At 47.7% G+C, this 576716-nt stretch overlaps 19 protein-coding genes, 2 long non-coding RNA genes and 6 other non-coding genes across 44 annotated transcripts in view; 12 read left to right on the forward strand and 15 right to left on the reverse strand.

The window, feature by feature from the left end:
- Positions 1-1978: 1978 nt before the first annotated feature.
- On the forward strand, positions 1979-12361 carry SAMD12 (sterile alpha motif domain containing 12). The gene is made up of 5 exons (XM_032969960.2): positions 1979-2091; positions 5901-6157; positions 6975-7125; positions 8270-8410; positions 9080-12361. Exons 1-5 carry the CDS (start codon positions 2061-2063, stop codon positions 9097-9099), a joined length of 600 nt encoding a protein of 199 aa, XP_032825851.1. The 5' UTR covers positions 1979-2060; the 3' UTR covers positions 9100-12361.
- A 98-nt stretch (positions 12362-12459) lies between these two features.
- LOC116951675 (exostosin-1a-like) lies at positions 12460-58912 on the forward strand. The gene is made up of 11 exons (XM_032970486.2): positions 12460-15688; positions 45279-45372; positions 46810-46917; positions 47971-48090; positions 48344-48476; positions 49070-49188; positions 49694-49789; positions 50740-50829; positions 51422-51582; positions 52110-52278; positions 52663-58912. Exons 1-11 carry the CDS (start codon positions 14637-14639, stop codon positions 52846-52848), a joined length of 2328 nt encoding a protein of 775 aa, XP_032826377.2. The 5' UTR covers positions 12460-14636; the 3' UTR covers positions 52849-58912.
- Positions 58913-63906: 4994 nt separating this feature from the next.
- Positions 63907-85262, forward strand: LOC116951594 (uncharacterized). 7 transcript variants are annotated; one of them, XM_032970344.2, is made up of 16 exons: positions 63907-64076; positions 67017-67171; positions 70920-70999; positions 71236-71342; positions 72679-72854; positions 73537-73608; positions 74106-74249; positions 74950-75074; positions 75538-75624; positions 76300-76398; positions 77151-77318; positions 77874-78104; positions 78297-78398; positions 78579-78641; positions 78846-78944; positions 80100-85262. In XM_032970344.2, the coding sequence occupies exons 1-16, from the start codon at positions 63922-63924 to the stop codon at positions 80820-80822; spliced, it is 2586 nt and encodes an 861-aa protein (XP_032826235.2). In that variant the 5' UTR covers positions 63907-63921; the 3' UTR covers positions 80823-85262. The 7 variants fall into 7 exon arrangements, with proteins under 7 accessions (XP_032826235.2, XP_032826237.2, XP_032826239.2 ...); XM_032970348.2 differs by lacking the exon at positions 63907-64076 and adding an exon at positions 64171-64973; XM_032970347.2 differs by lacking the exon at positions 63907-64076 and adding an exon at positions 64171-64956.
- Positions 85263-88174: 2912 nt separating this feature from the next.
- On the forward strand, positions 88175-92261 carry MED30 (mediator complex subunit 30). 2 transcript variants are annotated; one of them, XM_032970336.2, is made up of 4 exons: positions 88175-88624; positions 89589-89738; positions 90949-91050; positions 91373-92261. In XM_032970336.2, the coding sequence occupies exons 1-4, from the start codon at positions 88337-88339 to the stop codon at positions 91466-91468; spliced, it is 636 nt and encodes a 211-aa protein (XP_032826227.1). In that variant the 5' UTR covers positions 88175-88336; the 3' UTR covers positions 91469-92261. The 2 variants fall into 2 exon arrangements, with proteins under 2 accessions (XP_032826227.1, XP_032826226.1); XM_032970335.2 differs by having other exon boundaries at positions 88181-88624; positions 90946-91050.
- Positions 92262-95841: 3580 nt separating this feature from the next.
- On the forward strand, positions 95842-119767 carry LOC116951586 (uncharacterized). The gene is made up of 6 exons (XM_032970334.2): positions 95842-96152; positions 110226-110364; positions 111000-111157; positions 112290-112562; positions 113059-113323; positions 113793-119767. The coding sequence occupies exons 1-6, from the start codon at positions 96075-96077 to the stop codon at positions 113948-113950; spliced, it is 1071 nt and encodes a 356-aa protein (XP_032826225.2). The 5' UTR covers positions 95842-96074; the 3' UTR covers positions 113951-119767.
- Positions 118835-126769, reverse strand: CTHRC1 (collagen triple helix repeat containing 1). Its single transcript, XM_032970270.2, has 4 exons — positions 126032-126769; positions 124405-124677; positions 123462-123684; positions 118835-121193 (listed from the first exon to the last, which is right to left on the reverse strand). Exons 1-4 carry the CDS (start codon positions 126140-126142, stop codon positions 121045-121047), a joined length of 756 nt encoding a protein of 251 aa, XP_032826161.1. The 5' UTR covers positions 126143-126769; the 3' UTR covers positions 118835-121044.
- A 6066-nt stretch (positions 126770-132835) lies between these two features.
- On the reverse strand, positions 132836-148151 carry LOC116951414 (neuronal acetylcholine receptor subunit alpha-2-like). 3 transcript variants are annotated; one of them, XM_032969975.2, is made up of 7 exons: positions 147732-148148; positions 146420-146660; positions 141702-141856; positions 140285-140329; positions 139204-139313; positions 136217-137567; positions 132836-133965 (listed from the first exon to the last, which is right to left on the reverse strand). In XM_032969975.2, exons 2-7 carry the CDS (start codon positions 146511-146513, stop codon positions 133840-133842), a joined length of 1881 nt encoding a protein of 626 aa, XP_032825866.1. In that variant the 5' UTR covers positions 146514-146660; positions 147732-148148; the 3' UTR covers positions 132836-133839. The 3 variants fall into 3 exon arrangements, with proteins under 3 accessions (XP_032825866.1, XP_075929893.1, XP_032825867.1); XM_076073778.1 differs by lacking the exon at positions 147732-148148 and having other exon boundaries at positions 136217-137266; positions 137378-137567; positions 146420-146806; XM_032969976.2 differs by lacking the exon at positions 146420-146660 and having other exon boundaries at positions 147732-148151.
- Positions 147199-201487, forward strand: LOC142930800 (uncharacterized). Its single transcript, XR_012946755.1, has 5 exons — positions 147199-147297; positions 147436-147500; positions 198214-198313; positions 198503-200211; positions 201350-201487. It is a non-coding gene; the product is annotated as an uncharacterized LOC142930800 (long non-coding RNA).
- DNAAF11 (dynein axonemal assembly factor 11) lies at positions 185250-205621 on the reverse strand. The gene is made up of 12 exons (XM_032970516.2): positions 205457-205621; positions 203772-203939; positions 203152-203229; positions 201784-201956; positions 201341-201477; positions 199993-200148; positions 199068-199145; positions 198157-198222; positions 197507-197576; positions 197249-197344; positions 194327-194421; positions 185250-193865 (listed from the first exon to the last, which is right to left on the reverse strand). The coding sequence occupies exons 1-12, from the start codon at positions 205464-205466 to the stop codon at positions 193658-193660; spliced, it is 1335 nt and encodes a 444-aa protein (XP_032826407.2). The 5' UTR covers positions 205467-205621; the 3' UTR covers positions 185250-193657.
- Positions 205622-207802: 2181 nt separating this feature from the next.
- Positions 207803-214365, forward strand: LOC116951696 (large ribosomal subunit protein uL30-like). Its single transcript, XM_032970517.2, has 6 exons — positions 207803-207960; positions 210033-210138; positions 211142-211311; positions 211853-211990; positions 212448-212557; positions 213133-214365. The coding sequence occupies exons 1-6, from the start codon at positions 207947-207949 to the stop codon at positions 213339-213341; spliced, it is 747 nt and encodes a 248-aa protein (XP_032826408.1). The 5' UTR covers positions 207803-207946; the 3' UTR covers positions 213342-214365.
- Positions 214366-218457: 4092 nt separating this feature from the next.
- LOC116951474 (uncharacterized) lies at positions 218458-276650 on the reverse strand. Its single transcript, XM_032970103.2, has 39 exons — positions 276560-276650; positions 267555-267625; positions 264676-264755; positions 264149-264226; positions 262378-262510; positions 261502-261658; positions 260768-261031; positions 259836-259919; positions 249760-249813; positions 249121-249156; positions 246756-246827; positions 244263-244316; positions 242939-242992; positions 242333-242356; positions 242111-242164; positions 240903-240956; positions 240407-240451; positions 239272-239328; positions 238395-238448; positions 236971-237024; positions 236655-236708; positions 235278-235331; positions 234341-234394; positions 233290-233343; positions 232806-232859; positions 231479-231532; positions 231162-231206; positions 230225-230278; positions 227696-227749; positions 226930-226983; positions 226391-226462; positions 224998-225033; positions 224454-224498; positions 222642-222674; positions 221645-221791; positions 221201-221255; positions 220688-220867; positions 220268-220345; positions 218458-220130 (listed from the first exon to the last, which is right to left on the reverse strand). The coding sequence occupies exons 2-39, from the start codon at positions 267575-267577 to the stop codon at positions 219877-219879; spliced, it is 2862 nt and encodes a 953-aa protein (XP_032825994.2). The 5' UTR covers positions 267578-267625; positions 276560-276650; the 3' UTR covers positions 218458-219876.
- Positions 273318-284774, forward strand: SLC66A3 (solute carrier family 66 member 3). The gene is made up of 7 exons (XM_032970104.2): positions 273318-274773; positions 276585-276667; positions 278003-278075; positions 280040-280097; positions 282089-282209; positions 283208-283249; positions 283810-284774. The coding sequence occupies exons 1-7, from the start codon at positions 274634-274636 to the stop codon at positions 283896-283898; spliced, it is 606 nt and encodes a 201-aa protein (XP_032825995.2). The 5' UTR covers positions 273318-274633; the 3' UTR covers positions 283899-284774.
- Positions 284775-286565: 1791 nt separating this feature from the next.
- On the reverse strand, positions 286566-310245 carry LOC116951379 (telomeric repeat-binding factor 2-like). Of its 4 annotated transcripts, none has more exons than XM_076073780.1 (12): positions 309794-310243; positions 307465-307560; positions 302436-302560; positions 301985-302071; positions 300715-300864; positions 300207-300250; positions 297163-297310; positions 296483-296794; positions 295807-295943; positions 290283-290353; positions 289994-290043; positions 286566-289072 (listed from the first exon to the last, which is right to left on the reverse strand). In XM_076073780.1, the coding sequence occupies exons 1-12, from the start codon at positions 310158-310160 to the stop codon at positions 288902-288904; spliced, it is 1758 nt and encodes a 585-aa protein (XP_075929895.1). In that variant the 5' UTR covers positions 310161-310243; the 3' UTR covers positions 286566-288901. The 4 variants fall into 4 exon arrangements, with proteins under 4 accessions (XP_075929895.1, XP_075929894.1, XP_075929896.1 ...); XM_076073779.1 differs by having other exon boundaries at positions 286566-289075; XM_076073781.1 differs by having other exon boundaries at positions 286566-289075; positions 297238-297310; positions 309794-310242.
- A 3260-nt stretch (positions 310246-313505) lies between these two features.
- On the reverse strand, positions 313506-313624 carry LOC116951769 (5S ribosomal RNA). Its single transcript, XR_004404338.2, has one exon. It is a non-coding gene; the product is annotated as a 5S ribosomal RNA (ribosomal RNA).
- A 669-nt stretch (positions 313625-314293) lies between these two features.
- LOC116951731 (5S ribosomal RNA) lies at positions 314294-314412 on the forward strand. Its single transcript, XR_004404301.1, has one exon. It is a non-coding gene; the product is annotated as a 5S ribosomal RNA (ribosomal RNA).
- Positions 314413-315518: 1106 nt separating this feature from the next.
- Positions 315519-315637, reverse strand: LOC116951732 (5S ribosomal RNA). The gene has a single exon (XR_004404302.1). It is a non-coding gene; the product is annotated as a 5S ribosomal RNA (ribosomal RNA).
- Positions 315638-316310: 673 nt separating this feature from the next.
- Positions 316311-316429, forward strand: LOC116951716 (5S ribosomal RNA). Its single transcript, XR_004404289.2, has one exon. It is a non-coding gene; the product is annotated as a 5S ribosomal RNA (ribosomal RNA).
- Positions 316430-318784: 2355 nt separating this feature from the next.
- On the reverse strand, positions 318785-318903 carry LOC116951737 (5S ribosomal RNA). Its single transcript, XR_004404306.2, has one exon. It is a non-coding gene; the product is annotated as a 5S ribosomal RNA (ribosomal RNA).
- A 659-nt stretch (positions 318904-319562) lies between these two features.
- LOC116951738 (5S ribosomal RNA) lies at positions 319563-319681 on the forward strand. Its single transcript, XR_004404307.1, has one exon. It is a non-coding gene; the product is annotated as a 5S ribosomal RNA (ribosomal RNA).
- Positions 319682-321680: 1999 nt separating this feature from the next.
- Positions 321681-336008, reverse strand: LOC116951348 (visinin-like protein 1). 2 transcript variants are annotated; one of them, XM_032969877.2, is made up of 4 exons: positions 335850-336008; positions 331051-331220; positions 327377-327592; positions 321681-326610 (listed from the first exon to the last, which is right to left on the reverse strand). In XM_032969877.2, the coding sequence occupies exons 2-4, from the start codon at positions 331210-331212 to the stop codon at positions 326413-326415; spliced, it is 576 nt and encodes a 191-aa protein (XP_032825768.1). In that variant the 5' UTR covers positions 331213-331220; positions 335850-336008; the 3' UTR covers positions 321681-326412. The 2 variants fall into 2 exon arrangements, with proteins under 2 accessions (XP_032825768.1, XP_032825769.1); XM_032969878.2 differs by having other exon boundaries at positions 331051-331238; positions 335850-335991.
- A 40776-nt stretch (positions 336009-376784) lies between these two features.
- LOC116951408 (uncharacterized) lies at positions 376785-403330 on the reverse strand. The gene is made up of 14 exons (XM_032969963.2): positions 398533-403330; positions 397622-398162; positions 394320-394445; positions 392007-392152; positions 391143-391307; positions 388513-388823; positions 387680-387920; positions 386787-387049; positions 385727-386305; positions 385133-385348; positions 384093-384837; positions 383694-383822; positions 383355-383467; positions 376785-380976 (listed from the first exon to the last, which is right to left on the reverse strand). Exons 2-14 carry the CDS (start codon positions 397792-397794, stop codon positions 380557-380559), a joined length of 3627 nt encoding a protein of 1208 aa, XP_032825854.2. The 5' UTR covers positions 397795-398162; positions 398533-403330; the 3' UTR covers positions 376785-380556.
- Positions 403331-403624: 294 nt separating this feature from the next.
- SMCHD1 (structural maintenance of chromosomes flexible hinge domain containing 1) lies at positions 403625-510140 on the reverse strand. Its single transcript, XM_032970353.2, has 48 exons — positions 509678-510140; positions 504430-504508; positions 492221-492391; positions 490424-490503; positions 488401-488534; positions 486429-486543; positions 485434-485553; positions 484875-485041; positions 482469-482568; positions 481879-482095; positions 480435-480558; positions 479781-479964; positions 478925-479119; positions 478264-478377; positions 476836-476942; positions 476183-476265; positions 472860-472973; positions 471779-471859; positions 471044-471160; positions 470212-470356; positions 466205-466304; positions 465880-465952; positions 465162-465301; positions 464555-464689; positions 463927-464154; positions 463141-463289; positions 462187-462275; positions 461097-461209; positions 459903-460070; positions 458364-458489; positions 456548-456627; positions 455583-455740; positions 451412-451530; positions 445729-445790; positions 444046-444130; positions 442812-442943; positions 441979-442140; positions 423696-423828; positions 423042-423161; positions 422298-422383; positions 421758-421880; positions 420812-421002; positions 411093-411202; positions 408716-408786; positions 407953-408124; positions 407250-407408; positions 406620-406782; positions 403625-405945 (listed from the first exon to the last, which is right to left on the reverse strand). Exons 1-48 carry the CDS (start codon positions 509897-509899, stop codon positions 405885-405887), a joined length of 6177 nt encoding a protein of 2058 aa, XP_032826244.1. The 5' UTR covers positions 509900-510140; the 3' UTR covers positions 403625-405884.
- Positions 510141-512701: 2561 nt separating this feature from the next.
- LOC142930801 (uncharacterized) lies at positions 512702-518688 on the forward strand. Its single transcript, XR_012946757.1, has 2 exons — positions 512702-513824; positions 514626-518688. It is a non-coding gene; the product is annotated as an uncharacterized LOC142930801 (long non-coding RNA).
- A 2793-nt stretch (positions 518689-521481) lies between these two features.
- LOC116951380 (putative ATP-dependent RNA helicase DDX43) lies at positions 521482-542961 on the reverse strand. 4 transcript variants are annotated; one of them, XM_076073787.1, is made up of 18 exons: positions 542679-542960; positions 541635-541674; positions 539631-539762; positions 538901-538956; positions 537213-538209; positions 537009-537090; positions 535604-535760; positions 534357-534475; positions 533316-533504; positions 532539-532680; positions 532052-532152; positions 531503-531590; positions 530202-530329; positions 528667-528776; positions 527736-527874; positions 526057-526144; positions 523304-523386; positions 521482-522291 (listed from the first exon to the last, which is right to left on the reverse strand). In XM_076073787.1, the coding sequence occupies exons 1-18, from the start codon at positions 542709-542711 to the stop codon at positions 522225-522227; spliced, it is 2751 nt and encodes a 916-aa protein (XP_075929902.1). In that variant the 5' UTR covers positions 542712-542960; the 3' UTR covers positions 521482-522224. The 4 variants fall into 4 exon arrangements, 3 of the variants coding, with proteins under 3 accessions (XP_075929902.1, XP_075929900.1, XP_075929901.1); XR_012946756.1 differs by lacking the exon at positions 526057-526144 and having other exon boundaries at positions 542679-542961; XM_076073785.1 differs by having other exon boundaries at positions 521482-523386; positions 542679-542961.
- Positions 542962-549619: 6658 nt separating this feature from the next.
- LOC116951625 (stathmin-1-A-like) lies at positions 549620-559771 on the reverse strand. Its single transcript, XM_032970406.2, has 4 exons — positions 559420-559771; positions 554204-554386; positions 553068-553259; positions 549620-552026 (listed from the first exon to the last, which is right to left on the reverse strand). Exons 1-4 carry the CDS (start codon positions 559426-559428, stop codon positions 551964-551966), a joined length of 447 nt encoding a protein of 148 aa, XP_032826297.1. The 5' UTR covers positions 559429-559771; the 3' UTR covers positions 549620-551963.
- Positions 559772-563127: 3356 nt separating this feature from the next.
- On the reverse strand, positions 563128-576636 carry RAB22A (RAB22A, member RAS oncogene family). Its single transcript, XM_032970405.2, has 7 exons — positions 576497-576636; positions 573840-573919; positions 572848-572929; positions 570724-570795; positions 570056-570162; positions 569326-569435; positions 563128-568804 (listed from the first exon to the last, which is right to left on the reverse strand). Exons 1-7 carry the CDS (start codon positions 576530-576532, stop codon positions 568713-568715), a joined length of 579 nt encoding a protein of 192 aa, XP_032826296.1. The 5' UTR covers positions 576533-576636; the 3' UTR covers positions 563128-568712.
- RAD21 (RAD21 cohesin complex component) overlaps positions 576613-576716 on the reverse strand; it is a 25771-nt gene continuing 25667 nt past the window's right edge. For both annotated transcript variants that reach the window (XM_032970359.2, XM_032970358.2), the window contains exon 14: positions 576613-576716. This exon is cut by the window's right edge and continues 6027 nt beyond it. The gene's annotated coding sequence lies outside the window, so the exon portion shown is untranslated.

Here is a 576716-nt window from a genome sequence, read left to right on the forward strand (position 1 = left end):
CTGTACTACCAACACTTCATCACTGTCCACATTAAATATAATTGGTGATCATTGCATTAATTTCGCGTGTCTTATTTTCTGCCTCTCAATATATAATTTTTCATATACAGTATATCTCAGCAAATGTTTTCCATTTTCGGAAATATTGTCTCTATGTTTTCATTTGAGAGAGATTGGATTGTTGAATCAATTACCATTTTTATATAGTCAACCAAAATATCGGCAAATCTGTTTTACCAGAATGAATCTGGTAATGTTGCGTTGGGTGTGTTGGCAGTGATGTACAATTACAATTAACAACAACAACAACCAAAACTCAACACGTGTGTCAATAACACTGTGGCCTTCACAGGTAAAATATATAATAGGCAACGATTTGGCCAATGGCCGAGCCTATATATATAATTTCCAAAACGTTGCCTTTTATATATTTTTCCCTTTTAAGGCCACAATGTTGTTGACGAATGTGTTTCACGTGAATAATTTTCTACAATATGATTAATGAATGGTCTAAACAGTATATATATAGGACAGAGTTTACATCTTCATGCGCGACACATGTAACTTCCTCCTTTTCGTCTGAAAAAAAGGGCAAATTTCTGGAATTAAAAAAGCACAGCACGTGGGCTTAGACAGGGCACGTCATGGCTCGAAGGCATGATAGCCGGTGGCCAAGACTCGGGACGGAGTAGCAGCCAAAGGTGAGAAAAGACACCCAACAAGATGACGTTTCACGTGGAAATAGAAGCGATCATCTCGCCGGTAGGAGCAGATAGATGTCTTGTTGCAATTGCGGAACGGTGAGAGATGTTAACGACGTGGGGGTTGGGACTTCATCCTGCAGTGGATAGATCTTAGCTCACGCTGCCGCTGATTATGGCATTCACTTATATCGCTACATCTGCATAAAGCAGAGAACCTCTATCCCGTGACGTCACCGCGTTCAGCATCGCTATTCCGATTCCAAAGGAATCGGAGCCGAGTCGCAGCGCAAAGCGATTGCAAAATGTCATCAAAATTAGTACTGAATTGTAAACCTAATGAAGCAATATATTTTTTTTAATGAAGCACAGTGAAAGAGCAGTGTATAACACAAAGTTACGATACAATTCGATAGTTGTAAAAATAATAGTGCGTGTTAACACGATGCAACTTGACAAACGTGAATTAAATATGAAGTACATATCATCCGAAACAATGTATTTTTGTGAACTATAATTTAACAAATTTAATTGATGAAAATTTTAAACAGTAATTGTAATTATCTCTCGCTAAATGTAACCCCTTAATTGTAAAAACAAAAAAAATGCGTGGAACATTCTTTGTATCAAACTATTTTATTCCTTTTACACAATCAGTAAAAAAACTAAATATATAGTAAAACATTGCTCACGCATGATCATTATGATGATTACAGAATTATTAATATTAATTTAAAAAAACAATATTTGGTCAGAGAGGACCTACATCGTACAGATGGTGGAAAATTTTAATCTGTTCGTGTGCCGCTGCTCAGCGGATTCTTCCATCGCATGGGTCGATATGTACGAGAGGTGGCCCTGAATTCGGGTGGCCTTCATCCAGCGGTGGATTAACCATGGCTGCTTGCTGCTACTGCTGTTGACGACTGTGTGGCAAAAAAAAACGTATTTTGTCCCTGCGTAGGGAAGTGTTATTTCCTAATTGCTTATGCATAAAAAGTAGAGAAAATGGCTATTACTCCCCACAAACTTGGCTTTTGTGACCAGGACAGTGAGATTTTTTTAAATGTACCTATTTTCAATGAGAAAACGTGGTGTGCATTTGTGTCATTCCTTCACGTAAAGTCCTGGACACAAAGGCAAAGTTTGTGGGGAATAATAGCCATTTTCTCTACTTTTTAGGCATAAGCAATTAGGAAATAACACTTACTACCCAGGTACAAAAAATGTGTGACACAGTGCATGATTCGAGTGAAAATCAGGAATGCATCATCTCGATTCCGGAGTCGTGCGCGGTGATTTGATGCGTGAGGAAATCGGAATCGCCTCCCGTTTCTCTGCAGCGCTCATCGAGGGTGGATGGTTGGAGGAGGAGGAATGGCCGTGCAGAGTGAGTGGCCTCGCCTGCCATCTCATCACCTCCACGCCTTACCCCAGGGTGGTGGAAGGGGGGGTGGGGTGGGGGGCTTGCACGGGGGTGCCGAGGGTGATGGTCGGGATGATGGTGTGGGTGGGGGGGGGCTGTGATAATGTTAATAATAGAATTGATGATGGTGATGATGATGTTAATGCTGGATGTAATGATTGGGGGTGATGGTTGGTGTTGCATCTGATGTCCATGCCAATGGTACCTTTGGTGGTAATGACGGTCCCCTGTGGTGGTGATGGTGATAATGATGCCTGTGATGTTAATGAGGGGAACAATGGTGATGATCATACCGGTCATGGTAATGCTAATGGTGTTTGTGATGATGGTGTTTGTGGTTATGATGATTACGCCCGTGATGGTAATGCTAATTATTTTTCGAATAGCGATGCATTTGATGTTCATACTGTTGGTCACGGGACTAATGCCTATGATGTATCAGCATGTATTGAAGATGGTGATGTCAATTACGTTAATGATGATGGTACTTATGTTGATGATTGTGAAGATGTTAAATATGATAATTCTGCTTGTGGTGATGGTGATGATGCTGCCTATGATGTTAATGACCCTGTTGATGATGATGATGATGAAGGTGATAATGCTGGTGATGATGTCTCCTGTTACTCATTTTGCCACTGATGCTACTGTTGATGATGCCTGTCATATAACGCTGTAATGGGTGTGTGCTGCTAATAATGATGCCGCTGCTGTGATGATCATTTTTTTAAAAAAGCCTACACTACCGCCTCTATTGCTACCGATCATTCATGTGCTGGTGCTGCTGTTGCTGGCAACAATACTGCCTCTGGATAGTGGCGATAATTGTGGCGATATTATTGCTGCTGATGATTATTGCCTCTGATGATGCTGATAGCGCTTGAGCTCTTGCTGATGATATTGCTGCCGATGATGATTTGACCCTCCTCACTTCGTTGCTACTACTAAAGACGCCGAGGCTGTTTAATCACTGACGATGGTTGTGAATCTGCTGCTGCTAATGCCCCTATTAAGGTTCCACTCTGACGATATTGTATCATTCATCCGCCAAGTGTTCGAAGAGTCTTACGTCATTTTTAATTATCATTAGAATGAGCAATGCTTTGCATAACACGGCAATTCTGAGGGTAACCGCACTGTGTCACTGCGTTCAAACAAATGTACCGTACCATATGCCAATTCAGTGACACAGTGTCCGGTGATGTTGCTTGCTCCCTCTGTATCTGCTTCACGTGCGTTTAATCCCGAGCTGTGGCCAACATCAGGAGTGAGTTCATTTATGAACTCGTCTTAATCCCCCTCCCACCCCTCTTCACCAACGCACAATGATTAGTGTAGTGAAGTATGGTCAAGCAATCGCAATGACTGACAGTGTGCGGAGGCCTTCATTCAGCAGTGGATTGACAAAGTGATGTATATTACTGTTTACAACCTCATTGGTACATGCGTGACTTATGTAAGGCCATCACGCAATCCTTCAACTGATCACGTGTTCGCAGTGTAAATCGAACGAGCATGCAGCATAGCGATTATTTCCACAGCATGATGTAGTATGTACATTGTGTGCTTATACATGTGTGTGTTTATATACATATATAAAAGGAAAACCTGGCTTCACGACGTAAGACGACATCGTAAGAGATTGGTGCCAGAAAGATGTGGCACTACTTGAGCATGCAGGCACAAGAAAGAGGGAAGTGGAGACGAATGACGAAATCTACAGCGGAGACCTACGGGCTATCTGCCCCAAGTGGATCGTGATGATAATGATGATACACATATAGTACGGATTCTAGAGTTGCTGCCAATAACCAAATCACCTGGAATGTGCTTTATCTCGTCAGATATCACAAAACTAAGGGGGTGGGGGGGGGCGAGAAGAGGGTGTGGTTGAGCCGGCATTGGTGAAGTATGGTCAAATGACCCCCTTCGTACGACAGTGACTTGACAACAGGCCACGTCTGTACTTGTACATTGCGCGATGCATTCATATGTAATTATATACCGGGTCTGTGACATATGTACGTATTTTTTCTTATTTACCAATACGTAGTTCTTATACAGAACTGCATTTATCTGCTTTGGGAAAAGAAAAAAAAACACTTGTTGAGTCAATTTGGTTCCCACCTGCGTATTTAAATACATGGCTGCCGAGATGATTACAATGGTTAAGAAGGCACGGGCGACGATGTACTGTGTAAGATGGTCAATGATTGTGCCCTGGACAATAATAGACTAGTACTGAAATGGCAGTCATAAACATTTATTTACATCTTTCAATATTTATTTCACGTAGGATGAGGGCCCATTGAAAATTACGCAATCAAAGTGAGCATTCCCACCTTGACACAATTTGTTCGTTCGGGGCCTAAGATTGTTTTTTTTTTCCCCCTGCAGCTTAAAATTGTTTCGACAGCTCAGTTTATCGACGGATGTTGCACGTGAATGTCGCTGCTGCATCTCCGTAAGAAGCCATGACTTGCAATGAGCAATCTACCAAAGATGGGGAACGTTAAGATTGAAGCAGTGGGCCAAGCCACCCAGCGTGTGCGGGTGGTGTATCTGACCCTGGGATCCACGGACCAGAAGAGGGAACCAAGCATGAAGCTATAAAAGAGGGGGGGGGGGGGGGCGGCACTGGACAGGGGGCCACATTTCATTTTTTGCACCAGAGCCCATGCCAACCACACTACTACGTCACTGGTCCCAGAGGTGTTGTTTCCAAGGGAGACTTTCCGTGTGCTGCATGTAGCAATTATGTTCTCGATGATGATAATTATTATTGATCATTGTAGCCCATCGTCAAGTGCATCGGCCTGCCAGTCCAGCCAGTGTCCAGCGGACGACGGATACGGGGTCGGTACTCGCCCATTGGGGGCTCTAAGCAGACAATATTAGGGGTCCCCCCCCCTCACCCCCCTCCTTTAAATCTATAAACTTCTCGTGGGATTGCAGAAGAGAAACAGACAAGAGGTAGAAATGAATAGAGAGTTGAAAAAAATGTGGACAAAAGTTGTAATGAGATGATGCAACAAAAATGCAGCGCAATTAGAGGGATGTGGACAAAAGACTGAAACGTGTTGATGTGATATAAGAGCCATCATTGGTGATATAAGAGATCTGCAGTATGATGGTGATGAGCAGGGGCGCAGCTAGGATTTTGACTTTGGGGGGGCTGACTTCAATATTTTGAGATATCCAGTGTTTATGTTTTCCAATGGGCGCCACAAATGTATAAAACAAACTTTATTGGATTTGAACGCGGAGTTTATTAATAGGTCGGAGCCGCTGATGTGGCTAATAAGTTCGATAAGTTCGAAAGGCTGCCGCTCAAGCAGCCAGCAATTTGCAGCAGCCAGATATCCGGTTATCCCCATTACCGACTTTCCCAAAATTTCAGGGGGGGCTAAGCCCCCCCCAGCCCCCCCTGTGGCTCCGCCCCTGGTGATGAGAAAGACATATCAGCCATCGTATGATACCCGGTGCATCCTTGTGTGTTTTTTCTTCATTAATTGAGGGCCTCTTTAGATTTCTTGGAGCCCTAAGCTTTTGCCTCGTTTGCTGAAATGCCTTAGGGCACCGTTGAAAACGAATTTCTCTAAAACTGCTTTTATGTTTAATTTGTTGTCCTTCCCCCGCACCTACGATCAGCACGGTTGACTACGTACGGTGTGAATGAGGTTCATCGTATATACGGACATAAACAAGCACTCGTGGAAAACTTGCGAGAGTGCTTTGCGACTATCGTTTTGACCGTGCCTCTCATCTCTCAGCCGCCTGCTACAGTCCCGCGCGGATGCTGCTGCTGGGCAGCTCGCTGGCCTTTGAGGAGGTCCGCTTGGAGCTCCTGGCCGAGCTGGGCTCATTGCCCTCCGACTCTGGGCCTAAACGACCCGGCGAGCTGGGCCCGTTAGCCTCGGATGGCGGCGTGAAGCGACCAAGCCAGCCGTCTGGCCGGCGGAGGGAGGTGGGCACTCTGCCGCTCGTGAAATCGACGCTGAAATCGCCGGTGGAGAACTACGTGAGGACGGTACGGAACGGCGGTGGCGGTGGTGCTGATTCTAAACTAAAATTAAACAAAACTTTTTGTTTTACCAGGTAAAGCCCACTGAGCTATGTAGATCTTTTTCAGAAGAGACCTGGCCACAAATGATAGCTCAACGAAGTGGCTTATTGTATGGAAATGTATATCTTGATTCTAAATGTGGAGGGAAAAACTGGAGGACCCAGATAAAAATCCACGTGACCACAGGGAGAACATGCAAACTCCAAATATACAGGCATCAGGGTCGGGATCGAACAAGCCACCTCATGTATACCAAGCGAGATAGTTAACATCTCGTCACCGAGGGGATCTGAAAGCAGAATTTTTTTGTGGGCCACCCTTTAAAATGTATAAATGACAAAGACAAAGTTCTCCCATATAGCTTAAACAGACTTTCGGGCAAGTGTTGTTAGCGAGTAGCACCTATGAAGGCTGGCACGGTACACGAGGGGGTGGGTTCCAGCACCACGCCCGGCTGCCTTTGTCTCCAAAGCGACGATGTTTACACACAACAATCGGGTACACATTTAAAGGCTGCGTCGACCCAGGCGAGGTCCAATACTGGTTCAGATATTCGTCACTGATGTTGCTCGTGAGCAAAAAATTGAACGCGAGTCGCTGGGTTCGCAGCCCAGCGCGGTGTGCTAACCACTGCGCCGCCACTCGCCGCATAATACGCAGAAACGCATGCACGGCCGTTTAGCACGGTTGACTACATACGGCGCGAAATAAGTTCAACATACATACATTGCCTCTTACCGTTACTCCATCCCCTGTCGGGTCCAATCTTACCCACCGACAGCCTCCTGCGCTGTCCCCATGGGGCGTGTACGCTGGGCTGGAGAAGCCGGCGTACACATGGACCCTGCAGGAGGTCTGCCGGTGGCTCAAGCGCAACTGCCCCCACCATTACCCCAGCCTCCTGGAGCTGTTCTCTCAACACGACATCACCGGTAACCTCGCGTCAACAAGAGCATCGGTTTCAAACAAGACGCAAATATGTGTACATAGCACGTAGTCTCTTTCTTTGTGCATAATACAAACAAACAATCTATCAGCATTTCCTGAAGAAGTGCATTGTGGTCCTGTTGTCTGAGATCAACATTGAGCAAATTTGGCCAACTGACAGCAGAAACACAACTTTTAATTGACAAAAAGAGTCTTAATGTCACTAATGGGGGCACGGATTCTCTGCACAACCAAACAAAAGACCAACAGCAATGATCGAACACAGCAATCATTGACCACCATAAACCACAATGACTCACAAACTCTGATGAATCATCCAATACAGCCACCAAATACAACCTATAACTCCTGTCAGCCATGACCACCAACCATGACTTCACTAACCACAACCACCAATGACCAACTTCCTTCGCGTAGCTGGGAGATATGATCACCAATGTTCGTAGATCCATGTCAAGGTTGGTTTCTGAGCCAGTGGATGGCTTCAGGAGTCGCATCGTGGTCAACATCTGAAAAGCTACCAGCGAATGATCGATGGAGGCAGGGGTGGTACGATGTAGTCCATGATTTGGAATTGGTGAAGGCAGTCACACCATGGCCTATTCTTGGTTTTATATCGATGCAGAAGATAGCCGCATCTGCCATGCAATTTTTTGTTGTGATTCAATTACGCAATCAAATCCAAACCACTGTTTGCCCAAACGAAATCCCAGGAACCATCAACCGAAAGGCGTACACCATTTATCCTCGTTGAGTTTGCGTACAATATTTTGTATTTTTTTTCATTTAACAGGGCCCCATCGTTGAGATGAATTGCTCTTGCCAATGACATCCGATAAACTGCTGGTTAATACTGGTCTGGCCAATAGGCAATGGACTAAAAATATACTTTTATGTGGAGAAATGAATCTGAAGTCGTGTTATTTATTTACCTAGAATGCTCCACAACACTGAATGTTTTTTGTTACACTATGGGGTTGTTTTGTATTTGTATGCGTTGTGCGCGTTGGTACACAGAGACACAGAATGCAGTTCTGCTTACATACGCTGTTTCCCACAAGGCCGCTTGATAAAACATTTTTTATCTAACCTTCCCACAATGCCTTTTGTTTATTTATTCCCCGCAAGGCCGAGCGTTGTTGCGGCTCAACGAAGGGAAGCTGGCGCGCATGGGCGTGCATCGGGAGAGCCAGCGCCAGGAGCTGCTGCAGCAGCTGCTTCAGCTGCGTCTGCGTGAGGAAGCGCAGCAGCTATCGCTGCTCAGCCGAGGTGAGCGAGGGAGGAAATGTTTCAGCCGAGACACGAGTAGAACTGGCTTTGTCCGATCTTTTAAGTAATCGATTGCCGACAATCTGTTCGATTACTCGACTTGGTCGGACAACACACAAAAAAGAACGTTGGTAGGAAAAAATAAAATTCTCACCTCTGTTTTACACACGTGACGGTGGTCGGGAGATGATGGGCGGGGCTTTATGACGTCGTTGGGATTATCAGCGGTGTCACACCAGCCATGCCTATGATACCATACAAAGAATGTTTGTCGCATTGCCATCAAACCCACATTTTTTTATTTAATGTTTATCTCAGAGCTGGAATAAGTCAAATTCAATTAAAAATCCTATTTAACGTGTTTTTCTGTTTTCTTCAGTCATGAGTAACGAGGCTAAGACTGCCGGTTCAGGACACTCGACATTGCAGTTTAATCACAGGTGGCTACCTGGTTGAATGCTCTGACCAGTTAAATCACAGGTGGCTACCTGGTTGAATGCTCTGACCTTTGAGCCAGCCGGCCAATTTTAAAACCATTTTTTCAATAGATATCATACATTTTTAATGATATCACCAGGAACCTCGAGAAATGTCAACAAATGATTGTTCAACTAAGGAACATTTCAGTAAGGATTAATTATTTGCCTGTCTGCCTGTGCTGCGTTGCAGGATGGGGAGAGAGTTTGTAACTGGAATATGGAATTTTTGGCTGTGCCAGTGCTGAATCATTGGAAGAGGGAGAATTGGAAGAAAGCCTGGCACAGATCATCGAGAAAGTAGGGAATGGAGATTCCGCTCACATTGACGTAATCTTGTGTCGTCACATGTGCCATTTTTCACCGTTACGTAATGACCATCACTTGTGTTTTATTAGGGCTGCAACTCACGGCTGATTGTGTCACACACTCTGAACCTCCGTTGTGATTGACAATGAGTCACAAATTCATTGCTTGCGGTTATGTTTATATCTTTGAAGCCCTGAATGAACAAGGTGTGCTTTCGTACCATTTGGAGGATTATTCCAAGTCAGTGGAATTGGCTGCCACTTCCAAAAGGCAAAAATTGGCACCCAAATGGGGCAGTTTCTTTATTGGATGGCTCGCCATGGCTGAAGATTTTGAATTGGTTTTTATCGTAAATTTTATTAGCAAATTCTGAAATCCAAATGGAGTAATCTTATATAATGATTAAAACTGAGGGCTCATCAGCAGTTGTTGCAGCTCTATTTTTTATCTATCTTCTGAATTAGCAGTGTGTGTGTGAATGTATTTACGTGTGTATGTATATATATTCATGTGTACAGTATTTATCTGTGCATATTTTATGTGTGCTGTATATCTTCACATATCATATCCTGGCCTGGGCCTCTCTTAGGTATTTTCGGCGAAAAAATAGTACCTGGTGTGGTGGTGCTGGTGGTACTGGTGGTATGGTCATGAACATCAGCACTGGGGAGACAAAGGTGGCCAGGAGCACGTGGTGCTGGCAACACCACCAGCTGTTCTGCCGTGCTGGCCTTAATAGGCACTTACTCGCAGCGCTTGCCCCAACAGGGTAACCAGGCTCACATAGGTCTGTATTTGTGTTTGTAACTAATTGGTGTTTGCACTTTAATTGTAAATGGTGGCGTTATTTATTTATGTTGGAGGAACAATGGTGCACTTTCGTAAGGACTAAATCTTGAAGCAACCTATTGTAGCATCACCTTTAATTTTGTTCTCATCACGGGTATTTCCCAGATTATAAGGTGATCCGAAAATTACGACGCGCCACAAACTTTGTGCCCGGTGTGAATAAAGTTACACAAATCTGGTCTCGCACACACGCACACGCGCACGCGCACCGGAATACAAAACGCACCCCCGACTTTTAATTTATAAAATACAGAGAGAAAAAGGCGCATGCAGGGGAGAACGGTGCAACTTGGTGAATATGGTATATTTATTCCCCTTTCATCCAATATATTTCCCTTTTTCCCCCACATAATTTATTTTATTATCTGATGCAGGAATTTATGTTGAGTATATTTTTTACTATATATAACTTTAAGTGTACACCGAGTAACTGTGTTCACCTGTGTAAGTCGTGACCCCCACCGTGCTCTTCCGGTAGCTCCGTTGACTGAGGAGGTTTAGTAGAGTAGTCCAGTAGTGCATGTCTGTGTTAAACTCACAGTGCTTGTGACAACGTTTCTGTGACTGCAGTAGCCAGCAGAGCAGGGCTTGCACGTACATAGAGCCAGCATTGATGAGAAATCGATGTCTCGCAGAGGTAAGAAAGGCAGTCTTAGGCACTGCTGTCCCTAACTCAGACCCCTAATACCTAAACCTAGCCCTTACCTCTGGCCCTTAACCCTCACCTTTCCTACAAATATGGATTAAGTTTAGCAGTCTAAACCCTTTACCATAAACCATACCCTAACCCATAACCTAAACCGTAATAATAACCTATAATCTTAAAACTTGATGCCGAACTCCAAACCATAACCCCCCCCCCCCCCAATCCTCTAATCCTAACCCAACACAAAAACTAAAGGACTATCACTCCTTTATATTTAATCAACTGAAAACTAAGGAAGTGAACATTGGAAAGGACCTGAAATAGATAAGCACAACCGATAGAAGTTATGGCATTGCATTACATTCTGGTCTGTAATGTGAAGACAGTAGCGCTAGAGACTTGTTTTTTGCCATATTTGTGGGCACAACCTTGGTATCAGAGAAAACTGTACGAAAATGGCTTGTTAACATTTACTGACAATAATAATAACCATGAGGCATGTCATCATGCATCGATTCATAGACTGACATCCATTCTGACGCTCATATCAAATCGTACGTGAAATAAACTCTTATTTATAAAGTATGCAAATTATGTGCAGATGTTAATGGTGCAGACAACACTGTACAAATAATACAAAAATGTAATAAACTGTATAAATGAGACGTTAAAGACGAGACAAAAAATAATCAAGTATTCAATTGATTTGTGACTCCAAATTGTGAAGATTCCTAAAATGGCCAGGAGGTTGAATTATTACATGCCTAATAATAACACAATTGAGTTTAAAGTCAATTACGTTACATAGTTATTGGTTAAGCCCCACGTCAGGAAATTGAGCCCATCACCTATTAGTTCAAGGGTGTGGAACCTATGCCCCATGGGCTTCCGAATACAGCCCACAAATTCACCCCATTCGGCCTGTGGCCACACGAAGCCCACCACTTCAAAATGGCCCACAAATTATATTTATCTGTCACTGATAGCATCCTAGCTGCACTAATTGGGTCCTAGAGGGTGAATAACTTCGACTTGGCAACAACACAGTGTTTTGCTATCTTAACGCACTCAGTCACATCTGTCAGGGCAAGGACCTCTCGCCATGACAGACGTGACAGGCGTGCGTTCATGTAGTATGTGGTATTTGAAAGTCCTAGAAAGGTATTTGAAAGTCATCGTTGGCCTTCAGGAAGGAAAAGGTTACCCACCCCTCTCTTGCTGAGCACTGGGTTTAAGCCCAAGGGCTGGGTGCCTTCAAGGGTCGATGTCCACGGCAGGACACTGACCCAGCACCTCTTCGGTCTATTCGTGTCTTTACACTCGGGATGAAAGTTAAAAAGTCAAGGCATATGTAATATGCTTCATGTTCTCATCAAAGTCACCAATTTGGATGTGATTGGTTAAAAAAAAGACGAAAAATAAGTTCAAATAATGAGTCGGTGAATTAATGAATAAGTGAATGTTGGAACCCAATGTGGAAACAAAACTTCTGCAGAGAGAACAATACTTTCGTGCCAAAACCACGTGCAGTTCTTAGAATTTACTTTGCGTGACTTTTCTCTGGAAAAAGTCAAAAAAATGTCGTTCATCGAGTCTGGACATCCTCACATTGTGCTGGTGACGATTTGCCGTGGATCCGTATTTTATTTAATAAAGTATCGAGATGAGAAAGTTGTAGGTGTTGGTTTTTTTCCCTCCTTTTAAAACTTTCTTTTTATATTTTACGTGTAAATCTGTGTATTCAGCGGTAGTTATAAGCACCACGCTACACACCTGAGTGTTCGATTCCTGGCCACAGCTAACATCAGTGGTGAGTAACAGCTGAACCGGTCCTGGGCTCCTCCGACCACCTTCATCGACCTGCATTGACCAGCGTGGTGAAGTATGGTCAAATAACCCCTACAACCAACAGCGTGGAGAATCCTGCATCCCGCAGTGGATTGACAAAAAAAAACACTCTCCTTTGTGCTTGAGTGCCTCGTGTCGTCAACATTTCCTCATTTAAAGTCATTTGGTGAGGTTATCAAACCTGTTAACCCATACGGTTTACTCTTGCACAGCGACTTTGAGTTTTCAGGTCCGTACGGCGTACAGCCGTTTCAAAACGGGCAACAAAATACATAATTTTAGTAACATAATTTGTGTCTATTTGTTTGTGTTTCTCCCTTGTGATGGGACTTAGTAGGATGAACGTTGAGATTGATAAGGGCACGAGGTGACCAATAAGATCTGCATCGGTGTGTAATAAGATAGGGCACTGATAAGCGGTTGACAGTTCATAGTTTCATTTATTTGTTATAGCCCTGTGAGCCATTCGGCTCTTGAATCGGGTGCAACTGCAACAAACAAAAAAACATGAACAAGAAAACATCTTAAAGTGATTATGTGACTGTGCAAACAGAAAATACAGGAAAAAATCAAAATATTCCTGAAATAGCACCGTACATCAACGCTGTGTGCAAAAATCCCAGTGGGATGCAAGTCAAATAACAACAACAACCACAAGACAACTAAGATTAAGGCCATCAGTCTAACTCCGTACTACAATAAACAAAAACATGGCCAAAACAAAAAAAAACTTTTCGAAATCGCCAAAATAAAAGCCATGAATGCAATGTAACAGTGACCATAGGGACTGTGACCGAATTTTTAACAATAAACTACATAAATAAATTATAACACCAAAATCTAGAGCCATATTTTAGGCCACTGAATAGCAGTGGCAGCTAGGGTTGTACAACTCCTCTAGAGCAGTTTTGAGTGAAGATCTCATAGGTAGTGATGCAAGTTGCAGTTTATTGGCAATAGCATTCCAGACCCTGGGGGCATCAATAGCAAAGGCCCTTCCTCCAGTTTTTGTACGGCAATAGGGAATGTGAAGCTGGAAAATGAGCGAAGACCTGAGGTCAAATTTGTTCTTTGAAACAGAGAGGAGATCCAGTAGGTAGTCTGCAGAATTTTTTTAAGTACATCGTGAATAAATAAGATCTGGTTCACAAGCCGTCGAACATTAAGAGATGTTAAGTTTGACCCAATGTAGAGATCACAGTGGTGACAGGTGTAGGTTACACAAAAGATAACGTGTGATTATATTATCTGGCCAAGACCTGGAAGCAAGCAGCTAAAGCTCCCAATGGAGATGATGGAGAGGTGAAGTTACAGCTGCCATTGCCCACCATGACTTGCTCTAGGCGAGGTGCACGATAAAGTGGCAAAAGCTTGCTGGTTAAAAGCACGGACAGACCCAGGTGTTCATTTCGTGGGGCATATGTCGACAAATAACCCTGTAAAAATGACAATCTCAGGGTGAATGAATGGCCAAGGACCATAGAGTAGACGTAACTATTTAAAGACACAAGCCAAGGGGCGCAGACAAAGGCAATTAAACACAACCCAGCACTTTAAATAAGGATACACGTATGCGCAAGCATTGCTTTTGCTAACCGCCTCTAGGGCAAAGAGTAGCTCGTCAACCATACAATCAAATTGGCGTCCAAGGTTCGCTCGTGTCGCTATCTGCCTCGAGGGCGTCTTGCTTCCGCATTTGTAAGTGCATCAAATTCCTTTTGGCCTCGCTCCCGCAGTCGGAGGCTTCATAGCGGCCCCGTTCTTAGCGACGGGCGGCCGCTCTTGGGAAGGAGTGGTGCGTCACTTCTATACAACAACACAAAATTCCACCACTTTGTCTACTTCGTTTTAAAGAGTTTGGCTGAAGCTCGCTGGACGCGGCGAGGTGTGATGCCCGCCGGCCCGCGCGGACGCTCACAAGAAGCCTAATGCGCCACCGCGGGGCAGGCGAGACGCACACGGAGCCCGACCGAGGCGGGGGCGATGCTGCCGGGCGGTGCGTCCAGGCAAGCAAGGGGGCTCCGTACGTGAGTAGGCCGCCGCCGCGACGCACCCGCCCGCCCAACGCCACCAGCGTAGCCTCGCCGCCGCCGCACACATGCACGCCAAGAAGCGCTACCTGCTGCTCGCCATCGCCGCGGCCGCCTGCTGCCTGGCGCTGCTGTCGGTCGCCACGCTTCTGGGCGCCGTGGCCACGGGCGCGAGGTCGCGTTGGGCCCCCCGCTCTCGCCTAGCGCAGCAGCGGGGCCACGCGTGGCCCCGCTGGGAGGGGGCGCCGCTGCCGCCGGCCTTGCTCGGCGGCAACAGCGACGGAGCGGCGGGACCGTCGTCGCCGGGTTCGTCCTGGGAGGAGGATGACGACGAAGGAGGGCAGCTGCAGCAGGGACACGGGCTGCACGGGCAGCAGCAGCAGCAGCAGCCGAGGGAGAGGCACCGAGTGTCGCGTCGCGGCAGCAGCGCGTACCGGGGCCGGCGCTGCCGCATGGAGACGTGCTTTGACGCGACGCCGTGCCAGAAGCACGGCTTTTCCGTATACGTGTACCCGCGCGCAAAGGGCGACAAGGTGTCGGAGACCTACCAGAAGATCCTCACGTCCATCGAGGAGTCGCGCTACTACACGACGGACCCGAAGAAGGCGTGCCTCTTCGTGCTGGGCATCGACACGCTGGACCGCGACCGCCTCTCGCACCAGTACGTGCACAACGTGCGCGCCCGAGTCGCCGCACTGGCGCACTGGAACGGCGGTCGGAACCACCTGGTGTTCAACCTGTACTCGGGGACGTGGCCGGACTATGCCGAAGAGGACCTGGGCTTTGACACGGGCCAGGCCATGCTGGCCAAGGCGAGCGTGAGCGTGGACAGCCTGAGACCCGGCTTCGACGTGTCGCTGCCGCTCTTCTCGCGGGAGCACCCGCGCACGGGCGGCGAGCCGGGCGCGCTGCGCGCCAACAACGTGCCCCCGCTGCGCCACCACTTGCTCGTCTTCAAGGGCAAGCGCTACCTCACGGGCATCGGCTCGGACACGCGCAACGCGCTGCACCACGCGCACAACGGCCGCGACGTGCTGCTGCTCACCACGTGCCGCCACGGCAAGGACTGGGCGAGGCACAAGGACGCGCGCTGCGACGCCGACAACGCGGAGTACGAACGGTGCGTCTTTGGTGGTGGTGGTGGTGTGGGGGGGGGTGCCTGGGAGTCGGGCACCGATGAGGTTGAGAGAGAGAGAGAGGTCGGGTCTTGATTGGGGTGGGGGGTTGGGGACTGAACTCATGTTACTCACGTCTAGGTCCTGGAGCGTTAAGTGGGGTGGTTTGGAATATGTGGTTGTCAAGGTGTGGGTTATTAAGTCGGGGTCTTGGTGGGTCGGTGCGCGTGAGGTTTGAGATGTAACTGATGAGGTCAAACTGGCGTCTGGCTGTTCAACTAATAGCTGCGTCCGTGTGCGGTAAAGTTTGGAATGGAACGAGCTAGGATTGGAGTGGATTACAGAGGGCAGAGTTTGAGAGTTTCTGGGTCGTGTGTGGGAGTATTGGCTGTTGCAAGAATAATGCGTTTGGGTTGGAGGTCTGGGTATTGAAGCTGGTGTCCTGATGTCTGGGTCTGGGTCGGCGTGTGGGAGTATGGGCCAAATGCCATTATTGTGGCTTGGCTGTGAAAGTTGGTGTCCTGCTGTGTTGGCTGGTGTGTGGGGGTTTGGGTTGAAACTTGTGTTTGAATTGAGGCCGAGGTCTGGGTGTTAAACTTGGGTGCTGTGGTGGAAATCGTTGTGTGGGAGTATGGAATTTCGTGTCAGCAAAGGTTGATGGTGATTGGTGAAAATGGCATTTACATGTTCAACTTATCTGGGTCAATGTATGGGGAAGTATTGGGATTGCGTTTTAGTCACAGTTGGTTGAGGTTGGAGGTCTGGGTGTTTAAGGTGATGTGTTGGAATGTTTTACATTTCTTGAGCTCGAGTTTGGGTGGACTACTGGGAGTTGGGGTCTGGGAACTTTGGCTTTCGTTCCAAGGTGTGGTCAGAGTGTGGGAGTATGGGTTGTAAGTTGAGTTGGGCTTTTTAGGTCATGTCTGTGTTTACATGTGGAGTGTTGATGTCTGGGTTAGTGTGTGGTAGCTTAAGCAGGGCTGCTGAGGTTGAGGTCTGGATATTCCAATGGGGCTTTGGGAGTTTGAGTCCTGGTGGGATGTGGGCTGATAAGGCTGATGTCTTTTGCGGCTTTAGGGGTCTGAGTCGGTGTCTGAGACTCAGGGCTTGAGTCTGGACCCTGGTTTTGGGTAGTCAGGTTTTGGGTAGATAGTAAGCTAGAAATCTGGATCTGTGTGGTTCTGAGTTAGGTTTTTGTGTGTGTGTGTGTTTGGCTCATTATCAGGTTCATCGCATCGGATTTGAAAGTGAGGTTTTGAGGTCTGGGTGTTCATCTGAGAAGAGTGTAGTGCTGAAGTTTTGGCCAGGGTTTAGGTTGGGTTGAAGTCAGGGTTTGGATGTGGATCAGGAACTCTTTGTTTGAGCTGCGTGAGGAAGTGTGCATGCAATGTGTGTAGCGTGACTGTTTGCAGCTACGTGTCTGATGGCGTGACGGTTACCTTTTACATTAGTTTAAGGAAGTGTGTGCATGTGTGGGCAAGTTGTTATACAAGGTGGTAGGTGCATCGTGCTACTAACCCGGCCAAATTAGTAAAATTCTTGGCATTGACTGACAATTTAAAAGTGATAGCATAATCAGTCCTGGGCCTCCCCTATGTCAAATCGCCAAACCCCTCTTGCGCCTTGCCAGCCTTCATGTCTACAAAGGCACTTTCTCTAAGTCTATGTAGGCTATACGGGGAAATGTTGTATTTTGTGTTGTTTACAGTACGTTCTTATGTGTTTAGTTATGAATGAGGGTTAGTTGGCGTGCTTCATGAGTGCTGATTGGTATCGTAGCAAGGTTTTAAGTGGGTGTAGCTGATTATGGTTCATTGAGTCTGCGGATGGGTGAGTATGAAAGTTTGTGTGGGCGAGTGGCGGTGTGCGTGTAGCGATGAGTGAGTTGGTGGGTGCGTTAAGAGACAGGCTTTCGGGGAGGGTTAGGGAGTGTGGTGGATGGGGTGTGTCGGCGCGGTTGACCGAGCGGTTGTACGTGCGTAAGGTTGTGTTTGTTAATCAAAGGTTAAGAACCGTGCAGTTTCCGCCTCCCCCCCCCTCCCCCGTAGTTATTTAAATTTAGGCACACCTTTGTTTTATGACATGCGTATTGAAACTTTCAGTTTTACCGGACGAAACTGCATCATACTGCTATGTCCCGCAGGACCAAACCCCTAAAACATGAGTCAAAACCACATCTTGCGCGTGGGCGGATTGCGAAAGAGTGTGACTATCCGCGAGCCCACTCTTCTACAATCCCAGCCAGAATATGTTCGATTTTTTTTTTCCAATCGTGGTTGCTGAGCACAGGTCCAAAGGCCCAAAATGTCAAGCAGCCCAACAACAAACACAGCACGACTGAAGGTGTGATAGATGAGAGTGAGCAAGGTTATTATAATATAGATGAAAAGAGACGATGCGAGGGAATTCCAAAGTGGAGCAGCACGAAGGAAGAAGCAGAAAGAGAAGTGGTTGTGACCTGCGGTGTGGTGGTTGTTGAACACGGTGTGAATGACACGAAACAATCACTCCCCAGTAGCCCCGGAGTCCTCAGCATGGGTGGGGGAATCATTGAGTGAAATTCATGCGAACAATAATCCTGGTAGTAGCAATAGAAGAGTGGGAAGGAAGCAACTGACTCCAAGCGAGCTAGTGAATGGATTTGTTAGCCACACACACCACCACTGCCAATTAGTACAGGACCTGGTTTGGGATGCTCTAGGTTAACTCTGTATAAAATAGGTACTTGGAGAATTGCTTGGGTGATAGAGGTGTCCTGATGTGCTGGATTCTGACCATACCATTCCCTTAAAGTGCCGTGCGTGCCTAAATATGCGCTCACTAACAAGTGCTTGCCCAAGCATTTTCTTTTCCAGGCAAATAGGTGGGATCTGTTATGTGTGCGTGTGTTGTGTGTGGGTGTGAAGGCACAAGAGAATGTTTGTTCTGTAAAGCACCTTAGAGTGGAGCTTTCAAAATACGAGAAGTAGTCAAAAGGTTTTTTTCTTTTGGGTTGGGAGAAAGTGATCCCACATTAAATATACTGCTGTATGGTTACACACTAACCCATACATTCGTATACATTAACTTATTTGAATGACTTGCACATTCATTCACTTTCAGTATACAATCCCCACTCTTGTTACATTATTTTCATAAAACCGGCACGTGCTTTCTCACAACATGCGACGTGCTCGTCAACATTTTTATAATTGGGGATCTCGGCAGTGCCGGCTCATTGCTCTAACGCCGTCATTATGATCCTTCCTGAGAACCAAAAACACTTGAGACTGGGGTCATGAAGTAAAAGATTCTGCAGTAATCGCTTGGTGTTCCGACAGTCATGAGCAGGCTAAGATGCGGATGACAACCGAAACACAGGGCTTGTACCAAGGATATCGGCATTAATGGCGTTGCGCTCCGACACAGCCATTGTAAACTCACTGAGACGCAGAAGACAACACATACCCAAGGCTCAGATCATTGATTACAGCAGTTCCGGCTCAGTGTCTCTGACAATACGCAACATCTGCCCCAAGGCATCTGTGGATTTGCATAAGCGAAGGTGTTTCTTTAATTGGGGCATATGGCAACTCTTCCTGCCCACATGCGAGCTCGCCCACTCAGCTGTCATCGCCACAGCCCTACCACACTTCCTTCCCCACGCTTGCGTACTTTCGTGATTAAAGTTGCGTGTGGATGTTTATAAATTGTTTGGGGAGCGGCAGAACAGCGGTAGGAGAACGACGGCGTTCCAAGCAAGAGGGTCCGAGTTTAATTCCGTGGCCACGACTGACATTGGTGACAATTGATATCTGAACTTGCGCTGGATCTCCCCCCCACCTCCCAAAGTTTGCTTTGACCTTAAATTGATTACAGTACCTAGTGTGGTGTGTAATACATCAGCATGGTGACATAGGCCTCACCACCCCCTATCGTGAGCTGGTGCTGGCTTTAAAAGGTGCTCATTAACGGGGCTTGCAGCCCAACGGTCTGTTAAGAGGTACACGGGCAATCTCGGTCTTTGATCTGTGTTGGTGTACAGAATGTGTGTGTGTGTACACGAATGAGAACCGTAAAGCATAAATGTTTTGTCGTGTTAAGTCACATATGCGTCATACAACTTGGTTGTTTGACAAATATTTACCTGTGTTTATATATTTATTGGTGTTGGCGGTGGTACACATACGTGCGTGTGCCGTAATTAATTCTGATCGTTGGCATATTTAACCAGGTGATTGCCCGTTCAACTTCGCTGGTCCTGCTCCCATGTCTCAGCATTACTTTACTAAACGAAACTTTGTATTTTACGAGGTAAGGCCCACTGAGCTATATAGATATTTTTTAGAAGAGAAGCCAAATACTCTACATACGCATGCTTCTAAAAGTGGAGGAGGAAGACCGGAGGACCCGGAGAAAAATCCACGCAACCACGGGGAGAGAGACGTGCAAACTCCAAATACACAGACGTGAAGGTCAGGATCCAGCCCACGACCTCCTGGATACCAGACTAGGTAGTTAACATCTCTCATGAGGGCCTAGTCACACCACGCGCATCTTGTGTTATTTAACCATACTTCACGACACAGATCAGCGTGGGTTCATGAAGGGAAGTTTGTTCAAATTAAGCAAATGTTGCTATTTGTCATGTTTCCTTAAAACAAATAAAACCAGCAGGAATAATTCAGCGAAATTAAATCAGAGTTTACCCTAAGAAGTTGAGTAAGTGGAAGCAGCGGGGTCCAGTCGTTTGTGGACTGCAATGAATCTGGTGACCCGAGTTCGATTCTCACCCGTGGCTTACATCAATGCCACCGACCAAGTGGTGAAGTATGGTCAAACAAACACCTTGACCGACACGGCCTTCATGCAGCAGTGAATTAACATTATCATTACTAATTCGTGGATTAGTTAATATTAGTATACAAATACCATTAACGCATACTCTTTGGTTCTTTCGGCAAAGTCACGTAGCTATAAAATAAATTAAATCACGACGTTTCAATTGCAACACAAGCAATCGTCAATCGAAACGTCGCGATAAAATTTATTTTATTTTATACCTACGTGACTTTACCGAAAGAACCAAAGAGTGTGCATCCCTGCAGTCACAAAAACTTCAAACCATTTCTGCATGTTTATAAACACAATCGCCTCAAACACACATATATATAAGTAACATGTGGTTCAACACCACTGCCAGCCCTATCAGGGTCCGGCTAGCAAGTAAAGCCCGCTCCACCATTCCCGCTTTTGTCATTTAAAATCCTTTAACATGCCCTGGCGTGTTTGCGAGCGCCCCTTTCTTTTATTGTCTGTCCCTTTTGTGTCCTCGGCGCCCTTCTTTTAAGAAGCGAGGGCCACCCCCACCACCGCATCCCCGGCGGCCCAGCAGTACTGCCTCCTGCGAGAAACGTTTGTCTCCCCTTTGTTGCCCCCCAAATTAGCTTATAAACGGCGGGGGGGGGGGGCGGGCGCCCTTTGATTGGGGGGCGTTTTTTGTCATGCAGTGACGATGGCGAAAGGGGTTGTTGTTGTTGGTGGTGGTGGTGGAGGGATGGTGGGGAGCGGTGGTGTAGCGGTTGGCGCACTACGAACCCGACCACCCGAGTTCGATTCCCGCTCACAGCCAACACCAGTGGCGATTATCTCAACCCGTCCTGGGCCTCCCCTAGGTCGACTCAGCCTGACAAGAATACCTGGTGCGATGTGGTTGGGAGCGGTAGTGTAGCAGTTAGCGCACTGCGCTACGAACCCGGGGACCCGAGTTTGATTCCCGCTCACGGCCAACACCAGTGGCGATTATCTAAACCGGTCATGGGTGTAAACATCGCCACTGGGGACACAAAGGCGGCCGGGCGTTGTGCTGGCCACCCCATCCCCTCGTGTGCTGTGCCGGCCTTCATGAGTGCTTGCTAACAGCACTTGCCCCCAACAGTCTATTACAGGCTACACGGGGGATCTTTGTCTTTGGAGGGGTCGTGGTGATGGGGGATGCTTTGAAGGGCCGGCCACCTGTTTTTTTTCCTCCCCCTCCCCTCTCCCCCTCCCGTCGTCTGTGATCGCATTCTCTTTTAAATTTGGGGGCTCCGTGGCCGTCGTTTTTAAAGCTTCGCGTGCACGTGAGGCTTCGGTCGGGGGTGGTGATGATGATGGTGGTGGGAGGTTTCTTTCTCTTGTTTTTGTAAAAGTAAAAAAATAGTTTCTCCAAAAAAATATTTTCCTGTGACTAAGCTGGTTTCAGTAGCACGGGATTCCCCCCCCCCCCCTCTTGCTCACCCCCCCCCCCCCCCATAATTAACCTCTGGCGTGGCCACGTGTAACGCTTGCTCGCCTAGCATGTGTATGCGTATTCGCATGTGTACCCATGCATGTGCGCATAGGGCTTTACATCAGCTGAGAGTGTTATCTGAATTCTTCCTGGGCACCCCTCTCTCCACCCACATCAGCAGCCTTCACCGCCCGGCGTGGTGAAGTATGGTCAAAGCAAATCCCAGTGTGTTTGCACATGAAGTATGCGTGTTATATGGACACGCGTTCGCACAGTAAGCCATGGCTTGCATAAGCAATGAGCCCGGTTGGCTACGTACCGTGCGAAAGACGTTCAACATACATATTTGAATGCGTCCTAGGCAACCCATCAAACCCCTTTCACCAGCCTTCACTGGACCAGCGTGGTGAAGTATGGTCAATACAACCCCCATTAATTGACAAGGCGTGGGGAAGCCTTCGTCCAGCGTTAAGTTAATGTAGGGCTGGAAATAACTATTTATATTGCACAAATACCGCAAATGCATAAGCACAGGCACATTATTCTACACATCATGCCCATACACACCACATAACCGTGCGCGCGCATGTTGGCACGGATACTTATATTGAACACATGTACACGCACACGCACGAGAAACACAGCAGTCCAACGCCGTGCGTGCTCGCGCTCTACGCAAGCACGCTCACGCGTTTGGGGTTAGCGCAAATGCGTGAGCACACACGCTTACACACAAGCACACACAATGGCACTAAAAGCAAACATCCCCTGCGCCTCCTGATCTAATTATAGGAGAGGCAAGACTCCTTCCCTGCCGCCTTTCGCGGGCTCGTTAACCCTGGGCCCCAGGGTGGGACGGAGGGTAGGGGGGGGAGGGTGCAGGGATCATAGGAGGGACAGGACAGATTTGTGGGTTTGTCACCAGTACGTCCGGCGGTTTGTGTTGTGACGCCCTGTTTATGAGTTGAACGTTTATAATTTAATTATTGTTTTAAAACGTATAACAGGGTTCTTCAGATAGGGGTTCTTCAGCCGATGACCTGCGGGGGCACATCTGGCCCGCGAAGGCTCTTGGAGCGGCCCGCTGAGCTGCGGCCTTCCGAGTGATTTGGCTCGCGGGGAGACCAATTAGTTGCGATGAATGAGAGACAAGCAAGAGATGGAGACGACAGATGTAGGTAAATAAGAGATGCAGATTGTTGTGTCGAATTTCGATCGTAATTCAGGGAAGTGACAAACACGAGAGGCATGACGGGCCCCCAGAGACTTCCGAGGTACAGAAGTGCAGACGTGACATCACAGCACCGTGTGACGTCGCACAACGTCTCGCATTGATGGGTACCCGTAGACAGAGCAGGGGTCATGACTTGCGACATTCTGAATCCTCCACCGGCCACGTCATGGGACAGCGCGGCGGTGATGACGCAGGCCCCTTGCTGCGCATCCTTCAAGTCGCTGTCCTTACACCTCCTAGCAGGCCCATCTTCAGCTGTGCAGATTCATGAGCGATTTGCTCCGTGTCTGCTCAATATTTCTGTTGGAATATTTGTCGTCCTTCCCCCGCATCTCCAATTTAGCACGGTTGGCTACGTATGGTGTGAAAGAGGTTCATCGTACACACGTACATATGGGTCTAATGATGCCTCGGTTTAATATAAATTCTTAACCTCATGATGCATAAATCGGACGATGTGTGCGAGAATCATAAGTTGTGCATCATGGGTTGACTTCACCCCTGCGGTCCATTGCAGGTGCTTCCATTCACCGCATTATGAAAAATAATTGTCATTTTACAATCGGATTGTGACCCTGAGTTGCGATCGTTAGTTGTCTACAGAAGAGTGGGAGGTGATTTTTTTTCACCCCGAGTGATTTATAATCCCTCTTTGTTGCGCTAGTCCGAATCAAATGGTAATTAGCCACTGGGCTGATGTTTTTCAAGGCCACTGCACTTGAGAAAGTGGTTTAATCTTGGGTGGGATTCGAACTGGGTGTCTCTAGCCATTCTGACTCAAGTGCACGGACACAAGGCGTCAGCATCGGCCTCCCTGAGCCGCCAGGGCGGACGCCCCAAAAGCTGGAGGCTTTGGTCGACCACACGATGGGAAATACAAATATTTGTGGACTGGGGAGGGTGGCACGGGTGGGGCTGTGTGATGTGTGTGCCCACTCCGGACACAGGCATTCCTATGTTTATGCATGTCTTTGTGTGTTTCTTCGTGTGTTTGTGTGTTAGCAATAAAGTTGGCACAGGGATTGGTGCACTGCTCCACGATCCTTGTACCCAAAGAGTGGAGCACTACTGATCATGATATACAATGCCAGCATTTGATATCTGGTCTCCTGTAGCTGAAATATTGCTAAAATCAGTACAGTACCCAGTTGGTTTGATGTTGTGTGTTTGTGTGTACATTAGGTGGAATGATTAACCCTGCCACGGACACTTGAATTTATTGTTGTGATTCGGGGGTTGAATGGCATCACCACATCTAGTGGCTTGCAGGGGTCATTTGCGTGTGCATCGTCCGTCAGCCTTGATCAATCCAGCGCTGGATGAAGGCCTCACCAAAGCCGTCGCCGTCTCTCACGGTCCAGCAATTGCAGCAATTCGTCTCGTTCCTGCACGTGAGCCGAGCTCATTGCTCCACTTTCTCCTTCTCCTCCACCACGGTGGATGTGCTCTTGGGGCGCATTCCGTACCTTATCTGCCACTCCGTCGTTAGTCACGGCCACCGGCCATCAACCCTTCGAGAGATGTGGCCTGCCCTGACTAAGCCCCCTACTTAATTTTCTTAACAGTCCAAATGATATATCTAACCTGTGTAGATAGCAACGGTTGCACACGTCGCTACACATGAGAGACAAAGCAGTGGCCAGGTGTGATGCCGATTGTGAAAAAGAGATTTACAGCTCTTCGGATTTATCCAGTATAAATAAATATCCTCTTTCTGAATAGGTTGCTGGTAACATCACTTGCCCTGGCAGTCACCAAGGGCAGATTTTCTTTAAATCGCTGACATTGCGAACAAGAGGGCACGCGCGTGCAGGAGGGAGTGCGCAAGTGATAGAGCGCGAGCATATCGGAGTGAACGAGTGAATATCGAGCGTGCGCGACGGTGTGCGAGCTGGCGGCATTTCTTAGGTGCCAGCAGTATCCGAACCTGGATCTGGGCCTCCCGATACTTTTGACTCGCACGCTCGCACTCTCGCACGCACACGCGAGCTCGAGTGCGCGCACGCACGCGCACACACGCGCACACACATACGGGCGTATGAAATTGTGATTCCATTCCAGCACGACTGAGGTTTACAGCTGAATTCAAAGAGGCTGGACGGGCCGGGGGGTGGCGTTCGCGCCTCTGTGTGACCAATTTTTATATTTTATTTCACATCTCGCAGAGCGAACAGACCGGGCTGAGCCTGATCCCAGTGTCTGTGTCGCCGTGGCGTGTGGAATGTGTGTGTGTGCTGAGAGTGGTGGGGCATTCTGGGCACAAGAGTAGGCGGTGTATGTCTGAGGAACCTGTGAGTTGATGGTGTGTTTGTGTGTGTGTGTATTGGAGACCCCGTGTGGATAGTGTGGGTTTAGGATGGTGTGCGGGGGTTAGGGGGTGCTTTGTGTGGATGGTGTGGGTTTAGGATGGTGTGGGTTCAGAGGCTATCTGCTGATGGTGTGGGTTCAGAGGCTGTCTGCTGATGGTGTGGGTTCAGAGGCTGTGTGGATGGTTGGGTTTAGGAGGGGGACGTGTGTGTTTGTGTGTTTGTGAGACCATGTGTGGATGGGGTGGGTTTATGGGGCCATGTGTGGATGGGAATTCTACTGAAACTTAAGGATTCCCTCTTGTTTTTTTTAGGGTTCGCAGGATTAAGTGGTCCCCCCGAATTTGAGAAACCCAAGGAGTTTGCCTCAGTAAACAGTATTTACATAGAATTATTAAATTTTTCACCATGAAAACTTTTTTTTTTATTTAAGATTCATTTAGAATGCAGCCATTTTCTATCGGAAGCTGAGTGCCTTTCTGTCGTCTCATTATCTCCGTGTAACGCATGGCTTTTCTCTCTGCTCTCCCTCGCAATTGTAAAAAAAAAATGTGAAAAGAGGAACTGGACGTTTCAAATTAATTACCGTTCCTTGGGCCGGCTTCAATGTAAAGTCTGCGTTCATGCCAAATCCAGCGCTGGCATCGTGCGAGTCGCCACGGCGCCAAGGCGGTAGGGCACGCGGGTTCAGCGGCACACGGCACCTTGACGCCGGGCCCCCCCCCTCGCACGCCCACGCCTGCCTCGCCTGCCCAGCCTACCCAGCCTACCCACGCCCACTCGCATCCTTTCGCCAAGGTTACCACCTTTCCAACCTCTGGGGCTGTTCAAACACGACCGGGCACACCGCCGTGCATGGGCACGCGTGGCGTGTGTATACACGTGCACGCTTGGCGTGTGTATACGCGTGCACGCGTGGCGCGTGTATACGCGTGCACGCGTGGCGTGTGTATACACGTGCACGCGTGGCGCGTGCGCTGTGAATCCGGCGACCTGAGTTCGATTCGCGCTCACGGGCCAACACCGGTCACGAATATCGGAACCGGCGCTGGGCCCTCTCCGAGGTTGACTCAACCTCAAATAGGCACCTGGTGTGGTGTGTAAACATCACCGCTGGGTAGACAAAGTCGGCCAGGTGTGGTGTTGGCCACCCATCCCCACGTGTGCCGTGTTGGTCTTCATTGGTGCTTGCTAATAGAACTTGCCCGAACAGACTGCCGAAGGCTTCATGGGGGCTTTTTGTCTTTATGCGCACAGGTAGAGGCGGCTCGTGCTGCGTTCCCACAGCCGTAGACAAGTGGACCTGGACCCTAGCGCGGCTCACTTTTTGTCCCAATGTGCAGCGCAGCTCCGTGGGCTCGACCCCCTCGCGCTCCGGACTTCACGCCCTCGCCAAACACCCCGCCGCCCACCTGCCTGTGTGCGTGACTGAAGTTTGACGCACGCCTGGGTTAGGTTTTTATTAAGCTAACCTGGGTGAAAAAAGCGTGTCGCTCCTTTTTGCAAAGGGAGATGCACGGCTCGCGACAATCGAGACGCACGGCTCTGTTGGTGCTTGCTCGGCCCAGGAGGTCGTGGGTTCGATCCAGACCCTTAACGCTTGTTTTGTTTGAAGTTTGCTTGTCTCCCTGTGGTGGCGTGGATTTTACGTCAGGTCCTCTGTTTTTTCCCTCCACGTCTAGAATCGACACGCATTTCGAGTATTATTAGGCTGCCATGAATGTCCAGATGATGAGCCGCTCGGTTGAGCTATCAGTTGTGGCCAGGTCGCTTCTGAAGAAGAGCTATGGGGCTCGGTGAACCCTACCTGGTAAAATAAAAAAAATAGTTTAGTTTAGAAAAGCTGTCGAAAGGAACGCTGGTCCGTGAATCAGGTTGGCTCTCTACCCAGCAGTCGTGGGAACGTGGCACTTGTGGTTCAGTATCACTCTCCTGCGATCTCAGAGACCCGCGTTTGATCCCTGACTGCCGTGCAGTCCAACAGTGGCCATTTGGTATGTTAACCCGGCCTTGGTTTCTCCCCCTATGTTGGCTCAGTCTAAATTGAGTACCTGGTGGAGTGCTAGTTTGTTCGGTGTGGTCATGATCTTTCAGCAATGGGGAGACTGGTGAATGGGGGTGTGTGTGTGTGTGTGTTTGTGCTCATGATCAAATGAACCCCTACACGTGTGTGCGCGGTTCATACATCATTAATAGGTGTTGCTCAAAAAAAACTTGACATATACACCAGTATATCCAGATTAATGTGGCCAACTCTCTGACTCTTAAGTATGTGTGTGAGCATATTGGTCTCCATGTACGTGTCGTAGTAATCATGTCTGTGCAGTAGTAGTTAGCGTTGTGCGAATGTGTGCGCGAATATAATGTGTGCTTCTGCTTCCTTTGTTATACACAAGTACAGCCCTTTTTGTCAATCCACAACCGGATGCCTTGTCACGCCGTACGGGTGGTGGAGTTTGTGTGTCCTCTACTTCACCACGCTGGTCAGTGCAGGCTGATGAAAGTGGGATGGGTCGATGCAGAAGCACAGGACAGATAGACGATGGATTGTGCTTCACAGCCCACTACTGACCGCCGCGTAGCCCTACAGCCCTGTGACAACCTGTTTTTGCATGGTGCTTGCCTCAATGAAGGCACTCCAGGCTAAAGCCCTGCTTATCTTCTGAGATCTGACGAGATCGGGTGCATTAATAATAACTTGATTTATATTGCATCATTTATGCAAATTGCATCTCAAACACGGTGCACTTGCAAACCACATTAAAGTCTAAAATGGTATGGGAACGTATGCATGTTGAACTTATTTTGCACCGTACGTAGCCAACCGTGTTAATCGGAACACCACAAGGTGCGCAATTACGGGTATGGAGGTGAGCATGTTAACTACCTCGCCTGGTATACATTAGGTTGTGGGCTCGATCTCGACCCTGACGCCTGTATATTTGGAGTTTGCATATTCTTCCTGTGGTCACGCGGATTTCTTTCCGGGTTCTCTGGTTTTTCCCCTCCACATTTAGAAACATTCGTTTAGATCAGGGGTCACCAAACTACGGGCCGCGGGCCGCATCCGGCCCGCGACGTCAGTCCATCAGGCCCGCCGTCAGAGCCTACGCTCTGACGTTACCATGGTTTCCATGGCAACACACACAAATACACATCTTTCCCGCCCCCAAGTATGGAACAGAATGATTATGCGGCCCGCGCTCGTCATTCATTCAGTTATCCGGCCCGCTGTGAAAAAAGTTTGGTGACCCTTGGTTTAGATTATTTGACTGCTTTACATTTCCACATGATAAGCCACTTCGTTGAGCTGTTATTTCTGGCCAGGTCACTTCTAAAAACAGCTACATAGCTCAGCGAGCCTGACCTGGTAAGCTCTTGACATCTGCGAAAGTCCAGAGAATGGCAATGACAATAATAGTAGTGTTATTTTATATTCCGTGCGATATGATCGTAGTGCTGTTGTGGAGGGGTTGCACAGCCTCGCGCGCGAGGGCTTTGTTGTTTGACCGTTGTGTCATGCTCGTGAAGAATATTCCGCTCGGCACTTTCGCCGAAATCTGCGCGCGCCCCCTTTTGTTTGGGAGAGTAACCCCTAGAAGAGTGTGTCGCAGAACTACTTCTCAAGATCCTTGCATGGGATTCTCATATACACTTAGATATGGAGCGCTTCTTTTTTTAATATGCTCAGCAGAGCGTGATTGTCACGAGGCAATGAAGCTGAAATATTTAGGAAGCAGAGCCTGGTGTACGCCAACTTGAGCGACAAACCAAGTTAATAATGATTGGATATTGTTTCTGTGCAGTCATTGGTGCACCGGTTGAGCCAGCTAGTTGCTCACACTTAATCGCAATTGGCAAAAATCTGAATTTTCATTCCAGGATCTGATACGATGACAGCTCGGCAGTCTGTCATTTTAATTAGTCCCCTGGGCCACCTGACCACCTCTTTGTAGCTGCAGTGTTAGAGCACCATTACCATCATCGTCATCATCATTACCACCACCTTCAGCATCATCATCGTTCCCATCCTCTTCGGCATCTTCAACCACCTTCGGTATCATCCATCATCATCGTTCGGAATGTAACAATTCATCAACTACAATTGACTCTCACAGACCGGAGGCGCACCGGACGAAGAGGAGAGAGTAGTCGCGGAGGGATGAATTGGGACAGGACCCATGGCAACCACGTCACACCACAAAGACAAAGATCCCCCATATAGCCTTAACAGACTGTAGGGGCAAGTGCTGTTAGCTAGCACCTATGAAGGCCGGAACGGTACACGAGGAGGTGGATGACCAGCACCACGCCCGACCACCTTTGTCTCCCTAGTGGCGATGTTTACACACCGCACCAGGTACTCCACTCTAAATACACGCAGTCGAATCATAACAATTAATTATTTACGATATATGCTAATTACGTGCTAACGTCCTCTTAGGCTAATGAGTCGAACAAAGCTACTACATACGTGACTAAAAGAAACGCGAGAAACAAACACGGAAAAAAATTCGATGGGAGGGGAAAATAATTAATAGACATTTTTTTTTTCAACAGAATCGTCACCCAGAACCGTCACAAATTGATCCTCGTCTTTCTTGGATCGGCTATGGCCCCGTTTAACTTGACAACCACACACGCAGTTAGGAATCCGTACGCGTGCGCACACGCGCACGTCCGTCCGCGCGTGTGTACCCCGCGTGTTTGCGCTTCGAACATTTGCTCCGGGTTAAAAGGTTGATTGATTTTGGACAACGTTTAAAAATGCGCCCGTTTCAAATCTCTTTAAACATTAACTGCCCCACGTGGAAGCCGCTGGCAAACACGCACAAAGGTTGTGCCTGTTTATCTCTCCCAGCGTGCGGTCTGCGTGCGGTCTGCGAGCTCCTGTTGAGGCCAGCGCCGGCACATGGCGGCGGGGCTTTGGGGAGATGGGGTTGGGGGTGGTTGGTGGGACTGGGATGAAGCACACTTACTCGGCGGCCAGCCATTCCTCTCGCTGGGTTCGTTCACTCATCCATGTTAGCAGTTTCATTCAAACCAGCGCACACACATGGCAGCGTTAGCAGCGGTGAATACTTCCTGCTGTGGTGAAAATAGGGTTGCAACGGTGACGTAGGGTGGGTTAGCGCGCCGCGCAGTGAGTTTAGTGGCTCCGAGTTGGATTGTTGGCCACTGCTAACGTGAGTGAGTGCTATCCGAACCGGTTCCTAGACACCCCCCACCCACCCACCTTCAACTCAAACAGAGCAGTGTGGTGTAGTATGGTCAAACCACCTCCAATGGCGAATGTGGTGTGGGGGAGGTCTTCATCCAGCAGTGAGATAGATCATTACCAATGATGGGGTGATGAATGCGAAATATAGCTGTACAGCAGTGTGGAAAATCCCATGATGACGCTGAATACATTTTGTCCTAGTTTTTTTTCACTGGGATCATCATTACTCCCCTAGTTCATTTTGGATTAAACAAAAACGCTTAAATACGTCAAGTTTTGCCATATAATAAAAAAAGAATAATTTAAAGCTTTTCTGGTTGGATGTTTAAAATTTTGGAAATGTCATGCATCCGTCATTGGTAATTTTCTTAACGATTAAAAGAGGATTTGGGAATTTCCAGGGTAAAATTTTAAAATCCCAAATCCCCTTTAATTATTATTGCTTTCCCATGTAACTTGCATGTGCCCTTAACTCCCTCGGTGCACACTAGCCCTCCACCCTCGGTGGGGGAGAGAGCTCTGCAATAATTCCCCGAGGATCTGATGCCCGAGAGATCTTGAGCGTTCCTCTCGCATGTGTAATGACAAGCCTTGGGATATGGGAACTGCCCTGCCAACGTGCCTCTACTGCAAACCCAAGATAAGCAAGCGGCAGGACACCAAGCGTCGTCCCCCCCCCCCCCCCGTCAGCCGTCCCTGCACCAGCCAGCCGTTGAAAAGTACACGCTGACCTACCCTGCCTCCATGCGCGACCCCCACACTTGAGATAACGTCGCCAGATCGACCGCCCCTGTCAGATGTACGTGGGCCCCCCCCCTCCCCCTACCTTTGGGCAAATACTGCGTTGCACGTAACGATCCACCGGTGCCTCTGTTTGTTCACTCGTCATGGATTGGGAGGTCCACAATTTGATTCGAGAATCAATTGGCTCTCCGGCTCGTTTTGAGGCTGTGCCGTGTGCTGCTTGGCACTGTGTCCGACGTTTCGCTCCGCGTGCTGGAATGCTTCTGCAGAAACTGGATTGGAGCAGCTCACTCTCCCCCTCGTTTATAGAGCGATGCCTGCTGCTGCTGGCGTTGCTGGTTGGTGATGCTGGTGTGTGTAATCTGCAGTGGCTTGCAGTGTCCCGACAAACAATTCATTCGTAGGTAAATATGGATCGGAAAATGTAATTCTTATCCCAGAAGTTTGAGGATTATATTGTGGACATTCAGTGAATTTCTATGGTTCTTTGGTGCAATTTGATTATTTTTATTTTTCCTTTTTTTATACTGTGTCGTATGTCTCGTATGTTTTCTTGAGTTTGTTCTGTCACGTGCTTTCCATTAGCCTTGTGCTTCATAACGTGTTCATATTAGTGTTTTACAATACGATTTGAAGAATGGTTTACGTGGGTAACATTCAATTGATTTTGCATCACTACTTTACCTACGCCCGAATTGGCTGGAATGTGTCCGATATTTTAAGATCTCAGCAGCAAAGCAAGCTTTTGCCTGGGTGTGCTTTGATGGATGACCACATGCCTAAAAAAACAGGTGTTGAAGGCTGCTGCCGGGGTTACATTGTCAGCAGAGAGCAGTGCAGCAAAATCCTTTCCTGTGCTCTACTGTGCTCCCAAGGTTTACACTTCCCACCTTCACCAACCTGCGCCGTTGAGTTTGGTGAAGTATGGTCATATGTATGTGTGTTGAACTTGTTTTGCACCGTACTTGGCCAACCCGTGCTATTTTGGAGGTGTGAGGGAAGGACAGCAAACTAAAGACAAAAAGCAGCTCTAAATAAATTAGTTTTCAATCTGGATGACTGAAAACTAATTAGCTCCAGTTGCTTCCTGACATCGGAAGGACGAGCGTTCCGGACGGCCACAGAAACGCATCCGAAAGTGCGCGTTCAGTGACCGTCTTTGTCCGATGGCCAGCCAGCCAGAAGCCACTGTTGCGGGGGTGAGCGGAGTTCGCGTGATGGCCTATGCTCCTTGACGAGATCAGCAAGGTATTGTGGTTTCATTTGTGGCAAACAGTTGGGTAATGAGCTCGACCTTACAATATAGTGAACGCCCCGCGATCCGCGCGGCACGGGGAGGCCCCCATCCGCAGGACGGGTCCCATCAATGTACCTGCAGCCCACGTTCTCTCCCGACTTTGCTGTCATTGTACCGCCACCCCCCCGCCCTCGCACCCCCCCCCCAACCCCCCCCCCCCCCCCCCAGTTTGAGATAAATACCAACGACCCTGTCAGTGTACCTGCACCATGGGCTGACACGGACACGCCTGCCTGCCTGGCCCCCACCGCCCTGTCAAAGCACCTGCACGCGCCGTTCAGACGAATGCTTTAACTACGAGCGTGGAATGACTTGCACTGTCGGTGTAACCTGCACCCCCGCGTCTCCCGAGCCAGAACTCGCTCCACTCGGACCGGCCCGTGTTTTAGTTTGCAGTGGATTCGGTGAATGCTCCAGACTATAAACTCAACCCAATTTCGTCAATATGACGTGCCTTAAAATAAGAAAACATACGATCTGTGACTTTTTGGACAATGGTCCTTCCTCATAGCAGATTATGCATCCTTGTGAACTTCTACCAATGCAGTGTCTTCAAATAACTGGTAAAATTTTACTCCAAACTAAAATGGTTGGCACGCAAGACGTGAAATCCAGATATCACTGGTTTATTTCTGCCTTCCGGCGCAGCAGTTAGAACAATGTTTCAAGCTATTCACTACACCCACAGTTTGTCGAGCAAATAATTCACGTTGGTGGGGTAAAGTGTGGGTACACCCACCGCCTCGAACACGCCTGGTCATCGTGGAAGAGTCGACTGAATACCCGCTAGAGCTCCCTCCTAGCGGATACCTTTCTTGTCGGCAGTGACAGGGAGGAAGCAAACACAGGGCTGCACCTTTGCCTTTTATGAACCACAGCTCTCCCAACGTTGCACCCTTACGCTGTTCGGAACAGGTGTTCCGGGAGCTTTTTCAATTCGGTTCCCTAACAACAAAAAACTGAATCGGAGCAAAACGTCAGACATCGTGCCGAGCGACACACGGTACGTTACAACGCATAATTGTCATCCGAGTATTCCACAGCGCAACCGCGACAACCTATCCAGTAGTACTACAAGGCTACAGCGGAGTGCGCGATGCCCATCGCAGCTAAAGGTTGCTATTTTGTTATTAGATTTACAGGTGTGGTGTTTATCCACTGCTTAATGAAGGCCCCTCCACACACTTGTGCTGGTAATGTGGGTTGTACCGCGGTGGTCGGTGTGGGCGGGTAAAGGGGGAGGCACAGGACATTCTTGCCATTGGACTTCCCCTGTCGATTTCTCATTACGTTGTTCCCATTTCACGGAGCCCGGCCAACGCTGGGTTTCGAATTCGCAACTTTCCGACCAACGGTGAGTCAAGCGCTGATTGGAACCCACGTGGCACCGACGGGGTTAAACGCTATCGTGGAGAGGTCCCAGACTAAGCGGATGTTAACACATAGGCAAACATGACACGTGTGATTCACAGAGTGTAGCGCGTGATATGTAACGGGGTCGTCGTGCACGACAACGCATGAGACGGATGCGTAATCGTGCACTTTGTGCGTAATATCGAAACGTGGGGTGGAGGGGGGGTGTCATGGTTCAGCTGAAAAAATGCATCATCGGCCTCGTGCTCGGTGGAATTTCCATCGTCCACCTTCTTGGAGGAGCAGTGGTGCAGCGGGTTAGCACACTGTGCTGTAAACTTATTGACCTTAGTTTGACTGCCAGCCATGGCTAACATCAATGGTGAGGGATATCTGAACTGGTCATACACAGTGGACCCCCCCTCCCCCCCACATTCTCTTTACCTCCCCTCCACCAATTTACCAACCTGCACTGACCAGAGTGGTGAAGTATAGTCAAACAACCCCAACGACTAGCAGAAAGTAGGCAGGCCTTCCTCTAGCCGTGGATTGCCAAGCAGCCGTAACTCCCAAACTGAATTCTTTTTCAGCTACTTGTCGGCAGACTGCTTGTATTTACCATGTACTGGTTGATAACTCTAGACGATTGAAATGATTTCGAATGAAAGTTGAGCGATTCCAAAGACAATCAAGAGGGTACAATGACTGCATCAGGTAGCTTTGGTATAATGTGAGGACACGTGGATTGGGCTGTAAATCTTGCAATCCCACCACAGAAGGCGTGGAATGCCACGTTGATTCATTGTTATAGTATCGGTACCTAAGCTTGAGATGCGTGGACCGACTCAAAGAGCCTGAGAATTCGCAGTGTTAATCATTTCATATTAATATGCAACTGGTTCGTAGCCACTCACGGCAATGTTAGAAAAAAAAAGTGCTGCTTCCATGGAATTGCGATCCGGCAATTAGATGCGTGTGTACATTGATGTGTGTGTGTGGTTTGTGGCGAACGGTGGTGCAGTGGTTTGCGAGCTGCGCTACGAACCTGGCAGCGTGAGTTCGATTCCTGCTCGCGGCCAATGTTGGTGACGAATATCTGAACGGGTCCTGGGCCTCCCCTAGGTCGTCTCGGCCGTTAATGCTTACCTCGCGCGGTGTGAACATCGTCAATGGGGAGACAAAGGCGAGAGGGCATGGTGCTGGCTGGCCACCCACTCGTGTACCGTTCCGACCTTCATAGGTGCTCGCTAACAGCACTTGCCCCAACAGTCTGTTAAGGCGAAATGGGGGATATTTGTCTTTGTCGTTCTTCATAGGTGCTCGCTAACAGCACTGGCCCCAACAGTCTGTTCTGGATATAGGGGATGTCTTTGTGGTTCATACACAACACTTGGCCTATACGGGGGATCTTTATCTTTGCCTTTTTTGTCGTTCATACATTTGTGTGCATGGCCTTCCAGACGTGTGTGCACTTGCGTGCGTTTTGCTTGCATATGCCCGCACGCGCGTGTACAGTTCATAAATGTGTGCATGGGGGTCCATCTGTCGGTGTGCGTGCGTGGGCGACTTGTGCGCTTGCATGGGCAAGCGTGCGCGCGTGGTCCTCATGCTCTTGTGCAAGTGGCACGCGGTTTGGCCTCACATCTTTGGCTCTGGGCCCAACCGCACCCGGACCCGACGACACTGCAGGGCATCGGGGGGGGGGAGAGGGGGGGGGTCACGTGGTCTCTCCGCTCGATCGTTCTGACTACCTCGGCAATTGCCACCGCAGGGAGAATGGGCCCGGTCTCCCATTAACCCCCCCCCCCCCCCAGCAAGTTAATTAGTGAAGCTGGCTCCTTCCAACTTGTCGAAATTGCTATCTTGAGCAAATTGTTGCTCTCCTGAGCCTGTGACAAACCAGCCGGAATGCACCTGATCGTTATCATATTTCAGAAGCTAAGCAGGAGTTGTTGCAACATTGGAAATGTTTTTCGAATGTCCGAGTTTTCATACGTATGGGATTTGCATATCTATGCTTTGGGTTCGTAGAAACTGAAATGCCTGGGGAAATCCCAAGCAAATGAGATTGGGGGGGGGGGGGGTAATCTTTGAAGAGGGATTTCATTGGACGTGTTATGAGCCTTCTTGCGTCCCCTGCCTCACTGCTGGTGGGCGTCTTTTGCATTCCCATGGCTCCTTCTCTACGTGCACTGCTAACCCCCACATCTTAAATCACCGCACGCATTGTAGTCGACGCCCACGCTTTACTTATTGTACCGCGTAATGTGCAAGTAGAGCTCTCATCCTGATCAATTGCTGGATGAGGGCCTAACCCAAACCTGTGCAGGTCGTAGGGGTTATTTAACCATACTTCACCCATCGCAGCAACAAGTATTCAATTTCAGGCCCTTGCAAAGTGCATGCGGTCCACTCTCGGAAGCCTCTGAGAGAGAGTTGTTTTTTTTATAGATAGATAGATATAAGACGTGCTGACATTTGGCCCAAGTGAACCAGTTATGCAAGCTTGATATACAGGCCACGTGTGTTTTTTTTTGGATGGAGAAATTAGCATCTTGACATTTGGGTAAGCTTGTCCCGAATAGGAGGCATCCAGCACAGGTAATGGAAAACATGTGAAAGAGTGCTGAGCCAAGAGGGGAGAAGGCCCTCCGCTGAGTCGCCCGTTGGGGAGAAGTCGCCTAATGACACCGACCTGAAGCTATTCACGGTGGCGAGTTGTTAGCCACCTCACCCTGGGTATACAGGAGGTCGTGGGTTCGATTCCGACCCTGACGCCTGCTGTAAGTTTGGAGTTTGTGTGATCTCCCCGTGGTCGCGCGTTTTTTTTATATCCGCGTTCTCTGGTTTTTCCCTCCACATTGAGAATCAACGTGCATTCAAGAGTATTTGGCTGCTATAAATGTCGACGTGATGAACCACTTCAACATGTAGGCTTTCGCGACCAATAGCATCCATAATCGTTTTTTTTGTATTAGATCGGTTTTTTGTATAAGCCACTTCGTCGCGCTATCATTTGTGGCCAGGTTGCTTCTGAAAAAGAGCTCTATATAGCTCAGTGGATCTCACCTGATAAAGTAACAATAGTTTAGTTTTATCCCCACGCGATTCTCCACCACTGCCGGCTGTGGGAGAGAGAGGTCGAGTCGCACCCATGCCACTCGGACCTTTTGAGTGGGGTTATTTTTTTTATTAAGTCAGCCGGCCTTTGCCAAAAACCATTCCTTCTACAACGGGCACTTGCCACAACCCACCATACCTGAGCCTTGGCTTCGCCAGCCCTGAGCAAAAAGCTATTGTGTCCGTGCCTGACCGCAAAGGGATGTGAGGTGAGTAAGTCGCACCACCGGCGTGGTGTGCCATGTTGCATAACTCGATCGCGCATTTTGTGGTAAGTTGCGTACCCTTCGATCGCACGTGTGCGGATGTGAGTATTTGCGGTGCCCGTGTGGGTGTGCGTGTCTTGCATCCATGTGGGTGTGTGAATCCTGTGTTCTTTTTCACGTGTGCACGTGTATGTGTGTGTTCTAGTGAGCATATACGTATATGCATGTGCTAGTGGGGAGTGTTGGCGCAGTGGTTTGTGCGATGCACTACAAACCCGGCGACCCCAATTCAATTCCTGCCCACGACCAATAAAAGTGGCAATTATATGAACCGGTTCTGGGCCTCCCCTAGGTCGACTCGGCCTTAAATGTGTACCTGGTGTGGTTGTGTGTATATATCATCGAACATTCCACGTGGCCACACGTAGTGGCTTTTCGTTGTTTCTGGAGGAGGGGCAGTTGTGGAGAGTTTCCCATACCTGGGCAGTGTGCTTATGACCAGCTCCAGTTTAACAGCAGAGGTCTCACTCCGAATCAGTCTAGCGGCAATATCTTTTCATCGGTTGCGTAACGCTGTGTGGAAGCTACCTGGTCTGTCGCTCTGCACTAAGCTTCAGGTCTTCTCGGCCACGGTCATTCCCTCCCTTCTCTACGCTTGTGAAACGTGGACCCCCCTAATGGAACATCTTGCCGGTTAGAAACATTTAGGCTAGCCTGCCTACGATCCATCCTGGGTTTAACCAGGCTGGATTGTGTGAGGAGCTCACACATCCTTGAAAGATCTGGGCAAGGTCCCATCGGTGAGCTCCTCCGGCAGGCAAGGCTGCGTTGGCTGGGTCATGTAGCCCGCATGCCCAGCCACCTCATGCCGAAACAGCTTTTGTTCGGCCGGATTGAGAGGGCTAAACGGGTGCGGCACGGGCTAGAGAAGAGATGGAGTGATGTGGTACAGGAGGACGTGGAGCTGAGTGGACTTGCCGATGACTGGTACCAGCGGTGTCAAGATCGGCCTCTGTGGAAGAGGCTCGTGAAGGACGCTACTGGGCAGTTGGAGGTAGTCGCCCTCCAACAACAACGGAGGGCGGAGGAGCGACGCTCGCAACAACGAGCGGAGCGCCGGGTGGCTAAAGCACAGCAGGTTGGCACAGTAGGGGGCACAGGTGGTGTATCAGCCAGTCATCTCAGGCATCTTAGTCAGTCGACCCGTGGCACCTGGGTCTGCCCCGTGACCTGCCCGCGGGCGTTCGACAATTCACGTGGCCTCAAGGTGCACATGGCCTGGCACAAGCGTCGTGGCGACGTCACCGCCACTTAGTGGCGAATGGCGGTTGTTGTTGCATATATCAGCGCTGGGGAGACAGGCGGCTGGACATGGCACTGGCCACCCACCCCCTCGTGTGCCGTGCGAACCTTCATAGTTGCTCGCCAAAAACACTCGCCCCAACAGTCTGTTAAAGGCTAAATGGGGGACCCGTTGTCTTAAGTGCATAGCAGGTGGGTTTACCAACATGCGTGTCAGCCGTGATCTGTCCACGTTAGGATGAAGGCTTCCCCAAGTTATCGCCATCCCTCGTGGTTACACGATGCAACAAATCCAATTTCATTCTCGAGCGGGTAGAGTGTGACGCTCCACCTCTGCGGTCAACATCATTTTGGACACATTCCGGACACATTCCATCCTTTTGGCTGCCACTCCGTTGTTATTTTCAAGCACTGGCGACGTGTCCTGCCCAAGCCCACTTTAAACTTTTTTTCTAAAGAGAATTTATTAGAGCCAGGCACGGAGCACGGGCAATACAAGGGCGGGGTGGGGGGGAGAGGAGGGGGGCACAGAAATTCGACGAGCAGAAGCCCAAAACGCTGCGCGTTTCGGGGTTGGGGAGAAAGGGAGAGAGATGGGTTCACACTTACCGTACTTGCGTAGGGACTGCGAGCAGGAGCACGGACTTTTTTTTATATATATAAGGGGATGGAAAAGGAAAGGTAAAAGGAGCAAAAGGGGAGGTGAAAGGGTGGGGGGAGAGGGGGGGGGGGTTTGGGCGTGCTGGGGGGCACTTAACTTTTTCTCTCAAAGGCGACACGATGCGTCCAACTCGCATTTGCTGCATGCTTTCCTCCTTGCACCTCGGTGCAATTCCGCGCCCGTGTCTCTCCGCGAGCTTTTCATCTTGTAACGTGTCCTTGCCCGACTCCCCCTTCCGACCGATATGCGTTTTATTACTTTCTTTTTGTGCATTGTTCACCCGTAGCGTTGTTGTAAATGGGGCTATTTTTTATCATTTATTAATTTTCTTTAGTTTATTCGTGAGTTTTTTTTCGTTTGTGAGACCCTGGATAACTCTCTAATCCAGCGGAGTGAACACTTGCTCGTGCCAAAAGCCGTGGCATGTACGCACAATCTCATTCACCAGACTGGCTGCGCCTGGGCGCTGTGTGGCCAAGAAGTTTCAGTCTCGGGGCTAAACTGCCACGAGGAAATAAACCTGTCTTCAAGATCATTACGCAGAGGACAGTATACAGCGTACTGTATATATGCACGCACAGTGTACGAATGAATACCTCGTGCTTTATTCATGCTGTGAAGAAAAACCCCCAAAAATCTAGTTGGGGGGGGGTGGAATGAAAGGTAAAGTTGCAGCTCTGCAATTGCTTGCTCACGCCACTGCTGGCAAGAGGGCCTCTTCTGGAGGGAAGCTCTCTTCGAGAGAGGAGAGCCCCTCTAAATAGCTCCTTTTTATTGGGGGGGGGGGTCTTTTCACAGACACGTTCACGCTGGACAGATGTCTCTGACGTGGTGGGGGGGGGGGGGTGGCGGGGGTTGGGGAGTAACCACACTTGGCTCATCCTTTTTGAGGTGGTGGGGTATTTTCACAGATACTTTCACGCCGGGCAGACGTCTTCGAACGAAGTGGTGGTGGTGGGGGTAAACCACACTTGGCTCAATCGCAAGCGAATCTGCCGATTGAACAAACCGTGGTGATTCCCCCCCCCCCCCCCCATCGTGGATAATGCTGGGTGTGGGCAGAGGCTGTGGGGGAATTGGTTAGCAACACACTGGACTTGTAATACAGAGGTCGCCGGGAATAAGCGAGTAAACTGATTCTTTTTTTTTAAGTGAACCCTTAAACGTTTACATGTGGTGCTTATTTGAGAACTATTTTGGCGAGGGTTTTACAAAAATGCGGCTGCGTGAGACAGGGCAGTAGGTGTTATCTAACATTGTAACGTGTCGTTTTATATCTCCAAAGTGTACGTGAGAGAGAGTTTGTGTGTGCGTACGTGAGAGGGTGAGTGAGAGATAGTGTTGTGTGCGTGCATGTGTCAAGAGTCCTCACAGCTACAGAGCTAGAGCGGCGGGGCAGTGGTTGGCGAACTGTGCTACAAAAACAGCGACCTGGGTTCGATTCCCAGCCGCAGCTGACATCAGTGGCAAGTGATGCCAGGACAACCCCTCGGCCCTGCTCCCTTAGGTCAATTTGATTTTGAAATGATATCGCACCTCCGATTAGCACGGTTGTCTATGCACTGTGTGAAAAGTTTAACATACATTCGCTGATGCGATGTGTAAACATCAGCATTGGGAAGACAAAGGCAGCCAGGCTTGGCAATGTGTGTGTGTGTGTTTGTGTGAATGTCAGCCTTGATAGGTGCTCGATGATGGCACTTGCCCCAAAAGATTTATGTAAGATGTACGGGCAGGTATTTACACGTTTACCCTGCTCTGCCACCATGTACTCCAGCTTAACCTCACCTGAAGTAGCCTGCTTTTTACCCCAAGCTACCTTACCTTTACCTTACCCTGCAGTACCTGGGCGGAGGTGAATCATTACACCCCCGAGGGATGTAATGATTCACCTCCACCCATACGCATTTGGAAGAAGGGTGTGTAGTGCCAACGGGTAGCATCCCCCCCCCCTGCCACTTGCCCTCCCCTCCCAATCAATTTACACCGAGCAGCGTAGTGAAGCGGTCAAAACAACCTCTGTGGCCGACTCGGCTTGGGAAATCCTTCATGCAGCAGTGGATGGACAAAGGGCTGTAAGTCACTGTTAGCTGTTAGTATCCTGCCTTGCCCCACCAGGTAATACGGGATTATCCGGTACCATGACATGTAAAGGGTGCAGATTGAAGGACGTCATTCGCCATACTTTCACATTCATCAAACAATATAACAAATCCAGATCAGGCCCTCAGTGTCGAGATGTTAACTACGTCGCCTGGGTATACAGGAGGTCGTGGGTTCGATCCCGACACTGACACCTGTATGTTTGGAGTTTGCATGTTCTCCCCGTGGTCACGTGGATTTTTCTCGATGTCCTCCGTTTTTTCCCTCCACATTTAGAAACATGCGTTTAGAATATTTGGCTGCTGTGAATTTGCACACGATAAGCCACTTCGTTGGGCTTTCACTTGTGGCCAAGGTCGCTTCTGAAAAAGAGCTGTATAGCTCGGTGGGCCTTACCTGCTAAAATATATTTTTTAATAGTTTGAGGTAGCCTCACGCGCTGTCGGTACAAGTGTTGTTCGCGACCGCCTATAAAAGCTGGCATAGTACCACACCCAGCACCTTTTGTCTCCCCTCTAATGACATTCACACCGCACTAGATATTAATTTTAAGGCTGAGTGATGTTTTGTATAAACGCTACTTAGCCGGCAGCAGGAATCGCACTGGGGCAGCTGGGTACGTGAGTGACACAGTTCGCTAACCCACCCTACTACCGCTCCCGACCTTAGTGTTGACCCACACTGACTCAGTCGCTCGCACAGTGAGTGGCAAAGAGCGTGTGCTGACACGCATTAGCAAAACAATCCGATATTACGTGGATAAATTTGCAGTCCAGCCTGGTGACGTGGCAGAACCGACAAACCGAATAATCCCTTTTATTGTAATTTTTTTCTCGCCCTACCATACGAGGACACTCCCTTCCCTTGGGAACGCTTCTTATTTTGCGGTTGGTGGTGGCTGAGTCAGCCTGCGTGCATGTGCGTGCGTGTGCGCGTGGGAGGGAGGCGAGGAGCTTTGGATGGATATTTGGGCTTTGCGAGCGCACGTTCCATTCGCCTTGGGCATAGAGCCCACGAGGTGGGGACGCGGCACGGGCATTGATGTGGCTGGCGGAGCTGAGCGATCTCCCTCCACAGATCCTTTCATGTCACCGTGCCGGAAAAAATAATTGACTTACTTGATGATACAGCGCAATCGGGTTTGGCTTCACATAGCTTTGCTTCTGTGATGGCTGCCCTGGCTGACGTGGCTGCCTCGACTGTCCCTCGAGCTTGTCGAAGGGCCTTGGCCTCTCCGAGAATGCCCTGGGGGACTCATTGGTGCTGCCCTGGCTTCCCCGGCTCTCCCTGCAGCTTATTTTTGCTGGATGCGCTGAACTCAGGTTGCTTCATCGCAGACGATGCCGTGGTGTCTTCTGTTTCCTACATTTCCCCAGCCGTGACCCATTCCCCCCACCCCCTCTCTGTATTCTAATTTTATAAAGTGTCAAGAGACCCGATTGCATTTATTGTCAAACAGTCCCCAATTGCTTACATGGCGTGGGCAGGCCTTCATACTGCGGTGCATTGACAAAGATTAATCGATGTATAATTAATATTTCAACCTTCATTTGAAATGCACGTCATTGCAATAGAATTCACGATAGCCATCAACATTCTTGTCTAAAATCTTGACTGAGCCCGCAACTCAACATGCTGTGCACAATGGAATCGTGATAAAATAAAATTGTGACCCTTCGTTATCGGGACAGTTAATTGAATCACAGTTGGGAGATAATCTTTATTTGCTTGCTGTTACTGTACTGAACAAAGTGCTCCGTTTGCTGCATAGTGGACCTTAATGACCCGGTGATGTCAATGGTGGCGGTAGCCAATCGTATATTGGGGTGGGTGACACGCCTGGTATATAGGAGGTCGTAGGTTCAATCCCGACCCTGACGCCTGCTGTATTTGGAGTTTGCGTGTTCTCCCCGTGGTCGTGATGTATTTTCCCCCGGGTCCTCCGGTTTTTCCTTCCACATTTACAAACGTGCATTTGGAGTATTTGGCTGCTATGAAATGTCCACGTGATAAGCCACTTCGTTGAGCTATCATTTGTGGCCAGGTCGCTTCTGGAAAAGAGCTCTGTTGCTCAGCGAGTCTTACCTGGTAAAAGAAAAGTTAAATTTGTACCTGCGAATTTGTAAATAAATAAATAATGGCTCACATGACAAACGTTAGCAAGAATGCTAATTTAAGATACTTGCGCCATTGTTTCAACGACGACCTTTGTATCGCAAGTCCGGTGTATTCACCATTACACCGTGGCAGCATCACTTTTGTCGCTCGGGGTTACCGTAACACGTGTTTTTTTTTAATGGCTGCGTTGAATTCCTCGAGTCTTATTGCCATGGGGAAAAAAAAAACCCCGTCTGGTTAACAGGGAAATTGCACACGGTTCACCAGTAAAGCAAAGAAAATCTTTCGAAGCAAGATGCAAACACGAGAGTGAAAAAAGAAGGGGAGAAAAAATGCCCTTCTCACCTGGGTTCAAACGAGGACAGAGCAGCAGGGAAATAAAAAATAAATGTAAAGAGAGACAGTGTCACACAGGCACACACAGACCAAAAAAAAATCCCCTTAAGTTTAAAGTATAAAAAAAACGTCGTGGAATTTAAACAATCCGGTGGCGTGGAACTGTGCCGCGGCGTTTGATGTGGCGTGGCCATGCGTGCTCCCAAGAGCTCGAGCACCCGAGATGCTCGGAGAGATCCCCGGACTCGGCTCACACGGTCGCTCGTCCGCCGCCGCTGAGTCTGATCAAACTCCACCAGGGACGGGGGCCCCCCCACCTCCCATTCAAGTCAACTTGTGCGTGCGTGCGTGCGGGTGCACGTTCGTGTGTGTGCAGACAGCGGTGGTGTAGTGGTCAGCGCGCTGCGCTACAAACCCGGTGACCCGAGTTCGATTCCCGCTCACGGCCAACACACAGTGACGATTATCTGAACCGGTCATGGGCCTACCCTAGGTCGACTTGGCCTCAAATTGGCACGAGGTGTGGTGTGGAAACCACCACTGGGAGACAAAGGCAGCCGGGCGTGGTGTTGGCCACCCACCCCCTCGTGTGCCATGCCCGCCTTCATAGGTGCTCGCTAACAGCACTTGCCCCCACAGTCTGTTCAGACTATACGAGGAATACTTGTCTTTGTACAGACACTATCAGGCAGGCTGGTAGCACAGTGGGGAGCCCAGGTGTTGCATCTGCCAGTCAACTCACTCCGTTAACCCATACAAAACACCTCCTACTGGCGAGTCTGACGCTTGACGTGATCTCAAAGCGGGACCTGGGCTGACATATGGAAGTGAATGGCTGTTGTTTGCACCGCCGCGCTACAAACCCGGTGGCCCGAGTTCGATTCCCGGCCACAGCGAACATTGGTGTCGATTATCTTCGGCCTTCCTTTAGTCGACTCAACCCATAAATGAGTGCTATATGTGGTGTGGTGTGTAAACAGCAGCATTGGGCATAGTGGTGCCCCCCCCCTCCCCACCCAATGTGTTGTGCTGGCTTGCATCGGTGCTTGCTTAACAGCACTTGCCGCTATTGTCTATTTAGGCTTTACGAACAACAACGCCTTTGAACGTGCAGTAATGCCACTGCATCTTCTGAACGTGATAAATTATGCTCACCTGCTTCTGCTTAACTACATTTTTTAAAATTGTTATTCAAGACAGCATTTATAGCAACTCATTTGCCACTGCAATGCTTCTGTGTCCTATCAAGGAGGTGTCATCGAGTTCCCGTGGATCTCTTGGGTCCGTGTGAATCTCATGTCCATCCCCCCACCCCTTGCCCCCGTGTGCTCGTGTGCATTACAGATACGACTACAAGGAGATGCTCTACAACTCCACCTTCTGTCTCGTCCCGCGGGGCAGAAGACTCGGATCCTTCAGGTTCCTTGAGGCTCTGCAGGTAGGAGGAGCGACGGCGTCTGGCACTCACACTTTAACGTACGCCCATGCTCGCCGTCGCTCGCGCCCACCACGACTTTGCTGTGTGACCCAGTCACCCAAAATTAACCCGATCACGTCGGATCTCAGAAGTTTAAGCAGGTTTTGAGCCTGGTTAGTACATGGGCGGTGACCTGGCCTAGCACCGCTTGTTGTAGAGATTCTCGGTTGGAATCCAACGGTTGTCCTGATTTAATATTGCGGGTGGATTCATCGTAAAAATATGTTCCATTTGTTTCATAGTGGACGTTAAAGATCCCGTGATGTCATTTGCTAGAGTTATGACCATTGTGTGCCAGCATTATGGTCCAGATTTGATCAAATTTCAAAAGTTACCTGCAAAATTACTCAATTGGAAATTGCATAGCAATCATCGCCCCCCTTTGAAAACTCGGCAAGATCCTCCTGAAAGAGAGTCATTAGACTTGGTGAAGCTTTCCTGGGTCGACAAGGAGAAATAAAACAAAGAAACGTGGACGGGTTCCCTCTGGCGGGCCAGATGTTTCGGGCGTTTGGCTCCGAGGTGTAGCCTGCAGATAGCAGTGTTGAGAGTCACTCTCTCGTACGCATGGTGGGTTTTCTCCGTGTACTGGTTTCCTCCCCCATTCCAAATTCTCATTTTCTCATTGGTGGAATTGGCCAAACATCTCCCAAGCATTCCAATACAGGACCCTCCTGAAAGAGCGTCTTGAGACTCTTGAGGATTTGCACGGTATATAATTTTCATAATTATTACTTTCACGCCCATGTTTGTGGCCATAAGCTTTGCCATGTTGCTGGTGTGCTGTAAAAGTTAGGTGTGTGTGTGCGCGCGCGCGTGTGCCTCTTTTATCTTTGTGCCACACCCTTGGTTGCCATGCGTCTTCTTAACGCCTGCCCAACTTGTTATGTCTGTTCTGGGGGTGATCCGTGTCTGCCTTGTGTTTGGTCTGCCTTCGTGTCTCACGTCAGACCCGAGTCTGATTCGTGTGTCTGACTCATGCCTGGTCTATGTCCGTGACCCGTGTCAGATCTGTGTCAGACCCGTGTGTGTCCCGTGTGTGACCCGTGTTTGACCTGTTTCCACGTTGCTTGCGTCTGCGTGCGGTAGGGTCGCGGTTAGTGAACTGCGTTACGAACCCGGCAACCCGAGTTCAATTCCCGCTCACGGCGAACACCAGTGACAATTATCTAAACCTGTCCTGGGCCTCCCCTAGGTCGACCCGGCCTGAATTGAATACCTGGTTCGGTGTGTAAACTTCGCCACTGGGGAGACAAAGGCGGCCGGTCATGGTGCTCGGCCACCCACACCCCTTCGTGTGCCGTGTCGGCCTTCATTGGTGCTCGCTTACAGCACTTGCCCCAACAGTCTGTTCAGTGTTAAGGCTATATGGGGGATCTTTGTCTTGTGCGCGCACAGGCGGCGTGTGTGCCTGTGCTGCTCAGTAACGGCTGGGCCTTGCCTTTCTCGGAGGTCATCGACTGGAACAAAGCGGCCGTCATCGGAGACGAGAGGCTGCTCCTCCAGGTGAGCCCAGCGCTGTAACCCAAATCATTTATAATTTTTTTTATCTTATTAAATCCTTTAGTTGTCTTTTTCCCCAGTTGTATCCCGGTTGTGCTGTAACTTGGCTTTCGACTTTTAATATTGCATTTCAGATTTACATACGAAATAAAAAAGACCTCGCTCACCATTACACTCGCTCACCCCAACACTCACCCACCCCAACACTCGCTCACCCCAACACACGCTCATCCCAGCACTCGCACGCCCTAATACTTCCCCGCCCCAATGCTCGCTCACCATAGCACTCACTCGATTTAACACTCGCAAAGCCTGCTGAATGCTTACCCGATCCTCGCTGTAACACTCACCATCAAAATCTCTTCTGGAGGGGGGTGGGGCAGGCGTGTAATGTTTACACTGCCGTACGAAGTGCATTGTGTGCATTGTGCCCAAAGCTGTCGTGAACAGAATGTCGCGTTGATCTCCTACAAAATTCTTTGGCACGTGCTGTGATGGGTACTGCTAGATGTGACCATGTCCATCCAGTGCTCGCCGAGCTGAATTGGTTTTTGGTTGCTGAACCAATACATTGTCATTACACAAATGAACCACAATACCTTGCTGATCTCGTCACGGAGCATATAAACCTTCATGCAAACTCAGGGCATCCTCGCACTGGCTTTTGGCTAAGCCATCGAAGAAAAATGGTCACTGCATCGTGCACTTTCAGATGCGCTTCTGTGGCCATCTGGAAAACTCTTCCTTTCGATTATTAGGAATCCACTGGAGCTATGCACTTTTAAATCATATTGATTGTGTTGACTTTGTTGTCATTCCCCCGCACCTCTGGTTAGCACTGTTGGCTGCGTGCTGTGCGAAAGAAGTTCAATATACATACATGAGGTTCAGTTTGAACTGCATGTAATTTATTTATTAAGTAGAGCATATTGCCGCCGAGGCCAGTCGCTTGCTCACTCGCTTGGCGTCAGCGCTTTGAGGCCAGCAAGGAAATGTTGACCCCCTATCGCCGACCCCGAACGCTGACCCCGAACTCCACATGTCCGCGTATTCCAGATCCCGTCGACAGTGCGGTGGCTCGATCACGACCGCGTGCTTGCCATGAGGCAGCAGACGCAGCTCCTGTGGAACGCGTACTTCTCTTCCATCGACAAGATCGTGCACACCACGCTCGAGGTGAGCCCTGCTCGCTCGCTCGATCACGAGCTCCACCTCTTACTTGCTCATTAACTTACCCGTTCTCTCACTCATTTACCTGCTCGCTAACTTTCTCGCTCGCTCGTTCACGGCCGGACGCGTTTTTTTTCGGCCACACTATAATTTAGTGTGCCGCTCTAGTTTGAGCAGTCCCTCGTCCAACAGCGCTTTGCCACGTCAGTCTGCACATACGGAGGGTTAAACTCTGTCGTCGTGTGCGCGTGCTTGCCAGATCGTGCGGGAGCGTGTGGCCGGAGTGGCAGTGCGCCCGGCGGTTGTGTGGAACCACCCACCCGGCGGTCTCCACGTGCTGCCCGGCTTCTCGTCCGCCCTGGCGCACTACCCCTTCTACCACGCCTACCTGGGTGAGTGCCGGCGAGGGCGGCTCGCATCCCGGGGGAAACAAGATCCTAGCTGAACCATTCGCGAGGTGCAGAGGCTGGAGTTTCATGAGTAATGATGTGTGTGTGTGTATCTACGTAGTGGGGGGAGCGCTAGTGTAGTGGTTAGCACACGGCACATCGAACCCGGCAACCCAAGTTCGATTTCCGCTTAGAACCAATAACAGTTGTGAATATCTAAACTGGTCCTGGGCTTCCCCCCTAGGTTGACTCATCCTTAATTGAGCACTTGGTGTGATGTGTAAACATCAGCACTGGGGGGGACATAGGCAGTCTGGCATGGTGTTGGCCAACCACCCCCTTGTGACAGGCCAGCCTGTATAGGTGCACCTTCCCCAACAGCCTGTTAAAGGCAATATGTGGGAGCTTTGTGCATTTGTGTGTGTGTTTCAAGTGTTTTGCGTTTCATCTGTTTGTCGTGTGTGTTTTGTGCATATGTTACTTGCCCGTGCGTGCCTTCATGCTCAGTTGCACGTGTGTGCGTGTGTGTGTACGTTGTGTATGTTATGTGTCGTGTGTTCCCGTCACTCACTTTCATATCCCCCCCCCCCCCCCAGGCCAGAGCCCCGAGCCCAAGTTCACCGCCGTGATCCACGCCACTTCGCCGCTCCTCGTGCAGTCGCAGCCGATCATCAAGCTCATCCAGGCGGTCGGCAAGTCCAAGTTCTGTGCCCAGGTGAGTCTCGGGCATGTCGTGTGGCAAATCCGGTAGTTCCACTCCTGGCCACATGCGGGGGTGGGGGTGGGGGGGGCGGAGTTCTCAGCCAACGCAGTTAGAGATGCCAAACGTTTCCCATGATCCCCCAGGGATTGGGATTAATTATATTAATTATCAGTTCTCAAACACCAGTCTTCGTTTCTACCCACAGTCCATGTTTTAAATGTTGAAAGGAAAGAAGCGTAGGTCAGGGTCGGGCTCGATCCCACGACCTCCTTCATACCAGGTAAGGTAGTTATCATCTCACCACTGTGACGCTTGACCATGCTACACCATGCTGGTCAGTGGGTGTGGGTTGGTTAAGGTGATGGAGCAACCAGGGCCAGTTCGGATATCACTCGCTCCTGATGATAGCCATCGGCCAGGTTTTCCGGGTTCATCGTGCAGTGTGTGAACCAGCTCTCTGCTAGGGTCACACACAGTATAGGGTGATCACTGGCTGACGTGTTTTCGCTGTGTGCAGGTGCTCGTCCTGTGGAACTGCGATCGTCCACCACCCGCAAGAAGCCTCTGGCCAGTGCTACCCGTGCCTCTCATCATCTCAGAGCCAGCCACGAAGGTACGGAGTGTCCGCGCATTGGCGTGTGCTGCATCGGCACATGCAAACACACGTGCGGGACATGTTTTTCCCAAACGGTGGCAACTTTGCCGCGTGTTGTAGAGGTTCGCAGTTCAAGCCCAGCCGTACGCCCTGGATAATACTTTTAAACTTCATTTTTTATTAAGTGCCTTGGTTAGCTTTCCTATTCTTTGCATACCTATCTGTTTTTGTATTGTCTGTTGTTGTAAATTTTTGACCCACCCCTTACTGGACATCTGTGAAGAAGAGCTTCATAGCTCATCGAATTCTTCCAGTCTAAATAAATATTCTGATTCTGAATACCGGTGGGTGTATTGGCCAAATATACGCACTGTCTGCTTTGCGGAGGACGTTAAATATCGCGTGATGTTATTCGAAAAACGAGAGAAGGCCACATGTGGCCGGCATCTCCTTCGAAATTTGCAAAATTGCCCATAAATTCGGTAAATACCACACGGTAACATTGCCGACTTGCAGACCATACCCAGGGGCACCACGGTGGTGGGATGTTAACCACCTCGCCTGGTATACAGGAGGTTGTGGGTTTAATCCCAACTATGATGATGCCTGATATATTTGTAGTTTGCATGTTTTCCCAGTGGTCATGTGGATTTTTCTCCGGATCCTCCGGTTTACTCCCTCCACATTTAAAAACGGCGTCCGTCTCGATAAGCCACTTTGTTGAGCTATCATTTGCGGCCTGGTCACTTCTGAAAAAGAGCTATATAGCTCAGTACCTGGAAAAATAAAAAAATGTTGAGTTTAGTTTTAGTTTATCTGTGAAAAACAGCCCCTTCGTGATAGCCTTGTGCTGTAGGAACGATGCGAATACCAAAATTAAAATAATTAGATTTGACTTTTCGTTACGAGCGTGCGAGCGTGCGTACCTGCGCTCACTTGTACGTGGCGTCCCTTGTCGCCACTCGCAGACGATCAGCAGCCGCTTCGTGCCGCACGAGGCCGTGACGACAGACGCCGTCCTGAGCCTCGACGAGGACACCGTGCTGTCCACGGATGAGGTGAGCGCGAGTGTGCGCAGGACGCACCGACGAGGTGTGTAACCGGTTGCTCAGACGTACGCGATCGAGATGGACTCTGCCACGGTCTCGTGGTGAACGCACTGGACCCCTGCCCCCCCCACCACTTCTGTCCATCGTTCCTCCAGCGGGATACCCCCCCCCCCCCCCGTCAGCAGTGGAATAAGCGCGCCATTTTAGTGCTGCACCTTTGCCTTCAGCTTTTATAAAACACTGCCCAGATTTCACCCATACTCGTCATAGCTCGGCAGCTAAGCGAAGTTGGATGGGTGACCGCCATGTATAAGACAGGCATCATAGGCTCGCTTTGGGGCCACGTGGTGGTCCAAACCTCCATTTATCACGGTTGGCTACATACGGTGCGAAAGAAGTTCAACATATGTCCAGTACATACGTGGTGGGCAGTGCGAGACAGTGCAGCAAAATCAATTGTTGCACTGTTCCAAAAACTTCTCGCCTCTGTCCATCCACCCAAATGGTTCTAATACACCAAACGGTGATGAACCTTCGAGTTGGCTAACAGCGTTCGATCCTAACATTTCTGTGTGTGTGTGTGCACGCGTGCTTTGCGCAGGTGGACTTTGCGTTTGTAGTGTGGCAGAGTTTCCCGGAGCGGATCGTGGGATACCCGGCCCGGAGCCACCTGTGGGACAGCAGCAAGAGCCGCTGGGGCTACACGTCCAAGTGGACAAACCACTACTCCATGGTGCTAACGGGAGCCGCGTTCTACCACCGGTGAGAGCTGTCGTACACTAACATGGACACGTGCAGTGAATGCTGTACCTTTCATTAGTTTATTTAAATTATTTGGCTGCGATAAATTTCCACTTGATAAGCCACTTTATTGCGCTACTATTTGCGGCTAGGTCGCTCTGAATAAGAAGCTAAAAGCTCAGAGGGCTTCACCTGGTCAAATAAAATAGTTTAGTTTTAGACGGTCACTGCAATGCACGCTGTCAGATGTACTTCTGCGACCATCTGGAATGCTCTTCTCTTCTGATATTAAGAAGCCACTGGAGCTATGCAGTTTTAAATCTAGATTGACAACTCATTTCTTTAATTGAGGCTGTTGTCCTCCCCCCGCAGCTCTGATTAGCACGATTGGCTATGTACGGTGCGAAAGAAGTGCTACATACATAATGACACATTTTCGCGATCTAACCAAAAAACCTATATTATGGATACATACAAACACTAACCCTTACCCTAACAGTGGCCCTAGCCCCAACACCGTGTCTCCCACCCCTTCTCCCGCACCGCAGATACTATAACTACCTGTACACGCATGCGCTGCCGGCATCGCTGCGGGAGATGGTGGACTCGCTGTCCAACTGCGAGGACATCCTCATGAACTTCCTCGTGTCGGACGTCATAAAGATGCCACCCATCAAGGTCACACAGAAGAAGCAATACAAGGAGGCCATGATGCAGGTGCGGTGCTGCTGCTGCGCCACATGCTTGTGACGGTGGTCCTGGGTGTTGAGCTTGTTGATGCAGCTGCTGTTGGTGGTGCTGATCGTGGGAGTGATGGTGGTGCAATTGCTGGTGGTGATTCTCGTGGTGGTGGTGGTGGTGGTGGTGCTGGTGTAGACATACCTACGATTGTATTGGTGGTATTGCTGGTAGTGTAGACATATCTATGATTGTATTGGTGGTTTTACTGGTGGTGTAGACGTATCTTTGATTGCATTGGTGGTATTACTGGTGGCATGTACATACCTGTTGTTGTCGGCAGTATTGTTGGCATGTACGTGCTCACGACGGCATTTGGCTGGGCAGATCACGATGACTTTCGTTCGCTTTCCCCACCCGCAGGGCTCAAAACTGTCACGCTGGGCCGACCCAGACCACTTCGCTCAGCGACAGAGCTGCATGAACGCGTTCGCCACGTGGTTCGGCACCATGCCGCTGCAGCACACGCAGAGCCGCATGGACCCACTGCTCTTCAAGGATCAGGTCTCTATCCTGCGCAAGAAATACCGCGACGTCGAGCGCCTCTGAGCTCCCCACACCACCACCACCACCTCCAGGCTCTCTCGCTGGCTCAGTCTCGCTTGCAGGCTGGCACCGAGGATAGCTCGCGGGTGCACAGAGTCTCGTTCACTGGCTGGCTCAGTGGAAGGCTCGCTGGCTGGCTCCGCTGGCTGGCTCGGTGGCTGGCTCGGTGGCATGTCGTCTCTCACATGCTGGCTGGCTCAGTGGCTCGTTGCTTTGGCTCGGTGGTTATTCCGCGCGCCCGTTGGGCCCTTTTGGTGCGGAGTCTCCGTATCGGAGAAGCCGTTCCTGAATCCGAGGAGGAGAACGGGAGGCTGGAAGCCGCAGACTATAGACAAAAAGGACTATGGCTGACCTCCCAACATAACTAAGCAAGCCCATCGACCAATCATGTGATCGCACACACACACCCGTCGACCAATCACGTGTTTGCTTCGATGGACCGAAGGGAGAGAATCGAAGGGTTTTTTTTTTACAAAAAAAATGCCAAACTATAAACAAGCCTGAGTGGAAGTGAGCGTGCTGACTTACTTGACGCTGAACTCTTGAGGTACACAAATCAGTACAAAAATAATAGTTTTTATTATGACAATTTGTTTTCTTATTTACGTTTTTTTACAAAAAACTGACAAGATGAAAATACTAAAAAATTAAAATGGTACCTTGAAGAGGGAAAAAACATGGTCGTATAATTTTTTATTAACGTGAAAAAAATCACTTTAACACTAGAATTTCACTTTCTTTTGACAAAGTCAAGAAATAATGAAACACACCTGTGCTGTTTGAAGTCAAGTGACGGAAGTTGGGGTCACTTTCAGAGAGCCGCGCTGCTAGCATCATTATTTAATTGCAGTTTATTTGCCCGTTCATCTCATGCATTCCTTACAATACAATTTACAGGTATCTTGCAAAAACTATAATTCCTGTCAGTTGAAACAAATGTGTGCAGGCCGAGGTAATAATCAAAGCATATATGCTATACATTTGTTTTTACCAACTTGTGTTGCATTGCATCATGGGAAACATGAAATAATGTTTGTGGTGCACACCGGAAATGCAGTGTGGCCTCTAAATATAATCATGTTGATGTCGGTATGTGTTGTTTAATAATAATTGTATAAACTGAGCCATTGGCTTGGCCAGGCCAGTTTTATAAAACTTCTTTTTTGTTATTACGATGCTGGTAAAACAATGTCGATTTTAGACTGTTTAGCAGATGACTGGCTTGTAATCATGTCCTGCATGGCTTCTTCATACTCTTGATATGATGCCAGTCTTTTTAAGTTATCGGTACTGCTCATTTACATATTTAATTTCGTTTTTACTCTTGTAGTTGTTACAATTGTAAAGCAATTTGTGATTTACATTCGTTTCGATACAATAGTTCCGGCCGTTTAGTTATAATTTTATTTTTGTTCCATTACTACATTTGTATTCGTTATTTTGAAAATAAGTTATTGATAATTTTGTTTTTAATTTTAATACCATTACGGTTATTTTAGGCACCATGAATCTGAAAAATGACATTATTTAATATGAATATTGAAGATGTCATTGCCATTATTATTATTATGGCGCTCCATGGCCTCAGGCCGAAGTAATCATTTGCCTTGAGTGGAGGTCTTTCATTCAGGACTTACCGTCTGCAAACTTAAAGGGTTAAATCACAACGGTGTTGTTGATAATCACCGGAATTGCTCATTTGCCGTCCACACTTTCCCTGAAGCGAGCAGCCATGGCTGCTTGTTGGCGTCGATATGGGAAGGCTTCCGTCCACCAGTGGATTTAGAATAGATGGCACCGTTCATGGAGATACACTTGAGTGCAGTGGAGGTTAATATCTTGCCTTTACGGCCACTCGGCTGGTAGGTTGGATATGTGACCACATGACTGCTCAAAATTACAACCTCATTGGACGCCTGTGTGGCCCACTAATTATTTGAGCATTTTGATATCTGGCTGTCTCTCTGGTTGAGTAGACTTGTCTGGTGGTTCACATTGTCTGGTTGGTTGACCAAATAGTTGGCTAGCTGGCTTATCTGGTGGCTAATAACTGATTGACCCTCGTTGACTAGTGGGATAAATTAGTTATATGGTTGGCTGTCTAAAAGGCGGTCTGTCAGATCAGCTAACGTATGAGTGGCTTTATTGGCTATTTCAATGATCGAATATCTGATTGGAGATCCATCTTCGTAACTGTCTTCTTGAATCGCGTGACAGTTGGCTCACTGGTTGACTAGGTGGTTGACTGATCAAACGACTTTACTGGATGAATTTTGGATGAAGTAAATCTGAAAATGATACCATAAATGAGACACTAGCGAGACAGCGTTTGTACGCCATAAAACCGTTTTTATTTCGTTCTGGATTATTATTATTTTTTTACGGTCCATCATTGCAGAGAGCAGCTTGCTTTATAGGTTCCAGAGTGAATTGAAACTCAGAAAATGGACTGGTCTTACCCAGCTTGTCGGTTCTATGCAAGCATGAAGGTTGCGCCCTCTCGTGAAGACAGTGCTTCAAGCTTTCCAGTCTCAACGCTGCATGATGTGAAATGCGCACAAAAACAAACGAACGGGGGAAACATTTCTCATTGAACAAAAATCAACAGTGGTGACGTTGTGTGCATTGCTGAAAGAATTGGAGGAGTGATACGTTGGCGACTGTAAAAAATCATGTTTGCTGGAAAATAAACAAATTGAAGAAAAATTTGAAAGGAAAATATGTATACACACACACATTGTACATTGTAAATACCGCATTATGTATACTCTATAGTGTATGCTGTATTTGTGTATATAGTGTGTATATATGACACGTAGTGTGTGTACACATATACAAAAGCATAAAGCGCTGCTTCACAAAGTGAAATGCAGTACCATACCACACATACTGTATGGCAATTAGACATTTTACAATGTATTTTAAACATGCACAGTATGTACGTTCCGTTGATGCAGACGTTCCGTAAGGCGTCTGTAAATAGATGATTGCATTTGAAGGTAACCCATTGCACAGATCGTGCATATAGACAAAATGCAAATATGGCACGAGTACAATTACCGCGCCTACATTGACGGGCACACTTGCACACATAAACACCGCCGCGGATAACGGAATTCAGGGACAGGTGGTGAAAACGCCTTAAAATGAAGCTGGTCAGGCAAAGTTCTTTCCAGAGAGGACCTTAAAACGATGGAACACTTTGAAAATACGGACAAAAGCCAACGGTTATGGAAGTGAAATGAAAGAGCACAGGAGATGCTTCCATCTTGGATCCAGTTGGCTTTGCCATCAACGTCATCGTCATCCTCGTAATCTTCATTATTGTCTTGTCATTAAATATGTTTGTCCTCCACTTGCATTTAAGCGCACCCCCGCAATGTTTCGACCTGTTCTCAAGAGGTTTTCACGAGATCCTGCCACTTTTTCGTGGCATTTTTAGTTTTGTGATCATGAGCTGTTATCGAGAGAGCATCCTTCTGACCAAAAAAATACGGTCCTCTTCAATTCAAATATTCGCGTATGTCGGTTGGTCTGGAATAAGAAGTAGTTGATTCTGATTGACATACTTGGGAATAACAGCTTGTGGAGTAAAAGTCATCGGACACTGCCAGCCTCACACCACCAACAACACGGCTCCAACGATCCATCCACTTTATAACTATTGACTTGTTGGGGTGCCTTAGTTATCTCAGTGTCGGGAAATTTAACTCGGCCAGAGCAGTCGGTACAATATTAAGCGCACACACATTGTTAATTACCACGAATGTGTCACGGCTTAATTAACATTTAGTTGCAGTTCTAATGCATAATATAGATATTGTCTCAAATTGAACTCGCTCTAAATAGAGAAACCCGCAGACGCTGGCCTCACTCAGTCTCAGCAGTCCATGAGACGCAGTGCTAGTCTCGTATAACTAGGTATCATTTCCAAGTTACCAGGAGACTTAGTCTCAGTCGAGATGAGAACACTAACTGGTATGGTCTTGGGCCCAGACTACCAGGGGCCCTTGCACAAGGCACTGCCCCATTATCGGACTTTCGCGTGGTTTATATAAAGAACCCAACCTAACTTTAAAGCCACTGCACCCGAGGAAGTTGGCCACAGTGGCACCAGGGCTTTGTGCTCTTGCACGATTGATCAGATTTCCTTTGGTGGACAGGTGAATTGACCATCGCACATTTAAGTGATACCTAGGGTTGTCGGTGGCCCTGTGCTGTGATGCGTACCATTGTGGATTTCCCCGTCCACGTTATGGTTTATCAACGGGACCCACTAGGTCCCCGAGGAGGGATTTATTCCATGACATGATCATCACGTGTTACGCTGGGTTCGCTGCAGGCTTCACAGGTGGGTGTGGGGCTTCACCTGTGGGTGTGGGGCTTCACCTAGGTCACAGTAGCCTTAAATAAGCACCTTGTATGTGTGTGTGTCTTTGTGTGTATCCGTTGAATGGGGGCAGTCCAAATGTGTTGAACGCTAAACTGTCATCTGTGCCCCTTTCATAGCCAATCAACGATTTCAAATTATTTGGTGTTCCTGCGTTGGCAGTGTTGCACAAGCACAAATAACAAAAGCGCTTGACACATTCGTCAATAACAGAGTGGCCTTAAAAGAAAAAACATAATAGGTGGCATTTCAGGCAATGGCCCTTCATAGCACATCGTTTTTTAAAGGCCACTGTTAGTGACGAATTGTTTTGAGTGTTATTTGAGTGAAAGTGTATGGGTGCAGACTCTATTGGTGTAGACTTTATCAATGCTTTGTGGATGTGGGCTTCTCATTACCCAAATAGAGTGTATTAAGCACAAGTCACGTTTGTAAAACATGCATAACAATTGAAGTCAAACCATAAGTACAAAAAGGACCAACCAGAAAATTAAGCAAGCTGGAAAGGAAAATTAATGCATATGCATGTCCTTCGCCTTGCAGTGTTTAAGGAGCACACTGTTGGCTGGCCGGGAAAAGTCGTTTGCATATTTGCAAATGCATGTAATCTTTTCTCTGGTTTGAGTATCCCAAGGTTTGAGCAACGGGCTGATCAATTTTGGTAAATCGCTCATAGCAACACAACTTTATACCACAATGTGGTTCGTTTGGGATTATGTGTACAAGAATTATAGTGCTCCCCCTTTTTTTTTACAGACGTATGGAGCTAAGGGGCCGTCCATAAATGACGTCACACACCTCGGGGGGGGGGGGGGTTGAGAAATGTGACTTCACATAAAAAATGCGCACCTTTAAATAAATATAGACAACATGTTCTACTTAATAAAATTGACTTTCTAACAAATGTTTTCTTCAACAACATCAGAGTGCAGCAGCACATTAAATACGCACTACAATGGCAATAGTTTAAAGCGATTTGAAGCATGTTTTCTTTTCAAAATGGAAATATGGTTTTGGGGGGGGGGCAGAGCTTTGACGTCATATTTGAGGGGGGGGGTCTGACTTTTTGTGACGACGAGGGGGGGGTCAAAAATCGTCCAAAATCGCGTGACGTCATTTATGGATAGCCCTTAATGCATAAATGATTTCAACCCGAGTTGGAAAGCGTTAAACATAAAATATCAGTCTCACTCCCACTCCTGCCACACCGCCCCCAAAACAAATGAATGAAAAATACATGACCGTATTTTGTTTATCAGTTACGAAAATCTATCTAATATAAATCAATTCTAGTCACATGACACGCTCGAGATACTCACCTAACTCAAAGCGATGCAGAGGATCAAACAAACGAGAAAAATATATATTTTCTCACTTCATCTTGAATAAAAACAACCGCACTTATCGTGGTTTGCACACATTGTGTGGGAATTAACTGCGTACGTCCTAAGTTGCTTTTATCGTTCGTATTTTGTTTCTTGCTCTGTTCTGTACATTTGTCAAAAACCCATCCCCTAAAACACTCTGACGTTTAAGTCTGCCACGACTCCAGAATATTTATATTTTTTATTTCCCCCTTCCCCCGCCTCCCAGCTGTGGATTTTGTTGTCTTAACGCCCCACTTATTGTGTATAATAATGTTGAACCTTTAATAAAGTTTCAATGTTTAAAAGTTCACTATTTCTAGACTATTCGCCATTATTAAAAACCGTTATTTTTGCAAACTACCAATACACACAAAAAAACAGGTTTATACAGCACTTTACATGAATATCTTAATTTGTTTTAAAGTAAAAAAATATATTTTTTACATACGAATTCCTCACCGAGTCTTTTTGACTTTTTTTCAGGAGAGGACCGCTTGAGTTTGGATCCTATCACTTGAATGTATTTACGGTATTTGTGGGAGGCAATGCCTGGAGAAAATCCACGCATAGGGGAGTGTAACACTCAATATTCTCAATCTTTTCTATTACATTTAAAACATTTAACCCAATTTTATCCCACTTGTACAATGTACGTCATCTCACGGAACAAAGTATATCCGTTCGGATCTCTCGCAGAGAAGTGAAACCCTTGGTGTCGGAGAATGGCCCATGGAAGGTAGGAGGGCAGCACTTTTCTTCCTCGCTATGCCACTGAAAGTTAATGTTTGTCGTATGGCAAACCAATATTTTGCATTTTCAGAGTCGGACTTTAAACAAATGTTACGCATTCTTTGGTGACCGGTCTGACACCGTGAATGCACTACACTTGAAAATCTGGTTTTATCAGAGGTGACTGCCTGGATTTAAACCCAGGATCTAAGCGGAAGCTCGCTCAGCGCTCTGACCTCTGATCCACACTTACTTCTCAATTACCATTTTCAAACAATCGGCTCTCTGTGAATCCCACAGGGACACCAACCTCAAATACCTACGTGAGACACCAGCGATAGTGGTGGAGTCCTGGCCAACTTCAGTTGCAGACAGAATATGCAAGACTTGTATCCTCATGACAACTAACACATTAACAAAAATAAAACTAAAGCATTGTAATAGCTTAATAGGCTTACATCAGGGCTGGTGCAATTTGTAGATATATACTTCTTTTAGAACAATATTTACAGCCCTTTTGTCAGTCCACATCTGGATTGAGACCTCCACACCGTATCGGTCATGCGGGTCTTTGACCATACTTCACCAAGCTAGCGAGAAAGGCAATGGGCATGGCTTAATTATAACCTCTGCACCAGTGCCAGACTTTCCTGAATGCACTTGTGTGATACCCTTTGATTTTCCTGTTAAATGGAGCTAATGGATGCACGGTTATTTTTAATGTTTTTGTTTTATGCTCTTGATTGGTAAACTTGATATTCTTCGAACACACAAGTGTAATCATCAACCGTACTAGTACATCTTACAGGCCGATCTCTACATTTGTAGTGAGTTCAACTGAGTCGCAGACGTCCTCTTTGGAGGCAACACATTTATTAACACCAACACACGGGGTAACTGCCCCTTAACAGAATAACAACCTATGGTGGTGACCACCAGGCTAACTACACTAATTACAACGTAACTTTCTACTACGGACCGGACCACAGCTTGGATCCAGGTCCACATGTTGGAGACTCTGTAGGACGTAGAACATAGACGAAGGTTTCTTCAGGATGAACAACAGCGCCGGCCCCTCTCGGGGACCTGGCTTATATCCTCTGTGGCGTGGCTGGCTCCGCCCTTAGCCACGCCCACCTTCCAGAATCCTCCAGCAGGATCTCGACCCTGACACTTGACCACCCCTAGCCCCCACTTGGGGCCCCTGTGTAGACTTAACCAGTCACGTGTACTCTGGGGTCAACCAGAGTGCCACAGCCTATAGTAACCCCATCTCCATGGCCGGCACTCCCACACCCTATCCTGTAAGGGCCGGCACTGCACGCCGAGCGTAGTGCCATCCAGCGCTTATCGATCAGCGCTCACCGAGCCCCTCTAGTGCCGGTACTGCACCCACATCCAAGTGGTGTCCGCGATGTCGTTACACCGCACGCCGTGACCCTCTAGTGCCGGCACCACACAGTGACATTACGCGATGTCACTACACATCTACATGAATGGACCATTCCAGATAAGCCAGTTGTGCAACTGTTGTGCAACTGTTGGCCATGCAAATCAGACTGGATCATATAGTAAAACCAGAGACAAGCAGAGATAGAGACTCATAGAAATACTTAGAGACTCATAGAGATAGACATAGATACCCATAGAGATACATAGAGATGCATTACAGACAAGCCACCGTGCGATTGTGGCCACGCAACACAAACTATGGACCGTATCATAAACCATTGTAGTCTGCGCCCCTTCAACGGACGAACAGCAAAACGACACGAACTCACTCCTGAATCCCTCTAGTTGTGGCTAGCAGACTTCCACATTGGCATTAGCTTCTGACCATATTGCTGCCATATGCAACACATCGAATTGGGAAACTTTTATTTCAATTCTAAACTGGTCATAACGTGTAGCATTGCCTCAGGGCCCCACGGTGTAAATGGTTTAATGCCTGTACAAATCCAATTTTCTTCGGTCCCACTCTACTCTAAAGGAGGGGGGTGGGTCACTGCCCCCCGAAACGTCACTTTAGCAATATTATTTGCGGATGAAAACCTATGAGCAAAGTTTGGCGAGTTTGTTCTCGTGCACTACACTGCTAAGGCGATGCCTCGACCCTTTTTATCTTACATAAAGCACTGCGCGTGTAGATTATTTTATTCGTACCCTCAAGAAAACGATATCATGTGCATAGCCGCCATCTTACTAAGGGCACACGTCATAATTTGAAGGGGTTGACGTCATCGGATATGAATCCCCCCACCACTTCCCCCTTCCAGCTGAGAATCAGAATCGATTTATTTAAGTATGAACAACAATTATAATCGCCTGTATCCTTTCTGGCAGTAAAACAGAAGGTGTTAAGATGTTCAAACACCAAATGGAAATCTTTTGCAAGGAATCATATCTACATCACACACGGTCCTTGTGGTGAACATGCAAACAAAACGTGCTCTGATGAAATATGGTGATTGTCTTTGAAAGTGATTGGCCTACACCAGAGACAGCGGCCTTCTTTAGAGCCCAGTCGCATCACCAGTGTCAGACCAGAGAACAACGCCAAAAGGCGAACAGTTTATTTATTTAAACTGGGGGAATCCGATGAGCTATAAAGCTCTTTTTCACAGATATTCAGTGGGGGCGAGGTCAGACCGTCACAACAACAAACAATAGGAGTTACTCTTTGTTTTTTTCGGTAAAGTCACGTATAAATAAGAAATAATAAAATAACATAATAGCGTACGACGTTTCGGTTGCAACACAAGCAGCCATCATCAGGTACAGAAGAGCTAAATTTACGAGAGAGAGGAAACACATAACCCCAGATGTATATACAGACACCCAAGTAGGGGGGAACTAACACAGATACAACAGGGGACACAGAGAGAGAAGCATACCAAACAAACAGGGTTTAGCAAAATTAGTTATTTTATTATTTCTTATTTATACGTGACTTTACCGAAAAAAACAAAGAGTAATTCCTGCAATCACGAAAGCTTCGAATCAAGTCCAAACAATAGGAGTACAAAACAGCATGAGAAAGGTGAACAAATTACAAACTATATACACAAATAAAACTAAACTATGTTTGTTTATTTTTACCAGGTAAAGCCCACTGAGCGATTAGATTATTTTTCAGAAGCGACTTGGCTCTTACAAATGATTGCTCAACGTAGTGGCTTATTAACGTGGAAATGTATAGCAAGCTAAATAATCTAAATACTGTAATATATTCGGCCCAGGAATGCATCACGAAGTCGCTATGCCAATGAAGGCTCTTGTTGACCTCACCACAAAAGGGTGACCCAAAATTCAGTGTGGCAGCAACAATTGATAATTTTAATACTAATTCGTTTATTTAGCAATGCCTTTTGGTCATTGAAAGGATTGTCTGTTTATTGGTAGCTACTAACAGTGTAACTTTATATGCCAATGAAAACATTGTTCATGAAGAAATATTGTTTTAATGCTCATAAAGCCCCCTAAGATGTAATATGCAGCTTTGAATGAATTCACTCGAAACACAACACGTCAAATACACAGCCTTAAAATATATATGTAGAATCTGCGACGTCTTGGACAATGGCCCCCTTTTTTTAATCAGAGCAGAAGGGCCATTGTCCGAAACGTCGTCGATGGCAGTTGTGCCGTTTTTTGTTGTGTTTGTGGCACTACTGCCATCGCAGCAGCAGCATCAACATCACCACCAAATTATGTCTCTAATTCACGTATAATCTTTCTGGTCTATGTGCTATGAAGGAGGCCCATTGCCCGAAACGTCGCCTGTTTAATGTTTCCTTTTCAGGGCACACTGCGAATGACGAACGTGTTGATGATTACTCTTTGGTTCTTTCGCTAAAGTCACGTAGTTAGAAATAAAATAAAACAAAGCACGACGTTTCGATCGCAACACAGACCGCTTGTGTTGCGATCGAAACGTCGTGATTTGTTTTATTTTATTTATACCTACCACGTGACTTTAGCGAAATAACCAAAGAGTATGGATTCCTGCAGTCACGAAAGCTTCAAATGAAGAGTGTTGATGATTGTTTCCTGTTGCCAACAGCTATATTACCGCGGCATAAACCTGTCAACCCCCCACACTGTTTACACGTATTATTATTGTTATTGTACAGGGAAATTGAGAATTAAAATAAAATGTCTATTTGCGTTGTGTTTCTCCCCTTGTGATGGGACTTTGTCGGAAGAACGTTGAAGATTTATCAGGGGCACGGGGTGATGTTCGTCCGGGGGGGTGACCGAGAAACGACTCCACGGCGACTCGCAGCGACATCGAAAACCCCATTTAGATGACCACAAAGTTTGAGGGACGCAATTGCAGATCCACAAAATGCGAATTTGGACATCGATCTGGCTTCGACCACCTTGAACGTTAGCCATTGTAGTTGTTGCTCTGCGCATATTACGCGCACACGCAATCAGGCGTACGAAGAAAATAAAGAGAAGATTGACTGATTGATTAAAGACTGACTCGTTGATTGTTAAACTCATTGATTGTTAAACTGATTGATTAAAACCCTTAAAAGGGGGGATAAGTCCCCCCCACTCCCCCCGGGGGTTACCCTACCCAAGATGGCCGCCGGAAAGGGGTCAGCTTTTAAAAAGGCGTGGCTTCGGAGGGGCGTGGCCTCGCGGGGGGTGGGGAAGGGGCGGCGGCGGCTCCCATTAACGTCGGTAAAACGAAGGCGAGAGGTGTCGAACTCTGAGGGGAAAAACGAATTTCAATCGTGATATACTTTCTCTTGTCAATTTCGACGGACTTTAACTTCGTTTGCGCGGTTACACGACAGACAGGCACGCGTGACGATGCTTTTTTTTCTGTTTCCTCTGCTCGCAGGTTTTCGCATATTTTGCGCGGTGCGGCGCTTTTGCTGCTGCTGCTGTTGCCACCAGCGCTATAATTATGACCGTGGCCTGTCAACCGCACACTGCTTACCCCGTATTCTTACACAGGGAAAATTGAGTAAACGTTTTTTTCTTTTTTTATATATATAATCTATTTGTTTGTGCTTCTCCCTTTGTGATGGGACTTTGTATGATGAACGTTGCTATGTACGAGGTCTGAATTGGTCTGTAATAAGATAGGGCACTGATACGGACGGGGTTGACGGCTGTGATGACTTGGGTACAGCTTACGCGGCTGGGTTCGTCCCGGGGTTGACCGAGAAGCGACTCGCAGCGCCATCGAAACCCCACCCCCACACCCACACCACCCATTTAGCAGACCACGAAAGTGCGAGGGACGCAATTCCCGATGCACAAAATGCGAATTGCGAGGCGCTCCCCGCGCCTATCGTCCCGGCTTAGACCGCCTGAGCGTAGCCGTTTGCAGTCGTTGCCTCTGCGCGTATTGGGACACAATGAGACGCGCGGAACAAATGAGAAGATTGACCGATCGACGACTTAATTGATCGATTTTTAAACCGATTGATTTTTAAACCGATTTATTTTAAAAAAAACAACCCTCAGGGGCTACCCTACCCAATATGGCCGCCAGAGAGGCGTCGGGTTGAAACAATGCGGGAACTGCGCGAGAAGTGTGGGGGGATGGGGAGGAGGATGAGGAGGCGGCGCGCTTCCATTTACGGAGGGAAAACGAATGCGGAGGTGGTGAACTCTTGAGGGTAGGGGAGAGGGGGGAAAAAAATCAACATTTTTCAATCGTAATATTTTTGTTGTTATTGTGGCTTCCGACGTGCTTCGGTTTGCGCGGTTACACGACAGGCACGCGTGACGACGATTTTTTTTTTCATTTTTTGTTTCATCTGGCTGCGCGGTTTTCGCATCTTTAGCTCTGCTGCGTCGGCGTCGTCGTCGGCGTCGTTCTTGCCGCGCTTTTGTTTGTTGTCGCCTCGGCCGCCATCTTATCGAGAGCGACCGATACAGTGGGCGATGGAGGCCGTCAACTTTATTTGGCTGTGCTGCTCAATTGTTGGGTCGAAGCGTGAGCGCACGGCGTGCGCCGATTTTTGTTCGCTCAACGCCTCGGGTGGGGGGGGAGGCGATAGCTTAACTCTCGCCACTGTCGCGATTCGTTTAGTTCCCCGATGTTCCGCGTTTGTTCAGTTGGCGTGTCCTCTCGCGCCGCTACTAAAACGATTGGTCATCTGTCTGCTAGGGAACGTGGGGAAGGGGGGGTGTGCTTGCTGCAGCTTTAAACCGGTTCATTGTTTTACATATTACAAATGCTGACAGATTATAATCGTAAAGTCACGACGCCTAACGTATTTCGGGCGAATTTTGCAATTAAATGGTCGAGCTAGTGTCCGCAATTTAAAACTTTTATTGCAGTACAGTTTAAGGCCTGCTGCTGCTGTGCTAACAGCCCATTGCAATTATTATTTGCATGGCGTAAGAAAGCAGTTACCGATTACGTTCGTTGTTTCAAAATGTATATTTTTACATTCAAATGCAGCGTGCTTCACGTGTTTGGTTAATGAAATGTATGGGATATTGCAAAAAAATAACATTACATTTACATTAGTTTCATTCAAGTGTATACATTTTAAAATTAAATATTAGTGAAGGAGCTTTTTGGAAAAATATAACGACATTACAGAATTGAAACATTACATTAGCTATCGTACAGTATATTTGCTTGTAACAGTGCCACGACATTACTGGCCACTAGGGTGGTAACGATGCATCGATTATATCGGGTGTTTAGTTCACCATGTATGAAGAAAATAGACAAGCAATGTCACAATATTTGCATTATATTAAAATATATTTTTTTTCATATACAACCCATCGGGCCCCACGGCCTTATGCGATTGCTTAAATTCATCATTTGTTCAGTCTAAAGCAAATCTGGACCGGTTTTAACATTCGGTGTCTCATCAGTACAGGCTTGATTGAATTGATGCGGGTGAACATGCCAAATGTTTATAGGCTAGGACTTTATGGGTCCTGGTGTCGATATAACAAGCATGAGTGTCAAAAATATGTATGAGATTCAGAAATATTAAGTCAAATGAAAACTTTCGTGACTGCAGGAATTCTTGGTTCTTTCGGTAAAGTCACGTAGATAGAAAATTTTAAAAAATGAAAATAAAAGCAAAAAACCCACGACGTTTCGATGGCAACACAAGCGGTCTTCATCAGGCAGAGAGAATAGTTTTTTCTTTTTGAAAGAGATGAGCAAACACGTGGTTTCTTGGTAATAGTAATATCGTTTTGATTTCAAGCTTTCGTGACTGCAGGGATTCATATTCTGGGTTCTTTCAATAAAATATTGTTTCCCTTCTACGTGACTTTACCGAAAGAACCAAGAATATGATAGTAATATCGTTTTTGCATGGGGAAACGTTGGGAATTATAAGTACTAGTTCAAGAATCTCGAATGCATTTGAAAATGTGGCTTCTCGGCAGTGACACTGCCACGACCATCTGATAGTGTTACAGGACGTGTGCAAAAGTGCTCCATGGTTCATCGGATTCCTCAATTCTAAATAAAGTGTATGATTCTAATCAACTAATTAGTAAAATTATATCAATAAAGTAGTCGCATTAATTCTGAAAGCAAATTTGTTGGTGAGTATGTAAACATGTCTACAAATGCATCCGTGTGAATATGTACTCGTGCCAACACGGTTGTGTTTTCTCACAAGCTTGCATATTGATGCCTGGCTTCTGTGTGTGTGCGCGTGTGTGTTAACTTCGAACAGGAACCGTATCATGTCCCTTGTCCAGGTGGCGACTCGCTCTCTGAGCGAGTCACCCGTACCTTCACAGGACCAGTCTCCATCGTCTGCACGCAAAAGCGGGCGCATGCATTCCAAGCCTCGCGATGTAGATGGCTCTGCGAGGAAAGAAGCAACAGGTGCCACATTTAATTTATCCACCTTATAAGTGTGGTGGGGGAGGGCAGAGGGTAGTGCAGGAAAAAATCCAATGCTACAGTACTTCTACGCACCCCTGCAATACACAGTAATCCGGAATTCGCCCAATTTCAGAAGATTAGCAGGATAAGCCTGGATAATGTTTAGGTGGGGGACCACCATGCATATAACACGTCGTTATAGGCTTCTGCATAAGGCTACCATGAAGGCAGTGCAGAAAAATTGCAGAACACCATTATATTATGTCTGTGCTCCCCTCCACCAACTTGCCCTGACCGGAATGAAGTTCATTCAAGGTTGTCCATTGTATCCGATGATGACCTTCCTCCTCTGCCTCTATTTGTGGGATTTTGTGTGGCTGTAAAGTCCAATCCTCGACCCACAGCGTCTGCTACAGACAGAGCAGGTGAAGTCACTGATTGGAGGTGTAGGTATGATTCTGGCTTCATGACTTTTAAGATGCTTCCTTATCCGTAGCTCACTGCGGTCCTCTGAGCTTCAACACTCCTTGCTGGAAGAGATGGAGCGTTCTTTGTCAGAGTCCTTCAGCTGGGTAGGGTTCAGGCAGCCTTCAGTTGGTCCTTGTTAGTGCCCTTTTTGGCCCCCTGTAGAGCGGTGGTCTAGGTCCAGCTTGCAATACAGGACCTTACGTGGAAGACGTTCCTTTTGCATCCTGATGACGTGACCGAGTCAGCGGAGTTGGTGCCGGATGATGGTACCCTCCATACTGATGGAGTTGGTTTTGCAGAGTATCTCAGTATGGGGCACTCGGTCACGCCAGGTTATCCCCAGGACGCATTGAAGACACCTAATAAGGAATCCTGATGTGGCGACTGTACAAGGTCCACGTCTCGCAGTTGTAAAGGAGTGTTGTGATGACCACTGCCTGGTAGGCAGATGTTTTAGTATGTAGGCTGAGGTACTTGTTCTGGAATACCTTTTTTCTGAGCCCGCCAAAAGAGGATCACGCATGCTTTCCGCAGTTTTGTACTTCCCTTTCAATGCAGTCGCCAGACAGAAAGCTGCCCAGGTACTTAAATTATTTCACTTCTGTGAGTGGTTTCTCAAAGACGGTGAAGGTGGGTGTATATGGTGGATTAGTAGATTCCCACTGTCATACTACTTCAGTCTTCATGATGTTCACCAAGATACCCAATCTGTCATAAGCACTTGCAGCAGCTGCAAGGGTAGCTTGCAGGGCCTGTGGTGTGTGGGCCACGAGCGCGCAGCCATCAGCATACTGCAGCTCGATGACAGGCTCGGATGTAATTTATGTGACTGGTCGGAGCCTCCTGACGTTAAAAAGGTCGCTATCCAGCCTGGAGTCCACTAACACCACTATCCTTCTCAATCTCCTTCTGCAGTAGCATGGTGACAAATAGGAGAAGATGTTGAGTACCAGAGCAAGGGCGCATCCCTAGCGTATGCCGGTGTGCACCCTGAAGGGCTCGGACTCCTGGCCTCCTATGGTCACCCGTGCCATCATCCCCTTATGAAATTGACGCAGGATATGGACACATTTTCTTGGGGAGCCAAACTTCAGGAAAACGTCCCACAGAAACTCCATGTTAACTGTGTCGAAGGCCTTCGATAGATCGATGAAAGCCATGAAGAGGTCCCGCTGCTGCTCCTGACACTTCTCCTGGAGCTGTCATGCTGTGAAAATCATGTCGACAGTCCTGTTTTGCCTGAAACCACACTGTGACTCAGGCAACAGCTCCTCTGTGACTTTCTACCAGTCTGTGGAGCATTACTTTGGCAATGACCTTGGCAGTAACAGCCAGTAGTGAAATGCCATGGCTGTTGGCTTGCCCAATGCCATGCCTACCAATAACTCCACACCTGGTTGTCCTTTCCCACTCTAGCATTGAATCCACCCAGCAAAAATATCTTATCATTGCTGGGGATGCAATGGAGGGCCTCATCTAGTGCTTGGTAGAAGCAATCCTTAACCTCGCTCTCTGATGGTTAAGTCGGTGCATAGGCACTGAGAAGTGTGGTGTAGCGCTTCTTTGCCACGAGATGCCTTTCGTAATGAGTCACTTAAGCCAATCGGTGTCTCTGAGATTGGGTAGCAGGCTGTTTTTTTATTGCAAATCCCACACCATGTATATGTTGTCCTCCTTGGGGGTATCCCTTCCAGAAGAAGGTATAACCCTGGCCTTCCTCCTTCAGGGAGCCTTCATCCAGGAGTCTGGTTTCGCGAAGTGCAGCAATGTCAATGTTGTATAACTTAAGTTCCGCTGAAACTACGGCAGTTCTTCGATGGGGTCTCTCAGTGTCCCGGTCAGTGTCCAAAAGAGTTATTACATTCCACGTTGCCAGTTTGAGGGAGATCATTTTCTTATGGTTTCTTTGACCGCAGACTGGAACAACCCGATAGGTGCGGTTACCTATCCAGGTAAGTTTGAGTTGACAATGTTTACGCCACCTTTTCTGGGTTCTTCCCCATTTAGGGTGAGCGGTGCAGATCCTAAATAGGACTGCTCAGTCACACGAGAGCTGGCACTAAATTCCAGCTGCTAGCGACCAAATAGCCTGTGCAGGGGTCTGACTAGGAGCTCCCAGTGTTCGTACCTGCTCCCGTCGCCACACCACCCAACACCGCCAGACTTTGTCCTTTTTTTTTCCAGATACCTGCGCAAAGACTATATTTAGAGTGCCATTGGGGGTGCGCAAGTCCCAACAGTACTTCTTCACTGCGAGAGGGTGGAATCCAGTGGCAAAGGGAGAACCCAGGATGACTGGTGCACTTTCACAGTTTCAGGAGGCTGCCGGAGCTTCAGTCTATTGGAGAACTGCCTTTCGCGTACCACCAGCACATTGCTTCATTCTCAGGGTGTGCTCCCCTAGCCTTTGTCTTCCCAGAGTTACCCACAAGGCAGCGGGAACACGAATATCGACCCAAAGACATACAGAGAGAGTGAAGAGTGGATCGTTATTTGTATGGAACCTCCCCTCCAGACCTGTTCGCCAAAGGAGACTCTACCAGGAGTACAAAACTTGAGGCGGCATAGCTCTGAGGGTCATTTGAACACACAAACCCCACCACCACGATATGGTTATGATCCTGGGGTGGGGAAGTACAGGTATTGTCAAATAACCGCCAAGACCAACGCAGCACAGAGAGGCTCTCATCCAGCAGTGAATTGACAAAAGGGCTGTTTATGTACAAGTGTGTATCCTTTATATTGCAGTCATCTTGATTTCTGGATGTTTAGACTTCATTTAACGATTTTAGACGATCACCACAGCTACCACCGATATCTCAAATGCATCTTCCTTGCACAGCCAGAAAACTATATTGAGGGGTCAAATCGAGGTAATATCAAATTCATAATTTTTGTTTGTCCTGTCGTTTTTGAAAAGGCTACATGCCCTGTTACACTTGAAAATGTGCCTTAACATTAAGATTTGATCCCATTATTTTAGTGATGCTGGTACATTATGCTGACATCTAGCGCAGCCATTTAAATCAAATCGTTGGCTAGATTATTGCACAGCTAAGGTGCACATTTTCTTTACTATTTGCTATGTTTCAGTTGGTAGTGAAAATAAGGGATGTGTCAAATTAACACTACAATTGAAGATGACAAATGGTACCAGCACAATGCTAATACATTACCTTACATTCTGTTTAATTTATGCATGAAATCAATTGCTACTCACCAGATGTTACATAAAGTAAGCAACCGTGATGAGGCTATATAATGTCTTTTATCTCTACAGAAAATATGGAGACCCCAGCTATTTTACCCAAGAAGAAAGGGCGACCAAGGAAGGATCAGTCTCTGCCACAGCAGCCTGAGGTGAGGCCCAATGTGTTTGAGCCTCCAGCCCCAAAGGACACATTTTCTTCAGGAAGAAGGAGCAGCAGCTGTTTTGGCCAGCAGCTTCCAGTGTGTTGCAATGGGCTGTCATTTGGTTTAACAAAGTAAATTTAATCAGTGTGTTGATGAAAAGGTAATAGAATTCCACTGGTCACTACCACCTATCGACAAACGGTGTTGCATGCTCGGGCGTGCATGTATGTGTGGGAATACAGGTATCCAGGATGGTGGGTGCAGTGGCGCACGTGTGCACCCAGTGCAGCGTCACCTTCGCCGACAAGGATCAACTGAAGGAGCACTTGGAGAGCCACGCAGACGGGAGGTTGGTCATGTCCTCCACAGACGTCTATACCTCTCATAGTACTAGAGGCCTACATTCTGTCTGGGTTACACCGGTGTTAACCTTATATATCTTGAGGTTTTTTTTACTTTTTATATGATATCCTGATATTTGAATGTCCTGTAACTATAGTTTTGTTTACATTAACATCTTAACAAAAGCAGAATACTGGGTCTTGACTGAAAGCTTTCGTGACTGCAGGAATACATATTCTATGGGTCTTTTGGTAAAGCCACATAGATATAAAACATATATCACTACGTTTCGATCGCAACACAAGCTATCGTCTTCTCTCACCTGAAGACGATTGCGGGGTCAAATCACCTGAAGACGATTGCTTGTGTTGCGATCTAAACGGCGTGATTTTTTTTTCTATCTACGTGGCTTTACCGAAAGACCCATAGAATACAAAATGCTGGCGTTTTCCACCCCCATATTCCCTACTCTCAGAATGAGGTCTTTCAAATATTGGTTCTCAAAACAATTATATCAATATTTTAGTGCTGTGATGAAGTGTATATCGGGCTTCACCCCCTCATAAACTGCTTAGTACATTCATGGACATGTTGATAATGCTTAACAATCACCAAGTTTAATTTTGGTCATTGCAATTGGCTTTTAATGCTAGATAGACCTGTTACCTGCAAACATCCATAGCACTTTAAGAAAGGTCGAAGGCCAAACATACATACATTATACAAAGCACTATCTCACTGTATATTTTCTGTTATCAGGGAAACTGATTGGTCCACACCAGACAGCTTTCTTTTGAGCCTCATCTCAAACGGTGTTAGACCAGAGGACGCCAAATAGCGTACAGCACAAAGACAATGCACTATCAGAGTAATGAAAAGGATGCCTTTTGGCGTCCTCTTGTCTAACACTGTTTGAGACAAGGCTCAAAAGAAAGCTGTCTTTGGTGTGGACCAATCAGTTTCAAGGACAATGCATATATTATCAGTGTGTTTTTTTGTTTGCATTCTGACCACAAGCATTGTGGTTAATGCAGACATGATTCCTTGTAAAAGGTTTCAGTTTGGTGTTTTAACATCTTAACACCTGTTTTGTTGCCAGAAAAAAGGGAAAAGCCTATTATCATATTTTGGTCCTGGCAAAGGAGATCCCATGATATCCCTTCTAAGTTGACGTGTTTCAATCTGTGCTAGTAAGTAACTACTAACGGAATCTCCTGCATTTTATTAGCATGTCTTTACCTATAACTTAATAATATATTGTAAAAACAAGAAGGTATTGTTATTCTTTGTGTACCTTGAGAAGATTATGGCCGATGCAATTGCTCTTCTCTACCCTTCTGTAGTGAGCAGGCCCCCACCCTGGCCTTGCTGAAGAAAGACGCCAACAGGAATGGTGGGAGTCCGACGAAGGGCCGCAGGGGCCGGTCTAAGGGTCGCACAGGCACCATCCGCAAGCCAACCTACTGGCTCTCCCACGAGGAAACCACGGCACCCGACACATTGGGCGCTGTCGCCGACGGTTAGGCTGCACTGTCAATTGGGCCAGCATTAGAAATTACGTAATTAATAAAGCCGCTTAGCAATGTTGCCCCCTACTATGAAAATACAGCAGACCACAATCATCTATAACACATTGCACCTTAATGATAGCCTTGTGCTTTAAGAATAGTGTGAATACCAAATTTGCTAATTATTTGACTTGATCTGAGATTTCATTAATAAAGGGTAATTCGGAACACTGAGCCCACACTGCTGAGATCCCAGATTGATCTTGCTTAAATTATAATGTATATCTGTACACATCCAACCCTTTTGATTAAGGGTTTCCTCATGTCGTGCAGGTTATTCATCGTGCTGGTCAATACAGCTTGGTTCAGAGTGGGGATCATCAATGTGGGAACATAAAAGTACGGTGCTATAGTGGGTTTTTTGCAGTCTTGAGCTGCCCACCACGTATCCGCACAACCTATAACAACCCGAAACTGGATGTGCGGTGGTCGTCTATTAAAGCACTACTCAGGCTCAATAATGCTTAGCTTCCAAGATCTGGATGCATTCCGGGTGATTTCACTCCTAATAATAGCTCCGAATATGAAATCGCATCTTTTTGTGGTGTGGTTCAGTATACAATTAGTCTTACACTTTGAGCCTAGATGTGAATATCCTAGTTATTTAATTTTGGTTTTTATTTGTCAATGTAGGTGATTCCAAAAATCTAGACACAACAAAAGCCTCTGAAAGTGATGCAGAGGACAGCAATCTCCCTCTGCCCGGTGAGACTATAATACATTATCACCGTCGTCTTATCACCATACTGTATCAACGTTGCTTCCACGTATTGTCGTTTTGTACCGATACCATGTCACTTTGTATACACGTTATTATGTTGTTTGACTCGGTAAAAATTTATGGCTCCTAAAAGTAAGTGGGCTTGGGCAGGACAAGTCGCTAGACATACACCGATAGCCAAAACTTAACAATGGAGTGACAGCTGAAACGGAACATGCCTTAGAGTAAGACCACCGAAGAAATGGGAGCAATGAAATCAGCCTCTGCTACATTTTTGCATCACGAGACCATGAGGAATGGCCAATGGCTTGGGGGGGACAGCCTTCATGGCAATGTTGATGAGTCGCATCCCAAAATATTGTTACATGCAATGCAGTCTCATTGGTTATGCTGTCTCACGGACTATTGTCTCTCATTCCCCATGTCATTATCTGCCGTTATTCATCGCCTTGTCTCGCATCCTTTCTCAATGCCCTCGCAGAAGGCAGGAAGCGGCAGTCGGCGCATAGCTCAAGCGACGGTGAAGACAACGACGACTCGTGCCGTACCCGTGGCAAGAGGAGCAAGGTGAAGGAGGCCACCCAGCAGCGCAGGAACCTCAAGACCCCCGAAACATACCCACCCGGTGAGGATACACACATCTTCCCCGAACAACATTGGCTCTCCCCGTCTTTACTGCATGGATGGGGGGAACCTTTTCCTTGCTGGGGGCCGATAGAATATTTACTTACCTTTGGCCAGCCGCACATTAGTTGACGCTACTTTTGATCACGCTGGGACTGTATGCATTGCCTATGTGCGAAAAGACAACAAGGAGACTGACCATGGGAAATTAGCGACATTGTTTCCGGGGATAATATATTCCCTTGTTTTACCTGATTAATGCAGCTAATATGCTGAGAGTAAAAGATAATTATAGTTTTTTGTCGTAGGCCGCGTGTTGTCATGGGGCGTGCAAAATGAAGTTGCAGGCCATAGGTTCCCCACTTCCTACTTTGTGTGACTTGTCCCCAAAGGTAATGCGCTCACAATTACACGCATGAAATTGTCTGTGTAAGAGTTTACGATGGCTTAAAATTGTACAGAAAAGACAATACAAATAAGACAATAAGAATTGATTCTTGAATTGCACCGTGACCTAGAAGTGTCACATGTCGTCCACCTGACGGATTCTAGAGTGTATAGTGCTATTGACCCAGCCCCATCACCTCTTGTGGTGAGGAGTGCCTGCCTCAATAGGCGCTTGCAAATATATCTTTACCCAACAGTCTGATTTGATAAAGTGCGAATCTCATGCCTATGCATGGGTGTGTGTGCACATGCAGGGAGCCAAGAGGAGCTGTGGAGTGTAGAGATTGCTGAGACTGGTCAGGTGTCGTGCCCCAACTGCCGCGCTGCCATACGCAAGACAGTGGAGGGAATCAGGAAACATCTGCAGGACTGCACAGAGGTGATGGAAACCAGCATGAGTGGCACTACATGCAGTCGTATGTTGGTCCTAATTATATTGTCTCCAACATTAAGTCACAACCATTCCGCTTAAACCTAGTATAATTAAACCTTCCAAATGGCATGTATTGATTCTCAATGCTGTCTCTAACCATGGCCTCATTAGACTTAACCAAATTTCCCTTGCATTTTATGGCCATTTAGCTTTTGCAAGAAATCTTAACTGTAGTGTTTTCCCAAGCTATATTTCTCACGCTCAGTTACCTAGATAGCCTTTGTGTACAATAACCCTTTCCCTGACCTTGGCCCTTTATCATTCACATTAACTATGGTACTCGTGATAGTCCTAATATAAGTCGCATATTAAGTGGCAAACCCTTCGAAAAACCTCTTTACTCTGGACGAAATTACGTGGTCGTGCATGTTAGTGCACGAGTAACAAGGAAATGCTGTGCTACCATCAGGATGGGCTCAAGTGCGAGCACTGCTCCAAAGAATTCAAGTCCATGGCAGGAATCAAGTACCACCTGTTGGCTGAACACAACCAGTGGGTGCGTGCGAGGGTTCCTTTTTCCCTGCACTTCTACCACTACCCTCACCTCCCCCCCTATTTCCCGCGTGTTCAGTGAAGTGTTGGGATCATTTGCATTGGCATTTGCCACACCACTATTTCACTTGCATAGTCTTTTTATGACAGGTTATTGCATTTCTTCTTGTTGCTGTCACCACTTCTGTCTGCTTTTATGAATTACTTTGTATTTTGTTTTATTTTTTAATCACTTAGCTCAGACTTGACCAAGGACCTATTGGCCTTGTCCCGTGACATACCTAGCATTCTTAGATGTCCATCGCCTAGGTTCTGAACCCAGGTTCTCATGGGCGCTAGCAGTGTGCTCTAAGCTAGTGCTGAAATGATAAAAGACTAATCAACAGCTTAAAAAAGTGGACGCTTGGCATCGAGCCTCCAAAATTTTGGAATCTCACCATAATTCATACCCAGTATAACGCAGTTATGACGATGATGATGCCATCTCACCTAACTGTGATCTTTGAATCGGCTCCATTAGCAAATGCTGTGCAAATTGTACGTTTATTTTTGTATTCAACTAATTGAAGCAAAAACGAGTAGAGGTGTTATTTCAGGAGTTATTAGTTGCAGCTTTACTTTGTCAACTATATGGACCAGGCTTACTCTGAATGAGCTCTCTCTCAACATGTTGTCCCAGCTGAGGGTAAAGACTGGGGAGGTGCCGGACGAGCAGACTGACAGGGAACGACTGAGACAGGTGATCAAGCGCATAGGCAAGATCAAGTGTCCACGGCAGGTGAGAATTTTTGCAGTATGCAGTTCATGTAAAATGGTTTGCAGGACATACTAAACTTTTTATTTTACCAGGTAAGGCCCAATGAGCTATATAGCTCTTTTTCAGAAGCAACATGGCCACATGATAGCTTCACAAAGTGGCTTTTCGTCAGGCCAACTTTATAGTTGCCAAACACTAAACACATGTTTCTAAATGTGCAGTAAAAAACCAGAGGACCCAGAGAAAAATCCACGCGTCCACGGGGAGAAACATGCAAGCTCCAGATATACAGGCATCATCAGGGTCGGAATCGAACCCACAACCTCCTGTATACCAGGCGAGGTAGTTAATATCTCGCCACCGTGGTACCACCTGTTAAAGCAGGAGTAGGAAATCTATGGCCCACAGGCTGTATTCATTTTGGCTGCCCTGTGACCACATGTGGACTACTTCAAAACAGCCAAATAACTTTATTTATTACTGCAAGCATCTTAGCTGCACTAGTTGGGTACTAGAGAGGAATATTTTCGATCTGGAATTACTGTGTTTATTGTTTTAGCCCATTCTGTCACCTGTAAATGTTATCTATCATAATTGTTCTACCTATTATTGGATAACACTAAGTTGTGCATTATTGTGTGGTTGCCCGCCAAAGGTATTTCAAAATCCTTATCAGCCCTTGATAAACAAAAGGTTCTGTACCCCTGTGTTAAAGTGTGCATACTCAGAGAGTGCCCTGCTCTTCTTCACATTCGCGTGTGTGCGCTGCGCAGGGCTGTACGGCATCATTTTTGAGCCTCATGGGGTATCAGTACCATGAGAAGCGCTGCGGTAAGGACACGGTGGAGCTGGAAGCTATGAATTACAAGTGCGTGCACTGCAGCCGAGAGTACCACTCCAAAGCGGGACACGACTACCACATCAAAGCCAAGCACAGCCCGGTCAGCACCACCTACACTTACAGCCTGCGGGGTAGAGACACTGGAAATAACTTGAATGAGTTGGCCAAAGTAAACGACATCAGCCAGGTCTCCTTTGCAAAAAAACTAATGATGTTCCCACAACCACTAAAAAGCATGGTGACCTGGTTTGCAAACCGGAAAATTGGGCTCGGTTTAGCTTCCCACACACGGCAGGCTTTTCATGCCAAGCAATCTCTAGCGAGGCTTGTGGCCCACTTGTATAGGGCTGAGTAGCTCACTTTCTAAAGGGAGCTACACACTTTCTTGTGGACCACCCTCAGAAACGGATGTGACATCACTGAGTTAAGCATGCATAAAACTTTTTTTAACGATATATAATTGCTTCTCTATGGTCATGAATGAGAGGGCAGGGTTCGAACCTATAGAGTCTCACAGCTGTGAAAGACAATGTATTATGCTACAAAGTACCAAAATTTGCCTGGCACACCTCAGAAATGCAGCAATAAGAATATAACAATATTGATGGGCTCCAACCTGGATGTTCAGTAAATGTTACTTCACTGCTTCTCATAGGCTGCCAACAAAGGAGGTATGGGGGGCGAAAACGACATGCGGGGCAGTGATGATGGCAATGAGGACAATGGCGAGCGCGGTGGTGATGGGATGCGGGCGGAGGGCAATCGTGTGCCCCGCAAGTCGGCAACGCGGGCGGTGCGCCAGATGCATGAGCTGGTGGCGAGCGAGCTGGCACGCGAGTGGCCCCTGCGCAAGATCAAGGACGACCTGGTCCCGCACAGCAAGCAGGCACGCACACCCACTTGCTCACTGCATCTCCTGTTGCCTTGTTCACTTTCGGATTCCCCGTTCACTACCTTTCACTCGCTAACGCAGCCCTTCGCTCGTGCATCTCTGTCCATTCTCTTTATTTCACTCGGCTTTCAGGCTGGTTGTAATCGGTTGTGTATGTGCCTGTGTGTGCATGTGGTTCTTGTGCAGCTAAGGTACACGAGGCCAGGCCTGCCAAACTTCATACCGAAAGTTCTGGAAAAGTGGCGTCGGGATGTGAAGAAGAAGGGCGAGGTCATATGTCCCAACCAGGTGAATGAAGCATCTCGGAAATTACCTTGCAATGACACAAGTGTCTCTCAATAAGCGATAACTTGTGTCAGGGAAACTGAGTAAATTATGGATCCATATCTAAACCTAGAGCTGGCTCATTACTTTGACACAGGCATAAGTATAAGCTGCTTGACAATGCATTTGTTTTGTCTTGGTCAGGGTTGCTCATCAACATACACAAGTGTGTCTGGGCTGAGAGGACATTTGAGCAGCTGTGAAAAGGTTAGTTGGTATCAATATTGAACTGTGCCTCTTCTTTTTTGCACCAATTTGAATTATAATTGTCACACTTTCATATGGAATTCATACACTTAGCACCTCTTACTGTGAATGTGTGCACAGCAGGCAAATGCACACATACACAACAGAAGAGAGATGGTGCAAACAGTGATAGTGCACCTTAAGCTCTTCCTCTGTCTTCTTCAGGGAGAGCACATCACTGGCCGATACAAGTGCCTCATCTGTCAGAAGGAGCTGAGCTCGGAGAGTGGGGTCAAGTACCACATCACCAACAAGCACGACGTCGTACGTTGCCCTGCACACCCACATGGCCTGCCCATTCCACCGGTCTCTCACGCCTGTAGAGCAGGGTTCTCCAACCACAGCCCACAGGCCAAATTCACCCTGTCAGCTTATTTCATTTGGCCCCGTGGTGTCACTCAAACTTACTACTTAAAGCAGCTCTCTGGTTGCCCTTGTGTTACCAATCTTGTTCATCGTCTATCATTACTTCTATCAATGTCCTGCCTAAGCCCACTTTTGTTAACAATCAATAGTGTCTGATCTTTTCATTTGGTTGCCAAAGACATGCGTTTCCTTTTCTGTCTCCGTATAATTCTCAGCATGGATCTCCATGCTTCTTTGTATGCTATATATCTTTTGTTCATTGATCTTTCTAGATTTGAAGTTTTCGTGACTGCAGGGAGCCATACTCTTTGGTTCTTTCGGTAAAGTCACGTAGGTATAAAATAAATAAAATCACGACGTTTCGGGTGCAACACAAGCGTCCGTCATCAGGTGGGACAACCACAGCAAGAAACAATTACTGAAGTGGGCAAAAGGGCTGCCGTGACAAGAGGCTATACAGGTAAGAGAGGGGGGAGGAACACTTCGGCAATTGTTTCTGGCTGTGGTTGTCCCACCTGATGACGGACGCTTGTGTTGCGCCCGAAACGTCGTGATTTATTTTATTTTATACCTACGTGACTTTACCGAAAGAACCAAAGAGTAATTGATCTTTGTTAGTCTATGTTTCTGATCCATATGTCGTGGCAGGTAATGTGCACTGATTGAAAACGTTATTCATGAGCCACATTGTTGCTATTCATGATCAAATTTAATTTCCCAAAACCACTCAATCTTGGTCTCACTCCACTCTTGATTCTTCATGATGGTTTTACATTGTTAAAGGAAAATGCAGTTTATGATTATATAACTAGACTGCTATAATGACGTGGCTGTTTGTAACTTTTATCATTAAATAAGCTACAAACCTGTGTCGGACAGCCCTGGACACAGAGCCTTGGTAAGTATCTACAAGAGAGCCTTTATTTGGGTTGTTTACCTTTAAGTAGATTCTGAGGTCCATATTGTGGGCATCATTGCCCAGTAGTAACAGAAATGAGGGATCGTCTCACTCGTCCAATTGCCATGCCCCCACATCCTGCTGTGTCTGCACAGAACTGGTTCCTGGAGTCGAGCAGCAGCTCTGGGGGAAACTTGGGCGCCAAGGATAAGAGGAAGGGGGGGCCTGGGCAGCAGCATAAAGTCATGCCAGATGCTAGTGCTGCTGTTGCCGCCGCCACTGCCACACGAACCGGGTTACCCAAGCAAGGCCGGGGACGCCCCAAGGGTGGCTCCCTGCCCAAGCGAGGACGTGGGCGTCCACGACGCCCCGTCGATCCGGCTGGTAACGGTGCCACCACCACCAGCCTGGTAAAGCGAGGTCGAGGGAGACCCAAGCGCATTCCCAACAATGCGGAATCTGCAGCAGAAGAACACATTGGTGGTGGCACCAAAGGGGAGGCAGTGAAAAGCAAGCAGGGTCGCGGCAGGCCCAGAAGCACAACGGCCGCCACCAGCAACAAAACTGGAGGAACTGCAGGGAAGTTTGGAATGGAAGGAGGACCAGGAGAAGATGGAGTTGTCGAGGAGGAGGCGACTCTGGGAGAGGGTGTGGCCATGATGGATGAAGATGCCGTGGTGATGCTTGGAGGGGCTGGGGACGAAATAGTGGTCAGCACAGGTTTTGAGAGAGGAATTGGCGACAGAAAGGTGCGGGATAAGAATGAAAACATAGGGATGGCAATTGTGCAGCTGACACGGGTAGATGAGGAAGAGATGGAGGAGGTGCATTTGGAAGTAGAAGGCATCACGGGGATTGAGTGGCATAATCATCCATAAAAACTAAAAGGATGATAATATACCATGGACCATTTTGCAGTGATTTTTGTCACCAGTCCCATCCCACATGGTATTTCCACTCCATTTTAGGTTAGATGTTGACAAATGTTCCAGCTTTTAATGGAGTAGCACAGCTTCAATGAATGTGGCTGCAATCTAGAATCAGTCAATTAAAGTTGTAAATGCACAATATTTGTGACAAGTATTTTAAAGCAAGAAAACTTAAGGCTGCAACATTTTAATACTATTTAAATGGTCAATTGTTGAGATTCATAATGAAGTTTTTTGGGTTAGATCGCGTAAGTATAAATGTGTTGTAACTCTCCACCACCCGACACAGCCAGTAAGGTTTGTCACGTAAACAACGTGGCAATTAGTTACTACTTCAACCCACCGGTGTGTTGGAGAGTAATTCCACATCATTTACAATTTGAGTACAACATTTCGCTGGTAATTACATCCAGCATTATTTGGCAATTTTCCAGAAAAGTGAAGAAATCCACCTGCTTCCAGTCTCAATCGCCCGATCATGCTGGAAGTAATTACCATCGAAACGTCGATGTAATTGCATATACTTTGCATGGATTGATATACCTGGTCATGTGGCAAAATGCACTAAACGTCGTAAAATATTGTCAGTATATCTTGCTTATTTGAAGAAATAAGTGATTAGAATATTTGTTGCAGCCTTAAACTTAAGTCAATGAATAACCCTGTGGCATAACTTCTTAAAATAATGAAATTGCCCTTTTAGCGACCTATCTCAAGCTCCCTCGGTATGGTTGTGGAACCCACATGTCCAATCGTGATTCTTATAATTATTTAAAAGATATGCGTTATCCTAGGTATGTATATTTTTAATTGCTGCCTTGGCCATATCGAAGGAAGCCTACAGATCTGATGTGCTTGGCAAAATACTGCACGATACATTTAATATGAATAAATTAGAACCATGATCTGAATACACTATTTGTAAATGACAATACAGGGTTCGCTTCATAGGTGATATATTTATGGTAAAATAACGCACTGCAGAAACTGGAATTGAACCATTGACTACATGCAAACTTGCAGTGGCACGCATGCTAACCACTAGACCACCAAGTATATTGTGTGCAGTGCATTCAGCCATGTCGCATTTTTAATGCGACATTTGGCAATGATGGTTAACAGCATGAAAATTGGAATGCGACATTTGGCAATGATGGTTAACAGCATGAAAATTGTATCTTTTAGAATGTTTTATTAAATCGTTTAAAAATACTTAGGAAGTGGTACAGTTCATTCTAGATTTGAAGCTTTCGTGACTGCAAGGATTCATACTCTTTGGTTTTATTTGGTAAAGTCACGTAGATAAAATAAAAGAAAATAAATTACGGGGGGCCCTTTGATGTGAGCTTTGAGAAGTGGGTGTTACCCGCAGCATTCTATCAAAAGGCGACTTAGCCCAGCCCTCCCACCCATCCACGCCCACTTACTCCTCCCCCCTCCCTTAACCTGTATATAATCCAAGGTCGTCTCTGAACTGTGCTCCTAACACAGATATTTTGCGTTGACTTTTCCACCTGAAGACGGAAGCTTGTGTTGCCTCCGAAACGTGATTTAATTATTTTAATTTGTTTTGTTTTATTTTATCTATGTGACTTTACCGAATAAAACCAAAGAGTACGGCACAGTTAATGTCTTTTTTTTTTCAACAGACTGAGCTTACCATGTGAATGAGAGAAAATAAAATGACATTTTTTCTGTTTATTTTATTACCTTAAGTGCACAAGCTCCATTTGCTAGTGGTGGTTAGATTATAGATTTGAATAAATATGGTTTTAAATTGTTTTTATATTCATAGGACAAGTCACATTTAAAGCTACAATCATCTTGGGAGTTATTTTAGGCCAGAAGTAGCGTATAAAATGTTACTGTGTTGATATAACAGGTTTGATTTTTCTATAATTACTGTCTGTCTCGCATCTACAAACGATATAACTATCTTTATGTGGCACCTCTTTATGTTTGAGATCAGACTTATCTTCACATTGTCATTAGCAGTGCTACATTATTCGGATAGTGCTTATATAAATCTACTGGATTACCATCATTCTTAAAGACCTCGCTGGTAAAAATATAGATCTGAAGTAGTGTATGCTGATTTCAAGTTGTTTTAATCTGTCTTTGCTTAATTAGTACTAATAGCTAGGCTTTTTTTAGAATCTAGAAATATTATTTTGGTCATTATCAATATTGTGGGCTGAGCAAATTCTCAAAAGCGCTTTGGCTTCCGAGAACAAATTTCTTAAAATGTTGATAATAGGTTTTTCCCATTTTTTCTGGCAACAAAACAGGTGTGAAGATGTTTAAACACCAAGCTGAAACCTTTTACAAGGAATCATGTCTGCATTTACCACAATGCTTGTGGTCAGATTGCAAAAAAAACACTGATAATATGTATTGTGTTTGAATCGGATTGGTCTATTGTCTTTGGGCTGTACGCCTTTTGGCGTCCTCTGGTCTAACACCGTTTGAGACGAGGCTCAAAAGAAAGCTGCCTCTGGTGTGGACCAATCAGTTTCAAGGACAATGCATATATTTTCAGTGTTTTTTGTTTGCATTCTGACCACAAGCACTGTGGTTAATGCAGACATGATTCCTTGTAAAAGGTTTCAGTTTGGTGTTTTAACATCGTAACACCTGTTTTGTTGCCATAAAAAGGGGAAAAGCCTATTATCATTTCTTGGTACTGGCAAAGGACGTCCCATGATTCTTAAAATGTTGTTGCACTGTCTCTTAATTTTATTCCTAAGCCCAATTAGTTTTATTTCTTAAGCGTTCATAACTTTAATATTGAGTGCTGCAATGATTTAATTTTTCCCATGTTCTCTGATTTGTGTGTTACCCAAATGTCACTTCACGAAAATGTATGTTTTAAAAGATGTCACAGTATTTTATAAAAAAAAAAACAATCCCCATATTTTGGTCACTGCGACAGTGATTGTTCTAAGTATCTAGTTTATGACACGTTGACCATGAGGCAGATATTTAATTGCAAATTTAAATATTTTATTTGGCGGCTTCCTGAATAATTTATGCTGTTGCAAATACGTATATCCGTTTGACCGATTTTGGTGGGACACGTTTCAATATTTTTTTCGATAAGTCATTACACTAGTGATTCAGAATTATTGGGGGTAACTGGCTAATGGTTAAGTGCTATTACAGCTGGCTGCTCATTGAACATCCCTTGAATGATGATAGGAAAACCTCGCCGAACACGGTTTTATCGAACCCGTGTTTCGGCTATACACAGTTTTCTTAATGAGGTCTGTGTTTCGGAATTATGTTTCGGCTATACGTGGTTTGACTGTTAAGATTGTTGCTAATATGTATTATAGGCTTGCAAGAGGTGAGAGTGCTGCATCTGTTGGAAGGTTCTCTTGTGTAAATGAATTGGACAAATTAATGTGTGATAATGTAACCGTACTCACGCAAAACGCAAATGTTCACACATTGCCACATGCATCTGGCCGTCCACTCAAGGATGTCAGTCATACAGACACCTCGATGGCGAATAATTAATATTCAAGTGGCAGTATGAGGGGCGAGCGTTGGGCGTGAGTGCTGCGGTGTGGCAAGAGTAATGGAGATGGGGGTTTTGTGTTGCGGTAAAATCGAAAGAATGCACACGCAAGAAATGGAGATCTACTTGTAACAATAACGGGCAGAAATGCAGAACTTGTTAAACAGAGGGGAGGGGGTGATCATTTTGGACCCAGGAACGCAACCCTATGTTTCCCATAAGATCTATTATTTGTCGAACCGGTTTTGCCCATCTCTACGTTTTCTATGAACGTAACCCCCGCGCCCGACGAGGTTTTCATGTACGTATTGATAAGGATGACCTGAAGCATTCATTAGTCATTACCAATACCTGCTGGTTAGTCAGTTGCCAGGTAATGTGTTGTGAGATGTATCGTGGGTGCTCCCACCTTATTCAAGACGTTTTGGCCAGCGTGGAAGAAGAGTTGGGCAAAATACTCTTTGAGTGGCACTTTAGAGCTCCCTCTAGTGGAGGCCCTTTCGCCAGCATTGGCGTGAGCAATTAATCACAGGGCTGCACCTTGACTTTTATATTGCTCCATTAAGTGGTCTTAACGAATAATCGCTTCGTGTTGATTTACCAATAGGTCATATGAAGTCATTCATTTGTCCAGTGACTAGGGCCTGTTAACGGTGATGTCAACAAATCGCTTGTGTTGCCTGCTTAAAATTGTTCCGCTAGTTTTAATGTGGGGGAAATGAGTTGTCATGTTGGGGTGAATCAGAGCGCCGTAGATCCCATCAAAGGTATCAAGATTGTCACTTTGGTTGTTGACCTCTTGTGAGTGAGCTATCTGCAATTCACTGAAGTTAAACTTCGAGTTAATTCAATAAAACACGTTACAGCAACTGCTTTGTCTCCAAATGGCATATTTATATTCATAATCATGCTCATACCTGTCAACCCATACTGTTTACACGTATTCTTGTACAACGAAATTGAGTTGAGGTCCATACGGCGTACAGCTGTTTCAATACGGGCAAAAAAATGTTTCTCCCTCGTGATGGGACTGTAGGATGAACGTTCAGATTTATAAGGGCACGGGGTGACCAATAAGGTCTGAATTGGTCGAATACATTCTTGATTTTAAGCTTTCGTGACTGCAGGAATCCATACGCTTTGGTTCTTTCGGTAAAGTCACATAGGTAGAAAATAAAATAAATCACGACGTTTCGGGCGCAACACAAGTCTGCCTCAGCAGCAGACCATGCTTTCCCACCTGATGGCGGACGCTTGTCTTGCGCCCGAAACGTGATTTATTTATTTTATACCTACGTGACTTTACCGAAAGAACCAAAGAGTATGGTCTAATACAGTAAGCACTGATAAGGGGTTGACAGGTATGCATCCTGATTCCGTGTGTCCCAAGTTTAATTTGGTTGAATGCACCAAAATGCAAGCAGGTATTGACACACCACGAGTTCTTCAAATGCATATAAATCGGCGTTTTATACAAAACCTGTAGCGTACAAAGTTCATATAAAACACTGCGGACAAGAATGGTATGAACAATTGCCACACGAGTTAGGGTTGTAGAGTTAATGTCATCCATTGGGAATTTGGCAAGATTTGTCAAACAACCTAAGGGTGTCCTTGTAGGTGGAGGTTATGTGGGAATGCGGTTTCAGGAAAGGGCGGTCCTGCACAGATGCCATATTTTCTGTCCGTCTGCTACAGCAGAGGTGTAGGGAATTCCAGCAAGACCTACATCTCTGCTTTATTGACCTGGTCAAGGCCTATGATACCATCAGTAGGCCTGGGCTCTGGGTCGTTCTTCGTGCGTTTGGAGTACCTGACCCTCTGCTCACGATCATTAAGGACCTTCATGATGGTGAGCGGGCCCGGGTAAAACTACGTGGCCGGGAGTCGGAGCCATTCCCTGTACACCTTGGGGTGCGACAGGGATGTCCTCTGGCTCCCACATTATTTAACATTTTGACCACGTAGTTCGTGAAGCCTTCAATAGCTGTACCGGGGGAATCTCCATATGGTACAGATATAATGGGAGGCTAATCGATGCCCGGGTGCGGTCAAGGGATGGCTCTCTATTGCTCAACCACGTTATGTATGCTGATGATTTGGTAATAGCTGCTCAGTCAGAGGAGGAGTTGGAGACGCTGCTGCTGAGACTGGAGCGTGCCACTAAGAGGTGGGGCCTTACCATCAGCCCCACCAAAACTAAGCACCTGCCTGGGTATTTTTTACCATCGGACACTCCACCCCCACAACTCCCAATCGGTGATGGGGCAGTTGTGGAGAGAGTGGAGAGTTTCCCATACCTGGGCAGTGTGCTTATGACTGGCTCCAGTTTAACAGCAGAGGTCTCACTCCAAATCAGTCGAGCGGCAATATCTTTTCATCGGTTGCGTAACGCTGTGTGGAAGCTACCTGGTCTGTCGCTCCGCACTAAGCTTCAGGTCTTCTCGGCCACGGTCATTCCCTCCCTTCTCTACGCTTGCGAAACGTGGACCCCCCTAATGGAACATCTTCGCCGTTTAGAAACATTTAGGCTGGCCTGCCTACGATCCATCCTGGGTTTAACCAGACTGGATTGTGTGAGGAGCTCACAAATCCTTGAAAGATCTGGGCAGGGTCCCATCGGTGAGCTCCTCCGGCAGGCAAGGCTGCGATGGCTGGGTCATGTAGCCCGCATGCCCAGCCATCGCATGCCGAAACAGCTTTTGTTTGGCCGGATCGAGGGGGCTAAGCGGGCGCGGCACGGGCTAGAGAAGAGATGGAGTGATGTGGTACAGGAGGACGTGGAGCTGAGTGGACTTGCCGATGACTGGTACCAGCGGTGTCAAGATCGGCCTCTGTGGAGGAGGCTCGTGAAGGACGCTGCTGGGCAGTTGGAGGCAGTCGCCCTCCAACAACAACGGAGGGCGGAGGAGCGACGCTCAGAACAACGAGCGGAGCGCCGGGTGGCTAAAGCACAGCAGGTTGGCACAGTAGGGGGCACAGGTGGTGCATCAGCCAGTCATCTAAGTCAGTCGACCCGTGGCACCTGGGTCTGCCCCGTGACCTCCTGCCAGCGGGTGTTCGACACTTCACGTGGCCTCAGGGTGCACATAGCCTGGCACAAGCGTCGTGGTGACGTCACCGCCACTTAGTGGCGAATGGCGGTTGTTGTTGTATGTGGGAATAGCTATTTAAAAAGCTGAGTTGTAATTATGCCTCTGATCTGCAAAACAACTTGGCTCGGGAGGCATCAAAGAAACCTGGTTTTCTTTTCCGCGCCAAAGCCTCCTTTATTGGTACTATAAAAGCACACGTTTTGCGAGGGAGGAAAAAAACCAATAAGCACCTCTACAGTAAGATACCTGCCTCCCCATACGGTTTACCCGTATTCTTGTACAGGGAAATTGAGTTTTCAGGTTTATACGGCGTAGAGGCCATTTCAATAACGGGCATTTGTTTTGCCTATTTGTGTTTTTCTATTTGCATCTCCCTCGTGATGGGACTTGTAGGATGAACGTTGATATTTATAAGGGCACGGGGTGACCAATAAGGTCTGAATTGAGCTTTAATAAGCTCAGCACATTGATTAGGGGTTGACAGGTATGCAGTAATACCAAAGGCTTCATCTTCTTTGGTTCTTTCGGTAAAGTCACGTAGAATGAGAATAAAATAATAAATTGATAAAATAAAATAACGCAATAAAACTCTCACGACGTTTCACGACGAATATCAAAGGCGTTTATTTACACTAAGCCCAAGAAACTATGCGATGACGTCATGTCACACCCCCTTTCAAATGACGTCACGCTTAGGGGGGGCTTCGGCCAAATGACGCGCGTGCTCAAACCGCGCGTATACAGTGGCGGGACAGTGCAAAGTAGAATGAAGGCAACGCCGTCGCTGAGCAATTAGTGCGCGCGCGCGCAGGCATTCATTACCTCGTCAACCACCCGCTTCGTCAGCCATGGCCTCAGGTCAGGGAGGCTCGCTGCCTCCCGGAGGCGGTGGGCAGGGGTTCGCGGGCCCGGGGGCGTTGGGGGTACTCGGGGGTCCGAGCGGTGTCGGGGTAGTCGGAGGGGGAACCGGAATCGGTGCTGGGATGGGGGGCGCCGGTGTCTCCGCCGGTGTCTCCGCGGGGGTGCCCGGGCCACGCGAGGTGAATATGGCCTCGCTGTGCCGCATCGGGCAGGAGACGGTGCAGGACATCGTGACGAGGACCACGGAGATCTTCCAGATACTGCGCTACATGCAGGTGAGCGATGGCGCCGCCGCTTCATCGTCGTCCGCTGCGGTCGATATCACTTGTTTGGGTGAAGGCCACCCCGGTGTGGTGGTGGTGGCGGCGGTGGTGGGTCGGTTGGTTTACGGGTCAACGCACAGTTCGCAAACCACTGCGCCACCGCTCCACCCAATACATTAACAATACAAATATGGATCATTGTGTCGATCCTCTAGAGGCTGGATGACGGGCCACCCCATGCGTTGTTTTAGTCGTGGGGCTGTGTGGTTGACCATACTTCGCCTTTGATGGTCAGTGCGAGTTGGCGGGAAGGCACGGTTCCAAGGGCTTGAACTACAAACAAAAAGAGTGGCCAGCAAAACAGAGCCCTCTAATGATCGCGTTTTTCGATTGAAGCAAGGTTACGCGAACTTTGCCTGCAGCGACACGCGTATCGTTTCCAAGACGTAATCCTTCACGTGGCCTGGGGTATTCTCAAATCTAGCCACGGGGCAATATCCATCCCGCTGGCCGTTAGTTCCACACTCCGGAATTAATAGCCAAGATGAACCTGGTATTTTTGTAGTACACGCCTCACTATCTGTCCCGGTGCGTCTCGCTCCATCCCTGCGCGATCACCAACCCCACAGCATCATCGCCATTCGCGCCCTGCGCCCCGACACCCGCGTTCGATTTCGCGACCACAAACACCAGCGACGATTATCTGAAGCAGTCCTTGGTCCTCACCTTGGTTGGCTCAGCCTCAAAATTAATGCCCTGGTGTGATGTTGTCAAACATCGCCACTTGGGAGACAAAGGCGGACCCCGGTCGCGGTGCTGGCCACCCATCCCCCCCCCCCCACCGCGTGTGCCTTGCCTGCCTTCATAGGTGTCACATTCGCTAACAGAACTTGACTCTACACTCTACAGTTCGTTAAAGGCTATCCGGCGATGGGGGTCGTGGTGGGGATGATCTCTGTCTCTATGATTTGTGCAGCTCCCCAACGGCGGTTCGTACTTGCCGAGCACGCACGCCGACCGGCTGAGCAAGCTGCAGGAGCATCTGCGCCAGCTGACGGTGCTCTTCCGCAAGCTGCGTCTCATCTACGATAAGTGCAACGAGACTTGCTCCCTCCTGCAGCCCGAGGTGCCCGCCCCCCACACACACACACACACTTTGGCAGGGCGCGCCGCCTCTCCACAGCCCCGTTCGCATACGGGGTCAAATCTCAGGGTTATTTACGTCGTAGGCCTTCCATACAGACTCTCCCGGATGAGCACGGTTGGGCTGTACGCGGTGCGAAAGATGTTCAACGTACACACAATGTAATAATCGGATTCGTCAGTTTGTCCTCGAAATAGCGGGGTAAATGTCATTGTGGTGGTGCTAATGTATTTTTATGCTATTTGAGAGCTTGCACAGCTTTACATTTTATGCTAATTCCTTTGTCAAGGCGTCTTTTCTGTTTACCCACTCACAGCTTAAAGGAGGCGACCTGCGCTTGACTTTTTTCACTCCAACGCTGTCCTCTGGACAGCTTGGTCCCTTCACCTGATGAAGGCCACTTGTGTTGTGGTCGAAACGTCGTGATTTTTGTTGTTTTATTTTTTACCTACGTGACTTTACCGAATAGAACCAAAGAGTATGGATCCTTGCAGTCACGAAAGCTTTAAATCTAGAAATGTCAGTGTTCCCTAAATGTCAGTGTTCCCCAAATGTCTATCCGTTATGGTGCGCGTCCTGGGTTCGATTCCCGACTCGGGCGCCTTTTTGCGTCGAGTTTGTATGTTCTCCCCGCTGTTCTGCACGGGTTTTCTCCGGTACTCCGGTTTACTCCCAAAACTACAAATGCCTGCAGTGTAACTGGTGTTGGCCAAACATCCCAACTGATGAAATTTACCTACAAATTATTCAATTATGATTACACATAGGAATATCGCCTCCTTCCGAGAAACTTGGCAGGACCCTCCTGATAGATTAAGAACAGTAATAAATAAGCACCATGCAAAGCGCATTTACAGCTTGTAATGTTATTTGTATTTATATTGTGAAAAATATATAAATCAATATCAGGAAAAGTAAAAAAAACACCACTGAAACCACCTAAAAATCACAAACCTATTCTGGAATGCACAATCCAATGATGTCGCAGTGACTGTACAGTACTAAATTGGGACAAATGGAACAAAACGTCGGGCATAATGCAGAAAAATATGCAGTACAACCCAAAAAACACATCGCAGAGATATAGAGAAACAACTGCGAAAACATACGTAATTGTAATTCCACACGTTTTTGGCAGCCATTGTCTGTTCATTGCCCTTGACCGAAGCCGTCTCGTTTGCAATTCCAGCAGCACATTCCGTTTATAGAAGAGGAGTCGCCACGGACAGAAGAGTGGAGCCAGAACTCGGCGGCCCTTCGCTTCGCTAATGAGGAGCGGCGTGACATCTCAGAGGTGTGAAACTATTCGCCATCGCCATCACCGTCATGGCTCGCACCATCATTATACAGTGGGAAAGGAAATTTATTGACTCGCGTCATATTACGGAGAGAAGTTTAGACTTAATTTTTTCGCAATTTTATCCAAATTGTGTTATTGGTATGAATGTCATGAGACGATATGCATTCATTGGGAACTTTCAAAGAGCAGCAGTGATGCTAAGACATTATCAATGTGACCCGTTTTTAAAAAAAGGTTGTACACTTGTGACTGCGCTTTAGATCACCGATTCGTTTATTGATTTGCTGGTGGAACTGTCCTGTTCTGTGTGGCTCAGAAACTGAGACAGAAGAACCAACAACTGAAGGTGATCATGGACCAGCTGAGGAACCTGATCTGGGACATCAACACCATGATGTCTTCCCACAGCTGAATACATCACCACATCCTTGATGAAGGCATATTAGTGTTACAATGTCCCCCCTTCCATTGTTGAAGAAATCTCTGGTGCCATTTCTTAATGCTGTGTCAGATAAGACAAGGGTGCTGCATCGAAATGTATTATGAACTCTTTTTGTAAGTAAACATACATGAGTCTGTTTCATGAACACTGCTTAACTGGAAAAAAAACAGTAATCCAAGAAACTTGTAGTCTGACAGACATAAATGCATTTCTCTTGTATTCTTATTCAGGAAAAGCGTTCTGTATCTAATGGTACATGAGTCATATATCAGATAACATCAAGTGTATCTGATGCAATGGTTTCTATATCAGATGAGATGATAGTTCTGTATTGATCAATCAAGGTTATGTATTAGATAACATGGTTTCTCTTGCCTCAGGTTTCTGTATCTGATGGAATAAGAGTTTTTGTATCGGACCAGGGTTCAATATCGTATGGATTAGAAAGGTTTTGTATCATATGAGGATGCTGTATTAAATGAAACGATGGTTCTGTTTCGGATGGGTCACTGAAGCATGTGTATGCACCATTAATTTCAGACATTTTTAGTTAATGTATTCCCTGCTGCAGATAAATCTTTTTTATTGATTTTTACTTTTTCGTTATTTCCAAATCCACTCTTATTTCTTAAAGCTGTGCATGATGAGGCTGCAGCAAGCAAACATTTGACTGAATTTTTGAAAAAAATGTTACACATCTGAGGAACATTAAAAAAAAAACTTCAGTTGCACATTTGGTGTCAATAAAACATTTCTGAATGTTTTTTTGTTGCACAAAACATGTCCTTTATTACAATGATCATCAACTGCTGGACAGAGGTTTTCCCACAGTTTGACATGTTATAATCCTCCGATTCCATAATGAATGAGGCTCCTGCACGAGGCGATCTCATAATCTGCATCTCGGCGGTGGACTGCAACTCAGGCGCATTCTCTCGTGCTGCTGCCGCTTGATTACCATCACCTGTCCCCTTTCGACCATCATGCCTTAAAGCAACGTGTCTTGCCCAAATTCACCGAACGGTTAATGCGATGTCTCTAATTTGTATTTCATCGCTGATCCAAGTGGTCCTCTTTCTCTGAATGTAATTCAAAGAGTATTCAAATATGCAAGGCAAGTGGTTATTCTCAAAACATGTTATGAAACAATTACACATGCACTAAGTTATTGTTTTGATTTAAAGCTTTCGTGACTGCAGGGATTCATATTGTTGGTTCTTTTGGTAAAGTCACGTAGAAGGGAAACAATAAAGTAATAAAAATATAAAACAATATTTTATTGTTTCCCTTCTACGTGACTACCGAAAGAACCAAGAATATAAGTTATTGTTGTTTGTGGCTTCAAAATAGTTTGGGCATAAGAACATGGTCATTGAAACTTAAACATTTGGTGATACTGCATTGGCAGTGGTACACGAGCACAAATAACAATCTCAACACGTGCATCACTAACACTCAATAGAAACGTGTATAATAGGCAATGTTTTGGGCAATGACTCTTCTGTGCTATGAAAAAAGGCACATTGGCCAAAGCGACACATTGGAATTACCGTATTTTCCCGCATATAGCCCGCATACGCATATAACCCCATAGACGCATATACCCTGCAAAAATAGCGTTTTGTGTAAAAAAAATTAATATAGCCCGCACCTCCATATACCCCGCAGGGTCTTGTTTTGTTTGTAAAAATTGTTATACCCCGCGGGTTATATGCGGGAAAATACGGTATATATTGAACCCTTAAGAACCCCTTGTTGCCGGGCGGTGGTTGCTTTAGACGCATGTAATCCAGCACTGTCGAGGCAAGGATTGGTGGATCACACACATGTGTGACACTCCACGTGGGAGTCGAGGTGGAGTCATAACCTTGTCTGGGTAGAAGGTGGTTCAGCAAAGTGTGCACTTCCCACCTGTTCCATCTGTACAGGATTTCATATTGCCCCCCCCCCCCTCTAGCATGTAAACACTCATTAATTGGCTGAACACATATATAGAGAACCGCAGAGCTGGGAGGGTGGGATTTGGCCTCGGCTCAATGTCTGGTTCCTGCCTTCCCTGCGTGTCTGGTTCCTCCTCTCTCGATCTTCGTTTTAATGTAATGCTTTGCGGCGGGGCGTTACAAGTTGAGGTCATGAGCCTTTTAACAAAAACAATTAAGGGGTAAAGCCGCGTATGCACTCTGTGAAATCTAACACAAAAGACGTGAGCCGCCAGCGCAACCCATGGTATCCGCACACGTTCATATTTCATACAGCGAATGAATAAACCCATGCCTTAAAATACCCAACATCGCCTGCCTATTGGCTCACGTAATAATTATAACGAGGGCTTCTCCGCATATTGAAGATTCTTCCGGAAGAGCAGCAACCCAGCACTTTCCAATGGGGGGACGTGCTCGGTGGGGTAATCTTCCAGAAGGAGAAGTAGTGGGGATTTAATTGAGGTTCATGAACACGCGAGGTTTCTTCCGGAAGAGGTCGAGGAATCGGCGAAATTTTGAAAGGTGGATTTAACGATAAATAGATTCATTCCTATTAAAACTTTCGTTTAATAATTGCTTTTATTTTACCAGCTAAGGCCTACTTGAGCTGTATAGCCCCTTTTTCAGAAGCGACCAACGAAGTGGCTTATCGTGCGGAAATGTAGTACAGCCAAATACTCCGAAACGCGTGTGGGCTCTAAATGTGCAGGGAAAAAACGGGACTACTCGGAGAAAAATACACGCAGGGTCGAGATCGGACCCACGACCTCCTGTATACCAGGCGAGGGAGTTCACAATCCCAGACATTGAATATTTTGAGATTTGATTATCATCCACCGCTGGATGAATATGCCTTCCAAAGTCGGTTTAGACATTCTGGATCTCTACTCTTTGGTTCTATTCGGTAAAGTCACGTAGGTAAAAAATAAAACAACAAAAATCACGACGTTTCGGCCACAACACAAGTAGCCTTCTTCAGGTGAAGTTCTGTTCCTTCACCTGAAGAAGGCTACTTGTGTTGCGGCCGAAACATCGTGATTTTTGTTTTATTTTTTACCTACGTGACTTTACCGAATAGAACCAAAGAGTATGGATCCTTGCAGTCACGAAAGCTTCAAATCTAGAATATTCTGGATCTCATCATGTTAAACACGTTTGTTGAACATGCTGCTAAGATTGCTCGCTTCGACACACGCTCCTTAATAAAGCCTGTAAATAGGCCGACGGATAATTATTGTTTAATGCGGTACACAGGAATGCATCTCTGCGTGTACCGAACCGTGAATGGTGTGTGACTTTCTCTTGTCCAACGCAACGCGCACATGAAATGTGTACAAAACATCGTTTAGTTTCGTACTTTAGTTGAATTTTTCCATCGTGATAAGCCACTTCGTTGAGCTATCATTTGTGGCCAGATCGATTCTGAAAAAGAAGCGAATTGCTCCAGTGGGCTTTGCCTGGTAAGGTAAAAAAATATATATTTAGCTTTGTTTTATTTGTACATGTTTTAAGTGATTTGTTTAGCGTTCCTATACTTTACACTCCGAACGTGTTTTTTTGTGTCGTAACGTTCTGACCTGCCCCTCCCCTGCTGCACATTTGTGAAAAAGAGCTTTATGGGTCATCGGATTCCACCAGTATAAATAAATGCATTGATTCTGATAAGGAAATAAATAGGCCGACGAATCAAAACATGTTATTTAAATGCGGTACACAGGAATGTATGTGTTTTCCCTTGTCCAACGCAAAGCGTACACGATCTCGTGTACAACAAAAAGAAAAGTCCATAATAGTTTTTTTTGTAATATCGCGTAAATATAATTGTGTCGTAAAACCCGCCACCATTTGACACAGCCAATTCGGGGTTGTCACGTAAACAAGACGTGGCAATTTAATTACACGAGTTCAGCACACCGGTGTGTTGGAGAGCAAATCCACGTTTCGCCAGCAATTAAAGAAAACTTTTCATAACAAAAGTAGTTAAGTAAGAAATGGATTTGAATAACAAATTAGACCCAGACAAATTCGATCATTGAACAAAAATTCACGAGCGACACCCACCAACCGACTCGTGCGAATAGTCGACCCGCTGCGGAATCGACTCGTGCGAATAGTCGACCCGCTGCGGAATCGACTCGAGAAGAATAGTCGACCGCGTGGAATCGACTCGCGCGAATAGTTGAGCGCGTGGAATCGACTCGTGCGAATAGTCGACCGCTGCTGAATTGACTCGTGCGAATAGTCGACCCAACCGTGGAATCGACTCGCGCGAATAGTCGACCCAACCGTGGAATCGACTCGCGCGAATAGTCGACCCAACCGCGGAATCGACTCGAGATGATTCTTCCGGAAGAAGGGGAAGAGGAGGAAATAAAAACGCGCCCCGATCTTCCGTCCGCTGGCCGAGTCCGCTGAAGCTGTCGCCCGCAGGAGGCTGCGGCTACTCGCGTAAACTTTCCCTCTCTTTTTGTTTCCCCCCCCATCCACCCCCTCATCCCCCCCCCCCACCCTAAGGCTCATCTGCCTTCAAACATTCCCCTCTGCCTTGCCGCCCTCGTCCCTCCTATTCATCTTCGACTCGCCGACGCCCGAAGATGCGCGCCCTGCTCGCCCTGCTGCTCGCGGCGGCGCTCGCCATAGCGACGCCCGCGACCTCGCAGCCCCAGGCGGAGGTGAGAGGGGGGGGGGGTGTCGGGGTGTGGGGGTCGCTTCTGCCGAGGAGGGCACGAGGGAACCGGTAGGGTCCGCTAGCAGAGGGCCGGTGTAGGCCGCTCGCCTCGGTGGGGTCTCGCACGAGGAGGGGATTTCGTTATGCTCGGCGGGGTTCATTTGGTTTCGGGCTGGGTTTTAACGAGTTGTCGCCTCGACATCGGAGTCTCGGCCAGATGCGGGTGCGTGAGGCGAGGTGCGGGTCATTACACACGACACCCACACCCACCCCACTTTACTGGAGCGTCTCGGCCGGGGAAAGTGAGAGGGAGCCGGTAGGGTTCGCTATCCCAGGAGCCGTGTGTGGGCCCCGACGCCTCGCTTCGTGGTCGAGGAGGGCCATGTGTATGTGCGCGTGTGTTTTCTTGTGAGAGTGAAGGGTTACATTAAAATACTCGGTGCATTGCGAATAGTTTTGTCGAACATCGTCAGTTGTCTAACATCCGATTGCGGTTGCATTTGCACAGCTGTTTTTGTGTTTTTGTTTGTTGTTTTGGTAATCCACTGCTGGATGATGGCTGCTGCTCCCCCACCCCGTGCGGGGTTTGTTGAGGTTATTCCATCTCACTGGTCGCCGGTCAGCCCGCTATGTCCCCATGTCTACGGGGAGCGTAGACATGGGGACATAGAAATACGATTCAACAATGGGGTGTTGTTTTTTGTCGTTGTTGTTGTTGCTGCTGCATTGCATTCTTACCGCTGACACCGGCAGTAAGAATGCGGTCGCCAATTCGAGCACTGGGCGGAGTTTTAAAACCGGGATTAGCTTGCGATGTCGTTCGCATTAGGGGTGATATAGTCGTAAGCGTAGAGCGACACGTGGAACAGTATTCCACAAGTGTTAAGGAATCATTATGAGCCCATTGTCTGATCACTGGTGGATGAGGTGGGGGGGGGTCTTCACCATGCCGGCCGCGGTCTCAACGGTCTCGTGCTGCTATTGTAACATCTCGCTCATCCACCGACCTCATCCGTCCTCTTGGACGCACACTTATACTTATCCCTGACCGAGACGGCTTTACAAAAGAATTAATAATGATCGTTACATATTGAATGTATAATGGTGGCGATGGGGTGAACGAAAATAGGTGAGCGGAAGCAACGGGGGCCAAAATCTGTGATGCGTGAATTTCGGTGAAAGCGAAATTGCTGACTGTAAATGATGAATGGATTTAATGACTGGGGAATGAGTGATAGCCATATAATGGGAATATGAAGAGGGAAAAGTAACGGGTATTGGGGGGGGGGGAGATTAAGGTTTCGTGGGGTAAAATAAGTGAGTTATGAGTGAGGAGCGGAATACTCGTGAGTGACGGTGACTGCTTCTTTGGCTGTCATTCCGTCACCATTCCTGCCTGGATCGACCGCTATCGCTTCTCGCGATGTCTCCAGGCGAATTCTCTTCTTACATTTCTTAATTGGCAGTTTGAAATATGAAGCAATCTGGCCTTTATTCATAACATAAACTTCATCAGCGTGAATACTTTTAATGAGTACCTTTTTCATTATGAGACCTCTTTTGCCAGTAACAAGATATAGGAATAGGTTTTACCCTTTTAACTGGCACCAGTGGAGACTAGGCTCTAAGAAAAGCCGTCTCGGGTGTGGACCAATCACATTCAAGGACAGTGCCAATATTATCATCAGAGTTGTCTTTTTTGTTTGCATTTTTGACTGCTTGTGTTGTGGTTATTGCAAACATGATGCCTTGAATAAAGGTGTCAGTTTTTGTGCCAGTTAAAAGGGTAAAACCTATTCCTATATCTTGTTACTGGCAAAGGAGGTCTCATAATGTTAATGCTCGCCCCGAGCCCCCAATACTCTGATAGTGTGCTGTTTTTGAGTTGTACGCCTTTTGGCGTCTTCTGGTCCAACACCAATGGAGACTAGGCTCTAAGAAAAGCCGTCTCGGGTGTGGACCAATCAAATTCAAGGACAGTGCCAATATTATTATCAGAGTTGTCTCTTTTTGTTTGCATTTTGACTGCTTGTGTTGTGGTTATTGCAAACATGATGCCTTGAATAAAGGTGTCAGTTTTTGTGCCAGTTAAAAGGGTAAAACCTATTCCTATAAGTACCTTTTTATTGGTGTGTTTTGCCTGTTACGTTTTGTTTGTTTTCGTCACGACAAGCGTTGATGGCAGACCGTCAATGACGCTGACGGTGGCATCCACGGAACAAAATGCTGTCCGCTAGCACGTCCGCCTGTGAAGATGGAGCAAACGAAATAAGTGTGTGTGCAGGTTCTAGGTGGATTATACCGTACTAGCTGTACTACCCGGCTTCGCCCGGGACTTGGATTCACCACACCCGGCCGCCTTTGTCTCCCCAGTGGCGATGTTCACACCACAACAGTCGACCTAGGGGAGGCCCAGGACCGGTTCAAATAATCGTCACCGGTGGTGGCCGTGAGCAGGAATCGAACTCGGGTCGCCGGGTTCGCAGCGCGGCGCGCTAACCACTACAATACAATCCGTTACACTTCCACGTGTGCGGGTCACGTGACAGATTTGACATCACAGCTTACTTGCTGTGCAAACAATATATGCATTATTGAGCTCCCCCCCCCCCCCCCAAAAAGTATTTTTTTTATTTTTGCATGGTGTACAGTCTGGAAAGTACCCACATGGCAATTTTCAAATTTGTTGCATGTCGGGAAGTACGCTAAACATTTTGAACGGACACACATTCACAACTTTGCCTTTTATATATATGGAGATATCTCAGGATTACGAGAAATGGCGGCGGATTGGGGAGGCCTGAGTACAGCAGCGGATTGACCATAGCTGGTGACGAGTGTTCGGGTTTTTATGGATTCCCTACTTTCTCTGGCAAACGTCACCGGTTTCGTCTTTGATTTGCGCTTGTGTGAACAGTGCCAGTAATGTATACATGGCCATTAAGTTGTATCAAGGGTGTAGTGAACTCATTGTCCTAATTTTAATCAGCTAGAGCCTTTTGAGATTTTCACGTTTTTTAAACAGGATACCCTTGGGTAAAAAGACAACTATGTATGACAAAGGTCAATGAGGGTACACATTCGCTAGCATTGGCATGAGCAAGTATTTACAGGACTGCACCTTTACCCAGTTATATTGATCACTTATAAGCGGTTGTCTGTTAAAACCAATAATGGCTGAGTATTCGCTTACCAATTTATCATGTGCGGTCACTCAACAAGGTGCCATTTATTACGAGGTTTGCAGCAGATTTTTGGCCGAGTCCTGGGAAAACCACACCTCTTCACACTTGAAGGGCTTCTAATGGCCCTCAAAAGTGAGTAAAGTCCCTGTAACAGTTTCTCGTTCCTGACGGTATAGCTCATGTTAGAGAACACTTAAACGTGTGAGGGGGTAACAGTGGGGTAGTTGTTTCATGCACTTCACTTCAAGCCTGTGACCTGTTTAAATTCATATCAGTGGCAAGTTACATCTGAACATGACCTAGGGACCTCCCTTCGTCTGACTTGGCCATAAACGACTACCTGTGTAAACATCAGCAGTAGGAAGACATGGGTGCAGTGGATTGGCAATTAGGGTTGTACATGTAGCATACGTACAACCTCCCCTTTTCGCTAGTCTTTGATGTTTCATGGTGGCGGTTGGGAATTGGGGTGTGTGTAAATATATATTTCACATTGTGGAAATCTTAGGGAGTAGTAGCGTAGTAGTTAGAAGACTGCACTACGAGTGCTGGCCAGTGTTAAATTCTCAACCAAGGTTAACATCTGTGCCGAATATCTGAACCGGTCCCGGACCTCGCTTAAATCAATGCAACCTTAAGTGAGTATCTGGATGGTGTGTAAACAGGCAGATGTGGGTAGACAAAGGCCTGCCAGGCATGGTGCTGCCCACACAGTCTCCTCATGTGGCATGCCAGACGTCATAGGTGCTCGCTTATGGTACTTGCCCCAGCAGGCTGTGTAGTCTTAAGCGGGGTAGCTTTGTTTTTGTGTATATATGTGTGTGTGTGTATATATGCGTGCTTACATGGTGCGTGAGTGTGGTCGCATGTTTCCGCGGCAGCGACCCCAGGAATTCGGCGTGCGTGCCGATTTTGAGGGGCTCTCCCCATTCACTCGGCCCCGACGACCACACGGCAGCGAGCAGCGGGCCCCCATTTAAAGTGCTTGGTGGAGCGACACGGGGGCAGACCGCGTGACGGCGTGCACACATACCAGCACCGTTTTGATGTCAAGCCAGAAAGGGAATTGGGGTAGGTGGAGGGGGGGGCACAGGGTGGTTTTTTAAATTAAAAATAAATATATTAGCGGCACAATTGCTTCACGATTGTACATTTGTGGAGACCCCAAGGTGTTGTGGATCCGCTACAGGCAGCAGAGCTGCCCGTGGCCTCTGATATTTGGGCAACTGTCCCAGAACGTGATGTCACAACTCCTACAATGTCTTCAACAGGTCAAAAAAACAATAATGTTAGATATTAACAGCATCTTTGCGATTTCACTGCTGGATTAAATCACCACATGATACAGGTGAGGGGAGTTGTTTGACTGTAATCATTATGCTTCTCATTGCAAATTGGTGATGGGTGTGGGGCCCAGATCCACTTCCAATATTGCTCCTCAATGAATTTAGCCATAGCCAGGAATCGAACTCAAGTAGCCAGGTTCATAGAGCAGTACCCTAACCACTGTGCCACCACTACCCCCCTCCCACCACCTAATAATCATTTATTTTTACAGACTTATTCTCAATCTACTTCCGGATGAAGGTCTCTCTACACTGTGGGGGTTATTTGACCATACTTCACTGCCCTGACCGGTGTGGGCTGGTGAAAGTCATAATAATAATTAATGGGTAATAAATGTCATGGTATGCATATATACACACACATTATTAACGTGGCCAACAGAGAATTATTCCTAAAAGAGCCTATCTCACGAATTTTTCTGCCTCCTTTCTTTTTGCAAATTAGTAAAACTCTTGCGTTTTTCTGGCACACGACTGTGCAGCGTGAAATTGATTCGACCGCGACGGCGGCCACGGGAAAAAAAACATTCACAGAAACGGGGGGGGGGGAGGGTGGTGGTAGAAAACGCCACCATGCTTGAAGGCAACAAGCGCTGCCGCAGCACCTTGGAGTAATTTGCTGCCGTCACCATTCTCGGACGTGGGCGGAAAGGCAGCTGCGTTCCCGTGGGGGTTCCGAGCTCAAACGAACTCCCAGCTCCACTTTGTTGCCCCTTCCTCCCTTGCTCCCAGCCGTAGTAGCAGCAGCAGCAGCAACTGCAGAATTCATTCAGGTTTAACCTTCTCCACAGTTAGCTCTCTGATGTCGTTCGGGTTGTGCCACGTGTTGTTCCGCACGATGTCTAATGTTTCACTCCACATGCGATGAGCTTTCTGAGGAAGCTAAAAAAAAAGTCTCCAGGCACACGGAGCGAAATGTCAGACAGCATGCCAAACAGCACACGGTACAACCCAAAAAAACACTTTGGAGGCTATTCCCTCTTATCAAGGAAAGCATTGAGTCTCCAAACTTTCAAGAGGGTCTTACATTTGGTTGTTTGGGCACGTCCTTTTTTAGGAGTTCCACATGTAGTTTACATATCTGCAACATTAAAGCCATGGCATGTTTTTTTTCAAGCTACCTTAGGCTGTTTGAAAAGATGTAACCAGAACAGACAGACAATTGGAAAATTTTCGTAGTGCAGGCGCCACCGAGAGACCCCACTCGGCACCATGTACAGGGTTGCCTGGAGAGGGCATCGACCTGGGAACGCTTTAATCACACGTGCCGCATGCCTTTTAAAACCTTTAGTTCTCCGCGTTATTTTTAATGCCATATTAACACACGCGTTGCTGGGAGCCTACTGTTGTGAAGGTCAGATCCAGTTGCGACTGGGGCGGTTGGGTAGACATGGGGGTCAGCACGCTTGTCAATCAGCCATTTGTCAGAGAGTCGGCGGTCTGTTCCCTGAAAATGCGGTCTCGTACAGATGAGTCTGAGGACTCGTGAGCCTGAAACCCAGTCTCTCAGAGCCGAGTCTTAATCGAGACGTAGTCCATGAATTGCACTGCTGTGTGAGAGATCCGAATGGTTGCTTTGTCCCATTCAAATGGCTCCCATGGTGCAATAAAGATAACATTGGGAGAAAATGACAACAAAAAGACATTGTCCACAAAACCTGACCTTTTGCGACTGTCTTAGGACACTGGTGTACTGGTCCCTTGTCTTGGGATTAGATTCAAGTCTTGGGGTGTTGATCCTGTGATTTGGTCTCCTCTAGCTGAGCCTATATACTAATCCTGGATCCTGAGTTAAGACGCAGAATACGAAGTCCGGTGTCTGAGATGTTTAGTTGGGAGGCTATCATTCGGGAAAAGCTGCTTCGTGTTACCAGGGTGTTAATCTGCACATGTGGTGTGTGCGTGCATGCATGCTTATGTGGAAGATAACACCGAAAACAGACGATGTTCGGTGCACCAATGCACGTCTGTTGTGAGAGGGAACGCGCTGCAAGAAGGGTTATTTGGAGAGCTAAACCAAATAAACATAAACAGCCTCGATGTTCTCACGACGACTTCCACCGCAATATCCCCGCTATTATAACGCCTTCCATTTGTCGCTCGGATGGCTTTAAGTGACTGGTAATAAGTGACGTCAGCCTTTGGGCATAATTAGATGCAGACTTGTGTGGCGCATGGAGGAGAAGGGGCTGCGGGGAGTGGGAGAGCTCGCATGAGAATCCTCTCTCTCACGGTGTGTCCCCAGTGAGTTTTAATAAGCTCGCTGGCGGAGGAAATGGCATTTCAATGTCGTTTTGTTGTTGGGACAGTGGGCCACTTCAGTAGCTCAGTGTGACTCCTCGCCGCACGGCGATCGCCTGCTGGCCAAGCCTCTGTCGCAGTAATAGACGGTGGCGGACACGTTGGCTATTGTCCCACGACATTGATGAGGTTAAGTCAATATTTTAATACTGTCCCCAATGTGCTAGGTGGATGCAGGAGTCGGGTGCCCTGGCAAATCCAATGTCAACAAAGCCCAGTTATGTCCATGAAGACCAGATTTAGCCCATGTACTGCTTGTGGTATTATGCATTGCCATCATAATCCATTGTCTATCCACTGCTGGATGAAGGCCTCTTTAAGCGACCACATCTATCAATGCTCCTGGACTTGGAGCTGATGATATTGCTCCATCTCCGTTTTACCCATGATCTTGGAAGTGTTCTGACCATTGGCTGTCATGTTATTCATATTGCTGCTTATATTATAAGACTATAAAATAAATGGAGGGGGGAAAAAACTCAACAGCACCAAAAAATCTACAAGCCGACTAGTTGCAGTACAGTAGTAATCTGGCTGAAACTTGACTTTTCTGATCAGCGTTCAGATGCAGCTAACAGTAGAGTCGCATTGATCATCAACTCTGTAATTGACGAGAAAAATGCATCCATCGTACCAGAATAACAGTGCAGATTGGGGGTGGGGGCGGGGGAAACCTTACACGTGGCTCATGGTTCTAATATGCGCCCACGTTATTTCGAGTACAGGACCCTACCGGGTGGGTGTTTAGGCAGGGGAGCGGTCGGTGCTCTTGGCGCTCGGATCATTTGCGATGGTTCTGTTACTGTGGCAGCCATCCAGCGTTTTTGCGTCACACACATTATTATTAGAACTTTGTATGCCCTCTCGTGTAAAGTGCATGTTAAAATGCGGCTGTGGTGTATGTCATCATTGGCAACTTACTTGTGAATGAACGCTCGCTTCTATGCCAACGCTTGCCAGGGCACTTGGACCAAACGAGTTGGTGCAAATCACTTCACCCCAATATTATTGTCTCGTGGATATTTTTGTTGTTGCCGTTACAGTATGGATCTTGTTTTGTATGGAAAGTTGAAATTTTTCAAATATAGCACGTCATGATGTGCCGATGAAGGACGCTATATAAAAATTGTAATTTATTCGGTGTAAGTCCTCATGTGGTCGTTTCGTAAATCTCAAGATTTAAACGGAAAATGTTTTAAAGGTTTCCCGTCTGCCCCCTTAACCCCCCACCAATTTAACTGATTTTGTCTGCAAATGAAATTGTTAAACTCAAAGCGCCCTCCTCACCTGATTAAATACAGGTCATCGAATCATGTAAGGAATTGAACACGTGTGAAATAATATACGTGCACGGGGAATTTTACAGGAAAGAATGTTGGCATTAATGTTGACTTTAATTAGCGGTATTTTTTGCCTTTTTGTTAGTGCCTACATGTACCCTCCCAACTCAAAACATTCGCTTGCACGCAACCGCTCGTAGTTATTATTCAAGCACACGTAGAGATGGGCACAGACGTAATGCAATTGACATGTTATCCTTCATCCTAGATAAATAAACCATAAGGCAAGTAAGTACTTTGAGTAAAAAAGCTTATGAAGGCAGCGAGGTGTACTTCATAGCTGGTGGGGCCATGTCATCGCACACAACCAAGCCTCTCTTATTTTCCCTGCCAGCTTTCCTGCACTACATTTACGATTTCCCCCTTTTGAGGTCGTTTCACAGCCTTCGCCCCCCCCAACCTACCCTGTAAATCTTTTTGATTTTACGTCGTTTCGATATTTGTCGTCGCACCTTTTTCAAGAACGTATCCCCGACGTAAACCGGGGTATTACTGTACACTGGGGTATTACTGTACACTGGGGTATTACTGTACACGTACAGCCCTTTTGTCAGTCCACTGCTGGATGAAGTCTCCATGCTGTGTCAGTTATACGCTGAAAATAGGCAATCACATTTTGGACATTTGACCGATTGGGGCTGTATGTATTTATGTATGTTGAGCTTCTTTTTCACCATGCGTAGACAACCGTGCTAGTCGGAGGTGCGAATTGGTCTAAATTCGCCGTAATATTTAGCCGCTCCCACCGCCGCCGCCCCTCCTGTGAAGGTTTTCTGGTTTTGTTGAGAAGTTGGAATGGTGATCTGGGATGTGACCTTATCGATTAATTTCTCTCTCTTTTGTGATAACTTCTTTGTTGTTTGCGCCTTTTTTGTTTTGGTGCCATTTCTTTATTCGTTTAATTTTTCATTTTGCTTGGTAGTACGTCGTATATAGGATTTCATCCTTGTATATAATTAATGTACTGTGGTACGGGGTGCAATTAGCATGAATTATGTGAAATAAAATTAATATTAGCATGGGAGTTATTTGACCATACTTTGCCAAGCTGGTCAATATGGGTTGATGAAAGCATGGACGGACTGTATACGTGGGAGCATGGATGTACAGTACAACCTTTTTTTTGCAGCAGCAGTGCTCTCTCCTGCCTGCAATGTAGCCCTGCAGCCCTATGACAACCTGTTAGTTCATGGTGGATACCCATAAAGGCACTATCGAGGCTTGTACCTGCTGAGCTGTTATTTCCCCTTTACCATTATTTGTGCGCTGCCATTGCAAGAAAAGATCGCAGGCACATAAGAGATGGCAACGGCTTAAGGTAGGCCTTCCTTTGTCCACCGGTGGATTGATCATGGATGATGATGATGATACATTTTTGTGCACTACAGGCCGAGTTAAACTATGGGAGGCCCAGACCAGGTTCAGTCACCACTTGCCACTCGCATTGTGCGTCACTGCTGGGAATGGAACCCAGGTCGTTGAAGCCATAGTTAATTTAGTCTTGGAGTTGAGACACGCTCGACATTGGTGTGCGTACTGCCGCAAATTAAAGTATTGCTTTAATTAGAACTGAAAATGCAGAGAATTTTAGCTTCCTCTTTTAGCCCCCTTTCTTTTTGAGGAATGTAATGCAAACAAAAGGGAAGCTGTTACTTCAGATATAACCAAAGACAAAGTGACATTTTTAATTGAACATTGCTGACAAAAGAAATGGGGGTGAAAATGGCTGGGTGACTCGCAGAGCTGACTCCTGCGAAAGCTGAGCCAACCAGCACCTTTTGAAATTATCAGTTCGCAGACCGCTGTCTGACTTGGAGTGACACCCAATTCCTTATTTAGCCTCCCAGTTCCTGGTTGACCAGTTCAAATCCAACTTAAGCCACTCAATAAATAACTTTGAGAAGCTTCATTGATTTAACCTGCAAAAATAGACTTTTGTAACTTGTGCACCAATGCCTTGACCATATTTGGAGAACTTTTACTCAGTGAATGGCCATTTCTGTCTTATCAGGGTCAGGCCACTCCTGAACTGTGCGAAACTGCCATATACCAGTACTTGGCAGATGAGTGACAGGACCTTGGTGATTTAGTGATTGTCAAAAGATTGGCGCTTTTGTAAATCCACTGCTGAAGCAGAGCCTCCTGTTACCATGCGGGACATGGGTATTATTTTAAAAAACATAACCATTCAGGTCAGTTGTGGGTTGGTGAAGGTGGAGCGCATGAGCGTGAGGACTTAAAAGTACAGCAAGACAATAGATTTTGCTACATTGCTCTCTGCTGCCTACAATATAGCGCCACAGTCCAATGACAACCTGTTTTGTGCAAGGTGTTCACCCATCCAAACACTATGCCAGGCTCACGGCTGCTTGGCTTCCGAATTCTGACAAGATGGGGGCACAAATTAAAAGCGAGTTTTGTTTAATAACGAATTAAAATTGTTTGGGAAGCTCCGTCTGGATGGCAAGTTTTGCGTGATCATGCTTTAGTTGCTTGCGCAAGGACCGTTTCTTGGATTTTTTTTAGTCGTAAGTAATTTTTCAGACTCTGGATTTTGGGCCCTGACATTACCACACAATGGCCGACTCCCACGAACGGCGATTTTAATTTACCTCCACACTGCCAAAGTTATTTGGCTCAACACAGCGGACCTTTAACCCTGGAATACCCCCCACTTCAGCCATCTTTGCCATTGTGTGTAAGGGGTGGGGAGGAGGGTGGGCACGGTCTTGAGGCCAGAGACTGAGGGCACTGCGTCCGCTCATTTGCACGATTCGAGGCACAAAGAACAGACGCAGATGCCGCAAATTCCGAGCAAAAACAGCCCTGTGATTGTCTCGGCGACGCGTGCATTGAGACTCTGAGTGGCCCCGCGACGAGCCAGCGACATTTCTGTGTTCTTAAAACCCCTCCCCTTCGCTTTCCTAATTTGTTTTTCTTTTCTATAGAGACTAGAATTTAATAATAAAAGGGGAATAAAGAGGCTTGGTCACTTCACATGAGAGGTTTAGCGTTGCCATTGTCCTAAGAAAACACGCACCATGACCTCTATGGTAGTCCTTTGAGAAGGTATGCCTTTTGAAAGTTAAAACTGCGGCACAAACTGACGGGGTCAGGGGTCGGCCGCGGGGTTGCGGGTGGGTTGGGGTAGGGGTATGGCGGTTTTGAAGAGGGGCAGCACCACGGCCATTTTTATATTTTTTTTATATTCTCATGGTGCATTATGGGAGTCTGTGCTGGGATTGACTTGAAGTCCTTGGGACCCGCCCTGGAGAAATATCACTTGTCCGTTATCGTTTTGAGTTGACAAATCTTCTACGGTACCCCTTTTGTTGTCAGGAGAGTGAGTGAATTATCTGATAACCTTTCCCAATGAGTCGGTTATCTCATAATTCACTTTAATTGGCCATAAAATGCAAAGGGTAGCTCCAAGGTTTATCACCACAGCTGGTACCGATTTATGGTCTGACCAATTTGACTTTTGTGTTGGTTGTTGGTTTTACTGGCTTCGATGTCATCTCGCTTCCAGAATTTCTCGCGTTTTTTTTGTGTTCGGTGCCTCCGCTAGCTTCTGTTTGTTATTTTGGTGCAATGTTGAACGGGGCTAACGCGTGCGAGGTGCGACCGTATTCTGTAACAACAGCACCACTCCCTGCATGACCTGGAAACTGCACACTCTGGCTAGCTGCACTCATTCAGTAGGGGAGGGCCTTTTCAGACCCGAAGAAGCAACTAGAAGAAGAGTGGACACTCATGGTGCAGACATTGATGTTGGCTGGCACTAAGAGGTCGAGAAGGGGTTGAGACCTCGCTGAGATGATGAATGTCTGTAGAAGGGAGGCAAAACTTTGGTTTCGGCACATGTTCCTAAGAAACGAAGATGCAATGAGAAGGGCTCTGGAGATGCCACAGGTGCAGATCGAAAGGAGTAGAGGAAGACCAAGGGTGAGATGGCAGGATGTGGAGGATCGAGATGAGTGCAGTGGATGTGGCGAGAGACGCGACACAAGTAGAAGCACGTGGAGAAAGAAAATACGAGCAGCCAACCCCATGTCATAGATTTTGGCTTAGGGATAATAAGACTTGCAGCTTGAGAGTGCAGGCAACATTGCGCCTTGGATCGGAGGGGAATGGGAGGGTGGACAGAAGAGGTGGGAAGAGGTGAGAGAGGTGAACAGGAGTGAGGAGAATTCTTGAACGACAGAGGTTAAATCAGTTTAACACGTATTCTTTCGCGACCAATATTATCCATGAGAGGTTTTTTTTTGGGGTTGGATCGCATAAATATAAATGTGTCATTAAACCCGCCACCACCCGCCACCACCCAACACCGACAATTGGGTTTGTCACGTGAACAAAACATGCCAGTTCGGTGCTAGTTCAGCACACTGGTGTATTGGAAAGGTAAAACCACAACATTTAGGATTTCTAGACAACTCTGGTTGTCGCCTGAAGAGGTGAAACAGCTTACTAGAATTGTAAATGTTGTGGGTTTACTCCAGCACACCAGTGTGAGCTAGTAACGAATTGGCATGTTTTGTTTACGTGACGAACCTTATTGGCTGTGTTGGGTGGTGGCGGGTTTAACGGCACATTTATATTTACCTGGTCTAACCAAAAACCAAACCTCTTGGTTTTATCGTGGACAGATTAACAGGAGGCCGGTGGATGGGCTTTGAGGAATATTGAGTGTGTGAAGCTGTCCATCTGTTTTCTGATTATTTTTTTGTAATACAGACTGGGGGCCTAGAGGCAGCTTCCAGTGTCATCACATTTGGTGAGATGGGAGATTTAGGCAGCCTGGGAATTTTAAGGCACGTGGGGATTTAGGGAGCCCAAATAGCAGTGTGAGTGGTCTTAGGGGTCATTCATAAAGTGGCGTGGTAGCCTAGCGATCGGCCCGTGCTCCCCGCTGAGCCATTTTACACTGCGTTGATGGTTCGATTACCGCGGGCACCCCATAATTTCTGCAGGGAATTAGCAAATCAATTGCCTTGCATCTGATTGTGTGTTTCTGCGTTGTATGTGTGATGTAATCGATCTGTGGCTGTGGTATATGATCTTGTTTTTGAGTTGCGTGGTTAATATCTCGAATTTGTGTGTGTGCTGTGTTGTTCCATTCCATGACATCGGGTTTTATTTCTCTGGGTGGTGGGAAGTGGTTGTCGTGCTCGCCTCACAGTCTTAATGTTGCACGTTTGAATCCCTGTCTGGGTTCGACTCTGCCCAACATCCCTCCTGGGGTGCATCAAATGCTTGCTGCTTTGTGAAAAGTGAACATTCAACGACCCGATTTTCATTAAAAAAAAAATTGGGTCCAATCTTGTAAATAAAATGTTTGTCGTAAACCCTCCTCCACCCCAACACAGTCGTCACGTGAACAAACGTGCTGGTTTATTACTGGGTCAGCAGCAACACCGTTTTTTTTATAATTGCATGGAGGTTGTGGTAACATTGCGTTTAGCAGTGGTACACGAGCACAAATAACAACAAAACTAAAACGTTATCGTCAATAATACAGCATTTAAAGAGAGCTGTGTAAAAGATGACGTTTCGAGCAATGGCCCTTTTTCACAGCGCACAGAGGTAGGGGTGAGAGATGTTGTATAGAGGTGTGTAATGTGCTCTTTATATATAGCGGGTATAGTGGCAGCAATATAATGCATAAGCCTTTTCAGGATGTCCACTGTGGCGTTAGGCCATTGAAATTACCTTTGAGTGCAGCTGCTGGGTGGACTGCTTTTCAATGCGGGACCATAAGAGGCGGCAATGGCTTGGGGGGAGGCCTTCATCCAGCAGTAGTCGGTTTATCATGGCTGACGATGGTGATGATGATCGAGCCATGTATCGTCCTAAAGCACCGTGTCGTGTGGGGGTGTGTGTGCGCGCGCACGCGCTTGTGCAGGCATCTCTGAGCCCCTACACTATGGACGATGTCATCTACCTGGACACGCAAGGAGGGGCGTCGGGCCTGGGCTCGGACGACGAGGTCGGCGATGACGATGACGATGCAGAGGCAGACTACGGCTCCGGATCCGGCTCCGGTTCGTGTCCCGTCCTGCTATGAGCCAGTTCCCCGACTATCCGTAATGCTTACATTTTTACAAACTACGAATGCTTAAGTTTCTGAGTTTTGTGTTCATACGTTCATGTGTGCCTTTTTGTGTAAGTTTGCGTGCAAGGCTTTTATCTGTGTACTTGCGCGCGTCTGTGTGTGTGTGTTTGTATGACGGTGGGGAGTAGTAGTGCAACGGTTAGGGCGCTGCGCTATGAACCCAGCGACCCGAGTTCGTTTCCTGCTCACGGCCACCACCAGTGATGATTATCTGAACAAGTCATGGGGTCACCCCTTTATCGACTCGTCTCAAATGACTGCAATGTGTAAACATCGCCACTGGCGAGACAAAGGCGGCCGGGCGTGGTGCTGAGCACCCACCCCCTCGTGGTGCTATGCTGGCCTTCATAGGTGTTCGCTATCAGCACTTGCTCCAAAAGTCAGTTAAAGACTACACTGGGGATCTTTGTATAGGCATGTATGAGTGCTTGCTTGCGTATCTGTGCATACACCCACCCCCTCGTGTGCCATGCTTGCCTTCGTAGGTCCTCGCTTAACAGGACTTGCTTCAACAGTCTGTTAAAGCTACACGGGGAAATCTTTGTACCTTTGTGACGTACCCAGGCCTGGTCTCGCTGGAGGACGTGCTGAGATATTCTTCGCAGGACAAAGTGCGCTACCCAGCCACACTGCCCAGCGAGCAGCTGGCCACCACTGTTCGCTACCAGAACACGCACGCAGAGCCCCGGGCACAGCCCGGCCGCGTCTCCGTCCAACTGCAGGTAAACGCAGCGCAGTGCACAGGTGCAACCACCCTGTTAACACACTGCACCTACGTGGCTGCAGGTAATCGCAACCAGCTCATTAGCCTGCTGCAAGTAGTCACCACTACACCCACACACCGTACGTAATGTCCTCTGCAGTTAAACGAAACTATTTATTTTACCAGGTAAAGCCCACTGAGCTGTCTAGCTCTTTACATGCTTTCATTTAACTCACTCTGTTGTTGTCGTTGTTGTATCCTCAAACCTTGTAACTCGATTTTAACTCACTTCCCAATGTGGTATCGACTGCAAACTCGGTATGCTTATGTCATACTGATGACAATACTATATTCTATCATAAAAATTAAAAAAAATATATTTTTAAACATTCTTTTTTATATGTTATGTTTCGGCTTGGGTCTAATTGTCCACGGTCAACTGACGTTGGCTGTAAATCACCACGGTCCCTTACGTTATGGCAAACTTCGGGGCGACTTACTGGAGTCATGGAGTTCTTCCATTACTAGTACATTTCATAAAAGTGTGTTTAAAAAAAAGTTTTTTTTTTAATACTACTTATTCAGATGCGACCTGGCAACAGGTCACATCGCAAACGCGTGTCGATTCTACATGTGGAGGGACATACCAGAGGACCTGGATAAAAATACACGTGACCACAGGGAGAGAGAACGTACAAGTTCCAAATATACAGGCATCAGGGTTGGGATCAAATCCATCACAATGCATACCAGGCAGTCATGAACCACAACACCACACTGGTACAGCTACACACGCTGCACCACCACACTCGGTCCCCATCCTGTGTACCTGCCAGTCCTCGTGGCTAAACGTACATTTTTTGTGTTTTTGTGTGGGGTATGGGGAGCGGTGACACAGTGGTTAGCGTGCTGTGCTTCGAAACCGACAACCCCAGTTCGATTCCCGAACCTGGCCAACGCCAGGTCAACTCGGCCTCAAATGACTACCTGGTGCAGTGTGTAAACATTGCCACTCGGGGAGACTTGGTGCTGGCCACCCCACCATCTTGTGTGTCGTGCTGGCCTTCAGCAATGACAGAGGGGGTTCTTTGTCTTTGTGCATGGGGGTTGATTGCCATCTTGGCGCCACCATCTTCCGTCCGTGCCTGCAGGCCGAGCCCCCGGCGGGGACGCTGGGCCCGGTGAGCGAGGCCCCGGCCACGGAGTTGGAGGAGGAGGCAGCGGCGGTAGCAACGACGGCGAGGACGAGCCCCCCGCCCCCGCCGCCCCCTCCCCAGCCCCCCGCCCGTGGGAACGCCGCCGACTCGGAGGAGACGGAGGACGGGGACGACGACAACGAGGATTACGACGAGGAGACGGCGACGAGCACGCCACTGCCTCCGAACCGCCCGGTGCCGCCCGGACCCCGCGAGCAGCCCGCGGAGGTGGGGCCCTCCGTTCGCACGCGGCCCCTACGCGCGTTCTCCGCGGTTCCACGAACTGTTGGAGAGAGCCGAGAAAAGCTGTGGCCGGCACCTTCCAGAATCCGTATCTTTATTAATACTGGAGGAATCCGATGAGCTTCCAAAGCTGTTTTTCACAGGTGTCCAGGATCTTGTTCACAGATGTCCAGTAAAGGCAACCTTCCAAAGACATCCCAGCATAGCGCTGCCCTTGCCTTGCCATAACATAGCCGCACGCGCGCAGCAGCCTGGAACAAGCTGTTTTATGCACCGTAATCGCCCATCGGAGCACTATCCAGGCTCAAACCCAGCTTGGCTTCCGAGGCTAGGTCGAGCGCAGCCTGGGTGATTTGGTGAAAGGCATGTCCGATGCTTCAGTGTGTATGGTATGACGCCACGTTGATAACACGCACCGTGTTCTCCGTGTTTATTTTATTTATTTATTTATTGACGCCGCGTACGTCTTGCGCTCCCCAAGGCCACCTCTGCTGCGGCCACCACCGTCTCCTCGCCGGACGACAACCGAATTCCCGAGGGGAGGGGCATCGGGCGGGCCGGCGACGAGGTGGGCGACATCGGGGACGACGGCGGTAACGAGGTGGGCGACGGGGACGAGGTGGACACTAACGAGGTGGGCACGCCACGCACCGGCCGGCCACGCCCCGAGGAGCCCGTCAACAACGAGGTGTCGGCTCGCAAAACGACGGCAGAGAGCCTCCTGGAGCGCACGGAGGTGCTTGCAGGTATGGAGAGTGGTGGGGGCGGTCGGAGGGTGAGGAGATGAGTGAGAAAATGGGTTGGTTGATTGGGCTTGTCGGAGGATGAATGGACGAGTTGGGGTGTGTGAATGGGCGATACGTGTGGGCGATACGTGTGAATCAATGAGTGGGTGGGTGGGTGGGTGAGTTGAGTGGATAAAAGGTGGAATTGAAATTCGTTGGACAGAGCAAATGAGTGAGTGGGTCAAGTTAAGCGATGAGGCTGAGAGGGTGGTGGAGGAGCGGAGTTAAAACGGGTAAGGTGGAGTTGAGCGCGTGAGACGGTCAACTTCCGTCTCGCACTTCACCGGGCAGTGGTGGGTATGAGGGTGCGAGTAACGGAGCAATCTTCGGGTGGAGTGAGCGATTTGACCCCTGCGGTTGTTAATGTGGTCGATGTGCACATGCAGCGGTGTTCTGTGCTCAGCGGTGGTTGTTGTTGTGGTTTGCGCAGCGGTGGTGGCCGGCGGCGTGGTGGGGCTGCTATTCGCCGCCTTCCTCGTGCTGCTTCTCATTTACCGCATGAAGAAGAAGGACGAGGGCTCGTACGCCCTGGCCGACACCAAGGAGCCGGTCTTCCAACCACCACCCGCCAAGGAGTTCTACGCCTAGCGCACGCGCACATCAACACTCGCACGCACGTTCCTACACTCGCATCCTCGCCCACACGTACAACCGCATTCCCGCATTCTCTCTCTCTCTCTCTCGTTACCAAGGTACTCTCGCACGGCGGCGCTGGCCAATTCTCCTCGGCCTACGCCACTCGTGTGTACACACGCATACCTCCTTCCCGCGTGCACTAAGAACACGAGCACACGACACTTGCCAGCGTTTCACGAAAACGGGACTTGTTGAATATCGGCCTCGGCAAATCTTCCCTCCATTTCCCTCTTTCACTGGGAGTCGGCGCTGGTTCAGCGATTATTCCCACCCATAGAGGGAGCATGACTCGTGTAGGCGAGGATCCAATGCTTGGAGAGAGCCTCGGTGGGGGGGGGGGGGGGCAGGGCCCCCCCCTCCCCCTTCGATTACCAGCCTGACCGCTTTGGATCGGGTGAACAAGACTAGAGCTGCAACCGTTCATTTTTTGAGTCTCACTAGGTCGGCTTCAAAATCGTCAGTCTTTGCAGGAAAATTTATTTAGTCGAGGTATACGGTTTACACGGTGTCTTGAGCTAGCAGGCATGCCACCCACAGTTGCAGTTACTGATGATCGATACAGAACCCTCATCTCATTGGGGGTGCCTTACTGCAGCTCACAGTCTCTGCCCATGCAACTATGTGGCACATACTCAACCCATGCAAATAACTATGGAAATGCCTAATAGAGTACAACAAACGTGTATATACTGTACCAGTCGTTCACGGCTAATCGATGGCAACAGAGCTCCCGGTCGGTGGCGCGATTGGTCGTTATTTGCAGCTCTAATCGCGAGTCGATCTTTTTTTGTCGGCTCATCTCTTAATCATCCAACAGTGCAGCTCCGTGAGTAACAACAGCAAAAAGAGGTTTTGCGTACGACGTAGCACATTCTAGCAGCGAGCACAATAATAGCCTCGGAGCTGTTGCGAATCGGCGGTTCATTCCAGGAAGGATGGCAATAAAATAGCGACGAATCCCTCCGTAGGCGGCGTTCACCCCGGAGGTGGGTGGGGACACGGGTGCGTTGTTGTGGCGTGCGGGTTGCCACGCACGTTCAGTGGGAGTGCGTTTGTGAATTTGGGGGGGGGATGAAGGGAGTTTGGGATTTTTCCACCTGGTTTGCTGACATTTGCGCAGGGGCGCACGAAAATTAACCGTGTTTTTTTTATCGTGGGTAAAGCTGAAACAACGAAACTTGGGAACATTATTAAACTCTCAAACTACACGAAGATCGTTCGGAAGTGGAGGTGTAGCACAAAAACTGGATTCTGCAGCGACGATTGTCAAGTTTGAATCGATACCTGCGATAAGTAACGTCTTGTACTTTGGCTGAACTCTTAACTTTGGCTCGGACAGTAGCCCAACCGCTAGCACTAAACACATCCTTAAGCCCTATTGCCACTAAGCCCAGCCATAATCCTAACTGTCACCCCTAAACACGATCCATAACTATAATCCCTCGCTTACACTCATTTGCTGCACCTCCCTTTAGTGGTAAATAGGGTTGCCACCTCTGGGATACAACAAACCGGGACATATGGGAAGAAGAACATCTCGCACTAGCAAAGGATAGGAGAAAAGTACACGTGGAACACACCTGCCTTGAGCGGTGTATTTCGTAATAAAAAAAAAACAGGACTTTTAATGTCGTTGGAAGACGAGCAGATTTCCCAGGACGGCCGCCTCAACAAGAGGAGACGATCCTGGTGGAAACCAGGACAGGTGACAACCCCAGTGGGGAAAGTGAAGTACCCGTCCCTCCCATTGCCTGTAATTTAGAATCGTCGTCGTCGTCGTGTCCGTCCAAGCGGCTCGTGTCCGCATATCATTTCCTCTCGATACATATAACTTTCGTTCGTTAAAAACTAAAAAAAATACACATGTTTTTATGGTGCTTGAAATGTGTAACATGGGGGGGGGGGGGGGGGGGAATCGATCAATACTGTAAACACATCATCCGGTGTAATGAAGGCTCCACAGTCGCGAGTCACTTGACGTGGCATGGGAACGTGGCATTTTGATCTGGTTTTCTATATTTCACATTTGGGGAAGGTGAGAGTTAGATGCTGATGCAACTAATTTGAACTAAAAATAACCAGGTCATTTAAATGCCACAGCTGCTTTTGGGCTGAGCCCCTTTTGAAGGATTCTGCATTTTTTTTTAACAAAAGTTACCAGTCGACTTTTTGTTTTTGGTTAATGCATTTCAGGAGGCTCGCTACTTTGGTACGTTGGTCAGCATTTGAGGTATTGGATCTCAAAAAAAAATACATAAAACTCTGCCGAGATGAGAAATGTTTGTGCCGCGCAGCCCAGCCGATGGGAATAGGGAATGCTCATCCGCTCAAGGAAGATGTTATAGTCATATCTGACAATATTTGTCCTGCGCTGGTTCCTCTTGACCAGAGGCCCCACAGTTTTGTAGGGGAGGGATAAAGATGTTTCTATACAGCCAGCAGTATAGCAGGGATAAAACTACACTGATGATTCTTGGTAAACGTAAAAGCAATTTATAGCGGCCACGTTGCTTTTCTTACCTTGCAATTGACACAGGTCGTTCTTCAGCCTCGGCAAGCTCACGCGTTAGACCAGGCTGTTTGGCACCGGGCATTGTCTTCGGGTTGTTACGATGTAACGATTCAGCCAGTCGTATAAACCCATATGTACGCTCACGATAAATTAATCGAATTGTGTGTTCAATGTCGGTGGCTCCCAACACGTGGTCCACTAAACCATCAGTGGGCTTCAAGACCCATGGCACGTTCGTCCGTGGAACTTTTGCAGATAGGATATTTGTTTCGGAAATGCACGGTGTTTTATACCACATGTTGGTCTGCAAAAAGTTGTCCTTGACATGTCAAAGTTTGGCCCAAGGGTCCAGAATGGTTGGGAACCACCGTTCCTGTATAAAGTATCACACGACACTACCATTAACCATAACGTTTAAACAACATTGTTAAATCTAATCGCGATCCTGAGTTGTGACAATGTGTTGCACATACGGATCGCTTCATCGCTACCGTGTATACCTCCCCCACCCCTTTAGGGTCGTGTGTGTGCGTGTTTCTCTCAGCTGTTCGGCCCAAACATTTATACCTCGGAACAGGATGCTTCAGTCTACGGACGTTGTTTTTCCACTGGATGGGAATGTTCATTGGCTGGAGATGTCTTCTCAATGTTATCGGTGTAGACGAGACCGTCTTATGGTGCATTTCATAGGCTCATTGGGTGGACTGATGCGCCCGGCTTGTAACGCTTAAGGCTCCATCCAGTCGCCAAGTTTGTACGATGACCTGCGCAGTTATGGCTCATTGCATGGACTGTACCGGCCAGCTTGTAACACTAAATACTGTATCAGAGACTACTTGATAATGTACATGCATCTGAGGCTCACTGCGTGGACTCACTTGGCTAGCTTGTAATATTAATATTGTATCAGACTGATTTCTTCTTCAGTGTGCGTTAGAAGCTCACGTGGACTGGACTGCTCAGAGTTTTCTTCATTGTAATTTATAGTGATTGGTACGTTTGTAAGATTATCATATTTTTTTTTATATAATCTGTCTTTAATATCACTGAAATAATTGATGGTAGTGTTATTATATAATAATCTGTTTAAAAAAATCCTCTTGTTATTTTACTAGAAAAGTTAGTGTTTGGCAAGTTCAAGTTAATCACGGTTTCTCTTTCGAATGAACAGTTCATAATGAGACGATACGCATTATTAGGCCAAAACGTTTGAGATGGAGATTTTTACCCATTGCCATATTAAAAAATAAATCTCAACACTTTGAAACCCATTGTTCCATTTCCATGGCAATATTCGGTTGCTCTCATTGCCTCCCATGGGAAACAATTGGCCTAATTGAACACAAATTCAAGTGTACTTCAGTTAAACAGTTTGCAAATTGGGATGTCCCTGCTATGATCTAAATTGGGTTGTTGGATTGCATTTGTTTACATGCAACCTAATAATAACAGGCTTCGACGAAGTTCTGTAGCTTCTGACATCGGTTTTCAATTGAAAAAGCGATGTTAAACTCAAAGTCGCTCATTCTAAATTTCGGGCAGACACGTGCGTGGTTTAGTAGTGGTCGGCACGCTTAGTTCGAAACGTGACGGTTCAATCCTCGGCACGGCCATCCGGTAATGGATCTGCGGAGCGTTAATATCGAGCAAAAAAGAGCTCCCGTTTAGCTACGATTTCGATACCGAAAACATCTTCAATAATTCTCAGTAAGAAGATCAATTCGCCTAACCCAAATTGACAAATGAGTTGTTTTACTCCTATCCCACTTGTAACGGAGATGGGAGATCTCTCGACCCTTGATCAAGTTAAAGAACATCAATCGATCAACGCATATGAATCTTGCTATGGCCATTGCGATTGCTAGAATGTATCGTCTTGCCATGTAAACAGTACGCTTGTCTTTATTAACGGAGTTTTGTAGTTGACTTAAGAAATTAACCAGGGGGCTTGCACACCCATGTAATCACTCATAAATTAATGACATAACATGATGCAATTAGGAGTAATAACATTTATAACTTAATTACGGTTTATATTTAAGAATGTGCGCGTTCAGTGACGTTGCTGCTGTTGTTTTGGGTTCTATTTGTTATATTTTTTAAACTGGCAAAAATTTCCACTTTGCGCAAGTTTCTGTTTTGGGAAAAGCAAACTATGCTCAAGCTCGAGGCATTGCAAGATACGTTGTGTACAGTAGTCGGGTTTACGAGGTATGGGTGAGCTTTTAAAACTTGCCAATTTTTTCTACCCTAATTTCTGGAAAAGTGGTCGTTTGGCAGCAGTTTGCCTATAAAATAAAAGTGAAGCCTTATGGGCCTGTGATTCCCCCCCCCCCCCCCCCGTGAATTGCATAAGACCGGTTTACGAGGTACAGCCAGTGACTATATGATGATTATGATGATGATTTGGGAATGATTGTATGGCTAGATCTTTAATAGGGGTCATCCGTGAATTCCTCTGACATCGCGTCGTCACCTTGCCGTTTTGTACATTTTTCGGGCAGAAGGATTGAGTGGCTTTAAAATGAAGATGACACGGTGTTAAACATCACCTGTCATGAAGAGGTGGGGACCTGCCTTGTGAATGTTAACATTGTGGTGAGGTGGCCATGCACGTTATAGTCGGGGCTTCATTTCAGACAGGGTCTGGGTTGGCGATCCGGAACATATCATCACCGCACTTGGCACACACTACCAACATCCAGCATTCCGCTCGCTCTGTCTGCAGCTATTGGTTACACATCTGCTCCAGTCTACCAACGACCCGGAAATGTATCCAGTTCGACACAAATCCCTGGTTAAAAAAAATGGTCAGGTACCAGCCTCATCTCTAGCTGATTTACAATGTTATTAACGGTGAGAGACCACTCAAACTGTGTACAATCACAATTTGTGGGGAGATGAATCCATACTGGATATTAACAAGCTTATGTTTGATCGTTTGAAAAGTTCAGAAGAATGTTTGCAACTCCTCGTGGCCATTTTTGCCAGTTCATAGTATAATTTTATTTTTTTCCAGCGGAGAACTATTTAATTTAACGGTACCGTGTATACGTGCGAGTAGCCGAGTTACCACTCGGCACTGCTCACTACGCCACACTACTACTATAGGGGTACGGTACAGTTAACGTGAGTCAGGCTCTGTGACTTGATCTGAACATAATCTCGTTTGGAAACATTTTGATCGTCTTGTAACGCAACACGCTATATAAGTGGTATAATAAAAAAAAAACTTTTTTTTTAATTTGTTTTTCTAACTTTCCAGAGTTTGCCTAATTTCTTTATTTCCATACAGCTGTAGTGGGTTCACGGGACACGGAGACGGTGGAGTAGAGGCAGCACTGTTTATTTAACTTAAGGGTTACACTGGAAGGGGTAACGGCCCCTTCACCCGTATATACGCTGGGACACCCCCTAGGCTATCTAGCCTAACTCCTGTGCTCCCAGTTCCTCCAGCTACAGGCGCTAGAGGAGGCTATCTGATCTGGCCCTGGTCAAGCACAGATCACGGCACCCCACCAACCAGACCAACCCTTAAAAGGGCTCAGGCTCTTGAGGCTCTGGGGCCGCACCACTGGCTTACCCTGCCGGCCCTTAAAAGGACAACGGTCAGGGAAGTCCCAGGGTCTATCTAGCCGGCCTTCATTCTTCACTGGTTCTTCATTCTTGGCCCCAACACACTGCCCCGAGCTCTCTGGCTCCCCGCCCTTTATACCCATACACCCCTGAGGGCGGGGCTCTAGCGGACGTGGTTGGAGCCACCAAGGTGTGGCTGTGTGTGTTACCTTCCCACAACACCCCTACACAGCCACCAACACCTGGTGAGAATGGTTATGTATTTGCTGTGTGGGCGGTAGCCTCTTTTAAGAGATGCCCTTCAATTCCGTGTGAATGTCAATGCAGTGCAAATGTTTTGGTGCACTTGATAGTAACCAGGATGACGGTGTAATATCATCAACCTCTTAAATATGTATTCGCAAGTAAGCTTTATTCCAACAGTAACACAAGAGGTTTTAGAAATTATTTATATGTTATCGGTTAATATCCAGTAGCCTCCCTGACTTAATACTGTGGATATTAATCTTAAAAATATTACTTTGCATCTGCTTTCACAGTGAACATTTTTGATCCTGTGACGGCATTCGCAAGAGTAGGCCATTTTTGTGCTGGTGTCATGGTCCAAATTTGCTAAATTAGAAAATATTGCCTGAAAATTACTTATTTGGGAGTACACATGGCAATCATAGTGCCCAACTGTTAAAATTTGGCAGGACTCTCCAGAAAGAGTTGACACTTTGTGAATCGTTCCTGGGTAAACAAAGTAGATGAAAATTAACACGTGAAATAGCATTACCAAAGCTTGGACATGTACGATGAAAGAAAGTTAACAATACAACAACACGTGTGTGAACCAGTTTTTTTTTACCGACTTCATAATCCTACACTAATACTCAAAAGTAAAACATTGAACGGTTTCAATACGCGGGGGGGGGGGGGGGGGGTGGTGGTGGAAGGGAGCGAGAAAGCTCGGCCATTACTTGAAGAGCTCTTCGATGATGAGACGCGACACGGAGTTCCACCCGGTGGACGCGTCCCCCTGCGGGAAGCCCCCGACGGCGCACGTGCCCAGCCACAGCGCCACGTCGAGCACTCCGGCCGAAACGACGTCGCACAGTCCCTCCACTGGCGGTGCACGGGCAAGCGGGAGGGAGCGGAGGCGCACGGTTACGCGCAAAGGGGCCGTCCATAAATGACGGCACGCAATTTTGTACGATTTTTGACCTCTCCCCCCCCCTCTTCATCGTCACACGGCGTCACAAAAAGTCAGACCCCCCCCCCCTCAAATATGACGTCACAAAGCTCTGCCCTCCCTTCCCCCCCCAAAGAAAAAAACATGCTTCAAATCGCTTTAAACTATTGTCGTTGTAGTGCGTGTTTAATGTGGCGCTGCACTCTGATGTTGTAGGAGAAAACATTTATCAAGTCTATTTATTGTTTTATATTTTTTATTATTTTATTGTTTCCCTTCTACGTGACTTTACCGAAAGAACCAAGAATATGAATCCCTATAGTCACGAAAGCTTTAAATCAAAAGTCTATTTAATTAAGTAGAACGTGTTTAAATTTATTTAAAGTTGCGCATTTTGATTTGACGTCACATTTCTCAAACCTCGCCCTCCCCCCTCCCCATCGTCACACACCGTCACAAATGTCTGCCAGCCCCCCCCCCCAGGTGCGTGACGTCATTTATGGACGGCCCCTAAGGCAACAAAAAAAAAACATCGGTCCCGCGGATTGATGACCGGGCGCTCGCAGATTCACAACGGGGGTCGCACATCTTCGCCAACGATTGGCACGGTCGGCTCCGCACGTCGCGAAAGAAGCTCGGCGTACACCCACCGGCGGTTCTGGAGCACTCCGCGTCGCTCTTCTATCGCTGCTGCCGCGGTTACCGTTCCCATGAAACTTCACTCTCAGATTCCCCCCACCCATGGGTGAGGACCCCGTGCTCAACCAACCACACGGCAGGTCAAAACACCTCCGATTCTTTCCTCGCCCTTCATCCGATTGGGAATGTCACCTCCCAACCATCTCTTTTTCTCGAGCTCTCTGAAAACAACCTCGCTCAATTCAATGCACTTATTGACTCGTATCGATTGCACATTTAAGAGCGGCGTTCGTTGCTGGCAATTTGGTTGTTTTGTGGCCTTCTGGGGCCCGTGCACAGCAGCTTTGAAGAAATGTGAAAACCGGTGACTATCATTGGTGGCGCCGCCGCTCTCTCGCTGCAACGTTGCCGACATTCACGGTGAGGGCTACAGCTGAAGCCAATCTCCTGGCGCTAACGTCAACGCGAGCGTAGCCACGTCGCTCATCAGCTTCCTGCCCAACAACAGGAGGAAGGGGCATTCGTTGACGAGCGGTTGTAAATTTCCATTTAAAGCTTTCGTGACTGCAAGGATTCATCTTCTTTGGTTCTTTCGGTAAAGTCACGTAGAATGTTGAATAAAATAATGAATTGATAAAATAAAATAGCACGATAAAATTCTCACGACGTTTCGGCCACAACACAAGCGGCCTTCTACGTGACTTTACCGAAAGAACCAAAGAAGAGCGGTTGTAAGTTTGATCGGGGGGCGGGCGGGGATGGGGGGGGGTTCCAGTGGTGTGGTGGTCGGTCGAATGCCCATCACTTGTGTGTTGGTCGTTAGTCTTGCTCGGTTGAATTCGCCTAATTTGAACAAGCGGCCATCATTTAGGTCATGTTTTTTTTTTAAGTTAAATGACGCTAATCGGTCGTCGATGTTCATGAGTTGAGCGATGCTTGTTGGTGTGTCGTTATCCGGCCATGCCCGTCAGCCAAGTGATGTTCATCTGTCAAATGATGCTGATCACGCGATATGATGTCTGACACGATTTGCTTGCCACTTTAGTCCATCGCCAGTCGTGTGCTGCTCCTCCGAGCAGTGAGCGCAGATTTGATCGTTGCTCTCCCAGTCGAATATTTCGATAGCTGACTGATGCTCATCAGTCTCCGACTGTCGTCCTTCACGTGCCGTGACATCTGCCGCCACCACAGCAGCAGCAGCAACACTATTTAACTATAGCTATTTTAACTATTTTGTATTTTATCAGGTAAGGCCCACTGAGTTACATAATTTTTTTTTTTCACAAGCGACCTGGCCACAAATAATAAGCTCAACGAAGTTGGCTTCTCACGTGGAAATTTGTACAGCGACCGAATCCTCGAAACGCACGTTTTGGTTATAATCGTGCAGGGGGAAAACCCGGAGGACCCGGAGGAAAAATCGACGCGATCACGGGGAGAACTTGCAAACTCCAAATATACAGCAGGCGTCAGGGGGTCTGGATGGAACCCACGACCTCCTGTATACACCAGGCGACGCCGTTAACATCTCGCCACCGTGTACAATCCGGCGGGTTACCCACCGCTGGTGGTGCGGTGGATGTTGATGGAGGCGTTGGTCTCGGAGGGGCTGCTGCCCGGGTCCAGGTACACGATGGCCTCGATGGGCAGCGGCCCGGAGCATTCTGCGCCGTTGAAGGTCAAATACCAGCGCGAGCAACACGGTACGGAGCAACGCAGACGCATGGCGCCCGAGAAGAGCACGCGCACGCTACTGTCGCCGCGCTCCTTCGTGAAGGTGCACGACTGTGGGGAGGAAGGGAGGGGGTGAGGGGGGTAGTACGGAAGGGCGCCCAGAGGGAAGTGGGGGGGGGGGCAGTGAAGGTCAGTGAGGGGGGAGGAGGGCGTGGGGGGGAAGGCAAAAGGTTAAATTTGCCTTGGGCTTCGCACGAAAAGAGAGGGCTTGTGTATAGCAGATTCATGATTATTATTGTTGTATTATTTTGCTTGTTTAGTCAGGAAAAAGTCACTGACAAAGTGAGTCTCGTGACTTTTTTTTGTCAGGAGGGTCCTGCCAAGTTCTCGCAGTGATTTGTGGTGTTTTTCTTTTTTCTCCAATTTGCCAAAGTTAGACTATGACACCGGCACACAATGGCCTGTAAATGATCTCCTGGGATCTTTAACGTCCACAGTTTGGGAGACGGTGCGTTCGTACAGGTGGTGTCCGTGTGCAAGTGATAGATACTGGTGACGTCTCATACCTGTCAACCCATACGGTTTACCCGTTTTCTTGAACAGGGATATTGAGTTATCAGGTCCATACGAAGTACAGCTGTTTCAATACGGCAAAAACACATTGTCTATTTGTTTGTGTTTCTCCCTTGCGATGGGACTTTGTAGGATGAACGTTGTGATTTATAAGGCCACGGGGGTGACCAATAAGGTCTGAATCTGTTTGCGATGAGGTAGGCCCTGATAAGGAGTTGACAGGTATGGACCGTCTGTACCTGTTGCAAGTGTCCTCACCTGTATCTTTCCCAGGTCCTGGCCGTTGTTGAGTGCGTTCCACGCGCACTGCTTGATGTTTGGCTTCCAGATCCCTCGCTCGCCCCGGTCTCCCCGCTCCCCGCACTCCCCTGCGGGCCCGTCTCTGCCAGGGAGCCCTGGGGTCCCGTCCCTCCCAGGCAGACCAGGGACCCCCGGAGTCCCCGGGGTCCCGCTGGGTCCGGGCAGGCCATCGCGGCCAGAGGGGCCTGGGACCCCAAAGGGACACGGCCCGGTCGCCGTTCCCGCCGTTCTCTGCTCGCACACCCCACCAGCATCACCATCGTCGTCATCATCATCATCATCCATGAAAGATTTCCAACAAATGTTGATGCGTTAATGCATTCGCTCTGTCCGTCCGTCTGCTGTAACATGCGGCCACGATAACTTTTTTAACGAGTGATCCAAGACGAACGAAATCTCAGTGCAAAGTGTCGTTGCTTGAATTGATCAAAAAGGCTTATTGCGCAAAAATTGAAGACGGAAAAAAACAGAGCAAAAAAATAAACTTTGCGAATATGCAAACGGATTTTGTCATGATAGTTACTCGTCGAAGTGGTTAATTAAATGCTACCCATGACAAGCCACTGGGAGATATGCAAATTTAAATCATAAAATATTGAAAGATAATTTCCATGAACAGTGTTTTTATGTTTAGATTGTTGTCCTTCCCGAGCACCGATTAGCACGGTTGGCTACGTGCGGTGCGAAAGAAGTTCAACATACTTGCGTACATCCAAGCGCGTGCTGTAAAGCCTTACAGAATCCACGCGTATGCATGATTGTTCTCACTCGAGGTGCCACACGCACGACGCACGTGAACACTCCCCTGTCGATCCACTGCTGGATGAGAGCCTCCCCTCACCGCTAGGGTCGTTTGGCCACACTTCACCACGTTGGTTGGTGCAGATTTGGTGAAGGTGGCGAGGAATGTTAACGTACACTGGCGTTCAAACCGATGTCCTTTTTAAGTCTCAGAGCTGTGGAGTGTATCCCAATTAAGTGCAGAGCCCAATGTTAATGATGGTTTGTATCATCGAGTCATTGGTCACTGGGGCTGAGACCATCAATTCGTTCCACGTGAGGACCCGGTCGCATCACAAGGTTGCCGAACGTTCTATATACACACACACACACCCAAAGTTCTTGTCACAAATGAATCGCAACACCTTGCTGATCTCGTCAAGGGAGTATAAACCACCATGACGCGAACCCCGGTCATCCTCGCAGCAGCGGCTTTTGGCTGGCCATAAAACAAAGACGGTCACCGCGTCGCGCGCTTTCAGATGCGCTTCTCCGGCCGTCTGGAACGTTCTTCCTTGACGATATTAGGAAGCCACTGGGGGTTACACACTTTTAAATCATCTAAATTGAAAACTCGTTTCTTTACAAATGCTTTTTGTGCTTAGTTGTCATTCCCCCGCCCTTCCGATGAGCACGGTTGGCTACGTACGTTGCGAAAGAAGTTCAACGACAAGCAGCAGCCGCTCGGATATGAACCCAGCATCTCAGCGGTGCGAGCGCGGCGCTCCGACCCTGCGAGCCACCCGGCCACCTCGCGTGCGGGCCCTCTTAACGTCCCGGCCTCCAGGATGGAGGGCGCACTTACCTCCTCGTGCTGACGGCCCGGCCGAACCTTCCCAGGCTCCGAGGTGGAGCCGAGGCTCCAGGCGGCGACCATGAGCCCTAAGGCCAGGCAGCCGGTGAATGGAGCCCCCATTGCAAGAAGGACTCTGATCTCTTTGACTCTTAGGATACTGGTTTCCTCTGGCCTCCTTGCCAGCTGTCCTCCTGATCTGTCTACTTGTCACCTTAGAATCCTGTTCTCTGGTCTCCTAGATCTGTGGTCTCCTGGACGTCTGGGCTCTGAGAATCCTGGTCTCTTGGGTTGATGAGCTCCTGGTGTTCTGGGCTACTTGTCACCTGCTTTACTTGAACGCACGGACTCTAATTGCCTGAGGTCGCCTGGATTTCTAGTCTCCTGGACGTGTCGGCTCCGAGTTTCCTAGTCTCTTGGTGGCCTGGTAACCTGGTCTCTTGAATTTCTAGTTTTAGAGACTCACAAGTCCTCAAACGCCTGCAAGGTCCTAGGTGTCTTGATTTTTTTCCCTCTTGGTCTCACATATATCCCTGGTTTTTCTACCGCATATATTATTGAGCCTCCAACCTCCTTTCGACTGCGAATTCTTGGCTTCCCGCGCTCCCTAATCTCTTCTCCCGATGTCCCCGCCTCCCCTCCTATAGACTCCGAAACTCCCGGCCTCGACTCTCGCTGTTTCAGGGGCTCAGACCCGCAGCATGGCTCTTATTTAAGTCGCGGTGGACAGGGCAGGGCGGTGGATGGGGGGGGGGGTGGAGAGGTCTGGGACGAGATTGGTTCGTGAGCTCCCTCCTCTCTCCGTCCTTGTGACAGGGATCGTGCACTCATAAGTCCCGGCCTTGCGGGGGAACCCTCGCACTGTAACGCGACACCGATGTTGCAACATTCCCCCACTCGCACACGCACGCACAATACGCTGAATATTACACACACACAAAACCAAAGATACCTCGTATAACGACCTCTACGGGGAGGGATTCCACACAACCTTAAGATCCTTCGTGAGAATTGTATTGTTTTATTCTCATTCTACGTGACTTTACCGAAAGAACCAAGAAGATGCCCCGTATAGACTGTTGGGGCAAGCGCTGTTAGCGAGCATCTACTGAGAGAAGGCGAGGGTGGTGATGCGTAAAGCACCACGAGCCGGCTGTCTCCCCACTCGCTGCTGATGTTTTACCCACCACACCAGGTTATCATCTCGTTTTGTTCGGCTCGGTCGACCTAGGGAATACCCAAAAGAACCTGGCTCAGATATCACTCGCCACTTTTGGTGGGCCCTGACCGGGAATGGATGTCCTTGCGGGCCGGGTTTGTTGCGCGGTGCACTAACCATTGCGCCACCACTCTCTCAACGCCACACACACACAGGGAAGTCATTACAGACACGGGAAGCCGGGAGTAAAGCGCCTTGGCATGTGTCCCATTAAGTACACGTGTATGTGTGTGTATGTATAATATATATGCAGTACACACCGGCTAAATGGGAATCTGCTTGTGTGTGTATGCAGATTTACAGTGAGGGAAAAAAAGTATTTGATCCCCTTCTGATTTTGTACGTTTGCCCACTGACAAAGAAATGATCAGTCTATAATTTTAATGGTAGGTTTATTTCAACAGCGAGAGACAGAATAACAACAACAAAATCCAGCAAAACGCATGTCAAAAATATTATACATTTATTTGCATTTTAATTAGGGAAATAAGAATTTGACCCCTCTGCAAAACATGACTTATTACTTGGTGGCAAAACCCTTGTTGGCAATCACAGACGTCAGACGTTTCTTGTAGTTGGCCACCAGGTTTGCACACATCTCAGGAGGGATTTTGTCCCACTCCTCTTTGCAGATCTTCTCCAAGTCATTAAGGTTTCGAGGCTGACGTTTGGCAACTCGAACCTTCAGCTCCCTCCACAGATTTTCTATGGGATTAAGGTCTGGAGACTGACTACGCCACTCCAGGACCTTAATCTGCTTCTTCTTGAGCCACTCCTTTGTTTCCTTGGCCGTGTGTTTTGGGTCATTGTCATGCTGGAATACCCATCCACGACCCATTTTCAATGCCCTGGCTGAGGGAAGGAGGTTCTCACCCAAGATTTCACCCAGTTGTTCTCTGAATCATTCAGATGTTCATTGGCAAACTTCAGATGGGCTTGTATATGTGCTTTCTAGAGCAGGGGGACCTTGCAGGCGCTGCAGGATTTCAGTCATTCACGGCGTAGTGTGTTACCAAGATCCTCCCGTGTAGTTCTGGGCTGATTCCTCACCGTTCTCATGATCATTGCAACTCCACGAGGTGAGATCTTGCATGGAGCTCCAGGCCGAGGGAGATTGACAGTTCTTTTGTGTTTCTTCCATTTGCGAATAATCGCACCAACTGTTGTCGCCTTCTCAGCAAGCTGCTTGGCAAAGGTCTTGTAGCCCATTCCAGCCTTGTGTAGGTCTACAATCTTGTCCCTGACATCCTTGGAGAGCTCTTTGGTCTTGGCCATGGTGGAGAGTTTGGAATCTGATTGATTGATTGCTTCTGTGGACAGGTGTCTTTTATACAGGTAACAAGTTGAGGTTAGGAGCACTCTCTTTAAGAGTGTGCTCCTAATCTCAGCTCGTTACCTGTAAGAGTGTGCTCCTAATCTCAGCTCGTTACCTGTATAAAAGACACCTGGGAGCCAGAATTCTTTTTGATTGGGAGGGGGTCAAATACTTATTTCCCTCATTAAAATGCAAATCAATTTATAACATTTTTGACATGCGTTTTCTGGATTTTTTGTTGTGATTCTGCCTCTCACTGTTCAAATAAACCTACCATTAAAATTACAGACTGATCATTTCTTTGTCAGTGGGCAAACGTACAAAAATCAGCAGGGGATCAAATACTTTTTTCCCTCACTGTACCAACCCAATTGATTTAAGCAATATTCACATTCTGATTTTAAAATGTAATCATACCGCTCTATATGGGGGTTTTTGGGGGGGGGGGGGAAGGGGGGGGCGCATTTGTTTGTTTCGATTTCTCATGTAAAGAAATGCTCATGACAAATCATGAAGTTGGTGAATGTGTCTTTTTTAAACACGTGTGCAAGGGTGTAAACCGGCCATGTCGTTCAGTGGTAGAGCGAACGGCTCACAATCGGTAAAAAAGAGTGCATGTTTCAAATCCTGGTTGGGTGGGGGGATTGACTCAGCCCACCATCCATCCGGGTCGATAAAATAGGTAACCGCTTTGTCGGGAGGTCAATTGTGGTCGTCCTAGGAAGAGACCCGTCTCCTGCCATGGGAATGTGTAATTTCCACCACTGGTCCACTGCTGTAAACGTGAGATTGACCTCAATGCTCATTTGTCGCCAACCTTACACTGCATCTGAACAAACCGTGGCAGAAGCGAATGCGGGTATCCTTGATGATGATGACGCACAAAAAGGACATTTTAAAACTCTCCGGCGGTGTGCGGCGGCGACTGCGGCTAGCCAGAACAGGGCCATGGAAGATCTAACGTAGACAACTCAAGGCCCGATTCACAAATACGAAGGAGGAGGCATCATCGCAGAAGCGATGCACCGCCCACTCCGCTATCCCTCCCCCTGCCGCAATCATCTGGCTCGACTGCCGCAATTGCTCTCTTACATGATCAGCCAGCAAGACTGCCGCTCGTCTGAGCACGAAATCTTACGCTGACCTTTTGACCTTTGTTAGGGCTGCATGGACGAGGACGGTCCAATCAATTCAAGGGACTTTTCTCACAGAGAATGGAGGGGGTTTTTGTTGTTTATTTATTGGATTGAGAGTTTTCCTTTTCAGGGCGCTGACAGTCGAGCGCCGTTGCTGGCCTTAATAGCTGCTCGCTAACAGCACTTGCACCAACATCCTATACAGGCTATACGGGGACCTTTGTGTGTGCGTTGCGCAGGTTCAAACTGTGGGTTTGCAAGATCCCCACAGCAGAGGTAATGTGAGCTAAAGTAAACACCTTTGGCCAGACAGAGAGCCCCCCCCCGTCTACACCCCCCCCCCACGTCTCCCCGCCACCCCACGTCTCCCCCCCCCCCACCCCGCGTGCCCCCCCCCCACGTCTCCCACCCCCACCTTCCACCTCCCAAGCGCTCCCCCTTCACCTCCCCCATCTCCCCCCCACCCATCCTGCCTCCACGCCTTAACACGAACCAGACCTAGAACATGTCGACTTGGCAGAATGTGAGCGGACAATACATCAAGTTGTACACGTGTACCGTCGTGGAATGGTAATAATGAACTAATCCATACAGGCCCTTTGTCAATCCACTACCATTGGGTGAGGGCTTCCCCCACTCCGTGCGAGTCGTTATTGGACCATACTTCACCACCAGTGCGGGATAGTGAAGCATGAGGCGGGGGGCCGTAGCATTAGACGTGTGAGCATAGATTGGAGTATAGTGCAATACAACAATATATTGTTCTGCATAGCCACGCAGCAGCGGCCCATTCACAGCTGCCGTATGCATGGTGGGTTGGTCCGTGATGTTCAGCGATCATTTCGTTATCCCTCTGCTGGGACCGGCACTGCTTTCACCACGCGATACAGAATCTCACCCAGAGGCGAACAGAGACGGAACAACGCGGACGTCCAGAGTGTACGTGCCGTACGTTGAATTTCTTTCACATCGTACGTAGCCAACCGTACGAATGGAAGATGCGGGGAAATAACAACAAACTGAACGTAACAAAGCAGTTCTAACGAAGTTAGTTTTCAATCCAGATTTTAAAAAAATAATTATTATTGCTCCAGTGGGTTCCTATTATCGGAAGGAAGAGCGTTCCAGACGAGCGCAGAAACGGGTCTAAAAGGGCGCGATGCAGTGATCGTATTTGTTCGATGATCAGCCAAAAGCCGCTGCTGTTGCGAGGATGACCGGAGCGAGAGTGGTGATGGTTTATGCTCCTTGTCGAGGACCAGCAAGGTATTGTGGTTCATTTGTGGCAAGCACTTTGTGTGCAATGGGAGCGAATGAGGACTTCCTGCCTTTACAGATGATTCCACGCAAACCGTGCAGCTCGGAGGCAAAGTTCACCACTGGTGCCACCCTCTGCGACGTGTGAATCGGCAGGACGTCGGATGCTTAGTTCGACGTGCTCCGAGCTTCTTCGGCAACTGCCATTTCGATTCCATTCGGCTCCTCAAATAGGCTCCCGGCACGTGGGCAGCGAAACTTTGGACATCGCGGGAGCCGCTGTTCGTTTCCCGGAAGGAGCTGCCGACACGTGGAGGGAAGCGTGGAGCGGAACGTCGGACATCGAGCGGAGCAAAAACGCGGTACAACGGGGAAACACTTGGGAGAGCTACGCACAGCACAGAGGCCAACACCTGCGCGGTGGGTGGTGTTTAACAAGTGAACTTTATGGCGGCACTCCGGGGTTCCATAGTATCCCGGCTCTCGCACGATGTCCGTGATGCAGTCAGTTTTAGTCTGTTGATGGTCGGCGATGCGGCAATCGACTCATCTCGACGAGCCGTACTCACGATGCACCACCGCCACGGTGCGTACCGCGAGCGTTCAGGGTTTCAGCGCAATCGCCCTCGCTGCGTTTCGACATCGCGGAGTGTGGCACGGATTTCGGATTGATTGGTTACCCCAGTCGCGGAGTTAAGTTACACCCCTGGGGATAAAAATAGTGTCCCAGAAATAAAATATTTAATTGCCTGGGCCATTTCGTATTATTTGGTACCCCTGGGTACCGCCATGAGGATCAAATCCCCACGGCGTCCTGTAGCCAACCCAGGCACTCGCGTCACGAGCCTCACAGATTGCCTCCGGGCCCCTTGATTACAATTAAAATTTACTCCTTGCGCGTCGTGGCAGCGATACGTCCAGGAGATAAAATGCGAACGTCAAGGTCTGCCAGTCACGACGAGAGGGCTTCAAGGGCAGAGTTTGTTTCGTGTAGTTTTGCTGCTTCTCCTCCGTCGACGGAACGCAGACTCCGGTGGTTTACTACGCGGTCCACAGTTCTGGGTTGCGTGGCCCACCGTCGCACGACTGTGGCGCGTGTCTGTTGAAGTTCAGATGCCGTTGATGGTGACAACCACCGGTGGTGTCTTCGAGGAGGAATGTCAAAGCCAGGAGGTGCGATGATGTTTGGGATCTCGATGAAGATGTTTCTTCTGGACGTCTGCGCTGTTCCACTCTGTTCGCCGGCGTTCAATCCGGACCTGCAGTGTGATTCTAGGATGGTGACAGCAGCGCGATCCCTCAAGGACTGGAGACGACGGCGAGGGACATTGCCGAGGTCTTGGTTGATGATGGGGTCTCATCGTGCCTCCTGGCTTTGACATCAATCGCATCACCAGATCATCGTCAACAGGCCGTTGCGCACATCTCTTTCACAAATGAAACTTTAAAGGCACAAGCCAAAGGCGTTGCGAGTGTGGCCATGCAACCCAAACTATGGACGACATATAGTAAAACTCATAGAGGCCCATACAGATAGGACGAGACTCATAGAGACTCATAGAGATAGCGACCCATCTAGATAAACTGAAGACAAGTCACAGGAGTGGCGATTGTGGCCATGCATCACAAATTATGGACCGTATGGGTAAACCGACTGTGGTCTGCGCTCCTTCAGTGGAGGAACAGCAAAACGACACGAACTCTCTCTCCCTCTGCTGAAGACGTCTCGTTGCGGCCAGCAGCAGCAGACCTCGTAATGGGCATTCAGTTCCTGAACCATCTTGCCATACGGAAGCAGATAATTGCGTCATAAATGCAGTATATATGGACTGTAATGCAGGACTGCACACTGCAGGAGGGTTCCTGCGAATGAGGAGCTTACTCAGACGAGAGGAACCATGGTTTATTTCAGACAACAACGCCTTTGAGTGTGTGTGTCAGTGTGTGTGGCATTATGGGGAGCGGTGGCGCAGCGGTTAGCGCACTGCTCTATGAACCCGGCGATCCGAGTTCGATTACCGCCGACGACCAATAACAGTGGTAGCGAATATCTGGACCTATTCCGGGCCTCCCCTAGATCGACTCAGCCTTAAATTAGTACCTGAGTGCAATGTGTAAACATTAGCACTGGGGAAATAAAGACGACCGGGCGTGGTGTTAGCCACATCCATGACCGCCTATTGTGCCTTCATAGGTCCTCGCTAAGAGCACTTGCCCCAAAAGTCTGTTGAAGACCTGTTAGAGGCTACACGGGGGATCTTTGTCTTTGTGTACCTGTGTGTTTGTGTAACATGGTACACATCGTCCATTGCACATGAATATAGATTGCGTGCTATAAACATCTAGTATGTGTATGTATATATACACACACACACTGTGCATAATACATTGTAATCAATAAATAAATACATACACGCGCTGTGTGTGCAATGATGCGTGCCAATTTAACGAACACAACGGATATATCTCCTTTACGTCACACGACCATCTTCGTTTAAGCACAATATAAATATAATTTCTGATGAGACCTTAAAACACACACACCATTACGCGGTCGTATTTGTTTTAAGCAGTAACTGAATGACGATTATGATGATATTTGATGACATATACTGAACACAAATAAATGTGCCTTAAACGTCAGGCGGTCAGAAACAACGACGATGATGAATTTCATAATTTCACCTTCCTTCGTTCAACCCTGTTAAATAGTTTTATTAATTTACCTTTTAAACGCTTTTAAGACATCAAAACACTATTTCAATCGTTCATAAATACAGTGCACACATCTCCATCTCTCTGCCCCCTATCCCAGCCCTCTCTCTCTCTCTCCGCCACCCCCTAAATCGGCGAATGGCAGATCCCGGAGTCACACGTCCAGCGCTGGCCCAGGTCACAGCATTCCGGCGATCCAGGGGGGCAAGAAGAGTCCAAACGTCCCGAAGATGCACACGAGGACGAAGACCCACAGGAAGATTCTGTCTATCACCATGGCCACGTACTTCCAGTCCTCCTTCACCTGTGCCAGCGGAGGCAAGGGAAAAAAATGCGTGCACATGAACCAAAGTCTCACAAGAGCTCCTCGGTCACCCGAGAAGATGATGATCCAGGAAGAGTCCTACTCCCGTTGATTTTAGAGAGTTTGTCCTGCTGCCCTCCCTCCGCCCGCCTCCACCCTCCTGCACCCCCCACCCCTATCAACACTTTGACCTCCGGTTTAATCGGAATCTATACACTCTATGTTTTATTTTACCAAGTAATGCCCACCGAGCTATACAGCTTTTTCAGACGCGACCTGGCCACAAAATGATAGCTCAACGAAGTGGCCTATTATGTGGAAATCTTTAGCAGTAGCCAAATACTCTAAATGCATATTCTAAATGTGGAAGGACTCATATATAAATCTACGCGACCACGGGGGGGGGGGGCAGTCTTCATTCTCCTTGGTGGATGTGCTCATCATCAATGTAGGGACATTAAGAACAGAACGTCTCGTTACACACGGGCGCGTGTGCCCATGGCCGTCTGTATATGCAGGCGTCAAATATACAGCCGTCACGATCGGGATCGAACCCACGACCTCCTGTATACCTGGCGAGGTAGTTAACATCTCCTAGCCAGCGTGGCGCCCTGATATACCTTCTGACTTCATGCTCAACCCGTGATACGGCCCAAGATGTGAGCTCCCCGAGTAGTGGACTGAGTTCACGGGAGCGGTATGGACCTGACGGTCCCCATGAGTCCCGGTTGAGTCTCCCAGAAATCTGGCAGCTTTTAGTTGAGCCTCAACCTCTCTGAAGACCTCAGCTGGGTCACTCATAGGGATCGTGCGTTGGTGTGTGTGTGTCTGTCGCAGAGGTGCTCGCTAACAGCACTTGCCCCAACAGTCTGTTAAGGCTATACGGGGAGGGAGGGGGGTCTTTGTCTTGTCTCAGAGGGAGGCGACCCCTGTGTTAGAGACACCCAGACAGCCAGGGCTTGAACTCAGTTGCCAGAGTTCAAGCCCTGGCTTGTCTGAGTGTCTCTGTCTCAGGGGTTGGGCAGCTTATGTCAGAAATCGGCTCCTCCTGATATCCGTGCTCTTGATTCCCTCTCGCCGTTTAATTCCAGACTCGGGAAATCGCTGCTTTCATCTGCCTACGACGGAGTGTCCATTGTAGACGCCGCGGGGAGGGCCGTGTGTGCCTCTTTGTTAAGCAGGTCGACTCAGCTTCAAACGAGTAGCTGCTGCGGTGGTGTAAATATTGCCGCTGGGGAGATAAAGGCGGCAGGCCTTCATAGGCGCGCGCTAACGGCACTTGCCACAACAGTCTGTCAAGGCTATACGGGTGATCTTTGTCTTTGGAGCTGTTGGTGGTGGTGATGATCAGCAGGCGGCGCTGTTTATCAGATTAATTATTTAGTGGTGCTGCTGCATTGGCAGTGGTGCACGCGTACGAATAATGCATTTTTATTTGAACTCAACATATTCGTCAATGACACCGTGGCCTTAAAGGGGGGGGGGGGGGGTATAATAGGCAACGTTTCGGGCAATTACCCTTTTTCATAGCACATAAAATAGTGAGGCCCGAGAGATAGAATGGATAAGAGTTTGAGACTGCAGCAAACACCATGGGGCCTGATGAGGATTACAATTACAAATATTTCCCCATGAACGGTTTAAAAAATTGGCCAATGAATGGTTTCCCATTATCAGACAAACGATACTGATTTTAAATTATCTCTGCTCTGCTGGCTATTTCAATCCAGAAAAACGAATTACGGTATTTTATTGCATGACATATCACGAAACAATTTAGGATATCGTTGATGGTTTTTTGATGATGATTATTTTAGCGAAGGTGCTGATGCATGTGATGTTGTTGATGATGTTGATCCCAATTATGCTGTTGGCAATGGTGATCACAATGATGCTCCGATGATGCTGATACTGATGATGTTGATGATGCTGATGTTGGTGATGATGATGATGCCAACAATGTTGATGGTGATGTTGATTATGATGCAGATGTTAATTATAATGACAATGCTGATAATGTTGATGTAGATTATGCTGTTGACAATGCTAATGCCTGATCATGTCGATTGCAATGCTGATACCAACGATGATGATGATGATGACCTCGGGGAGGCTCAGGACCGGATCAAACATTCCCTGTCACTGTTATTGATCGTGAGCGGGAATGGAACTCGGGTTGTCGGGCTCGTAGCGCAGTGCGCTAACCACCGAAACCACCACCGCCACCATAACCACCACCACAACCACTCACGGCGTAGTCGGCATCTCCGGCCCTCAGCTCGTCGGCGACGTAGCACACGCCCTCCATGGCCTGCCAGAGGGTCGCGGGTGCCCCGGAGAAATCCAGGCACTCTCCCGGGCCTCCCTGGGCCCTGGCCCCGCAGTGGTCCCAAGGCGCTGGCGACGCTGGGGCTGACGGCGCCGCCGATCCCGCCGCGCCGACCCCGTTGCACGTGCACGAGGAAGACGCCGCCCTGGGCTTGTCGTCGGTCATCTGCAGCCCGTCCAGGTCCAGCACCAAGCCCAGCTTGCAGCCGTCATCCCCTTGCTGCTGCTGCTGTTGATGCTGCTGATGATTATGCTGGTGCTGATTATGATTTTGCTGCGTCTGTTGATGTTGCTGCTGGTGGTTGTGCTGTTGCTGATTATGATTATGCTGCGTCTGTTGTTGTTGCTGCTGCTGAAGTTGTAGATTCCGCAGCTGATGGAGGTGGTGATCTCCGCCGCTGTGACCGTTACCACGTTGTTGGTGGTGCTGGTGGTGCTGATGACAGTGCTGCTGCTGCATCATCTGCTGCTGGTGGAAGTAGTGTTTGGAAGACCTCCGCGCAGTCAGATTGGGGACAGCGGTGGCAACGGCAACACCGCCGCCGCCGCCGGCGCTGCCGATGGTCGAGTGGACGGGCCGGCACATGAGCAGCCAGCGCGGTATGACGTCGAGGAAGAGCGTGACCACCCAGCGCGGCATCTTGTGTGTGGCCGGCGAGCGGTGGTGAACGTTGAGCACGAACACCGTGATGACGATGGAGAGCGTCACGAAGATCATGGTGAAGAGGAGGTACTCGCCGATGAGCGGGATGACGAGCGACGTGGACGGGATGATCTCGGTGATGAGCAGCAGGAAGACGGTGAGCGACAGGAGCACGGAGATGCACAGGGTGATCTTCTCGCCGCAGTCCGAGGGCAGGTAGAAGACCAGCACGGTGAGGCACGAGATGAGCAGGCAGGGCACGATGAGGTTGATGGTGTAGAAGAGCGGCAGGCGGCGGATGATGAACGAGTAGGTGATGTCGGGGTAGACCTGCGGGCAGCAGTCGTACTTTTTGGTGTTGTACCTCGCCACCGCCTTCACGATGGCCCACTCGCCGCTCTCCCAGTAGTCCTTGAGGTCGGCGTCCGTGTGCATGCTCACCAGGTCGATCTTGGCCTTGTCGTAGGTCCACGAGCCGAACTTCATCTTGCAGTTCTGCTGGTCGAACGGGAAGAAGGTGACGTCGATGTTGCAGGAGCTCTTGTAGATGGACGGCGGCGTCCAGCGCACGTCGCCCGTGTGCCTCAGCTGCGCCTTGGTCACGTGCGTCACCGCGAAGTCGCCGTCCGCGCTGGGAGACACCGAGAGAGAGAGACGCACACGCGTGGGGCACTCGGTGAGGAGCACACACAGGGAGACACGGCGGGGACATGGTGGGGACGGCAGGAGAGACACGGCGGGGACATGAAGGCAGCAGAGACACAGTGGCACGTGGGGACACGGGCAGAAAGATCAAAATACACAGCAGGGGACACGATGGGGACAGACAGCCGCGGAGGTAGGTGAGATGTGAGTGGGTGGATATCAATGGAGATAGGAGAATGTAGATGGGGAGGGGTAGGTGCGTGGTTGTAGAGATTGGTGGAGATCGGTAGGAAGAGGTAGGGGGAGGTTGACGATGCGGAGTCAGCGGAATATCGTGGTCGGCACGGGGCCCCTTTAAATTTCCTCCTCTCGCGCAGAGCCCATTCGGTCGCGAGGCCCCCACCGGCCCCCCGCAGGCGCCGGTGCAGTTGCACCGCCTGCACACTCTGGATGCGCTACTGGAACTGTGGGTGGCTTCGTGTGCTCCGTGCTGTCGGCTGGCCCGCAGGAGTGCGACGTGACGCGGTGCGGGTCGGAATAATGAGGTGGCGACGCGTCGATAGCGCCGGGTGGCACAGCGGGCGCTGTGTGGCACGGTGCGTTTGTGACACTCTGCACGCTACAAAGACAAAGATCTCCCGTGTAGCCTTGACAGGCTGTTGGAGCAAGTGCTGTTGGCGAGCACAGCGCACGAGGGGGTGGTTGGCAAACAAAAAGGCCCGGCCGCCTTTGTCTCCCCAGTGGCGATGTTTGCACACCGAACTAGGTACTCATATTTCGGCTGAGTCGACCGAGGAGAGGCCCAGGAACCGGTTCAGACGATCGTCACTGCCGTTGGCCGTGAGCGGGAATCGAACTTGGGTCGCCGGGTCCGCAGCGCAGAGCGCTGACCGCTACACTACCGCTCCCCACGCGCGAACAGATACAGACGCGCGTGGGCATGGTGTGCCGTGGCCAGGTGCGTCGCGGTCTAGTGTAGCTTGGCCCCTGTCCGACGATGCCGTGCGGAATAATCCCAGCGTGCGTCTTATCCCGCTGCGTAATTCCGTGCGTCGTGGCGTGGCCCTGCGTGAGTGCGTGGAGCCTGCGCGGCTGGACGCGTGGACTGTGCACGCTGGCTACGAGGCTGTCTGTCGCTCCGTGTGGTCTTGTGTCTCAGCCCCGTGTCACTCCATGTCGAAGGGGTCGTCCATAAATGACGTCACGCGATTTTGGCGTCACAAAAAAAGTCAGACCCCCCCCCTCAAAATATGACGTCACGAAGCTCTGCCCCCTCCCCCCCCCTCCAATAAAACATGCTTCAAGTCGCTTTAAACTATTGTCATTGTAGTACGTATTTAATGTGGCGCTGCACTCTGATGTTGTAAGAGAACACATTAAAAAAAGTCTAATTTAGTAGAACGTGTTGTCTATATTTATTTAAAGTTGCGCATTTTGACGTGACGTCACATTTTTCAACCCCCCCCTTCCCCTCGTCACACATCGTCACAAATGTCTTACCCCCCCCCACCCCCCCAGGTGCGTGACGTAATTTATGGACGGCCCCTAAGTGGGGTTTGTGTGGCCACTCCGTGGCATGGTGCTGTGTCGCTGTGCGTGCCCGCGGTGCTGCTGTGCCGCACTTGTTGTAGAGCACGATGTCCGGCACCCATATGAGCTGCGCCGGGATGCGGATGGACGTGACATTCTCGTAGTCCGCGGGGTCCCACTGCAGCTTGTAGTCGTGCCACTCCTAGCGTCAATCACCACCGCCGCCATCGTCGTCGTTGTCGATATCAACACCGTCACCGTCACCACCAACATCATTGGCCGACATCAGCACCACCGTTAACACGAACATCACCATCATCATTACGAACATGAGCCCCCAACATCAGCACCACCGTCACCATCACCACCAACATCATCACCACGGACATCACCACCAACATCATCATCATACACCCCACCAACATCATCACCGTACACACCACTAACATCATCACCATACACACCACCAACATCATCACCATACACACCACCAACATCATCACCGTACACACCACCAACATCATCACCATACACACCACCAACATTACCACCATCAACACGAACATCACCATCATCATTACGAACATCACCACCAACATCAGAACCACCGTCACCATCACCACCAACATCATCACCACGGACATCATCACCAACATCATCACCATACACACCACCAACATTATCACCATACACACCACTAACATCATCACCACGGACATCACCACCAACATCATCACCATACACACCAACATCATCACCATACACACCACCAACATCACCATACACACCACCAACATCATCACCGTACACACCACCAACATTACCACCATCAACACGAACATCACCATCATCATTACGAACATCACCACCAACATCAGCACTACCGTCACCATCACCACCAACATCATCACCACGGACATCATCACCAACATCATCACCATACACACCACCAACATCATCACCATACACACCACCAACATCATCACCGTACACACCACCAACATTACCACCATCAACACGAACATCACAATCATCATTACGAACATCACCACCAACATCAGCACCACCGTTAACATCCAACACCATCGCTGCCACCCATTCATAACGTTGAGATGTTACAAAAATGACGACGACGACACCACGACAATCGTGGAGTGACTGATTAACAATTACCTGCTTTAGCCACACGTTAGTCGTCATCATTTGATTCTTTTCATCCTGTGAGACAAAAGCGACATCTCTCTGTTAATAATTCGGTCACAGTTCCTATGATCACTGTTACATTGCATTTATGGCTTTATTTTGGTGATTTCTAAAAGTTTTTTGGTTTGGCCATGTTTTTGTTAATTGTAGTACGGAGTTAAGACTGATGACCTTAATCTAAGTTTTCTTGTTGTTGTTTGACTAGCATCCCACTGGGATTTTTGCACACAGCGTTGGTGTACGGTGCTATTTCAGGAATATTTTGATGTTTTATCCTGGATTTTCTGTTTGCACATGCACAAAGTCACTTTAAGATGTTTTCTTGTTCATGTTTTTTTGTTTGTTGCGGTTGCACCCGATTCAAGAGCCGAATGGCTCACAGGGCTATACCAAATAAATGAAACTATGAAACTAAACTATGAAACTCACACGTCTTCATCAGACAGGTGTCACCGTACGTTAAAAACAATAAACAAGACAACAAATTTTAGTTTAGGCACGATTCACCACTTCCAATCAATTCTTAAGCTCGCTACACGTGCATTGATTGAATCGCCGTGCGCGTCTGTGTGTGAATCGATTACTTATAATGAATGTAAATTATATGCTCATTATATATTTCGGCTAATTGGGGGGCAAATTAAAAAAAACACGCAGTCGGAATTCGCGACCAATATGATGATTGGTAATTGATTTTTTTCGAGACGGATCGCGTGAGTAAAATATTGCGTCGTGCGCCACCTGACACAGCCAAAGTAATGCTGATCTTTGTGTGGTTGAACACGCGTGTGTATGTTACACGTGTGTATGTTACACGTGTGTATGTTACACGTGTGTATGTTACACGTGTGTGTATTTAGACGTGTGTGCGTAATATACACGTGTTGTGTGCGTATATACACGTGTGTTGTGTGTGTATTTAGACGTGTGTGCGTAATATACACGTGTTGTGTGCGTATATACACGTGTGTTGTGTGCGTACACACACGTGTGCTGTGTGCTTATACACACGTGTGCTGTGTGCGTATATACACACGTGTGCTGTGTGCTTATATACACACATGTGCTGTGTGCTTATACACACACGTGTGCTGTGTGCTTATACACACACGTGTGCTGTGTGCTTATACACACACGTGTGCTGTGTGCTTATACACACACGTGTGCTGTGTGCTTATACACACACGTGTGCTGTGTGCTTATACACACACGTGTGCTGTGTGCTTATACACACACGTGTGCTGTGTGCGTATACACACGTGTGCTGTGTGCTGTGTGCTTATACACACGTGTGCTGTGTGCGTATACACACGTGTGCTGTGTGCGTATATACACGTGTGCTGTGCGTATATACACGTGTGCTGTGTGTTGTGTGTGTGTTGCGCACCACGTCTATGAGCTGCGCCACGGACAGCCCGAAGCGCACGTACACCACGTGGGTGCTGTTGCGCACGGGCCTCGACCAGCGGCTGTACCCGGTGAGCAGCGCCTGCAGCAGCCGCTCCTCCGCGTGGATGCTCCTCGCCATCACCTCCTCCGCACCTGATGTTGGTTACAACAACGGCACCGTCTTTAATGTTGTCTGCCGACCGAGTGGCCCTTGGAAAAGAGAGAGTGAGCTTCTTATCTCAATGGGCTGGGCTTTACTTCGGGAAATAAACTTCTGATCCTTGGCAGCGCGCAACGCACCTACTCCTTTTAAGGCCGAGCCGACCTAGGGGAGGCCCCAGGATCGGTTCAAATATTCGTTCGCCGAACTTGGCCGTCGACTCCCAGCGCGCTCATCACTCGCGCCGCCGCTCCAAATGCATACACGAATGCAAATATCACACGCGTAGTTTTCAACAGACTATTGGGGCCGGTGCTGTTAGCGAGAATCTATGAAGGCCGGCACGGCAAACGATGGGAGTGGGTGTTCCAGCACCACGCCCGGCCGCCTTTGTCTCCCTCGTGACGCAGTCTACACATCGAACCAGGTACGCAATTGAGCCTGAGTCGACCTAGGGGACACCCAGGACCCGGTTTAGATATTCGCTACTGGTGTGGTGGCCGTGAGCGGGAATCTACCTCGGGTCGCCGGGTTCATAGCGTAGCGCGCTAACCACTACGCCACCGCAACCCACACACACGTACACACACGATCATATCAACAAGGACAACACAGACACAAGGACGCACATGTGGGACACAAAGCTGGCAGTGCGTGTGGGTGCACACTAATTGGCTTTTAGGGGCGGGTGGTTGGGAGCGAGGGGCTTTGGCTGATTGAGCTCCTCCAGCACAGGGGAGCGGGGTGGGGGGGATGGATTTGGAGATGGTGGGGGCTGGTCGCAGGGCCACTCTGACTCATTGGAGGTCCTTAGGGACTCGGTCTCATTCATATTCCTCGTTACAACCCCACGGGAGACCTGCGCCTGACCCAGATGCGATCCCGTACAATGAGAGCGAGAGGTCTACCTTTAACCCCATTGAGCACTTAACCCGCAACCGCCTAGCGGAGGAGATTTGGTGGCCTCATTTATAGGACGCTTTATACAAACCTACGGACAGATCCTAACCCTGACCAAGCTGAGAACCCGAACTAAGAGTGGCGTATCTTACTATCGAGTGCGCAGGCGGTGCAACTGCACCAGGGTCCATTGGCCAGAGGGGGGGCCCAGAGGGAGGGGAACCCCAACAGGGGGTGGGTGGCTCCATTCCATTCCATTCCTTGCACTCGGGCCCATTCTAAACGACGATACGCCACGCGATGATTATGACAATAATGTTGTTGACGCCACTGCTAACAAAAGGAGCGTGGGGAGTCTATATAAAACGCGTTAAACACTTAACCCTAAGCTATAAACTGAACAATGTTTTTAATTGCCAGGTAAGGACCACTGAGCTATATAGCTCTTTTTCAGAAGCGACCTGGCCACAAATGATAGCTCGGCGAAGCAGCTCATGGTGTGGAAATATATTGCACCCAAATACCCTAAACGCGTGTTTCTAAATGTGGAGGGAAAAACCTGAGTAGCCAGAGAAAGATATCCACGCGAGCACGGGTAGAGAGAACATGCAGACTCCAAATATACAGCAGGCGTCAGGGTCTGAATTGAACCCACGACCTCCTACATACCAGGCGAGGTAGTTAACATCTCGCCACCATGGTGCCCACCCTAACTCAGGCGTGAACCCATACGTTCCTTGACTCGCAGGTCTCGTTCATATAATACAGTAATTCATTACCAACCCACGGGCGACTTAACTGTGGGCCAGATGTGAACCCTAACACTCCCAACGGCGACCGGGGGGAGATCTCAATGGGATTTTGACTTAAAACTTTCGTGACTGCAGGAATCTTTAGTTCTTTCGGTAAAGTCTGATGACGACCGCTTGTGTTGCGATCGAAACGTTATATTTTTATTCACTTTAATATTATTTTTACTATCTACGTTACTTTACCGAAATAACCAAAGAATAGATCTCAATTAATTATACACCCACGAGAGACCGAGCCCAGATCTGTACCATAAACCCAGAGGGATTGGAGTCTCATCACAACTGTACTCAACATTAACCCATAAACTATAACCCCAATTTCAACCGCAACACAACCGGTGCAGATAAATCAATGGTGGGGTTGTAACTGTAACTAGCCGCTTATGAACCGTAGAGGGATGTAGAATGTGCATCGCTGGAATTACAAAATAGCGACAGAGGTGAGTAGGGAGATAATTTTTAAATCTGACCCCCCCCCCAATCGTCACCTAGTGATTGGGTGGGAGGGAGGTTACCCTTTTCGCTATTTATCACTGCACGTTGTTAATTCACCGCTGGACGAAGGCGTTCTTACACCGTATCGGACATGGGGGAGTCAGTTGTATGTTGATGTATGTTGAATTTCTTTCGCACCGTACGTAGCCAACCGTGCTAATCGGAGGTGTTTGACCATACTTCGCCACGCTGGTTGAAGGGGATAGCCCTGGACGGCTTTTGATATCGCACTCGCCACTCACGTTAGCCGTGGGCCCGGTAATCTAACTCAGGTGTCTGAGTTCGCAGCCCCATGCGCTTACCACTGCGCCACCGCCCAACTTATAATTCACATTCTAATCTGACACAACCCCTCCCACAAGCACTGCCAGTGAGCGATTTGATTGGCCCATGCTGGCGGTGGGCGGGACTGTCCGAGTGAAGTCCGGGTGAATGTGACGGCCGTGCTCAGGTCAAAAAGGTCTCCGTTAGCTAAGAGCTAGGAGGCACTTAATGGCCAGTGTCCAATATTGTGTCTCAGTCAGCCTCAAACCTGTCTCTCTTTTGTCACTTTGTATCCTCCCCCCCCATCTTCCCCTCGTATTCTGATTGCACTATCGGCTTCGTGTCAAGAGGCGAGTAATGTATTCATATTATTTTTCGCGCAAAGCATTTCAAACCCTGCTCGTTTCGAGAACGGCCCGCAGAAGCGGATATCACAGAGCTACATCTCAGATTCTTTCAAGGGAACCTCTGGTCCACGCAGTGCAGTGCTGAGCAGCGCCTTCCCAATCGCCCTGCCACCTGAGCGTGTGACATGTGTCGCTTATCAGTCAATCTCATATTTTTAATTCCCAAAGCTGGAATTTAGCAACACTGAGTGCAGAACCAAGATGAATGTTTTTTTGTGTGTGTGCGTGCAGCCATTGGAAACTGGCCTGAGATAATCATCTCCGGTGCGAAAGAATGGTCAACACTTATACATAATTGGGGGACAGCTGAAACCTTGATCCAAACCCAGGATCTCAGTGGCGTCCAGCTCAGCGCTCTGACCTCTGAACCCTCCCGGCCACCCCTTGTTGTAGGTTTGGTCTGTATTCTAGACGAGCAACACTGCCAAAATACCACGTCCTATATTTAACCCAGTGAGAGCCAATGGAGGAGACTCGTTGTTCCTTTTTGTTGTTGTTGTTTCTCAAGGTTAAATGCATTGGGAGATTAACGATGATTTGACTTACAGTTTATGTACCCGTGGGGGTTGTTTTAAAACAAATATATACTGTATTTATGGCATTGGCACACAATGGCTTAGTGTTCACGTGAATGACAACCGAAATGACGATGAGTGTTTAACGCCCCACTTTACATCGGGAGACGCACGCTTCCTTTATGAATGTAATTGCCATTCATGTGTGTGGGGGGTGGGGGGCATCGCACGTCAAATTCACCTGTCCTGTACGTCTACAAATCCCGCAGCGGTGTCTTTACGTTTGGTATTTAGCCTTATAATTGTATTACCGTGTTCACAATAGACTTCACCAAAAGCGGTCTTTGATCGGAGTTTTTTGTTCTGGAAATTAAATACCCGAGCCGGTATTTCTGATCAGACATTAGGGAAACACCCCTGCAGCAAGGTCTCCGATGGTGTCTTAGGATAATATTAATAATAAGACAGAACCCGGTCTCCCATTGGGGTCTTTAGACAATAAACTTAAATCTCTGTGGCCTCTCTGTGTGTGCCATGAAGAGGGACCATTACCCGAAACGTCGTCTATTATATACTGTTCCCCATACACACCTGTTTTCCCACACGCACACACTTCAATGTAATCACACACATGCACGTGTGTATTGCGTGTGTCCTATTACGGTACAATATTTACCGCGATGTTTAAAGATCCCCGCACATGATTCTCGATCTGTCCCGCACTCTTAAGCCACGGCCGTCAACATTCAATCAGCGGCGGTGCTGCTGCTGCTGCGTTGGCACTGGTGCGCGAGCACAATTAACAACAAACTCAAGCACGTTGGCCAATAAACACCGCGTGTGTGGTCTTAAGGGGGACAAAGGCGGTCGGGCGTGGTGCTAGCCACCCTACCCCCTCGTGTACCGTGCCGGCATTCAGATGTGCTCGCTAACGGCACTTGCCCCTGCAGCCTTTTTAGAGGCTACACGGGGGTGGGGGGTGGGGGGAGATCCGTTGTCTTTGCATTCGAAGTAGCCTTCATAGGTGCTCGCTAACGGCACTTGTCATATTCAGCCTGCAAAGGCTATAACCGGTGGATCGTTTGTATTAGAAGTGTATGCAAACGTTGGTGTCTGTATATGTATGCGCACATATGTACATGCCCACGCGCACAACGTCTTACCGCGTGTCTCCGGCACCATCACCACCATCAGCGCCACCACCACCATCATCGTCATCACCATCACCCGCAGCAAATCCGAGCCACCCATCATCATTATATCTCCCCAAAATCTCCGCTCAAACAAGTCCCCGGGATGCACACGCGCGCCCCGCTCTCCTCCGCCTATGCTGCTGGATTCACACCCCCCGCCGCCTCCACTCCACCCCCTCCAACACTCGTCCCCTCTCCATCACCCGGACCCCTGTCGGCAGGGATAGGTGGGGATCCGGCATGAGCGTAGGGGACTGCTGCTGCTGCAGCAGCTGCAGCTGCTCAGTGGAGGAGGAACATCGCAAACTGTTGACTGCCGGCGGCTCACGGCGCGAGCAGAGATTTATATGCGCGCACACACGCACGTATATGTGTGTGTGTGTTACACACACATACACGTGTGTGTGTGTGTTATACACGTGTGGGGGGTGGGGGTATGCGGGTGGCGGTAGTGTAGCGGTTAGCGCTACGCTGCGCTACGATCTCCGGGGTCCCGAGTTCGATTCCCGCTCACGGCCACCAATACCGGTGACGATTATCTGAACCGGTCCTGGGCCTCCCCTAGGTCGTCTCAGCCTCAAATGAGTACCTGCTGCGGTGTGCAGTAAACATCGCCACTGGGGAGACAAAGGCGGCCGGGCGCGGTGCTGGTTACCCATCCCATCGTGTTCGATAACAGCACTTGCCCCAACAGTCTGTCCAGGCTATACGGGGGGTCTTTGTCTTTGTGGTTGCTTTTGCGCCTAATTTGGTCAAAGCTCAGTCGTGAAGACTTGGCGTGGGGTACCTCATCTGCACGGCCAGAGGCGGAGCGGTCTCAGCTAATGACTCTTGAACGGCCCTTGAAGGTGGCACGCACTCAAATGGCGGTCTTCATTCTTCTTGGTGGATGTATTCATCATCAATGTGTGGACATTAAGAACAGAGCGTCTCGTTTACACACGGGGGGCGTGCGTGCGTGCGTGCATGCCCGTCTGTATATGCAGGCGCTGAATATCCGACGGGCGACAGGGTCGGGATAAAACCCACAACCTCCTGCATACCAGGCAAGGTAATTAACATCCGGCCGTCGTGACGCCTCTATTCACCCACACGAACGCATCCGCTTCACCGGCGATGGTGAAGTATGGTCAAACGACCCGCAACGGCTTATTGGGGTGGGGGGGGGGGGTGAGAGGTTATGGGTGCGATTAACAAACAAAAAAACTCAAACGGACTGCTGCTGCTGCTGCTGCACTACAGCATTGCGAACAAACATTACTCCGAGGAGACAAGGGCTCACCTGCAGAGGAGTAGTCTGACGCGCGTGGGGGCCACACCAGCATTGCACGACTGCCGGTCTACCGCATCGCGTGGTCACTCAGCGGGACGGTGACGGTGTGCGGGCCCGTTACATGCGACGCCGCTGTGCGCGCCGGCGGCGGCGGCCTGGTGCTCGAGACACCCGCGTAGGCAATTGCTAAAGAGTCCATTGATTCGCCGTGCGTTCGCGCGTCCACGGATTAACCGGGCGGGCGATGAAACCCACGGGATTCCCTGGAGTCGCGGAAATCAACGGCGCATTCAGCAATCGCCCTCGCGATCGCTCCCTCGCGCGTGTCCGTAATGTACACGTTGCGTTGAAATCATCTAACGCGCCCGCAGAGTGTTCACGCGATCGTCATCGTGTGCCATGCCCATTGTGAAACCACGGCTGGATGACAGCCTCCCCTACCGGCTGCGCGGGTCTTGTAAGGAGGTTGTTTTTTTCCACATTTCACAACAACCTCGCCTGTTTTACAAGGGAGGTTGTGGGTTCGAACCCGATCCTGACGTCTGCTGCTGTATATTTGGAGTTTGCATGTCTCTCTCTCTCTCTCCGTGGTCGCGTGGATTTTTCTCCGGGTCCTCCGGTTTTTCCCTCCACATTTAGAATGAACATCACGCGTTTCGAGTATTTGGCTGCTTTGCATTTCCACGTGATAATAAGCCACTTCGTTGAGCCATCATTTGTGGCCAGGCCGCTTCTTAAAAAGAGCTCTATAGCTCATTGGGCCATACCTGGTAAAACACGTTTTTAATCGTTTAGTTTCTAACAGGGCAGCTCAGGATCGGTTCAAATATCACCCCGGCACTGATGTTAGCCGTGGTCAGGAATCGAACCAACGAATACCTAAACATATACACAAATGTTTACTGGCCTACATGTAACCCCATAAGCCTATATATCAACCCGTTATGCATGGTCATCGCACGTAAATCAAACAAAAACTATCCAGGCTCAACTCCTGCTTAGCTTCCGAGACCGGCGGGTGTTTTCCGGGTGATTGGGTAAAGGCGGCACGCGGTGTGTCGCTGTGCATTTGAATGGGGAGCGGTGGTGCAGCGGTTAGCGCGCTTGCGTCTACGAACCCGGCGATCCGGGTTCGATTCCCGCTCACGGCCAACACCGGTGACGAATATCTGAACTGGTCCTGGGCCCTCCCCTAGGTCGACTCAGCCTGACAAGAATACCTGGTGCGATGTGCAAACATCAAGCACTGGGGAGACAAAGGCGGCCGGCCGTGGTGCTGGCCGTCCACATCCTCGTGTGCCGTTCCGGCCTTCATAGGTGCTACTCGCTAACAGCACTTGCCCCTACAGTCTGTTAGAGGCTACAGCGGGGGGATCTTTGTTCTACTTTGTTTCGCCTCTCTCGACCCGGTCTTTTTGTCTCTCTCATCTCTTGCCTATACCCTCTCGTCTCATAATCTCCTCTCTTCTCATCTATTTCTCTCCCCTCCGCTCCACTCTCTCGGCGGTTGTAGCGTGGTTAGCACGCAACCCTCTGTGTACACGGAACGAGACGAGCTCCTTCTGTCTCTCCTCCTCCCTCTTTGTGGATCGGCGCAAGGACCCATTCGGTCCCGTGTGCCCCGGTGCGGTCTGGCTCGGTTGTACCGCCTGCACACTCAATAGCTACGTTACAGACGTCTCTCCTCCCCTGTCTCCAATCGAAATTCTTGTCTCTCGTCCTCAGTCTCACTGTCTCTGTTCCTCTCTCTCTCTCATCTTCCGCTTTGTCTCTCCGTTGTCTCTCTGTCTCCACACGCGCGCTCTCTCTCTCTCCCCTCTTCCTTCTGTCTCTCTCTCTCTCCTATCACATTCCTTTTTGCATCTCCCCTCTCGGCTCTCCCCTCCGCTTCCTCTCTCCCCCGTTACCATGGCGACACCGCTGTTGTCATCGTCTAGTAGCCGGGGAGTCGCAGCGAGCGCTCCAGCACGCACGCGCGCGCTCCAACACGGACGCACGCGCACGCGCGCGCTTACTCGCAGGCTCATTCATCATGGCCAACGCCTAACCCGTGACCCCAGAGCATTGAACCCACGGCCACACAACAATGACCACCGCCGCCTGGCGTGTAGTGTCTCTGTGGGCCCGGACTCGAGTGAGTACTAACAGAGGGCGACCGTCGATCTGATTGTGGACTCGACTCGTAATTAGAGTGACGGTCTCTACGATTGTGAACTCCGGTAAAGTGAGACGGCCTCTTAATACTCTCATAGGGTGATGGTGTCTCTACGAGTGTAGAGTACAGACGCAGGGTCTCTATGATTGTGGACTGTCGTCGAGTGAGAGGGTCTCTATGATTGTGGACTCTGGGAGGCACGCACGGTGTTTCTGTGAATGTAGACTACAGCTGGGAGGCTGCAGTTCGGGACACACACACACGTGTATTCCTGAACCCTCTTCTCGATCGCCCCTCTGAGGATGTGGAAATCTAGCAGGGCGAGTGCAGCTCATTGAAGGTGACTTCTGTGATCGACAGCGTGTGGCCTCTACAGCCGGGGTCGTTGTCTCCGTGAAAACACTTCGGGCTCAAAGTCGATGAGAGGGGTCGGTAGCGGACATCGATGAAAGTGGCCTCTCATCGATCTGGCTCTCGCCTGTAACAACAAAACAAACATTTTTTAAAAAATATATATAGCTGAACAAAATATGATTACACGTTTCTCACGGCCTGGAATCAAATGCAATCTTCGCTGCCATTCTATGGATAACAGCAGCTTCACAAGTCTTACCGGATTATCCGGATTATAAGACGTACTCGTTTACTTATACTATATAGCATTTGAAGGCATGCATTTGGGGATGCGTCGCATAACCTTGTGGCTGCATGTGTGCGTGCGTGACCGGATTTGTTTATTTTTTTGGTATTGACAAAGGACACCAGTTTCTGGTGCGTTTTACTTTCCGGAGCATCTTATAATCCAGTGAATACGGTATTCCTGGTTTTCTTTTACAAACCAAAGTTAACGTCACGTTGTCGAAATGATGACGTAAAAAATATGAATGTAGTGATAATGATGATGGTGCTATGGTAAAAATAACAATGGGCCCTTATTTATCCAGGAAAATATCACTGCATCTCAATCCTCCCATTCAAGAGGGTCCTGGATTTGGTTGTTTCGCCAAATCCATTAATGGAAGTTTGGCTTCATGTGGGAGGCCTCTGGGATTTGTCTGGTACCCTACGCAGGGAGATTAAATAACCCCTTGCCATTGTCCCTTCGCCTGGTGACCTAGTAACCCAAAACTACAACACCTGCTTAGCTTTTGAGATTGGTATGAGATCGGGTGTACTATTTGTAACTTATGATGATGCAGATATGGAATCGATGATGATGGTGGTGGTCGTGAAATTTTGTTAATTTACAAGGAATACGATGATAATATAACGACATACATGATGCTGCTTATGATTACGATTTCGGATGACAATTCTATTCTTGCGTATGGCAGCAATATGTTCAGGGGCTAAATACCAAACGTCGGCCTCTGCCAGCCACGAGAGGGCTTCAGGAGAGAGTTCGTGTAGTTTTGCTGTTCCTACTTCTCCGTTGAAGGAGCGCAGACTACAGTTGTTTACTATACGGGCCATAGTCGTGGGGTTACATGGTAACAGTCGCAATACCGTGGCTTCTGTCTCCAATTTTCCATTATGGCGGAGATGTGCGGATGGGCCTGTTGATGGTCTCATGCGGTTGATGATTACACCGCCAGTGACTTAGAGGATTGTCAAAGCCAGGAAATGAGATGATGTTTGGGTCTCAAACGAGGTATTTATTCTGAAAGTCAGCATAGTTCCACTTCTGCCCGTCAGGGGTTCTTCCGGATTGTGACGGGAGATTACAATGGTGACGGAGATTACAATGGTGACGTAGATTACAATGGTGACGGATATTACAAAATGGTGACGGAGATTACAATGGCTCCTTATTCGCCAAAGCATCATCGAGCAAAACATCAAGGCCCATCCACTCGGCGAGTAGTTTTCCCCTTAATATCACTCATCAGCACGGCAGTACAGTTCACGCTAAGAGTGTGCGAAGCCTTAGCACTCCGTCTCAAAACCAGCTGCAATCTCAGGCTCATGAAATGACCTTTGATTGTTGCCAAAAGCCCGAGACGCAGGTCTGCATTTAAATTCCCATCCCTCATCTCCACTTAAAAAAATAACCTTGCCGGGACCTTCAAGTGGAACGGGCATTACACTTTTTCTCGATTTACGCACTCACGCCCTGCGAAGATAGGGCCGGACCGATGCATCGATTCGTTTTTTTTTTAAACCACAGTTCAGGAACTCTGCAGTCTTTAATCCACGTGTGAGGTTATCCCGGGTGGCAGATAAATTAAGTGGCCGTCCATAAATGACGTCACGCGTCACAAAAAGTCAGACCCCCCCCCCCTCAAATATGACGTCTTAAAATAAAACATGCTTAAAATCGCTTTAAACTATTGTCATTGTAGTGCGTATTTAATTTGGCGCTGCACTCTGATGTTGCAGGAGAAAACATTTATTTAAATAAAACATGCTTAAAATCGCTTTAAACTATTGTCATTGTAGTGCTTATTTAATTTGGCGCTGCACTCTGATGTTGCAGGAGAAAACATTTATTTTAAAAAAGTCTATTTAATTAAGTAGAACGTGTTGTCTATATTTATTTAAAGTTGCGCATTTTCATGTGACGTCACATTTCTCACCACCCCCAATCCCTCGTCACACTTCATCACAAATGTCTGACCCCATCCCCAGGTGCGTGACGTCATTTATGGACGGCCCCTAACCGCGTTTTGCGAGAGAGAGAGAGAGAGAAAAAAACGGATGGAATATTTTTGTTAAAGTTTCAATGCGACCCTCCACGAGTGAGTAGCAGCTAAGTCATTAAAGACAGCTCCTCGCTCGTTGAGGGTCGTTGACGCGCCATTCACGTGACCGTAAACACGCTGACAAGCGAGCCGATGACGCTAAGGAGGGATACAGACAGAGGAGGCGTCAGTTTAACAACGTCGGAGGCTTTCGCGACCAATATCATCCATAATGCAGGGTTGCTTGGGGTTAGATCGTGTAAATACAGTATATAAATGCGTCGTTAAACCCGCCACCACCCGACACAGCCAATTAGTAAGGTTTGTCACGTAAACGGAACATGCCGATTCGTTACTGTTGTAACTGTTGTACTAGTAACGAATTGGTATGTTCTGTTTACGTGACAAACCTTACTAATTGGCTGTGTCGGGTGGTGGCGGGTTTAACGACACATTTATATATTTACGCGATTTAACCCCAAAAAAACCCTGTATTCGAGGAGGCGTCGTCTGCACCTGCTTTCTATACGCGTGTAAACAAGAATGATGTAAAGCCTCATTTGCATGTGATTTGCATGCAAATCCCAGCCAATCCCCGTCCTCCGCTCCCTCATTGCCCCCCGGTGTTTGGCAGGTGATGATATATTATACTGTATAGATTCTTAACCCTGACGATACAAACGCATTACTTCCTTTTGGGCTTAGTCGACATAGAGGAATCCCAGACAAGCATCAGACTGAAAGTGTCACTGATCACACACGCATATCCTGATTTTAGGCTGAGTCAACCCGATGGTCAACCAAATGAGTAAATCTAGAGACATTAAGATACCATGCGACAATAGCCACTGGCGATGCAGTCATACACAACATACACACACATGAGCACACATGTGTACACGTCTCACACGAGTACACAAATACACAGAACCCCTTGTGTAGCCTTTAACAGACTGTTGGGGCAAGTGCTGTTAGCAAGCAGCTATGAAGACCGGCAAGGAAACAGAGTGGGTGGTGTGCCTAACACCATGCCCGACCACCTTTGTCTTTCCAGTAGTCACTCATTGGAGGCTGGGTTGACCTAGGAGAGGCCCAGGACCGGTTCAGATACTGGTGTCTGGTCACAAACTCGGCTCTCCGAGTTTGTAGCAAAACGCTCGAACCACAACAATTCCTCTAACCGACTGCACATACATACACACGCACACACATTAAAAACAAATCCGTGGTTGGAGAGATTACCAACCATTTCCCTTTAATACCGCGATATGGGGAGAAAATCCAATTTAAGCCCGACATGGGATTCCGTGACAGGTGCCGTGATGATTGTAATTGTTATCCACGCCAAACTCCCGCCGCGGATCCTCCTTTCACGGGAGCGGTGCACTGTTCAGCACGCTGCTCGAATCGATCGATCTCCAGGCGCGGCAGTTGAAACGACGCTGCGCGTTTATTTTTTGAACTATTACGAAACTATTTTTTTTTTTTTACCAGGTAAGGCCCACTAACATCAGTGACGGAGTGATATTTGAACCGATCCTGAGCTCTCCCCTCTTTGAAACGAAACTATCCATCTTGACTTAAAAGGTTTCGTGACTGCAGGAATTCATATTCTTGGGTCTTTCGGTAAAGTCACGTAGATAGGTTCAAAGAAAAGAACAACAAATAACAATCGAAACGTCGTAGTTTTTTTGTTATTTTTGTTTATTTTCTTTGAACCTATCTACGTGAAATAATAATAAGGGGGTTTCCCCTTTTTTTCTGGCAAAAAAACTGGAACCTTTTTACGAGTAATAATGCCTGTATTAACCACAATAATTGTGGTCGAAATGCAAACAAAAAACACTCTGATAATATATGCATTGTCCCTGAAACTGATTGGTCCACACCAGAGACGACTTTCTTTTGAGCCTCGTCTCAATTGGTGCTAGACCAGAGGACGCCAAAAGGCGTACAGCTCAAAGAAAATGCACCATCAAAGTAATGAGGGCTCGGGGTAAGCATCTACATCATTAGACCTCCTTTGCCAGTACCAAAATATAATAATAGGGTTGTTCCCCTTTTTTCCAAACAAGTGTGTTTTTTGTTTGCATTTTGACCACAAGTATTGTGGTTAATGCACACATGATTCCTTGTAAAAAGGTTTTAGTTTTGTTGCCAGAAAAAAAGGGGAAAAACCCTATTATTATATTTTGGTACTGGCAAAGGAGGTCTAATGATCTATCTACGTGACTTTACTGAAAGACCCAAGAATGAGAAAGTATTCATATTTTAAATTTACCAGATACATAGCTGTTATCTCTTTTTAAGAAGCGACCTGGCCACGACCTCCTGTATACCGGGCGAGGTAGTTAACATCTCACCACCGCGGTGCCCAGTTTCTTAAATTCCACCCCACTCCACCACTCCTCCGCCCTCCTCCACGCAGTGTGAATGGATACATCTCAGTTATTCTATTATCGGTAGGTCGCGTGTGGTGGTGGAGAAAAATGTGGCTATGTCACACTTCTGGCCAAATGCTCTCTCTCGAGTCAAGATGGGTTCACGTACAAATAAACGCATGCACAGGTATACATTAACGTGCATGTTCATACTGTAGTTGTACCATCCACTCTCACCCACAGAGACAAAGATTCCCCTGTATAGCCTACGTAGGGCTATTGGGTAAATGGGTGTATTACCGTGCACATGTGAAGGCCAGAAGGGCATACCCAGGATGTGGTGTGGCAAAAACATGCCTTTGTTTCCCCAGTGCTGATGTTAACCCACCACCCCAGGTACTCATTCAAATACGTTAATTTTGAGAAAGGCTCGTCGGAGTCGATCTAGTGGAGGTCCATGACCGTTTCTGTACAGATATTCGTCACCGGTGTTGACTGTGAGTGGGAATCGTGCTCGGGTCGCCAGGTTCGGAGTGAAGTGCGCTAACCACTGCGCCACCGCTCCCGCACTCTCAACCACTCACAACGCAGACGCAGGCGCACACCCGCTCATACACTTACAACACCCATTAGGAAATGAAAGCAGTAGCGATGGGTGGCGCAGGGAACCCAGATTAATTATGATCGTCACCTGGTAACAGTCACTCACTCATCCATTCACTTACTCCTCCATTTACTCATACAAAGACCCCCCTTGTAACCTTACTATACTTCTTGGGCAAGTGCTGTTAGCGAGCAACTCTGAAGGGTGGCACGGTACACGATGGGGTGGGTGGCCAGCACCACGCCCGACCGCCTTTGTCTCTCCAGTGACGATATTACACCTCGCACCAAGTGTTGGCCGTGAGTGTGAATCAAACTCGGTCCGCCAGCTTCGTAGTGCAACGCGCTCACCTCTGCACTTCCGCTGCACCCATACACTCACGCACGCGACCACACTCGCGCACTCTCATTCCCCACGCAAAGGAAGCCGTGGATTCCCAGCCATGATCAATCCACTGTTGGATGGTCTCCCAAAAGCGAGGCGTTTCCGTCTCTCGCCGTCCTTCCATTTCATCTGACCTGCTATCAATGACCAGATATCTGCCATCGCCACCAACTGACTGACATCATCACACATTAACCCGTCCAAATTGACCGCTCATCTGACCTATTGACCTGTTGTTATTCGACTGGCTCGGCTTAGGGGGTCGGAAGGAGTAATTTATCGTGTCCCCTTTGCTCTCCCCCCCCGACCCCGCGTGCCATCTGAGCCCCCCCTGACCCCCCACTCTCCCCCTCCTCCCTCTGTCCCTGGCTCCAAGCCGTCGCTGTCGGCAACATGAATTCCCACTGTGACCTACGGTTGCCACCTCTCCTGTTTTTTTTTTTCCGGGATCGTCTCCTGGTTGGTTGGGGCAGCAGCTGTCCCGTGAAATCTTCCCGGGATGTTGACGATGATGCCAGCTTTGTCGGTTGCGTAACGACACCAATAATCCGCCGCTCAAGACAACGGATTTACCCCATTTCTCTGGATTATAAGATGCACTGCCCCGCCTCACACTTCTATTTAAAGAAACAGTTGAGGGCGCGTCTTATAATCCGGTGGATGTGTATGCGTGAGAGATCAGATTTGTGATAACGTTATTGACACCGTGAGCAGGTTTGGGATGCGTCTTACTATTCGGGAGGCCTTGTAGTCTGTAGAATACGCCAACACGGTATTGTGAGATAACAGGTCCCTGCAGGGTGGGCTGGTAGGAACATTGGAATTTTGCGCAATTTTATTTTTACACCCCAACAGCACGAGATTTCACTTGGTTAAAGTATTGAAAGGGGACGGACGGACGGACACATTAATTTATTGCAGGCTGGTACACTCAGTTTACAACTTCGTTCCTACCAGTATTATAATCCGGTCGATGTTTATGCGTGAGAGATCAGATTTGTGATAACGTTATTGACACCGTGAGCAGGTTTGGGATGCGTCTTACTATTCGGGAGGCCTTGTAGTCTGGAGAATACGGCAACACGGTATTGTGAGATATTATTCTTCCCATGATATGTCCCTGATGTTTGTACCTCAGAGGAAGCAACCTTACCGTGTATTGTTTTGCAAGCCTGGTTCGACTGACGAGACCGGTCCAGGCTTTTTTATTGCTTACACAAAATGCCGATTGGTAATATTTCTCTGGAAATCCAAGATGCTTTATGCACTAATATATATTTGTTTTCTACCTGTGGTGACAGAAGAGAGTTCTGCTCACACAGTAAGGTTTCTGACATTTTACCCATATGTTCCACAGAAACGCATTTGGTTTTGTGGTATGGCATTGCTTTGTTGCAATGAACAGGGCCCTGTAATTGCAATGGAGTGGTCTTACCAAATAACATATCGTCATCCAGCGGCATTTGTTCAGCAAGCCTGGCTCTGCTGATGAAATCCAGGACCAGCTGAGGGTCAAAATAAACTTTTAGGGATTGCCTACTTAAATAAACGCTACTTGAGATAAGACATCATTCATGTGAGGGCAGCCACACATTTGAAACCATTGGGGTTTGACAGCAGCACGATGATGATGTGGGGCCGGTGTTTTCACATTCGTCGTGTATTGTCGGGGGTCGCACTCTAGGCCACCAGGGGCCGGCAGTGGCCCGCGGGCCTTGCAATTAAGAGCGCCGGGTTAACGTGTTCATTAACGCGTGGAGACAAAATTCAGCTCTGCTTATTATTCGCTTCCACCTGCTATGTCGTGGGTCTCACTGGCGAAGTGAAGGAGGGGGTCGAGGGGTAGGGTGGATGAAGCGGGAACCCGAGGGGGTTGAAAGAAAGGGACATGAGAGACAGTGAGAGAGAGAGAGAGCGATGAATGGGGCCATTAGCGGGAAATTAGCGCGCAAGGGTGGAATTCGCGAGAGATGGAATTCGCGAGAGATGAATTTCGCGTGCGCAGCCGTAACGCGCAGAGACGGAGAGCCACGTGCTTCGCGTGACTTATGATGGGCACGCATTACCCGCGAGACACACTCCATACATACGTAATCCTAGGCGGTTCATCACATACACAGTAGGGGAGAGAGAGAGAGATTGTCAGGTCACAGGACCAGTTGCGTAATTGCATCATCAGCTCGGGGGGGGGGGGGGGGGGGTGCGGCAATCGGTCAGGTGGGGCCCCAATCTTTGATTTGTCTTGCACGGTCGCGAAGCGTTTAAAGGGGCCGTTCATAAATTACGTCACGCGATTTTTGACCCCCCCCCCCCCCGCTCCGTCACACGGCATCACAAAAAGTCAGACCCCCCCCCCTCAAATATGACGTCACAGCTCTGCCCCGCCCCCCCCCCCAAAAACATATTTCCATTATGAAAATAAAACATGCTTCAAATCGCTTTAAACCATCGTCATTGAAGTGCGTATTTAATGTGGCGCTGCACTCTGATGTTGTAGGAGAAACATTCATTAAAAAGTATATTTAATTAAGTAGAACGTGTTGTCTGTATTTATTTAAAGTTGCGCATTTTGATGTGACGTCACATTTCTCAACCCCCCCCCCCTCGTCACACATCGTCACAAATGTCTGACTCCACCCCCCCCCCCCCCAGGTGCGTGACGTAATTTATGGACGACCCCTTTTCCACTGTTGTTGAAAACGTTTCTTATGGCGGTTGTCAAAGGGGGGCCCCAAATTCGTAGCTTTGGCCACCAGGGGAGGCCAAGGCACCCCCCCCCCCGGTCCCCACGCTCGTTACACTACTGCACGGGACCCACGTGTACACGCACATGTGAAATACGAGCACCTATGAAGGCCGGAACGGCGCACGAGGGGGTGGGTGGCCAGCACCACGCCCGACCGCCTTTGTCTCCCTAGTGGCGATGTTTACACACCGCTCCAGGTATTCATTTGAGGCCGAGTCGACCTAGGGGAGGCCCAGCTCCGGTTCAGATAACCGTCACCGATGTTGGCCGTGAGCGGGAATCGAACTCAGGAGGCCAAGTTCAGAGCATTTCGCGCTGACGCTCCCCACATATACCTTCTATACACACACACACACTGAGATCTCCATTTTAATTTCGATCGGCTCTATTAACGCAGACAGCCTTAATTTCCTATCTGCGTCACGTGGAATGTGTTTAACAATCATTGGGCACGTGCAGCGTGGAACGAGTTCGTGTGTAATTCGAATGTGGAGGAATAAATTTGTGGTGAAGGTGGAAAGACGTATCGCGTGGTGGGGGAGGGGGGGTCGTGAGTACTGATCCGCCCCTACCGGACATCTGTGAAAAAGAGCTTCATAGCTCATCGGATTCTGATTCTGTACTGGAGTTAAAAAAAAGACTTGCAGGCTTTGCGACGACTGCTACTAAGCGCGCGTGCGTGCATGCGTGGGTTGATGGTGCCCCCCCACCCCACCACCCCCACACACCAGCCCAATTGTCGCTCCCCACTTCTCGCCTCGTCCCAATAATCCCCAAACGACGCGGATAATTGCACTAATTGGCGAATCCGGATTAATTGGCTGAGTGGGGTTGACGGGAGACCGCTCGCTCGCTCTCTCGCTCCCTCTCCACCGTGCGCGTCGTCTCATCGGCACGAGACCTCCGTAAATGAGAGCGCTGTTTCGTCACCAACATCAACATCACAATCATGAACATCACCAACATTAGCAACATCGCCATCGTCGACAACATCACCGTCAACATCATCATCATCATGATCACGATCATCAACAACATCACCACCAATACCATAAATCATCACCAACATGACTAACATCGCCGCCAACATAAATATCAATGTTACCATCATCACCACGGTCACTAACATCAACATCATCGCCAACGTCACCGTAAACATTACCATCAACATCACGATCCCCAGCAACATCACCGCCAACATCAAAAAACGCCATTCGCCACTAAGTGGCGGTGACGTCACCACGGCGCTTGTGCCAGGCTACGTGCACGTTGAGGCCACGTGAAGTGTCGACCGCCCGATGGCAGGAGGTCACGGGGCAGACCCAGCAGATGCCACGGATCGCCTGACTGAGATGACTGGCCGATGCACCACCTGTGCCAACAACATCACCAACATCACAAACAGCCTCATCATCATCACCACCATCATTCACCATCATCACCAACATCGCCATAATCAATGTCATCGTGAGGAGGAGCGTCATAATCTACAACAGTAGCATCCATGCCAGGTTCGTCGTCATCATTATCACATCTGACTTCATCAAAATTAGGCATCATCATCATCACGAGGGGTATCAAGATGAAAAAGCAACAATCTCAATCATCTTCATTTTAACCATCATCATAACCATCATCATGAAGATCATAATCTACCACGGTGACATCTTTGTCAACGTCACCTTTATCATGAGTGTCCCCAATAATCCATCTACACCACACCATCCCTTGGTCGTTCACTTTTAAATGACCACCCCCATGCTGTGTCTCGCCATCGCTCTCTCTCTCTTTGTATAATGTGAACATTAACTGCAGGCGCATCCATAGACTGACTTTCTCAGCTTGCTTATTTGGTTCCTTTCATCTTCCACAAAAATATTGCCATTCCTCCTGCGCCACCACCACATCAGGGAGCAAAAACCAATATAATTGCGGCCGAGGGCAATAGACTTAATTTATCTCTCTTCTCTTCAAATCTATATTGCATCTCTCTTAACCTCTCTTTATCTCCTCTATCTCTCTCTGTTGCATCTCTCTCTCCCCGCCCCCGTCCATATAAAAATAGCATGAGCGATATACGTTTAGACATGCGTAGATGCTTTTTAAATGCTCATATAGGGTCTATAAATAGGTGGCTGCGTGTCTCGAGGTGCCTCTATAATGGCTTTGTAAAAGCACTCGGCTAATGCTGCAGAGATTCTGAATTCACATTTGAGTTTCAGTCTCATGCGGTTAAACCATAGTTCTTCGTTTAGCATTTAAGGCTTTCGCGACCAATATTATCCATAACAGAGGATTTTTAGGTGACATCGTGTAAATATAAATGTGTCGTTAAACCTGCTACCACCCGACAGCCAAATGACTCAGGTTTGTCACGTAAACAAAACGCGACAATTAATTACTAGTTGAGCACACCGGTGTGTTGGAGAGTAAACCCACAGCATTTACAATTCGAGTACGACGTTTCGCCGATAATTACAACCAGCTTCATCAGGCGACATACACAATCGTGGACAAAATCCTCCTGTTTCGCTCTTAAATCGAGGGGTTAAATGTAAATGTTGGATAATTTGATGGTCTTCGCGTCCTGGCTCAGTCGCCAAAACGACAGCAGTCGATGAACATCTGCATAAATAATAGGTGTATTTATTTATTGATTGATGTGATGCAGTTAAACCCAGCTTAAAGGGCTGAGATGTACGCATGAACAAATCGTATTTTGTAATTCACAGCCCTAACTCCACTCCGTAGCTCCCTTTCTCTGCACACCTTGTGGCACCGTCGATATTTGCGCTACAATTAATCGGGTTTTACAACGACGGTTATTCAGTTACGAACACCGATGCTGAATTTATGTCATGAAAAACAGTACAGAAACAATGCAGCTCTCAGTGAAGTGATTTGTGTGTGCGCTGTGTATAATTGAGACCGTGTATGAATATGCATAGTTATCGCATGGGGGGATACATTCTTAAAGTTTGTATTTATGGAAAGATCTCATTGTACTATGGCTTAAAAGCAGGCTACGCAACAAGACAATTACTCAGAACAATTAGAGAAAGGCAGAGTTAGAGATTTCTTGGACACGTAATGGAACACAAGGGACTGAATGTGAATGATTTTGGCCGGGCCCTTGAGAAGTATCACAACAAGAATCAGGGGAAGACAGCGATTTAAGTTCCACAGTGAGAGCAATTTGAGCAACTGTATGCAACTGGGAGGAGTATCTGATGCGGAGTTGTTGAGTAAACATCACGGAGAGAGCTCAGTGAAAGGAAGACCATGATCGCCCCCGACGTCTGGAAGAAAGGACACGGCTCATAGAGAGAGACATAGACAAACATTGCCCATAGACTGACATTGCCCATAGACTGACATTGCCCATAGACTGACATTGCCCATAGACAAACATTGCCCATAGACTGACATTGCCCATAGACTGACATTGCCCATAGACTGACATTGCCCATAGACTAACATTGCCCATAGACTGACATTGCCCATAGACTAGCATTGCCCATAGACTGACATTGCCCATAGGCTGACATTGCCCATAGACTGACATTGCCCATAGACTGACATTGCCCATAGACAAACATTGCCCATAGACTGACATTGCCCATAGACAAACATTGCCCATAGACTGACATTGCCCATAGACTGACATTGCCCATAGACTAACATTGCCCATAGTCTAACATTGCCCATAGACTAACATTGCCCATAGACTAGCATTGCCCATAGACTGACATTGCCCATAGACTGACATTGCCCATAGACTGACATTGCCCATAGACTGACATTGCCCATAGACTGACATTGCCCATAGACTAACATTGCCCATAGTCTAACATTGCCCATAGACTAACATTGCCCATAGACTAGCATTGCCCATAGACTGACATTGCCCATAGACTGACATTGCCCATAGACTAACATTGCCCATAGACTAACATTGCCCATAGACTAACATTGCCCATAGACTAACATTGCCCATAGTCTAACATTGCCCATAGACTAACATTGCCCATAGACTAACATTGCCCAATAGACTAACATTGCCCATAGACTCACATTGGCCATAGACTAACATTGCCCATAGACTAACATTGCCCATAGACTAACATTGGCCACAGACTAACATTGCCCATAGACTAACATTGCCCATAGACTAACATTGCCCATAGACTAACACTGCCCATAGACTAACATTGCCCATAGACTAACACTGCCCATATACTAACACTGCCCATATACTAATATTGCCCATAGACTAACATTGCTCATAGACAAACATTGCCCATATACTAACATTGCCCATAGACTAACATTGCCCATAGACTAACACTGCCCATATACTTACATTGCCCATAGACTAACATTGCCCATAGACTAACATTGGCCACAGACTAACATTGCCCATAGACTAACATTGCCCATAGACTAACATTGCCCATAGACTAACATTGCCCATAGACTAACATTGCACATAGACTAACACTGCCCATATACTAACACTGCCCATATACTAATATTGCCCATAGACTAACATTGCTCATAGACAAACATTGCCCATATACTAACATTGCCCATAGACTAACATTGCCCATAGACTAACACTGCCCATATACTTACATTGCCCATATACTAACATTGCCCATAGACTAACACTGCCCATATACTAACATTGCCCATAGACTAACATTGCCCATATACTAACATTGCCCATAGACTAACATTGCCCATATACTAACATTGGCCACAGACTAACATTGGCCATAGACTAACACTGCCCATAGACTAACATTGCCCATATACTAACATTGCCCATAGACTAACATTGCCCATATACTAACATTGGCCACAGACTAACATTGGCCATAGACTAACACTGCCCATAGACTGACACTGCCCATAGACTAACACTGCCCATATACTAACATTGCCCATAGACTAACATTGCCCATAGACTAACATTGCTCATAGACTAACATTGCTCATAGACAAACATTGCCCATAGACTAACATTGCCCATATACTAACATTGCCCACAGACTAACATTGGCCACAGTTGACATAAGTGGTAAGTGATATCTCAGCAAGACCATAGACCAGTGTGCTTCACTCATTTTCAGAGGGGGGGGGGAACAACCTTCGCCGATAAGACATCATCAATGTGAAGCTCGCCACACGTTTGAAATCATTGAGGGTTTGACAGCACGATGATGGGGCGGGGGGGGCGTGTTTTCACATGTTGTGTATTGTCGGGGGGGAGGGGGTGGAGGCGCACATCAGGGGCCGCCTTAAAAGCCACCAGGGCCCGCCAGTGGCCCGCGAACCTTGCAATGAAGAACACTGACCTAATTCACCAGTCTTCCACACTAAATATGCCCACTGCTCGTGTACCAGAGCCTCCAGATGCGGTCGCATTCAGCCACTCCTGCACACGAACGAACAACGATTTGGCGTCCGTGTTGTACAGAATTATAATTCCCCCCCCCCCCCCATCTCATTACGCGCTCAAAGATCGAGATTTATGGAGCTCAGTGGAGGCGTGCGGAGATAAGGGCATATCAGAACGGTGGCGTGTGAGCGGTTGAAGGCGAAATAGTTTGAATTCTTGGGCTCGGGGCTGAATTTTTTTCACGGCAGCAAGTGCTCAAGGGAATGTTCCTGCTGAAAGCGGAGCTTCTGTTAATGTGTTGGTGAAATGAGTGAACCGCTTCTCTGCTTTATTTCATTTTTACTTCATCCGAGAATCGGATTAGGAAACTCGATCTCTCTCTCTCTCTCTCACTCTCTCTCTCGGGGTCTTCTGATCATAATGGACCACCCACTACAATCCGTCTCCTTTCCAATAGCCATGTGACAGAGCCAGGGCTGACTGTAAGGACACACGCAAAGACAAAGATCCCCACTATAGCCTCAACAGACTTTTTTGGCAAGTGCCGCTAGCGAGTTACACCTATGAAGGCCGGCACGGTACACGGTGGCCAGAACCACACCCGGCCGCCTTTGTCTCTCCAATGGCGATGTTTACACACCGCACCAGGTACTCATTTGAGGCTGAGCCGTGCTAGGGGAGGCCCATAACTGGTTCAGATAAACGTCACTGGTGTCGGCCGTGAGCGGCAATCGAACTCGAATCGCTGGGTTCATAACGCAGCCCGCTAACCGCTGCGCCACCGCTGCCCACACACACATGTACATGTAAACAAATATAGAGATCCCCCGTGTAGCCTCCACAAACTGTTGCGGCATTCGTGAAGGCTGGCATGACCCACGAAGGGGTGTATGGCCAGTATCGCGCCGGCCACCTTTGTCTCCCCAGTGCTGATATTTACACAGCACTAGGTAGTCATTTGAGGCTCGGTAAACCTATTAAGGGAAGCTCAGGACCAGTTCAGATAATCACCAGCGATTTTAGCCGTGGCCGGAAATCGAGGGTCGCAACGCAGAGCGCTGATCACTTAGGCTATCACTCCCCAAACGCACCACCTGCTGCACAAGCACGCACGCACTGTGCATTCACGTGCACACACTGGCGAGCGCGAGCGCGCGCACACACACACGCACGCACACACGCGTGTGCACACACACACACGCGTACGAAGGTGACGCGAGTTCAGCCAATTCACCTGCTGTGGCCATGAATCTTAAGAATTGCACGACCCACCCGCGATCTCGCGCCATCTGTGCTGATATTGCGACGCGTGGAAGGGGTCTTTTGTTGTTGTTGTTGCTGCCAAAACGCTGCTATTTCTCCCTTCCCATGCCGTGCTTTTCATCCACAAAGCAAAGAGAAGGGAGTTTCTACACAGCTCATCGGTTTGGCATCGAGACTTGGGTTTGCAGGGAGTTCATTATTTTCATCAATCAGCCATGATCAATCTACTGCTGATTTAAGCCCGCCCCCCCCCCCCCGTACTGTCGGGCTTGCGATGCCCCAATTCGTTGAGCTTCTGTGCATGAGCTGATCTCAACGGTCAGTCTTAACGGTGGTTATCCTCTCGGATGTGGTCTCTCCTTTGGCTAGTATTGCGTCCCCAGTTTTGGCCATCGCCCTTTCCACCCGTTATCCGTTCTGCCCAAGCCCTCTAACTTTCCTGAACAGTCACTGAATGGGGAGCGATGCTGGAGAAATTGTTTCTCTCCAGAATCTGAATATGTATTTATACCGCAGGAATCCGACGAGCTATAAAGCTCTTTTCTCACAGATGTCCAGTAGATGGCGAGGGATGTAAGAATTTGCCAACATCTTCATTCTCTGCAAAGCTCAATTGAAGAATATGGGTTGATTCAACAGGCTGGCACCAGCGTTGAATTCTGAAATCATTAAATCGCGTGCAATATCATTGTGGAATTGTTAATAATGGTGGTGATAGGTAAAGCTGCAGCCCGGCAACTGCCCGTTCATGCCCCCTCCAAAGTGAAAGCGACTGGACATCTATGAAAAATAGCGTTAAACCTAATCGGATTTTCCCAGTATAAATACATATTCTGATACACAAGTGAAAGGGCCTCTATGAGAGGGAGCTCTGAAGGGAAAATCTACAGCGTATTTTGGGATAGTCTTCCACGCTGGCCAGCTGTCTAGATGTACCCACACTTTACCCCAGCAAATGCTACCTGGCGATGTAATAAGTGCGGTGTACCCATGTATACTGCCGAGCCTGGAGATCGAACCAGTGACGTCTGGATTGCAAGTGCAGTGTCAGGAGTGTAACTAGCATGGGGACAGGGGGTGCCTTGCCCACCCCCCGGTAGCCAAAGCCACGAGTTTGGGGGCCCTCTAGACAACCACCATGAGATATGTTTTAAACAGTGTAAAAGAAAGACAACTTATTCTGTAAAGACGTAGCGCCCCTACAGCGTTAAATGAATCATTTGGCGGGTACCCGGTGGTCCCGCAAAAATCAGGTCAATAATTATTATTTTTCAGTCCGCCCACTCGTGATCCCGACAGCAACGCGCCGCCCGCCCAGACTCGCGCCAACAAGCGCCAGCAGCAGCAGCAGGCGGCGATCGACACGATGGGCGCCACCCCACCGGCCAAACGCAAGCCCCGGGGGGCGTCTGCCGCAGTCGCGCGCGGCCACAACGCCCTCCGGTCAGCCGTCGATCCTCAGCTTCTTTGCCAAGGCAAGCCCGCCCCCGCAGTGAATTTAACGTTTCGATTTAAAGCTTTCGTGACTGCAAGGATTCATCATCTTTGGTTATTTCGGTAAAGTCACGTAGAATGAGAATAAACACAAAAGGCCGCTTGTGTTGTGGCCGAAACGTCGTGAGAATTTTATTGTGTTATTTTATTTTATCAATTTATTATTTTATTCTCATTCTACGTGACTTTACCGAAAGAACCAAAGAAGATGAATTTAACGTGTTTATGTAATTTTTCAACTTTTTACGAAACTTAGTGCCCCGAGTAGCTCTCGACGAGGCAAATCGATTGACACTAGTTTTGTTGTCGGTAAGGCAAGACTCGTGTCGCTACGCGGTTTTTCCCACCCCGGGGCAGTGGTGGGACCCCGGGGGTCCCGCCAATTGCTTCAAATGGTCAACACCCTGAGCGTAACAGTGTGATTAGGCAAGAGGAGCCGCTAAATATAGCAGCCTCAGTGCGACCGTGCGAGACAAATCAAACATTTGGGCCCCAGCTGACTGATTGCCGCACCTCCTGAGCTGATGATGTCGTTACTACGCCACTGAAAAGTGTGCGCTCACCATTACAACGTAACAGCAGCCCTAAATATGGTCGTACGAGCGTGTAATTCTGGGATTGTTCAAAAGGGAAATCAGGTTGCACCAATGTGACATTGTGGAATTAATACATTGGATGGCACCAGCGTATAATTCTGGGGTTTGGTAAATAGGGCGGCGTCGATGTACAGGGTAGTCCAGATGTCTTGTGACGCCAAATGAATTGACCCAGTACCTTTTTTTTCCCCTTTGCATATTAATTTGTGTTTAAAATGAACCTCACTTTTCAAAAATATATTACGTTTCAGGGAAATAAATGTAGAACGATGTCGAAAGCGTGGCACGCGTGTGAAATGATGACGTTGTTAGCTCGGGGCGGGCACCAGTGTGGAATTACGCGATTGTTAAGTCGGGCGGTGCCGGTGATGCGTGCAGGGATTATTAGACTTACGGGTAGTGGTGGAGAGGGTGGGTCGGGGGGGGTCGAAGAGAAGAACATTGATTTTCCAATTTCCCTGCTGTCTCCAATATCTGGTGTGTGGTAATGAGTCGACAGACCGTAGCAATTACCGCGGACCGGACGCTCACTCCGCATGAGTCATTTCGCGCCGCGGGTTCTCCGAGTGCGTACGCAACGCCGCATTCAAAAGCAGGCGAAACGTGCAAACCTTTTTTTACATTCCCCCGTTAAACACGCCGCGCCGCTGCTATTTGCCGACCGTAATGGATTTTTTTAGATATTTTTCGCCCCCTCCACCCCTCTTTCCGCGAGTGCATTTTGACGAGGCTCGCGTGGTTTGTGTGTGGGGTGGTGGGGGGAGCGGTGGTGTAGCGGTCAGCGCTACGCTGCGCGCTACGAACACCGGCGGCACGGGTTCGATTCGCCGCTCACGGCCACCAACACCGGTGACGGTTATCTGAACCGGAGCTGGGCCTCCCCTAGGTCGACTCGGCCTCAAATGAATACCTGGAGCGGTGTGTGAACATCGTCACTGGGGAGACAAAGGCGGTCGGGCGTGGTGCTGGCCACCCACCCCTCTCGTGCGCCTTTCCGGCCTTCACGGGTGCTCGCTAACAGCACTTGCCCCCAACAATCTGTTAAGGCTACACGGGGGATATTTGTCTTTCTTTGGGGGGAGGGGGCAGGGAAGTTGCATGAGAAATGTGACTCGTTTGATAATGTTCCTGCAGCTATCGGGGGCGACAGAGATAGGAGAGAGGAACGCGTTGTGACAAGCAGACGGACGGGACGCGTCAGAGTCGCCGTGTCCTCTGCAGAAGACGACGCGTCTCGGAGAGGAGACGCTGCGCCTACCGATGCCTCACGGAAGATCTCGCTACATAAACATAAACAGTCATCCACGTGGCTTTTTTTTAGTCCCCACGTGCGTTCCTCCTGTTGGCTTAGACAACCCCCGTGAATGCTGATTGGTTAAACGTTCACACGGTCATTTGTTCGCTCGCTCGCTCACCCAACTGCTCACCCCGTCACTTCATGATTTGCTCATAAAACCACACACCCACGCACAACCTTATATAAAAGAGAAATCAATCGCACGGGTCACTCACTCACCTCATCAACCTCACCCACCGTCTCACCCATCTCCGATTCATTCCAAACCTCACTCGCCCTCATACTCACACACCTACCTTCTATCGACCCACTCGCTCACCAATTCACTCGCTCACCAATTCGCTCACCCACCCTGTGACCCATCACTCACTCACCCAGCCACTCACTCATCCACTCGCCCAGTTACACCTCACCGATAAATTGCGGACGCAATAATCGTCGTCGTCGCAGCGACTGGTCGCTTAAGTGCTAAAATAAACTCTCGTTCCCCACGATAGTAATTGCGGCTGAGGATAACGAACGATAAAGTGGAGTGCCCACGCCGTTCATCTAAATTGAAACCTGTGCAGGCCCTGGCTGCCTAGGCAGGCGGTGTTGAGTCAATGCAACCCGCTGAGCTGGTGCCGCATTGATCGGCGACAAAATTTCACGGAAATTTGTCGCGGATAAATATCACGGAATTTTGAAAAAATACAAATAATTAATAATAATAATAAACAGTTGTGGATCTGTGCCTGTGATGATAATCAGCGCATCATAAGCGGAACGATGGAAACCGACTGCCACCCCACTGGGCTCCTTACTCCGGTGAACATTCTGCCACCAAACTGCAAGGGAGTCTACACGTGTCACTGCCAAATGCAGCCACCTACCCCATCATCAACCAAGACGTCAGAAATGTTCCTCTCCGTCGACTCGAGTCCCAATCCTCCTTGTGGGGATCGCGCTGCTGTCACCATCCTAAAATCACACTACAGGTTCCGGATTGAACGCTGGCGAACAGAGTGGAACAGCGCAGACGTCCAGAAGAAACATCTTCATCGAGACCCCAAACATCATCGCACCTCCTGGCTTTGACATTCCTCCTCGAAGACACCACCGGTGGTTGTCACCATCAACGGCATCTGAACTTCAACAGACACGCGCCACAGTCGTGCGACGGTGGGCCACGCAACCCAGAACTGTGGACCGCGTAGTAAACCACCGGAGTCTACGTTCCGTCGACGGAGGAGAAGCAGCAAAACTACACGAAACGAACTCTGCCCTTGAAGTCCTCTCGTCGTGACTGGCGGACCTTGACGTTCGCGTTTTATCTCCTGGACGTATCGCTGCCACGACGCGCAAGGGAGTAGAATTTATTTGTAATCAAGCAGCCCGGAGGCAATCAGTGAGGCTCGTGACGCGAGTGCCTGGGTTGGCTACAGGACACCGTTTCGTATTATTTGCACACACTTAACTCCGCGACTGGGGTATCCAATCAATCCGAAATCAGTGCCACACTCCGCGATGTCGAAACGCAGCGATGACGATTGCGCTGAAACCCTGAACGCTCGCGGTACGCACCGTAGCGGTGCATCGTGAGTACAGCTCGTCGAGATGAGTCGATTGCCGCATCGCCGACCATCAACAGACTAAAAATGACTGCATCACGGACATCGTGCGAGAGCCGGGATACTATGGAACCCCGGAGTACCGCCATAAAGTTCACTTGTTAAACACCACCCACCGCGCTGGTGTTGGCCTCTGTGCTGTGCGTAGCTCTCCCAAGTGTTTCCCCGTTGTACCGCGTTTTTGCTCCGCTCGATGTCCGACGTTCCGCTCCACGCTTCCCTCCACGTGTCGGCAGCTCCTTCCGGGAAACGAACAGCGGCTCCCGCGATGTCCAAAGTTTCGCTGCCCACGTGCCGGGAGCCTATTTGAGGAGCCGAATGGAATCGAAATGGCAGTTGTCGAAGAAGCTCGGAGCACGTCGAGCTAAGCATCCGACGTCCTGCCGATTCACACGTCGCAGAGGGTGGCACCAGTGGTGAACTTTGCCTCCGAGCTGCACGGTTTGCGTGGAATCATCGGTAAAGGCAGGAAGCCATCATTCGCTCCCATTGCACACAAAGTGCTTGCCACAAATGAACCACAATACCTTGCTGGTCCTCGACAAGGAACATAAACCATCACCACGCTCGCTCCGGTCATCCTCGCAACAGCAGCGGCTTTTGGCTGATCATCGAACAAAGACGGTCACTGCATCGCGCCCTTTTAGACGCGTTTCTGCGCTCGTCTGGAACGCTCTTCCTTCCGATATTAGCTAACAACTGGAGCTATGCACTTGAAAATCCTCGAGATTTAAACATGATATCTTTTAGAACTGTTTTTGTGTGTTTAGTTTGTTGTCCTTCCACCGCGCCCTCCGATTAGCACGGTTGGATACGTACGGTGCAAAAAAAGTTCAACGTACTGTACACATACACGCAGTGTGCATTTAACGATCGTCCAAGTGGAATAGCGGTCAAACAGACGGGGCCCCGCTGACCAGCCACGCTGGTTTCTGCCCACAGCGGCCTCTTGACAGATGGGAACCCGCCCGGGGTCCTGGCCCACCAATAATTATAACACGAGTGTCGTGAATCAGCGTTGGCTCGATTGTAACTCCCGCGTCTAATCACAGCGAGTCCGCGGTTTGTTTTTCTTCATCGTAAACGCTGACTTAATAAAAGGGGGCACCCCTGTGGGCACTTGAGAAAAATAAATCCCCCGATAAGATTGCTCCATGCGTATGAACCGAACAAAATGCAAACGCCGCAGCAATAATAATAATTATTGCCGTACTAAAGTAATTTAAGCATCGCGGTGTGGTGCGTAGGGAATTGCAGATGAAAGAAGGTAGCCGCCTGGCACGTTTCTCTCCGCTACGCCTGGGATCGTCGTTCCGGTTTTGTCCGGAGAAACGACGGCGGCTGGAGGCAGCAGGGTGGTGGCAAGGCCACTCGTAACGCCCGTCGCCTCAAGGCAAGCAGGGACCTGGGTTCGATTCCTGACGCAGGCGCCTTTGCTGTGTGGAGTTTGTCTGTTCTGCATGGGGAGGTTTTTTTTGTTTTCCCGGTGTCCTCCCATAACTGATGTTGGACAAACATTCAAAGTTAACAAACAAACATGCCTTGTACATGTACACAATTTGAATGACACAGAGCAGTATTGCCCGCCCCCCCCCCCCCCCCGACTGAACAAAATTGGCAGGACCCTCCTGAACGCGAGTCTTGAGACTCGGTGAGGCTTTTCTTCTGGGTAACACACCGAGTAGCAGTAGTAACAATATTACAGGTGCTGTTGTTTCGCTGTTGGAGCCTTGGCATTTACACAGCACGGTGTAGAATGTCAAAAGGTTACTGGGAGGCACGGCCAGGGGAGGATTTCAGCGGTGGAGTGGGACATGTGATAACGGTCTGGGGAATTACTGTGTTTATTCCGTGTATGCAGTCGAGAGGACATACAAATAAAACACAAGCCAATGCGTCGGGAGTATAGCGGTGCACAGGCTGAGGAATTCATCGCTAACGCTGCGATACAACAGAAACGAGGCGAGTGAGTAAGGCTGCCGGGTTGTTTTTGTTTTGACAACGGGGCCGCCTTTTTCAGCTATTATTATTATTGTGAGGAATCGCTATTGCCGGAAACACAAGTCAACCTGTGTTTGTGTGATCCTGCAGATGGGGGGAGGGGCTATCAGAGAATGTTAGCCCCCGCCACGTATGTTCTGTCTGTTGCAGGGGTCTGCAACCTGCGGCTCTGGAGACGAACGCGGCTCTTCAAGGGCTGCGGTGCGGCTCTTGAAATTCTAAATCAAGAGAAGACTCTTCTTGTTATTTTCGTTTGCCGACCCCTGGCCGTGGAAGTCCAGTTCACCATGGGAGTCCAGTTCACCGTGGGAGTCTAGATCACCATGGGAGTCCAGTTTACCATGGGAGTCCAGTTCACCATGGGAGTCCAGTTCACCATGGGAGTCTAGTTCACCATGGGAGTCCAGTTTACCATGGAAGTCCAGTTCACCATGGGAGTCCAGTTCACCATGGGAGTCCAGTTTACCATGGAAGTCCAGTTTATCATGTGAGTCCAGTTCACCATGGGAGTCCAGTTCACCATGGGAGTCCAGTTTACCATGGGAGTTCAGTTGACCATGGTAGTCCAGTTCACCATGGTAGTCCAGTTCACAATGGGAGTCCAGTTCATCATGGAAGTCCAGTTCACCATGGAAGTCCAGTTCACCATGGAAGTCCAGTTCACCATGGTAGTCCAGTTCACCATGGTAGTCCAGTTTACCATGGGAGTCCAGTTCACCATGGGCAGGGGTCGGCAACCTGCGGCTCATGAAAGACTGTTTCGTGACCATTATTTATGATTGCATGTATGTTGAACTTCTTTCGCACCGTACGTAGCCAACCGTGATATGCGGAGGCGCGGGGGAAAGGGGACAACAAGCTAAACACACAAAAAGCAGTTATATTAAGGACCACCGTCTCGTATTCACCACAGTGCATTGCGCCTCTTGAAATATTGAGGGGTTTTTTTCATACCGAATTCGAAAAAAGAAAACGGCTCTTCTCGTTGTTTTGGATTTCGACCGTCTGGTCTGTTGCAATGCGGCGTTGATGGTCGATGAGGTCCACAGGCCGTGTGTGAACGCGCCAGTGGCTGACCTTGACTCACTTTTAATTTCAGTGTCTAACATTACCTGCGTGCTTTTATTAACCAGCGTCTGTAAGAGCGTGGCAGTGCGAGTTAATGAATTACCAATGACGGTGACAATTAGTGTACGGTCTGTTTTGTAAATTAAGGACAACTGTGAAGGGCGATCGGAAGGCGATTTCATTGCTGATGTTTGCTCACTGGAACCCGCAGATACAACCCCTCACTGACCACCCCACCCCCCACTCGCTCACTCGCTCACCCGTCCACTCACCTCACTGAGCTACTCACCAATTCACTTGCTCACCCGTCCACTCACCTTACTGATTTACTCACTAACTCGCTCGCTCACATGTCCACTCACCTCACTGATTTACTCACTAACTCGCTCGCTCACATGTCCACTCACCTCACTGATTTACTCACTAACTCGCTCACTCACATGTCCACTCACCTTACTGATTTACTTACTAACTCGCTCGCTCACATGTCCACTCACCTCACTGATTTACTCACTAACTTGCTCACTCACATGTCCACTCACCTCACTGATTTACTCACTAACTCGCTCACTCACATGTCCACTCACCTCACTGAGCTACTCACTAACTCGCTCACTCACATGTCCACTCACCTTACTGATTTACTCACTAACTCGCTCACTCACATGTCCACTCACCTCACTGACCTACTCACGGACTCATTCGCTTAATCACAACCGTCACCCTCTCACCCACCCACCCATCCAATTGCTCCCAAGCTCACCCCTCACTCACTCATTCACTTGCTTAGGTCACCTCCTCACTAACTCACCTCCTCACTAACTCGCCTCCTCACCAACTCGCCTCCTCACCAACTCGCCTCCTCACCAACTCACCTCCTCGCTAACCCACCTCCTCACCAACTCACCTCCTCACCAACTCGCCTCCTCACCAACTCACCTCCTCACCAACTCGCCTCCTCACCAACTCACCAACTCGCCTCCTCACCAACTCACCTCCTCACCAACTCGCCTCCTCACCAACTCACCAACTCACCTCCTCACCAACTCGCCTCCTCACCAACTCGCCTCCTCACCAACTCGCCTCCTCACCAATTCACCTCCTCACCAACTCACCAACTCACCTCCTCACCAACTCGCCTCCTCACCAACTCACCTCCTCACCAACTCACCTCCTCGCTAACTCGCCTCCTCACCAACTCGCCTCCTCACCAACTCACCTCCTCACTCACTCTTTGAACTTGAAACGAGGAAGGAGATCTCACTACCGTGCAATGCCACTGTGTTACATTTTAGACGAGTGATCAAGGGTTAGTGCGCTCGCACACGATTGCCTACCTGTCCAATGAGTGTGTCGCAGGGTAGCGGCTGGCTTTCGTAGCAGGAGTCCAACTTGTCACCCGTATACGTGAGGCAGCAGTCATCACCTCGTTCATTAGCGTCCCTAGTTTCAGCTGTGTTGTGTGCGAGCGGGGAAAAGTTTCGTGGTATTAATTTCAAACCCCTCAAGCACCTGGGACTGATAAATACATTATGTGCACGGCGCCAGTGTGAGGTTGAATTTTATTTTTTTCCTTTCCTTTCCCACAACTGGTGGGCGTTGTGGAGAAATGGAATGGGGTGAAAAGATCGTGAGTGCGTGTGTCCGCAGCGGTTAGCGCGCTGCGCTACGACCCTGGCGACACGGGTTCGATTCCCGCTCACGGACAAACACCGGCGGCGATTATCTGAACTGGTCCTGGGCCTCCCCTAGGTCGACTCATTCTCAAATGAGTACTGTGCCCGGAGCGGTGTGTAAATATTGTGAATGGAGAGACAAAGGCGGCCGAGCGTGGTGTTGGCGATCCACCCCCCTCGTGTTCCGTACCGGCGTTCGTTAGGATATGTATGAGGTAATATCGTTGCGTTTCGTTTATGGGTGGAGGGGGAGGAAATTTGGGTTTGATGATGTAAAAATAATAATACGATTTTACCATTCGACCGACATTTGCCCGGTAAATATTTTCAAACAGAGCAAAACACAGAATGCAGTTCGTGCCACTGCAGTGAAATGTCACCAATTTAGTTGATCATCTTTAATGCTGGTTTATCAATTCTAATAATTTCAGCCATGCCACCCTGTTTAATAAACTCATAATTCATCATTTGTACCACCCTGTTAAGGTAAAGGCGCAGGCCTGCAATTACTTGCTCCATGCCACTACTGGCAGAATGACTTTAGACAAAGGGAGCTCTAGGGAGCCCGATCTACATTGTATTTGGCCTCCTCTTTCACTCAGGCCAGACTATCATTTTTTTTTAAATAGAGTACCCATACTTTAGGGACCGTCCATAAATGACGTCACGCACCTGGGGGGGGGGGGGTCAGACATTTGTGACGATGTGTGACGGGGGGGGGGGTAGTTTTGAGAAATGTGACGTCGCATCAAAATGCGCAACTTTAAATAAATATAGAACACGTTTTACTTAATTAAATAGACTTTTTAATAAATGTTTTCTCCTTCAACATCAGAGTGCAACGCCACATTAAATACGCACTACAATGACAATAGTTTAAAGCGATTTGAAGCATGTTTCATATTTTTTTGGGGGGGGAGGGGGCAGAGCTTTGTGACGTCATATTTGAGGGGGGGAGGTCTGACTTCTTGTGACGCCGTGTGACGAAGGGGGGGGGGGAAGTCAAAAATCGTCCAAAATCGCGTGACGTCATTTATGGACGGCCACTGACCTCACCACGCGAGGCCTGCTAATCGACGAACTGCGGAATTCCCATTTATACTGCTGGACGAACAAAAGTGGAATGATTTAAGAAAACTGCAACATCGTTTCACTTTAGAGCATTCGGCTACTATAAAATTCCAAGTGATCAGCTATCATTTGTGGTCAGCTCGCTTCTGAAAGAGAGCTACATAGCTCAGTGAGCCTTACCTGATAAATTTTAAAAAGCAGTTTAGAGGGGTTTTTTTTTAAGTAGTTACGCGCCTCTTCGGGAGTTCGAACCGAAAAATCCTCTCTGGACTGCAAATCCAGTGTGCTCGTCATCACACCACGCGGTAGCATCCCTGCTGCTTCTGCTGCTGCTGCCCGATTTAATATTCCCACAATGCCGCGCTGTTCTTGTCCTGCTTAACAATCGCAGCATTCGCAGCGCCGGTTGCTGCGTGTCGAGAATGAGTGTCGCAACAACGAATGGCAAGTGCCTCTCCACAGCAATAGTAAGTGCAGAGGGGAGTGGGAGGGAGAGGTGAGCGTGGTGTGAGAGACCCGGTGCATTTAAAGGGGGTCGTCCTCCGGCCCATCCCCGTCACCTTCCCTCCCCACCAGCCCCACTATCTCAGGGATTATAGACGTTTAGAGGCAATAGGCAGGCAGAGACGAAGGCAAACAAGCCCCATCACCCACCCACTCCGTCGTGGCCTACGTAGACTGTTGGGGCAAGAGTTTGTTCGCGCGCGAGAGGTGGTGGTGTGGCGAGCACAACGCCACAAGTCCGCCTTTGTCTCTCCACAGTGTTGATATTTACACACCGTGCATCATCAAGTGCCCGTTTAAAGTCCTCCCTCGACCTATAGGAGAAGCCCAAGACCCGGAGCTTGATGCAACTCAATCTGTGACGTGGAGCCCTGGCAAGTAAACGAACCTATAGGCGTGCTGGGATGTTAACGTCCATGTGCTATACCCACGTATAACAAAAACTCTCTGTTCCCCACACGCATACAACGATCGCCAGCGGGGGAAGCGGTCAATGGGATTGGCTCGGCACGGGGAAGGAACGGGGGAGCTGCTGTTGCGAAGTGAATAGATGAGGTCGTCCTGTATGCCTTGACCTGCCCTTTCTATTTGTCTAAGCACTCTGCGTGAGAGTCAATATGCCGGTCTGCCTCTCTGTACAATCGCCAGGGCTTAAAGGTTGATCGGCCCCCTTTATTTAACCGATTGACATCCCATGTAGATTCATATTGTGACTTGCATAGACGCGCTATAGGGCAACATTATGTATGGACAAATAATACGTTTCGTTGTTTATATTTTAGTGAGTGTAAATATTACGTTTGTATAGTACTGATCATATGAGCATGGTGCTTCTTACAATGATGGTTGTGTTCGTGCTACTTCTGATTATGACGGTTCTTCTGTTGCTGCTTCTATGTATTGGTAATGAAGCATAATAAGAAGATGTATTCACACTGGAGGAATCCGATAAGCTCTTAAGCTCTTTTCCACAGCTGCTGCTGATGGCGATGATGGTGGCGTGACGCTGACCGTCATGGCTTAAACATAACATCCGAGCCTCTGCCGCGTCCACCTTTGAGCAGACGGCCTTTCTTTCATAAACTTCCGGCACGAATTACTCCCGTAGTATATTCTTGGTTCTTTCGGTAAAGTCACATAGAAAGCCCATTGTTTTGTATTTTTCCTATTTTATTGTTTCCCTTCTACGTGGTGACTTTACCGAAAGAACCGAGAATATGAATCCCTGCAGTCACGAAAGCTTTAAAATCAAAATTTACTACCCGAGTGGCCGTTAACGGGAATCGAACCGTCGCAATTCCGCACAAACTGGGTCAGTGGCACAAGAAGACCCAAGGTCGCGGAGCCGCCATCGCTCATTGAAATCAGCAGCGCCACGATGCTTCTCTCCCCAGAGGCTGCTGTCATCCCAAACACCTGCTGCGATTTTTATATATATTTTTTACTCTCGTTTTACGTGAGCGAGCGAAAAAAAAGCTTAAAAATAGCCGTAACCCCCTTCGTTGTCCTCATATCGCTCGTCGTGCATTTTTTTTTACATCTGCTGGAAGAGTCTGAAGCTTAGACGGTGGACAATCATGATGTTACTCATTGTTTTTTTCGATAAAGTCACGTATGTAGAAATACAATAAAATTATATTAAAACAAAACAATCACGACGTTTCGAATTCAACAAACCTGAAAAACATTCTATTTTTCAGGTTTGTTGAATTCTCGTCTCTCATCTTTTTGTTGTATTTACCTCCATGATTTGTTCTTGACATCTGATGAAGATCGCTTGTGTTGTGATCGAAACGTCGTGATTGTTTTGTTTTAATATAATTTTATTGTATTTCTACATACGTGTCTTTACCGAAAAAAAACAATGATTAATTTTATGCAGTCACGAAAGCTTTAAAACTTTATTAATCATGATGCTGCTGTTTGCTGAGGGTGATGATTATTGTGGTTGTCAGCATTATCATCAGCAGCAGCATCAGCATCAGGATAGCCACCATCTTCAATAGCAATATCACCGCCATCGTCACTATCAGTAGCATCACGATCGCCAGTAGCTTTATTCCCAAACATTGTCAAAAGCAGCAACAGTGGCAGAATCATCAGAAGCAGCATGATGATCAGCATCTCTCTGCCGTCAGTAAAACCCAGCCCCATCTGATGAGACTGCATTACTTTGTGCAAGGGGAATTTAACAATTTGCTGATATTATAAAGAGACGAGACCCTGCCATAGAACGGTGTACATTCTACCGCATACGCATCGGCCATGTAGGATCGTGAGAGGAAGCAGCGGTGGCCTGGGAGGCCTTCATCCAGGGCCGGATCAAGGCGTGGGGGGCTTTAGGGGGTTGCAGCCCAGGGGCTCTCCGCCAGCTGGAGGGTCTCCAAAGATGAAGTGAAAAGTAATTTCATTTGTGAATGCTGAATTTTATTTGTTGTTAGCTTTGTAGAAATACATTTTATTTTTTCTTTAACTTTGTGTTCCTTTTGAAAATATTACTGGGCGCCTCACAGGGCCTGTGGCCCAGGGGGCCTGCAAAATCTGAATCCGGCCCTGCCTTCATCCAGCAGTGGATTGACCATGGCAGGCTGCTGCTGTTGATGATGACGATGTTATTTAGGATAGATGTGTGTGTGTGGTGTCGGTGTCTAAACAGTGAGGAACGATAATATCTGAACCGGTCCTGGGCCTCCCCCAGGTCGACTCAGCCTCAAATATACTACCTGGTGCGGTGTGTAAACATCAACACTCGGGAGACAAAGGCGGCCGGGCGTTGTGCTGGCCACCCACCCCCACCACCCTCCCTTCGTGTGCCGGCCTTCACAGGTGCCACGCTCGCCAACAGCAACTTGCGCCCCAACAGTCTGTTCAGGCTGCACGTGAGGGGTCTTTGCCTTCTTGGTGTTGGTGTCGAAACGTGCTCGCTGGACGTATTAAGAATGCAAATTGCGCCGGGCGCATCGCTGCAGAGGGGTGGGGGGGCGATTTTGGCGAGAGGCAGAGGGGTGGGGGAGGGGTGGAGAGGGGGAGGGTGGAGAGGGGGAGGGGTGGGGGAGGGGCGGGAGAGGGGGAGGGGTGGAGAGGGGGAGGGGTGGGGTGGAGAGGGGGAGGGGTGGAGAGGGGGAGGGGTGGGGAGGGGGAGGGGTGGGGGAGGGGTGGAGAGGGGGAGGGGTGGGGAGGGGGAGGGGTGGGGAGGGGGAGGGGCGGGAGAGGGGGAGGGGAGGGGGTGGCTCCCTCGGTCCCCGATGCCTCCGGTCACCCACCACGGCCAGACGCGCAGCCGCCTCGCCATTGGCTCGTCTCCTCCGTCGCCATGGCGATGGTTATAATCGCCATGGTAACGCGGTGCTATGCAGAAAATCTCAGTTGGCGCCCAAACCAGCCCCCCGCCCTCCCCCCAAGGAAGCCCCCACCCACCCACCCTTTGCGAGGAGAACGAATTAATAGGGTCTTTTTAAAATATATCTAAATGTGTTTTTTTTTGGATCCTCAACCCAGTTACGCTCCTAATCACGCGTTGACATTTGGTAAGCAGAGACGAAGCGTCTTCGGACCGTTAGAGATCCTTCGGAGGGCAGGGTCACTTTGTGAAATTATCTAGAAGTAATATTTGAGCTTTTGACTCACCCTTAAAGGGTTTATCTTACACAACCCACTAGACTGCGAGCGGATTTGCTCCACGATCATCCGTCGATAGCGGAAAAATCAAGTGAATACGATGGATATTGCGTGTTTGGTGTGTTATCATTATTATCTGTGCCACTGTTAGTGACTGCGATGAGACCAATAAACCGTCTGCACATGTATGAAATGCACAGCCATGCAGTGGCCTACAACACCTGTCATATGCATGGTGGTCACCCATCCAAGGACTGATCCAGACTCAAACCTGCTTAGCTTAGGGTACCTGACGAGGTCGATTGCATTCCGGGTGATTTTGTTCCTGGGTAATAATTTACACTAATTTACAGCCCTTTGTCAATCCACTGCTGGATGAAGTCCTATCCATACTTGTGTTGGCCATGGGGGTTATTTGGCCATACTTCACCATGCTGGTCAGTTCTGGTGGGTGATGGTGGTACCAGGATCGGTTAACATATCACTCTCCACTGACATGAGTCGTGGCTGGGAATCGAAGTCGCTTCTTAGCGGAGTTCATTAAATATTATCCCAGACCCAGGACTTGAACCCAAGAATTCCAACAGTGATGGCTTATCACCCTATAGTAACGTCAGCATCAGCCACGATAGGATTAGACAGACAGACACGCGCACACACACACACACACACGAGCCACCTCTAAAGCCGCGTCACGTTATTAAAGAGTGACAATAAAAGATGGTTTAATAAAACATGTGGCCTTTGGCAAATATTTTTCTTTGCAGATCCATACCAATGTCGTATGGATTTTCGGTAAGACAAGTTTTAAATCATGACGTCCTGTGATATATTCGGCATATACTGTGTGTATATATTCACAGACACAGTTTAAGAGCCCACGCCTAATGCGGTAACAAATCATTTGACAGAGCCATATTTTAAAAAAAACTGTGCACCTAATGCCTCCATTGGAGTCAGCCCAGTGAGATTACAATACAGCAAGCAGCGGGCTGTACCAACGGGACATCTTAATGGGTGGATGCTGGTTAGTGTTCAGACATGCAGAAAATGCCACACATGCAAAGATCCCCCATATACCCTTTCACATACTGTTGGGGCAAAGTGCTGTTGGTGAACATTTGTGAAGGCTGGCACCACGGCACACGAAGGGGTGGTTGACCAGCACCACACTCGACCGCCTTTGTCTCCCTAGCGGCGTTATATACACACACACCGCACCAGGTACTCATCTGAGACTGAGTCGAGCTCGGGGAAGCCAAAGCTCGGTTCAGATATTCGCGACCGATGTTGGTCGTGAGTCGGAATCGAACTCAGGTCGCAACAACAACCACCTTTCACCGCTAAGTGGCGATTCAATCACCACGGCGCTTGTACCATGCTAGGTGCACTTTGAGGCCATGTGAAGTGTTAAAGGCCCGCTAGCAGGAGGTCACGGAACAGACCCAGTTGCCATGGGTTGACTGAGATGGCTGGCAGATGCACCAACTGTGCTCCCCCACTGTGCCAACTCTTTGCGTTTTAACCGCCCGGCGCTGTGCTCGTTGTTGTGAGCATCGCTCGTTTGTTGTTGCTGGAGGGCGACTGCTTCCAACTCAGCTGCATCTACTGACGGGCGTGCACATTCGCACCCGTGTGTAAACGAGACGCTCTGTTCTTAATGTCCACACATTGATGATGAATACATCCACCAAGAAGAATGAAGACCGCCATTTGAGTGCGTGCCACCTTCAAGGGCCGTTCAAGAGTCATTAGCTGAGACCGCTCCGCCTCTGGCCGTGCAGATGAGGTACCCCACGCCAAGTTTTCACATTTGGGCTTTGACAAAATTAGGTGCAAAACCGACATATGAACCTTATGGCGGGACCCCGGGGTCCCATAAGCCCCCGGCTCTCGCAAGAACTGCGTTGCGACGTAATTTTATGTCTGTTAAAGGTGAACGATACGGTAATCTATTCCTCTCGACGAGCTCTACACGATGCGCTAATCAAAGTTTAAAAGTTTTGATTGTGACTACGGCAATTTTGGCAACGACGGGCGCTTGGGGAAGAACGAGGAGAGGATTGACGTCTGGTGGGTCACGGCGTTTGTGCGCGCGGTGGGACGGAGTCGCCAAAAATATAAATAAATAAATGGGCTCATTACGATTTTGCCTTCCGTTTATTCGGGACCCCGGGGTCCCGCCATAAGGTTCAATTTTGGTGAATGGTTTTGTGTGTATGTATGCAGTCACACTTGAACCCACCACATGCAACCTCCCATTAGCACGGTTGGTTACGCAACCGTGCTATATATTAATTCTATACATACAGTCGTCTGTAAATGGGATGCTTCTTACGTGGAGTAACGGGTGAGCACGCTGGACTTGCAATCCAGAGGTCGCCGGTTCAATTTCATCTCCCAGCACAGCATTTGAAACGATGGTGCAAGCTTCCTAAATCTCCCTCCCCCACTGCCTTTCTCCACCAAGCGGTATAAATGCGTGTGGTGGGTTCGAGTGTGGGTACTCCCGTCGCTTTTAAGATATATGGCCAGCGTGGAAGACGAGGCTAAATACCAATTGGCGGGGTCCCTCAAGAGCTCAATCTCTTCGGCGGAGGCCCCTGAACTATCAGCAAGCAATTGCGGGCCTGCACCTTTACATGTGTGTAACTGGGTTTGATCTCACACACACACACAGTACTTTAACACGAGAGCCGAGTGAGATTGGTGCTATAGCCCAGGATTCAACCCCCCAGAAGCTCCACGCGTGCCGTGACAGTCGCAGAGCGTAAATCCATTAAGCCACCCAGACACGACACACAGTTTTAACAACAGCGCCGTACACGATATTAACGTGATCATTAGCTGCCATCGATTTGGACGTGTGAATGGATACACGTTCTGAGCTTGTCGCGCCTCTTGTCTTTGCTCCAGCTTCACAGTATTCGAGAGGAAACGGGCTCAGCTTCGGTTTTTACTGGTAGGAACTTCCTGGTTACTACACCAGCAGCCCACAGGGGATTATTGTGTCCGTCCGTCGTGCATCCAAACATGGGAGGGGTGGGGCTGGGTGGAGAGGGGAGGGTGGGGAGGGACTGGGTGGGGAGGGAAGGGCTGGGTGGGGAGGGTGGGGAGGGGCTGGGTGGGGAGGGTGGGGAGGGGCTGGGTGGGGAGGGTGGGGCTGGGTGGGGGGTGGGGCTGGGTGGGGAGGGGCTGGGTGGAGAGGGGCTGGGTGGGGAGGGTGGGGAGGGGCTGGGTGGGCAGGGTGGGGAGGGGAGGGTGGGGCTGGGTGGGGGGGTGGGAGGGGTGGGGCTGGGTGTGGAGGGGCTGGTCACCCCGTGGTGCCCTTATAAAACTCAACGTTTAACCTACTCACGCCGGCTTGTGCCCGCCCTCACAGTCGGGCATATTTGCGGATTACACCACGCCGCCGTTGACCCTGGCCATTGACCGAGCAACCCAACGTTCCCATCAGCTCCCTCCACAGGAATGTGTTTCACAACTCGGGTGCATGCGGTGCACACGAGACTGCATGCAGTGGCTTTACCAACTGAATTAAATGCGAAGGTAGTAGAGCTTGCGTCCTCCGTAGGACAGGGTCACGATGACATCCGCACAGATGCCCGGGAGACTCGGCCGGTAATGAGACAGTCCTGGCTCATCGTCGTCATCACCATTATAATGTTCTCTTGAAATCCCAAATTATCAAGAAGGAGGTTTCCGCCTGTGTTATTTATCACATCGTTGGTTTAGATTCAGACCGTTTCGATCAATACGCACATTAGATTTATGCTCGTTCGCTAATTGTTATAGGTTCCATATTTTCATTCAATTCTGCTCCCACTCAGATGCCAATAAAACACTTGACGGTTTTACGTTTACGTGGGTGTTTTTTTATGCTATGTGTGTTATCGGCATCATGTTATAGGACAAGGAATCCATTCGGAAATCTTGCAGAGCAGTGCAGATAGTTTTTTTACGTATATATAGCAATTCTGTCAAATTTGTCACACTCTGCTGCTATGTGATTGTCGCGTGACAGAAAAGCTGATATTTTAAATGTTCACAGCTGGAAATTAACGAAATGAAGTACAAAACCAAATCTGACGTTGCCCACTCGCGATATTTGAAAACCGGGTTTCAAATCGCGGATGACTGCCTAGGATTTGAACCTAGGTCTCAAATTGAGCTGGCTTAACGCTCTGAGCTCCGAGACAACTGACTGTTGTTTTTGTTCTTTAAAATATATATATATTTTTTAAATTCCTAAATTACGATTTTCTGTCGTGATAGGCATTGGTGATGCCAATTCATTCCTCTTCGTAATCATTCTAATTACTTGCCTATTGATGTACATCATCATAATATAAAAATAAATAAGAAACAGGAGCTCTGAACAAATTTCAGCTCAATTTAAATGTAATCTAAAGGCTGCATGGAAACGCAGCAGCAGCTTTGCACAGTGATCCTCCAAGTCCACTCATCGTCAGCCATGGTAAATCCACCGCTGATTTCAGGCCTCCCCAAGCGATTACGTTCTCTCGAGACCCTGCGATGTAATCATCCACCGAGCCACGTGCACATGAGCCGAATTCATGCCCGCCCCCCTCCCGGCCGCCAATCCGTCATTATTCTTGACCATCGGCATCCACCCGTTCTTGCGATGTTGTGTCCTGGCCAAGCCCACTTTACTTATTTTTCACAACACGTGTCATTCAGCTTCATCGAAATCCCGCCCACCGAAAAACAAACTGTGCAAGATTGCCCAAAGGCCTGGTGCGCGGAGTTCGTGAATCTCCTTGAACCCAGAGCTGCATCGGCAAATGTTTGCCACGGCCATGGTCAGACGTCGCAGCAAGCGCAGAAATGCGGCTGTAATTTAGACAAACGACCGCACAAGGATGCACACGCATGGGTTTCGCCCGATTGATTTAACGGCGTTAAATGATGGTGTTTGTGCGATGGGCTCTTTAAAAATTGATCAGCGCCACGTTACGCTTGTCCGTGATTTATTTATTGTCACCTGGGCGGACACACAACCGAGCCACGGTTATTGCCAATAGCTCGCTCTTTTTTTTGTGTTCACTCTCCGTTTTTTTTCTTAAATTAAAGCGCAGGGCACGGGTCGTGATTCCGCGATCGATATCGTGTCTGATGCACATCGCTGTCATTCACTAGGGGGTACACGATGACGGCTGGAGGGCGGCCGTGTGGACTGGCTTTGTAAGATAGGAGGCCCTCTCTTTAAACTACACTTTGGCTGTATCTGCCCCTGTAATATTTGTGCTGTTTAAAGAGTATGTAATAGGTTGGATTGTCGATTGTGGTATATAGCGGGCCAGCGATTAGCAGCTAAAATACATTTGTCATGGTTGCTGAAGTGTTTATTGGGAGGCTGCATAATGCTAGGTCTGAGTGTATTTTCGCGGCTCTGCCATATAGCCCTCTGATCTGTTTTCGGTTTGTACTGTGCGTTGAAGAACAATTAAATTCCCGAAGAAGCTCCCAGCCCCTAGAGATAAACAATAGACATCATGCCAAAAACACATTGCGGAGATTCGTAATGTAGTTATAATTCAGTCGAACAGGCCAACAAATAAAGGCAAGCCAGAACCCTCTAAAAACGAGCGGTAATATTGTTAGTGCGTTTGCCATGCACTCTCATTACGACACGTTCAGTACCCTCATTCTTATGCAACCCAACAGCCGCTGTTTTGTCCATGCTTTAGAATTCACTCCAACCACGGCAGAGTGCAGTGGAAGAGTCTGACATGCCTTTGTAAAATAGAGACAAAGTCAATTTTGTTTCACGCGGCTCGTTAAATAAGCGATGATTTTAATATATTTATTTAAATTCAATTTGTGCCAGCTGTTGGCAAAGCCCCGGGACTATAACCTTGTGTGATTTATCCAGTTAAAAAAGACATGTTCCTACTATAAAATGGAATTGTGTCTTGAAATTTTTACACCGAAAATCTGGAGAGAGAAATATAAAATAAAGTTTGTGCTGGATGAAACGTTTCCAACGCTTGACATCCAATATGAATACGGTGGTGCTATTTTATTGGCACAGATTGTTAATTCCTTAAAGTTCATTCATTCGTCTGCAATACGGTGCAGGGTGCTTTGCAGACGAATGATATATGGGATAGACTGATGGCGCAGCAGTTTTTCCACTGCACTATGAACCCAGCGACATTTCCCGGGTCTCTTCCATGTCGACTCACCCTCAAACGAGTACCCAGTGTGGTGTGTAAGCAGCATCACCACCACCACGGAAGACAAAGGTGGCCTGCCTGTGGATTTATATGCAAAGTATATGAATCTCCATGAGAAACTCCACCAGAAATTAGTTTCTGCCTGTCCCAAGCCAGGATAAAGAAGCAGGGTTTGGCGTCTGGTGGCAACCGGCGTAAACCCCTAAAGCCAAAACATAAAAAATCATTGCAAACAAGATGGCCCTCAGTCCCCCGCAGCCCTCAAGTGGGCAGAAGGCGCGAAGAATCTCGAGACCCAATGACTCTGCGGCTGCAGGGAGAGCGAAGCCGGGCGGTGGTAGTATGTTGTCTGCACATGTCAAGATGGAGAAACAAAGTGGAAAGAGTAGGAAAGTTTTTGGGGAGTTAGGATAAGGTTGGCCACATGGAATATTGGAACAATGACAGGAAAAGGTCAGGAATTAGCGGACTGCTTGAGGGGGAAAGTTTACACCACATTCATCCAGGAAACAAAACGGAAAGGCAGCAGAGCGAACGAGATTGGCTGTGGTTTTAAATTGTTATACCATGGGACAACAGCAATTAGAAATGGGGTTGGAGTTGTTCTGAGTGAGGAGATGAAGACAAAGGTGATGGAAGTCAGAAGTATGACAGATTGATGATAGTCAGACTAGTACTGGACTGTGGGATTGTATATATGGTGTGTGTGTGTGTGCCCCGCAGATGGGCTGCAGTGGGCAATAGAAGGATTAATCTTGGGAGAGCTTCAGAGTTGTGCATACTTAAATAGAAGAATGGGAAGGACGGACATGAAAGGAATCATGGTGGATGCAGATATGGCGGTATGGAGGAGGAGAAGACATTCTTCAAATGGTCCAGGCGAATGATCTTGCAGTGGTGAATACCTACTTCCCGAAGCAGGAGGGACATTTCATGGCCTATCACAGTGGAGAGGTGAGGAGCCAGATAGATTTCATTCTGGTGATGAGGAAGCACCTGGAAAGAGTGAAGAACTGCCAAGTGATCCCTGGAGAGTGTGTGACTGGCCAACATAGACTACTGGTGGCAGACTGCATAGTGAAAATAGTTAGGAAGAGGAAGGCGAGATAAGATAACTTCTGCAGTCAATCTATAGAGAACTTAAAAAGCGTAAGGCCTAGCAGGGAGCGTAAATGAAATATGTGAACTGGTGAGTGGAATACTGAAAGCAGCAGGTAGGACAGTGGGAGTGAGCAAAGGATGAGAGATGCAACAGAAGAACAAACGGTGGTGAAGTGATGAAGCGCAAAAGGCAACAAGAGAGAAAAAGACAAAGTTGAAAAAGGGGCAAACACGAGAAAGAAGAACCATCTGGATGAATACCTGGCAGCAAAAAGAGGCAAAGCGAGTGGTAGCAATAGCAACAGCATTTGCACATCTCTGCCAGAAGTTTGGAGGTAAAGAAGGCGAGATGGTATACCGTTTGGCAAAGGCCAGAGAGAGAAAGACCAGGGACATCGACCACGTGAATCTCGTTAACAACAGTGAAGGATGAACAATCTCGGATGAGATAAAGGTTAGAGAGAGATGGAAGGAGTACTTTGAGAAGTTGCTGAATGTGGAAAACCCAAGACGTGAAATGGTTGAGGCACATCAAAGAATTTAAGTAGTTGCAGATACATTTCGATTTAAAGCTTTCGTGACTGCAGGGATTCATATTCTTGGTTCTTTAAAGTCACGTAGAAGGAAAATAATAAAATAATGTGATAATTTTATTATTTCCCTTCTACGTGACTTTACTGAAAGAACCAATAATATATTTCGATTTAAAGCTTTCGTGACTGCAAGGATTCAACTTCTTTGGTTCTTTCGGTAAAGTCACGTAGAATGAGAATAAAATAATAAAATAAAATAAGACAATTAAATTCTCACGACGTTTCGGCCACAACACAAGTAGCCTTCTTCAGGTGAAGGAACAAAACTGTCGGGACGACAGAGCTTCAATTTGAAGCTCTGTCGTCCCGACAGTTTTCTCATTCTACGTGACTTTACCGAAAGAACCAAAGAAGAAAAAAACAAGAATATAGTTGCAGATACTATAACCAGAGAAGAGGTGGTGGAGGCTCTGGGGAGCATGAACCATCACAAGGCAGTGGTTCCAGATGAGATTCCAATTGATGTTTAAACTAATAAGAAAATGCCAGATGCATACAGAGAGAGTACATTGGTTCCCATCCTTAAAGGGAAAGGTGACGTACAAGAGTGTGGGAGTTACAGAGGAATAGCATTGAGCCACACCAAGAAACTCTGGGAAAGGATCATAGAAAGGAGATGGAGGAAGCTGGTGGATATTGGCAAGTCAGTTTGTATTCAGACAGGGAAGGTCAACAATGGATGCAATCTCTATGGCAGTGACAAAGATGAGGATGTTGCGGTGGATGTTGAGTTTTCCAAGGAAGAACAGGGTGAAAAATGTAGTGAGAGGAAGACTCAAGGTGGTAGAAAGCACAGAGAAAATGAGAGAGAAAAGGCTGGTGCGGTTCGGACATGGTGAGAGACAGGAAAATTACGTGGGTCAGAAGGTGCAAATGATGCAAGTGGATGGAAACAGATCGAGGGGAAAGCAGAGGAAGAGGTGGGGTGATGTGGTGCGATCGGACATGGTGGCCCGAGGAGCGGAAAGAGAAGATGGTGCAGGACAGGGCAGGATGGAGGTTGGCAAGGACACCGGACCCCACATGAGTCGGACAAACGTGTGGAAAAAAGATATGAATCTCCATGCAAGTCTATATCTTACACCACAGGCTACACAGTAACCGCACTGCCTTCTTTGATGGTTTAAGTCTCAGGGTGAGTCTGTATCTCAAACCATGGACCCCACATAGCCATGCCACTGCCCGCTTCAATCATTCGCTGGCAGCGTTTGAGATGTTCACCAGGCGAATCCTGAAGCTGTCCACTGGCTGACTCATTAAACCTAAACTTCTATAAACTGTTTTTTTTATTTTACCAGGGAAGGCCCACTGAGCTATATAGCTCTCTTTCAGAAGCGACCTAACCACAAATGATAGCTCAACGAAGTGGCTTATCATTTTGAAATTTAAAGCAGTCAAATACTCTAAACGCATGTTTCTAAATGTGGAGGGAAAAAACTGGAGGACCCGGAGAAAAATTAACACGGGGAGAACATGCAAACTCCAAATATACAGGCATCAGGGTCGGGATTGAACCCACGACCTGCTTTCTACCAGGTGAGGTGGTTAACATCTCTGCATCATGGCGAGATGCTAACCGCCTCTTGCCATACAAACCAAGAAGACCGTTGGAACGCCTGTGGTGGGTTTAAAAAAAGGAACTTAGGACTCGCTAAGCGGTGATTGAGTGTGTTGACAAATAGGCCACTGAGTATACCACAGGTTGGTTTAATACGGGTTTTCTCTCGTGTTGAAATTTTAAAGTAGTCTACTAAGTTCTATAACAGGCATGTCCCAGTTGTCTCCCCCCGGTCATTCGATTGTCATGATTCAGGGCCGCTATTCAATTAATGAATCACGTTTCTTTTAATCTGGTGTTTTGCCATCTCCTTTATTTACAATGTTTTTTTTTTAAATCCTTCTCATTTCCAGTTGTTTGCTCCGTTAGCTTAAATGTCACATTAGCATACAATGTGCATATAATTTGAATACATAATTCTTACGCGATTCTATGCACGTATCATAAGCATAAGAATATATTTTAATGTTTAATTGATGCATTGGTACATGCCTGTTATATAATATAACAAATTTGACATGTTCCAATAACGGTGCATAATTTATTCTCATAACCGCGTGGGACAGTGGGTTTGTGAAGACCAATTCTTGCCGCCATTATCTCCCCAGTGCTAATGTTGACACGCATGACACCAAGTACTTAATTTAGGCTGAGTCAACTTAAAGGAGGCCCAAGCCGCATATCAATTACCCACTTGTGATGATGAAGGGTATCATGGCCCCATGGGTGGAGTTTGCGGGGGGGGGGCATGGGGAGCCGATGCCCCCAATCTGGACACCTTTATTATTTATTTTCAGTAGTTTACAATTAAGATTATAATATATTTATAATAAACCCGCGATTTCTAATGTGAGGGACAAAGCGAACCCCTAGCCCCCCCCCCAAATATAGAGGTTAAAATTCCACCTATGCTTGGCTCCCTAATACTTGGAAGCTGCATTGGCATGCAAAGACAAAACTTGCTCTGTGCAGCCTTTAATAGACCACTGGGGCTATTAGCGAGCATCTATTAAGGCCGCTAAAGCATTCAAGGGCTACGTGGGGCCAGGACCAGGCAGGCCACCTTTGTCTCCTCTGTGCTAATTTTTAGACACTGCGCCAGGTACTCGTTTAAGGTTGAGTCGAGCTAGAGGGAGACTCATCCCCTGTTCAAGTATTCGCAACTGTTGTTAGCTATAGCCGGGAATCAAACCCATATCACACATATATACAGTGAGGGAAAAAGTATTTGATCCCCTGCTGATATTGTACGTTTGCCCATTGACAAAGAAATGATCAGTCTATAATTTTAATGGTAGGTTTATTTGAACAGTGAGAGACAGAATAACAACAACAAAATCCAGAAAAACGCATGTCAAAAATGTTATAAATTGATTTGCATTTTAATGAGGGAAATAAGTATTTGACCCCTCTGCAAAACATGACTTAGTACTTGGTGGCAACACCCTTGTTGGCAATCACAGAGGTCAGACGTTTCTTGTAGTTGGCCACCAGGTTTGCACACATCTCAGGAGGGATTTTGTCCCACTCCTCTTTGCAGATCTTCTTCAAGTCATTAAGGTTTCGAGGCTGACGTTTAGCAACTCGAACCTTCAGCTCCCTCCACAGATTTCCTATGGGATTAAGGTACTGGGGACTGGCTAGGCCACTGCAGGACCTTAATGTGGTTCTTCTTGAGCCACTCCTTTGTTGCCTTGGCCGTGTGTTTTGGGTCAGTCATGCTGGAATACCCATCCACGACCCATTTTCAATTGCCCTGGCTGAGGGAAGGAGGTTCTCACCCAAGATTTGACGGTACATTGCCCCGTCCATCGTCCCTTTGATGCGGTGAAGTTGTCCTGTTCCCTTAGCATAAAAACACCCCCAAAGCATGTTTCCATCTCCATGTTTGACGGTGGGGATGGTGTTCTTGGGGTAATAGGCAGCATTCCTCCTCCTCCAAACACGGCGAGTTGGGTTGATGCCAAAGAGCTCCATTTTGGTCTCATCTGACCACAACACTTTCACCCAGTTGTCCTCTGAATCATTCAGATGTTCATTGGCAAACTTCAGACGGGCATGTATGTGCTTTCTTGAGCAGGGGGACCTTGCGGGCCCTGCAGGATTTCAGTTCTTCACAGCGTAGTGTGTTACCAATTGTTTTCTTGGTGACTATGGTCCCAGCTGCCTTGAGATCATTGACAAGATCCTCCCGTGCAGTTCTGGGCTGATTCTTCACCATTCTCATGATCATTGCAAATCCACGAGGTGAGATCTTGCATGGAGCCCCAGGTCGAGGAAGATTGACAGTTATTTTGTGTTTCTTCCATTTGCGAATAATCTTGTAGCCCATTCCAGCCTTGTGTAGGTCTACAATCTTGTCCCTGACATCCTTGGAGAGCTCTTTGTTCTTGGCCATGGTGGAGAGTTTGGAAGCTGATTGATTGCTTCTGTGGACAGGTGTCTTTTATACAGGTAACAAGCTGAGATTAGGAGCACTCCCTTTAACAGTGTGCTCCTAATCTCAGCTCGTTATCTGTATAAAAGACACCTGGGAGCCAGAAATCTTTCTGATTGAGAGGGGGTCAAATACTTATTTCCCTCATTAAAATGCAAATCAATTTATAACATTTTTGACATGCGTTTTTCTGGATTTTTTTGTTGTTATTCTGTCTCTCACTGTTCAAATAAACCTACCATTAAAATTATAGACTGATCATTTCTTTGTCAGTGGGCAAACGTACAAAATCAGTAGGGGATCAAATACTTTTTTCCCTCGCTGTATATACAAATACACATCTCATTCAGTGCAAATCCATGTATATTTAATGAGTCATATGACCATTGACTGTATTATTAAACACATCAGATATTATAGAGCCAAGATGGTGATATTATCGTTGGCCATAACTGAGAGTCGAACTCAGGTCACCAGGATCATAGTGCAGGGTGATAACCGCTTCACTACTGCTCCCCAAACTTGCATACACACACACACATGCACGCATCCATACATGCATGTCATGCACACACACCCATTAGCAGGCTATGGCCCATCGCTGTGGGGGAAGGCTGTGATGGATTATCCTCTCGCAGATGTCTGCTGATCCTGAGCCAATGCCACGTTAACCCTCACTAAGCCCCCAGCCACTGTGATTCCATCCGATCTTTTAGTTCCGCGCATTGGATTATTTTCAGAGAGATGCTGTTATCATTATTATTATTAACCAAAGCTTATCATCAGCTGTCAAGTTTACGTTAAAGACTGTTCAGACCACTGTGTGTCAATGCCAGAAATCCCAAATCTGAAACTTATTTCTGTGCTAAAAGAAAGGTGTAAAATATTAATAACATCTCCATGTCTCTATTCCATCAAAAATATAATAATGTACCATGGATGTTCACTCGATTGAACAACACTGAATGGAGTAAGAGAACTTAGCCCTCGGGGCTGAAACACGATGTACATGAGTCGAAAATTTTTCATGGATTCCTCAGTTTCCAGAGCATCAAACTCGAGTGGCTGGTCTCAGAACCCAGGTGACTAGAGACCCTACCTCAGTGTTGCAACGCAGACATCAGCCGTCTGTCGAAGACACCCAGTCCCCAGGGCTTGAACCTAAGTCCTCAATTGTGCTGGCCCACTGACATGGGTATGATCACCTAAAAGACAATCGGTCCCAGGGCTTGAACCCAGGTCTCTAAGAGACACAGGCTCATGTTTTAATGTAGGCATCAAGGGCCTGACACACTCAGCCACCTCCGTGACCAAAGCATTGTCACGACGGGCAGTCGTATGCATTAGCGTAGCTGTCAAGTGTGCACAGCAGCCCATATATGGTGGAGCGGCCCGAGGCGCCGAGCTCCAATGAGTGAGGAAATGGGACGGGGGGGTGGGAGGCAATTTAATTTGTCGCACCAGGACCCGCGTCACTCATGCTACGCCACTGCTCAGATGAGCGGAGGGACGTCGGGGTCGTCGACGAAGGCTGGATCCTCGGCGGGCAACGCGACAGCAAAAGGGGGCGGCTGGGAGGGCGGCGCCCGTCCCGTGGCGCCGCGACCCGCGTCCCGGACGATGGTGGCGACATCGATGCCGCGGCGAGCACTGGGGTCGACCTCGAGGTGTTGTTGCGCCGAGCCCTGGCTCGAGTCGCCGCTGCATGCAAGAGCAGACGCCGAATTAAGCCAGAGTTTGACGCACGGCCGTCGACAGATCAACAGTCGGTTTAGAGCTCGATTTTCCATTCTAAAGTCGTAGAATTGATCATCAAATCCAGCGATAATTTTAGTGATGTAGGTAGCGATTGCCAAGTACCGTTTAGACCGCATGGACTGAGGTCTCCCCACGCCATGTCGATCATGTGAGTTATTTGACCGTACTTTACCATACTGATTAGTCCAAGGGGACTCAATTCATAAATCCGTCATCACTGAAATCATCCGTAACCGGGAATTAAACTCACAGCGCATTTCGGAGTGCAGTGCTCTCACCACTGTGCCACTTCTCGTCCGTAGAAATATATACACAGCTAAATGCATGCATATGCACATGCTCTATACCATTGGATGTCAATTAAATTATTTCATTTCATGAAATTGCCACTGTGGTTGCTGTACCGATTGCTGGTGGTGGGTGATGTGCACTCCTCCTTGGGATGATTCTTCACACAAGGCTTTGGTTTTACCACCTCGGGTTTTATCACCTCCTTCACCTGTGTAACAGAATAAAAGTGTCAGTCTGGTGGTGGCTGGGTGGCTCCGAGATTTTAATCCAGGCAGTCACTTGTGATTAAACCAGGCTCTCGAGTGTTCAGCGTGTTCGTGGTCTCAGCCCGGTCGCCAATGACTGCACAGAAGAAAATAAAACCCATCAAATAAAATTTCATTTTTTTTACTTAAACTGGCAAAACATTTCATCTCTTACAATTATATATTTAATTGATCATCAAGCAATGAAGATTACACTCATATCTGAGAGCAGGTGAGAAAGTGCTGCCCACTACTTGGTGGACCCCGGGTAGCTCTATAATATTCGCTTCCACTGGCCGTTCTTGAACACAAAGGGATGTACTACTCTGTGTGAGATGGGGCAGAAAGGTCCTCTCGTGGTTTGACACGAATGGCACACATAAAATGATTTTAAAAAAGTGTAAGTCGCTCTTCACTGCGATGGCACACATAGCAGTCACAGCTGAAATCCTAGCTCAGTCCACCCCGTGTCTCATAATGATTTCAGACGCAATACTTTGGCCATAACAGTGCTGTTAAACAACATCGTAATGTCGATTGCATGAGGGAGCCATTGCGTTCTGATGTATCTGTGCACTTTATCCACATTTTTATAATTACTTCAAGTGATCGTAATTTTAAAATAAAACCACTTTTGCCCATGGGAATGGATGTCCATGTAAACGTGGTAATGAAATAATCTACGTACAAATTGCTGAAATGTAATTGCAAAAAGAGGGGGAAAGTGGGTGTTATCTAGTAAAGGCCTTTCTTTTCTACATCACTGGTAAATCGTGGCTTCTTAAGCAATTGCTCGAATCCTGCAGGGTGACCTATAGGTCCGTATGATTCTATTAACATTTTCCAGTTCCGAGACACCTGCCAGTTGCAGGGTGGGTCTCGTTCACCGCTGAATCTCGAAACGCGCAAGTGGTTTGCATTAATTTTACGCAGAGAGGCATAGCGCTTGTTGTTTTTAAAAGACATTGTACTCACCGCAGAGAACTGTAGCGACACAACCGCACTATATGATAGTTGGCAGCAAACTGTGCTATACGCCCTCCTGTATGGCCGCATAGGAGCCTCAGTACTGATAACGTTATTTTAGTTTTTTTTCTGATTACAGTCTGATGATGTACACAGTGTGAGGCACTTATTTGATTAAATAACCTATTTCTTTCTACTCTTTGTTTTTTTTCGGTAAAGTCACGTAGGTAAAAAAAAAACGTTACCATACATAGCAGGCGTTACCAAAAAGATTTCCAAAATTCTAAACAAACACAAGATCCAGGTCCGGTTCAATACAGTACACAAAATCCGTGATTTGATCCCATCCGTAAAGGATGTCATTCCTGACTTACAGTACCCCGGTGTTTACAAATTGAGTTGTACCTGTGGTGACTGCTATATCGAAACGACATATTTCTGACCGAATTCGCGAACACAAATCAGGTTTGAAACACGGCAGAACGAATTCTTCGGCCGTGGCTGATCATTGTTTCAACACAGCGGGTTCTCATGACATTATCTTTTCCGAGACCAAGGTGCTCTGCAAGCCGTCTGGACATAACTTCAACCGAGAAGATGGATTCAAATTGAGCAATCATTGGAAAGATGTTATTAACCAAGTTAAACCATAGCTGCCTTAACAGTTAATATTCATATCCACATCACCAGTCTTTTACTCCCAGCCTTGCACATCACTAGGAAATTTGAGATGCAGCTTTCCAATCGTGTCGTAGCTTTTGTCACTAGGAAATTGGAGATGCAGCTTTCCAATCGTGTCATAGTTTTTTTCCGATTCCACTCTCTCCCACTTTCCTCCCCCTACCTGTGGGACTTGAGCTCTATCCACATCTTTAGGAATTACTCTCCCAGCCCACGCCCAGCCCCCATACCCACCTGCCCTCGTTTCCCCCCCCACCCTCCTCAGCTATATAAACCCGTGTCAGAGCGATCTCTTTGACATATCTCAGCAACTGTCTTCGCTGTGTTTGTCCCCACCTGATGACGGACGCTTGTGTTGCGCCCGAAATGTCGTGATTTAATTTAGTTGTTTTCATTTATTTTATTGATTTTTTTTTACCTACGTGACTTTACCGAAAAAAATCAAAGAGTATGAATCCTTGCAGTCACGAAAGCTTCAAATCTATAAATATTTCTTTTTGTTTAGTTTTTACCATCTTGTTTGGATTTTTGTTTCTGATTTGTTCTGTCTCATTTGTACACTCTAATCCACTCCATTTTTTCATGTGTAGCAAAAAGTGTATAATTTGCAAAATTTGTAAATAATTTATTCTTACATGTGCGATGCAATGACTGTTTTCATGAGCTTAATAATATAATTATTACTATACTAATAATAATTTATAGCCTTTTGACAATCCACTGCTGAGTGAAGGCATACCCATGCCGTGTTGGTCACGGGAGACGTGTGACCATACTTAACAACGCTGTGCCGCGCGGGTTGGTGAAGGGGGTGCGCAGAATTATTTCAGATATCACTCGCTAATGATAATAGCCGTGGCCGGAAATCAAACTCCGGTTGCCGTGTTCCTAGCACACTGTGTGCTAACCAGACTCAGACTCAATATTTTATTTCAGCTGGTAAGGCCAATTGAGGTAGGCAACTCTTTTACAGGGACCACCAGACCAAGACCATCAACAGCGGCAGGAGCGACAAGGCATTACAGGGTGGGAGGGAATGTGCAAGCTAACAAGAGTAAAAACAACAATTTACTCGGAACATGCCAAAACCACTGCGCGACCTTGGTATAGTGAGCCCAAATGTCCTGAATTTAAAAGTAATACCTTGGGCATTGTAAGCAGCATGTGCCCCGTGGTCTGTGACCTCTGCGCAAGGCTCCTATCTGGTTGGACTTCTTCCGGCAAAACCAACTGGAACACCTGCAGGGATGGTGGGGTGGGGTTTGGGTGGGATGAGGTGCAGTTGTGAGAATGGGCAGATCCATTGATCAAGAATCAAATGCCAAGCGGGAGGTCATATGACCATCAGAAATATTCGATTGCTGCTGTGCCTAAGCGTAAATAATGTCAAACCATACTGACCTTTCCCTTCACCGTTACGCGTGCATAATTGGGCTGCACATCCACATCAATTAAAGAGGTGTCCAGATATCTGTGAGGCCAAGGTGAAAACACTGAGTGAGCTCATAGAGAATCAGTATTCACAGATCAAGGGAGACCTGTAACTGGTTTGAGATGTCGGCTCCTAAGCCAAGGTTAAAGCAAGTTCTCATGTGTCGTTTGATGGTCTCAATCTGGTCACAGATTTACACGCACAGCCATTTTGTCAAGTCGATCATTGCCTTGCGGGCCATGGGGTGTTATTTTACCCTACTTCACCACACTTGGCAGCGCAGAATTACGAATGTAGAGAACATGCATAGACATGGGTGAATAGAAGTACAGTATAACAATGTATTCTGACGCACTGCCCTACGCGGGCCCACAGTGTAGCCTCGCAGCAGCCTATAATACTTGTTAAGCACTTTCCAGGGCTTCAACCCCTGCTTAGTTTCTGAAATCTAACAAAATCTTGAGATCTAACAAAATCGAATGCATTTCGGGTGATTTGGCCATAGGTCAATGACGACTGCAACTCATTTTAACCAAGCATGCGACACAACACTTCTGCATCGTTTAATGACGACGATGATGACGACGACAACGACGTTGTCCTGAACAAGTTGTCTCACTTGTAAATGGCGAGGTCTAACACCAGCGTGTTGTCGGCGTCATTCTCCGTGAGCGAGAAATCCAACCTGCAGACACGAACGCTCTCGTTACTGCCCTGCGGAGTGAACCACTGTAGCTGGTGTGGGCACTGTGCTGTTTCAAGTTGGAGTTTCCCAGGTGAAGACTCAAGAGTCATTTGCATTGATTGCTGTGTAAAATCGCAATTGAGCAATTTGTCCCATGATGGCGGGTGCTATGTCGAGTTTACAGCCATGTGCTGTGCTGAATGTGCTGGAACTGCTTTTGTTTTACTATGCCGTGCTGTGCTTACGACCGTCTCTCCACAAATGCGCACGCTCTCGTCAGATGTCGGAAGAGAAGCACGGCTGAGTTTTGATTGTGCTTGGATGGGTAACCAGACAAGCACAACAGGCTGCTGCGGGGCTACATTCTGGACAACAAAGGGAAGTGCAGCAAAATCCATTTCTGTATTGTACTTCTATGTTACCACATCCATTATTCCCTGCCCTCATCAACCCGCACAGACCAACGTGGTGAAGTATGGTTAAAAACCCCCATTGCCCGCATGGAGTGGGGCAGCCCGCATCCAGCAGTGGATTGACAAGCGGGCTGTACCTGTACTACGCTGGTGTGTGCTGTACTCTGCTATATGAATGCGCCGTTCCGTGTGTATATTTCCACATTGCGCTACACTTTGTGTATATGCCGAATGCACCGTGCTGCGTGTACTTTACCGTGCGGTGCTATGATGCGCGTGAGCAGTCAAGGACTCTGACGAGCATGCTGTGCCGTCTGAATTGTTTGCCTTGCTGTGCTCCACCCAGTGTACCGCTTGTATGCTGCCTGCCTGTATGCTGCCGTACCGTGTGTTTTGCCGGTAGGTGGGGTGTGATTGTGCGCCGCGTCTCACTTGGCCTCGTTGATGTTTAAAACGCGCCCGTCGGCCGTGATGAGAGTGCGCTTCCTCTTGGGCTGTTTCGTGTCTCCCCTTTTACACAAAACCAAACAGCACAGTGGTTCACTTAGAACGTATGTTTTCGTAGCCGGTACAATAATCTACGCAGTATTTGTTGATGGGTTATGCCACGTCGTCGTGGTTTTATGCCAAAATTATTGTCATTAGCCCTCCACCATCTGGCAAGATTGTCACGTTTACACGGATATTATTTGTAAGCGCCGATTTTGTTAGTCAAATTCCGACCAATAAAACTCCTCACTGGTGGCTTCAGAATTATCATGACTCAATTTAGCATCAACATACGACAAAGGTTTGCTCAAACTGCTTTGAGATTCAGATACTGAACTAGTGAATTGAATACAATAGTTAACCACGTCATCTAAAATCACAAACGATAGTAAATACCAAAGATGACCAAGGTGTAACTGTTTAAAGGATAAGTCCACCACACACTTCCATTCACCTGATCATGAACAAAAGGTATGTAATGGTGCATTCATTCATCGATTAAAAATAATTATTACGCTCGCTTTAAATGCATGGATTAATGCATGTGCGAATCAATTATTCGTAATGGACACACATAATATGCAAATGATACAATAATGGGACATTGAGGCTCATGAAACAAACACAACTACAAACGAGACTGAAAGAAATCAAACACAATTGCATCACGGCTCAGCCACCTTTGTCTCTCAAGTGGTAATGTTTACACTCCGCAAACCGGTACTCGTTTAGGGTTGAGTCGGCCTAGCTAAACAAGTCCCAGATATGATTTCCCTCTGATATTAGATGTGGCCGGGAATCGAACCCAGGACACCAGGTTCGTACCACAGTGCACTCACTAACCACTACGCCATGCACGCTTTCACACCTGTTCCCCTCCCTGGTTTTGCGGCTTTCCTCCAAGTGCCGGTGTGTTTCCATTCGGGATTCGGGTGTGAACTCCGTCTCTTCTTCCCAGAATCTCTGGTTCGATTCCACACTCCCGTTCGGATCTTGCCTCCGGGTCTCATCATCGTTTTCCTGTCTGCAAGGACAGCATGGAGGAATTAAACAATTAATACCGGTTCCTGAAAGCCATCAACGCCAGGTGCCAAACAATTAACACCGTGTCAAACGGTCACAATTGTTTATTTATTTATTTCTTGATATCACGCCTCACAAATGTTAAATCGTAAAGCGCCAACATAATTAAGAAGCACAATTGAACAGAGCACTGTACATAGGTAGCACACGTGAAACCTAGAATCGCAACAACCACAAACTCACAACACAGCCATCCTGCAGCTTACAAATTTCAACCTGGACTGGCAGTTCCCACGACCGGCAGTGGCCATGGAGTTTCCGGATCAATTCACATAATCACACACATAACCTTTTTTTCAACAAAGTGTTGCGATCATTGAAGCACACCATTTGCCATGAAGTTAAAACCCTGCCATTCGCAAGAGAGGACAAATTGTGTGGTAGTTTCATACCAGAGTTTCGAAAATTGTAACTTTCAAATAAGAGACGTAGGTTGTGAAACCACCGCAATTTGTTTTATGCGATGTGAACACCATTGCTGGATATGTAAAATCGCGTCTGCAGAAGGCAACAAACACGTTTTGATACAACTCTTCACATAATTTAACGGGTGGCTGTCGTGGACATAGATCCAGCAATCAACTCTGCAAACTGGTTTGGCATTAAGCATACTGACAAGCAAATCATTTACTTGAAGCAGACATTATATTGAATGAAGCAGTGGTGCATTGGTTTTGGCATGCAGCACTCTAAAGCAGGATACCATAGTTTTATTTCCAGCCACGGCTACCATCAGTGGCAGGTGATAGCTGAACCTGTCTGAACTGGCATTGTAAAGGAGTACACATGTCACTACTCAGAATATCTAAAAGCACATTATACGTATCGAATTGTGCATGTAAGAACAGATTAATTAATGTAAATTATATGCAAATGTCACCATTTTGGCTTATGAAACGAAACAAGACAGTTCAAACACAAGACACAACGCAAAAAAAAGACAGTACACATTACCATAAAAAGAAAACATCTTGAATGAGATCGCGACCCTAACAATTGCCGAATCGTTACATGCCCCCACCGAATTAGGACAAATCAGCGAGTGGTGGACGGTGAGTTGTTACACTGCTACGAAGCAGTGCCGTAAATGTGCGACCGCCGTTTGGCTGTGCCGTTGCCATGAACGTGTTTACCCGGCGTAGGAGAGCTTCTGCTGGGCGCGCCGAGCCAGGTACTCGGCTTCTTGCTCGAGCACGCGGCGCCGCGTCCACTCCAACTCCTGGTGCGCCCGGATCCGCTCCGAGCGCTCAATCTCCTGCCCGTCCAGACGCTGCAGCCACACACCAGGACCGGTGAGGGACAGGAGGGGGTCAAAATTGAGGCGGGAAGACGGGAGAGAGCGGAGTTTGGCAAATGGGAAAAGAAAGCAACAGGGAGTGAGGGGATGTAAAATTAGGGATGAGGGCGGTATGGATATGGGTTAGTACAGGCGTAGATGGCCATCAGGGCCATACTTTCACAAGGTTTTTTCTTGCACTGCTCTGCGAGAGATCCGAATACTTTGGTTTCATGGCTTGACGGCGATAGCACAATCGGGATAAATTAGCAAAAAAGCAGGAGAAACTAAAATGGGGACCTTGAGCTGTGGCAGCGTTGCCACCACATAGGGGCGGTAGCCTTCGAAGTCAGCGCAGGGATTTCCCACCAGGAAGAGCTCTTCCAGGAGAGGATTGTGGCGCAACGTCTCCACGCTGCTCAGCTCACCCACAAAGTTCACCGTCAGGTCCAGCTTCTGCAGAGACTCGCACCCTGCCATGATGGGCCCAGCAGGGAGTCAAGAAGGAGAGTGGTAGATGCAAGAGTAGTCAGTGACTACCAGTACTTAAATACTCCCAACACTCAGGAGAGACACCCACCAGAAAGTTACTTTGAGGAATATATTTCTGCATACTCTGATAGGAGTCCAGAGGTCATTGGTTTAATTTCCTGGCATGGCAGTTTCTTAACAATGGGGCAAGTTTCTTCGACCTCCGCACCTCAGTCCTTCCATAAATATAAATGGGTACACCCCACAGTCACGCATGGTGAGGTAAAATGGTGCAATAAAATGTGGGCACTCCCATCTTCTCCAAGATGTCAGGTCACCGTGGAAGAGTAGGCCCAAACACCCTCGAGTGGGGCTCACTTAGAGTTCCCTCTAGTAAAGGCCCTTCCCCGCCAGCAGTGGTTTGAGGAGGAAGTTACAAGGCTGAATCTATACCTTTTCACCTTTATTTTCAAGACAACGATTAAACTCCACCTCTAAAAAACAAACCGCAATGAATTGTCAGAATTTGAGGACGCAATTTTAGCCATGCATAAAATTGTGACCCCAAGTAAAATCAAAGTACAGTAAAACCTTGGATTGCGAGTAACTTGGTCTGCGAGTGTTTTGCAAGACGAACAAAAATTTTAAATAAATATTAATTTGATAAAAGAGCGAAGTCTTGCAATACGAGTAGTACGTATACGCTTTGTCTGCCAAGCGTCACGTGATCACAACTGATATACGAGTGCTTTGGATTACAAACACGTTTCCGGAACGAATTATGCTCGCAATCCAAGGCTTTATTGTATTTTCAAATCAGCCACAACTTATATTATCATTAAAATAACAAATGTGATTAACTGCAGCGGCTTTTGGCTAGCCATCGAACAAAGATGGGCACTGCATTGCGTGCTTTCAGATTCGCTTCTGCGGCCGTCTGGAACGCTCTTCCGATATTAGGAAGCCACTGGAGCTATGCACTTTTAAATCTCGATTGAAAACCCATTTCTTTAAAACTGCTTTTTGTGGTTAGTCCGTTGTCCTTCCCCCGCACCTCCGATTATCACGGTTGGCTACGTATGTGCAAAATAAGTTTAACATACATACATACATACGTCACCCTAAATAGATAATGAATTTCAATGGAGTCTCCGCTGGATAACGGACAGCGGACCGCACTGTGGTGGCCTCTCTCACCCTGCAGGTTCTCAATTCGCTCCACATTGTTGAGAGCCAGGTTGATATACTCCAGCTCCTTGAGCCGGCTCAGGTTTTCTGCATAACACAGCGCAACGCAGCACAGCTCACAACAACTTAACACAAGCGTTGGTTTTAGAATAGTGTCAAGATATACAAAGCGACGTTAATGTTGGCGAGTTGACCAGAGTGCTATGCAATTGTAAATACATTATGTATATCCAGTATATGTACAGCCCTTTGGTCAGTCCACTGCTGGGTGCGGGTTATTTGTCTATACTTAACCACGTTGGTCAAAATGGATTTCGTAAGTCTGGGAGTGTAGATGTTTGAGCATTGTACTAGTACAGCAACTGATCTTGTTATTTGCGAGCTTGTGTTTTAATTTGTGTTTAAGTGTAGAGTGTTGGCGGGAGTGCATAGCGCACTCACTCAAACCTGATGGCGAACATCGGCAGCGAGTGAAATCTAAACCGGTCCTGGGAACTCCATCCCTTTACCAACGAAGCACTGGCTTACACGATTCAAACATATGGACAAACAACCTCCACACGACTGACACGGCGTGCGGGGAGGCCTTCACTGTTATTGCCATGTGCTGTGCGCGTGTGTGTCCGTGCCGATGCGCGGGATGACGTTGTTGTGCAGGTAGAGCGTCTTGAGGTGGCGACACCACACGTCCAGGTGCTGCAGCCGCTCGATCTGCTGCTGGTGCAGGGACAGCTCCTCCAGGGAGAAGAGCTCTCCATTGTTGTGCTCCGCACGGCTTCGCACCAGCGCCTCGGTGACTGCGACAAAGTTCACCCTCGTATAGCCTCAACAGACTGTTGGGGAAAAGTGCTGCTTGCCGGCACAGCACACAAGGCGGGGGGGGGGGGGGGCAGCAACCACGCCCGGCCGCCTTTGTCTCCCTAGTGGCGACATGTACATATCGCACCAGGTACTCATTTGAGGCTGAATCGACCTAGGTGTGCTCAGGTGATGCTCAGGACCGCGGTTCATATAATCGTCGCCGGGTTCGTATGGCAGTGCGAACCACTACGCTACCGCTCCCCAGCTTAACACAGCAGCATTGTTGCCACACTCGCAGAACAATGCAATACCAAACTTGTCAATGCCATTTGGATGAGCAGTTATCCCTAAAACTAATCGTGTCCGGATTAGCCAGGCTGAAGATTAACCAGCACATGGAGAGAAACGTCGGACATTATGCCGTATAACATGCGGTCCAAGCCAACAACACATCAAAGCGCGAAACTCGTCGAGGGTCTATCGCAGGGCGGTGGTCGGCCGAACAATCCCACATTTGGCTGAAATCTCGCACTAACCACCTAATGAAGATCCCCGTCATTCGGCTTCCGTGCCTTGTGACGCTAAAGGTGACGGAAAGCGCACCAAAAAAGTCAGCAATTTCCCGAGACAGCGGTGGAAATTCCACATTACTGTGGCGCTGCGGGCTGGTGGTGGTGGTGGGGGGGGTCTATCCATGGGATAGCCACCGCTGACTTACCCCAAAGCGCTACAAGCCCACTCCGCTGCTCACATCACGAGTGTGCCATTCTCGACACAGTCACCTTTGTCCCACCCCACAGCACGAAGGGTGCGCCCCCTTGAGGCTGGGGGAGTCTATGCAAGCGACCCGCGATTGGCAAGCGATTCTGTGTCCCAACTTTTCAACGTGAGACCCAGCTGAATGTAGAAGTCACTGGAATGTATGGTTCTTTTGGTTTCGTAAAATGGGCCGTCCATAAATGACGTCAAAAAAATTAAACACGGCTTCAAATCGCTTTAAAACTATTGTCATTGTAGTGCGTATTTAATGCGCCGCTGCACTCTGATGTTGTAGGTTGAAAACATTTATCAAAAAGTCTATTTAATGAAGTAGAACGTGTTGTTTATATTTATTTAAAGTTGCGCATTTTGATGTGACGTCACAAATGTCTGACCCATCCCCCCCACCAGGTGCGTGACGTCATTTATGGACGCCCCCAAAGGTTTTTTTTGTTTTAATGGGACAGGTGCAGCCCTCGCTACTGATTTTAGCCGTGGCCTGGAATCCAAACTCAGGTGGCCTGGTTGATTGCACATTTGCGCTGACCTCTGCACCACGGCTCCGCTTGAGTTAGTTAGGCCTTTCAGCCTTAGTTGTAAAGCGTTAAAACGTTAAAACGACAACGCGCCTCAGTTGGCCACCAAATTTACAAAGCACTCGGCTTAAACTCGGCGATAAATTCCACGCGAGGCTCACTGAAGGGAAGGGGCTGGCCCCAGCCGCGTCAATCGCGAGCGCCGTGCGCATACTCACTGAGGACCATCGTTGAAGGCGTCTTCTTCTAATGCCGATGTAATTTTCGTTGTAGTTTATCGCGGCTGAGATAACGCCCTTTAGGGTTTAATCTTCTTTTTAAAAAAACACAAAGTGTAACCCATGCGGCCTCGCTCCCGCCTCTGTGTAAACATCGCGTTGCCATGGTAGCACGGCAACGCTAGCTACGGGTAGCGCCGCGGCTCGATGTACTTCGCGTTTTTTTTTAAAAACGACGCTTTAAACTCTCAGTACTGTAGTCGTTTAATTGGCAGTGAATGTATGATTTTTTTTGGTTTTCACAGAAGACAAAAGTTGTCCAACATAAAGTGAAACCGCTTAAATAGACGACATTGAGGGTATTTGGTTAACATTGGTAATTGGGTGCTTGGGTACAGGATGATCCACATGTCTTGTGACGTCCATTTAATAATAATAAAATATTTATTTTGTATACGTAACGTAATGTAAGAAACATTTCAAAAAATGTTAGGAGTCAGTTAATTTGGGGTCACAAGACATCTGGACCACCATGTAATATGAAGTAGGACCATTTCCCGAAACATCGCCTATTAAATTATTTGTTTTCCTTTGATGGAAGGCCACGCTGTTTTTTTTACGATTATTGTTTTAGTTATTTGTCCTCGTACACCGCTACGCAGCAGCATTACCAAATTATTCAATTATGTTCAGGCGCTTAAATGCATATGTCGAGGTCTGCTGGCGAAAACGAGAGGGCTTCAGGAGAGAGAAGAAGTTTCGTGTCGTTTTGCTGTTCCTCCTCCGTTGAAGGAGCGCAGACCACGGTGGTTTACTATAATGGCCATAGTTGTGGGGTGACATTTGTGGGGTGACATGGCCCACAGTCCAAAGGTCCCGTGGCTTCTTGTCTCTAGTTTTTTTCATTACGGGAGAGACGTGCGCATGGACTTTTGAATTTGTCTCATGCGGTTGATGAGTCCACCACCATTGTCTTCAAGGGGGGAGGAATGTGCGCATGGACCTTTGAATTTGTCTCATGCGGTTGATGATTCCACCACCAGTGTCTTCAAGGGGGGAGGGATTGGTTTACTATTCGGTCCATAATTTGGGTTGCACGGCCACAGTCGCACAACCTGCGGCTTTTGGTTTCTTTTTCATTCTCCGCGTATGAAGGAGATGTCGGGCATCCGATGCGGTCGATGGCTAACACCACAGTGTCTCCTGTAGGCGGCCGTCTGGAACGCTCTTCTGGTGTCAGGAAGCCACTGGAGCGATGCCCTTAAAATCAACAAAGATTCGTTCAACAAAAATTCGTTCACGAATCCATCCATCTATACAGACACAATTTCAAGCGAGACGACGGTTTTAAACTCAGCAATCATTGGAAAGATGTCATCGACCACTTTGGAGTCATGATTTGTGTTTACTTGTCAACCTGTACCGTCAGCAGTGTGGATGGGTGTAGCTAGGTGCAATGCCCCCTACCCCATCTCTACCCCCCCCCATCTCTACCCCACCCCCTCTCTCTCCCATTGTCTCTGGTTCCTCCCCCCCATTGTCTACTCCTGGCTGCCCCGCCCATGTTGTTTGCGGGGCACAAGCTCACTTTGGAACCCGTATAAGCAGCTTCATTTGGAGGCTTATTTGGAGGCTTGCCCCTCCCCCCCCCCTCTTTTCTCTCCGCCTGATGAAGACCGCTTGTGTTGCGATCGAAACGTCGTGGGTTTTTTGGTTTTTATTACTTTCATACTCTTTGGTTCTTTCCGTAAAGTCACGTAGGTAGAAAAATAATAGATCACGACGATTCGATCGCGACACAAGCGGTCTTCATCAGGTGGGACAACCACAGCAAGGGAAAAACTGGTGAAGTAGGCTAGCTGTGGTTGTCCCACCTGAGGACGATTGCTTGTGTTGCGATCGAAACGTCGTGATCTATTATTATTCTTCCTACGTGACTTTACCGAAAGAACCAAAGAGTATGAATTCCTGCAGTCACGAAAGCTTAAAATCAAGATTTATTACTTTCAAGTTTTTATTTACTTTTTTATTATTTTTATTGTATTTTATCATTTTTATTAGATTTTTTTAAATATTATGTTTTTCTATTTACGTGACTTTACCGAAAAAAACAAGAATATAGCCCTTTAAAATCGTCTAGATTGAAAACGCATTTCTTTCGAAATGCATTTTGTGTTCAGTTTTGTTGTCTTTACCCCGCAAACTCCGTTTAGCACGGTGGGGTTAGAAATAATTGCGTTCTATTTGTTAAGCGTTTTGTTTACCTTTCCTAAAACTATTCACTCCTATGATGGCTTTTGTATTATATATATAACGATGTGACCCGCCCCTGCTGGACATCCGTGGGGAAAAAAAGAGCTTGACAGATCATCGGATTCCTCCAGTATAAATAAATAGATTGTGAGAACGCGTTTCATGAACATCGCGGGCTTCCGTCGTCCCGCACCTCGCTCGTGACGTCACGACCGGCACCCTCCTCCTCGAGCAGCCATGGCGGAGTCAGAGTAAGTGGCCGCTTCATGCGGACAATCATTGCCCTCCCCTTCTTCCAATCTATCGCCATCCTTCACGAACATCGATCATACAACGTCGATTAACCTGTGCTGTAGTTAAATACCACGTCTATTAATTTATTTATCGGGTTATGGAGGGTTTTTTTCGTGTGCTTAAATGTCTTAAACACGGGCGTCCGGTTGCGTGCTCGGCGGTTACTGTACGCGGACGGGCCCGTTTTTGTCCGCCACAACCGTGCCGAGTCCGTGGGGTGGGTTGTTTGTGTTTGACCATACTTCACGACGCCGTGCGGGTGTAATAGAAGGCGTTGGAGAGCATAGACGTGGTTTCGTAGACGTGCGGGACAACAGTGGCTGGCTATAGTTTACTGCACCTCTCGGTGAAGCGATGCAACTTTTGCTCACGCGGGATCTTCCACGCTCGCGACACGTGTTAAAAACCCGGCCTTTTAACGACGTCGTGGTGTGGTTATCGAGGAGATATATTGCAGGGGGTCGGTAACCAGCGTTCCGGAGCCGTATTTCTTAAGGGGCCATCGTCTCGTATTCACCACGGTGCATTGCAGCTCTTGAAATATTGAGTTTTTACCGAATTTGAAAACATGGGTGTGTTATTTTACTCATTGAGTAATTTATGCAGTCATGAAAGCTTTAATTCTTGTTATTTTGGCTGCCGGACCCCTGAGATAGTGATACTCCAAATATTGCATTTCCCGTTGTCTGTGCGGAGCTTTGGGAGTGATCCCTTCGCATTCGTGGTGGGTATTCCACTGGAGACGAACGCTCATCATAAGTAGTGGAATTGCCGGTGCATCCCAATGCAGAGCTTCGGCGATGAGGCTGCCCTAGGTGTGTGGTGCAAGGCGAGCAGGCCTGTACACTTTGTTGTGCTTTGTTGTTCGCGCAAGTAACTGTAGGAATTTTGATTTAAAGCTTTCGTGACTGCAGGGATTCATCTTCTTGGTTCTTTCGGTAAAGTCACGTAGAATGTAAATAAAATGATCAAATGAAACTTAATCAAATAAAATTCTCACGACGTTTCGGCCACAACACAAGTAGCCTTCTTCAGGTGAAGGAACAGAACTGTCGGGACGACAGCGCTTCAATGACCACTGCTAAGCTTGGCAGCGTCTTTTAAGCTGGGTGGGAGGAGCAGAGCGCCTTGACAAATGAGTTTACATATCAACAGAAGAACTTAGCATTGAAGTATCTATGTTAATGTGTTGGATTAGCAGGGTGTTAAAGTAATAAATTACCATGTAACTGGGAGATTAGCATGATGTTAGTGTGAGGGATTAGCATGTAACTGTCACGGAAGTAGCTATGTTAAAGTCAGAGTTTACATATCAACAGAGGCATTTATTATATTGACGCTAAAGAACTGCAACTACCCAACTGTCATACAATAAGCCGATGTGAAAGAACTAAGTATAAACTACATCAATGTAATAAATACACTCAATATATTCTTCAATAAGTTGAGCTATTAACATAAAGTAACTGGGTATACACTACACTATATAATGAATACCATATAGTAAACTGAGAAAAAACTAAAATATAAACTACTTCAATGTTTACATTATGACACCTCCTTTGCCAGTAACAAGATATAGGAATAGGTTTTACCCTTTTAACTGGCACAAAAACTGACACCTTTATTCAAGGCATCATGTTTGCAATAACCACAACACAAGCAGTCAAAATGCAAACAAAAAAGACAACTCTGATAATAATATGCACTGTCCTTGAATTTGATTGGTCCACACCCGAGACGACTAGGCTCTAAGAAAAGCCGTCACGGGTGTGGACCAATCAAATTCAAGGATAGTGCATATTATCAGAGTTGTCTTTTTTGTTTGAATTTTGACTGCTTGTGTTGTGGTTATTGCAAACATGATGCCTTGAATAAAGGTGTCAGTTTTTGTGCCAGTTAAAAGGGTAAAACCTATTCCTACTTCAATGTTATCAATAAACTCAATATACTCTCAAATCAGCTGAGCTACTAACAATAAGTCGTTATACATTACAATTCTATGAACATGTGTTTCTGATTTGTGCAGAGAAGTGAAGAGGCTGCCCAAAGTACCTGAGAACCTGCTGAAGAAGCGGAAAGCTTACCAGGCCATCAAGGAAACACAGAAGAAGCGCAATTTACAACAGAGGAAGGTAAACTTCAGCAACAGCCTTGACTATTAATGATATTTAACATTACGATTATTATGCTGTGATCTTTATCCGAAGGGTGCTCCACTGAGTCTCAATACCTTAAAGAAGGATCCAGCTGGGAATACTTACGAATCGATAACCGGTTTGCTGTGCCGTCCTGTACTGAAAAAATTGTAGCCTTTAATGTGGGTGTCTATACATAATGTGTGTAATCCACCGACCCAGTCTCCAAAGCGCAGCATTTACAGCTCGGTTCGACTTAGAGGAATTAATTTGAGGTTATGAAATTGGCACCCAATGACCCAGTGACTTAACTTTAATGTTCGTGGCCACCGTTAACATCGGTGGCGAGTGATATCTGAACTGGTCATGGGTTGTGCCCAACCTTCACCAACGCACACTGGCGAACATGGTGAAGTGTGTGGCCAAGCGGCCACCCACGACCATCGGTGGCATGGGGAGGCTTTCATTCAGCACTCGATTGATACAGGTGTAAATGGCGACTTGGACGCACTTGTCTTGAGATGGTTTCTTTATTCAAGGAGCCATGTGCTCCGGTGAGACCCCACTGCAACATCCCCGAGCCTCCCGCGCATTTCCCTTATATACAGTCTGAGGCCACGCCCCCATTCTCGGACCTTCTCGCTGGTTCTAGACCGCTCGCTCTACCAGCAGACTTTACTGTCCTCTTTTGTCCTCTGGCCACACTCCTGTTGTCGATCAGTCCACTCGCATTGCAAGCTGACTCCCCTGTCATTACCTCCCGTGGCCATTAGTCCATTCGCACTGCAGGTTGACTACTGTCAGTACACAGGACTAATATTGTTAAAATTCTTATTTTGACCTACCCGTGCACGTGGTAGTATTAATTGCAGGGGTTGTTTTTTTACATCCACTTTACCAAGCGTAAACACCCACAATACTTGACGGTTTCACAGCGTCCACGTTCAGCGTCTGCTCGTCCTCGCTCATCCTTGCTCACCTCCACAACCCCTCTCCTCAGGGCTCGAAGACCGAGCGCAAGATCAAGTTTAAGCGCGCGGAGCAGTTTCTGCGCGACAGCCGAAAAAAGCAGCGCGACGATGTGCGTCTGAGGCGGCTGGAGTGCAAACCGGGGCCCCACCTCACACCGCCCGCAGAGCCACGGCTCGTCTTCGCCGTGCGCGTGCGCAGGTGACGACGCGGATGCAAATTTTTTTAAATTAATTTATTTTGGAACTGCTTTTTGTGTCAAGTTGTCCTTCCCTCGCAACTCCGATGCGAAATAAGTTCAACGTGCATGTGCGGGAGCTGCCGCTGCGTAGACAGCTCTCTCTGCTTCCTTTCTCAAATAATGTACGTGTGGAATTTTTTGTCAGTCCACTGCTGGAAAAGTGCCACCCCAGTATATTTGTCTTTGTAGATGCGTATTTGTGTGTGTGTATTAAAAGTAGAACTCAAACATTCCCAACTAAAACTTTTTTTTTTATTTCACCTGGTAAGGCCCATTCATCGGTGAAGCTGCCCTCGAAGCAAAATTATATGATAGGTTATGTTTCGGGGCGGGGGTGGAAATTATGATTGATTGAATCGGCGCTGTTAGGGATGATTGATTGCGGAGGCCATTATCCAGCAGTGGAACGATCATAGCCGATGATGAGTCGATAACATTCAGGCATTGCAGCACTATCCAATGCCTCTGATCATCAGCAATTAACTATCTTTTCCTTCACAGTTCCAACGCGTGCAGTTATAAGGCGCAGCGCTGCCTGCAATTGCTGCGTCTGAGCCGCATCTTCTCGGGCGTTTTCATCAAACTTGGCAAGACGTCGCTGCACATGCTGCGCCAGGTGGAGCCCTTCATCGCGTGGGGGTAAGATGAAAATCCCTCCCTTGCCTATCGCCATCCTCATAACTTAATATTTATACCGCACCTCCCATGCACCGCACATTGCGGCTGTCTGCAGCAGGGGACCCCTGGTGGCAGCTGTCCTGTGAGGGATGCATTGAACGCTCGTCACAAACGCAGCACTGGTCAGCATTAGTCTGCCTGTAGGGGCTGATGATCAAGTGATATGCGAGTCATTTATAAAATTTGGACTGACACAACGGGAGTTGTCCATACACTGGAGTTCTAGGAAAAATCGGGCCTACTCAGATCTGCTCAAGTCAACTTGAGTTTGCTGTCTATGGAAATTAGGTATTCGGTGGCCAGGTCGCGTTGTGGTCCACTCATGCCCTTGCCCACTGAGCTAGCTTGTGTAGATTAATTCCGGCCACGCCACGTGCTTGTATGTCAAACTGGGTGTGTTTGTGTTGAATCTCACCAGCTACCCAAACCTGAAGTCTGTGCGTGAGCTGATCTTGAAGCGGGGACAGACCAAGGTGAACGGAAAGTTATGCCCTCTCACCGACAACGCCATGATTGAAGACCGCCTGGGTAATACTCCCGCCCCACCACACTCGTTTCCTCGTGTGCGTGTGTATATGAGTCTGTGTGCTCACTAATAGCACTTCCTCTTATATCTTATAGTCTTTGTAAGCAATACGGGGATCTTGGTCTACGTGTCCTGCTGTCTTCCAATAAGTTAATAACGATCATTCACATTTATATTTCCCCCTCCGTTAGAACCATTCCAAGTCACTTTGTCCATATCCATTGTAATCATCACACAGCACTTTACAATCGTACAACATTCAGCCACACATACCCTTATAAGCCATGCTCATTTAGAAAATTGCTTGGAACCACGTTTTTATGCCTGTCTTGAGGCGGTATGATGAAGGGATACAACCAAATTTGCAATATAATTAGTTATATAATTATTTGCTGGTGCCAGTCGGATGAATTTATGGATGTATACATACAAATTGTAATGTAACAAGCCACAGTGAAGATGTACAGTGTTTTGAGGTGGCTGTCGCACTAGGATGCTATATGAATACAAATTGCATGAAAACGGAAAGGCGTGATTAGTGACGATCGACGGTGGGTGTGTGTGCGCGCTCGCGCAGGCAAGCATGGCATGGTGTGCCTGGAGGATGTGATCCACGAGATCTTCACGCTTGGCAAGAACTTCCGCACGGCCGCCTTCTTCCTGCAGCCCATGATACTGTCGGTGGCGCGGCACTCGCGCCTCAGCAAGGGCGGCCAGGAGTCCGAAACCGGCCCCACGGGTGACCGCGGGGACGACATAAACCAGCTCATCCGCCAGCTTAATTAAGAGGCTTCACCACAAGGAGAGGGGAAGAGGTTTTAATTTGCGAGTCGTCACCTTGCAACAGTATTGGTGGACCTTTAGTAAACGGAAGATTGTTTACCGGACAAACTGTGCCTGCTGGTTAGTGTCTCGTGCACCTTTGTTGCTGTGTCGCTTGAAGTGAAACATTCTTTGTGTAGCTGTATTCTGAAAATGAATTTTCAGCAAATGGCGCCACGTTTTCTGTGCAACAGTCCAATCCCAGCAATGCACACAACCACCACCACCATAACCGTTGAAAAATATCTTGACAAATCACACGTGTAGCCTCGGTGTTGAGGAAAATGCTGTTCGCGTGCACGGCGCACAGCGGGATGATGGTGTGGCCAGCACAACGCCTGGCCGCCTCTGACTCCCCAGCACTGATTCTTGTCAGGTATACATGTTGAGGATGATGTGACCAAAGGGGGGATGCCAGTTAACATTTCAGATACCACTCCGCCACCGATGTTGCTGTGGCGGGTGAACGAACTTAGGCCACCAGGTTCATACCGCAGCACGGGAACCTGCACCAGTTCTCCCAACACACCGCATATACAAATTGAAACCGATTTATTACATGATTCAATGCGTGTACTGCGAGTAAGATTCAACTTGATAGACGTATTGATGAATCGTTAAATGTCTATTGGCCACAATCTCATCTAAGCGATGACCTAAAGACCTAATTGCATCGTGAAGCAATTAGATTTAACAAGACAATGTAAAAGGGGTTTTTAATTGGGTTCAACCAGTCAATGTCTGTTTGAAAAGCACGGGCCAAATAAACATGACCATCAGAACTAGCAGGCTTATTGCAAATTGTACTTTTGTAATTAGTAATATGTATTTCCTATTTTAAAGTTTTCTTTTTGTAATAACTGCCATTAGTAAACTACTCGTACTGAAAAACGTGGTTAACCCTGTACCTCAATTGAAATGATTTTTTTTGTTGGGGTCTCATTGTTCCTGTATATTGTCAGTGGCAACAAAGACAACTTTCAAACTATGATGGCATTTGTGTTTTATTAAATTAAAAGTTCACTTTAAGCAATTCTTCATTGAAACTCCCCCCCCGAAAAAAAGTGTGTGTTGGGCTTAGCCCATTTTATGTATACGAGGTTATTTGTAATTGATACAGCTATTTTGCTGTGACTGTTCCACCTGAAAACGGAAGCTTGTGTTGCCTCCGAAACGTGATTTAATTTAGTTTTCATTTATTTAACCTACGTGACTTTACCGAAAAAACCAAAGAGTATGAATCTTTGCAGTCACGAACGCTAAAAATCTAGAATTACACTGCAAATTAGATCTATGTGGAAGTATAGTTAAGTGGATGGGCCATCATTTCGGGTTCTGTTGGTCAATGAGCATTTCTGGTGCGGGTGAAATGCACTTGCTGGTGGGCGCTACACCATTTCATAGGTGTGTGTTAGGGCAGCGGTCCCCAACCTTTTTGGCACCAGGGACCGGTTTCGTGGAAGACAATTTTTTTCACGGACTGGGGGGGGGGTGGGGGCGGTTCATTATTGGGTCTTTCCCCCTTTTCAAAGAAGCTCTCCAGCGACGTTTGTTTTTTTACTCATTTTGGCTACTAGGGTTAGCTTGTGGGCTTACCAACACTGAGACAAGTGCGCAATGCGGGAAAGAGGCGCGGACGGAAGTGGTAAATCAAATAATGGGTGGGCCACGTGCGGACTTAGCTCCGGTGCGGCCCGGTTCCTAACAGGCCACGGACCGGAACCGGTCCACGGGCCGGGGGTTGGGGACCCCTGTGGTAGTGGATGAGACTAACGTTAGTCAATGGACCCTTTATTAAAGTCAAGTGGTGTGAGGACTGGAAGTCTACTGATATTACGTGTATTTTTCCAGTGTTAGTCTAAATCGGTAAACATCAATTGAAGGCTCTGTAAGGCCTGTTGCATAACCATGCGTGTTAATCGATATGAGTGACTGACTGAAAATCTAGTGTTTTAGAAGGAACAGAAGGATGAAATTTGGCACAATCTATACGGAGGTTTTGGAAGGGTGCTGAATAGAATTAATGGTTGACTACAATGATACATTCTGAATTTTGAGCCCTTAAATCGCATTCCCAAGTTTCGAGTCCTCTCGACGCACCACGGTACATCGTTCCACGTTTACAATTTTTGTTGGACCAAAAACGAAAGGGGTTAATGTTGATTTTTTCATGGGTGAAAATAAATTGTGAACTTTACCATTTCGATTTAAAGCTTTCGTGACTGCAAGGATTCATCTTCTTTGGTTCTTTCGGTAAAGTCACGTAGAATGAGAATAAAATAATAAATTGATAAAATAAAATTCTCACGACGTTTTGGCCACAACACAAGCGGCCTTCAGGTGATATGGGTTTGATTCCCGGCTATAGCTAACATCAGTTGCGAATACTTGAACCAGGGATGAGTCTCCCTCTAGCTCGACTCAACATTAAACGAGTACCTGGTGCAGTGTCTAAAAATCAGCACAGAGGAGACAAAGGTGGCCTGCCTGGTCCTCGCCCCACGTAGCCCTTGAATGCTTTAGCGGCCTTAATGGATGCTCGCTAATAGCCCCAGTGGTCTATTAAAGGCTGCACAGAGCAAGTTTTGTCTTTGCATGCCAATGCAGCTTCCAAGTATTAGGGAGCCAAGCATAGGTGGAATTTTAACCTCTTTATTTGGGGGGAGGGGGGGCTAGGGGTTCGCTTTGTCCCTCACATTAGAAATCGCGGGTTTATTATAAATATATTATAATCTTAATTGTAAACTACTGAAAATAATAAAGGTGTCCAGATTGGGAGCATCGGCTCCCCGGGCCCCCCCCCCCCGCAAACTCCACCCATGGGGCCTTGATACCCTTCATCATCACAAGTGGGTAATTGATATGCGGCTTGGGCCTCCTTTAAGTTGACGCAGCCTAAATTAAGTACTTGGTGTCATGCGTGTCAACATTAGCACTGGGGAGATAATGGCGGCAAGAATTGGTCTTCACCAACCCACTGTCCCACGCGGTTATGAGAATAAATTATGCACCGTTATTGGAACATGTCAAATTTGTTATATAACAGGCATGTACCAATGCATCAATTAAACATTAAAATATATTCTTATGCTTATGATACGTGCATAGAATCGCGTAAGAATTATGTATTCAAATTATATGCACATTGTATGCTAATGTGACATTTAAGCTAACGGAGCAAACAACTGGAAATGAGAAGGATTAAAAAAAAAACATTGTAAATAAAGGAGATGGCAAAATACCAGACTAAAAGAAACGTGATTCATTAATTGAATAGTGGCCCTGAATCATGAAAATTGAATGACCGGGGGGAGACAACTGGTACATGCCTGTTATAGAACTTAGTAGCCTACTTTAACATTTCAACACAAGAGAAAACCCGTATTAAACCAACCTGTGGTATACTCAGTGGCCTATTTGTCAACACACTCAATCACCGCTTAGCGAGTCCTAAGTTCCTTTTTTTAAACCCACCACAGGCGTTCCAACGGTCTTCTTGGTTTGTATGGCAAGAGGCGGTTAGCATCTCGCCATGATGCAGAGATGTTAACCACCTCACCTGGTAGAAAGCAGGTCGTGGGTTCAACCCCGACCCTGATGCCTGTATATTTGGAGTTTGCATGTTCTCCCCCTGTTAATTTTTCTCCGGGTCCTCCAGTTTTTTCCCTCCACATTTAGAAACATGCGTTTAGAGTATTTGACTGCTTTAAATTTCAAAATGATAAGCCACTTCGTTGCGCTATCATTTGTGGTCAGGTCGCTTCTGAAAGAGAGCTATATAGCTCAGTGGGCCTTCCCTGGTAAAATAAAAAAAACAGTTTATAGAAGTTTAGGTTTAATGAGTCAGCCAGTGGACAGCTTCAGGATTCGCCTGGTGAACATCTCAAACGCTGCCAGTGAATGATTGAAGCGGGCAGTGGCATGGCTATGTGGGATCCATGGTTTGAGATACAGACTCACCCTGAGACTTAAACGATCAAAAAAGGCGGTTACTGTGTAGTCTGTGGTGTAAGATATAGACTTGCATAGAGATTAATATCTTTTTCCACACGTTTGTCCGACTCATGTGGGGTCCGGTGTCCTTGCCAACCTCCATCCTGCCCTGTCCTGCACCATCTTCTCTTTCCGCTCCTCGGGCCACCATGTCCGATCGCACCACATCACCCCACCTCTTCCTCTGCTTTCCCCTTGATCTGTTTCCATCCACTTGCATCATTTGCACCTTCTGACCCACGTAATTTTCCTGTCTCTCACCATGTCCGAACCGCACCAGCCTTTTCTCTCTCATTTTCTCTGTGCTTTCTACCACCTTGAGTCTTCCTCTCACTACATTTTTCACCCTGTTCTTCCTTGGAAAACTCAACATCCACCGCAACATCCTCATCTCTGTCACTGCCATAGAGATTGCATCCATTGTTGACCTTGCCTGTCTGAATACAAACTGACTCGCCAATATCCACCAGCTTCCTCAATCTCCTTTCTATGATCCTTTCCCAGAGTTTCTTGGTGTGGCTCAATGCTATTCCTCTGTAACTCCCACACTCTTGTACGTCACCTTTCCCTTTAAGGATGGGAACCAATGTACTCTCTCTGTATGCATCTGACATTTTCTTATTAATTTAAACATCAATTGGAATCTCATCTGGAACCACTGCCTTGTGATGGTTCATGCTCCCCAGAGCGTCCACCACCTCTTCTCTGGTTATAGTATCTGCAACTATATTCTTGGTTTTTTCTTCTTTGGTTCTTTTGGTAAAGTCACGTAGAATGAGAAAACTGTCGGGACGACAGAGCTTCAAATTGAAGCTCTGTCGTCCCGACAGTTTTGTTCCTTCACCTGAAGAAGGCTACTTGTGTTGTGGCCGAAACGTCGTGAGAATTTAATTGTCTTATTTTATTATTTTATTCTCATTCTACGTGACTTTACCGAAAGAACCAAAGAAGAACTTTACCATTTTCCTACTCGGGACCAAGGTCAAGGTCCCCAAGTAGGACAAACACAAAATATAAAGGAAAAATGTGCTCAAGTCTGCAAAATCAGGGTAAGTGTCCACAGAGGAATCCTTCAGGACATCTCAAATGTTCTTAGTCCACATGTAACACTTTTTTATTTAAAACCCCACAAGGCACTAATTAGCATACAGGCGATTTCCAAGTTAATACATTTTATCCATTACATTTCAAATAAAATGTAATTTCGTCACCAATTTAAAGGCCCAAAACGCATTATCAGTGGCGAGGTACATGGCAAACCCATTCTGGGGCTTTGTTATTGATGTCAGTCACGTTCCAACTTCAGGAATATTCCAATTGCCTTCCTTGAAAAGTTTTAATAAACCACCACCACTCCGCACGGTGCCTTCAACCACACGGATGTAAATGATTTGCCTTGTGCCCATCTTCTGTTACTCGAAGCCCTCACAAGTGCTGGGCGCGACCAAATTAAACGTAAAAACCCAAAACATAAAAAAAAATTTGCGCCATTGCGATGACGGGGCTAAACCAATTAAGCGCCTCCACTTGAGAGCCTGCGTTAATCTCGGCTGGGAGACCCGGGAGTTGAACCCAGCGTCTCCATGATGCTGGCTCAGTGCTCTGATGAGGGCTGTAGTGTCAGCCTCCCTGAGCCACCAGGGCCACCTCGAATCCAGAAATTTTCAACACATCAAGCCATCGTTCCTTAACAAATCAATACTTCAGTATTAACAATATACACGAGTATAGCACCAAACAGGAAAGCTGATTACTTCACTGTGCGTGTGTGTAGATCATAGGAGTGAAAAAAATGAGGGTTCTAGCAAAGTAAACTCTTAGTACTGCGTATCTTTTAGCGGTTGTGCTGTAGAGCTCTCGATACATTTTCCGGTTGTAACTTGGTATACCTTGACAATGCATCGGAGAGCAATTAAGTAAACTCTTTAGGGGGTCATAGGCTTAACATCTCACAGTTGTCACTAATATTTGGGTTGACGGGAAACGTTTACTCACAGCTTACTGGTCAGTGTGTGAAAAAAACCCATCGTGACCATTGCTTTATAAAAAAAGAAAAATCTTGAGAATCCCCGCCGCTGTCCTTGCATCCATCACCTTCTCTTCCCGCTGAGCGTGAAGCATTCACCATCACCGCAACCGCTCTCCCACGCTTGGGAATTCTCCAATTTCTACGGGACGTGCTCATGCATCGGGAGAACACAGAGCACGACAAAAAAAGAAGGGAGAAGACTGAGGGGAGGAAACGAGATGGTGGAGGGGAATACTCGATGAGCACGGGCGGGACAGGAGAGACAATTTGGGAAATAAGTCAAGGAGGGAAGTAGGAAAAATGTGGAGGAGAGTAATATTGCAGTGGAATAATCAGCAGTGCTTGTGATGAAGGCAAGCCAGAAGGAATATGAAAAGGGGAGGGCAGAGGTCACGTGAGAGGGGCGGCCGTTCGTGCTGAGCTCATGGGGTCATTGGGGTCTGGCCGTGCGGGGCGCAGGGTTCAAGGGTCGCACGTCTACGCCAAGTGCGATGACCGGGTGTGACGCGGCGCTGCGTGACGTCGTTTCTTGCTCTTCCCGCTGCCGTGGTTCTTGTTGCTGCTGATGATGATAAATGGCGGCCCCTGGGGCACGCACGCCGAGTTGTCGCAGATTCCGGCCGTCCCGGCCGCACCGGATGACCCTTGAAGTCCGACCCGTCCCGGATCGCCAGGGTCGCCCACTGCCCCATCTCGTCCATTCCGGCTCACGCCCTCAGGGCCCGGAACACCTGGGGGTGCCACAGAGTGAGCCCCGGATTTATGAAATATTAGCTCACTTCATCACTTTTCCATCACTACGACCATGGTTATTGTTCTCATGAACTCCACTCATTGATTCCTCCGCCCGTGCAACAACCACCCTTACCTTGAGGACCTGGATCTCCCACAGCGCCTTTAATGGCCTTTCCTACAGATCCTTTGTCGCCAGTAGTGCCCAGTTCACCTGGGCACATGCACACGTGTACACACAACAAAGCATTAACATTTAAGCGTAATTCTAAAATGTACTTGTAGTTTTTTAGGTTTTGTTTTGGGGGATTTTCAGCCAGGATTAATTTTTGGGTTATGTTTCACTGATATTCTCACCGGTATGTCATACACATCTGCTTTGTTTCTTACCAGTATGCATACTGGCAGAAATATAACATCTCTACTGGCTTAAACTTAGGTCTGATAGTTTAAACAATGGCCTAAGCACTACACATGCACCCTAACCATAAACACACACGGGACTAAACGCCCCACCACATTTGTGTGCAAACAACACGTTCCTTGGCCATCTCACCCTTGGGCCCTGTGTCTCCCATGATGCCCCAAGGTCCCTTGAGGCCGGGCGGGCCACGTGGGCCCTGCAGGCCGGTGGCTCCCATGTCGCCGGGCGGCCCAGGAGGGCCAGCGGGCCCAGGTAAGCCTGGCATTCCAAGCTCACGTCGCTGCAGGCTAGAGGAGAGATGGGCCACCTGGTCTGGTGCAGGGCCGGGTGTAGGGGGCGACGGGTGGTGGGGGGTAGTGAGAGAAAGGACGTTTATCGCCGTCCCATCGTGTCTTATGGCTGTACCGCTCAGTGTTGTTCGGCACGACGCCTCACGTTTCGCTCCACGTGCTTCTTCGTGAACCGAATTGAAAGCTCACGGCACGTAACGCGAAATGTTGGACATGGTGCCCAACGACATGCGGTAGAACTTGAAAACGGATGGGAAATGTGAACAAAAAAATTACAAAGCTAACATTAATGAAAACAGAACAGTGCCATTGCTTTCGTGGGTATCGCCTGGTGCAGGCTGCTGGGCACACTCACCGGTCATCATGCGTGTACACAGCTCGCGGATTCTCTGCTCGCTGGAGATCGGGCCCTGTGGCGGGGCGGGGAATGAACGAAGGAGTGCGCAAAAGTGAAAGAACAAAAAACTAAACTTTACAACCTCAATTTGGCAGGAAGGGTTGGCTGCACAACTTTTATTCAGATTTTCCAAATGCTTATTCTGATCTGCCTACAAGTTGCTTTCCCTCGCCGGTACAGTACTTGTCGTGGCATCTGTTTCGTTAGTCGCTTGTACGCATTACCGGCACGAAACCAGCAGCTTGCAGCGCGAGACCAGCGGCGGGGAAAGAAGCTATACTAATCGAGATTAAAAACGCATCGACCCTCGTGGATGCCAGGGCGATAAACCGGTCACGCCGCAGTGACTTGTGGAAGATGACAACGGGCCGGCAGGTCACAGTCCTCACGTGCATCACTCACGGGAGGCCCCGGTCGGCCCGAGCGTCCGGGGACCCCAGGCTCCCCCTCGGTGCCCGTCTTGCCTTGAGACCCGGGCCTCCCCTCCGGACCCAGCTCCCCACGGGGCCCGTTGGCTCCTCCAGGGCCCATCTCACCCAGGGGCCCCGGCTGATTGCGTTAATGAGACAGGAGGAAGGTGGTGAGAAGGGGAGGGGGGCCAGCAAGAAAAGACGTGCAGGGAGGTACACAAACCAGACAAGCGATTACACAGATATCATGAATCATCATCGTCATCCCCTTTCCCCTGCCACGTGGGCACCTGGCCTCCAGTTTGTCCTTAGTAGAATAGCTGTGCCCTCTCTCCCCGTCACTCGTGCATTGTACCGGCTCTTGTTTAATAAAAACAACTTTTTAAAAAATCTTCATCATCATTGATGATCAATCCACAGTTGGATGAAGGTCTCCCCAAGACGTCACCATCTCTCGGGATCACACGAAGCAACAATCCACTCAGCACCTACAAATGTAACAATATTATTTACACTGATATTATGTCCATTGTCAATTCACTGCTGGAAGAAGGCCTCTCGAGAGAACGTGCGGATTATGTTTAACCATACTTCACCACAACGCTCAGTATGGGTTGGTGAAGTAAGCGGGAGAGAGCCAAGAGCTGTTCAGTTATCAATCGCCCCTGATGTTAGCCGTGGCTGGGAATCGAACTCGGGTCGCCAGGGTTCGTCGCGCAGCAGCAGTTACCCCACGATCGACACAGCATGGGTTTAGTGAGGCCTTCATCAGTGAATTGACAAACATATCGACATTCATTCATTCAAGCCGAGTTCTTTCTCCGACTTCTGGATGGAAACCCAGTGAATGGATTACGAGGTCCAGCCACAACGGTGCTCTGGCTGCAGTCGACTGTGAATCGAGTGTCAGTGGGCGGCCACACTACTGAACGTGAACGCTCTTTAACAAAAAGTGTGCGTGCGGTGAATGCAATTCTCAAAAAACTCACCGCCCCCTTTTGGCCTTTGTCTCCCACGGGTCCCTGCGAGAGTGAAAAGCAAAAAGGAAGGAGTTTAATCGATCAGGAGGCCGATCTGTTGCGCGTCGCCGGCTCGTTGTCTGTGCACGTGACGGCCGTAACCAAGAGTCGTCGTCGTCGTCGTGGCTGGAGTTCTTGGTATTCACTTCACAGCGCGCGTGATTTTAATTGTTTTCCCCTAACAGTCCTAGATGTCCCGCTGTCACCTACAGCAAACACCTCGATATGCGTATATTCGATAAAAACAACGTTTCGGCAGATAACGAATCTTTGGATTGCTTTCCATTATTTTACACAGAAAGCTAAAAAAAGAAAGCGTTAAAGTAATAAATTCATACACTGAGATAAATAATACATGTATTCATCCAGAGTATGATATAAATGGGACTGCAATTATAATAAGATATTGATTCTTTACACTGTTTCTTTTATTTGAGTCAGTTTTTTTATTTTTATATTGTGCAGTATCAAATATATTATTTTCAATATAAATGGGCTTTGTTTACGAATTTGCAGAGTCGGCTATGAAGTCTTTATGGTATGAAATTGTACGTTACGAAGGCTGGGAACGCGTTCTCCGTATCAATGTTATAAGTTATTCAATATACGAGTTTTCAATACATGAACGAAACTCCTGGGAAGGCATCTACTTCGTATATCGAGGAATTACTGTAATCCTGTCGTTTCCTCCCCCCACCCCCACCCCTCAGCCAAGTTATCCTAGTCGTGCTATCGATGCCATGTCAAGAGGCAATGCCACCCATCGAAGAATCCACAACGAGCTCTCTCAGAGCAGTACATACCCTGTGTGTTTGAGAATGGCCCGTGGAGGCAGAGATCACAGAACTACTTCTGAGATCCCTTCAAGTGATCTTCGTAATTTACCAATCATTTTGGTGACACTGTATTGGCAGCGGTGCACAAGCACAAAACACCGAACAAAGCAACACATTCGTCAATAATATTGCTGCCTTATTTCTGCGAGCTAAATTAAGCAACAAAAAAACATTTAACTTAATGCTCTTTTTTTTTGTCCGCAGTCATCGGTCCAGTGGGCTGGCACCATCAACTCGATACACTTGAGAACCCGGCTTAATCCCACGCAGCTCAAACCCAAATCCCACGCGCAGTCAGGAAGTGGGGCTTGATTCTTACAGTGCCCGCACAATTAAATCAACACGTATGCCCACGGTCTCTCTTCACAACATTCACGATGGCGGTGGGGATTTATTTTACATCAGGTCAGGGCCACTGAGTTAACAAGATCTTTTTCAAATGGCGACCCGGTCAAAACAGCCGATGGAGTAGCAAGAATGTTACACAGGAAGGGAGCGTTTCACTTGAGTTGCATAGACCACGGGCATTTAATAAGGCATTTGTAGCAGAATTTAAGGGGGGCAGTCGGAGCGGCAACCAGGCTAGTTTCCTCTGCTACTGCAGAAGCGGACAGCATGTGCGTTCGTTGGGACCTCCTGAGCGAGCAGCGAACCCGAGGGAAGCGATGTGTGGACCGGAGGGAAGCTAAAAGGCCTCAGGATTTGGCCATCGAAACGTCCGGAGAATAAGAGCACTACGGATTTGCAGGAATTGTCGTCTTGGTGATCTCTCTCTCTCTCTCTACGACCCATCACCGTTTGTTTCTTCAGCGTCTCGAGGCGCGGTCACATTTCGAGACGCGATATAAAGGCAGGTGTTTTTTTGTTGCCGCGCGCAGCTCGTTTCAGCCGTAGCCACCACCATCGGCGAGGTTCTTCGCGCGAGTTGCCGGTGAGTTCCTCTCACCTTACCGCCGTCATCCCCACTGACGCCGGAGCCTCCGTCCAAACCCTGACCGCAGGCAAGAGATGCATTGTTGTTGTTATATTGTCACTCGATCATTCGGTCAGTTGACAGTTTTTAACGTGTTAATTAAAGTGGCAAATTGAATGTTAAGAATATACTTGAGATTGCAACTTTCATTGAAGAACTACACTCAGTCATGCCTAAGGAAAACAGCCTATATGTCGCACATCAACATTACCATCATACCACGATGAAATATTATTTTACCATTTTACCACATATACACTTCTCATTATTCTTACAAAAGAGATTATACATCGTGCAGCCATTATCACACCACATTACAAAAATGAGTCATGCAGCATTTAATCATTTACCACGCATCCATGTTTCATAAGCTATCATATTAACAAAATATTGAGGAAAATACGTATTGTAAGGCAGATGTTAGGATTACAACCGTAACAATAATAACAATCCTAACTTTGAAAATAATTATTATTATGGAAATTAAATATGAACATTAGCAATAGAAACGACTCACAGGGTCTCCCTTTTGGCCGCCATTTCCTCGTCCTCCCTGGAAAAAAAGGATTAGAGCTTTACATTTGAAAATACACTAAATTAATATTTCTTTGACATTTGCTTCCCCCCTTTAATTTCTAAGACCTGCATAATGAGCAACCGTGCCACAGAGCAAATCTTTTGTTCTGTAATGTCTTTTCATGCACTCATTGATGACCACTTGGGCCTATGGAATCGCTATACCTGAGAACTCAATTTAATCTCTACTTTCCGGAAAGTCCAGGATTTAAACCGATAAGCTTTGGCCTAGCCTTCTCGACACGGGCATAAGCATCATCACCCTTTGAGAGAGACTCATCGACTTTTAATCACGTCCTGTCATTTCAAAGTTTTATAAGGCCTATTCAAGCGCTAACACCGACTTCAGAAACGGTCTTTTGTTCAATCGCTAGTTCAAGGGTCAGCAACCAAAATAACAAGAAGAGACATTTTTTTCGAATTCGGTAGAAAAAAAATTTGCTATTAGAAGACCCACAACGCGAGTGAATACGAGACTGTGGCCCTTAATAAGTAACGTCACAAAGCAGCCCTTAAAGAGCCGCATGCGGCTCCAGAGCCGCAGGTTTGCCAAACCCTGCACTAGTCGCTGGGCTGCAGAGGTAGGCAAGAAGGGCTTCCACTACACAGGCAGCTCTCGACGCTACATCATCGATTTACCCAGAATTCCCCAGCAGTAATTAACCCGCTGATGACACCGCGCTGAAGAAGCTGTGGAAGACAACGAATTGAGTACTTAAGTAATTTGAACAATCGGATGCAACTGGGAGTATCTAATGCAGTGTTCTTCACTAAATTTCAGCAGGGAGGCACTTTTGCCGATAAGACATCAGCGTGAGGGACGCCCACACCGCCGGAAAGGCGTTTTTTCACTTTTGTGTATTGTCAGGGGCCGCACTGAAGGCCACCAGAGGCCGCCAGTGGCCCACGGGCCTTGCAATGAAACACATTCCTGCGGAGGGAGCTGGTAGGAACGTTGGGTTGCTCGGTCAATGGCCAGGGTCAACGGCGGCGTGGTGTATTCCGCAAATATGCCCGACTGTGAGGGCGGGCACAAGCCGGCGTGAGTCGGTTAAACGTTGAGTTTTATAAGGGCACCACGGGGTGACCAGCTCCTCCCCACCCAGCCCCTCCCCACCCTCCCCTCCCCACCCAGCCCCTCCCCTCCCATTTTTGGATGCACGACGGACGGACACAATAATCCCCTGTGGGCTGCTGGTGTAGTAACCAGGAGGTTCCTACCAGTAAAACACTGGTCTAATGCTAAGGTCTTGAGTAATATCATGGTCAGCGCTAAATAGGACACAAACACCGAGAGACACTGCACTGAAGCAAAGCACTGTGGGAATTCTCACCTTGTGACCCTTCATGCCGAGGGGTCCGGGAGCTCCGGGCAAGCCCAGCACTCCAGGGTCACCCAAGGGACCCTGGTTGATAAATGAAAATAAAACAAAAGGGGAATTAAAAACGTCATCGCATTTTCTTCAGTAATAATAAACATCACAATGCACAGGTGGCTTGGGAAAGCAGTGCAGCTTTGGTGCTCTACGCTCCACGAGGAACCAACACCTGTGCAGTGGTTTAACTAGAAACATTCACTTTGTTGCTGAGATTTGTTTTGTTTAAAAGCTTCGTTCCACTCGAGAACATTTCGTAGTCATGATGTTTCATTCTGCGTCTTCATACGTGGCACTTGAACCTCTACTCTTAACAAAGCATTCATTTCACCCAGGTCTCCGGCAAAAGAAATGAATGCTTGTCATATCAACAGGATTGTATTTTACCTGGCCTTAAAAGCAAACGGAATGAACCACAGCGTATGGCAACACAGATCCGACCCGACATGTTCACGAGAGTAACAACAATAATAATACCAACGATGATGCCATCTCACCTGTACGCCTGGCTCTCCTGGAGGCCCAATGGGGCCCAGTTGCCCGGGCCGGCCCTGTAACGACACACAGCGCCCTGCCTGGTAAGAGCGCCGTCGGCACGGACGCGTGTAGTGCCCTGTTGTGTTTGTGTTTTTGATTTGTGGCGCCCGGAACCATGTCCGACGTTTCGGACATCCAGCTCGTCGGGATGTGGTGGCGAAACGTCGGACATCGTGCCAAACGGCAAACGGTAAAAACCCGAAAATGCACTGGAGAGCTACATCAGAAACCTGCAGCGCGCTCGAACCTGTCAGATCTCGAAAGCTAAGCAGGTTTTGAACCTGGACAGTACTTAAGGTTGGCGTCTGCAATGCATGGCAAGTTGTTATAGGCTGAGGGGTGAAGTGGGTGGACAGTAGAGGGCAGTGCATCAGAATACATTGTTGTAATGTACTTTATATGCTTTCGTGTCCATGCTCTCCACCTTCACCTTCCCGCACTGACCAGTGTGTTGAAGTATGCGCAAATAACTCCCATGACCGACACATGATGGGTTAAACAACTCCGTGTTTGATTTAAATTGGCTAAAACTTGAACGGGATGAGGTGTCTGTATCTGATGAGACGATGGTCTATATAGGACAAGGCAAGGGTTCCTCTACTGGATTGTGATGAGCTTTCTCATTCGAATCAACCAACTTCAGTACAATTGAAAAACATAAACATTTGTATTGATATTTCAATCGGGCACTGAATTACAAGTGTACACGGACGCCTTTTCACTTACAGCAGGACCCCTGCCGCCAACAGGACCAATGTCCCCAGCGTCTCCTTGATCTCCCTGCGAACAGATCCACAAAGACTCGTTAACAACACTTACACATTACACAGTGAACGACAAAGACTCGTTAACAATATTTATACAAAACACAACGACCAACAAAGACTTACTTTTTTGTTATTTCGGTAAAGTCACGTAGAAAGAAAATAAATTTGATGATGGAATATGATGTTTCGATTGCAACACAAGCAATCATCATCAGGTACGAATGAATGAGAAAAAACAAACCTAGTAAACTTAGAAATATTATGCAATACAACACAGAGAGTCGGCTAACATAACAGTCAACACCCTACCTGGTTGATTACGTTCTTCCAAAGATTGCTACATTTGGAAGAACGTTATCAACCAGGTAGGGTGTTGACTGTTAGGTTAGCCGACTCTCTGTGTTGTATTGCATTGTATTTCCAAGTTTACTAGGTTTGTTTTTTTCTCATTCATTCGTACCTGATGACGATTGCTTGTGTTGCAATCGAAACGTCGTATTCCATTATTTAATTTAATTTCTTTCTACGTGACTTTACCGAAATAACAAAAAAGTTATTCCTGCAGTCACGAAGGCTCCAAATCAAGTTTCAACAAAGACTTGTTAACAACATTTATACATTACACAGCGACCAAGAGAGACTCCGTTAACAACCGCTTACCCATTACAAAGCGGCCAAAAAAGGCTCGTTAACATCTCATTTACAAAACAGAATAGAATGATGTCGTTGACAGGGGCGTACAAGGATTGAGGAATGAGTGACAGCGATAGAGGGGTACTTAGGGATCGCAAAGGGATAGGAGAGAGACGGGAATGAGTGGAGGGGTGAGGGGAGGAAAGAGAATGGGCAATGGAGAGGAACGGAAGAGGGTTAAGGAGGAGGAACTGCCAGTGGCCGGATTATCCTCATTGCAAAAGTAGCTACATATCAGGGACGTGCGGTCAGGGGAGGCAGGGGAGGCAGAGCCTCACCTGTCATACTCCAATGGTAATAGCTGTTACGAAAAAAAGAAGAAGAATCAAATAAAATAAATATTAAGATTTTTCCACTGATCTGTGTTATAAATGTCATTTCTGTACGATTCCAATCGTTTTTATAGTCAAAATCGCCAAAATTTGCGGAGCTCCGCTGCAAATACAGGAAGAGATGAGAGGCGAGGCAGCGACGAGCTCAGCCTCCCCTCTGATTGCGCAACCCCTCAGTAACTGGATGTAGCACGGGCAATAAGCGCGTGCCTGTTACTATCTCAGTATGTCACCAATGTAATGTTTGTAGACCCCTCCATTTCATGTCCTCGCCTTCCATACTCCAGGTAACTTATTTTTCACGTATGTGTATAAAGATATTTAGGCTCGCTGGTCTCGTCATAAAACTGCAATGAAAAAGCACCAGGGGAGGCAGCTATCACATCTGCCTCACTGAGGGGGAGGTGTCTAACACGCCCCCCTCATGTGAGGACACGCCCCCTCCGTGAGGCCACGCCCCCTCCGTGAGGCCACGCCTCCCCAGTGTGTGAATCTGGCTCTGAAACGAGCCAGTGCCTCCCCAGCCATTGACCTCACCGCACGTCACTGCTACATATGCTACGGGCCCCGCACTTTCAAGGGCCCTGCGTTAAATGCTTACAAGCTATCAATATCGGTTCAGTGATTCTGCACTTGCTCTATTACTATAGCACTATACCGCCTTCAACTTTTATGAACGACTGGGTGTTTAAGGTTAGCGATTTGTCGTATTATCTGGCTGTATAGCAAATGAAAAAATACAATTACTTTACTATGTAAGTAAAAAATGTGTGTTTTAATATTTAGGTGTTTTTTATTGTTAATTTAGTACCCCTTTATAACATATGCTACAGGCCCTGCACTCGCTTAATCCGGCACTGGGAAATGCTTAATGTGCAGGGGAAGTTTATTATTCCAGCGGAGGGGTGCATGGAGGGAGAAGGGCCGAAAGCGGGATTGGGCACAGGCAGTAGGAGGAACAGAAAGAGACAGAGAGAAGATTGGGAACGATGAGGAGACATGGAAGGAGATGAGAGAGACAAGAATCAGGATCAGGAAATACGAGGATGCCAGGTGTTTGAAAAGACAGCGGTCGAAAACTGGAAGCCAGCCGAATTGAAGGAGCAGAGGTGACCAACAAAGACTCGCTCACGACACTGGAAATACTTTGCCCCAGAGTTGCTCGTAATTCGGAGAAAGCGGCTGAGCTTGAAACCCGCCTCAAAACGCACATTTTTTTTCTATTCCGTTCGGTTCTCTGAACCGGTTTCTATGGCCGCTTAGTTTTCTCCTCCACCTTGGGCCAACGATTGTTTTTTGTTTTATTTTGCAAATTGCAGCGAGGAAACAAAGTTCCCGTCGCACTATCTACAAAAATACAGCGAACGACAAAGGCTCGTTAACAACATTATAAAACGACATAGAGGAGCAACAGAGACTCGTGAATGTTCGTATTGTCGTCGTCAATTGGCGACGGTACGTACCGCGACACCCTGGATGCCCTGAGGCCCCATGCCACCCATGGGTCCTGGGTCGCCCTGTACACGCGCCACGCATCATCGTTAGCCGCTCCACACAAAGGCAAAGATCCCCCGTATAGCCTTCACAGACCGTTGGGGCAAGTACTGTTCGCGAGTTGCACCTACGGAGGTCGGCACGGCACACGAGATGGTGAGCGGCCACAACACCACACCCGGCCGGCCGCCTTTGTCTTCCCAATGTTGATATTTAAACACTGCAGTGGGTACTCATTAAAGGCCGATTCGATCTAGGGTAGGCCCCAGAATCTGGTTCAGATACCCGCTACCGATGTTGGCCGTGAGGGGAAATTGAACTCGGGTCACTGTGTTCAAAGCGCAGTGCGCTAACCACTACAATACACCACTCTCACACACACACTCAACCGAGCCAGGGACAGCTCTGAGCTGAGATTCTGCGAGGCTTCTCTTCATCACGTCTCCTGCACGGACCTCTTACAAATGAGACTATTCTAACCTCTTGAGTTCTCACCTGCTGAGACAAAACTAGTCTTGAGCTTCAACAACAATACCCGCCGTTCGCCACTAAGTGACTGTGACGTCTCCACGGCGCCTGTGCCAGGCCAGGTGCACTTTGAAGGCACGTGAAGTATCGCTGCAGACAGGAGGTAATGACACGGGACAGACCCAGGTGCCATGGGTTGACTGACTGAGATGACTGGCAGATGCACCAGCAGCTGTGCCCCCTACCATGCCAACTTGAGCTTACCTCCCATATAAACCTACGGCCGCTGTTAAATCAGCGCTTCAGCCGTGTCGTCAACGAAGGGTCGTGCCAATTGGTCGACCCCCCGGAGGGCACCGCGAGCCTCGCCGTGCGATGATCTACGCGTTGACGCCTGCGAACGCAGAACCAACCGGATTTTGTTCGATCTCCTTTTACCTGAATCCCGGTGTTTCCCTTGATACCATTGGGGCCTTGTACACCCTGAAAAAGATGGCAAATAGTAAGGTAAGAACAGTCATTATCTATTTATTATACATACACTCACCCTGCCATGGGAATGTGGAATTGCCACCACTGGCTCAGGGGCTTGAAACAGGAGATGAGCACCACCTCAAAATGCTAATTTGAGCAGAAAATCACTATGAAGTATTTTATGCAAATGATCGTTATGAAGACGATGATGATGATGCCGGCAATGATGACGACGACGATGATGATGATGACCGCGCCAAAGATGATGACGATGACGTTACCGGGATTCCTCCGGGGCCCCTCTCCCCAGGGACACCTGGGCGCCCAGCATCGCCCTGCCAACACAAAACAGAACATTGTGACAATGACACGTGGCGTCAAACTTAGGGTCGCCACCTCTTCTGGTTTTCCCAGGATCCTCCTCTTGTTGAGGATGCAGCAGCCATCCTGGGGAATCTCTAAGTCGCCCAGGAACATTACAATTATTTTTTTTGTATCAGTTGCATACGAATGATGATAATAATGATCACCACTCAAGAAAGTGCATTTGCATGCAATTCTCCCCTCTTCCGGCTTTGTGGGATATTCATTCTCTTCCCATGAATTGTCCCCGAATGTGTCGTACGTCATAGGTGGCAACCCTAGAGATGAGGCAAATGTTGAGGCATAGCAAGGGAACATCCTTAAATAGGGGGTCAGTTGCATTCACTCCACTCTGCTCCCCACATTGCTTACTTTTAACGGAAAAGTACAGCTTAACCCAGAAAGGACCTCATTCAATAATAAAAATGCGATTCATGAGGCAGACACAATATTTCACGGGCACACAGTAAATGACCGTGACTGAGACGCGAAGCCGAACGCAGTGCTGCTCGAGAGCCAGGCGGGAGAGGCCAGAGGCCTTCAGTGGGGATGGTGGCCACGTTCAAAGCGGCGGCGGTTGCCACGGAGACAACGACGCGTGGCAGTGACCACAGTTCTGACTCCTTGGTGTAGAGAGGAGGAGGAGGAGGATGTTGTGCAGAGTTGCCCTGCTGCTGCTGCTGCTGGTGGAGAGTTCTACATATAGACATCGTTGTCCTATCCCGTTGCAAAGATCCCCCATGTAGCCTTAACAGACTGTAGGAGCAAGTGCTGTTAGCGAGCACCTGTGAAGGCTGGCACAGCACAAAAAAATATATTCTTGAAATATCCTGTAACAACAACACCCGCCATTCTCCACGAAGTGACGGTGAAGTTACCAACCACGGTGCCTGTGCCAGGCCAGGTGGACTTTGAGGCCATGTGATGTGTCGAACACTGGCTGACAGGAGGTCACGGGACAGACCCAGATGCCATGGGCTGGCTGACTGAGATGACTGGCAGATGTACCCAGCTGTGCCCCCTACTGTGCCAACTTATTCCATTTTAGCCGCCTGGTGCTCCGCTCGTTGTTGTGAGCGTCGGGTGCTCCACTCGTTGTTGTGAGCGTCGCTCCTCTGCCGCCCGTTGTTGTTGGAGGGCGACTGCCTCCAACTGCCCAGTAGCAGCGTCCTTCACGAGCCTCCTCCATATCCAGTAACACACAGACACACACAAAGCGCGAGCGCGTGCATCTGGACAACAAACCTTTTCTCCATTCTTGCCAGGAATTCCATCTCGTGCATCCCCACCATTAATGCCCTGAAACAAAAACAAAAGAGCGGGCGTTAACGCGAACGCGTAGGGTTCCGTGGTCGAGATGCCGCAACGTGTCTTTGAGCTGCGCCACCATGCGTTGCTCATGGCGCAGCATCCGACATTTCGGTCCACGTGCTGAGAGAACTTTAAATCAGTTCCTGAAGAAGCTCCCGGCTACACCCTACAACCCAGATAAAGAAGAAACACCGTAGAGCCGAAGAATTCCGAGGAAGATTCCTTTGATAATAAATGAAAGCAGGGTTCTTCAACTGTATTTTCCAGCGAAGCGCATCATAAAATTAAAGGTACTTTACGTATGTCCGGCACAGCGGTATTTCTTGAGTATTTCTCTCTCGTGATGACTGACCCCACATCTGCAAAGTGTCGGCAATGTACGGCAGACATCGTGGAACTGCCCAGGGTTGTGACTTACCGACTGCCCTTTCACCCCCTGATGCCCTTGCAATCCACTTGGCCCCTCTACACCCTGCAGCACAAGGAGAACAACACGTGAGCAAGTGTGGAGGCCTTCAGAACACCGGGCTGCACATGTGGAGCCAGAAGCGTGTTTCCCTACGTCACTGCAGAGATTGTTTGGTCGGTTCATTGTAAAATAAAGAAATAATGTGCAACAAGGAGCAAAACTGAATAGTGCGCAAAGAGGCGTGGAGAGATTCATTCCTAGAATTGCATTGAGAGACCGATAGAGGAACACGTGGATTAGAGAACATACATAGGTCAAAGGCAGGACACGCTCCCTAGATGGAGTGATGGCCGATGGTTCATCAACAAATTACGGAAGAACAGACAAGGAACGGAACGCGTTCAAGGGTTGGGCAAGCATTAATCCAGCAGTGGACTGCTCATGGTTGATGATGATGATGATGATGATGATATATTGTATTGTATTTATTCATGTATTTCTTCGAAGAGTAATCGGTTGCTGTGGGGCATCTGTTAGGCATAAACGCATGAGGTGCATTTAAAATGTGGAATGAGGACGATGCTGAGATTTTCCCATTTTAAACGTTTCGGTCTGTGCTGTGGATGTGACGAGTTAATAAATCTAGCCATTTTAATGCAGGCCTCTTTATTGAGAAGTAAACAAGAGTTATAATTGGCAAGTTTATGTTTCGACCGCTTTGATGTCCTTCGTTAAATCAGGTGAGGGCCCATTGCATTCTAATATCTCTTTTTAAAAACAAAAAACTTGAGAAATATGGTCATAAAATGTTGAATTATTATTATTACTGTTATATTATTATAAGCCCAAACCAGCCAGAACCGGGTCGAATATCGCTCCTCGCCGCAGACGCTAGTCGCGGTCACGAATCGAACTCGGGTGGCCAGGATCATGGCGCAGTGCGCCAAAAACCCGCACCACCACTCCACCCCCACCTTGCGTGTGACTGTGTGTCACGACAAGGACAAGACTGTGTATCAGTGGGTGCACCATGTGGGGATCACAAGAAGCCGCCACTTACAACATCTCCGCGTGGGCCCTCTACGCCATGGTAGCCTTTTTGGCCGACGCCACCCTGTGGAGAATGCACGCACACGTCCCATCAGCGCTCGCTCGCGGATCCGTTCACTCGGTACATCGCTCACTCCTCACCAAAGGACTCGGGAGCTTCGTCCTTCCCGTGCTGCGCAGGACACTGGGCCACACAGCTTGGCTACGTATTCCTAATACTCTGTGGTTCTTTCGGTAAAGTCACGTAGGTATAAAATAAAATAAAGTAAATCACGACGTTTCGGGCGCAGCACAAGCGTCCATCGTACGCATTCCTGCCTCGAGCCAGCTGAGCCACATCGTCCCATGGTATTCGACGTCATTCGCTCACTTATTTAAAACAAACAAAAAAACACACGCACACAGGTTTATCCCGATTGTGTTCTGGGTGTCATATCACAAGGCTGCGAATCAATTCGCAACTCTTGCAGAGCAGTGCACTTGGAAACGAAAACCACCCCTTCCAGCGACCCACAGTTCCACAACGTTATGCCACTCAAATTACTATATGTGCCATGACAGCCGAACCAATTTTTTTGTCCAGTTCATCACAGCTGGAATTTATTGATGGGTTTTTTTTACAACCATTGGCGACCAGGATTGAGACCATCAACTCGCTGCAATTGAGGACCGAAGTTCAATCACTTTAACGTCACTTACTCGCTCACATCGCCATTCAACCATATTCGCTGTTTCAAAATCACGCAGCCATTCGTTAATTGTATTCATTCGTTTGCTCATTTACCTGCTGGTTAATTAACGTGTGCATTTTCTGGACGATTAACTAATTCGTTAATTCGAGCTCAATCTCCGCTCCTTACTTTGTGCCCCGTGCATTCGTTCATTCATTCATTTGGTCATATGTCTAGGTGTTCATTCCTGACTCGATTCATCCACGTGATGCTCACCAGTGGGCCTCGTGTGCCCGCAATTCCTGGGAGGCCAGGAATTCCAGGGAGGCCCTGTTGTCAGACAAATGCATGCACACGCACACATTTATATAAACACGTGTGAAAATAAAATATATACATTTATAAACACGTGTGAAAATAAAATAAAAACACATTTGCCATATGGAATAAAACACTTAATTGGGAAAAAAACAAGAGCAACATCATCCCCCTACTGGTAGACTAATGCCCATTTTATAGATAAGTGCAGTGTTCACTTTGTGCCACACAGAAACAGCTGCAACTGGTGGACCCCCGAAGCTAGAACCGCAGCAGGGCATTGGAATAATTCCGATGAGATGTGAGTTGCTGAGGTATTTAAGCAAACATCCTAACTAAATATCTAAATCAGCTTCTCCTGTATGTCAAGTGACTTCTGAATGGCCACCCCCACGCTGAATCCGGCCCCTCCCCCCCCCTATGAAAACAGACGATGTTCCGTGCAGCAGTGTCAAGGCTCTTGACGAGCCTCTTCCTCTCTCTCCTCATCTTTCCTGACCCTTTGGTCGCGTTTCTCTATCCACTATTCCAACCAATTTCTCTTCTTTCCTATTATTATTCTTCTTTCTTCCTAATCCTTTTTTTTTAATCCATCAATTACATCCTTGACTCTCCTCCACTTTCCGTGGTGTGTGCCACAGGAACAAAAGTTGCTAGGACATGCAACTCTTTATCCATAAATACGAGTGCGTGTCCTCTATAGTGGATGGGGATTGATTGTTGTAACTTTCTGACCCATGCCAAATGGACATCTGTGAGAAAAGGGCTTCATAGCTCATCGGAATTTCTCCAGGATAAATAAAGATTATGATTTTGATTCTGCTTGGGTATGTATGTGGAACTTCTTTCGCACCGTACGTAGCCAACCATGTGAAGCGGAGGTGTGGGGAAGGACAACAAACTAAACACAACAATCTGTTCTCAACAAATTGAGTTTTCCATTTAAATTTAAAAGTGCATAGGTCCAGTGGCTTCCTAATATCGGAAGGAAGAGCGTTCCAGATGGCCGCAGTGGACACAGCTCCTGAGCAGTGGGTGGGGTTCCCAGGTTTCCCTACCCAAGCTGATGCGATGATGGTGAGAGCAGTAAAGCCTTACTGAGTCTCAATACTCTTTTTCAGGAGGGTCCTGCCAAGTTTTTGCAATGGGGGGGCGGGGGGGGAGGGTGATGTTGCTGCTGAGTGTAATCCCAAATGAGTAATTTCCAGGTAAATGTATCAGCATTTGCGGATATTTCAGCAATATCGGTTAAATGAATTTTGGGATTTTTTTGCTTATTGTTTTAGAAATTCTTATCTAGCGAAACCGTGGCAACCGTTAACGAGTGAGGCTCACCTGGTCTCCGACCGTCCCGGGCTCCCCGGTTTTTCCTCGTAGCCCACGCTTTCCCTGCAAAGTTCAAACGAGCGCAGTCACTACAGCGATATAACCACCGCGGTGAGGACGGTAGCAGCAGTGGGTGGGGGGAAAGACAACAAACTAAACACAAAAAGTCGTTCTCCAGAAATTAGTTTTCCATCTAGATGTAAAAGTGCATCGTTTCAGTGGTTTCCTAATATCAGAAAGAAGAGCGTTCCAGACGGCCACAAAAGCGCATCTGAAAGTACTCCTTCCTCTGCGAGGAAGGACGGGGATGGAAAGACGCTCTCACCTGCAATCCCACGGTGCCCCGGTCGCCAATGATTCCGACTGGACCCATGTCTCCCTGTCATGTAGAAACATGCGTTCAGGTTAATTAGAATAGTCGACTGCTATGCATTTCCACATAATAAGCCACTTCGTTGAACTATCATTTGTGGCTAGGTCGCTTCTGAAAAAAGAAGCTAATAACTCAGTGGGCTTTACCTGGTCAAATAAAGTGAGGGTATTCATGTCAGCAATTCTCCTGCTGTATCTGTTCCACCTGATGACGGACGCTTGTGTTGCGATCGAAATGTCGTGATTTAATTTATTTTAATTTATACCTACGTGACTTTACCGAAAGAACCAAAAAGTATGGATTCCTGCAGTCACTAAAACTTCAAACCTAGATATCCTTTGTGATTTACTTACCTTTCATATTCTTTGCACTTTTATCGTGTGTTTGTTTGTTGTTGTAACTTTGTGACCCGCTCTCGCTGGACATTTGTGAATAAGAGCTTTATAGCTCATCAGATTCCTCCAGTATAAATAGACTGATTTTGAACATGCAGTTAAAGGCCAAGGTCTAGCCCACGCCACTCATGGTAGAAGAGCATCCCACAAGAGGTGACTCTAGACAGAGAGAGAGAGACCCTCTAATGGGGAACTTTGGCCTCCTCTTCCACGCTTCCCCGTTAACGTGGAGCAACCACAAGTATCGTCCGTTCATTGAGAGACACGACAAGGTGTCAATAAGATATCCGAGTGGCAGTCGACTGATTTTTGTTCCCGAGAAAACGATTTACGTTTAAAACTGGCGCCCGAGACAGTCAGCCACGCTGCTACCGAGACATATACTGCTTCACCGATATCACCAGAATGAAATAACTGATTATTTTTTGCATAATGAATAACAGGACGTATTGTGTTAATGTGCTATGAAAAAAATGTACCCATGAACATCGACCGTTTTTATCCAAACGATGGGTGGTAAACTCGCATGTGACTTTTGGGTCACTTAAAGCCAATTCTGATGACCTGGGGTTGAGGTCATGACCTAACAAAATAAACTACTTTCAAAGAACACCAATCATGCATCCATAAAAAAAACCTCCAGGATCGGTTTATGTATTCCTCGCCACTGATGTTATCCGTGGCCGGCAATTTAACTCTGGGCGGCTGGCTTCATAGCACAGTGCGCTAACCACTGAACCAACACTCCTTCCCTACTATCTGTTTATATGTGCATTTCTTGACAGTTTTACGTTTTAAGTGTGTATTTGTTTTTGCCAGCTGGTATCTGATATGAGGCTCAATCGGGACTAAAACCGCACCGGATTCCATTATGGATTCCAATGACAATCGGTTCCGAAAACGATTGCTAAAAATGTTTTTTTACGATTGATTAACGATCCTCGCAATAATGAACCTGAGAGCAGACACGGTGCAACGTACCCGACTGCCGATTTTCCCTTCTTCGCCAACAACCCCCTTCCACCCTTTGTGGCCCTGCAGAACACACACAGAGAACCACAGTTTAGCACCAGATGATGTTGGGCCAACTGCTGTTAGCGAGCACCTATTAAGGTCTCCTCGGTGCACGAGGGGGTGGTGCGAACAGCACCAAATCCCCGGCTGCTGCCTTTGTCTCCACAGTGCTGATATTTTTACACGCCGCACACAATATGCTCATTCAAGGCTGAGTCAACCTACGGGAGACCCAGGACGCGTTGAGATAACAAAGTGCCACTGACGTTATGGGTGGCTAGGAATCGAACCCATGTGGTCAAGATCAGAAAGCGAAAACAAACCGCCAACAAACCGTTATAACAACGACAACCGCCGTTTTCCACATTATCTAGCACCACACACATGATGCTATCACACATATACATGCGCGGACCTGCACACACGTGCACACACGTACACACACAGTACTGTAATTGTAGCACTGACACACACACACATACACTCATCTCTTCGGCTATATTTTCCGTGTGTGCTGGTGGCGCCACGCGCTGTCAATGTGATGTCTCAACATCAAAGTGTCATGTGCACAGAAGTTATGAGGTCAGAAATCGTGCCATGAGGTCATAATCTCTGCAAGTGACCGCTAATTGGCACCTGCTGTCTACAACTCTCTGTAATCGATATATTGTTTAACTTTATTTCATCTCACTGATCTGTTTATATCTGGGTGAGCCGGATCTCTCGGTAAGCCCCATCTGTCCCGTAGGCCGCCAGTCCACGAACTCCAGCCTCCTGGGACAACTTCTTTTAGCGAGCTCCTACGAAGGCCTGCACTTCACAAGACAAAGTCAGTGAGACGTACCTTGAACCCCGGCAGGCCTGGGTGCCCGGGTAGCCCGGCGGGGCACTCGATGGGGCACTGCGAGACACAAGAACGGCGTGGGCATGTGACACAACGCCAAACGGCACCCACGACTCCAGCAGACCAGGTCTACCAGTCGCATTTGGTGAAGCGTCCTCCGAGGGATACCTTAGGCCTCGTTGGTTTAAAAAGCTACGTATTATATTCTTGGTTTTTTTTCGCTACAGTCACGTAGATAGAAAATACAAATAATAAAATAATAAATTGAAAATAATAAGACCGCTTGTGTTGCGATCGAAACGTCGTGGGTTCTTTTGCTTTTATTATTTTCAATTGATTCATTTTTATTATATATTTTTTTCTGTCTACGTGACTTTACCGACTAAAAAACAAGAATATGAATTCCTGCAGTCACGAAAGATTGAAGTCAAAATTTAAGCGATGTATTCTTTACTTTACATTGTGGTGCACTTTAACGCCTCTAGTGGCTGCAGGGGTCACGTGAACAAACAACGTAAAATTCCACTCACCTTAGCCCAGTCATTTGTAACTTTACAACAAAAACACAAGCATAAGGTTTGGTTGAAACTCTTGCAGCGAATATTATTCTCTGCAGCAAGGCAGGTGGAAAAGTGCTGTCCCCTACTCTGCAGACCAGAGGTCAGAAATTATGTTTTATTTCACAAGGTAAGGCCCACTGAGCTACATAGATCTTTTTTTAGAAGCGACCTGGCCACAAATGATAGCTCAATGACGTGGAAATGCATAGCAGCCAAATACTCTAAACGGATGTTGATTCTAAATGCGAAGGGAAAAACCGGAGGACCCGGAGAAACATCCACGCGACCACGGCGAGAACACGGAAACTCCAAATATACAGGCGTCAGGGGTCGGTATCGAACTTACGATCTCCTGCATACCATGCAAGGTCGTTAACATCTCGCCACCATTGCGCCACTTGAAGAGCTCTCAGGGGCAGCTCTGTGACATCCACTTCCGTGGCGTGTTCTCGAACATGAAGGGTTGCTCTGCTCTCTGAGAGATCGTAATAAAGTGTGTTCTCTCGTGACTGGATGCCTAGAGTGCGATCTGTATGAGACTGGGAAGGGAGATGTTTTCAAAGAGTTTCACTCACCACTCCCACTCCACTTCCGTCGCGTTCCAAATTGCTGGGTGGACCCTGCAACACGGACATTAAACAAACACCAACATGCGCTCACTTTTCAAATAAATATCTCCACTCGGCTAATACAACAGTCATTGCGTGGCCGACGAGGCCAAATGGGGCATCTGGGACAGCCCAGGCTGTAAGCGAGAACAGGTGCATACTGTGCATATCAGACTGGACGTGAAACTGACAGCACTGAACACTGGTTCAGACATGAAAGGCATTGTGGGTATTCTTCCCACGATGCTGTGCAGTCTGAATATCTTCCAACTTAGCAGGCGATGCATGACACTCTGCTGTGGCCTGTACGCACAGTGAAGTGTTATTAAATCAGAACAGACCGGCTTAATAGCCCTAATCTGAACCCAGATACCACTGCACAATCAATAACAACAGCTCAGTTTAAGACTCGAGTGCAATGAAGGTGGAGGTGATGGTGGACGATGGGGGGCAGGGGGCTCACCCTTTTTCCAATGGGGCCAGGAGGTCCAGGGGGCCCAGGGAGGCCAACACGACCCTAAACGCATCACCAGCAAGATAAAAACAGGCGTCACGTCACGTGACATGTCAAGCAGTACAGGTGATGCATCAGGTGACGAGTTAAAAGAGTGCATAAGGTAACTCAAATTAACATATCGTGCCAAAATACAATTTGCACCATAAATCTAATCATGAATTAAAGCTACCAACTTTCTAGGAGGCTCAACGTAAGTTCGCAGCCCATTTATCTGCCAGATTCACCCATGTTTGCAAAGGCACGCCCACTCACCCGCAAACCTCACCCACAGTTGGCTCCACCTACTTCAAAGAGGTCACTCCATTAATATGCCAGCCCCGCCCACTGTGCAGGTAGCCCCACCCACCATACAGGTAGCCCCACCCACAGTGCAGGTAGCCACACCCACTGTGCAGGTAGCTCCGCCCTGTACTCGGATAGCCCCTCCTACCATGCAGGTAGCCTTGCCTCCTGCTTGGGTAGCTCCACCCACTATGCATACAGCCCCACCCACTACCCAGATAGCCCTACACATGAGTTGAACCGTCCTGTCCTCACGAGTTGAGCACAACTCCCAGATATTTTGTAGCTGGGGACAAAATCCAGATTTTTGTAAATGCTGTGGAACTTCGGGCCAAACTTTCTGAAACTCGAACATTTGGTGGCCTAACCTTTAGCGCGTTTCCAACAAATAAAACTGCGCTTAATTCTAACAGTGAATAACAACTATTATTTAGGTCTTTCGGTCAAGTCACGTCGATATGTTCAAAGAAAATAACAAAAAACTACGACGTTTCGATCGCAACACAAGCGTTCGTCATCAGGAAGATTTTTGTTTGTTTGTTATTATCATCAGGAAGATTTTTATTTATTTTCTTTGAACCTATCTACGTGAGAATAAAATAATAAATTCTACGTGACTTTACCGAAAGAACCAAAGAAGATGAATCATTGCAGTCACGAAAGCTTTAAATCGAAATAAAATCTATCTACGTGACTTTACCGAAAGACCCAAAGAATATGAATTCCTGCTTTCAGGAAAGCTTTAAGTCAAGTGAATAACAAGCCTACATCTAAGCGCGAACTACAAAGCGGAGTGTACTCCTACAGCACTATGCCTCGTGAATAATAGCGACGAGTAATGAATGCAGGGACCCGAGTGGAGATAAACTCACTCGGGGACCACGGGGTCCATCTTTTCCTTGGTCGCCCCTCTCACCCGCCAAGCCCTGGCACAAAAAAAACACATCATCAGCAGCAGCAGCAGCACCGTTATCCTCATCGTCAGCAGCAGCAACAGCAGAATAACGTCATCCTCCTCATCATGAAATATCGCCGTGAAATTTCACCGTAAAAAAAAAACAAGTTGCTGAAAGAGATAGTTTAGCGATACTTACTGGGGGCCCTGGCCTTCCAAGAGGCTACACGCGCACACGTGCGCATACACAAGCAAAATCACACACACACATACACACGTGTACACACATACACATCAATGTGCAAAAACACACGCGCGCAAAAAACAAAGTTAGTCTGGATAACATCAATTAAACTCAACATAAAGGCCTGTCAACATTTTCTCCGTCACGATACTATACAATTGTCACAATTCAAGTTCATGCAGAATTTGTACCGGGCGCAACATTTACGTCTATGTCTAAGTTGCATCTCTTTGTCTAAGTTTTACGTGTACGTACAATGACACACGCAAAAGAACCCCACAGAAATCGATGCGCATATCGTACATCGCGAGCGTCGGAATTTATTTTTACTTTTAACCGGTGCCAATTTTAACGCCCAGAGAAACAACCACACACACATATACACAAACCGCATAGCTGCGGTAAGAATTGAACCGTCAACTCCATACACACTGGACCAGCCACGAAGTGTGCTGACCACTAGGCCACGAGGGCCGGGGGGGGGGGTTCAGCGCCTTCCCCCCCACCCCCCCCCCCCCCCCCCAGAAAGGTGAGAGATTGAGAATAACGACGGTCACAAACCGGAGCCCCTGGGGGAGCAGACGGTCCTGGAGGCCCAGCTCTCCCAACGTCGCCCTGAACACAACGACGCGACACAACGACACACAATGACCGCGAGCCGCGCGTTATGCACCTGTGCGCTGCGCGCCGGATCGCTTGCGCAACACAAAACTCTCCCTTATCTCCCTCTCTCCCTCTCTCTCCCTCATCTTCTTCTTCTGCTGCTTGTTCGGGACGTTGGTTGGTGTGGTTGAAGCCATCCGACGAAGGGAACGTGAAGACCACGCGGTTCATAAAGTTCCGCGTGCTGCGTGCGTGCCCAACGCAGGGTATGGGATGTGTTCATATTGGCCATGTCACGTGCTTGTGATTTTAACACAGTTTACAAGGGGGGTTTCATAAAGTCCACTTCCCTTGCTTGTGATGTAACATTATGAACCTCTTTGAAATGTGTGTATCATATAGTTTTACACGTGCGGATAGTTTTTACGTGTGCGTATCATATATTTGAAGTGTGTACCGTATAGTTTGAAAGTGTGAGTCGTCTAGTTTGGATGGGCTCGCAACGGCGACGTCTAAATTTTTGATATAACCACGGCGGCACTGGCGGAGCCAGTGGGGGGGGGGGGGGGGGGGGGGTGGGGTGGCACGTGCCCCCCCCCCCAATGATCCGATCGAAATCCCTCATTTTTATCGGATCATTGGGGTTTATTAGCAATAAATCGGCATTTTGCGACCCCCACTGCCACTGTGTAGCATATTATTACGTGCCAGGGACTCTATGAGATGATAGGACAATAGTCTGAGTCAATAATTGACAATAAGTAACGGCAAAGCGGTTATAAGTGACTCAGAATTGTGCGCAGTTGCGTATACAGAGTCCACGACTTCCCTGAAGGCATCAGCACCTTCAGCGAGCGCGATGCCGATCACACAACGCGGTTCCAATTCGACACCTCGATCGATGGCTGCGCCATCGCCGCACACGCATCGAATAAAAAGCAAGGGACAAGTCCTTACTAACAACTCTTTACTCACTAACAAGTCCTTACTTATTACTAACAACTCCTCTATCATTTTTTCATTGCTGGAGGGGTTGCCCCCTCTACCTGAAAATCCTGGCTCCGCCATGGCACAGCGGTGTGGGGTTCGTGATGGACATGTCCTCTGCACGTGACACCAAGGAATGTCGTTCATAATGGCCGTGCCCTACATCCGTGAGTTACACGCAGCTGAGATGGGCTCATAGTGGCCACGTCGTCCGTCTGTGTTTCTCACAAAGTGGAGGCGTGTTCATAATGGCCGGGTGCATCTGGTGCATCCATAGCAGGTGGCCTCCACTCACCCGGACACCCTGAGGCCCCACTGGGCCAGGAGCCCCATCAGGACCGGCCAAGCCCTGGGGAGAACATTGGAGATATGACAAGGGACCACATGACATCAACAAAACATCACGCAACATCACAAAATAATACAAGCCATGAGGATAACATTGTAGATATGACTGACCCGGCATCAATATGACATCACCACGACATCACGCAACATCACACACAAATACAAGCCCTGAGGAGAACATTGGAGATGTGACTGACGCGACATCACATGACATCAACACAACATCATACACAACATTTCCTGCAACTCTGATTAGAACGGTTGGCAATGTACGATACACGCCATCACACAAATACAAGCCTGGAGGAAAATAGGAGAAACACTGAAAACATGACATCACACAACATTACATATTACATAGCATGACAAAGACATAGATCCCTCTCATAGCCTTAACAGACTGTGGGGGCAAGTGCTGTTAGTGAGCACCTATGAAGGCCAGCATGGCACACGCGTGGGTGGGTGGCCAGCACCACTACCGGCACACCTTTGTCTCCCTCGTGACAATCTTCATAGACGTGCCAGCTACTCATTTGACCTAGTGTCGACACAGCATAACAAACACAGAAACACAAGCCCCGAGACAACAGGAGGGACAACACGGCCCTTTAACACAACATCACAGAGACACAAACTCAAGCAATGACCGAATCACAGGCACAACCGGGAATCGAAGTCAGGGACACCGGGTTCCATAGGGCATTCCGCTATCCCGCTTGCGACACACGCTCCACCTCGCATTAAACCAAAAGCAAGTCGAAGCAACATTTGAATGAAGCTGTGGAGTCTAGGCCCACAGGCAAACAAAAAGACAAACGGCGACTGTGACCCGCACTGCATCGTTCGCAAACAAGCGCGACGTGAATTCTCCCAAATGCTGCCCACGCGGGCCCTTGGAGGGAGGCTTTTACTGAGACGGTGGGGGTGGGGGGTGCCCTGCGTTGTGAGATGGGCGTGAAATATCAGTTCTCCTTGCGAGGGTGACCCCAGGGGCAGCTGCCAGGAGATCGAGAGGCAGAGGGGCAAGGATAACCGGAGGTGTTTTTGGTGCTTTTCAACTGATGTTCAAAACGTTGAGAAATTAGCTCCGTCTGTCCGTCCATCCGTCCGTAACAGGGGGGGGGGGGGGGGTGTGGGGGGGGGGGTGTGGGGGGGGGGGTGTGTGTGTGTGTGTTTGTGTGTGTCCCACCCTCTGGTAAAGATGATCCAATAAAAATAAAAACCTTGGTATAAAATTGCGGCGTTGTTACGGACTTGTCCCATTGAATGCCAGCCAACGTTGATCGAAGGGTGGCCATCAACTTGCAAAAGAAAACCGGCGCTAAAAGGATTCACAACCAACTGGGCATGAGCGGGAACTGCCACGCCTTGCCTCGCCCTCCCGATGACGCCATCACGCGAGGTCGTGACCTCGCGACGTCCAGCTCACGTTGTGCCGCTTGAATTGTTGCATCATTTTTGCTTCCGAAATACTTCCGAGGACAAACTCGTGTGGGAAGGCCATTACGGAAGCGATGCCATATGTACGATTGTTTCTCCTTGCTGAAAATAGAGGCCCTCTTTTTGAACCCAACTGCTTGAAGGGAGTCCTAAACCAATTGAATACGGCCCGTAGCTTATCGAGTCTCATGGAATCTCATGGCGCGTTAAGAAAACTCGCACAACGGGGCTGTAAACGGAGCTTAATTTCAGCTGTCTCCGTCCGGGTTGGCGACCATGCAACTCTTAATGCATGCGGCACACCACATCCAGTATACATCTCGCTAACCGGACTGTGGCTACTGGTCATGTTCCTACTCAAGTCTACCAGTGATCTGGAATATATTCAGACAAATCTTCCCTTGGCTATAACAGTTGGTGGTCTACTAGCAATCTCCTATAGTTAGGGTTCGAGTTACAGTAAGAGTTCGATTTTTGTAAAGTTTTTTTAACGAGTCAATGGAAAAGGAACTGGTCAAGAATCCCAATGCGGGACTGCCCTGAAGAAGAGCCTTGATACTCTGCAGTTGCCCTGGATAACTGATATTAGTATTTGGTATTATCTGATAAACGAATAATGAGAAACTATCTCAATCTCAGAGGCTAAGCAGGGCTTAATAGAGCTAGGACGGCCAACCGCCGTGTATAAAACAGGTGTTATAGGCTGCCAGCAGAGATACGCTATGGGCAGCAGAGGGCAGTGCAGACATACCGTACTCCTTCGCATCACATCTGTTCTCCACCTTCACTCACCCGCATTGACCAGCAAGGCGAAGTATGGTCTAAACAACCCCTACAGCCGGCACGGCGTGGGGAGGCCCTCATCCGACAGTGGATTGACACAGTGCTGTACATCTCCGTTCGTATTATTATTATTACTACTACCACACGAATATGCGTTGATTTTGAACAGCCCAGTGTTTATTTTTGAAAAGACCACTCAAAAATGGCGGTCACTTACGTCAATGCCAGGTAGGCCGGGTGGGCCCTGAGGTCCCCTTGGCCCCGGCTGTCCAAACTCGCCTTTGGCACCCTGCAAACGCCGACCCAAAAGTGAAACGACAACGACGACAGCGATGAAGGGACGTGGGCTTGTGGAGCGTCTCAAAGTGACGGCATCTCAAGGCGCTGTAGAGAAACACGGAGGCAACACACACACGTGCGCGCGCGCCTCTCCCTGAGAAACAAAACAAGTTGAGCAAGCAACGCACCGACGTTTCAAATGCAAAATGGTTGTTGGGATGGGTCAGTGCTGTGGCTGGCAACTCGATGGAACGTCCCCAATTTGATTTGTATACGACGCCCACAACCCTCCGCACCTCCGATTAGCACTGCTGGCTATGTAAGGTGCCAAAGAAGTTAAGCATACAGTACATACATACGTGCCACTGTGGGGGAGTACGTAAACGTTGAACTTCTTTCGCGCCGTACGTAGCCAACCGTGCTAATCGGAGGTGTGGGGGAAGGACAACAAAACTAAAACACAAAAAGCAGATCTAAAGAAATGAGTTTTCAATTTAGGTGTAAAAGTGCATAGCTCCAGTGGCTTCCTAATATCGGAAGGAAGAGTGTTCCAGACGGCCGCAGAAGCGCATCTGAAAACGCGCGATGCGGTGAATAATGGGCAACATTCATGAATAAAGAGAAGGAAAAAAAACGTCTGTGAACATTATTAGGCTATGAACTGAATAACAATGGAATGTTAATTCGGCAAGGTTGGGAAATGACACTCTGTTCTCAATATCCGTGGGGGGTCACCGTCCAGTGCTCAAGGCTCACGCTTCGCTGAGACTGAGCCAGAGGTGACCTTCATGGGAGAGGACCATAGCTGGGATCAGACTGAGCCGGGTTTATGCCGATTAACAAGGGCTATACAACTCTGTACATTAGAAGTGTAACGATTCAGCCCCCCCCCCCCCCCCGCCCGCCCCACCACCTCCCTTCCCCTTGCGATTCAATGAATTGTGGTGGATTCGATCCGAGAACGAGGATCCACATTGCATCATTGTGGTGAATGGAGCAGCATCACGTGACCGGAGAGAGAGGTCGTGTGAACCAATTACATACAACGTCAATGAATTGAAGACTTGAACTGAAGCACACCATTGGAAATCTAGCAAGAAAAACGCCGCGTTTGTGAGTGCTGCAGAAGCAGCATTGACAACATATTCGTCAGTAACACGACCCTAAGAGGACAAATGATGTAACCGGTGAATGTTGTGCGGGCATTGCAGAAATACTGCCCAAAACATTGCCTGTCATAAAATGTTGAAATAACATTTTTTTTCCTCTTTAGGGAAGTGTTATTGACGAATGGGTTGAGTATTTCACGACAGTCAAAGGACAGGAGACCCTGGTGAGTTTCTGGGAAGTCCAGTGGAAAGTCAAGAGGCTCTGGCCAGGTGGTCAAGGAGGGCATCCCTTGGTTTTTGGCAGAGATGCCCAGGACTACGCAAGATTTAATTCTGAAATTATGAAAGCACACGGCCCCACGTGAGTGCCTGTGAAGAGGTCAGCAAATTACTAAATCTTGTCAGATCTCAGCAGCTATGCAGGCTTAAGCGTTGATCTCGCTTGGAATGAGCGGTCACCATACACAATCACGCTGTCGCAATTGGGCTGCGGGGCGACGTTGTGGGCAGCAGAGAGCAGTACGGCAAAAGGCACTGCTGTGCTGTACTTCTAAGCTTCCACATCCTCGTGTGTTCACCAACCGGCACTGACCAGTATGATCAAGTATGGTCAAATAACCTCTATTGGTCCTCGTGGCATGGGGAGGCCTTCATCCAGCCTTGGATTGACACAAAGGGCGGCACATGAATCATTTGGCGGGACCCGGAGGTCCCGCAAAAATCAGGTCAATAATAATTATTATTTTTCAGTCCGCCCACTCGTGATCCCGACAGCAACGCGCCGCCCGCCCAGACTCGCGTCAACAAGCGCCAGCAGGCGGCGATCAACACGATGGGCGCCACCCCACCGGCCAAACGCAAGCCCGGGCGTCCGCCGCAGTCGCGCGCGGCGACAACGTCCTCCGGTCAGCCGTCGATCCTCAGCTTCTTTGCCAAGGCGAGCCCGCCCCCGCAGTGAATTTAACGTGTTTATGTAACTTTTCAACTTTTTACGAAACTTAGTGCCCCGAGTAGCTCTCGACGAGGCCAATCGATTGACACTAGTTTTGTTGTCGGTAAGGCAAGACTTGTGTCGCTACGCGGTTTTTCCCACCCCGGGGCAGTGATGGGACCCCGGGGTCCCGCCAATTGGTTCACATGTGCATAAAGAAGCCAGGCGATAAAACTATGGTTATGACCGACTTAAAATCTCACCTTTCTTCCTTGTGGTCCTACCGGTCCTCTCTCACCCTGCACATAGACGGACGAACACAAACACACACACACACACGCCACAGGGGTGAGTGCATTTTGCGAATGCCAAATAAAGCTTGCAACACAAAGCGTGTTGCGGCCATGGTGTGGCGAGCACCATGCATTTCTGACGTTGACCGAATACACAACTGATCTGGGGTATTCTCTTCATGCCGATGACACGTAGGGTGTAACGGTGAGCACACGGGACTTGCAATCGATTCGATCTCCCGGTGAAATAAAGAGCAAGTTTCTTAAATCCCCCCCGCCCACATTAATCCAGCAGTATAATTGGATACACCATTTAGTCGATCGGCAGGGCTCATGTGGTGGGGCAAACTGTGGGTCCTCCCACCTCTTCTATGATGTCTGGCCAGCGTGGAAGAGTCGGCCAAAGATAGCCTCAAGAGAGGCTCTCCAGAGCTCTCTCGAGTGAAGGGCCTTCCACCAGCTGTGGAATATGCAAGTGATTGCCAAGCTGCGCCTTTTACCTTTTGCCACATTGAGGAGGCCCGCACCCGGTTTACTCACCATGTGCTCATTGGTTAACGTGGGACAAAAGGTAATATGCGGTGCGGGGGAGACGACAGTCTGACTCACGTCCACTCCATCGGTTCCAGGAATCCCCGGCGGTCCTTGTGGTCCAGGAATTGTCTGCACCGCACACACGCATACACACACGCATACGCGGCGTTAGGCTGAGTCGACGTATGGGAGGCCCATGGCAGGCATGGATAATGACTGCTACTGGTGCACGTGGTTAGGAATTCATTTGTTTATGTAACTTTACATGGATTAATTTCAACATATTCACACGGATTAATTCCAGCATATTCACACGGATTTATTCCAGCATATTTCACATGGGTTAATTCCAAAAACATTCACGCTGATTAATTCCATAAAATTTCACACGGACTATTTCCCAGAAATTTCACACGGGATTAATTCCAGAAAATTCCACACAAATTATTTCCAGCAAATTTAACAGATTTTTTTTCTCAGAAAATTCCACACGGATTAATTCCAGCAAATTTCACGGATTTTTTTTTCCCAGAAAATTCACACGGATTATTTCCAGCAAATATCACTTCCCCCCCCCCCCCCAGAAAATTCACACGGATTAATTCCAGAAAATTTCAAACAGATTCATTCCACCAAATTCACACTAATTAATTCCAGCTGGGTGTGTCCAGGTCGGCAAACGGTGATATACAATCACACCCGGCACACCTCACCCATTGTCTCTCTATGGCCGTGGCCACTGAGTCATGTGCCACTTACTCCATCCAGTCTACCAGTGAACAGAAACATTCAGCGAGAAAATTATACCATGTCAGGATACGCATTATAACACTTGATATATTGAAATAATAGTTTTTCCATTCTGATTGTAAATCGAGAACTAAAAGTTACACAATATTTATCAACATGTCATAAACCTTTGATTTAAAGCTTTCGTGACTGCATGGACTCATATTCTTGGTTCTTTCGGTAAAGTCACATAGAAGTTTATTGTTTATTGTTTCCCTTCTACGTGACTTTACCGAAAGAACCAAGAATAATAAAATACCAGTTAATGATATCATTGCCCAAGTAGACGTGGCTCTCAAGGGCCTGGGTCACATCGCTGCAGACGTAGCAAGATCTGAAATCGCTGCAACCCTCAAAAACGCTAAGATGCCAGCTAGCAACCTCAGCAAAGATGAGCGTTTTGAATGATATGAATTAAAAAAGAGGGATGACATTGTCATCCTCTCAGCCGACAAGGTCAATGCCACTGTCATCATGGATAAAGTAGAATATAACAACAAAATTCAAGAATTACTCAACGATGGCAGCTATACAAAATAAAAAGAGATCCCACCAACAGCCTCGTCATACAAACCAACAAAATCATTTCTGATTCAACCGCATTGATTGATCAAACCAAACAGTTTTCGTTGAAACCTTCTGCTGCCAGGCCACCAAGATTATACGGCTTACCAAAAATACATAAAGTAGATACATCCTTTTGTCCCATCGTCTCTACTATCAACTCCCCCACCTACAAACTGGCTCGTTTTCTGTCTGAAATCCTGCGGCCTTTCACTGGAAAAAAACACCTCTGCGGTACAAAATTCTACTCACTTGGTATCGACAATCAAGGGGTCAGTTTTGATGTAGTTTCCTTATTCACCAAAGTTCCTGTACCTGACACCATCGCAATCCTTGAAGACTTGGTTCATCAATGATTAAACACTGAGGCACCCCCCCTGGTGAGACACTGCTTAAACCAATACATACTTCACTTGGAATGGAACTTTCTACAAACAAACTGAGGGCACCCCAATGGGCTCCCCCTTATCTCTGGTTGTAGCATCAGATTTACCATGGAAGTCGAAAAAGATGGCAAACTACCTTTTTTGGATGTCCTAATAAAAAAGAGACCTGATGGTTCAATGAGCCACTCTGTCTACAGGAAAGCTACCCATACGGATGCTTACCTGAAACCGGATTCCCACCACCATCCATCCCAGAAGAATTCCCTCATCAAGACTCTGCACCATAGAGCCCAATGCATATCCGACCAGGAACACATAGCCAATGAACTCAAGCACGTACACCAAGCTCTTAAGGCTAATGGTTACTCCGACTACACAATTCGCAAAGCTATCACTCCAACCATGAAGAAGGACCCTCTTGAGGAGCCTTTCAAAACCATCACTTTACTCTACATTGCGAGGATCACAAAAAAGATCTCCAAAATCTTGAATAAACACAAGATCCAGGTCCAATTCAACACATTACATAAAATCCGTGATCTGGTTCCATCTGTAAAATATGTGATTGCGGACATACAGTACCCTGGCGTCTACAAACTAAGTTGCCTCTGTGGTAGTAGTTACATTGGAGAAACCAAACGACATGTCTCGGACCGCATTCGTGAACACAAAGCAGACCTAAAACACGGTAGGACCAACACCTCGGCCGTGGCAGATCACTGTTGTAATTCAGTAGGCTCACATGACATAGACTTCTCCAAGACAGAGGTTCTTTGCAAGCCATCTGGCTTCCATGAGAGATTCGTTCATGAGGCTATCCACATATACAAACACAGAGACAATTTCAACTGAGAAGATGGATTCTATCTTAGCAATCATTGGAAAGATTTGATAAACCATTTCAGTTCTTAATTGATTGTTCACGCTTACAGTGGCTTTCAGACAGCATACATTATAAAAAATTTCGTCTCCCCCCTCCTCTTTTCAAAAAAATAGATGGACTAGTCCTGGGCAAACTGCCAAATCGCTGCGCGTGACGCCAACGTTTTTTATAAATAAATTAATGTGCCGTTTAAAAATAAATTTATGCAAACCAACACACCTGATGATGACCGTTTGAGTTATGGTCGAAACGTCGTGAGAATTTTTTATTGTTTTATATATATTTTGTTATTTTGTTGTTTCTCTTCAACGTGACTTTACCGAAAAAACTAAGAATATAAAAAAAAAATGTTTATACGAGGGTGTGATGTGCCCATCAACCATCGTGAATCAATCCCAAAAACATAAAGAGTAATGTCTATATACATCATTAACGCTGTGGGACACTAAAACCAGAACAAAAACTAGGGATGCCATGCACGAAGCCATCCATGGCTTGTCATCGTTTTCTTATCTTCAGCCTGTCACAACTATCCCATTTCTGGGCAAAGGCCTCTCCCAGTTTCTTAAATCCCCTTCTTTCCCCCATTTGCCCCTGTCGAGTCACGGCCTCCGAACCCTGTGATGTCATCTCCCTGCTGCTGCCGTCTCTCGCCATCTCTCCTCTGTTTCTCTTCCCTTCTCTCGGCCTTCACTCCATCGCTGATTGTGTCTCCCATCTCTCGTCAGTGGTGCCCATGACGCGTCCTGCCCCGTTTCCCGTGGCATTTTATTTGCTTTAACAAAAGCAGCAGCAGCATCATTGTAAGCCCGTTGTTATTTTACTCGCAGAGTCAATACTGAAGTTCCACAACATTTCGGAGAACAGAAATTAAAAAAATAACCTCAACTTGGTAAAAATAAAAATGCACGTAAGGTGAAGGCTTTGAATTATTTTGGACCAGCATTTCTATAGAGCTCACATTTCCCTCAGGCAAAAAAAAAATTCGAGGAAGCCCTGTGATTTTTTTGTGAAAAGCTACATGGGATGAGACAGATCCATTCTGGTAGGTGGCGGAGTCTCCCCAAAGGGCTGTGATTGGCCGATTGAGAGAGGTGGTGTCGTGTGGCTGGTGATTGGTGGATATCTTGGCGAGTCGGCGGAGGGACGATGGTGGAGTATAATGACTGATATAAGAATTGATTAGCACGGTTGGCTAAGTACGGTGCGAAAGAAATTCAACATGTATACACCACGGAACCAGACAAGAGACCCTCACGTAGCTAACTCTCTTTGCAAGAGGCATAGATATGCATATGATTATAATTGATTATCACACACAAGATACATCAGATCACATGTACGTGAATCAATTGTGTCTAGTTTATGGCCATTTAGATATGTGAATGGTACATTTGGGCAAATGAAGCCAACACAACGCCACAAATGAGACAAAAATAGAAACAAGACAACCGAACCCATGAAAAATGTTGACAAAATAATCGATTTCTTGATTGAAATCGCAATCTTAAAATGGCAAAGATTCACTGAATCACTGTGTGTGGGGAGAGGATGGTGAATTGTTAAGTGTGGCCTCGTGATGTCAGTGCCCTACTACATCATTTCACAGTTCAATTTCTGCTCTAGCTGTCTGGTAATCGCTCCAGGGAATTTCCCAAGCGTGACAACCACTGATGACGAAGGCCCCGATGCATTGCAACTGTGATGGGTGGTATAGCTCCACAAATATACACAATCTTCATCATCATCATCAGCCGTGGTTAAATCCACTTCTAGATGAAGGCCTCTACCTGTCATCGCCAAGCTACATGGTCTTGTGATGCCACGCTACATCTCCAATGTTGTCAATCCTCCTTTAGCTGCTATATTTGTATAAACCTAAACCATCAGCCACCCATCCCTTCCAGCCCTAATTGTGTTCTGCCCAAGCCCGTTTATCTTAAGTCCATAATATTTCTCCAACATGTGAATGTTCTCTAAACCCACGCGTTACTTTCTCCACCCTGTCAGCATAATTCCAAGCGTGAATCTCTCCACACTTCTTTGCGCAATTTTGAGCTTTTCTTAAATTTTCTCCCAAGTTTCTGATCCAAAAAAATTGAAATAAGTTCTAATCATTGCCAGCTCATAGACGTCTATGTTCAGTCAAATTAATCTACATATCTATTGAAAGTAAAGTGCTTTATTTTGTTCTGGAAGGCCTCAGAGGCGCACAATTCTTCAAGAGGCCCCTCCATTGGCAAGTTTGGCCGCGTTACTCAGAGGGAGTAACACTTAAAGCTTAACACAGATAGATTCAGAGAATCCATCGCTGTACATCCATCTCATGGCCGACCCATTGCCTCACCTGGCATATTACTCACGTTTATAAAAACGTCCTTGCTTTTATTCTGACGTGACCGCTGTAAACATGTCCCATATCGCACGTAAAGTGGTTGCTAACCGTATCAGCCGCTTTGGCTGGGCTGACATTGAACAAGAGCTTCTGGGCTCAGTGGGCCTTAGCCAGAATAAACCGACTCACTTATGTTCAGGTAGAATCCCATCCAGGTACTAACCAGGCAAAACACTGCTTAGCTTTAGGTGACTTCAGGGTGATTCGGTCGTAGCTAAATTATCTTAATTTACTCTCAGTCTTATTTAAGGTGAATCACGGAAAAAATATATATAAATATATATTTTTTTAGATGTAACATTTCGTTAAAATATTACACGTCCGTTTGTAACACAAAAAACTTGAAATACAATGACAACCAGGACAAATGGACCACGCAATAATCAACTGAAAAAGAATGTGAACTAATACGTAAACGCGTAACCAAGGAAGGCAGCGCTATAAGAGACGGAATGAAAGGAGGAATGGGAATGGCGGCAGAGAAATGAAGGAGGGCGAGTGGAGAAACGAGAGTCGGTGAGAGCCGTGGTCCCTTAGGTGCCCCGGACGTGTGAAACGGAGCGACGTTACACGCGGCAACAGAAGGAGCTCTGTTTGCCACGCACGCACGCACGGACGGACACACGCGGACAAGACACACACACACGGACGGACGCATGCGCGGACACACCCAGACGCACGCAGGGGCAAAGACAGACACACACACACGTGCATACACACACACACCGGCGCACGCGCGTACAGAAATGCACAGACCCATGCACACGGGCACACATGTAGCCTAATATGATACTCACGCACAGACAGATCCAGACACAAACGGAAGGACGCGCACGCAGACACAAAGACGTGCACGCGCACATACAGAGACACATGCAGAGTGAGGCAGAGCACACATACGACTCGTACAATATTTTTTTTTTAAAACCTGACCACCGCTGTTATTAAAACTACCTTATTACAAAACGGTGCGTATAATACTCAGACAGACGCACGTAGGAACGGATAGACACGTGGATACGCAGCCATAGAGATTACTGATGCAGACCTCGCAACACAGACCCACCAGACGAATGACAGTGACCAGCACCTTCGTATGGTGCGAAAGAAGTTCAAGATACATACATACATACGAGAGCCCTACTCTTTCGGTCAACCTCGTCACGCAATATTTAACGTCCGCCACGCGGCAGACGGTCAGTCGTCATCTGTGCCTCCCGTCAGCTCGTTGGCGACCATGAGAGAGCCCGACGAAATTTTCGGCACGGTTCTCTCCCCACTGCATCGTTCAGCCTCAACCTCTTATCTTCTCACGAGAATAGGGGTTTTCCCCTTTTTTTTCTGGCAACAAAACAGGTGCTAAGATGTTAAAACACCAAACTGAAACCTTTTTTTTACAGGGAATCATGTGTGCATTGACCACAATGCTTGTGGTCAAATTGCAAAAAAAAAAACACATACTCTGATAGTTTATGCGTTGTCTTTGAAACTGATTGGTCCACACACTCCTGCCGCCCCGTCGCTGAATCTCAAAGCGTCCTTCCCCCCCCCCTCCTCCTCCTCCCGAGATATTTCTGCAGCATAACGGACGCTTTGTCAATTCCCCACGCGAAATTTACGGCGGGGTGCCGGCGGCTGTCGGCGACAGCCATCCGAGCCGTCAGCTCGGTGTGAAGCAGCCCAGCCGAATGCCCCAGAGAATCGCATCGTGAACCGTCGACTCTGCCAATAATGTTCGTCTGTGCTCAATCCACGCTTTTGTTATTTTTCTCTTCTCGCGCCCCCCTTCACTCGAACAAACTTCCTTACCTCCACATTAAACAGTCACCTTCGCTCACGAGTTTTCACTCAAAACTCACTTATCGTTACCCCGAGCTCACCCACACAGCCCCATAATCTCCCCTTTCATAACCGCCTCTTCACATTCCCATTATATGGCTTTCACTCATTCCCAATTCATTCAATCCATTCATCGTTTACCGTCATCAATTTCGCTTTCGCCGAATTCGCGCATCACAGATTTTGCCGCCGTTGCTTCCCCATCTCCTCCATTACATTAATGTGTACCACCGCCAATTCTTTATAAAGCCGCCTTGGTTAAGGGACTCTACAAATTCCTTTACGGGGAGATAAGATTAGCGATGATAACACACCGAGCGTTAAAATGCGCCGGTTCAGAAAATTATTTGAGCTTAAAGATACAAATGCTCACACGCGGAGGGATGTCAAAACTGTCCGCTGCTCTTGAGGTCTATTTCAGGAAATAAAATGTGCATTCCTAGTGTCTCACGAACCAATGTCGTTCTACAGGCGGAAGTCCATCGACATATCCTTTCTCACAATGATAATAATTACAGCGATCATACATTGATGCCAATACTCACAATATGAGTAATTTCGTTTTTTTAAATAAATAGTCCGCACTGTTTCTATATGGAATCTCGAGATGCGGTGACGTTTAGCCGCTATATAAATCCAGAACGTGCTGTAGTCTTTTAAGATGATTGTGGCAAAACAAACTGACTACTCATGCGTCAAGAATTAACAGAGGGGAATGAAATAAGAACCGGCAGTAATTATTAGTATATTAATTTATATTTAACATTTAACTCTGCTTGTGTTTTTTTTATATATATTTATTATCATTAATAACATTATTGTTACATCATTAATCAACATCTCATCAATAGCAATAATACAGTCCAGTAATAATAAAATAGAGCGTATTACAGAATGACGCATTTATCAATGATAGATTCCTTAATCAGGAATCTCTTTCTTCTCAACAGACGATTGAATATTTGGAGAGCGATGGATCCCATACCTTACAGAGTGAGAGTGCTAAAAGGCTGACTGGTGCGTATTAGGATTGGTGGGAGAGGTGCAGAGGCTTTGAAATAATGATGCCGCCGTTATCTCTACAATGTATCCACGTTATGTAAGTGGGGTGTCTAGAAATGGATCGGCCGGTATAATAACAGCACTGGCGTCAAAATCCACATGGTGTAGCTCTACCCAACGATGCTGCTGTTAAATAATCGACCTGGGGTATCCTGTCTGAAAGTCACAAATTCTCCACAGTCACAAATTCTCCATAAAATAAAATCACAAACTGGCCCCAAAAAAGTCAAAATATCCTCAACAAAATTCGCTCAAAAGTTTGTGAGCGTCCCTCACGCATCAGGGGCCACGAACTGTTTGGTGAACGTCCGACAAAACGAGAAGCACTATACTTGCAAACGCAACCAAACAAAGAAAGAAAGACCATTGCCACCATCTCGGCTCACCTGTGCTAAACTTTGCGTCGAGACCAAGAAAATCCACACAACGATGGAGACGAAATTGCTGGAACAGTCCGACCCTCGTGCGGCGGCCATGTCTCAATGTTCGGCAGAAAATCCCCACCAACTCGGCCCAGCCTGGGCTCCCGAAGCCAACGGTGGAAAAGAATCCACCCCCAAATCTTCCAACACCAAAAACTCAAGGGTGGTGTTCCTCCCCCCTTTCTACGGCTCGATGTTGAGACGTCGGCCTTGTCGAGGCTTCGTGCCACCACCACCGCCGCTGCTGCCACCGCCGCACATGCAGTTGAAGACCTCCTCAGCGTCAAAGGCCCCTCAGCAACGAAGGCCTCAAGCGACTCAGCCACAATCGTCACGCCGTTCTAGGAAGCTAGGAAGGACTGAGTCCCCTCTATCCGTGTGGCCGTCAGCGATAACCCTCTGAGACGGACTCCCGACAGACCTGCCTGGCTGCATGGACGTGACCTCACACCTCTTTCTTCTTTTTTGGACGTGGCTTGAGAGAGGGAAAAAAAACATGCGCCCAGAGTGTGAGGGAGGGGGCGGCGGCGTGAGTGCGTACCAGAGGGAGCCGAGTGGCTATAACGGGCCTCTGTCAAATGCGATGGGGGAATCAAGCACAGACGCTAACGTGACCTGCGAAATTGGGGAATTGGGACCGGCCATATTGCGAACTCTGTTCTATATCCATGCACACATCAGGCACCCTTGAATATGTATGTATATTGAGCTTCTTTCGCACCGTACGTAGGCAACCATGTGAATCAAAGGTGCGGGGGAAAGAAATTAGTTTTCAATCTAGATTTTAAAGTGCATAGCTCCAGTGGCTTCCTAATATCGGAAGGTAGAGCTTTCCAGACGACCGCAGAAGTGCATCCGAAAGCGCGCGAAGCAGTGACTATGTTTGTTTGATGGCTAGTCAAAAGATTCAACATCAGCCACTTGAATTTGCCAACCTATAGCAATGCTCTGGTCATGCAAGTCAATCAGATCCATTGATTAATGCCACACGAGGCAATCACACCAGCCATATCACGTACATGCTTGGCAGGATTAGGTTCAGTTCTTGAATGTATTCGGAGCAGGATTTATTTTATTCTCAGGTAACCATGAAATAAATATCTGGAGAGGATAGTTGTCTTAATGACGGGTTAGATGACTAGCTGGCCAAATTAGTGGACGGAATGAGAGTTATTCTAACAGCTTGCAAGGTGGCTGACAGGCGAGGCAGTGAGTAGCTATTTGGGGACATGTCTAGATTGATAGGCAAATTAAATGGGCCAAGTGAAATGTTAGGCAGATGCCTAGGTGACCATGTGATTATCGACAGGCAGGCTAAATAGCCAGGTGGCTGGTTGGACAGACATATATATTAACAGGTGGCTGTACAGGCTAGGCAGAGAGTGGCTAGCCCAGGGGTCGGCAACATTTCAAAGAAGAAGAGCCATTTTCTTTGTTTTTGTTTTGACGAAAATAGTTTGAGAGCTTGTGCACAAACACAGCAGGTATACAACAGACGACAAACACATTCTGACTTAAATTTTAAAAAATAGGTGATAGGTGAATAAACTGCGTCTGCTTAGTCTTGTCCCCCCTTTATTTAACAATACAGTTTAACTGTGCATTGTGTTATCACGAATACCTTGCATAATGACCCATTCTCTGCCATATTTTAATCAATTACCTTTACGTAAAATTTAGTTTAAGATTACATTTTTTTCTTTAAAAAAAAATATATATAGGGCTTCCCGCAGGTTTCCAACCCCTGGACTAGCTGGACAATTGCCTGGGTTGGTCTGGCTAGGCAGGCAGGGCGGATGGACGGCCATTACCGGTTGAGGTGTTGGCAGCTCAGTGCAGGTCTCACGTGCGGCCCTACCGGGGTCACAGTGCAGGAGCATCCACTGCAGGTCCATCTGACAAACAGGGACGCACGGGATAAGGATACGTGAGAATGTCGTAGAGGGACATAAGAATAGAGGGATACGGGGACATGGGGACACGGGGGCATGGGCACACAGGGAATTTAGATGCTGATGTAGAAACCCAGATGTTGAGGATTTATAGATAGGAATTGAGACCGGGTAAAACAGAGACACTTGGACATTAGACAACATTGAGACACAGGGATTTGAGATACAGGGAATTGAGACACAAGGAACAGAGACACAAGCAACTGTGTCGCCTGGCACATGGACAAAACGCCAGAAGTCTCTTCTCAACTTTCAATTTCATGTTGTTGAACCAGGCGAGATATAGCCTCACAGGATATAGTCTCATTTGTAAGGATGACCTGGGAAATCAATCTGCCAGAAGGGGGCGATAATCGCTATGTAAATCCCAAATTAGTAATTCGCGGTGTGATTATAAAATCTGGGCCCTGCTGACGGCAACACAATTGGCCGCTTCTGTGAACTGACGTCAGGTGACCTTTCATGTCCACTGTGAAGCAGTCGGCGCGTCGGCGTATTATTCCGGTTTATCACACGCTACTTTTTATTTTACCAGGTTAGGCCCACTGAGCTATCTAGCTCTTTTCAAAAGCGACCTGGCCACAGATGATAGCTCAACGAAGTGGCTTATCAGGTGGAAATGTATAGCAGCCAAATACTCTAAAACGCTATCTCCAAATATACAACAGGTGTGAGGGTCAGGATCGAACCCACCACCTCCTGTATACCAGGCGAGGTAGTTAACACCTCGCCACCGTAGCACCCCTATTACGATGCAGCAGCAGCAGCAGCCGCCGCATTTGGGGTCTCACCGCGGCGGAGGAGCCGGGCTGCCCCACGAGGGAGCCCACGTGCACGGTCCCGTCAGGGGGCACGCGGGCGAGCGGGCCAGGGGGCTCGAGGAGGCCTTGTACGGGGGCGCCGCAGTCGACGCTCAGTGAGACGTGGCCGTGCGCCGCCACGCCCAGCGCCAGCTTGTGCCACGCGCCGTCCGCCAGGCGTGCCAGGGCGGCACCGCCGTGCAGGGACGCGGAGCGCAGCGAGCCGTCCTCGCCCAGCGCGGAGAAGCTCAGCGTCTGATACGCACGGCGACGACGGCACAGAACATCGTGAGTATAATCATCGTGGTCGTTGTTCTCGTCTGAATCATTGTCGGCATCGTCGTTGTCATTGTCGTCATCGTTATCATCGTTTGTCATATTTGTCATCATCATTGTCGTCGCCCTCGTTGTCATTGCATCAGTAATCTGACCATCATCATCGTTGTCGTCATCATCATTGCCATCATCATCGTCATCATCGTGGTAGTAATCATCATCGTCGCAATCATCATCAGCATCATCGTCATCGTCGTCGTCATCATCATCATCATCATCTCGTATTGCTGTGTCCTGTATGGGTGCATCTCATATCACTGCATCCCGTGTTTTTGCTCTTTGTGTGTTGCTGCGTCGCGCTTGTGCATCCTGCATCTCTGCGTGCTACTCCACCACGCCCCCTGCCCCCCGCGTGCCACCACGGCCCGCGTGTACCCCCCCCCCCCCACCTGCGTGGCGGGGTCCAGGCGCACACCGGCCTGCAAGCCGCCCTGCGCGTCCGTCAGCTGCCACAGGAACCAGGGCCCCCGCGGGGGGCTGCCCCCCAACGTGCGGAACGTGCAGACGAGCGAGTACGCGCGTGGGACGCCCCTCGGGTACACGGACCTGCGGCGCCGCGGACACAAACACAGAGATCACTAACCCCCAGCCCCCCACCACCGCGCTCACTCCGTGCGACGGCATTAATGCACTGCTGGGGCAAGTGCTGTTAGCGAGCACACAGCTATAGAGAAGCATACATGATAGCCCTTTTCCTTGTCCGGTATTTTACAACAACAACAACAAAAACTATTATTTAATCTCAACAAAAAATTCGTGGCACGGGAAAAGTTAGATTGGCGTGGTGAATATTATTTGCTTGTTTTTTTCTGTTTCGGTCAAAGGTCATATGCCATACATTACTTACCATCAATACCACTGGACAAGCGTTTACTCTAGTCAGAATGTGCCCTCATTTGACTCCGTACTCTGAAAATTACTCAAGACTGGCAAACTTGCTCACCGATTGGGGGGGGGGGGGGGGAGAAATAACTCAGTGAAACATCAAATTCTCGATGTAAAGGTAGGTAAAGGCGCAGTCCTGCAAGAACCTGCTCGCACCTCTGCTGGCAGGAGGGACTTCCACTTAGAGAGAGAGCAACAGAAAGCCCTTCTGGAGATGATTTTGCCTACTATTCCACACTGGTCAGACGTCTCGGCAGACGTGGGAGTCGCAACGCTTTACACCGCTGCACGCGAGCTGCCGAACGGTCGCTGATGTGCGTCAATAAACGTGGCCCAACGCGAGATCGGTAAAACCCGGACCCCCCCCCCTCCTGCCCCACCGTGTAGGCAGCTGCAGCATGGCGCCGCGGTGCAGCCGGTAGGCCACCTGCAGTGGCGTGGACCCGGCCACGCGCTGGGGCGCACGGGGGCCCAGTCGGTACGCCCCCCGCAGGCCGGACAGCAGGTCGTACCCTGGGGGCCGAACGTCAAGCGGAGGTCAAGAGTTCAGGAGAAAAGTTTGGTTCCATCGCGACAATGCACGTGCGTGCACAAAGGTGGAATATGCCCCTTGACAAGCCCGTAGCCATGGAGTCAACATTGGGGGGGACCAAATCTTCCAGGCGGTTTGGGGGTCCCCCCCCCCAGAAAAAAAACATCTAAATTTGAAAGCGAATTTCCTGCCATTTCCTGCTTAAAATATTTTAAAAATTCACTAACGCATAGGATGGACTTTTTATTTATTTTTTACAATAATGTCTAATAGTGTTATTGTATTTACATTGCTCTGTTTTTTTACTTTTTACCTTTTCTTGTTTCATTGTATGTCATGACAGAGATCAGGGATTAATAAAGTACAACCATAACCACAATCATATAAACAGAAATCTATTTTATAGAAATATATTGGGGGGGACATTTTGAGAATATTTGAATATTGGGGGGGTGTGCCCCCCAATATATATTGTAATTACGGCCTTGCCTTTTGATGCAATGCTAATCTCATGCCAAAGCGCTTATCTTAATTTCTCGATTTTGTACTCCTATCATTTTTTTTGTATTGTTGTAACTTGCCGACCTGTCCCTATTGGACATCTGTGAAAAAAAAGGTTCACAGCTCATCGGATTCCTCCAGTCTAAATAAAGATGCTGATTCTTTTTCACCTCAAGAGATATTCCAGGTGAAATATTTAAACAAATGTGTAACAAATAACACATTGGACAGACATAGCAGCTACTGAACCATATGGTACGTCTAACTACAGTCCCAGACTGAGCGCGCTGCTAGTTAGGAGTACGAATGTGTAATAGGGTATTAGTCCATCGATTAAAACCGAGTCTCACTCTCACAATAGCCGCATTGAACTATACACACCAGAGTCGATTGTTAACAATTGATGAAAATTACATGAAAACGAATCGCAAACGCTTTAAGATAATATAGCGAACATAGCTGTACAGACGAGATGAGAAACAATGCAAGAGATGGGAAACAATTAGACAGGTGAAAAGATAATTAATTCTTGAATAAAATCACCACACGAATAACGTACAACGCCAGGATCCAGAGGTCATGAGGTCAGCGAGAAACAATTTTGTAATGGGCAGGGTCATAGATAATACATTCACTGGGGCATGCCATAGCAATGTGTAATTTCCAGCAATAGCTCAGGACCGCAAGCAAGGATAACCACCCCAAAAATGCTGCTGCAGGGCAGGGAGTCATTTTGTTTTTGGCCTTTGACTTCATCCAATCGTTGCTCTAGGCCACATTGTCCTCCGCTGTCTCCGCTTGTCTGTGCGTCTCTCGTCGGGGTCACAGGTGGTGCATCTGCCAATCATCTCAGACAGTCGACCCATCAGCCTCAAATGAGTACCTGGTGCAGTGTGTAAACATTGCCACTAGGAAGACAAAGGCGGTCGGGCGTGGTGCTGGCCACCCACCCCCTCGTGTACCGTTACCGACCTTCATAGGTGCTCGCTAACAGCACTTGCCCCTACAGTCTGTTAAGGCTATATGGGGGATCTTTGTCTTTATCTTTGTGTCGTAGCGCTCCGTCCGTGTGTGTTTGTCTCTCTCTCTCTCTCCATCGACCGTGTCCCCTTGCTCACCGGGCAGGTCGTCGTTGCCGTGGTAACCCCTGGGACAAGCCTCCTCCTCCTCCACCTCCTCCTTGCCGTCAACGTTCTCTGAAGGAGTGAATACCAGGGAGCCATCGCAAGACCCTGATCGTCCCGAAAATCTCGTCGTTCACAGTCGTGCCAATGCACTCATCATTAGATTTAGTGAGTCATTCACTCATTTGGACGTTCATTCCTTAGCTCATTAACTTCCTTCACTCACTCATAAGCTGCATTCATCGACTCATCTTAGCACCATTCGCTCGCTCAGCTTCAATCACTCATCATTATGTTCATTTATTGTATGTATACATGTATGTTGAACTTGTTTCACACCGTACGTAGCCAGCCATGCTTATCGGAGGTGCGATAATGATCAAGATTAGCTGAATTAATTCATACCCTCAGTTTGCCAGCCTTACATTCACACACTCGTCATGAGCTTCATTCATTCAATCATTAGCCTCATTAATTCACTCGTGACCGTCTGTGTCACAGGTCTGCGTGGCTGTACTCACGCGCGCTCGTGCAGGTGAAGAGCATGAAGAGGAGGAGGAGGAGGCACGTGAGCCTCCGTGCCACACCGAGAAACCCACACCTAGCAGCGCAGACACGTGACATCCTCACTGGTATCCGTATTACTATTATATTAGAAAAGGTTTTGCTGGCTGGCTGGCTGACAGGACGTCACATCCGAAGGGAGGGAAGGGTACACGGTTAGTCAAATACAAAGGACGTGTGGGCTGCCCGTTATCGTAATAGGCAGTTATCATCAGCAGCAGCAGCAGTAACTGTTACAGCATAAATCATCATCAGCGGCAGCCGCAACCGTGACTGCATAAATAATAATAATCAGCATTAGTTGCAACAGCATCAGCAGCAACAGCAGCGTGCTCAGCACCAGCATAAGCATCATTACCACCATCAGCAGAACCAACAGAAGCGCCAGCAGCGAAACAAACATCATCATCATCATCACCAAGGCAGTCCCACTCCTCCTTAGAGCAGTCACTCCCTGAACCCACTTACGCATCAATTAGTTTGCCCTTTCCTTTACGCAGGAACCCCTCACTGCATTTCACTCAATACCGAGCTGATTCTTCGACTGAATGGTGGCCAGAAGATTGGCGTAGAGAAGCGGAATGAGTCCATCTGTGCGGACATTTAAGTGAAGTCCCCACGCCCCCTCTCGTGAGCGCGTTTTCTCCGGACGCTCTGATTTCTTTTCACACAACGCCAAACTTTTGTTCATGGACATGGCCGAACATCCCAGTACAGCAGGACCCTCCTGAATAGGAATCTTGAGACTCAAGCAATGCTTCTCTGGATATTTAGAAGCAAATTATAATCCTACCTTGTTATTATTTTCCTTCTGGTGATTTTTTGGCCAATTTATATTTTCCTCTTGTTTGTAATGGTTGGTTACTACTTACTGCCAGCGGCGTAGCAATCGAGATTGTGCAGGAGGTGCAGCTGCACCAGGGTTCATGGGCCGAAGGGGCCCAGGTGTCAGGCTACGAAGAGGGATACAAATTGGGCCCGTGTGGCCTCATTTCGTTCCTTGCACCAGAGCCCATGCCAATCCGCGCTCCTGTATAATTGGACTTTGCGCTGTCTTGCTCCGCGTGGCCGCGTGGATTTTTCTCCGGGCCCTCTGCTTTTTCCCTCCACTTTTCGAATGAATGTGCGTTTAGACTTTAGGGTATTTGGCTGCAATTAATTTCCACATAAGCCACTTCGGTGAGCTATCATTTGCGGCCAGGTCGCTTCTGAAAAAGAGCTGTATAGCTCAGTGGGCCTTACCTGGTAAAATTGTAAAAAAATGTTGAATACGACTCATTGCTGCCATGCAAATGCATTTTGGGCAGTCAATGTATGGAAGACCCATGCTTAGCTTCGTTTACACCCACACATCACACGTGACATTCATCATGACCATCTACGGAGAGTTTCTCATCAAAAGAAGATAATTGCACCGTAGCAATTTGGAAAAAAAAGGCTTATCTTGTAAAATAAATAGGCATTTATGTTGTTTTCAGTTCCTTTAACATATTTACGCAATTCCGCCCTGGCATTGGCCGAACTGTTCCACAAACATTGCGAACACCCCCCCCCCCCCCCCCCATTTCAACTTATCGCTGTGTTACTGTAATAAACATTGCAAACACCCGCATGGAATGTATTGCTGTACGTATTAGCAACACGCGTGTGCATTATAAATGCTCCACATGTGCACGTATACGGCACGTGTGCCGCTCTTTTGTCAATCCACTGCTGGATGAAGCCCTCGCCACGCCGCCTGAGTCATCAGTGCGGATTGGTGAAGGTGGCCGGGAAGCGTAGATGTGGGTGTATAGAAGTACAGCAGAGCAATTGATTTTGCTCAACTGCCCTCAGATGCCCGCTATGTAGCCACGCAGCGGCCGATGACAACTTGTCTGTGCGCGGCGTTCACCCCATAGCAACGCTATCCAGGCTCAGATCTGGTCGTAGGCGATGATACAAAAGCCTACACAACAGAGTACAATTCCGGCAAATGAGCCAAATCAGTGTCTTGCTAACTGACAATTATGCGCTTGATGCGAGTCTCAAATTCAAACAATTCCGAGTTAACCGACGTAGTAGTTAGTCCGCTTAAGTTGCCGAATAACACTGTAAAGCCTATAACCTCCACCCCAATAAACGTTCAAACGTTGAACCAACGTTGGAATTTGGCTCGGGAACCCTTGGCCCAACGTTGGCCGCCCCGACGTTCCATGCGTATTTACGGGGTCGTGCGGACGGGAAAAAAGTGACCCGTTTCGCAAAAATAGTCGACAGGTGTGGTTCGTTATCCTTCTGCGTCTACCTCCGAAGATCAAAGCGTGACTTAATATGCATGCACGAGACAATATTAACTACCGCTGTAAGTCTGAAGGAAGAAAACGCAGATCAGGACTACTTATAGACTGCAGTACACTGTGGCAATCGTCTACATGTGTATACCGTACAGTTAATAAAGTTAAGATATTTCCTCACTTCACCGATTGGCTGCTTTGATAACATTAATGGGGGGGGGGGGCGAGGGATATTTAAGACCTGAGTGTCTGAGCAAACAATTGACAGCCAACAGCACTTGCCCCAATAACCCAAATATACCGTTGTAAATCTCTGAAGGGAATGACTCAATGAAATCCACAAGGGCTTGACTAAAATTCCACATTCAACGAATTACGTTGGTGCTTCCGCTGCAACTGCGTTTGCAGCGGTGCACAAGCAAAAATAACATTAATAATAATAATGAAAAACTGAACACATTCATCAATAACACTGCCTTAGATGCAAAAGTTGGTAATGTATTTCTTACGTCACACTGCAGGTGAATGAGAAGTGCAGGAAGGTGTAGAAAAAAAGATACCTTATCCGGCGGTAAGCGAGCATCTTGCGTGGGAAGCGGCCACACAGACCCTCGACGATGGCACCCGGAGCCTGGGATGAGAGAGAAAGAGGCAGCTCGCTCACAGATGCTCGCTAAGTGCCCGCCCGCTAACTGCTCGGGTGGCGAGGCAATTTAATCCAACCCGCCCAGCACAAGCTCACATCGGGGGGTGGGGGGTGGTGAGTTCGCGTCTATGGGAGGGTGTGCGATTGAGTATGTGGTTGTATGTGTGTGCGAGTGTAGAGGTGTGTGGGTGTTTAGCCTTAAGAGGTGCTCGCAAAAAGCACTTGCCACAACAGCACGTTAAGGCTATACGGAGGGTCTTTGTCTTTTGTGGGCATTTGGGAGTGGGGAAGCGGTAGTGTAGCGGTTAGCGCTACGCTGCGCTCCGAACCCGGTGACCCGAGTTCGATTCCCGCTCACGGCCACCAACACCGGTGACGATTATCTGAACCGGTGCTGGGCCGCCCCTAGGTCGACTCAGCCTCAAATGAGTACTTGGTGCGGTGTGCAAACATCGCCACTGGGGAGACAAAGGCAGTCGGGCGTGGTGCTGGCCACCCACCCCCTCGTGTACCGTTCCGGCGTTCATCGGTGCCGCTCGCTAAAAGCACTTGCCCCAATCACCTATGTAGGCTTCACGGGGAGTAGGGGATCTTTGGGTTGAGGGTTGTCTTCAAGTAAACTTGACAGCGTGGGAATGTGTGCGGTTAATTAGATGTTCACATCAATTTACTTCCGTAATATGCAAGGCTAAAGAGGTGCTATTTGTCACGTGCATAAGTTTGCTGTCTCTGCTTAGAAGGAGTATTCGGGTGAAATTCAAGGTTACATATCAAGATGCATTCATGGGTATACCGTGTTTTCAGATGTTTTACACACGCACAATTATAAACACATGCACAATTTCACACGATACAATGGTACAGTCAACTCTCAACCATCTGGGGTAATGGCCGGGTAAAGAGATGATCTGCATAACAGGAATCAATGACAATGCAAGACCACGAATAATACATTAGCCATAAAAACACGTGTATGTTTGTTAAACCACGTGGAGTGGGCGTGGGGTCGTCGAATTCGCCATCTCTTTGCATTGTTTATCAAAGTAATCGGTTTACAGAACAGGCAGACCTCGCTTACCGCTCAAGATGCATTCCTGGAGAAGTGAGAGCTTATCGATTTTGCGCTAAAAGGAATCCGATACACCATTGTTTATATGGGGATGCATTCCCGACAGCGCTATTTTTTCATCCGAACAATATATGAGGGCTTCATTGGGGTATCGGGAATGAGCGCTAATAATAATAATAAAGATGGTTAACGTTTGTTAAATAAAAAGAGACGATTATTATAACGTCAGTAAGTATTAATTACTCGTGAGTATATTCTACTGTACTCCTTTCCACGTGTCTGTAATCACATGGGCACTGAGCCACTGACCCTCGACGAGTGAGGAGCAGCTGATAATTCAGAATCACAATAAGAATCTTTATTTATACTGGAGGAATCCAATGAGCTATAAAGCCATTTTTGCACAGATGTCCAGTAGGGGTGGGTAAGAACGTTACATTAAACCAAAAGTGCAAATGAGCACGATTTAGTCAGCAACTCGGATATTCTCCCCACGGACAATTGGGAGTTATCAATCTTGGAAGTGAATGTGAAAAATTCATTTTACAAAAAGTTAATTTACATGTCTGCATTTGGCCCACGTTGTGTGTAAGTGCCACGCAAATGGCTTCAGAGTGTACCTACACACTAATTCGATCCAAGCTGGTTTCACGTATGCAAAAAAAACAATCTCACGCGAATGGAAACAAAAATAAATTCATGCTGCTGAATACCGCAGGAAGGTTCAAAGCCACAATATGAAAGAAATGTGGTGTTTTTTTTCCTTCCTATTTCAATGTACGCTCACACATTGTACGGTATATAAAGTGGAGCAGTGGGAACACGGGGAAAAAGGGCTCCTGAGATAATTTCTTACCCTCCTCGAGCGAGACGGCAGTGAGAAATTCTTGGGGGTTATTAACCTGAGTAGCATTTGTGGAGAATTCCGAAATACAGTAACGATAATAAGGGAAGTAGGTAACGGTGCAACCCTGCAATGTTTTTCTCACGCCACTGCAAAGTAAAAGGGCCTCCACAACAACCACCACCACCACCACCACTCTAGAGCCCATCGAGAGGATATTTGGCCTCTTTTTCCACGTTGGTCAGACTTCTTGGAAGTGGGAGGAACTACTCACACTTTACCCCATCACAAGCGACCTACCAAACAACTGTGGTGATACTGTGCCTAGAACAATACGTGACAGAACCCTCTGGTCGTCAGTGTTAACATTTCCTTACAAAAGTCTCTCATGTAAATATCCAGGTGGCGGAATGCGATGGGGTTTAGGATGAACAGACTGGTCCCTGCCATAGCAATGTGGAATTGTCACCACTGACTCAGGACCACCAATGGAAACGAGTGCCACGCAACACTCTTTTTTGCACGGCATGGGGAGCTGTCCATGCACGTGTCCATAAATGTATGTTTGAACTTCTTTCGCACCGTAAGTAGCCAACCGTGCTAATCGGAGGCGCGCGGGGAAAGGACCAACTAAAGACAAAAAGCAGTTTTAAAGAAATTCGTTTTCAATCTAGATTTTAAAGTACATAGCTCCAGTAGCTTCCTAATATCGGAAGGTAGAGCATTCCATACGGCCGCAGAAGCGCTTCCAAAAGCGCGCGATGCAGTGACCACCGTCTTTGTTCGGTGGCGAGCCAAAAGCCGCTGCTGCTGCGAGGATAGCCGAAGTTCGCGTGATTGTTTATGCTGCTTGACGGGATCGGCAAGGTATTGTGGTTCAGTAAGGTATTGTGTACAAAGGTCTCTGTGAGATGAACGGGAGGTGGTGGGTGGATGTTGGCGGGGATGGGGGAGGTAAGGGGATGGGGAGCGGGTTAGCTGCCGTGCCCCAATGTCTCCTAACCTCGCACCTCCGCTGCGGAATGTCACGAGTCCCGGTCAAACTTCTACCGCGCAGAGCGCGCGGGGGTTAAACACAAAAGCGAGGACGCTGGAACGATCGCAATTTGAAGGGTCAGTGGGGTCTCGTCCTGCATACGGACGGAACAATTAGAAGAATGTCACCTTCATGCCCTCCATAACAACTCGCCTTTTGCCCGTCCAAGGACGGGTGTATTGCAGTAAATCTGAAACTTGCAAGCGCAAAGCAAACCGCGACGTGATATTCATTGCATCAATTCGTGTGCAATTTGTAAGGGCGCGGTGACACAGACTTATTTTATTTCAAGGTTATGATCCCTTGTTCATCACGACGTCCTTTTTACTTTGATGTCTCAACAACAGCGTTACGGAGATCACGTGACGTGAGTGTTCTGCCTTTGTAGTGAGGGTTGTCAGTTGACGCCGAGGAGGGGGGAGGAGGCGCCTCGCCCCCCCCCCCCCCATGTGGAGTGACGTCAGCCGCTAATTATTATGAATAGGGGGGGGGTGTCCATTTGGAGGACGTCACCTTATGATTATTGATGAGGGGGACTGTTCGATATGGAGTGACGTCACCTGCTCATGATTCTTAATGAGGGGGGGTCCATGTGGAGGACGTAACCTGTTCATGATTATTAATGAGGGGGGCTGGTCGACGTGGAGTGACGTCACGAGCGTTGCACACAGACATTCTTGGCTCATTATAGTAGCTAATAATAATGGGAGGGGTGTCCATTTGGAGGACGTCACCTGCTCATGATTATTAATGAGGGGGGCTGTTCGATGTGGAGTGACGTCACTCGCGCCTGATTATTAGTGTGGGGGAGTACTCCATATTGAGTGACGTCACCCGCTCATGATTATTAATGAGGGGTGGGGAGGTGTCCATTTGGAGGACGTCACCTGCTCATGAATATTAATGAGCGGGGCTGGTCGATGTGGAGAGACGTCACGAGCATTAAGGACAGACATTCCTGGGTGATTATAGTAGGTATGGTAATAATCATGTCCTCCATTTATCCATTTAAGTTACTATTTCTATGCATAATCTTTTTTTCTATAATTTTACCTTGACCGTACTATCGGTATTATGTTAAGATGTGAAGTATCCAATAGGTTCTCTGTCGGTCAGCGGTGTGACCCTCCGTGTTTTATCCACAGAATTGGATATCACAGAGCTACCTCTGGGATCCCTCCAATTCACCTCTGGTCCGTGCTATAAGTGGCAGCACTTTCCCACCAGCTCTGCCAATGTGAGTAATGTTCTTAGCATGACAGTCGTAGAGATATCTTCAATTTTAAGAACTGGAATTTCACCAAAGTGCAGAACCAAATTTGAAACGGTTAGGTTTGTGTGTGTGTGTGTGTGCGCATACATATGTGACCAGGCTGAGACGATCAACTCATTGCACCAGATAACCTGGTTTAATCACGTGCGCTTGCCTGGATTCGAACCCAGGGTCTCAGCGGTTGCCAGCTCAGTCCTCTGTTCTCTGAGCCACCTCGGCAAAGTCTCACTTTGGTCAGGACGGTCCTGCGTGTGATGTTTGGCAAAATTCTATTGTAACGAGTGTTTTTTTGCAAGTTGGAGAAAGCCCACCTCAAGCGCTTACAGGCTGGGAGTCTTACCGACACGGTGATCTCTGGGGATCCGTCAACCATACCCTGCATTAGAGGCCTGTACCATCATTCGCAGCGCACAGACCAGAGAAGACACTAAAAGCCTCGCTGATTACCTAGTTGCATTCAAGATGTTCTCTCCCTATACTCGTTAATATAATGAACCATGATCTATTCACTGGTGAATAAAGGCTTCCAAAAAGCAGTTGCCATCTCCCGCGGTCCTGCCATGGAACGATCCGTCTGGATCCTGCGCTCGAGCCGATCCCGACGCTGCATCTCCTCGGTGGCCATCCTCGTGAGCGCTTTCCCCATTTGCTTGCCACTCCATCGTCAAGTCCCTTGCGGCTCGTTCTGCCACAAAGCGGGCTTTACTTTTCTTGAGACAGTTAATATCCCATATGGCTGGCATTCATTATGGGAATAACGAGCTCTTTTGCAGTGCAATTGATTAAAGCTTTTTTTCTTCTTCTGCAACGTTTAAACGCGCTCATTATTTGCTCAATGAATGGCGCGACTGTGCGGCAGTGCGCGGGTTAAAGTAAAAAACAAATCATTCAGTAGCGTGCAAGCGTGTCAGCTCCGTCGTGGGGACTTCGTTCGCCATAGAGCCTCGCGTTACAACGTGCCTCTCTATGCAGGCTCACGTAAATTGTACATTGTACAGGTGTAGCGCCTGTTTCGGCATACCACTGCTGGATGAAAACCTCCCCCCCCCCCACGCATTGCGAGCCATGGGGGATATTTGACCATACTTCACCAAAAAAGGGGCTAGAGGCCGTCCATAAATGACGTCACGCACCTCGGGGAGGAGGGTCAGACATTTGTGACGATGTGTGACGAGAGGGGGGGGGGTGAGAAATGTGACGTCACATCAAAATGCGCAACTTTAAATAAATATAGACAACACGTTCTACTTAATTAAATAGACTTTTTTTTTATATGTTCTCCTACAACATCAGAGTGCAGCGGCACATTAAACACGCACTACAATGACAATAATTTAAAGCGATTTGAAGCATGTTTTATATATTTTTTTGGAGGGGGGGGGGCAGAACTTTGTGACGTCATATTTGAGGGGGGGGGTCTGACTTTTTGTGACGCCGTGTGACGAGGGTGGGGAGGGGCTGGTCAAAAATCGTCCAAAATCGCGTAACGTCATTTATGGACGGGCCCCCCTACACACTCCCGTAGAAATATATATTTTTACGAATTCCACGATACTGCCATTGGTGTAACTGGTTAACGAGCACACTCGACACGTCACAGGGTCGTTCAACCCAGGACGTGCCAAGTTGCAACAAACAGGCACACTTCTCAAATCCGCCAATCTAACAGCATCAACGGGTTACAAACACAGTCGCTCGGCAGGTCGCCTATTGTGGGGTAAAGTGCGGGTAACCCCCCGCCTCCCAGAATAATTCCGAGACGTCTGGCCAGCGTGAAAGAGTAGGCCAAAAACACACCCCTACTCGACTTGCTCCATACGGACAGCTTCGCACGATTGGAGATCGCTGCAGCCAAGCACTCGAGATCCTTTCCAGAAGCAGTGGCGTTTTAAATTTCGATTTAAAGCTTTCGTGACTGCAATGATTCATCTTCTTTGGTTCTTTCGGTAAAGTCACGTAGAATGAGAATAAAATAATAAATTGATAAAATAAAATAACACAATAATATTCTCACGACGTTTCGTGTCCTACCAGACAGTCTCGCCCCTTCACCTGATGAAGGCCGCTTGTGTTGTGGCCGAAACGTCGTGAGAATATTATTGTGTTATTTTATTTTATCAATTTATTATTTTATTCTCATTCTACGTGACTTTACCGAAAGAACCAGTGGCGTTTTGCAATCAATTGCAGAGATGCGCCCTTCTCTATACCACAGATGTTAACAGGTTACGCAAAATCGAGGCGAGCGCCCCGGGCCCCACGCTTTGGGGGCAGGGGGGGGCGCGCTTCCACGTCACGATGTCAGATGTAATACTACCGAGGGGGTAGGTGGGGGGGTTGGTGTCCACGTGCTTGAAGCGTTGTGTCAGATTATCTAACCACGTGTTGCACTCCCCCCACCCCACGTGGACGCACTCCTGCACCTTTAAACGATCGTTTTTACATTCTCCAAACCGCATAAGCAACGACCTCGGCGGGGGGTGGGGGGAGGGGATGTAAAGGCCATCTCTCATTGGTGGAACCGTGCCCCCGCCCCCTTCCTCCGTCCCGCCCCCTACCCCGCCTCCCTTACGAGCCAATCAGAAGCGCGGCACTCGCGCGGACTCCGCCAATCACGCGACGTCCACTGCCATTGCGGTCTGGAGTATCTAAACGGCGCTGCTTGGCCACGTCCATTGCGAGGCGCCGCGCTTGTGCGTCGGCGGCGTGGTTTTGTGTCGCGGTGATTTTTGTTGTTGTTGTTGTGGTCGTATCTCGTTTTAATTCGGAGCATGGATTTGTTGCTGGACGCGGCGAACTTCAGCACGCTGCTGGTCAGCATGGTGCTCAAGCTGCCGCAGATCGTGCTGCTCGTCAATAGCAGGAGCTCGCGCGGACTCAGTCTGCCCAGCCTCTTCCTGGAACTCAGCGGGTAGCGAGCCACGCGTGACACCTGGGCCACGACCCCCTCCAACCTGGGCCACGACCCCCTCCAACCTGGGCCACGACCCCCTCCAACCTGGGCCACGACCCCCTCCAACCTGAGCCCTCCGAAGTCCAGGGGTGGGGGAAGCCTTCATTCTGCCAAGGGCCATTTGGATATTTATATAACATTATACAAAATTATCAGCTTAAAAATTAGCCTGTTATATTTGGGCAAACAATTTAATGAACTCACCCCTAACGCGATGGGCTGGAACTGCTTCTCTTTGGCGAGGCGTGTGATGATGTTAGATGGTTTTGATGATGTTAGCTGGTATTGATGATGTTAGCTGGTATTGATGATGTTAGCTGGTATTGATGTTAGCTGGTATTGATGATGTTAGCTGGTATTGATGATGTTAGCTGGTATTGATGATGTTAGCTGGTATTGATGATGTTAGCTGGTATTGATGATGTTAGTTGGTATTGATGATGTTAGCTGGTATTGATGATGTTAGCTGGTATTGATGATGTTAGCTGGTATTGATGTTAGCTGGTATTGATGATGTTAGTTGGTATTGATGATGTTAGCTGGTATTGATGATGTTAGCTGGTATTGATGATGTTAGCTGGTATTGACGATGTTGCTACTGGCAACTGCTTTTCCAGGTTTGCTCTCCTAGATTGATTGAATTTCGAGTCCCGCCTGCGGTTGCCTTGGCAGGGCCAGAGACCAAAATGATTTCGCGGGCCAGACGTTCCCCACCCCTGCTCTAAACCTATCCCAGATCTCACAACCTTATCCCTATCCCCTGGTGCTAACACTGAGCCCCCCCCCCCCACCCAAGACACCTTAACTCCTTCCACCTTGCCCTCAGAGCCGTTCCGAGGGTACGGCGAATCGGGGCGATAGCCCTGGGCCCCGCGCTTTGGGGATGGGGGGGGCTGGGTGCTTGAACGTTACGCTGTCACCCCCCCTCGCCCCCCCCGCTATGGACGGTCCTGACAACCCTAACGCTAACCCCTGGATCGAACAACCATGGTTCCTACAGCTAATCCTTGCTCAAACCTCAACCGTATCCCCGTTGATAACGTTAACATGGAATCAATATCTCATTCTAAACTCGAACCTTGACCCTAGTTGCTGCTACCAACCCTAATCTAGGACTCCGAATATACCCATTACCGTAAGCTTGCCTCTACCTGGTATAACCCTGACCAGAACGCATAACATAGACACGAACCCTTTATGTTAAAGTAACTGATCCTAACACCGAACCTAAACGTTATCCTAGTCCTAACCCTGGACCCAACAGTACTAACCCCAAACCTAATCCAAACTCCCAACGCAGGTTGGCTGGGTTTTTATGCTAAGTGTGCCAACCGCTGCACCACCGCTCTCCAATAAAAAACACACGGGCCAAGACACGCACGTTGATTTGAATAAGTAATATTTTTAAAATCTTTTTTTTAAAACACGCCTTAATTAAATGTACCGTACTAGTAATGAAATAACTCCAGGAAGTGGCTCCGAAGCTTGCCTTAACGTAAGGGACCGTGGTGAATTACAGCCAACGTCAGTTGACTGTGGACAATTAACATATAAAAATATATTTTTTAAATATGTTTTATTTTTATGATAGAATGTAGTATTGTCATCAGTATGACATAAGCATACCAAGTTTGCAGTCGATACCACATTGGGAAGTGGGTTAAAATTGAGTTACAAGATTTGACGATACAACAACAGACAAGAGTGAGTTAAATAAAATCGTGTAAAATGTACTAACACTCACGATGAACGGTGGTCGTCTCGCACAGGTTCGTGATATTCCTCGCGTACCAGATGTACTACGGCTACCCGGCGCCCACCTACTTCGAGTACCCGATCCTTGTGATCCAAGGTAGGCGATTTGGGACGTTCGCTCGGTCCCGACAACCGTTAAACAGAACTCGCTCTGCAGTATACAACGGAAGTCCTCGTTACAATGCACTTCACTCTGCTGTACGAAAATCAGGTCCTCATGACATCACACTTCAACTTGCAGTATGAAAGCCAGGACCTTGTTACACCACACTTCACTCTGCAGTACCAACTCAAGTCCTCTGTACATAAGGGGCCGTACATAAATGACGTCACACACCTAGGGTGGTGGGGGGGGGGGGTCAGACATTTGTGACGATGTGTGACGAGGGGGGGGGGAGGTTTGAGAAATGTGACGTCACATCAAAATGCGCAAATTTAAATAAATATAGACAACACGTTCTACTTAATTAAATATACTTTGTAATAAATGTTTTCTCCTACGACATCAGAGTGCAGCACCACATTAAATACGCACTAACAATGCCAAAAGTGTCAAGCGATTTGAAGCATGTTTTATATTTTTTTGGGGGGGGGGGGGGCAGAGCTTTGTGACGTCATATTTGAGGGGGGTCTGACTTTATGTGACGCCATGTGACGCCATGTGACGAAGGGGGGGGGGGGGTCAAAAATCGTCAAAAATCGCGTGACGTCATTTATGGACGGCCCCGAACACTTCACTCTGCAGTGTGGAACTGAAGTCCTCGTTACATCACACTCTCGCACTCCCGTGGCACACGAGCTGCGATCCAGCACTTTAAAGGCAGGGACTGGTGCATCACGTAGATATTTGGGCTGCGAGGTGGCCAGAATATGCAAGTACAGCAAATGGGTCTGTGAACCTATCTGTGACGACCGTACAGCGTTCTCACTTCGTATGCTTGGTGGATTTTCTCTGGATACTGGGTTCCTCCCACACGTAATTATCCTAACATCCCAATGCTGGCCACTAATGAAAGAGTAACATCCATTGTTGTACTGTATATGCGTCCTTCGGGCCTTCAGCAACCCGCGCTGGCCAGCGTGAAGTACGGTCAAATAACCCCCATGGCCTGAATGTGGAGAGGGGAGGCCTTCACCCATTAGTGGAATGACAAAGAGCTGTATATATAGGTACATTTTTATTTACAGCTTTCGTGACTGCAGGGATTTATAGTCTTGGTTCTTTTGGTAAAGTCACGTAGAAGGGAAACAATAAAATAATAACAAAATAATAAAAATATTGTTTTATATTTTTATTATTTTATTGTTTCCCTTCTACGTGACTTTACCGAAAGAACCAAGAATATATATAGGTACATCTCAAGAGTAATTGCCGCACTCTGTAGCGCATTCTGTGAGTCGTCAAATCACTTCCGAAATCTTCTCCCCACAGATTTGCTGTTGCTGCTGCTCGTACTGTATTACAATGGATACCTGGGCCTCAGCATCATTTTCTACGCCTCCTTGTATCCTCATGCACAGCCCTTTTGCCAGGCCACTGCCGGATGAAGGCCTCCCCGTGCCACACGTGTTACGAAGGTTATTTGACTGTCCTTCAGCATGCCGGTCAGTGTACATTGGTGAAGGTGGGGAGCATGAACATGGGAGTCAGAGTAGTACAGTACAAAGATCGATGTTGCTGCAGTTGCCCTCTGATGCGCACAAAGTTGCCCCCAGATTCTGTATCAACCTGTTTTATGCGTCGTGGTAGCCCATCCAAGCATTGTCCAGGCTCGTATCAAACTAATCTTCCGAGATCTTATGAGATCAGATGCATTGCGGGTTATTTGGTCATAGGCTTAATCCAGCTCAGAAGGCTGCACAACATTGCTACGCACTACTACTGTTCAACAGATGCCTACTTGGGAAAATAAATATCGGAATTCATCATAACACACTGTCCAGCAGGTTTGACAAAACAAAACTCAACACATTCGTTGATGATAACGAAGCAATTTCTACTTGCACATTTTGCAAATCGGATACATTGTTGGATCAACAACAATGTGTCCGATAACCCTGTGGCCTTTAAAGGCAAAGTATAGAATAGGTGATGTTTCTGGCAGTAGACCTTCTACACAACAAATAGGCTATAGAGGTTGAGTGGATTTGAATTGAAGACTGCACTTTACACCATAGGGCCTTCAAAGCAACATCTATTACAACACTGGGAGCTGTCTAGGCTACAATAAGTGAATAATGCAAAGTGTAATTTTAATTGTTTTGTTAATGACGAATGTGTTGATTTTTTTTGCGATTCTTGCTTGTGCACCCATGCCAATGCAGTGTCGCCAAATGTTTTATGTTTTTTTTTTTGTGCAGCCACGAACAGCTGGGTTGAGAATTCATTTGCTATCCTTGAAGTCATATTTGAATCACGGGTGCCAACCGAGGGATTCGCATCCAGGGCGATGATAATACATTTCAGATTTGCTTGCCAGGTGCCACCGTTGAGAGCAGCAACGTAAACCGGAGCGGACGTCGCCCGAGCGTGGAGGCCTCCGTCGCCGCTGCTCAGCTACTAGATGAAGGAGACGGCCTTGGAAGAGTTTTCGTTTTTAGGCGATGCTTGAATACGGGGGTCGCGACAAGCCGAGCGCCAAACGCCTGGGGTCATTAGATGACGAGTTCCTGACTGTGGAAGCCGACGCATGAGAAGCTCGGGTTGGCGACCTTGTCGCTTGGGACCACACCGTGTGGCAGGAAGAGGAACACCGAATAGAACCGAATAGAACCAAAGAGTATGGATCCTTGCAGTCACGAAAGCTTCAAATCTAGAAACGTGTGGATTAGAGTGTAGCGCAAGTTAGAGGTATCGTATTGACCGTGTAGAAATGTACGTGGCCTCTGGCAGAACACCTTGCTACAAAGGGCACCGCGGTGGCAAGTTGTTAACTACCTTACCTGGTATACAGCAGACTGTGGGTTCGATCCTGACCCTGATGCCTGTATATTTGGGGTTTGCATGTTCTCCCTGTGGTCGTGTGGATTTTTCTCCGGGTCCTCTGGTTTTTCCTTCCACATTTAGAAACAAGCGGTTGGAGTATTTGGCTACGATAAATTTCCACGTAAGCCACTTCGTTGAGCTATCATTTGTGGCCAGGTCTGAAAAATGTATATATTGCTCAGTGGGCCTTAACTGGTAAAATAAAACGTTTAGTTTAGTTTTAAAGGATGATGGCCAATGTTGGAGTTGATTATAGGTTTGCAGCCAAAGGAGGGAACATGCTTGGGTTGGGAGGATGTCCTCCACAGACATGGAGCAAAGAAATCTGTACGAGCTGGACTAATTGTTATTGTCGCAGGACCGTGAGAGAAGTTGACGGCTTGGGAGATCCCTTCGTCTAGCTGTGGGTTGATCGTGACTGATGATGGTCATGACTTATGATGACGGTGCGTCTTTATCCAGAGCTCTTTAACCACATGCCAGATGTCTGGTCGCGATCAAGGTCATAACGCTCAAGGACTGGATTATAGATATCTGCATGGTGAGTTAAGATACTATTTGGATTCTTGTGAATCGAATGTTTGGACATGGATATTAATGCATGGGCATTTGCAAGCATGTGCATATGTATGCTCGTGTAGATGTATGTACTAGTGCATGTGGAGCGTCATTGATGTGGGTACCGTTGTGTAGAGACAGTACCGTGTGGGTGGTACTGTAGGGGCGGAGCCTCTCCATGGCACCGGATGGGCATACCTGGGGAGAGGCTGGGTAAACAGGAAGGGGCACGTGACCGGATGTGTGAACGGCGGCCGGGGGGGGGGGCCAGGTTTGAGGAACACTGTGAGATGGGTCCTGGACCCTCACGAAGGATCGGGAAAAGGGGCGTGGCCAAGGGCGGGGCCTGGTCACGCCGTAAGGATGAAGGCCGAGCACCGGGCGTCTCGCACGTGGACCGGGCAGCGTGTTGGCTGACTTGGTCCGATTTGTAGTTGCCCCATCCAGAATGTAAATAGCCATCTACTCCCAAGTGTATATAGCTAAGTGTAGGAACGGTGGGTTACCACCATAGGTTGTCATTCTGTCAAGGGTTATGTGATGTTGGTGAATAAAACGTGTTGCCTCCAAGTTCTAGTGTGCACCCAGACTGAACCCATTACACATGTACATGTGTATAATTGTGCTTATATATGTGCAAGTGCATGCATGTTCATATACATTAGGGGCCGTCCATAAATTACGTAAAACACCTAGGGAGGGGGGAGGGGGGTCAGACATTTGTGACGATGTGTGGGGAGGGGGGGTTTGAGAAATGTGACGTCACATCAAAATGCGCAACTTAATATAAACAATATAATTGTTATAACAACACTTATTTTGAATAATTTTCATTATTAACTATTTGATTATTTAAAATTACTAAGGTCACCTTTTATTTATTCCATGAAAGAGCATTTTGCTTCTCCATGGGAGAATGGAGAAGCATACATTTTGTAAATGTTTTGAATGATTGTTATTAAACATTTTTATTTTAACGATTCTACCAGGGCTTTTCATTCTGTGAAATGAATATGTGATTGTTACAATTGTACTCTCCATTTTGCTTCTTTCTAATACAAAGTTTCAAGTATTTTTTATAGTGATAATTACTTTTAATATGTTATAATTATAAGAGAATTTCAATATAATATTCTGAACATCTGCAGTTTTAGTTAGGCGAATATTTTCAAGTGAATTTTATGCTAAATTTAAGCTTTCCAACGCCTTTTTAATACATGTTTTCTCCTACATCATCAGAGTGCAGCGCCACATGAAATACGCCCTACAATGACAATAGTTTAAAGTGATTTGAAGCATGTTTCATTATCAAAATGGAAAGATTGTTTTAGGGGGATGGAAAGATTGTTTTGGGGGGGGGGGGCAGAGCTTTGTGACGTCATATTTGAGGGGGGGTCTGACTTTTTGTGACGCCGTGTGACGAGGAGGGGGGGGGGGTCAAAAATCGGGCAAAATCGCGTGACGTCATTTATGAACGGCCGCCTCACGAAATTCATGCGCGTTTGTGCATGTGTGGGTAGTACTTTAATGCGGTGAACGGAGGCACAGTGGTTAGCGGAACTCGCAACAAAACCTGGCGACCTGAGTAAGATTTCTGGCTACGGGCAACATCAGTGGTTGGTGCGGTGTACAAAACACATCAGTGCTGGGAGGCGAATACGGACAGGCTTGGTGCTAGCCGCGCTATCTGACCATGGGCTGTGCTGGCCTTCATAGCTGCTCATGAACAGCAGTTGCTCCAACAGTCTGTTACTGCTATGCGGAGGGATCTCAGTCTTGTAATGTATGCGTTCATATAGATTAGCACGTATGCATATTGAATCTATTTCGCACCGTGTGTTGCCGACCGTGTTAATGGGAGGTGCGGGGGGAAAGAACAACACAAAAAGCATTTCTAAAGAAATCTAGAATTTCTAAAGAAATTAGTTTTTTCATCTTAATTAAAACATTGTATGTGCGTGTGCGTGTGCGCAGGCTTGCTGTACAATGGTAGGTGTCGGTAGTAAACTGGCTCAGCTCGGAAGCCTCTGGAAGAGGCAGGACTCGGGGCAGCTCAGCGCCGCCACTTGGGCAATGGCCATGTACACAAGTGCAGGTGTGCACAGCTCTCGGCCACATGCGACCCTTTTTCTACATTTTTAAATACTTTTTTTTCCCCCCAAATTTTATCCGAATTTCGCCATCAGCGTCGCGTCACGTGACGAAGTATCCATTGGGAACTTTCGCAAAGCAGTGAGGCCCTTTGTTTTTGGAGAACGGCCCACGGGAGCGGATACCAGAGTTCCTTCAGTTGTGCCTCTGGGATGCACTTTATAGGACGGCACTTTTCCACCCTTGCTCTGTCAGTGAGAGTGAAGTTCATCTCGTGACAGACGGACAGCACATTTTTTTTTTATTCTCGCGGCTGGGTTTAGGCAAATTAAGAGCAGAACCAAATTTTACGTGAGAATGGAGAATTACAAATAATGCACATTTAATCCAAATTATATTCAATACTGTTGCGTTTCAGCCGATGTTGACACAATTGTACAAACGACATGGAACAAATAAGAAGCGATATATACGAACTAGGTGGCACAATCAAGACAATAAACTTGTTATTGAATCTCATGATGACTGAATCATAACAATTTATCAAATTGCTAAGGTGGGGGGGGGGGGGGGACTGAATTGCAACATTCGATCAGTTATTCCTCGTTTTCACTGAAGCCCTCTGTATGTGACTGTATGCCTATGTGTGTGTGGCTGTGTGTGTGTGTGAATTTGAGGGGAGGGGTAGTGTAGCGGTTAGCGTGCTGAGCTTACGAACCCGGCGACCCGAATTGAATTCCCGCTTACGGTCGATGTCAGTGACGATTATCTGAACCGGTCCTGGGCCTCCCATAGTTTGACTCGGCTTCAAATGGGTACCTGGTGCGGTGTGTAAACATCGCCGGGCGTGGTGTTGGCTACCCACGCCCTCGTGTGCCGTTCCGGCCTTCATATGTGCTTGCTAACAGCACTTGCCTTTAGTCTGCTGAAGGCTATATGGGGATTCTTTGTACCTTTTGTGCATTTTTTCATGTGGGTGTGTGCCTGTGCTTGACTTCACAGCCAGAATTTTCACAACATTCATGACGACTCAAGACTTTGCCGGTAAGTGTTAAATGCTCTTCCTTTCTTTTTCTTCGTCTAAATTTAAGCAGTTCCACCGGTCTTGCAGCAGCAAAATAAAGTATATTTGAACAAATGGAAACATTCAACACTGCGCCACCCTGCACTCTGAACCCGTCCAGCTGCGTTCATTTTCAATTACAGCCACCGCTAACATGAGCGGCGAGCAAAATCTGAACAGGGCCTTGGGCTCCTCCACCAAACTGCAATGACCAGCTGGTGTAGTGTGGTCAACCAACCCCATGATTGGCATGGCATGGGGAGACCTTAATCCAACAATGACTTGACAAAGTGCCGTATATCACTTATTATTTACAATCATTAAATATTTCGTGAAAAAAAACGCAGTAAAAATTGTACTTACTTCTACCTTAAAACTAGCAAAGTTAGAATAACAAATCAAGTGGCACGAAATATACTATTGCTCCTCAAAACGCACCCGTTTTCACGTTCGTATATGTTTTGTACGTGATGTAACTTTTTCAAATATAATAGCTGGCCTTGTTGCGATGTTGTTTCCTTTTGGCTGGCGCTTGACGCAGTGCTGCTGAGATTCACGCTCATGCTGCTGCTCAACTTCTGGGTTCTGTGCACCATCATTCGCTTCCGCAACAAGCGCAAGCTCGAGTAGACGACCCTCGGACCCTCGGGAGCGCCACCTCTCACACTCCAAAACCGCCAACCAAATCTCAAAGTGGCATATACTCTGTCGAGGATGATCCACGCGTAAGGTACCCCACTGATTGACATCGACAGCCTTGCCGTCTTGTCAACAGGTGATTGAATATATTGTGTTGTGAAAGCGATCGCTTTGTATATTAGAGGAGGGGGGGGGTTGAAAGGATTTATAAAATGTATTAGTGGGGTATCTATAAAGAGACCACCCTGTACTCACCTCTGACCAAATCGCCCAGGAATGCGCCCACATTAATCGGATCTCACAAGCTTTGCAGAGTTGAGCCTGCCTGTATGGTGCGCGGAAGGACGACCATGGTGCACGGCAGCAGCGTGTTGTAGGCTGTGGGCCAACGTGTTGGGCAGCAGAGGCCTGTGCAGGAAATCCCATTGTTGTACTGTACTTATTTTCTCCCACGTCCACGCCTTCCCTCTGTTCACCAATTTGCACTGACCATCCTTGTTGAGGTGTGACCAAATAACCCTCATTTACCCATTGGTGGGGAGACCCTTACCCAGCATCGGATTGACGAAAAGGACTGCAAATGTCTACATATATAACTGAGCAACAGCCCACTGAGGTTAGATCGAAGCATACATAATACATTCCATACAATGAGAGCAAAGCCATGCGTTGCCAGTGACTGAACCCCAAGTAACATTCCAGATCTTTCTCTGACATCCTTAATAGATCCGTCTTTTTCTTCCAGTGTACACTCCATTGTAAAACATCGTGTCCCGATATTTTTGTGAACTATCCATGATGTGTACCTGTTACAAATGCCCCTTTTAAAATGCACGTGAATAAAGTATTTTTTAACTTTTCTAAAAATGTGTTGGAACCATGTTTGAAGAATTGGCAATTGTTGTGACAATAGAAATTTTATAAGTGCAGAAGTGCTTTTATGGGATAAAAGTACACATGACATTGGGATTAGAGAAGATATGGGATTGGCTATAAATACTTATTGATAATCATGGGCTCAAGGCACACTTTGTGAAAGGATTTAGAACTGACGAGATAAAAACAGACGATGGAATATTATGCTAATTTCTGGGAGGCTCAACTGGGAAATGTGGCGAGCTCTTACTGCCTCCTTCAGCCCCGCCCATTGTTGACATAACCACGACCACTCAAGCACTAGCCCGGCCGACTCGACAAATAGCCTCGCTCTTGTTAACGATGGCCCCGCCTGCCGCTCATCAGCCGCAACCTACTCCTCAGGTAGCCCTGCCATTTGGCCAAATCATAAAGTCAGAACATTTTAAACCTTGGTATAAAATCTTTAAATTCACACAGGCTTTGGAGGTCGAACACTGTGCCAGACATTTTCAGAAATCGCAGAGACTGCCTTGACCAATCCAGGACATTTACCTTGAAAATGTTCCGAGATACGGTGCATTCAACACAAACCCGAGCCACAAGTCTAATTCCCTGAAAAGATGGTAATTATATCAGCAGCTCTTAACTGTTGCAGAACAACCTAGCAATCCGTCTCGCATCTGCTGCAGGCACACGAGCCGGGATCTCATTGCTCCGTCTTTATGCGTGCAACGGTCGCCACAACGCTCACGCCTCGACTCATCAATCTCGCGCCCCCTGCCGGCCGATCTCAAGCATTGAAACTCCCATCTGAACTCTCCATCGTCTTGCGCTCCTTTAACTTAGAGCGGGGGGGGGGGGGGGGGACGACACGAAATCGAAACGGAGCTATTTTGTTAAGTTCAAAGTTGTTGGTGATACTCCGTTTAATGTACTATGAAGAAGGGTCATTGACCGAAACGTCGCCGAGTATATATTTCCCCTTTTAAGGCCAGTGTCATTGAAGAACGTGTCGAGTTATTTTTTGTCATTCGTGACCTACATTCAACAAGCATGCACATTATTGGTATGCTTTGTATTATTTAACTTTGAGGCTTTGTATTATTTAACTTTGAGTCCAACTAAGACCCAAAATCTAACAGGTAAAGCCCTTGCCTATAACATATGGCAGTTCACCAGCACTGATTTAAGTAAGCCTGGACTTTGCAGATGAGACACTATATGTCGAAATCGGTCCGGAGTTTTGCTTGTCGAGAACAAGTACTTAATGCTGCTGAAATGATGCTACTCCCAGAAGGAAAGCCGTTGGAACGACAGGATGTGTAAAAAAAAAACAGGAATTTGAAATCGGGGAGTATCGATGAGGTACACTTTGCGTTACAGCTGTAAATCCACTGCTGGATGGGGGTTTCCCCACGCCGTGCGGGTTGAAGGTGAGAAGTATGGTAAATCTACTTTCCTCCGTTGATCATAACATTGAAAATACATGTAATGGCGAGACTAACAAAGAGCAGAGATAAGAATTGATGGGATGAACACATTGACGAGAACAAGTGAGGCCTAGGTGCTTGCCATGGAACCAACGGGTACCTCAACTGTATTTCGTTTGTAACCTTTTCCACGCAAGTTTCATTTGTTATGTTACATACTGAAATAATTTGGACATTCAACTGTACATTTATAACAAGTATGCGCGGACTAATGGTAGAAAATACAAATGTGACTGCAATACAAAAAAGTTGTAAAGATACACACGTGCCCACGAATCCGTTCCATGGCCGCATTGCAGTTAATCGAATGAAGAGTTGGGGTTTTTTTAATGGAAAACAAACTGATAACAAAAGGTCAAATACGAATGTCTAAAACAAAAACACAATTGCAGTGCGTATTAGTTACGATTGCACATGGACCAGTAACATTTACTTTAAAAAGGAGGAAAAATATCTGAAAGTGCAGAGATGCACTCACGAAAATGATACATTTATTATCAGGCAGTTAGGCAGCATACATCACTAAGATGTGTGTAAGCCATCTCGCTTACGTATATATGTACACACACAAATACGCTTTTCAATTAAGCAAAATTACAATAAAGTTTACTATCGAGGCACCTGCAACTCCGGAGAAATGTCTCAACACTCGCCTTTTTCGCCATCGAATCAAGTTGTCTAACAGGTAAACGTGCAGCTAATTACTTGATCACGCTAAGTGCTGGCAGAAGGGTCTTCACGAGAGGGAGCTCTACTCTCACCACACTCGACCTGCCAATCGACTGAATCCATTTATACTGCTGGCTGGAGGGGTAGGGGGAATTTACTAAACTTGCACCAATGTAAGAAACGTTTTATTTTACCAGGTAAGGTCCCCGGAGCTAAATAGCTATTTTTCAGAAGCGCTCTGGCCACATTATAACTCAACAAAATTGCTTTTCACGTGGGAATCTATCGCAGCCAAATACTTCAAAACCAACACCATTCCCACGTAGCACAAAACGAAACTTTGCAGCCTGCCATGAGGAAGAATTAAATAAACAGGTCCCTGCAGGGTGGGCTGGTAGGAACATTGGAATTTTGCGCAATTTTATTACACCCAACAGCACGAGATTTCACTTCGTTAAAGTATTGAAAGGGGACGGACATATTAATCTATTGCAGGCTGGTACACTCAGTTTACAACTTCGTTGCTACCAGTACAAGGCATATACAGTAAAACCTTGGATTGCAAGCATAATTCGTTCTGAAAACGTGCTTGTAATCCAACGCACTGGTATATCAAAGCACTCGTATATCAGTTGTGATCACGTGACGCTCGGCAGAACGCGTATATGTACTGCTCATATTGCAAGACCTCGCTCGTTTATCAAATTAAGTTATTTAAAAAATGTGCTCGTCTTGCAAAACACTCGCAGACCAAGTTACTCACAATCCAAGGTTTTACTGTATATAAAATAAGAATTGGGCTCACCTGTGCAAGTCGTGTTGATGCTATAGTAAGAGAGTTTACTTTTTTATATGGGACAATATAAACTTCGCTACTTTTTTTATTAAAAAGTATCAGGTACAAGACTCCAAAATTCTAAATGCGAGTGCGCACGTGTGCTCATGTACATCAGGTCCTCGCTTAACCCGAGGTGTTCACACGTGTTTTCACTGTAACGCGGTTCTTCCATTCGGGAACACTTTTCACATAACGCCGAACGCGCCCCATTACAAAGCAGTTTCTGAGTGGTCGATAAATAACTATTTTCTTGGGCTGCGCCGCCGAGCAGTATGATACAGTTCGCAGAAAGATAGTCATGCAGCGGCATACCCTCAGTTATGCCACAATCTTTTTTTGTGTGCGTACATTGTATCTCTCCATACTTTATTGTTAAATTACTTATGGGGACAATTTTTCGTTTAATGCGGCACTTTTCAGAACGCATACCGCATTAAACGAGGACTTAATGCAACTATCCTTGCATTCACTTGAAATGTATATACAGGGTGTCCAAACATAACATCAACTAAAGAATTATACCTAGACAGAATTTTAACTGTGGCCTCAGACATTCTGAATGGACAGTTTGGATTTAATTCGTCACGTCATACAACTCTAGCCTCTTCATCAGATGTGTGCTTCTCTTGAAGGACACATATGTCATGTAGTAAATGTTAATATGGGGACTTTAATCGTGGCAGTGGTTAATTTTTGTTTTACGTTTTCCGGCCATGTTGAAACAATTGATCTATACCCCTTTTCGACTAGGACTTCTGGGCAGAGCCAGTATGGGGGTGCATAGGTGGCTTTCCATTGGCTATGCTCCACACTTAAGCTGGCCTCAAAAGCAGGCCTCGGCTAAGGACGCGTTCATCGCGTGCGACGTCAAGTCAGTACACGGCGAGGACAGTCACTGCGTCATCTGCGTGCGTGTCAATTCATTTATTGCGTGTGACATCAGCGATGCGACGAGGCTTCTGCAGTGGAAAAACCAAATGGCACTTGGCGAGCCATGCTGGACTGGCTCGGGCTCAGTTGCAGTGGTAACGAGATGTACGAGAAAAGACCAACCACCACTTTTGCACTTGGCAACACTATCAGGACTGTGGGTGTGCAGGTATTTCATTTGCGACGAGCAGAGCATTTATCTTTGGCCGCTAGACATCCAGCTTGTCCTCTCCCAACTTGACGAGCGTGCGCCAGCGATCTTTTAGCATCACGTTGGAGCGGCCGACAAAATTGTACGACTCTAGAATCTTGGCCCAGTTGCCAGTGCCGTACTTCTTCACGCCTTTCTTCAGCCAGATCGTCTCGGAAGCAGACCAGTGCTGCTGGGAAGGCGCAAGTTGGGGAAGAAAGGATGGTAACAAAAACATTTTCTTTATGTATAGCGATAAAAACAATAACATTTTGCGAGATACTGCTATGGTGTCATCGTTAGCAAATTGGACTTTCTTTTCGCCTTTCTTCAGTCAGATGGTCTCTGTGGCTGACTGGATCCATAATTCTATCTCCCCATGTATGTAGTTGAAAGATTTATCACGTTTATGAAATAGACCTGCCTCTGTCCACCCAGAAGGATAAATGGATATAACACAGTTAGCTGATCAAAACGTCTCCATGTGGTGGGGTGAGGTGTGGGTAATCCCCCAAGGTGCGGCAAGTGTGGAAGAGTGGGCCCGCGCCGGGCAGTGCCCTAAAACTCTCTCTAGTGGAGGCCCTTCCGTCAGAGTTGGCATGAGCAGGTGATTGCACCTTTACTTTTTAAATACAAATGACATCCTATTCTCATAAAATGTGTTAAACATTATTTCATCCCAATATGCTTTTCCGGCCTCTTATTTACTATACTGGCCGTAATTTTTTACTGCCCTCGGGGAGAAATTTCCCATCAAAATAAAGCTGTAAACCTACGTCTAGAAGCTTTTTTCAGACGCCTTCGAGCGATGCCAGCACAGTGCCAAGAGTATGGATGGTTTTCTGCTGGCGATTTGCCAGAGTTGATGCAGGATAACTCTGGCCTCAAAAAAGCCTCTGAAATTTTCCGCGGAGCCAATCAGGGCCAGGGATGGGGTAACTATTTGGTCGAATAGAACTATTCACTGCCTATAACGTCAGCAGCATGACTCAAGATTTAGCAGTGGATAACCAACCTGGAGCTTACCGAGCCATGACTTGATGGGCATGGCCCCAGTTGTGTTGTGGACAACAGATATAATTGAGGTGATGGAGCAGGTATTACAACTCACCCTCTTTCTGCGTCCAGCGATGGAGGAGTCGGCTGAAATCAATGACGTTCCTGTACAAATTATAAAAGCAAATGTTCAGCTTTCAAGGTAACAGTTACTTTAAATATTTTTTTCGTCAGAATCAAAGTATACAAGGATAATTTTTAATTGTGATTATTCTTTTTTCATATTTTTTTGCTATATTGCACAAACCCAATGCACTGCTGTCAATGTTATTTGTCTGTGTAGTGTCCCAACAGCAATATCGGTACCGAGAAAAACACTGAGCACAAAATCTCCATGTACTCACCCAATGACGTATTTTGTGAAGCATCAGACGTACAATCAAGCCACCCCTCGGTTCTGCTAAGGGACAGCAAACTATAAAAAATAAAAATATAAGAGTAGGAAAAACACAAATACCATAAATATTGTTTATAAACATACAAACACAAAGTTCCCCATATAGCTTTTAACAGACTGTTGGTGAAAGTGCTATTAACAAGCATCTATGAAGGCCGGCACAGCCCACAAGGGGGTGGGGGGTGACAACACCACTCCCGGCCGCAGTTATTGGTCGTGAATAAATAGACTTCGATCTTAGACCGCAGGGTTAGTAGCAGTGCACTAGCCACTGCACTCACTGCTGTCCATTTTTAACGTTTGGTTACGTATGGTGAAAAAGATTATCAACAGACATACAATATAACACCAATACCACAGTAATGAGCATGGTGATGCAGAAGTTGAAGGTAGTGGTGGTAACAATGCTGATGTTGCTGATGGTGGTTGTAGTGTGAGCGTTGGTTATGATGTTGCTGCTGCTATGTATGGTGAAACTAATGCTGGTGCTGATGGTCATGCGGCTGCTGTCATTGCTGGTGTTCGTTCTGCTGCTCTTGGTGATGTGAATGCTGTGAATACGAATAGTCTTGATGTCCACGGTGCTGCTGTCTGTACTGGTACTGCTTCTGCTGTTTGGTGATGCTGATGGTAGCGAGTCATTTGTGCTGCTGCTGTCAATGTTTTGCTTACGCTGTTTTTGGTGAAGATTCTGTTGCTCTTACTGATGGTTGATGTCACGCTGCTGCTGCCAATCCTGCTGATGATTGAGATGCAGCTGCTGATATTAGTGATGGTAATCATTGTGCAGCTTTTGATGGCAACAATTATTTTGCTGTTGGTGATAGTAGTGGTGGTTATGCCAGATGGTAACACTGTAGTGTTCAGTGCCATGGGGGAAAGGCCAATTTCGATTGGCTTTTCCCCTCATGACGTTTGTAGCCAGCCACCACAGCGGGCAAAAGGGTCTCTGGACAGGTGCGAGGGGCTGGTGCCGGAGCCCCAGGAAGACAGGCGTCTATGACATTTGCTGGCCAAACCCCATTTGGTGGAGCCAGGAGATTGAATCCTTACCCGAGGGGTTTCTCCATAAACAGCAAAAAGCCACTACGGGTGGCCACGTGAAATGTTCGAACGCTCACTGCGAGGAGAGGCTGGACCGGCACCGCCTGGATCTCTGTGGTTTTCAGGAGGTCCGGTGGACTGGCTCTGGCTCCTGCCACCATGAGGGGTGGACACAGTCCTCTACTCGAGGCAGGTGACTGCAACAGGGAGTGGCACTTCTTCTCAACAAAAAAATGAAGGGGGCGTGAGAGCGTGGCGGTGAGGTGTGGGAAGCTGTAAGCCCCAGGCTACTTTGGGCTCGCCGCCTTCCCATCAACCAGAGGCGAGGAATGGCGGTCATGGATACTTATGCCCCCACCGAAGATGAACATCAGTGAAGGTATGTAGGCAAGGCCGATGAGTCAGATGACTTCTATGACCTCCCGTAACAGGTGTGAGCTAAAGTGGCCCCTCGGGAGTCATTCTGTTGGGTGACTTAAATGCGCGAGTTGGACATGATGCTGGCACCTGGAGTGATTGGAAGGCATGGGCCAGATCATCTCAATAACAACGGTAGGAGGCTGCTAGACTTTTGTGCAGCCCATGGGCTTGTAATTACCAACACCGGCGCATCCACACATCACGGATGCATGCCGGGTCCAACCAAGAACATCTTCTGGACTATATAGTAACAGAACAGCGGATGCGTGCCCATGTCCTTGACACCAGGACCTACCATGGAGCTGATCTGCCCACTGACCATCGACTTGTCATCTGTAATATGCGCCGCCATTCTTCCACTACGGTGGTGGGTGTACACCCAGGACCCCATTGAAACCCAGTGGCCTGGTCTCAGCTAGCTGATGAAAGTTGCAAGCGAGAATTTCATCATCGCTTGCAGCTGCGGTTGGCATCGTCCCCCACTCCTCCTGATGCCGAGGGGAAATGGGCAAGGTTTAGGACTGTGAATCATGCAGCTGCAATAGCTGCTTTGGGTACATGGTCCAGACCTCCCCAGAGACCCTGGCTGACAGAGGTGTTCAGGCTGGCTGACAAAAAGTGAAAGGCCGAATCTCTAAACTTCTACAACATCCCACGCCAGAGAATGAGGCAGTTACCGCAACCTTCGCTCAGAGGTTCGGAGCGCTGCAAGGATCGGTGGTGGTCGCGGTTTGCTGAGGAGATGGAGTCTGCCTCAATGGCCTGCGATCACAAACCGCTATTTAACTTCATAAAAAAAGTTACCTACAGCGCCACAGCTATCACCATCATTAGGGGAAAGAACGGTGATCCAATCTCCGACCCCCAGGAACAGGTTTGCAGATTTGCTGAGCATTTCTGTAAGGTCTTGAAGGAGGGGAAATCCCTCAGTCTGGAAAACATCATGGGGCAAAGTGGGGATGACCCTGCTGAGGCTACCGTGTCTCAAATATTGGAAGTAGTTACCCCCTGTGAGTGGCTGGCTGAGATGCCATCTGTTGAGGAAGTAATGAAGGTGATCCAGAGTGAGACCAGGAAAGGCACCAGGCAGAGAATCTCCCAAGCAAAATGCTGAGGAAGGGTGGCGTTTGTACACAAACTGCCCTACATGACATCATAATAACAGTCTGGACCACTGGATGGGTTCCGTAGGATTGGAAGGATGCCCTGGTGGTCCCCCTCTTAAAGGAGGACCGTACACATTGTAACTACAGGGGAATCTCACTCATCAGTGTGCCGGGAATGTCCCGTGCAGGGATTATTCAACATCGCTTTGCCAGGCACGCTGAGGAGAGGCTTGCGGAGCCTCAATATCGTTTCAGGTCCTGCACAGATGCCCTATTTTCTGTCCTTTTGCTACAGCAGAGGTGCAGGGAATTCCAACAAGACCTACATCTCTGCTTTATTGACCTGGTCAAGGCCTATGATACCATCAGTAGGCCTGGGCTCTGAGTTTTTATTCGTGCTTTCAGAGTCCCTGACTCTCTACTCACAATCATTAAGGACCTTCATGATGGTGAGCAGGCCCAGGTAAAACTACGTGGCCGGGAGTCGGAGCCATTCCCTGTTTACCTTGGGTTGCAACAGAGATGTCCTCTGGCTCACACATTATTTAACATCTATTTCGACCACGTAATTCGTGAAGCCTTCGATGGCTGTACAGGAGGAATTTCCATCTGGTACAGATACAATGGGAGGCTGATCGATGCCCAGGTGCTGCTGCTGAACCTGGAGCGTGCCACTAAGAATTGGAGCCTTACCATCAGCCCCACCAAAACGAAGCACCTGCCTGGGTATTTGGTACCATCAGACAAACCATCCCCACAACTCCCAATTGGTGATGGGGCAGTTGTGGAGAGAGTAGAGAGTTTCCTATACCTGGGCAGTGTGCTCATGGCCGCCTCTGGTTTGACAGCAGAGGTCTCACTCCGAATCAGTCGAGCGGCGTAACGCTGTGTGGAAGCTAAAAGGTCTGTCACGCCACACTGCTTCAGGTCTTCTCAGCCACAGTCATGCCCTCCCTTCTCTACGCTTGCGAAACGTGGACCCCCCCTAATTGAACATCTTCGCCGGTTAGAAACATTTAAGCTGGCCTGCCTACGATCCATCCTGGGTTTAACCAGGCTGGATTGTGTGAGGAGCTCACAAATCCTTGAAAGATCTGGACAATCCCCATCGGTGAGATCCTCTGGCAGGCAAGGCTGCGTTGGCTGGGTCATGTAGCCTGCATTCCCAACCAACGCATGCCTAAACAGCTTTTGTTCGGCCAGATAGAGGGGGCTAAACGGGCGCGGCACGGGCAAAGAAGAGATGAAGTGATGTGGTACAGGAGGATGTAGAGCTGAGTGGACTTGCCGATGACTGGTACCAGCGATGTCAAGATCAGCCTCTGTGGAGGAGGCTCGTAAAGGATGATACTGGGCAGTTGGAGCCAGTCGCCCTCCAACAAAAATGGAGGGCAGAAGAGCGACGCTCACAACAACGAGCGGAGCGCCAGGCGGCTATAACACAGCAAGTTGGCACAGTAGGGGGCACAGGTGGTGCATCGGCGAATCATCTCAGTCAGTCGACCAATGGCACCTGGGTCTGCCCCGTGACCTCCTGCCAGCAGGCGTTCAACACTTCACGTGGCTTTAACGTGCACATGGCCTGGCACAAGCGTCGTGGTGACGTCACCGCCACTTAGCGGCGAATGGCGGTTGTTGTTGTGTGTGTGTGTAGACGTGTGTGTGTGTAGACGTGTGTGTGTGTAGACGTGTGTGTGTGTGGGGAGCGATAGTATAGCGGTTAGCGTGCTGCGCTATGAACCTGGCGACTCGGGTTCAATTCCCGCTCACGGCCAACACAGGTGACGATAATCTGAACCGGTCCCGGGCCTCCCCTAGGTCGACTCAGCCTCAAATGAGTACCTGGTGCGGTGTGTAAACATTGCCTCTAGGGAGACAAAGGCGGTCGGGCGTGGTGCTGGCCACCCACCCCCTAGTGTACCGTTCCGGCCTTAATAGGTGCTCGCTAATAACACTTTCCCCTACAGTCTGTTAAGGCTATACGGGGGATCTTTGTCTTTTTTTGTGTGTGTGTAAACGTGTGTGTGTAGACGTGTGTGTAGATGTGTGTGTGTAGACGTGTGTAGACGTGTGTGTGTGTAGGTGACGGTCCGGCAAAACAACCCCCTACCTCCTCGCGGTGCCGGACGGGCAACTCTATCGTGGACAGTGCTGTGGGGAGGGAGAGGGCCAATTCCGATTGGCCTCTCCCTTCATGGCGTCTGTGACCACCACAGTGGCTAAACGGGGGCTCTGGACGGGTGCGAGGGGATGGTAACCCCTCCACCTTCAAAATTACCAAGACTTAAATATATAACTAATAAGCTTGAGCCGGAGGCCCCGGGGGGACAGGCATCTATGACGTCTCCTGGCCGAACCCCTTTGGCGGAGCCAGGAGATTGAATCTCTACACCCTCGGGGCTCCTCCAGAAACGAAACGCCACTTCGTGTGGCCACGTGGAATGTTCGAACGCTCACTGCGGAGGAAAGGCTGACACTCCTCTGTCGGGAGCTGGACCGGAACCGCATGGATCTCTGGCATTCTGGAGGTCCGGTGGACCGGTTCTGGCTCCTGGCGAATGGCGGTTGTTGTTGGTTATGAAGCTACTGTGCTGTCAGTAGTGGTGATGATGCAGCTGCTAATGCTAGTTATTATTATGTTACTGCTGATGTTGGTGTTTGTGGCGACAATGCTGCTGATGCTATGGTTACCATAAGTGGTGATGATGGCTGTGTTGGATATTGGCTGTCGGGTGGTGGCGGGTTTTAACGACACATTTATATATTTACGCGACGTAACCCAAAAAAACCTCTACTATGGACAATGATGATGATGCAGCTGCCGACGGAAGCAATGGTCATATAGCTGCTGCTGCTGGTTTTGGTGGCAAAGATGAATGTAGAAATCTGCACGAGCCACACCTCTTGTTTGTCGACAACTTCTGCTGCTTGGAATGATGGGGTGCGTTCGCCGTTACGTTTTTTCCGTTGACTTGAGAGGGGTTGTGCACCTTTAACTTCTTCACGACTTGTGGACTATGTTGATCCGAGTGTTCCGACTGCAGCCAAAACAGCCAATGGATCCCATTTATTGTTCGGACCTTCACCAAAAGCCCCATCAGCGAGCATCAATCAAGACTCAGTCAACACAGATCAATTTTAGATCAGAGGGTGAAGAAATGGGTTTGGAAACAGGGGTCATCAGCTTTTGGATGGAAGAGTGGTTGTGTATCGTGTCCCATTAATATCCTTTATGGGCCTTATTGGCCAATTAGCCCCACAACTTCAAAAGTGATTCTGTCTACGATTCCCATCTTGACCGGTGTGGTGAAGCAACCCCTCCGACACACACGGCATGGGGAGGGGGCCTCATCCAGCACGGGATTGACAAAAATGGCTGTACCTTTACTTATAAACCAAGACAAGCCCATTAACGTCAGAGGAAAGCATGACAAAAATTACATTCCAGATCCAAACAATGATCACGTAGTCATGGTCCCAGGGAGTGAACCGGACCTCGTATGACAGACCTCTGGTTGAATTTGATAATACTGATTATGCAGTGCACAGCTAATGTATGTGACCAGAATTCACTCACCCTGCTGTCCAAGGCATTACACCTTCTCCTGAGGATGCGCTTGTGCAGATCCATCAATGAGATGGAGTCATCCGAGCTGCTGGTGGAATGATCGGCACTTTCGCACTTCTCCCCGCCTCCTTTGTGAGGAAAGGTGGCAGCTATGCCCTGGGGGTGGTTTCCAAGCAAGGTGTCCGGACACGCTGGGTTTGACGGTGCAGCCGGTGGTGCCGTCGCCACCAGTGGGGTGGGCTGTGGCTTCTTCGTCTTTGTCACAGGCTTCGCGATCGAGGGGGTGGCATTCTCCGGCAAGAAATCCGTACCCTCCATCTCCTGCAAGTTGCGCTTTTGTTAGTCTTAACAGATTGCAGCTGTATTTATCACATGGGTTTAACAACATTTATATAAGTACTTGACTTAATATTTTGTGTTTTTGTATTTGGAAATGAGGGTTGAGGCGAAAATAACCCTAATTACAAGATCCTGCAGGCTGACCATGAAGACATACGTTACAATTTGGATATATAGCGTCTAAATGTGACTGAATTAGAAGATGCTGGACATAAACCGTGGGAATGTTTATTTTAGAGATAGGCCATCAGTCTTTGGCAAGGGAAAAAGGTCTCAAGTCTGGACTCACTAAACAGACTATCAAGACTTTAACGTGAAACCATATTTTATGGATAGGACACAAGTGCTACCTGGAAGAGCTTGAGGGAGGCTCGCTCATCACCACCGCCCCCCAATGCATTCAGCGCCACAAAGGAATCACGCACCTCGAAGCACGAAACAAAAACCTTGCCACTGCTGCCTGTTCCGCTGCTGGTACCAGGGTGATCAGCTGCCGGTCTACACACACACAAAGAACCATCCTGTAGCTTTCATCGAGACAGTTGGGGTAAATGCTGTTAGCAAGCACCTGGTGTGGCCAGAACCACATGCAGTAATGTTTACACACTGCATGACGTACTAATTTAAAGCTGAGTCTAGGACAGACCCAGGACAAGTTCAGATAGTACTCGCCATTGGTCTTCGCCATTGCCATAAATCAAGATACACGCATCTAAATACAGAGAACAAAATAAATGATCCAATACCCGGGTGACTGAAGGTTAATGCGTTACAGAGCTGCAAGAAACAAGATATAGATTATGAATTACCTTCATTGTAACTTAATTTACTAAAAGGCTTGGATAATCACAGCTATTTTAACTAATGTAAAGATATATAGGGAGACATCTTAGTCAACTAACCAAAGCCTAGATGTTATCGATTAATATCGATTTTTTTTGCCTCAGGGTGCATACATTAAATCACGTGTAACGAATAAATACTTTTCAATTTGTAAATGTTGCATATGTGGTGACATCGCGGATGTCACTGTGGTGCCAGCCCTAGAGAGGCACGGCGTGCGATGTACTCACATCGCTGGCATCACGTATGTAGCGACATCGTGGATGTCACTGTGTAATGCCGGCTCTAGCGAGGCACGGCATGCAATGCATTGCCATCGCGGACACCCCGTATATGTGGGTGTAGTACCAGCCCTAGAGGGGGCTCGGTGAGCGCTGAGTGACAGCGCTGAGTGGCACCACGCTCTGCGTGCAGTGTGGACCCCTAAAGAGGTAGGGTGTGAGAGTGCAGGCCACAGGAACGAGGTTACTGTGGGCCATGGCACTCTGGTTGACCCCGAAGGACAGGTGACCAGTAAATACTACATGGGGCCCCCAGGTGGGGACTAGGGAATGGTCACGTGTCGGAGGAAAGATCCTACTGGAAGGGTCGAGAAACGACAAGAGGTTTCTCGAAGGTGGCCGTGGCCAAGGGCGGGGCCAGCCACGACCCGGGAGTATATAAACCGGGTCTCCACAGGGACCGGGGTTCAGCGTTGCTACCGTTATTTGAATATCTACGTTCTACGTCCGAGAAGAACCACCAACACGTGGACCTGGACCCAAGCCGGGGTCCGATCCATTGTAACTAACTCCCAGTGTGATTAGCGTAGTTTAGCTGGTGGTCCACAACCATAGGCTGTTATCTGGTAAAGGGGAAGTTACCCGTTTGTGTTAACGTGTTGGTATGAATAAATGCATTGCAGTTACTACTGTAGTGGGTAATAAACTGGAGGAAGCTTACTCTGAGGCAACACGTGTATTACAACACCAACAGACTACAACACAAAGGGGTAACGGCCCCTTTCACGCGATACTCTATGGAAGGGAGTCCCTCCGGGCTAGCTCGCCTCTTACTGGCTATCACTATGCCTACACTGCTGGGGCTTGAGTCTTCTCTTGAGTCTTCACTGGTTATAAGCTGGAGCTCTCACTGGTACGAGTTCGAACCGACCGTAGCCAGGGGTTCGGCTCCGCCCATTGGGCTCTCCTCTTCAGGGCTCCAGGTGAGGCTCTTCGGTCTTTGGCCGGACGATGACTACCAGGACCGCTCAGGGACCTGGCTTATATACAGGGTCCTGGCTCACTACGCCCCTGGCCACGCCTCCCTTCCAGAACCTTCTCCAAGGGCCTGGAGAACGACATCATCCCCCAGCCCTTTCCGGGCGTCCCGACCGTTGGTCACGATGCTCCCCCCAGGGATTGCCGAGGGCCAATGGCCCGTCAACATTATCCAGCAGGTTCAGCCTCCATTCCGCTCCCTACTGGCACAAGCTAGTACTGTCGGCTATAGGTAGTGGTGATCATGTTCAACCATGCCACTACACTACTATAGAGTTAGTAGATACGACTATAGAGTCAGTAAATACTACTGTAGAGTCTGTAGATGCTACTGTAGGGTCAGTAGATACTACTACAGTCAGTAAATACTACTATAGAGTCGGTAGATACTACTGTAATCGGTAGTATCTACCGTCGGTAGTATCTACCACGGAACGTGACGTCATGCGCGCTGGGCGGCTCGATGACGTCATGTCTCCTCTAGTATTTAAGGGGGACCCCGTGACAAAAGCGGGGTCACTGTGGGAACGCGCAGAGTAAGAAGGGTGAAGAGGGAACCAGGGGTAGAGAGGGATCGAGTGGAGAGTCTGGAGAGAAGCCGGTGGTAGCCGAGAGGTGCTTCTCTCTCCGGTCGGTGGAGTTGGCAGAGTCCCCGATCCGACACGAGAGAGAGACCGGAGCTAGCCGGGCTGGGATCAGGACTCAGTGTAGGACCCCTAACCCCTGGGAGTTGTTACACCCTTGTTGCTATTGTAGTAGCTTTGAATAGACTTACGGCGAAAGCCCTTAACTTCCAAGCCGCCTCCGAGTTGTTGTCGGGAACTCCTCAACACTACTATAGAATCACTAGATGCTATATTAAGAGTCAGTAGGAACTACTATAGAGTAACAAGATACTACTGACTATTGTATGTAGAGTGTGTAGTAGGTATGTATGCCCACAAAATAAAAATTGGCTGGGGGGGGGAGGGGGGTGTTAAAAATAATTTTGGAGGGGGGCTTAGTATTTGTGTATGTATATGTTATGTTTTTAAGACACGATCAGATTTGAAATATATTTTCCCCCCGGGCAAAACCGGGTAGTTCCTGCTAGTAACTTATATAATCTAAAGTCTGAAAACTCATATTCCACTTGTTTTGTTTTACAAAAAGACTTACGGCTACTAACGTGCTTGAAAATACACACGCCGCCCAACAACGAGAAGTATGGTTATGTTTTACCTATATAGGTGAATGGTAATATACAACAGTTAAGGGTGCAGAGGGGAAGGGTTAATAAAGGGGTGTTTTACCCTTTATTAGCTTCTTTCTTGGCTTGTAGGACTCTTTTGGATGCCTGCCGACAGAACACAGCAGTTACACACTGCACACCTTGAAACACTTTCATATCGCAGAGCTCTCATGTGCTTTGGACGTCAAAGTAAATACGAATGTTTGTCGTGAAATCGTAACCTTCACGTTAGTCAGAGCTGTTGCTAGGGGTTACACTGACTACACCAGCCAATCACCTGCCAGGCCGACAAGCAAGCACCAATGACGTACTCAGTCTGTGGCAAAAGATAGCTACATTATTCATGTACGAAATATCTTAACTTTAAGACGCCCAATGTCGAAACGATCATACACACTCCTGAGTTACAACAAATATCATTTAAAACTGAACTTGCGACATTGCAAGCTACGATATCATAAGTCATTCTACTTTGGCCACAGAGTTGTCCAACTCAACAAAGACAGTCATCGCCTTATTTGTGGAAGGGCTTTTCACCCAACTGCCCATGCGCTCTCATAATTCCTTACGTTGAGCAGGAATGGTAGTGGCTGCAGACTCAGCAGGGGCCCTATCAAGTCGTTCACGCACTGGAAGATTTGGCTGAGTGGGTAGGTGATCAGCAAAGACCCGGGAACGCTGCGATTCTTCAAAGCGGCCTGTAGTTCATCCTTCAAGGGCTGGGTGAGGACAGTATCACCAATAAGTAACTTTTCATATGTATCTGTTATTTAGCATGTCTCACCATCTCGTAGTATAGTTATACTTTAAAGTACCAAATCCTAGTGTGAGTTAGGTAAATAAAAAAAATGTGTAAAAAATCTCAAGGCGATAAAAATTATTCAATAAAGCTCACATTCAATATAGCACAGGCTGCACACAACATAAGCACGTTAAGAGTGGCTACTTAAACATATTCTGTTGTGCCCCCTACTGACCAATGTACCTGTACAGAACTCAATTTTCAGAGCGAGGAAATTCAACCCGATTTTCCGAGTTATTATATGTATATTTTGGGTAGGGGGGGGTTATTCTAATTACCGGCTACTCTAGTTATGCTACCAGTTTCTCCAAAAAAGTGACAAGAATTTTTCCACATTATAGATGCCCCCTACTGCTGACAGCTGACAGACAAGCTGCATATCACAAGGGTCAATCTTACACAACCACCACACTGCCGTTATCAGCTGTGCCAAATGGCAATTGGACCACGTTAATTCACGTTAGCCTTAGTCGAAAGACTTATTGTCAGGAAGGTCCTGCATTGGGATGTTTGTCCATTTACATTCGGCCATATGGCAGGAAACTCCACCTTCTGAAAAGCCACACAAAATAGTAAAAACTATGCACAAGTATATAAATCCATATAGCTATACTATTTCCTTTCCACCTTGCAGCTAAAACCTGGTATTTACAAAGTCTTCAATCCATCTAGCAACTATGTTAAAATACTGTTCGAGATGTGACGAGATGGGTGCATACAACATTATTTGATCATAGGCAAACTAATACTAAATTTCCAAGGATGAGTTTCAGAAAGGACAATTTCTAATAATTTTCAGATTTGCAGATAATTTACATGACAATTGTGGTGTCACCCAATGCCACGTAACAACTTTTGGTGGGAAAAGCACAATATTTACATCATAATCATGACATGACCTCATGTTTTTGGATCAATCTAAAAGAAAAGTTGTTTATATCATCTGACATTTGATGAATAGATTAATCTGAATTCTGAATATCGGAAACACAACCCTAACATTTACTGTACATATAAGAAGGTTTTTGTCATCATACTTTGTTAGTCTTGCTGTTGCCAAACTGCCTCTTGAACACCTCCGCAGCCTTGACATAGTCATTTTGAACAAAGCAAAGAATGACCGCCTATAAAGAAACAGAATTAAAAAAAAAACACAAAAATTCAACGTCAACAATATAACTGGGGAAAAATGTTATGCAAGTGTTGATATACACAAAATGTCATGCATTTATCATGAATCAGCTGTTGTGGAGGGAATGGCTGCATGGTGGTTGACTGAGTATTCTACAAACCCAGAAACATTCATTTGATTCCAGGCCACAATTAAAATCAGTGGTGATCTAAATCGGTTCTGAGCTTTCAATCATTAACAACCAGCACTAACCAATGTTAAGTATTTGTGAATGAATCCCCATGACAGACAGGCGTTCATCCAGTAGCAGATTGGCAAGCAACCAGGTGCTGTTACGAAGACTCTACCATCGTTACCTGTATCTTGAATTGTTCCTTGAGCTTGGTCAGAGGCTGTGGGATCTTTAGTTCGTCCTCCATGATGGTCAGCACCTGCAAAGCTGATTCCATTGGGGTGAGGCTGTCATCTTCAAACTGCGCTTCTGTGCACAAAGAACAGCAGACAGCACACGATTGTACGTATTTAATAAACAAAATCTAAATGTTATCTGGAATGTGACACCAGTATGCTGATCTCATCAAGGAACATAAACCATCATGGGAACTCTGGTCATCCTCACACCAACGACTTTTGGTTATCCATCGAACAAAGATAGTCACTGCATTGCGTGCCTTCAGATGCGCTTCTGCGGCTGTCTGGAATGTTCTTCCTTCTATTAGGAAGCCGCTGGAGCTAAACACTTTTAAATCTAGTTTGAAAACTAATTTTTGACACATGCTTTTTGAGTTCAGTTTGTCATCCTTCCCCCACACCTCTGATTAGCATGGTTGACTACGTACAATGTAAAAAAGTTCAACATGCATACATACAGTATCATGCCATGAAGCATTTATTAGGGTCAGTGCAACCCTCCTCATTAGAAAACTGCCCACAGAAGCAAATATTACGGAGCTGTTATGGAGATCACTTCAGGTGCCGCTGTCCTGCTACTGCCTACAATAACATGGCCATAATTTTGAATCTTGGTGATCGAAAACTAGGCCATGCGCATTACAGACACAGTATGGTAGCGTCACGTGGCGTCGAGGGCATGATGGGAGGACTAAATTCTATGGTTACAATCGCACCTTTTGATGTCTATAAATCAGCTTCTGCACGTACTATTAACTGTGTTTTTGTATCCATTTGTAAAAAATGGGCTTGAGCAGAACACATCACTTAAGAGGAATGGACGACGATCAAGAATAGTTACTTAGTCAACCAAGAAATGCCACTCATCCGAGTGGACGTCCACAAAAAATATGCAGCCGTGCAATCAGCTTGTGTGCAAGAGCTACATGGAATGTTACCCTAGCAGAACCAGGAGGAATGACTAGAGCTTGGGGGAGGCCTTTATGCAGCAGTGGATTGGTCATGTCTTACTGATGCCACCAATTCTTCCATAAGAGGTTTTTGGGTTAGATAGTGTAAATATAAATGTGTCGTAAACCGGCCTACACCCGACACAGCCAATTAGTAAGGTTTGTTACATAACAAAACATGGCAATTCGTTACTAGTACCGCACACCGGTGTGTTGGAGAGTAAACTTACATTTACAATTCAAGTACAACGTTTCGCCAGTAATTACGACTAGCATCATCAGGCAAAAGCCAGATTTTTGGATAAATCCTCCCGTTTTGTTCTTAGAGGGATAACTGTGATGTCGTCACTTGTGAGCCAATCAAATGCGAAGGCCAGGGTGGAGCGTTAATGTGTGCATAAAAATTACAATGGATATCCACTACCGTTTCTGTTATCCATAGGGTAATTAACATACATTATGCATGCACATTATGCATGTACATTGTGCTTGTACATCCTGCCGTTATTTGTGTGGACTAAAATCTCAGTACCTGTTGTCTGCTCACAGTTAATCACCATAGACGTATAGTGACCCGTATTAGGCATGCAATTAAATAGTGTATTACTTAAGTATTCGCTTCCAAGCAGCACTAAGCTTGTAGCTATCCAGACGGTTAAAATTACTTTTACTTCTCTCAATTTCTATAGATTCTCTAATTAGTCTTGGCCAGTACGTAACTAGTTTTGCACAGAACTTCAACATTATCAAAATCAATTGAGTGTCCTTGTTGGCACGGTTGTTCTGCCACTGCCAACAGTTGTATTTGGAAGTATTTACTATTCCTTTAGTGTTCTTTTAGTTTCATGCTGATCATTCGTCCTGTCTGACCAACATAGCATTTGCCACAACCCATTAATATTTACGCAATGTAACTCATAAAACCTCTCTGGATAATCTTCTTTGGTTCTTTCGGTAAAGTCACGTAGAATGAGAATAAAATAATAAAATAAAACAATAAAATTCTCACGACGTTTCGGCCACAACACAAGCGGCCTTCTTCAGGTGAAGGAACAAAAAACTGTCGGGACGACAGAGCTCCAATGAACGCTGCTAAGATTCGTAGCGTCTTTTAAGCTGGTTGAGAGAAGAGAGGCACCTTGACAAAGGGGTTAACATATCAAACAGGAGAATTTATCATTGAAATAGCAGAGGGATTTAGCTTGTGACTGGTCACAGAAATAGCTATGTTAAAGTCAAAGCCTACACATCCACAGAGGCACCTAGTACAAATCAAACGGGAGAATTTAGCATTGAATAGCTGAGGGATTAGCTTGTGACTGTCTGGACGACAGAGCTCCAATGAACGCTGCTAAGATTTGTAGCGTCTTTTAAGCTGGTTGAGAGAAGAGATGCACCTTGACAAAGGGGTTAACATATCAAACAGGAGAATTTATCATTGAAATAGCTGAGGGATTTAGCTTGTGACTGGTCACAGAAATAGCTATGTTAAAGTCAAAGCCTACACATCCACAGAGGCACCTAGTACAAATCAAACGGGAGAATTTAGCATTGAATAGCTGAGGGATTAGCTTGTGACTGTCTGGACGACAGAGCTCCAATGAACGCTGCTAAGATTTGTAGCGTCTTTTAAGCTGGTTGAGAGAAGAGATGCACCTTGACAAAGGGGTTAACATATCAAACAGGAGAATTTATCATTGAAATAGCTGAGGGATTTAGCTTGTGACTGGTCACAGAAATAGCTATGTTAAAGTCAAAGCCTACACATCAACAGAGGCACCTAGTACAAATCAAACGGGAGAATTTAGCATTGAATAACTGAGGGATTAGCTTGTGACTGTCTGGACGACAAAGCTCCAATGAACGCTGCTAAGATTTGTAGCGTCTTTTAAGCTGGTTGAGAGAAGAGAGGCACCTTGACAAAGGGGTTAACATATCAAACAGGAGAATTTATCATTGAAATAGCTGAGGGATTTAGCTTGTGACTGGTCACAGAAATAGCTATGTTAAAGTCAAAGCCTACACATCAACAGAGGCACCTAGTACAAATCAAACGGGACAATTTAGCATTGAATAGCTGAGGGATTAGCTTGTGACTGTCTGGACGACAGAGCTCCAATGAACGCTGCTAAGATTTGTAGCGTCTTTTAAGCTGGTTGAGAGAAGAGAGGCACCTTGACAAAGGGGTTAACATATCAAACAGGAGAATTTATCATTGAAATAGCAGAGGGATTTAGCTTGTGACTGGTCACAGAAATAGCTATGTTAAAGTCAAAGCCTACACATCCACAGAGGCACCTAGTACAAATCAAACGGGAGAATTTAGCATTGAATAGCTGAGGGATTAGCTTGTGACTGTCTGGACGACAGAGCTCCAATGAACGCTGCTAAGATTTGTAGCGTCTTTTAAGCTGGTTGAGAGAAGAGATGCACCTTGACAAAGGGGTTAACATATCAAACAGGAGAATTTATCATTGAAATAGCTGAGGGATTTAGCTTGTGACTGGTCACAGAAATAGCTATGTTAAAGTCAAAGCCTACACATCCACAGAGGCACCTAGTACAAATCAAACGGGAGAATTTAGCATTGAATAGCTGAGGGATTAGCTTGTGACTGTCTGGACGACAGAGCTCCAATGAACGCTGCTAAGATTTGTAGCGTCTTTTAAGCTGGTTGAGAGAAGAGATGCACCTTGACAAAGGGGTTAACATATCAAACAGGAGAATTTATCATTGAAATAGCTGAGGGATTTAGCTTGTGACTGGTCACAGAAATAGCTATGTTAAAGTCAAAGCCTACACATCAACAGAGGCACCTAGTACAAATCAAACGGGAGAATTTAGCATTGAATAACTGAGGGATTAGCTTGTGACTGTCTGGACGACAAAGCTCCAATGAACGCTGCTAAGATTTGTAGCGTCTTTTAAGCTGGTTGAGAGAAGAGAGGCACCTTGACAAAGGGGTTAACATATCAAACAGGAGAATTTATCATTGAAATAGCTGAGGGATTTAGCTTGTGACTGGTCACAGAAATAGCTATGTTAAAGTCAAAGCCTACACATCAACAGAGGCACCTAGTACAAATCAAACGGGACAATTTAGCATTGAATAGCTGAGGGATTAGCTTGTGACTGTCTGGACGACAGAGCTCCAATGAACGCTGCTAAGATTTGTAGCGTCTTTTAAGCTGGTTGAGAGAAGAGAGGCACCTTGACAAAGGGGTTAACATATCAAACAGGAGAATTTATCATTGAAATAGCTGAGGGATTTAGCTTGTGACTGGTCACAGAAATAGCTATGTTAAAGTCAAAGCCTACACATCAACAGAGGCACCTAGTACAAATCAAACGGGACAATTTAGCATTGAATAGCTGAGGGATTAGCTTGTGACTGTCTGGACGACAGAGCTCCAATGAACGCTGCTAAGATTTGTAGCGTCTTTTAAGCTGGTTGAGAGAAGAGAGGCACCTTGACAAAGGGGTTAACATATCAAACAGGAGAATTTATCATTGAAATAGCTGAGGGATTTAGCTTGTGACTGGTCACAGAAATAGCTATGTTAAAGTCAAAGCCTACACATCAACAGAGGCACCTAGTACAAATCAAACAAGATAATTTAGCATTGAATAGCTGAGGGATTAGCTTGTGACTGGTCACAGAAATAGCTATGTTAAAGTCAAAGCCTACACATCCACAGAGGCACCTAGTACAAATCAAACAGGATAATTTAGCATTGAAATAGCTGAGGGATTTAGCTTGTGACTGGTCACAGAAATAGCTATGTTAAAGTCAAAGCCTACACATCCAGAGGTACCTAGTACAAATCAAACAGGAGAATTTAGCATTGAATAGCTGAGGAATTAGCTTGTGACTGGTCAACGAAATAGCTATGTTGAAGTCAAAGCCTACACATCCACCGAGGCACCTCGTACAAGGATGCCAAAAGGGGGCTGCAACAACTCTGGATAATATTGGTCACAAAAGCCTACGTGTTAAACTAACTCTTCGTTAGGCCAGACTCACCTAGATTCTGTGCCTCGGCAAGGCGTGACATCAGCTGCAAAACGCGGAGCTTCATCATCGCCTCCAAGCTCTGCTTGAAAGGACGCTGGATCACCACTGCACGCGAATGCATAAACACCATGCACACGTGCACGCGCGCACACCAACACATATACGTGTGAACACAAACCCAATCTCATGCTGTCAATAATGAGTAAAAATAATCATGTAAAGCGGATCAACACTGCAATAGACCATATCTTCTCTCACCACTCGCCGAGTACCCGACTAGTAATTGCAATTAATTACAAATGACACATTTACAACCGATCCCAGACTGTTCAGCACTCCCTTACACAGTACTGACCATTACAGCTATACTCTTACACCTTAACGGCTACTGCAGCTGTTGAAACACTACAATTAAAATGCCGCATGTTACTACTTATAACAATAATGAGGGGTTTGCACTGTGCCCAATGCACCTTAGCACGCCATTACTCTTCTGTATCGACCACAACAGTATTGCCCACTTTGAAAATAGCAACGCGAATGAAAACAAACGGTATTATTCAATATAATGATAACAGGGTGCGCATTCCACGTAAACTCCTCTACCGTTTAAACACAGCAAAAGTACTTTAAACACAATTACATGGAGTTATTAATTACACCAGCGGTCACATTCTGAATGAGGAACCCCTCAATCTTGCATAATACTAACCACCACTGATGATTTTGCATGACCAATTAAAAACAACAAGATTCAGTTCCAAGTGATTTGGCCATTCACAGCATTAAAATGTATAATTGGGGCTGTGCTCTGGTACATGGTTTGGTGTTCGGAGCAGCAATCGCACACGGGAGTCGTATTATCCACCTGTGCATTTGGTGTCCGCGCATTTGCACGGTTCTAATGATTTCAACTTGTAGCGGGCACAAGAATTTTCTCGCCGCTCTTGCAGAGAATAAGCAGCAGCCAGATGGAGAGCCGTGTCAACAATTTCCCGAGCTACGCAGCTCCCAATATATTAAACGAAACCGTATATGTATATTTTTACCAGGTAAGACCCACTGAGCTACATAGCTCTTTTTCAGAAGCGGCCTAGCCACAAATCATGACTCGACGAAGTTTGCTTATCACGTGGAAATGTATAGCAGCCAAATACTCTAAAGCTACACGTTGATTCTAAATGTAGAGGGGGGGGGGGAAGCCGGAGGGACCCTAAAAAAAACTCCACGCAACCACGGGGGGAGAGACATGCAAACTCCAAAATAAGGTACTGTATTATGGTATTATCAGCCAATTAATGTCGGGAGAGGAACCCAGATAAACCCACAAAAACAACAACCATGGCAGTGGGTAGTCCGCCTCCCAGCAGTCGCCAAGACGGGTTTCGAGATCCACAACTCTCTCGTTACCGTACAATTTTCGTTACAACCGATGGCAAATACTATATATATTTTAAACCACCGACTTAACAAATCATCGCATTGTCGGATCACGGAGCTCATTTGAATCCCACAAAAATTGCGCATTGGCCATCGTTGACTCCCGTTATATCCCACGTAGTTAAAAACGGATGTGCGATTCGTCCAGACTTTGCTGTACCATCCATGTACCTACCCCGCCTGCTGCTCACCGAGCCAGGCTATTTGGGCTTTGCATTGTCTTTTGGCTCAGCCAGGGTAACGATATATAAAGGGTGTCCCATAAGTCTGGAATCATAGGTAAGACACCGCTGTGTTATTAGCTCGCGGTCTGGATGCAGTCTGTCAAAAAATCAATAGCGACATCTCCTCTCTGATTAGGATATATCCGGACTCGTTCTTCCTTACTCAAGAGACATCTTGGGCCTGCAGAAACATAAACAAATACAGTATATGATTGAGTTATTTTTCCCTACGGTTCCAGACTTATGAGCCACCCCGTGGAAGTAGTTTTTGACGCCAACGTGGAGGTCCGCGTTTGGTGCGATTCACCAAACTCTTTGAGAACACAGCACGACTGTGCACGGTTAATCGACCACCGTCTCTACACCAACACAAACCCCAAGTGCAACTCCTCAACTCGTCTGAACGCAGTATCGATACGTGCGATTGCACACAAAAAAACAATTTCAATAGCAGTAGCGGCGCGCTGCAAGTGTAACCCGGGTCGGCGAGGTTCGTCCGTAACTGTGTTGAACTTCTTTCGCACCGTACGTAGCCGACCGCGCTAATCGGAGGCGCGGCGAGGTTCGTGATTTATAAACGGCGGCGGCATTGTGGGCACACGAATCGCAGCTGCGATAGTTGACGGCGAGAACAGAAGGTGAGGGACGGCGAGGGAGGGGAAGAAGACACGTACTCTGCATGATGTCCCTCATCTCGCCGAACTCCAAGTAGTTCTCCTCGTCGAAGAGCCGCTTGCCAACGTAAAACACGTAGTCCAAGATCCAGCTGTTCACGATCTTCTCCAGCGCCTCCTGCATCTCCGCCTCGCCATTCTTTTTCTTCTTCTTCTCCTCCTCCTTCTCCACGTTCACCTTCTCACCCACCTTCTTCTCCCCCTCGCCCCCCTTCTTCTCCCCCTCACCCCCCTTCTCCTCCCTCTTCTCCCGCCGCTCCTCGTTCCCCTCTAACATCGCCTCCTCCTCCTTCTTCTCCTCGCGCTGCGGCCGCACCTCCTCGGCCCCAGTCAACTTCGCCGTCGTCGTCTTCCCGCGCTTCGCCATTTTGATTGCCGAACCGGATCCGTCGACGACGACGCGGGCGAGGAACCGGATCTTGGCCGTCGCGTCCTACCGCATTGTCCCGAATAGAGGCGCCGCACGCTGCACACTGCACGCACACCCCCCAACACGCCCCTCCCCCCCGCACCCCCTCACCCCCGCACCCCCCCCGCACTCCCTCCCCCCCGCACCCCCCCCCCGCACTCCCTCCCCCCCGCACCCCTCCCCGCACTCCCTCCCCCCCCCGCACTCCCTCCCCAGCACTCCCCCCCCGCACTCCCCCCCCGCACCCCCTCACCCCCGCACCCCCCCCCGCACTCCCTCCCCCCCGCACTCCCTCCCCCCCGCACCCCCCCCCGCACCCCCCCCGCACTCCCTCCCCCCCACACCCCCTCCCCCCCCCGCACTCCCTTCCCCCCGCACCCCCCCCCGCACTCCCTCCACCCCCCCGCACTCCCCTCCCCCCCGCACCCCCTCCCCCCCGCACCCCCCCCGCACTCCCTCCACCCCCCCGCACCCCCCCCGCACTCCCCTCCCCCCGCACTCCCCCCCCTCACTCTCCCCCCGCACCCCTCTCCCCCCCGCACTCCCCTCCCCCCCGCACCCCCCCGCACTCCCCACCCCCCTGCACCCCCCCCCGCACTCCCTCCCCCCCGCACTCCCTCCCCCCCGCACCCCCCCCGCACTCCCCTCCCCCCCGCACCCCCTCCCCCCCGCACCCCCGCACTCCCTCCCCCCCGCACCCCCCCCCGCACTCCCCCCCGCACTCCCTCCCCCCCGCACCCCCTCCCCCCCGCACCCCCTCCCCCCCGCACTCCCTCCCCCCCGCACTCCCTCCCCCCCGCACCCCCTCCCCCCCGCACTCCCTCCCCCCCGCACCCCCCCCGCACTCCCTCCCCCCCGCACCCCTCCCCGCACTCTCCCCCGCACCCCCCCCGCACTCCCCTCCCCCCCGCACCCCCCCCCCCGCACCCCCCCGCACTCCCTCCCCCCCGCACTCCCTCCCCCCCGCACCCCCTCCCCCCCGCACTCCCCCCCCCCGCACCCCCTCCCCCCCCGCACCCCCCCCCCGCCCTTGACAGAATAATAAAAGGTTTCCCACCCCTGCTTTAAAGCTGCCCAATGGGCACTACCGGGGCGAGAATCAAGCGAGGAAAGCCGAGCCTGCTGCTGCTGCTGCTGCCGCCTACGCTGCCACTCACCCAAGCGTCCCACTACCCTGGACCTCGGAGCTGGACTCGCGGTGTCACAAGGACGCTGCGAGCGGCTTGAAGAAGGCAGGAAGGGCAGGGCAGGAGAGGGGGGCTCTTGACGGCCAAGATGTTGATGAAGATGAACTCTTCAACATTATGCCCCTGACTTAAACAAAAAAACAACCGCGCGGCCAATCATGCGCCTACCTGTGGTGACTCCCTCGGGTTTTTGCCCTTGCATGGATCGCCGCGGCCAGTGCTCCCGCGATCCATTGTCAGCCCTTCCGGAATGCAGTACTCACCCCTGTTAATCCAGATCAAAACTCCACGGAGCAATACACACCCGACGTGCGGGGGTCGGGGGGGGGGGAGGTCGTGGCGCTGCGTTCCCCTGACCTCATCGCCTGCCTCTCTCGCTTTTTCTGCCCCGGCTTCTCCCGACGTTGTGAATGACTCGTCGCGGCTGGCCCGGTAAACCTTTTTTTTTATTATTGTAGTAATAGGTTTTGCCCTTTTAACTGGCACAAAAAAACTGACACCTTTATTCAAGGCATCATGTTTGCAATAACCACAACACAAGCAGTCAAAAATGCAAACAAAAAGAGACAACTCTGATGATATTGGCACTGTCCTTGAATTTGATTGGTCCACACCCGAGACGGCTTTTCTTAGAGCCCTTAGTCTCCACTGGTGTTGGACCAGAATACGCCAAAAGGCGTCTAATTGTCCACGCTCAACTTTTTATTATTGTTGTTTATTTACACGCTTTCTATTAACTCACTGTTGTTGTCGTTGAATCCTCAAATCTTGTAACTCAATTTTAACCCACTTCCCAATGTGGTATCGACTGCAAACTTGGTATACTTATGTCATACAGATGACAATACTATATTCTATCATTACAAAAATAAAAACAATGTTTTAAACAACATTTTTTATATGTTAAGTTTCGGCTTGGGTCTAATTGTCCACTGCTCAACTGACGTTGGCTGTAAATCACCACGGGTCTCTTACTTTGTGGCAAGCTTCTGGGCCACTTCCTGGAGTCGTGGAGTTCTTCCATTACTAGTAGGGTACATTTCATTAAAGCGTGTTTAAAAAAAAAAAGTTTTTTTTATGTATTACTTATTGCGCCAATACACAATGAAGCCAATTCAGGGGCACCGCGGTGTAAATTGTCCTGCGAGGGCCTGCCAATGCCCTGACACCGGGAAACCTGTGGGACTTTCCGCATAGGGACCCTTCGGATTATAAAACCTGTTGTGCCAAGCAATCCCACGCCAGGACACTACTATGTGCGCTGTGTGTGTGTGTATTCAGTGTGGGGGCCAAGAGGGGTGGAGGGGGAGGGTCGCTTCGAGGCCATGGCACCACAATCCCCTGTAACTTGATTGACACCTGGGAATTAAGTGGCCGGCTGCGCCTTATACGTTACCGAAGAATCAGATTCCCTGATTGGTTTCTCATTTACAGAAGGACCTCACTCCACGACCTTAGCTGTAGTCCGATGGCCTAAATCTGGATGTGAGACGCTTGCATGATAACCACACATACTCGTGCTGAACATGCAAAAAAAAAACACACTCTGGTAATTATGTGCATTGTCTTTGACACTGATTGAAACCATGATTCCTTGCAAAAAGGTTTCTGTTTGTTGTTTGAGCATCTTAACACAAGTTTTATTGCCAGAAAGGGTAAACCCTATTTTTATTCTTTGATACTGGCAAGAAATGCCCCATGTTGTAGCTGCTCACCACGAGCGATAAATGCACTGATAGTGGCATGGTCCTTGTGCTGTTCGCCTTTTCTGGTCTGACACTGGTGAGACGAGGCCTTAAAGGAGACTGTCTCTGGTGTACACCAATCAATATAAAAGACAATGCGTCTATTACCAGAGCGTGTTTCTGTTTGAATGTTCACCACGAGTACGTGTGGTTAATGCAGACATGATTCATTGCAAAGGGTGTCTGTTTGGTGTTTAAACATCTTAACACCTCTTTTATTGCCAGAAAGGGTACAATCTATTCTTAGAACGCGGTGGGTTTACACAGTGCCCTCTAGGCACGAGAACCCGCCAGCCCCGCTGTGCGTGAGCGACACGCGGGGAAGACAGCGCTCCCCCTGCCGACGGAAAGAGGCAAAAGCCGGCAACAAAAGCCTACAACACCTGGTATTCCCAGGCGGTCTCCCATCCAAGTACTAACCAGGCTCGACCCTGCTTAGCTTCCGAGATCGGACGAGATCGGGCGTATTCAGGGTGATATGGTCGTAGGCGAGAGCTTAGTCATGATTTAGTAAATTCATCTCTAACGTTATCAGCTTCCGCTGATGTTTTTATAGCGAAAGAGCGTTTCCCATGAAACTCGTGTTCACCGCCAGCTACAGATCGCGACCCCAGAGCTCACTTCTGCCACTGTCAAGACCACAGCCCTTAGGGTGCCGTGGCTCTAAGCGTCACGGTGCAGTGAAGCTGCTGAGCTCAGTTAGAATCCCGGGCACGGCTAACATCATCGGTGGTGTCGAGTGATATCCGAACCAGGTCAGACTCTCTCCACCACTTCACCACCAACCCGCACCGTTGACCAGCGTGGTGAAGTATGCTCAATCAACCCCCAGGACAGGACAGAAATGGCGTGTTGTTGGGCTTCATCCATCAGTGGATAAACAAAGTGTGTACGTCATGGTTTAAATACACACAAATACTGTATATAAATATGATCACAACTCTTCTTCTGAGATAGATGCTTAACTTGGAGGCTGCTGCTGCTGCTGCTCCAGAGATGAGACCACTTGGCTTTGCACCGAGACGTCTCGAGTTGAACTCCACCGTGAATGCGAGGATGACTGCAGGCGGTGTCTTCACACGATGGGAAAGTTAAATAAGTGCAAAGGTGAAAGGCAAATACATTAGAGATGAATGTACTAAATCTTCACTGAGTTTTCGCCTACGACCATATCACCCTGAATACGCCCGATCTCGTCCGATCTCGGAAGCTAAGCAGGGTCGAGCCTGGTTAGTACTTGGATGGGAGACCGCCTGGGAATACCAGGTGTTGTAGGCTTTTGTTGCCACCTTTTGCCTCTTTCCGTCGGCAGGGGGAGCGCTGTCTTCCCCGCGTGTCGCTCACGCACAGCGGGGCTGGCGGGTTCTCGTCTCTAGGGGGCACCGCTACCTCGGCTTCGAGCTGCACCGACTACGCGCCTGGTCATTCCGTGTCGTGCATTGTAGACTTTTGTGCTCCACTCGGACCCACAGCTAACAGAGGGGGCCTCCGATATCAACGTCACGCAGTTCACCAGCGTTCACTCACTCTGTTTGTGAGACACCGATTGTCAAAAACCAGCCCAGAATTTGTTCATGTGGTCAACCATTGCTAATGAAACGATTCACTCAGGTAGCCTGGCTGATGGGATGTGGAACAAAATTATTTTTTTGTGGATTTCGCGCTGCTAAGAGGATTATCGCTGGTGCCGACATGAAAGCATTCTTATATAATGCGTTGTGCCAAGATAATTTCATTACTTTACTTTCAATATAAATTAGAACGATTTAGAAGACGTAATTTTTTAGCCATTAAAGGATGTGTGACTCAATCAGCACTAACAGTTCAACTGTTCTTATGCCAATTTTAAAAAGATGGGTCATCAAAATGAGGTGTTTTAACGTGTTATTGCAAAAGAGCAACTTAGCTCAATGGGCTTTACTCGATGGGAAATGAGCTTCTTTTGAATAATTGGCTGAATCTGGACTTAAAGCTTTCGTGCCTGCAGGAATTCATATTCTTGGGTCTTTCAGTAAAGTCACGTAGATAGGATCAAATTAACGATGTAATTTTTTGTTATGTTCTTTTAACCTATCTACTTGACTTTACCAAAGCACCCAAGAATAATAATTGGCTGCTAGAAATGTCCACATGATAATAAGCTACTTCGTTGAACTGTGGCACGTTCATATGCGAGGGCCCCTCTGTTCGCTGTGGGTCCCAGTGGAGCACAAAAGTCTACAATGCACGACACGGAATGACCAGGCGCGTAGTCGGTGCAGCTCGAGGCCGAGATAGCGGTGCCCCCTAGAGACGAGAACCCGCCAGCCCCGCTGTGCGTGAGCGACACGCGGGGAAGACAGCGCTCCCCCTGCCGACGGAAAGAGGCAAAAGCCGACAACAAAAGCCTACAACACCTGGTATTCCCAGGCGGTCTCCCATCCAAGTACTAACCAGGCTCGACCCTGCTTAGCTTCCGAGATCGGACGAGATCGGGCGTATTCAGGGTGATATGGTCGTAGGCAAGAGCTCAGTGATGATTTAGTAAGTTCATCTCTAACCTTAACAGCTCTTTTTAATGTTCACAGCGAATGAGCTTTTCTCATGAAACTCGTGTTCACCGCCAGCTACAGATCGCGACCCCAGAGCTCACTGCTGCCACTGTCAAGACCACAGCCCTTAGGGTGCCGTGGCTCTAAGCGTCACGGTGCAGTGAAGCTGCTGAGCTGAGTTAGAATCCCGGGCACGGCTAACATCATCGGTGGTGTCGAGTGATATCCGAACCAGGTCAGCCTCTCTCCACCCCCACCACTTCACCACCAACCCGCACCGTCGACCAGCGTGGTGAAGTATGCTCAATCAACCCCCAGGACAGGACAGACATAGCGTGTTGTAGGTCTTCATCCATCAGTGGATAAACAAAGTGTGTACGTCATGGTTTAAATACACACAAATACTGTATATGAATATGATGACAACTCTTCTTCTGAGATAGATGCTCAACTTGGAGGCTGCTGCTGATGCTGCTCCAGAGATGAGACCACTTGGCTTTGCACCGAGACGCCTTGAGTTGAACTCCACCGTGAATGCGAGGATGACTGCAGGTGGTGTCTTCACACGATGGGAAAGTTAAATAAGTTCAAAGGTGAAAGGCAAATGCATTAGAGATGAATTGACTAAATCTTCACTGAGCTCTCGCCTACGACCATATCACCCTGAATACGCCCGATCTCGTCCGATCTCGGAAGCTAAGCAGGGTCGAGCCTGGTTAGTACTTGGATGGGAGACCGCCTGGGAATACCAGGTGTTGTAGGCTTTTGTTGCCGGCTTTTGCCTCTTTCCGTCGGCAGGGGGAGCGCTGTCTTCCCCGCGTGTCGCTCACGCACAGCGGGGCTGGCGGGTTCTCGTCTCTAGGGGGCACCGCTACCTCGGCCTCGAGCTGCACCGACTACGCGCCTGGTCATTCCGTGTCGTGCATTGTAGACTTTTGTGCTCCACTCGGACCCACAGCTAACAGAGGGGGCCTCCGATATCAACGTCACGCAGTTCACATGCGTTCACTCACTCTGTTTGTGAGACACCGATTGTCAAAACCAGCCCAGAATTTGTTCATGTGGTCAACCATTGCTAATGAAACGATTCACTCAGGTAGCCTGGCTGATGGGATGTGGAACAAAATTCTTTTATTTTGTGGATTTCGCGCTGCTAAGTGGATTATCGCTGGTGCTGACATGAAAGCATTCTCATATAATGCGTTGTGTCAAGATAATTTCATTACTTTACTTTCAATATAAATTAGAACGATTTAGAAGACGTAATTTTTTATCCATTAAAGGATGTGTGACTCAATCACCACTAACAGTTCAACTGTTCTTATGCCAATTTAAAAAAGATGGGTCATCAAAATGAGGAGTTTTAACGTGTTATTCTCATCAGGTCCCATGGTGTAAATAAGTGCAAGACGCCAACTCTAATTTCCCACTATCCCCTCTTCAGTGGGCAGTGAACAAAACCCACTTGTTGCACCCCACTTCTTTGTACAGAGATTCCCGCCCTCACGATCCCCCAGAGACCAGCGTGAACGCGCGGCCAAATAAGCCCCATTACCCACTCGGCATGTGGAGGCCCTCATCCAGAAGTGCATTGACAGAGGGCTGTGTACGTTCAATCAGGCAGCTGTAAGGCAATGTTATAGCTGAAAGCCAGAAATAGAACTCAGATCGTCAACCCTACACTGACTCGTGTGGTAGAGTACCAAGATTCTAAATCCGGCACTGGGACCTCCTCATCATTGGTATTGGGGTTCCGATTGTTTTCATTGCCGATCATTGTTTTAAGCAAATTAAATAGGAAACAATGGGACATGTAAAATTTAGAAATAAACATTTCTTGAAATCTTTATCTCTGGTTACCTTGGGAGGGGATGAAGGTTTATAATGGCTGTCGGTGACCCACGGTTGGAATCTGGGTTTCAATCGCCCATAAATTACAAGTGCTCTCCAGTGTGAGTTGATGGTCCCAACTTGCTCTTCAAAGGAATGCACAAAACAAGCCATCAAACTTTTCTCGTGACTTAATCGTCATCTTCATCAGCCATGGTCAATCCACTGCTGGATGAAGCCCCCCCCCCCACCCTAAACCATCCCCATTTCAGGTGATCCTGCCATCAAATGATCATTTGCTCTCTTCAAGACAGTGAATTTTGCGCTGAACGTTACTATTTCTATTTTACCAGGTAAGGCTCACTAAGCTGTATAGCGCTTCTTTAGAAGCGTCCTGGCCACAAATGATAGCTCAACAAAGTGGCTGTGGAAGTTTCTGGCAGCCAAATACTCAAAAACAAGTAAACACACACTTTTAATATTTTAGTCGTGGCTTCATTCTAATTATTTCCAAGTCTAGGAATTAATTATTTTTTGTTTTCCCCATTTTTGCCGTTCAGTGTCAGTGTCAATTTGGATAAAAACATTTAAGGTAGCTGCCGCAAAGTGTTTGTGGAACCAACTAGTTTATTCATGTCTCAGCATCTCCATGCTGCCACCTCTTTCCTCGTTAAAACTGACTCTGTGAATACAATCACGAAAGTTTAAGTGTGAATGCCATTTTAAACATAATTTCTACTTAAAGTTTTTTTTTATTCTGGAATGCTGCGATGTCTGCCGGCTGAGTCGCCCTTGCAAAAGAGCAACTTAGCTCAATGGGCTTTACTCAATGGGAAAAGAGCTTCTTTTGAATAATTGGCTGAATCTGGACTTAAAGCTTTCGTGACTGCAGGAATTCATATTCTTGGGTCTTTCAGTAAAGTCACGTAGATAGGATCAAATTAAAGATGTAATTTTTTGTTATGTTCTTTTAACCTATCTACTTGACTTTACCAAAACACCCAAGAAAAATAATTGGCTGCTAGAAATGTCCACATGATAATAAGCTACTTCGTTGAACTGTGGGACGTTCATATGCGAGGGCCCCTCTGTTCGCTGTGGGTCCCAGTGGAGCACAAAAGTCTACAATGCACGACACGGAATGACCAGGCGCGTAGTCGGTGCAGCTCGAGGCCGAGGTAGCGGTGCCCCCTAGAGACGAGAATCCGCCAGCCCCGCTGTGCGTGAGCGACACGCGGGGAAGACAGCGCTCCCCCTGCCGACGGAAAGAGGCAAAAGCCGGCAACAAAAGCCTACAACACCTGGTATTCCCAGGCGGTCTCCCATCCAAGTACTAACCAGGCTCGACCCTGCTTCGCTTCCGAGATCGGACGAGATCGGGCGTATTCAGGGTGATATGGTCGTAGGCAACAGCTCAGTGAAGATTCAGTTTATTCATCTCTAACCTTACCAGCTCTTTTTAATGTTCACAGCGAATGAGCGTTTCCCATGAAACTCGTGTTCACCGCCAGCTACAGATCGCGACCCCAGAGCTCACTTCTGCCACTGTCAAGACCACAGCCCTTAGGGTGCCGTGGCTCTAAGCGTCACGGTGCAGTGAAGCTGCTGAGCTGAGTTAGAATCCCGGGCACGGCTAACATCATCGGTGGTGTCGAGTGATATCCGAACCAGGTCAGCCTCTCTCCACCCCCACCACCAACCCGCATCGTCGACCAGCGTGGTGAAGTATGCTCAATCAACCCCCAGGACAGGACAAATATGGCGTATTGTAGGTCTTCATCCATCAGTGGATAAACAAAGTGTGTACGTCATGGTTTAAATACACACAAATACTGTATATAAATATGATCACAACTCTTCTTCTGAGATAGATGCTTAACTTGGAGGCTGCTGCTGCTCCAGAGATGAGACCACTTGGCTTTGCACCGAGACGTCTCGAGTTGTACTCCACCGTGAATGCGAGGATGACTGCAGGTGGTGTCTTCACACGATGGGAAAGTTAAATAAGTTCAAAGGTGAAAGGCAAATGCATTAGAGATGAATTGACTAAATCTTCACTGAGCTCTCGCCTACGACCATATCACCCTGAATACGCCCGATCTCGTCCGATCTCGGAAGCTAAGCAGGGTCGAGCCTGGTTAGTACTTGGATGGGAGACCGCCTGGGAATACCAGGTGTTGTAGGCTTTTGTTGCCGGCTTTTGCCTCTTTCCGTCGGCAGGGGGAGCGCTGTCTTCCCCGCGTGTCGCTCACGCACAGCGGGGCTGGCGGGTTCTCGTCTCTAGGGGGCACCGCTACCTCGGCCTGAAGCTGACAACTTTATTTTACAGCCCTCAGTTTTTACTCCACTGCTGGATTATTGTTTTTCCCCAAGGAACTGCAAACAGCTTTCGCCCGATGAAGCAGTGGGGCTGGCCCGTCTGGCCGGACCATCCCCCTCGCTCGTCTCCTCGATTTCCCTCCGGCAGGTTCTTCTTGGGCCGGAGCACGGCATGGTGGAACAAAAATCCTACCAACGTTTCCACCAGATGAAAGGCAGTCCACTACACGAGTCGTCCTAGTAAGGGAACTTTATTGTTCCAAGCAACACCAACACGTGTAGGGCACGAACACGGATCCTTTCGGCGAGACCTCATCTCCCGTAGCTCCTTTTTCTCCCCCTCGCTGACATTTCCTCTTTCCCGTCAATGGGGGTTTTCCCCCAATCTACCTCATCCCGCCTAGCACCCCCTTCTCCTTATTTCTATGAGCGTGGTCCCTTGTCCTCTACGTGACGCCTACACTCAGCCCAACGTGCCCCCACAAATTCTACAAATGTACCTGCAGAAAGCCATAAGAACTTATACGCCATAATCATTGTTGTGGTTTCAAGATGCTTTGGTAATTCTTCAACGTTAACATTCCGGATTATTTGGTTATAGGCAGATCTTGTCTGCGTGTACCACACTGCAAGGCGTACAAAGACAGTTCCCCTATGTAGCCATACGCAGGACTGTTGCTGCAAGTGCTGTTGGCGACTGGTGTGGTCTAAACCACACCCGGTCACATTTGTCTCCCGAATGCTGATGTTCAGTTATTCACGCATCACTCCAGATACTAATTTAAGGTCTCGTCGACCGCAGGAAAGGCCCGAATTCTGATATCACTGGCCCCAAATGTTAGCCGTGAATCGAACCCAATTCGTAGTGCAATGCGCGTTACATTTCTCCCACTACTCCAAACATACACGCAGACACTACGGGAGACGGAGCGATTAAATAAGATCATGTGCAGGGACTAAATTGATTGTTACATTTGTAGGAGACATGCAGGTTGTTAATCATCAAGAGATAGTGTAGGAGACTTGGAAGCGTCTTGCCAGTTAGCCATTATCTGGGGAAAAGTCATGAGTGAATTTTGGGGAGGGGCACGGGCAGAAATGGCCCTCAAACTGGTTACATTAATTAATGTATTTTCAGTAGTTTACAATTAAGATTAAAAATCAATTATATGCACCCGCGATTCCGAAGGTAAGGGACAAAGCGAACCCCCCCCCCCCCAAGTCAAACGCCTCCTTTGGGCAAAGCCCTGGGCAATGATTGACTGACTAACAATGAAGGCAGATCGGGGGATAAAGGAAGAGAGAGCAGTGGGGAGTTCTGAGTGCTGAGTTTCTGGAGCGTGTGTTATCTGCTGTATGACTGGCTGCATTACCTTTGGTTCATCTTTGCTCAACACCGCATGAGCTGAATTCTTTCACATTGCATGGCCGTGATGGATGGCGATGGTTGATAATTCACTGTGTAACCAGGAAAACTATTTTGTTCCTGGGTAGTAAGTGTTATTTCCTAATTGTTTATGCCTCAAACGTACAGAAAATTGCTATTATTCCCCACAAACTTTGCTTTTGTGACCACGACAATGATATTTTGAAATTGACCTATTTTCAATGAGAAAACGTGTGCATGAGTGTCATTCCTTCACATAAAGTCCTGGTCACAAAAGCAAAGTTTGGGGGGAATAGCCATTTTCTATACTTTTGAGGCATAATCAATTAGGAAATAACACTTACTAGCCAGGAACAAAAATCGTGTTACATAGTATATTGGGTATTTTCATATACATTTACAAATATATTCTATAAAAGCTACACTTTTCAAAAAAACCTGCTGATTACCTTGTGCGAATATAATAACTAAAAAAAATATTGTTTCCAAGTGTAATTTATTAACGGGAAATAAAAGGAATGCAGCAATTGCGATGTTTACGTCAAAATGACACGGACATTTTCCATTAAACAACCGCACTGAAAGCAGTAAATGAGAACCAACATCCTCACCACTTTTACCTTGATTGATCCATCTTAACCATCACCGGCACGTTAACCACCACGTTAACCATAACCACCACGTTTTACACCGTCGTATCAATAATCATATTCATATGATTATTCGTATCAATCACCATCCCTGTAGCCATCGCTACCTTAACTATGATCACCTCTTCAGCCATCTCCACCATACTAACAACCACCTTAGCCATCACCTTTAGAACCACCTTCGCCATTATCATTGAATAAACCATCATCACCTTGATTATCAATGCCTGAATCATCACCACTTTAACAATAGCACTTAAATAATTATCATCACTTACACCAACATCATCATTATTGTTATTGCACTAACAGACATGACTAGTTACACACTACTTGGGGAATTATCTGTTCCTGTTAATGTCTACACCAGCATAGACATAAAGGTACGCAACCATTTGTCAAAAAAAACTTTCGTACGCAGAAATATGCGTGCACCACCAAGATAAATAGTTGTCAGTGTTTATAACCGGGTTTGGTGGTGTGTTCCACTATTTTTAGAGGCGAGGATTGGCGGATCACACGTAGATTTGTGAAACTCCCCAAGCCGATGCACCCCAAGATGAGCAAGCGATGACAGCATAGCCAGTGACATGAATCTATCTCTGGAGAGCTTTGGGTGTCACCCACTTGTACGCGTGGATTTTTAATTTTACAGGTACTGCCATTTCCTCCCACATGAAGCCAAATGGTATTTAATGCAACTGGTCAAATATCTCAATGCAGGAACATCATGAAATAGTCTTCATGCTCAATGAGACTTTTTAGAATCAAAATAAGGCAGTCCAGTTCCTATCGGTGTCACGTAACAATTATTACTATCAATGACCATAGCCGACATGCTGCCTTGATAAAATCGACGAACCAAGGCTTGATGCCTTCATGTTGGGCCTCAAGATTAAGGCCATGATGCCTTGAATGTGACACGAAGACAAACCCTCATGCCTTGATGCGAGGCCAAGGCACACTCATCAATGAAGGAAAACAACATGACGTCCAATGAGTTTTTTGATTGCTAGTTGCACACAAGACTATAAACTGCAATTTCTCTGTCATTTACAGTGGTGTAAAATCAGAGAAATAATAACTTAAAAGTGATTTATACAGCTGCCCATGTACATGTGTAGGATTATGGTGATTGTAATTCTGTGACTTTGTGGCAAATTTTGCCATCAACCAGAGGGGTAGACGTGCACCCAGTGCTTAATTTAAGCTGGAACAGTCCAGAATGCTTCTCTGGGCATAAAAAAATCACAAAAAGTTGTATTACTTTGATTATAATCATTTCAACTCGTAACGTGCCGCACAGTATTCGCCCACGTTCCAAGTGAGATAATGTCTCAGAAGGGCGAGCCACCACAGACAAGAAGCAAGGCAGCCACGCAATGAACCGGCGCTACAAACAATTGCCCTAGCTATGCAGTCGTCTATATAAATAAGGTGTTAACATGTGAGAGGAAACCGAAGCACGAGGAGAAAACCCATGCGTGCAAGGGGACAACATTCTATTCCATAGAGATGGAACAGGTGGAGTCCACATTTTCTGTACCGCCTTCTCATGGAAAGGCAGAATATGGCACGTGTACGCCCACGGGAAGGCAGTTTCACAACATCTGTGTGATCAACCAACCCTTGCGTCCATAGTGCTGGATTACATGCGTGCACCACCAATCCTGCTCAGGAATCCTAAGACTATAGGATACAATAATTTAGATTATGGATAAGTATGTATTGTACTAATAGCCTTACCTCAATAATCCCTACTCCAAGCCAGCCTCGCAGCATTCTGGAAATATAGTGATAAATTAAGCTCTGTGTGTACCCATAATGCACTGGCAACAGGGCACCATTTCAAACATTGTGTTCATAATTAGGAGTTCCCCTTTTCACTGCAGTTGTCAAGAATGTTTTCTCACATTCTTGTTTTAAATTAATAACTAGTGTATTTTGACTCTGTCAAGCCCATTATGTATATTTACACTCATTACAGACTTAAGACATGTATTACATTTGATAATTATATTGTTCTGAAATCTTTTTGTTCAAATACGTTTGACCACTTTTTATTTCCGCTTACAATGAAAAATGTCACTTGTAAAAACATCGTTTAAGCAATAAGTATGGCACTGCTTCTTGATACTAAACCAACATCAATTAACATCAATTAAGCTATGGTACTAGCTGCGTGTAGATGTTGCAATGTTTTTAATGTTTTGGTTGTCAAAACCACAAATGTATTCATAAAGATGACATTCCTCTGCTATTTGGATGACTTCTAGCATCAAATTACCCTTGCTCAAAATGCACAGCGCAATTATAATAAGAAAATGTACCTGCTTAAAAAAAATCGTCCCATTAAACACACCTGACAACCAAAACATTTTTGTCTGCAAATGTACAACACAATCGACATATACGGTATTCTGCTATAAATTATCACAAATTTCCATCACGGTCAACGCCACTACTAGAGGAAGCTAAGGTGCACGCCATGAAGTGTTGTGGGGCTAAGCTCATGACGAGTTTCATCACGATCACTCGACATAAAAATTAATTTAAAAAACGGGAGAGACTACTATCCCCGCAAATGTGCAGAAAGAAACCGAGTCTTTAGCACTATTGTCTCCACAGATTTTGATCCAATCATAGAGCAGATTTTCGTCCATTCACAATACTGTAGCTTCCTTAAGTGCTAACCCATTTGCTGTCTTTCCAATTCCCAGTGCTTTAGCTCCTAGTTAATGACATGTGCAGGGAAGCCACGTATTACATTTTCGCGTAGGATTAGGAGTTTAGTGTTTGCAGCTCGGGTTTAGAGTTCTTATTTAGCGATTATAGTGCAGTATTATAGGTTACTAGGGGTTGTTCGGGGGCGCCTGTGGCGCCCCCTCACAACCATTTACGGCCTTCGGCCAGGAATGTCACCAAAAAAATTGCACACGAACGACGCATTCACGCAAGCACCCGATGCTCCGTTTTGAAGTTCTAAAAATAAACATTTTGAATTGTATTATGATTTGAATTAGATAATTGTATTTCTTCATTAAAAGCTTATATCATTTTACATCAGGAATACTTAATTGAAAGCGACATTTCGTGGGAATTTCCTCTCGTCGTTAAGTAGATGGCCTTGCTGGGGGTTTGGTTCGATGCGGACTTTCAGCTGCCTCTGTATAGCCCTGCCAAGCGTTGGTTGGCTGCTTGGTCCAGGTCACGTGACACACTTCAACCAATCCGTGCCGCGTTAGTCACAATGACAGAATGACAGACCTGGGTGTTTATATAAAGAGATGGTTTGGCATTTGAGATTAGGGTTGAGTGTTAATAGTTAGCGTTTGGTATTAAAGTGTAGGGTTATGTTTTAGGATTTATGGTTCCAAGTTGGCGTTCAGGGGTTAGGGTTTATGATTCAAAGTTATGGTTTAGAGTTAGGGTGATGATTAAGGTTTTAGGGTGAGACTTGGGGGAACAGGGCAGTAGTACCCAAGTCCGGTTTTATTACCACAAGCATGTGTGGGGTCAGTAGTCTCTGCCTTAAAAATAACGCATATCTGGAATGTGGAGAAGTTCACTCCTGATTCAAGGATGCCATGACGCAACGGTGCGACTCCACTTAGGGAGGCGCGAGAGGCTGTGACAGCGGTGGGGTATCTCACAAAGCGTGTTCCTGTGTCCCGGGTAGCGTGCACGACACAATCAGTGTGGGTCACATTGACTCAGAGCAGTGTGCACCTTCCTACATCTGCAACCAATCTCAGTCACCTGTTAGCAGCACTAAAAACTACAGTGGTAAGTAATGACCAATCACACACTCGGCTAAAGCTTTTGTTCGTGGTCGAAAAGGCTCGGAACTTGTTAACCTGCAAACGGATTCCTTATTTCTGTACTTGTTAACGTGCAATCTGATTTGACAGGACTAAAATTATTATTGAGATTCACTCCTCATCCCCCACCCTTCGTCACTCCACCATTATCGGGTAAATTGTCGAGATTCAGGGGGGAGATCTTAGAAATCAGATTTTTTTTTTTACTCAGTTATACAGTTTTGTTTGTGCTATTTTCCGAATTGACTTGCTCATAATTTGCTCCAAATAAAAGTTAATGATATCAATTCATGAATTGAGATAAATCTGTGAATCAATTGTTACATCCCTATGAAAAAAAGCCTAGCCCATGAAAATCAAATGTTAAGAAGCCTAACCATTAAAACGAATCATGTTGTACCATAACAAGGCCAACCTCGAGAAATGGAATTGCCTCTTCACGAGCCTATCCCTACAGAAAACTGACAGCAGGTAAACAAGCCTCGGTCTATAAAAAAAAATTTAAAGAAGGGAAAAAAACAAGGATTTTAAAAATATCAACGTAACACTGTCCATTGAATGATAACTGAGATTATAGAGGTGCACTGTTCAAACACCACACTGAACAGGCCGGAATTCAAGCCTAGTCACGCGACGAGCCACCGGGCTCGCTCCACCACTCTCGAGCTGAGCCACCCAACCCTTGGCCCTGCGATGGCAAAGACACAAAGAGAGACAGACGCAGAGAGAGTGAGAGGGGATCACTTCTGGATGTCGCACTGCAGAAGCAGCACGATGGATGGGTCGCTGCGAGCCGCCTCCTTGAACTCATCGAGCGAGATCTGATCGTCGTTGTTCTTGTCCATCTTGCTGAAGATGCGGTCGACACGCTGCTCGGGAGTGAGGCCATCCTCATTCATCTTCATCATGATCACCGTGCCCACCATCTTGTAGATGGCCTTTGGGGCGGGCGAGAGGATATAAAGGTCAAGAAGTGCACGTTGAAATTTTAAATGTAGAAAAATAAGACTGACAATATAAAACTGTAGCGTTTGGTCTTTGATTACAGGTGCCTGTGGAGGATTCTAGGGATATCATGGATAGGGTAAATAACTCGTAAGTTCTGAATAAATTGCAGCTGGAAAGTGTTGTACACATAATCAGTAAGCATGTGACGATGCACAAATCCACGTATTAAAAGTAATTTTCATATTCTCTGTGACAATCAGTTTACTTAAACCATCTCACCTCAGTGATCTGATACATATCTCAATGTTGATCTCACCTCACTGAACTAAACCACCTCACCTCCATACCATTTAAATTTATAAATAATCGAAATGCAACTGCATCTTAAGGCACTATACAAGAAGAAAGACGCATTGAGATGAGGCGGTACATTTAAATGTTAAGGCGAAGTGATGAACTATCGAGTGAAGGGCATGGAGAAAAGATTAATTCTATATTGGACAAGGCACATTTCGATGGAATTTGCGAGTCATCTGCAAAGAGGAACAACACCTTAATCCTGGACTCAAACAAATAGGTGTGAGTGGAGCCATGTGGATAGTCAGGAGAAGGGAGTTTCAGACTTCAGGGGCAACACCAGTGGAGAAGCAGCGATCTCCATTTGAGAAGAGGTCGACCGGGAGTTTCGACAATGACCAGGAACGTTCTCTCCACGTCGGTCTCACCTCAGTGACGACATAACAATGACCCTCTCACCTCGATGATCTCCAGCATCTCGCGGCGAGAGATGTGCCCGTCTCCGTCCAGGTCATACATATTGAAGGCCCAGTTGAGCTTCTGCTCGAAGTTGCCACGTGAGGTGATGCTGAGGGCGCAGATGAACTCCCGGAAGTCGATGGTGCCGTCGCCATTCTTGTCGAAGGTGCGGAATGCGTGCTGTGCGAACTTGGACGCATCTCCATAGGGGAAGAACTGGAATGATTCGAGGGCGACGCGCAACACAGAAGGGTGAGATTACAATTGACGAGGCGTGGCCTGCTAACTGTGCTTACATGGAGGGGTGCCATGGGTGGTACGGTACAGCACATCATGAATCCAAAATGTTCATTTAACCTTGTGTACATGCCCATGTACATTCCCTTTTGTTGATCCAAATCTGAGTCTCACCAGTGGTGAGACTCATGCCACTAAGGAAAACAAACTCACCATTTGAATACATATTTAATTACAGTCATACAAGCTGGACATGCCAGACTAATAAAATTACTGTATGATAAATACATGGTGTGTTTTCGAATAAGCATGCCTCATCATATTGTTTACATAATACAGACTGGGCTAGCCAGTACATAAGGGAGCCTAATGTCATTGTTCAGCAACCCGCAATGACCAGCATTATACATCATGGAATATCCACTGCTGGATGAAGGCCTCCCTAAGCCTTTCAGTAATGGGGCTTGATTTACTATACTTCACTATGCTGGTCATTGCAGGTTGACGATATGGAGGGGGGTTATCTAGGACTGGTTCAGATATCACTCGCCACTGGTGTTAGCCGTAATTAACAGTCTCCTTGACAATTATAAACCAAAACAATAAATAAGATCACACTTAACAAAACAATAACTTGAGATGAATGTGTGATATAAATCTAATTAATTTAAATAGTTTTTAACTAAAAGTGAAAATAAAGTGTTCAATAATCAGAGTCGAGCCGCTGCTCCTCCGAATTCGAGAGGAGCAGTTGAGGTGGTGCGAGCACCTGGTAAGGATGCCTCCGATAGACTCCCCCTGGAACTCTACAAGGCACGTGCTACTGGGCAAAGAACCCCAGGGCCGGCCCAGGACACGCTGGCGGGACTACACGTCGCTCGGCTGGCCTGGGAATGCCTCGGAATTCCCCAGGAAGAGTTAGAGTCTGTTCCCCAGGGACAGGGAAGGTCTGGACCGCCCTACTCAACATGCTGCCACCAGTACAAGCGGATTGAGAAATGAACAATAATCGTTCGATCATAAAGTATTAAAGCTTTCGTGACTGCATAAAATTACTCATTGGTTTTTTCGGTAAAGTCACGTATGTAAAAATACAATACAATTATATTAAAACAAAAAACAATCACGACGTTTCGATCACAATGCAAGCGATCTTAATCAGGTGTCAAGAACAAATCACGGAGGTAAATACAACAAAAAGATGAGAGACGAGAATTCAACAAACCTGAAAAAACATTATGTGAAGCACATCCAGTCAGGCAAACAACACAGTTAGACACTTCCTGGCGGGCCACGAAATTTAACACTCTTCTGAAATTCGTGGCCCGCCAGGAAGTGTCTAACTGTGTTGTTTGCCTGACTGGATGTGCTTCACATAATGTTTTTTCAGGTTTGTTGAATTCTCGTCTCTCATCTTTATGTTGTATTTACCTCCGTGATTTGTTCTTGACACCTGATGAAGATCGCTTGCGTTGTGATCGAAACGTGGTGAGTTTTTTGTTTTAATATAATTTAATTGTATTTCTACATACGTGACTTTACCGAAAAAACCAATGAGTAATAATCGTTCGCTTAAAATAATGAAGGCCCTTGTAATGCCTTGCCATGTCATGGCACGATAGAAAGTATTATTACTTAGGAACAACGATGAATGTATCACCTTCCGCGATGCATTATATTATCTCATATACAGTGATAATCATGACTGATGTAAATTATAATGATGGTCTTGAAGGGCTAGAAAGATGAAAATGTGCACATATGTAGTCTGGTTGAGCTCAAGATAAATATGAGGAAAACAAAGGTCAAGTATGAAAAGTTCGATGCACAAACAAAATATCTGTTGGAGGGACACAACTTGAAAATATGTCACGTTATAAATACCTCACGAAAGTTATTGAAGGTGGACTAGGATTTAAATTATGATTGGAGTGCCTTTTGCAACACGAATTTAACATGTGAAAATAAAGGTCATGTGTAGGAGATTGTGGCATCGTGAGACAGCGGGAAGCAGAGGTGGCTTGGAGAAGAGGCCTTCATCCACCAGTAAACAGATCATGACTGTTCCTGCTAACGATAGTAATCAGTCTAGTCTAGCTTCATAATTAGAAAAATCTGAAAAGCAATACGTGTATTTCAAATTTGGGCCACCAAAAATTACGGCCCAGAGACTCGTTGTATTCATAGGGTAGGCTCAGTCATTGCTTTACAAATATACAATTGTCATCTTCAGTAGTTTACATGCCATGGAGTGTGACGTTAAAGCAGATAGGTTGGCGAAGCCCACTATGAGATTATAGTAATATAATAATGTACATTAAAGCACTGAGATTAAAATACATTATGCCAGCCATTAAGAGAGGTGTATTTTCTTTGTAAAGGAATTCATGAATCACAAAGTGATTCATGAATTCACTCAAACTCATCATTGGTTTCAAATTAGCAAGGCACTTATCACTCTGTAAAATGTAAAAATGACAACACGATGGAGCATCTCGTTAAGCCAACATGTTAAATAAGTGTCATGTCAATCAGTAAAGTAGTACCAGAATACATATTTAATCAGTGGTAAAAGTTGGACATGCCAGCCCGATACGCGAGCCTCATGCTACTTTATATACATGAAGAAAAACCTCATTACGTAAAATGAATCCTAATACAAGCTGGGTTGGCAGGTCCATTAAGCAGGCAATTTATTAAGCATTTAGTCATCGTGAATAAATATTGAAAGAATACAACCATGTCTTACTAGTCCATCAAGCTAGCTATTACCAATTTGATAAGCAACCGCAGCATATGAATGCAAGTACTGTACATATTTAACCAGAATAAAACAATCTGGACAAGCCAGACAATGAAGCGAGCCTCAAAGTCACATTGTTAAGCAGCCTCAGGATCTGAATAGAGCACATTAATTTGAAATGGCACAAGCTGTGCTTCTTATTCCACGCAGAAAATGTCATGCAATTTTGTTAAACGGCCTCATCATCTGAACACGTTGAGTTAAGTGACACAAGTTGGGCTTGTTTTTTTAATTAAGTGAGCCTCCTGACAATGTATTAATCAACCTTCATATAATAATTACAGAAACACAACCTGCCAGAGACAAAACATTTACACGTATAATCAGGGAACAACCATAAATCACAACCATCATATTGTGAATTAAGAAACGGTAAAGGGCTTGGGCAGGACACGTCACGAGTCAGGAGGATAGCCGGTGGAAGAGACTGGTAAGAGAATGGCAGCCAAAGAAGTGAATCCCCCGAAAAGGACACCCACCGCAGAGATGTAGGCATGAGACGATCAGTTATGAGCAGATGAAGGATGGTAGGAGCATGGACAGGCCTTCATCCAGCAGTGAATTGACAATGACTGATGGTGATGAACACAAGCTGGACAAGCCATTCCAAATCATTACAATAACGCAGATGCACCTTGACATAGAGCTGCTGAAACTCATTGAGGTTGAGGCGCCCGCTCGGACAGTCCTTCAGAAAGCCCTTGTACCACTGCTTCAGCTCCTGCTCATTGAACTCTGTATTCTTGAGCAGATCCTCCAGCACCTCGGGTGCCAGCTTGCTGTTGTGCTTGCCCATGGCTGCAACTGCACGCAACACAACAGCTGGGCATGGGCACATGGGCCAGACTCTGCTGATAAGAGTCAGGGAACTTTAATCTGAAACAATTTCAGCGTTTGCTTTGCGTAAATAACAAATGCTGCCGGAAAACATTGCTCTGTAAGGGTAATCGGCTGATGGACAAAAACATAATTTTTATTTAATGTAAATAACAAATATTGAGAATGGAATTCATGTCTGTTCATTATACACTCAACACGTTGATCATCGCAATGTCTTATAACAGGAAAATATACATAGGCTGACATTTCAGGCAATGGCTCTTCTTAAAAGCACAGAAAAACATGTACACTGTGGGACCCGAGGAAATATGGTACATTTTAAGAGAGTTGACCATTTTGATGTTGATATAAAAAGCAAATGTCTATCAGTTAACATTGATTATCAAACTAACATGTAGAAAGTTTAAAATCTATATGTATCATCTTGATTATAAACTATGAATAATCTACAATAGGATGAAGGGCTTCCCAAGGCATCACCATTCCATTATGATTCTGCGATGCAACAATCCACATATAATAATAACTGATATGTATACATTGCTTTGAATAGAAATACAAAATACCATTTTGGAAATGTTATTGTATATATAAAACGCACATATTTGTTACGCTTGTGATACAGTTCATTTAAAACATGGTTGGTGCACCACGCACGAGTCACGCACAATCTGCCCGGAGAAGTAGGAAATGGCCAGCAGATGGCAGTACAGCAAGTTGGATTAGAGAAGTTGATGGATGATGCAGATTTGCGAAATAAATCCCAAACCAGCTGAGCTGCGAGGTAGCCATGGTATGGACAAGTATACAAAAATGGATTATTGAATCCATCTGTGCGGATCTTTGAGTGTGTTATCTCTTTACACATTTGCACTGGGTACTCCGGCTTCCTCTCCCACATGCAAAACACTCGTTAAAAAGTAACTGGTCAAACATTCCAATGCAGGACCCCTTTGATAGACATTTTGGAAACTTAGTTAGGCTTTAGTGTATAAGTACAGAACACTGTAATTCGTATTATTTTCTGACAGGTTGGAGAAGTGGAGTAGCGCACCTTTCACCGGTGTGATTTCCGGGCACGACTATGATCAGTGGATAGGGAAATTTTAAACGGATTTCCTTAATCTCTGACTGTGTGTGCAGCTGATATTAGAGTTCAATGTCTGGTCAGGTTTAACTTATAATCCCATCGTCCCTCCACAAAAAGCATTTTTTGTTGCATTTTGTGGAAAGTGATCGTGGTTGCTCTGCAGATAAAGGACTCTTCGTTATCAGCGGTGTAGCATGGTTGGCATGCGTACTGTTGAAAAAAAAGGAAATGGGACCCCTGTCTAATTCTCCCCTCCAGCCCGTGGGGCCCTGTACAATTGCACCACCTGTACACTCGATAGCCATGCCACTGCCGCCATGTACTCGCACAGAGATCCATAGACTCATGTAGAAACCCACAGACTGACATAGTGACCTTTAGGCGTGCACGGAGACCCATAAACTCTCATAAAGACCAACAGATTCACATAAAGACCCAGTGGCGTAGTGTGGTTGGCATGAGCCTGGTACATGGGATGAATGGGGGGGGGGGGGCCCTTTCCAATTCCACTTCTTCATAACCCAGGGCCTGGGCCCCTCTGGCCCATGAGCCGCCGATGCAGTTGCACCGCCTGCACACTCCACCGTAATTCTACTCTTGACATGGGAACGTGAAATTTCCACCCCCAACTGGTTTGCTCAGGGAGACACTGACATTTTATTTAAACATGATTTCGGGGCATGACGCATAAGCATAATGGCTAGCGAATGACGAGGAGCATGAGTTACATGTTGACGAGACATCTGATACACGTCGTCATGGTGATATTCCGCTTCGTTGGTGATGAGGAAAATCATGACAAAAATCTGGCAAAAGTGAACGTTTCTGCAATGACTCATGAATCTATGACCAAATCACACTAAATACGCCCCCAGCTCATCGGACCTCGGATGTTAACCAGTGTTGAGCCTGGTTAGTACGGGTGAGACTCAGGGGCTTGCCAGGTGTTGTAGGCATGACGCTGGGAAATGTGCCCAGGAGATGTCAGTGTTTAGTTTTGCCCCCTCATCATTCGAGGTGGGTATCCTCTTGGTTCTGCCGTTTCCTCCCCATGTGAATCCACGCTCATGAATGGAATTGGTCAAACATTCCAATGTAGCAGAAATAACTCCTGAGACTCAGCGAGGTTTCACTAGGTTACTAATTGCCATTCACACTTTGAAATACTGCACACTTAAAATACATAAAAACACAGAGTATTAATAAATATTTATTTGTAAACACCAGCCCTTTGTGAATTCACAACTGGGTGAATGCTTTCCCCATTCCGTGTCGGTCGTGGGGGGTTACTTGACCATACTTCACCACGCTTATCGGCGTCTGACGGTGAAAGGGAGCCCAGGACAGGTTCAGACACCAAATCACCACTGATGTTAACTGTGAACTGGAACTGATGTTAGCCGTGAACAGGAATCGCATAGCCCCATGTGGATTGATAGGAGAGTAATTCACGTAAATCCATCAATATTATAACATTTGAACACTCCGATTCATGCATTAAGCGCCGAAGACACACAACCGCAGTGTGGCATGTATCACACATAGGGATGGAGCTTGCGTTGTTTGCGAGCACCTATCAAAGCGGGCACGGCGAACACACGCGCGCACACACAAACGTGTATACTCTTTGGTTCTTTCGGTAAAGTTACGTAGGTATAAAATAAAATAAATCACGACGTTTCGATCGCAACACAAGCGGGTCGTTCTTATGACTATTAGTTTAAATAACAACCTGGTAAAAGCTACAACGGGAAAGTACGAGAGCTACCCGATGACCAACACGAAGCGGGGAGGCGTTCTTCGGGAATGTGGAAAATGAAAAAAAATGAGTGCACATTAAGCATCGTTTAAAATAGAAACTGGCAATCGAGTAAATAGTTGAGCGTTTAAGATAGTGGAGAGCACAGACGGAATGACGATAGAAGCGGGTAAATGTGGATCAGGTTAATGTGGATCGGCTGAGTGATCGGGGTGACTAAAGGGGTCAGATAGAGGATTTGGTAAGAGAGCGGATTAAATAAGCGGACAGTCTCGATTTAAAGCTTTCGTGACTGCAAGGATTCATATTCTTTGGTTCTTTCGGTAAAGTCACGTAGAATGAGAATAAAATAATAAATTGATAAAATAAAATAACACAATAAAATTCTCACGACGTTTCGGCCACAACACAAGCGGCCTTCATCAGGTGAAGGGACGAGACTGTCTGGAGTCCAGCGCTGTCACTCCAGACAGTCTCGTCCCCTTCACCTGATGAAGGCCGCTTGTGTTGTGGCCGAAACGTCGTGGGAATATTATTGCGTTATTTGATTTTATCAATTTATTATTTTATTCTCATTCTACGTGACTTTACCGAAAGAACCAAAGAATAAGCGGACAGTCCTTCGCACATCTTTCCGTCGACGTAAAATAAAAACAAATAAAGGAGTTTTTTTGTTTGTTTGCTTGTTTATTTATTCTATCCCATCAGAGACACACACAGACACATACACGCGCTGTCTTTCTCGTTGGGAGCGCATCATTTTGAGCAACATCGATTCGCCACGAGCAAAAAACTCTGGACGAGGTTTTCGACGTTTCGCCGGCTCATCGGCGGCGTCAAGAAGAACTTGCCTGAAACAATTGGCGGTGAATCTGATTAAATAATTGCGCGCGAAAACAACAATCACTCCTTTAGCGTCTCTGTGGCAAAACAACAACAACAAAAAATAAGCGCCGAAATAAATAAGCGGAACAATATTCTGTGTGCTCTCCACGCAGGAAAAAGAAAAAAAAGAGCGAAAATATAAAAGTGTTTTATCTTACGTGGTGAAACAATGGTGAAAAATAAGCCGTCGGGGTAAAAAGGGGAGCGAGGTATATAGCAGCGGGTCGAGTAAGCGGCTAAAAGCGATGGGATAAATGAAAGGGTTAAAGGAATCGTATAAGTGATCGAATGCAAAGTCTGAGATTGTAGCGGGTACATTATCGCTTAAAGTGACGGCGTACAGGGCCGGGCGAGTTGGCGAGTCGATGGATAGATGCCCGCGTTAATTAAGGTAGAGGAATGTGGTAAATGATGGGGGTAGATTACGAGGTTATTTGTTGGTAAACGATGGGGGGGGGGGTAAAAGGGCGACGAGGTAAATGATGTGGGGAAATTGCAAATGGAATTAAAGGATGAGGTAAATGGTAAATTACGAGGAAGATCGCGGAGTAAATTGTGGTTCATTGATGGGGGGGGGGGGGGGGGGGAAATAGTCATGGTAAATGATGGTAAGTTACGTGGTAAATTATGGTGGCGCTAAACGATGGCGTATACGGCGATACGCGGCGGCGTGAAATACCAGGTGTGTGGGTTGGAAAATGTTGAGGTAAATTAAGAGGTTAACGGTGGCAAAATAACGGTCAATAATGAGGTAAATTGTGTGGGAGATGGTGATAAATGTTGAGGTAGATGGTGGTAAAGGATGAGGTAAATGGGGGTGTAAATGGCGGGAAAAGAGGGAGCCCGTAATGATTCCTACCTCCGCTGTCGTTCGGCCTCGGAGACTCGCGGCTGCAGCGAGAGACGAATCGCGAACCCAGCGGCACGGGGGGCGCGTGCGTGAGCGCGCGCGAGTGTGTGTAGATGTGTGTATGTATGTGTATGTGTAGATGTGTGTAGATGTGTGTGTAGACGTGTGTGTGTAGACGTGTGTGTGTAGACGTGTGTGTGTGTAGACGTGTGTGTGTGTAGACGTGTGTGCAGACGTGTGTGTAGACGTGTGTGTGTGTATGTGTGTGTATGTGTAGATGTGTGTGTAGACGTGTGTGTGTAGACGTGTGTGTGTAGATGTGTGTGTAGACGTGTCTGTGTAGATGTGTCTGTGTAGATGTGTCTGTGTAGATGTGTGTGTGTACGTGTGTGTGTAGACGTGTGTGTGTATGTGTGTAGGTGTGTGTGTGTGTGTAGATGTGTATGTAGACGTGTGTGTGTAGACGTGTGTGTATGTGTGTAGATGTGTGTGTGTAGATGTGTGTAGATGTGTGTGTGTGTATGTGTGTATGTATGTGTGTATGTACGTGTAGATGTGTGTAGATGTGTGTGTAGACGTGTGTGTGTAGACGTGTGTGTGTAGACGTGTGTGTGTGTAGACGTGTGTGTAGACGTGTGTGTGTGTATGTGTGTGTATGTGTAGATGTGTGTGTAGACGTGTGTGTAGACGTGTGTGTGTGTAGATGTGTGTGTAGATGTGTGTGTAGACGTGTGTGTGTATGTGTGTAGATGTGTGTGTGTGTAGATGTGTGTGTAGACGTGTGTGTGTAGATATGTGTGTGTGTATGTGTGTAGATGTGTGTGTGTAGATCTGTGTGTGGATGTGTGTATATGTGTGTAGATGTGTGTGTATGTGTGTAGACGTGTGTATGTGTGTGTATGTGTGTAGATGTGTATGTGTGTATGTGTGTAGATGTGTGTGTGTAGATGTGTGTGTGTCTGTAACTAATAAGCTTGTGCCGGAGGCCCCGGGGAGACAGGCGTCTATGACGTCTCCTGGCCAAACCCCAATTGGCGGAGCCAGGAGATTGAATCCTTACCCTCGGGGCTCCTCCAGAAACAACGAAAAGCCACTACGGATGGCCACGTGGAATGTTCGAAACTCACTGTCGGGAGCTGGACCGGTACCGCCAGGATCTCTTTGGCATTCAGGAGGTCCGGTGGACCGGTTCTGGCTCCTGCCACCATGAGGGGTGGACAGTCCTTTACCCGGGGCAGAAGACTGCCAAACAACAGGGTGTGGCTCTTCTTTTGAACAAAAGAATGAAGGGGGCGTGGGAGCGTGGCGGTGAGGTGTGGGAAGCTGTAAGCCCCAGGCTACTTTGGGCTCGCCTTCCCATCAACCGGAGGCGAGGAGTGGTGGTCGTGGTTACTTATGCCCCCACCGAAGACGAACATCCGTGGAGGGATGCAGGCAAAGCCGATGAGTCAGATGCCTTCTATGACCTCCTGTCACAGGTGCTGGCTAAAGTGGCACCTCGGGATAGTCATCATGTTGGGTGACTTCAATGCCCGAGTTGGTCATGATGCTGGCACCTGGTCTGGAGTGATTGGAGGGCATGGGCCAGATCAGCTCAATAACATCGATAGAAGGCTGCTAGATTTTTGTGCAGCCCATGGGCTTGTAATTACCAACACGCTGTTCCGGCATCGGCGCATCCATACAACATCATGGATGCATGCCGGGTCCAAGCAAGAACATCTGCTGGACAACATAGTGATGGACCAGTGTATGCGAGACCATGTCCTTGACACCAGGATTTACCGTGGAGCTGATCTGCCCTCTGACCATCGACTAGTCATCTGTAAGATGTGCCTGCCATTCTTCCACTCCGGTGGTAGATGTACACCCAGGACCCCATTCCAACCTAAAGTGGCCTGGTCTCAGTTATCTGATGAAAGTTGCAAGCGAGAATTTCATCATCGCTTGCAGATAAGATTGACATCGTCCCCCACTCCTCCTGATGTCGAGGGTAAATGGGCGAGGTTTAGCACTGTGACTCATGCAGCTGCAATGGCTGCTTTGGGTACGCGGTCCAGACCTCCTCAGAGACCCTGGCTGACAGAGGGGGTGTTCAGGATGGTTGAAAAAAGCGACAGGCCCACTGTCATCGGCTACAGAATCCCACGTCAGAGAATGAGGAGGCTTACCGCAGCCTTCGCTCGGAGGTTCGGAGAGCCGTGAGGCGTTGCAAGGATGGGTGGTGGTCGCGGGTTGCTGAGGAGATGGAGTCTGCCTCAGTGGCCCGCGATCACAAATCTATATTTAACTCCATCAAAAAAGTAACCTGCAGCGCCATACCTATTACCATCATTAGGGGAAAAAACGGTGATCCAATCTCCGACCCCCAGGAACAGGTTTGAGCATTTCTGTGAGGTCCTGGGGGAGGGAAAATCCCTCAGCCAGGAAAACATCGTGGCACAAAGTGAGGATGACCCTGCTGAGGCTGTGCTGCCTCAAATATTGGAAGAAGCCACCCCCTGTGAGTGGCTGGCTGAGGTGCCATCTGTGGAGGAATTACTGAGGGCGATCCAGAGTCTGAGACCAGAAAAGGCACCGGGCAGAGATGATCTCCCAAGTGAAATGCTGAGGGAGGGTGGCGTTTGGGCACAGACTGCCCTACATGACATCATAACAACAGTCTGGACCACTGGACGGGTTCCCCAGGATTGGAAAGATGCCCTTCTTAAAGTGGGGGACTGCACAGACAGTAACAACTACAGGGGCATCTCACTCCTCAGTGTGCCGGGAAAGGTCCTGGCAAGGATTATTCAACATCGCCTTGCTAGGCACGCTGAGGAGAGGCTTGCAGCGCCCCAATGCGGTTTCCGGAAAGGGCGGTCCTGCACAGATTCCATATTTTATGTCCGTCTGCTACAGCAGAGGTGTAGGGAATTCCAACAAGACCTACATCTCTGCTTTATTGACCTGGTCAAGGCCTATGATACCATCAGTAGGCCTGGGCTCTGGGTTGTTCTTCGTGCTTTCGGAGTCCCTGACCCTCTGCTCACGATCATTAAGGACCTTCATGATGGTGAGCGGGCCTGGGGAAACTATGTTGCCGGGAGTCAGAGCCATTCCCTGTACACCTTGGGGTGCGACAGGGATGTCCTCTGGCTCCCACATTATTTAACATCTATTTTGACCACGTAGTTCGTGAAGCCTTCAATAGCTGTACCAGCGGAATTTCCATCTGGTACAGATACAATGGGAGGCTGATCGATACCCGGGTGTGGTCAAGGGATGGCTCCCTATTGCTCAACCACGTTATGTATGCCAATGATCTGGAGTTGGAGGCACTGCTGCTGAACCTGGAGCTTGCCACCAAGAGGTGGGGCCTTACCATTAGCCCCACCAAAACTAAGCACCTGCCTGGGTATTTTGTACCATCAGACACTCCACCCCCACAACTCCCAATTGGTGATGAGGCAGTTGTGGAGAGAGTGGAGAGTTTCCCATACCTTGGCAGTGTGCTTATGACCAGCTCCGGTTTAACAGCAGAGGTCTCGCTCTGAATCAGTTGAGCGGCATTATCTTTTAATCAGTTGCGTAACGCACGAAGCTTCAGGTCTTCTCGGCCACGGTCATTCCCTCCTTTCTCTACGCTTGCGAAACGTGGACTCCCCATAATGGAACATCTTCGCCGGTTAGAAACATTTAGGCTGGCCTGTCTACGATTCATCCTGGGTTTAACCAGGCTGAATTGTGTGAGGAGCTCACAAATCCTTGAAAGATCTGGACAAATTCCCATCGGTGAGCTCCTCCAGCAGGCATGTAGCCCGCATGCCCAACCTCCGCATGCCTAAACAGCTTTTGTTCAGCCGGATCGAGGGGGCAAAACGGGCGCGGCACTGGCTAGAGACGAGATGAAGTGATGTGATACAGGAGGATGTGGAGCTGAGTGGACTTGCCGATAACTGGTACCAGCGGTGTCAAGATTGGCGTCTGTGGAGGAGGCTCGTGAAGGACGCTACTGGGCAGTTGGAGGCAGTCGCCCTCCAACAACAACGGAGGGCGGAGGAGCGACGCTCACAACAATGAGCGGAGCGCCGGGTGGCTAAAGCACAGCAAGTTGGCACAGTAGGGGGCACAGGTGGTGCATCAGCCAGTCATCTCAGTCAGTCGACCCGTGGCATCTGGGTCTGCCCCGTGACCTCCTGCCAGCGGGCCTCAAGGTGCACCTAGCCTGGTACAAGCGTCGTGGTAACGTCACCGCTACTTAGTTGTGAATGGCGGTTGTTGTTGTGCAGACGTGTGTGTAGATGTGTGTGTGGAGCGGTAGTGTAGCGGTTAGCGCACTGTGCTATGAACCTGGAGACCCCAGTTCGATTCCCGCTCACGACTACTAACAACAGTGACGATTATGAACCGGTCCTGGGCCTCCCCTAGGTCGACTCAGCCTCAAATTAGTACTTGGTGCGATGTGTAAACATCGTCACTAGGGAAACAAAGGCGGCCGGGAGTGGTGCGGGCAACCCACCCCCTCGTGTGCCGTGCTGGCCTTCATAGGTGCTCTCTAAAAGCACTTGTCCTAACAGGCTGTGTAGGCTCTACGGGGGGATCTTTGTCTTACATATACAACACACACAGGGATACAGATCACAAGACACACCATACATATATACCAAGTAAAGCAGGAACATTGGCTCAACCTTGGCATGTGTACTGGGTACATACAGACTGTGCATACATACACACAACACTCCCACACATAAAATACGCACGCATACAAATTGCTCAATTGGAATGAAAAATAGAAGCCAATCGTGTCCTCATCCTGGCAGACTAATGCCCGTTTGCAGACCACTGTGCAATAAGTCACCTTGTCCCAACAGGGACAGCTGCCAGTGGGGATGCCCTTTGAAACGTGTTGAAATTAGATGCAAATCGCTGTTAGATTGAGCGCGAACACAAACATCATCATTATACACACACATATATACAATACATACACATTATACAAAAACAACAACCGCCAGGCTATGTTCACTTTAAGGCCACGTGAAGTGTTGAACGCCCGCTGGCAGGAGACCCAGGTGCCATGGGTTGACTGACTGAGATGACTGGCCGATGCACCACACAGATGCTGACATACACACATCACACGCATGCCACGCATGCATGCATACATACATACAAATGCATACCGTTGTGACAAAACACAAATACATAATACATACGCGTATTAACGTGTCATTATAAATAATTTCAACACAATATATACATTTTATTTAAACCAGCGGTGGCCAATACATTAACCACTACGATGCATTCCAGAAAGCTATGGCCCAACCAATACCACTCGAGTCTAGAGCAGAGTTTCTCAAACTTTTTTTAGCTCCGCAAACTTTTCCGCGGACACCCCCTCCACCCCCTGGTGACAAAACGCATTCACTTATTTCTTTAAATACCAGTCATATAAAATTATTCATATTACCGGAACGTGAAAAAACCGCAGCTATAAGGTTTTTTGTTGGGGGGGAGGGGGGGGGGTTTAGAGCTTAGGGTTATGGTAGTTTAATTAGGGTAGTTAACTTAATTTACTTTTTTATCGAGGCACTGCGCGGGCCCGTTACATCACGTTGTTACGCACATAAACAACGTCAACATAAACTAAACCGATTATGAAAAGCAGGGGATAGAAAGATGAGGAACAGACCCGCTGCCCCAACCTGAATTCATTTTTAAATTAAATATTCAAAGAAAAATAAAAGCCAATCTCCTAAACAAAAGGTATAAACCTCTTCTTTGGTTCTTTCGGTAAAGTCACGTAGAATGAGAATAAAATAATTAAAATAAAACAATAAAATTATCACGACGTTTCGGCCACAACACAAGTAGCCGTCTTCAGGTGAAGGAACAAAACTGTCGGGACGACAGAGCTTTAATGAAACTGTCGGGACGACAGAGCTTTAATGAAAGCTCTGTCGTCCCGACAGTTTTGTTCCTTCACCTGAAGAAGGCTACTTGTGTTGTGGCCGAAACGTCGTGAGAATTTCACTTTTTATTTTATTATTCTATTCTCATTCTACGTGACTTTACCTAAAGAACCAAAGAAGATGAATCCTTGCAGTCACGAAAGCTTTAAATCGAAAAGGTATAAACATTTTAATCATTTCGGGATCAACGTGCATTTGCATCACAGACCGTGGACCACCGCGGGCTCACTGAGGGCCATCGCGGACCCACTGGTGGGACCCGGGGACCGCACTTTGAAAAACACTGCTCTAGAAGAGCACCAACAGGGAATATCAGCGTGCTATTTATCGGTAGTAGTTATTGCCATGTGTTATTAATGGATGTATTCTAAGTCGGGTATTTTTAATTGGCCATCAGCCAGTAACGAACATTGGAGCCTGCTATTGTTATTCGTGTTTGTTCTTGAGGTGCCCTGAGACCTACAACAAACCCATTTCAAATATTGAGCCACGCACACACACCGAGACCGCATGAAGACGAAGAGCAAAATACCAATCACAAAGAGGTGTCAGACAATGAGCTACGCTCTCACCAAATGCTTTTTAATTTCACATTTACATAATGTAAACATATATATTTTTTAAAACAATATACAGGATTAGCAATCTCAGTGTTACTAACAGTCATTATAACAATCAATTATTAATCAACTTCACGAATGAGGCAAGATTTGGCGAGAAATATATAAATCAATATACAAATGACCCAGAAGAATTCAGCGAATGTGGACACGATACACAATCACACACACACAACTACAACAACAACGCCCATTGAACACTACGTGACGGCGACAGTCACCAAAGCTCTAGTTGTGCCAGGCTATATGCACTTTAAGGCCACGTGCAGTGTGGAAAGTTCGCAGGTCACGGGACAGACTGAGTGAGATGACTGGCAAATGCATCACCTGTGCTAGTCAGTTATCGTACATTCCCACCAACATTACAAAAATCCCACGTGTTCGCCTTCAACAGACTGTTGGGAGCAAGTGCTGTTAGCGAGCATCTATAAAGGGTGACACGTAGCACCAACGCGTGGTGTGCCCAGAATCACCCCCGTAGATAATACACATATACCTATAATATTAGCACGGTTGGCTACTTACGGTGTAAAAGAAGTTCAACATACATACGTAACAGATACACACCTATGCAGACCCATGCATAACACATGCGAAAGCACCATCACTCATAGATACACATAATACATTCACACTACGCATACCACATATACAATGCAACAAATAAATAAACAAATTTCGAAACGTCGTGAGAATATTATTGTGTTATTTTATTTTATCAATTTATTATTTTATTCTCATTCTACGTGACTTTACCGAAAGAACCAAAGAAGAGGAAAATAAATAAACACCAAAAAAAACACGCACGGACACACACAATACACAAATACAAAACGCAAATATTCATGAGTTCTCTCCTGGGTAAACAAATCTCTTGTGGGTAAACAAATCACAGGTTTTATTTGTTTCCGCATTCCCACGCTGTTGTCTCTAGATTTTTCAAGCAACGGCGAGAAGTGCATCTTATAATCCGGTATATTATATTTGCATACATTTACAGGCACGGGGCACACGCTCTACACTGTCACTTTTGATGCATACACCATCCTCAATTAACTGCCGAATCCATCACCTCCTTACGTACGCCATGCCAGTTGTTTGACCATACTTCACCAAGCTGGTCAGTGTGGATTGGGGTAAGGGCCGATTAAGATATCCCTCACCACAACCGCAAAGATAAAGATCCCCCGTATAGCCTGAGCAGACTGTTGGGGCAAGCGCTGTTAGCGAGCACCTGTGAAGGCCAGCACGGCATACGCCCGTCCGCCTTTGTCTCCCCAGTAGCGATGTTTTTACGCACCGCACCAGGTGCTCATTTGAGACTGAGCCGACCTAGGGGAGGCCCAGGACCGGTTCAGATAATCGTCACTTATGTTGGCCGTGAGCGGGAATCGAACTCGGGTCGCCAGGTTCGTTGCGTAGCGCACTAACCACAACACCACCGCTCGCCTACATACATACACACACAGTCTACAACAATAATATACAGACACAAATGCACACGATATCATTCATATATTGTATACATTCACAATACAGGTCAAGAAATGACACCGCATGCTATACACAAAGACAAAGATCATCAAATGAGCCAGACTGTTGGCTGGAAGTGCACTATTTATGTATGTTGAACTTCTTTCGCACCGCACGTAGCCAAACGTGATAATCGGAGGTGCTGTTAGCGAGCACCTATTAAGTCCAGCACGGATGGGTGGCCGACCGCCTTTGTCTCCCCAGTGGCGACGTTTACGCACCACACCAGATGCCACACAAGATACAGTACTGAGACAACCTAGGGCAGATAATCGTCACTGGCGTTGACCGTGAACAGGAATCGAACTGGGGTAGCCGGGTTCGATATTCGTATCGCAGCGGGCCAGGCACCGCACAACCGCTCCTCACTGCACAATGCAATACTGTACAGTACATTGCTACACACACACACACAAAGGCAAATGCAAAAGCAAATAGTGTCTCGGTGCACGAACAAAAATTGCCCTTATCTCCGTAGAGACACCCAGCCCTAGGGCTTGAACCTGGAATATCAAAAGGTGCTGGCTCCCCGATTGGCTATCACCATGACCCCCCTTGAGAGAAGGCACCTGGTCGCCTGTGATAGCGGATCATTTTAATTTTCACTTTCTGAAAAAACATTTTTGGAACATCGCATGATGCATTCAAAGAGCAAGCCTAATAAAGCAGCCTCTGAACAAGACATGACATTTGAGGCAGGGCCGTTAAGCATGCCTGATAATCCCAAGTTAATCAAATATTTATAAGGTTTCCGTTTATGACTCTTTCCATTTTTTTTACTGTTATTGATAAATTATATTTTGAACCCAGGTTTATGCTTTTGCACGTTGAAAATGCTAACCTCGGTGATGAGCATCATCGTCATTATAATCGGTCATGGTCAATCCACTGCTGGCTGAACATCTCCCCAAGCCATCGCCATCACTCACAATCTTGCGATGTAATAATCCACCCGGCACGTGGACACGAGCCCGATTTCATTGCTCCATCTCCTCGGTAGATGAATTCCCGGGCGTGTTCCGCTCCTTGACTGCCATTCCATCATTATTCCTAAACGTGCAGTGACGTGTCCTGTCCAATTCGATTGCTTTTCTAGAGAGTTCGATGTCATTATCCTGCGTATGTTCTCTTATCCACGTGACCCCTCTTTTATGGGACCTCCTTTGCCAGTACCAAAATATTATTATAGGGTTTTCCCATTTTTTTCTGGCAACAAAACAGGTGTTAAGATGTTAAAACACCAAACTGAAACCTTTTACAAGGAGTCATATCTGCATTAACCACAATACTTGTGGTCAGAATGCAAACAAAAAACACTCTGATAATATATTGGCATTGTCCTTGAAACTGATTGGTCCACACCGGAGACAGCTCCTCTCAAACATTCTCAAACATTTTCACGAGTCCCGTTTTTTTCATTATTCCCATAATTCCTTAAAAATGTAAATTCCCTGCTAAACCATCTTAGCATAAATTTTGATTTGAAGCTTTCGTGACTGCAGGGATTCATATTCTTGGTTCTTTCGGTAAAGTCACGTAGAAGGGAAACAATAAAATAATACAAATATAAAACAATAAAATTCTCACGACGTTTCGACTGCAACACAAGCAATCATAATCAGGTGTGAAAACCACAGCAAGAAAATTTATAAAAAAAGTGGCGGTTTGTTTTTTTCTCAAAATTTTTCTTGCTGTGGTTTTCACACCTGATTATGATTGTTTGTGTTGCAGTCGAAATGTCGTGAGAATTTTATTGTTTTCTATTTTTATTATTTTATTGTTTCCCTTCTACGTGACTTTACCGAAAGAACCAAGAATACATATTTCGCGTAGTCATATGTATTAAACCTTACATGTCTGAAAATCCGTGCTGTACTTTACTGCACAGCTTTGCTCCTCATCTTAACCAATCCACGCTGACCAGAATGGTGAAGTGTGGCCAATAACCTTCACAACTTTTATGGCATGGTGAGGCCCTCATCCAGTAGTAAATTTATAAATGGCTGCAAATGATGCTCAGTACTAATAATGAGTAATTTAACATGCATGCACTTGTACGCATGTTGAACTTCTTTCGCACCGTACGTAGCCAACCGTGTTAATTGGAAGTAAGGGGGAAGGACAACAAATTAAACACAAAATGCAGTCTAAAGAAATTAGTTTTTCAATCTAATAATCGAAAGGAAGAGCGTTCGAGACGGCCACAGAAGCGCATCTGAAAGCACGCGATGCAGTGACCGTCTTTGTTCGATGACTAGCTAAAAGCCGCTGCGAGGATGGCCGGAGCTCGCCCAATGGTTTTTGTGCTCCTTGACGAGACAAGCAAGGTATCGTGGTTCCTTTGTGGGCAAGCAAGAGCTGCCCCAATGAGACTCTAAACGCTCTTCAGGAGGCCCCTGCATTGGGGGTGTTTGGCCAATTCCATTGAATGGGTGTGAAGAAAACCGAAGCAAACCCATCACACTTTATCCGAGGGGGTGACACTCAGCACTGGCCATCTCCTGGTTACATATCACAGCCCCACGCCAACAAACATCTGGTAAAGTCCAATCATACACTACCCAGGATGAAATCGGCTCAGCTTTCGAGATCCGATGAGAACACGCAAGCACCCGGAGCAACTTGTTCGTATGGAACGTTGCCCACCACATTCATGCAGCAGGGTTCTACATTAGGATATTTTCACAATTCCATTTGTTAGAGTTTTGCTTCGTATCGGACCTGCACAGAGTGGAGAAGGGAGGGAGGCGGTAGGATTGACAAAGGGCTGTACGGGTACACGCCTCAAGAGCCAGCGCCATTAATTAACTTGCGTTAATCAAACTGCGTGTGATGTTGCCTCCCTTGATCCGTGAGCCAAGCAAATGACCAATGCATCCTACCTACAAAGATAACAAACAAAAAACCCGTATTGCCTTAAGATACTGTTGGGGCAAGTGCAGTTAGCGAGCACCTAATACTACCAGAAACGGTGCACGAGGAGGTGGGTGGCCAGAACCACACACGACCGCCTTTGTCTCCCCAGTGGCGATGTTTACACACCGCACCAGGCACTCATTTGTGGCCGAGTCGACCGAGGGGAGGGCCCAGGACCGGTTCAGATAATCGTCACTGGTGATGGCCGTGAACGGGAATCTCACTCGGGTGGCTGGGTTCGTCGCGCAGCGCGCTAACCACTGCGCCACCACTCTCGCGCAACATGCAATACGCGGGGCCATGATGATTTATCTTCAACACAACTATTTATTTCTTATTTCTCCTGGAGAATGACATGAATTTTCTGTGCCAGAAATTCGCCACGATCGTTGCCATAGCGACCGAAACACACCGCTGGGCCCTCTCTCTCTCTATATATATATTTTTTAACTCACCCTTCCCTCCCCGCACACCCCGCTCACTGCCACCCCGACTACAATTTTCGCTGTCTCCTCCCCCCCCCCCGCCCCCCACCGTAATTGAAGATTTTTTTTTTAAATCAACGTTATTAAAATTTCGGAACCATTATTTCGTGTGCTTGTGTGTTCGTCTTCTTTCATCCACCGGTCTCGGGACGTGCGAGAAGAGCCGACCGCCCGGTGCCGACCCTCGTTGCCCACGCTGTGGCGTACTCATCGCACGCACGCGCGATGATGCGCGCTCGCATTCACAATTCATCTTCGTGTGCAAATGCCAATGCGACTGCTCTTGTTGTTGTTGTTGTTGTTATTATTATTATTGATATTTTGGCGGCCGATAGCCAAAAGCGTCAGTGAGCGCGTGCCTCCCACCCACCCAGCCCCCACTCCTCCTACCTCAACCCCGCCCCTCACCTCAGCCCCCCCCCCCACCTCAGCCCCCCCCCCACCTCAACCCCGCCCCTCACCTCAGCCCCCCCTCACCTCAGCCCACCTCAGCCCCCCCCACATCAGCCCCCCCACCTCAACCCCGCCCCTCACCTCAGCCCCCCCCCCCACCTCAGCCCCCCCACCTCAGCCCCCCCCCACCTCAGCCCCCCCACCTCAACCCCGCCCCTCACCTCAGCCCCCCGCCACCTCAGCCCCCCCCCACCTCAGCCCCCCCCCACCTCAGCCCCCCCATCTCAACCCCGCCCCTCACCTCAGCCCCCCCCCCCCCACCTCAGCCCCCCGCGCCAGTTTGCACGGTTCGATTCCCACAGCCGCCTGGTAAATTCTGCACACCGGACCGCGGACGCTGCCCTGCAGTGAGGCATATGCTAATTGCGCCACGGGGGGGTGATGGGGGGTGGGGGTCAGCGCGTGGCAGTGTTGTGACGTTAAAGGCGCAGCCCTCGGCATTTCTCGCGCACGCCGCCGCTGGCGGGAAGGACCTCCACCACACAGAGCGACAAAGAGCCCCTTTCTCGAAGCTTCTCCCTCGTTTAGACTCCAGAGGTTTTATATTTTTTATATTTTTGGCCTACTCCTCCACGGTGGCCAGACCGTCTTGGAAAACATGCTACCCACACTTTAACCCACCACACGGGATTTGCCAGGCGACTAACTAGTGGTGGGTACATCTAGAATGCTGGGTGGAAAGAGGCTGGCGGGGATTTGAAAAAAAATTACTCCGTAGTTTCAATGTTCCACGCCGGGAGAGTCTAACCGGTGAGCTCCGGTTTGCAAGTCGAGTGAGCTAACTGTTGCACATAAGACAGCTTCCTCACATGTGTTGTATCCAGCGCTTTCGCGATCAATGTTATCCATATTAAATAGTAACGAATTTGCACGTTCAGCCTACGTGACAGCCCTTGCTAATTGGCTGCGTCGGGTGGTGGCGGATTTAACGACGCATTTTTATTTAGGCGATCTAACCCAATATAAAGCTTTATAATGGAGCCAGAGCTTAATCTCTCACTGAATATTTGCCGGGTCGCTGGGAGCAAGGCCGGAATTATAATACATAATGGGGGGGACACATCCCCCCTCAATATTCAAATATGCTCAAAATGTCCCCCCCCCAATATATTGCTATAAACATTTTTTTAAAAAGTTCTAATAATTGCTATGCTATGTAAATAAAAATAACAATTTGCAAAACCTTGACCACAATATCTGGACTTGTCTGCATATAAATCAATGCATAGATTGCTGTTTATATGATTGTGGTTATGGTTGTACTTTATTAATCCCTAATCTTCAACGTGACATACAATGAAACAAGAACTGGTTAAAAGTAAAAACAGAGCAATGTAATACAATACACTATTAGACATTATTGTAAAAAATACATTAAAAGTCCATCCCATGTATGAGTGAATTTTTAAATATTTTGGGTCGGAAATGGCAGGAAATTAGTTTTCAAAAAAAATGTTTTTGCTGGGATGGGACCCCCAGACCCCCTGGAAGATTTTGTCCCCCTCAATGTTGACTCCATGGCTACGGCCTTGACTGGGAGGCTGAGAGACTGGAGATGATGGCACGTGACTGGTAGCCACGGCCACAGCAAGAGACTCCACTGGATATGATACCGACATAGTCATTCCGTACGAGCTGCATGGGTACCCAACAGAGTTAATTATTTTTTGCGTTGAGCCAATATTGACGGGCGTTTTTTTCTCACAATATTTGTTGAATTTCTTCATCGAGTATCGCAGCACCTGAGCGCTAGACGGAGTGCCTGGGGGAAACCCCCAATAACATGCTGGTGGAGTGGGGGTGTAACATTAAAATCCCACATCATAGGCCTCAATACCCCTTGTAGGAGGGAGGGTGTATCTAAGCTCGATTCAAACAACAATCCTATCTGCGAGTCACCGGATCGGTGCAGATACAGGGTGATACTTTAAACACTCGACCAAAAATTAATCGTCAGCATCAGCCATGATCAATCAATCCACTGCTAGATGGTTTCCCCAGCCTCCCCTCCTGTACCCCGCCACCATCTCCGTTGAATCCCTGCGATGCGCCCAACGAAAAGAACTAGGCCAATGTTCTACAGAAAGCAACATTTTAAACCCCAACGCCTCTACACGTCTCCCAGCAATCTCCAGCACAACAACGTATTCGGTCGTTGGACGCTCTCTCCTGATAGGCACACTTCTCATCAGAGCCGCTCTGCGTTGCTGACGAAGTTCACTCACCGGCTTAGGAGGAGGAGGGAGGAGAAGAAGAAGCAGAAGCGTAATCAGAAATCAGTGGGGCATCTATAAAAGGGATGTCCCTGTAGTTGTAAATAAAATAAAGTGACGGTGTTTGCAGCCAAAGACCGGATGCGCCTGTTGGAGCACGTGGCGTGCACGCGCGCGCGCTGGATCAATAATTAAAAGAGACGAATCCACATGCGCCCCTAATTGGACCCCCAGACAGAATGCATCCGACTCATTATGGGGGCCTCACTTTAACCTCTCTCTCCATCCACAACAAATGCATGCGGAGTAAGTCGCAGCGACAACCTGCGCATTACTATGCATGTACATATGAGGTGGCCGGATAAGGCAATGGCTTCATAGTGGCCGTGTCAGATCACCGAGTCAACAACATTCGCTGCTGGCTCTTGGTTTGAATGCTGGCAGCTGGTCCATGTGCCTGTGATGAATCTGGGTTCTCAAGTGTGACGTGTTTGATCATTTCAGTCCACACACCGATCACTCAAGCTTCAAGAAGTTGCCATCACCATTGCCGCTGATGTCACCACAATGTTCCATGTTTACTGGGTTGTCGATAAAATCAACAAAACAATGTAACATCCACTTTTTTTATTATCGATTCGTCGGGTGCCTTTGAAATCTATGGCCGCCCAATATTCTGGCTCTCGAAGGCTGGAAACCCCATATAAGCCACGACCACAACGAAGCAACTAATTGTCAATGACGTCACCAAGCCCCGCCCGTCAATTCCCGTCGAGCGACACACACATAAACGGAGGTGAAGATTTTTTTTCTACGAACAATTTGTGTGTTTTCTGATCAGTCGAGCAATGGAACCAATAATAGGTAGAGTGGTCAATGACTTAAATCAGAGGGCCCAGCTCTGCTCTAAACGAATCGACTCTGATAGCACGATGTCAACAATTGCAGAGGTTTGATCAAATAGAAAGACCAGAAGAAATATCCACTACTCGTGTTTGCAGCACACACGATTACAGACGCAAACGAAGCCAAGTGTTCGACACGGAACGAGTAAAGTAAACACGATAAATTAAAAATACGCAACTTCAAATTTAACTGCGTTTGCTTTGAAGACGACGACAAAAATACTGAAAAAGGCTATAAATAAGAAAACAATCAACAAATGACATCGTAAATTAATAAAGTTCATTTTAAAATATTAATGCTCCAATGTTTAGTCTGAAGGAGAAAAATACCAAAGCAGGAACAAAAATAAAATATTAATGAATTGAAGTCAAACCCAATTGTATCAAATTCAATGAATTGCTACTTGTTTTCAATGTCCTGTGAATTGTAAAAAGGAATACATTGTAAGGGATGGAGTGGTGGTGCTAGTGGTTATCGCACTGCTCTATTAACCCTGTGACCCGAGTTCAATTCCCGGCCACGGCTCACATCAGTGGCGAGCGTGATGTCTGAACCGCTCCTGAGCCACTACCAAGGATTGAGCCTGGATTGGGCTTGAATGAGCAGCCTCCTTAGTTGAAGGAGCACAAGACTACAGTGGTTTACTACACAGTCCATCGCTTGGGTTGCATGGCCACATTCACACTCCTGTGGCTTGTGATTTAAATGTTCAATTTATGAAGGGAGAAGTGCGCATTGGCCTGTTGATGTTCTGATGTGGTTTTTATAAATACGACACCAGTGTCTTCGTAGAGGAATGTCAAAACCGGGGGTATGTAGAACTTCTTTCGTACCATACTTAGTCAACCGTGCTAATTAGAGGTGTGATGAGGGTGTTTATTCTGGACGTCCGCGTTGTTCCACTCTGTTCGCCAGCAGCGTTCTTCGGGCCTTGCATGGGCTCGGCGAGGTACATTGTTGAGGTCTTGCTTGATGCCAATTCCTGCTCAGGACCCTCCAATGGACCAGCACCACCACCGTTCATTCGCTAGTGTGCCAGTGTGTATCCCAACGTTTCAAGTCCATGTCTGAAATGTAAACACTGGCCCACGACTATAACTGTTCGAATGTGATAGCTCTGGTTACCCCTGCCATATGGTCGCCATATTGAATGCAGCTGCTAGAGTCCTGATGCGAGGACATCATCATCAGCATCACAGCTGCCCTCCTGTCTCTTGCCACTGGCTACCGGTCAAGTATCGGGTGGACTATATGATCCTGATGCTGACCTACAAGGCTCTCAATGGGTTAGCCTCGCAATACTTTCAGGAACAGATCCGTGTTTACTCTCCAACGAGGTCCCTGAGATATTCGGATCGCCTTCTAAGTAACCCGAGGTCAAGGCTCTGTTTCTGTGGTGATGGGACTTTTGCCACTGCGCGATTCCCAGACTATGGACGCAGTGTTCTTCACTAATTTTCAGAGGGGGGGGGGGGGGGGTGGGGGGGCACTTTCGCCGATAAGACATCATCAAGTGTGAGGACCGCCACACATTTTAAACCATTTGGGGTTTGACAGCAGCACGATGATGTGGGGGTGTTTTCACGTGTTGTGATTTGTCTGGAGCCGCACGTCAGGGGCTGCACTAAAGGCTACCAGAGACCGCCAAGTGGCCCAAGGACCTTGCAATGAAGAACACTGCTGTGGACCAATGCTTTGCCTTTTCTCAAAAGACAGAGTCGTCGGAGCTACTGTTGTTAATGCCTGTCTTGAGAACTCGCCTGCTTAAACTGGCCTTTATCCCTTCCTGGTTCTCGCCGTTTACCCTGCAGGTTATGTTTATTGCCTGCTTTCCATACACGGTGGCGTATTGGGATCTACGGATGAAATGCGCCTTACAAATTCTTAGCTCTTTCGGTAAAGTCACGTTGAAGGGAAACAATAAAATAATAAAATATATATAAAACAATACAAATTCTCACGACGTTTCGACCATAACACAAACGGTCGTTTGTGTTATGTGACTTTACCGAAAGAGCTAAGAATATGAATTACTGCAGTCACGAAAGCTTTAAATCAAAATGCGCCTTACAAGTTTAAAGTATTATTATTCACTTTTAAGTAAAAACAAAATGTAAATTAAATAAATACAAACGCGGAAAGTCATTAAAAATGTTGTCTTTTTTAGTTGTTTAGAAAAAAGCAATTTAATTATATTCTCATAATACAAAAAAGTTAATTCAATGCGAATTAATACAATCATTATATTAGATTCATCACCTTGTCAGTTTCAATCCGCGATTTATTTTACAAGAGGGAATTTTTATTTAATATTTAGTTGTGTGCTAATTTGTGTTTTCTTTTTCACATAAAGCGTGGGGGAATTTGTTTTGTTAACGGCAAAATCTTTACACGACTTCTGCCTAAATGCCCACATGGTTCGCAAGTCTCTCATGGTTAAGAAACACTCATCGTCTCGATGTTCCCCTTCCACACATGTGGGCACGTCCAGCTCTGTAAATCCACTGCTGGACGAAGGGCCTATCCGTTCTCTGAATTTCAAATCGAGAAACATTTTTATTTGCAATCAATTTGACTGCAAACTGCTGGTGACTATGCCGGTGGCCTGTAATCATTCAGCACTGTAGAAACAGCGAGGGTTGGTGGTCCAAACAAATGATGTGAATCTCCCTTCCCACTGGGCATCGAGAAGGAGCCATACCCTCGTTTGTTTTCTTAGCAGAATGCGGTATAAATCAAATTTGGACTCCACCTCTTCCATTTGTACGGGACGGAGCGTTGCCCTGTTGCAAGCTTCGGTTTTCTCCGGATGCTCCGGTTTTCTCCCAGATCAGTTTAGGCTTTCGCGACCAATATCATCCACAATACAGGTTTTTTTTGGGTTAGATGTTGACCGATAACATCTAAATTTATATATGGGACCGCAGAGCTTGGGAAATTGCTGATAGCCTCACTGCTTCTTTGTGGTTCCACCTCGCGTCTCCGAGTCATTCAGGTCGCTAATGAAAAAGAGCTATATAACTCAGTGGGCCTGACCTAGTAAAATTACAAAAAAATAGTTAAATTGTCAAAAACAATGTTAACATTTTTAAATGTGAGTGAATACTGTGCGGCGGTGGTGCATTACAAGTTGAAATTATGTATATTATTATTTATAAAGGAAATAAAATGCATAAAAATATATATACACACACGTTGATACCAAATAAATGCACATTGATGTCTCAGAGAAACGTGTGCAACCCCATCCCCCACTCACGCACACGCGCACGCAACAAAGACAAAGACCCGTCATTTCACCATACGGATTGTCGGGATGGGTGCTGTTACCGAGCACATACAGAGACCTGTGCACAGCAGACAAAGAGTCGGTGCTGTGGCCAGAACCACACCCGACTGCCTTTGTCTTTCCACTGCTGATATTTACACACCACACTGGGTACACATTTGAGGCCGATTTGACCTAGGTGAAGTCCAGGACCGGAATCATATATTTGCCAATGACGTTTGCCGGACAGCGGGGATCGAACGCAGGTCGCCGGGTTCCTTGCACAGTGCACTAACCACTACGTTACCGCATACACACGTGCGCGCGCGCGCGCGCACGCACACACGCGCGCACAATTTTCCCAGCTATTTTGGGGATGTGGAAGCGTTTTTGCGGTTGCCGTGGTGACGGGCTAACGGGCGTGCGTCAGTCGGACCGGAACGCGCGTGGCAGCACGGGGCAGTCGCTCGCCCCCCACTGCGCACACCACCGCCCCTCGAGGGCCACATTTGCATCCCACCTCATTCCCAAATATCACAGCTCTGTGAGCTCTTCGAGCCTCAACTCTCAGTCCCCTCCCTCACTCCGAATCCAGCTCTCGGAACCTCGGGTCTCAATCCCAGCTCTCCCTACTACCCTCCCTCCCAACGGCACCAGCTCTGTAAGCCTCAAGCCTTTAGGTCTCAAACCCTAACGCCAATCCCAGCTCTCCCTACCTATAAACTCAGTTCTCATAGTCGTCAAATATCCTAGCCAGGTTTTTTCCCGATCTCAAGTCTCCCACCTGACTCCTCGATGGATGCAATGGATGCTAAATTTCAGAGACTGAAATCTAACCACAGAACGTACTCACCAATCCCAGGTTCACAACAACTTGAGTCTCTCACCCACCTTTCCCTCAATTCTTAATTAACAGGAACTGAAGTCTACCACCAGACTCTATCACGGGCCTCAAGTTTCAGAGGATGAAATCTTGCATCCATCTCTCTCACCAATAGCAGTTCAGAGCCCTTGTTAATTAAAACAAGTTACTTGACAGAATTTCAGAAGTTGTTCTGGGATAGCCATTTCCCGCCGGCCGTCTTGTAATACAACTCGAACTGTCACTCCACCTCGCGAGACGACGCCAATATAAAAAAAAACACAGGTGACAAAATTCGAGAAAAGTAAAAAAACGAAGGTTAAATACTCTTTGGTTCTTTCGGTAAAGTCACGTCGGTATAAAATGAAATTAAAACACGACGTTTCGATTGCAACACAAGCAATCATCATCAGGTGGGATTGCTTGTGTAGCAATCACGACGTTTCGATTGCAACACAAGCAATCATCATCAGGTGGAATTGCTTGTGTTGCAATCACGACGTTTCGATTGCAACACAAGCAGTCATCATCAGGTGGGATTGCTTGTGTTGCAATCGAAACGTCGTGATTTAATTAATTTTATTTTATTTTATACCTACGGTGACTTTACCGAAAAAAAACCAAAGAGGATGGATCACTGCAGTCACGAAAACTTCAAATCTAGATTGAAGGTTAAATAATTATTTTTATCGAGCACCCGGAATTGAAACTCAAAATCCCAGCGGCACTATCTCACAACACCACGGCGAGCGAACGAACGAACGGACGAACGAACGAAAGAATGTAGCATCTCGAGCAGAGCTGCCACTACATTTACAGACCGTGCACATATCGCAATGTGCTTGTCGTTGAATTGAACACAGACAGATTGAGCGAGATACGCCGCGTGCATGCTGGGCTTTATCTTTGTATATACGGCGGGTACGGGCTATGGCACGGAGGGTAGGCGAGCGGTAATTGTGACCGAGCTGCGTATCAGATTGTACCTGTCACGTGCATCTGCGATCATTTAAGCCTGCAGCCGGGGCAAGGCTACTGCGCTTTGTTGCACAAATGATAGCGTTTAAAATATTTTTAAAAAATCACACGCGCGTTATTAGCGTGGGAGTAAAGGGTTTGAACCGCATTGCTCCAGCTACCCCGCTGTGGCAAGGAACGATGAGCGACATTGGACTTGCAATCCAGAGGGTGGCTGGTCGGTCGCCGGGTTCGTATGCGTTGGCGTAAAGTGGGGGGGTTACTCGCACGTCTGGCAAGACGCCTGGCCACCGTGGAAAAGTAGGCCAAGAATTCCCTCAAGTGGGGATTTGTTTTAGAGCTCCTCGAAGGGAGGACGTTTGCCACCAGCAGTGACGTATATTCCAAGAGCGGGTAATTGTTTAAAAATGTGGTACCTTTGCACCGCAATGGACGACTATCGCGAATGACAACGTGAAGAAGACATCGCGTAGTATTCGTACGGTCAATACGCACCACAGCGATAACCAGGGTGGGCGTGGCTGGATTCGAACCGCGAAATCTATGCAACGGTGGCTGTATCATCACTGCCATCACCCGTGTCCGTCTCATCATCGTGTCACCGCTCGGTCGTGTTACGACCCACAGAGCACGTGTATACATCTTTAACGGTGTGTGCTTTGAACAAACTAAAGTATTTGTGGATTGCTGCTGCGTTGGCAGCGGTGCACGAGCACAGTTAACACAACTAAACATTCGTCAAGAACACCGTGGCCTTAAATGACAAAAAATATATAAATAGGCGACGTTTCAGGCAATGGCCCTTCTCTGCTATGGAGAAGGACCGCTGACCGATACGTCGCATATTACACTGGTCTACAGCCAAAATGCATCCGAAATAAATGTAGTCAAATTTTACAAATTCTGGATCACTGAGAATGAAAATGATGCTTAAAATTGTTCATTGGTTCTAGTTTCCAAGATATGCTACTGGGTCAGTATATATGACCCTTGACTTGGGAATGGCGGAGGATAAGTGAGTTATAAAGGGAAGGGATCTCAATTTAAACCAGAAATTACGAAAATACATCTTTGACTGGACCTATGAATAATTATACGACTGGGTTTGGACAGTACTTGCTTTTGGAGCAAAACAATCAATGATGCAATCTGAACCTGTTATTGCGTCATACATTATATGAATTGCATCATGTTATTCCTAGAAGTCATGGATGATGCAATCATAACGAGGCTTGCATCCCTCTGCTGAACAAATTGCCCTATATCAGCTCTAGAAATCATGCAGTGTCGTGCTCACTTATTTGTCAGTATTTGATTTTGCAAAGGGACACATTTCTGTTTAGCCAAAGTGAGCAGAGATGCCTCGTACTTGTGTGAACAAAGTAGATGACGTCTGCTATGTTTGTGGTGAAGTGACTTTTGCATCACAAAGGCGCCGTATAACTACTATGGTTAAGAAAGCCTATCACCTTTATTTTGGATGCAAAATTGGAGATTAGGGCAAGATGTGGGCCCCACACATATCCTGCAACACTTGTGCAACAAATCTTCGCCAGTGGTTGAACAGGAAAAGGAAATCTATGCCTTTTGCAGTGCCAATGAGTTGGAGAGCCAACAGATCATATCAGCAATCGTTACTTCTGCATGGCGCCTCAAGTTGGGAAAGGTATGTCAAAGTAGAGAAAGTGGACTATGCATTATCCAACCATTTCATCAGCTATACTCCCAGTACCCCACGGAGAAGGACTGCCGGTTCCTGATGCACCAAAAATCAATCTCACTTGAGTCAGACGAGGAACAGGATTTAACTTACCATCAAGGTCACATGACCCAGATTTTCTCCCATCCTCCTCCTCTGAATCACACCTCATAACACAAGGTGAACTGAAAGACCTTGTCAGGGATTTGGAACTACTCAAGAGTAAGGCAGAGCTGTTGGGCTCCAGACGGCAGCAGTGGAATCTCCTGGCAGGTGATGTTAAGGTTTCCATGTTCCATGACCGTCAAAAGGATTTTGTCCCGATCTTCTTCATGGAAGGTGATCTTGTTGCCTGCAACAACATCGATTTTGTGATGGCAGCCCTCAACATCGTTCATGATACAGATGAGTGGAGACTGTTCATTTATTAATCGAAGATGAGTCTTAAAGCTGTTCTGCTGCATGATGGAAATGCTTTGCCATCAATTCCAGTTGGTCATACAGTCCATATGATGGAAACCTATGACAACATGAAACAACTTTTGAGGTACATAAACTATGACCAACATCAGTGGCAGCTTTGTGACGATTTGAAGGTCGTTGCTCTCTTTCTTGGTCTGCAGACTGGATACAAAGTACTGCTGTTTTCTCTGCGAATGGGATAGTCATGCGAGAGATTCCCACTACATCAAGATAGATTAGCCACTCCGACAGTCATTGGAGCCTGGGAGGAAAATTGTTCAGCAACCACCACTTGTTGAATCAAGGAAGATTTTTTTACCACCCTTACACATGAAGCTGGGTCTGATGAAGGACGTTGTCAAAGCCATGGACAAAACACAAGCAACTTTCAAGTACCTCCGTAGAAAATTTTCAAGGTTAAGAGAAGCTAATATAAAGGAAGGTGTCTTTTTGATTTAAAGCTTTCGTGACTACAGGGATTCATATTCTTGGTTATTTCGGTAAAGTCACGTAGAAGGGAAACAATTATTATTTTATTGTTTCCCTTCTACGTGACTTTACCGAAAGAACCAAGAATATGAAGGTGTTTTTGTTGGTCCTCAGATTCGTGAACTTCTTCGAGATGATGCATTTGACAGTGCACTACGTGGCAAGGAAAAGGCGGCATGGAACGCCTTCCAGTTAGTGGCAACACATTTTCTCGGAAAACAACAAGGCAGACAACTACAGGGAGTTGGTGGAAAACCTCCTCAAGGCATACAAAAGCCTTGGTTGCAACATCTCACTCAATATAACATTTTTGCACTCTCATCTAGATTTTTTTTCCCACCGAACTGCGGAGCAGTGAGCGACGAGCATGGCGAGCGACTTCACGAGGACATTGCAACAATGGAGAAACGCTCTCAGGGCAAATGGAGCCCATCAATGCTTGCAGACCATTGCTGGGCAGTGACAAGAGATGCTCCATTTAATGAATACAAGAGACAAGCCAAGAAGCGCCGAGTAGTCACTGAATATAAGGACTAAACTATGTACATACTAGTTTGTTGCCTTTTGTTTAATAATACATTTTATTTTATTGCCCTTTTGCTGATGATTTTTTTAAGTGTTGCATGAACAAGACAGGTGACATGTTATCAACTAAAGCAACCATTAACACATGAAAAGTCCTAGGTTTACAATTTATGAGTAAAACTCTACTATCTACACAATATACATAGACGTAAAAAGTAAAAAAATTAAATATCATGGGAACAGTAGCCAATCAGTTGTTTTAATTGTAATATTTGAATTCAGCACGTAAAAAAATCATAATAAACAGCACATTTCATCTCTGAAGCAGACGACGTCTAAAAAAAAGTGTAGAGCAGTGTTATACGACGATGATTATTGACGAATGTGTTGAGTTTTTTGGGGGTATTGTAAGTGTATTGGCTTGTCCAGTTTGTGTGATTAAATGCTGTATATCAGGGCGTTATAATGCTTTAAAACAAGGCCAGTCGAGGCATTTTGGCCTAACACAATGAAAAGGGGGTATCGAATGACACGGGGCTTAATGGATATGTGTGTGGCCACTGCTCAATATGCAGATGATAAGAGACAGTGGGGAAATATGCCATTGATGCTGATGATGACGTATCACTCGTAATCATTAATGAATGATGACGATGATAATTAATTTATTATATAATCAGTTGCTTTTTTATATAAATGAATGGTGAGATGGACACAGTTGATGGCAGTGATGATACAGTCACTGTTTAAGATTATGCGGCATGGTGACGATGCATCTAGTTGTGATTATTTAGCTACTGGGTATTGATAATAATGATGCAGCCACTGGTGATATTGATGATAATTCTGCAGCCACTGGCGATGATGATGATGATGCTGCAGCCACTGGTGATGATGATGCTGCAGCCACTGGTGATGATGATGATAATTCTATAGCCACTGGCGATGATGATGATAATTCTGCAGGCACTGGTGATGATGATGCTGCAGCCACTGGTGATAATGATACAGCCACTGGTGATAATGATGATAATTCTGCAGCCACTGGTGATGATGACAGTCACTGGTGATGATAATTATGCAGCCTCTGGTGATGATACTGCAGCCACTGGTGATGATGCTGCAGCCACTGGCGATGATGATGCAGCCACTGGTGATAATGATAATTCTGCAGCCTCTGGTGATGATGATACAGCCACTGGTGATGATGATGACGAAGAGGTATCCACTAATGATGATAAATGGGAAAGGTCCAGTGGAGCAGTGCGCACTCACTCAAGATCTCAAAGAGCTGTGCAAGTTGTGAAAGTGCTGTCCCATAAATTTTCATATTGTAAAAAAAAAAGCAGGGGCATCCCGATGAAATGTAGCTTTTAAATATTAAGCTCATTGGAGTCCCATTGTAAAAGGACAGAAAATCCGGAGTAATGCATCTTACGCACTGCTACTGTGAGTCTCGCAATCACGTTTAAACAGGAGGCAGATGGCATTACAAAAAGGCCTCGAAAATAATGACCGTCAATTAAAATGGTAATGAATTGGCGAGCGCTCGAGGGAATCGTGTCAGCGGGCGCAACACCGAGGCAGCACTGCTGATAATCGGGTGGGAATTTCGATCAGACATACCCTCGGCGGTGTTTGTACATAGATGTTTGTTTGTCTTTGTGATTTGTATGGTTCCGGAGGATGTGGAGCTGGGTGGATTTGCCGATGACTGGTGCCAGCAGCGTGTCAAGACCAGCTTCTACGGAGGAGGCTTGTGAAGGACACTGCTGGGCATTTGGAGGCAGTCGCCCTCCAAACGAGGCGGAGGGTAGAGGGGCGAAGCTTACGAGCGAAGCGTCGGACAGATAAAACTCGACAATTTGACACGGTAGGGGGCACAGTGGTACATCGGCAATTCATCTCAGTTAGTCAACCCATGGCACCTAGGTCTGTTCCGTGACCTCCTGCCACCGGGCCTGCGATAATTCACGTGATTGCCTCGAAGTGCACCCAGCCTGGAACAAGCACAGTGGTGACGTAACCGCCACCTGGTGGCGAATGGCGGTTGTTGTTGTTGTTGTGTGTGGTTCGTTCGATGCTCTCGGCCCTGTCCCAAATGTTACGTCGATTGTGCTCCTTATTCCTGTTGAGTCATGGACTCGGGGAGACAAAAGCGGCAGGCTCCAATATTCGCTACCTGCCGCCGGTGTTCGTGGTGACCAGAAATCGAGCGACCAAGATCTTAAACCGACGCGTGTGCCACGGCACCTTTCCATCTTCACATGTCGTATAGACATAAATAACACCTGTACAATGCCGATGTATTAATACAATGTGGTATCCAGCAAAGCATTACTGAGCATTAGTGCCCTGGGGGCCGTCAATAAATGACGTCACTCGATTTTTGACCCCCTCCTCCTCTCGTCACACGGCGTCACAAAAAGTCGGACCCCCCCTCAAATATGACGTCACAAAGCTCTGCCCCCCCCCCCCCCCCATCAAAACCATATTTCCATTTTGAAAATGAAACATGCTTCAAATCGCTTTAAACTATTGTAATTGTAGTGCGTATTTAATGTGGCGCTGTACTTTGATGTTGTAGGAGAAAATATTTATTAAAAAGTATATTTAATTAAGTAGAACGTGTTGTCTATATGTATTTAAAGTTGCGCATTTTGATGTGACGTCACATTTCTCAAACCCCCCCCCCCTCGTCACACATCGTCACAAATGTCTGACCCCCCCTAGGTGCGTGACGTCATTTATGGACGGCCCCTTTCACGGGAGGGTCTTGCCCTGTACGTGCGTGAGATGCAACAGGAGCTCTCGGAGAAAACAACATCGTTTCCACGGATGGGTTAACGAACCCACTTGGCGGGTTCCAAGTGCGGTGTGAGAACTAACCACTGTGCCACAGCTCTAACCCAATACATTACGAGTAATACAGCGAAACAATGTAACAACAACCAATACACGTATAGTACTGGCATAATTCATATGCCGTATCATTATGAGTTTAGCCATTAACTATCCACTGCTGAGTGAAGGCCCTCGCCCACGCCGCCACCATTTCTCACGATCATGCTACGTAACCCACATACGAGGGGAGAAAGTCTTCGAATATCTAACATTTATTCGCGGCCAGAAAAAAACCCAAACAACAACAACCTGACTAATGAAGCAGCGAAAATAAACAAGCATGGGTAACACGACCAGTTCGTTACCTTCATTCGTACAACTTTATTTTATTTAGAATCACAACGTTGTCCTGGATCACGCTGCCGCATACTAATCCGCACAACACGCTCACATTTTGTTCCCTGCCAGCCAAACATTGATTTTTGACACACGACATCAAGTCTAATCAACACGGCTGAAAATATGTAATTTCGTTTCCGGGCGCTCGAATACAAGAGGGAAAATCGCGCGTGAATTATCACGGCCTCCCTTACAGGGCTGCCCCGATGTTTTCCCGAGGCCCAGGACTGAAATGGCCCACGGATGAATGCCCATGCGAGACCCCCCCCCCGACCCTGATTCAGTAACGGCAGAAGAAAAATCAGGCCCGATGTTGCGCCCTCTTGTTTGATGCCCAGGGAAAAACGTGGATTTTTCTCCGGGGCCTCCGGTTTTTCCCTCCACATTTAGAATGAACATCACGCGTTTCGAGTATTTGGCTGCTGTACATTTCCACGTGATAATAAGCCACTTCGCTGAGCTGTCATTTATGGCAAGGTCGCTTCTAAAAAAAATAGCTCAGTTGGCCTTACCTGGGAAAATATAAAATCGTTTTAGTTTTTAATTACCCCTTTCACACCCCCTCCCTCCATCCATTTTTGGGCAGCCCAGCCTCCATTCCCCCCCCCATCCCCGCCACCTCTTCTCCTGTCACCATAACTGCACCACCAGATTTCATAACAACCCCACTCTTTACTTCAACCACTATCATCTTACGTACAATTTTGTAAAAGCGCCTTGAAGTAAGGCACTATGTAAATGGAGGTATGTTGAACTTATTTCGCACCGTACGTAGCCATCCGTGCTATTAGGAGGTGCGGGAGGAAGGACAACAAACTAAAAACAAAAAGCAGTTCGAAATAAATTAGTTTGTCAATGTATATTTAAAAGTGCATAGCTCCAGTGGCTTCCTAATGTCGGAAGGAAGAGTGTTCCAGACGGCCACAGAAGCGCATCTGAAAGTGCGCCGTGGCTAGCCAAACGCCACTGCGAGGATGACCGGTGTTCGCGTGATGGTTTAAGCTCATGAAATAGATCGGCAAGGTGTTGTGGTTCATTCATGGCAAGCACTTTGTGTGTAATGAGTGGCGCCCTCATAATGTATTCGTTCAGCAACCGGAAGCCAATAGAGTTCGGCGAGCATCTATTTTGTATGTTCTATCTACGTGACCTTACCGAAAGAACCAAGAATATAAGATAAGATAATACGTGCAAAAGGGTATTGTTGGGCAGCAAAATACACGAGTGTGACCATAGCATCTGTCCTCCCATCCTTGCCCTCAACCTCGGTTGCTGTGGGCCACAAGTGCTGTGCAGTTCCCTGCTCATGCCTCGCTGCATTAACGCAGCGCAAGAAACTGACTTGCAGACTCAAATGTAGCCCGGCGTTCCGTCAGCCGTTATTTTAAGATTCATTGCATAACTTTCAATATTCGCGTGGCGCCATAACACCGCCACACATTTGCCGTATATATTGGAGTGTTCAACAGACAATGATGAGGCTGCCGTATATCGTTGTGCCCGCGAGAGCGGAGGTCCGAGGAGAGCACCGCTGCATTCTGCAAATCATCAAGCCGCCGCGGCCGTCTGGCTCAGAAGCAAAGCGACCGCAACTAAAGAAACTTGCAAATAAATATATAGAACTGAGCGATGCGGACAATCCCGTTGCCAGAACCCATGACGTATCACGACACACGACGCAGCAGTGTGGGTGTCGTTTCATAGCTACTCGTGTCGCTTTGTGCCATGGGTGCATTGACACGCGGAGCAAGCAAAACCACCACAAGTGGGCAGCCCCGAAGGAGAGGCGCGCTTTTTCTTGCAACCCAACGGATGGTGTTGCGTTGTTACCTATTACTCAATTACCCTATATTATAACCAGTTCCAGTTGTCAATGACTTCAACTAACGATAGAGTCAACCGTCGCCTGGAATCTAATTCAGGTGTCCCGGTGACTGCACGGTGTGCTTCCACCGTACAGTCACACCAGTCATTAAAAGCGGACGTGCGATGAGCCCTTAAAATGTGAGTTAGATTATGGAGATCAACAATGATATATTTGGTTATTTCGGTAAAGTCACGTAGAAGGGAAACAATAAAATAATTAAAATATAAAACAATAAAATTCTCACGACGTTTTGACTGCAACACAAGCAATCATCATCAGGTGTGAAAACCACAGCAAGAAAATTTTAAAATAGTGGCGGTTATTTTTAACGTTAGCACCACGGAGAGCGATTTGACAGTTTGTTCAGATGGACGAGTCCATCTATGTTCGGAAAAGAGGAGGGGGGAGACGAAAAATAATGGATGCTGTCTGAAAGCCACCGTAAGCGTGAACAATCAATTAAGACCCGAAATGGTTTATCAAATCCTTCCAATGATTGCTAAGCAAGAATCCATCTTCTCGGTTGAAATTGTCTCTGTGTTTGTATATGTGGATAGCCTCATGAACGAATCTCTCATGGTAGCCAGATGGCTTGCAAAGAACCTCTGTCTTGGAGAAGTCAATGTCATGTGAGCCTACTGAATTATAACAGTGATCTGCCACGGCCGAGGTGTTGGTCCTACCGTGTTTTAGGTCTGCTTTGTGTTCACGAATGTGGTCCGAGACATGTCGTTTGGTTTCTCCAATGTAACTACTACCACAGAGGCCACTTAGTTTGTAGACCCTAGGGTACTGTATGTCGGGAATCACATCTTTTAGGTAGTAGTTTTTTTTGGCATTCTGACCAAAAGCACTGTGGTTAATGCAGACATAATTCCTCGTAAAAAGGTTTCAGTTTTGTTGCCAGAAAAAAGTATTAAATTATGTGTAGAGCCCTTTTTGTTAAGCCGCAACTGGATGAAGTCCTCGCCGAGTCGTGTTGGTCACGTGGGTTGTTTCACCATACTTTCACCATGCATGCTGGTCGGTTCGGTTTTCTGAACCCAAAGATGTTACGACAAACCCAGGGCTCGTGCCTGTGTCCAAGAGGCGAAGGGGTCATCACGACCAATTATGTTGATGTCACCACACGCCGCCATCGCTTCCTTCCCTTCCAGCTGTTGCAAAGTTCAGCGGAGCTGTGAAGCTGTGAAGCTCCGCTGAACTTTGCGTGGATTTTTCTCCGGATCCTCCGGTTTTCCCCTCCACATTTAGAATCGGCGTGCGTTTAGAGCACTTTATTTGGTTGCTATAAACTTCCACACGATGATAAGCTGCTTTGTTGAGCTATCATTTGTGGGCAGTTCACTTCTGGAAAAGAGCTCTATAGCTCCGTGGGCCTTAGCCAACTCCCACTGACCACCGTGGTGAAGTATGGTTAAATCAACCCCCCCCCCCCCGCCAATTGACTGCCACGGCAGCCACGGCATAATTTCCGTACTCCATCCATCAGTCAATTGACAAAGGGCCTGCGCAATGTTGTGCATTGTCTATATTGACAGAAATGCATGGAATGATATTGTAGCATGGTGTTCTTCCTGGAATTTGTGCAGGAATGCGTGTTCACACTCGCTGTCGTCAACATTCCATTCCCGGTGATTTTTTGTAAAAAATATATATATATCATTTTGATTTAAAGCTTTTGTGACTGCAGGGATTCATATTGTTGTTTTTTTTTCGGTAAAGTCACGTAGAAGGGAAATAATAAAATCATATATGCATTGTCTTTTAAACTGATTGGTCCACACCAGAGACATCTTTCTTTTGAGCCTCGTCTCAAACGGTGTTAGATCAGAGGACGCCAAAAGGCGAACAGCCCAAAGACAATGCACTACCAGGGTAATGAGAGCTCGGGGTGAGCATCTACATCATGGGACCTCCTTTGCCAGTACCAAAATATAATAATAGGTTTTTTCCCCTTTTTTCTGGAAACAAAGCTGAAACCTCATTAATAATCATGAACTGGTTACGCCCTCCACATGGACCCGCCCCTCATTAATAATCATGAGCAGGTGACGTCACTCCAAATGTACACCCCCCCCCCCCTTCAATACTAATAATAATTAGCGGCTGACGTCACTCCCCCCTCCTCGGCGTCAACTGACAGCCCTCACTACAAAGGCAGAACCCTCACGTCACGTGGTCTCCGTTACGTTGTTGAGACATCAAAGTAAAAAGGACGTCGTGATGAACAATGGATTATAACCTTTAAATGAAATGTCTGTGTCACCGCGCCCTTACAATGCATATCACGTCGCGGTCTGCTTTTCGCTTGCTAGTTTTTACATTTACTGCAATACACCCGTCCTTGGACGGGCAAAAGGCTCGTGTTATTTTATCACTGAAATAGATTAATCCCTCTGAAGCACAGCACATACGCGGTCCGGTAATTGTCCACGTGGTCATTCCTGCTTGTAATGAATACACATTGGGAGTATAATTGGGCCGATTTATTCCACTTGTCATTGAAAACACCGGCGAATCATTCACGGAAGAATTCACGCATTGCCACCCAGAGAGCCCCCATTAGGAACACAAAGTGGACTTGGTGGTGGGGGGCGAGGGGGTACAGGACACGTCACAAAGTAGCGTGAATAGCGTGGGGGGGGGGGGCAGGGGGTGCCTTGCCCCCACCCCTGGTGCCCAAAGCTACGAGTTTTGGGCCACCCTTGACAACCACCTTGGGATAAATATTTTTCAACAGCATTGTAAAAGAACAAAAAACTGATTTGTTTGCTGAAGACGGAGGGCCCCTATAGCGTTAAATGTCCGAGACCGTGAGCGGAGCGATGTGAATAGGCAATAGGAGCCGCGACACATATATAATAGCCGAGATGCGATTCGGCGAGACAAATCAAATTATTGGGGGGGGGGGGGGCCCAACCTGACCGCAACCCACTGTGCTGATATTGTAGCTTACTTCGCCGCTGAGAAGCGACGATGGGCCAGCAGTGGTCAAGACGAAGCCCTCTGGAGTGGTCAGCCGAGAGAGAGATGATCCACGATGGAGATGGAGCGATGAAAATCAACTCGTGTGCCGGTGATTTTTTTTGTTGTGGGGGGGGGGGGCGGATCATTTTACATCGCTGGACTGTCAGAGATTGCGACGGGACTCATCCAGCAAGGGTTGCCACCTCTGAGGTACAATAACCCGGGACGGGAGTAAGCATGTCTGGCAATACGGCTGCTGTATTGTAAATTGCAGGGGAGAGCTACAATTACATGCATTGTCTTGAGCTGGTGCACAACTATTACTAGAACGATTTTTTTGCGTGTGTGTTTAGTTAGTTGTCCTTCACCTCCGCACTTCCGATGAGCACGGTTTGCTACGTACGGCACGAACGAAGTTCAACATATACACATATATATACACACACAACCGACAAAAAACAGGGTTTGTTAATGCCCTGGGTTGCTAAATTTTGATTTAAAGCTTTCGTGACTGCAGGGCTTCATATTATTGGTTCTTTCGGTAAAAGTCACGTAGAAGAGAAACAATAAAATAATAAAAATATAAAACAATATTGTTTTATATTGGGGCAAATGCTGTTAGCGAGAAACCTCATGAAGGCCGGCACGGCACACGAGGGGGCGGGTGGCCAGCACCACGCCCGGCCGCCTTTGTCTCCCCAGTGGCGATGTGTACTACACACCGCACCAGGTACTCATTTGAGGCTGAGTCGACCTAGGGGAGGCCCGGGACCGGTTCAGATATTCGTCACCGATATTGGCCTGAGCTAAGCGCTGCCCCAACACTATAACACCATCGGAAAAAGCAAGCACACGCACGCGCACGCAAACAATATAAATATTGCTTTATATTTGTTATTGTTTTATTGTTTCCCTTCTACGTGACTTTACCGAAAGAACCAAGAATATGAAACCCTGGGATGCCTTCAGAAATGTTTTTTTTTTCTCCCAGGACAGCAGCTGCCTCAACAAGAGGGCGATCCTAAGAAAATCCAGGACAGGTGGCAACTCTACATCGAGCAGTGTGATTGACCACGGTAGATGATGATGATGCTGCTCAAAACAATGTTGTTAGTGGGATGGTTGTCGTCAGGATACATCTAAGGGGGTTTCGCGGGTTTTGGCACAGATACTCGGAGCTACAGGACATTACTGGACATCTGTAGAACTGAACGACGTGTGTGTGAAAGAAATCTCTTCATAGCTCATCTGATTTTTCCCAGTGTAAATAAATATTCAGATTCTGACATTGATGTTGTCGCAACAGAGACCGCCGTCAATTTTATCCCCAAAAAATCCAGACGTCAAATTCCCCTTTTCGGCTGGTCCCTCACGCCTCGCTCATTAGCGGTTGCCGGGCAACCGGGCGACGACGTCACGTGACGCCCCCCCCCCGGATCAGAGCCTCCCCCCCCCTCGTTCAGAGCCTCCCCCCCCCTCGTACAGAGCCCCCCCCCTCGTACAGAGCCTCCCCCCCCCTCGTTCAGAGCCTCCCCCCCCCGTTCAGAGCCCCCCCCCCTCGTACAGAGCCTCCCCCCCCCTCGTACAGAGCCCTCCCCTCGTTCAGAGCCTCCCCCCCCCGTTCAGAGCCTCCCCCCCCCCTCGTTCAGAGCCCCCCCCCCTCGTTCAGAGCCTCCCCCCCGCTCGTTCAGAGCCCCCCCCCTCGTTCAGAGCCTCCCCCCCCCTCGTTCAGAGCCTCCCCCCCCCTCGTACAGAGCCCTCCCCTCGTTCAGAGCCTCCCCCCCCCGTTCAGAGCCTCCCCCCCCCTCGTTCAGAGCCCCCCCCCCTCGTTCAGAGCCCCCCCCCCGCTCGTTCAGAGCCCCCCCCCCTCGTACAGAGCCTCCCCCCCGCCCCCCCCCCCGTTCAGAGCCCCCCCCCTCGTACAGCCCCCGCCTTCCCTCAACAGTTGGATCACGTGACCCATTCGTGCACGCGCACGGGTTAATTAGTATGCAAATGAGATGGCGCAAGCCGGCTTTTGCAGATGGTTAATGAATGGGCGGGGAATGCATGGGGTGTGCATTTGTACACACGCACGCGTGCACGTGCGCGTGCACGCATGCGTGTGCTTGCTTTCTCCGATGGTGTTATAGTGTTGGGCAGCGCTTAGCTCAGGCCAATATCAGTGACGAATATCTGAACCGGTCCCGGGCCTCCCCTAGGTCGACTCAGCCTCAAATGAGTACCTGGTGCGGTGTGTAGTACACATCGCCACTGGGGAGACAAAGGCGGCCGGGCGTGGTGTTGATCACCCGCCCCCCCCCCCGTGTGCCGTGCCGGCCTTCATGAGGTTTCTCGCTAACAGCATTTGCCCCACCAGTTTGTTGTGTCTATACGGGGGGTTCTTTGTGTTATAGTGTACAGAACATGTACGTTGCGGTACACACAACGTGCATGCCCTCATACATTCACCATACGTATGTGCGTTTACCGAGTGTCCATGTTGTATGGCGCGCGTCTATGCGTATGTACACATTAAATAAATAAAAATGTTCATACGTTCGTGTACGCATTTAACAGGGAATCTACATGAAAGTGCAGCAGTGTTAAGCCAATCAACTGCCCAATGAGGCCCTTGCGGGTCGTGCAGGTCACTTGACCATAAACTTAGTCACGCCGGTCAATAGGGCTTGCTGAAAGCGGCGGGCAGTATGAGAACTGTACAACAATGCTGAATGTTGCGCTGCCCTCTGCTCCCCACAACGCCTGTAACACGTGGTTTATTCATTGGGGGAGGTGAGGGAGTCGCCAATCCAACCACTATCCAGTCTGAATGCCTGCTTAGCTTTCCCAGATCTGACAAGTTCGGATGCATTGCGGGTGGTAATTAATTGCAGAACAGCACAGGCTCTTCTGCGGTTAATTAGACCCAATTATGGAGTAATTTTAATTTCTATGCCCTTTATATAAGCAGGTGAGAGGCCGACACCCCTGGAGAGGACTCTCAATATACTGTACCTGCTTCTAAACCAAAGGTCTCGTTGTAAAGCGCGGTAAACTGCTTGGATTTCCTTGCTTCGTGTACTTGCAATGAACATCCCAATCTTATTTTATATTTATAGAGCGCCTTAGCTCAAGGCGCTTTACAGAGTTTTACAGCGGTAATATATATAGAGATCGGTCAAATGGCAGGGACGTGTAAGGGCCGATTAATGATTGAGCGTAGCAGGAGGCACATAGGGCTCACGAAAGGGCAGGGGAGGGATGGGAAAGAGTGGAGGGGTGAGTGGATGGAATGATGTAAGATATTACCGATGTTAAGATATTAGCAGCAAATTACTCATTTGGGGTTACACATGGAAAAAACAAGTCCTGACACTCAGTGAGGCTTTTCTGAGTAAACAAGCGTGATATTATTATTATGAGCCTCTTCTCTTGTCACATGCCCTATCCTGTATCTCCTTACACTGCATCCTCCCATCTTACCTTCGGTCTTCCTCTACACTTCCTGCTCTGCACCGGTGGCATCTTCACAGCCCTTCTATTATTGGGTCTTTGTCTCAGTCTATGAGTTTCTGCGTGAGACTATGGGTCCCTGCAGCAGTAAATTGGTCTCTGGGTGAGTCTGTAGATCTCTGTGTGAGTCTACAAGTCACTGCTGGAGTCCATGGGTCTTTATATCAGTCTATGGGGGCCTTGTGCGAGTCTATGAGTCTAAAAAATCCTCAGCCTTTCACATGGCATCTGCTTTGAATCTTCTCAACACATGCCCAGAACATCTGAGTGTCACCTCCTTGACATTATCAGTTATCGCCGAAACCCCCGAGTAAGTCTCTGACTTCTTCATTTCTCTTTTCCCTAAGAGATTTCCCCAACATCCACCTAAGCATTCTCCCCTCTGTCATTTCAAGAACTCGTTCTTTATTCATTGGTGCTCATGATACGCGTGGCTACCAAAATATAAAATTACACATCTAGAGTTCAGCACGGACAGATCCAAGGTGGGCTTTGAGGCAAGAATAAAATGTTCCAGCTGTCAAAGATGAAGACATCTTGGAAGTTAGACAAATTAATCAGTGATGCTGCTGCATGAGCAGTGGTGCACAAGCACACATAACAAAATAAAAACTCAACGCATTCATCAATAACACTGGGGCCTTAAAAGAAAAATAACGTAAACATTTTCGGGCAATGACCCTTGTTCACAGCAGATAAATTATATCTTGGAGGGAGGGGAGGGTCCCAGTTTTTTCACAAGTTTAGAGAAGCCACGTAATCCATTGCTGTGCTATGAACATCTGAATCCTTGTCGAGCGCCAGGTCCCAGGCAGCTTCCACCGCTCTGAGCCAGCTCTTAGCCGGCTCTGAGTCAGGTCTGAGGCAGGTCCACACCCCTGCAAAATATGTGAACATCCCTCTGGCCATGTGATACCTCACTCACAAATAAGACAAATCCTCCACTGCAGGTTTTTGGGGTTGATGGATCACGGCGGGATGGGAGTGTGAGACCCCCATGGGCTGTGCAGGGCAAGCTGTGTCTTCCAAGCAACACTTGTCCATCTCTTCTATATGCCCCATCTATTTCATACCTAGTCTCTGTTCTGGAAACGCCTCTCTCAGATTTATCATGAATACATCTATTTCATATCACATCTCAATCTCTTCTGAATACACCTTTATCCTTTACCCAAGAGCCAAATAACATGCGCAGATTACAGACATGAATGTGCTTCGGATCTTCAAATATGTGCTAGAAACATCCCCCAAAGCACACCGGTGCCTTCTAATTTCCATCGTAGCGACAGCAATAACACACACACTGTCGGTATGTTGCGTTATTCTCTCCGACAGTTCCCAGTCCGTGGCTGGTGGATGTTTAGTTTTTATTAGGCTCTGTCTTATATATATATCTCTCTCTGAGACTCTGAGCCCCTGAGGCCCTTAGCTCTAGTGACAAGTGCCTCTGCATCTTGACAAGGGCAGCAGCCTTTCGAAAATTAATTGCGGTGGATGTGGCAATGAAATACAATATTTTGACCTTACGCACAGCCTTTCAATTATTCATTCATTTGTATATTTCATTTATTTTCTGTTGAGATTAACATTGTTTCCCTTAAATAACCCTCACTATGCTGGCCCATTCTCGGCTGACGGGGAAAGAAAAAGGCACCGCGAGTTAACGGTCCCGATCTCTCCTCTCTCTCTCTCCTCGTGTTCATCCCCCCGGAGGGCGCGCGAATGAAAGGGGGTTGGGCAAACCAATTGGAGAAACTCATCAGGCAGAAGCGCGCGTGTAGACAGAACGCGTTGCAAGTGGTTTCTAGGCGGTGCCAACCTGTCCCCCCATAGTGGTCCGGGATGGCCTACCTGGCCACATGAGGGCCCTCTGGGATAATGATAATTCCTAATCAAGGATAAACCCGGTATACCGTTGTCTCGTTGTCCTGCTTCCTGTTGTTAAAAAAAAGTTTCAAGTTTTATCTCTTTGGAGTTGACGGTCGAAAGCTAGCCTGTCAGTTGGCCACATTTACTCAAATGCATTTTGATGGTGACATAAGACGAGATGGCCACAATGCAGTTCTTCAGGAACTGCTGGTGGATTTTGCATAATACTAAGAAGGCCGATTGCTTCTTGTACACGCTTTTGTGTGTTGCTTTTATCACTTCTCTCTCCGTAGCCCATGTGCATTTATTCCGCGTACACGCACAGCTTTTTTGTAAATCCACTGCTGGATGTTGGCCTTCCTCCGTACACGGCGTGGGGTTGGTTGAAGCACGGTAATGTACAACAAATTACAGCATTGTGCTCCACTGTCCTCTACCGTCCACCGTGTAACCCTGCTCACGAATTGAATGTTGTGGTATATGGCAGGTCAACCCCATAAGCGAACTAAACAGGCAGAAGTCCTGTTTAGCTTCCAAGATCCGATGAGCTAGGGTGCATTCTCGGGGGTTTCTTCACCGCCTGCATCCATGCGAACACTCAAAATATATATATACACAAGCGTGAGAGCGCCATAGTGCATGATGCTGTATACACGCACCGAATACGCAAAGGCCATTGTGAGCAACTGATATAAACTATAACGATGTCCTGCATAGGCTAGAAAGTTGTTATTTGGCACAAATATAGTCAGGTCTGTGGTTAATCACAAGTGCAGTACTATTCTCGTAGAAACACTCAAAAGACGGTACCTTTTTTTTTTTTAAAACAGGCCCCAAAAAGTAGTCAGTGAGACTTGCGATGCGCAGGGGTAAAACGTAAGTCATTGAGCCTGGACTTGAACTTGGACGAGGGAGCGGACAGCACGGGTCGCCGGTGATCATCGTGGAGTTACAGACTCCGCAGGCAGGCCCAGACGCGCGGTGTGAGCGTTATATTTTGACTCATTCTACACTCAAACAGACGCGCACGTGTGCGCGTCTTCTTCACGCTAATGGGGGTCGCGGGATTGTAGGCAAATGGAAGGTCATGCAGACACTCCAGCTGCCACGTCGCGGCGTCTTTAGTCGCGGCACTGATGTGCGAAGGCATCTCAATGAAAGGCACCCGTGTCTCCAATAGAACTCATTGCCTTAACGACCCGCCAAAGGTCCTGCGTCAATGCCGAGTCGTCTCTCACGGCGTCTCATTTATGTCCCCCACACACTTCGCGTTAGTGCGTGTTGTGTGCGTTATGTTTTCTCCCACCCCCCCCCCCGCTTGAACTACGAGCATCAACAATCGATGCCAATTTGTGATTTCACTCCTCGAGTCTCGCCGTCCGGGAGGTAGGCATGTGCCTGAGCGGCCTCTTAATGTAATCGCTGTTAAATTCGTGTAAATCAATCGTTTAACACGCTTTCGCGACCAACATCATCCATGGGAGGTTTTTTTTTTGGGGGGGGGGGGGTTAGATCGCGTAAATATATAATTAATGTGTCGTTAAAACCCGCCACCACCTGACACAGCCAACTAGTAAGGGGTTGTCACGTAAACAGAACGTGGGCAATTCGTCACGAGTACAGCACACACAGGTGTGTTGAAGAGCCAAGCCGCAATATTTACAACCCGAGTACAACGTTTCGCCTGATGAAGCTATTTGTAATTACTGGCGAAACGTCGTACTCAGATTGTAAATGTTGTGGCTTGGCTCTCCGACACCGGTGTGCTGTACTAGTATACTACACTATACATTACTATACACTACACTATACACACTAGTGCTGTACTAGTGACGAATTGGCCACGTTCTGTTTACGTGACAACCCTTACTAGTTGGCTGTGTCGGGTGGTCGGCGGGTTTTAACGACACATTTATACATTTACGCGATCTAACCCAAAAAAAAACCTCTTATGGATAATTCAATTGTCATTGGTCACGATCAATTCGTTGCAGAACAAAGGCCTCCATCCATCGGTTGATGAAGGCATCCAGCTACCGCAAACTGCCACTGTTCTGCGATGTCGCAATCCACCCAGCACAACCTGCACCACAAGATAATCTCATCGCTCCCATCTCCGGGCATTTCAAACATTCGTGCCCTAAACCTATTTTTATTAAGAACCTCCAGCTGACCGCTCCACTGTCGCCACCAGTAAACGCACAGAGGTGAGAACAGATTGAACTGCGAGAGGACGAGGGTGGGGGGTGAGTAGGGGTGTGGAGGGGGGGGGTGTCTGGTGGACTGGGATGGCAACTGAAATTGATTTGGGTGCTGCCTGTAAGCCATAAACATCGCTGTGTACCCTGTCGCATAAAGGTCAGCGTCAGAATGCATCAACATTATTCATGACACGCAAACGTGCACACGGGAATTCGATTCCTGGCCTGGTGTGTGCAGCCATTGGGGGTGGCGGTGGTCATGAGCATATGCTGCTGCCCATTTTTATCTCCCATAAGAAAATTGGGTCTTGGATAAATGTTACGCAGTGACGTACTATTTAGCCCACATAATTCTGCTGGGAGCCCTCTTTTGCCCTGTATAATCATATTAATATTCCACAGTGCTGCCCTGTTTGATAATCCCAGAGGTCTCCAATAGTGCTGCCCTGTTTACTAATCCCACAATTCCTAGCCAGTGCAGGTGTTTTAAAATCCCAGAATTCCTATACAGTGCAGCTATAGAGTATAATCCAAAAAAGCCTATCCAGTACAACTGTTTTAAAATCCCAGAATTCCGAGCCAGTGCAGCTGTTTTTATTATCCCAGAATTCCACACTGGTGCTGCCATATTTAATAACCCCAGAAATCCTCATCGGTGCTACTACTTTTTAATAATCCCAGACTCTCCAATTCTACCACGGTGCTTTTGTATGTGGCAGTGCATCTGTGTTTACGAGCGCAGCTCATTTGTCAAATCACATCTGGCTGCAGTGTTTATTGCAGTATATGTCTGTACCTTTACATGCCTGCGGTCTGAAAGGTCACCCCCTAACGTTACACACTCGGCAATATTAATTTTTCTTGCATCACGCAATGCAATTCTGCGTCCACCGTCCTTGGACAATAAGTGCAGCAGCAGCACCGGTGATTTTTTTCCACTGCTGGATGAAGGCCTCCCCAATACATTGGGGAAGCGTGACCTTACTTCACCATGTTGGCCAGTGCGTGCAATCGATCCCGACCCTGACGCCGGTATATTTGGAGTTTGCGTGTTCTCCCTGTGGTCGCGTGGATTTTTCTCCATGTCCTCTGGTTTCCCCCTCTACATTTAGAAACATTAGTTTTGAGTAGTTGGCTGCTATACATTTCCACATAAGCCACTCCGTTGAGACATTATTCATGGCCCTGTCGCTTCTGAAAAAGAGCTATAATATAGCTCAGCGGGGGCCTTGCCTGGTAAAATAAATATAAATTTCGATTTAAAGCTTTCGTGACTGCAGGGATTCATATTCTTGGTTCTTTCGCTAAAGTCACGTAGAAGGAAAATAATAAAATAATAAAATAGAATAAAAATTCTCACGACGTTCCGGCCACAACGCAAGCAGGACGGCTGCTTGCGTTGTTTATTTTGTGCCCCAGTCACTCTCAGGTGACCCCCCGTTCTACTGAGTCAGCCAGGCACATAGTTGGCACACGGCTCGTACACAGTTGCCAAAGTACTCGGACACAGTTCGTGTAGCTGTCGCGGTGCCTGATGAAGTGTCAGATAGACGGAGAGCAGGTGGCCGAGGGAAAACCCAACGAGTACAAGGAGATGCATCAACTACGGCACCAGCACGAAGGTTTTCGTGAAGAAACCCCATTTTTTTGAGAGGATAACAATCAAAAGGTCTGCGCGGGCGGGTGCGAGAACCCACTTGCTGTGCTGCTATCTTCTGGCTACCTTGTGGTGGATCACAGGCCGGATCAAGAGGACTTGGAGAATATGAGCTCGAGAAAATTCTGCACCAAGTGTGAGTCTCTCCCTAGATTTTCTCTGCCTGAAATGAGTCCTCAGAAAAGGACTTCCACGGGGTTAACCCAACCAGAGGTGTATGCCGAGTGGGGCCGTTTGATCATCGTGCTTTCATGAAAATCTCATGGGAGGATATAAAATTGCAATTATAGTTTATTTTTTTTGTTAAGTATTTGCATATTAGAAACACTACAGCACCAAAAAAATATTTCGTACATTCTTACGGTAAAAACGCTCAATAATAAAAAAACGGACGAATGGGGGTGAATGCACAAGTAGGATACGGGGGGTGGGGTTCACGTATAGGGCAGACTCCCATCTTCCCCCCCTCACCACCCACCCTCACCACTGCTCATGGAGATAGAAGATATATCAGCCACTTTGCAAACTGCAGGTTTAATTAGCGGTCGTTTTCTTTGAACTCAAAGCTACCATAATTTAAGAGGTAACTTGCAAATCGCCACATATAAACTTAATAAAATACTACGTACTATTACATCATATTTATTTTAAAAATAAAACTTTCATTAGAACCACACAAGAAATACATAGATAAATATAAAAGCCACCAGCCCACCTTTAAAATACAGTAATATCACCAGGGGCATCCTCCGTTTCAAACATTTGCGAAAATTCCAAGAAGGTGCCACCGCCCTTTCTAAAAATCCCACAAGTCGCCACTGTGGTGGTGCCCCACTTAACAATCCCAGAATTCCCCAGTGATGTTGCCGCCTCGTTTTAAAATTCGCAAACATTCCGAGTAAACGACCGCGCAAAAAAATTGTACATTTCAGCGGCGAAGGCAACGTTACCGCCGGCAGAGCAAATGTACAGCCATTTCGTACAGTACCCAACACACGCAGCACGCACGCACGCACGCGCGTGTGATGGAGCGACAGCAGGCGAGGAATGTACAGCTTGGTGAGCGATGGGCGGAGAGAGGATGATTGGCACCTTGCTACAGCGCAACACATCGCTTTGCCATTAACGGGGAAACCCATTAAGGCTCTGGTGCAACAATCGAGACCGTAAAGAAATAAGTTATTCGTCCGAAAATGTGGCTCGGCAAACCAAATCTCATTTTCCCCACGAAGCAAAACAGTTTGCGGAGCCCCACGTTGGCTTACGTTACCTACCGAAAGCATTTTCGAACACGTGGAAGAAAAACTGAAAAGATTTCTTACCACGATAATGTTTTTGTATTTTTCTAGGCAAGGCCCACAGAGCTACATAGCTCTTTTTTCAGAAGTGACCTAGCCACAAATGATAGCTCAACGAAGTTGCTTATCATGCGGAAATTGATAGCAGCCAAATATTCTAAATGAATGTTTCTAAATGTGGATGGGAAAACCGGAGGACTCGGAGAAAAATCCACGCAACCACAGGAAGAGAGAACATGCAAACTCCGAATATACAGCAATGAGGGTAGGGATCAAACATACGACCTCCTGTATACCAGGCGAGGTAGTTAATATCTCGCCACCGTTGGGAGATGTTAACGTTAACCGTTACTCCGAGTAGTGACCGTAGAGAACCATCCGGTACAGGTCCTGCGTGCCGTAAAGTAAAATCAGCACAGGGAATTCGCGCTCCTGCTCAAAATGGCAGTCAACGCAGGTTGATAAAAATCATGGAAACGTGGCACACATTAAATGGGCTGACAGTGGCTTCTCAAATAGGCACCCAGAGACCCATAGAATCTCGTAGATGCCCGGTAACTCACACAGAAGTCCCACAGACTCACAAATTGTAGTGCGCTGACATTGGCTTTTTTCATTTCAGTACACAGCTTCCCAAAAAAACTAGTCTGGCGGGAGCCCAGCGCTGGGGCATCACCATCGCCACACGTTGCCTTCGTGTTCCCATTATTAATTACTTTCGCTTGCAGGATGCTTCAACGTCATTATCGGAGCCTGGCAAACCAGAGCTGGACTCTGTGGTCTTGTCAACCTGGAGCCACGAACGCACGTGGCCACCAGTGCGGTCGCAACTCCGGTCCTCGTGGCCCAGTCACGGTCCGCGTTTTGGTGTTTACCAAATCTTTTCGATTCACATGCCAATTAAGCCACTGCGCACACCACACGCGCCCAATGGTTGGTCGTCACGGAAAGCTGTACCCGGGGGGGGGGGGGGGGTTTGCGCGGACTCGAAGGTTTCCCAAACGCGAGCCCTCGCGACCTCACACAACACTCCGTCTTTTCGCCTTCACCAATTGACTCCTCCCATTCAAATAAACTCGTTCCACACTGCACGCGCCCGATGATTGTTAAACACGCCCACGTGCTGCGGCAGTAAAGAAATTACCGGCTGTCTGCGGGCAGTGTGGAACACGTGTACACATGTACTTCTGTGATCTCAATCTTAATTTGAATCGGCTCTATCATACGCAGTCGATTTATTATCAGGGCACGTGGTACGTACGTGTTTAACAACAATCGGGCGCGTGTAGCATGAAACAAGTTGATTTGAGTGGTAGAAGTACATTTGTAAACGCGGGGGAAAAAAACGTGGTGTGGTGGGGGGGGTTCACGAGGATTGGAGTTTGGGAAACCTTGATTTGAGCATCTTGCAAAATCACCCAATTGAACTATATTAATATTTTTTGTAAATAACATGTATATTAAATAGTCTAGATTAGTTAATTTAAACTATTTTTAAATGTTCTACAGTATTCTAAATGAATCAACGTGACAGCTCGTGCTTTCCAAACAGAGGAAATGTTATCACGCGTCTCAAGGGGCCTGAATCTAATCTCCCAGTCAAATGAAGGCGACGACTACTACGGCCATTCGCGAGTTGCTCCATGACCACGTGACCGGTCACGGTACCCAGCGGCTAGCACAGCGCTGGGGACACTGATGGCCCATGGGCCAGAAGGAGCCCGCAACCTCGCTTCATGCGGCCCACGGCCACATCAGGTTGCGGCCCACGGCCACATCAGGCTGCGGCCCACGGCCACATCAGGCTGCGGCCCACGGCCACATCAGGCTGCGGCCCACGGCCACATCAGGCTGCGGCCCACGGCCACATCAGGCTGCGGCCCACGGCCATATCAGGCTTCCACTTAGAACCGCCTCTGACCCAGGTGCATCTTGGATACAAGAGTACACAAGCAGAACCCCATTGTGTGTCCCCACGATAGCCAATAGGCTGACGGTTTAAATAGTCATTTGAATGTACTGTATATGTGGAGACACACAACGGAATTGTAGTTTATATTCTTGGTTCTTTCGGTAAAGTCACGTAGAAGGGAAACAATACAATAATAAAAATATACAATTTTGTTTCCCTTCTACGTGACTTTACCGAAAGAACCAAGAATATGAATCCCTGCAGTCACTAAAGCTTTAAATCGGAATTGTAGTTTGTTTGTACTTTAATTGGGTACCGGAGGAGGCAATATTTTCGAGCTGGCAACAAGTCTGTGTTATCAAATTTCGCACGCTCAGTCACAGACAGGAGCGACTGAGGTGTGTGTGTTAATGTAAGATTGCCCGTCAAAGGTATTTAAAAGTTCTATTCGGCCTTCTGGCCGATGGACGAGGTTGGTAATGGAACGTGCAGGACTGAGATGGACGGTGGCAGCGCTGGTCTGTGAGGGATGGTTGACGGCATGGGGAGGAGTTCATCCAGCAAGTGGATAGACAATGGCTGCTGGTGCTGCTGGTGCTGCTGCTGATGATGAATTCGGCCCTCCGCAAGGAATTAGTTGCCCACCCCCGTGCGAACAGATGGGGCCGCTCCGCACGATTGCTCGCATCGCTGCCTCATTGGTCCGATCGTTGCTCTCTCTCCCAGGCGGAGCTGTCCCGAACCACCGTCGGCAGGGGTTGAGGGCGCCCTCCAGAGGGCGGCCGCGGCGACGTCGGAGCAGCCAACCAACTCTGGGCGAGTGGAGCCCGCCGAGTTACCTGCCCGCCGCCGCCGCCGCCGGCGTCTCGTAGAGCAGCACCCCGCTGAAAGTGGTGAAGGGCCGATCGGAGGACGCCGCCTCGCCGCTCGCCACCTCGACGAACACGAGGTCGCCCACGCTCAGGCTCAGGATGACGCCGAACACGCCGGGGCCCGAGCTACCGCCGCTGCTGTGCGTCGCGTGTCGCTCCGCCGCGCCGCCGCCGTTGCGGTCGGACTGCCGGCGGACGTTTCCACCGATGAGGCGGTTTCCCTCTTCTTCCCCACCGACACCTCCTTCCACCTCGTCCACTTCCTCCTCATCGTCCTCCTCTCTCTGCTCCACGCCCTCCTCCTTGGTGTCTTTGCCATGATGTGAATGGCTGCCGTTGATGATGCCGGGCTCCGAATGGCTGGATATTTTCGCCGTGTCCACCTGTGGGCACGGCGTGAGCGGTCACAGGGACACAAACCAAATGGACCGCTCCATGATTAATACCGTTTATATGGGCGTTGTGCACTCAGATTCGCTGTCTCGTTTGCACAGACTCAAGACTTTTCACATGTCAAATCAAAACTGTTCACCTGTCAACTTTCTTAAATTGCTGCAGGTTTCTTATGGCACCGAAGTGTTAAAGCACGAGGTTTCAAACTCCAAGTGAGCATCTGCCCTGAAGGAGGGCCATGGCCTAAACCATCAATTTGCTACATACACTGTCCTGCTATAGTTTTACATAATCCCTTTGTAAAGTATAGTCAAAAACCACGAAGACCCACACGGTGGACCGGAACCTTCATACAGCAGTGGATTGAAAACTTTAAATTAATATGATTTGGTACACAGAATCAGAATTATAATATTTGTTTATACTGGAGGAATCCGATGAGCAATAAATCTCTTTTTCACAGATGTCCAATCGATTTCTCAGGTTAATGATCCCATTTAGCCAGTTGCCCAGCTATTTTACACGGGAGATCCGCGGTGAGTGAGCACAGCAGCAGCAACAAAATTAAGACGAAAAATATAAATATTATACAGAACCCTTACGGAATATTGCGCGACTAACAAACGACGTTTAACAGACAAAGGCCTGCCTATCACCCAGCAGGTTAAGTCGGTAGGCCGCAGTTGGTCAATCGGTGGGTCATATGTGGTGGGGTAAAGCGTTGGTATCTCGCAACACCTTCCGAGCCGTCTGGCCATCGTGGTTTTCAACACTGTTGTTGATTTGTATGTGTAATGACAGTATGCCATCTAGTGGCCATGGGTGGTAACTACGGGTGTGGGTGCAGCATAGGATGACACATTCGTGAGCGACCACAAGGGGGGCATAACTGGGCCAAGGGTCAAAGAGGGGATCGAACTGGAAGCTCCTGGAACCCAGCAGGAGAGTTCGAGAAGAGGGGCGTGGCCAAAGGCGGGACTTGACCACGCTGAGTCAATATAAGGGAGAGGCAAAAAGGGGTTCGGGGCTGTCGTGGGGGTTCGGGTCCTGGCTGTCGTCGCTCTCATCGCTGCCATCTCTTCATCGCTGTCGTCACTATGTAGCCAGCCAGCTACACAGTCTTCATCGCTGTCGTCACTATATAGCCAGCCAGCTACACAGTCTTCATCGCCGTCGTCACTATATAGCCAGCCAGCTACACAGTCGTCATCGCCGTCGTCACTATGTAGCCAGCCAGCTACACAGTCTTCATCGCCGTCGTCACTATGTAGCCAGCCAGCTACACAGTCTTCATCGCCGTTGTCACTATGTAGCCAGCCAGCTACACAGTCTTCATCGCCGTCGTCACTATATAGTCAGCCAGCTATACAGTCTTCATCGCCGTCGTCACTGTATAGTGAGCCAGCTACACAGTCTTCATCGCCATCGTCACTACATAGCCAGCCAGCTACACAGTCTTCATCGCCATTGTCACTATATAGCCAGCCAGCTACACAGTCTTCATCGCCGTTGTCACTATGTAGCCAGCCAGCTACACAGTCTTCATCGCCGTCGTCACTATATAGTCAGCCAGCTATACAGTCTTCATCGCCGTCGTCACTGTATAGTGAGCCAGCTACACAGTCTTCATCGCCATCGTCACTACATAGCCAGCCAGCTACACAGTCTTCATCGCCATTGTCACTATATAGCCAGCCAGCTACACAGTCTTCATCGCCATCGTCACTATATAGCCAGCCAGCTATATAGTTGTACGTCGCTGCTGTCGCTGTATGGTGACCCTGTCGTTAAAGTATTAAGAAATAAATAAGAAACCCTCTCCAGTCGTGTCTCTGAAGTCGTCTCATTACATATTCAAGCACCATTTATTGTTCATCCTGTTTGGAGTGAGGTCTGGCTTGGGTTCCGTGTAAATGCTTTTTGCTCTGGTTGATCTGCACATTTTCTACCTGCAATGAAATCCTGTCACTGCCGCCACTGCCCACTGTGTTGAACTGCGGTATATGAGTCTCTATGTAACTACACGCATCTGTATTCTATGAATCTCTATTCGACTCTATGCCCTTCGCGTGGCAGATTTGTGCCAGAAAGGCGCGACATGCTATTCCAAAACTAAATTTACTTGACTCGATGTAACTGCGATGTCCTGTTGCTGCTGCCGCTACTGCCGACCACATTGGGGCAGTGGTCATCCTTGTAACAGAGCCACTTAGCTCAACGGGGGCCTCACCGGCTGAGACAATAAAGCCTGAGTCTTGAGGCCAAAAAGCGTCGCTATAGAGTCGCATTTGTTTAACAGTGGGGATGCACATTTTTAAAATAATGTGTCTGTGGGGCAGGAAAGGCCACCTCCTCTCATCGGCGTTACCTGAGCCACGGTGCGACCGGCTGCTGACAGCCAAGCCACGACGCCCTGCCCGTCCGCCGACACAAGCGTTCCGCTGAAGAAGTAGCGTCCGTCGTACGGAACGCGGAAAATCCCTGCAGACAAACACAGCGTCACACCTGTGTCGTGGTCGTAGCGTGGTGGTAGTGTATAGTGTATCGCACGCACCTGTGTCACGGTCGTAGCGTGGTGGTGTAGTGTATAGTGTATCACATACACCTGTGTTGGGGTTGTAGTGTAGTGGTGTAGTGTATAGTGTATCGCGTACACCTGTGCCGTGGTCGTAGCGTGGTGGTGTAGTGTATAGTGTATCACACGCACCTGTGTCTGGGTCATAGTGCTGTCCGTCATTCACATAAGTTTTGTCGAACGCGACGACGCGACCCCGGGGCGATGACCGAGTCAACGCCGCCGAGAACGCAGCTCGGTGGAACTCGTGCACCGGGAACCCTGCACCATCACCGCACCATCACAGCTACTATCATAACCAACATCATCACCGTCACTACCGTCACCGCCAATATCACCACCACCATCAGCTCCATCATCACCATTATATCCGCCATACATACGTCATCACGTCACCTCGTGAAATGACACCAATTGGAAACAAACATGGGAAACACAGCATAGCTGTATGTATTACAGAGAGGTGTCAATCGCTGCGCACCAAATTTCACTAAACACCCGAGCGGGTGGGTGCACGGGCGAGCGGCTCACCAGCGACAGGCATGGGCAGGGGCGGCGAGGTCGTGGGCCCGCGGTGAACCACCGCGGCCTCCAGCGCGGCCACGTCAGCCGCCTGCGCCCTAAGCGTGGCATTGACGGCCTCGACGCCGGCCCACAGCCGCTCGCCCTGGCGGCCCAGGGCCTCCCGCACGGCCGCTACCTCGCGCTGCATCTCCAGCAGGGCGGCCGCCTGCACCTCGGGGCCCGCCGTGACGGCCGGCCCCGCCGCCTGCTCGGGGAGCGCCGCCCCCTCCACGAAGGCCGCCCGAGCCACCGAGGGGGCCCCGTCTACGGAGGCCGTCGCTATCGGCGCAGCTGCCGGCGCCGTCCGCTCCGCCGGCGCCGCCCTTTCCACCGGCGCCGCCCTCTCTCCCATCGCCGCCCCCTCTACGGAGGCCGCCCGCATCATTGCGGCCCTGGCTCTGATGGCCCTGTCGTCTCGGGGCGTCGCCCCTTGCCGCGAAGTCACCGCCCTCTCGCCCGCGACCATGCCCTCCACGGACGTCACCCCCATCGCCGCTGCCACCTCGCCCAGCGCCGCCCTTTCTGCCGGCGCTGCCCTCTCTCCCATCACCGCCCCTTCCACGGACGCCGCCCGCATCATCGCGGCCCTGTCCCGGACAGCTGGGCCTTCCTTGAGAGCTGCCGCGGCCGGCGCCTCCTTCTCTCCCGGTGCCGCCCCCTCGGACTTGAAGCAGCCGCCGTCCGCCAAACCCTGGCTTCTCTTTTGGGAGCCCTGCAAACGAGTGTCATGCAGAGTAAGAACACGATTGCCCGGTGTAAGTGTGCGTATATGACAGAATTTCTTGCCTGCATTCGCTGCATGAACTGTGGAGCTGTGAGCATCGGATGAGCGATGAATGTCTGACGAGGTTCAGCCAAGTGTCACGTGAATGACGCATCGCCCCGTTCCTAGGACGGTCCGCGCGCTCATGCGATGTGACCCACGGCATAGGGGCGGTGAGGGGCGGGGAGGTCCTGGGGGGGGTGGGGGGGGGTGCACGTGGGGGGGGGGGGGGGCTGCAGCGTACCTCCCTGCAGCGCGTCGCCCCGTCAGAGGCGACGCGCTGCGCCACCAGGCCGAGCTGGCCCTGCAGGCGCCGCACGCGCCAGTCCTCACGCGCCAGCCGGCTCGCCTGCTCCCCCAGCAGCCGCCGCACCTGCTGCACCTCCCCATCGAGGCGCTGCTCCGCCTGCGCCACCGACTCGTTGACGCGCCGCGCGCTCTCCACGCGGTACTCGCTCACCTGCGAGGCAGAGGTAGAGACGAACGCTAGCGAGCACCGGGGGAATGCCAGCAGGCCGTGCAAAAGGGGGGGATGTGGCCAGGAACCACGCCCGGCTGCCCCCGAGTTTTTGGGACGCGCCGTAGTTGGTTGTCGGTTAAGGCTGAGTGGACCTAGCCAAGGCCCCAGTGCCAGTTCAATAAATACTTGCCGCTGATTCTAGCCGAGGCCAGGGATCGAACTGACATAAACACAATGCTCCGAGCACATGGAGCAAATCCCGACCACACATTGGGGGGGAGGGGCGGGGGGGGGGGAACGTGCAACCGCACGACCGTGGAAACCTGAACTGCGGCGCTACCGTCGCGAGCGGATCCCTCGCTCCCACGGCGGGCTCACCGAGTCACGCAGGCCCCGCAGCGTGCGGTTGATGGTGCTGAAGTTGAGCTTGAGGAGCGTGATCTCTCCCTGCACGGCGCCAAAATCCCCGTATTCGGCGGCATCCTCCCCGGCTCCCCCACCGCGTTGCTCCCAGCGCCGCATGCTGGCATTGAGCGATGCCACGCCGGCCTCCACCACCGACAGCCGCGCCAGGACGTGCTCCACGCGGTTATCGTCCGTGCAGCAGCCGCGTTCCTGCGGCCCAGCGGTGTCTGTTCCATTCGCGGCCGCCCCCCCGGTCGTCACGACGACGCCAGTACCGCCGCCGCCGCCAGGGGGCTGCTGCCGCGCGGCGTCGGCGATGCGAACTTCCAGGTTGAGTGTCGTCCGCTCGAGCTGGGACTTGAGGTCGGCCGCCTCGCCCGCCACGAGGCCGGAGAGGAAGTCCCGGAGGTGCGAGCAGTGCTCCGGCAGACACGGGTCGGATGCGTTGATCCGCGCCTCCAGCCCGTCGAGGCGGGCGTCCAGTGCCACCACCTCCCCCGTGATGACGGCCCCCTGGATGTCGCCGGGGCCGCCCGCGTGGCCGCCCAGCACCTGTGGGCAGGGGGATTGCGGTTACAACCGCGGTCGCCGACACGGACACGTCCACCGTCATGGTCTCAGTAGCGGTCACGGTCGGCGGGCAACACTCGAAGGCCCGCAGAGGTGGGTGCGCAAACCTACTTGCTGTGCTTCTGCCTTCTCCAGGCCACCCTGTGCGCAGCGGGGAAGCGAGGCGCTTCAAGCACACACCTAGGTGCCCGCGTGTGCAAAGGCGCGATCGTGAGACTAACGCTACGACGATACAACCAAGCGCATCGAAATAAGCACCTCTTCAAAAGCAGCGTCGTTAAGAAGTGTTGGTCGCTGCAAGTTCCCCGAGTCGTAAATGCCAGAGGCTCCAAACTAAAGCGGAGACCCTAAAAGTAGCGGGCGAAACGCGCCATGCCGACCTGCGCGGTCGCCTTATCGCTCAATATCTCGATGTCGGGAAAAACGACTTCCCGCCCTCCCCCGGGAGTTTTTTTTTCCGCACCCCTCTCTCGAGGTCGGCGAGCCGCCCGTCAAGCGTGGCGGTGGCGCCGGCGCAGCAGGCGGCGGCGCCGTCCGCGTCGGTGCGAACGCCCTGCAGCTCGCCGTGGAAGGCGGAGAGCGTCGCGTTCACGTGCTGCTGCAGCGCCAGCTGCGCCCGCTGCGCCCGCTGCTCCAGCAGCGCCAGCTGCGAGTCGCACGAGCACAGGCTGTGGCCGCCGCCGCCGTGGCCGTTCATGCGCTCGTCCACGCCGTTGAAGATTTCGCCTGTGGGATGAGTGGACAGAGAAAGAGAGAAGAAGAAGAAGATAAATCCACGTGAATGAATGATTGCCACGTTGTGAGCCACCCAGCAAACCTCATAGTATATGTGTCTCCACAAATGAATACAAATGTTTTATGACACTAAATCAGATTAAAAGGCTGGCTGGGCTGGTTGGAGGGAGCATGAATGTGATGGGAGATTTGAGTGGCATGTTTGTGCCAGACAGGCGCCACGTACGTAAACAAAAAGAAAATTGACTTTGCCCAAGGACGTGCGGACTGATATTTTATGAACTAAAATGTTATTCCGGCTCTGAGATTTAAAATGCCGGTTTTCCTGTCTCGCGACGACCACGACTCTCGGAGGCAGGAAGGGGGGGGAAGGTGCTTCCTTCGGTGCGGCGTGCCACAACATACAAAGCGCCTCGATACCGACCGCACCTCAACGATGCTGCACAGAGTAGCGAGCGTCGCGCAAAACAGAAACAGCACGCGAGGCGCACATAGGGCGAGGCGGGGGGGCGTGCGGCTCGCCACGCATCTCGGTTAGAGCCTCCCGGGGTAAACGCGGCGCCTCGAACCCTCGAACGAGCGAGGCCTAAACTGGGGACCGACGCGGCCGAGGGCCCTCACCCTTGAGCTGCAGGATGCGGTCGCCCAGCAGGGAGTCGAGCACGGCCAGGTCGGGGTGGGGGAACTGCTGCTGCGGCGGCGGCGGCGGAGGTGGAGGCGGGTGGTGGGGGAACCTGTCGGCCAGGCGCTGGATCTGCTGCGCCTGCCCGGCCACGGTGGCCTGCAGCTCGGCCAGCACGCGGTCGCGCTCGCGCAGGTCCTCCCGCAGCGCCACCACCTTCGCCATGACGTCCGGGTACGGCTGGGGAAAAACACGCAGGCGCAAGACGCGTGTAGCCCTGTGACCGAGTGGCACCCATGAAGTCCCGGCACGGCACACGAGTAGGGGTTGGGTGGCCAGCACCGGGCCACTACCCCCCTCACCCAGTGTCCAGTGCTTGCTGAGCTGCAATGGCTTCCGCTTGCCGAACGATGCATTTTTATACGGTCGCACTCATTGCACGCAAAGTGCTTGCCACAAATGAACCGCAATACTTTGCCGATCTCGTCTAGTATGTATGTATGCTGAACTTCTTTCGCACCGTACGTAGCCAACCGTGCTAATCGGAGGCGGAAACTCCGGTCATCCTTGCAGTGGCTTTTTTGGCTAACCATCGAACAAAGACGGTCACTGCATGGCGCGCTTTCAGATGCGCTTCTGCGGCTGTCTGAATCGCTCGTCCTTCTGATATTAGAAAGCCACTGGAGCCATGCAGTTTTAAATCATCATCTAGATTGAAAACGAATTTGTTTAGCACCCTGCACCTCCAATAATCACGGTTGGCTACAGACGGTGGAAAAGAAGTTCAACATACATACATTACCCCGCCCCTCCCTCCATTACGTCTCTGTACCTCGGCATACATCCCAGGAGTCTTGTCTCCGCCGGGCACGACCTCGTGACGGTGGTCGGGAGGCACGGCCTCGAAGCCCACGACGGAGTCGGGCGCCTCGCCATGGGGAGGGCCGGCGCCACGGTCGTGCACCACGCCACCCACAAGCGCTTGGATCATGTGGCGCGCGTCGGCGTGCAGGGAGGCGCGCAGGCCGTCCGTCATGCCCACCAGGGAGCCCTGCGTCTGCTCGAGCACCAGCGTCACGCGCCGCACTGCATCCTCCAGCCGATCGATCCGCTCACCGTAGATGTCCATGAGGGGCCTGCCGCCTGTTGGGATGAGGGCCAATGTCAACATTGAGATGTTCGCCGTGGCCATAACCGCCGGTGCCACCAGACTAAACGAACCTGAACTTTTAATATTTTCCGAGTAAGGTCCACAGAGCTACATAGCTCTTTTTCAGAGGCGACCTGGCCACAAATGATAGCTCAACGAAGTGGCTTATCATGCAGAAATGTATAGCCATCAAATACTCTAAACGCATGTTTCTAAATGTAGAGGGGAAAAACTGGAGGACACAGAGAAAAATCCACGCGACCACGGGGAGAACATGCAAACTTCAAATATACAGCAGGCGTCAGAGTCGGGATCAAACCCATGGCCTCCTGCACACCAGGCAAGGCAGATAACATCTCGCCACTGTGTCCAGTAGGTATCTTCATCATGCAGTTAGAGTATTTGGCATGTTAATTCTAAATGTGGAGGGTAATACTGGAGGACCCCGAGAAAACCCCCAATAAACAGGCGACAAGTTCAGACAGAGATAACTTACCACCACTCAGACCTCGGCAACGCTTGAAGAAGCCTCTAGCCATGCGGTCCGGGACCCAGCTCGTGGTCCGGACCGGGATAGCGGGACCGTGTCTAGTTCTTCCGTAGCGTGGTTAGATGGGCGTTCAACACACGAGCGTAGGTTACGTTATGCTGTGTTGAATTGATGCAATAAATAGTGTTGCTCCCAAGACAACGTCTGCGACTCAGTTGGACTCACTACATATACAACCTGAATGAGGAAATGGTTCTGTTTTCCCAAGCGGATTTATTTCCCTCTTAACAGCCACTGCTGGCGATTGCATGAATCTGTCACATGAAGCAAATTTCTACTTAAAACACAATTTCCCTGTGTCCCAAATGTATTCATTTTCTGAAATGCAAATAGAGATGTGATTTTTGTTGAAAATTTTTGCTGACTACATTTTTTTTAAGCACGCGTACATTTGGATTCATACTATCGGCTTTCCAAACAACTATTATTCGAATAAATGCCACGTATTTTTAAGAAAGTGGGGATCTGGACACACGCGATGTCCCTTGCACCATGCATTACACTGATGTACATCGGGTACCAGCTGCAGCGACAGGTTAACAACCAATTAATCATCGACAATGCAGGTCACATTCTTAGCTCTTTCGGTAAAGTCATGTTGAAGGGAAACAATCAAATAATAATATATATAAAACAATAAAATTATCACGACGTTTCGACCATAACACAAACGGTCATCATCAGGTGTGAAAAGCAACGGCAAGAAACATTTGAAAGAAGTTGGTTTTCACACCTGATGATGACCGTTTGTGTTATGGTCGAAACGTCGTGAGAATTTTTATTGGTTTATAAATATTTTATTATTTTATTGTTTCCCTTCAACATGACTTTACTGAAAGAGCTAAGAATATGAATTACTGCAGTCACGAAAGCTTTAAATCAAAATTTAATGCAGGTCACGATTCTCAACCCAGGGCACTCTTGAAAATGAGACTCTCCTTGCCTCCAGAGTTTTCACCCAGTTGAAACAAAATAAACTTGAAACTCTATTTAAGAATCATGTTATTTTTTACCATCGCGTTTTGTCACAGTGCGAACAGCAGAAACACCCTGCATTCATTTTCATTTTACCAGGTAAGGCCCACTGAGCTACAGAGCTCTTTGCAGAAGCGACCTGGCCACATGTGATAACTCAACGAAGTGACTTATCATCTGGAAATGTATAGCAGACAAATACTTTCAACGCATGTTGTGGAAAAATCCACACGACCGTGGGGAGAGAGAACATGCACATTCCAGAAAAATACAGGCATTTTCAGGGTCATGATCGAACCCACAACCTCCTGTATACTAGGCGAGGGAGCTAACAGCTTGTCACCGCGGTGTCCGCAAGTACTTCTGACCTCTGTGCCACCCGACCAACTCGTATTTGTACAAAGACAAAGACTACCCGTATAGCCTTAACAGGCTTTAAGAGAAAGTGCTGTTAGCGAGCACCTATGAAGTCCTTCCCACCACCATGCAGGTTTTGACAGATATCTTCACCATACTTCACCCTTGCTGGTCAATTGCGGGTTGGCGACGGCTTCCAGCATAGACGCGGGAGCATGAGGCTACACCAGAGCATTTTTATTTTATTACGTTTTATTTTTATTATTTCATTTCCATTCTACGTGACTTTACCGAAAGAACCAAGAAGATACACCACGGCAATTTATTCTTCTGCACTGCCCTCTGCCGACCGCAGTGTAAGCACGGCCCCGGCAGCGGCCGTTGACAACCCGGCGCACGGGGATATTGGATGCGTGGGACGAGTGCGTACTTTTCGGGGGATACTTGGGCTTGAAGCCCGGTTTGGTTGGGTCACCCTGAGCCCCGCCCGGGGGGGGGCCCGGCACCATGGCCCCCGGCACCTTCGGGGCTGGGCCCCCCAGTTTGAAAGGCCCCCCACCGGTGGGGACGCCTTTGACGAAGCCGGCTCCGGGCACTGGGAGGGAGAGCGGGGGAGGGGGAAAACAGAGGGGCGGGGAGAGGGAGAGGGAGGAAGAGCGATGGAAGGGGGGAGAGGGAGGGATAGGAGAGAGGGAGACAGATGGGCTCACATGGAGCTCATGAATTCGCACGCATCGGAATGAAGACACACGTTTGGCACATGCGTATACGCGCGCGCGCACGCACACGTGCGAGCATGCAGGCAGATACACACACGTGCACATGGTTAGGGTTAGAATTACAATTGGGGGTTGAGATTAGGGTTCGTGTCAACACTGTAATCGACGTCATTGTGTGCATGCTGTTATGTTATTCTGTCAGTGTTGTGCACTGTGAATGGTTACAATATTTTTACGTTGGTTCATCGTCGGTCACCTGCGATAAGGGTCAGGTTATAGGTCAGCGTCAGGGTTACGTTTTGGGTTAGAGTCAGGGTTTGGGCCATTGTCACTATTAAGGTCAGATTTAGGGTTCAGATCAGGGTTATCATCAAAGATAGAGGTTAACGATAGGGGCTTTATTACTGGTCAGATTAAAGGATACATTCTGTGTTAGAATCAAGGTTAGGGCCACGGTTAGGGTCAAAGGCAAGTATTAGGGTTAGTGTCAAGGGGCAGTTTTAGGGAGACGGTTGGGTTACCGTTCGGAGCGAGGGGCCACGCCCTGTGTTGGAGTCTGGCTCAGGGCTGCTCACCTGAGCCCGATGGGGGGGGGGGCCCCCCTCCCCCCCCGACGCGGTCGAGGCAGCTGTCCCCGCCGAACCCGGGGCAGCAGCGCCACTCGATCTCGCTCACCGTCTTGTAGCCCAGCTTGTAGTGCGGGCGCAGGTACGTGCGGTACCTGCGGCGACACGGGCAGCGGCGGGTAGGGGGGGCGGGGGGTGGGGAGGTTTATCCGCTGAACCAGTGGCTGCTGTGAGGTTGTTGCACGCATGAGCACACCGAGGCAACAAACTGTGAATGTCTGGGTTCGAACCCTTTAAGGCCCCGGTGCCTTGCCAGGAAGGAGGTTGTCACCCGTGTTAAGATACAGAGCCAGCACCTCTGAGGTTCTGGGGTCAATTCATAGATCAGTCCCCGAGGGGGCTAATACTGTAGTGGGCATTTAATAATTCTCCTAGAACCTCTGAGTACCTGGGTTCAACACCTGCAACTGGATGCCCATGGAGGCTGACATTAGACATATAAGCCCTGGGGCTGTGTGTCTCCTAGGAATCTTTATCTCGCGACAGAATACTGAGCCAGCATGTCCGAGTGCCTGGGTTCAATTCTTGTAACTTCGTCTCCTAGGGGCTAACATTAAGACGTTTGGTAATTCACTCAGAACCTTTTGGGTGTCTAGGTTCAATTCCTGGGAAATGTGTCTCCTCGGGCACTACGACTGGAGATTAAATAAATTATCCCTCCTTGAGATTCAGTGGAATTGCGATTCGATTAAACGATTTATTATTTTGCTTATTAATCGCTTGGATCGTTTCTCATGTTTTTTTCCTCTCTTTGCAGTTTCGTTAACTCCACAAGCCTGAGGTGGCACACGGGCGCGACGTGCCACGTGCGCAAACCACCAATACAGCCATCGATTCCTACAGGATCGTGAGTGCCGACAGCCAACGCGTCATTACACGCGTGTTCTTACACATGGGTCGTTACACGCGCGTCGTTAAACAAGAGCCGTTACACACGCTTCGTTACACGCGCGTCGTCACACATGGCAGGCTGATATGACTATCGCGACACTTGGCCAACACCTCTGATGTCTGGCTTCTATTCCTGGAGCAGACGCCAATTTCAGAATCAGTGGGCCGGCAACCTCTAAGTGTCTGGGTAAAAGCTCCGAGAAACTGATGCGCTCTCGTGGGCTCCGGCTCCCATCTGGAAACTGAACCAGCTCCTTTGAGGGTCAGGGTTCAATTACTTAAGCCGGTTGTCACGTGCGGTTTTGATGCCAGTGTCAGAAACACTTGAGCCAGCAACCTCCAAGCACCAGGGTTTGAGCCCTGGGTCTGGTCACCACTCACAAGTGGTTGACTTCCCACCAGGGTATTCATTTCTCACCGGATGTTTTTTTTTTAATTTCCGGGTCTCAGGGACAGTGAAGCAGGCGGCGCTTGACTCGTAGCCCCGGACGTAACGAGACGTATACTGGACGTGGTGTTCTGGGAGTGGAAATATTTTACCGAGGTCGCCGACTAGAGTTACCACCTGTCCTGATTTTCCCAGAATCTTCCTCTCCTTGAGACAGCTGCTGTCCTGGGAAACCTCTAAGGCTTCCGAGGACATTAAAAGTACCCGTTTCTGTCAGTTGCGTAGTAAAATTAATAACAATCATAGCTTCAACTTGTAAGGCGCTGCCGCCGCCAGACAACATTCACTCGCTCTTGTCGAGAGAGAACGAATCAGTAGCACGAGGAACCAGATGACAAATGGGAAGGCAGCAGCAGCAGCCACTCGATAAGCCGGTGCAAACAATTGTCCAAGCTCTGTGGTCCTCTACATGTAAAGGTGTTATCAGAAAATTAAGGAGTCTTTACACGTGGGTGGAAAGTGGAGCACCCGGAGAAACACTATCCCATACAGATGGAAAAGGTGCAGTCCACAATTGCTGTACCGTATTCTCCTGGTGAGCCAGGGTACGACACCTCGATGCCCACGAAAAAGGAGTTTCACAACATTTACGTGATCCACCACCCTCGCCTCCACAGTGCTGATCTGGAGGTGTGTGCCACCAATAATTAAAAAAAAATAATGAACCACTCAAGACAATACAATTACACGCAGTTCTCCCCTCCACTGGCGTTGCGAGACATTCCTCTTCCCACGAAACGCCCCGTTCATTTCCTCCTTTTTGCCGCTGAGGGGCGACCACCCTATCGCCCGTCGGACCACCTACCCACTTGACCAACAACAACCCGCCGAAATTCAAACCGGCGGCAAAGCCGACGGCCGCGAGCGGGACATTCGAGCCGTGGCCCGTTCCCCGTGGTGGCCGGGCCCCCTGCGATCCTCACATGAGCGGCCGCTGGCACTTGCCCTTGGGCCAGGAGCAGGGCCTGCGCTCGGCCTTCACGTAGGAGTCGGTGCCGTTGATGACGGCGCACGAGATGGTCCGGGTCACCACGTGCGCACACCAGTTCCTGCGGAAGGAAACGTCCGACACGAGGGGGGTGAGGCGGGGGGGGGGGGGTCGCACAACACGGGGGAGGGGGGGGTAGAGAGAGGAGAGATGACGTCTTCGCTCCCACAGGTCCGCTCAGCCTGAAATGAGATCTCAGTGTGGGTCGTCAACCCCCCCCCCACTTAGGTTGACTCGGACTGAAATGTGGAGCCAGTAAAAAGCAACTCTTAAACGGGCTGAAATGCAGAGCTGGTGAGTCACTCCAAGAATGAGTGGTTGTGGGTCTCCCCTAGGTTGATTCAGACTGAAATATCGACCCAGTGAGGGCTTCACCTAACTTGACCCAAACTGAAACTCAGACTTCAGTGTGGGTCTCTCTTAGGTCTACTCAGCCTCAAACGGTGTTATTATGAACATCACCGACATTGAAATTAAAAGCACGGAATGGTGACGTTGAAGTGAGGCCATGTGAGCGCCATGACGGTGGCGAATTAAATTTAATTTCTCTCGTGAACCAGTCCTCAATCTTGCGTAAAGACAAAGAAGGCCCGGGGGCACGCAGCCGAGGCAAATCGTATCGACAAGAGCTACGTAGTTGATTGGAGTCTGTGACCGCCAGTGTTCTATATACGCAGCACAGTAATCGGTGGCTCGCTAACGGCACTTAGCTCCGAACAGTGTTACGCAGTGAGTAGCCAGGGTTACTTAATTTTGTTATAAACTGAACACGGTAACACAACACAAGGCAGAAATAGCGAACGAAAACATCCGCTCGACACATTCGTCAAGAACACGGCTTTGACTTACACGGCAGGGTTAACGGCCGCAGTGAAGCTGGACCCGTAGGGCTTTTTTGGGGCCATCACAGCAGCAGCAGCAGAGGGGGGTCTCCCACGCCTCACAGTCTTCGCGGCCCCGCCATAGGTCCACATTTACACGTTTGCCAATGCCGTATTACCCGTTCAGTTACAAACGAGGGAAACGACACACGCCGCACGCGCCCGATGCTTGTGGAGGCGCCCGATGCTTGTGGAGGCGCGCGACGTGGGAGGCGCCGAATTTAATTGAACAAAATAAACCGAGCAGGTAATTCGATAGTACAGTACTGGTATCCCCTTTATACATCTATACCTGCTCGTCCACACACACAAAAAGAAAACCTATATTTTACGCATTGCCATCAGCCACACGCCACTTTTGAGAGCGGTTATAATTTCAGCAACGCGAGCAAAAACTCTGGACCCGTTTCAACATGTAAGCAGTCTGGCTCGCACGAATACAGTGCTGCAATCTCAGCCAGGCTTTGCTTAAATACTTCTCGGGGAAAAAAAATGTATGCGCAGGGACAGATATTCGCGAGAGATATATAGGCCCATTGTCTGAAATTGCGTGAATTATATTCTCCACACTGACCCGAAAATTAATGTTTTGTTATCTAATAAAGAGCGATCCCGAGGTCACGAGTGACAGAACAAAGACGAGAATGGCCTTGAGTAAACTTGGGGCAAGTGCTGATAGCGAGCACCTTTTGAAGGTCTACACGACACATCTGTTAAAAAAGAGCTTTATAGCTCATCGGATTCCTCCAATATAAATACATATTCTGATTCTGACATGAACGGGTAAAGGGGGTGGCCAACGCCGTGCCCCTGCCCGTCTTTGTCTTCCCCAATTCTGATGTCTACACACCCAACCGGGAACTGTTACAGAAAGCACATCATTCAAGGCTGGAGCCGACCGGTTCGGATAAAATCGTCGCGAGAAGCGATGATCGAATTCGTAGCTGAGTGCGCTAACCACTGCGCCACCGCTCCCCATGTCACTGGGACGCATACGCAGGCAGAGTTTTTATAAATCATGTCAATAATGAGTATGCACCCGGTTTAGGCAGGGTCTCTCCAACACGCCGACTCATGTGATCAGCTACGGTCACTGTGACTTTCCGAGTTGACCAGTTTAACTCCATGCAAATTGAGTTGTTACGCGCTACGCGCGCCTGATGATTGCTCGACACGAGGGAGCGTCGATGATTTCGAAGCATTTGCGCGACACGCGCGGTATATACACACAAACGGGACACGCAACGCAGAGACACGCACGTAACCACATGGAGACACGCACAGACAACAGATCCCCCGTGTCGTCTTAACAGACTGTTGGGGTAAATCCTCTTAGCGAGCAGCTATGAAGACCGGCACGGCACACGAGGGGGTGGGTGGCCAGCACCACGCACGCCCGCCTTTGTCTCCCTAGTGGCGATATTTTACACACTGCACCAGGTACTCATTTGAGGCTGAGTCGACCTAGGGGAGGCCCAGGACCGGTTCAGATAATCGTCACTGGTGTTGGCCGTGAGCGGGAATCGAACCCGGGCGGCCAGGTTTGCAGCGCAGTGTGCTCACAGACACACATAAGCAGAGATACAAAGACATACAGACACACGCACCATTTCTGTCTGCATTTTCCGGATTATAAGACGTTCCGGCAAGTAAGACAACCCCCATACTTGTGCCCGATACCCCGAATAAAGTTGTACAAAATCTGACCGCACACACAGACACACAGACACCTACCGCGTGAAAGATGCACCGCCAACTTTTGCTTTAAAAGTGGTGCGTAATCACCCGCTGTGCGTAATCATCGGGCGCATATCGCGTGTAACAGCTTTGTATTGCACCTGAATATAAAGCAAGGCTCACAGCCAGTCTCGGTGGTAGAGTTACGGAGATCCCCACGAAATCGCCTCCACTCCATCATCCCACGTGCACCACCAGCCAAATGTCCGCAAACGCATGACGATGCCCACTCGCCACGGTGGCGAGATGTTAACTACCTCGCCTGGTACGCAGAAGGTCGTGGGTTCGAACCCTACCCTGACGCCTGCTGTATATTTGGAGTTTGAAAGTTCTCCCCGTGGTCGCGTGGATTTTTCTCCGTGTCCTCCAATTGTTGCCACTCAACGTTTAGAAACACGCGTTTCGAGTATTTGGCTGCTATTAATGTCCACATACACCGATTTTTTTTAGCAAGAATTTGCGGCCAGGTCGACGCTGAAAACGAGCTATCGATATATCTCGGTGGGCCTTACCTGGTAAAATAAACAAAACAATTGTTTTAATAGTTTTAGTTTCACCACTGGTCCCGCCAGCGAGGCCAGAGCAGAGCCGACAATGTCTCGCCGCGTCGCTCACTCACCTGTGCCGGGGAGGGGAACGCACGGGAGGGGACGGCGCGGAGTAGAGGCTCAGTCGGTACGGGGAGCCGAAGTGGCCCTTGGCTGTAGTCCCGAGAGGACCCAGGCAACACAGGGCGACCAGCAGCACCAACAACGGAGCACCGGAGACTTCAGCACGCACAGTTGGAGCCATGATCCGGGATGGATGGGTGGGTGGAGGATGCCTCCCTTCGTGTTGATGGTGGTGGTGTTTGGTGGCTGTGATGATGGAGGTCACTTCTCCGCTGCTGGAGCTGAACTGCAGATCACAAGGTCCATATGCGTCCGCTCGTCTGTGCCGATGATGTCCTTGATCAATCAAATGATCGGAACGAACTTTTAGATTCGTTTCTCTTTGTGTGTGCGCGTGTGTGCCGTTGACCTGGGCCCAAGCTGGGAGTCTCTCGCTGTTTGCGTGATTTTAATTGTAAGCGAAACTCCACAAGGGTCGACGCGCGCTCCAATGTTGTCGCGGGTTGGTTTTTTTCTCCCTTCTTCTCCGTTCCTTTCAAGTTCCTCCACCTCAGCCGGACGTGGCCAGAACCATCGGAACAAAAAAATAACAGGAACAAAGTTACTCGAGCAAACTCTTTGCCAAGACTTTCTCCCCAGTTACAAAATCATCATCATCGAGAGTTATGGGAGCGATTGTGATGGGCAGTTAATAACGAGGGCAGTGACGATGATGCAAAGATGTGGGGGGTTGATGATGATGATGGTGGTGGTAGTGATGATGATGCTGTAAAACAATTGGAGACGCGATGATGATGACGACGATGGTTAACGATGGGCAATGATGATAAGGGATGAATGCTGAGTTATGGTGACGACGATATCGACGACAAATGAGTTAAGACAGTGATGACGAGCGAAGGCGATGTTATTGTGATACCAGTGGTGACGCCGCCTTAGGGAAGATTCGGTCACACTGCGAGCCGATCCTCCCTCGCCTCGGCTGCCCCTTCGCGTCTCTCGGCCCTCCTCGTCCTCCGTCGTATTTATTAATAAAGTGGGGGGCGGGTGTGTGGGGGGCGGGTGTGTGTGGGGGGTGTGGGGGGGTGGTGCCTGTTTCCTCTCCTCCTCCTCAGCCTCGTCCCATCGCAAAATGTTTGCCCAGCTTCGGTAAACACGAGCCGCCCGCTTTGATACGGCCCGGTTCAACTCCCCCCACCCCCCACCGCCCTCCTTCACAATCTCCCCCTTCGCGACTCTCTTCATGTCCCGCCTATTTCTCCTCCTCAGCCTCTCTACCCTTAACTTCTTTCTTTGCAGATCTACACCCTCGCTCTCTCTCTCTCGCCCCCTCCCCTACTCCTGCTGTTGCTCGACAGCGAACACTGGGCTGCAAGGGCTCTCGGACCCGTTTCCGTGCAGCGGCAACACGAAGATGCAATGACTCTTGGCTCATTCATCAGAGAGACAGGAGTCAGGGTCCAAGGATCAACATCACCGAATGGCACTCGGGAGACTAGAAACGGATAAAATTGCCACCTCCCAGCTACAAAAACCCAGGGCCATGTGATCACCATCGTAGCCCAGGCCCTAAGCTACGCAAGCGCCTCCACAGAGGGCATTGTTTCCCGTCGAGATGCCATATACATCTACGTGGGATCGCGTTTTCGCCCTCGCACGGTGCGGGTTTTCTCAGGGTGCTCCCATTTCCCCCCACATGTAAACTCATGAATTGGCCAAGAACACTTCCATAGACAGGGTGCTTAAAAAAATGTTAACACTTCGGAGAATTTGCAACAAATTCACCAGAAATGTGCCACTGCCTCCGGGCTCTGGAGACCACCTGGAGAAGTTTCCAGGCACGCGTTGACAACGATGGCGAACAAGTCGAGACTTTCACTTTCCAAGCTATTAACATTTGTTATCATGTTAGTGTATTATCCGTTCTTTTTCCACAAAAAAGAGTCCCATGTAAGTGTTAGCATTTTTTTGAAGCACCCTGTATAGGGGACTGCAGTACGGGGGGGGGGGGAGGAGAATTTGGCACCAGCTCTGCATGGCTGCTGCTGCCGCCGCCTTTACCACTTGTCTGTCTGTGGTTCCTTGCACCTCCGAGGGCGAATTCTCCGCTACGGCATGTTAAGCAAGTTGACATTCTCCCTTAGCCTTACAAGACCACGAGCAAGCCAGTCTGGAGTCTTTCTCGTCATCACCAGCCATGAACTATCCACAGCTGGACAAAGGCCTCCCCCAAGCCGACCGAAAGCCACTCGTGCTGCCGCGATACAACTCTCCATCCAGCACCTTGCACAGGGACCGACTTCATTTGCCCGTCTCCGTGGTGGACGATCGAGAGCTTCTGTTGGAGGGAGACGGCTGTCACTTTGTGGACGCGTCGCCTCGTCTGGATGCGCGAACTCCGGCAAATTGCGATCACTTCAGTCGGCGCTCGGCGTTCGAGGTGGACTGCGACCCTAACATGAATGGCGCCGCCCCCCGTGGTACCGACCCCCCCACCCCAACCGTGATCCGTGGATCAAATAAATAACTCGAGACACCGGTGTATGGCTGCCAAGAGCAGTTTATGAGAATGCTATTCGCAAGAGGTCACGTTGGGCGCACCGCTCCTTTACGAACTATGCGCGATGAATGAATGTGGTGGACGTCCTCTGGAACGTTCCATTCCTTGGCTGCCACTCCGTCGTGAATCCTGACCACCGGCAGGCGTCCACCCTTGCGACGCGTCCTGCCTTGCTTCAACGCACGTGTGTACTGTATGTTGGACTTCTTTCACACCGTACGTAGCCAACCGTGCTCATCGGAGGTGCGGGGGAAGGACAACAAAAAAACACAAAGTTCTAAAGAAATTAGGTTTCAATCTCGATTTAAAAGTGCATAGCTCGAGTGGATTCCGAATATTGGAAGAAAGAGCGTTCCAGGCGGCCGCAGAAGCACATCTGAAAGCGCGCAACTCTCAAAGTCTGCTGCTTGTTTCCAAAAAGCTGGCTGTTTGCAAAACATCTTGGCCTGCTGATGATGCACAAACGCAGCTCTACATGCCACCAGTCTGCAGAAGGGCATTCCTCTTAAGGCGAGGGATTGATCGGCAACGTTTGAAGGTTCACGTCGTAGTTGGCTAGTGAGCCAGGCTTCAGGAGTAGCCTGGCAAAAAAAAACCTCAATCGCTGCAGCCAAACGATCGAAGCTGGCAGTGGCGGTAAGCAATGCGGCCCGTGGTTTGAGATTGGTGCAGCAGTCGCCGCACTGAGGGATATTTGTAATTGCAATAGAGAATCACGCGACCATACGCAAGTGCATCCCAGAGTTAAATTAGACGGACAAAAACAATCTCAAAATATTCGTCAACACTGCGTTAAAGGCAATGGTCCTTATTACAAGCACATACAAATGTGCTTTAAAGGCCTTTTTGCCAAAAAAGTGTTGACGAATGTGTTACGTGTTTTGTTATTTGTGCACCGCCACCAACGCAGCATTAACAGCATTTTACAAGTCGAACAGAGGGACTGGTGTGGTAGCCACCCAAGGGCGCGGTGGACACCCACGTGTGAGCTGTGTGCTCTGTGCGGGTACAAACACAGCGCGTGTAGTTTGCGAGCGAACATCTGTCTACACTGTAGGCGTGGGTTTGTGTGCTGGGTGGCTGCGGTCATGCCACCTTTCCATCTCTTTAATGTTTGGAACAGTTTGAGAGTCGCATAGTTGACCGCGGTTTCGCGGGCGACAATGTAGCTGTGTCCCCATCGAGTACCAGCGGATAACCCCTTCGGGTCATGGCCACAGCTGTCGACGAGTGAACAAATTCACTGGCTTCACAGTTATGGATCTTTGCTGTGGATCTGCACAAGGAAGTCCATTATTGGGTCCTTGTGCGAGTCTATGGCTTTTTATTATAACGTTTGAATCCTCGATATGAGACTATTAAAGCCAGAGCAGAAATTGGTACCACCTAACCACGTCTTACCAATTTAATAAGGTTAATTGGTGAATTAATTTGATGACCCCACTCATGTCAAATGGTTCTCACATAATTTACTGTAATTTGGCACATATAAATACGAGCCACTCAAGTTCGTGGTACAAGTGATATATATCTCATCTCGGCTCATGAACTGTGGGTCTCAGTGATGCGCAGGATGCTGTACACATGCCATATGGCTGTTCTGCTCCATTTTGGACTCGTGGAGGGAGGTCGTCTTCTCAATGTGAACACTGCTGACTTCGGAGGCTACAGAATGGCCCGAGACAACGCGACTGTATTTTGAGTTGTTTGCACCTTGCCTAAATAGAATCATCACTCAATTTGATTTTGTGACCATCTGGAGAGGATTTCAAGGAGGCAGCCAGGGGGATCGGTGTGCTCCTCTTTGTATCACGGAAAATTGAGCCAGGACCGCTCAAGGTTCCCAGATTATAATCCGATGAGGTACATGTCATGAGTTTTTCTCCTAATTCCATTCCGAAAACGTACACCCATTTCATGACGTGCACCTACGTCATCGGAACAGAATCGGAAGAAAAACTAAACTAAAATAACTTTATCGGTACATCTTCGAGTCAGAAGACGTACGAAGGCTCCCAAAACTGGGCATATGGCACAGTTTGGCGTGGGCTATCAGAGTACGGTCGTGTCACTATGGTTCTTGCAGTCTTGAAAAACAACGGCGGTATGTCTCTAAATAAAATTAACCCTAACCGCTTGCCCGTTCTGAGATTCAGCGGTGAACTTGGACCCACCCTGCAACTTGCAGATGTCTTGAAATGGGAAAGGGGGTTAAGTGAATATTTCGCCAGGTTTGGCATAATAAAACAAAGTGATGGGGGAAAAAACACCCCACTTTAGTTTCAGTTATTTTGCAACAGTAATGAGTTTCATAGTCATTGCCAAGCCAACAATAACATTTGTAATAGTTTACAGCTTTGTCAATCCACTGCTGAAGGCCTCCCCCCACAGCACGTCTGTCACAAGCGTTGTTTGACCATACTTTACCATGCTGTTCGGTGTGGGTTGGTGAAGGTGCATACGGGGAGGGAAGGGGGTGAGACCCATTCCGAATTCTGCTATAACACGCCGCTAACGTGTGGCATGGGCCAGGAGTCAATCTCACATCCCCAGATCAGCGCGTGGAAGAGAGGCGGGAGTACACTCGCTGCACACAATATTTTCACCATTTCCGTTTCCACCATCATTTTTCTTTTGCAACAATAAACAAAGCTAAACAAACACAAGATCCAGGTCCGGTTCAATACAGTACAAAAAATCCGTGATCTGATCCCATCCATAAAGGATGTCATTCCTGACTTACAGTACCCCAGTGTTTACAAATTGAGTTGTACCTGCGGTGACTGCTATATCGGGGAGACGAAACGACATATTTCTGATCGAATCCGCGAGCACAAATCAGATTTGAAACACGGCAGAACGAATTATTCGGCCGTGGCTGATCATTGTTTCAACACAGCGGGTTCTCATGGCATTGTCTTCTCTGATACCAAAGTTCTCTGCAAACCTCCCGGTTATTACCAGAGATTTGTCCATGAAGCCATCCAGATATACAAACACAGACAACTTCAACCGAGAGGATGGTTTCAAATTGAGCAACCATTGGAAAGATGTTATAAATCAAGTCAAACGTTAGCTGCCTTATAATTGTACAGCCATTTCCATTGCTCTCAGTGGGTTGCGTGTACTCGTACATCTCTTCCCCCGAACCCCCTGCAGCATAACAGAAGGCGGCTTAACTCAGCCCTCCCCCCCACCCACGTCCCTTCTTGGCTCCTCCCCCCCCCCCCCTTAACCTGTATATAATCCCAGCTGTCTCAGAGCTGTCCACTTGACACAGATATTCTGCTGTGACTGTTCCACCTGAAGACAGAAGCTTGTGTTGCCTCCGAAACGTCGTGATTTAATTTAGTTGTTTTCTTTTCTTTTACCTACGTGACTTTACCGAAAAAACCAAAGAGTCACGAATGCTTCAAATCTAGAAAAGCATAAAAGAACAAGAAAAATACCGTTTTTTAAGTAAAAACACCTGTTTATTTAGTTGTTTGCAAAATGGGCCTATGGCAAATATGCGTTTTTAGGCCAGTAATAAACGTTCAGTAAAATAAATGTACAATGTTTCACAATTGCCATCTGCAGTGGCCTACAATACTATTAGTTTTGAGCCTTCCTCTTAAATGTTATTATACATACAGCATATAAATGAACTGTACACAATATAACAACATATTTAAAGTTTACATTTTTTTTTTACCTTTATCCAAACTTTTTCTATAATTTGGAACGGTAGATGCAAACTGCACGGTGACATTTAAGGTACACGTTAAAGACTTGCTACCACGTTTGCGTTGCTGATTGCACTGAAGTGACCGCATTCCTGGATTTTTGAACGGCCTCCATTGCAGGGAGCTTTCTAGAGAACTCCTACAGAGGGCATTTGACTATTCCACCCTGGAGACTGGAGACATTCTCGGAAGAGGTGAGAGCAAGCAGCCACATTTTACCCCAACCCAACGCATTCGTAGGGATGGGTGGACAGACACGATGGGGGGGGGGGGTTTAAAAAAACAAATAACTCAATCTTTCAAATAACATCCGCATTGGGATGATCGAACCGGCAACCCCTGGATCACAAGTCAAGTGTGCCGACCATTTGACCCACGAGCAGCTTCGTCGTAGCTTTCCAATGTCACACGAGTGGCCAGCAAATTTTATTTTGCAGTTTCTTGATCGGTTTCCCCAAATAATGTCCACCATTTGCACGTATCAACGTAACTGTTGCCACGTGTGAAATTCCACTAAGAGGGTGAGCTTGGGAAACAACAGATTTAGTATGCCAATGAAGAGATGGTGGTCACCAATTTTAATCAATCACTGTCACGTGATCACCCCGAACCAAATGGCGTCCGTCAATGGACGATGCACGCGAGTGATGCAGAGTAACGCCAAAGTTGTAAATCTTAGCATTTTGATGGAAGGATTTATTTTTCCTTTTTCACGAACGGTTTTGTAATTTAGATATATTCTTACTTACAGAAGAGACTGGAAAAGTTGGAAAATTTGGTTGGAAAAGAAGCTGCTGCCTTTGCATGTGTAGGCAATGCAGAACACAGATCAGTACATAGAGCGTGGGATCAAGTGCGCGCGAGCGACAGCACGGACGTAACGTCAAATCTAAAACAAACCTGACATCAACAGCGATAGCAACGTACATGTGTATGTATGTTGAACTTCTTTTCCACGTACGTAGCCAACCGTGCTACACGGACAAGCAACGTGAAACTATAACTATGATAAATTAAATAGCACACCTAAAACTGTAAACACTGACCTTGACTGAAGATTAACATTTGTTCAGCAAGGCTTATTAATCCCCAGTTTTCCTCATATCCATCCCATTCGTTTTTAGAAGAATAAAAAATCAAGAATCCTGTTTCGTTTCCAAATCTCTCACTGTTTTTTAAGTTTCAAAATCAGACTCCATCGACCGGCCTGACTGAGGATAATAATATGTGACCTCCCCACTTACGGTGGCGCGTTCCTTAGTTTAAAAAAACACAACTATAGTCCTTTCAGGAGGGAACTATAACTGCACGTTCGCCCAATTCTGAGTGTGCGCGTGTGTGGTGAAAGCGCAACCGGAAACGATCATGTGCATACCAGAAAATAATCAAAGATTGATACAGGTAGGTCAGTGACCTACTCACTTGTACTGCTCTCTACAAGGCCGCTTCATTAGGCCAGTTAAGATTCGGAATCGAATGCACACGCAGTCTGTGTGGCCCACCTTTTGAAGTGCTCAGGGGCCCACCCACGCCTGGCACGAGCTTACCTCCAAAACGGCGTCAATCTTCCCAATAAAAGTGAATTCCTGTCTTCGCGCTTTCGCAACGACAGGCGTGCAGGCAGGATCGATGATCGTCGGGACAAACCAACGGGGTCAGAAACGCAAGCAACTTCCAAAGCTTTCGTTTTTCGAACCTACGCGGCACATTCTTCACAAATTTAAACGCACTCCGGTAATGCTTGGTTGGGGCACGTAGCCGTGCCCATCCCACTGTCCCAATGCAGCCTCGTCTGTGGGCCATAGGCCAACATAAGTGACCCCCTTTAAATCAGATGTTGTGGGGGTGAAGAGTTGGTTATACCAGTGCCTTCCAGCGTCTGCCGCCCCCTTTCTTGCTGTGGGGGCGGCATTGTGTTGCATTACCCACAATGCCACCATGATGTTCTTAAATGGCCCAGACAAGATATTCGGCTGGCGAAGGCCGTCACAGCTTGCGGCGCTTGCTCCTGCTGGGGGTATCAGGGCTGCTGCTTGTTCCATTGTCACTGGGGCAGGGGAGACGAGGAGACGAGATGGACATGTCAGGAGTGAGATATTCAACCTGGTTATTTCTTTAGTAGAAGCCGGCTGAATGGCGACAACACAAACATTACAAATATTCGTCAATTCAAATTCCTTAAAAGTGTTGATATTTACATTTTAAGACCAGGAATTAACCCCAGATTAAGCACATAACCAAATTTATCATTGGTGACCAGGCCATAAATTACTCCACTTTAGAACCTGGTAAAATCACTGGTGGTTCAAACCTGGACTCAAGCACCAGGATACCTCACAGCTCAGCGGTGTCAGCTCAGCACTCTGATTTCCGAGCCACCTGGCCGCCTCCTGGCCGCCTCCTGATTCATGTCTTTGATGCCCTCTGCGTTAAGAGACCGGCTTAAGTACCCGGGGGGGTGAGGTAAAAGCTCGATGAAGGAAGTTCTCTGAATGGAAGGATTCTTGAAAAGAAGCCGAAAAGGCAGAAAAAGACAGATGCTGCTTGACAGAAGGAAGTTGAAGAGAGGGGGATGGAGGGGGTGATGCACCGTGAAATGAAAAGGAAAGCTCAAGATCGGATAGGATGGAGGGAGTTGAATCCTTAGACCTGACGTTGGGCAGAAGACCCAAGTAGGCCTGGTGAGCCTGGTTGTTGCCTGTGGGTTTTCGCGTCACTCACCTCCCACTGCGCTGGGCGGCTTTCCGGAGGCCACGTCTGTGGGTCAGAGGTGTCGAGGGGGTCGCCAAGTCCAAGCCATTACCACCAGTGGATGTGTATGAACCCCGGTGGTCAAGGGTCACGGGCATGCCGGCTTTGAGTCCAGGCCGGTGTGGGGTCATCCCTAAGGCAGTGAGGGGGGTGGGGGGGCATGTAATGATTAAATTGCTTGAAATTGATTCTCACGCTCGCGATGCGTGCAGATAAACGTGTGTGTGTGTGTGAATTAAAGATAAGCATTTTCATTCATTCAGTGTTGAAATGCGAAGGCAGAGCGCTCCAAAGATGGATGAAAATATAACGAGGTCAGGGTGAACCACAAGAAAAATACAGAGGGGAAGGAAAGAGAAGCCATAGGATGTAAAGAGAGCAACGGGCAGAGGGACACAATCGACGGGTGAACAAGATGGCGACTCACACACACACATCGCAGGTCCAAAGACATTCAACAGAGAATTCCAATCCCGGAAAGAGGACAATCTGGGAGAGGATATGGCACTAGGTATGGAGTCATCGGAGTCATCGGAGGGATGCGAGGATCCGGATGATGGTGTGGGTCACGGCTCGTGGTAATGGGGGCAGCAGCCTCACCAATTTTTTGCTCGAGCGAGCGGAGTTTCTGCTCCGAGTCACGCAGCTCCACCTGCTGCTGCTTCATCTGCGGCGACCGCATCTCGTCCACATGCAAGCGCAGCTCCCGCTGCACGTCGTTATGCTGCTCGATGGCCGAGCGCAACTCTTGTAGGTAGCCTTCGCGATGCACGCACACAAGACAAAGACATATATCGCCTGTACAGCCTTAACAAACTGTTGGGGCAAGTTCTGTTAACGAACACACCTATGAAGGGCGGCACAGCACACGACAGGGGTGGGTGGCCAGCACCATGCCTGGGCCGCCTTTGTCTGCCACGAACTAATTTGAGGCCGAGTTGACCAAGGGGAGGCCCAAGACTGGTTCAGATAATTGTCACTGGTGTTGGTTGTGAGAAGGAATTGAACTCGGGTCGCCGGGTTTGTATCGCTGCACGCCAACCGCTACACTACGCACACATGCACACACACCCTGCACAAATGTGCCCTAGTGTAGCCTCTGTGTTTATTACCCAGGTGATAAACACACCTGCACAAATTGGCTCAGAATGGCCACCACAGCTGCTGCCAGTGCCCACCTGTGCTGGAGTGTGGGGGGACAGCAGTGGTTGTATTCACCGGGCAAGTGGCACGGGTATTTCCTAAACCCACACCACGATGTTAATCCACGACGTTAACCCACGAGACGGCGGTGGAACCGTACCGATCTGGTTGCTGAGCTCCTGGCACTGGGCGGGGAGGGGCGCTCCGAAGACAGCACCGCGGAGCTTGGCGAGCAAGGGCGCGTGGTTCTGCTGACCGCCAAACTTGCCATTGCTGCGGATTCGCTCTCCATTGCGCGTCAGCAGCGTCGGGCAGAACATCGACTTGACGACCTGAGGAGAGATGCGGTGCGGCGACTACAGATCATCCGGCGCTGTAGACCACTAGGTTATAAACTTCCCAGTGCTACTACTAGACCAACCAGCTCTAGAACAACAAGTGTTACACCACCCATTGTTACACAACCCAGTACTGCTGATAGACTACCCATCACTAGACCATCTTAACACTAGACCACCTGGCCCTCACACTCGTCTCAATCACTGGACCACTCTGCACTAACAATTAGTAGACCAACCAGCACAACTACGACGACACTACCCATCGCTAGGCCATTCAGCCAGTGCATCTAACATACTACCAGTCACCAGTACCACTGGACCACCTATGACTTGACACCCAGCGCCACCCCTAGGTCACCCAGCGCCACCCCTAGTCCACCCAGCACCACCTTTAGGCCACCCAGCGCCACACCCAGGCCACCCAGCACCACCCGTAGGCCACCCAGCGCCACCCCTAGGCCACCAAACGCCACCTTTAGGCCACCCAGCACCATACCCAGGCCACCCCTAGGCCACCCAGCGCCACACCTAAGCCACCCAGCGCCACCTCTAGGCAACACGTGGGTGCCTCACGGTGCTCACCTCCTGCCTGTAGCGGTTGGCCGTGTCCAGAGAGTCCAGGATGATGGCATCCCCCAGCAGCTGTGAGAACACTGCAGGGGACACACAAAAGGAGCAGCCTGGATTCTAAAGACCGCTTAGGTGACACGTCCCTCTCTCTAACAGCCCATGGGCTCGAGCAGAAATCGGTACCAACCTAAGGTAAGCAAAAATTTAGTCTTGCTGATGTATTTATACAGCCGATATGTGAATTATTTGATAACCCCACTCTTTTAAAATGGTTCTAGCCAAATTCACCATTACTGGCCACATGAATAAAGTGGATCCGCTAAAGTGATGCCACCTCCGGTGGTACCGACCGGTGAAATATCTGCTCTGGGCCCACGGACTGTCAAGTGTAATTCCAAGTGTGCTACTTGCAACGCTTCTTTGAGCACTTCTCAACATTTTTTGCCCCCAAATTCTGTCAATGCCCATGTTTCCCACCCACCTGTCATGGCCGTTAATATACCCCGATTAAATGTGTTCCTCTGCTGACACTTTGGTATGTTGCTTTAAATAATTAGGATTTGGTTTTCAATTGTTTTTATGTATTAAAATATATCAACTGCATAATCCCTGGAGAACGAACGTCATCGTTTGCAAAGGTTCTCCAGATTGTCAATCTACCCGCACGTAGCAAACGTGTCCATAATCTATAGCGTCTTCCTGGAGTAGACCGACCTTCCCTCGTCCAGCTCTTCGTCAAATAATTTAGATCCCGTTCCACCTTCACCAACTGCACCAGGTGCACATGAACTCTGCCATGTTTTCCAGGTGTGTCCTTCCTGACAGGTATCTCTTTCAGCTGTTTAGCGTAACTTCTCGTACGAGTCTTTGGTTGGCTCCCCTTTACCTTGAACATTAATTTGCTACCTTCTTCTTGATCAAGTTCTTCTAACAGCTCCTGAAGCTCATGCCCATTGGATGCTGGAATTATTACACATATATGCGTGTTGAACTTCTTTTCGCGCTGTACGTAGCCAACCGTGCTAATTGGAGGTGAGTCCTGAGCACAGCTTGAGAGGGTTCACGTGTTTTTTGTTAAAATGCAATTGGCATGAATGACGCAATGCAAATATAATTGTTATAACTGCGACTACAGATTTGCCTCACTTTACGTGGTTTCGGTCAGTGCGATTTTGCAGATATGCAGCTAACCTATTCTATCCAAAATTTGCTCTACGCAGTTTGAATGCAATCATCATATGTGGCTATGCGGTCAGTTTCGCAGCCGTCTCCTGCGGTTTCGCTTTGTGCGCCCTTATTTTGTAACACATCTGCCGCATAAAGCGAGGGAAACCTGTATTCTACATTTATGTTTTGTTCCTTTGTCTCCCTTAATGCAGTAAAAAGCCCCCTTCAGCGGGCCTCTCCCAGGCTAAAAAGGGCACCAACATCTAAATAACGCACGGCTGTTACGCAAGACGTTCGTATATAAGGGTGGAAAAATGCTTACGAAAAAAATTGTGGCACCTTTTCCTTCGAGCCAATTCACCAACTCGCAAACGAATGCATATTTTATGAATACGCCATGAGCATATTGCGTAATTAGACCGAGCAGATCCCAAAAGGAAAAAATGTAAGACCATCCTGAGAGTTGAAACATGTTTAAAATATTTCAATTTTTTTCGTTAATATATACATATATCAACAGCTGGAAAAGAATGTTTCCATCGGTGCCAAGATTCCACTTGTATAAATGTCGAACTCAGTCCATATGCATGAATTAAATACGTTTACCAAAAAAAAAACCCCAGCACACATTCATCACCTCCTTTTTAAATTGATGAGAGCTCTGCGAACGCCACGATTTGAATCTGTTCCACAAAACCTACAACAAAACCGCCCCAGGACGCGCTCCCCACCGTGCCAGTTCTCAGAAGCTAAGCCGAGAGCGCCTTGGTTAGTGTCTCGCATAGGTGACCACCAGCGCTTGCCACGAGCCCCGGTACGTACGCTCGGCACGAGTCAACCTGGCGCCGCACTGAAAAAGTCTCTCTCCCCCCCCCTTCCACCATTGCGTGATCTCTACACACAATCCTCTTCCCTCTAATTCTTCTATCTTCTCCTCTCCTTCTCCCCCTTTCTCTGTAGTACATACCGGTGTGGTGTGCACTGGTGCGGTCTGATGCGTACTGATGCGGTGTGGTACGTGCTGATGCAGTGCAGGTGTGTACTTGTCTGGGGGGTGCATGATGGGTGTGGCGGTGCAGGTGTGCTAGTATGAGTGGTGTAGTCAGAGGGTGTACTGGCGCGGCTGTGGCTGTACGGTGGATACCGGTGCGGTGCGGGAACAGACAGGTGTGTACTGGTGGGACTGGTGCAGGTGCGGTGCATAGTGGTACGCGTTGGGTACCCGTCTGGCAGTGCTCCTGGTGCTTTGGGAAGATGAGCAGGTGGCGCGCGTACACAGGATTCCCCTCCACATTGAACCACGGGCGGCCATTGATCATGTGTGGTAGCGGCCTGTACGCAAGCACACAAAAACACAAAGATCCCCCGTGTAGCTTTAACAGACTGTTGGGGCAAGTGCTGTTAGCGAGCACCTATGGCACAAGAGGGGGTGGGTGACCATCACCACGTCACGTCCGGCCGCCTTCGTCTCCACAGTGGCACATCGCACCGTGTACTCATTTGAGACTAAGTCGACCTAGGGGAGGCCCGGGACCGGTTCAGATATTCGTCGCTAATGTTGGCAGTGAGCGCGAATAGAACTCGGGTTGCCAGGTTCTTAGCACATTGAGCTAGCCACTACACACTCCCGCTCCCCACGCATGCGAGCGTGCGAACACACATGTGCCTGTGAAAACACACACACCCCCACACGTGTACACGTACAGGCCCGGCCACATTCACCCAGTTGCCTTCCTCTTCATCATGCCAATGGAGTTCCCCACAATGCATCAGTACTAATCATTTTCAGTCAAGTTGGTCGATGGAAAGAGTGGGCCTGGCTTACAAAACAATGTACGTACACACGCAGGGGACGTGGACGCACGCATCGTTACTTTGCTACAAACTTGAACAAAAATATTCGAATTAATTTAAATGGAACCACTTTAATTTAACAAGAGAGCCCATTGCAACTCTTCCATCGCATATGCTTAAACTGCTTAACAGTGGTCACATGTATTTTCTGCAATGTCCAGCGTGTAATTTAAAAAGATTTACTGGCTCAAGATTTTTAGCACATGTCCATTCAGTGGCCAGTTTTGCTGTGCTTATAAAGATATGGCGTGTCTACAAATCGACTAACTCAGCACAAATTCGGCCTAAGTTGAAATCCTGCTGTTGCATCTGGGGTGGAGCACCCAGTTCCTAGCTCACTGGCAGATGGTATAACTAATCATAAAACAGTCAGGGTGATTGATGATCCAGCACTCACCAATTCACTCCAGTCACTTGCTCACTGGCAGTCAATCGCCTGGTTATCACTCTTCGTTTGCTACAACCATGTCCGTCCAGCGCTCGCTGAGCTGCATTGGCTTCTAGATGCCGGACGAATACATTATGAGGTCGTACTCATTATACACAAAGTGTTTGCTACAAATGAACCATGATACCTTGCTGATCTCGTCTAGGAGCATAAACCGTTACGCAAACTCCAGTCATCCTCGCAGCGACTTCTGGCTAGCCGTCGAACAAAGACGGTCACCGCATCGCACGCTTTCAGATGCGCTTCTGCGGCCGTCTGGAACACTCTTCCTTCCAATATTAGGAAGCTACTGAAGCTATGTACTTTTAAATCTAGATTAGAAACTCATTTCTTTAGAACTGCTTTTGTGTTTAGCTTGGGCTCCTTCCCCTGGACCTCCGATGAGGACGGTTGGCTAAGTATGGTGCGAAAGATGTTCGACAAACATAATGTGTAGTAACATGGAATGGGTCACTACGTAGCATAGCGCGGGTTGCTGACAGAGAAGGGGATCTGCAGTTGCAGCAGCCCTGTCTGTCAGCAGGTCAAGTGATAAGCCAGAGGGAGGGATGTAGGGGAGAGGTGATAGAGGGGGCACGTGAGGTAAGCCCGGGAGCCCGCTAGTAGGTTCTAGAAGGGGGGCGTGGCCAGGGCGGAGCGAGGCCACGCTGGGAGGATAAAAGGGGACCCCGAGCCTTCGCTCGGGGCTGTTGCCTGGAGTGGGATCCCCTCGTCGTGCAGCTGGAGTCTTCGTCGCCATCTTCGTCTTCACCTTCTCGGCGTCAGCTGTCCTGAATGGGAGTTGTAGTTACCTCTTGTGACCTGTGAAGGCTGATAATAGAGTGCCTGCTACTCATAGTGTCTCTGAGTGTGTCCCTACACATGTACACCATGGTAATAACCTTGCAACTTCCCTCATGGATTCCTGCAACCAGGTTAAGAATTCCCACTGTTCTGTCCCATCCACGCAGTGTTCAATCACCACACTGCTTCATACTGATCTATTTTGAAATGCCCTCCCATCATACTATTCTCCCCCAAGCTCTTAATAATAATAACCTCATTCAATTCAAGAAACGTGTTATGCTCTTAACTATTAACACCTTCACCAGTGCTATTCGTTTAGCCATCCAGTTGGTGTTTTGGGCCTGCGCACAGCAACGATGACAGGCTCCCTCCAACGCGAAGAATTTTAACTCTCGCTGGAGAGAAATGTCGCTGCTTTAAACATCGCAACTGTCGCTGTAGACCACCCATGCAGGGCCGCGCTCGCCGCCTCCACCATAAAAACGGTTCAGCAAACAGCTGAAGGCGACGCGCAAGATAAAGAGGCTTTTATTTTTTTCTATTTCATTCTTTTATTTTTATTTTGTTTATCGCTGGCACTGCTGCCGCCGCCAAAGTCACATGTTTTTGCTTCAGCGTTCACATGGGTGTTAGTGGTCCCGGGATGGTTCATCCCGCCCTCCCAACCCCCCTCCCAGCCTTACATTGCAACATTTAAAACAATATTTTAAATGTAATAAACTCCGCACATAAGTGCACTTCCTTCCTAGTTTGCTAACTAAACTGCGAGTGAATATTCCTGTCAATGACGGGCGAATGGGAGGGGGCAAGGAACTGTTCCTGTTGGGCATGGAACAGTTTCTGAAGAAGCTCTCGCCAATGGGAGTGAAACGTCGGATTTTCCGCCAAACAACACGCAGTACATCACGAAAATGTATTGGAGAGCTGTACGGCACAACAAGAAAAACCTACGCAGCAGTGACATGTTTTTCTGGTTGCTCGATCACAGTGGCCAGGGCGCTTATCACAGAGCCACATTTCACAGAGTCGAAGGTTTGATTCCCACTATAGGCACCCTCTAATCCTACGGGAAACCACCCAAAGCGAACCGAGTTTCCAGCGGAGCGGAAGCTAAGCGTGCCTGATCCTCACTGCATCTATTCCTACAAACAGGGCAGTTAACATCATCCCTCGCACATCGGACCCTCCATCGTGCCAGCAGATGTTGCCAAAAGTAGCGGAGGTAAGTGGCCTTGGGTAGAAGAGATGCTGGCCGGTGGGTGAGAATAACGACGTGGCAGCCAAGGGAGGGGGGACATGCCTGAGGGTACGTCCACTGCGGAGGTTTAGCAATTAAATCACCTCTTGCTAGGTGGTTACGTCGCAGGACCGATAGCTTGGGGAGGCCTTAATCCAAAGGTGGATAGATGTCTGTTGATGATGAAAATTATTAAATGCAATAAGATGACAATAGAGAATAATTTAGTTAAAATTAAAGCCTTTTGGAGAATTATTTCTGAGCAAGAACACGCAACAAGCAAGGAAGTCCTGACAAGAATAGATACAGGTAAACATGCGTTTTGGAGTATTTGTCTGCAATAGTTTTCCACATAAGCCACTTCGTTGACCTATCATTTGTGGCCAGGCCACTTCTGAAAAAGAGCTATATATAGCTCAGTGGGGCCTTACCTGGTAAAATAAAAAGTTTAAGAGTTTAATAATTGTATACCCTTTGATCTTGCCATTCCACAATCTCACTCGCATCAGCAGGGCAAATTTAATTGCTCTATATCCACTGATTAACCTCTCGGGCATGTTCCCTCCAACGGCTACCACGGTCATCAGTTTCGGCCACCAGCCAGCCCTAATCAGGAAACTGCTATATTTCGGACGTGTGACAAGTGTGAATGGTGACCAGTTGCAGAGGACAGTAACACTGGAAGGTGCCGCAGGAAGAAGATGTAGCATAGTGCGGGATGGAAGCCGTCTTGGTTGAAAGACACAGCGACGAACAGAGAGAAGAGGAGAGACCACCGCAAGCAGGTGCCTTGTGATGGAGAGTAGGAAATGGTCACGCATCAATGGCCAAATAGGCCGAGGGGATTAGAATGAAAACACAAACCATGAGAGTCAGCGGCGCGCGCAAAATAGATAGCCCAGTTACATCTTGGGTGGGGAGCTCGTGAAGTTTCAACCCACGTGCCTTGGCAGTGCCGGCATTGGCTCTGAAAGTGGCCTACTTCCACCGCACATCGTGCTGCTGCAGCGGCGATGGACCGTGACTCGCCGTGCGGCCAAATAAACGTGGCCGATTCAGATTTGGCAGCGGCGACGTTTTTTTGCTGGAAAAGTAATTTTCTTGTAAGTGATCGTGGGGCAGGGGCGCACAAACTGGCATTGAGTAGCAGGAAATGTACCGCCCAAACATTGGAATAAAGGGCACGATGCAGTGCCCTCATTTTTGACTACGAGCGAGCGACACCACTGTTCACAACTTGCATTAACGCCCAGCTGCCCCTTACTTGGCAGCAATGCGCATGTATTAAACGATGCCGATTGTGTACCCAGGAAAGCTTGAGCCAGAAGACTCAAGGATACCACTACCGTGCTGAGAGTGTCATTGTCTTTCCATGGTGGCGAAATGTTAACTTCCTCGCCTGGTATACAGGAGGTTGTGGGTTCGATTCCAACCCCGACGCCTGTACATTTGGAGTTTGCATGTTCTCCCCGTGGTCGCGTTGATTCTTCTCCGGGTCCTCCAGTTTTTCCCTCCACATTTAGAAATATGCGTTTACAGTACTTGGCTATCAATTATCATATAAGGCACTTCGTTGAGCAATCATTTATGGCCAGGTCGCTTCTAAAAAATAACTATATAGCTCAGTGGAGCTTACCTGATATTTTTTTTTATATATATAGTTTATAGTCTCTACTTGAGACTCCTCTGTCTTCAGTAGTTAGACCATTCTGGTGTTCACACAACCCTAGACCAGGGCCCATTTAGCCCACAATTTCAGATGAACCCGCCTCAATGATGTTGCCGATCTCCCTAAAAGGAAACTGGGGTTGGAATGTATAATAATAATAAAATATCCAATTATTCAGTAAAGTCTCACAGAGCCTCGTTGCTTTCCTGCATTGGGATGTTTGACTAATTTTGGCTTGTGGGAGGATTCCAGAGTAAGTGGAGTTTCTCTACCATGCACGCGAGGAGGTGACATTCAATGCCCTCATCTCCCAGCCATCCAAGCACTAACCACTCAGCCCTGCTTAGCTTCTGAGATATGATGAGATGGGATGCATTTATAGGGAAAAGTTTGGGCATCATCAAGTGATACGAGCTGTTAGCTACGTGAAGGTTAGAGGTCACGCGAAAAAACATCCTTGCGTGAATTCAAACGGCAACAACTTGGAGCCATATTTCTGGTGTAGAACGGTTCGCCTAATCATGTTGTTGGGAAAGCTACGGGTTAATCGTTGGTTCCAGTGCCAAAAGATAATTCTTGTATTTATTCGTGTTGCGAGGGACGGAGCCCGAGAAGCAGGTGGCGAGCACATGTGCCGCTTGCATGCGTGCGCACAGAATGGATGCAGGGCCCACTGTGAGCTCATCGAAGAGGGCAGCTCTAACCCATTGGTTTTTTCGGTAAAGTCACGTATGTAGAAATACTATAAAATTATATTAAAATAAATCAATCACGACGTTTCGACCGCAACACAAGCGATCTTCATCAGGTGTAAAAAAAAAACAAATAGCGAGGGAGCACATAGGGTGACATCAACGCAACACATAGAGAGCGTTAAACTGCACGGAGGTAAATACAACAAGATGAGAGACGAGAATTCAACAAACCTAAGAAAAAATTACGAGATGCAAAACCAGTCGGCCAACAACACAGTTAGACACTTGCCCGGCGGACCACGAATTTCAGAAGAGTGCTAAATTTCGTGTTCATCCTCTGGGTTGAACATACCAGCATAGACAGAGTGAACAAATACGAGGTACAAATGTAGCAGAAATACATATACAGGGACACCAAGAGGCAAGAAGAGGCAAGACGGACAGAGAAGCAAGAAAAAGGGCCGGAGGGATGAACAGACAGAGGCTTAAAATAAGCAGTAGAGGTGGAGGGAGGGGCCAAAGAGAGCAAGGGGCACGGCAGCAGAAGAGGGGGGAGGGGCAGAACAAAGCAAGGGGCGCAACAAGTTGAGGACAGAATTGTAAAGGTAACTTCCCCGTAGAGGTGTGTTAATAAAGAATTAAAGCTTTCGCGACTGCATAAAATTACTCATTGGTTTTTTCGGTAAAGTCACGTATGTAGAATTACCATAAAATTATATTAAAAATAAAAACCAATGAGTAATTTATGCAGTCACGAAAGCTTTAATTATTTATTAACACGCTTCTGCTGCTGCTGTGCCCCTTGCTCTCTTTGGCCCCTCCCCCCACCTCTATTGCTTATTTTAAGCCTCTGTCTGTTCATCCCTCCGGCCCTTTTTCTTGCTTCTCTGTCCGTCTTGCCTCTCCTTGCCTCTTGGTGTCCCTGTATATGTATTTCTCCTACCTTGCACCTCGTATTTGTTCACTCTGTCTATGCTGGTATGTTCAACCCAGAGGATGAACACGAAATATAGCACTCTTCTGAAATTCGTGGTCCACCAGGCAAGTGTCTAACTGTGTTGTTGGCCGACTGGTTTTGCATCACGTAAATTTTTCTTAGGTTTGTTGAATTCTCATCTCTCATCTTCTTGTTGTATTTACCTCCGTGCAGTTTAACGCTCTCTATCTGTTGCGTTGATGTCACCCTATGTGCTCCCTCGCTATTTGTTTTTTACACCTGATGAAGATCGCTTGTGTTGCGGTCGAAACGTCGTGATTGATTTATTTTAATACAATTTTATGGTATTTCTACATACGTGACTTTACCGAAAAAAACAATGAGTAATTTATGCAGTCACGAAAGCTTTAATTCTTTATTAGTGCAGCTTTAACATCAAATTGCTCGCTCGTTCCACGCTCGTCGCCGAGCAGGCAACGATGGTGGCAAGATGTTAACTGCCCCGCCTGGTGTACAGCAAGTCATGGATTCGATCCCGACCCTGACGCCTGTAATATTTGGAGTTTGCATGTCTTTCTCCCTGTGGTCGCGTGGATTTTTCTCTCGGTCCTCTGGGTTTTCCCTCCACATTTAGAAACACGAGTTTAGAAAGTATTTTGGCCGACATAAATTTCCACGCAACAAGCCACGTCGTTGAGCTTTCATTTGTGGCCAGGTCGCTTCTGAAAAAGCGCTATATAGCTCAGTGGGCCTTACCTGGTAAATAAACAAATACATAAATAGAAACACGGCAGTTGAACGTGGAGATGGTCCCCCCCGCTGCTGAAACATCAGTCACGGCAGCAGCTGGATGCGTCACTGCATCACAAGACCACGGGGGATAGCGATGGCTTGGGAAGCCCTTCATCCAGCAGTGAATAGATCATGACTGATGACGAAGATGACAATGGTGAACGTACTGCAGGACTTGCTGCTGTAATTTCAGCTTGTAATGTGCTGCAGTGATGGGCCACTGGCCCGGCGGTTAGCGCAGCGGTTCGTTTGGAACCTTGCGAACAGAATTTGATTCCTGGCCACAGCTAACATAAGTGGCGAGCGAAGTCTGAACCGGTTCTTGCCCTTGCCCCATCCCATCGCCAAACCTGCACTAACCAGCGCGGTGAAGTATGGTCAAACAAACCCCTGCGGCTGAAATGACGCGGGAAGGCCTTCATCAACCAGTCAGATGACAAAGGGGCTGTTAATTATTCCGTTGATTACTATAATCAAGGTATGAAGTGAGGAACTGCCTATTCTCGCAGGACCTCGCGTCGTCGTCAGTGGGGACTGACCCCAGAAACGATGGCATGGAACTAATGGCATAACCGGTTTGTTAACCATAACCACGGCACGGTAATCCTCCAGCTGTGAAAAGGGTAGCTTGCCACGTGTCGCTCAACGCATAGACTGGGGCTGTACACGAAAACCTATCGCGACTGGCTCTGCTGGAATTCAAGTAAAAAAAACTATTTTATGTAATGCGCTGTGCATTTGGTGGTAGTCGAGCTGACATCATGAAATGAATGGCTCAATCTCAGGAGGCCACACTTAAAGAAAGGAAACTTGGAATTAAACCAAGCATCTCAGTACTGCTAGCTCCGGTACTCTCTCTGTATCTTGGACCTCAGTGGAGCTAGCTCAGTGTTCTCTCTGTATCTAGGATCTCAGTGGTGATGGCTCAGTGTTCCCTGCTTCGGGGATTTCAGTAATCCAACTGGCTCAGTGCTCTAACATGGGCACTGGTATTAGTCCCGTGAGCCATCGGGCCACCGCTGCTGAACATCTAAAAGCATTCGTCTTGGCCGGCGGAGCAACTTTTCCATTTGACGGGAATTTTCATCATCTGGAGACGATGTTAACTTGCTTAACAAGTCTCAAGGCTGTGCCCATCCCACTTTTATGAAGGCCCCACAGATTGCAACGGAGCTCAGTTTTCTGTAGCGGCCCAAAGTAGTAATATGGCTGTATGGCTGGGTCTGTATAATGCTGACGATCTCTGATTAATGCGATACCAGTATATGGCCATCACAGTGCATAACCAGAGATGTTAAGTCCAGTCCTGAGGAATTGAGCGCCTGCGGCACACACGTGCTCTGTTGTGGCTTGCAATGCATTTGTGGGTATTTTCCATGATGCCACATGGTTCAAGAGGTGTCACCATAATCACGTGCTATTCAATAGCCATGCTCACCATAATGTAGGGTGTCTTCGTGAACAAGTGACAAAGCGCTAACTATAGCGCCAGCAGTGTGTCCCTTTTATGTAAGTTAGATCATTTAAAAGCAGCTGCTTTAACCAATGTGCAATTGTCAGTAACACGTCCAACGTAGGAAACAAAGTAGACAAACTTACGAATAAAAATGTACACGTTCACCTCAACTGCTCATTTGGCTTGGTGTGCACAGCCTCCGGCAGAATACCACTTTCAAAAAAACCTTGGAAAGTTCCCTGCAATTCAAGCTGTCATGCAACAAACATCCTTCTGTAGCAGGGAGAGGGGGGAAAGGTGCACCATCCCCACCCCTAGTGCGCAGATAATATAAAAAAAAAATTACTTGAAGGGCTTTCAGGAAAAGTTCTGCCACGTCTGCTTCTGCGGGCCGTTCTACAAGCACACGGGGGGCGATGCACTGCTCTGCTTCAAATCGCTTTCAAACGACAATCCTACCACTTGTACCTCCACCACGGATTTATCCAAGCTTCTCAATGCCGCTCCGCCCGGGACAGTGACACGGCCTAGCAGTAGTATGTTTCGCCACTTGTTGCAGAGGTTCACGGTTCGAATTCAACGGCTGCCCTGGTTATCACTGATGCACCGAGAGATTGAATAAATTAATCGTGAAGATCCTACCCGCAGTTTGCGTCGCAGTAGACGCTAAAAGATCCCCTGACATCATTTTCATGAGTAGGCCACTGTGTGCCAGCGTAAGCTTCCAGATTTGCCCAAATAAAGAAAAACACCCACAAATCACTCAATTGGGATTATACAAGTAGCAATCATCACCCCCTTCCTCGCAGTCTGATGCCCCAGAGTCACTCTAGCAAATTACACTCATCCTGGCCTACTGAGTTCTCACCTTGCTCAACAAAACAGATTTGAACCCATGACTTTAACTGCACCACAGATGTACACAAATGCCCGGTCGGGGGGGGGGGGGGTGCAGCCAACGCAACTGAATCACCAGTGTATTCCAGAGCTTTGCTTGCAAGGGTTTTTGGTGCCACAACAGGCAGCGGGTGTCCCCCTCTTGCGAGGACCAAAATAATAAGCCTCACTTGTTCCAGGCAGACAGGTTTCTCCTGAAGATGGAGCTCAGGGGCAGCAGCTGTTGCTGCCCATTGGTCTGCGCGTAGATCCGCTGGGCAGCCTCCGTCGTGAGGGTGAGCAGGCAGTCCATGTCGCCGCTCATGTGCCACGACAAAACCCTCGCCACCTCGTCGTCCTCGATCAGTGCCAAGTGGCCCAGCTGCGGGGCAAGCGAATGCAAAGACAAAGGCCGCCCCCCCGGGTAGCCTTTAACAAACTGTTGGGGGCAAGTGCTGTTAGCGAGTAGGGCCTATGAAGGGCGGCACAGCACACGAGTGGGTGGGTGGTCAGCACCACGCCCGGAAAATATTTTACACGCACGGAATAAGGTGCTCATTTAAGGCTGAGTTGACCTTGGGGAAGACCAATGACAGGTTGCTGGCACCGCAGGCTGCGGAAGTTGGCCGTGGCTGCAAAACCCGAAATCCAGTCACCGTAGGTGAGGGCAAGGTGGGTGAGGTCAGTTGGGGAAGGGTGAACAAGTGGAGTTTATGGGAGATGGGCGAGTTTTTAAAGGGTGGTTGAGTTTGGGGGTTGTGGGTGAATGGGCGAGTTGATGGTTGGTAGTTATGCGAGTAAAATTCGTGGTGGTGGTGATTGTTGAGTATTGATAGAGAGTCGGAGAGTGGATGAGCTCGTGGAAAGTGGGGCGAGTGAGGTAAATGGCGGTGGGTGAGTTGAGTAATGGTTAAGTGCTGGTCGGGTGCACGATCGGCGAGCGAGTGAATTAGACGGTGGAGGTTGGGTGAACTGTTGATAAAAGGTCGGATCAAAGATGGTTAGAGGGCAAGTGGGCGAGTCGCTGCAGGGCAGCGATACCGTGGGCGAACGAGCGAGCAAGTCCAAGGGCGAGTTCTTGGAATCTGGGCGTGCACTGACTTAAGCGAGCAGGCATCGTTTGTGCAGAAAAGGCACCTTGCCCAGGATTTCCTGGTCGACGCGTGGGTATGGCGGCAGGGTGCACGTGCGGCGTGGCTGCTGCACGAGAAGCTCGTGCCGCTCCCTGAGCGATTGAATCAGCTCATCCACCACCTCCACCTGCACGCACGGGGGGGGAGGGGGGGGGGCACGTGGACTCAGCCACGCAGACACAGCTGAGTGCGCGGGCAAGGAACTCTAAACCGCTGGTTATGAGCGTAAGCTGCTGTGGTTCAAAGTCCACTCTAAACGTTACTTCCGACGACAAGGAGCCACACACTGCACACGTGGAGGGCGCACCAGATAAGGGCACGGGACAGAGGAGGGCATGAAGCACAGTGGCCCACGAGACACAGGAGCGCAAGCGGCTCGCTGTTATGCACGCCCACACGCAATCCGAACACTGCCGGTCAGCTCTGCCTGCTGTTGTTTTGGTTACACAGACAACGGAGCGTGTCTGGGGCAGGGTGTTCGGGCTGAGCGGACCAGCCTGTGCATTGGGCAGTGTGACCGAGTGCTGCGGCTGGTGGGTCTCACCGTGTTGAGCTGCATGTCGGGGACGTTCTGCTTGCGGAGATCCGCACGCAGCTTCTGCTCCTTGGTGGCGGCTTCTCTCTGCCCCACTGCAGCGGGATCACAACAGAGGCATACGTAAACACTCGGCCCCTCCGCGCGGCGTAACGTTTCCACATCTCACTACCTCCGGCTGCCTTCACTTCGCATCGCTCCAGCTAGGCTTCCGGTCTCCCTTACTTTCTTTACCGTCGCTGTGCGGTCTCCGTGCTTCGCATCCCATCTCCGCACCTCGGTTCCCAAGAGCATTGTTGCACGTGTCGGCGTGGGTACATGTGCGAGCACACGCGTGCATGTGTGTGTGTGTGTGTGGATGGGGAGCGGTAGTGTACCGGTTAGCGCACTGCACTATGAACCCAGCACACCGAGTTCGATGCCCGGTCACAGCCAAAGCTAGTGACCATTATCTATATCAGTCTTGGGCCTGAGTGTACTGCATCTCCAATGAGCACGGTGGGCTATGTATGGTACAAAAGACCCTCGACATACATAGCGTGTTGGCCTGCATCGGTGCGCACAAATAGCACTTGCCTCAACAGTCTCTGAAAGGCTCCATATTGTTTGTGTGAGTGTCCACATGTAAGCGTGTGTGTTTGTACATGTCTGTGCATGCATGTCCATCCGTAAATGCGTGTTTGTCTTTGTCCGTGTCTGGACATGTGTGCGTGTCTGGACATGTGTGCGTGTCTGGACATGTGCTCATGTCACCTTTGAGCTCCTTCACGAGCTTCTCCTTAATTTCCAGCATGCTCCGTATTTTCACCACAATGCTCGACAGCTGATCCCGTTGCTTCGACAGCATCGCCATTTCCTGCTGCTTCTTGCCATCTACAAAAACGTCATGGGAGGAATGTGTTGGCGGCAACATGCAGCATTCGATTCCATAGGCACACTCTGGACTGGCTTCTTCCTTTCTGGTCTCATGAGCAGATTTTGGCCTACACTCTCGCGTGCCAAGTGCGAGAGTCTTTATTCTAAATAAATTACGAGGCGGTCGAGTTGCTCTTGCTTTTGCAGACCAAAATCACCCGGCAGCCTTTGTTTAAACAAACTCTGGACTGGCTATGACCTTTTTGGCCTCATCAGCAATGGTGTCTTTTGGGCTTGCTGCTGCAGTGGCTGTCATAACCCATCGCCAGAGCAAGAGTGGGATGGGCAGGGGGCTGCCGCAGGCATCCCGCTCGACTAAATGTGTGACCAAATCGCCGGAAACGAAGCAATCAGCGGGCAGGGGCTGACGGTGGCTCCGGCTCCAAAGGTTCGTTGGGGCAGTGCCGGGGCCGCAGCAGTATGTGTGGGGTGGGGTGAGGATAGCACATTGCTCCGGGTAAACAAGTTGCCTGGCTACGGCTGTGGTCGTACCATTGTAGAACATGAAGGGGAGTCTGTAGGGCTGCACGGGCGGCTCTTTCGGCAGGGCCTTGCCGCGCACCTCGAAGCACAGCATGTACTTTGCGCTGTCGTGGCCCGGTGTGTCCTCCGCCAGCACCAGGCTCTGCGGCACGAGGAGCGGGAGGGGGGGGGGGTGGCGGCGGAAGAGACCGCGGGAGAGAGAGATATACTGTCACACACGTACGGGCGGTTCAACCGCACAGCAGGGCACACTCCTGCTAGGTGCAGTTGTAGCAAGGGCTACCGACGCACATGGGGTACAACAAGCACATGGGCAGCAGGAAACACAGCAAGACAGGAAACACAGGGGCACCCGACACATGGAAGAACATGAGAAGAGTGGCGGTTCGTTGGTCCGGGTTTCAGATGTAACAAAGTTCGCCTTGGGTTTTCCAGTCTAAGGCGTTAACGCGTGGAGGGTGGATTGAGAAACTGGAATGTGCTGGCAGTGGCTTTCATCGCTTTCTCCACGGTGCAGCCCAAGCAGCCTCCCAGGAGAACCGGTGTTGTGGGAGCCCACACATTGCCTCTGAGAGCTCTAGTTATCAAGGAGTTCACTTTGCTGTCTACTCAACCTGGAGACACAAAGTACCAATTTATGAGACACAGGAGGGTATGACAGAGAGAGAGAATCACCAAACAATGGAGGGCATGAGACACAGGACATGAGACACAGGACATGTGACACAGGACATGTGACACAAGAGAACATGAGACGCATGGTTGGTCCAACTGGTCTGTATTGCATCAAAACATTAGTTTATTATCTTTATAAATACCCCAATTAAAATCACATGTAACCTGAAGGCAATTAACACACACATTGAAAAAATTACGCTTATTCAACATTCCGAGCCCACTTGAGGGTCGCAATGTTTCTACATTCATCATTCAAGGTACAGCGCTAGAACAACATTACGCGACGCCGGGAAACAAAGAGGAGCCTTCGTGCTCACGGCTACAAAATGCAAATATAGTGGCAAAATATTTTCCTTGGACGCGACTTTGAATAAAAATGAAGAAACTTGATGACAAATTACGGGGTTACATCTTAGAGTAATTAGCGGCTTGCTGGACCTCGCACTTTAGAAACCAGGAGCCAAACGCCCAGAGGAGCCGCGTGGCCAGGGAGCTGCCTGGCACAAGTCGCGCCAAACTTGGAATACCGTTGCCATATCTGGGGTGGAGCCCCCAGTTCTCCTAGCTCACCATAAAAAGATCAGAATCAGAATACTTAATTATACTGGAGGAATCTGATGAGCTATAAAGCTACTTTTCAAAGACGTCCAGTAGGGGCGGGTCAGAACGTTATAACGACAAACAATACCAACACACGACAGGAGTGGAAAGTACAGGAAAGGTAAACAAATCACTTAAAAATATACAAATAAAACTAAACTATTTTTATATCACCTGGTAAAGCTCACTCAACTATCAGCTTCGTTTTCAAAAGCAACCTGGCCACGAATGATAGCTCAACGAAGTGGCTTATCACGTGGAGATTTATAGCAGCAAAATAATCTAAAAGAACGTTTCTCTATATGTGGAGGTAAAAGTGCAGCCCTACAAATGCTTTCTCATGCCACTGTTGGCAGAAAGGCCTCTAAGAGAGCCCTAGATTGCCCCTCGAGGTTATTTGACCTATTCTTTCCATGCTCACCAGGTGCCTTGGAAGAAGATCGAGTACCCACACTTGATCTCACCCCAGTTGAACTGGCGATTGACTAGCTGTGCTGAACCCAAGAAACCTGCCCTTTGCTTCAACTGACGCACCATTGATTGAATCAAACAGGAGTCCCTCTGTGTTATGCTGCTGAAAGGTCGGTTGTTATTTTTTTTTATAGATGCTGCGATGTCATCGCCCGCAAGAGGAGGCAATCCCACTCCCGTGTGGGTGTCAGTACTCTAACTCAAATGACAAATGGATGGCCAGCGACCAAATTACTCGTAAAGAGCCCGATCCCGTCCGATTTCAGTCGCTGAGCAGCGTTGATTCCGGGTGGCACTATGTACGAACAACTGTGACGCACAAACAGGCTGTCACAGGGCTTGCGGCGCTATTTGGTGGGCAGCAAAGGGCAGTGCAGAAAAATAAATTTGTCATACTTGTACATCTGTGCTCCATGGTGTTGGGCCAGTACGGTCGTGCGAGTAGGGTGGCATTTGTGACCCAAAGCAGTGCATCACCGCCGTACCACAGAACCAAGCCTAAAGTCCACCTGCTTACCCACTCGCTCCCCCGTCTGCTCGCCCGCCCGTCCGCTCCCCCGTCCGCCCACTCCCCCATCCGCTCGCTGCCCCATCCGCCCGCCCGCTCACCCGCCCGCTCGCTAACTCGCTCGTCCCTGCAATGTCTTGGGACCGTGACATTTTTCACGATGTGTGGACAAAGCTAGCGTTGTGGCGCGAAGGTTTTTCTTTCTTTTTCCGTGCAAAATGAGGCCGCTCGGTCACTCAGACAAACAAACACGCGGCAGGCAAGGACGGCAGCCTCCCTAAGGGGGATGATGCCACGTTAGGGCGTGGCAGCCAGCGCGCCTCGGAGTGCCTGGATTCAATCCCAGGGTGTAGGTGTCTCTTAGGAGGATGAATTCAAAGTAAGAGCAATAAGCACAATAGCTTTGAAGCACACTGGATTCAAGCCCCTGGGACTAGGTGTCTCTCCAAGGTTTGATGTTCATGTTAGAGTAATCAGCCAGCACTTGTGAAGTTCCTGAGTTCAATCCATGTGTGGGTGTCTCTCAGACGTTTAAAGTCCAGGTTATAGCTAAAATCCAACCCTGGAGTTCGCCGTATTGGTCATGGGGGTTGTTGTCTGGTCAGTGTGGGTTGGTGAAGGACTAGTTTCATATATATAACTCACCACAGATGTTAGATGCGGCCAGGAATCAAACTTAGGTCTCCATGTTTTGAGCACAGTTAGCTAACCACTGTGCTACCACTTCAACCATAATATTAATCATGCCATTTATTCAGGTGAGCTTCATTGAGTCACAGACCTGCTACATTCATTAAGAAGTTTGGCCAATTCTATCAATGAAAGTTTGGCTTCATGTCGGCAAAAGCCAACAGCGCCCGGAGAAAACCAACATGGATGAGGAGGTAACCCTCAGAGCCTTGCACAGACTCAAACATAAACTTACGTACCGCCATCTACTGACCACCTCGAAATGAGCCATCACTTCTAAAAACATGGGTTCGTATTCTTAGCTCACGAAAGCTTTAAATCAAAATTTAACATGGGTTCGATCGCTGGTTCTGAGTCTCTAGAGTCATTCGCGGTGGTGAGAGGGCACTCCACGGTGGCGATATGCAACTGCCTCGCCTGATATACAGGAGATTGTGGGTTAGATCCCAACCCCAACGCCTGCACATGTGATCGTGTGGCTTTTTCTCCGGGTCCTCTGGCTTTTACCTCCACATTTAGAAATCTGCTTTTAGAGTGTTTGGCTGCTATAATTTTCCACATAAGTCACTTTGCCGAGCTATGATTTGTGGCCAGGTCGCTTCTGAAAAAGAGCTATATAGCTCAGCGGGCCTTTCCTAGTAAAATAAATAAAAAAAGTTTGTAGCCACACCACCAGGGCACTTGAGTACACGCATGGCCAGGAACTAACGGTACCAGGGTTCCCAGTACCACCAGGGTTCCCAGGGCCACGGCAGCACTTTGCAAATGCGATGCCAACACCCACGCGCACACAATGAAAGTAGCACAACATCAATAGCACGGGAAAGGGCTGGGCCTGGTGCTTTCCTTTCCACTCCACACGCCTGGCTGCCCCCCCCACCCCCCAGGGGCCCGCGATTAGCCCTCGCACCCTATAGCCCGGACATAGCCCCGCTCGGCCGCTGTTGTGGCAGAGGTGAAAAGACGGGCGCCACGGTGGCGAGAAGTTAATTACCTCACCTGGTATACAGAAAGTCGTGGGTTCGATCCCGACCCTGATGCCTACTGTACATTTGGTGTTTTGCATGTTCTCCCCGTGGTCACGTGGATTCATCTCCGGGTCCCCCAGTTTTTTTTCCCTCCACATTTAGAAGAAACGCGTTCAAAGTATTTGGCTGCTATCCATTTCCATGCGATAAGCTACTTCCTTGAGCTATCATTTGTGGCCAGGTCGCTTCTGAAATAGATCTACATAGCTCAGTGGGCCTTACCTGGTAAAAGAAAAAATAGTTTAGATAGACCGAGAGATGCCCTTTATTTATAAAGAGTAAAGGGCACGTTGAGGGCAGTGGTCTCTCTATTAAATGAGACGTGGAATGCATGGGCTCCTCAACCCCGCCCAATGAAGACAGCGCTCGGTTACTGCTGTGTCTCGGGGCAGCCGAGGCTGCGCAGGGCAAATGCGAACCACGATGACCCATGTACTAATCCACGCCTCGCTGGAAAGCGGAAATGGCCCGTGGACCTGAATATGACAATGGTGAATGTACCGCAGAAAAGAAGTGCACTTGATGCTGTAAATTAACCTACAAAAACTAATCTCATCAGCAGAGCCGCTAATTACCAGCAGCACAAAGCACAGTTGACTTGGGGACTCGCAGAGAAAGTCCCAAATAATTGTTTGAGAGCCTAGGCGGTACTCGTTTCTCATTGGAAATCCTCTCTTTTATTTTATGTTTTTTTTTAAATCACGGTGGCTGAGCGCAGGCCCAAAGGCGCAAAACGCCGATCAGACAGCGACTAATAGTAACTACTGAAAGTGAATGTACCGCAGAAAAGAAGTGCACTTGATGCTGTAAATTAACCTACAAAAACTAATCTCATCAGCAGAGCCGCTAATTACCAGCAGCACAAAGCACAGTTGACTTGGGGACTCGCAGAGAAAGTCCCAAATAATTGTTTGAGAGCCTAGGCGGTACTCGTTTCTCATTGGAAATCCTCTCTTTTATTTTATGTTTTTTTTTAAATCACGGTGGCTGAGCGCAGGCCCAAAGGCGCAAAACGCCGATCAGACAGCGACTAATAGTAACTACTGAAAGTGAAACAGATACGGTTCGTTACGTTTCTTAAAATTGAGTGGAGGTTATGGGAACTGGGGAAACGGAGAAGATTGGGAGGGAATTCCAAAGTCGAGCAGTGCAAGAAGCAGAACGAGGATGGGGAAAAATGTGTGCGCGTTATATTTCCTTTGTAACGCAGGTTTCCCTTGTTAAAACAGTCTCGGTCTCAACGGACTCTCCTCTGGTTTTTAATCATGTGAATCTTGTGATCCATGCTCAAAATAAAGAACGGGTCGGCGATCACCTCCCTTGGTGGCTCCGAGCTAAGCAGCCAACAACATTTCACATTCCCATGGCAAGAACCAGGACGATCACTTTTTACTTTACATGAAGGCACCACTCAATTTTACTACCGCAGTCGACCCCCCACTGGGAATTGAACCTGCAACCTGACTGTGAGTGTACCTGGAGAGGTGACAAAGGTGGTCGGGGAGGGGTCTCATTAACCAATGAATCATGTTCACAGCTTAGACACACAGACATAAAGCTGCTCACGTCCCCTCCAGCCACAGAGGATGTGCGCTTGCTTAACAAGCCTCTATGCACTGCCAATTCAATTTGTTTGCAGCGGACGCCCCACGGTTTGTAGGCATTGCCGCTCACCGTTAACGGCGCCCGGTAGACTCGCTACACAAGCCTATTGGGGCTGCACCACAATGATTATGACGATCGCTCATCGTCATCAGCCATGATATATCTCGCACCTGAATGAAGGCCTCCCCCAAGCCATTATCATCCCTCACGGTCTTGCATTCCAACCAACTATCTACCCCCTTGCACCCATGCTGATTTCTATTTTTGAAATGTACTTGTGCTTGGCCTCATTTACGCTCCCCGTCGCCTCCAGCAACCCGCATTGACCGGCGTGAAGTATGATAAAAAAAAAATAACCCCCACAACCCACACAGCATGAGGGATGCAGGTGGAGGGGGGAGCCTCACCCAGCAGTGGACTTACAAAACGGCTGTACATGTACAAGGGGCAATGATCACGATGTCGGTCAGTAAATTTAACCCAGAGTGAGATTTGAACTTGCGCGCTTGCAAATCGCAACAAGGCTGGCACCGTCGCAAACCAGCCACGCTGACAATTCAGCCGACAGCCAAAACGTCTCGCTTTTAATCTCTCTGTAATCAACAAAAATAAACCGGCTATGGCTGCAGCGGCTCTCACGGCCGTCATGGTGCTTTTTTTATTCTCAAATCCCAGCCCCCCCGACTGTCGTCACCGACGCCGTAATCCGCTCCTCGCTGCCGCATACAAAACCACGGCGCCTCGAGCAGCCGTCCGCGCCGCCGCCTGTGCCCCACGATGGTGGAGCCGGTCATCGTTGTTCATGGGAAACGGCTAGGGCCGTGCGGCCTCGCCGACCGCCGATGTGCGTCTCAATCGCCGGCCGACGTTTGGCTTGGCAACTACGCCGTTTGGTTTGGCGAGAGGCATCGGCGTGACGTGAAGAAAGAAAAAGACAGGGGCGAGGGGGGAGGATTGATTGGCGGGGGGGGGGGGCATATGGGCGTGTGGAGGAAGGGCGGGTGGTTGTGAGCGTAGAGAAGAGCGGATGGAGGAAAGGGTTGGTGGATGGATGGTGGTGGGAGAGGAGGCTTTGGTAGGGGGAGCGACGGGGTAGGAGATGTTGAGGGGGCAGGGGGGGCGATGGCCAGAGCCAAATCAAACGTGGCATGGGTGGATGTGACCATGGGAAGAGGAAAAACGCCTCTCGCTCGCTTCCCCAACGTCTTTTGACAGCGCAGAGGGGCGAGGCTATGGAGGGACGTGCGGACAGGCTAGGGAAACAACCAAACGTGTTTCGCAGGCATTCACGCACGTGCTTGCGTGCACACTGGACATTGCAAAACAAAGACCCTCCGTATAGCCTGCATAAGATTATTGAGGCAGGTGTTGCTGGCGAGCATAAATTAACACCAGCACACCAGTTTCATCTCTCAATGTACGCACCAGGTGCTCATTTTATGTTGAGTCAACCTACGGGAGGGGCCGATGTCCATTTCAGGCAATTTTCAGAGTACAGCAAACGAACCACAGCACCACTGCCCCAACACACACATGCCACAAACATCAGCAGTGGGATTTGCACATGCCTGTGGAGGGAGCAGGACTATCCGTACAAACAGCTCTGGTTGGCTTCTCACAAAATGGTACATGTGTTTTAGCAACCACAGGGCGATCGATGCGCTCGACCGGGATTTGAACTCGTAACCTGATTTGCGAGCAGGGCGCTCTACCCACCGCGCCAGACATGCTCGGAAATAGACATACACATGACACACGTCCACCCTCGCACACACACACACTGAGATGTACGCGCAAGTTCAGGATTTGAGGAGCAGTGAGAAAAACATATCAATTGCTGTTGATATTGGCAGCCGCAAGGCAACAGAACATCCACAGAGAGAATTACGACGTCTATGGCAGGAGCTGCGCCATAATTATTAAATATGGCGGTAATATTAATGTTGGTGAGGCCACAAATCAAATGGCCAAATCTAAGATCGTGCTCCAGAACTCCGCATTCGAGTAAGAACATCGACATGCACGTGCTGCCTGTGTTTGCGTCTGGAAGCGACTGTCCATTAGCGCACACAGCTGTTTTTATGGGGCTGCCTGTTGCACAGTTTCCTGAATGATGTTGATAATTAAATCCGACTCCCATCCCGGTCATGGGAGACGGACGATACTATGAGTAGAATTTGCCTGAAAGTGGCAGATATAGGGGCTGCGTTTTAAAACTGCTTTGGTTTCGATTTATCAGACCCGAGTGCAGTAGAAACGGACGGAATCATGGGACGCATGCAAAATAAAGAACCAACACCTCACCACTGAACGAAAAGCAGAGGTCCCTGGCTTCGACCTCCCTTGAAGACAGTGGACAGCACTCATCCAAATTCGCACAGGACAAGGGGGATGCGGCCACCTGCTTCACAAGGGGAAGATGAGTGATGTGACCTCCAAGTCCCAGAGCGTGGAACATATCGCATTAACCCACCCACTCAGATCTGTGCTTCATTTCAGGAAGCCACCGAGTGGATCGCCAAACGAGACGTCCCATTGGAAGCTTCTCCCGTCATACAAAATAAGAAGTGCAGTACAACTACCAAGGGGTGGACTAGTCATCAGCAGTGACAACGACTTGACGAACATGAAGAGAGGAAGCACTATTGGGCGTCTATCATAAATAAATAAAGTTTGTAAAGAGCTTTCGCTTTCAGCAGCCGCCTCCCCACTGCGTGTGCAACCGCCCGTCAACTCCGCCATTTCCACGTGCCCCACACCTCTCCACTTTGCTGCGCCGCAGGAAAGCACGCTTCCGGCCGCAAATCTCAGCCGGCGCTGTGTCTCCCGGTGTTCAAGGTCCCTACGCAATTGACACCCAAGCCCCCCCCCCCCCCCCCGCCGGCCTTCCCCACTGGCATTTCAAGTCCCTTCCAGTTCACCAGAAGTCACTTTCGCACATTTTAGAGTCACGTCCAGGTCACCTTCGGGTCAGGCACAGTCACTTTCGGGTGAGCGTTGGTCATTTCAAACGGCTTTGGGAGATTCCCGGCGACGGGAGGAATCTTTCCGTGACAGTCAATCGCCATCGCAGGACGCGCGATTGTCAAGTCACCAGTGCTTCCTCCACATTACAGACACAGTGAACTTTGCCGTGGAATGTCTTCAGAACGCAAGTGGCCCGCATTCTTTTTGCCAATTTCAAACTAAAGTTGAAAGCATTCACGAATTAGCTCTCTTTGCCCATTCATATTCTGGTGGGCACTGTAGTTCTTGTAAATCTGATCCAATATGAACCAAACTCCAGTATAATAACACAAAACATGTCAATAACACTGCATTAAAAGTAAATAATATTTAGTACACATGTGCTATCTAGAAAGGGGATTGCCCAAAACTTTGCCTCCTTTCTTTCTTTTAAGGCAGTGGTATTGACACAAACGTTGAGATTTTTTTTCTAAACTGTCCTTGTCCAACGCAGCAGCAGCATCACCATATAATTTGTCCAAACTTTAGGAGAACATTGTGTTACCTTTAGGGATTTACCCAATTAAAACCATAAAATCTATCAGCCGAATTAACTAAGAGGTTGCAAAATACTGGGAGTCACAAACCAAAACAAAAAGGAGTATTGCATTTTCAAATTTGCAAGCACGCTCATCTTGACAGCTTCCCATCAGCTATCACGCTGTTAATTAAATACTTCAAAAGACAAACGCATATTGGAAAGCGTCACATAAACCACGTGTATGCATGACGTTTCCCTGACCTGGTTGTGATATTAAAGACTTTTGGAAGTTACCACAGATCTAACGGACAGCGCACCCAACTAACGAACACGTACAATCACAATTACTGACCAACCAGGACAGATAGAACAACTTAATATCCACCATTAAACAAAATCGCAGTTCTTTGGTCACATCAACAGATTCAGCTAACCATCCGAAAGCCATCGGATAAATCTGGGTCCACACCAGGGCGATCAGTCGCGCAACTTGGTTGCATGCAACCGAATTCGCTTAGATGCGGACATTTTTGCAACTGCTTGCTTACAGCAAAGACAGACTCGGCTCCGAGCGATCCCGCTTGGCGAATCTCCAAGACATGGACTCCGGCCTGATCCACCGATTGTCACGGGACTTGAAAAAAAAAGAAGAGGGCGCAGGAGGAAGAATTGGCGATGGATTCGGAGCATTGCAGGACTTTCACAGCTTCAACCGCAAACAGCTGATTCGCGAGGCTGAGAACCGGTCATTAGGCCGGGGCACCACGGGAGGGGGATGGACGGGCACAAGCGACGCGTGGACTACCCGCACTGACATGGCTCAAGCGAAGCGGAACAACGTTTCCGGCTCCTGAGCAGCAGCCTCGCGGGTCCGTGAGTGCGGTTAAACGCGACGGCCAAGTGAGCCATCAGCCGGGTAGTGGATGTCAAGGGACTGGGCTAGTAATCATTTGAGATTGAATGAACCGTTATGATTCATGGGCCACAAACCATAGGTGGCGATTCTAACCATTAGTCAAGGAACGTTTTTTCCCCATTGCGGTGAATGCGGTGGCGGCTGTGGTGGCAGCTGCAGGGGTCATGTAAACCCATCATGACGTGAACAATGAATGCGGATTTCATTGAGTTTCATGCACGCAGTTCAACACATGTGCCGTACCAAATGTAAGAATGGATATTAATCGATCGCGAGCATAAGAACAGATGTAGATTGATGAATCAATACATCCGTGCTGTCGACTGCCTGCCCCCAATGGCGGAGCCAGGATTTTCAGGTAGGGGGGGCAACCCCTCCAGCAATGAAAAATTATAGGAGTTGTTAGTAAGTAAGGACATGTCCCTTGTTTTTTAATTCGATGCATGCGCGGCGATGGTGCAGCCATCGATTGAGGGTCGAATTCGAACCGCGTTGTGTGATCGGCATCGCGTTTGCTGAAGGTGAATTCCTTCAGGGAAGTCGTGGACTCTGTATACGCAACTGCGCACAGTTCTGTGAGTCACTTATAACTGCTTTGCCGTTACTTATTGCCAATTATGGACTCAGACTATTGTCCTATCATCTCATAGAGTCCCTGGCACTTAATAATATGCTACACAGTGGCAGTGGGGGTCGCAAAATGCCGATTTATTACTAATAAACCCCAATGATCCGATCGAAATTAGGGATTTCGATCGGATCATTGGGGGAGCACGTGCCACCCCATCCTCCCACTGGCTCCGCCAGTACCTGCCCCTGTTCAAGCCCAGGCTCGTGAGCTACCCTTTTATCCTCTGCCTATGACTCCTATGACTTAATTGCCTCCCCCTTTCTCCCTATAAAGAAAAAAATGCCTCCTGTTTTTGAAGAGCATGTTGCAAATGCAGTCGTATTTCTATGCTTTACAAAAATCCAAATTGTATTGTAATTGCATTGTGGACGTCATTGCTTGCAAGAGTTGGCGACTGTAACGATACACTTAGGCCATGTCATGCCAGATGGGAAAACTCGCCCTGATGTAGATTGCAAAACAAAGAAGCATGAAAAAAATACTAAAAAACTCCGTGATTGGACACACAAAAAAACAGCCGCTCATGGGGCTCCAACCAAGGTCTTCGGAAGTACTGGCTTTGTGTTCTGACGACCTATCAGCATCAGCCTCCTGAGACATCACAGCCCAGGGCTTGAACCCAGGTCACCTCAAAAGGTGCTGGCTCAATGCCCTGACATAGGCACGCACCCTCTAAATCACCCAGCCTCTTCCACTTTTGCTTAACCAAGTACAGTCAAATAAATCCATATTATTTTTCCATTCAGAGTCTACATTCGGGGGGAAAAGCCATGCCGTTGCTGTGTGTGCAAGCGAGCGAGCGAACAGGTCTGGGTAGGCGGGGGCTCATTGTTTCTGTCTTAATTTAAGAGCGCGCACGCAAACACGGCTGTATTTATAGTTTCCCTTTAGCATTCTCTGAAAAACCCCCCGGAACCAATATGGCAGAGTAAATGTGATTACTCCATTGCATGGTCAGGAAATAAGCGAGGTGATTAAAAAAAACACAAGTTGTGGGGCACTTTTGGATTCGATCCACAAAGCTGCGCGCGGCTGGACGTACTCACCGCACGCCCATCTGCACTTGGAATTTTCTAACAACTAGTGCAGCTGCAGTGGCATGCAGGCACACACACGCGCACACGCGTACATTCACACTCACGGGCATTCATTCGCACACGAAGATCAAAGACAAGGAACCCCGTATAGCCTTAACAGACTGTTGGGGCAAGTGTTGTTAGCGAGTACCTATGAAGGCCGGTACGGCATACGAGGCGGTGGGTGGTCAGCACCACGCCCGACCGCCCTTGTCTCCCTAGCGGCAATGTTTACACACCGCACCATACTCATTTGAGGCTGAGTCGACCTAGGGGAGACCAAAGACCGATTCGATTAATCGTCACTGGTGTTGACCGTGAGCGGGAATCGAACCCGTATCGCCGGGTTCAAAGCGCAAAACGCTAACGACAACACTCCCACTCCCCACAATCTCACACACACACAAAAAAAAGATTGATGCACACATGCATGAACACACGGACTTGCACGGGATGCAATTATGAAGATGAACTAAATAAATGAATATGAACGTAAGTAAGCTGAATGCACGCACACACTTATGCATTCACACACACACGCACAAACTTGCACAGGACGCAAATGATTGAGCTAGAAAAACGAATCTGAACTGCAGAAATTGAAAACATGCATGCGCACACATCCATACAAACACACGAACACAAGCTAAAGAAACAAAGATGAACTTAGGAAGTCGAGCACACTGACACACGGACGGAATGAGACACACACAGGCACACTTACGCAAATGCACCTGCACGCACTCATTCATTTCACAAGTGGACAAGTTGTGCTCGGCATGGTGCTATGCCCAACACACTTACACACGCACATGACCACACAATCCACACACACAATATCGCATGCACACACAAATATAACACACCTACATATACAACAGTTGACATACACAACACAAACACCCATGCAGTTATACAGGTGGTTGAGGCAAGTACTTCAGGCTGCCACAGCACACGAGGGGATGGCGTGGCCCACACCACTCCCAGCCAGTTTCTAATGTTTATATACGACAACCAGTTACATACACATTTAAGTCGGAATCGGTTGTGAAGACGCACGCAATTTCATAACCACTCACCCCTTATATTGTCCGTAGTCAGGATTCAAACCCAGGGCGATGGGATAGGATGCAACAGCAGTGTGCTAACTACTGAACCACCACTTCTTATGGGGTGGCCTGTCCAAAAGCTGTTTGAAAAAGTACAGTTAACGATCACCTATGATGGCTGCCGACATGGCACAAGTATTTGTGGTGGCCAGCACAGCGCCCGGCCAATTGATGATCATTACACACACTGCACCAGTTACCCGTTGAAAGCTGAGTTGATCTAGGCCTAGAACCACCGCTGATGCTAGCTGTGGCAAGGAATCGAATCCAGATCGCTTGGATATGAGTGCAGTACGCGAACCACAGGACCGCTACTCAAGCAGTGGCCTGTTCACATACACACACGTATACACAAACTTAAAAGCCTGTGCATACATACACACACACACCCGGTCACGTGACATTTGCCCATGCAAACACTGGAAATTCAATTAGCCACATCAAACAGCTCCGTTGCATTCGACTCGTGACTGTCTACATCCAAGAGCGCATCTTCATCAACTAAAAATGCGCGCGCACCATCCCTCCATCCCGTCCAGAGCCCGGCCCCCGGCACCGTTAACAATCCCACTTTGACTCCGCGGGCCATTTCCGCTTTCCAGCGAGGCGTGGATTAGTACATGGGTCATCGTGGTTCGCATTTTCCCTGCGCAGCCTCGGCTGCCCCGAGACACAGCAGTAACCGAGCGCTGTCTTCATTGGGTGGGGTTGAAGAGCCCATGCATCCCACGTCTCCTTTAAAAGAGGGACCACTGTCCTCAACGTGCTCTTCACTCATTATAACTAAAGGGCACCTGTCCGTCAATCTAAACTATTTTTGTTCACCATGTAAGGCCCACTGAGCTATAGAGCTCTTCTTCAGAAGCGACCTGGCCACAAATGATAGCTCGAAGTGGCTTATCGTGTGGAAATTTATGGCAGGCAGACAATCTGAACACATGTTTATAAATGTGGAGAGAAAAACCAGAGGACCCGGAGAAAAATCCACGCAACAACAGGGGAGAACATGCATACTCCAAATATACCCAACCTCCTGTATACCAAGCGAGGTAGTAAACAATGCATGTGAAATGTCATGGTTTAAGTCGCTCTGTCCTGCCACCCGCACCAACTCCCCCACAAGGGTTTTAAAAATGTTTACAAAATTTATTCCAACTTTCAACTAAAAAAAAGTAATTGGAAGAGAGTTTAGACATTCTAAAACCCCACAAAGATTAGAACAGGGTTTCAGCCACATTTGTTAAACCTAGGTCAACTGCCATAGGCAGTTTGTACATAGCTCATCATCACCACCACCTGGCTGGGGAAAAATAGTTCCAGACTCTGGAGGTAGCAGAAATAATTAGTAGCCCTCCTACTGAGTAAAAGGTTTATCGAGGGCATGGATAGAAAGCCTTGGTTGCTGGAGCAGAGAGTGCATTAAAGGAGGGTAGAGAGCGATGAGAAGAGTGTTATGGGTAGCATAATGAGATGAGAGGAGAGGTAGGAGACAGTGGAGGGGGGACGGGAGTCGAGTGAGATGATAGCTACAAACGTATTACACACTTATTAAAGACTCAACAGTACCACACGGCAGGGGTAGGTCACTGTGTGCCAGCCAGTGTCACTGCCCAAAACCTTAATCTGAAAATGACCCATGGCCGAAAACCATAATAACAACACGACATCAACAAGGCGCGATCGTAATCACCCGCGTGCACACAGGGCCAGCGCCGGCCGGAGGTTCCCCTCGGGAGCCCTGGCTTCGGCACCGAGCGGATGACATTTGGGTTAAGACGAGACGTTCCGATGGAGCGCTAATAAATGTTGCTGCTTCTGCGGCATGACGCAGGCAGGGCTGCCAGATTTTTGGGGGGTAAACACCGCCAAAAAAGCTCTGAGCTGAAGGGCCCAAAAGCACCCGATTGCTACAGCGGTGTCCAAAAAAGAACAGACTTTTTTCAAAAGTAGTTTTTTTCTGAATCACATTTCACAACAGCCGATTGTGAAGAATACAGCACAGTCTTGCAGCTTCGAGCAATCCGTTCACACTCGGGTGACATTGCCGTGGCTGTGCACAACAAAAACCACAAACACCGTCACCACGACCCCGAATACCACAATCACCACCGCCACGACAACCACCAGCATCACCGTCGCCACCACTGCCAAATGCTCGACCGCTGGCTCACAAAGCACTCGGGCAGTAATTTGTCAAGAGTGACGCTGCCCGTGCAACGCCTTGGCTGCTTGCACTGTTTGTGTCTTGGGGCCGTGTTGGTTTTTGTTTTCTGATCGGCATTGATAACAAGCTCTGCACTTGTTTGTTTTACTCGAGCACCTTCTTACAGAACGGAACGACCACTTGCATGCATACGTCATGCTCGCATGCCTTTAATAGGGGAATAAATATTAACATGAATACATATTGTATGAGTGTGCGTATGTGAGGGGGGGGTTTTTTTCTTTCTTTCAATTATAGTACCACATATCATTCCAGTTGGCTCTGCCATCTGGCCCAAAGTCAAAGAAAACGTGGAATTTTTTACCACTGCCTTGGGACCATCAATGCTCATTTGAGTAAAGTGACACCTTGACTTTGACAAAAACATCGAGGATAACATCTGCAATGGTGGAGAGTGGTGCAGTGGTTAGTACACTGGCCCATGAACCTGGTGACCTAGGTTTCGATTCCCAGCCTCCACGGCTAAGATCAGCGGCGAGCGATACATAAACTGGTCCTGGTATTCTGTCGCTTCTTAAACCCACGCCATTGAGTCGCAAGGTGAAGTTTGGTCAAACAACCTCCAATGACCAAAGCGGAATGGGGAGGGCTTCATCCAGCAGTTTACTGACGAAAGACCGTAAATTATTATGTATATTATTATATGCATGTGACATGTTAATGTTACACTTAGGCTAATGGAGTGAACAAAAACACTGCAAACAAAAACAGAAAAAAAGCAACTCATTGTTGAAACGAATTACGACCCCATAATCTTCACGGGGGTGGGGAGGGTGAATTATTATACTCTCGACTGAGGGAGTGGGGCTCAGGGGAGATAAGGCCGCTTGCTACATTGGTCTGAGACGCACTGGGCCGGCACCGCCTAGACGCTAGGCTGCGAATCGGCGCAGATGAAACCGTGTTCCCCAAGCGTAGCCCAGTTTAACCGTCTCGGCGCCGGACTCTGACGAAAAGAGGAAAACAATACGTCGCTCGTGCGGATTCGATTTTTTTCTTCTCGGGATTCGGCCGAGCCCCAACTTGGAGGGACTCTGTTCCGCGAGGAAGCCACAGAGCAATCCACTCACTCATCTGCACAGCTGATGAACCGGAGCAGCAGTTGCATGCGTGCGTGAGCATGTGCGCTGTGTGAATGGGCGTGGGTCTGTCGCGATATTCTGAGGATAAACAGGGAGATCTGTGCCTTTGTGCGTGTATGTGGATGTGTGTGTGTGTATTTGACACACACGCACAATGCATGCGAGTCTGCCCCAATCGCTTATATGAATGAAAAGGAGGAACTTTGTGTATGTTTGAGTATGTATGTGCACGTGCGTATATATTCACGTGTGGGTACGTTCGTGTGCACATATGTGAATGTTCATGTGTGAATGTTTGAGTGCTTATGTTTGTGTACACACGATCGTGTACACTGTATATGTTCGTGTGTATATATGTGTGTGTGTGTGTTCATGTGTGGGGAGTGTTGGTGCAGCACTCACGAGCTCTGCGTTACGAACCCCGGCGAACCAAGTGTCTTTCCCGCTCGCGACCAACACCAGTGACGATTATTTCGACTGGTCCTGGGCATTCCCCTAGGTTGACTCGGCCTCAAATAAGTACCTGCCGCGGTGTGTCAACATCACCACTGTGGACAAAGGCGGCCAGGCATGATACTAGCCACCCACCCCCTTTTGTGTGCCGTGGAGGCTTTTGTAGGTGCTAAATAACAGCACTTTCCCCCAAGTCTGTTTAGGCTACGCGAAGGGATCTTTGTCATTGTATTCAAGTGTATATGTGCACAGCTGACAACACTGTGCGCGTCCTCTCTCTCTGTTCCGTTGCCCATCGTCATGTCGCTAGCACGGGATCCCCCCGGTGTGGACGCGAAAGGGGGATGTGCACCACCGCACAGCGTCAGCCGCAGTGCAAACATCGCAATAGTGCAGGCCACCACGATGGCGGTTGCAGAAGCAGCAGGAACAGAGCCGATCGGCACGCTCGCTCGTTAAAGTCCGCTTAACGACGGCTCGTAAAAGCTTAACGACATGCTACATTTCGGTCAGAATTATGAGCACAAGCCAACACCCTAAGTGGCATAAAAGCGCCTAAAAAATAGTGGCTGCCTACGAAGATTAGTCACGGAGGATTTGGTGTAGCCACGAGCAGTATTTCTGTTTCGTGCGCATGCACGTGTGTGTGTGCATTAATTAAATTCAATGTCCTTTATTTAACCAGGTGCCAGTCGTGATTTGTTTGGAAAGAGAGGGGGGAGGTCTGGGAAACCATAGTTGGGACGTGTTTTATTTTACGACCGAGTTGCGGGTAATTTCAAGCTCACTATTTGAGCTACCGGCCATGGCACACAAAGAGGCCCACGTTCGAGAATAATGTCCCCAAGGTCCTTGACATCCGTTCTGCCGCGCACAGCGGTGAGCCTTGGTAAAATTCATTTAATGAGAATATTTGGCCAGGAACAACACTGTGATACGAACTACATTCGTTTTCACAGGTGTCCTGGATCGATCGACAGAGAGAGCAGCGCAAATCACCTCGCAAATCAGGAAGTCAGGTCCAATCGCATTCGATCTCTGAAGCTAAGCGGAGTTGAGCCTGGTTAGGACTTGAATGAGAAATGAGCATGCATGGCCAAGAGGGCAGCTGTAAAAGGCTATATTAAGAAATTAATCTGTGCGAAGTTTTGAGTGTCACCCCCTCGTATGGGTGGTGGGTTTTCTCCGTGTACTATTCTTTATTTATTCATGCAGGTTTTTAAAAAAATCCTTTCTGCAAATGTTATCTCGACTGTGCTCTAAGAGCCATGCTATGAGACGGAGAATCGATTTGTATCTCTCGCACAGCAATACAATCCCTTGGTCTTATTCCTGAGCTTCCTCCTAAGATCCCTTAAATTTACCTCTGGTTCACATAGCAGGGGGCAGCTATATTCCACCCACCCTGCCACAAACAGCACTGGATGAAGGGCTCTCCCACGTCATACTGTTAACTCTCAAAGCTGGAACGTAGCCAAATTAATTGCAGAATTTATTTTTATATGATTTATTCGTGTAATCACTGGTAACCAGGCTGAGACTATCAACTCACGACAAATGAAAACCAGGTTTCATCACAGGCGGCTGAATCTGGCGTTGAGCTTACAGTGCTCAGTGGTGGCGACTCGGCTCTCTTACCTCGGAGCCGCTCGGCCATGTATGTATGTAGAACTTCTTTCACACCACACGTAGCAAACCGTGCTAATCGGAAGGCGCCACACCTCTGCCGCTCACCTGAATTTTGGCGACGCCGGCGGTGAGTGGGACTTTGACCGAGGGTTTATGTCCAATGAAGAGCGGCCTCTCTTCCCCCTCTGCCTTATCCTCCTCACTCCCCTCGATGGTCACCTCCAGCTCTCCGTCCAAGTCGCAACCGGTCGGGTTCCCAAACTGGTCCTGCGATAACACGACATGCCGTGTTATCGCACACACACACACACGGGTGATGTCCCTTTCTCAATCCACTGCTGGATGAAGGCCTCCCCTACGTCATACTAGTCCGTGTGGGTTGGTGAAGGTAGGGTCCACAGCGTGTGGGAGCATAGAAGTACAATAAACCAATGGATTTACCGCACCGCCGTCTGCAGTCCACTAAAGAGGCCCAGCAGTTATGCATGGCGGTCGCCCATCCAAGCACTTTGCGGCTTATATCTGTGATCTAACTAATAACCACCAAGAACCATTTCGCGAGTAGGATACGCCCAACTTTCAGAGTGGGGCTGTTCCCCTGCATTGAGATGTTAGCCAAAGCGACCTCCATTCGCTCTCTTAGATAACTGGTAGGATGAGCAGATACTGGGCCGCTGTGCATCTGTAATGTGGCCCAGCGGTCCACAACCCGAGGCTCTTTACCGACTGCTTCATGACGTAATGTATGTATTCATTCACATGCATAGAGTTTTGTACCGAATTAAATAAAAAGCAAGCTCTTCTTGCTACTTCTGTTGCCAACCCCTGATCGAGCCAATAACCACCGGGAATGGTTTGCTGGGAGGACGCCCTAATGGGTATGAGCCACACCGGCCTGCCGGTGGGTGCCACGAGACCGCAGGGCGCCGGACGCTCACCGTGAGCCGCAGCGTGACGGCGCGCATGAGCGTGCGGCTGTCGAGCGAGCGCGAGTTGGACACGGTGAGCGTGGCCGGTGTCACGTCCGGCTGCAGTCGCGTGGGCGGCCCCGGCTTCACCTCCAGCGTGACCTGAATTGGCACGCGCGTGGCCAAGAGAGAGCGGGACGCGGTCAAGCAACGCAAGTGCCCTGTCTGGCTGGCCTGCTCACGCTTGTTTCACCCGGAAAAGCTTTGCCGAGTCTCGAGACACTTTTTCAGGAAAGTCCTGCCAAGTTTTTGTCAGCAGGGGACGATGCTGCTGCTGTGTGTGTGTGTGTGATCCCAATCGAGTGATTTGCTGGTAATTTTTCAGCACTGGGATGTTTGTCAAATTACGGTTACATTGTCTTCACAACCCGTCACTTTGCAAGTCTCTTTTCCATCTCTGCCTATTCCTCTTTATTCCTTTCCCTTGTTCCTCTATTGTTTTATATATCACAACTAAGGACCCCCTACTGTTCAAATGAGCATTGAGGCGGTGCTAATCTGCCGTTTACAGCCATGAGTCAGTGGTAGAAATTCCACATTCCTATGGTGGGGGTTAGTCTAACCGTAGGTAAACTGCTGTTGACGTCCCCACAAAGTCGTACTTATTTTCGACCATGATCCCCAGTGGGATGATTCATTGGTTGAAATCGATACGTATGCTAACATCACAGAGCTACGACTAGATGGGGGGGAGCGGTGACACATGTTAGTACACACAGACTTGATTCCCTACCACAAACAGCCCTTTGTTAATCCACTGCTGGATGAAGGCCTCCTCATCCAAACAAAACAATTAATGGAATCATGATTTATAACGTACGCATTGTTCAAAATGGATTTGCGAAGGCGGTAGGGAAAATCAATCTCAGGTCGCTGGTTTTTCGTAGAGCATTGTGCAAACCGCTGCGCTTCGGTTCCGCCGCATCGAGCGTTGGAGAATGGACCGTTTCAGAATCGTATACCTTGTAAGTCATGGGTTCACATAACCTCTACTGTCACTAGAAGCTGCTAAATTCCCCACAAATGAAAACAAATTCTCAATTGTCCAAAACAAATCACGACCAAGAGCCACGGAAATTCGTCAAATCGCAAGGAGGAGAGACTCATTATATGCCTACTTTGCGGCGTTACAGTCTGCTGCTGTATAGAGATGCAAATGGAGCCGATGATGACACGACACATCTGGTGTTAGACTGCCACTCACCAGCATTCCCTTCAGCATTGTCTTATCGTGGCTGTATATGAACTCAATGTTGTACATCCCAGTGACCTCCGGCAGAACCTTATTCCTGCGAGAGACCGGTCCGCACACACACACCGATCAATGCTCAATGTGCATGTGTGCGTGCATGTGCAAGTGTGGGGGTCTATGTTGTATCGATATATAAAAGGGAAATTTGTGAATGTGTGTCTGTTCAAAATGTTTAGCGTACTTCCCGACATGTAACAAACTTGAACTTTGCCATGTGGGTACTTTTCAGACTGTACACCATGCAAAAATTATAAAAAAAATACTTTTTTTGGGGGGGGTGGGCGCAATAATGCATATATTTTGCACGGCAAGTGAGCTGTGACGTGACATCTGTCATGTGACCCGTATGCGGAAGCGTCACGCAGTGTGCCTGCTGATGTCACGCCCCCCCCCAACCCTCAGCGGGTAAAGGGAAATACAAATGTGTTGCAGGTCTAAGGCGTTCTTCGCGCAGTATTGCTTTATTATTTTAGTCGTTTATTGCCGTACGCACCCTGAAAGTTGTGTGTGTCTGCAGCAAGCGCGTGTATGTGTACCTATGGACGCGTGCGCGTTTGTGTGTGGGGGGGAGCGGTGGTGTAGTGATTAGCGCTACGTTGCGCTACGAACCCAGCGACCCGAGTTCGATTCCTGCTCACGGCCAACACCGGTGACGATTATTTGAACCGGTCCTGGACCTCCCCTAGGTCGACTCAGCCTCAAACGAGTAACTGGTGTGGTGTGAACATCGCCACTGGGGAGACAAAGGCAGCCGGGTGTGGTGCTGGCCACCCACCCCCTCGTATGCCGTGCTGGCCTTCATAGGTGCTCGCTAACAGCACTTGCCCCCTACAGTCTCACAGGCTACACGGGGGGATCTTTGTCTTTATCATGTCTGCGTACGTGGGGGGGAGCAGCGACTTCGTAGCGATTTGCGCGCTGCGCTACGAACCCAGCGACCCGAGTTCGATTCCCGCTCACGGCCACCACCGGTGACGATTATTTAAACCGGTCCTGGGCCTCCCCTAGGTCGACTCAGCCTCAAACGAGTAACTGCTGTGGTGTGTGAACATCGCCATTGGGGAGACAAAGGCGGCCGGGCGTGGCGAATCCAAGTCCCGGGCAAAACCGGGTAGCAAAGCTAGTACTGTATAAAAAATAAATGACGAAGACAAAGATCCCCCCGTACGGCCTTAACAGACTGTTGCGGCAAGTGCTATTAGAGCATTTATTTCGGCCAACACTGCACACGAGGGGGTGGGTGACCTACAGCCTTTGTCTCCCCAATAATGGATGTTCACAAATCTTACCAGGTACTCATTTAAGGCTGAGTCGACTCAAGGAGAGGTCCAAGATCGGTTCAGATATTTGCCACCCATGTTGGCCATGAGCGGGAATCGAACTCGGGTCCACCAGGTTAACAGTGCGGCGCGAACACTCCCCGCTTATGGAAAACAGGTCCACGCGCGCATGCCCACACGGTCAAACGGTTGTTGTGAGAAATTCCACGAAGGTGTAATGTCCAACACGGTGGGAATAAATATCTCAAACTCTTGCACCAACCGGGACCGCCCATCGTGGTGAAGTATGGGTTTTAAAAGGTTTTAACAGCAACAGGTATGGTATAGAATTATTGGTTGTTAGGCAGTCACTCACCGGAAGTAGAAATGTCCTTCCTTGTCTCCCGCTTGGGGCATGTTGCACTGGAATGTGATGCTCTGCAATGCAATTCATTAGCGTTACTCAAACCAGGTGAGTGCCCGAGGACTCATTCATCCGTTCGTTAACTTTATTCAAACCAGATATATGAAAGTGTTTTGGTTTGCTCACCTATTGTTAGTCATACTCGGTGAGTTATAGTGAGATTAATTCATTCAATCCTTAACTGTATTCAAACCAGCTGAGTGGGCCAGAATTCCCTGTGGGTTGAGCAGAAATACACCACCAAACATGCCAATGAAAGATGTTTATGTGGAATTGTTTAATTTGCACCCAGGGTTGTGAAAACCACATGAAAACTGGAGGAGGGATGATCAATAATATGCAGCAAACTATGCAAATTCCGAAATCAATCTCTGAAATATTTCATGTGATCAGTTTAGTAGCTCAGAAAATGATGGAAATTGTGATTTCTTTATTTTTACAACCTCAAGTTGTTCTGCAACTCGAGTTCTGGGGTAAGATCAGGCCAAATCGAGCCAAATGAAGTTGCTCATCCTATGGTAACAAGATATTATAGTTCCAGGGGACCGATAGTGAGATTAGTTTGGTGACGACAGCACAATAGCTCTTCGATGCTTTTTCTGGTCACGACGCGTGACGTCTGACGTTTTCCTCTCAGCACGTGGAGCGAGACATCGGACAAGTTCCACGTTTATTTTGCTTAACCAGGTAAGAACTCAATAGATCAGTATTTTGTCTCATTTGAAAGCGTGACTTTGGGAGGGGGGGGGGTTTACCAAAATGACGAAATGAAAACAAATAAAATCAAGGACGGCAACAAAGCAAACATAAATCAGATAAAACATCGAACAATGTGCATTACAACCTAGAAACACATGAGAGCGAACGCAGCAAACCCGTGCGAACATACGCAGCAGCACTGCAGCATCATATCGACGAAACCTTGCAACAATTAAAGAGTTTCTTTGTTTCTCCTAGGAGCCTCACTAAATTCACGAGACGAACTCGTCTTTTCAGGGGGATCCGCCCCATTACGGATTTCAGGCCAATTCCGTCACATGTTGATTTTGCTCATGGGGAAAAAGCCAGATTATCGGGAGAAAAACACACGCTCCTCAGTGACGGGAGAAAAACACACGCTCCTCAGTGACGGGAGAAATACAACACCCATGATGGTGTCGGAAGTACCGGCACAAACTCGGTTAGTTCCGTGTGGTTTCCTGAATCATCGGCGCCTGCAAATAGTGTCCCAAAACCTTCACAATCAGCAATATAACTAAAATTAAAAACCTTAAATAATCCGCAGACATTTCCCGGGGCTAGCTTTTGAGCGGTGTTATTAAAAACCATCGTGGTCGACACGCGTCTAATAGCAGCAATAACGAAAATGCTAATTCACTGCGACGGAGCGAGGATAACCTCAATCATGCGATGTCGCGTAGGGCTGCCAGCCCCCAACGCAAAGTCAAGACCACTTCTCTCCGCCTGATGAAGACCGCTTCTGTTACGATCCAAACGTTATGGGTTATTTGGCTTTTATTTTTTTAAATTTATTTAGAAATTTTTATTACAATTTTATTTTGCAATTTTTTTTTGAGCTATTTCTTTGCTTTTATTATTTTAAATTTATTTTGAAATTTTTGTTATAATTTTATTTAACAAATTTTTATTGTGTTTTTTAGCTACTTTTTTGCTTTTATTATTTTAAATTTATTTAGAAATTTTTATTATAATTTTATTTTACACATTTTTATTGTGTTTTAGCTATTTTTTTGCTTTTATTATTTTCTATTTATTTAGAAATTTGTATTATAATTTTATTTTACAAATTTTAGTTTTTGAGCTATTTTTTTGCTTTTGTTATTGTCAATTGATTTTTATTTTAAATTTTATTTTATTTTTATTTTGTATCTACGTGACTTTACCCGAAAGAACCAAGAATATGAATTCCTGCAGTCACGAAAGTTAAGGCAAAATTCAGATCCACTCGATAAAAAATATATAAATTTACAACATTCATATTTTTGTGGCTGCATTTCGGGAGAAGAGAAGTGAAGCCCAATTGAATCATTCTTATTATTTCGGTAAAAAGCCCATTACTGTACATTGTTAGCTTCAAGGGATGGCAGTACAGCAAGAGGGTTTGTGAACCCGTGCGAGCAATCGTTTGCACGGGTTTTTTCCGGGTGCTCCGGTTTCCTCCCAATATCCAAAATTCTCCTGAACAGACAATGACCAAACATCCATATGCAGGGCCCTCTAAAAAAGTCTTGAGACAATTTTTAGTAATTGACATTATTATGAGATTGAGTGCATGGGCCAGCTGCAAATAGAAAGCTACAGTTCCCTTCCCAAAATAAGTAACTTCATCGGCCTTACATTTCAGCAGATGTGATTTTACCGTTCAATGACATTACACAGAATAACCATGTAATACTATGAGTCACTGCATAAAAATAATGTCGGACATCTGTGAAACTACTGGACATCTGTGAAAGAGCTTCATAGCTCATTGGATTTCTCCAGGATAAAGATTCTGATATACTTAATTTAAATAACTGGGAACTTAGCTACCACTTCGTGCTTCAGGGGATGAGTTGCGTACGTGCTGACCCCTGGGCCGTTTACAGGCTGTCCAAATAAACTGAACATTTTAAACGTTTTAAAATTTTCGAAATTACTTTCCGGGTAAGGCCTGGGAAAAAAATTCAAGCCGAGATGCACACTCCCGCAAGCCATAGGAAAAGTGAAGTTTTCACCAAAGAGAAATGAAAAAAAAAACAACTAAAATTTGAGTCTTCTCAATTCCACCACGTAATCTTTCACAAAAGCTACCATTATTCTCGTCCGTACTCCTGTCGAAGAACCAGACAACGAGAAGGAATACCCAAAAACAGCGAAATCTGCAGAAATGTTTTTCTTCAAGTTTTCCAACGCTGCTTACTCCCCCCGCCAACATTTGTTTTGTTTTTTTGCGCATTTTTTTTGGCCACAGAAACTGCCCGCGCCTGCCAGCGTCAGATCATATCGCTGCGGGAACGGCGCGCAAGTGTACGTGCTCCCCTCTGTGTGTGAGAGTGTGTGCGGAGCGCCGCCGTGGCCCGGACGGCGGACTGCGACAGCGGGCGGCCTAAACGGGCGCAGCAAGCGGCGGTGAGAGTACGACGAGTGAGGCAGAGAAGCCCTCTCTCTTGACGCTTCTCACACGTTGCGGTAGACGCATTCGCTGTTGAACGTCCCAACTTGCCAGAGGTGGGCAGGTGCGGCTTGGCAAGCTAAATGCCTGTGTCGATATTATACATGGTCATGCGGGTTATTTCACCATACTTCACCATGTTGGTCAGTGTGGGTTGATGAGTGACAGGACAAGGTGGGGGGGGGGGGGGGGGCGCACCAATTTAGAGAATATAAATTAGAGAAACGTAATTGAATAAAGATTTGAGAAAATATGTAAGTTGAAGACATCACACACGTTGTAAAGAAAAGAAAGTGGGTTTGGAGGAGACGCTTCGGTCGAAGGAATGATGTCCGGTTGATGAGACTCGTGATTGAGTTGCAGCAAAAGGAGGGAACTCGGCGGAGATGGAGATTCTAAATCAGCTCACGTGTGGATTGTTGGAAAGCGGAATCATGACGAATGGCGGTGGCTTCAGAAGGCCTTTATTCAGCAGACGATTGATCATGTTTCTGCTGCTGATGATGACATCCCATTGAGGCAAACATCTCTTAAGGGGAGAACTGACAGGGGAGCCGTGAGCCAGCATTGGCTCAAAGAGTTTTATGTTGCACTTTGTCTTGGGCCGCACACACAGGATGGGATTCTCTCTGCTGCAGAGGATGTTTGCCTGTTTGAGGACCCTCCAGGGATGTGTCACCTCAATTACTCTCTTTGCGGACACCACAGTTTGTAAGTAAAGGCTATTCGCTTTAACAGCCCTCGTATCTCATGCGGTAGAGGGGGCACAGGGTTACGCGTTATGGATTATTATTAATGCCAGACCTGTATAGAGTCACCTAAGACCAAAGTACTCGGAAGCTAAGCAGGTTCGAATCTGGATCGTGATTGCATGGACAACCACCGTGCATAACATGCGTAAGAGGCTGTGGAACTATGTTGTGGGCAGGATAATCAGTAAAGTACAATGCATCATTATAATGAACTTCTATACTCCCGCATCGGTTTTGCTGTCTCAATAACTGTTACTTCCGTACAGCTGGAAACTATGTTGGATTGGCGGGCTCAGTGTGTTACATTCCATATTCATATATGTATGTTGAAGTTCTTTCGCATACTTCATGGCCAACCTTGCTCATCAGAGGTGCAGGGGAAGGTCAACACACTAAACACAAAAAGCAGTTAAAAAAAAGTTTTCAATCGATATTTAAAAGTAAACAACTCCAGTGGTTTCCTAATATCAGAAGGAAGAGCGTTCCAGACGACCGCAGAGGCTATCGTACATAAAAAATGGAATTACAGTATAACTTTCTTTTTTCAAACTTCAAAATTTCCAAGGACTGGTGTTGGTAAAGGAGGAGACAATTTATGGTGGACCAGACGAGAATAAGGCATGCATGGGGATTGGTGGTGAGAATAAGGCACGCATGGGGATTGGTGGTGAGAATAAGGCATGCATGGAAATTGGTGGTGAGAATAAGGCATGCATGAGGATTGGTGGTGAGAATAAGAAGGCAAAGGCAGGTGGGTAAAGTTGACAGCAGTGGAGGGGGGCGGAGCAAAAATATTGGAGGGGGGACAGCAGTAAACCTAAGCAGGCAGGCAATGATGGCGAGCAAACAGGCAAACGCTAATTTGGACGACTCAAAGCTTTGCATCTGTTTGCAGAGTGGGCGACCGTCAACTTTAGCCGCTTACCGTCAAGAATGCCTGGGCCACGAAGGCTACTCTGGAATGTCCGACAAGCCGTGTTGGGCAGAGGGAGGTTCAATCAGACTTTACCGCCGCACAAACATGCAGGAGACAAGCCGACGGGGCTGATCAAACAATAGAGTTGTGGTGGCGGAGTGCGCGTGCACGCACGTGGAAAAAAAAATTCACGAGGATGGCATGGCCCGGAAGATGTGTCATCACATGGAAAGAAATTTTGCCTGTGCATCTACAACACGGCATGGTGGTTGGCGTGCTGGTGACATAGGTGGGAAAAGTGAGGTTACTCTCGGCAAGAAAGCCTCCATTCATACCGGTGCCGAACCTTCCTTAGAAAAAACGCCCTTCAGACTCCCCGAACCTCCTGGATGAATACAGAGCTACGGCCACATCACCCGCTGTGTGCCCAAGGCCATAAAATTTCGGAATCTAAGTGGGATAGAGCCTGTATAGAAACTTGGGATGGGTGAGCACCACACGTGTCGTCACAGGCTATGGGGGCTACATTGCGGATAGCAGAGGGCCAGGCAGCGACGTCTATTGTTGTCCTGGACTTGCATGCTCCCCCAGCCACTCTCTCCATCATCACCAGCCTGAAATGACCAGCGCGGCCAATGTCTGGTCAAACATTTTGCCGTGCACTCAGCCGGCAATGGACGACACGTAACGTTACATACGGACCGTTATGTAACTGCACGTGTGCGGACACGGTCGCAACAATGTAATTATAGCAGATAGGGGAGCTGTCCAGCTGGCACTGACCCTGCATACCTTGGAGGGAGACTTGGGGGAGACTTTGGTGTCTGCATTCCAGATCTTCATGCTCAGGTTGTTGGGTGTCACGTTCTTCATCAGCTTCCCATCCTCAGCCAGAACTTGCACCATGAGATCTGAGAGCAGGTCACGGCATCGAGCACGTGGCGTACATTTTTTTGTAATTTTGTTTGTCATTCAAGAACCCAGAATACAGAGCATTTTCCGAAGATGAGGAAAAACAGCAAATAACGTGGACCAAACCCGGAGCAATACACCCTAGAAATTAGAGACTGACAATGGGCGTCTGAGCTCACTGCCCTACAACAATAGGGGTAACAATCGGGGAACAGGTTAAATGTGTTTTTAATGCTTTCCAAGCAAGCTTGAAAGCTTTTCCCCCATAAGCTCTGTCCGTCAATCGCACCCATCCGTAACGAGGCGCAACTATACACCTCTCGTAGAGATGATCCAATATGTATATGGAAATAATTTAGTTATACTGCATCGGCAGTGGTATGCACAGGCACAAATAACAAAAATACTCAACGCATTCGTTAATAACGCTTTTTTGGCATTAAAAAGAAAAAAATACACAATAGGTGACGTTTTGCACAATAGCCTTTTTTCAGAGTACACCACTGGGATTGTAATAATTCACACCACCCAAAGCGGTTAGGAGAAGCGCTGGCTCAAATATTTCCACATGGCCTCGTTTTTATTTTTTAGAAATTTTCCATATGGTTTCTACGATTTTAGTTTGCTCCATTGACTTAAATGTAACATCGGCCTTTCATGAGCATATCACTGCTATGCATTTCAAGTAATCAATTCTCACATGTACAGTAAAATGCAGTGCATCGCGAGCATAAGAATACATTTATATCAGAAGAATAATTAATTAAACAAAAAAGCCAAAATAATACCAAAGACTCTTTTCAGGAGGGGTTTAAATTTTTAGATGTTTTGAACCAAAGTTTTGAGTATTTATAAGTTTGGCAGGAAACCAGACCATCCAGATAAAACCTATGTGCATGAGGAGGTAACACAATCGCCATACACAGATGGAAAAATATTGAGGTTAGTCCACTTGTTATACCATCTTCTCGCGGCGAGTCAGGGCACATGGCACCTCGACGCCCAGAGGAAAGGGAGATTCACAACATCTGTGTAATCCACCCACCCACGCATCCAAAATGCTGGACTACAGACAACATGCGTAGCCACCACAGCAAGATGAACAGACACGTCGTCACAAAATAACCAGCAATACAACTAATAACATCGTTGCCACCATGACCACCGCAACCATTCCAAGCGCCTACTGAATGCATTCTCACGCACACACTATCGCTCCCAATTTCCGCCAAAATAAAAGGGTGCATAACGGCCACTCGCTTCTGAGAGAGATAAACTGCAGTGCAGACAACGCCTCGTTTCAAGCAGGTTTTAAACAGCGTTGGCACGTGTGCGTGCCCACGCGCCGACGACAAGAACAGACCTTCCTGGAAAGCACGGCACTAAAATATTCATGGCCATGTCTTTTTCTGTTTTCTGCTGTTTTTGTTTTAAAGGAAACATCGCCACAGAGAGACACGGCCCTCTGTCAAATGCACGCAGAGCCGCAACGGTGCGAGCGCCATGCGCTCATCATGACTAAAAAAGTGAAAGTGGTTTCCTCCCAAAGTCAAAGTGCTTTCCTACTTGAAGAAGCAAGGAGACATTGGTGCTCATATCCTATTTGCAGCCCTGCTGAGCCAGTATTGAAGATTCTGCATTCTTATGGTGGCAGCCAGGCCATCAATAGGAAACCGCTGTTGACCCTTTCCCAAAGTAGTACACATTTTATCAACACCGAAAGTATGGTTGGCTAAGTCAGCCAGGATTTTAAATTGCAACCTTCTGACTGCGAGTCGCTCCCTCTTCCACTGGGTAAGCTGGCCAGCTTCGTGACACCGGTGTTACAAATGTATCGCTTCCATCACACAGCACCGTGATGTGTTTATTATTAAAAATGTTAATCCTTATTTTCATACTACAGGGTTTTTTGTGCAGTCATTAGTGATGGGGCTGATACCATCGCCTCATTACACATGAGAACCCTGGTTTAATCATGACCGGTTAAGTAAAATAAACTCATATAGAACAGCTCCAGACAGTTCACAGCCGTCTTTCGTTTTAGAAACGTATATCACATGCACGACATCCTTCAAGGCTCTATCTTTCACAAAGGCTGCCCTGCACTCTCCTTAGCTGTGCAGATGGGGCGAGTGAGTCGCTCTGCATCGAGCTGCTGAATTAGAGCTATCGAATTAACAAAGCCAGACGAGGCCAAATCAAATCACAAAATCGAATTTTTACACGGTCTGGGACTTCTGAGATAATGAAACTCCCTGCACATACGAAGTCTCATTGGCTTAATCTCCCTTGCAAAATTGTTTTAATTTGGATCGGATGCGTTAATTGTTTAAGGTCACGCGCGGCTTCAAAGACAGTTCCGTCCTAACACGGAACTGAAAAATGTGCCCCTTTGAAGTATCATATTTAGCTATGGCGTGTGTATGGAAGCACGTGTGTGTGCCCACGCACACGCGTGCACACTTGTTGGCACGTGTATGTGTGTCACTTTACTGCCTTGGTGACAGCACAAACACAGATGGCTCGTGCCTAATTACCGCCGATGAAACCAGCGTAATGGTGCCATTCAGTGCCCGTTAAGGAGTCGTGCTGGCAGCAGAGTCGACGCATCTTGAGAAACGACAACCGGGCTCAAGCACAACACTGGCTTTGTCGCAACTGGGAACCTCTATCCGTCATTAATCATTCAACCGCTCATTAAGCTGCAACAGCCAAAACGAAGGCAGCAATTTGATGAAAACGCGCAAGCGCGAGCAAAATGTTAAATGAAATGGTCCTGAACAGGCCCGATCTCGTCGGAACTCGGAAATTAAAGCAGGATTGAGCGTGGCCAGTACTTGGATGGAAGACCCCCCTTTGAGCGGCTTGCAATCCGAGGGTTGAGAGTACGACCATCATCCCTCCGGGGTCAATAAAATGCGTTTGACTTGCCCCTGCCATAGTATTGCGAAATTTCCACAACAAACAAGTTGAGTAGGATTTAACTTTGACTCATAGGCTTAGGCTGCGAGGTGGCCAAAAAATAGCAGTACAGCATGGATTGTTGCATTCCATCTTTGTGGAGATCTAAGTGTTACCTCCTCATATGTGTGGTGGGTTTTATCTGAAGTGAAATTCTCATTAATGGCGATGAACAACCCAATGCAGGACGCATCTGAAAAAAAGTGTGCCAAGACTAAATAAATATTCAGCGGTTAACGCATAACAGTTTTCTTTCGTGCAATGATTGGTGACCAGGCCGAGCTGGTCAAACTCACCCTACTTGAGCAGTTGGTTTAATCTCTGTGGGTACGCAGATTCAAAGCCAGCAGCCCAGCTGTGCTGGCAAGGGATCAGTATGATGGTTCGCTCACTATTTATTGACAAAATCAACCACTCATGACAATACTAATACGCACACATACAAAACAAAGACCCCATTTGGCCCTTTGGACTCTAGTGGCAGAGTGCTGTTAGCGAGAACCTACTCAGGCCAAGACAGAGGAGTAGTGTGGCTTGCACCGTGTCCGGCCACCTTTGCGTCCCAGTTATGTAATCATCAGCTGATGACAGATTCAGTTGTCACTTGTAATTAGCGTTATGTATAGCCAGGAATCAAAACCTGTAATCGCACCGCTGCTCTCCATAATCGCACACACACACACAGAGACAAAAATATACCCACACAACAACCACCACCACTTGCTACTAAGTGGCGGTGACATCACCACATGTGCCTGAACAGACTTTTTTGGTACAAGTGCTGTAAGCGAGCGCGTGTAAATGTCGGCATGGCACACGAGGAGGTGGGTGACCAGCAGCACTCCCGACCGCCTTTGTCTCCCAAATGTCGATATTTACTCATCACACCAGGTAACCAATTGAGGTTCAGTTGCCCAGGACCGGTTCAGATAATCGTCACTGCTATTGGCCGTGAGCGGGAATCGAACTCGGGTCGCGTATTAGTAGCACAGTGCGCTAACCGGTGCACCACCGCTCCCCACACTCACGCACACTCATACATACACACACAATGTACCCACACTGGGCAGTGTGTGTGTGGTAGCCATGCCTGTGAGGATGCCTCCCACAGTGTGCTCCTCCAGCTTGTTGAAGTCCACCAGTAGCTGCGTGGCTTTGTTGGGATCGGGCAGCACCGACAGGAGGATCTTGGGCCCCTCCAGTACCTGTTTCCCCACGTGGGCCTTCAGCTGCAGCGTGAAGTCTCCGCTGCAGTGTGCCGCACACACAAGGACAGAGATCCCCCGTGTAGCCTTAGCAGACTGTTTAGCCAAGCGCTGATAGTGACCACCTACGAAGGCCGGCAAAGAACCCAAGGGGGTGGGTGACCAATATCACGCGCGGCCCCCTTTGTCTTTCCGGTGCTATTTACACAGCGCACCAGGTACTCATTTAAGGCTGAGTTTACCTAGAGGAGGCCCAGGACCGGTTCAGATATTCTTCACCGATGTTAACTGCGAGCGAGAATGGAACTTAGATAATCGGGTTCGTAGCCTTGTACGCGAACCACTGTGCCACTGCTCGCCATGCACATACAGGTGTGCACAGCATAAATACACAAACATGCATATATATATACATGCATGTGTATGTACAGCCAGTTTTTTTCAACCCACTGCGAGGATAAGGGCCTCTCCACTCTGGGGGGGGTCATGATGTTTACGTGACCTACATCACCACATTGGTCAACATACATATATATCACTCAAACATAAGCACACTTATACAAAACAACATATGCACACGCATACATATACAAAGTTCTCCCAAGTAGCCTTCAACAGGCTGCTGGAGCAAGTGTTGTTAGCGAGCGCCTATGAAGGTCAGCACAGCGCACCTATGAGGGAGTGGTGTGGCCAGCACCAAACCTGGCCACTTATGTCTCCCCAGTGCTCACGTTTACAAATCCCAGGATGCACTCATTTATGGCCGAGTCGACCTAGAGGCGACCCAGGACCAATCTCACATTCTACCTCTGCCCCTGCTATGCGAGGTGGCGTGGAATGGCTGACTCACCAGGGCGCGTTCACTTGCAGGACCCCAAACTCGGCCTTCCCCTGCTTGTTAGTCTTTTGAGTGGTGGCGGCCGGAGAGAGCTGTTCCACACAGCCACGAGTCAGCGCGACGCCACACACAAGCAACTTAGCGCAACACAGCAGACCTAGACAACGTACATGCACGCAGGCCAGGGATGGTGTTTCCGATTTTAAGTTCATTAAAAAGCATGGCCTAGGTATGAAATTTCGGATGTATGGTGTCAAACCCGAAAGTGCGACGTCACCAGAACCGACGTCACGTGTACGTAAATTGACGTCGCTTCTGTGCTCTTCTCACCACGCAGTGTCACTTTGGCTGGCACGAAGAGACATCAAAGAAAAAGATTCCCCCCTATAGCCTTGACAGACTGTTGGGGAATGTGCTGTTAGCGAGCACCTATGAAGGCAGGCACGGCACACGAGGGGGTGGGTGGCCAGCACCACACCCGGCCGCCTGTGTCTCCCTAGTGGCGATGTTTACACATCACACCAGGTACTCGCTTGAGTTTGAGTTAACCTATGGGAGGCCCAGGACCGATTCAGATAATCGTCACTGGTGTTGGCCATAAGCGGGAATCCAACTTAGGTCGCCGAGTTCGTAGTGCAATGCTCTAACCATTATGCTACCGCTCCCCATCACCACACACACGTCCACATGGTGACTGCGGTGGGTGGGACTCGCTTTCCCGTTGCATTACCGCTCCCTGAAGACAAGTCACATCTGCGTGCATACGCGGTAGGGGGTAATGGCTTCGAAGTTCATGCCACCTCCTCTCCGTCAGTGCCCGGGTCCCCACCCGGGGGAGGGTGGGGAGGGGAAGCTAACGATCCAACCAGTCATGACTGAATTCTACCAACTCTGACTCTAGTGCAACTGTCGGTGTCAAACGAACTCGCTAACAAAATAAATAATACACACGCAATTGCCTGCACCGTCGAGATGACCTGGGGAAGTGCGAGAGCCATGCCGGCGCTTCTCAGGATACACTCCGCATGCTTCACCACAATCCATGTATTCCATCTCCGTTTTATTCAATTAAAAAAATCCCCGAGTATGGCAGCCATCTCGTTAAGTCGTTAGCATATAAAACCTGTACAGTGCAGAAACGTGTAGACTACAGGGCCACCACAGGATCATCCATCGAGGTTCGTTGGGATGTACTGCGATGATATCTCTGCTGATTCCACCCACTACTAAAATCACATTGAACCACCGAAGTATTTCTTTGGTTTTACATTGAGAAATTAATCCATCAGAGTGAACAAAAATGCTAAGAAAGTGAGCGGAGTTCAGAGGACGTTTCCCCAAATGCCCAAGTAATTTCTAAGAGCACACTACCCCCTGTTGACCTCGGAATGGACAAGAGACATCTCTCTTTCCAAAGTCGAGAAGGAGTCACATGGGTGCCTTAATGGAATATGGGGGTGTCTTGATGTGCCACATGGGTGCCTTGATGTGTTACATGGGCGTTGTCAGCGAAGTGCCTTTTCGTTGTCTTTCCCCAGACTTGAAAACTCTCTCCCCCAATCCATCAAAAAATTCCCCCCTATTTACTGAACTGAGCCAGTGGTGGAAGTTTCACATTCCTATGGTGGTTGACGAGTCGATATCTAGGACATCCAATGTGAACTATTTCCCATGAAGCGGTACTTATTTTATTGACCCGCAGGGGATGTTGGGATGAGACAACCACCAACCGGGATTTTAGCTCGCGGCCTTCCGATTGCGAGCAGCTTGCTCGAGCGCTGAGCGACATAGCTGGGATCTCATACTTGAAGAAGAAGCTGAAACAGACCTTGAGCGAGTGCGGGGTGATGAGCTGCACACGGATGTTCGGCTGCTGGCAGGGGTTTCCCCACTTGTCGCACAGCTGAACCGTCAAGGGCTTCTCCAGACTATTGTAGTTGAAAACAGTGATGGGCTGCACGCGCACACAATCAAAGAAGACAAAGATCTCCGTGATATAACCTTTATACAGACTGCTGGGGCAGGTGCCGTTTGCAAGCACCCATGAAGGCCAACACGGTACACCTGGCCAGTTGCTGATGTTTACACACAAACGCACACACACATAGCACTGGCGACTCATTTGAAGTTGAGATGACCTAGGGAAAGGCCCAAGACCAATTCAGATATCACTTACAAATGATGTTAACTGTAGTTGTCAATCGAACTCAGGTCACCGGGTTACAAGTGCAGTGCACTAACTACTACAACAGCGCTCAACACCCACACACAGATGCGCTCGAACATATGTACACATGCACGCACGTGCGCACACACACACATAACGCCAGCAACACCCACGCTTGCCCGCCTCTATCTCCACAATGCCAATGTTTTTGAGATCACTGCACTAAGACTAGGTACTCATTTCACAACATGGCCATGCTCCGATTCAAATTGACATCGGTGACGAGCATCATGGCCAGGAATTCAACCCAGGCTCCTGAGCTCATAGCTCCGCACTGCTGGCCAACCATCATACCCCACCACTCGCCGAGTAAAGACAGGCACAGGCACACAACACAATCAGCAACTCAGATGAGCACAGACGATTATTGACTTGAACCTTGTGTCCACCCATGCACTGCACATGTGCTCAGAAAACATCACACGTGTCGAGAGATTTGGGAATTTCGAGGCAGCTAAGCCAATACCGCATTTCATTATCTTTATGTCAGCTATTACCCAAGGGGCAGTCCCATGCTCGCTGGAGCAGAGAGATGATAAGTGATGGGTGGTGGTGGCTATGCACGCCTGTAGTCTGGCACTGTGGAGGCGAGGGATGGTGGAACACAAGAATGTTGCAAAACTCCCTTCCTGTGGTACCATACGCTAGGCTCTCGAGGATGCAGTACAGCAGCTGTGGACTCATCTCCAACTGTTCCATCTGTACAGGATACAAAGTTCCCCAATTGCACATGTGGGTTTTCTCCAGGTCCTCCTGTTTCCTCCCATATGTAAACTCATTAATCCAAGCCCCCACCCAGTGATTCAATGCATTGTCATGACTCAAGAATCGATTATTTTTGTCTATTTGTCACCGTATGTTGCCATCTGTGCTGCCTCTGTTCTCTGTTCAAGTGCAGGGTCACACGACCTTCCTTTCTTCCCTCTGTCATTCACCGACTGACTGCCCTATTTCTCTCCATAAAATAAATATCTCCACCATTTCTGTTCGTCCCCTCAAGATACGGTCGGTCACATTCCGACGCTACATGAACCCCACATCATACTGTCCTGTAGAATGCAGACTAATCTTTTTTTTTCAGATGCTGCACCAAGTCTGCGACGGTTGGCGGTGAGCGCGAATAATTAAGAGTGCAAGTGCCTTTTGCGTGTCGTGCCAGGGCAGCAGCTGCAGCGTGGCGGGCTGGCCCGCGTCGAGGGTGACCAGGAGGTGTTCTTTAAGGTCTTTGAGCGAGAATAAAATGTCCCTGGGGCCCAGGGGGCCTAACTGGAAGCGAATGCCCTTCACCAGCACGCTGCCGGAGCACTCCTGCCAAACACAAACACACACGCGCGTGCAATTGTTATTGTCGTGCTTATTTACCGAAGGAACCCTGACCGCGTCTCGTCACTCTTTTCCAGAAGGGTCTTGCCAAGTTTCCCCAGTAGGTGGTGATGGCTGTGGTGTATATTACATTCAAGTAATTTGCGGGTAAATTCTCAAATTTGGGAGTGGTATGGCCAGAAATCTACCTGGCCACCTTTGTCTCCCCAGTGCTGATGTTTACACCTTGCACCAAGTACTCATTAAAGGATGAGTTGACCTACAGGAGGCCATATTAGAGCTTCAGATATTTACCATCAATGTTGGCCATGTGTGGCAATCGAACTTGGGTCGCCAGGTTCATAGCAGTGTGATAACTGATATGCTACTGCTCCCCACACACACCCCAACAACAACAGCTGCCATTCACCACTAGGTGATGGTGACATCATCACTGTGCTTGTGCTAGATGAGTTGCCAGGTGGCAAACCTACCCCCACCTCTTCGTCATGCCAGACAATAACACTGTGGTGTTGTGAGTGTCTCTCACATCCACCACCGTGGATAACCGTGGTACTAGGACAGGTGCGAGAAGCTGGCAACCGCCTTCGACATGAATAAATTTACTAAAGAACCACAAGAAACAGATCCAAAAGACAAAGATCCCCCGTATAGCCTTAACAGGCAAGTCCTGTTAACGAGCACCCATGAAGGCCGGCAAGGCACACGAGAGGGTTGGTGGCCAACGCCACGCCCAGCCGCCTTTGTCTCCCCCAGTGGCGGTTTACAAATCACATCAGGTACTCATTTCAGGTTGAGTCGACCTAGGGGAAGCGCAGGACCGGTTCAGATGATATAATCGTCACTGATGTTGGCCAGGAGCAGGAATCGAACTGGGGTAGCCGGGTTCGTAGTGCAATGCTCTAATCATTACGCGACCGCTCCCCATACACACGCACACACACACATCCACAATGGTGACCGCGGCGGCTGGGATACGTGGACGCCAGAGCGATGCAGCAACGGACGCACCTGCCAGCTCATGCTGAGCGTCGAAAGGTCGAGACCTTTGGCCGAGACATTGAGCGCTGTCGCGAAGCCGGACGACATCACGGTGTTTCCGAACTGATCCGTCACTTCAACCACTGTCGGGAGTGTGAGGGGCAATGGGGTCGAAGGTCAGTCGAGGGAAGGGGGGGCAGGGAGGATAAACAACAAGAAATTCCACCATATGACCATCAGCAGCCAATCAGAAAACTGCTGGATAGAGCAGTGCTTTCTGGTGGCCGGTAGGGGACAGAGCAGGAGATAAAGAAGCATTTCATTAATTATTCAAACCACCAAAACGAGCCCCATAATCGGCACTGGGATGCAATGCTGGTGACCATGGGCTGGTGTTCTACAGGCTGGCTAAGTTGTAGGAATGTGGAGTTTGCACCATCTGGTTGAGCAAAGGTACTCCCTTATTAACGTAAACAATGATACAACATACAGTTACACGTAATCATAATAATAATGGCCATTGCTTATCCAGAAGAGCAGAGGTGCCACAATTCATCCCACAAGGCATTTGATGAAATGCGCCGACGATGATGTGTAGAGATCAGCATTGGTGATAACTGCTCGTTGAGAATTCACGCAAATAATATCGAAATGAAACCTTGAGGCTAACAAAACAAGCGAGACGAAAGAAACCAAATAAAAAAAACGAGATGGTCCAATATAATTGCAACGGCACAAACTATGCAAGAGAACATTGGTTCAATAATAATGTAGAGGGGTCTTGGTTTAAGAAAGGTGCCTTTAAAGAACTAAAGTTCGATTCATCGAGTGAATCCAAATGTGACCACCAATCGTGGGAATTTTAGAGACGGACGGCGAATGTGTGGAAAGAGCTCTAGCAAGAAGCACAGGGCAGGACTGAACTCAACTCGGAGGCAGCGATGCATTGAGGCAGCAGGAGCAAGGAGCAAATTTTCCCAAACAGTGTGAAAGACCGAGCGATTAAAGAAGAAGCGCTGGGAGGGAGCGAGCATGAGGGATGAACCATTGCATGACCACAGTTGAGATGGAAAACAGTGGCGCGGTGCTTCCGGTTGGGGCTGCCAGTTTCCACACTCACGGATGTCAGCGCTCAGCATCTCGTCCAGTTGTATGATGGGCAAGCCTTTCAGCGTCACCTTCAGGTTCTTGGGCTCATCCGGGATGGCTCTGTGCCCACCGATCGACCACAAAGACAAAGATCCCCCGTATAGCCTTAATATACTGTTGGGGCAAGTGTTGTTAGCGATGAATGCTGGCATGGCACACGAGGGGGTGGGTGGCCAGCACCACGCCCCCACAGCGGCAATGTTTATACATCATACCAGGTACTCATTTGAGGCTGAGTCGACCGAGGGGAGGCCACGGACCGATGCAGATAATCGTCACTAGTGTTGGCCATGAGCGGGAATCGAATTCGGGTCGCTGGGTTCATAGCACAGCGCGCTAACCGCTGCACTACCCGCTCCCCATACACACGGACACCTCTATAAAACTGTTTGAATGTTGCAGGGTTATTTTAAAGATAAAGTCGTTTGACAAATGTTTTAAAATAAAATTCAAGCAATCTTCAACAGCAAATCACGAAAGCATTGCAAACCGCACCCGAACTGGTGGCGAACACCGGGAACACTGCCACTGTGGTCACGCGGGAGTGAGAGAGATGAGGCTAGAATGACAACTTTTATATACCACCAAGTGTCTCTGTGTGCATGGAGTTTTATCGACCCAGCTCAAACTTCTGTTTGATTATTATTTAATAATGGCTGATTATTAAATAATATCATTGTGCCTTAGTTTGGCTCGCAGAGTGCTGGGCAAATTCAAATAAACAGCATCAGCACTCAAGTGGTGTATCTATCGAGTGTGCAGGCAGTGCAACTGCACTGAGAACTACGCGCCAGGGACGGGGCCCGATTGCGAGGCTCCAAACAAAGCGGGCAAAATTTGGACAGCGGGCCGCCTCATTTCATTCCTTGCACCGCGGCACCATGCCAACCACTGCTGACAGTGCGCCCTGCCGCGTAGCGCCCACCTGATGGTGAAGGAGGTCTCCAGAGTGTTATTGTCGTCCTGGAAGAAGATCTGGCAGTACTTGGGCTCGCTGGCGAGCGTGGGAACCTTCACGTCCGGCAGAAGTCCCTGCATGAGTAACTCCCGGTTCACCTTGGGGGTCCACGTCACCTTCAGCGTCCGGCAGGTGAAATGAAAGCAATCATCAGACGGAACCATCTCTTAAAGACCGTTTAATATGCGCTTTCCCCGTGTGGCCTAAACTTTTCAGAATGTCCATGTCGAGCTGGGCCATGTATAACTTGTTATTGTATGCCAGGCTCAAGTCAACCAGACCAAATGTCGTGCCCAAGTGAACAAATGAGTGAATGAGCGAGAGAGCACATGGGCAAGCAGGAATGAGAGCAAGCGGGCGATAGGATGAGTTTGTTATAGAGCAAGAGAGTAAGAAAGCAAGAAGGTAACAGGATGAGCAAGCGAGTCAGGGGTTAAGAGGGCAAGTGAATGAATAAGTGAGCAGAACGTAGGCGAAGAGGGTGAGCTTGAGTGAGTGCGGGGGAGAGGGAGCAGGAAAGTGAACGGGTGAGTGAGAACCCAGGCAAGAGGCTAGGCAGGTGAGTAAGTGAATGAGTGAGCGAATGAACGAGTAGGACATAGGGTAAGGTAAGTGACAGTAAACGGGCGAGTGGCAGAATGAGCAGCCGAATGAGCGGGTGATTGGGCAAGTAGATGACAGGGCAGGTGGGGTTGAGTACGCGAGCAAGCACGCATGCGAGCGAAGGGGGGGGGGGGGCGGGGGGGACCCCACCCGTATCTTGGAGACGAGCGTGGCGTTGACCATGATCTCGCGGTCACCCTCGTCGTACAGCTTGTAGAGGAGATTGCGCAGGTGCTCGCCCGCAGGCCAGTTTATCTCGTCGGCTGGACGGATGAGCGTGGCACGGTTGTTGCCGAGGTTGAAGATCTGGATGGAGGCGGCGCGGCTGCTGGGCTGCAGCTTCACTTTGCGCTCCACGGGCGGCACTTCTTTGTTGTTCTGCGACGCATCGGCAGGGCGCCGCGATATCAATGCTCACGAAACGATACGCCATTGGATTTATCATGAGACAATATATTATTTGTAAAATTCCCCAATTATATCAATTTTTATGAAAAGATGAATTTTCACGACATGATACAATATCACGTAATTTTTCACAATATATAATTTTTAACATCAATTTTCACAATAATATATTACTTTAAAATAAACATTTTCATGAGAGGTAATAGGTGCCCCCTCCACAAGGGATTTCGGGACACCCAAGTGGTGTGGCGGGCACATGAGAGTCTATCCATTCGGAGCATGCCAAAAGGAAATCTTGTCATCGTACTGCGTGATCTGCTTGTATCCGTAGCCTGCACCAAACGAAATGGCGAGGACGCTGCACCGATACCTGTATGCTAATGAAGGCCGTGATGATTTTATCCTCCTTGAGAGAGGCGATGTGGATGGGAGGGCCCGTGAGAGTGGCCGAGCTGGCGTTGCTGCAGTCCGCCATGTACACGGGAAGACCAGGGGCGCCCTCAAACTGACAAACAAAGAGGCCCCCCCCCCCGTTCAAAGTTACGGAATGTTGGGGCCAAGTGGTGTTAGCAAGCATCTATGCAGGCCAGCAGGGCGCTGGAGGCGGCGGTGTGGCCAGAACAATGCCCGCCGCCTTTGTCTACAAGTGGCAATGTTTACACATCACACAAGGTACTCATTTGAGGCTGAGTCGACCTAGGGGTAGGCAAAAGACCAATTTCAAATAATCGTCACTTGTGTTAGACGTGAGCGGGATTCGAACTCAGGTCGTTGGGTATGTAGCGCAGGGCACTAACCATTGCGCTGCCACTCCCCACAGACACAAACACATGCAGACACACACACATATACGCACGCATATTAACGAAATGCAATTAGTGAACCCTCTGGGGCAGAGTGCCACCAAGTTATGTAGGTGCTCCGTGAGCATGCCCTGCTTGCTCCACACATCACCGTGACTGCGAGCGTCTTCGCACCTTACTCTGGATGATCAACTTAGGCAGAGACGAGACGTTCCCCGCTTTGTCCATGATATCCACCGTGAAGTGCAACGCGGTACCGTTCTCAACCAGCAGCAGCTCCGCTTCGGGCTTCACCCTCAGCATGCTGGGCGGGCCTACACACATACAAAGAGAGTCAAAGATCCCCCAGACTGTTGGGGCAAGTGCTATTGGCGAGCGCCTATGAAGGCCGGCACGGCGCATGAGGAGGTGTGTGGGTGGCCAAAACTACACCCGGCCACCTTTGTCTCCCCAGTGCTGATGTTTACAAACCACACCTGGTATACTTTTACGGCCGAGTTCATCTCGCGGAGGCCCAAGACCGGTTCAGATATTTGTCACTGATTTTGGCCAAGAGCAGGAATCGAATATGCCTGCACACATACTCACGCACAAAGATTCCCCGTCCAGTATACACACTGTTGGGGTAAAATCCATTGTTGCATTGAACTACTACGCCCCAAGGTCTACGATCCAAACTTTCAGTCACCCTCATCAACCGGCATTGACCAGTGTGCCAATGTATGGTCAAACAACCCCCAACAACTCGCACAGCTTGGGGAGGCCCTCATCCATCAGTGGAGTAACAAAAGGGCTGCGCGTGTACACGTGTACGAGTAGACACGAGCGTCGTTCGCGACGCATCGTCAAGCAGTGACACTCGGACATTGCCCATCGCGCAAGCGTGTAGAACCTGGCAGCAGACGGATCTTGAGCATCTGCGTGCTCTCCTTCAGGTTGGGCACCGTCACCTTGAGGTTGAAATTCTGCACGACAAGAGAAGAGTGACTGTGAGTTGGGCCTAAATGCACGGTTTGATACGATAGCAAAGCATCCTACCGTTAGCGTCCGCGGCCCATAATGGAAGCAGCGCTGAGGCTGGAACCATGTGTGCAAACATGTGCGCGCATGTGAATACACGTGCGCGCATGTGAACATATGTGCGCGCATGTGTGCGGGTGCGTATGTGTGTGCGTGCCAGTGTTTGTGTGTGCAAGCGTGCACACGCGTGTGCCCACCTTGCCCTGGCAGTGGTGCACCGTGCCCTTGGCGGTGACGCCCTTGATCAGGAGGGTGGTGCCCCTGATGACGGTGCTATCATAAGACAGCTCTAGGCCCCTGCAGGGAGACATAGTGCAGAATCACACAAATTAAAACCGATCTGAGCTCGTCGGGAGTCACCAACTCAGGTAACGAATGACGCTGCTCTGCTTATTAAACGTGTCGTCTGTATTCAAATCATCACAAATGTATCCGATCTCACAAGTTGAGCAACATTGAGCCTGGGTTTAGTACTTGGATGGGCGACCACCAGGGCTGGCCAGGTATTGTAGGAGTTGATACTGAGAGATGGCCAGGAGACGGGTATGAGTGATACCCCCCCCCGCACACAAAGATTTTCTGCAGGTACTCTGGTTTCCTGCCATAAGCCAAACACTAATGAATAGACTTGGCCAAACATTTAAATGCAGAACCCGAGTGGAGAAACGACGACCGTATGCGATGTGCTTACCTTTCCTACACTTTGCACCTTTATCGTGTTTCGTATTGTTTGTTGTTTTAACTTTCTGACCTGCCCCTACTGAACATCTGTGAAAAAGTGTTGTATGTTGCCATGGGGGTCCATTCCCAGCAGGGGTCAGTGCAGAACACTCCACTGTCATACTGTACAACGTTGTGCTGCTAGTTTCAGCATAATCAGTCACTACTGTCACCGCAGCGACCCCTCTGCGGTGACAAGCGTTTGCGATTCATAAAAAAATTTTGGGTCAGATCAGAATCAGAATGTTTATTTATAGTAGAGGAATCCGATGAACTATACAGCTCTTTTTCACAGATATCCAGTAGGGGCAGGTCAGAAAATTATAATATAACACGATGAGAGTGCAAAGGTAAGCAAATCACAAAAAAATAAACCTATTTTAATTTTACCAAGTAAAGCCCCCTAAGCGATTAGCTTCTTTTTAAGAAGCGACCTAGCCACAAATGATAGCTCAATAAAGTGGCTTATACTCTTTGGTTCTATTCGGTAAAGTCACGTAGGTAAAAAAATTAAACAACAAAAATCACGACGTTTCGGCCACAACACAAGCGGCCTTCATCAGGTGAAGGGACCAGACTGTCGAAGACTGCGCAGTCTTCGAGACAGTCTGGTCCCTTCACCTGATGAAGGCCGCTTGTGTTGTGGCCGAAACGTCGTGATTTTTGTTTTATTTTTTTACCTACGTGACTTTACCGAATAGAACCAAAGAGTATGGATCCTTGCAGTCACGAAAGCTTCAAATCTAAAGTGGCTTATCACTTGGAAATTTATAGCAGTCTCCTTCGCCCGACAGACCCAAATAAATAAAGTTGGCTGGCTGTGTCGGGTGGAGGAAGGTGCATGACAGACACTGGAATTGTACTCCACGTGACCTGACCCAAAAATCTTTTATTAATCATATTGGTTGCGAAAGCATCAGTGTTGTTCGGGGCTTGCGAGTTAACATGCAGTCACCCACTAAGGGTATTTGAAAGTCCTATTTCGGCCCTCGATAAGGCAAAAGCTTTTCCAACTATGCCGTAAAACGCATGTAGCTGCACGCCGCCAAGCGGGGTCAAGCGCACTTAGAAATATTTCGCAAGTGGGGACTGGCTGCTGGCGCCAGTAATTTATGCGAAAAGTGTGTGAGCGCTTATGGAGTTCATTTGTGTACATTGAGCCCACATGTGGAGTGGAAGCAGTCGGTCTGGGCTGTTTTTTTACCTTCTCGGAGGAACCAGGTGTGTTCAATTCCTCCTATGCATGTTTTGCGTTAACTCTGGCTGTTTGCATCCGTCACAACTGATTTCCAAAACACGGCACACGCCTTAACGCTCCTCGCGGACGTGCATTTATTTATTCTGTGGCTCAGGCCAGGGAGGGGGTTACCCTCAGGCCATTGCAGATAAAGTAATTTGCCCGTAATCAAGTGCCTAAATAAAGGCACGTCACAAGAAAAAAAGAATGTTCTATACATGTAGCGTTCACCTTTCTGTATAGACGAACGTGCGTTTATAGGTGCTCGCTTACAGCACTTGCCCGAACAGACTGTAAGGCTGCACGAACGATCTTTGTCATGGTTTTTGTTCATGTGCATATATATGTAAATACATGCTGGGTGCATATATATGTACGTGCTTATGTGTTTATGGGTATGTGTGCATTCATTCATGTTTGCAGGGAGTGGGTGGAGTGGTAGTTCAACCACTGAGCTACCAACCCAATGACCTAGATTTGATTCTGGGTTGCAGCTAACATCAGAGGCGAGCAATGTCAGAATTGGTCGTGGGTCTCCCCCAGGTTAGCATGTACAGAGAGGGAAAAAAGTATTTGACACCCTGCTGATTTTGTACGTTTGCCCACTGACAAAGAAATGATCAGTCTATAATTTTAATGGTAGGTTTATTTGAACAGTGAGAGACAGAATAACAACACAATCCAGAAAAACGTAGGTCAAAATGTTATAAATTGATTTGCATTTTAATGAGGGAAATAAGTATTTGACCCCCTCTCAATCAGAAAGATTTCTGGCTCCCAGGTGTCTTTTATACAGGTAACGAGTTGAGATTAGGAGCATACTCTTAAAGAGAATGCTCCTAATCTCAGCTTGTTACCTGTATAAAAGTCACCTGTCCACAGAAGCAATCAATCAATCAGATTCCAAACTCTCCACCATCGCCAAGACCAAAGAGCTCTCCAAGGATGTCAGGGACAAGATTGTAGACCTATACAAGGCTGGAATGGGCTCACTGTATGTGTAACATGTGTCTACATGCGCGTAACGCAATGTAGGTGCGTAGTGTGTGTGTGGTTATATACGTGTCTCGGATGTTTGTGTGTACGTATATAGCACGTGTATGTGTATTATCAGGTGGTGCAACTGCCAGCCATCTCAGTCGGTGAACCAATAACACTTGAGTCTATCCAGTGACCTCCTGCCAGCAAGCCTTCCACACGTCACGTTATCTCCAAGGACATCTAACCTGGCACAAGCGCTGTGGTGAAGTCACTGTCAGTTTGTATCAATTAGCAGCTGTTGCTGTTTTTGTCGTGTGTATATATGTATGGCGTGCGAGTGTCATGTTTGTGTATAGTGTGTGTGTGCATATATAGTATGTGTGTATAGTGTTTGTCTGTGTCTGTGAGCGAATCTTTAAGCAGCTGGTGTGCCGACTCCTGACTGGCGAGGCTGGGTAATCCGAATAGTCAGTGTGCCAGCCCCAGAGAGCATGTGCACCACCGACTTGACAGTTTCAATTTCCGTTACAGCCACTCAGCTAATTTCTATGGGGAAACTACCAGCGCCGCGCTATCAGTTGCAGACGGATCCCGCAACATCAGTCACATAGGCAAGCCATTGGGCTGGCGTGTCGTAGAGAGTCGTAAGACATGAAACATCATGCAAACTGAACTGCATGTAGACTTGAAGAACGCTGCCACAGGCTTCCTATTCAAGCCCCCAAGTCAACCTCTGCTGTGTGGGAGGTCACTCATTCGCTTCTGTCATACCCATTGTCTGCAACTCTTTTCACCCACCCACCCACCTGTGAGGTTGACTACCTGCCCTGTTCAAAGCCGGACAAGAGATTATGTTTCCTCTGCCGATGACTTGCTGCCTCTATTAAATAAGCCACACTGCATCTCTTTTTACATGCTATATAAATCAAAATTGTATGATATTACAGAGCTATAAAATACACATTTTGACTATCATGCGATGAACAACTCTAAATAAGTGGGAAACTGCAGCTCTCCCAAGAGGTTACTTGAGTGGATCTCAACAGCAGTTCTTTGATATCTCCTTCCTGTGGGCTATTCTCTTACACTGGCTGATGCTTTGATTTCTGCTTTAATTCTGGGAATAACGAATGGACCTAGCGTCTTACAAAACGATGCCAACAGGGGAACTGGAATCATATCTCGACAGAGCCCATTTAAAAAAAAAAAATTCACAGCTGCCCCTGGGTCGTAAGCGTCGTAGCAACACAGCGATTGGGCACTCACGCTGCCTCCAGGATGGGCTTGAGTCCCATTGGAGGGCAACTGTCGTGGCCAAACTCGTCCTTCATGTCGAGCGGAATGTTGAACGGGGTGCCAATGAGAAAGGGTGACTCCAGGAAGCCCACGGTGAACTTGTCTGGCTTGGCCTCTGCGTGGGAGTGAACATCAGCAATTACAACTTAAACATCCTGGAACTCTTGTGTTTTCCGGACGTAGTGCGCGTTGTTTTGCACAACGTCCGACGTATCGCTCGATGTGCTGGGAGCCCTTGCAAGAACTGGATTCAGTAAATGTATTTAATTCAGTTTCTGAACAAGCGTCCAGCAAATGGAAACACAATGGAGAGCTATACAGCGCAACCACGAAAAACGAATGAGCAGTTGTCAACATCAATGCGAAGGCAGATGGGCACAACCGAAGCAAATGGTTGTCAATAAACTGGAATGCTTCTTTGTTTCGTTTCTATCTTTGTAAATTTATACTCGCTCTAGTAGCCTAAACGTATCATTAGTATGTCGTTAGCATACCACTCCAATAAATCTAAAATAATCGACTCCAATGCGCACGACTCAACACGTGCATTGTAGAGTAGCACAACGGAACCCCTGTAAGCCTCTGGCAGCTGTCACGCACAGTGGCCGCCAAATCGTGCACCATCCAAGCTCACTCAACCCCGAGCTTAGCTTTCCAGATCCGCCCAGAACAGTCGCATATCCGGGTGATCCACTCGTAGGCTCGCGGTCATTAACCGTCTCTGGTCTATCATGGTCTCCCGTGTTAGCCGCTGTTGGTGGTGCCGATGGCGTGGAGCGGTGGCAGTGCAGGTGACACGCACCGGTGACGGTGAAGTGTATGGCTTGCGAGGGCAGTTGGTGCCCGGAAAACATGTTCCCGTTGCTCTCGTTTAGCACCTGCAGCCGCAGTGTGTATTTGCCCCGCTTGTTAAGGTTCTCTGCAAAATCACAAACATTACAAACAACGAAACGTCAATGTGTGTGGCGTCCAATACAAAAGCAGTTCATGATGCTGGGCGGAAAGTGTGTAGGGTGACTATAAGTATGCATAGTGTGGTGGGAATGTGTGTGTGAGTGTAATGTGCGTGCGTTATATGTGTAGATAGTGTAGTTCAGTTTTAAGTTTGTTTCGTTTAACCTGGTGAGAACTCAAGATACCAGGATATAGTCTCATTTGCGAGGGTGACATGGGGCATTAGCCAGCCAGTAGGGGGCGATGACTAGAGGGAGGTCACAGGCTGCGGAATAGATAGTGTGCAGGGGAACTTTCGAATTTTCAAGGGGGAACGTAAGTGCCACGTACTACACAACATGAGCCAAATGCCTGACTTGCACAACACACAAATACACAACATGAACCAACTGCCTTACTAAGACCATGTTGACTCACAGCGTAAACATGTGATCTCCCTGCAAGTGTTCGTTCGAGTGAAGGGGGGGGGGGTACCTAAAAGGATGAAAACCACTAGTATGAATCCAAATTGTATTGTATAAGAGGTGTTCGGTTATTGGCTCGTGACTTCAGTTTCAACACCGAGTGATTGAGCAAGACTCACCCATTTTCTTAAACCAGTAAGGCCACTTGCTGCCTCCGTGCTGGCTGATGTGGGAAACAATTTCTTTGTCTCCGCTCGTAGCTGGAGTGAGCGACGCAAGCAACACAAACACAAAGACATGCGGTGTGCAGACACCCGTCTCGCACATCATCCACGTTGACTGCTTCGAGAATGCATTTAAAAATCTTCAAGGGGTTTTTGGATTGCATCTGCAAAAGTCCAAAACCCACTGGAACTGCAAGATGGCCAATAGGTGGCAGTACAGCAAGTAGTTTATTTAAACACATTACTGCGGAGGGAGCTGGTAGGAACTTTGGGTTGCTCGGTCAATGGCCAGGGTCACACGGCGGCACGTGGTGTATTCCGCAAATATGCCCGACTGAGGGCGGGCACAAGCCGGCGTGGGTAGGTTAAACGTTGAGTTTTATAAGGGCACCACGGGGTGACCAGCTTCTCCCCACCCAGCCCCACCCCTCTCACCCCCCACCCAGCCCCACCCTGCCCACCCAGCCCCTCCCCACCCTCCCCACCCAGCCCCTCCCCACCCAGCCCCTCCCTCCCCACCCAGCCCCTCCCCACCCAGCCCCTCCCCTCCCCAACCAGCCCCTCCCTCCCCACCCAGCCCCTCCCCACCCTTTCCTCTCCACCCCTCCCATTTTTGGATGCAAGACAGACAGACGGACACAATAATCCCCTGTGGGCTGGTGTAATAACCAGGAGGTTCCTACCAGTATAATTCTCTAGTGTACATCGAGTGTTATCCTCCCACGTGCACAACTCTTTATGCATGACAATGACCAATTTACAGTCCTGAAAAGGTCTTGGCACTCAGTGAGGCTTTCTGGGTAAATTAAGAGTCATTAATACATCCTTATAAATGACGAACTTGGTTTGTCAGTCCGTCCATCACAGACATTCTTGTTGTACGCAATCATATCAAGGATCATTCTGAATGAGGGAAAACACGATCGACCCAGGGTAATGATGATGACTTGTGTACGAACTTTTGACCTTTGACCGTGATCAAAAAGTCTGCAAACTCACCACTCAATGTAAACAAGAAATAGGACTGCAGACTCACAGTGGAACAGGATCTTGAGCTCCACCAGCAACTTGCGAGTGGAGGTCTGGCCTCCGCCGGGCAGCTTCTGCATCGGGTCACCGCGCCTGTTCAGAATTTCCACACGCAGGGGGCCTGCGAGAAGGGCCGGCGGAGAACATTGGGCAATGTGGCATTGGTCAACACACGCGCCACCACCACAAAACTCCGCAGTACAGTCATCTGCGTCACCTCATAATAGCAGGAACCCTTGAGGTAGCTCACTCAGAACTGGCTGCATGTGGTCAAGTGATAACATCCCAATCTCTCTAGCTTGTTAAATTACTTATTAAGTGTGCGTTTGTTGACCCGACTTGACTATTGCGGTCTCTAAATTTTGATTTAAAGCTTTCGTGACTGCAGTAATTCATAATCTTAGTTTTTTCGGTAAAGTCACGTTGAAGAGAAACAACAAAATAACAAAATATATATAAAACAATAAAAATTCTCACGACGTTTCGACCATAACTCAAACGGTCATCATCAGGTGTGTCGGTTTGCATAAATTTATTTTGAAAACGGCATATTTATTTATTTATATAAAAATAACGTTTGCGTCACGCGCAACGATTGGCTGTTTGCCAGGACTAGTCCATCTATTTTTTGAAAAGAGGAGGTGGGAGACGAAATTTGTTTTTATGTATGCTGTCTGAAAGCCACTGTAAGCGTGAACAATCAATCAAGAACTGAAATGATTTATCAAATCTTTCCAATGATTGCTAAGATAGAATCCATCTTCTCGGTTGAAATTGTCTCTGTGTTTGTATATGTGGATAGCCTCATGAACGAATCTCTCATGGAAGCCAGATGGCTTACAAAGAACCTCCGTCTTGGAAAAGTCAATGGCATGTGAGCCTACTGAATTAGAACAATGATCTGCTACGGCCGAGGTGTTGGTCCTACCGTGTTTAAGGTCTGCTTTATGTTCACGAATGCGGTCCGAGATATGGCGTTTGGTTTCTCCAATGTAACTACTACCACAGAGGCAACTTAGTTTGTAGACACCAGGGTATTGTATGTCCGGAATCACATCTTTTACAGACGGAACCAGATCACGGATTTTATGTAATGTGTTGAAACGGACCTGGATCTTGTGTTTATTCAAGATTTTGGAGATCTTTTTTGTGATCCCAGCAATGTAGGGTAAAGTGATGGTTTTGAAAGGCTCCTCAAGAGGGTTCTTCTTCATGGTTTGAGTGATAGCTTTGCGGATTGTATAGTCGGAGTAACCATTAGCCCTAAGAGCTTGGTGTACGTGCTTGAGTTCACTGCTTATGTGTTCCTGGTCGGATATGCATTGGGCTCTATGATACAGAGTCTTGATGAGAGAATTCTTCTGTGATGGATGGTGGTGGGAATCCGGTTTCAGATAAGCATCCGTATGGGTAGCTTTCCTGTAGACAGAGTGGCTCATTGAACCATCAGGTCTCTTTTTAATTAGGACATCCAAAAAAGGTATCTTGCCATCTATTTCGACTTCCATGGTAAATCTGATGGCTGGGTGTATGGAATTGATGTGGTCGAAGAATTGGTCTAGAGCAGGCCGGCCATGTGGCCAGATGACAAAAGTGTCATCCACGTACCTCTTCCATAACCTTATGGCCAGAAGCCACTGTAAGCGTGAACATCTGGCCACATGGCCGGCCTGCTCTAGACCAATTCTTCGACCACATCAATTCCATACACCCAGCCATCAGATTTACCATGGAAGTCGAAATAGATGGCAAGATACCTTTTTTGGATGTCCTAATTAAAAAGAGACCTGATGGTTCAATGAGCCACTCTGTCTACAGGAAAGCTACCCATACGGATGCTTATCTGAAACCGGATTCCCACCACCATCCATCACAGAAGAATTCTCTCATCAAGACTCTGTATCATAGAGCCCAATGCATATCCGACCAGGAACACATAAGCAGTGAACTCAAGCACGTACACCAAGCTCTTAGGGCTAATGGTTACTCCGACTATACAATCCGCAAAGCTATCACTCAAACCATGAAGAAGAACCCTCTTGAGGAGCCTTTCAAAACCATCACTTTACCCTACATTGCTGGGATCACAAAAAAGATCTCCAAAATCTTGAATAAACACAAGATCCAGGTCCGTTTCAACACATTACATAAAATCCGCGATCTGGTTCCGTCTGTAAAAGATGTGATTCCGGACATACAATACCCTGGTGTCTACAAACTAAGTTGCCTCTGTGGTAGTAGTTACATTGGAGAAACCAAACGCCATATCTCGGACCGCATTCGTGAACATAAAGCAGACCTTAAACACGGTAGGACCAACACCTCGGCCGTAGCAGATCATTGTTCTAATTCAGTAGGCTCACATGCCATTGACTTTTCCAAGACGGAGGTTCTTTGTAAGCCATCTGGCTTCCATGAGAGATTCGTTCATGAGGCTATCCACATATACAAACACAGAGACAATTTCAACCGAGAAGATGGATTCTATCTTAGCAATCATTGGAAAGATTTGATAAATCATTTCAGTTCTTGATTGATTGTTCACGCTTACAGTGGCTTTCAGACAGCATACATAAAAACAAATTTCGTCTCCCCCCTCCTCTTTTCAAAAAATAGATGGACTAGTCCTGGCAAACAGCCAATCGTTGCGCGTGACGCAAACGATATTTTTATATAAATAAATAAATAAATATGCCGTTTTCAAAATAAATTTATGCAAACCGACACACCTGATGATGACCGTTTGAGTTATGGTCGAAACGTCGTGAGAATTTTTATTGTTTTATATATATTTTGTTATTTTGTTGTTTCTCTTCAACGTGACTTTACCGAAAAAACTAAGAATATGAATATTGCGGTCTCCATTAACGGGATGCTATGCACAGTGCCTGCCTGCTTTCTGGTCAGCTGTTTGAACAGACCACCGTCCCGGCTCTGTCAGCATGTGATGATTCACACATTCAACAAAAGTTGGTGACCCACAAAAGTGCCACTGTCCAGAAATTGGCCTTTTGTTGAGAGGGGGTAGATTATTTGGATGAGAAGTGCTCTCTCAGTCAGGTCAGCTGCGTACGGCATAGCACTTGCACAAACAGCTGTTTGCTTCACCCCCCCATGAGTACACGCTCAATATCTGCTCTGTTGTGGCTTATTCTTCTCCATCTCCAGCCGGGTTGTATGCTTTGCCATGCATGCTGCTTACTATCCGCTCTGTCTGCTGCATCGTCGCCCATAAACTCCCCTGCATTGCTGCTGCGCTGTTGGGAAACGCGCTTCCGGCCATGAGTAACAGCCTCGCGTTGCGTTCCCAGTCCCGTCGAGGATTCTCACCTATGGGGGTGCCGGCCGGTCTGTTATCACTGTCGGTCACTTCTCCTCCCTCGGGCCAGGTCACCAGGAACTTGTCTGGAAACCTACATACACGGCAGTGCACACTCACACTTTAATATCCATGCATTACATTTTTTAAAAGGTTGCAAGGTGCAAACCTGCAATTGCTTGCTTGCGCCAATGGAGTCTCAACCCAAGACAATGCCCATCCAGAGTGTATTTGGCCTACTCTCCCACACTAGCCCGGACATCTTGAAGTAGCCACATTTTACTCTACTGCATCCGATCAGCCAATCGACTAACTGGAGTATGCTCATTTATACTGCTGAGTGGACAGAGGCGGGAAGGGATTTAGGAAACTTGCCCCACTGTTTCAACTACCACGCCGGGAGATGAAATCGAACTTGCAACCTCTGGATAGCAACTCCAGCGTGTTGACCGTTACACTACAGGCAGCAACCCCCTGTGCGCGAGTCCCCCACTCAAAATTTAAATATCAACGCAATGTACCGAGTCAAATACACTATTTAAATAAATGAAACTTTCCTGTTAACGACATACAATGACCACACTTGAGATTTGCCAAGTCAAACAGAGGAAACAGAGCAACAAAAGCTCGTGTGAGGGTGTAGCCGGATAAAGAGGGCACCCACTTTGCCATTTCGTCATCAATGCACTTCTTGATCTGCAAGGCCGACGCTGTACGGTCGAGCTTAGACAGCGGCACGACCCGCAGCTCACTGTACAACTCGCGCGGCTCCTGCGAGAGACAGTGACGCACGCACCTGTCAGAATAAAAGCCGCCACTCGCCACCAAACTGATCAAGTCACCAAGCCGCTTGTGCCAGGCGAGGTGCATTTTGAGGCACACCCATGACGGCCACGCACATGCGTACCCTAGAAGTGGGGAGCACCCTACAGTCTCTGCGTCTCCACAAATTATATTTGTAAATATCTTTTGCTCAATTAATTACAAGCTGCTCTTCAGCCATTGAGGGTCAGCCAAGCGGTGCCCACTTGACTGCAAACATGTCGGCGATTGCTTAAGAAACAATAGACTAAAAACATTCAAAGCATTCTACGTCTTCACCCACATTCTACGAAGGTGAACAATAAACACGTGATTATAGCCCAATTTCTGTATGTTTGGTATTATTTATGATTTTATTGAATTATGGGCCAAACCTCCCCCCAATTACCCCAGATTATGGAGGCTTCACTGTGAAACTGTGGAGGTTTTCACAGCTGTTCTGTGCAGCTCTCCCACGTACTTTCCGTTTTTACCGTGCGCTGTATGATACGATGTCCAACGTTTTTCTCCAGGTGCTGGTGGCTTGTTCGACATGTTAACTCATTTTAATGGAAAGTTAACTATGATCGTGACACTCATACTGCGGGTATGTTGACCGTAAAATACATGCCCCGTCTGCTTCGCAGAGGACGGAAAAGATTCCGTGACGTCATTTGAAAAAAGGAGTAGTAGGCAACGTGCTCCAGCATCGCTGTCATAATTTTCCAAAATCGAGTAACTCACAAATTCCATAATCAGAATAACCAATAGCAACGTTGCCCCCTTACTGGCAGACCATGGCCTACTTTCAGGCCGGTACTCTGTTCATCTTGATCTACAAGCAGACATTAGAACCCCTAGGATAAACTATCTATGTTTATTTTACCAGCTAAGGCCCAATGAGGTACATAGCTCTTTTTCACAAGCGGCCTGGCCACAAATTATAGCTCTATGAAGTGGCTTATTATCGTGTGGAAATTTTATAGCAACAAAATACTCTAAACGCGTGTTTCTAAATGTGGAGGGATAAACCAGGGGACACGGAGAAAAATGCACGCATCCACAGGAAGAACATGCAAACGCCAAATATACAGGCGTTAGGGTTGGGATCGAACCCACGTGCTCCTGCATACCAGGCGAGGTAGTTAAAAACTCGCTACCGCAGCACCCCTAACTGCATTATAAGAGCATTTATTATGTTACGGTAGCAATATACTCATAATGCAAGTTTTGTTTTATTGAGAGTACACCGGTCTGCATGCGTGAGGAACAGCAAGCTGCACTTGCTCACCTGCGAGATCTCCATCTCCCCGCCCGTGGCGTACACGTCCTTCTCGTGGTCGCCATACAGTAGGAAGCGCTGGATTTTACCGTAGTAAACGGGCTGTGTTTTAATAGTCTTCACCTGCCGACCACACACAAACGCGCACGTATATATGAACACACATACACACACGTACCAACAAAGGTCCGGCGTACAGTCATTTTTTTTTTTTGGTATAGCCCTGTGAGCCATTCGACTCTTGAATCGGGTGCAACCACAACAAACAAAAACACGAACAAGAAAAACACCTTAAAGTGACTATGTGATTGTGCAAGACTGTCGGGGCAAGTCTTGTTCGCGGGTGTCTATTAAGGCCTAAATTCTGCGTGAAGGGGTGGTGGGCAGCCACTTTTGTCTCCCCAGTACTGATGTTGACGGACTGCAATGTTTAGGTTGAGTCGACCGAGAGAAAACCCTCACGTGTGATGGCAACACTATTCCATAACATACAGAAGAGATGGATATCGGTCCACACTTCACTGTGTCGCCGTCTCCTGGTGGGCCAGGGTATGGAACCTCCCCGACACCCACGAGAACGGAGTTTCGCAATATTTGTGCAAAGCCACCACCGGCTGCCACTACCGCGAGGCCACATCATCTCCCCCCCCCCTGCTTGTACTATGCTTACCAGGTCGCCGGTGTTGAAGAGGCGTCCGTCCCACTCAATGCGCGAGAACACGGCCCAGGGCGTCTGCATGCGCTTGGGCACGTCGGAACGTGTCAATGTGCTGCAGAAGCCCGAAAACTTCACCTGCTTGTCATAGCGCTCATGGCAGTCCTTGAGCCACTGCAGGAACTCACGCTCAATGCGAGCTCGCTGCTCCTGAGAGAGCAAAAGTGGGGGGGGGGGGTCAGGGTGCAGGATGGTGAGCGAAAATGAGAGTGGGATAGAATGATGTAGACCGTGGCAGAGAGGGAGTGTGGGGGGAGAGAGAGCGATGGAAAGGTTGAGAGAGAGCGTGAGAAAATGAGTGACAGCGAGCAAAAGAGAAATAGAGTGAGAGAGACCAAAAGACACAAGCGATAATGAAATGGGAAGGGAATGGCGAGAGAGCGTGTGAGAGAGAGAGACACAGTGTGACAGCGTGGTGAGGGAGAGTGAGAACACATATAACACCGGCTCCATACCCTGGAGACTTGAACTAGCCGGCTGCCGGCAGCTTTCTTTCACAAGGCAGGAAACATCATGCATGGATAGAAGTATTTAATTTGAAGGACGACGCAGACAGATACCTGTACAGAAGCAGCCGTCTGGGCAATACGCTTTTCCATTTCGGCAAACGGTCCTTTTTGTATTGGTTCATGTTTCCAAGTTTTGTGCAATAACATTTTGAACGTGCCCGGCGGTTTTCATTTGGGCAAGTCGCTAATGGCAACAGGAGGATTATAGTAGTGAATCCGCCGACCAAACCCTCCCCCCCGCCCCCCCATAAACACTTACAAAATTTGCGTTGCGAGCGGAATGGCGCAGCGGGCGGCGGTACCTGTCCATTCACGAGGCGTGTGAAGATGGTGTCCTTGCTCTTGAGTCGGATTGCCAAGTCCATGAAGGTCAGCTTGTTGGTGCTCACTTGCAGCCGATCGTTGGAGAAGAGGCAGCCCGAGATGCGGTTGTAGCACTCGGGGGGAACGGAGCCATACTTTTTCGGCCGCTCGCACCATTCAAAGCTGCCGGGGGTGGGGGGCATGGCGACAACGGGGGAGGCAACAGGATGACGGACAATGCTGTGGACGTGCCAACGGTGTAACCTCTACGATGTGCGGCAATCGGAGTTGTGGCCAGGAGATGGCAGTGCCGAGTGTCGTCCGACCGTGTGCGTGATTGGTTTTCTCCGGGTTCTGCCATTTGCTCCCCAAATGAAGCCAAACCCTCATTAATGGAATTGGCTGAGCATCCAAATAAAGTGGGACCCCCTCTGTCACTGTGTGCTGTCGCATTGTGGTGCCTCCATGTCACAATGTGGTGTCGCCATGTGACCGTGTAGCATCTGTGTGGTGTCACCGTGTGGTAATGTTGTGTAGTATTCCCATGTAGTGTCTCTGTGTGATGTCTCCGTGCGTGATATTGCCGTGTTATGTTGTCATGCGGCGTCTCCGTGTTCATATCGCCATCGCCTTGTGGTATTGTCAGCGCTCACTCCTGGATTGTAGTGTAGGGGATCAGCCGCCCGTTCCAGTAGCACTCAAACATGGGACGCTTGCTCTGTGGAGTTGGGTTCAGCATGAAGCAATCGTAATCCTCCTCCTCCATGAGCGGCTCGTCTGCACCACATGGTAGGGGGTGGAGTGAAAGAAAATGGGGATGCACAGGGAAAAACAGGCAGAGGTGAGACGTGGAGAGATCAAATGTAGGCACGGGGTTGCACAGGATGGGAAAAATGGGCAGAGAACAATGGGATGACAGCAGAGACAACAATGGATGAAAGGGGAGAGAACAATGGGATGAATGGGGATATAATAATAATAATGCAATTTATAACGCGCACAAATTTGCGGACATAACAGCCGTAACTCAGAGGCGCGGAGCCAAGCTCAGAGTCGCTCGAAAGCGTGGTTATGGAGGTGAGTTTTTAAGTGTCTTTTGAAGGAGGCGATTGAGGTGATGCTGCAAATGTGCAGAGGGATTGCGTTCCAGACTGTTGGGGCTGCCACCGAGAAGCGGCGCATAGACGTGACCATCCTGGATCTTGGTATCAAGAGGAGGTCGTGAGTCGCGCTGCGCAGGCATCTGCCGTGTGCTGAGCTCCAAGTCGTCAGTAATGAAGAAATGCACGGCGGGCAGGCAGATGTGAAGGCATGGTGGCAGAGGCAGGCGATCTTGTATGTGGCCCTGCTGGCGATGGGTAGCCAGTTGAGGGCACGGAGACAGGCAAGTGAGTCGAGACGGGAATGAGTGCGGCCAATGACGACGCGTGCCAGGTTGTTTTGTAGTCTTTGAAGTTTTTTTAGGTTGCCAGTGGAGGTCCGGACTAGGCCGGAGTTGCAATAGTCGAGGCGAGACCCAACTATGCGACATGCCAATGTGTTGGCAATTTCAGTGGAGATGAGAGGACGTAGGTGTCTGAGAGCCTTCAGGTGAAAGTTACATGAACTGATGATGTGATTGGTTTGACGGTCGAAGGATAAAGTTGAATCTAGGATGACACCGAGGTAGCTGAAGTGATCGGTGAACCTGATGCTGTGACCAAAGATGTGTATGTGTGTTGGGAGTGCTGATGAGTTGAGACGTTGCTTGGTACCTAACATGATGGCCACTGACTTTTTCGGATTAAGGGCTAGATTGTGTGCAGTGAACCACTGTTGCAAGGTGGTGGTACATTCCGAGAGCCTCTCAAATCCAGATGCATTGCTAGAATCGATATATAACAGAATGAACAGGGAGACGATGGGATGAATGCAGAGACCAATGGGATGAATGGGCAGAGAACATTGAGATGAAGGGGGTGGGGGAAGAACAATAGGATGAATGGGAAGAGAACACTGCGGCCGTGTGGGGAGGGAATAATGAAATGCGTTGTAGGAAGCGGTAAGGCACTCTGCAGCACTGACAGTGATACCGCTAAGACACTACGTGGCACTCACTGCGGGGTGAGGCGATGTCCTTGGGGTACGTCTCGTGGTCGTACAGGAACGGGTGGTAGCGGATCACGCCCTCGATGGAGGATCCCAAGTTACCGGACTCGCGCGCGCGGAACTCGAAGGTATCGCACGCCGTGCGGACATACTGCGTCTGCATGTCGTCCGTCACCTCGCGCAGGTTCACCACCTTGGGCGCGCGCTGCCGCTCGTACAGAGCAATCTGTGGCGGTGGCAGCAGCAGCGACGGCCGTCATCGACACCGCCGCCCAACACCACCAATAACCATGATCAGCAGCAATAACAGCAGCAGAAGCATCGCTATCACAACAGCACTGCCACTACCATCAGTAGCACCAGCAACAGCTGCATGATCAACACAAGCACCATCACTTCTACTACCAGTGCCATTAATACCAACAGCATGAATTACACTGGCACCATCACCTCCAGCCACCGATGCTACCAGCACCACCAACCACCACCAGCAGCAGCAACGACAGCAACTGTGGCAAATTTCATAAACCGCAGCAGTGTAAAAGTGTGAGTGCTCTGCAAGGCGCCCGTATTTGCGTGGGAGTGCGCAGACCACTCGCCTCGATGTTGATGTTGGAGGCCACGTGGCGCTTGGCAGCCAACTTGGCAGTGGGCAGCTCATTGCCACGGGAACCGTGGATGTAGTAGTGGTAGATGTGTCTGCACACGGACAGCAAGTGGGCACAGCACCGGCAATCACACGCCCTGCTGTGCTGGGCTACGTTCGCATCCGGAGAGAACGATGTTTCCAGACGGCGCGATCGGAAACATCTACTCGTGTGTTGGAATCTAGGCTTCGCCGAAATTATCATGGCAAAGTGCACGTTCCAGCCTGTTTGGAAATCTACTGCTCGATGAGGGGCTTGCCACACCGTGCGGGAAATGGTGGTTATTTGGACACGATTTACGACACCGATCGTTGCGGGTTTGCTGAAGGCAGGGAGCATTGGACACGCATTGTCTTGCACTACCTTCCATGTGTCCCTGCAGCCTATAAGACGTGTTATCAAATTGTACATCAGACGATAATTTTCGATTTAAAGCTTTCGTGACTGCAATGATTCATCTTCTTTGGTTCTTTCGGTAAAGTCACGTAGAATGATAATAAAATAATAAATTGATAAAATAAAATAATAATATTCTCACGACGTTTCGGCCGCTTGTGTTGTGGCCGAAACGTCGTGAGAATATTATTGTGTTATTTTATTTTATCAATTTATTATTTTATTATCATTCTACGTGACTTTACCGAAAGAACCAAAGCAGACGATAATTATTTGAAATTAAGAACTGGGTTATTGTAAGTGGTTGTGAAATTTTGATGACAGTAGAACAAGAGCGACTGATAAGGAGGGGTTAGGATAAGCTTGGTTGTAGCTGGCAGACGACAGAAAGCTGGCATCATTCGATTGGGAAGACAAAGGGGGTCGGCCAGGGGCAGGAGCCAGTGTGTGTGGTTGAACGGCGTGTCAAATCCATCTGTTTCATGCGAGATATCAAACGATCTGGGAAATAGAGTTGGCTTTTGTCATTGCGTATGATGAATCAATCATATACAGGTACAAGTATGACGAGCTGAAAATAGTCGCGTTCCCTTAGAAATTCCAGACAGTATCAGCTGTGCAAATTTCATGACGTCAGAGCTCAGCATTCGAGAGTTTTTGCTGCTTCACACAAACAGATGTATCTTCCGCTTTATATTTAAGAGCGAGCTGAAAATAGTCGCGTTGACTTAGAACATCGAGACAGCCATGCGGAGGGTGGGAGGGGATGCGTGACGTCAGGGGGACACACTGCCGCATGCGGGTGACATCACAGATGTGACGTCACCGCTCACTTGCCGTGCCAAATATATACATTATTGCGCCCACCCCCCCCCCCCCCCCCAAAATACAAAAGTCTATTTTTATACTTTTTGCATTATGTACAGTCTTGAAGCTACCCACATGCCAAATTTCAAGTTTGTTGCATGTCGGGAAGTATGCTAAACATTTCGAACAGACACACATTCACAAATTTCCCTTTTATATATATAGATACCTAGGTTAACAAAGTAGATGCGTTCCATGATGTCACTTTGTTATCAGAAACTTCTTTAACTAGAGGTAGATACAACACGGAAGACATTGGGATGCGTATCAGGACCTCAGAGAAGGGGGGTATAGAATAGGAAAGCATTGCTTCACTCTGTCCGCTTGGTTTTAAATGGTCTTTAAGGTGGACTGCGCCAACCCGAAGTAACGTGCCACATCACTTTTCATCTCTCCCGCCTCTATACTCTCCTTTATGATCTGCATTTTCGGTTAAATTTCGATTTAAAGCTTTCGTGACTGCAAGGATTCATCTTCTTTGGTTCTTTTGGTAAAGTCACGTAGAATGAGAATAAAATAATAAATTGTGTTGTGGCCGAAACGTCGTGAGAATTTTATTGTGTTATTTTATTTCATCGATTTATTATTTTATTCTCATTCTACGTGACTTTACCGAAAGAACCAAAGAAGGTCTGCATTTTTGTTTCCAAAGAGATGGATTTCCGCTGCGCTTCTTCCCCAGTAAGGCCACTCGCACTAGATTGTCAGTTGGATGACATAATGGGGGTAAGTAAACTCACTTGATCACTGCAAAAAACACGATAGCATTTGACCAAAATGGGCCAAGTAAGGGAGACTTGTGAAGCTCTTTGCTGATTGGCTCCTGATAATGAACAGCCCAGAAACCCCAATCGGTTGTATTATAGGACGCGGAGCATTTAAAACGTCACTCTTTTCAATTGATTTTCACCATTTCTGAAGATATTTTTTAGATCACTGCAATAGTAGAGGGGCCCTCAACAGCCAACTTCGTTATACAGGAGCTTCGTTCCCAGATTATTTGTTAACCGAGGTATTACTGTTACTAAATAAATCAAATAGGGGCAGGGGTGGGGAGAGGGGGGAGAAGCCGAGGTGGGGAGGGGGGGTACGCACGCGAGCTGGCGCGTCCAAGTATGGAAGGACGCCTTGAGGTAGTGGATGTGCGGCAGTGCGATGCCCGTCACCACCACGTTGGTAAAGCTGGGCTTGCCCTTCTCCTCTGTGATCAGGCTCCGCAGAAAGTGGTCATCGTCGGCGCTCACGTGGGATGAGTCGCCCGGCTGTGCGAGCACGCACGGCAACGCGCACACACGCACACGTTCAGGGCGACTCGAGGATGCAGTGACATGGATCGGATGTGAATCGAGGCAGCCGCCTGTTAATAAGCTGTTCTCAAGTGTATGCAAGTTGATGATCTCAGCACAGTCACCAATGACCACACAAAGAAACCTTAAGCTCATATAGAGACCGGCAGACTCGGTGAGAGACCAGTGGACTCGTATGTAGAAACTTAAGGCTCACAGACTCACAGAGATCCACGGGGTCACAGAGAGCAGTAAAATCATAGTTTTGATTAAACTGGGCTTTTCAAGCACATAGTGTGGATGAACCTTAGCTTTGTCTGTGGCTGCATGCCCTGTGCTTGTGTCTGTCTGTGCGGTGCTCTCCCCACCATGCGGTTGCGGATGTAGCTGCTGTAGATGGCCTCATTGCTGCGCTCCTTCCTCTCAAAGTCCTCCTTGGAGAGGCACAGTTCGTGCACGTCCTTGGAGCTGGCTGCCTTGCTGATCATCTGCAAGCCATGGCCACAGCCGGTTGTTGTCCAGTTCCCGCCGCTTACAAAGCACGTTCTTCACGTCACACCAAACTCTTTTGAGATGTTCAATATATATAAAAAAGACAAAGATCTCCCATCTAGCCTTAACAGTCTGTTGGGGCAAGTGCTGTTGACAAGTATCGCCTATGAAAAGCTGGCACGGCACACGAGGGGGTGGGCGGCCAGCACCAAGCCTGGCTGCCTTTCATTCCCAACTGGCTTTATTTACACATCGCACCAGGTACTCATTTGAGGCTAAGTCGACCTAGGGAAGGTCCACAACTGGTTCAGAAAATCATCACTGGTCTTGGCCGTGAGCGTGAATCGAGCTCGGGTCAGCGGGTTTGTACTGCAGTGCAATAATCACGGCACTTCCCAGGATATCCTCGCGGAGTTTTGTGACTCTTTTTTTAGCAGGGTCCTGCCAAGTTTTTACAGCAATTTAGCAAATTTAGTCCATGACACTAACACACAATTAGGGCCTGCTCTTGCAAATGACGCCATACATCTTTAACATCCACTGTGAAGCAGACGGCGCGTGTTCTTGCAGTTACTACACTCCCAGCAATAACCAGGGCGGTCACTGGATTCGAACCGTAAACATCTCTGCAACAAGTGGCTGATGTGTATGCATTAATGTTGAACTTCTTTCGCGCCGGACATAGCCAACTGTGCTAACCGGAGGTGCGGGGGAAGGACAACAAACTAAAGACTAATAGGACCCTTGCTTACCCCGACTAGTTTTGGCAGTGGGCTGTAACCTCTCACGATCCAGCAATGGAATAATCCACCTAGCACCTGCTGGGCTCTAATTTCAGGTTGAGCGGACCCAGGGGAGACCCTCGGCTCACCCGTGTGCAGTGTCCGATGTAAAAGACGGCTTGTTTGCCTCCAACGCCGAAGCAGGAGATGTCGCTGTTGATGCTGCGCGTCACCTCCACCGGGGGCTTGTAGCCCGAGCCACCACTGCACGGCGACACAAACACAGCAGATGTACAATGTGGGGGACGCGGGTTAGCACACCGTACTCGCAACGCAGAGGTCGCAGGGTCAACTTCCTGGCCTCCGCCATTGAAACAATGACCGAGTTTCTTAAATCGATCCTCCACCCACCCTACCGCCTCTGTGAACCCGGCAGTATATACATGGGTTGCACCACAACAAGTCAATCAGCAGGTCTCGTGGTATAAAGTGTGTGTACACCACAGCTCTGCCAAGACATCTGGTCAGGATGTAAGAGTAGGCCATCTGCCCTCTTACTGGAGGGGTTTTCTATAGGTCCCTCTAGTGGAGGCCCATCTGCCAGCAAAGGTATGATCAATTGAGGGCTGCATGTTTACCTAAACCTATTACACTACAATGTGTATATAGACCGTCTGAATGTCACCGGGTCTCAAGGTGCTGTATCGACCAGTGAGCTTGTTGATTTTTCAGAGAAGCAGTTGTATGTATACACGCTAGTCTCGGACTCTTTGAACATGAATGTAACACAGTTGACACACAACACTTACAAGGCGAATGCTGTTTGCTTTGTTGCTTGCACCTGCTATTCTTACATCTCTATTAAAGTGGCGGCCACTGTAATAGTCCCCCATGAGAGCATATATAAGCAGAACTCCTTCGGGCTACTATCAAAGGTTTGTTCATGAAGCCATTCAGATATATAAACATAACTTCAACCGAGAAAATGGATACAAATTGAGTAATTGGAAGGATGTTATTAACCAGGTAAAACCTTAACTGCTTCATGGTGTTACCTCCAGTTTCGTCTTCACCCTCCCACTCCCAGCCCCGCCCACGTCCCCCCCCCCCTCGGCATTTTGCCTTGCTCCTAATCCCTCAAGCAGCGCTCCACTTCCCCTACCCCACACCACCTCTCGATCTCTCCTCTCTGGCTCCTCCCCCCTCTCTTACCTATATAGCCTCTTGTCACGGCAGCCCTTTTGCCCACTTCAGCAATTATTTCTTGCTGGGGTTGTCCCACCTGATGACGGACGCTTGTGTTGCACCCGAAACGTCGTGATTTAATTTATTTTATAACTACATGACTTTCCCGAAAGAACCAAAGAGTATGAGTAAGCAGAACTCCGTTTCCTGTCTCCGCATGGATAAACAAATAATTTTGCTGTGAAAATCCAGAGACCGATGGACTGAATTTGTAATGATTTATAACAGGAGACAGGAGAGAGCTCTGCTTGCATATGATTTTACCCATAATGTTTAACAACAACGCATAAGGAGTTTCTGTATTTGAGGGACTCTTGAGAAAAGAAACGTAGCCCGGCTAACACATGCCATCTACAATGTAAAAGCTACTTGCGTGAATGACTTGCATCTGCCAAACATACATCTCTATTAAATTAACAGCCACTGCAACAGATCGCCATTAGAGTAGGTAGCGAGCGGTTACTTCAGTGAGCCTCTCTAAACATAGTTCGGTTAAAACACATCGCTGACAAGTTGTGCGGTGGCGAGGCGCGGGAGACATGGCACGGGGCAAGGCGAGGCGTCGGGTGAGGTGAGGTGTGGTGAGACACGGCGTGAGGTGAGGTGCGGGACGAGGCATGGGGAAAGGGTCCCGTTGCATGGCACAAGACAAGGAGTGAGGGCTGTGGGGCGCTGGGCTAGGGAAGGAACGTGGGGCGAGGCAAGATGCGGGGTGAGGTGACACGCGGGGTGAGGTGAGGCAAGGTGAGGCGAGGTGAGGCGAGGTGAGGCGAGGTGAGGCGAGGTGAGGCGAGGTGAGGCGCGGGACGAGGCGCCGAGCACGGGGCAAGGAGCAAGGGGCGCGGGGCGACGAGAGGGGCGTGGGGCGAGGCTCACTCGCTGGCGTCGGGGTCGTGCCGCGTGAACTTGGAGAGCCGGTAGACGGCCCAGTTGTTGAGCTGCCGGGGCGTCATGCCGCAACCGTTGTCTGTTACCACCACGGCCGGCCGGCCCTGCATCTCGTCAAACAGCTGGCGGAGCAGGAGAAGGAGCAGAGCAGGAGAGGGCGGTGGGGGGGGCAGAGGAGGGATGAACAGACGGCAAGGTCAGGGTGAGGAGGAAGCGACACGGTTTTGCGAGCTAATTTAAGAGGCATGCATGCAACGATTAAAATCCCACGCACTGATCAAGTCAGGACCACAGTTTCAATGAATAATAACAAATTACCTATATTCCTTGGGAGTATAACAATGCATCAATTCACCGGTTGTTCATTATTATTTGAGTTGAGAATGCAAGCTTAGAAGTACGTGTGTAAGAATCAATGTTTATCATGTCACATGGATTGGAATGGTGTGATCCTTAAGTGGCTGCAGGGTTTCTGTGAACCAACCACATATAATGTATAGTTTGCTCTGCAGCCCATGTCAATCCACTGCTGGATAACGGCCTTCCCTACAGGTCGCAACTGAAATAGCAATCTATAATAATATACAGCATCCTGGAATACATGAAAATACAATCATTAAAAACTACAACATTTTACTCAAGAATATACTCAAGATAACAACTGACACAGTGTGCAAGTAATATACAGTGAGGAAAAAAAGTATTTGATCCCCTGCTGATTTTGTACGTTTGCCCACTGACAAAGAAATGATCAGTCTATAATTTTAATGGTAGGTTTATTTGAACAATGAGAGACAGAACAAAAAAATCCAGAAAAACGCATGTCAAAAATGTTATAAATTGATTTGCATTTTAATGAGGGAAATAAGTATTTGACCTCCTCTCAATCAGAAAGATTTCTGGCTCCCAGGTGTCTTTTATACAGGTAACGAGCCGAGATTAGGAGCACACTCTTAAAGGGAGTGCTCCTAATCTCAGCTTGTTACCTGTATAAAAACACCTGTCCACAGAAGCAATCAATCAATCAGATTCCAAACTCTCCACCATGGCCAAGATCAAAGAGCTCTCCAAGGATGTCAGGGACAAGATTGTAGACCTACACAAGGCTGGAATTATACTCTTTGGTTTTATTCGGTAAAGTCACGTAGATAAAATAAAACAAAATAAAAGAAAATTATTAAATCACGACGTTTCGGAGGCAACACAAGCTTCCGTCTTCAGGTGGAAAAGTCAACGCAGAATATCTGTGTTAGGAGCACAGTTCAGAGACGACCTTGGATTATATACACACATCGGGGGGCCCTTTGATGTGAGCTTTGAGAAGTGGGTGTTACCCGCAGCATTCTATCAAAAGGCTGCTAAAGCCCAGCTTAGCCCAGCCCTCCCACCCATGTCACATGGTCGCATTCAAAAAGCCATTCTTTAACGTCTAATTTTCACGTTCTTGTTTGCAATGTTTCTCAATTTCCTGTCTCATGTGCGGTTTAATCGGCCCTTTACCCTATTTGTAACATGACCATATAGTTTCCATAAGTCGTACATAGGAGTGCCAATCATGGGGGGGTTGAGGTTGGAGGGCAGACGGTTGACCATACTTCACCACACCGGTCAGTGCGGGTTGGTGAATGGAACATATTTTTGTCTCTTGTCTTGCCGAGCGATTAAATGGGCTAGCGAATAACTTTGTCTATGTCCTCTAAGCTGGGTGGAGGCACCAAAATGCGTCACTCTTGCAAACACCTGATGACACTGGTTGTTATCTCCAGCGAAACGTCAAACAAAATTGCCAATATAATTTGCTTCCTTTTAACGAAACTGGTCTACTGAAAAACTAAACCAACTAGCAAGTTTTCCCATGTGACAACTCGAATTGCTTGCCTGTGTCAGGTGGTAGAGGGTGCACAGCCCTGATTGACATAACCACACAATCTAACCCAAAATAATCCAATTGAGAATAGTGATGTTGGTCGTGCAAGCCTTTGTATGAAATGATGCATCACGTCCCTCTTACCAGGCGGACGACTATCTCCCTCACTGCATTTCCTGCCGTCGCCGCCAAAGCATTGTCTATGAGCTCAGCGAAGGCGTACGCTGCACAGAAAAGACAAAAACAAAGATCCCCATATAACTTTTAACAGAATGTTGGGGCAAGTGCTATTAGCGGACACCTACGAAGGCCAACACAGCACACGAGGGGGTGGGTGGCCAGCATCACGCCTGACTGCCTTTGTCTCTCTTGTGACGATGTTGACAAGTCTAAAATGAGTACCGCACCTCGGGGATGCCCAAGACCGGTTAAGATCATCTTCACGGCCGTTGGCCGTGAGCGGGAATCGAACTCGGGTAGTAGCTGGGTTCATAGCCAAGTGCACTAAGGGGCCATTCATTTAGTACGTACGCATGGAGGGGGGAGGGGGGGGTTAACCCAAATGCGTACGCTTGCGTATGAGGGGTCTACTGATAATGTACGTACGCATAGGAAACGGGGGGGTGGGGGGAGGTGAAGCCTCGATAATAATTTGTCTACATTGGCCTTCAAATGAGCCACAGTTCAGTTTCTTCAGCTGTCAGACAACAAGTACTACCGGGAGAAGTAGGAATGTGGGAGAGGTGCCAAGGTACACAACTTAATTCTTTAATGCAGCGGGCGGTGGACTACCTGTTTGCTTAAACACGTTAATATTATTCATCCTTGATCATTTCTGGTGGCTTGGAGGAGGGATGCGTTAAGCGTATGTATGCAGGTGGGGGGGGAGGTGTAAAAAGTACGCGTGCGTACAGGGAGGGGTCAAGTTTTGACAGATGTTTGCGCACATACTAAATGGATGGCCCCTAACCACTGCACTACCCGCTCCCCACACTGCACACACGCGTATATGTATATACATACACACAAAGGCAGATCCTCCGTAGAGCCATACAGACTATATGGGCAAGTGTGGTTAGCGAGCATCTTTGAAGGTACCCAAGGGGGCACGCCAACTCGTCCTTTGTCTCCCCAGTGGTGATATTGGCACACTGCACTAGGTGTTCATTTAAGGTTGTGTCACCCTTTGAATGACCCCAGGAATGGCTCGGATAACAGCCACTGATGTTAACCGTGGCCGGGAATCGAACTAACTCGCCGGGTTTGTAGCGAGCTAACCACTATGCCACCGCACACACAAGCGGTGTTATTAACGAACGTGTGGAGTTATTTTGTTCCACACAGTAGGGGGCAGCAATTTCTCACCCACTGTCACAGAGTACTGTTTGATGCATGGACAAAGCAATATTTTTAATTCTCAGATCTCCAATTGAGCTAAATTCAGTACAGAATCAAATTGTATGCGATTTTTTGTGTGTGTATTGGGGGCCATGCAGAGACCATCAACCCATTACAATATTTAAAGAGAGGATCTCAGCAGTGCCGGTTCAATGCTCTGACCTCGAGCCACCCAGTGACCTCTGGAAAATGCTGTTTTTGTGTTAAACGCAGCAAAAAAAATGCGTCTTAAAAAGCAGTATGCAGCAGCAGCATCAGCAGCAGCACCACCAAAACCATCAAAAGTGACTGTGACAACAGTAGCAGAATCAGTAACAGCAAAAGCAACAAAAGTACCGGTAGCAGCGGCAACAGCAAAAGCAGTAACAGCAGCAGCAACACTATGCATGTTGAACTCCATTCGCACCGAACGTAGCCAACTGCGCTAATCAACCACAGCCTAAGCAAGAAGAGCAGCCATAGCAGCAACAGCAGAAGGAACAGCAGTAGCAACCGCAGAAACAGTGACAGCAGCAACAGCAGCAGCAGGAGGCGGCGACTCACGCAGTGGGTTCTGCCCCTCGCTGGCGTAGTACTCGTACATGCCGCTCTTCACCAGAGTGTCGTAGTGCGGTAGAAAGTCGATGCGCTCGCACGCCTGTGCAGGGAGCTCCTGCTCCACGGAGGAGAGCACGTAGAGCGTGAGGTCACCGTGGCAGCCCAGCACGCCCTGCTCTGCAGGGGGGGGGGACGGGGGAGGAGCACACGTGAAACGGGCGCATGGACGCACGAGTGACACACATACACGTGCGTGCACGCACATACACGTGCGTGCACACACATACACGTGCGTGCACACACATACACGTGCGTGCACACACGTCGGGGCGCAGTCACCGGCACCGCCGATAACTGGCCAACGGTGGCAGTGAGGGACGATGTCACACGCCCCACAATGCGCTCCATCGTCGCGATTCAGGGGTTGCCGATTCCACACACTGACCGGTTTCATGACGCTTTCCTCGAAATACAAGGTGAAAGGAAGAGGTGCAGCCCTGCGTTTTTTCTTTCACACAACACTACTGGCGGAAGGGCCGACACCAGAGAGAGTTCTAGAGGGTGTTTTTGGCCTACGGTCCAAGGCTGGCCAGACGGGTTGGAAGAGTTGGGGGGTACCCACATTTTAACCCACCACATGCGACTGGTGTACCCATTTGTACTGCTGGGTGGACAGAGGTGGGAGAATTTAAGAAACTTACACCATAGGTTTAACTAAAAGCTACCCATTGTTGCAGTGATGGTGCGCCCTAGTGTATCAGTTTTCTTAACAGAACCATGTTAAATCTTGACTTAAAGCTTTCGTGACTGCAGGAATTCATATTCTTTGGGTCTTTATTTTTTATATTTTATTGTTCTTATTTTTTCTATCGACGTGGCTTTACCGAAAGACCCAAATAATAAGAACCATGTTATTTCCATTGAGACCAAATATAGCTGATTCACAGGTTGTCATGTTATTTTATATTGTTTTAATTATCAAAACACTTTCCACACATTTTTGTCCTCGGAAGCAATCAATAACTTTGGTTTCCGTGCCGCCCAATGAGACGTCACACGACGGATGACGTAAAGCATAGTGCCGTCATCGGACAGGGAGGGGACGGCATGACCTGTGACCTCATCACCTCGGTCGACAAAGCTTATCCTTCATATGTGGTTTTAATTGTACAATTTTGGGGAACCCCACTAATCACTTTGTAGTGACATCGTTGGATGTCACTGTGGATGTCACTGTGTGAAGCCGGCCTGGAAGAGGTACGGCGCGCGATGTATTGACATCGCAAACACCACTGAAGGTCGATGCAGTACCAGCCCTAGCGGGGCTCAGTAAGCACTGACTGGCAGCAATGGATGGCACCACGCGCTGCGTGCAGTGCCAGCCCTGACAGGATAGGGTACGAGGGTGCCGGCCTCGGAACGGGGTTTCAAGGGGCCATGGCACTCTGATTGACCCCGGAGGACACGTGACCGGAGGTGTCTACCCCGGGACCCCCAAAGAGGGGCTGGGGTGATCACGTTCCCAGTTGGAGATCCTCGAAGATTCAAGGTGGTCGTGGCTAGGGGCGAATCGAGCCCCGCAAAACAGAATATTAGCCGGGCCCCCAGTGGGACCGGCTGCTGTTGTTATCCTCAAGACTCTATGTTCTACGCCCTACGTCCCAAGACAAGTCACCAACACGGGGACCTGGACCCAAGCTGGGGTCCCGTCCATCGTAGCTACTCCCAGTGCAGTTAGTGTAGTTAGCCTGGTCGACCATCACCATAGGTTATTATCTGGTGAAGGGGCAGTTACCCCTTTGTGTTAGTGTGTTGGTATGAATATAATGTGTTGCCTCCAAGAGTATGTCTGAGTCTCCGTTTGAGCGCACTACAACTTTATTTTTTTTTAATACCTCAACATATTCATCAATAACACTGCCCTAAATGTAACAATATTAAATAAGCGACATTTCGGGAAATGAACATTCATTTTATAGTGTTTAATTTTAAGGCCAGTGTTTTTGACAAAAGTGTCGAGTTTTCCATTCTCACCGCTGCTTTTCGTTCCTGTAGATTACAATCAATTCTTATGCCTTTCCCATAAATACCCAGCCTTTGCAAACTCTATAAATGCTTAGCATTTCACTATCGAATGTTTTTGTATAATCCATTAAACACGCATGATCTTTCAAAAACTACTTTTCAACAGCAATAAAAATGTACTTTATGTTGCCTCAGCCTGTTCCGATCTCCCTCTGTTCTTCCAGTTTCATTAGCCAGCTCCTGTTTCATTTGTACGCCGATAATATTCAACATCATCGCCGTTATAAGTCTCGTAAGACGTATTTGTTCTGCGATGCGGCCAGTCATCGTCCCTACTTTTTCTTAGGCAAGGTAACAAAAGATTGATTCTTTTAATGCCTTGTGTTGTTTATTTTATTACAAAGCGCTATTATCCTCTCCACTCCGAACTGTCCTAAAGCCTTCATCTGTCCGGTACAGACTTCATCGTCAGGAGACGCAATGTTCGTGGTCATGATTTCTTGCTTTGATCACTTCCCCCTCTTTGAGACTTTGCAACATTTTAGTTTTGGTTTTGGAACAGTATTGGTTAATATTACTTCTTGTATTCTCGACTAATTCACCAATACTCTTTGGTTCTATTGGGTAAAGTCACGTAGGTGAAAATAAAATAACAAAAAATCACGACGTTTTGGCCACAACACAAGCGGCCTTCATCAGGTGAAGGGACGAGACTGTCTGGAGGACAGCGCTGGAGTGAGAAAAGCCACGCTCAGATCAAGACCTTTAAGCTGTGTGAGAAGAAAACAAAGCGCCTTGACAAAGGAATTAGCATATAATTTAGCATTGAAATGGCTCATTGAAATAGCTAAGTTAAAGTATACACATCCGCAGAGGTACCCCTTGACAAAGGAATTAGCATAGAATTTAGTATTGAAATAGCTGAGTGATTAGCTTGTAACTGGTCACAGAAATAGCTATGTTAAAGTCAGAGCATATACATTCACCGAGGCACCTAGTACCAATCGAACAGGAGAATTTACCGAAACACAACTACGCTCAGACAGCGGACCTTTAAACTGTGTGCGAGCAAACAAGGTGTTCTGACAAAGAAATTAGCATAAAAATTAACATTTGATTGGCCGATTTTAGAAAAGAGGTGGTGTACGTGCCGGTGGACTTGCCGTTTGGCGCGGGGGGGGGGGGGGAGGGGGAATTTACCTATTGATGGTGTGAAAAGGGAATTTATAAGAGCTGCGAAAGTTTGGGGTACCACTACTTGAAAAAATATATTGTACCATTGAAACTAGTTTAATGTTTAGTTCGATTTAGAACATCTTTCCAATAGTTGCTTAATTTGAAACCATCTTCTCGGTTGAAATTGTGTCTGTGTTTGTAGATCTGAATTGCTTCATGAACAAAGCTCTGATAAAAGCCCGTGGGTTTGCAAAGAACCTTGGTATCGGAGAAAATTATATCGTGATCCCCCACAGCGTTGTAACAGTGATCAGCCACGGCAGAAGAATTCGTTTTGCCGTGTTTCAAATCTGATTTGTGCTCGCGAATTCGGTCAGAGACATGTCGCTTTGTCTCCCCGATATAGCAATCACCGCAGGTACAACTCAATTTGTAAACCCCGGGGTACTGTAAGTCAGGAATGACATCCTTCACGGATGGGATCAGATCACGAATTTTGTGTACTGTATTGAACCGGACCTGGATCTTGTGTTTGTTTAGAATTTTGGAAATCTTTTTAGTAACGCCTGCTATATATGGAAGTGTGATGGTTTTGACCGGAGTATCAAGTGGTTGTTTCTGTATGGAGGGAGAAACAGCTTGGCGGATGGTACGGTCAGAGTAACCATTCCTTTTGAGGGCCAGGTGTACGTGTTTTAATTCACTGGTCAGGTGGTGTTGGTCCGAAATGCAATGAGCCCTATGGTATAAAGTTTTGATGAGAGAATTATTTTGGGCTGGGTGGTGGTGGGAATCAGGTTTCAAGTAGGAATCTGTGTGGGTGGGTTTCCTGTAGACAGAATGCCCCAATGAGCCATCAGGTCTCCTCTCAAACAGAACATCTAAGAATGGTAGCTTGCCATCTTTCTCCACTTCCATGGTGAATTTGATGGCGGGATGTCTGGAATTGATGTGGTGTAGGAAAAGGTTCAGAGCTGGGAGGCCATGTGGCCAAATGACGAAAGTGTCATCCACATATCTCTTCCACAGGGAAGGTCTGAGGGTGGAAGTCTGGATGGCGTCTGATTCAAATTTCTCCATGAAAATATTGGCTATCACTGGTGATAAGGGGGATCCCATGAGGGTACCCTCATTCTGTTTGTAGAAGGAGCCATTCCAAGTAAAGTAGGTATTGTTGAGGCAGTGCCTAACCAGTGCAGGTGTGTCGGGGTCTAGTCCATGTTGGACCAAATTTTCAATTATTTCAATGGTATCAGGTACTGGGACCTTGGTGAACAAAGAGACCACATCGAAGCTGACAAGGATATCGTCAGGGGACAGTACAACGTCTTTGACCATAGAGACCAATTGGGCTGAGTTAAGTACTGCTGAGGCGGTCTTGCCAGTGAAAGGCAGCAAGGTATCTGACAGAAAACGGGCTAGTCTATAGGTAGGGGAGTTGATCGTGGATACAATGGGTCGAAGTGGGGTGCCTTCTTTAAGAATCCTGGGGGTCTTGCAGCAGAAGGTTTTAAGGAGGAACGTTTAGGTGGGTCGATTAGGGAGGTCGAATTCTCACATCAAAACTTTATACCATAGGGCTCATTGCATTTCGGACCAACACCACCTGACCAGTGAATTAAAACATGTACACCTGGCCCTCAAAAGGAATGGTTACTCTGACCGTACCATCCGCCAAGCTGTTTCTCCCTCCATACAGAAACAACCACTTGATACTCCGGTCAAAACCATCACACTTCCATATATAACAGGCGTTACTAAAAAGATTTCCAAAATTCTAAACAAACACAAGATCCAGGTCCGGTTCAATACAGTACACAAAATTCGTGATCTGATCCCATCCGTGAAGGATGTCATTCCTGACTTACAGTACCCCGGGGTTTACAAATTGAGTTGTACCTGCGGTGATTGCTATATCGGGGAGATAAAGCGACATGTCTCTGACCGAATTCGCGAGCACAAATCAGATTTGAAACACAGCAAAACGAATTCTTCTGCCATGGCTGATCACTGTTACAACGCTGTGGGGGATCACGATATAATTTTCTCCGATACCAAGGTTCTTTGCAAACCCACGGGCTTTTATCAGAGATTTGTTCATGAAGCAATTCAGATCTACAAACACAGACACAATTTCAACCGAGAAGATGGTTTCAAATTAAGCAACTATTGGAAAGATGTTCTAAATCGAACTAAACATTAAACTAATTTCAATGGTACAGTATATTTTTTCAAGTAGTGGTACCCCAAATTTTCGCAGCTCTTATAAATTCCCTTTTCACACCATCAATAGATAAACTCCCCCTCCCCCCCGCGCCAAACGGCAAGTCCACCGGCACGTACACCACCTCTTTTCTAAAATCGGCCAATCAAATGTTAATTTTTATGCTAATTTCTTTGTCAGAACACCTTGTTTGCTCGCACACCGTTTAAAGGTCCGCTGTCTGAGCGTAGTTGTGTTTCGCTAAATTCTCCTGTTTGATTGGTACTAGGTGCCTCGGTGAATGTATATGCTCTGACTTTAACATAGCTATTTCTGTGACCAGTTACAAGCTAATCACTCAGCTATTTCAATGCTAAATTCTATGCTAATTCCTTTGTCAAGGGGTACCTCTGCGGATGTGTATACTTTAACTTAGCTATTTCAATGAGCCATTTCAATGCTAAATTATATGCTAATTCCTTTGTCAAGGCGCTTTGTTTTCTTCTCACACAGCTTAAAGGTCGTGATCTGAGCGTGGCTTTTCTCACTCCAGTGCTGTCCTCCAGACAGTCTCGTCCCTTCACCTGATGAAGGCCGCTTGTGTTGTGGCCAAAACGTCGTGATTTTTTGTTATTTTATTTCACCTACGTGACTTTACCCAATAGAACTAAAGAGTATGGATCCTAGCAGTCACGAAAGCTTTAAATCTAGAATTAATTCACCAATATCCTTACACCATGCCTTCTTTATCGCATCGGGCATATCCCCTGTGGCATCTTTCTCACATACTCACACTGCAAGACCTCTTTCTTTGTCAATTCTTTTATCATACTATTCACCTTCAGGTTGTAATGTTTTATGCAGATTATCTGTCTTCTCATTTAACACATTATTTGGTGATGCTGCGTTAGCACTGGTGCACAAGCACAATCAACAAAAAGCACAACACATTCGTCAATAACACTGTCCTTAAAAATTCAAATATACAATTGATGACGTTTCGGGCAATGATGTTCATATATTTATCAGTAAAGGCCGCAGTGTCATTGACGAGTTATTGTTGATCATCTTTTCATATCGATCATTCATCCACTTTTCTCTTTCTTTTAATCACAATCTTCCGTTCTCTCCATCTAACGCTTTGTATTTCTTCTCTTCCTGGTGTCAACTTCTTTTGTATTCCGTTGATCAGATCTAAGGTGTTTTATGTCATTCACTTTTCTTTAATTCTTGTTTCTATTAAGATCAGTCATGGGATATCACTGAAACAGATGATCCACACGAGTGACAGTCCATTCCATAGGACCTCTCCTTTTTGCATGCACTCATCTTGAGGACAAATGCTATGTTAGTCAGAGAGGACGAATGATCAGCAAGAGGATAAAAGAAGACCAAAGGAATATTAAATACTCCCAAATACAACTGTCGACAGTGGCAGAACACGCATGCCAACAAGGACACTCAATTGGTTTTGACATTGAGAGAAATAAAAATAATTTTAACCGTCCGGATAGCTACAGGCTTAGTGCTGCTTTGAAACCAATTATAAAGTAATACACTGAATTAAAGCTTTCGTGACTGCAGGGATTCATATTCTTGGTTCTTTCGGTAAAGTCACGTATTCAGTAGGCTCACATGACATTGACTTCTCCAAGACAGAGGTTCTTTGCAAGCCATCTGGCTACCATGAGAGATTCGTTTATGAGGCTATCCACATATACAAACACAGAGACAATTTCAACGGAGAAGATGGATTCTGGCTTAGCAATCATTGGAAGGATTTGATAAACCATTTCGGGTCTTAATTGATTGTTCACGCTTACGGTGGCTTTCAGACCGCATCCATTATTTTCGTCTCCCCCTCTCCTCTTTTCCGAACATAGATGGACTCGTCCATCTGAATAACTGCCAAATCGCTCTCCGTGGTGCTAACGTTAAAAAAAACCGCCACGTTTTCAAATTTTCTTGCTGTGGTTTTCACACCTGATGATGATTGCTTGTGTTGCAGTCGAAACGTCATGATAATTTTATTGTTTTATATTGTTATTATTTTATTGTTTCCCTTCTACGTGACTTTACCGAAAGAACCAAGAATAAGTAATACACTGTTTAACTGCATGTCTATATAGGACACCATACGTCGATGCTGATTATCTGTGAAAAAACAATAACAGGTAGGGATCCATACTCTTCGGTTATTTCGGTAAAGTCACGTAGGTATAAAATAAAATAAATTAAATCACGACATTTCTGGCGCAACACAAGCGTCCGTCATCAGGTGGGACAACCACAAAAAGAAACAATTGCTGAAGTGGGCAAAAGGGTTGCTGTAACAAGAGCCTATATAGGTAAGAGAGGGGGGAGGAGCCAGGGAGGAGAGATAGAGAGGGGGGTGTGGGGTAGAGGGAGTGGAGTGCTGCCAAGTGAAGCGCTACTAGAAGGGATTAAAGGGTGAGCATGGCGGGGGGTGGGGAAGTGAGCGGGGCTGGGAGTGGGAGGCTGAAGAAAACTGGAGATGCGGATATGAAGGCAGCAACCATAAAGCAGTTAAGGATTTACCCGCTAATTTCGTACACACAAACGACAGGATGTACAAGAACAATGTGCATGCATCATGTACATTGATTAGGATATATGAATAACCCAATCAGTCATGGATACCCATTGTAATTTATATGCATTCATTAATTCCCCCCTCCTCTGGCACGTGAGGGGCTAAAGTGACATCACATCTTTCCCTCTATTTAAGAACAGGATTTCTCCACAAATCGGGCTGTTGCCTGATGATGCTAGATGTAATTACTGGCGAAAAGTCGTACCCAGATTGTAAATGTTGCAGATTTACTCTCCAACACTACGGTGTGCTGTACTAGTAACAAATTGTGCTGTTTACGTGACAAACCTTACTAATTGGCTGCGTCGGGTGGTGACGGGTTTAACGACACATTAATACTTTTACACGATCTAACCCCCCAAAAAATAACCTGTTTAATGGAGATTTCCACCAAACAGGCATTCAGCAAAGGTAATGGCAACCCTAGGATTACAGAGAAAAAGATATGCCCAGAGATATTAAATGGAAACATCAGGAGCAGCTGGGATATGGCGGTCGATAACAGTAGGACTGGTGTTGCTGATAGTTCGTAGACCCAATGGCCTTCATAAGCGAGTTGGACGAGTGGAAGTTTCCAACCTGTTGTATATGAGCCTTTTCCAAAATTGATATTAACAATAATATTTGCGGTATATATATATATTTTTTTTTTCAACAAACAAAAAAAATAATCAATAAAACCCGTAAGCCAGGCACACAAAAAAACAGATGTTGATCATAAACAGACCATTAAAAAATAAAGAAATAATAAAACTCTCGAGGCGAGGATGTTAGCAGCTATCTGCGAAGATCTCCAGATGAACAAGAGTTTGATGTGCCCTAAGGGAGGTCACGCAGAGGGAAGCCCTCCGCAAGCCAGAAACGAGGACGCCCACGGGTTAAACCATATATTTTTTTTTCCTTTGTCATTAAAACAACGGTTCAAATTTAAAATGCAATAACAAGAATAAGCTAAAGTTAGCGGTCCTCGCGCTCACTCCAATCAAGACCAGGCCACCAGATACATCAGTGAATTATTATCCAATAATTAATTCACTATCAAATGATTTTCACCTTGAATACTTTTACTGTTAAAACAAAGCTTGGAGACAAAATACCGAGTCACATCAAAGGTTATCGAGAAGGAATGAGGCGAACGGGCAAACTTACGAAAGAGTTTAAACAATATCCCAAGCAACCCCGACCACCTTTGTCTCTCTCACAGCGCGGAGAAGCAGGAATTACACCTTATCACAAGGGGCCATCTGGAAAAGACAGCCGGGTTTGATGAAGAGACACACCCCACCCCACACACGGCAACCAGGCAAACAAAGTTTTAAAGAAAATTGCAATATAACATTAATAATAACGTGTTAACCTTAAACGATATTCCATTATAGAACCTTACAGAACCAAGGGATATGGATTCCAACAATCTGGAAACGGACCTCTTAAACTCAGGATGAAAATTATTTTTCTTTCTAATAACTCCATCATATCAATGCGAACCTCGGTAACCCGAGAGGGGTGTTGGGAGGACGTAGTTACAAACACGAGTCTTGGCGAACATGGGACCAAATTGTATTTGAGAAATATAAAGTCGAAAGTATAAAGAGATAGGTACTCCCGACCACCTTTGTCTCTCCCTAAGAGCGCGAGAGAGGAATTTCACGCCAGGGCAAACAGATCGTTATCGCAGGAGCCATCTGTACACACACACACACGAACTCACACACACAGACCCCGCCCCCCCCTTTTCCACTGCGCAGAGAGAATTGTCTTTGAATATAACGGTCAGCCGCATTTTCAAAAGTCAGTGAAGTTAAGTCAAGAGTCAAGACAGATCAGCGAGTCAAGACGTCCACAGGACGAGCAGTCGCATGGAGCGGCTGGCTCCGAGCCTCGCTGAGTAGCGAGGATCGCTGAGTCGCGATGTATCAACAAAAGTGAGTCATACAGCAGTGGAGGAAACCTGCTGTCAGCGAACCAGCACGGGCGCGTTCGCGCACTTCAACAGAGAGAGCACGTGCGACTCAACTCACTCAACTGAAGAAAAAGCTTGGCCAGCCGCCAACAAAGTATCAGCGAATAAGCGCTGAGAGCGCTCGAGCATCTCCACAAAGAAAGCACGTGCAACGTGGCTCAACCAGCAGCGGAAAAGCACGAGCAGCCGCCAACAACTTCAGTAAACCAGTGACCAAGCGCGTGCGACTTGAGTCATACAGCAGTGGAGGAAACCTGCTGTCAGAGAGCCGCCAACAACCTCAACAAAGAGAGCGCGTGCGACTCGGCTCACTCAGCAGAAGAAAAACTTGACCTGTCGCCCGCGAGCGCAGCGTCAGATACTACAGCAGCGGAAAGAGCGTGCACCGGCGCAGCTCATCCAGCAGTGGAGGAAACTGCTGTCAGCGAATCAGCACGGGCGCGTTCGCGCATCTTCAAGGAGAACGAGCGCGGCCAGCAACGCCAAGCAAGAGCGTGCAGCAGCTCAGCCAGCAGTGGAGAGAAACTGCTATCAGCGAACCAGCACGGGCGCGTTCGCGCCTCTTCAAGGAGAGGGAGCGCACGTCACCAGCGTGCCATCAGCACCAGCATCAGCACCAGCGCGTGCCAACAGCGCGCCACCAGCGTGCCACCAGCACCAGCGCGTGCCAACAGCGTGCCACCAGCATGCTACAGCGCGCAACTTCGCGTCACCAGGGCTGAGAGGGAAGCGGCCCCGCGCTCAACACCCATCGGCGCGACGACGGCGAGCGTCGTGCTGACTCATCCAGCCAGCGGTGGACAGAAACTGGCAGTCGTTCGTATGCCCCTCCCCCACACTCCCTCCTCACTCCCCCACCGCTACACAACGAACAAACATTTTTTTACAAGGAAATCAACCTAGGCGTTTACTCAACGCAAGAAATCAACAACCCTCCCATTAAACATACAAGACTCATGATAACTGCGTCAACTATTAGCTGATAACGAAAAACATCGCCACCCATTGAGTTACGTGGATGAGGCAATCAGAATTATTTCAGTCGAACACTTTAATTGCATAATCGTTGATGAATCAATGAACGAACATCGCCGTGGTACTGTGCTGACGATTTCAAGCATAATAATTTCGCATATCAGAATGTGTTAAGAATTGGATACGAATCAAAGACCGAGTGCCGTGTTGTGTAATCATTCAATAATACGAGTTTGCATATTATAAGCTTAAGATTTTGATAGAATAGTTCGTTTGTTTTTAATCTCTCTCTCAACAACCGATCGATTGCGTTACGCGTCGGGAATTAACCACAGGTGCCGCTATCGAGGTGAAACAACGCAATCGTGATGGTATCATGTTAACGCTGTGTTGAAATTCCAAAATCCCGAGATTGAGTTTTCATATTATCCAAAAATTAAAGTTAGCTAGAAATAAAATTGATTAAAGCAGAAGGTTTGTGTGTGATTCTTCCTGAAATTCTGCATATTGTTCTGCGTATGAGATCTGAATCCTGGGGACCTATCATAAGCACACTATCACCACACATAATCCATAACACACATAATTCATAATGTTCAATCGAGAGTAATCGTATCCTTATCGATAATACAGAATTCAAGAGCAGAGTCGAATCGACTCTCTCATTCACGCTCACAACGCCTGCGTCACTGCATACGATTAATTGCGTTATTCCAATTCATAACACAATCCTCGTCACCGAGGCTCGACCTGATAATCCATAACGACCTGCATTATCATAACCATGCCCACTCACATAAATTAATACGATTATCTCTCAAATCAGCATAATTTATGCGCATAATTATTTCGGATAAATTATGCAAATCTCTAATTTCATTTAATTTTCATTATTTTCATCAATTTTCATAACACCTATATATACACAACAAACCCCCCCTCCCGTTTAACTTCTCTTCATTTTTCTTTTCAATGTTTGCATTTAGATCACCCAATGAACATTATAATCCTTGGAGTTTAGTCACGGTGGCACCCATATATGATCACAGTATACTTTCTTCTTCTCCTCTGGGTAGTTACACACCGAGGGTGCGCATACCATGCGGAATATAAGAGAAGACCAAACATGATCGACTCTGGATTCACATCACGACCCTGAAACATGACAACGCACCAGATCGCTGGGGGCGGAAGGTCAATGGGATTGAGCCGTAGTATGCGCAGCAAAAACGATCTCCTGCATTCCGATCTTGACTCACCAAAGGACTTGTCATCCTTGATCTCTTTCCTGCTCGTGGTTGTGATGACGAAGCTGTCTTCACTCCCGATGTGGAAGAGCTGGAAAATATGCACACACAAACATTTACAGCGGTGGTCCGGACCGAAGTCTCCGCATTCAAGCACTTGAAGCTGTCACGGCCACTCAGCTTGGCAGTTCCACAAATGAGACAATGCCATGGTCAAAATGTCAACATTACCATAATAAAGATACATGTATGGACATGTACAGCCCTTTTGTCAATCCGCTGCTAGATGAGGGTCTCCTCCGTGCTGAATGGGTCATGGAGTTTTTGAGCATACTTCACCACACCAGCAAGTGCCGGTTTGTGAAGGCGGGAAGCATGGGCAAGGAAGCTTATAAATGCACTCTTTGGTTCTTTCGGTAAAGTCACGTAGATATAACATGAAATAAATTAAATCACGACGTTTCGGGCGCAACACAAGTGTCCGTCATCAGGTGGGACAACCACAAATAGAAACAATTGCTGAAGTGGGAAAAAGGGCTGCTGTAACAAGAGGCTATATAGGTAAGAGAGGGGGGAGGAGCCAGGGAGGAAAGATAGAGAGGGGGGAGGAGCCAGGGAGGAGAGATAGAGAGGGGGGTGTGGGGTAGGGGGAGAGTAGTGCTGCTCACTCGAGGGATTATCTATCTCTCCTCCCTGGCTCCTCCTCCCTCTCTTGCCTATATAGGCTCTTGTTACAGCAACCCATTTGCCCACTTCAGTAATTGTTTCTTGCTGTGGTTGTCCCACCTGATGACGAACGCTTGTGTTGCGCCAGAAACGTCGTGATTTAATTTAATTTATTTTATACCTACGTGACTTTACCGAAAGAACCAAAGAGTATGGATCCCTGTAGTCACGAAAAAAACTTCAAATCTTATAAATGCAGTCCAATGATGGATTTTGAAGTTCCAAGTTTATTTGTTTAACCAGGTGAGAACTCAAGACAAGAGGACAGTCTCATTTACAAGAGTGACCTGCTTAAGACGGGGTGTGTTTCTGGAATCCATCCTGAGGATGAGAAAGATGAGCAACCAGCTTGCTGTGCTGCACTGCCATCTCCTGGCTATCCTGTGACACAGTAGGTCAGGAGTCTCTGCACACAGTAATCTCCGAGTGATCCACCAACTCCAACCTCTGAAGTAGTGGATTAGAGACATAATGGATGCATGCGCGGGCAAAACAAGATCACACGAAACACAGTGCTGCACGGTAACCACCGTGGTGCTGGTGCAAGAATCTTGACAATTCACTCACCAGTCCACTCGCCAGGGCACAAAACAAATAAATCTCGACATCAGTTTCCTACATTGTGAAAGTGCCGCTGCGGAAACCAGTCCACAATGGGATTTTCTCTGTTCACTATGAACAAATGTAAACAAAAAGCTGTGCCGGGTGGCTCAGATTAAGTTTAAGTTTATTTTTGATTTGTTACATAGATGATCCCATTTATCCAGTTGCCCGGCTATTAAACAAGGGAGATTCACGGTACGCGAGTACAGTATCAGCAACAACCAAACATTAGTCCAGTCCATCAGGAATGCGCACCAATCACAGATGTAAGCTCTTTGGAACAACGTTGTTTTTTTGTCAATTGCAAAACTGGCTCAGGTTCAAGGATTTATCCCAAACATGCGCTGGTAACTCGTTCCAGGTCTTCGGGCAGGAGACCCCGAAACTACGCTGGCTGTATCACACAAGGTTCACATGAGGATACAGCAGATCAGTGGGCTGCGGATCGAACACGCCGTCCATGTGGGTCTGTTGAGACCGGCACGCGCTGATTGGCGAGATAGGATGGAGTGGATGTATGCAGACTCTTGGAGACGAGTAGGCATAGTGTGTAAGCAATCCTGTGTTTAATAGGTAGCCAGTGTCGCACATCTCATATCGAAGTCGTGACCAAATCAAATTTCTGCTTCCCAACTATCAGACTGCTGTATTTAGCACTGACCAGAGTGGATGGAGGTGCACAGCAGTGGCACAGTCAAAGATTATGTTTTAGTAGTCCACATGGCTGATGATAAATGCGTGGGCGAGCATCCTGGCTGTGGACTACACTCACATAAGACTTAGTTGTGAATAAACTGGGTTCTCGAGAAAACACTTTGGTCTCAGGCCGGTCACCAATACAGCACACACAAAAAAACTAAAATGAGAAATTTGGTTTGTATTTCATTTTGTTAAATTCCAGCTCTGACATTTTGAAGTATATAACTTTGACTGGTAAGGGAACACTACGCATTATGCACTATCTTTCTTCTAATGAATGCATCCTTTGTCTCGCGTCAGGATGCCGATAACACAGTTGAGAAATCATAGAGGTGTCTGTCACCTTAGGAGGGGGGCAAGGTGACCCGGAGTTCAGAGAGCTCACCACTTAAGACATTTTGCAATCGGCCCAAGGCTTCACTCAAGGTGCAGGCACCTGGTAACTTCTGTTGAGCAGTTACCAAAGCATTGTCCCCTGCTGCTCAGTGGACGTTTTAGGCTACACATGTACTGTACAGTAATAATTAACGATTCACACCGATTCCAATATGATACCTAAATAGAAATGTGCATGAAACAATGAATACAGCGAAATCCTTGATCTAATATTTAATTCAGGAGACGATAAAAACTAAATATTAGATGTGGGAAAGCATTCACAAAAGGAATTCTATGTCCTGCCATAAAACACATACTTTATGCTGTCCAATGCTACTACTCTGCTTATCTAATGGATTATTACTTGGATGATGTGTATCTCCATCTTCAAAGCTTTGCTCTCTCCACACATCTCTATGCCATGTCTCTGCTGAACTCAGGCCATAACATCTCCAGCTTTTATCACCGTACATCTCTGCACTACTCCGACCTAGTTGGAGACGGGCGGAGCGTGGAGATGCAAACCGTCAATCATGGACACAGCACGGCGATGTTTGCATTGCACACAACAGGCATTAGTTAGGGGGGTCACGTACAGCTGGAAATATTTATGTCAGTGAGGGCTATGTGCAGACCTAAAGATACATCACAAATGACAATAGCACACGTGGTGTAGTCGTCTGCTCCCCTCCTCCCCCATCTCTTACCCTATGTCTATTCCCCTGTGCTATGCTGCCCACGAAACGGGACCCTGCTCTCTCTCCCGTATCCTCTATTCCTCTCCTCCTATCTTCTGAAGATGGGGGTTTCTGGAACTCTCTGAAGACCTTAATGCTCGTCTCTCTCACTCCGTAGATAGGTCTTAGGTACTCCCGTTTATAACCCTAAGCATAAACTCAAACGCTTGTCATAACACTTAAATCCTAAACTAAACTCAACACCTAACAGTAACCCTTACACCTAACCATAACCCGAACCTCTAACACTAATCCAAAAACACTAAACCATAACTCCTAACAGTGACACTAACTCCAACCCCTAACATTAAACCCAATAAAAACCTCTAATCATAAACCATAACCTCCCTCCGGACACGATAGCTAAAGAAGCGAGGGCCCTAAACAATGCATCAGGGTGCACGCTAAAGAGGCAGGAATTGTGAAGGACCCCTGTCAACAGCTTCACGATTCCCCAGAACTCTCTAATGACGTTTATAAAACTTTGGTAACGCAGTAACGGGCCTGCCAGGGCCATGCCAAGAATCTTGTACACGTGTATGTACGTGTGAACTGTAGGTATGCATTAGTTGGTGAATCTGTACATTCATGCCACTCTGTATATATGTATGGCATTGGGAGTTTGACAGCACTATGATGGGGTGAGGGGGGGGGTGTTTTGACATGTTGTGTATTGTCGGGAGCCACATGTCAGGGGCCGCACTCAAGGCCACTAGGGGCCGCACTCAAGGCCACTAGGGGCCGCACTCAAGGCCACTAGGGGCCGCACTCAAGGCCACTAGGGGCCGCACTCAAGGCCACTAGGGGCCGCACTCAAGGCCACTAGGGGCCGCACTCTAGGCCACTAGGGGCCGCACTCTAGGCCACTAGGGGCCGCACTGAAGGCCACTAGGGGCCGCACTCTAGGCCACTAGGGGCCGCACTCAAGGCCACTAGGGGCCGCACTCAAGGCCACTAGGGGCCGCACTCAAGGCCACTAGGGGCCGCACTCTAGGCCACTAGGGGCCGCACTCAAGGCCACCAGGGGTCGCCAATGGCCCGCGGGCCTTTCAATGAAGACCACTGACCTACATACCTTCTCCAGCAACAGCTGACACCCTCTTCTCTGCCTGCTCCTCCTCCCTCACATATCCCCCTCTTCTGTACAGACTGGTCCAGATGTTTTGTGACCAACCGTTAAAGTCTCTAAAACTTTATATTTTCTTCGAAGGTTTGTTTAAAACAGAAATGACTATTCAAAGGAAAAACAATGTTCGGGGTCAATTAATTGGGTGGGGGGGGGCGGGGGTCACAAGACACCTGGACCACCCTGCACACTGCATCCCATCTCCCCTCTCACCAGCGCCACAAGTCGACTGATCTATGTTCCTCTCTGTGGCTCTGAGGAGCATCACCCCCAAGGTGACAAACACCACAGACTCCCTTCCCTCCTCCTCTCGTCTCACCTGCCACGGGATCCAGGGCTGCCACTGAACTTTCTAGAACGGTGGTTCCTGACACACACACACAAACACACACCCTCTCCACCACCCCCTCTACACTCGGTGAATAGAATGACGGTTTTGTTCTGTAAACTATAAACACACAAGATCGTATCTGCAGCGGTTCTACGCTGCGTACCACTTCCCAATATTCACCACCGTTACTCTCAACCGAGCCGGGAGACTTGGCACCCCAACTCCCCATTCTACCCCGGGTAACTCATCTCGTCCCCACCACCACCAGCTCCGCCAGACTCAACTTTTTTTTCTCTCTCTCTGAGGAATCTCACCCCAAAAAAAATCCACGCCCCTCCGCCCAACAGAAGAGCTTCAGACTCCCGTCACTCCGTCCCATCTCCGGTGACAAGACGCAACGTACTTTCTCTCCCACCTCCTCCTCCTCCTCACTCACTCCTCATGTCTCCCGTCACCAGCCCCAAGAAGCTCACGGAGACCTCTCAAGAGCTTCACCAAAGTTATCCCCTCGCAACCCAAGTGAACAAGGGGGGGGCACAACGTCCCAACCCTCGCTCATGTCAAACTCTCTCTCTCTCCTCTCCTCTTCCCTTATCAACAAACATCCTCTCTCCACTCTCTCTCTCCCACCCCCGTTGTGTGCCCGCGTCCTCCTTTCACCTGCGCCACGAGACTCCTGAAGTCCCCGAAGAGCTTCACCCCGGTCATGTCCAAGACTCTCTCGCTGCCGTCACCTCCGCTCGTCCTGCGGTCGAACACGAACACGTGGTTCCAATTGGCCCACATCTCGCCGCGGGCCCTCGGGCTCGCCGACCTGAGCACGGCCGGGGCAGGAGGAGACGAGGCGGAGGCGTCGCAAACTCCGCGCGAAACGCCCGCCATGTTCTAACTCAATGGCACCGCGGCGACGAGGAGGACTCCCCTTGTTGTCTCTCTACTCGCTGCACCCCTCCCCACCGCCGCTTCCCCGAGGGAAGCACGCGCGTCCTCCTCCTCGCGCCGCTTCCCGTCCCTGCCCCACGAGTCGCTTTGAACCCCGGCGGAGGCCGCAGTTTATCCCCTCGGCAGCAACACACGCCGCGTTTTCCCGCCGCCTCCTCCTCGTCGTGTTGCCACAAACCCCGCCCCCCCCCCCGGAACGACGATCCCGCGACCTCCCGTAGCCCCACCCCCCTTCTCCCCAGGCCTCGCCCCCTTTCTCCCCAGGCCTCGCCTCCTTTCTCCCCAGGCCTCGCCCCCTTTCTCCCCAGGCCTCGCCCCCTTTCTCCCCAGGCCTCGCCCCCTTTCTCCCCAGGCCTCGCCCCCTTTCTCCCCAGGCCTCGCCCCCTTTCTCCCCAGGCCTCGCCCCCTTTCTCCCCAGGCCTCGCCCCCTTTCTCCCCAGGCCTCGCCCCCTTTCTCCCCAGGCCTCGCCCCCTCTCCAACCCGTAGCCCCGCCCCCCTCAGTTGGTAAAAAACCCAATGAGCTATTAAGTTATTTTTCAGAAGCGACCTGGCGAGAAACGATAGCTCAACAAGGTAGCATGTTACGTGAAAATGTATAGCGGCAAAATAATCTGAATAATCTATGTGGCCTTAAAATAACAAATTAACCTTATGGCGGGACCCCGGGGTCCCGAATAAACAGAAGTCTAAATCATATTCTTAGCTCTTTCGGTAAAGTCACGTTGAAGGGAAACAATAAAATAATAAAAATATATATAAAACAATAAAAAATTCTCACGACGTTTCGACCATAACACAAACGGTCGTCATCAGGTGTGTCGGTTTCCATTAATTTATTTATCACTTGGCGAGGACGAATGCGCAGAAGAGGTGAACAAGCGAAATTTTGATTAGCACATCGTATCGAGCTCGTCGAGAGGAAGATTGCCGTAATGTTCGCCTTCAACAGATATAAAATGACGTCGCAACGCAGTTCATGCGAGAGCCGTGGGCTTATGGGACCCCGGGGTCTCGCCATAAGGTTCATATACACTTCTCGGGAAATGGCCTTCCTATATCGAGCATGTGCTGTGAAGGACTTTTTTCTCAAAGTTATATCTTTTTTTATTTGAAGGCCGCTGTTATTGAAGAATGGGTTGAGTTTTTGGTTATTCGTGCATCACTGCCAACGCAATATGACCAAACAAGTTATCTCAAAATTATGAAATAAAATTTTGAAATATTTAAAAATGTGTAAATTCAAAACATTTTCAAAATAGTTTGGTACATTAATAAGTGGCCTACAAAAGAAAAAAATTGAATAGGCGACGTTCCGGGCCATAATGTGCATACAGTAAGCCCTTGTTTAACGGGATAGATGCGTTCCTTAAAAGTGGCACTCTCGCGTCAGGTGTTGGATATGCGCCTTTTTCCAAAATTAATATTCACAAGAAATTTGCTTATACATATATACTTTTTTTTCGGAATAATTAATGAATAAAAACATAAGAGCATAGTAACTGAAAAACAACACGTGAGCCAAAAAGACGCCTTGTCCTCCCGTAGCAGGTGAAAGCGGAGATAAGAGCGTGCTAACGAACTCAGCAGCAGACCTTGGCAATAATTTGGTTGGGGAAATTGCAAGGCAATTATCACAGGCTATCTGTGTGCAAGGTAGGGCTAACCTAAACAAACCGCACGTGGAGGCCATGAGAGGGCCGTTGTTTTGAAATTAAATAATGAGGCAGACAGAACATTGAAACTAACACTCCCCCTTATAATTAAATAAATAAATTTGATAAATAATAGGCCCCATGGTCAACCTTCCAAACAGCACGGGCCGTTTTAAAAAAACACACAGCTGAGAGCAAGCGGTGCCTAGGGTCGCGGAAAGTTCACGTTAGCCTAGATATAGGTGAGTCAAAAAAACTCAACCATTTATTCTGCATCTTCTAGCGTTAAAGTTCAAAATTCGACAACATGAGTAGGCTAAACTATCGATCCTCGTGCTCGCTCCAATTGGAGACAAGGCTACGAGCTACAGCAATGAATTATTGCCCATTTGCTAATCCAATACTGAATGTTAATTCATCTTTAATAAGTTCCTGTACAACCTGACCGCAGCGTATGACAAACACAGAATTGTTACTAAAGTCAAAACGAATTCCCTAACCTTAGCATAGGCGAATAAGAGCGCAGTGTTGACCCAAGGGCAATGGAAGAGGAGCAGAGGCGCCTTTGTCTAGATCGTAGCGTGAGAGAGAGGACAGACGCCAAGCAATTATTTCAGCACCTGCGTTCACAAGGCCGAAAACAGAGATAACACTTCCCCACCACAGCCAGACGGAAATTAATGAGGAGCCTTGAGATGCACGGCGTGTGTAGACCGAAAAACAGCTCAAAGCGCAGCCCTGAAGGGAAGACTGAGAGAGTTACCACAGGCTGTCTGTGCTAAAGCTAGCAGTTGCACGAAAATGGGGCAGAGACTGAGACAGACAGCGAGAGAGTGGGACAGGGAGTTTCATTTAATGGCCATGAGCTATGTCCCGCTGGCATGGCCTTGCAGAGACTTGAGCGATGTTAAACCGAGGGCCAATGAATAAGAGGGTCTCCCGGCCGCCTTTGTCTCCCTGCCGTACATGATGAGAGTATACATACGCTTATGAGAGCACTTTCCCTGGCGCTAAAGTCAAGAGCCACGATGGAAGACTGACACAGCAAACACAGCAGACCTCGAGTCACGTGTAGAATCGTAACTGTAAGTCTGTGATGGAAATGTTAACTTAAGAAAAACTTAACCATTTCTCCGTGCGTCGGTAAAGGTCGTATGAGGGAAACGTCGCCCCTCCCTCCAGGTTGCGCAATACAGACAAAGACGCCTGTGAGATGATTTGAAACGCCTGTTATTTTGATGGTATGAAAAGAGGGGGCCTGAGTCTGGGAAGCGGTGAGAGTCGGTCACACAGGGGAGAATTCCGCCTCCCTCAAGGTTGTGCCACACAGACAAAGATGCTTTGAGACGATTTGTAACACCTGCTGTTTTTGACGGTCTATGGAAAGAGGAATCAATAGAAGGCTGTAAATGACGCACACAAGGATACACATACACAAGGACACACAGACGGACACGCGCTACAGACCACGATACACCGATAAATCCAAAAGAAGCCCCACCTTGTGGGGAGGAGTCAAGAGGAAAGATTTTGGCATAAAAGAGGACGCTGCCGCATTGAAAACTCAGTTCGGCCGGCTCATCGGAGTCCGGTTCGGCTGAGCTCAGCTCAGCTGAGCCCATCAGCTGAGCTCGCCATCTCATCAGCAAGAGTTCGACCTGCGGGTCGGCTCAGGAGTGAGCTGCGACCACTGGTCGGCTCGACTCATCATCATCGGGGCTCAACTCATCGGAGCGGCTCCCCATCTTGTCTGCAAGCGAGCAAGTCCCGCTCGCCAGCTTATCAACCCAACTCATCAGCAAGCTGACAAGACCAGCTTGCCAGCCCAACTCATTCCTGCAGACGCAGAAGAAGTCTCTGCCGCCCGCCGGGGTGGCGAGGGTCGCTGTTTAGCGACAAGACTATGAACATGCATCGCCAGCGCCGATTGCGCAACCGTGCCAAGCCGACTCTCCTCCCGTACACGCTACGAGCGTGCCGTGTACGCCATCAACTACAACAACGTGGGCCAGCTGACAAGCCGAGTCACCTCCCACGCACGCTACGAGCGTGCTGTGTACGCCATCAACTACAACAACGTGGGCCAGCTGACAAGCTGACGTCACCTCCCGCGCACGCTACGAGCGTGCTGTATACGCCATCGCAACTACAACAACGTGTCAGCTGGTCAGCCTACGTCAACCAGTGTGAGCCAAGCCTAATCAACTGATACGTATGACGCACACTGCTCCACTACACGACAAATCAGGCGTTCGCTTGACCTAAAGACTCAACTCCAAACACTGACTATTCAAAACAATTAATGTCACTCAAACATACACGGGTCCTTAACCAGAAGCCAATACTCAAGTCCATAGGCCATCAGTGGCTGTGAAGGCATTGCGGCAGATCGAGTGAACACTCCGTCGTTTATAAGTATATTCGTAATATTCCCTCCTTAATATTTTGTTTTGGGCTGTACTTCTAATCGCATAAATTACCAACCGATCCATCAATACGAATGAATCCTTGACCCCTTCGCCACGGAGCTAAGCTCACGTGGGGGAATAGCGTATCCAACCGGCTTCCTTATCAGGCGATCTGCTCCACAATTAATTAAACGTTAGTCCAAGATAAGGATATCAGGGGAGAGAGCACACCCCACTGCACCCCCTCACCCTAAGCCATTGCGGTAATCATATAAATCTACCCGATGGATCTGTTGAGATATTTGTGCCTTTGGGAATAATAACTGTTTTTGATCGCCTTTTTCGTATGAATATCGTCATATAATCTTTAAGTACTTCTTAAAGATTATATGACGATATTCATACGCGCACGTACTCGCGTACTCTACAGAATAATCAACTGTTCCGTGACCTAATGTGCTAAAAACGTGATAAGGGTTGCTTATGGATCTATTAATAAGTGCGGTACTGCGTGAACAACTCAAGTACAATAATTTATTATAAGGTTAAGGTTTTTATGTAGATTAGCATGTGCATGTTTCAACGACTCTCTCTCTCACCAACAGCTTGCGTTACGCGGCGGAATTAACCAAAGGTGCTGGTGTCAAAGTGAAACCACGCAGTCATTGATGAGACTGTGTTGATACGGTGTTGTAATTCCAAGCCGATAGTTGTATCTTTAGAGTTAAGGTTTAATTAGAAATAAATTGATTAATGCAGAAGTGGTTGTGTGATTCTTTCCTGAAATCTATGCATAAGATCTGGTTCTGCGATGAAATACGAACTTGGTAACCTAACATAAACACACTAATCTATACTCAGTAAATGTTAAAGCGAGAATGATATGAACTTGGGGACCTAACATAAACTCTAATCTATACTTGGTAAATGCTAAAGCGAGAATCATTGTATTATCCTGATCGATATTACGAAGTTAAACCATGAAGCCGAGTTGACTCTTGACACTAGCATAACTGCATACGATTAATTGCATTATCCCGATTGGTAACACCACCTCGTCAACGAGGTGGGGCCTGATTATCATAAAGGCTGTCATTGACATAACTACACCCACTCGTATAATTAATACGATTATCTCTCGAATTAGCATAGTTTATACGCATAATTACACAAATTAACATAATTTCGGATACATTATGCAAATATCAAATTTCATTTAATTTTCATTATTTTCATCCAATTTTCATAACACCCACATATACAACAAATTGGGGGCTCGTCCGGGATCTCTCGCAGACAGCTTATGCTTGAATTAAGGAACGAATCACTGTTGTATTAACCAAGATATTGTGAACAAACATTGCCCTGTGACTGTAAACGGGTGTAAAACAAAAAAACGCACTCTGAAGGAAAATACCAGAGTAGCAGAGTATAACAAAGATAGTTGGAGTAAGATTATTAACACAAGTTGAACTGATGCATTCTGTGATACAACTGCTTTGAGATGTACTCTGAAGGAATACCAGAGATGCTTGTATTAAGAGGAATTTTTGAGTAGATTGCGGGATATTGGGAACCTGTGTCAAAACGTGCAGGCCGATCTGTTATAGTGCAAACAAATCAGAGAGACACATGGGATCAAAGCCGTATTGATGACATTGAGACACTATGTAAGGACTTGATAAAATGTGACAAAAGTGAAAACTATGTAAAAATTGCAGAAATAGCAAGGTTAGACTCATATCTCCTCACACAGACAGACAGAGAAAGATTATGGAATGAAGAAAAATTTGAAAGGGAAAGAGAGGAGAAACTGTCCCTAATAGAGGAGGTAGAGCGTCTGCTCGCCCTCGTGAGAGAGAAAGAATCGGCACTAGCTGCACCAGTTAAACCCCCAGATGTTGATACACATAACACATATGGGAGTGGCAGTTTACCACACTCCGAGTCACGCGGACGTAAACCAGGGACTGGTCCCACAGGAGGTGTGGTTACCAATCAAAGTGGTTTTGACAGAGATCTCCCCCTCGCGGCCCGAGAGAGGGGAGGGAGAGATACGGATGAAAACAAGAAAACATGAGGCTGACCACCTCGAAGTTAGAGAGAGACAAGAGATTGACACTAAGTCACCAGGATATTCAGTATGAATAGTACCAAAAAGGGCGGAGCTGGGGCGAGACGAGCGACATGACAGAGACAGCTCACCAGAAAGACACATTCCACGCAAGCACGACCGACGTGGAACCTACAGCAGGGGTTACTCTCCAGAGAGAGGCACATCACGCAAACATGACCAATCAGATACAGATAGCTCAGACAGCTCACCAGAGAGACGCACGACACGTAAAAATCACCAACGCAAAACCACCCGCACCACAGAAGACAAACACAGGAATCCCGACAACCATGTAGCACAAGACAAACATAAACACAGCACATCACCTAGCAGGCACCACACACGTAGTAGATGGCATGAAGGTCAAGGACAAAAACACTCACCACATAGACACAGCTCAAGGAGATTACGCACACCAACCCACAAGCATGGATCACAAGGCCCACATAAGAGAAACAAGGGACACAAGCCACGGGACAGATACGAATCCTCGGACAGAGGGAGATCACGACACAGACACAGGAAACATGACAGTAGTGATAGCGAAGGCAGGGACAGCTCGAGTGAGCACTCCTCAGGAACAGACGCCACCGACGACGATCAATACACTTTCAATAGTAAAACCCTGAAACTAATGGGCAAAGCGCTCGTGAGAATTCCCTATTTCGATCCACACAACAAGAACAGGGATATGCACACTCACATCACAACGGTAGAAGCAGAAGCAATGATCCGGGGTCTGGGTAAATCAGCAGAAAAGTCGTGTTTATTATCAAGGAGCCTACATGAATCCGCCAGACCATGGGTAACATCCCTGCCAAATAGGGTCAAGAGTGATTTCAAACAATTGAGCCGAGCAGTAATTAAGAGATTTGGGGAATACTCCACATGATCTGAATGATTGAACGCGGCAAAATTGATGACTCAGCGTGTAGACGAAGACCCACGAGATTATCTCCTACGCTTCAAGAGAGCATATTACGCAGGTGACGTGGACAACGCCCAGGAAGAAGGGAAAATATTAAAAGTTATGTTCTTCCAATCACTAAGACCTGAAATAATGAGAACAGTAGGAATGATACTGGACCCCGAGACTGCCTCCCTACGCCAGATCGAAAGCAAAGCCCACACGGCCTGGGTGAACGAACGGAGAACCACTAGCATTGCCAAAACACACATCATCACCAAAGATAAAGAACGCCTCGATCTGGAGGGAAGCGAATTACCAAGAAATAATAACACCACACGGAACGGACATGAAACCCCGCAGGAGAAGGTGCCAAATCCACTAGAATCAACACCCATCAGCAACATGCTGAATAACGTTCCACGTGGGGAGAGAAGTGAGGCCAGAGGAACCTGGCACCCACGGCCGCCACAGCCCTGGAATACAGAAGAGGGCGGATCTTGGAACTATGGAGGAGGGAGAGCGAGTGACGGGTCATACCTACCCCGCGGAGGCCGACGCCCACCGAGCCAATCACCATATCGTCTCCCACTGCCGCCTCCACTAGCAATAGGGCATAGACCACAGTCAGCCAACAGGAGTCGATATGCCCACCACAGTCGGATGGAAAGAGAACACCAAGAGAGTATGAAGACTCCCATGCGAACAGCAAAGGCAAGAATACCAACGGAACACACACCCAACGCAAAGATAGCCCAAGTGAACATAAGAAACTCAAGAAACCCCAAAGCAGTCACCGAAGTGGTACCAGAGGGTAAAGGGTACCATCTGGGGGAATTAATTCCCGTAGGACCGGTCGGACGAGTCCACGTGGAAGTAATACTGCAAGACACCCTGACCAGCCAGGGCCTTTGTGATACTGGAGCAGAAATATCAATGATATCCAGAGACCTATTTGATGAACTCCAGACGGCCCTCCAGAGGAAGAATGAAACACTACAGATGATGCCAAGTAGGCTTACCTACTCAGGATGCGAAGGGACCCACATGCGACCATTGGGCAAGGTCATGATGAAGCTCACGTTCAACAAAATCAACATGGGCCATCCACTATATGTCGTACAGAACCCAGGAAAAGAGCTGATCATTGGAATCGAACTATTGAATCGCCTTAAACCCATTGTGAACCTTGAATCCCGACAAATATGGGCACAGTCAATGCCGGAGCAGCATAAGGATCCAGAAGATGAAGAAGCCGGAAAAGACTCTACGGGAATTCAAACGATAACACAAGAACCCAACGACTAGTCACAGACAATCAAGAACGAAACCAAGCGTCCCGCAGAAATACAGACCACTCAACTACTGACCAACTATGAATAAGTGCGGTACTGCGTGAACAAGTCAAGTATACTCATTTATTATAAGGTTAAGGTTTTGATTTAGATTAGCATATGCATGTTTCAACGACTCTCTCTCTCACCAACAGCTCGCGTTACGCGGCGGAATTAACCAAAGGTGCTGGTGTCAAAGTGAAACCACGCAGTCATTGATGAGACTGTGTTGATACGGTGTTGTAATTCCAAGCCGAAAGCTGTATCTTTAGAGTTAAGGTTTAATTAGAAATGAATTGATTAATGCAGAAGTGGTTGTGTGATTCTTTCCTGAAATCTATGCATAAGATCTGGTTCTGCGATGAGATATGAACTTGGGTGACCTAACATAAACACACTAATCCATACTCAGTAAATGTTAAAGCGAGAATGATATGAACTTGGGGACCTAACATAAACTCTAATCCATACTCGGTAAATGCTAAAGCGAGAATCATTGTATTATCCTGATCGATAATACGAAGCTAAACTACGAAGCCGAGTTGACTCTTGACACTAGCATAACTGCATACGATTAATTGCATTATCCCGATTGATAACACCACCTCGTCAACGAGGCGGGGCCTGATTATCATAAAGGCTGTCATTGACATAACCACACCCACTCGTATAATTAATACGATTATCTCTCGAATTAGCATAGTTTATACGCATAATTACACAAGTTAACATAATTTCGGATACATTATGCAAATTTCAAATTATATTTTATTTTCATTCAATTTTCATAACACCCACATATACAACACAGGTGCGTGACGTCATTTATCGACGGCCCCATATCACACCGCTCGGCCACGCAGCTCAAGACAATAATTCGTTGTCAACCGCTCAGAAACCGCAATATAACGGTGCGTGTTCCGCGTTGTCGCGTAAAGCGTTCGCGAATGGAAGAACCGCGTTTATCGCGAAAACGCGTGGCGTGTGAACACGCGGTAGGCAAAGACCTACCGCATGTGAAATTCACTCAGCTATGGAATATTTATTGCTGTTTACTTTTACGTAGATACAAAATATAATTGAATAGCTTAGTTGACAATGTATGAATAATCAAACACAGCAATTCATTAATGCAAGGCCGTATTATCCAATAGCACAATAGGCACTGTGCCTAGGGGCTACGAAAACAATTTTAACGATACAAAATGTAACCAAGATATCTTCTTGAATAATTATAAACACCAGAGATTAACCTTTCGATATTCATTTTATTGCAAAATTAGCAATATCTTGAAATGGTGTTTTTTTGCACAATCTCATTGTCAAGAGCGTGGCGCAAGTGAAAATCGGCATTGTCCTATGGTTGATCAGAGTTTTTTTGTCAGCTTTAGCGAGTGACAGCGGCGGTAGTAGTAACATGGGCAGCAGTACCAACTGCAGAAAATTATCACCGAAGGCCTACGAAACAGAAGTGTCCAGAGCCTCCAATAACCTTAATTCCAGCCCTGCATTCAATGCCACGTGCAGTTTTGTCCGCAGACATGGTTATAATAGGCCCCGCCCAACTAGAACGTGGCCACGCCCATTCCGTGTTCAGGCCTCGCCCACCGCTCTGACCACGCCTCTAACCCCCCCCACCACCCCGCCCCCGAGGGTACGAGCAACCCGGATGTTTACTTACGCCCATCACGCACTTCCGATTGCGGGTTTACAACATTACAGCAAATCACACGAGGGTGACCTTAAAACCGTTAATTAAAGAGTACACGTGCCTTCGACTTACGTATATCTATCGCATGACTGGAATTCTCACATATAATTTAATGTGCATGCGGTGGCAAGCCCGGAATGTGACTTTAGTAGTTTGTGGATACCCTTGGGCCGTCCACGTGGAAACGTAGCCGTTTGTGCCTCTAGGTTGCAGTACAGCAAGCAGGCTGCAGAACTAGTGTTTGTGAGTGTAGGCAGTGCATTAAACAAATAATTATAATTGGCAAACCCGCCTGGCTTTAAATATTTCTCGAGTGAGGATTTCCTGGGTCAAAGGATAGCTTAAGACGTGTTGGGAGCGATTAAACGTCATTACAATAAATCGACTGTTATTGCTGGATAAAGGTATTGTCGTAAAACATGGCACTCGCAGAGAATGCATTGCGCCGTAAACGATTAATAAAGCACACGCAGCGTGTATAGCTTGCACCAGGCATCTCGTGGATTGCGGAATGAACGTGCAGGGATGATCGAGAGGTGGCACTGGTTGATGTGGAATGTGTACACATTAGGGCGCAGCTCCAGTAAATTCGAACACCCTGCGTCTTGTGGTGAAACCCCATGTACGCAATTGGAGAACCGCCGGCAGTCTAGTACTCGGATCACCTCGGTCATTGCCATACCCAGTCGTTGGGAGGCACCGCAGTAGTTGAGACGTTCCCTACTTTGCCCAGTATGCAGAAGGCCGCAAGTTCGAGCCCGACCATATTTGGAATTTGCAGGTCTCTCTCCAGGTCCTGCGGCTTTTTGCTTTAACATGTACAAGTCTCGCGTTTTAGAGTACGACTGATAATATATTTCTACGTGGTTGAGCCATCATGTGTAGTACAGGTCGCTTCTGAAAAAGAGCTACATAGCTGTGGGCCTTACCTGGTAAAATTAGTTTATGCCCTCTGGTCTCGTCATTCCACAAACTCGTACTCGCACCAGCACAGCAAATGTCATTGCTCCATATCCAGAGGTCGTTCCCTCGGGAATGTTCCTTCCTTTGGCTACCACTGTGTATCAGTTTCGACCATCAGCACCCATCCCTTGTGTTTTCTCCAACCCCACCCCATTATTGTGACGTTCACCATCTACTGTTTGGTGAAAACCACTCACCTGCATGCTTAACCTTGTGCACTTTTTTAGATGTTCCATTCTATTTCAGAAATCATGTTTCTGATTCATGTCAATATGCAAACTGAAAACATTTTTAATTCCACTTGCAAAAACACTCCCACACCTGCTGTTTTGATGCCGATCTGGCCGAAAATAATTGCCCTGGGTACACACATTCTGGGCTGTGTACACAGGTTACAAGGTGGCAGTGGATATCCACACCAAGCTACAAATCCAAGGACATTGTTTATTTCAGTGAAAATAGGCACTTTACAATTTATAAATCACTTAAACTGAAGCACACAACTTTGCCCATGTCCATCAGGAGCTGTAATATTTAAAAACACTTGGCCATATCAAATTTTACATCACTACACGCTGAAAGTTTCAAGTTGGCCAAACGCTGTGGTCTACAAGTGTTTGTTGCCACAGCCGTTTTGACAAATAAAAACATTTAAATAACACCAACGTGTACATGAACAAAATCCGCAAAAGGACTCAGGATCATGTTGATGTAAAAATGAGCAACAGCACTTATTTCACACCGGTCCGACCTTTTTTTCCCATGTCAAAGGAAAATAAAACTTCCCTCCCAACACTTTAATTAGAACGCCAGCCTTCACACAATCCTTGAAAATCCATTGCAAACGGAGACAATCCAGAACAATTTTCACAAGACTTCCAGCACACTCAAAGGGGGAGAGGGGGGAATGTACCTACAACAAAACACACCGGTCTATAACATGCCAGGGGACTTCCAGATTTTACAAGGCCCACAAAATTCCTGGCAGCCAACTTCAATTGGGAACCCCCGTATGATTACAGTAGTGCAGTACTATCGCCAGAATGCTGGGCTAGCTGTAACATTAACGAAATTCAGCTGCAGACAGAAACCAGGAAAGAAGTCTGAAGTAGAGACATGCTACCGATGTGCTTCCAAGGTCCCAGGGGTGCAATGGACCCCCTCGCGCACCCCCTACGGGAGTCCCTCGAACACGCCGACGACGGCATCGCGGTCTGCATATCTTCCTCGCCCACCAAACCTGCAATTTTTATTTGATGTTACATTAATCACATGTGCAGGGATGTAATGCACATCAGAAACCACATGCAGAAAAGGGATATCTTAAATCAAATTAAAATGGCAGGGGAGAAATTCCTCACAAAAGCGGAGAACAGGCCTAAAAGGCAGTTTAACACCAATATTATTCATAATAAAGGCTTTTGGGTTAGATCGTCTGAAGGCCCCCAAAAAATAAGCAGCCAGAAACAATATCACTAAAGGAATGAGTAAGAGTTAATTGTTTCTTGAACTCACTTTGGAAATCAAAAGTGTTTGGAAAGAATCAGAAAAACAAGTTTTGTGACCTCCAGTGTGGATGGAGGAACCAATTACTAAAGAAGCAGCGCTCATGGTAGTCACAAAAGAAGAGTGATAAGCAAGTGAAGGAGGCGACTGACCACCGGTGAGCAATTCACTGCTGGATGATCAATGGGGCCAAACGCATTGGTCTACAGCAGGGGTGGGGAACCTTTTTTCTGCCAAGGGCCATTTGGAAATTTATAACATCATTCGCGGGCCATACAAAATTATCAACTTAAAAATTAGCCTGTTATATTTGGTCAAACATTTAATTAACTCACCCCTAATGTGATGGCTGGAACAGACCAAACGATTTTGCGGGCCTTATACGACCCGCGGGCCGGACGTTCCCCATCCCTGGTCTACAGCAAGACTTCACTACTACTCGGCACGTAACTCTCAATTACGGTTCATCCATTAAAATGCAACGTTATTCTTACGATACGCGCATCAAATTACATGCGAAACGTGCTAAATATGAACTAAAACGGTGAATTCGGAGAGTAAATTATATCCACGAAAAATCTGAGTAATATCAAAATTGGTCCTGCAGCCACCCGCCCCACCAGCCAGCATGGTGAAAAGCATGAGCAATCAACTCCCACGGGCGACACAGCGAGGAGAGGTCTTCACCCAGCAATCGACTGACAAGAGGACTCTGCATTATTGTAATTATGAGGGCGGCTGTGCACCTGGGTCGGTCGCCACGGAGCTCCTTCTCGCGCTGGTTCTGCTCAAACCGCTCGGCCATCTCCTCTAGCTCCTGCGGCACATCCTGACCGACGCACACATGCGCATAAAGACAAAGATGCCCCACCGTATAGACTTTAACAGACTGTTGGGGCAAGTGATGTTGTTCAAAACAAGTGCCATTCCCTGTTGTTCGGCAGTTTCTTGCCGAGTGGAGAACTGTCCACCCTGCATGGGGACCTGGAGCCAGAACCAGTCTACCCAGACCTGAATACCAGAGGTCGAAGCGGTAACAGTCCAGCTCCCGACAGGAGTGCCTAAATCACCAGTCTCTCCTTCATGCACAATGCCATACACAAAATAAGATTCTATAAAGAAACACACACATTATACACCTCACAATTAACTTGCATCTAAGCTACATTAACTTAACCATTTTAAAACATAACTACAACATTTCATACAAATCAAATGTGAAATTAAATAAATCAATGACAGTATTTTTTGTTTCACTGCACAGTGCCTAATAGATTAATAAAATACATTCACACAAACACAATGGGGGAAACTGTTGTCGAAAGGTGTAGATTCTCCTCTCCCTGGGCGAGGACTCGGACCATTCAGCCTCTATCCACTATGGTCACCACTCATGGGCAGGGCGAGTGAGAGTGAAAAGAGTAACCCAAAAAACCTCTTATGGAGAGTGAAGAGTTTGCGAGTTGTGGACACGACCCACAGACAGTGGGGTAAAGGGACGTTGAGTGGAGTTGCTTTTGAGATGACTTGTTGAAATGCTGTTGAGTTGAGATGTTGAATTGGTGAGTTGAGATGCTGTTGTGGTTGATGTTAGGTTTTTGTTGAGTTGATGTTGACAAGTTGTAGATGCCGAGTTATATTCGTCGCTATTCGCAGGCTGTTGAGTTGTATTCACAAACACGCATACAATCACATTCATTCAATAACTCACACCCGCACACACATGTATGTATACAAGACAGATCTCCCCCCGTATAGCCTGTAACAGACTGTTGGGGCAATTGCTGTCACCTATGAAAGCCAGAATGGCACAAGAGGGGGTGGGAGGCCAGCACCACGGCCAGCTGCCTTTGTCTCCCGAGTGGTGGTGTTTTTACACACCACACCAGGTACTCATTTGAAACCGAGTCGACCTAGGGGAGACCCAGGACCGGTAAAAATAATCGTCACTGATGTTGGCCTTGAGTGGGAATCGAACTTGGGTCACCAAATTCGTAGAGCAGTGCGCTAACCACCATACAACCGCACACATACATACACGGACATGCAAATCCACATGCACACATATACGTGCACCCACGTACCTATAGAAACACACATACCTGTCTGTATGTGTATAGGATCTGCTCATATTTGTAGCAGGCACACAAAGGGACAATTTAATGGGTGACAGCGTGAATCACCAGTCTTTCCTTCAAGGGTTTCTGGGTACACACCTAAAACAATCATGGTGAGACCATTCTGGCCTTCACCGACATAGAATAAGCCCAGGGGTGTTCAGAACTCACAGATAACATCGCCACACACATGACGGATGCGGGTATGAAGTCAATGGGACCACCTCCCACTCCTCTAAGTGGGGGAAATGGGAAGAGGGGTGGAAAGTGATTCGACGAGAGTTGAAAGGGAAAGGCAGAAAAGGGTTAGAGGAAAAGACAGGGCATCAGGCTATTTCCGGGCTACTCTTTACGCATGTGTAGTGACTGGAAATGTCACTGTGGTGCCGGGCCTGCGAGGCCACGGCGGGATGTATACTGTTGTGTGTACACTCCGGACACGGGGTGTAGTAGCAGCCCTCGTGGGGGGCTTTGGCGAGCGCTGGTTAAGCGTGGTGGCACCACGCACAGCGTGCGGTGCGGCTCCCGTTGAGAGAGCGAGAGTGTCAGCCAGCTAGGGTTACGTTGGAGGCATGATACTCTGGCTGACCTGGGCACATGTCACCGGATGATACTGAAGGGGGGCCCACCGGTGGAGGGGACCAATGGGTGGTCACATGGTCCAGGAAGAACTCTCGAGAGCCTTCGGGCAAGGGCGAGAGCTCGAGGTGGGCGGGGCGAGAGGCAGAGCCTGCCCCAGCCCGATATAAAGGGCCCCCCCCCTGTGAGGGGCTTGGGGTTCTTACTGTTGGAGAGGCAGGAGATCCACGTCAAGCTTGAAGAATCCTCCAACCACGCGGTCCGGGACCCAGCTTTTGGTCCGGACTGGGATAGTGGAACCGTGTCTAGTTCCGCCGTAGTGTGGTTAGTTCGGTGGTCACCACCCGAGAGTTTGTTGTGTTAATAGCCTGAAGTATGTTGTGCAAATAGTTTAATAAAACATGTTGCTCCCTAAGACAACGTCTGCGACTCAGTTGGACTCACTACACGTGTTGGTAGATTCAATTAACACCCAAAAAAACCCACCCGTCTGGCACTTCCCGACATATACATTCTGATGTCTGTGTATCTGCGAGGCTATGGGCATGTGAGTATGTATATGTACGTGTCTGTGGATCCATCTCAGTCAGTCAACTCATAACTGGGTCTGTCCTCTGACCTACTGCCAGCAGTGAGCATTCTACATGACACGTAGCCTCCAAAAGTGCATCTTGCCTTACACAAACGCCATGGTGGCGTCACCGCTAACTTAGCGGCCAATAGCAACTGTGGTTGCCATTGTTGTGCACATGCAAATGTATTAACAAGCATCCTCAACCGATCGCGAGTCCTCTTCCCCTCACCTGCCCGGCCTCCTGCATGATGCCAATAAGGTCTGCCGCATGCCTCCAGTCATTTCGGGTCACCAAAGTCACCGACTTGCCCTCCTTGCTGCCCAGCACGGGGAGGGGGGCGGCACACATCCCATCCCACGAATGAGCTTCTTATCAGCAAAAGATTACAACAACATGCCGTTTGCAGTATGTGGCAAGCAGCGCAATCTGCGATCAACCTCCATACTGCAGGTCGCACCACTTATGGCTCTTTCCTCACACTGCTCTCCTCTTTCCCTCCCACTCTCTCTTGTTCCAAGTTCTCATAGGCTCTCAATTCAAGAAACATGTGAAGGCTTCATCTATAAGCACGGATTCATTGTGGGCCACTGGACTTGTGGTCAGAACGTAGAAAAAAAACTGACCGTGTGGGTGTTGGTGTCACACGTGCAGTGGCGTTTCAATGTTGCATTCGTACAAACGCATGGCATCACGCATGTACACACTTGTGTAACATTCGGTTGCATGTGGTTTGTGTAGTACACATACCCTTGTCACGCATGTGTAATGACAGAGTGACCTGTCGGCCTGAAGGGGTAATTACGGTTATGGGAGTATTGCATAATACCTCTATAAGGGTGCGTATCTGGGGTAAAGGTGAAAGGCGGAGTTAGTCCAGAGACTCTGGGAATCTGCTCGATGGTTCTGGAAGGGGGCATGGCCAGAGGAGGGGCATGGCCAGAGGTGGGGCATGGCCAGAGGTGGGGCATGGCCAGAGGCGGGGCATGGCCAGAGGCGGGGCATGGCCGGAGGAGGGGCATGGCCAGAGGAGGGGCATGGCCAGAGGAGGGGCATGGCCAGAGGCGGGGCACAAATAAAGGGGGCTGAACGAGAGGTTCAGGTGCTGTTGCGGGTCCTGGGTCCTGGCTGCGTCACTGCTCGTCGTCATCTCTTCGGCTCCGACCATGTGGCTGATCTTTTGCAAGCCCATCTCCGTCACTGCGCTAGACGGACAGCAAGCGGAGCGTATGCCAGAGATGGGCTATGTGTTAGGATCGCCTACATGTAGCTGCGTTACGTAATGGATCGCCCCGTGTGCTCTTAACAAGAAGCCTTTGGATTTAAAGCTTTCGTGACTGCAGGGATTCATATTCTTGGTTCTTTCGGTAAAGTCACGTAGAAGGGAAACAATAAAATAATAAAAATATAAAACAATACAATTACCACGACGTTTTGACTGCAACACTAGCAATCGAAACGTCGTGAGAATTTTCTTGTTTTATATTTTTATTATTTAATTGTTTCCCTTCTATGTGACTTTACCGAAAGAACCAAGAATAAGAAGCCATCTACTCGACGTGTCTCGGAAGTCGCTCACCACACATGTACCAGCGCACACTGGTATCTCGATGTCATCTGCATGCACGGCGTACCAATGCGAGTACACGGTGTGCGCCAATGTCAGGTGTACATGCACCATGTGTCAATGGCATCTGTACACAGTGTACCAGTAAGGTGTGTGCTCTACGAGTGAAACATTCGAATACACATTTTGTACCACCGTGACCGGTGTGTAAGCCAAAGGTGTACCAGGGCGACACGTGCATCAGCCTCAAGTGTGTGTGTAGTGTGTGTACCGAAGTGACGTGCTGCACACGGTGTATAGCAGTGATATTGTGTGTGCGTGTGTACACAATGCATGCTCCCACCCGGCACGGCCCGTGCGGCCGATGCGATGCACGTACTCCTCCATGTGGCGTGGACAGTCATAGTTCAAAACATGTGTGATGTCGGTCACGTCCAGCCCGCGCGAGGCCACGTCCGTGGCTATAAGGATCCGCACGCAGCCTGCATACACGCATCCGTACACCACCACTGCTCCATGAACACCACACAACACCACGCACCACCATACACCACAGACATCACACAATAGGAAATGCCCACACCATGGTCACATCGTGGTCACGGCACACAATGGAAAATGCACACCGCAACAACTACACCACATCAGGTATTAAAAAAAACCTCATTATGCATTGTTTTAGAGACTTGTGGGTAAAAGTAAATGTAAGTCAAAATGCATTCTGTCTCTCCATATAAATAATATGTGCATCAGCATATTGGCTTTCCTGGCAAATGTTATCCAGCAATGTGAACACAAGAACCATCTGGACCAGTTCTACCTTCCGGGTCTCGTGAAGCTTGCTTAACAAATGCTGCTGGGATTGCGAGATGTGACCGATACCTGTGGTGTGAAGCCAACGCATTACGGATGACATCACAGCGCGGACCGCACACCGCTCGCCGAGAACCACTCCCACCAATTAACTGGTGTGCGTGGAGTTTCACAGGCTCTGGTTGCCTCCACAGGCAGCAAAGTGGACATTTCCACAGGGTTGTGACACAAATCAATATAGCTTGGATCTATGTATCGTCTGAACGTGAGTGCATCAAGACACTGCACAACAAAGTTGGGCGTGCATCACCAACGTGCGCCGTCTGCCAAGAAGCGGACAAAAAACGCCGAGCTTGTAGAGCGAGACCATTGCGATGTAGTAGGGGGGGTGGGGGGGGGATTTGGAGGCTGGAAGGAGAGGGGAGGGGAAGGTGGACACAGGGATGGGAGCAAATGCTCACCGCTGCGGAATTCACTTAGCGCCTGCTCTCGGTCGAACTGCTCGCGGTCGCCATGGAGACTCTGGACATCGAGGCCCATAAGGCAACACTTCGTGGAGAGGTGATCGGCCCTGCACTCATGGGTGTGCGCGTGTTGTGCAGACAAAGATCCCCCTATATCCATAGACTGCTGGGGAAAGTCATGTTAGCGAGCACCTATGAAGGCCAATATGGCACACGAGGGGGTGTGTGTACGCGTGTGCGTATATGCACATGCGTACTTCCACACATGCGTACGCACACATGAACATCAACTGCTGCTATTCGCTACTAAGTGACAAAGACATCATTATGGATTGTGCCAAGATAGGTGGTCTGTCGCAGGTCACAGGCAGACCCCCAGGTGTTGTGGGTTGAGAAGACACCTACACACACACTTATGTATAGACACGCACGCAAACACAAATATAGAATCACAATCCGAATTTAGACTGGAAGAATCCGATGAGCTATGAAGCTCTTTTTCACAGATCTCCAGTAGGGGCAGGTCAGCATAGGACTTGTTGTGCAAAGTGCTATTACAAAGCACCTATAAATAAATGGCACAACACACAAGGGCATGGGGGTGTGGCCAACACCACTCCTGGCTGCCTGTCTCAGTGCTGAATCACTGTGGGGTGAATCGACCACATGTCGAGTGCTTTCCCATTATTCCGAGCAGCTCAAAACCGCCTTCGATACAACGATGCGCTTTAGACCCGTCACATGCACCAAGACTCCGCAAGCCTCATTAGCCTCCGCTGCCACGACACGCTCGCCCTAGCGACTGCTGCCATCGGATGTGTTGCCATGGCATTGGTTCCCATGGCAGCCGTCTCCTTCTCCCCCAAATTGCCCGCCCCACCGAGCAAAAATTGGTTCAAAGCCAAAGACGCAATCCAAGGAGGGGGAGCAGAGCGAAGGCGCAAAGCCAACGCTTTGCGCACACGCATGACCAGACAGAACATGGAGATAGCACCCAGAATTACAGTGGAAACGCACGACACGCCACATCCTAAACAAGATGCATTCAGGAATATTTGTTTTATACATGTATAAAATGGCATGCTGCTATGGTGTCACAGTTGGCACACCAGAATTAAAATCGAAATGTCACTCGTTTGATATCCCGGTGTGGCAGTTGAAATGAGCGGGTTTTTAAAATCCCCCCCCCCACCTCTGTCTGCGAGTGATTTTGATCGTCAGCCTCAACACCACCGACTACATATGCCAATGATGTACTGATAGGCAAAGATTTGTACTCATTATCAGCCATTATCAATCCACTGGTGGATGACGGCCTCCCCATGCCATCGCCATTCAAGAGTCGCTTAGACAGCACCGCAGGCAGCACAGAAAATACAAGAGCAGCACGCACTAAATATTGCACCAAAATACAGCACCGAAGCATTAGGCACAGCATCACATGACACCAGCACACACCACATGTCTGTATCATTACACACAGTACCACCGGTGACGGCACCGCCTCTCGACAGATGCCATCGTGTCCTCACATGGCCTTTCGCCCCGTGAAGACGATGACCTTGTCACTGGGCTGCATGCTGGCAAAGAATTTGAAAAGGAAGTCCTGTTTGTCTTCGGGGTTCAGGACCACCACCTCCTGGTGCACCGAATGGACGGCCTGCAGCACAAGTGATGCGCACATGCGTGTGTATGTACGCATGATGAACTTTTGTACCGTACGTAGTCAGTTTTTCAGTTTTCTTTTTTTCAGCTTATTTATTTTGGTATAGCCCTGTGAGCCATTCGGCTCTTGAATCGGGTGCAACCACAACAAAACAAAAAAACGAACAAGAAAAACATCTTAAAGTGACTATGTGACTGTGCAAACAGAAAATCCATGAAAGAAAACAGCAAAAATATTCCTGAAAACCGTGCTAATCGGAGGTGTGGGGGGGAAGGACAAACTGAACACAAAAAGTTTCTAAAGAAATACGTTTTCAATCTAGATTTCAAAGTGCATAGCTCCAGTGGCTTCCTAATATAGGACGAGCATTCCAGACGGCCGCAGAAGCGCACATGAAAGCGCACGATGCAGTGACCGTCTTTGCTCGATGGTTAGTTAAAAGCCGATGCAAGGATGACCGGAGTTTGCGTGATGGTTTATGCTCCTTGACGACATCAGCAAGGTATTGTGGTTTATTTGTAGACACACAAGCAGGTGGCTGGCAGTAAGTGCACCGCCCCCCCCCCGCACAGCTCGGTTGAAAACCCATCAGCATGCAGCGGAGGGGGGGGGGGAAGCCTGCGCAGTGCACCAACACAGACAGGCAGCGTGAGCCCCAGTGTTCCGAAGCTTCAAATGTGGTGCGCATTGCATGTGGAGAACCGTGCATCTCAGCACAGGTGAATTCAGTGGGATTTAACGACCACAATTGTCATTCGTTTACCCATCATTCACAGCCCCTTGTACAATCCACTGCTGGATGTATAACTCCGTATGCTGTGTTGATCATGGGTGTTGTTTAGACTATACTTCACCACACTGGGTCAAGTAAAGTCAACTTTGTGTAACCAGGTGAGAACGCAAGAGACAAGGATAGTCTAATTTTAAAGAGTCACCCGAGTCAATGTGGGGGGTTGGCGAAGAGGGGAGGGTGGCCCATGACCATTTCAGATATCACTCACCACAGATGTGTCGTGAATGGAAATCGAACTCACACTTCAGGGGGTTTCGCAGGCACAGTGCACGAAAAATGGCACACTGATCAGAAGCCGGAACACTGAAGTTATCATACAGTACCACATCTCCGTATTCCCGCGTTGCAAGACGGGAGAAGCGATCGCCACTCACCGCCAGATTCAAGGAGCCGACATAGACGAGCACCGGGTCCTTGAGGTAGGAGCGCGCAAGACGCCTCACTCCGGGCGGCCACGTCGCGCTGTGCAGATTTGCATGTGCAGACAAACGGATGCGTGCATGCGAGTAAGCCGTTTCGTTCAAAGCCACTGCGTAGAATTTCGCGGCTGCGCTGCATCGCTCTCCGATGCGTTTTAGATTTGCGCCGTGTTATTCAGCACGATGTGCAACTTTCTGCTCCACATAAAAAGAAGCCTCTTCAGTTTCTGAACTTACCGAAGAAGCTCCTAGCAAGTGCTCCGAAACAGACATCACACGGCACAACCCAAAAGCACACTCTCGAATTATAGTCGTGTCTACTATCGAGCTTTTTTTGTATCTATTGCATTCCATGATTAAATGTACGTGGATAAGAAACAGTCACAAATAACAGGTGTTGTAGGGAGCAGGGCTCCATGGCGGACGGCAGAAGGTTGCGCATGGGGAAACGCCCGCCGAAGGGGGAGAACGTTAAGATGGCGGCGGAGGTGGCAGCCAGATCACCTAGTCATGGTAGTTTGCCTGTCTGGCCGCACGTCCAGAAGGATTTTCATTATCTGCGGCTCAAAGCCCAGATCCAGCATGCGGTCAGCTTCGTCCAGCACCTGGGGGCACGGCAGGGATAACGACGACGACGAAGAAACCATGAAATGAGCATCAACAATCATGCACAGCGTTAATTCTTGTCAAGTAAATGAGTGTGGTCACATCTGGAGTGATTATCCTAGTTCCTACCCCGACTTCTGCCTGAACGACAACACAGTGATAATAATCATGGTAAGGCTTTGTGTTTCTGCACCACTGCGAACAGTTCCAAATATTATGATTATTTTCTTTATTCAACCTCTCATGTAATAAGGAACCTGGTTGTACTATCCAGCAGCCAACGTGATGTCAGGCTGCACATCATGAGGATTAGGGGGAGCACGAGGAAGATTGGCGCTCATTATTTCACCTACTGGTGACGGTGCCGGGAATCGGCAGCTCTCACCAGATAAGTGATGCCGCGCATGCTGATGTGCCCGTTCATCATGAGGTCGTTGAGCCGTCCAGGTGTCGCGATGACAATGTCCACACCCCTGGTGGCGATGTCGATCTGCTCCCTGCGGTTGCCCCCGCCGTAGATGCACACGCTGCGGGTGCACGACCACACAAAATGCATGGCAGCGTTTTATGCCAAGTTCACCCGTCAGAGGCCCAGCTCATATCTCAGAAACCCATCACCGGTGATGTGCATGCGTAATAATCGCAAGGTACATGTACAAACTCTTTTGTCAACTCACTGCTGGTTGAGAGCCTCCGTACATGTCAGTCTGACCATACATCAATATTTTGGTCAGTGAGAGTCGAAGGTGTGCGGGGGAGGGGAATAGGAAGGTGTTGGCCAGGACAGTTTAAAATATCACTAGCCACTGATGTTTGCCATGGTCAGGAATCAATCTCAGATACCCCAGTCACTATCATGGAAGTGAAACATCAGGACCACCCAACGCTTGTTTGAGCAGGAAGGACCAAACCGACGTTTAAGCGTTGATGTGATCAGTAACGACCGATGACGTGAGCACTTAATTCGACGATTATTATCGATGCGATCGGTGGAGATTTACAATGTGCGTGACCGATCCGACGTTTCATTGTTGCTGCGATCCAAGTGATTTATTGTTGAGGCGAGCGTTTTGATCGCCGACGCGACCAGCGGCGACTGAACGTGGATGCAGTCCGCGCAATTGATGTCGTGGGTGTTTGGCCGCACGTGGGAGGCTCTCGCCTGGTAATTCCCTGGTACGAGTATTTGCTGCACTCCGATTTGATCTGCAGGGCGAGCTCGCGTGTCGGCGTCAAGATCAGCATTCCCGGGCCCTCCCGCTGCTCCCGGGGTCTTCCACCGCAACACAGGAAGTACGAGGTAGTTGGGGGGAGGCACATGGGAACACTCAGCAGGTGCAGGAGGTGGCCCCTAAGGCCCATGACCAAGGGGCCGGAAATGCCAAGAAACCACCAGTGATTAAAAATGAGTTATCAAGTCTACTGAATTGATGGTCTTAACCGGATTATCAAAGTCTGCACAATGAAACAAATCGTATTAAAATTTAATTTGGGTTTTCATCAAATATCCCTTGTTTCAGTAACAGCATTTTTTGGTTGGATTGATATGCAAATAAAAGGTATGCCACTATGCGGACAGATGGCTTTTAAGTGACCATTTTCACCATTAATTATCCAACACAAGATAATTATCTAACACAAGATGGTATGCACTCCGGAGGGGTCTGAATGAAAACCTCTTCATCTTGTGACATGAACACGATAACACAATTGTAATTTAAATTTTCAAAATATACAATTTAAAATATAATTGAATGGACTCTTTTCAACCCATTGATCAAGGCCACTTCACACCTCATATGCCATACTTCACTACGCTGGTCAGTACACATTTGAGAACGGTAGGCCCAAGGACTGATTGAGATATCACTAACCAGTCAAGTTATCCATAGCTGGGCATAAAAATTCTAGTTACCAGGTTCCAAGTGCAGCGTGCTAACCACTGCGCCACTGCTCCAGCCATTTACGAAGCGTATGTGACCACAACTCAAACTGCTGTGCAAAACATAAAATCACAAGCAGCAGCAGCAGCGGGGAAACAATCCGCGTCGGAATGAGGTGCCTTTTGGAACCATATGCTTAGCATCAAGGGGGCACACAGGAACCATTTTAGAAGCAGATAGGACTCATTGGCTGCAGAGTGAGGTGTGTGGAGATACTGAGGGACTCGCAGAGTGAAACAAGAAGAGACTCGGGGACTCACATTGGCTGCAGGGTAAGGTGAATGAACCCTGGAAAGAGGAAGGCGAGTGTTTTCCCTGTGCCTGTCTGAGCAATGCCCACGAGGTCCCAGCCCAGCAGAACCACGGGCCACGCCTGGCTCTATAAGGCAACAACGCAACAGCACAATAAACAATGTCTACTCAACACGAATTGTCATATAATTATATACGTTAAAACGAATTCCAGCCGTTTATCAACCCACTGCAATATGATGGCCTCCTCATGCCACGATCATCATGAAATGTTTGACCAAACTTCACCACTCTAGTTAGGCGTGGATGTATGCACGTGCAGTACAACGTGCAGTACAATGGATTTTGTGTACCTGCTGACCACATAGCCCCGCAGCCTTTAACAACCAATATGCATGGTAGTTATTCATCCAAGCACTAAGCTGAAGCCTACTTAGCTTCTGAAATCTGACATGATAGGGTGCACTCCAAGTGATTTAGTTATAGGCTGTCAGTCCCAGGCACTGAAATAAAATCCTTGAACCTGGACTTCAACAGGGAGTCAACAGCACAGATGGCTGGGGGAAGCAAATTCCAGACAATGGAGACAGTGAGGTTGGTCACTCATTTTCTGAGCAAAGATTGACTGGGGGCTTCAACACCAAACCATGGTTGCTGGAGCAGAGTCCATAAAAAGCAGCAGAGGGGAGAGGTAGGAGAGTGTATGGAGGAGAGTGAGATGAGAGGGGAGAGGTAGGCAGGGAACGAGTACATGGATGATATTTAAGATAGTGTGTCATCTTGAATTTGATCCAGGATTAGATTTGGGACCAGTGAAAGGATCAAAGTATTCGGGTGATGGTGATGAGCGAGGAGTCTGACATTCTGGATCATCCAGAGCTTGATGAGGGATTTAATGAGATCGTAGAGGAGACCATGAGAATTGCGGAGTTGAGACATAACGCAGGTACGGGCGAGGGTCCTCGGCAGTAGCCCTGCTAAGGAAATGGCCAATGTGAGAGATGCTGTGCAGATGGAGGCAGGGGATCCAGCAGAGTAAAATTCTTCTATTATAAAAGCCCAGTATTCTGTTTATCCGTCAACTAAATTAGAAGAGCCTTTCAGAAGGGATGATAAAAAAAAGTTATAGAAAGTGGACCCTCCCCAGATGTGGGGGTAAAAAGTTAATCTAACAGGTTTCCAAAAATTGTCGGACCCCCCCCCCCAAATTTTTTTTACTCAGGGCCCCACCGCCGATGCTCCGTGACGCGCCAACCTGTATGGGTGAAGGCGTGGTAAATCCTGCGCGACAGATGTTGTCCAAGATGTCGGGGAAGTGCTCAAAGGCGTCCGCAAACGTGCGCACAGGGTTGGGTATGCTGCGACCCCCCTCCTCGCACATGTCCACCACCGAAATGTTATTGTTGCTCTTCCTAGTGGCGAGTAGAGGCCGGAAAAAAACAGAATACAAATGTTGTTGCCTAATCTTCACCATTGTTTTGCTATGCAGACAGGCCATCATCTGAAACGTCGCCTACTAGATATTTTCCCTTTTAAGGCTAGTGTTCGTGACAATCTTGAGTTAATGTGTGCTTATGCACCACTGCCAACACAGCATCACCGAATAATTTAACATTGCAGATATGGGCAGTTTATAAATTTAATTTAAATGTAATTTAATTGCATTCGTAGCTTGTAATTGGAAACTGAATTACACACTTCAAAGTAATTGGTAAATTGTATCTAAATTACACAAGACGGGGTTCATTGGTAATTTGTATGCGATTAAATATTTTCCAGCAATTAGAATGTATTTTGCCCATCTATACACAGCGTAATGAAACACCGGACCACACACCCACGTGCTTGACGCCACTACCACATTGCGTTCACCAAACCGGGACAACCTCTTCCTAGATGAGGCAACCCCAACTCGGCCAAGCCATTCTCTCTAAAACATATCAACACCATCTAAACTAGGCCCACCACACAGAAAGCCAGTCTGTCGCCTCCAGATTAGACAATCTATATATACACACACAACGTTGACATCTACCTAATGTTGTCCTCTAGACCAGGCCATACTTCTGTAGACCATTGCACCCAAGCGCAGAACACCAGTGTCTAAACCAGCGTTCTTTCTTCTTGGTTCTTTCGGTAAAGTCACGTAAAATGGAAATAAAATACAAATAAAACATAAAATAAAATTATCACGACGTTTCGGCCACAGCACAAGTAGCCTTCTTCAGGTGAAGAAACAGGTCTTTCCAGAAGACAGAGCTTGAGTGAACACTGTGAAGCATGGACCGCGTTGTTTTAAGCTGTGCGGGCAAAGTTAACATATGAATTAGCATGTTACCCAGCCCCACCTCCAGAGCGGAGGAGGGTGGCGCAAGACCCGCGGGCTATGTGCAGCCCCGAGGGCAGTCCCCAGTGAAGCCCCCGACAAAACACAAATGTGAAAACACCCCATCGTCCTGTCAAACCCAATAGTTTCAAATGTGGGGCAGCCTTCCCAACTATGTCATAAGGTGAAAGTGGCCCTCTGAAAATTAGTGACCAACACTGGTCTAAACCAAGCCATCCTCGTCGAGACCAAGCCATCTCCCTTCAGATCAGACCACCCCTATCGTCTCCCTTGGGACTAAGCCACCCTTCTCTCGGCATCACATGGCACAAACCTCCACTCGACCACCTCCTCAGGGCTCATTCTGGTCACGCTCGGCGACTCAAAGTAGAAATTCTTCTTGATGGGAGGACAGTCTGTGGATAGGGAGGGGAGGGATTTCAGGGTGTGGACATGCAGATGGCTGGACTCGCCGACCCCTAGAGGTCTTGGATGGTCCGTGTTCGTGTGCGTGCGTGCATGTTGTCTGTGCGCGCACCATTCCACTTGAGTGCCACAAAGTCGGCCTGGCGTTCGTTGATGCTCGTCCAGTCAATGCACTTCCTCGGGGGATTTTCGGTGTCTTCAGAGGCAGCGGCTGCACCACTCGACCTCGTCCCGCCACCACCAGTACCACCAAAGCTACCACCTCCACCACGAAAGCTACCACCTCCACCACGAAAGCTACCACCTCCACCACCAAAGCTACCACCTCCACCACCAAAGCTACCACCTCCACCACCAAAGCTACCACCTCCACCACCAAAGCTACCACCTCCACCACCAAAGCTACCACCTCCACCACCAAAGCTACCACCTCCACCACCAAAGCTACCACCTCCACCACCAAAGCTACCACCTCCACCACCAAAGCTACCACCTCCACCACCAAAGCTACCACCTCCACCACCAAAGCGACCACCTCCACCACCAAAGCTACCACCTCCACCACCAAAGCTACCACCACCAAAGCTACCACCTCCACCACCTCGACCAAAGCTACCACCTCGGCCACTAATGCCACCACCTCCACCAAAGCTACCACCTCCACCACCAAACCTACCACGACCACCTCCTCCAGACTCACCATGACTATCAACAAACCCTCCACCACCACCACCACCACCACACCCACGACCACCACCAAACCCACCACTGCCACCTCCAACCTCATTTTTACCACCTCCAAACCCACCACTACAAGCACCTCCACTCACACCACCACTATTATCACAATCTTCAGTCCCACCAGTACCTTCCCTAGCACCACCACTCGATACCGTTCTACCATCATCTCTAGTCCCACCGCCCCAACTTAATGCTAGGTCGCCCCTGCCCTCCATACCCCCCCTAACCGGTCCCCACCTCCCCTGGCTGCCTTGGTGACTCTTCTCTGCCCCACTCCCCGTGATATTGCGGATCAGGTTGCGGGCAATGCGCCGCGCGCCTGCGCTGCCCACCAGCTGCACGGTGCCCTCATCCCCATTTCTCAGCAGCTGCGGGTGGACGGGGAGTGGGTGAGTGAAGGTAAAAAACACAATGGCTTCAATGCAATACGATTTTTTTTTATATATATGCATTGAACAGAAATAGTGGGCATATTATTTATCACCCCAGTAATTCTGATCCCTCCATTGGCTCCGGATCCAAACCCCAGATCAATTTGGGTGCCAGTGTGACACAGTGGTAACATTTGTTTGCACTTCACAGCAAGAAGTCATTCGGTTCAATTCCTGAATTGGGCACCTTTTTGTGTAGTTTGTATGTTCTCTCCCTGTTTTGAATGAGTTTTCTTTGGGTTCTTCAGTTTCCTCCAAAGCTAATGTTGTCTGGCACTCCCTTCCCCCTTCACATTTGTGCTGTCAACTCCGTCCAAGTCCAGGCTCAAAATCTTCCTCGTGACCACTCCCTCTGACTGTGTCTCTCTACATAAACTAAATATTCCATGGTTTCTTTCCAGCATCTTAATATCCTGTCGCATTTAAACGCAATATAAATCAACATTGTATTGCCAGGCAGCAATAGTGGTTAAGTAGGATTTTTTTAATACAATAATTTGGGCTGGGTTTTTGGTCCAGTGCTAAAAATGTACATTCGTACTAAAATGGAATCAGTCAACAGGAAGCACAGATGTGGGCTGGAGCAGATCGGCCCCCTTGTTGGAACGAACACAGGAACATCCCCAACCTTAATCCGCGCTCCGCTCAGCTTCTCCAGCTCCTGGATTTTGCTGCCACCTCTTCCTGCAGGGCACAGAAAAAAAACTCGTAAACCAGTCAAATCCCCCTGCCATTTCAATTTCCATTTGCCGACCCGAGTGGAAATTTCACTACATGTTTAATAAACACTTTTTTGTCAATCCACTTTTTGGATAAGGGCCTTCCAGCACTGTGGGACATTGGGGCTTATATATTTCAAAACGCGGGTAAGTGCAGATTGGTGACAGTGGGGGGCATAGACATTGGGAGCATATATGTACAACAATGGAATTTGCTGCTCTTCCCCTGCTAACGTAGCCCCAGCAGAAACCTATAAAAACCATGGCTGGTGATTGCTTATCTACCATGACCCAATGAGATTCTCTTTTGTCAACCAATTATGACTAATTTAGGTAAACAATTTGTCCATCCTTTCCTGGTGTCGAACATACCCAGACGCTGACTTTCACATCCGTGCTAGGATGGTGTTGACGGTGCAATTATTTTTTACGTGCAAACCACTGACCTGTTCCATAAATAGGCCATATTATTCTAAAACTATAATTCCCTTTAAAATGACACGCCCATATACTAAAGTAGGAAATGTTCAACAGTCCGGTTGTCTAATTTGTGCAAGTGGCCTGCCACGAACTGGCTTACGGATTCCTCAAGCTCTCAGGCCACATCAAGTAAACATGGGGAGGTAGTGGAGACCGTACCGATGACCCGCCCAACATCGCTGACATCAATGGAGAAGCTGAAGCAGCCACCGTCATCATCGCCATCATCTTCGACGTCACTTTTGTCGATTGAATGCGGGCACTCTGACACATACCTCTCGTGCCCATGGACTACACACACACACAAAAACAAACATTCCACATATAGCCTTTAACATACTGTTGGGGTAAGTGCAGTTAAGCAAGCACAGTACATGAGGGTGGGTGGCCAACACCACGCTCAGGCAACATAGGCGAGGCCGAGGACCGATTCAGATAATCATCACCAGTGCTAACCTTGAGTTGGAATCACAGTCAAATATCCCCCATATTGTTGTAAAGACTGTGGAGGCAAGCGTTTTTAGCGAGCATCTATGAGAGATGATAAGTAATATGAGGTTATGAGACCATCACCACACCTGACCACCTTTGTCTCCCCAGCACTCATGTTTACACATGCCACTCGGTACTTGTTTAAGGCCGAGTTGACCGAGGGGAGGCCCTGGACCGATTCAAATATTTGACAATGTTAGCCATGAGTGGGAAGTTAACTCATATTACCGCATTCACAGCGCAGTGCACTAACTCCAACATTGCCGCTCGGCACAAAACATTAAAATAAATAACATTTTTACATTTCATATGAATAAACGCCTCCCCGAGCCGTTTATCATGGTGTCGCAATACAACAATCAATCTAGCTCCTGCACAAGAGCTGATGTACCGTAATGGCTTCATCACTGCAATGGCCATCCTCAGGCATGTTCCCTCCTTTGGCTGCCACTCCGTCATTAGTCTCAACCCCTAGCGATCACCATCCTGTCCAGCGATCTTTCCTGCCAAAGCCCACTTACATTTGGTTACGGTTAATATGCATATTTGACTTGTGTATATTCCCAAATCCATGAGTTCCTCTCTCCATCTCTGAACCTACTGTGCATTGATAAGGGCGTTTTCATGGAGCGCATATTACCTGCCAAGGCATGGATAAGAAATATTTACATTGACAGAGATATTAGCCAGGCGGTGGTGGTCACGCACGTTTTTAATCTAGCAATGGAGGAGAGCGTTGGTGGATCACACAAATATTGTGAAACGCCCTTCCCATGAGCATCGAGGTGCCATATCCTAGCTCGCCAGAAGGCAATACAGCAAACTGTGGATTCCATCTGTTCCATCAGTATGGGATAAGTCCATTTACACACGTGGGATTTCTCTGGGTGCTCCGGTTTCAAACCCACATGTAAGAATTCATTAATCGGCCGATAACACCTTAATGTATAAAGGACAGGAGAGCTTGGGCAATTGTTGGTTCGGACTCTCTGCGTGGCTGCTGCATTCCCCTTAATCGACGATTCCTCCTCAGGCCTCGTCGTTCTCTTTCTTGTCTTATTTTATATTTATAGAGCGCCTTCTCTCAAGGCAGTTAACATAGTCTAAAAAAAGGGAAACAAAATAGGATGATTTGAATTACATGAGCACGCAAGCATTGAGGAATAAGTGACCGCGATATACGAAGGGGTTGGGGAGGAACGGGAAGGAGTGCAGGGGCGAGGAGAGGGACTGGGAAATAGGCAAGCTTTTTTATGTATTGTTCTTTTATTTAACAAGAACCCGGTAAAAGGTGCAAACCCATAACAAGGGAGGGGGGGGGTACAGAAATTTTGCCGACCTAAGCCCGAACTCAGTGCTTCTGTGTTCTGGGTGGGTGGGGGGGTAAGCTTTAAGAGAGGAACAGAAGGTTAAGGAGGGAGACTACTTAATAATGTACAGCGGAAGTTTATTCCAGTGGAGAGGTGCAAGGAGGAAGAAGGACCGTAAACAGGATTGGGGGCACATGGAGGGACAGAGAGAGATGGCTGCGGGTGAAGAGAACGAGAGAGGGAGATTAGAGACGCGAGTGAGTGAGCGAATCCCGTGAGTTCGCGTTACATGTTGAAATTAATATCCGAAAAGTGTACAAAGAAAGCGTAGGTATATGCATGCACGGAATGACCAACATACCATACGTATACGGAGGGCCCTTCTTGTCAGCAGCTGCTGCCTGTAAAAGGGAAGCGTTTTAAAGGCAGTCACTGTAACGACACCAGGCTGACACATTGTCCCCTCTTCAAGCTTTTAATATCACGGGAGACGCATAATTATCCTTCGATGTATTAATTACACGCCATCCTTACGATCACGACACACGCATACGATCTTGCGTACGACAATCTATTTACGATGGGCCGTGGACCATATCATTTGAATATTTCTTGCGGAGGCGGCTACGGGAAGGATAAATTGTGCCCGCTTATTGTTGTTCTCTACAACGACGCTTCACAAATGGCTTTAAGTACTAATTACGGATTGCTATTTTCAACCTTTTTGTGGCTACACCCCTCCCCCATTGCCTGAACCAACATGGTTCTGATAAATGAATGCACGAATAATTAACATCAAATTGGTTAAATCTTGACTTAAAAAGCTTTCGTGACTGCAGAAATTCATATTGTTTGGGTCTTTCGGTAAAGTCACGTTCAAAGATAACAAAAAATAACAAAAACTACGACGTTTCGATCGCAACAGGCGTTCGTACGTGACTTTACCGAAAGACCCAAATAAAATAAAATATGTTCCAAATCGTCTATTTTGTGGGGTACCCTAACAAACGAGTAACTTGTATGATAATTTAAAAAATATATTAAAGGACTCACTCGCATGCGTGATGTCATTTTGTTCGGGCTCGCTGGCTATTCTTGGAAACCCCAAATTGTTTACGATAAATGAGTCTAGCAAAGTGTATTTTATATCTATTCTAGGTTACCATACGCATTCAAATGCTACCCGTAGTAAATTTTACATCGGCAGATGCGCACGATTACTGAGAAATGAATCGCGCAACGATAGAATTCCACAACATTGGCCCGCGATAAAAGGCCAACCGATTGACAACATTTAAACCAAATAAACTCCCCCCTCTGACGCTACTACTTTAGATAACCGGAGGTGGACGAAGAAAAACTTTAAAATAGTCAACAACAACAACAAACCGCACGACAGCCTCACCCCTCCAGGTTCGTCGCATTCCCAATCCGACATCACTCGAATCGGGTCCCGAGAGCGTCGGCGCAGTCGAAAACCGAACCAAGCATAAATCGCGAAGGTTACACCAACTTTCGTAATTTCGTCACTAAATTTTTAACTTTATATCCGGCACTGTATGTATTTATTTATTTCCCCCCCGCGTGGCTGATGGCGGGAAACCGACCACGCGCACGAACGGAATTCGAGCGCGCGCACTGGGGGGGGGGGAGAGGGGGGACGAGCCCGTAGAAAATACGTCACGTCGATTAGTAACAGATAAAGAGCGTGACGTCATTTTATTAAGTGGGGGAGAGATGACGTCATGTCGAAGTTACACACGTTATTCCACCCCAACCCCATTCCCCCATCCCCCCCCCAAATTCGCCAGGAATCTGCGCGGTGATTCCAGTACAATGTACGCAATGCATTCTGCTGCAGAGCATACGGAGGTGGTTTCATACCTGACAAACCCTTATCAGTGCCCTACTTTATTGCAGACCAATTAAGGACCTTATGGCTCTAGAATTTGATGTTACATGTTATTTATGTAGTTTATTGTAAAAATTCGGTCACAGCCCCTATGATCACTGTTACGTTGCAATTATGGATTTATTTTTTGGGTGATTTCGAAAACGTTTTTTGGTTTGGACATGCTTGTTTTGTTGTAGTACGGAGTTAGACTGATGGCCTTAATCTAAGTTGTCTTGTGGTTGTTGTTGTTTGACTTGCATCCCACTGCGATTTTTTGCACACAGCGTTGGTGTACGGTGCTTTTTCAGGAATATTTTGCTGATTTTTTCATGGATTTTCTGTTTGCACAGTCACATAGTCACTTTAAGATGTTTTTCTTGTTCGTGTTTTTGTTTTTTTGTTTGTTGCGGTTGCACCCGATTCAAGAGCCGAATGGCTCACAGGGCTACACCAAAATAAATAAACTGAAATTGAAAACTGAAAAAAACTTATTGGTCACCCCCGTGCCGCTTATAAATCTCAACGTTCATCCTACAAAGTCCCATCACATTGGAGAAACGCAAACAAATAATCAAAACACGTTTATTTAGCCCGCATGGACCTGAAAACTCAATTTCCCTGTCTTCTTGGTTCTTTCGGTAAAGTCACGTAGAATGGGGATAAAATAATAAAAAGAAAAAGATAAATTCTCACGACGTTTCGGAGGGAACACGAGCTTCCGTCTTCAGGTGGGACAGTCACAGCAACATCGCTAATCAAGTGGGGAGGCTCTGAGAGCCTCGAGCTTAAATACAGGTTAAAGGGGGGGAGGTGGGAAGGGCCAAGTGGGGGAGATTGATGGGGTGTGGGGCTAAGTTAATCATTCTTTTGTTCTGTTGATGGTGCGGTACGTCCGGTGGACCACTGCACGGGTGCAGTGGGAAAATTAAGTTAATCATTCTTTTGTTATGTTGATGGTGCGTAAGGTACGTCCGGTGGGCCACTCCACGGGGGCAGTGGGAAAATTTTTTGAGTTATACAATGCGTTACTGTGCACTACCCTATACTTTAGACTACAAAAATATTAGACTTGTAATATTACACTTTGTCTTATTCTGTCAACCCTAATGTATGACACACTGCTGTATATTCACTATATTCCACCTTTGAATTATACAACGCGTTACTGTGCACTACCCTATACTTTAGACTACAAAAATATTAGACTTGTAATATTACACTTTGTCTTATTCTGTCAACCCTAATGTATGACACACTGCTGTATATTCACTATATTCCACCTTTGAATTATACAGTGCGTTACTGTGCACTACCCTATACTTTAGACTACAAAAATATTAGACTTGTAATATTACACTGTCTTATTCTGTCAACCTTAATGTATGACACACTGCTGTATATTCATTATGCAATTACGATACTATATATTGCCTTATGAATTATGTTAAACATTATGATGCTGTACTAGTTTATTATTATACGACATGTTATAAACCATACCATTGACTGTTGTGTGAAAGATATCAAGAGGCAGTGCTAGCGAATGGACTGCGGTCTGAAGGTCACCGTAAAATACAATCAATTAAGAACTGAAATGGTCTATAACATCTTTCCAATGGTTACTAAGCCAGAATCCATCTTCTCGGTTGAAATTGTCTCTGTCTTTGTATATGTGGATGGCCTCATGAACGAATCTCTCTCCAAGACGGAGGTTCTTTGTCATCTGTATGACATAAGTATACCAAGTTTACAGTCGCTACCACATTGGGAAGTAGGTTAAAATTGAGTTACACGATTTGAGGATACAACAACGACGACAGACAGAGTGAGTTAAAAGAAAGCGTGTAAAAAGCAGCTTACTTTATGGAGACGCAGATGTATGAAGGAGACGAATTGTCTGCTTATATTTTGTGTTGTATACACGTTGGTCCAGATGCCCTGTGACATCCAATTAATTGACCACTAAACATTATCTTTGCATATTATTTAAATAGACCTTTACACTAAAAAAATATATTAAGTTTTAGAGATTTAAATGGAGATGGGAGTCACAAGACATCTTGACCACCCTGTATATTCCCAACAACGATGCTGGTGATTATTTTGTGTGAACTTAGTGTGATCGACACGGCGGGAAAATCCATTTAGCAGTAAAGGCACAGCAAACTAACTGTATTGCATATTTACACGAGATCGAAGTTTCGTTTATGAAATATAACTCGCATGTTTACGGTCACTTGTTCGATTACATAACTCAGATGATGTTACTCGCCGTCAAAGTAGTCAGAATCATCTGTATTTATACTGGAAGATCTTGATTTGAAGCTTTCGTAACTGCAGGAATCCATACTCTTTGGTTCTTTCGGTAAAGTCACGTAGGTAGAAAAATAAAACTTAATAAAAAATAATATATCACGACGTTTCGATCGCAACACAAGCGGTCGTCCTCGGACGGGAAAAAATAATCCAACAGTGGAACAGCAGTTATTTTGTTTTATATTTTTTTAAAATCCAGCAGTGGAATATCAATAATTTCTTTTTATAAAAAAAATATAATCCAGCAGTGGATCAGCAGTTCCACTGCTGGATTATTTTTTTTTCACCCGAGGACGACCGCTTGTGTTGCGATCGAAACGGCGTGATCTATTATTTTTATTTCGTTAACTTTTTCTACCTACGTGACTTTACCGAAAGAACCAAAGAGTATACCGGAAGAATCCGATGAGCTAAAAAGTTTTTTTTTTTACAGATGTCCAGTGGTGACATGACGAGACCGCTATGGCAATAAACTTATCAGTAAATTGAATCGTAAGGAAACTTGAATTCTTATCCGACAACCTGGGAGTACAGGCATATGCCACGCATGGGGGAAATTAGCTTCACTGAGATAATTTGTAGTGAGGCAGAGTAAATTAATTTGAATTGGTGACAGATCGGACACCGAAGAGGATGGCAGTATTTACTTAACATAAAAGCGAAATAATAAAACACCTCTCTCAACGTCCCACGAAATGTAAATATGCTACTGGACATGCGGCTTTTGAGTTAGATCGCGTAAATGTGTGTCGTTAAACCCGTCACCACCCGACAGCCAATTAGTAAGGTTTGTCACATAAACAAAACATTACTAGTGCAGCACACGGGTGTGTTGGAGAGTCAACCCACAAACATTTACAATTCGAGTACGACGTTTTGCCTGTAATTACACCAGCCTCATCGGGCGACTGCCAGAGTTGTGGAGAAATCCTCCTGTGGATAATACTGGTCGCGAACGCCTACGTGTTAAAAATGCAACTGGACGTCTGTGAAAGAGAGCTTGACGGCTCATCGGATTTCTCCAGTATATTGATTCTGAAATGTGTTGCTGACAACACCGGAGTGCTTGCGATGTGTACGCCAAGTTCCCAGATGGCATACCTGTCAAGGGGCCGTCCATAAATGACGTCACGCACCTGGGGGGGGGGCAGATATTTGTGACGATGTGTGACGAGGGGGGGGGGGTTGAGAATGTGACGTCACATCAAAATGCGCAACTTTAAATTAAATATAAACAACACGTTCTACTTCATACTCTTTGGTTCTATTCGGTGAAGTCACGTAGGTAAAAAATAAAACAACAAAAATCACGACGTTTCGGCTACAACGCAAGCGGCCTTCATCAGGTGAAGAGATCAGGCTGTCTCGAGGACAGCGCTGGAGTGAAACACAGTCACGCTCAGACCGCGGACCTTTAAGCTGTGTGCGAGGAAACAAGGTGTCCTGACAAAGGAATTAGCATAAAAAAATAGCATTTGATTGGCCGACTTTAGCATAGAGGTGGTGTACGTGCCGGTGGACTTGCCGTTTGGCGTGAGGGGGAGTTTACCTATTGATGGTGTGAAAAGGGAATTTTTAAGAGCTGGGAAAGTTTGCGGTACCACTACTTGAAAATATACTGTACCATTGAAATTAGTTTAATGTTTAGTTCGATTTAGAACATCTTTCCAATGGTTGCTTATTAAATAGACTTGATAAATGTTTTCTCCTACAACATCAAACTGCGGTGCCACATTAAATACGCACTACAATGACAATAGTTTAAAGCGATTTGAAGCATGTTTTATTTGGGGGGGGGGGGGGGGCAGAGCTATGTGACGTCATATTTGAGGGGGGGTCTGACTTTTTGTGACGTCGTGTGACGAAGGGTGGGGGGGGAGGTCAAAAATCGTCAAAAATCGCGTGATGTCATTTATGGACGGCCCCCAACCCCTTATCAGTGCCTACCTGATTACAGAACAATTCAGACCTTATTGGTCACCCCGTGCTCTTATAAATCTCAACGTTCATCCTACAAAGTCTCATCAGAAGGGAGAAACAGACAATTTATTTTTCCCTTGTTGAAACGTCTGTACGCCGTATGGACATAAAAAACTCAAATTTGCCTGTACGGATAAACCGTATGGGTTGTCAGATATGAGTTTGTCTTTCTCCCATATAGGCAAGACCCTGACCCTTGCCGATCTCATGTTCGACACTCAAGCGGCGATCACGAACACTGCCTCTGTAGCCGCAGCACCGTCAGTCAGGCTGTCCCCCACCTCATTACGTCCGCCCCAGAACAGGCTGATGAATATGCACATTCACTGAACATCCCTTCGAAAAGTGAATCTTTACATTGATTTCCAATTGCACAATAACGCTACAATTGGTGTGTATAAAGCATCTTTATCACCTTCCGGTGGAAAGTTACAGCAAAGCAATCGCTTACCCCTTTTCTGCTGTTCAAATGTTAGGTCTCCTCAGGAAATGTCTCGTATTAGCCGAATCGCTGTTTATATGAAGCAACTGCTGTATATCAACCCCTACCCCGCTGGTTAGCCCCCTTTCGTGGCACCGCGCTTTCAGATGAGCTTCTGCAGCCGTCTGGAACGCTCTTACTTCCAATATTAGGAAGCCAATAGACATATGCCCTTTTAAATTTAGGTTGAAAACTTTAGAACTGCTTTTAGTTATATTCTTGGTTCTTTCGGTAAAGTCACGTAGAAGGGAAACAATAGAATAATAAAAATATAAAACAATAAAATTCTCACGACGTTTCGACTGCAGCACAAGCAATCATCATCAGATGTGAAAACCACAGCAAGAACATTTGAAAAAAGTGGCGTTTTTTTAACGTTAGCACCACGGAGAGCGATTTGGCAGTTATTCAAATGGACGAGTCCATCTATGGATGCGATCTGAAAGCCACTGTAAGCGTGAACAATCAATTAAGACCCAAAATGGTTTATCAAATCCTTCCAATGATTGCCAAGCCAGAATCCATTTTCTCAGTTGAAATTGTCTGTTTGTATATGGATAGCCTCATGAACGAATATCTCATGATAGCCAGATGGCTTGCAGAGAACCTGTCTTGGAGAAGTCAATGTTATGCGAGCCTACTGAATTATAACAATGATCTGCCACGGCCGAGGTGTTGGTCCTACCGTGTTTTAGGTCTGCTTTGTGTTCACGGATGCAGTCCGAGACATGTCGCTTGGTTTCTCCAATGTAACTACTACCACAAAGGCAACTTAGTTTGTGGATGCCAGGGTACTGTATGTCCGGAATCACATCTTTTACAGACGAAACCAGATCACGAATTTTATGTAATGTGTTGTATTGGACCTGGATCTTGTGTTTATTCAAGATTTTGGAGATCTTTTTTGTGATCCCCGCAATGTAGGGTAAAGTGATGCTTTTGTCCTTCCCCCACACCTCCAATTAAGGCTGTCGGCTACATACGATGCGAAATAAGTTCAACGTACAGGACATGTGTAGTAACATTTAATGAGTCCGTGTAGCGCGTGGCGCTGGGAGATTGGTCGACAATGGGATTGGGGGTAGCAGCCCGTTATACTAGTTGGGCCTTTGGGCTTGGCACGGAGCCTTCTGGGGGATCCAGAGGGGTGTAAGGCCGAGGGCAGAGCCTGGCCACGCTGGGGAGGATAAAGGCAAGCTCCTACTTAATCGGGGCTGCTGCCATCTGGAGTGGAACTCGTGTTCTCAAGCTGTGGATCTGGAAGCATGTTGGCTGTCCTGACCTGGTATGTAGTTATCCCCCATGGCTGCAAAGGCCGGAATAAACAAGAGTGCCTCCGACTAGCCTGAATTAGTACACTAAACATGCATTAGTATGTCCGAACATTGCCGGCAGAAATATAAAAAAAATAACTTTCATCGACCCCATGGTAGTTAGAAACCACATCGTTATAGCAGATCATCGTCTACCTACGTGACTTTACCAAAAGATCCAAAGAGCATGAATGATCCCTTGAAGTTGGAAAAATCCCATTTATATTGGGATTCTTGCACAAATTATTTAATAACAGGATGCACATCTTTCAAACAAATGCGGTGTAGTGGCTCAACAAGTGGTTACTTTATTTTACAACTGGCACCCATGACCATTCACGACATACACGCACATCGTGAGGCAGTGTCACACGAAGTTTATTATCAAAACGAACACAACACGCTACAAGGTAAAGAGCTTAAACTTAACCACGTCCCAAAATAATCCAGCCACGAACCCAGCAACCACGCTCTGAGGCCCACTCTGCAGCTGCACATGGGGTCAAGTCATGCACGGAAAAATCACGAGCAGGCAAACTTCTTTGGCATCTAACATTCATCCAACAAAAGACTAATAGCTTTTGGTCCTCAAACTTTCAGTCTATAAATTTTGAGTATATTGTCTTGCATACCTTTAGGTGACCGATTTCTGCAGAAGCATATTAGTCTTTTGAAGACTTTCCAAGAAATAACTTCCAACATAAGCATTGCTTACAATTTGACCAGTTGTCCAAGACCATTACAAATCGGCATAAATGTACGTGCTCATTAGGCCCAAAGCAGTGTTGGCACGTCCGAACGTACCAAGGCCTTAAGCGTGACCTAGTGCAAGACCGCAGAGCGGTGTAAGGAGGCAAGATGTGGCGAAAAGCACTCAGGGCAACGTCTTCACATATGACAGTTTTAACAAGGTAACCACTAACAACCCCACAAGGCGCAGGGGCTGTACAGCACTGGTCTTGAGCAAGCGTCACAGGTCTGCCGAGACAATGAATCAACTTGCAGAGGGCACACATCGCGATAAATGGCGTTGCCGTATATAAATGAAATGGTAATCACGAGTGGAAAAAACACTTTTAGTTTTCCAAGAATGTTACGTGACCACGTAATTATCCCTGCGTCACGATCAGGCTGTGAAGGAATACCATTAGGAATTTACGGTGTTTTTAATGGCTGCAAGGCATGTACAAGCATGAAATGCACCCTAACGTGAGGTGGAACTCCGTTTGAGGAGTTATTGCAGCCATATGCATTTCAAAAACATTTCACCATTTCAAAGCCAGCTCCCAAAAGTTTAATGGCAGATGCCAAACGTAGTTTCCTCACAGCCGGATCATGCAGCTGTGATGTCATGAAGCTCAATTCCACCTCGGACAGAGTCTCGATTATATATAGCATGAAAGGGAAATGTGTTCCAAGAGTCTCGTGAGTAAATGCTACAAACCACACGACACCTTAAACACATGGCAGCAGCTCTGGGAGTTTGGCAGTTTCCAGCTACCTTTTTTCCAAGAATAAAACTTAATGGACATGCGACATCTTGCCAATATTTGCGTTTTATTACGACGAATCGGTAACCCTATTCGAGATTTTAGTGATCAGTCGAATTTCACGAGTTAAATGTAGGTGGAAACACATTGTGCCCGTCAATAAGCACATTTCCTCTCATGTCACGTATATAGCAACGAGCAGAATACAGAAGCATGTAGGTGAAGCAATTACAAGACTGAGTGCACATCACAAGCCAGAGACATCCAATAAGCAGAATATTTTAGCATTGCGATTTCTTTTTTTGTAATGCAAAGCATTGATCTCCCTTCATATAAAGTATTACCGCCCTAGGAATTGCCATGTCCCACGTGTGCATTTTGTAGTTAACTGTTAAATGTACTGGACCTAACACTGGTTTAAAAAAATACATGTAAATGACAGGCAACTTGACTTAAGCATGAGTGTAGGAAATGCAGTTTATATACAGCCAGACAATTTAGGGCCAGAGCATGGATAGCAGGTCATAGGAATGGCCTCCGCTCTCTTCACTAAACCCTCATGGCACAACGGCTCAGCAGAAACAACTTTTCACTAGTAAATTTGGGATGTCCACCAGTTGCCTCCATCGATTGACAAGTAAAATAGATGGAGTTGTATTTTTTGTTGTTTACATACAACTATTCCACAAATTGTGCTGCAGGATTATAAAAGCAGGAAGAAATCATGTGCATCACAGTACTTACAATTAACATGTTTTTACCAATGGCACATTTCAAACCTGTGCATTAGTTTTAACCTGTTACTTAAACATTTGACCGATTTTATTAAATCACACCACAATGTGGGATGGGAAATGGAAAACTATATGCAAAACCCAAACCCTCCCATGCAAGTCAATGCCGCACTCAAATTCAGGTTCAAAGCAACCTCCCTCCATTCCACTTTATACGGCAACCCAGTATCTATGGAACATCCATTTGGATAAATTGGAATCCAGCCAACATTTCAACCGATAACCGACTAAATCAACTCATCACGCCTGCACTATGGGTGACAATGGCGACACTAAAAGCATGTTCAGTGCCAGGGGGGGGTGGGTGGAGTTTTCCCATGCAGTGGGGCGAAGTGTGGCGTTTCACATGGCCGTGGTGCCATGGGTCAAGGACGACCGTGCCGGAGAGGTGGAAAGGGAGATTGGGACAAGGCAGTGCTGCTCTATTGGCGGCACGGCTCTGGGCACTTCTCCTTGTTTTTGCGCACCTCCTCGGCACGCTTCTCCTGCAAATACAGATGCGCGCGCATTTTAGGGGTGTCATACAACAAGCAGCATACTGTATCGTGTGATGGTTCAGGCTTTTTTTTTAAATGGTGGTCCCTCCAATCCAGCCCAATAAGCCCCAAACCCCCCTTATCACACTCAATGCAATTCAATCTTCATTTGAATGTGGGATGTAGCAGTAACAGAAGGCTACACAAGAGCCCTTTTTGTAATTTAGTGTGTCCATGCAACAGCCAGTACGCCACCCCAAAAGGCTTTGAGGGCCAACACCACACGTTAAGTACGTCAGGTATAGGTCAGGAGCAGGCACTGAAATGTGTGGGTGCACAATGCAGCGTGTTCAGTGTAGTATCCTGCAGTTTGTAATGTGCAATGTATTACAGCTGTTACCGCTGTGGCATCACAAAACGCTGCCTAATACTGCATTACAATATATTCGTACCATTAATGCCTTGAAGTTTACAATGTAAGACCCTTTCATCATTCCAATGATGGAGGGCCTCCATGCTACGCATATCGTGAGTTATTTGACCATACTTGACTATTCTTGTCGTGCGATGTTGATGGCCGCCAGATTTTGCAGCATCGTGCCAGTACAATAATATATTTTTCTGCACTGCCCTCTGCTGAGAGTAACCTACTACTGTTTTTTTATGCATCGTGTGCACCCATCCTAGCACTATCCAGCCAGCTGGGATCAGGCACACAAGATGGCTTTATGTTAATGAATAATAAGCATTACAAACTCATTTTAGAATAATCAGAACCCTATCTGTGCTGAATCTGTCCTGGGCAATTCTACAATTTTAGACACGGGTAATATATTTTTTACATGGACACCATGTAAAACCAATTAGGTACCGTCATTCAGAAATAAATAACTTGTCAACCTCTCAAGAAGGAGAAGTGCTCATTAAATACCAATGTCGGGACACTATGCTACAAATAAATCCCAAAGCCGAGCGACATTAATATAGCCTTGCTAGGTAGGGGTAGTGCAGCCCATGCAGTAGAAAACCACGGGGCGAAGAGCTGCTCACAGACTGGCGAAGCTTCTCCATCTTGGCAGCAAGCAGGGCCTCGCGGTTCTCCTTGTTGGAGCCCATCTTGTTCTGCAGTTTCTCCTCCGACTGGCGCATGAACGACTGGTTCTCCTCCTCGGCCTTCTGCAGCACCTCCTTCTCGTGCTCGCGCTTCTCCGCCAGCTGCTTCAGCACCTGCGCCTCATGGGACTGGGTGAGAAGGAGTCGGTTTTTAGGATTTGCAGTCCGTATTTAATACACAAGACTAAAGTGCCCAAAGGTCTCGTCTCCTGTTCAGTAAATGGAGGTGCTACAAAGGGATTGTAGCTTACATGCAATGTTCATAAACAAAACCACAGGCATACGAGCAAAACTGAAAGGCTAACAGCAAAAAATAGTTGTAACTACACTTGGCGCAGTTATTATAACATAGGTCGAAATTGAAATAATAAAAACAACATAATTAGTCAGACGTGTGCCTGTCTAGGCTCGTAGATATGGACGTGAAGTGGTGAGTTGACATTTAAGCGGCTCCCCCTATGCGGGTGCAGTGCACAAATGCCACGCCAAGTAACCCCAAGGCTTCGGGACAATACAATTGTACCAAACAGACGGTTCTCTTAAATAGTAGAAACGAGTGGCTAAATCTGACTAGACACATGCACTGTACACAGCAGGGAAGAGCCTATGAAGATTACTCTATTGCAATTAACCAAGCAGCCTGTTCAATAAGTTGTGGAATTGTAGCACTAAACAATTCAGCTCCGAGGACTGAGACGAATGCAGTGTTTATTAACTCAGTTGAGAGCTCATTGAGACTGAAGTCTCTTTAAGGGAGACTAATTTGAAAAGTTCCAAGTTCTTTGAACTTGAAATGAAAATATAACACAGCCTAAAGGACAAAACATGCTGGAAACAAAATGAAGCCAATTCTGCAAATCATTTGTAAAAGTAGATCAACATGCGAAAATTATTTAAATTCACACACCACTGAAATATTAACTACCATTCCTAAACCGTCATTGCTACTCAGGTCTCTATGAAAAGAACCAATGAACCTTGATGAGCTCTCACCTGATTTAAGGGAAGATAACCCGTCAATGGCAATACAAAGCGTAGCAGTGGGAATGACGTCAGATCAGTTGGCACTGTACCTTCCTGCGCTCCTCAGCAGCAAGCAGCTTCTTCTGGATCTCCTCAAGCGAGCAGTCTTTGCGCGTGGGTGAGAAGGGTGGCGCCGGTGTGCCCGTGCTGGGCTCCTTGAGGATCACCTCGTACGCCGCGCCCGACGCACGCTTGTTCAGTTCCTTCACCTCAATTGCCTCGAGTTCCTGATGCTGCTCGCACAAGCACACACGAGGGTTGTTTATAGAATCAGTTGAGACCTGCGCTTGTTTTAAGATGAAATGGCAATCGTCATTGCGGAGTGGCAGCTTAATTGTTGTTTCTGAAGAGCTATTATTTTGCACTTTCGAACTGGGATAACTGGATAAAGCAAAAAAACGTAATCAACTATCTTGCTTGTCAATTGGCTTAATCCCTTAAAAAGTGGCCACCATCATTAATCCTAAAAGCAAGCAAACCCTTCCAATCGCACCCAACAAGGCCATGGCCGATGCCACCAAGCGCATAAATTGTGGAAACAAAGGTGACTTAACTATTTGGTGTTATCCGATTAGTCGAGTGATCAAACCGATTACTTAACTTCAAATCAGAATTATCAGCTACACACGACAGCGTTGGTCAAATTGAACGTGCTTAGGGTTTGAAACTTGAGGGTTGCAGCCGTTGTTTTAACCACTCAAAACAGTATAGCTATAAAACACACCATTGTGCAACAAATATTTCAGTCAAATCCTCTCACCAACCTCGCTAAGATATTAATGATGCCCAGTTAAATGAATGAAAGTCTGAGCAAGTTTAATTATTAAGTTATATTTAAAAGCCAAGCATATATGCAGACTCCCTTATCCACAGAAACTCACAAAAGACAGATGTTTTTAGTAAACCGTTGTCATTACGAGCAATGCAGTAATCTAGTATTGGCAAAAATTACACATGTCAATGTGCATATTGGTACTGACTTTGGGTATAGAACAGTTCACGCACCCTCCAAGTATCACTCTCACACCATACAAAACTACGCTTTCTTCCAAATCTCAAATGGGTCAGAAATAATTTAGCGTAGTTACCAACTAAAAGGCAAAAGAGAATTGAGGTACATGTTGTACAACGCACATGTGGACTAATCAGCAAGAGATGAGTTATGTATCCCTTGTAAACATTCTCCACAACCAATTGGAAGGAAAGGCTGATCTTTGACCTTCCCATTTTCCTCACTATAAGTATTTTTAAATAAAAATATGCCTCCTTTTAATAGGATGCCCATATTCCATTGTTATGTACTGCATATTGAGATGGTATGGCATTCATATTCTATATAAATCCAAATTGTATTGTAAGTGCCCCTTTGTCTACAAATCAAAACACTATCGCTGTGCAATACTACTTCACTGCAACACAATGCCCATTAATTTTCCTCAAACCTTATCCTCATTCAATAAACTATCTTCCATTATAGAACGACCCACTTTTTCCATCCAATCTACCCTTTAAAAACAAGAGATACGAGGAACCTTTTTTCCCCCCCTTCATTATGGGCCAGAAAATATCAGTAACCCAAGCAGGCACTACTGCCCTGAAGGGATTCTTTGTAAACCCTTATCGCATCTCGGTGGCCAAGCAGATGGCAACACCGCCCAAGGCTGGCGACCTTAATAATCTGTTGCCATGAGCGTTGCACAGAAGCACTACTCCCCTATTTTTCCACAGCAGTGGTGCCCAACCAAAAAACTTCCCAGGACTCTGCACGGGCTGGAAATTATGACCTGGGCTTTTCAAGCTCAGACAGCAAGTGTCAGTAACTGCAAAGGCCGGTCTGACATTTCAAGGCAAACAGTCACACCCAGTGTCAAGGCAAAAATGCTGTGCAGATTCAATGAGCTCACAAAAACAATCAATAACCTCACAATCCTACCGTTGCTTTCAAGTTTCCTGCATTGGACCTGTGGAATTGGTTTAAGCAAGTGGCAAGCCACTTCGATTTTTTTCCCCCATGCCTTTGTCTAGTAGCTGACGTTATGCCAGGTTGTTCAGAATTTCATTTTTAACGTACCATACCACAATGGGCTCAATTAATGTTGTACATCTTAATTTCAGTATTAACGAACTGGGTGTGTATTTTTAAAACAAAGACTTAAGTCGATTACACCGATCTGCCCAAAACTTAAGGGATTGCTGATAAAAAGGCAGATGAAGACTCGAGGCAAACCCCTTTTGCAGCCACAAGCGCTAACCAGTTGCCACATCAGTATGCTTGCTCACATGTCGGACATGGGTGTGTGCGCCAGACATTTTGTCAAATGTAATCAGCAATGCACAGGTTCTTTTCTGTATGCCGAAATCTTAAAACGGGGCGAGGGATGCAGCAGAAATACACACCATATTAGGCCAAAGAGCCCTTTAATTGGAAGCTACAGGGCTGCTATATGATCGTATACCAATGTCCATATTACCAACTTTCGAATGAAAAGGGTTAGGGAATTGCACAGACCCCTAAGAAATCACAGGACAGAATGTTCGAGAAGGGCATTTTGAATGCGACGGTTTGGAGTAGGGGAGTAATTAAATCTGTCTCCACAATAGGCGACATGTGGACACGTTCACACGCGTCTCAGCCGATGCACAAATTACATTAGCATATCAATTACCCATCCGTCAAGGCGAAAGTACAGATTTGCGATTATTTTTCGGACAAATCTGTGTAAAGTGTAAACACAAATCGCATGCAGCAAACAGGGACATCGCAAGGCACACCACAATGCTCGTACGGCGACACCACGCCCATGCACGCGAATACGAGAGCACGTAAATTAGGCATCACACCACAACCAACAGCAGCAGGGCTTAACAAAGGAATGACTAATTAAAAATTGAATACGAGGTATTCGCAGATTTTAAAAAAACACACACAAATACGCAATTTCTCGCACACACAAAGGCAACCAACTGCACGTAACAAGGGGCACACCGACAAATGCACGCACAATTTATGACACGAACATTTGAATTACGTCTAGGTAGACGGGAGGCATAGATTACAGAACATACGCAGGTGAAATACTGCACATTCACGCAAACGGGCTCGGACAAGCCACATCGCTCGAAGGGATGATGTCAGGTGGTGAATAGTGACCGGATTGTAAGGCAAAGGGGGAATTGCTTTCAGGTGGAGCTGTGGCGAGGGGACTCGCCTCGTGCGCAGGTTCCCAAGTCAGGGTTATTACAATCGCGAGAGGGCGGTAAATGCTCTTCATCCAGCAGTGGACAGATCACGACGGGAAAACAGAGAATTACCGTGTATAACGCAAGCACAACCCCCCCCACACACACCACGTGCGTACAACACAATGGCAATAAAAGGACGTCAACAGCAGTACTTCACGAGTGCATAACGGAAGATTGATGTTCATAAAACGCATTGGGACAGGCTTGCAAAGAGAAAAAAAAGCCCCTGTTTTATTTCCCGCCAGAATAAAAAAAACACACGTGTTCGCGTTATTTATTTTATTGTCTAATATAATTTCGGCGGGAAGGGCGACGTTTACGTAACCCCCCACCCCACCTCCATATCTCTCTACGTCCAGCGTTGAATCAACAATTTGGTTTCATTGTTCTCACGAAAGCAACGAAAAACTCGCAGGTCGCCCAGCTATCTTTGTAGGAATGCCCCGAGTGTTATTGTAGTTTGCGATAAGGCCGTGGAGATTAAGATAAAATAAAAAGCGGCCAATTTTTTATTTCTTAAACCAAAAAAAACGTAGACACTTGGTTGACGAAAATGAATGCTTTCTGCTTGGTCGATACGCCCAAAGTGTTCTATATTTTCACCCGTTCGCTAACATTTGCAAATTATATGCCAATGTATTTATTAAAAACGTGATTGTAATAAGCGGTTTCGAATACCACTGTGGGTTATACGGCTGCCGCTTTATTCTTTACACTTGACGCGACCACGCGCTTTTGTTCACAGACAATGAAGGACCCACCCGCCCCACCAACAACCCTCTTGACACACAAAAACGTGGCAATGTTTATCTGCAATATTACTCACGAAAGTATAAGCTTAATTTCTTTTTACACGTAACGCGATAATGTACCGATATTACTGCAGATATAATCGACATGGTAATACTAATCATTGTTACATGTATTTCACATAATATCCGCCGTCACGTATTTTTACGGATTATAGTAGTTATTTTATACTCTTGTTATCGCGATAAAATGCCTCAAAATGTATTTGTAAAATTTAAAACACGAGTCAACGGCTATTAAGACCGCAGCATTACGCATTTATTAATATATTTATCCGCAGTCCTATTTAGCATATTTACACGCTATTGTCTCGATTTCGCGAATAATCATGAATGAACAGGTAATTATCTACTTCGTTGAGACATTACCGTAAGAAAAAAATGTTTGAATTAAACGCGATTCGAGCCGAAGCAAAAGCGCGCGCTCAGCACCCGCCCAAAAAAATTATACATTTTTTTCATTTTTCCCTCGTCACAGCCAGCCATTCACAAACACACACCTTCGCATGGAAAAAAAACAACAAAGCATAAATCACATTACTAACCAAATACACACAAATTTAATCTTACTTTCATACAAAAATTTTGCAATAAATGGAGAGGGAAACTACGGAACCATTCCCCTCGGGTCAGCAGCATCTGCGCTCTCAAGGGCCGTTGTTCAAAACGTTGCCTTGTATATAGATTCTTTGTTGGAGGGGTACTGATAATGACGAGGCTATAGAGTTTTTGTTTTTTTCTTTATCATGCTCAACACAAATTTATCCCTCGTATTAGTGCAACAGCAAAACCCAACGGCTCCCCAACAAAACCTCGCCATTCACCGTCAAAGCGAATTGGCCGCCAGCTTGCCCACAAGCCTAATAACGTAGACTTAAAATTTCGACTTAAAGCTTTCGTGACTGCAAGGATTCATCTTATTTGGTTCTTTCGGTAAAGTCACGTAGAATGAGAATAAAATAATAAATTGATAAAAATAACACAATAAAATTCTCACGACGTTTCGGCCACAACACAAGGCCGAAACGTCGTGAGAATTTTATTGTTTTATTTTATCAATTTATGAACGTCGACTTCACCTCAGGATTCTTGCTCGCGGCCACGGGAACCCGCCACGAATCGTACACCGCTACGGCGGGGGGTCTTAAGAGAGGCCGTGAAGGTGAAGGTGAGGGGGGGTGGGGGGAGAAAAAAAAGAGACGAACAGCTCTCACCTCCGCCATGGCTCGCACAGCTCCCGTCTCTCGCGCAAGTTGAGGACTGAAGACGCCGCTCCGCGGTGCGCGACTGTTATTAACGCCGCGCCACCCACCCCCCACAACAACCTCCTCCTGCTGCTGCTGATGCTGCTGCTGGTTGGCTCGGCGCGGCTACCCCCACCACCACCCCCCCCACTGTGGGACGCGACGACGACAGCAGCAGCAGAAAAAAAAGGGGAGGCCCGGAGCGCGGCCGTGCGGGTGGTGGGAGCTGAACTCGCCCTCTCGTGCGCGCACGCGCAACCAGCGGGGTTGCAACAAAGAGCGAGGCGGTGTGGACAAGAGGGGGTGGAAAGGTTGCAGAGGCTTGCAAGCTTTTGGCGGGAAAGCAACTCCAAGTCGCTTTTTTATTGGCCCGCGCGTGTCACGTGACGGGGGCGACGGGCCTGGCGGACGGCCCCGCCTCCCCCAACCCCCACCCCCCACCACCGAGCAAAGCTGCAACGGCTCTCGTACCGTTGGCGGGAAATATAATTAGCTTGTGATTGGTTTTCTTGCGTTGTCGTCACGTGACCGGGCCACCTCGTGACCACTCGGGAGCGAATCCGAAGCTGCTTCGGTTGGCGGATTGTGTCGTTAAAGAAAAAAAATAACCCACAATTCTCATTGGTCCGAGTGCGTCACGTGGTAAAGGCCGACAGGTTTCTCGCGATCGCCGAGCGAGAAAAACAACCTCGCACCCCGCCCCGCCCCCCCCCACTACAGCCAGACACCCCCCTCCCCCCACAACTGTTGTTGGCGGGAAGAAAATAAGTTGATTCTGATTGGCTCGTGCGCGGCGGTCGATGTAATTAGACGACCAATCTCGCGATCGAATCCCCCTCCCTCCCCCCCCGAACAAACAAAATAGCCCCCACCCCACCGCCGCATTTGGCGGGAAATAAAATGTCAGTTATCGGTCACGTGGTAGAGATAGGAAAGCTTCAAATCAAAGATTGTTATCGAAATTGTTACAGTAACAGTGGAGGAAATGGCGGGAAAAAAATATTCGAGGGGCGCGGTGATGACTGAGTGAAATGCATGCAACACTCGCCCTTTATAAGCTAAGCCTTTGGTTAATGCATACCTGTCAAACCCTTATCAGTGCCTACAATTATTCCAGACCAATTCATACCAAATTGGTCACCCAGTGCCCTGAAAAATATCAACGTTCATCCTACAAAGTCCCATCGCAAGGGAGAAACGCAAAGAAATAATAAAAAAAATATATATATGTGACTTTATTGAAACGTCTGTTCGCCGTCTGAACCTGAAAAATGTAATATCCCTGTACAAGAATACGGGGTAAACCGTATGGATTGACACGCTATGTTAATGGTTCTGTATGGAACACAACAACAACAACAAAATAGTCAAATTCATGACTGGCAGCGAGGTTTGCTGCACGTTGAGTGGGTGATATTTTTAGACCAGTGGAAGGGCTATTGCCAGGCGAACCCCAGCCGCAATTGTTTTTCCAAGTCCCGCTGATAATTATGAAACCGAGAAAGATATAAACGAGTAATCATCCGCAGCCTTTTGTCAATCCACGGCTGGATGAAGGCCACGCCACGTAATTTATGGCGGTTTGACCATACTTCACGCTGGGTCAGTGCCGGGGGTTGGCCATGTTATGGGTTGTAGGTTCGGTTCAGATATACTGTGTAGGAACCTCCTGGTTACTACACCAGCAGCCCACAGGGGATTATTGTGTCCGTCCGTCGTGCATCCAAACATGGGAGGGGTGGGGCTGGGTGGAGAGGGGTGGGGCTGGGTGGGGAGGGGCTGGGTGGGGAGGGAGGGGCTGGGTGGGGAGGGGAGGGTGGGGAGGGGCTGGGTGGGGAGGGAGGGGCTGGGTGGGGAGGGTGGGGAGGGGCTGGGTGGGGAGGGAGGGGCTGGGTGGGGAGGGGAGGGTGGGGAGGGGCTGGGTGGGGAGGGGCTGGGTGGGGAGGATGGGGAGGGGCTGGGTGGGGAAGGAGGGGCTGGGTGGGGAGGGGCTTGGTGGGGAGGGAGGGGCTGGGTGGGGAGGGTGGGGAGGGGCTTGGTGGGGAGGGGAGGGTGGGGAGGGAGGGGCTGGGTGGGGAGGGAGGGGCTGGGTGGGGAGGGTGGGGAGGGGCTGGGGAGGGTGGGGAGGGGCTGGGTGGGGAGGGTGGGGCTGGGTGGGGGGTGGGAGGGGTGGGGCTGGGTGGGGAGGGGCTGGTCACCCCGTGGTGCCCTTATAAAACTCAACGTTTAACCTACTCACGCCGGCTTGTGCCCGCCCTCACAGTCGGGTATATTTGCGGATTACACCACGCCGCCGTTGACCCTGGCCATTGACCGAGCAACCCAACGTTCCCCCCAGCTCCCTCCGCAGGAATGTGTTCAATCGCCACTTTTTCTACGGTTTTATGCGGTTAATAGCTGTGGCCGGGAATCATATGTTAACACAAGTTACCAAGTTCATAGCACAAGTACGCTAACCGCACGCACACTACTCGCAAAGCCGCTATCAGCAGCCTCATCACCGTGCCGCCACTCTCCCCTCAAGAGCTGGAACCGATCCATAATTTTCCTGCTGAAATTGTTGTCCATCAAATAATAAACAAGTTACAGTTTGGTATTCATACCTGTAAACCCATACGGTTTGCCCGTATTCTTGTACAGGGAAATTTAGTTTTCAGGTCCATACGACGTACAGCCGTTTCAATACGAGCAATGTTTTAGTCTATGTTTGTGTTTCTCCCTTGTGATGGGAGACTTTGTAGGATGAACATTGAGATTTATTATGGCACGGGAAGACCAATAAGGTCTGTAATAAGATAGGCACTCATAAGGAGTTGACGGGTATGAGTATTTTATTGAAAATTGTAAGTCTGCGGCCAATATATGTTTTAACTCCGCACATTCGTCAACACTGCTGTATAACAGAGACAAACACAAAGGGAGTTACATAGGCTGATGTTTTGGGTAATTCTTCCAAGGTTTTAAGCTTGTGAACCATGCGATAGCTTCGGGGTTGTAGAATGCGGTTATTCGGGATATGGTCCATTGCTTGGTTTGGGGAGTGGCAGTCACTGTGGGTCATCTTTAAAAAAAAAATCCACTTTGAAGAAGTGCACCTTCTTCAGGGAAGGAATCCGTGGCTTTGAGCATTAGGGGTGCACGCCACCGTGATTCCACTCATCCACTGAGGTGGTGAGATGTTAACAACCTCCCCTGGTATACAGAAGTTCGTCGGTTCGATCCTGACCCTGACGCCTGCACATTTGAAGTTTGCGTATCTTTATCCCCCAGGTCAAGTGAATTTTTCTCCAGGTCTTCCGGGTTTTCCCCCACATGTAGAAACATGCTTTTAGAGTATTTGCCTGCTATAATTGACATATAAACCACTTCGTTGAGCTATGAGTGTCCAGGTCGCTTCTGAAAAGGGGCTATATTAACATACCTGTCAACCCCTTATCAGTGCCTACCTTATTACACACCAATTCAGACCTTATTGGTCACCCCGTGCCCCTTATAAATCTCAAATGTTCATCCTACGAAGTCCCATCACAAGGGAGACACGCAAAGAAGGACAAAAATGCCCGTATTGAAACGGCTGTACGCCGTATGGACCGTATGGGTCGACAGGTATGTATGTCTCTACAACTATTACTCGCTTAGTTTCAGATTCACCCGTTCACTAAGGTGCGAGGCTGCAAATAGCATCGTGCAATCTTTTATTTGTCCGCAACAAAAAAAAACCAGACGGAAACTGCCCGCAGGAGCCTGGATTCGAACCGGCGAAAAATCAGACTCGGAGGAAACCCAAAGGCAGAGAATCAAACACTGTGGTGAAATAAACGGACCACACTATCTGAAGTATCCATGACAAACACGATACAAAACCCATTCAACAACACCACAGGAAATAATTGAAGTGCAATCTAAACTTTGGAGTGGCTGTAACAAACTTGTGCATTATAATGGTTTCCTGCTAAATCCCATATACAGTGAGGGAAAAAAGTATTTGATCCCCTGCTGATTTTGTACGTTTGCCCACTGACAAAGAAATGATCAGTCTATAATTTTAATGGTAGGTTTATTTGAAAAGTGAGAGACAGAATAACAACACAATCCAGGAAAAACGTAGGTCAAAAATGTTATAAATTGATTTGCATTTTAATGAGGGAAATAAGTATTTGACCCCCTCTCAATCGGAAAGATTTCTGGCTTCCAGGTGTCTTTTATACAGGTAACGAGCTGAGATTAGGAGCCCACTCTTAAAGGGAGTGCTCCTAATCTCAGCTTGTTACATGTATAAAAGACACCTGTCCACAGAAGCAATCAGATTCCAAACTCTCCACCATGGCCAAGACCAAAGAGCTCTCCAAGGATGTCAGAGATAAGATTGTAGACCTACACAAGGCTGGAATGGGCTACAAGACCATTGTCAAGCAACTTGGTGAGAAGGTGACAACAGTTGGTGCGATTATTCGCAAAAGGAAGAAACACAAAAGAACTGTCAATCTCCCTCAGCCTGGGGCTCCATGCAAGATCTCACCTCGTGGAGTTGCAATGATCATGAGAACGGTGAGGAATCAGCCCAGAACTACACGGGAGGATCTTGTCAATGATCTCAAGGCAGCTGGGACCATAGTCACCAAGAAAACAATTGGCAACACACTACGCCGTGAAGGACTGCAATCCTGCAGCGCCCGCAAGGTCCCCCTTCTCAAGAAAGCACATATACATGCCCGTCTGAAGTTTGCCAATGAACATCTGAATGATTCAGAGGACAACTGCGTGAAAGTGTTGTGGTCAGATCAGACGAAAATGGAGCTTTTTGGCATCAACTCAACTCGCCGTGTTTGGAGGAGGAATGCTGCCTATGACCCCAAGAACACCATCCCCACCGTCAAACATGGAGGTGGAAACATTATGCTTTGGGGGTGTTTTTCTAAGGGGACAGGACAACTTCACCACATCAAAGGGATGGACGGGGCCATGTACCGTCAAATCTTGCGTGAGATCCTCCTTCCCTCAGCCAGGGCATTGAAAATGGGTCGTGGATGGGTTTTCCAGCATGACAATGACCCAAAACACACGGCCAAGGCAACAAAGGAGTGGCTCAAGAAGAAGCACATTAAGGTCCTGGAGTGGCCTAGACAGTCTCCAGACCTTAATCCCATAGAAAATCTGTGGAGGGAGCTGAAGGTTCGAGTTACAAAACGTCAGCCTCGAAACCTTAATGACTTGGAGAAGATCTGCAAAGAGGAGTGGGACAAAATCCCTCCTGAGATGTGTGCAAACCTGGTGGCCAACTACAAGAAACGTCTGACCTCTGTGATTGCCAACAAGGGTTTTGCCACCAAGTACTAAGTCATGTTTTGCAGAGAGGTCAAATACTTATTTCCCTCATTAAAATGCAAATCAATTTATAACATTTTTGACATGCGTTTTTTTGTTATTTTTTTGTTATTCTGTCTCTCACTATTCAAATAAACCTACCATTAAAATTATAGACTGATCATTTCTTTGTCAGTGGGCAAACGTACAAAATCAGCAGGGGATCAAATACTTTTTTCCCCTCACTGTAAGTCACATCTGAATGACATTGCCATTAATAGTCTGAAGCCCACATGAGTCCGAGTATAAATCCAATACTGTTTAGTGAGAATCCCACTTACCAAAAGCAACTCTTCATTATGCCAAATACCAGGCATGCAATTAGTACAATTCAAAGCCATGATTGAATTAACACATCAAAAAGTCTCCTTTTCCATCTCAATTGTAGTTTCTCACTTTTCATGCCACATTTGCAGTTATGTTAACGCTATTTGCTTAAATACATTGTATTTTTGCATTCACATTTCATTTTACACACAATTAGATGCATTTATGGTGAGGATCATAATCTAATTTAAATCGATGAATCATTGTATCATGACACGTCTACTCAATAGCATATACGCATTTGTAGTAACTCCGATATTTTATTGGCTCGTACATTGTTATTTTCCCATTGCAGCGCCAACATCAAACTGGAGCTCCACACAGCCACAGGGCAGCATGAGGCAAAGGAGCAGCAAGTCACGCTGACCTGGGTTGCACACCAGGGACGTGCAGAGCGGTGAGGCAGAGCCTCACCTGTCATACTCCAATAATAGTTGTTACGAAAAGTAAAAATAATTTAAAAAAACAAATATTAAGATTTTTTCCACTGATCTGTTATAAATGTCATTTCTGTACGATTCCAATAATTTATATAGTCAAAATCGCCAAATTTGTGGAGCTCCGCTGCAAATACAGGAAGAGACGAGAGGTGAGGCAGCGACGTGCTCAGCCTCCCCTCTGATTGCGCAACCCCTCAGTAACTGGATGGAGCACGGGCAATAAGCGCGTGCCTGTTACGATCTCAGAATGTCACCAATGTAATGTTTGTAGACCCCTTCATTTCATGTCCTCGCCTTCTATACTCCAACTTATTTTTCACGTATGTGTATAAAGATATTTTGGCTCGCTGGTCTCGTCATGAAACTGCAATGAAAAAGCACCAGGGGAGGCAGCCATCAACATCTGCCTCACAGAGGGGAACGTGTCTAACACGCCCCCCTCAGTGAGGACACGCCCCCCTCAGTGTGTGAATCTGGCTCTGACACTAGCCAGTGCCTCCCCAGCCATTAACCTCACCGTACGTGACTGTTGCACACATGGGGTTGTACATGACGTCAAGGGTGCAACAAAGAATGTGTGCAGCAGGCGTTTAACTGAGAATGTACAAGTGCAGGGTGAAGTCAAAACGGGCTAGGTACCTCCATATTCTCCGGAATTAAAAAAAAATATCCCTCCGGCAAGTAAGATGCATCCCAAATTTGTGCCCGGTGTTAACAAAGTTATGCAAGTTTGACCACACGGACCTACCGGGTATAAGACGCAACTTTTGTTTTAAATTACAGGGGAAATTTGCTCAATCCTCCGGAAAATACGGTAAATGTCGTCCAGCCCACAAGGCATGCAAAACCACCACTGAACATATACACCATCAGAAAAGCATTTCTAACAGTTTCCATATATTTTAGTTTGCTCTTTTTTTAATAAAAATAGCAATATTCAAACATGTTGCAGCTACAGAGGCAGAGCACATATTTGAATTCCAATTCAAATCCCCACACAGGCAGCAAAGCTGCGCATCACATGGAATGACCCGAAAGAGTGCGACCATTGACCTCCACATGGCAACCTTCAATTGTCTTACACAAACACTACAATGTCCATTCTTTGGCTGTGCAAACAACATTTTTTCCCCCGTGCCTATCTACTGAATAAGCTTATAAGAGCTGGGCTGAGTAAATTAAGTGCAAAACAAATGTTTACATTATAATTCGTGACCAGACCGAGCCAATCAAACTCTCCACACAAGAAATCGTGGCTGACAGCCAGAGATTTAAATCGGCATCAGAGAACCCTGGGCCACTCCGATGCAACATCGTGAAATTAATCATTAATTTAACGAAGTGCCAGAGTTAATTAACTATTCAACACCCCTTCTTGGTAAATCATAATTACGCAGGGAGAAGTTATTCATATTTAGCAATTTAGTTGTATATCATTTTAAGATGACATTTGGATGACAATGGTGGCACACACTTTGCTATTCTTACAAATCATGCCACGAAGTATTTAATGTCCACACTTCAGTACAGTTGGCTTTGAAAATGCCAATGTCCCATAGAAGTTACTTGGCGGTTATAGCGGGAAATTTAGTGTAAATTCAATTGCAAACCAGTTCAGTGGTGTGGTGAGTGTGCTGACCCAGAGACTACCAAGGCCCTTTGTCAGTCACATCAAGGCCTCCATAAGACAGGTTTTTTTGGGGGGTTAGACCGCGTAAATATATAAATCTGTCGTTAAACCCGCCTCCATTTGCCAATCAGGCGATGTGCCACAATTATGTTCTTGTACGGCACACAATTACAACAGATTCAGAAGGGGTTTTTATCTGATTGGGGTAAGGAAGACAAGTAACCCGCAAATATAGCATATATACACAAAATTAATGCGATAAACACACGTGGAGTTGGGGTTGCATCACAATTAAGGACGGTTTAGAGCATTCAATGATATGCATAAGAGAAGAGACAGGTATTCAGTCTAGATTTAAACGAGGGGAAAAATTGGAGAGGTGGAGCAGCAAATAAACAAATGGGAAAATAGGCAGTGAAGTATGGTATTTACTGCACTGGAAGCAATAATAGGGTAGATATGTGCTATTCAATCTGACACAAATCGAGTACGATTTGTCTAAATATTACGGCAGCTAAGTTACGCGATTGCAGTTTCCTAAACAGGAAATTCTAGGCAGAGGTACGCCTTCATCAACAGCGAACAAGTTCAGTGATGAGAAAAAATAAAATACAATTTCAAATCCACCACAGCATCAATTCCAGGAATTAAGACATTTTGTACAGAACGAGCCACCCCTGAAAATGAGATTAACTATTACAGTAAACATACACTGAATTCTTAAGCTATGCCAGGAGACACTGTGCGAAGCTTACTTCCAGGCTCGCCAGGCCTTTTACAATTTAGCTGAGAGTAAATTTTTGAAATGTGATGCTAATATAAGTCTATCATATACCTTCAAATAACCTAACAAAATCTTCATAGTCCATCTTACAGCAGAACGTTGCTTTAAAATTTCATAATGACCAGGTGGCTTTAGTGGGAATTGAACTCAAGTTTACTGAGTCAACGGCAAGCATGCTAACTGCTCGGTTATCCAGCAGCATATATAACCATTCACATCGCCCTCTGCTGGAATAAAGGCTGATATATCAGCACCGAATCTTGATTTTTATTTTGTAGAACAATCACTTGGAGAAGGGGTGGGGAAACCTAATTTCACACGGCCCATGACCACGAGGCCCCAGAACTTTGAAATGGCCACAAGGTATTTATCCGATGCTGCACGCATCTCTAATGAAATTAATCTAGTCACTAGAATGGAAGATTTTCAACCTTATTTTAGTAAATTCGGTCACTTCTACCACTACAAAGCTCTCTTTATTCCAGGTCGACACGCAAGTTATATTTTCGCATTATCAAATGCCACGAAAACGTGTGTGGTACTGCGTGGCCCACCAAAGGCAACCTTAAGGTCCGACTCGGCCCTCGGTAAGGAGAAAAATGACCCCTGATTTATATCCTTAGCCGCAGTTCAGCACAGCCAAACGGCGTGGGCGTGCCGACACACGGGTTGCGGCGATCCTTGGGGACGGGCGAGTTGGCGAGGAGCGACTGTTTTGTCAGCAGCAGCGCCGCGCCGGTTGACCCGCTCCACGCAGCTGGAAACCGGGCCGATCCGACGAGTCCTGGCTGCCAGGAGGCACGCGCTCGCCTACACACGCGCAGGTACGGGTACGCACAACGGTGGACAGACGTGGCACGTAAAAAGGGAACGCGTTAATATGACAAAGACACACGAGGAATGTTGAACTTGTGCAAATAGGGCCATGTGGATGCGTACAGGTGATGCATGTGATACACACGTAAGGGCCACACAATACACAGGGGACACGCGCACAGCGGACCGACACACATGCATAAATGTGAACATAAACACACTTAAATCTGACACACGAGGCACACAAATTATACATGTGACACAAGGGGGACACACACGGAAGGAACACACACATACCGATATATATAGAGACGTGTGTGGGATGGTGCTACAAGACAACACCAGTGGTCGCACATGTAGACGGTATGACATCATAATACGTCCGTACACCTTACAGGGTGGTGTTAAGACATCATGTGGCCCGTCAGGACATGTAGTTTAAGTACATGGCTCGCTTGAAAATTGTTGGGAACGCCCTGGTGTAGTGCATGGGGTGGCGGTAGCGTTGCACGCACTGATGCGAGCAAAGATCTCGCAGATGTTGATGGCCGACTTGGCGCTCGTCTCGATGAAGATGGCGTCGATGGAGTCGGCGTAGTCTCGCGCATCCTGAACGGACACCTCCCTGCGCACCCACGCAAGCACCATCACCACAACTGCACCATAATAACACCAACACCATCACCACAGCATATACAGGGTATCAGAAAAAGCCAGGAAGCATTGTAATTTTATGAGACTCTGCGATCCCCGTTTGTGAATTTCTGCACGAGACATTCCCACACGGGTGGAGGAATGGATGGAGAGTTCCCTCCGAATAACCACTCAAGATCACTGGACCTTACACCTCTCGACTTTTGTCTGTGGGGGCATTAGAAGTCTGTCATTTTCAACAACCGACCCAGACACATCAAAGAACCAAAGGTAAAATACGAGCCAAGTGTGCCAAGATGTGCATGGAAGAATATCTTCACTCAGTGTCACCATGCTAATCAACCTGCATTTAAAGTTATAAGTTATTCAAACATAGCTATGTACTAGAGAATGTGGACATGATGAGGAATGTTCAAGGCAGCATGGTACAGCATGCTGTGGATATGATGTACAGCATAACAGCATTGTGTCATTGTATGGTGTAGCTATCATAGCCCAACGTTCTGTGGTTGGCATATAGAGAGTGTGATAGCAGTAGCCTGGGGTAGTGTGGTGTGGCTAGTACAGTACGGCGTGACAATCTGCGAATACCTCATGTCATCCAGGTCACACTTGTTGCCTGCGATGGCGACGATGATGTCCTGGGGCCCGTGCTGGCGAAGTTCCCGCACCCATGACTTTAGCATCTGGAACGACTCCTGGCACCCAGAGTCACAAGGACATGCAGTTACAGGGACACAAGGACATGCTGTTACAGGAACACAAGGACGTCCTGTTGCAAGAAGACAGAGGTAGAGACAGAGACGCAAAGCCACAAGTATGCAAAGACACGGAATTGGATGACAAATCTGGATTGGGCAGACAGTAGAGTGAAAGGGAACGGCTTTGCCCAAGCAGGTGAATGAGGGAAAATTCTTTGGGAAAAGACCGCAAGAAATAAAAAGAATGGCTACACGAGACAATTCTCAACAAGATGAGGACAAAGAGAGCAGCTGAAAGCAGAGTGAAGGAAATTGTGCCTCGGGCCTGTCTATAGACAGAGCACTTCATGATAAGGATTGATTTAGTCAACAAAAATAATTCCCAGAACAATGTCACATGCAGTTCGGGCTGTTATTATGTTCTTGTTATCAGCAATTTTCACACTGTTATAGGGCAGCAGTGTAAAATTACTCCTTTGAAGCAATTGTGGCCGGAAAGTAACCCGGAAGAGAGTCCTGACTTCCTGTAAATTCAGCAGTGGCGGCGGATGCCCTCACCTCCTTGGTGATGTCATAGACGATCACTGCAGCGGCTGACCCCCGGTAGTACATGGGTGCCAGCGAGCGGAACTATGGGGCACAACGCGGCACCAAAACACGCAAGTATGAGCACAACAATGACAATAACGATTTACGTCGATACAGTGATTTACACAGTAGGGCTACGTCGTGGTAAGCAGTGAGAAGTGCAACACGATCAAACATGCTTCTGTGCTCCACATGCGTATGCTCCCTGCTCCCACCACCAACAGAATCAGAAGTTAATTTCGCGAGTAAATACCGTTGAGCTATACAAGTCTCTTGCAAGGGCGACTTGGCCATCAGTCGCCAAAAACCCACAATGACCAGCTTGGTGAAGCATGGTCAAGTAACCCTCACGACTCGCACGTCGCGGGGAGGCCCTCGTTCAGCGCCAGATTGACAGAAGTTGTTGTACGTGTGTAACGGTGTTATTGGGCCAAGATGCGCCGTTATCATGCGGTAGCCGGCAATACTGGCCCCATGCCAATAGGGGGCAACAGAGGGACTGAGCCCAGTGCTGAGAGTCTATGCGCCATAGGGTCCAACGGTCACCCTATGGACCAGTATGTCAAAGGGGCAGACCCCAGACCCCAGGAGGTGGGCTGGGGGATGACATCATCTCCGGATCCTTCTCGAAGGTTCGAGAAGGAAGGTGTGGCCAGGGCGGAGCGAGCCACAGCTCTGTATAAAACCCGGACCTCTGAACAGTCCCAGCAGTCGTCGTCCAGCTGAAGACAAGAAGCCTCCTGAAGACTGAAGAGCCCTAAGGGCAGAGCCGTACCCCTGGCAAGGGTCGGCTCCAGCTTATATACCAGTGAAGATTCAAGCTTCACTCACGGAGGAATTGTAGATTAGCCAGTGAGAGGTGTGGTAGTCTGGAGAGTAACCTCCATAGTTTATCGGGTGTGAGGGGCCGTTACCTCTCTGTGTTAGGTGCTAATTGTTCAATAAAAACTGTGTTGCCTCAAAGAAGCCTTCTTATACTTATTCAACCCACTACACATGTGTAGTGACATATAATGGGTCACTACGGCGCCTAGCGCCATCTACCGACAGAGAGAGGAATTGCGTGTGTAGTAGCCCTCTGCCAGCAGAGTACACGTTCTGGGGGCTGGCAGAGTAGGAGGAATTTGAGGATGTAGTAGTTCGATTGGCTGGCAAGGGCATGTGATACGACAGGGTAAGGATGTGGGCCAAAAGTGATAGAAGGGACACGTGGTGTATGGCCCAGAATGTTCTGGGAAGTTCCAGAAGGGGGTGTGGCCGAGGGTGGAGCCAGGTCACGCTGGGGGGCAGAAAAGGGAGGTCTCGAGGTCCAATCAGGGCTGTCTGCTGGAATGGAACCCGCCGTGCTACATCTTCTTCTCGGTTATGTAGTTACCCCGTTGTGGTGACTGGTTATGTAGTTACCCCGTTGTGGTGACTGGTTATGTAGTTACCCCGTTGTGGTGACTGGTTATGTAGTTACCCCGTTGTGGTCGTAGATAAACGTGTAGCCTCCTGAATTTCTGTGTCCCTCAAGTGAACCCACTACACGTGTACGCAGCGTCGTTATGCATTCACATTTCAAGACAGTTATAAGTGGGGTGGGGGTGACAGGGCAGGGAGAGAGACACTGTAGCAGAATCACTGGAATGAAACAACCAGGACCCAGGACCAACAACACTGAGCCCAGGGCAGCCAGGGCAGCCAGGGCAGCTAGGGCAACACCAACAAGTCCCAAGGGGTCCTAGGGGGCGGCTGAAGCATGCGTCCCATGTAGTGATGTAAACATGTGCTCATGTACGTGCTTTTGTGTATTTGGAGTGGTGGTGTAGTGATATGACTGCACTAAAAACTCAGCTTCCAGGGGTTCAATTCCCAGCGACTACTAACTTTATTGGCAAGTGGCGCCTAAAACCAGTTCACCCTCAATTAGGTTGATTCAGTCTGAAATAAATACTTGGTGCAATGTGCATACATCATCAGTGAGGCTCGGTTTTGGCCCCACGGCCCTCTCTCATGCACTCTACCAGCCTTAACAGGTGCTCGCTAAAAGCCCCTGTCCCAACGTTCTGCTTGTTATACATTGGATTGATATATGCGAGTGGGTATACTAACACGCTCCTGCCCAGCTGTGTCCCAGATGAGATACTTGTGAACCTCGTTCCCTTGGGGCATCGTCTTGGTCATGAAGGATGCCCTGGAGGCAGAGAAACCACAAATGGGTAATATTAATCCTTTCAGTGACAATGTCACAAGTTTCAGGCCATGGCATAATTCATCCAAGGCTTCATCTTAAAAACTCCCAAGGTGTTGGGCCTGGCCGGTGGCTTGGAGGTAATTAGGCTCCCTCTGCAGATATTCTGGGTGAAATTTTTGGGATTCAATAGCCCGTGATGAAACCAGGTGCTGAAGTAGCGAGTTGATTAGTCTCAACTGGGGCACGAATTGTTGCATAGAAAATTAAAACATTTTAACCTGACTGCCTTAACTTCTAGTTAGTAAAAACAAACTGTTTGGGTGTGATGCTGACATACAGCATATGGCAAAGCACCCCCCCTACCGTGAAAAGGGTAAAGGCCACCTGAAGGATTATTGCATGAGAAGTCTGTTATGCGGCCCTTCTCTGATACATGCGCTATCCTGCACTATGATATTTTCAATTGGATTCTCTTAACCTCATTGAATGATATCAACAGCACAGGTGAAATACATTTGGGAAAAATATATATAATTACACAAAATTTCCAAAAAAATACATTAGGCTCCTAATTTTCATACAGTATACAACTGTTTGTCGTATGAGCTGCTGTTCTATTAATAATAGCCAAATAATGTATTTATTCAAGAAAGTACTTTTTGCAAACCGGAAACACACTGCACACGCGAGGAAATATTCCGTCTGGAAACACGTTTCCTCTTCCATATGCCGGCCTCTACGTTCCACGAAACTCCACGCACGTCCAATTAAGAGCCAGGAAAGCAGAAGAACACAACTCAACCAACGGGCAGGGAGATGGGGAAAGGGAGACAGGGGAAGGGAGGACGTGGCGGGGGTTGGCGGGCGGAGGCTGTGGAAGCATTGAGTCATGGAGCCAGCCACGACGCACCCGATGGTTGGGTTGATGTTGGGATCAAAGTTGTCCTGAACGAAGCGGCACACGATGCTCGACTTGCCCACCCCGGTATCCTGGATCACGTGGCACAACAAAAACGGCAACCACCATCGACAACAACGGTTTAAGCTGCTAGCCTGGGTAAGAAGAGAGCGTTCCATTTGAATGTCGAGTATAATTATGGCCACGCATCCACATGCTCAAAGGCACATACTTGCCTACTTAAACATGTCATCTTATACGGGGCCGTCCATAAATGACGTCACGCGATTTTGGACGATTTTTGACCCCCCTCCCCTCGTCACACGGCGTCACAAAAAGTCAGACCCCCCCCTCCCTCAAATATGACGTCACAAAGCTCTTCCCCCCCCCCCAAAAAATATTTCCATGTTGAAAATAAAACATGCTTTAAATCGCTTTAAACAATTGTCATTGTAGTGCGTATTTAATGTGGCGCTGCACTCTGTGTTGAAAATAAAACATGCTTTAAATCGCTTTAAACAATTGTCATTGTAGTGCGTATTTAATGTGGCGCTGCACTCTGATGTTGTAGGAGTGTTGTTATAACAATTATTGTTGTTATAACAATTCAATATTTATTTAAAGTTGCGCATTTTGATGTGACGTCACATTTCTAAAATCCCCCCCCCCTCGTCACACATCGTCACGAATGTCTGCCCCCAACCCAAGGTGCGTGACGTCATTTATGGACGGCCCCTAATTGCGCTTGTCCATATAACCACTTATCCACAATCATACACAAACCCACTCCAACTCCCCACCGACACATAACGCACATTATTTACCACGCTCGCCCATATACACACATTCACCAATATGACCACATGTAAAAGTATATTCACACACTGATAAAAAAATCACACTATCCCACAATCACATTTACCACATAAAGGGCCCACAAGCTCACTCTCATCCACGTCTACAGACTACTAGCCACACATACTATAAACTAGCCACACAAGGATCCACATAACCACTTAAATAAACGACAACTTCAATTCGTCATTAAGTGGCGATGACGTGAACACGGCGTTTGTGCCAGGCTAGGTACACCTTGGGGCCACGTGAAGTGAGGAAGGCTCGCTGACAGGCCACGGGACAGGCCCAGGTGTTATTGTTTGATTGACTGAGATGATTACAGACTCGTATACAAAACCAGACACTAGAACCACTCCCGGATCGCCTTTATCTTCCCAATGTGTATCATTACAAACTGCACCAGGTACTAATTTAAGGCCGAGTCGAGCTAGCGGAGGCCCAGCACCGATCAGAGAGCGCTCACCACTGATGCAAGCTGCGGCCTGTAATCAAACCCAGCAAGTCGCTTACCACACTACAAATAAGTAATATTTAAAAACTTTTTTTTAAAAACACGCTTTAATGAAATGTACCGTACTAGTAATGTCAGAACTTCACGACTCCAGGAAGTGGCCCTAGAAGCTTGCCACAACGTGGTGATTTACAGCCAACGTCTGTTGAGCGTGGACAATTAGACCCAAGCCGAAACATAACACAGAAAAATGTTTACATATATATTTTATGATAGAATATAGTATTGTCATCAGTATGACATAAGTATACCAAGTTTGCAGTCGATACCACATTGGCAAGTGGGTTAAAATTGAGTTACAAGATTTGAGGATACAACGACAACAGACACAGAGTTAAATAAAAGCGTGTAAATAAATTGGGACATCTAAACGCACACATCACAAAAACAATTCGCGACACCACAAAACCGCACACACCCACAACCACACACACAAAGATAAAGATCCCCCTGTGGTAGCATACACAAGATTGTTGAAGCAAGGGCTGTGAGCGAGCACCTAAGAATGCCGAAATAGCGCACAACCCACAACCCACACACACACACCACCAATACAATCGCACACAAATAACCATACTTTCATCAATATTTTGAATCCTCCTTCAACTCTCACACTCAACCACGCACTGCGTCTACGACAACAAATCACTCGCATGACCACCACGAGCATATGACCCACACACGCACAAAGATAAAGATCCCTCCACCCCGTGTTGCTTTTTAACGGGCCGTCGTGGACAAGTGCTGTTCGACTCGCCTATGAAGACCGCCGCACTTGACCACTCACCCCGAGCAGGTTAAACTTTTAACCCTCACCTACAAGCACCGATACAGCCACGCACGCGACTTACAAACCAAATATACCCCTTCGTGCAGCCTTTAACGGGCTGCTGGAGCAAGTGCTGTTGGCGATCACCTATGAAAGGCCGGCACGGCAGACGACAGAGGTGGGTTGGCCTGCACCACGCCCAGTCGGCGTTGTTGTTGTCTTCAGTGGGGTTGCTGACACAACACCACCACCACCAACACGGAAAACGGGCACTCATTTGAGGTCGATTCAACCTGGCGGGAGGGCCCCAAGAAACCCGTTCTGATATTCGCCCTCACCGGCATTAAAACACTTGAGGTTGAGATCCAACTCGGGTCGCCCGGCTTCGTAGCCCATTGGCGCTCGCCACACTTGCACGACCGCTTCCCGCAACACCACTTACACACACACAGCTATATATACGTTCACCCACGCGCATAACGCACAACAATCACGCTTCAACAAACGCGGCCCGCTGCATCCGCCACTCACCCCGAGCAGGCAAACCTTGAGCTCCCTAAGCGCCATGGAGGAGCCGCATACAGAACTCGCGTTCTCTTCCTCACCACAGTCTTCCTCCTAACCGCCCACCGCCGCCGCTTTTAAAAAAAAAAATCGATAATAAACACAGATAAATAAACGCACACTTCAACGCTCGCGACGCCAATTCGAGGCGATCATCGCGGAGCCTTCACGGAAGGAGCCCCGCGGC

This window comes from Petromyzon marinus, chromosome 43 (genome assembly GCF_048934315.1).
Source record: "Petromyzon marinus isolate PM22_M1 ecotype Great Lakes invasive population chromosome 43, UKy_Petmar_22M1.pri1.0, whole genome shotgun sequence".
NCBI classification, from domain to species: domain Eukaryota; kingdom Metazoa; phylum Chordata; class Hyperoartia; order Petromyzontiformes; family Petromyzontidae; genus Petromyzon; species Petromyzon marinus.

Excerpts from the sequence above, each read along its gene's own strand:
- SAMD12 (XM_032969960.2), top strand. The coding sequence starts at position 2,061 with ATGGTTGGAGGAGGAGGAATGGCCGTGCAGA. Across the intron at positions 7,126-8,269 it reads CTCTCAACACGACATCACCG|GCCGAGCGTTGTTGCGGCTC; the intron begins GTAACCTCGCGT and ends ATTCCCCGCAAG. Across the intron at positions 8,411-9,079 it reads GCTATCGCTGCTCAGCCGAG|GATGGGGAGAGAGTTTGTAA; the intron begins GTGAGCGAGGGA and ends GCTGCGTTGCAG.
- LOC116951675 (XM_032970486.2), top strand. The coding sequence starts at position 14,637 with ATGCACGCCAAGAAGCGCTACCTGCTGCTCGCCATCGCCGCGGCCGCC. Across the intron at positions 46,918-47,970 it reads ACGAGAGGCTGCTCCTCCAG|ATCCCGTCGACAGTGCGGTG; the intron begins GTGAGCCCAGCG and ends CGCGTATTCCAG. Across the intron at positions 50,830-51,421 it reads CCGTGCTGTCCACGGATGAG|GTGGACTTTGCGTTTGTAGT; the intron begins GTGAGCGCGAGT and ends TGCTTTGCGCAG.
- LOC116951594 (XM_032970344.2), top strand. The coding sequence starts at position 63,922 with ATGGCCGCCGGAAAGGGGTCAGCTTTTAAAAAGGCGTGGCTTCGGAGG. Across the intron at positions 64,077-67,016 it reads GGGAAAAACGAATTTCAATC|GAACCGTATCATGTCCCTTG; the intron begins GTGATATACTTT and ends AACTTCGAACAG. Across the intron at positions 73,609-74,105 it reads CAGCAATCTCCCTCTGCCCG|AAGGCAGGAAGCGGCAGTCG; the intron begins GTGAGACTATAA and ends ATGCCCTCGCAG.
- MED30 (XM_032970335.2), top strand. The coding sequence starts at position 88,337 with ATGGCCTCAGGTCAGGGAGGCTCGCTGCCTCCCGGAGGCGGTGGGCAG. Across the intron at positions 89,739-90,945 it reads GCTCCCTCCTGCAGCCCGAG|CAGCACATTCCGTTTATAGA; the intron begins GTGCCCGCCCCC and ends TTGCAATTCCAG. Across the intron at positions 91,051-91,372 it reads AGCGGCGTGACATCTCAGAG|AAACTGAGACAGAAGAACCA; the intron begins GTGTGAAACTAT and ends TGTGTGGCTCAG.
- LOC116951586 (XM_032970334.2), top strand. The coding sequence starts at position 96,075 with ATGCGCGCCCTGCTCGCCCTGCTGCTCGCGGCGGCGCTCGCCATAGCG. Across the intron at positions 96,153-110,225 it reads CCTCGCAGCCCCAGGCGGAG|GCATCTCTGAGCCCCTACAC; the intron begins GTGAGAGGGGGG and ends GCGCTTGTGCAG. Across the intron at positions 112,563-113,058 it reads CCCGCGAGCAGCCCGCGGAG|GCCACCTCTGCTGCGGCCAC; the intron begins GTGGGGCCCTCC and ends GCGCTCCCCAAG.
- CTHRC1 (XM_032970270.2), bottom strand. The coding sequence starts at position 126,142 with ATGGGGGCTCCATTCACCGGCTGCCTGGCCTTAGGGCTCATGGTCGCC. Across the intron at positions 124,678-126,031 it reads CGGGCCGTCAGCACGAGGAG|AGAACGGCGGGAACGGCGAC; the intron begins GTAAGTGCGCCC and ends GTGTGCGAGCAG. Across the intron at positions 123,685-124,404 it reads AGGACCTGGGAAAGATACAG|TCGTGCACCTTCACGAAGGA; the intron begins GTGAGGACACTT and ends TCCTCCCCACAG.
- LOC116951414 (XM_032969975.2), bottom strand. The coding sequence starts at position 146,513 with ATGATGATGGGTGGCTCGGATTTGCTGCGGGTGATGGTGATGACGATG. Across the intron at positions 139,314-140,284 it reads CTAACGTGTGGCTAAAGCAG|GAGTGGCACGACTACAAGCT; the intron begins GTAATTGTTAAT and ends GATTGACGCTAG. Across the intron at positions 133,966-136,216 it reads CCGGAGATGCCGACTACGCC|GTGAAGGAGGACTGGAAGTA; the intron begins GTGAGTGGTTGT and ends CCGCTGGCACAG.
- DNAAF11 (XM_032970516.2), bottom strand. Across the intron at positions 199,146-199,992 it reads AAAACCAGGGAGGGGAACAG|GGGAGACACGAAACAGCCCA; the intron begins GTGTGAAAGCGT and ends TTTGTGTAAAAG. Across the intron at positions 193,866-194,326 it reads TCACCCACCACCAGCAATCG|CGGCGACTCGAGCCAGGGCT; the intron begins GTACAGCAACCA and ends TCTTGCATGCAG.
- LOC116951696 (XM_032970517.2), top strand. Across the intron at positions 211,312-211,852 it reads TTCGCCGTGCGCGTGCGCAG|TTCCAACGCGTGCAGTTATA; the intron begins GTGACGACGCGG and ends TTTCCTTCACAG. Across the intron at positions 211,991-212,447 it reads GAGCCCTTCATCGCGTGGGG|CTACCCAAACCTGAAGTCTG; the intron begins GTAAGATGAAAA and ends GAATCTCACCAG.
- LOC116951474 (XM_032970103.2), bottom strand. The coding sequence starts at position 267,577 with ATGCTCGCTTACCGCCGGATAAG. Across the intron at positions 249,157-249,759 it reads CTGGAACCGATGGAGTGGAC|GGTGAGAGAGGACCGGTAGG; the intron begins GTGAGTCAGACT and ends GTCTATGTGCAG. Across the intron at positions 226,463-226,929 it reads CAGGAGAGCCAGGCGTACAG|GGTCCCTTGGGTGACCCTGG; the intron begins GTGAGATGGCAT and ends TTTATCAACCAG.
- SLC66A3 (XM_032970104.2), top strand. The coding sequence starts at position 274,634 with ATGGATTTGTTGCTGGACGCGGCGAACTTCAGCACGCTGCTGGTCAGC. Across the intron at positions 276,668-278,002 it reads CCCGATCCTTGTGATCCAAG|ATTTGCTGTTGCTGCTGCTC; the intron begins GTAGGCGATTTG and ends TTCTCCCCACAG. Across the intron at positions 283,250-283,809 it reads GACGACTCAAGACTTTGCCG|TGCTGCTGAGATTCACGCTC; the intron begins GTAAGTGTTAAA and ends CGCTTGACGCAG.
- LOC116951379 (XM_076073779.1), bottom strand. The coding sequence starts at position 310,160 with ATGGCGAAGCGCGGGAAGACGACGACGGCGAAGTTGACTGGGGCCGAG. Across the intron at positions 295,944-296,482 it reads GTAATGCCTTGGACAGCAGG|TCGGAACACTCGGATCAACA; the intron begins GTGAGTGAATTC and ends TTTTGGCTGCAG. Across the intron at positions 290,354-295,806 it reads AAGTTGTCGACAAACAAGAG|TTTGCTGTCCCTTAGCAGAA; the intron begins GTGTGGCTCGTG and ends TATTTTTTATAG.
- LOC116951348 (XM_032969877.2), bottom strand. The coding sequence starts at position 331,212 with ATGGGCAAGCACAACAGCAAGCTGGCACCCGAGGTGCTGGAGGATCTG. Across the intron at positions 327,593-331,050 it reads TTCAGCAGCTCTATGTCAAG|TTCTTCCCCTATGGAGATGC; the intron begins GTGCATCTGCGT and ends GAATCATTCCAG. Across the intron at positions 326,611-327,376 it reads AGATGCTGGAGATCATCGAG|GCCATCTACAAGATGGTGGG; the intron begins GTGAGAGGGTCA and ends CCCGCCCCAAAG.
- LOC116951408 (XM_032969963.2), bottom strand. The coding sequence starts at position 397,794 with ATGGCTCCAACTGTGCGTGCTGAAGTCTCCGGTGCTCCGTTGTTGGTG. Across the intron at positions 387,050-387,679 it reads CCGCATCCTGCAGCTCAAGG|GCGAAATCTTCAACGGCGTG; the intron begins GTGAGGGCCCTC and ends CTCATCCCACAG. Across the intron at positions 380,977-383,354 it reads CCGGTCGCACCGTGGCTCAG|GTGGACACGGCGAAAATATC; the intron begins GTAACGCCGATG and ends CCGTGCCCACAG.
- SMCHD1 (XM_032970353.2), bottom strand. The coding sequence starts at position 509,899 with ATGGCGGGCGTTTCGCGCGGAGTTTGCGACGCCTCCGCCTCGTCTCCT. Across the intron at positions 479,965-480,434 it reads CCCTACACTACAATCCAGGA|CTTTGAATGGTGCGAGCGGC; the intron begins GTGAGCGCTGAC and ends CACCCCCGGCAG. Across the intron at positions 442,141-442,811 it reads CCGTCACGCTGCGGCTCACG|GACCAGTTTGGGAACCCGAC; the intron begins GTGAGCGTCCGG and ends GTGTTATCGCAG.
- LOC116951380 (XM_076073785.1), bottom strand. The coding sequence starts at position 542,711 with ATGTCGGATTGGGAATGCGACGAACCTGGAGGG. Across the intron at positions 535,761-537,008 it reads GAGGAGGTGGTCGAGTGGAG|GAAGAGCAACAATAACATTT; the intron begins GTTTGTGCCATG and ends ACTCGCCACTAG. Across the intron at positions 526,145-527,735 it reads GGCCGCACGGGCCGTGCCGG|CAAGGAGGGCAAGTCGGTGA; the intron begins GTGGGAGCATGC and ends CGTGCTGGGCAG.
- LOC116951625 (XM_032970406.2), bottom strand. Across the intron at positions 553,260-554,203 it reads CTGCTGAGGAGCGCAGGAAG|TCCCATGAGGCGCAGGTGCT; the intron begins GTACAGTGCCAA and ends CTTCTCACCCAG. Across the intron at positions 552,027-553,067 it reads TGGAGAAGCTTCGCCAGTCT|GAGAAGCGTGCCGAGGAGGT; the intron begins GTGAGCAGCTCT and ends CTGTATTTGCAG.
- RAB22A (XM_032970405.2), bottom strand. The coding sequence starts at position 576,532 with ATGGCGCTTAGGGAGCTCAAGGTTTGCCTGCTCGGG. Across the intron at positions 570,796-572,847 it reads ACACAGCTGGGCAGGAGCGT|TTCCGCTCGCTGGCACCCAT; the intron begins GTTAGTATACCC and ends TGTGCCCCATAG. Across the intron at positions 568,805-569,325 it reads CGAGATCTTTGCTCGCATCA|GCGAGCGCGTGCCTCCTGGC; the intron begins GTGCGTGCAACG and ends GCGCGTGTGTAG.